Consider the following 576,716-nt stretch of genomic DNA (forward strand, 5'->3'; position numbering starts at 1 on the left):
TTTTCTCGGAGCGGTTTATTTTTCTCCGGAGCGGAGCGAAAAAAATGGACCGCTCCGGATCCCTGGTGTAAGTGGTCTCTAATGACCATGCAAAAATTGGTCAACATCGGTCCATAATTATATATAGCCTCCATATAAACCGATCACCAGATTTGAACTCCGGAGCCTCTTGGAAGACCAAAATTCATCTGATTCAGTTCAAATTTGTTACGTGATGTTAGTATATTGTATCCAACAACCATGCAGGAATTGGTTCATATCAGTCCATAATTATATATAGCTCCCATATAAACCGATCCCCAGATTTGACCTCCGGTGCCTTATGGAGAAGCAAAATTCATCCGATCTGCTTGAAATTTGGTACGTGGTGGTAGTATATGATATTTAACAACCATGCTAAAAGTGGTCCATATCAGTTCATAATCATATCTAGCCCCCATATAAACCGATCCCGAGATTTGGTTTTGGAGCCTCTTGGAGGAGCAAATTTCATCCGAGTCAGTTGAAATTTGGTACATTGTGCTAGTATATGGCCGTTAACAACCATGCCTAACGAGGCCCATATCGGTCTATAGTTATATATAGCCCTCAGATAAATCGATCCCCAATCAAAAAAAAAAAATTGGTCCATATCAAGTTCATAATTGTATATAGTCCCAATATAAGCGACCCCCATATTTCAATTCTGGCTCTCTACGTATCGTGCAAAAAGTCCATATCGATTCGTAATTACTTGTAGACTTACCTATGCATAACTTTTTTGTCTAATATATACCACGTAAGGACTAACTCACAATTTAGAAAACGATGATAAGAAGTTTTAAGATACCACAACACAAGTAATTCGATTGTGGATGACATTCTTTCGTAGAAGTTTCTACGCAATCCATGGTGGAGGGTACATAAGATTCGGCCTGGCCGAACTTACGGCCGTATATACTTGTTTAATAATGGACTCAATATTAATGGCATACTAACTCTGTAGGTTCAGAATAAACCATAGCTTCTAATATCAGACATTTCTGTTCAGATTGTGATAAAACTCCCATGTTCTTAATTGTGGAAATGCGGATTTTCCCCTATTGATACCCCACAAAAATGTTTATTAATTCAGTAGGGTTGGTTTAGGGTATGATATAGTCGGCCCGCCCAACTTTCTGCTTTACTCACTTGTTTATTTATAAATTTTAGTTGTCCTAGCATATCTTATAAGTTACAGTACTAGGTAAAAATAATGTCAATATAGCATCACAGTATTATAATTTAAATTACAATTGGAAAAAAATGCTTACAATTGTTAAAGTTAATAATGAATTTATATATGAATAATAAGTAGGAAATGAAAGAATATAAAAAAATTACTTAAATTTGGTTATTAAAATTTATTGAAGTGTTTTCTTAAATTGAAATGATTTGTTTATTAACTGTGTATGGATAGGAAGATTATTCCAAAGACGTATTGCGCAGATAAGGAATTGATTCTCAGATAGTGCATACTTGTGGCACAGTTGATTGATCTTCTTCTCTCGATTTGATCGAGTAAATTGTAATCTCAAATAAAGATAGGTTGGTTCACCAGTATAAATAATTTTTTTTGAAAAATTCAAGACATTTGAAATCTATAAAGCTGTCGAAGTCATGTTGAATAGTTGGTAGATCAATTTAGAGATTCGATTAAAGCGTTTTTTATTGAATATATCTTGCAATATTGTTGTACGCTATTCTTAACTTTTACTTATCAGTCCTACTACAGTTTCCAAATATTACAACTCCATAGAGAAGAACAGGAACAAGATAAGTTTTGGTAGAAGCATTCGTATATGATGTGGTCTTAATGATTGCACAGCCCACAACATTCAACATTCCGTAGGTTTTAGCAATATTGCTTTGAATATGGTTAGTCCAAGTTAGATGCTCATTAAAAGAAAATCTGAGATTTGTTTGCAGATTGAACAATGTTTATCACCTCATTATTAATAAATATTGAATGTTGCATTGACATTTTTCTTGTAAATAAACAAACATTTTGATTCGTTAGTGCCCAATTATTTATTCTTTCCAAGTCCTTATTAATTTCTTCAATACATACTGGCATTTTATTAACAAATGTACTAGCATAAATTTGAACAATATCATCATAAAGGTGGACTTTGCAATACCGTAAAACTGCAGGCAGATCATTTACATACAGGCAAAATAATTGCGGCAATAAATGAACCCAAGCAATGAACCCTGTGGAACAGCTTTGCTAATACTATGAGCACTAGATTTTTGATTACAGTGATAAACACACTGTGTTCTGCCGCTTAAGTATGATGAAAAAACGAAGCCTACAGGCAGATCCAGAAAATTAAAAAAATTGTTTTAATTTTCGTGTTATGATTCCATGGTTCACGGTGTCGAACGCCTTACTATGATCAAGCGGTGCAAGTACAGATACAATGTTTATAACCTTCACCACTACTGTGGTACAGGGTATAATAAGTTTGTGCATTTGTATGTAACGCCACGAAGGAAAAGTCTGATTCCCATCGTTTAGTATACCGATGGACTTAGATTTAAATTCTGAGTCAATTTAGCGATGTCCGTCTGTCTGTCCATCCGTCCGTCTGTCTGTATATGTAATTTTGTGTGCAAAGTACAGCTCGCAATTTAAGTCCGATCGTCCTCAAATTTGGTACAGAGTTTTACATTGGCTCAAAGACAATCGCTATTGATTTTGAAAAAAATCGGTTCAGATTTAGATATAGCTGCCATATATATCTTTCGTCCGATTTCAACTTATATGACCAAAAAAGCCAGAGTTTTGTCCTGATTTGCTTCAAATTTTGCACAAGGAGTACGTTTAATAGTATTGTTAATTGTGCTAAATTTGGTTGAAATCGGTTCAGATTTAGATATAGCTCCCATATATATCTTTCGTCCGATTTCGACTAATATGCCCTCAAAAGCCAGAGTTTTGCCCTTATTTGCTTCAAATTTTGCACAAGGAGTACGTTTAATAGTATCGTTAAGCGTGCCAAATTTGGTTCAAATCGGTTCAGATTTTGATATAGCTCCCATATATATCTTTCGTTCGATTTGCACTTATATGGCTTCAAAAGCCAGAGTTTTGCCCTGAGTTGCTTCAAATTTTGCATAAGGAGTACGTTGAATAGTATCGTTAAGTGTGCCAAATTTGGTTGAAATCGGTTCAGATTTAGATATAGCTCCCATATATATCTTTCGCCCGATTTACGCCCATATGACCACGGAGGCCAAAATTATTCTCCCATTTACGTTTTTTGCTTAGATAACATTATTCTAACTATGCCTGTCAAATTTGGACAAAATCGGTTCATATTTAGATATAGCTCCCATATATATGTACGTCAGAGTAGGGGAAATATGGTAGAATGGGAGCCACCGTGGTGCAATGGTTAGCATGCCCGCCTTGCATACACAAGGTCGTGGGTTCGATTCCTGCTACGACCGAACACCAAAAAGTTTTTCAGCGGTGGATTATCCCACCTCAGTAATGCTGGTGACATTTCTGAGGGTTTCAAAGCTTCTCTAAGTGGTTTCACTGGAATGTGGAACGCCGTTCGGACTCGGCTATAAAAAGGAGGTCCCTTGTCATTGAGCTTAACATGGAATCGGGCAGCACTCAGTGATAAGAGAGAAGTTCACCACTGTGGTATCACAATGGACTGAATAGTCTAAGTGAGCCTGATACATCGGGCTGCCACATAACCTAACGTAACCATGGTAGAATGTTTCATATCCGTGTCAGTCTTATAATTTATTATTTTTTCTGTCGGAACATTTATTATATGTAGCATTTCTAGCATATATCTTCTTTTATAATTGTTTTCCTGGGCTAAAATATCTACATCAGATTAGGTTGATGCCCCGTTGTTGTAGCCCAGGAAAACAATTGTAAAAGAAGATATATGCTAGAAATGCTACATATTACAAATGTACCGAGAGAAAATAGAAGTTTGTATAGAAAACAAGTGAGTAAAGCAGAAAGTCGGGCAGGACCGACTATATCATATCCTAAACCACCCTTACTGAATTAATAAACATTGTTTGTGGGGTATCAATGGTATAGGATTGGGGAAAAACCGTATTTCCACATTTAAGAACATTAAGGGGTTCCTTGGAGTTTTATCACAATCTGAACAGAAATGCCTGATATTAGGAGCTATGGTTGATTCTGAACCTACAGAGTTAGTATGCCACTAATATTGAGTCCATTATTAAAAAAGAGGATATCGCTCAATTAATGTGGGTAACAAATACAAATTTCTGAAAATAGGGCAAAAGATTTATGTAATAGATACATGTAAGTCTAAATACGATCGGCTAATACATGTATATTTGAAATTTGAGCAACATTGGTTAATAAATAAGAGTATTATGGCCAAATTTGAGAAAATCGATCGATGCATATATATGGGAGCAATATCTAAATCTGAACCGATTTCGATGATATTTCCCAGATTTGGTTGATACCACAGACGGTTACCTTGTGCTAACTTAGAATAAGATCGGGTCAGAAATAAATTTGTAAGGGGTAATTTTTTCAAACACGGGCGACACATATATATGGGAGATATATCTAAATCTGAGCCGATTTGGATTATATTTTGCAGGTTTTGTTGATATTACAGGAGATTACCTTGTGCTAAATTTGAGTAAATTCGGTTTATAAAGGGTGATTCTTTTGAGGTTAGGATTTTCATGCATTAGTATTTGACAGATCACGTGGGATTTCAGACATGGTGTCAAAGAGAAAGATGCTCAGTATGCTTTGACATTTCATCATGAATAGACTTACGATCTGCCACAACGTCGAATTTTCAGTGAATGGGCCCTAGAAAAGTTGGCAGAAAATCCGCTTTTTTATCGACAAATTTTGTTCAGCGATGAGGCTCATTTCTGGTTGAATGGCTACGTAAATAAGCAAAATTGCCGCATTTGGAGTGAAGAGCAACCAGAAGCCGTTCAAGAACTGCCCATGCATCCCGAAAAATGCACTGTTTGGTGTGGTTTGTACGCTGGTGGAATCATTGGACCGTATTTTTTCAAAGATGCTGTTGGACGCAACGTTACGGTGAATGGCGATCGCTATCGTTCGATGCTAACAAACTTTTTGTTGCCAAAAATGGAAGAACTGAACTTGGTTGACATGTGGTTTCAACAAGATGGCGCTACATGCCACACAGCTCGCTCTCAAGAAATGGACCGGTAAGTTGGCCACCAAGATCATGCGATTTGACGCCTTTAGACTATTTTTTGTGGGGCTACGTCAAGTCTAAAGTCTACAGAAATAAGCCAGCAACTATTCCAGCTTTGGAAGACAACATTTCCGAAGAAATTCGGGCTATTCCGGCCGAAATGCTCGAAAAAGTTGCCCAAAATTGGACTTTCCGAATGGACCTCCTAAGACGCAGCCGCGGTCAACATTTAAATGAAATTATCTTCAAAAAGTAAATGTCATGGACCAATCTAACGTTTCAAATAAAGAACCGATGAGATTTTGCAAATTTTATGCGTTTTTTTTTTTTAAAAAAAGTTATCAAGCTCTTAACAAATCACCCTTTAAATGAGGCCATTACGGTCAACAATAAGGTTATAAGGGGCAAATTTTTGAAATTTGGACGTTACATATATATGGGAGCTATGTCTAAATCTGAACCGATTTGGATGATATTTTGCACATATAGTCAGTACTATAGAACATTATAGTAAGCCAAATTTGAGTAAGATCGCTTAATAAATAGGGGTTTTATTCTGAAAATCGGCGATACATATATATGGGAGCTATACCTAAATCTGAACCGAATTCGATGATTTTTTGCTCATATAGTAAGTACTATAGAACTAGATTTGGCCAACTTGGAATCAGATCGGTTGATAAACAAGGAACTTATGGCAAAATTTGTGAAAATCGGGCGATACATATATATGGGAGCTATATCTGATTCTGAAGCGATTTCCATTAAATTTATCACACTTAAAGGGTGGTCTATTGGATTACTTTGTGGCAAATTTGACGCCGAACGGTTAGTAGGTTATGTTAGGTGATACCACATTGGTGAACTTCTCTCTTATCACTAAGTGCTGCCCGATTCCATGTTAAGCTCAATGACAAGGGACCTCCTTTTTATAGCCGAGTCCGAACGGCGTTCCACATTACAGTGAAACCACTTACAGAAGCTTTGAAACCCTCAAAAATGTCACCAACATTACTGATGTGGGATAATCCACCGCTGAAAAGCTTTTTGGTGTTCGGTCGAAGCAGGAATCGAACCCACGACCTTGTGTATGCAAGGCGGGCAGGCTGACCATTGCACCACGGTGGCTCCCAACCATTGCACCATGGTGGCTCCCCGGTTAGTAAATGAACGCAATCTGGTCCCATTTATCAAAATCTGGCGATACATATATATGGGAGCTATATCTAAATTTGATACGATTTTTTGCAAATTCAATAGCGTCCGTCCTCGTCCCAAAAAAAAACTCCACATACCACATTTTATCAAAATCGGTTAATAATTGCGACCGGAATCCTGCGAACAACAAATACATGGATTCAATACATACAATACAATACAAATACATCCAATTCAATTATTTTGCTTTTCTCTTCTCCCTACTATTATATTTCTTCTCTACGTGTGTTTTTTATAACCACCACCATAGAATGGTAATGGGGGTATAATAAGTTTGCCATTCCGTTTGTAACACATCGAAAAATCGATTTCCGTCTAGATAAAGTATATATATTCTTGATTAGGGAGAAATTGTAAGACGATATAAGCATGTCCGTCTCTTCGTCTTTCTGTCTGTGGTATTCACGCTACATCCTTTAATAATGGCGCTATCGTCCTGAAATTTGGCACAGATTCGTTTTTTGTTTGCAGACAAGTCAAATTCGAAGATGGGCTATATCGGTCCAAGTTTTGATATAGTCCCCAATAAAACGGCTTCCCGATTTGGGGTCTTGGTCTTATAAAAACCGTAGTTTTTATCCAATTTGCCTGAAATTGGAAATCTAGAGGTACTTGAGGACTAAACAAGTAAAGGGTGATTTGTTAAGAGCTTGATAACTTTTTTTTTTTTAAAAAACGCATAAAATTTGCAAAATCTCATCGGTTCTTTATTTGAAACGTTAGATTGGTCCATGACATTTACTTTTTGAAGATAATTTCATTTAAATGTTGACCGCGGCTGCGTCTTAGGTGGTCCATTCGGAAAGTCCAATTTTGGGCAACTTTTTCGAGCATTTCGGCCGGAATAGCCCGAATTTCTTCGGAAATGTTGTCTTCCAAAGCTGGAATAGTTGCTGGCTTATTTCTGTAGACTTTAGACTTGACGTAGCCCCACAAAAAATAGTCTAAAGGCGTCAAATCGCATGATCTTGGTGGCCAACTTACCGGTCCATTTCTTGAGATGAATTGTTCTCCGAAGTTTTCCCTCAAAATGGCCATAGAATCGCGAGCTGTGTGGCATGTAGCGCCATCTTGTTGAAACCACATGTCAACCAAGTTCAGTTCTTCCATTTTTGGCAACAAAAAGTTTGTTAGCATCGAACGATAGCGATCGCCATTCACCGTAACGTTGCGTCCAACAGCATCTTTGAAAAAATACGGTCCAATGATTCCACCAGCGTACAAACCACACCAAACAGTGCATTTTTCGGGATGCATGGGCAGTTCTTGAACGGCTTGTGGTTGCTCTTCACTCCAAATGCGGCAATTTTGCTTATTTACGTAGCCATTCAACCAGAAATGAGCCTCATCGCTGAACAAAATTTGTCGATAAAAAAGCGGATTTTCTGCCAACTTTTCTAGGGCCCATTCACTGAAAATTCGACGTTGTGGCTCGTTAGTAAGTCTATTCATGATGAAATGTCAAAGCATACTGAGCATCTTTCTCTTTGACACCATGTCTGAAATCCCACGTGATCTGTCAAATACTAATGTATGAAAATCCTAACCTCAAAAGAATCACCCTTTATATACGGCCGTAAGTTCGGCCAGGCCGAAGCTTAAAGGGTGATACGGTCAAAATTTGGTCAATATAAACTTGACGTATTTCTTTCAATTTTGCATTTAAAAAACCTGAACACCCCTCATTTTGAAGGTGTGTGTGTGTAGAATGTTGCTCCTATTTTGATTTTGGAATTCACTCTTCAGTTGTCAAAATGCCGCCCAAGCAAGCTGCTCTTCTTGTATCAAAATTTTGCTCGCGCATCGCGAAAATCCGAGCTACTCGCACGCAAAGCTGGCAAAATCGCTAAAAGTTGCCAAATCAACCGTTACAAATATAATTAAAGTGTTTGGGGAACGTTTGTCGACAGCCAGGAAGTCTGGATCGGGGGGAAATCGAAAACCGGAAGCCGCTGAGACGACAAAGAGAGTTGCCGGTAGTTTCAAACGAAACCCTAACCTCTCTCTCCGAGATGCCGCAAATAAGCTGGGTGTATCGTCTACAACTGTGCATCGAGCCAAAAAACGAGCCGGACTATCGACTTACAAGAAGGTAGTGACTCCAAATCGCGATGATAAACAAAATACGACGGCCAAAGCGCGATACCGGCGGCTGTACACGACGATGCTGACGAAATTTGACTGCGTGGTAATGGACGACGAAACCTACGTCAAAACCGACTACAAGCAGCTTCCGGGACAGGAGTTTTATACGGCAAAAGGAAGGGGAAAGGTAGCAGATATTTTCAAGCACATAAAACTGTCAAAGTTCGCAAAGAAATATCTGGTTTGGCAAGCCATCTGTACCTGTGGCTTCAAAAGCAGCATTTTCACAGCTTCCGGGACTGTCAACCAAGAAATTTACGTGAAAGAGTGTTTGAATAAACGTCTGCTGCCTTTCCTGAAGGAACACGGTTGTTCCGTACTGTTTTGGCCGGATTTGGCATCTTGCCATTACGGTAAAAAGGCCATGGAGTGGTACGCCGCCAACAACGTGCAGGTGGTTCCCAAGGACAAGAACCCTCCCAACACGCCAGAGCTCCGCCCAATTGAGAAATACTGGGCTATTGTCAAGCGGAACCTAAAGAAGACCAAAAAAAACTGCTAAGGACGAGCAGCAGTTCAAGGCAAACTGGCTTTCTGCGGCGAAGAATGTGGACAAGGTGGCTGTACAAAATCTGATGGCAGGTGTCAAGCGTGAGGCCCGGCAATTCAGATTTGGAAAAGCGAAAGCCTAACTGAATATTTTTCCTGAATTGTATACTAATTGAACTTGAAAAAGAAATTTAATTTGATTTTTTAAATAAACGATTTCACCGATTTACAAGCGTTTTCCCTTGACCAAATTTTGACCGTATCACCCTTTATGTACCCTCCATCATGGATTGCGTAGAAACTTCTTCTAAACACTGCCACCCACAATCGAATTACTTAAGTTGCGGTAACGCTTGCCGATGGCAAGGTATCTTAAAACCTCCTAACACCATCTTCTAAATTGTATGTAAGTCCATACGTGGTATATATTAAATCAAACAAGATCGATCTAATACGTATATAATTCAGTTTGACAAAGTAGACATAGGTTAGGTTAGGTTAGGTTATGTGGCAGCCCGATGTATCAGGCTCACTTAGACTATTCAGTCCATTGTGATACCACATTGGTGAACTTTTCTCTTATCACCGAGTGCTGCCCGATTCCATGTTAAGCTCAATGATAAGGGACCTCCTTTTTATAGCCGAGTCCGAACGGCGTTCCACATTGCAGTGAAACCACTTAGAGAAGCTTTGAAACCCTCAGAAATGTCACCAGCATTACTGAGGTGGGATAATCCACCACTGAAAAACTTTTTGGTGTTCGGTCGTAGCAGGAATCGATCCCACGACCTTGTGTATGCAAGGCGGGCATGCTAACCATTGCACCACGGTGGCATAAAATTTTGACAAAATTTTCTACAGAAATAAAATTTTAACAAAATTTTCTATAGAAATAAAAATTTTCACAAAATTTTCTATAGAAAGAAAATTTTGACAAAAATGCCTACAGAAATAAAATTTTAACAAAATATTCTATAGAAATAAACTTTTGACAAAATTTTCTATAGAAATAAAATCTTGGTAGATTATTTTTTGCTCGAGTGGCAACCATGATTATGAACCGAACAGAACAAAATTTTCTATAGAAATAAAATTTTGACAATGATGAACATTTTATTATGAACCGAATAAAATTTTAACAACATTTTCTCTAGAAAAAAAAATGTGACAAAATTTTCTATAGAAATAAAATTTTGGTAGATTACTTTTGGCTCTAGTGGCAACCATGATTATGAACCGATATGGACCAATTTTTGTGTAATTCGACCAATTTTGGTATGGTTGTTAGCGACCATATACTAACACCACGTTCCTAATTTGTACCGGATCGGATGAATTTTGCTCCTCCAAGAGGCTCCGGAGGTCAAATCTGGAGAACGTTTTATATAGAATCTGGAGAACGTTTGCTTCTCTTTGAGGCTCCGGAACCCAAATCTGGGGATCGGTTTATATGGGCGCTATATATAATTATGGACCGATGTGGACCAATTTTTGCATGGTTGTTAGAGACCATATACTAACACCATGTACCAAATTTCAGCCGGATCGGATGAAATTTGCTTCTCTTTTAGGCTCCGCAAGCCAAATCTGGGGTTCGGTTTATATGGGGGCTATATATAATTATGGACCGATGTGGACCAATTTTTGCATGGTTGTTAGAGACCATATACCAACATCATGTACCTAATTTCAGTCGGATCGGATGAAATTTGCTTCTCTTTGAGGCTCCGCAAGCTAAATCTGGGGATCGGTTTATATGGGGGCTATATATAATTGTGGACCGATATAGACAAATTTTTGCATGGTTGTTAGAGACCATATACCAACACCATGTACCAAATTTCAGCCGGATCGGATGAAATATGCTTCTGTTAGAGGCTCCACAAGCCAAATCTGAGGGTCCCTTTGTATGGGGGCTATACGTAAAAGTGGACCGATATGGCCCATTTTCAATACCATCCGACCTACATCGATAACAACTACTTGTGCCAAGTTTCAAGTCGATAGCTTGTTTCGTTCGGAAGTTAGCGTGATTTCAACAGACGGACGGACGGACAATTTCACCACGACCCAGAATATAAAGGGTGATTCTTTTGAGGTTAGGATTTTCATGCATTAGTATTTGACAGATCACGTGGGATTTCAGACATGGTGTCAAAGAGAAAGATGCTCAGTATGCTTTGACATTTCATCATGAATAGACTTACGATCTGCCACAACGTCGAATTTTCAGTGAATGGGCCCTAGAAAAGTTGGCAGAAAATCCGCTTTTTTATCGACAAATTTTGTTCAGCGATGAGGCTCATTTCTGGTTGAATGGCTACGTAAATAAGCAAAATTGCCGCATTTGGAGTGAAGAGCAACCACAAGCCGTTCAAGAACTGCCCATGCATCCCGAAAAATGCACTGTTTGGTGTGGTTTGTACGCTGGTGGAATCATTGGACCGTATTTTTTCAAAGATGCTGTTGGACGCAACGTTACGGTGAATGGCGATCGCTATCGTTCGATGGTAACAAACTTTTTGTTGCCAAAAATGGAAGAACTGAACTTGGTTGACATGTGGTTTCAACAAGATGGCGCTACATGCCACACAGCTCGCGATTCTATGGCCATTTTGAGGGAAAACTTCGGAGAACAATTCATCTCAAGAAATGGACCGGTAAGTTGGCCACCAAGATCATGCGATTTGACGCCTTTAGACTATTTTTTGTGGGGCTACGTCAAGTCTAAAGTCTACAGAAATAAGCCAACAACTATTCCAGCTTTGGAAGACAACATTTCCGAAGAAATTCGGGCTATTCCGGCCGAAATGCTCGAAAAAGTTGCCCAAAATTGGACTTTCCGAATGGACCACCTAAGACGCAGCCGCGGTCAACATTTAAATGAAATTATCTTCAAAAAGTAAATGTCATGGACCAATCTAACGTTTCAAATAAAGAACCGATGAGATTTTGCAAATTTTATGCGTTTTTTAAAAAAAAAAATTATCAAGCTCTTAACAAATCACCCTTTATATACTTTATGGGGTCTTAGAGCAATATTTCGATGTGGTACAAACGGAATGACAAAGTTAATATACCCCCATCCTATGATGGAGGGTATAAAAAGGTGTGCGGAAATTGGTGTCCATTGGTCAATGTTTTGGTTTAGCCCCCATATTGACCGATCTCCCGATTTTACTTCTTGGGCGTCTAGAAACTTTATTTTCTATCCGATTTGCCTGAAATTGGAAATCTAGAGGTATTTTGGAACCGTAAAAAGGTGTGTCGAAAATGGTCTGTATCGGTCCATGTTTTGGTATAGCCCCCATATAGACCGCTCTCCCAATTTTGCTTCTTGGGCGTCTAGAAACTGTATTTTCTATTCGATTTGCCTGAAATTGAAAATCTAGAGGTATTTTAGGACCATAAAGAGGTGCATCGGTTCATGTTTTGATATAGTCTCCATATAGACCGATCTTCTGATTTTACTTCTTGGGCATCTATAAACTGTATTTACTATCCGATTTGCTGAAATTGGAAATCTACAGGTATTTTGGGACCGTAAAGAGGTGTATCGATAATAGTCGGTCCATGTTGTGGTATATCCCCCATATAGACCGATCTCCCGATTTTGTTTCTTGGGCGTCTAGAAACTGTATTTTCTAGCCGATTTGCTTGAAATTGAAAATCTAGAGGTATTTTAAGATCACAAATAGGTGTGTCGCAAATGGTGCCTATCGGTCCATGTTTTGGTATAGCCCCAATATAGACCGATCTCCCGACTTTATTTCTTTGTCTTCTAGAATGATTCATGGTGGTGGGTATTAAAGATTCGGCCCGGCCGAACTTACTGCTGTATATACTTGTTTTTGGTTGGAAAGAAGGAATGTGATCGTCTCAAATATATTTCAAGTGTATAATGTTTCTTTTCCACGGAGAACATGTAACATATTTGTCGCAACCACGTAATTTTATGATCTCGACAACCATGTTATATTTAGCAAGATAACAATATTTTTGCAACAGAAATACTTCTTATTCTCCGTGAAAAGGCAATATTATACATTTGAAACTACTTTGGGAGACCATTGTTCTGCTCTGGTTATAAATATGTTACAAATGCAATGACAATCTTATAATATCCAATCCTATGGATATTAATCTCCAACCACCACTGTATTGACCCCTCTAAGCAGTAGCAGAATATATGAGAGTTGAAAACGACAATATTTTAGGGGAAATCCTTTCATTCTGACATTAAGCCTCAATAGCTGTTGGGAGGCAGATTTCAACACAATAAAAGATGAACAAAAAAAAGATGACAGCATATTAGTCCATTGACTGTAATCTTGTCGGGCTTTTATACGAATGTGTAACTTCATTCATATCTATCCGGGTCTTTCTTTGTAGAACTCGGTGGAGTTGGTACACGGCAACTTGTATCAAAAAGAGCAGTACCAAACAAAAGTTGTAAATACACAAACCAACCAACTGACCATGATTCAACCACCATCGTCAATATCTTCATTCACTGGACATAACGGACATGTAACAAGAGATTGACCATGGAAAATAGCACATAAATCTTATGAATACACTGGAAAAAATATATATTTATATCTTTCAATCGGTGAAATCTGGGGATCGCACATATCATATGGGAATTTCACCAACACCAGTGTCGTTATAGGACTAGTCCCTTTTGTGTATGGACTAGTCCTCAAAAATTATTGATTTTATATTGATGGGGTAAATTTAAATTTACGATATGCCTAGGACTCATTCCATAGTACATTGTTTTGTAGGACCACCCCTCAGATAGGTTACCAAGAACTGGTCTTGGACTACCTACAAAGAACCTGCTTCATTTTGAGCATGCGAGTCGAAATTGAAAGTGTAAGTTAATGTTTTTTTTTTTAATAAAAGTACATTCAAACAATAAATTATTATCTATTGAATAACGCTCTCGAGTCACGTGAGTCACGACATTTTCGTTCGTGACTACAAATTTTCTTTTCGTGAGTGTGCGTGAGTAAGATTTTTCCTCTAATGCTTAGTACTAAGTTCGTTTTTGCGCGAAAAAAAGGAATATCTTCATCTATCTCCGTAAATAGGGTCTCAAACCCAAGGATGTTAACTTATTTATGCGAAATACTACACCTGTCTATTTTTTCGTGCGAAAAATCCAGGGTTGTATAAATATGTGTTTGAAAATGCTCAAAGCAAAGATTTCTCATTTATTCCGCGCTAACGTTTTTTATATGGAGTATAAAAGTTTTTCATGAGAAAACGTGATCTTAGTACTAGGCTTAATCCAGAACCTCAATTCTACTCCCTATGGAAAGTTTCAAGAATAGCAGTGTAAAACTTTGGCCTCTGTGGTTTATATGAGAGTAAATCGGGCAAAAGAAATACATGGGAGCTATGTATATATAAACCTGAACTGATTTCAACCAAAATTGGCACACATAATGGCACTATCAGCATTTTTTATGTAAAATTTAAGGCAAAAGATATAAATGGGAGCTATATCTCAATCTAAACCGACCTCTTCCAAAAATTAAAGGGTTCTATTCTGACCTAAAACACATAAATATGCCAAATTTGAAGTCGGTTGGACTTAAATTGCGAGCTAGACTTTGATTACAAAAATGGACATGGCTAGATCAACTCGGGGGCCGACCCTGAGCATTATTGCCAAAGACATCTTGTGTCTATCTCGTCTCCATCTGGGTGGTGCAAACATATGCACTAACTTATAATACCCTGTTCCACAATGTGGCGCAGGGTACACTCAAAAAAATGTGAACTCTCTATTTCACTAAAGCCAATTTAACTTTATTTTAGTTCATGGAATTATTATGTTTAGAGAAAGTTTCCTTTACTCTAATAATTTTTTGTGCACGTTAGTTAAATTAACTAAAACCGAGGAAAAAATATACTCAAATGAAGCATAAAGATTAACTAAATTCGTGCCTTCCACAAAATAGTTCAGAATTTCTTTAAATTTGTAAATTTTACCAAAAATGCATCCATCATGAACTTCGTATGTCACTAAAGACATTCTTGTAATTTTGAAATCCAAGTTGTTCCTTCAAACTACAAAATTTTCTTTAACAAGTGAAAAAACTTAGTTATGACTAATAAATTTTCTTGAATTTGTCGAAAATTATTTACTTATTTTTAAGACCTCGGCGTGATGCAAACGTTTGTAATACTGTTTAGTTAAAATTTTCTATAAATATTCAAAATTTTCTAAAATTAACCGAAAGTTTTCTTCCTGGTGGGTTCACTGTTTTTTCAGTGTATAATTAACTACCGATTTTTCGTTTTGAGAAAGAAAAGGAATATGAAAGTCGATAATTGAACCTACAAGAAATTGGTGCAAATTTGCCACTATCGAACCTATCGCAATACTGTTTTTTTATACCCTTCACCACTATTGTGGTACAGGGTATAATAAATTGGTGCATTTGTATGTAACACCAAGAAGAAAAAGTCAGAGACCCATCGTTGACTATACTGATCGCCTTAGAATTAAATTCTGAGTCGATTTAGATACGTCCGTCTGTTCAAATTCCGTACATCCGAATATTTTATGAGTCTCGAAAAATATGCAAAATATCAGCCAAATCGGTTCAAATTATATACAGCTTCCATATATATCTTTCGCCCGATATGCACTTACATAGTCCCAGAAGCCAGAGTTTTACCCTAATTTGCTTACAATTTTGTACGAAGAGTACAATTGATATTGTCGTCAATTATGACAAATTTAGTTGAAATCGGTTCAGATTTAGATATAGCTCCCATATATTTCTTTCACCCGATTTAGATTCATATAACTACCGGAGACCAAATTTTCATTTCGATTTACTTGAAATCTTGCCGTGAGAGTAGAATTAAGATTTTAGCATTGTGTACCAAATGTAATTCAATTTGGTTAAAATTTGGATATGGCTCCCCTAGATATAACCCTGATTTAGGGAAATATGGTAGAAAGTTTCATATTTTATACCCATTTGAACAGAATTTTATTCTAATTGATTTTATTTATCAAAGAAAAAAAGATTTAACATTCTATCTAACTGTGTCGAATTTTATCCAAATCCGTTCATATTTCGAAAAAGTGCCATATATTCTTCCGACTAAGGCAAATCTGTATTTTAAGGAGATGTAATCTTTGGCCTCACGACAATATTTTTTCAGTGCACATAGCAATTCACATCTACTATTTTAATTTAGTAATATCGTAATAACTTTAGAATATTATAATAACATAAAAAAGATAAACGAGTCAAATGATAACTTTTATGAATATGATGAGAAAAACTTTACAACAAGGTGTATTTGCTACAAAAATGCCCGCATAATGGCTGGAATCATTATTAATGTTTCAACTGAGCTTTAAAATTTTGTGGAAACCCTTATTCTTGCAGTTCAAATTCCGTACATCCGAATATTTTATGAGTCTCGAAAAATATGCAAAATATCAGCCAAATCGGTTCAAATCATATACAGCTGCCATATATATCTTTCGCCCGATATGCACTTACATGGTCCCAGAAGCCAGAGTTTTACCCTAATTTGCTTACAATTTTGTACGAAGAGTACAATTGATATTGTCGTCAATTATGACAAATTTAGTTGAAATCGGTTCAGATTTAGATATAGCTCCCATATATTTCTTTCACCCGATTTAGATTCATATAACTACCGGAGACCAAATTTTCATTTCGATTTACTTGAAATCTTGCCGTGAGAGTAGAATTAAGATTTTAGCATTGTGTACCAAATGTAATTCAATTTGGTTAAAATTTGGATATAGCTCCCCTATATATAACCCTGATTTAGGGAAATATGGTAGAAAGTTTCATATTTTATACCCATTTGAACAGAATTTTATTCTAATTGATTTTATTTATCAAAGAAAAAAAGATTTAACATTCTATCTAACTGTGTCGAATTTTATCCAAATCCGTTCATATTTAGAAAAAGCGCCATATATTCTTCCGACTAAGGCAAATCTGGCACAACGTCAGCGAAGATGTCCCCGATAATTTCCATCGTTTTAAGCGAAATAAAATTGATTTTAAGCGTCGTTTCATAACTGTTGATGAGACATGGATCCACCACTATACTCCAGAGACAAAAGAACAATCCAAACAATGGAGTGAAGCTGGACGAAGTGCCCCAAAGAAGGCAAAAACAATTCAATCGGCTGGTAAGTTTATGGCAACGGTTTTTTGGGAGTTCAAACGTATTTTATTGATTGACTATCTGCAAAAGGGTAAAACAATAAATTCAGAGTACTAACAGGTTGGCTGATAAGTCCCCGGTCTAACAAAGAAAAACACATTTTTTTGTCAAAATTCGTTTTTATTATTCAACATAGTTCCCTTCAAGAGCGATACAACGATTATAACGACCTTCCAATTTGATACCATTTTGGTAGTACTCCTTCGGTTTTGCCTCAAAATAGGCCTCAGTTTCGGCGATCACCTCTTCATTGCAGCCAATTTTTTTCCCTGCGAGCATCCTTTTGAGGTCTGAGAACAAGAAAAAGTCGCTGGGGGCCAGATCTGGAGAATACGGTGGGTGGGGAAGCAATTCGAGCCCAATTCATTCAATTCAATTTTTGCCATCGTTCTCAATGACTTGTGGCACGGTGCGTTGTCTTGGTGGAACAACACTTTGGGCCGTTTTGCTGCGATTTCGACCTTCAAACGCTCCAATAACGCTATATAATAGTCACTGTTGATGGTTTTTCCCTTCTCAAGATAATCGATAAAAATTATTCTATGTGCATCCCAAAAAACAGAGGCCATTACTTTGCCAGCGGACTTATGAGTCTTTCCACGCTTCGGAGACGGTTCACCGGTCGTTGTCCACTTAGCCGACTGTCGATCGGTCTCAGGAGTGAAGTGATGGAGCCATGTTTCATCCGTTGTCACACATCGACGGAAAAACTCGGGTGTATTACGAGTTCACAGCTGCAAACACCGCTCAGAATCATCAACACGTTGTTGTTTTTGGTCAAATGTGAGCTCGCGCGGCACCCATTTTGCATAGAGTTTCCGCATATACAAATATTGATGAATGATATGACCAACACGTTCCTTTGATATTTTTAAGGCCTATGCTACCTCGATCACTTGTTTTCGTCGGTAACCACCTCTTTCGGGCGTCCACTGCGTTCACCGTCCTCCGTGCTCATTTCACCACGCTTGAATTTTTTCCCTTCAGAAAACAGTATTTTATCAAAACACGAAATTCCTCTTTTCCATTTTTTTCACAATAACAAAAGTTGCTTCACAAAAGACGCTCTATCTCACAAACTAACTGACTTACAGACGTCAAATTTTGACACCAATTTTTTGTGATTGGGTATCGATTTATCTGAGGGCTATATATAAATATAGACAGATATGGACCTAGTTAGGCATGGTTGTTAACGGCCATATACTAGCACAATGTACCAAATTTCAACTGACTCGGATGAAATTTGCTCCTCCAAGAGGCTCCAAAACCAAATCTCGTGATCGGTTTATATGGGGGCTATATATGATTATGGACTTTTGGTATGGTTGTTAAATATCATATACTACCACCACGTACCAAATTTTAACCAGATCGGATGAATTTTTCTGCTCCAAAAGGCACCAGAGGTCAAATCTGGGGAGCGGTTTATATGAGGAATATATATAATTATGGACTGATATGAACCAATTCCTGCATGGTTGTTGGGTACCATATAGTAACACCACGTACAAAATTTCAACTGAATCAGAAGAATTTTGGTCTTCCAAGGGGCTCCGGAGGTCAAATCTGGTGATCGGTTTATATATAATTATATAATATAATTATGGACCGATGTGGACCAATTTTGGCATGGTCATTAGCGACCATATACTAACACCATGTAAGTTCAGCCGGATCGGATGAAATTTGCTTCTCTTAGAGGCTCCGCAAGCCAAATCGGGGGATCGGTTTATATGAGGATGTATGTAATTATGGACCGATGTGGACCAATTTTTGCATGGTTGTTACAGACCATATACTAACACCATGTACCAAATTTCAGCCGTATCGGATGAAATATGCTTCTGTTAGAGCAATCGCAAACCAAATTTGGGGGTCCGTTTACAAGGGGACTATACGTAAAAGGGGACCGATATGGCCCATTTGCAATACCATCCGACCTACATCAATAACAACTACTTGTGCCAAGTTTCAAGTCGATAGCTTGTTTCGTTCGGAAGTTAGCGTGATTTCAACAGATGGACGGACGGACATGCTCAGATCGACTCAGAATTTCACCACGACCCAGAATATATATACTTTATGGGGTCATAGAGCCATATTTCGATGTGTTACAAACGGAATGACAAAGTTAATACACCCTCCCCCCCCCATCATATGCACCCTCAAAAAAATCGCTTCTGTAACATATACTCCCAAACATATTTTGCTTCAAGCATACAAATTTTTGGGTATTGCCCAAACATTTATATGTTTGATTTCTTCCAATATATAATATGCTTGAAAGCATATTGGTCTAAACAATATAATATGTTTGGGTAGTCTAAGTTCCAAACATTTTGTATTTTTCCATCCAAATTCAATAATGTTGTCTTCCAAAAAACTATATGTTCTTATGTGAACATATAATATGTTTGGAAACATTTTGAACCCAAAAATATCATATGCTTAGAAGAATTTTCTCCCAAAGAAGATTGTGCTCAATTTTTTTTTTGTATATTCCCTCACATTTTTCTCACTTCCACGAGTTTTTTAGTTTTTAAGACCTTTTTCTGTAATACAAACATTTTAGAAGAAATTATTATATTTTATAATTTTTTTTAAATTTTACCTTTTGCCGGACGGGGATTCGAACAGCGGACCACACAGTTTGTAAGCCAGCACACTAACCACTGGCCTACGTAGCTGTTATGGTCATCAAGAGATAATTATCGTTATAAGTTATACTTATGTAGCATAGCTTGCGGCGCCCACGAGCCGATGCAAACATAACATTGTTTAACAACATAACATTTGTTGGCAGCGTGGTGCAGTGGTTGGTCGTCCGCCTTGTGTGACATGGGACCTGGGTTCGATCCCTGCTTCGACCAACACCATTTTTTTATTTATATTTTTTTTTTTAATATATTTTTTAACATATATTCCAGATACGTTCGGAAGTTCCCGAAAAAGTGTTCAGCATTACATACTATTATATTACATTTTTACTACGAAATTGTAAATTGTGTTTTATAAAAGACTTAAAGTCAGAAAAGAAAAGTGCTTGATATAAACGAAATGGACTGAGTTCAAATCAAATATTATTTTTTTATTGCAACAATAAAAATTGTGTAACAAATAAAGGTTTTTGTACACAAGTTTAAAATTTTCGAAGAAATTCAAAAACTCTTACAAAAGAAGAACGTGAAGTCGAGTATATGTAAATATTTTTCCATCGAATCCTAAGGTTAACGATAACCATTCAAAAGCACATTATATTTAAATTCTAAACGGTAATTTTAAAACAGCACATAAATTTATTTTGGTGTGAACAATTGTTTGCTAGCATGTTACACCATTAATTTAGAAATACAAATAAATATGAATTTTTATTAACGAATAATTTTGTACTTAATTTAATTCTTAAGGCCGGTATAAAGTTGGCATTACCGAGTTAAAATGGCTGTGTTTACCCTTTTACTTTTCTTTAATAATTTCTTTTAAAGAAAATAAACTTATTCAATTGTTGCTTTGGATCTTTCCCCACCATGTTATAATACAATTTACCGGAAAAAGTTGTAATGTTATTCTGGTTTTGCCGCTAAAATGAGAAATAATTTTAGCGGCAAAACTCGAACTCAATTCCCACTTTTATTTTCCAAAAAATCCGTCAACTCCTCTTGGACTACTCATTAATAAAGAGGAACTAATCTTTGTTTTTATAGATCTTCAAAGGTCGATACTTTCAATGAAGTCGTGTTGTCGTTATAATTAAGTGATTTGACTTAAAAATGGGTATCATAACATGAAAGAACAAATTTTGGACTAAGGTCAACTTGACTTTAATAATTCAGAAAAATTCTTTAAAATTAATGAAACTGTCCTTAAATTTGTTGCATTTTTGCATCTTGACTACAAGGCAAAAATCATTCAAAAATAGGATATGTTTTTCAATACTTTATTTTAAAGACATTTTTTACTTGAAACATAGCATAATTTCTACTGGAAGTCTTGTTTTTAACGGACATTTTATAGCATATGAAAAAAAGCTGAAAAAGCGAAAAAGTGAAATGTGCTTCGTAGAGTCAAGTACACGAAACCCCATTTAAAAGAGAATTGTGTCTTAAAAGCATCCTTACTTGTATTCTCCGCTTCTTTGGTTCGGAATCAATATCAAAATTGTTAAAGTGGAGACACAATCTTTGGAACCGGACATGCTTTTTGTTCAGTGTATAGTGCCCTTTCGTTAGTTTTTATGAAGATCCCTTTAATTACCTTTGTTTGAATATTTTGACTTACTCGTCCTACGTTCCGATTTGTTTTGACGAAACAAAAAATTGTGCCCGTAATGCGAAAATGATAAACAAAACTCATGCTCCTTTTTTCAAATATATTTTATCTTGGTTCCGAATGAATTTTCTCTCCGAATACTCATTTTAATATTTTACTTTAGCAAATACAATTTTTGGCGAAGTCTTATATCACAACATATATATGTTTACGTAATATGTAAATTTATACTTGTTTATTTTCACACGTAGTATTTTTCCTATATTTACTGAAATTTTCCTTGTGTATATATATTTGTAATGCGCCAATTGGTTACTTTCATTATTTTACTTCCAGCATACACTTTGTCTCTCTTTGTAAACACATATATGTTTATGGGCTACTTTTAAATTAATATATGTTTACATCCAAGCATATTATATTTACAAACATTTTATGTCCCAAACATAATATGTTCTAACATATTAACATATATGTCCCAAACATATTATGCTAGTTTATGAACATTATATGTTTGCACTCAAAAATATTGTGTTTAAAAATTTGAGTTCCAAACATATACTGTTTATATCCAAACATATGAAAAACAATCTTTTTCGTTCGTGCTGTAATAATAACGTCTGTATATGCCACCGTCAACGAGGCCAGGTCAGTGGAAAAGTCACCAAATGGTATGCTATCATTCAGGCGATTTATGTTACACAACTAAGAAGTAGGTTCCTTCCAAGTGACTCACTCATGACATACAAAAAATCCACAGAACTACCGGTCCTCGAACCATAACAGAACTCAGATTTGGCTTGCGGAGCCTCTAAGAGAAGCATATTTCATCGGATCCGGCTGGAATTTGGTACATGGCGTTGGTATATGGTATCTAACAACCACGCAAAAATTCATCCACATCGGTCCATAATTATATAATAGCCCCCATTTAAACCGATTCCCAGATTTGGCTTGCGGAGCCTAAAAGAGAAGCAAATTTGATCTGAGCATGTCCGTCCGTCCGTACGTCCGTCCGTCTGTTGAAATCACGCTAACTTCCGAACGAATCAAGCTATCGACTTGAAACTGGTATGGTCTCTAACAACCATGCAAAAATTGGTCCACATCGGCCCATAATTATATACAGCCCCATATGAACCGATCCCCAGATTTGACCTCCGGAGCCTCTTAGAGGAGCAAAAGTCATCCGATCGGATTGAAATTTGGTACGTGGTGTTAGTATATTGTATCTAACAACCATGCCAAAATTGGTCCATATCGGTCCATAATTATATAGGTCCGATATAAATCGATACCCAGATTTGTCCTCCGGAGCCTCTTGGAGGAGCAAAATTCATCCCAAACGGACCCCCAAATTTGGCTGAAATTTGCAAGGTGGTGTTAGTATAAGGCCGCTAATAACCATGCCAAAATTGGTCCATATCGGTCCATAGTTATTTATAGCCGATCCCCTATCACACAAAAATTGGTCCATATCGGTTCATAATCATGGTTGCCACTCGAGCCAAAAATAATATACCAAAATTTTAGTTTTATAGAAAACATTGTCAAAATGTTATTTCTATAGAAAATTTTGTCATAATTTTATTTCTACAGAAAATTTTGTCAAAATTTTATTTCTATAGAAAAATTTGTGAAAATTTTATTTCTATAGAAAAATTTTTCCGAATTTTATTTCTACAGAATTTTTTTTCCAAATTTTACTTCTGCAGAAAATGTTGTCAAAATTTTATTTCTATAGAAACTTTAAACTTAATTATATACGTATTTAATCGGCCTTTTTATACCCTCCATCATAGGATGAGGGTATATTAACTTTGTCATTCCGTTTGTAACACATCGAAATATTGCTCTAAGACCCCATAAAGTATATATTCTATTTCGTGGTGATATTCTGAGTCGATCTGAGCATGTCCGTCCGTCCGTCTGTTGAAATCACGATAACTTCCGAACGAAACAAGCTATCGACTTGAAACTTGGCACAAGTAGTTGTTATGGATGTAGGTCGGATGGTATTGCAAATGGGCCATATCGGTCCACTTTTACGTATAGCCCCCATATAAACGGACCCCAAAATTTGGCTTGCGAGGCCTCTAAGAGAAGCAAATTTCATCCGATCCGGCTGAAAATTGGTACATGGTGTTAGTATATGGTCTCTAACAACCATGCAAAAATTGGTCTATATGTGTCAAAATTTTATTTCTATAGAAACTTTAAACTTAATTATATACGTATTTAATTGGCCTTTTTATACCCTCCATCATAGGATGAGGGTATATTAACTTTGTCATTCCGTTTGTAACACATCGAAATATTGCTCTAAGACCCCATAAAGTAGGGTAAGTGCAGCAAATGTGGTATACCCATTTGTTTTTCGATAGCAACATTTTTAGTTTTTGTCCGGCGAGGCTAAGATTTTACGACATTCATGTTACTAGTGTTAGCCATCCACGCTACTATGAGCGAAAAATGAGAAAGCCATAATTTCAGATATATTTGCGAATTTGTTGAAAAACTCATTACACACGAATTCACAAAATGTGAAGGTAATGTGGTACACCATATGATTGTATTGTGGTATAGTATATCACATTACCAGTTTATAGTTTCTACTCATATTGAGTCATTGAGTGTAAATATATACCTGGAAACTGTTCTGCTATGAAATCGTCATCGGTGAAAATGTTTTTATTGAAAGGATAAATACCTGTCACTCTAAGACCATTTACAGCAATTTTTCCAGTCTAAACTTTTAAGTAGGCTTTATTAAATAGGCCAGTAATATCATAAGGTGTCATTTCTCTTCCCTCCTCTCTTATAAATCTTCGTATTTCTTCATTGTAATATTTTTTTAAAGGACCCATAAATGTTTTGTCTAATGGTTGAAGTTTATGTAATGAATGAGGAGGCAGTGAAATAATGGTAACATGATGTGCTCGAGCTAGGTCCAGCACTTCGATATTGCGAGTGTGGCTGTAATGACCATCTAGAATTAGTAAAATTAGGTCGGTTGAAGATGACTTTGTTTCCTTTAAAAAGTGTTTGAACCATTCTGTAAAAATTGAAATTGGATAAATGACATGCCGACTTTGAGCCAGGCGGGGCATCCTTCATAAGAAGCGGATTGCGATTTATACGAGGGAATATAAACGCTCCTCCAGCACTCATGCAAGTAATGATGGTAACCAGTGACCCGCGCTCGGCTGATGTAATCATACACGCAACGAAAAAAACGTTTGGAAAACGTGTACCGAAAACGTTTTTCTTTTGTTAGAGTTTTTTGAATTGCTTCGAAAATTTTAAACTTTTATCACCAAAAAAATTCGTTTGTTACAAAATTTTTATTTTTTCAATAAAAAAAGTTATTTTTGAAATAACAACACAGTCCATTTCGTTTATATCAAACACTGTTCTTTTCTGACTTTAGGTCTTTAATAAGACACATTTTACAGTTCAAAATTTAATATAGTACAATGTAATGTTGAACATTTTTTCGGAATCTTCCGAATATATCTGGAATATATGTAAAAAAAAAAACAAAAGCAAAAAAAAACTTTGGCCGAAGCAGGGATCGAACCTACGACCCTTGGCATGAGAGTCGGACGTAGCAACCACTGCTCCACGGTGCCAAACTAAATGTTTGTTTCTGTTAAATAAACTTTGTTTATTCGATTCGTGGGCGCCGCAAGCTATGCTATATAAATATAACTTATATTGATATTTATCTATTGATGACCATATAATTTCTTCTACATTGTTGGTATTACAGGAAAAGGTGTTAAGAACTAAAAATCCTCGTGGATGTGAGAAAGATGTGAGGGACAATGCAATTAGCAAGAAAATAATGTTTTTTTTTTTTGACCTAGTCTTTATGAAATTGTTTTTACATCCTGGAAAAGAATAAACGTTTATCACAAAAAGTATATACTTTTCTTCCAAATACACTTCCTTACAGCGAAAAGCAAATGAGAAATGAACTTTGTTTGTCTAAAATTTCGTTTGGGAGGAAAGAATTATTTTTTTTGCGTGTACCATCTGTCTTTTGCCTTTTCTTGCAATTACTTGTGGTTGCTGATATTCCGGTTTCATCTACGTTCCAGATACGAGAAGATGGGAAATTGTGCTTATTGTACTCACCTTCAAGTAAATTAAAAATACTCACCTTCAAGTATCAAAGATCGACATTTTCTCTAGAGAATCCACGAACACGATCCATACTGGTCCCAGCAGGCTTTATTAAACTTATTATGTTTCGATGGCGTCTAATAAACCCGTTTAACCAATATCTTCCTGCACATTCTTTCATTACAGAAAGTTTGTTCGGTATGTTATTTATTGAGGCAATTTGAAAACATAAGGAAACATCAGCTCGTGTTAGTCCCCAGTATCCTGACTCCATTTCTGATATGTATCTAACAAGTTCATTTTCTAAATCGGCATCTAATGTTGGACGTCGACCAAGCTTAATGCTAAAATATCTTCTTTGGTTTCTTTGCTTTTTGCATAACGTTGTGTGGGGTACACCAAAAGTTTTTGATGCCAATAGAATACCCATTGTATTCCCTCTAACAGCCTGTATAGCAGCTCTATATCATCTGCTTTCCAATTCCTTATTTCTCCTTTTTTCGGCAATCATTTTTTTAATGTATACTATACCAAATTATTTGCTGCAAACTATACCACAATTGCTGCACTTGAGCTTAATGTAAATGTTTTGTAAAAAATAAAAAATACAACGTATACACAGCAATTGCACATATTTAATGCTTATTTACATCCAAAAATTGAAAAATTAATATATACCTTTCAGACAAAACAAAATGATTAAAAACCACCAAAAAAAGTCGACCTCACGTAAATGTGAATTTTTTCAACTGGCACAAAGAAAGAGTTGCAAACATAAAACTGATCTTTGATTTCTTCATTATCTGACAGCCGCAATCTATTTTGCCTGATTCCGTTATTAATATGTTACCAGATAGAGAAAAACGGTACCATACCACATTACCAGCCTGTACCACATTTGCTGCACTTACCCTATATATATACTCTGTTTCGTGGTGATATTCTGAGTCGATCTGAGCATGTCCGTCCGTCCGTCTGTTGAAATCACGATAACTTCCGAACGAAACAAGCTATCGACTTGAAACTTGGCACAAGTAGTTGTTATTGATGTAGGTCGGATGGTATTGAAAATGGGCCATATCGGTCCACTTTTACGTATAGCCCCCATATAAACGGACCCCCGAATTTGGCTTGCGATTGCTCTAAGAGAAGCAAATTTCATTCGATCCAGCTGAAATTTGGTACAACGTGTTAGTATATGGTCTCTAACAACCATGCAAAAATTGGTCCATATCGGTCCACTTTTACGTATAGGACCCCCAAATTTGGCTTGAGATTTCTCTAAGAGAAGCAAAATTCATCCGATCTGGCTGAAATTTGGTACATGGTGTTAGTATATGGTCTGTAACAACCATGCAAAAATTGGTCCATATCGGTCCATAATTACATATAGCCCTCATATAAACCGATCCCCCGATTTGGCTTGCGGAGCCTCTAAGAGAACCAAATTCCATCCGATCCGGTTGAAATTTGGCACATGGTGTTAGTATATGGTCTCTAACAACCATGCAAAAATTGGTCCACATCGGTCCATAATTATATATAGCCCCCATATAAACCGATCCCCCGATTTGGCTTGCGGAGCCTCTAAGAGAAGCAAATTTCATTTCATCCGGCTGAAATTTGGTACAGGGTGTTTGTATATGTTCTCTAAAAACCGTGCAAAAATTGGTTCACATCGGCCTATAATTATATAAAGCCCCCATATAAACCGATCCCCAGATTTGACCTCCGGAGCCTCTTAGAGGCGCAAAAGTCATCCGATTCGATTGAAATTTGGTCCGTGGTGTTAGTATATTGTCTCTAACAATCATGCCAAAATTGGTCCATATCGGTCTATAATTATATATAGCCCCCATATAAATCGATCCCCAGATTTTCGGTCTATATTTATACATAGGCGATCCCTAATCACAAAAAAATTGGTCCTTATCGGTTCATAATCATGGTTGCCACTCGAGCCAAAAATAATCTATCAAATTTTTATAGAAAACATTGTCAAAATTTTATTTCTATAGAAAATTTTATCCAAATGTTATTTCTATAGAAAAATTTTTCCAAGTTTTACTTCTATAGAAAATGTTGTCAAAATTTTATTTTGTCAAAATTTTATTTCTATAGAAACTTTAAACTTAATTATATACGTATTTAATCGGTCTTTTTTTAGTTTAATATATACCACGTATGAACTATGTGGTATATATTACGGTGTTAGGAAGTTTTAAGATACCTTACCATCGGCAAGTGTTATCGCAACCCAAGTAATTCGATTGTGGTAGAAGTTTCTACGCAATCCATGGTGGAGGATACATAAGCTTCGGCCTGGCCGAACTTACGGACGTATATACTTGTTGTTTTTTTTTTTTTTTTTTTTTTTTTTTGAATTTGTCGAAAATTTTTCACTTATTTCCGTTAAATCGGCGTGACGTCTTCTATTCTAATACATTTTAGTTAAGATTTTCTAAAATTAACTTAAATTTTCTTTCCTGTTGGGTGCACTGTTTTTTCAGTGTACTATACCGTTCATTATATGGTAGAGGTTATAAAAAGATTGCATAGAAAACATCGAATTATGTTTTGTGGCACTGCTAGAGTATTCCAATAACTGAAGAGAAATGTGGACATAAATCCGGAAAAGGAAATTGAATCGTATTTATGTTGCTTTAAGCATGATTTTGTACCTCCTTGCCAATAAGCATTACATTATCGTCATCGTAAACAGAGTTGTTACAATCAGATCTATGCACTCAACAAAATCAACCAATTTAACTTTATTTTAGTCACTAAAGCTAATTTAACTTTATTTTACTTTATTAACGGCCATTTTCATATAGCTCCGTTAGGCTTTAACTGCCAATTAACAGATGGAAAATTGCAAATATCTTCTCTCCGGATAAATTTAACAGAAAAATGTTCAGCAGTTAAGTTCCTAACTGACATTTGAAATATAAAAGCAAGGTGACAGAAATGTCCATAGTATGATTTAAAAGTTCGTTAGCTAACGTAGCACTAACGGAGCTTCATTAAAATGGGGGTTACTCTAATATTTTTGATGTACGTTATTTAAATGCACTAAAACACGGGGGAAAATATACGCAAATGAAGCATTTGCGTATGCCTATATCGGTTTACTAAATTCGTAATTCGCTTAAAATAGTTCATTAGTTCTTTAAATTTTCCTACAAATGCGTCTATCTTGAACTTCGTATGGAACTAAAACATTCATGCAAATTTTTAACTCCAATTTTTCCCTTCAAAGTACAAAATTTTCTTCAACAACTGAAAAAAGTTAATTATGTCTATTGAATTTGTCGAAAATTTTCATATTCTTGTGATATCGGCGTTATGTCTGCTTAGTTAAATTTTTTTTAAACTAATCTAAATTTTCTAAAATTAAGCAACCATTTACTTCTTGTTTTTCAGTGTGTTTTTAATATTCCTTTTTTCAGAGGATATTATCTATTTTTTTCTATAGGTTTTTTGCATATACATTGCAGTTTTTCACCGGCAAACAGAATGTATGCATAAAAGTAATTAGTTTCCAATACTCAATGTGGAATATCATACAAATGTGTGGATGTGAAAAAATTCTTATTTTTCTAATGCAGCATATAATCTGTGAATACCTTAATCAGATCACCAGATGGAACATCACAAAAGATATCATAAGCATCGTAATAGCAAAAGTATGCTTCTTTTTCAAATAATTAATGGATTAAAATGGGCTATTTTATGGGAAATAGGTGAGATGAAAAATAGCCTTTACATGACCATATAGACAAATGAAATCACTCGTTACCAAAACTGTAGATTGAGGGTAACTTACTTAAACAATTAGTAAAACCGGTAGATAAATATGGAAATGATTTGCATACAATTTGGAAGCTAGAAACAATTTTCAATACGATATTAAAGAATTACAAATGGGGAAATTCTAAAGTTAGGTGGTACCGACCAATCACCAGAACTATATATATCAGACCCGATTTCATCAAAATTCGGCACTTATGGAGAATAATTCTACTCTCTGAGAATAATTATACTCCTCTAGATTAGATGCAAATAAAGGTACAACTTTAAGAGCACTTCCAAAAATGTCCTCCCAAAGATGTTTTTATTTTAACTACACAGGAAGTTCTTTTATTAAATTTTTTATAACTTGCTTTTTTCATATTTTTAATGGGTTAACTTTTTAGCTTCAAATAAAATTTCTAGAATTTCGTTTTGTTTTGTTATTGTTGGTTTATTCTTCAATAATTTTGTGGTTTTTGATTACAGCTTAAAAACATGCATTGACTAAACTACAAGTGTAGCTAAACCAACAGAGGAAAATAATGTTTGTCAAATTTATTTGGGCAAAGCCCCCATAGACTGCAAGATGATTGGATGGAAGTACGTATCGGAATCACCACATTCCTCATCAGCATCCGAAATAAACCTGTTAAAAACATATCTAATTTCGATAAACGTTGATTCTTTTATAGGATGTAAAAACAATTTCATACAGACTAACATAAAAATTATTTTCTGGCCATTTGCATCTTCCCTCACATCTTCTTCACTTCCACGTGTATTTTGGTACGTAGCACAAACAATTACGATACGGTTGAAATTTGGTACATGGTGTTAGTATATGGTCTCTAACAACCATACAAAAATTGGTCCATATCGGTCCATAATTATATATAGCCCCCATATAAACCGATCCCCAGATTTGGCTTCCGGAGCCTCTAAGAGAAACAAATTTCATCCGATCCGGCTGAAATTTGGTACATAGTGTTAGTATATGGTATCTAATAACCATTCAAAAATTGGTCCACATCTGTCCATAATTATATATAGCCTCCATATAAACCGATCCCCAGATATTTCTTGTGGAGCCTCTAAGAGAAGCAAATTTCATCCGATCCGGCTGAAATTCTGTACATTGTGTAAGTATGAGTACGGCGGTTCGGAAACTTTTTAGCCTAGCAATGAAAGAGAATTGTTAGTTTTTAAAAAATATTTTTATTATACCCTCCACCATAGGATGGGGGTATATTAACTTTGTCATTCCGTTTGTAACACTTCGAAATATTGTTCTAAGACCTCATAAAGTATATATATTCTGGGTCGTGGTGAAATTCTGAGTCGATCTGAGCATGTCCGTCCGTCTGTCCGTCTGTTGAAATCACGCTAACTTCCGAACGAAACAAGCTATCGACTTGAAACTTTGCACGGACCACCAAATTTGGCTTGCGATTGCTCTAAGAGAAGCAAATTTCATCCGATCCGGCTGAAATTTGGTAAATGGTGTAAGTATATGGTCTCTAACAACCATGCAAAAATTGGTCCATATCGGTCCACTTTTACGTATAGCCCCCATATAAACGGACCCCCAAATTTGGCTTGCGATTGCTCTAAGAGAAGCAAATTTCATCCGATCCGTCTGAAATTTGGTACATAGTGTTGGTATATGTTCTCTAATGACCATGCAAAAATTGGTCCACATCGGCCCATGATTATATATAGCCCCCATATAAACCGATCCCCAGATTTGACCTCCGGAGCCTCTTAGAGGAGAAAAAGTCATCCGATCCGATTAAAATTTGGTACGTGGTGTTAGTATATGGTCTCTAACAACCATGCAAGAATTGGTCCATATCGGTCCAGAATTATATATAGCCCCCATATAAACCGATCCCCAGATTTGACCTCCCGAGCCTCTTAGAGGAACAAAATTCATCCGATCCGGTTGAAATTTGATACGTGGTGTTAGTATATGGTCTCTAACTACCATGCAAGAATTGGTCCATATCGGTCCAGAATTATATATAGCTCCCATATAAATCGATCCCCAGATTTGTCGCAGATTTGAGGAGCAAAATTCATCCGATCCGGTTGAAATTTGGAACATGGTGTTAGAATGTGGTCTCTAAGAAACACACAAGAATTGGTCCATATCGGTCCATAATTATGGAATTTTACTCATACTGTTTTCTTCGCTGAGTATAAGAATTTCCTACTGAACAAGAAAATTTTATTCACCGATAACAAAGCATTCGTAAAAATAAACAAAAAAACGAACTAAAACCAAGTTTCCTCAAAATTAGTAAAATTTCTTATAAAATGATAATTGCGACTTCCTTTATAATAGAAACTTTTCATATATACGAACAACACTTGGCTTAGAAAAATATTTTAGTTCATTCGTACTAAGAAGTTTGCAATCCTTTCAAAACGTAAGGAAAAAAACTTGTTAGAATATAGGAAATTTTCCTATATTTCTATTGTCTACCTGTAATCGATACCTGTCATCGTAATCGATGTGTTTGCACGTGGGTGTAATCGATATGTTTGCACGTGGTTTGTTTTTTAGTTGGAATCGCGTTGTTGTGGTATACGGAGAGATTGTTAAAAAATAATATGGTAAAATAATATAATAAATAGCAATTAAAATATATACAATATTTGTTATTTTAAATTAGTGAGAAAATTTTTCGTTTTTTGAAAATAAATCTATCAATGTCGTGATGGTGTATAAAGGAAGAAAACACCAGCAGAATAATTACCCTTTCATTTGCCTTCATTTTGGAATCTTAAAATATCAGGTAATATTCAGTGACGCTAACCTTTTGCAACAAAAATGTTTTATCATTTTTTATATTTGTAGGTATTGAAATTGTAAAAGGAGGACAAAATCGTTAGGAAGCAACTTATTAAAAGTGAAAAGTACAAGAAGAAGAAAAAGTCCGTTTTACAGTAGATAATATCACATGGAAATTGGAAATAGTGGAATAATAAACTAATATTTCAAGGACAGTCGATGCTGTTGATTCTTAATAAATATATTCAATATTTTAATAAAACATGTATTTTATTGAAGATAAAATTGCTTATATAAATAAATAAAATTGTATTTAAAAACGAAGGCAAGCAGTTCTAATTATGAAGTAAAAGTTTTACCACAAATATGTAAGATTTGTCCAAATGAATGAAAAAATTTCAATAAAATCATTCCATATATGAATTCAAATCAGTTAAATTTTTTCATTCTGTAGTATAGTGGTACATAAATATAGGAAAATGTTAACTAATATATGGAATGCATTATACTTAATTTCTACGAAAATCACATCGTTCAAACAAATAAAAATGTCTTTGGCGCTATACGAAGTTCAACTTTCTTCACAATGAGTTCATTTTAACTTAAAGAAGTGGTCACTTTTTTTTGGGTGAATGTTGAACATTTTTGCGGAATCTTCCGACCATATCTGGAATATATGTAAAAAAAAACTTTGGTCGAAGCAGGGATCGAACCCACGACCCTTGGCATGCAAGTCCGACGTAGCAACCACTGCTCCACGGTCCCAAACGAAATGTATTTTTCTGTTAAATAAACTTTGTTTAATCGGCTCGTGGGTGCCGCAAGCTTAGCTATTGATGACAATAACAGCTACGTAGCTCAGTGAATAGTGTGCTGCCTTACAAATTGCATGGTCCGCGGTTCGGTTCTCAGCCCAGGCGAAAGGTAAAAAAATTTAAAAATTTATAAAACCGTATAATTTCTTCTACATTGTTTGTATTACAGAAAAAGGTGCTAAGAACCAAAAAACTTCGTGGAAGTGAGAAAGATGTGAGGGAAAATGCAATTAGCCAGAAAAAATGTTTTTTGAGTTAGTCTTTATGAAATTGCTTTTACATCCTGGAAAAGAATAAACGTTTATCACAAAAAGTATATACTTTTCTTCCAAATACAATTCCTTTCAACGAAAAGCAAATGAGAAACGAACTTTGTTTGTCTAGAATTTCGTTTGGGAGGAAAGAATTATTTTTTTGCGTGTATAAGGCCGCTTATAACCATGCCAAAATTGGTCCGTATCGGTCTATAGTTATATATAGCCGATCCCCGATCACTCATAAATTGGTCCATATCGGTTCATAATTATGGTTGCCACTCGAGCCAAAAATAATCTATCAAAATTGTATTTTTATAGAAAACATTGTAGATATGTTATTTCTATAGAAAATTTGGTCAAAATTTTATTTATATAGAAAATTTTGTCAAAATTTGTTTTTCTATAGAAAATTTTTTCCAAATTTTATTTCTATAGAAAATTTTTTCCAAATTTTATTTCTATAGAAAATTTTTTCCAAATTTTATTTCTATAGAAATTTTTGTCAAAATTTTATTTCTATAGAAATTTTTTTCCAAATTTTACTTCTATAGAAAATGTTGTCAAAATTTTATTTTGTCAAAATTTTATTTCTATAGAAACTTTAAACTTATTTATATACCTATTTAATCGGCCTTTTTAGTTTAATATATACCACGTATGGACTATGTGGTATATATTACGGTGTTAGGAAGTTTTAATATATCTTGCCATCGGCAAGTGTTACCGCAACCCAAGTAATTCGATTGTGGATGACAGTCTTCAGTAGAAGTTTCTACGCAATCCATGGTAGAGGGTACATAAGCTTCGGCCTGGCCGAACTTACGGCCGTATATACTTGTTTTTCAATATAATTTCCTGAAACGTCAATACACTTAGTCCAACGCTTTTCTAGCAATTCTATCCTTTGTTTAAAACAGTTTTCCTCAAGGTCTTCAAAATAGTGGTTTACAACTGTAATTGCATCTTCATTTGAGGTAAAACGCTTGCCAGCAAGGATTTTTTTTAGATTTGGGAACAAGTGAAAGTCACTGGGAGCTAAATCAGTAGAATAAGGTGGGTGGTAAAGCAACTCGTACTTTAATTCGTTGATTTTAGCAATTGTTAAAACACTCTTGTGCGCTGGAGCGTTGTCTTGATGAAAAATTATTTTTTGTGTTGTAAGCCAGGACGTTTTTCGAATTTATACATTTAATTGATCCAAAAGGTTGAAATAGTACTCTGAATTGATTGTTTTACCCTTTTGCAGATAGTCAATCAATAAAATAACTTTGAAGTCCCAAAAAACCGTTGCCATAACCTTATCAGCCAACTGAATTGATTTTGCCTTCTTTGGGGCATTTCCTCCAGCTTCAGTCCATTGTTTGGATTGTTCTTTTGTCTCTGGAGTATAGTGGTGGATCCATGTCTCATCAACAGTTATGAAACGACGCTTAAAATCCATTTTATTAAAACGATCCAAACAAGCTTGAGAAATGCTCATTCTTATGCGTTTTTGATCGACTGTTAACAAATGCGGCACCCATCTTGCGGAAAGATTTTTCATTTGTAGTTCTGCATGCAAAATTAAATGGACTCGATCATTTGAGATGCCCATGATATTAGCAATTTCACGCAATTTTATTCGTCGATCATTTAATACCATATCATGCACTTTGGCTACAATTTCTGTTGTTGTTGCTGTTTTTGGATGTCCACTATGTGGTTCATCTTCAATGCTTGTACTACCACGTTTAAATTCAGGAACCCAAGTTTTTACTGTTGCATATGAAGGAGCACATTCAACTAACACATTCACCATAGCATTATGAATTTCTTGTCCCGATAAACCTTTTTTATGTAAATATTTAATGACAGCACGCATTTCCAATTTTTCGATTGTAAAAAAATTGCGGATGCGTCTTTTTTGAACACCTGTTTCTATATGAAGATGTTGCCAGATCGAAACAAAATTTAACATGTGTTCATAACAAAGATGGAAGTTTCCAAAACATTTAATTTTTTTCTGTTTATACCGCGCTTTTTGTGCTAGGCTAAGAAGTTTCCGAACTGCACTTGTAATGTAATTGCATCTTCCCTCACATCTTTCCCACTTCCACAAGTGTTTTAGTACGTAGCACAAACAGTGTAGAAGAAATTTTTCGATTTTATATTTACTTTTAAATTTTAATATTCGCCTGGACGGAGAATCAAACCACGGACCAACCGTTTGTAAGCCAACATACTACCCACTGGGCTACGTATTGGAAATTTTTGGATTGGTTTATTTTTTAAAACTTTATTCACAGGCTACGTGCAATATTAACCATAACTTTTGATATAAGTGTTCAATAAATTCGAACTTTTGACACGATGTAATTCACATCAATCCAAGCAAAATGCAACGAACTCCAGAGTACGGCTCAGCGTACTCTGGAATGAGGACATCGATATGTACTTTTTAATAAATGGTTTTATAAATATGATAATATCGATAATTACACATTTTCTTTAAAAATAAGTATATATTTTATTGTATAAGTGAAAATAAAAGTTGGTATATTTTTTTCTGAGCATTCGTTCAAATTTTCCCATTCACATTACAAAACTCATGACTTCACAAATGCTTAGTAATTATTTTTGTTGTGTTTAATAATCTGAAACAGATTAAAAATATAAAATCTCATTAAGCCCTTTCATGTGTGTATTTTGTTGGGATGAGAAATGTTTCGTTTTTCACAAGTATTAGAAGTTTAACATTTTTCCATGTACATGTGAGGGAGTCTATGTGTGATACCATATGTGTATGAACTCTTTTTGTTTGAAAAACTTTAAAACTTATTCAATGAAGAACAAAGTTTAAAGCAGGCGGGGACGACTATATAATACCGTTCACCACCAATATTCGTTCCAATCTGAGACGATTTCATCGAAATTCGGCAAGTATTGCAACCAAACTTTAGGTTGCCTCCAAAACGACCATCCAACATCTGAGTGATTTATTCCAGTGGCAGTAAATTTTAATGTCTGTAACAGTACAAATGAATTTTGATCTATTGCGTTCAGAAATAAAGTTATTCGTGATGGAATTTAAACGTGATAGTCTGATTGCTGGTAGTGTTGCATCGCGTCCAAAAAGTTGAGGAAGTCTTCCGCGTACTCTGAACTTGAATGTGCAAAAGCGATCGTTATACTAAGTGGTGGTTCTTAGACTGCTCCTTCTGGGCGTTACTTACAAATACACAAACTTATTATACCACGTAACACAGTAGTGGTAAACGGTATAAAAATATATAAATTAAATATTATCTTTTAATGCTGGTAACACATAGAGGTGTGCGCGTGACACGAAATTGTTTATGCTCTAGTTTAAAATATTAGTTAAACCAAAGTTGCTAAATTTTTAGATTTTAACAAGTATATACGTATAGTAAGTTCGGCCAGGCCGAAGCTTGTGTACCCTCCATCATGGATTGCGTAGAAACTTCTTCTAAACACTGCCATCCAGAATCGAATTACTTAAGCTGCTGTAACGCTTGCCGATGGCAAGGTATCTTAAAATCACCTCTTCTAAATTGTATGCAAGTCCATACGTGCTATATATTACATCAAAAAAGATCGATCCAATACGTATATAATTCAGTTTGACAAAGTAGACATAAAATTTTGACAAAATTTTCTACAGAAATAAAATTTTAACAAAATTTTCTATAGAAATAAAATTTTCACAAAATTTTCTATAGAAATTAAAATTTTGACAACATTTTCTATAGAAAGAAAATGTTGACAAAAATTTCTACATAAATAAAATTGTAACAAAATTTTCTATAGAAATAAACTTTTGAAACAATTTTCTATAGAAATAAAATCTTGGTAGATTATTTTTGGCTCGAGTGGCAACCATGATTATGAACCGAAGAAAATTTGAACAAAATTTTCTATAGAAATAAAATTTTGACAAAATTTTCTATAGAAATAAAATTTTGACAATGATGAAAATTTTATTATGAACCGAATAAAATTTTAACAAAATTTTCTCTAGTAATAAAATTTTGACAAAATTTTCTATAGAAATAAAATTTTGGTAGATTATTTTTGGCTCTAGTGGCAACCATGATTATGAACCGATATGGACCAATTTTTGTGTGATTGGACCAATTTTTGTATGGTTGTTAGCGACCATATACTAACACCACGTTCCTAATTTGAACCGGATCGGATGAATTTTGCTCCTCCAAGAGGCTCCGGAGGTCAAATCTGGAGAACGTTTTATATGGGGGCTATATATAATTATGGACCGATATGGACCAATTCTGGCACGGTTGTTAAAGATCATATATATATACTAACACCATGTTCCAAATTACAACCGGATTGGATGAAATTTGCTTTTCTTGGAGGCTCCGCAACCCAAATCTGGGGATCGGTTTATATGGGCGCTATATATAATTATGGACCGATGTGGAACAATTTTTGCATGGTTGTTAGAGACCATATACCAACATCATGTACCAAATTTCAGCCGGATCAGATGAAATTTGCTTCTCTTTGAGGCTCCGCAAGCCAAATCTGGGGATCGGTTTGTATGGGGTCTATATATAATTATGGACCGATGTGGACCAACTTTTGCATGATTGTTAGAGACCATATACCAACACCATATACCAAATTTCAGCCGGATCAGATGAAATATGCTTCTGTTAGAGGCTCCACAAGCCAAATCTGAGGGTCCCTTTATAAGGGGGCCATACGTAAAAGTGGGCCGACATGGCCCATTTTCAATACCATCCGACCTACATCGACAAGAACTACTTGTGCCAAGTTTTAAGTCGATAGCTTGTTTCGTTCGGAAGTTAGCGTGATTTCAACAGACGGACGGACGGACATGCTTAGATCGACTCAGAATTTCACCACGACCCAGAATATATATACTTTATGGGGTCTTAGAGCAATATTTCGATGTGTTACAAACGGAATGACAAAGTTAATATACCCCCATCCTATGATGGAGGGTATCAAAAGGCTCAAGTTTTCAATCAGCTTCATAAGCTAATTTACGCAGACAACTCAATGTTAAGTATATCCTACTCTGTTATTGTGATCGACGAATGTATTTCATTACTAAGTACTCTCCAGAAGGAGATCTCTAACTTAAATCAATGGTGAGTTACAGGTATAATAAATCGCATTCCTAAAGTTTTACTGAATCTGCTTCCAAATAGTACCTTTTTAAGCCAAAACTTACTTTTCCAAAAAATTTAATAATACCAAATTTCCAATCCAATTAGTTTTTAATTTAAATGTCTTCAATCAGAGCAACGATAATATCAATCAGTTAAGTCATTTAAAAAAAGTATATTCGGCCAGGCCGAATCTTATGTATCCTCCACATGGATTCCATAAAAACTTCTACTAAAGACGGTCAATCACAATTAAATTACTTGGGTTGCGGCTAATGGCATGAAATCTTAAAACTTCTGTACATTATCTTCTAAATTGTAAGTTAGTCCATGCGGGATATATGGTAGACAAAAGGCAGGTCGATTAAATACGTATATATTCAGTTTTTGATCGGTATATATAGGGAAGAAATAATTACGAACCGATATGAACTTTTGTGCGGTAATTATAAAGCCAGAATTGAAATATGGGGGCCTCTTTATATGGGGTCTATATACAATTATGAACACGAGTCTACCAAAAATGGCAGATTTTTTACTGTTTGGTACATTGCAGTATGGGGCAAATAACCGGATTCTGCGGCAAAAAGTCAGTTTTTCGGTAGTTTAAATTGGAAAAACTGATAACGTCATTCTGTTTCAGACATCCCAGTAGCTCGAAATACAAAATATTTGAAACATATGACAACTCATTGCTTTTGAAACAAGCTGGCATAGTTGGCTGTTTTTAGATAGTTTACATTTTGAATCGCTAGTCAAAAAAGCACAATGTAGAAAATTGGCTGTAAAAAGTAAAAAGTCGGAATTCCTTTGGTGTCGTATTTCAAATTTTCAAGGAATGCAAAGTAAGCTTGCATGGCATCAATAATTAAGAAAACATATAATATTTTCGCTCGAGCCAAACAAAAATTGAAGAAACACAAAGAGCAGATGCGTCTCATTGGCTGTTTGCGGGAAATGCTTCACTAAATAGAAATAAATGTTATAATAAAGACTTGCAAAGAAGGACTCGAGGATTCAGAGAATAAGAGGTATTTTCAAAAGAACCATCTTTGTGTGCAATTTGAAGAAAATTAAAGTGAAACTCTGGCCTCCGGGACCAATAAAGTGCATGTAAGGTGAACGACATATATGAAAGCTATATCTAAATCTGAACCGATTTCCACCAAATTTGGCACTAGAATGTTGATTCTGCACCCTGTGCAAAATTTCACGTAAATCGGAGTAAAACGTTGGTCTCTGTGGTCACATTTGTGTAAATCGGACGAAGCATATATATGGGAGCTATATCTAGGTTAGGTTAGGTGGCAGACCGATGTATCAGGCTCACTTAGACTATTCAGTCCATTGTGATACCACATTGGTGAACTTCTCTCTTATCACTGAGTGCTGCCCGATTTCATGTTAAGCTCAATGACAAGGGACCTCATTTTTATAGCCGGCGTTCCACATTACAGTGAAACCACTTAGAGAGACTTTGGAACCCTCAGAAATGTCACCAGCCTGAGGTGGGATAATCCACCGCTGAAAAACTTTTTGGTGTTCGGTCGAAGCAGGAATTGAACCCACGACCTTGTGTATGCAAGGCGGGCATGCTAACCATTGCACCACGGTGGCTCCTATATCTAAATCTGCACGGATTTCAACCAAATTAAGCGCACTTGCAAATACTATCAATTTTACCCTTTGTGCAAAATTTGAAGAAAATTGGGATGAAACTAAGGCTTCTTGGGCCTTATAAGTGCGTATCGGGCGTAAGATATATATGGGAGCTATATCTAAATCTTAACCGATTTAATCCAAAATTAATAGGGCTCTATCCTGACCCAATACACATACGTGTGCAAAATTTAAAGTCAATTGGTCTAAAATTGCGACCTAGACATTGAATACAAAACCACAGTCTAGTGCAGGGTATAAATATTAAAGGTTTCAGTGGGTGGATCGATCTGAAAATTTCTATGAGCTCTTCTGACGTTATGCGCAACATGTGTTCCAAATTTTAAAGCGATAAGTGCGTTTTTGTAGTTTTTGCCTCAAAATCCGGTCGTTGGCCCCATAGTGCATTGGTAGAATTCTTGATGTTTTGGAAGATTTTGCAAAATATACCTCTCCAACTATGAAATGCTTCATAAATTTTCTATAGAAATAACATTTCGACAAAAGCTTCTACGGAAATAAAATTATGACAAAATTTTCTATAGAAATAAAATTTTGACAAAATTTTCTATAGAACTAAAATTTTGCCAAAATTTTCTATAAAAATAAATTTTTGACATAATTTTGTATAGAAATTATATTTTGACAGAATTTCCTAAAGACATACAATCTTGACAAAATTTTTTATAGAAATAAAATTTTGACAAAATTTTCTATAGAAATATCAAATTTTGACAAAAGTTTTCTATGGCAATATAATTTTGGTAGATTATTTTTGGCTCGAGTGGCAATCGTGATTTTTATGTGATTGGGGATCGGTTTATATGGGGGTTATATATAATATAGATCGACACGGACCAATTTTGTTATGGTTGTTATCGGCATACACTAGCGAAATGTACCAAATTTCAACGGAATCGGATGAATTTTGCTCCTTCAAGAGGCTCCGGAGGTCAAATTAGGGGATCGGTTTATATGGGGGCTATATATAATTATGAACCGATATGGACCAATTTTTGCATGGTTGTTAGAGACCATATACTAACACCACGTACTAAGTTTCAACCGAGCCGGATGAAACTTGCTTCTCTTAGAGGTTCCGCAAGCCAAATCTGGGGATCGTTTTATATGGGGACTATATATAATTATGAACCGATGTGGACCAATTTTTGCACGGTTGTTAGAGACTATATACCAAGACCATGTTACAAATTTCAGCCGGATCGGAAGAAATTTGCTTCTCTTAGGGGCTCCGCAAGCCAAATCTGGGGGTCCGTTTATATCCATCCGACCTACATCAATACGAGTAACAACTACTTGTGCCATGAGTCCTGATTTGCACATCGTGAGTGTGCATGAGTACTACAATAAATGTAGTGCGTGAATAAAAAATTGCCATCCTCTTGTATCACATAGAGAGTACAGTATATTGATATTAAATTCACACAGTTTCCCGCACCAAGTGCAATTCAAATAAAAATTACATTATCTTTATGTGTACTGAAATGGAAGAAGATTTCATTACATTATCCTTTGTATGGAATATCTCACAAAAGAATAATTTGTGAAAATGAAACTTTTTCTAATAATAGAAAAATAAATTGAACTTAATTTTGTGGTTAGAGAGAAGAAGCATGCCTGGATGTTTGGTTTGAATTTTTATTTTTGTTTTCATGGTTAGTGTGAATCTTATGTATATGGATTAAGATTAAGGTGTTTTATACACTCAGAAAAGTTTAAAAGCCATGGTTAAATTAAACTTCTTTTCAATTTGAAGATTATTAAACTACACAGAACGAAAAAATTATTTTGTATGGTAAACAAATACAAAGATACAAATTAATGCCTATATTCATAATAATTTACCGACAGTTTATCAAGAAGTTTGTATGGTAATAGTAGGTTTAAAGTTTACGTTAACTTTTATGAATATGGGGGTAAATATTTAATTTTCCTGTAATAAACTTTTTTTAAGATTCAAACTTCAGAGTTCTAGGTGTTTTATTTAATGGGGGTATAATAACTTTGTCAGTCCGTTTGTAACACATTGAAACATTGTTCTAAGACCCCATAAAGTATATATATTCTGTGTCGTGGTGAAATTCTGAGTCGATCTAAACATGTCCGTCCGTCCGTCTGTTGAAATCACGCTAACTTCCGAACGAAACAAGCTATCGACTTGAAACTTGGCATAAGTAGTTGTTATTGATGTAGGTCGGGTGGTATTGCAAATGGGTCATATTAAACCACTTTTATGTGTACCCCCCATATAAACCGACCCCCATATTTGGCTTGCGGAGCCTCTTACAGAAATTCACCGTTCCGGTTGAAATTTGGTACGTGGTGTAAGTATATGGTCTGTAACAATCATGCAAAAATTGATTCATATCGGTCCATAAGTATGTATAGGCCCGATATAAATTGGGTACGTGGTGTTGGTATATGGTCCCTAACAACCATGCGAAACTAGGTCCATATCGGTCCATATAAAGCCATCCCCATATTTCAATTCTGGCTCTATAATTACCACGCAAATGTCCAGATCGATTTGTAATTATTTGTAGACTTACCTATATATACCTTTTTTTTGTCTAATATATACCACGCATGGACTAACTTACAATTTAGAAGACGATGTTAAGAAGTTTTAAGATATCTTGCCATCGGTAAGTATTACCCAGGGCTGTGGATTCGGAGCCGGAGTCGGAGTCTGAATATTTTGCTGGAGTCGGAGCCGGAGTCGTAGAAATTGTACTCGACTCCGACTCCGGCGAAACAAAATTTGAAAAACACTTCATATCTTTGTAATTAAGGAAATATTTCGACGGAATTTTTAGCAAGCATGTCGATTTCGAAAATGGATCATACCGGAAAATTTTGTGATATAGCACCTACTTATAACCCAACTTCCGAATTGTTTTTAGAAATTTTTTCCAGTCTAACATTTTCATAAGATTTGTCAGAAAATTTGAATTTATAGTTATTCTTTACATTTAATTAATGGCCTCTAATGTCCATAACTGATAGACCATTTATAAATCGATGTTTCACCATTTTACTTCTATAGAAACAATATTCGTAACTGTCCAGCTATTCCTGTCATCTGTTGTATTTTGTTTTTTTTTTTGCGTATTTTTCTGATTTATATAGATTTATTTTTTATAAAATGCCTATATAGACCAATACCAGGATTTTACTCTTTAAAGTTCTTGAAGTTTAAAATTAGAGTTCTTTTGGACAAATAGAATACTAATATCGGTCTTTTTTTGAAACCTTAAAAATACAATTGGAATACTGTCAAAATAAGATTTAAGCACACCACCTGGAGTCGACTCCGGAGTCGGAGTCGAGGCTTATAAGAAATGCTGGAATCGGAGCCGGAGTCGAGCAAAATAAACTCGACTCCACAGCCCTGGTATTACAACAACCCAAGTAATTCGATTCCATGGTGGAGGGTACAAAAGATTCGGCCGGGTCGAACTTACCGCCGTATACATATACTTGTTTATTAGTTATAAACATGTAACATAGTTATAAATTTGTAGTAAATACATAGTTATAAATTTGTAGTAAATACAAAATTAATATAAACATATACATACAGCCGTAAGTTCGGCCTGGCCGAATCTTTTGTATCCTCCGCCATGGATTGCGTAGAAACCCCTACGAGAAACTGTTATCCACAATCGAATTACTTGGGTTGTGGTAATACTAGGGCTGTGAAGTCGAGTTAATTTTGCTCGACTCCGGCTACGACTCCAGCGTTGCCTTAACCCATATGGTGGCAGATTAATTACATACACAAAACAAGTGAGTAAAGCAGAAAGTCGGGCGGGGCCGACTATATCATACCCTAAACCACCCTTACTGAATTAGTAAACATTGTTTGTTGGGTATCAATGGTATAGGTTTGGGGAAACCCGAATTTAAACATTTAAGAACATTAAGGGGTATATGGGAGTTTTATCACAATCTGAACAGAAATGTCTTATATTAGAAGCTATAGTTGATTCTGAACCTACAGAGTTAATATGCCACTAATATTGAGCCCATTATTAAAAAAAATGAAATCGCTCAATTAGTGTGGGTAGTAAAGCCAAATTTCTGACAATTCTGAACCGATTTCGATGATTACTTTGTGGTAAATTTGACGCCGATCGGTTAGTAAATAAACGCAATCTGACCCAATCCGATTTATTCGAAATTCAATAGCGTTCGTTGTCGTACCAAAAAAACGCCACATACTAAATTGTATCAAAATCGGTTATTGATTGCTACCGGAATCCTGCGAACAAAAAATACATAGACGGAAGGACACCAAGTGCTAGATCGACTCAGGAGGAGATGCTGAGTCCATCGGTATATATTTTATAGGGTCTAAAGTCAATATTTCTGTTAGGCACATTTTTTGGCAGATCAAAGTTATTATACCCTGACCACTATGTTATGTGGTTTAGGGTATAAAAATTTATCGGATGGAAATTGGTGTGTCTAGACGCTCAACAAGTCAAATCGGGAGATCGACATATATGGGGGCTATACCAAAACCTATACTGATATACACCATATTCGGCACACCACTTTGTAGACCTAAAATATAGCTAGATTTACAATTTCAGGCAAATCGCATGAAAATTGCTTACTCGAATCGGGTGATCGGTTTATTATTAAAATTAAATTAAAGCTCGGATCTCAAGCTTTAATTTAAGGTATAATAAATAAATATTGCTCTAAGACCCCATAAAGTATATATATATTCTGGGTCGTGGTGAAATTCTGAGTCGATCTGAGCATGTCCCTACGTCTGTTGAAATCACGCTAACTTCCGAACGAAACAAGCTATCGACTTGAAACTTGGCACAAGTAGTTGTTATTGATGTAGGTCGGATGGTATTGCAAATGGTCCATATCGGTCTACTTTTACGTATAGCCCCCATATAAACGGACCCCCAAATTTGGCTTGCGATTGCTCTAAGAGAAACAAATTTCATCCGATCCGGCTGAAATTTGGTACATGGTGTTAGTATATGGTCTCTAACAACCATGCATTGGTCCGTATCGGTCCATAATTACATATAGCCCCCATATAAACCGATCCCCCGATTTGGCTTGCGGAGCCTCTAAGAGAAACAAATTTCATCCGATCCGACTGAAATTTGGTACATGGTGTTGGTATATGTTCTCTAGTGACCATGAAAAAATTGGTCCCCATCGGCCCATAATTATATATAGCCCCCTTATAAGCCGTTCCCCAGATTTGACCTCCGGAAATTCATCCGATCCGGTTGAAATTTGAAACGTGATGTTAGTATATGGTCTCTAACAACCATGCAAGAATATCGGTCCATAATTATATATCGATCCCCAGATTTGTCCTCCGGAGCCTCTTGGAGGAGCAACATTCATCCGATCCGGTTGAAATCTTAGTATAAGGCCGCTAATAACCATGGCAAAATTGGTCCATATCGGTCTATAGTTATATATAGCCGATCCCCAATCACACAAAAATTGGTCCATATCGGTTCATAATCATGGTTGCCACTCGAGCCAAAAATAATCTACCAAAATTTTATTTTTATAGAAAATGTTGTCAAAATGTTATTTCTATAGAAAATTTTGTCAAAATTTTATTTTTATAGAAAATTTTGTCAAAATTTTATTTCTATAAGAAATTTTGTGAAAATTTTATTTCTATAGAAAATTTTGTCAAAATTTTATTTCTATAGAAATTTTTCTTTCCAAATTTTATTTGTGTAGAAAATTTTTTCCAAATTTTATTTCTATAGAAAATGTTGTCAAAATTTTATTTTCCCAAAATTTTATTTCTATAGAAACTTTAAACTTAATTATATACGTATTTAAATGGCCTTTTTTAGTTTAATATATACCTCGTATGGACTTTGTGGTATATATTACCGTGTTAGAAAGTTTTAAGATACCTTGCCATCGGCAAGTGTTACCGCAACCCAAGTAATTCGATATTGGATGACAGTCTTCAGTAGAAGTTTCTATGCAATCCATGGTGGAGGGTACATAAGCTTCGGCCTGGCCGAACTTACGGCCGTATATACTTGTTTTTTTGCTCAGTTTATATAGTCGGAAATCGATTTGTGTTACAAACGGAATGACGAACTTATTATACCCCCATCACCATTCTATGGTGCTGGGTATAAAAAAGCGATTTGGTACCACTTCGCGTCTGTCCGTTGATCTGTTGAAATCACGCGTACGTCCGAACGAAACAAGCTATCGACTTGAAACTTGACACAATTAGTTGTTATTGATGTAGGTTGGACGGTATTGCAATTGGGCCATGTCGGACTACTTTTTGGTATAGTCCCCATATAAACCGACCTCAGATTTGGATTGCGGAGCCACTTAGAGGAGCGAATTACATCCGATTCGCTTCAAATTTGGTACGTGATGTTAGTCTATGTCTTCCAACAACCATGAAAAATTGGTCCATATCGGTCCATAATTATATATAGATCCCGCACAAGCCGGTCCCCAAAATTTTCTTGTGGATCCTCTTGGAGAGGCAAATTTCATCCGAACCGGTTGAAATTTGGTAGGTGGTGTTAGTTTATGGCTTATAACAATCCTGCAACCTGTCCATAATTATATATAGCCGTCATATAGATCGATCCCCAGATTTTGCTTGCAGAGCCTCTTGGAGGAGCAAATTTCATCCGATTCGGTTGGAATTTTGTATGTGGTGTTAGTATATGGCCTCTAACAACCATGCAAAAATTTGTCTATATCGGTCAAGATTTTAGTTCTAGAGCCTCCGAGGTAAACAAATTTCGTCTGACCCGGCTCCAAATTGGTACTAATCACGCAAAAATTGGTGCATATCCCTTCATAATTATATATAGCCCCCATAACACCGATCTCCAAATTTCACTTCTGGCTGTCTAATTACACCGCAAAAATTGGTTTATATGGGTTCGTTATTATTGATAGACTACTTTATATATACCCGTCAAGAACTGAATTGGCTTATGTAGTTAGGTATCTGTCTTATTTGTCTAAGATGTCCAAGGATGTTCAAGATTTCGTGAACGGCGTTCGTTTTCCTTTTATCGTGCAAAATTCTTGAAATAATTGTAAGACGCTAAAACGATTGTTAATGTATATGGAGCAGACAGCCCTGGTTCGAGTCACGGTAGCGGGAACAATTTTAGATGTATAAATAGATTAATTTGTAATGAAAATCAATTGTAAAAATTAAAATGCTTAAATTAGTATTCATAAGAATGTTACTGCGTACGATTAAAACAAAAAAGTGTAGGTAAAAAAATATATATACAAATACGTTCGGCCGAGCCCAATTTTAAATACCCACCACCATGAATCGAATATAAAAGTTTCCTTTAAAAAATTTTCGTCGTATCTGGTTACTTGCTATATATAAAATTTCAGGGGGTTTGATGACAGATATTCTCCCCAGCAGATCAGTTCAACCAGTACGCATCCCGAAGATAAATTAAAAGATTCTACCTATGAAGACTAGAACAGATTCTGTATTTATAAGAACCATTTTTGTTTGAGTTTTAGGGGAATCATAAACACTTCGTATATGTGTGCTGGAAGCTGACAAAATAAAGCTTTGATTTGAAATATAAAATCTGTATATGTTTACTCCCATTATTCAAATGATTACTGAAATTTTGTTTTCAGTTTCAAATACTTTTCATGATCAGAAGCCCAATAGGTCACGCAAAGAAAAAAACGTTTGGAAAACGTGTACCGAAAACGTTTTTCTTTTGTTAGAGTTTGTTTGTTATGTTACAACCAAGGATCGAACCAAGGACCCTTGGTATGCAAGGCGGACGTAGCAACCACTGCTCCACGGTGCCCAACTAAATGTATGTTTCTGTTAAGTAAAGCTTGTTTAATCGGCTTGTGGGCGCCGCAAGCTACGCCATATAAATATAACTTATATCGATATTTGTGTATTGATGACAATAACAGGTGCGTAGCTCAGTAGATAGTGTGGTGCCTTACAAATTGCATTGTCTGCGGTTCGATTCTCCGTCCAAATTTAAAAAAATATAAAATCGAATAATTTCTTCTACATTGTTTGTATTACAGAAATAGGTGCTAAGAACTAAAAAACCTTGTAGAAGTGAGAAAGATGTGAGGGAAAATGCAATTAGCCAGAAAAGATTGTTTTTTAGTGAGTCTTTATGAAATTGTTTTTACATCCTGGAAAAGGATAAACGTTTATCACAAAAAGTATATACTTTTCTTCCAAATAAACTTCCTTAAAGCAAAAAGGAAATGAGAAACGAACTTTGTTAGTCTAAAATTTCATTTGGAAAGAAAGAATTATTTTTTTGCGTGTAACATAAAAAGACTGATTGATGAGAGAAATGCGGCTTAGAAGAAAAAATTTAAAACACCCCATTTGTATAATAAATTTAAAAGTGCAAGAAAATCAACAACACAACAAATTAATAATGCCGAGATTGCACACTTTCGTCGAAAATTTTCAAATGCGGTTGATAGTAAGTGGAAAGAAATTCGTAGTATTGGAATCGGAGAGAAAGTCAACCACACAAAGAATATTGGTGTCGATATTAATGAACTTAACAGGCAATTTGTTAATATCGAATCTAACCAGCCTTATTCGGACATATATGAACATTTAAACACTGTTTCCGTTGAGAATACTTTTTCCTCCGCTGCGTTGATGAAACACTGAACAAAACAGTGAACCCTTTTCCATTGCAAAATGAACTAAACTGTAGTAATATTGACCATGATTTAGCCCTTAAGATTTTTTTCAACTTGTCTAGTTTATAATTCTCTTAAATTTTAGTTAATCTATAACATTGTATTTTAGTTCATTTTTACAAAACCATAAGATTTATATACCCCCACCAAGTTAAAAAGTCAGTATTATTTTGGTTTACCTGCTTATTTTTTTGGGAAACCCGATAATAAAAAGTGGTTAACAGTCTCTTTAAAATGTCGACGACTAAACTATTTTTAAATCAATCATTCCACAGTACAGAGAAATTAAATAATTAAAGGAACAACAACCCGTTTTACTACTATGAAAATTCTCATACATTAAAATTCAACTTTCTTTAAGCAAAAGTACTTTATTATAAAAACTTATGATGAAAGTTATTAATACAATGTTTTTGTGAATAAAAATTATGACCACGTGGAACAAGAAAATAGTTTATTTTAACTCGCTATTTGGACATTTTGACTTTTCCTTAGTTTTTTATTCCTCGTTAGTATATTCACATATCTTGCTGAAAAAAATGGAAGGAATAATGAAAATTGTTAAAAATTAACATGTAATAAAATATAATTTTTAATCTCTTTAAATTAGCTTGTAACTTACCATATTTGGGGCATTTTATTAAATGGTGTAAGGAATTCAAATTTTCTTAGATAAACGTACCTCATAAAGTTTGTACCTGAAACAATTAGAGAAATAATGAATTAAGTAATATATTAACTCATAAAACTGTGTTGTTATCGATGTGAAGGACATAATACAATAAATATTCTTGTCAAAAGAAATCCAAAGTTTTAACATAAAACTTACCAATTCTCTATTAAATTGTACGCTGAGGTTAAAAAGTTATCGAAATTCATTTGGGGATACTCTGAAATTAAATATTTATTTTTTACATTAAATAGAAAACATTAAATTGGTTTCCAAAAAATCTAATTAAAGAAATAATATGCATAAAAAAACTAAATGTTCTGGTTAAAAGAATGTTAAAGAAAGCTTACCAATTCAAAAAAATGTTTCCAAGTTGTTATTCTGAAATTAAATATTTGTTTTTTACAATAAAAATATTAAATTGGTTTCCAAAAATATTTGATTAATGTAATACTAAAATAAGGTATTAAAAACCTGTAATTTTGATAATAAAAAGGTCATAAAAATTTTAATATTCTAGTGAAAAGAAAGCCAATTTTTAAAAGAAAACTTACCACTTCTCTATTAAATTATACGCTGAGGAGGAATATAAAAATATGTCTGAATCAATCTTGGGGTTGCTCTGAAATTAAATATTTTTTTTTACAACAAAGAAAAACATTAAACTAGTTTCAAAAAATAATAATAACAATTAGCAAATAATGATATAAATAAAAAATATCCTTTTTAAAAGAAAACCACATTTTAAAAATAATACTTACCAATTTATGATTAAACGATATGCTGAGGTGTAACAAAAATTTTCCAAAAACATTTGATTAATGTAATACTAAAATAAGGTATTAAAAACCTGTAATTTTGATAATAAAAAGTTCATAAAAATTTAAATATTCTAGTGAAAAGAAAACAAATTTTTAAAAGAAAACTTTCCACTTCTCTATTAAATTATACGCCGAGGAAAAATATAAAAATCCATCTGGGATTGCACTTAACTTCAATATTTTTTTATAACAAAGAAAAACTTGAAACTGGTTAAAAATAATAATAATAATTAGCAAATAATAATATACATAAAGAATATTATTTGTTAAAAGAAAACCACATTGAAAAAGAACTCTTACCTATTTATCATTAAACTATACGCTGAGGTGTAACAAACAATTTTCCAAATTCATCTGGAGTTACTCTGAAATTAAATATTTATTTTTTACATTGAATAATAAAAATTAAATTAGATAAAACAATTTCAATATACTTTCCATTTCAGTTTTTTTTTTCTAAATATTGAACATTCTTAATAACTTTTTTCTAAGCTACCGATCATCACTTCGCCATCGTACATCTCATCGCTAAAATATTAATAACTTTCATTTCAAAGTTTTAATAAAAAACACCAATAAATGTCTCAAAAAACCAAAATATTCCATACCTTTATATTCCCTTGTTACATACTTGCTAAAAAGATGCAACAGCCCACGCCAACGCCAACTACACAACTGACGCATGCCAAACAAAACCGAGCAAAACCAAAACATTCCTACAACAACAAAAACACATGTGCCTTCATTGAAAACAACACCTCATCCAGACAAATAAACCATTCGCGAATAATAAACACACACACAAACCACTTAAAGAACAAAAACAAAACAACCCCACGCTCAGATATACACAACATCCCCATCACTCGCTACCATTTCTCATTATTGCATTGCATGCTCTCACTCTCAAAAAAATTTCAAGTAACATAATCTTTACATTAAACATATTCCACTTTGACGAGAATCTGTCCACAATTTACTCTAAAAAAAATACTCTTAAATGCATATCAGTATAAGAACGATGAAACGTTTAACTTAAAATTAGCAAAAACTTCATGAAATGATATCTACCCATTTTTGACGAAAATGTCTATAAATTTAATTACATGTGAACTAAAAATATTTCATTGGGTAATTTTTTACCAACAATTATTAACTATAGGAATTGTCAGTAAGAAATTGCTATCCACTTTCAAGTTAATTTTTCGTAAAAAAATATTTTCTCATACAAAAAAATCTTATGGTAAATTGCACTTATTATTTAGAAAATACTTTACATTTCACAAGTAGTTTTATAGCATGACAAACGAATTTTTAACTACCAGTTAAGGAATTTTTTAAAGAAATTTCCATCGTATTTTGTAGGCCATGAACTAAACGATTGCTACTTAGAATTTATAAAATTTCCTTTCGAGTAGTGAATTTTCGTTGAAGATACGAAAAATGAACTAAAATTCTGGAAAATTCTTAAATTTACGAGACACTTTTTTTTCTGTGAAGAGAGGTACTGCAAAGCATCGAGCATATCAAATCCAATGCAACAAGTTTGGATGATATCAATCCACGTTTTCTGAAATTAATACTTCCCAAAATATTGCCCTATGTTATATAACTCATGTATTTAATACTGTTCTAACAAAGTCACAATTTCCTACTGAATGGAAAATATCAAAGGTTCTCCCAGTTCCTAAAAGCAATGGAGACTTCAGGCCTATAGCCATATTGTCACTGTTATCGAAAACTATAGAACGAATCATGTCTATTCGAATCTCAACATACTTAAAAGAAAATAACTTAATGTCTGACGGACAATCTGGTTTCAGGAAGAAGAGAAGTTGCACATCAGCACTAATAGATTTGATTGAAGACATTCGCCAAAATATGTACAATAAAATGGTTTAATTTTTAGTTCTTCTCGATCATAGTAAAGCTTTTGAAACCGTCGACCATAATTAAAATCATATTACTAAAACTTCGTAAGCTCTTCAACTTTTCAGATTCTGCCTGTATATTGATGTTGTCCTATATCTCCTAGAGAATGCAAGGAGAAATTTCTAAAGATGTTCTACAAGGATCTATTCGGGACCCTTGTTATTTTCGATACACATAAATGATCTACCTGATGTGCTAAGAAACTGTAAAATACAAATGTATTCAGATGATGTACAACTTTATACTGGTGCAAAACTTAGTCATGTACATCAGTGCATATCTGACATAAACAACGATTTAAATCTTGTCAACAACTGGGGCAAGAATAACGGACTCTGCATAAATCTAGCAAAATCAAAACTTATTCGCATATAGAAGCAAAAAATAAATGAATAGATTGGGGGAAAAAAATAAAAAAAATTATATATATATATATATATATATATATATATATATATATATATATATATATATATATATATATATATATATATATATATATATATATATATATATATATATATATATATATATATATATATATATATATATATATATATATATATATATATATATTTATTTATTTATAGTCTAAGCTCGGTTTAACGAATGATATATTGACAGGCCCTTTCGTTATATAGAAAAATTCGTTAAATTGAAAATCGTAGTTCTTTTACCAGATGAATAAAAATTCATAAGCATTTGACAAAATAAAACTACAGAGGCACTTAAAAAATATTGCATTTAATAATCCTTAAAAACTGATGAAATTGATATATCTAGGTTAGGTTAGATTGAAAAGAGGATCCAAGATTCACTGTCTTATGGGGACCTATATAACCCATGTCAATATTTGTGTGCTCTAACTTCTTAAACCAATTAGCTAATTTGTTTCCAGTCCCCGGTTTCAAGATGGGCCAGACATAGGTAGTGTTCATAGTAAAATCTTCCTAAAATATCCTACATACATCATTAATCTGCTGCTCCTGTCGGCATAGATCTACTCTCAATGCTAGATTACCGTTTCGACCGAGCACCAAAAAAGTTTTTCAGCGGTAGTTTATCCGTCTCAATAATGATGTTGGCATTCCTGTGTATTTCATACTTTCTCTTCGCCTATAGGAAGGAGGTTCCTTGTCATTGAGCTAAATATAGATTCCTCAGTAATGCTGGTGACATTTCTGAGTGGTTCTCTAAGTGGTTTCACTGCAATGTGGAACGCCGTTCGGAATCGGCAATAAAAAGGAGGTCCCTTGTCATTGAGCTTAACATGGAATCGGGCAGCACTCAGTGATAAGAGAGAAGTTCACCAATGTGGTATCACAATGGACTGAATAGTCTGAGTGAGCCTGATACATCGGACTGCCACCTAACCTAACCTAACTAACGATCCTAGGAAAGTTTGGTGCATATTGCCACTAACGGACCTATCACAGGACTAGTGCCAGGGCTCCACTTTGTCGAAGTTTTAAAATGTTCATATAATTTATTGATTTCTGTACTCTCTTGATTTTAAAATTTTATTGGATCTAGACATTTGCCTATGGGTCAACATATTCCAAAAGTTTTTCTTTCTGGTGCAATTGGGATGATTAAAATAATACCGGTTCCTGAGGGTTTGTCCCAAACTGGTTCATGAGGGCCTGTCTAGTCCTACAAAGTTCTCCAAGTCATGTACTTTGGAATGAGTCCAAGCCGTGTCCTGCAGTGTACATTTACACCCGTCAATGACAAACCCGTGTTAAAGTGACTGGTCCCTTCCATACATTTCGACCAGAACGGGGACTGGTCTATTCACACCAGGGAATTGTCCTGTACAGGTTCTGGGGAAGATCCATTTCCCTTAGCGGAGCTGCCACTCTATCTAACCCAACTTTACGTAGTTACCGGCCATTGAATATGTGTTTCCAAACATTTGATGGAATCTAAATATCTTGGGAATGCCCTACCTTGTGAACATTTCTTAAGGACTTAAGCCATTTATTTTCTTAAGATTAAAATCATTTTCGTTAAATCGAACGTAAATTTTGTTGACCGTTCGTTATTTAGAATACTCAATGTTAAGAATTTGGACGTTCGTTAAATTGGATTTTCGCTAAATGGGATATTCGTTAAACAGAGCTTCGACTATATATATATATATATATATATATCGCACGATTTTCACAAATTTGGCGATAAAACCCTTTTTTATCAACCGATCCTATAGTGGCCTCATTTGTTAACCGATCTTACTCAAATTTAGCATAAGGGAATCTCCTGTAATATCAACAAAACCTGCAAAATATAATCCAAATCGTTCCAGATTTAGATATAGCTCCTATATATGTATCGCCCGTTTTTTGACAAATTTACTCCTTATGACTTTATTTCTGACCATAAAAGCCTTATTTAATACCCGATCTTACTCTAATGTAGCACAAGTTAACCTTCTGTGGTATCAACCAAATCTAGAAAATATCATCCAAATCGGTTCAGATTTAGATATAGCTCCCATATATATGTTTCGATCGATTTTCCCAAATTTGGTCATAGTACTCTTATTCATTAACCAATGTTGCTCAAATTTCAAATGTACATGTATTAGCCGATCGTAAAAGTAAATCTTGTTGTGTTGGTTTAACAAAGACATAAATAAAATCGGGAGATCGGTCTATATGGGGGATATACCGATACACAAAATATTCGGCGCACCTGTTTGTGATTCTTAAATATCTCTACACCGGTAGAAAAATGTTTCGTATTATTAACGAACGGGCTTCGTTGATTATTTTTCGTCAATATTACGAAATTTTTCGTTATAAGAACGAAAGTGATCGTTAATACAACGAAATCAATCGTTAAAAGACAATTTTGTGTTTTGGTTTTTCGTTATATTAATGAAACACGTTTCGTTAATATTACGAATATTAACTTTGTAATTTTTTCAAGAATTAGAATAAAAAAATTTTCCAAGATGAAATTATTATAATCATTTGCACATAGGCTCGTTAAAAAATAAATTTTAAATTGTTATATTTCGTCATATTAATGAAATATGTTCATTAATAATACGAATGGGAGTTTGAGTATTTCTGCCTCTCCTTACTCTCTCTCTCACTCTCTCTAAAATGTCTCTTCATACTCTCTCTAGCGTGTATGTAATTGGTACATACACATCTTAGTATGGCAATAAGCACATGTGTGCGTCTTGAAAAACAAACGGTAAAAAGTTCAACAGAAAACTTGTCTGATGGGCAAACATTAACAACATTTACGTTCTTTTCGCTGAAGAGTGCACACGCTCATTACAGTTTCGTTGTGAATAATAAACATAGATGGGTGAGGTGAGTTAAATTGGTGTTTTTTGTATATTCGCAAGAAATATAGTGTACATTTTTAATCTTTAGTGAAAATGCCCCGGGGAAGTGAACTTTCAGATGAGGAAGGCGGAACAATTACGGTAATGAACCTTGGTTGCACAAAAATTGGATAAATGGACACGGTGATACGATTATCATTTTTTGATCTTAGAAATAATAGGCTTTTTTTTCTTAAGTGAAAGTCACAATATATGTTTATTATATTACTTAATTTATTATATATTATTTCTTACTGTATATAAACCATATTTCAAAGATCTTAACAAAAAATAATACACTACCAATTACTACACTCAAATGCGCTAATTGGTTGGGTTTCATTAATATAACGTTTGTGTTCATTTATACAACGTTCGCCTTTCATTCATACAATGAATAATTTTCATTCATACAACGTATAAGCTGCACCCATACAACGAATAAATTTCATTCATACAACGAATAATATTCGTTAATACAACGAAAAGGCTACGTAATAGCAACGTAATTATTCGTTAATACTACGAAATGTATTCCACAAAGTGTTTCGTAAATATAACGTAAAATTACGTTATTATAACGAAATGCTACGTTGGCTGACTTTTAATGAAGAATTTCGTTAATACAACGTAGAAATTCATCGTATTAACGAAACTTTTTCTACCAGTGTACGTATCCAATTTCAGGCAATTCGGATAAAAAGTACGATTTCTAGAAGCCTAAGAAATCAAATCGGGAGATGAGTCTACATGCACAGAAAAAAAAGTGTCTCGTAAATTTAAGAAGATTTTTGCAATAATTTATTACAAGAATTTTCCAGAATTTTAGTTAATTTTTCATATCTTCAACGAAAATTAACTACTCGAAAGGAAATTTTACAAATTCTAAGTAGCAATCGTTTAGTTCATGGCCTACAAAATACGATGGAAATTTCTTTAAAAAATTCCTTAACTGGTAGTTAAAAATTCGTTTGTCATGCAATAAAACTACTTGTGAAATGTAAAGTATTTTTTTGTATGAGAAAATATTTTTTTACGAAAAATGAACTTGAAAGTGGATAGCAATTTCTTACTGACAATTCCTATAGCTAATAATTATTGGTAGAAAATTACCGAATGAAATATTTTTAGTTCACATTAAATTTATAGACATTTTCGTCAAAAATGGTAGATAACATTTCACGAAAATTTTGCAAATTTTAAATTAAACGTTTCATCGTTCTTAAACTGACGTGCCTTTACGAAAATTTATAGACATTTTCGTCAAAAATGGTAGATAACATTTCATGAAAATTTTGCAAATTTTAAATTAAACGTTTCATCGTTCTTAAACTGACGTGCCTTTACGAATATTTTTCTTAGAGTAAATTGTCAGCAGATTAGGCTGTCCATTACATCTCTTTTACACTGAAAAAAATATTGTCGTGAGGTCAAAGATTTCATGTCTTTAAAATACGAATGCAAATTTTTCTTAGCATAGAAGACGCATTTCTCTAATATAAAGTTTTTTTCTTTGTCCAAAAGTCGATAATCTTTTCAATTAAGTCGTAATGTCCTTATAATTAAGTGATTTGACTTAAAAATGGGTATCATAACATGAAAGAAAAAATGTTTGGGCTAAGGTCAACTTGACTTTAATAATTCAGAAAAATTCTTTAAATTTAATGAATTTATCTTTAAATTTGTTGCCTTTTTGCATCTTGACTATAAAGCAAACAATCGTACAAATTTAGGACATGTTTTTCTAAACTTTATTTTAAAGATGTTTTTTACTTGAAACATAGCATAATTTCTACTGGATGTCGAGTCTTAATTTGGAAAATAAAGTTGTCCTTAACTCGTTTTTAAAGAACTTTGATAGCATATGAAGAAAATAAGCTGAGAAAGCGAAAAATTAAAATTTGCTTCCTAGAAGCAAGTACACAAAACCCAAATTTAAAAGAGAATTGTGTCTTAAAAGCATCCTTACGTGTATTCTCCGCTTCTTTGGCTCGGAATCAATACCAAATTTTTTAAAGTAACGACAAAATCTTTGGAACCGGGCATGCTTTTTTTTCAGTGTAAAGAGAACATGTTCTCTTTTTGTGTTCGTATCTTTTTGTTCACTCTCTTTTTAGGTGCCATATTTTTATGTCCAACAGTGCTATTTATGTTCTCTATTTCAAAAAAAATCCTAGATTGATAGAATTTTATTTATTTAGTAGGAATTCGCCACAATTGTTCGCCACTAATTGTTTACTGGGTTAAATCTGTTGACAAATTAAAGGCCGGAACCCAATTGCGACGTTTCGACGTACGGCGTAAAAATTAGAAATAGATGTAATTGAACGTACGACGTAAATACGCCAATACGTTGTCGTCGTCAATTTATTTTGTTTATTTTTTAAGAAAGTGCGATTCTTTTTGTTTTTTATTGTTTTATTATATATTTATTTCGTTGTTTCTATCATTAGAAACTATTATTATTTCAATTTTAACATCAATAAAATTATTAATTATTTAATAAAGATTTTTTTATTGTAAACTCTTTTTTAGTTAAAATGTTCTCTTTTTTTTAAAGCGAAAGTTCTCTTTTGAAAATTATCCATATGGAAACCCTACAGCAGATGCGATGAACTAATGCATAGTACAGATATCTTTATCGGCATAGTGGAATGTGTTTAATGTAAAGATGATATTACTTGAGTTTTGTTGTGTATACATGAGCGTGGGGTTGTTTTTATTTTTGTTCATTTAGTGGTCTGTGTGTGTGTTTGTTATCCGTGGATGGTTTATTTGGCTGGATGAGGTGTTGTTTTCAATAAAGGCACATGTGTTTTTGTTGTTGTAGGAATGTTTTGGCTTTGCTTGGTTTTGTTTGGTATGCTTCAGTTGTACAGTTGGCGTTGGCGCGGGCTGTTGCATCTTTTTAGCTGGTATAAAACAAGGGAATATAAAAACATGGAATATTTTGGATTTTTGAGACATATATTGGTGTTTGTTAATTAAACCTTTTAAATGAAAGTTATTAATATTTTATCGATAGTTTAGAAAAAAATTATTAAAAATATTTAGGAAAATATGTTGAAATTGAAAGTGTATTGAAATTTTTATTATTCAATGTAAAAAATTAATATTCAATGCCAGATGAATTTGGAAAATTTTTGTTATATCTCAGCGTATAGTTTAGTCATAAATTGGTAAGTATTTTTATACCCACCACCATAGGATGGGGGGTATATTAACTTTGTCATTCCGTTTGTAACACATCGAAATATTGCTCTAAGACCCCATAAAGTATATATATTCTGGGTCGTGGTGAAATTCTGAGTCGATCTGAGCATGTCCGTCCGTCCGTCCGTCCGTCCGTCCGTCCGTCTGTTGAAATCACGCTAACTTCCGAACGAAACATTGGTCCACATCGGTCGATAATTATATATAGCCCCCATATAAACCGATCCCCCGATTTGGCTTGCGAGGCCTCTAAGAGAAGCAAATTTCATCCGATCCGGCTGAAATTTGGTACGTGATGTTAGATATGGTCTCTAACAACCATGCAAAAATTGGTCCACATCGGTTCATAATTATATATAGACCCCATATAAACCGATCACCAGATTTGACCTCCGGAACCTCTTGGAAGACCAAAATTCATCTGATTCAGTTGAAATTTGGTACGTGGTGTTTATATATGGCCTCAAACTCCCATGCAAAAATTGGTCGATATCGGTCCATAATTATATAAAGGCCCCATATAAACCGATCCCCAGATTTGACCTCCAGAGCCCCTTGGAAGAGCAAAATTCTTCCCATTCGGTTGGAATTTGGTACGTGATGTTAGTATATGGTATCCAACAACCATGCAGGAATTGGTTCCTATCAGTCCATAATTATATATAGCTCCCATATAAACCGATCCCCAGATTTGACCTCCGGTGCCTTTTGGAGAAGCAAAATTCATCCGATCTGCTTGAAATTTGGTACGTGGTGGTAGTATATGATATTTAACAACCATGCCAAAAGTGGTCCATATTAGTCCATAATCGTAGATAGCCCCATATAAACCGATCCCGAGATTTGGTTTTGGAACCTCTTGGAGGAGCAAATTTCATCCGAGTGAGTTGAAATTTGGTACATTGCGCTAGTATATGGTCGTTAACTACCATGCCTAACTAGGTCCATATCGGTCTATAGTTATATATGGCCCTCAGATAAATCGATCCCCAATCACACAAAAATTGGTCCATATCAAGTTCATAATTGTATATAGCCCCCATATAAGCGACCCCCATATTTCAATTCTGGCTCTCTACGTACAAAAAGTCCATATCGATTCGTAATTATTTGTAGACTTAACTATACATAACTTTTTTGTCTAATATATACCATGTATGGACTAAATCACAATTTAGAAAACGATGTTAAGAAGTTTTAAGATACCACAACCCAAGTAATTCGATTGTGCATGATAGTCTTTCGTAGAAGTTTCTACGCAATCCATGGTGGTGGGTACATAAGATTCGGCCTGGCCGAACTTGCGGCCGTATATACTTGTTTTTAATATGGCTTTCTTTTAAAAAGAATATTTTTTATATACATTATTATTTGTTAATTATTTTTTTAGAAACCAGTTTAATGTTTTTCTTTGTTGTAAAAGCAATATTTAATTTCAGACCAATTCCAGATGGGTTCGAACAAATTTAAAAAAAAAAATAGAATTGGTAAGTTTTCTTTTAAAAATTGCATTTCTTTCAACTAGAATATTTAAGTTTTTATGACCTTTTTATTGTCAAAATTACAGGTTTTTAATACCTCATTTTAGTATTACTTTAATCAAATATTTTTGGAAATTTTTTGTTACACCTCAGCGTATAGTTTAATCATAAATTGGTAAGTATTCTTTTTAAAATGTGGTTTTCTTTTAAAAAGGATATTTTTTGTTTATATCATAATTTGCTAATTATTATTATTATTTTTTTTTGTTTTGAAACCAGTTTAATGTTTTTCTTTGTTGTAAAAAAAATATTTAATTTCAGAACAATCCCAAGATGGATTCGGGCATATTTTTATATATCTCCTCATCGTATAATTTAATAAAGAAGTGGTATGTTTTCTTTTAAAAATTGGTTTTCTTTTCACTAGAATATTTACATTTTTATGACCTTTTTATTATCAAAATTACAGGTTTTTAATACCTTATTTTAGTATTACTTTAATCAAATATTTTTGGAAATCAATTTAATATTTTTAATGTAAAACAAATATTTAATTACAGAATAATAATTTGGAAACATTTTTATGAATTGGTAAGCTTTCTTTAACATTCTTTTAACCAGAATATTTAGTATTTTTATGCATATTGTTTCTTTAATTAGATTTTTTGGAAACCAATTTAATGTGTTTTATTTAATGTAAAAAATAAATATTTAATTCAGAGTAACCCCAAATGAATTTCGATAACTTTTTAACCTCAGCGTACAATTTAATAGAGCATTGGTAAGTTTTATATTAAAACTTTGGCTTTCTTTTAACAAGAATATTTATTGTATTATGTCCTTCACATCGATAACAACATAGTTTTATGAGTTAATATAATACTTAAATCATTATTTCTCTAATTGTTCCAGGTACGTTTATCTAAGAAAAGTTGAATTCCTTACACCATTTAATAAAATGCCCCCAAATATGGTAAGTTACAAGCTAATTTAAAGAGCTATAAAATTATATTTTATTACATGTTAAATTTTAACAATTTTCAGTATTCCTTCCATTTTTTTCAGCAAGATATGTGAAAAATGTACTTACGATGAATAAAAAACTTAGGAAAAGTAAAAATATCCAAAAAGCGAGTTAAAATAAACTACTTTCTTGTTCCACGTGGTCATAATTTTTATTCACAAAAACATTGTATTAAAAAATTTCATAAGTTTTTATAATAAAGTACTTTTGCTTAAAGAAAGTTTAATTTTAATGTATGAAAATTTTCATAATAGTAAAACGGTTTGTTGTTCCTTTAATTATATAATTTCTCTGTACTGTGGAATTATTGATTTAAAAATAATTTAGTCGTCTACATTTTAAAGAGACTGTTAACCACTTTTTATTATCGGGTTTCCCAAAAAATAAGCAAGTAAACCAAAATAATACTGACTTTTTAACTTGGTAGGGGTATATAAATCTTATGGTGTTTGTAAAAATGAACTAAAATACAATGTTATAGATGAACTAAAATTTAAGAGAATTATAAACAAGACAAGTTGAAAAAAATCTTAATATTACTACAGTTTAGTTCATTTTGCAATGGAAAAGGGTTCACTGTTTTTTCATTGTGGGGGCAATACTAAATCGCATCTTGTACAGCTATTCTAAAATATTTCTAGATTTTCATATCAAAACATAGATCGATACACACCATATTCGGCACAGATGTGTTGGCATAGCTTTCTATTCTTTCAAGTAAATCGGTTCATAGTAAAAATTAATAAAACTCTCATTTATTACTATAACTTAAATAAATCATTTCACAATCGACAAAAACGTATTTGATAACGAATGATTGTCTCTGGATTAATTACACAAATGCTATAAAAAATTCCCTGTACGCTAGTGTGATTAAAACATCAACATCACCCTTACATATGCCATGATAACAGCAGAGAAGAGCAACAGTTATATCCAACAAGTGAACTCATTGCATTGCACACACAATTCTTAATACTGCACACATGTTTCGCTTCCTATTCCCACCCACTGCACATACTCCGTTACCCAAACCCTGAATGAAATTTTGTTTATTTGAACGCACAGGGAGAGGAAGTTATAATGTAAACAATATGAACATACAGACACGCACGATTTGTTAAGGACCAGACAAAATAGAATATGGGGAGAAAAAAATTGTGTAGCTGCCTGAAAACAACAATAACAAAAATACCGTAAAAGGAATAAAAACTCATGGTCCTACAATTCTCCATTAAAGAGTAATAAAAAAGTCCGGGTTATTATAAACAGAATAGATGAGCTCAAAATTTAAAGACATGCGTAGTGATATAAACAAAGGAGACAAATTTAAATGAGAGAATAAAACACAGAGCAAGTGAGAGGGAACTCCGAAAGAGAGCAACTAACAACGATGTTTATTTATCAAGCCTCAAATTATTTGAATCCTTGTTCTTTCCATAACTAATATAACGAATGTAAGAGAGAAAGACAGCGACAAAGAGAGAGAGAGAGAGAATCCTTCTGCGTATAAGAGAAAAAGTGTTCCCAGAGTGGGAGTACAGGTCTTATTAGGTTATGAGAATTTATTTATGAACACCAGGAGAGTAAATTATGATGCCTTATGCCCCGAATGCTAGCTTGCTTCTATGTCATCTCGGGGTTAAATGACATTTCAATTGGAACATCATTATTTGCACTATCAACTCTAGCCAAACCGGGCATTTTTCTACTCTATATAGCAGTCATATACAACCATCCAACTAGTGTCCACATACTAATCGGCATCATTCTACTTCAACATCAGGGGAGTCTGCAGCACCAATAACGGGCACACGTATCCTGTCTGAATGTGGCACAATAAGGGATAGATGTGTGTAAGCAAACAAACAAGCGAGAGCAATTGAATGAGTTGAAGCAGTAGTAGTTATTGAGCATTCATTTGTACTGTTATGATTATTTCGAGCTAAAGAGCGCACAGCAAGCATACAGCATATATTCATCGTTTTGATTGCGTGTGTTTTGAATGAATGTAGCCCCTCGCGTGTTGTCTTGTGATATTAGTCTTTGTTAGGCGGTCTTTGTGTCAACAACGTGTTGCTCGGTGATTGTGATAACAAAGAGGAAGAAGAACTAGAAATCATAAATAAATTACTCCTTGTTAAATAGATAATAAAAAACAAACAACACCTGGAGAGATGTATAGTACATAAAGAAGATGGAATATATGTAATGTCCTTTACACAGACAACTTATAGTGAAAGTGCTCATATAAAAACAACAAACAAGGATACGTTTGCTTAATGCCATATAAGCCCTTAATAAAATACAATTAAATATTTTATGTCATAAATATTCACAAAAGAACGTGTGAAGTGTGTTAAAGCTTCGGAAACACACAAATATTTTGTTCCTGCAACAGTCCATTACCATGGAATTACATTAAGCATGCAACAAGTTTATACTGAGTGACATAATTCAAATTACTGCTACAAGTGATATTAATTTAAATTCCCTTAGTTGTGACGCTTTTTATTTAATAAATATTGATTTTACCCACTTACCCACCTATATAAATAAATAAAGAAATAAAAAAATAGATATAAAATTTTAATTTCATTGAATTTATAGCTTATGTGTAAAAAGAGCTATACAATTTTAAAAACCAACAAAAAGTCTTGTAATGCAATAAAAAAAAATAAGTAGTTTATTTAACTATTCGCATTTGCCGCTATATATGTATGTGCAATTTAATTAAGTTGCAACCTGCAAGGATTGTGTGTGGTACCACTGTGGTGAAACCGTGAATTAATTAAATCTGTATCAGTGAAAAGAAAAAAAAGTGTTACACATTCACATTAATAACATAAATCTACATAGATAAAATATATGTGTAGTTGATTCAAAAGAAAAATTTTACATTGTACACGACCGTTTAAACAACAATTACTACATTAAAATACTTATATACATTCAAATTGGAAAATAAAATTAATTGAATATTAAATTAATATTGGATATTGAATGTTTTAATTGTGAACTATTTTGGTTAAGCTTCATCAAAATAAACCTATAAAACAAGTAAGTGTTTTTTAAGTGCCTTATTCAATGTAACCAACAATTGCATACAGCAATGATGTTGCTCTAACATCCATGAAAATATTTTAAAAAATATTAAAAATAAAATAAGAATAGTAAACTGTAGAACACATATTTTTCAAGAAAACAAACTTTCTTCATCTTATCGAAATGTTTGTCTAGCAGATTAAACGCAATTGTGAAGGTGTTGTGATATGTGAGACAATAGGTATTGCAAGTGGGATTCTTTTAAACGACCCGCAGTGAGACACAGTGTAAATGGACTACCTACACAAATTTAACCCTCTAATGCCCCGTTTTTCCTGCGAACTGATAAAATAGTCAAAGATGGCTTGTCATACATAGACTGAAAAAAATATTGTGATGATATCAAATATTTCATGTCCTTAGAATTTTGCTAAGCATAGAAGACGCATTTCCCTGATATAATGTTTTTATACCTTGTCCAAAAGTCGCTAAACTTTTCAATGAATTCGTTTGTCCTTATGGATAAGTGATTTGACTTAAAACTACACTGAAAAAATATTTACGTAATATTAAAGATTACGCAGATTCACTTTTAGGATGCTCAATTTACAAAATATTAAGAATAAATTTCTTTTAAATACGGAAATTTTAATTAAAGTAAAGTTTATAACCTTTTTTGTCGAAAAAAATTTTGTTTAAATTTAGGAAAAAAATGTTGGAAATTTTCGTCCCTCCATTAAAGCTGTGTGCCTTTGAATTAAGGCAAATTTTCCTTAAAGCAAGAAGCATATTTTTCATTTAAAGAAATCGTCCTCAAATTAACTAAAATATTGAATCTTTATATTTAAGATAAAAAGGCTTCAGATATAGGCTAAGACTTATTATTAGGATTCATCATCGTTGGTTTAAAGTTTTTTTTTTGAATTAAGAAAACATTTTTTACTTTGTTATAATTTAGATTTTTAAAGTGGTATATATTTGTACGTGAATACCTTTATTAATATATCGCAAAAAAGAATGAAAATTCGATAAATGACATCCGTATCCTAATTTTAATTTTCTATTGAACCCGTCATGTTCCTAAAAATATCGTTTTTTATCTTTGGCTCGGAACCTATACCAAAATCCATAAGGGAAGGTCAAAATCTTAGGATCCAAGTAACCTTTTTTTAATTGTAGATATCTTTACATTAAAGAAAATTTTGTTTGACTAAGTTCAACATGGCTTTAGTAATTCCAAAACTTCTTAAAAATTAATGAAATTGTATTTTAGCATCTTGACTACAAAGCAAGACGGTTTTTACTTGAAACATAGCATAACATCTACACCGAAAAAATATTGCCGTGAGGTCAAAGATTTCATGTCTTTAAACTACGAATGCAAATTTTGCTTAGCATAAACGACGCATTTCTCTAATATAAGGTTTTTTTCCTTGTCCAAAAGTATATAAACCTTTCAATGAAGTCGTATTTTCTTTATAATTAACTAATTTGGCTATCACTACATGAAGGAAAAAATTGTTGGGCTAAGGTCAACTTGACTTTAATAATTCAAAAAAAATATTTAATATTAATGAAATTGTCTTTAAATTTGTTGTTTTTTTTTTGCATCTTGACTATAAGCAAAAAATCGTTCAAATATAGGACGTGTTTTTCAACACTTCATTTTAAACACGTTTTTTACTTGAAACATAGTATAATTTCTACTGGAAGTCGAATTTGAATTTGGAAAATAAAGTTGTCGTTAACTCGTTTTTAAAGGACTTTGATAGCATAAAGAAAAAAGCTGAAAAAACGAAAAATTAAAATTTGCTTCCTAGAAGCAAGTACACAAAACCTACGCTTTAAAGAGAATTGTGTCTTAAAAGTATCCTTATTTGTATTTTCCGTTTCTTTGGCTCGGAATCAATACAAAAATTTTTAAAGTAAACAAGTATATACGGCCGTAAGTTCGGCCAGGCCGAAGCTTATGTACCCTCCATCATGGATTGCGTAGAAACTTCATCTAAACACTGCCATCCACAATCGAATTACTTAAGTTGCGGTAACGCTTGCCGATGGCAAGGTATCTTAAAACCTCCTAACACCATCTTCTAGAAGAACTCACAAAACCAGGTTGACTAGAAAGAGCCAAGGAGTTGCTTCGCTTGCACGAAAGTGGCCAATTATTGAATTCGGTTTTCTCCGATGAGAAGATACTCCAAATTGAGCACTTTGTGAACAAACAAAACGATCGGGTTTACTTGCCAAAGAGGTCAGCTGAAAATGTACACCTTCGATTGGCCACCAGAACTCAAGTATCGCCGATGGTAATGGTGTGGCCCTCTCGTAACTATCGACCGTGGGGTTAAAATAAATGCTAAATAATATCAGGAAAATGTAGTGAAGCCCTTGGCAGATAAACATTTCTGCCGAGGACCATGGGCAAAATTTAGTATAGGGTGAAAGAATTTAGTGCCAGCCATCGCCAACGAAAATAGGTCGGCTTCATTCTCTATTCTGGACTTGTCTTTAAAATGACTCCCAGTCATGCCCTAAAGTGTAAATTTACCCCTTATTAAAGTGGAATATACAAATTGCATACGTTTTGACCGGAGTCTCGAGGAGACGTCCTGAGTTAAATTCTTGAGTACAACCTTATTGACCTAATATCAAAAATTAAGTAACCTAGATATTAGGTCACGGAATTTACACAATATTGAGGTCCAATTTCTTTCAAATAAAAAAATGATAATTAAACGAAAGTTTATAAACTTTGCTTTAAAAGTTCCCTTCTTCAAATTTAAGACAATAATCTTTGAAATACGTGTCCTTCTTTTAGAGTCCCATTTTTGATTTAAAGAAATAATGTATATATTAACTGAGATATGGAATCTTTTGATTAAAAATAAAAAAGGTTCAAATATAGGCTAAAACTTGTATTCAAGATTTTACCTCTTTGGTTTAAATGTTTTTTGTTTTTGTTTTTTATACCCTCCACCATAGGATGGGGGTATATTAACTTTGTCATTCCGTTTGTAACACATCGAAATATTGCTCTAAGACCCCATAAAGTATATATATTCTGGGTCGTGGTGAAATTCTGAGTCGATCTAAGCATGTCCGTCCGTCCGTCCGTCTGTCCGTCTGTCCGGCTGTCCGTCCGTCTGTGGAAATCACGCTAACTAACGAACGAAACTAGCTATCGACTTGAAACTTGGCACAAGTAGTTGTTATTGATGTAGGTCGGATGGTATTGAAAATGGGCCATATCGGCCCACGTTTACGTATAGCCCCCATATAAACCGATCCCCAAATTTGGCTTGCGGAGCCTTCCGGAGCAGCAAAATTCATCCGATCCGGTTGAAATTTGGTGCGTGGTCTAAGTATACGGTCTCTAACAACCATGCAAAAATTGGTCCATATCGGTCCATAATTATATATAGCCCCCATATAAACCGATCCCCAGATTTGACCTCCGGAGCCTCTTGGAGGGGCAAACTTCTTCCTACCCGATTGAAATTTGGTACGTGGCGTTAGTATATGGTCTCTAACAACCATGCAAAAACTGGTCCATATCGGTCCATAATTATATATAGCTCCCATATAAACCGATCCCCAGATTTGACCTCCGGAGCCTCTTGGAGGGGCAAAATTCATCCGATCCGTTTGAAATTGGGTACCTGATGTTAGTATACGGTCTCTAACAAGCATGCAAAAATTGGTCCATATCGGTCCATAATTATATATAGCTCCCATATAAACCGATCCCCAGATTTGAACTCTGGAGCCTCTTGGATGAGCAAAATTCATTCGATCCAATTGAAATTTAGTACGTGGTGTTAGTATATGGTCTCTAACAACCATGCAAAAATTGGTCCATATCGGTCCATAATTATATATAGCTCCCATATAAACCGATCCCCAGATTTGACCTCCGGAGCCTCTTGGAGGAGCAAAAGTCATCCGATGTTCAACCGCATCGGTACATTTCGTTAGTATATGGCCTCTAACAGCCATGTAAAAATTGTCAAATTTTATTACTATAGAAAGTTTCGTCAAAATTTCATTTCTATAGAAAGTTTTGTAAAAAGTTTATTTCTATAGCAATGTTTGTCAACATTTTATTTCCATAGAAAATTTTGTCAAAATTTTATTTCTATAGAAAATTTTGTAAAAAATTTATTTCTATAGAACATTTTGTCAACATTTTATTTCTATAGAAAATTTTGTCAACATTTTATTTCTATAGAAAATTTTGTCAAAATTTTATTGCTATAGAAAATTTTGTCAACATTTTACTTCCATAGAAAATTTTGTCAACATTTTATTTCTATAGAAAATTTTGTCAAGTTTTTATTTCTATAGAAAATTTTGTCAAAATTTTATTTCTATAGAAAATTTTGTCAAACTAGATTATATACGTATTTAATCGGCCTTTTTTTGTTTAATATATACCCCGTATGGGCTAACTTACAATTTAGAAGACAGTGTTAAAAAGTTTTACGATACCTTGCCATCGGCAAGTGTTATCGCAACCCAAGTAATTCGATTGTGGATGACATCCTTTAGTAGAAGTTCCTACGCAATCCATGGTGGAGGGTACATAAGATTCGGTCTGGCCGAACTTACGGCCGTATTTACTTGTTTTTTTTTTTTTTTTTTTTTTTTTTAATAAGGAAACTTTGTTTACTTTGAAGTATCTGTTTGTTTATATATAGCGAGAATAAAATGAAAATGGATCGATGAATCAGATCTGTATCCTACTTTTAATTTTATAGAGCCTAGAAACTATAAAGACAGTTTTTTTATGCCGCATCTTTGGCTCGGAGTTTACACCAAAATTCTTAAGGCAAAGTCAAAACTTTTAAATCCAAGTAAACTTTTGATTGAATGTGTATACAGTAGATAACGGATATAGGAAAGCCAGAAAAAATATTTTTTTTATTATGGAGAAATAAATTTTGTTCCTACACTGAAAAAAAGCATGTCCGGCTCCAAAGATTTTGTCTTTACTTTAAAAATTTTGGTATTGATTCCGCGCCAAAGAAGCGGAGAATACAAGTAAGGATACTTTTAAGACACAATTCTCTTTATACACGCAAAAAAATAATTCTTTCCTCCCAAACGAAATTTTAGACAAACAAAGTTCGTTTCTCATTTGCTTTTCGCTGTAAGGAAGTGTATTTGGAAGAAAAGTATATACTTTTTGTGATAAACGTTTATTCTTTTCCAGGATGTAAAAACAATTTCATAAAGACTAGCTCAAAAAAAAAAAAACATTATTTTCTTGCTAATTGCATTGTCCCTCACATCTTTCTCACATCCACGAGGATTTTTAGTTCTTAACACCTTTTCCTGTAATACCAACAATGTAGAAGAAATTATACGATTTTATAAATTTTTAAAATTTTTTTTACCTTTCGCCTGGACGGAGAATCGAACCGCGGACCATGCACATTGTAAGCCAACACACTAACCACTGAGCTATGTACTTGTTATGGTCATCAATAGATAAATATCCATATAAGTTATATTTATATAGCATAGCTTGCGGCGCCCACGAACCGAATAAACAAAGTTTATTTAACAGAAACAAACATTTAGTTTGGAACGTGGAGCAGTGGTAGCTACGTCTGACTCTCATGCCAAGGGTCGTGGGTTCGATCCCTGCTTCGGCCAAAGTTTTTTTTTTGCTTTTGTTTTTTTTTTTTACATATATTCCAGATATATTCGGAAGATTCCGAAAAAATGTTCAACATTACATTGTACTATATTAAATTTTGAACTGTAAAATGTGTCTTATTAAGGACCTAAAGTCAGAAAAGAACAGTGTTTGATATAAACGAAATGGACTGTGTTGTTATTTCAAAAATAACTTTTTTTATTGAAAAAATAAAAATTTTGTAACAAACGAATTTTTTTGGTGATAAAAGTTTAAAATTTTCTAAGCAATTCAAAAAACTCTAACAAAAGAAAAACGTTTTCGGTACACGTTTTCCAAACGTTTTTTTTTCTTTGCGTGTACCCTTCACCACTACTGTGGTACAGGGTATAATAAGTTTGTGCATTTGTATGTAACGCCAAGAAATAGTGGTCATAGACCCATCTTTTAGTATACCGATCGGCTTAGAATTAAATTCTGAGTCGATTTAGCGATGTCCGTCTGTCTGTCTGTCCGTCCGTCTGTCTGTATATGTAATTTTGTGCACAAAGTACAGCTCGCAATTTAAGTCCGATCGTCCTCAAATTTGGCATAGGGCCGTTTCTTGGGACAGAGACAATCGCTATTGGTTTTGGAAAAAATCGGTTCAGATTTAGATATAGCTGCCATATATATTTATACCCGATTTGGTCATAGTTAGCGTGTTTATCAAACGATTTTCTTGAAATACCGTACATCCAAATATTTTATGAATCTCGAAAATCTTGCAAAATATCAGCCAAATCGGTTCAGATTTAGATATAACTCCCATATATATCTTTCGTCCGATTTAAACTCATATGACCACAGAGGCCAAAGTTTTCTACCGATCTTCGTGAAATTTTGCACAGGGAGTAGAATTGACATTCTACCAATGCTTGCTAAATTTTATTGAAATCGGTTCAAATTTAGATATAGCTCCCATATATATCTTTCGTCCGATTTGAACTTATATGGCCACAAAAGCCAGAGTTTTGCCGTGATTTGCTTCAAATTTTGCACAAGGGGTACGTTTAATAGTATCGTTAAGTGTGTCAAATTTTGTTAAAATCGGTTCAGATTTAGATATAGCTCACATATATATCTTTCGCCCGATTTGGACTTATATGGTCTCAAAAGCCAGAGTTTTGCCCTGGCTTACTTCAAATTTTGCACAAGCGCTACATTTAACGATACTATTGTATGTGCCAAATATGGTCAAAATCGATTCAGATTTAGATATAGCTTCCATATATATCTTTCGTCCGATTTGAACTTATATGGCCTCAAAATCCGGGGTTTTGCCGTGATTTGCTTCAAATTTCGCACAAGGAGTACGTTTAGTAGTATCGGTAATTGTGCCAAATTTGGTTGAAATCGGTTCAGATTTAGATATGGCTCCCATATATATCTTCCGTCCGATTTGCACTCATATGACCAGGGGGGGCCAAAGTTATACTCCCATTTACGTGAAATTTTGCATAGATAGCAGAATTCTTATACTAACTATACATGTCAAATTTAGTCAAAATCGGTTCAGATTATATATAGTTCCCATATATACGTACGCCAGAGTTGGGGAAATATGGTAAACTGTTACACATTTTAGACCGATTTTCAATGGAAGTTTCCTCCAATTAACTGGATAGCGTTAGCTGATTTAAATTTTAATTCTAGAGATTTTGTAGAAGTAAAAAAATATATAGCTTCCAGCAAATGTGAAGTAGTTGAGATGGTAACACAAATTTTGGCCTACATAGGGGTGAAGGGTATAATATAGTCGGCCCCGCCCGACTTTAGACTTTACTTACTTGTTTTAACTTGGGTTTTGTGTACTTGCTTCTAGGAAGCAAATTTTAATTTTTCGCTTTTTCAACTTTTTTTCTTCATATGCTATGAAAGTCCTTTAAAAACGAGTTAACGACAACTTTATTTTCCAAATTAAGACTTGACTTCCAGTAGAAATTATGATATGTTTCATCATAAACGTCTTTAAAATGAAGTGTTGGAAAATATGTCCTATATTTGAACGATTTTTTGCTTTGTAGTCAAGATGCAAAAAGGCAACAAATTTAAAGACAATTTCATTAAATGTAAAGAATTTTTCTGAGTTATTAAAGTCAAGTTGACCTTAGCCCAAAAATTGTTTCTTTCATGTTATGATACCCATTTTTAATTGAAATCACTTATTTATGAGGATAATACGACTTCATTGAAAAGTTTATCGACTTTTGGACAAGGAAAAAAACTTTATGGTAGAGAATTGCGTCTTCCGTGCTAAGCAAAATTTGCATTCGTATTTGAAAGACATGAAATCTTTAACCTCACGACAATATTTTTTTCAGTGTACTATCTCAATTCCTTCAATTTTTTTGGGAGCTATATAAAGGTTTACATTCCCATATACAAATATTTAAATCAGAAACGATTTGGAGAAACATTTTTAAACTTCTACAAAATCTCAAGGGCTAACGCCCTGAAACGTAACACAATTAAGTAAAACAAGTAAGGAAAGTCTAAAGTCGGGCGGGGCCGACTATATTATACCCTGCACCACTTTGTAGATCTAAATTTTCGATACCATATCACATCCGTCAAATGTGTTGGAAGCTATATATAAAGGTTTGTCCCAAATACATACATTTAAATATCACTCGATCTGGACAGAATTTGATAGACTTCTACAAAATCTATATACTCACAATTTAAGTTGGATAATGCACTAGGGTGGAACACAATTTTATAAAAAACAAGTAAGGAAAGTCTAAAGTCGGGCGGGGCCGACTATATTATACCCTGCACCACTTTGTAGATCTAAATTTTCGATACCATATCTCATCCCTCAAATGTGTTGGGGGCTATATATAAAGGTTTGTCCCAAATACATACATTTAAATATCACTCGATCTGGAAGAATTTGATAGACTTCTACAAAATCTATAGACTCAAAATTTAAGTCGGCTAATGAACTAGGGTGGAACACAATGTTAGTAAAAAACAAGTTAGTAAAGTCTAAAGTCGGGCGGGGCCGACTATATTATACCCTTCACTACTATGTATACCAACATTTTTGATTCCTTCAATTTTTTTGGGAGCTATATAAAGGTTTACATTCCCATATACAAATATTTAAATCAGAACCGATTTGGAGAAACATTTTTAAACTTCTACAAAAAGACTTTAAATTTAAATCGGCTAACGCCCCGAAACGTAACACAATTAAGTAAAACAAGTATATACAGCACTAAGTTCGGCCGGGCCGAATCTTAAATACCCACCACCATGAACCAAATATTAGGGTTTACTTTGAAATTTCAGGAGGGCTTGAGGACACTTCCCGAAGATAAATTTAAAGATTTCACCTATGAGGACTATATCAGATTCTGGATTTATAAGAACCATTTTTGTTTGAGTTTTAGAGGAATCATTAAGATCTCTTGTAAGTGTGCAAGAAATTATAAAATAACGTCGTGATTTGAAATCTTAAGTCTGTTGAAGTAAAATCTGGAAATTTTACATTGAGTTTCAAGCAATTTTCATGATCAGTGCGCCTTCTACACCCTCAAGAAGTGAAGTCAGTCTATATGGAGGCATTACCAAATGGACCGATAAAAACTTAATCCGATACACGTTTTTGTGAGCCTAAAATACCAGAATATTTACAATTTCAGGCAATCAGATAAAAACTATGGTTTCTAGAAACCCAAGGAGTTAAATCGGGAGATCGTTCTTATGGAGGCTATAATAACATATGGACCGATACTCACCATTTTCGGCACACCTCTTTATGGTCCTAAAATACCTCTAGATTTCCACCGATACTCACCATTTTCGGCACACCTCTTTATGGTCCTAAAATACCTCTAGATTTCCAATTTCAGACAAATTGGATAAAAACTTCGGATTCTAGAAGCCCAAGAAGTAAAATCTTGAAATCGGTCTATATGGGGGCTATACCAAAATATGGACCGATACTCACCATTTTCGGCACACCTCTTTATGGTCCTATAATACCTCTAGATTTCCAATTTCAGACAAATTGGATAAAAAACTACGGTTTCTATAAGCCCAAGACCCCAAATCGGGAGGTCGTTTTATATGGGGACCATACCAAAACATGGACCGAGACTCACAATTTTTGGCACACGTATTTATGGTCCTACAATACCTCTAGATTTCCAATTTAAGGTAAATTGAATAAAAACTACGGATTCTAGAAGCCCAAGAACTAAAATCGGGAGATCGGTCAATATGGTGGGAGATATATGGGAGATATATCTAAATCTGAACCGATTTCAACCAAATTTGGCACGCATAGTAACAATGCCAATTCTACTCCCTGTGCAAAATTTCAACTAAATCGGAGTTAAACATTGGCCTCTGTGGTCATATGAGTGTAAATCGGGCGAAAGCTATATATGGGAGATATATCCAAATCTGAACCGATTTCAACCAAATTTGGCACGCATTGTTACAATGCTAATTCTACTCCCTGTGCAAAATTTCAACTAAATCGGAGTTCAAAATTGGCCTCTGTGGGCAAATGAGTGTAAATCGGCCGAAAGCTATATATGGGAGCTATATCTAAATCTGCACCGATTTGGCTGATATTTTGCAAGTTTTTCGAGACCTATAAAATATTCGGATGTACGGAATTTGAGGAAGATCGGTTGATATACACGCCAATTATGACCAGATCGGTGAAAAATATATATGGCAGCTATATCTAAATCTGAACCGATTTTTTCCAAAACAAATAGGGATCGTCTTTGAGCCGAAGCAGGACCCTATACCAAATTTTAGGACAATCGGACTAAAACTGCGAGCTGTACTTTGCACACAAAAATACATCAACAGACAGACAGACAGACGGACAGACAGACAGACAGACAGACAGACAGACAGACAGACAGACAGACAGACAGACGGACATCGCTAAATCGACTCAGAATTTAATTCTAAGCCGATCCGTATACTAAAAGGTTGGTCTATGATTACTCTTTCTTGGCGTTACATACAAATGCACAAACTTATTATACCCTGTACCACAGTAGTGGTGAAGGGTATAAATATGGGAAACGTTTAAATCTGAAGCAATTTTAAGGAAACTTCGAAAAAGTTTATTTATGATTTATCGCTCGATATATATGTATTAGAAGTTTAGGAAAATTAGAGTCATTTTTACAACTTTTCGTCTAAGCAGTGGCGATTTTACAAGGAAAATTTTGGTATTTTGACCATTTTTGTCGAAATCAGAAAAACATATATATGGGAGCTATATCTAAATCTGAACCGATTTCAACCAAATTTGGCACGCATAGCTACAATACTCATTCTACTCCCTGTGCAAAATTTCAATTAAATCGGAGCAAAAAATTGGCCTCTGCGGGCAAATGAGTGTAAATCGGGCGAAAACTTTATATGGGAGATATATCCAAATCTGAACCGATTTCAAGCAAATTTGGCACGCATAGTTACAACGCTAATTCTACTCCCTATGCAAAATTTCAACTAAATCGGAGCAAAAAATTGGCCTCTGCGGGCAAATGAGTGTAAATCGGGCGAAAGCTATATATGGGAGCTACATCTAAATCTGAACCGATTTGGCTGATATTTTGCAAGGTTTTCGAGACTTATAAAATATTCGGATGTACGGAATTTGAGGAAGATCGGTTGATATACACGCCAATTATGACCAGATCGGTGAAAAATATATATGGCAGCTATATCTAAATCTGAACCGATTTTTTCCAAAATCAATAGGGATCGTCTTTGAGCCGAAACAGGACCCTATACCAAATTTTAGGACAATCGGACTAAAACTGCGAGCTGTACTTTGCACACAAAAATACATCAACAGACAGACAGACAGACGGACAGACAGACGGACAGACAGACGGACATCGCTAAATCGACTCAGAATTTAATTCTAAGCCGATCCGTATACTAAAAGGTTGGTCTATGATTACTCCTTCTTGGCGTTACATACAAATGCACAAACTTATTATACCCTGTACCACAGTAGTGGTGAAGGGTATAAATATGGGAAACATTTAAATCTGAAGCAATTTTAAGGAAACTTCGCAAAAGTTTATTTATGATTTATCGCTCGATATATATGTATTAGAAGTTTAGGAAAATTAGAGTCATTTTTGCAACTTTTCGACTAAGCAGTGGCGATTTTACAAGGAAAATGTTGGTCGAAATCAGAAAAACATATATATGGGAGCTAAATCTAAATCTGAACCGATGTCAACCAAATTTGGCACGTATAGCTACAATGCTAATTCTACTCCCTGTGCAAAATTTCAACTAAATCGGAGTTAAAAATTGGCCTCTGTGGTCATATGAGTGTAAATCGGGCGAAAACTATATATGGGAGCTATATCTAAATCTGAACCGATTTCAACCAAATTTGGCACGTATAGCTACAATGCTAATTCTACTCCCTGTGCAAAATTTCAACTAAATCGGAGTTAAAAATTGGCCTCTGTGGTCATATGAGTGTAAATCGGGCGAAAGCTATATATGGGAGCTATATCTAAATCTGAACCGATTTCAACCAAATTTGGCACGTATAGCTACAATGCTAATTATACTCCCTGTGCAAAATTTCAACTAAATCGGAGTTAAAAATTGGCCTCTGTGGTCATTTGAGTGTAAATCGGGCGAAAGCTATATATGGGAGCTATATCTAAATCTGAACCGATTTCAACCAAATTTGACACACATAGCTACAATGCTAATTCTACTCCCTGTGCAAAATTTCAACTAAATCGGAGCAAAAAATTGGCCTCTGTGGGCAAATGAGTGTAAATCGGGCGAAAGCTATATATAGGAGCTATATGTAAATCTGAACCGATTTGGCTGATATTTTGCAAGTTTTTGGAGACTCATAAAATATTCGGATGTACGGAATTTTAGGAAGATCGGTTGATATACACGCCAATTATGACCAGATCGGTGAAAAATATATATGGCAGTTTATATCTAAATCTGAACCGATTTTTTCCAAAATCAATAGGGATCGTCTTTGAGTCGAAACAGGACCCTATACCAAATTTTAGGACAATCGGACTAAAACTGCGAGCTGTACTTTGCACACAAAAATACATCAACAGACAGACAGACGGACAGACAGACAGAAAGACAGACAGACAGACAGACGGACATCGCTAAATCGACTCAGAATTTAATTCTAAGACGATCGGTATACTAAACGATGGGTCTCAGACTTTTCCTTCTTGGCGTTACATACAAATGCACAAACTTATTATACCCTGTACCACAGTAGTGGTGAAGGGTATAAAAATATGGGATATATAAAGCTGAAATCATTTCATTTATTGTGAAAAAGCCCATTTGTTATTTATCCAGCGATACACATGTATTAGAGGTATATGAAAATTTGAGGAATTTTTATTTTTGCTCCTTAACAGTGGTGATTTCACAAGGATATTGACTAAATTTCAGTAAGATAAGTTGTGCCAGTTTTGCCAGGCCTCTATTGTCAAATGAGTCTAAATCGGGCGAAAGATATATGTGGGGGCTATGTATAATTCTGAACCGATTTTAACCAAATTTAGCCAGGATTAGGAGAATATCAATTCTACACTATGTGCAAAATTTCACACAAATCGATAGTAAACTTTGGCCTCTGTGGTCATATGAGTCTAAATTGGGCGAAAGATATATATGGGAGCTATATCTAAATCAGAACCGATTTGCCTGATATTTTGCAAGTTTTTCGAGACTCATAAAATATTCGGATGTACGGAATTTGAAGAAGGTCGGTTGATAAATACGCCTATTATGACCAGATCGGTAGTAAATATATATGGCAGGTATATCTAACGATATGGACCTATTTTTGCATGTTTGTTAGAGGGCATATACTAACATCACGTATAGAATTTTAATTGTATCGGATGATATTTACTCTTCCACGAGGTTCCGAGGCTCAAATGTGGGGATCGGTTTATATAGGGCCATATACAATTATTAACTATATTTCAACCGGATCAGAGTAAATTTACTTCAACAGAGATCAAATTGCCCATGTGAAATATCGTTACTACTTGTTCTAAGCTGATAAAATCACGTCAACTTCCGAACGATACCAGCTATCGACTTGAAACATGGCACAAGTAGTTGCTATTGATGTAGGTCGACTACTATTGCAAATGCGCCATATCGGACCACTTTTATGTATAGCCCCCATATAAACCGACGCTCAGATTTGGCTTGCGGAGCCTCTTGGAGGAGCACAATTCATCCGATCCGGTTGAAATTTGGTACGTGATGTTAGTATATGGTCTCTAATAACCATGCAAAAATTGGTTCATATCGGTCCATAATTATATATAGCCCCCATATAAAACGATCCCCAGATTTGACCTCCGCAGCCCTTTGGAAGAGCAAAATTCATCCGATTCGGTTGAAATTGGTACGTGATGTTAGAATATGGTCTTTAACAACCATGCAAAAATAGGTCCATATCGGCCCATAATTATATGTAGCCCCCATATAAACCGGTCCCCAAATGTGACCTCCGGAGCCTCTTGGAACAGCAAAATTCATCTGATTCAGTTGAAATTTGGTACGTGGTTTTAATATATGGCGGCACACACCCATGCAAGAATTGATCGAAATCGGTCCACAATTATATATAGCCCCCATATCAACCGATCCCCAGATTTGATCTCCTGAACCTCGTGGAAGAGTAAAATTCATCCAATTCGGTTGAAATTTGGTACGTGTTGTTACTATATGGTCTCTAACAACCATGCAGGAATTGGTCCATACCGGTCCATAATTATATGTGGCCTTCATATAAACCGATCTCCAGATTTGACCTCCGGAACCTCTTGAAGGGGCAAAATTCATCCGATTCGGTATATGGCCGCTAACAGCCATGCATAAATTGGTCCATATCGGTCTATAGTTATATATAGCCGATGGCCAATCACACAAAAATTGGACCATATCGCCAAAAACAATCTACCAAAATTTTATTTCTTTAGAAAATTTAGTCAAAATTTTATTACTATGGAAATTTTTGTCAAAATTTTATTTCTATAGAAAATTTTGTCAAAATTTTATTTCTATAGAAAATTTTGTCAACATTTTATTTCTATAGAAAATTTTGCCAAATTTTATTTCTTTAGAAAATTTTGCCAAATTTTATTTCTATAGAAAATTTTGTCAAAATTTTACTTCTATAGAAAATGTTGTCAACATTTTATTTCTATAGAAAATTTTGTCAAAATTTTATTTCAGTAGAAAATGTTGTCAACACTCAAAAAAAAAGTGAACTCTCTATTTCACTAAAGCCAATTTAACTTTATTTTAGTTGAATGAATTATTATATTTGAAGAAAGTTTCCTTTACTGTAATATTTTTTTGCGTACGTTAGTTAAATGAACTAAAAAACAGGAAAAATTATACACAAATGAAGTAAAAAGTTTTACTAAATTCGAGTTTCTCACAAAATAGTTCATTATTTCTTTAAATTTGTAAATTTTTCTACAAATGTGTCCATCATGAACTTCGTATGTCACTAAAGACATTCTTGCAATTTTAAACTACAATGTTTTCCTTCAAACTAGAAAATTTTATTTAACAAGTAAAAAAATTAATTATGTCTAATAAATTTTCTTCAATTTGTCGAAAAATATTTACTTATTTTTGTGTTATCGGCGTGATGTCAGCGTTTGTAATACTGTTTAGTTAAGATTTTCTAAAAATATTTAAAATTTTCTAAAATTAAGTAAATGTTTTCTTCGTGGTGGGTTCACTGTTTTTTCAGTGAACATTTTATTTCTATAGAAAATTTTGTCGAACTGAATTATCGCCTTTGTGCTTTGTTCAATATATCCCCCGTATGGACTAACTTACAATTTAGAAGACGGTGCACTGAAAAAACAGTGAACCCACCAGGAATAAATCTTTTGGTTAATTTTAGAAAATTTTGTATATTTTTAGAAAATTTTAACTAAACAGTATTACAAACGCTGACATCACGCCGATATCACAAAAATAAGTAAATATTTTTCGACAAATTCAAGAAAATTTATTACACATAAGTAATTTTTTTCACTTGATAAAGAAAATTTTGTAGTTTGAAGGAAAAAATTGTAGTTCAAGATTGCAAGACTGTCTTTAGTGACATACGAAGTTCATGATGGACGCTTTTGTAGTAAAATTTACAAATTTGAAGAAATAATGATCTTTTTTATGAGAAATACGAATTTAGTAAATCTCTATGCTTAATTTCTGTATATTTTTTCCCCGTCTTTTAGTTCATTTAACTAACGTTCGCAAAAAATTATTAGAGTAAATGAAACTTTCTCCAAATATAATAATTTCATGAACTAAAATATAGTTAAATTGGCTTTAGTGAAATAGTGAGTTCACTTTTTTTTGCGTGTGTTAAGGAAGTTTTAATATACCTTTCCATCGGCAAGTGTTACCGTAACCCAAATAATTCGATTGTGGATGACAGTCTTTAGTAGAAGTTTCTACGCAATCCATGGTTCCGCCTGGCCGAACTTACGGCCGTATATACTTGTTTTTTCTTCATGTGATTGCAGAGTCCTTTAAAATCATGTTAAATGTCCAAAAAATCAACTAAAATTTCCAAATTTATACTCGACTACAAGTTTCAAGTAAAAACTTCTTTAAAATAAAGTATTCAAAAAATCTCAATTTTTTAAAAGCTTTTTAGCTTTGTAGCCAAGTTGCAAAAAGTCAACAAATTTAAATACGATTTCATTAATTTAGAAGTTTTTTTTGCAGAAGTATTAAAGTAAAGTTGACCTTACCTCACTTTACTATAAGAACAAAACGACTTCATTGACTTTTGGACAAGGGAAAAAACTTTATTTCAGAGAAATGCGTCTTCTATGCTAAGCAAAATTTGCATTCGTATTTTAAGGGTATGAAATCTTTGGCCTCACTATAACATTTTTTTAGTGCGTGTATTACTGATTGTCCACAACAATCAGTTATGAATAATAAACATTGTTGAATTTATTAATAAACATTGTTGTGACCACGGCCAATCATGTACTTTTTCAACGTATACTTCATTGAATGAGTATGATGTAACTGCTCATAAAAGCTTTTCGATCGTTCACATCACAAGAGGTAGCCAGCCAAAAAAAAAAACACAAGATTTAATTCCCAAAAGGATTAGAATTTTACTCCAACCATCCTATCCCAATTAATCTCTTAGACCACTGCAGCAAATACAAAGTAAGTCAACCATCCCAGCAAAATCATGCTTTTTGTCATACTAACAAAATCAGACACTAAGTCATGGTTTAAGCGAAAAAAAAAAATACAAAAACAAAAATAAGCAAAACGCAGCGATGAAATTGCATTAGGTTTTTTATAGCTTTATTCTTTGAAAAAAACTCCATTTCCATAACTTTGTTTCATTGGGTTGTATTGTGGGTGCATTCAACCGCCTGAACCAACCTCATTTTACAAAATGTACTCAAAAAGTGTTGCCAGATTATCAGCAAAGGAAGTTTCTTTATGCAAATTGTCTGGTTTACGAATTTGCAAAACCAATCAATCTTTAGTCAACAAAATGTTTCCAATTCAATTCCATATCCATAAGAGCACTGTATACAAATTCACGTTAATATCATTATGGTTCGAAAAATATAGACTGAGGACAGTTTTGTGAATCCAGAAACCAGATCAATAGGGCATATAGATTAGAAATACTGTGCCGCTCAAAACATTTGCAACTAACACAGTTATTTGGGAAAATCTCTCGTTAGTAAACTTTTTCATTCTCTGATAAGAAGATAGGTTCAAATGGTACGCTTCCTGAAGTAAAATTTAAAGTTTATACATATGGAGACTACCCATATTCTGGATTTATAAGAAGCCATTTTTCCTTGAGTTTTAGAGGCACTTTCGCCGAATCGCGCAAGAAAATCCGCCTATAATATGGTATGAAATCTGATTTCAATATAATTTTACCCGCATTATTCGAAAGAGCACGAGAAGTAAAATCGGGAAAACATACTTATAGTTTCGTGCAATTTAGATGTTTTGTAACCCCTCTATCCCCTCAAGAAATTGAATGGGGATATCGAATTATAAACATCGAAAATTCCATATACTGTATAAAACGAAATAAAAGTAGTAAATATCCCAGCAAAAAAAGCGTCGCCAAAAAAGTAATGAAAATGTTCTTTTTGGATCCGGAAGTGGTGCAAAATTGACGCAAAAGCGATGGATTTAACATGGACTTGTCATAGGACGGAAGTCCTCCATTGCAACAGCCGATGCACTGAATTTGCATCACTTCTTTAGGTGTGATCCGAATTCAATGTATTGGATGTAAATTAAAAAATTCTGTGATATTTTGTCATATAAATAATTTTTATAATTTTTTATAATTTGTAATGGATTCTAACGCTTGTCTGAAACGTTTGACCTCAAATATTTTCAAAAATTCACAATTTTTTCAGATTGGATTTAGCATTTTTTTCGACAAAATGTTAATAATTTGTACCATTTTATGAATTCTTAAACTGTTTTTAACCAAATTGAAACAAAAAAAAGTTAAAATTATAATTAAAAATATGAAAAAAGCATGTTATAAAAAAGTGAATGAAAATAACGTCCTGTGTAGTTAAAATAAAGAACATCATTGGGAGTACATCTTCTGGAAGTGCTTTTAAAGTTGTGCCTTTGGAAGAACTTCCAAATTTTTTTGCTGGGATCATAAACCATCGCGGCATTCTTAAATTCGATTTTAATTTAGTTTTACAATATTTGTACATACGTATTTACGAATTTGTAAATTTTTTAATATTAATATTTTGTAACTTTTCTCATAAGAAAGTGTCTAGAAACCCAAGATGTTAAATCGGGAAATCGGTCTATATGAGGACTTTACCAAAACATAATCAACATATTCACGAAATGCGGCATTTTCCGGAAAATCGGACGAAAATTGGGGTGGACTCAAGAAATCAAATCGGGAGACCGGTCTATATGGGGGCATGGACCGGTACACATCAATACCTCTTGATTTGCACCTTAAGGAAAATCGGATAAAAATTGCGGCAACTAGAAACCCAAAGAGTAAACTCGGAACTCCTCCACCATAGTATAACTTTCTCATTCCACCTGCAACACACCAAAATATTGGTCTCAGATCCCATAAAGTATATATATTTTTTGGTCGTGGTATATATATATATATATATATATATATATATATATATATATATATATATATATATATATATATATATATATATATATATATATATATATATATATATATATATATATATATATATATATATATATATATATATATATATATATATATATATATATATATATATATATATATATATATATATATATATATATATATATATATATATATATGCAAAAATTGGTCCACATCGGTCCATAATTATATATAGCCCCCATATAAACCGATCGCCCGATTTGGCTTGCGAGGCCTCTAAGAGAAGCAAATTTCATCCGATCCAGCTGAAATTTGGTACATGGTGTTAGTATATGGTCTCTAACAACCATGCAAAAATTGGTCCACATCTGTCCATAATTATATATAGCCCCATATAAACCGGTTCATAATCATGGTTGCCACTCGAGCCAAAAATAATCTACCAAAATTTTATTTTTATAGAAAATGTTATCAAAATGTTATTTCTATAGAAAATTTTGTCCAAATTTTATTTCTATAGAAAATTTTGTCAAAATTTTATTTCTATAAAAAATTTTGTCAAAATTTTATTTCTATAGAAAATTTTGTCAAAATTTTATTTCTATAGAAAATTTTTTTCCAAATTTTATTTCTATAGAAAATTTTTTCCAAATTTTATTTCTATAGAAAATGTAGTCAAAATTTTATTTCTATAGAAACTTTAAACTTAATTATATACGTATTTAAATGGCCTTTTTTAGTTTTTAGTATGGACTATGTGGTATATATTACGGTGTTAGGAAGTTTTAAGATACCATCGGCAAGTGTTACCGCAACCCAAGTAATTCGATATTGGATGACAGTCTTCAGTAGAAGTTTCTATGCAATCCATGGTGGAGGGTACATAAGCTTCGGCCTGGCTGAACTTACGGCCGTATATACTTGTTTTTTTTTTTTTTTTTTTTTTTTTTTTTTTTTTTTTTAAGGCGCAAATTTTAATATATTTATAAGCTATTTCTACATTAATATATGTTTTCATATGTTTACAAAAATTTTATGTCTCAAATATAATATGTTTTAAAATATTAACATATATGCCCCAAACATGTTATGCTAGTTTATGAACATTATATGCTTGTACTTAAAAATATTGTGTTAAAAAATTGGAGTTCCAAACATACAATTTTTACAGCCAAACATATGAAAAAAAGTCTCGGCCAGGTAAAATTTTTCCCGTATATACTTAGTTTATTTTCACCATGTTCACTGCGCGGACATAGTTACGTTTGAAATGCAAACTGTGATTTTTCTCTGCGTGTAGATTATTAGAAATCGATCAATTGGTTGTGAAACTGGTGGTGAAACTCCTGTTTCCTTATTAAATTTTCCAATTGAAAGGGAAAGGCCATAAATCTGGCAACATTGCTTATATAAAATACGCTTTTAGTGATGGTCCAAAAAAAAATTAAAAGCTGTAAATGCATTTTAAGCTTTTGATGGGATTTTAAATCTCGTTAGACATTGATGAACACGTACGGTTTACATGAAAATTCAAAGCGAAATCTACACTGAAAAAATGCATGGCCTGTTTCAACGATTTTGTCGTTACAGTAATGATTTTGATATTGATTCCGTGCCACAGAAACGGAGAATTGAAGTAAGGACACATTTAAGACACAATTCCATTTTAAATTTGTGTTTTGCGTACTTGACTCTAGGAAGAAAATTTTAATTTATTATCTTTTTCAGCTTTTTTCTTCATGTGCTCTCAATTTAAAACGTGTTAACGAAAACTCCAATGCAAAAAGTCAATAAATTTAAAGACGATTTCATTAATTTTGAAGATTTTTAATAATATCAAGTTGTCAAGTCAAGTTGACCTAAGTCAAACAAAATTTGCTTTCATGTGCAAATAGCCAATTTTAAGTCGAATCACTTAACTATAAGGACAAATCGACTTCATTCAAACATTTATCGACTTTTGGGCAAGGAAAAAACTTTATATCACAGAAATGCGTCTTCTATGCTAAGCAAAATTTGCACTCGTATTTCTGATTCAATCACGAAATTAATTTATCCTATTAATGTTTTAATTGAAATGTCTTCAATCACGAAAATGATAGTATCAATCCCAGTTCTAATTGGTCATAAAAAAATATTTGATTAAAAAATTAATTAATTTGATTTGAAATTTTCAAATAAATTTTTAAATTTATTCAATTAAAAATTTAATTGATGTTGATTGCAAAACTCAATTAATTTTTATACCCACCACCATAGAATGGTGATGGGGGTATAATAAGTTTGTCATTCGGTTTGTAACACATCGAAATATCGATTTCCGACTATATAAAGTATATATATTCTTGATCAGGGAGAAATTCTAAGTATATACATTCTTTATCAGAGAGAAATTCTAAGACGATATAACCATGTACGTCTGTCTGCTTTGGGGTCTTGGGCTTATAGAAACCGTAGTATTTATCCAATTTGCCTAAATCTAGAAGTATTTTAGGACCAACAAGTAAGGAAAGTCTAAAGTCGGACGGGGCCGATTATATTATACCCTGCACCACTTTGTAGATCTAAATTTTCGATACCATATCACATCCGTCAAACGTGTTGGGTGCTATATATAAAGGTTTGTCCCAAATACATACATTTAAACATCACTCGATTTGGACAGAATTTAATAGACTTTTACAAAATTTATAGACTCAAAACTAGGGTGGAACACAATTTTAAGGAAACTTCGCAAAAGTTTATTTATGATGTATCGCTCAATATATATGTATTAGAAGTTTAGGAAAATTAGAGTCATTTTTACAACTTTTCGACTGAACAGGGGCGATTTAACAAGGAAAATGTTGGTATTGTGACCATTTTTGTCGAAATCAGAAAAACATATGTTGGTATTTTGACCATTTTTTGAAATCAGAAAAACATATATATGGGCGCTATATCTAAATCTGAACCGATGTCAACCAAATTTGGCACGCATAGCTACAATGCTAATTCTACTCCCTGTGCAAAATTTCAACTAAATCGGAGTTAAAAATTGGCCTCTGTGGTCATATGAGTGTAAATCGGGCGAAAGCTATATATGGGAGATATATCCAAATCTGAAACGATTTCAACCAAATTTGGCACGCATAGTTACAATGCTAATTCTACTCCCTATGCAAAATTTCAACTAAATCGGAGCAAAAAATTGGCTTCTGTGGGCAAATGAATGTAAATCGGGCGAAAGCTATATATGGGAGCTATATCTAAATCTGAACTGACATTTTGCAAGTTTTTCGAGACCCATAAAATATTCGGATGTACGGAATTTGAGCCGAAACAGGACCCTATACCAAATTTTAGGAAAATCGGACTAAAACTGCGAGCTGTACTTTGCACACAAAAATGCATCAACAGACAGACGGACAGACAGACGGACATCGCTAAATCGACTCAGAATTTAATTCTAAGCCGATCCGTATACTAAAAGGTTGGTTTATGATTACTCCTTCGTGCCGTTACATACAAATGCACAAACTTATCATACCCTGTACCACAGTAGTGGTGAAGGGTACAAAAATACGTGTGCCGAAAATGTTGTGTATAGGTCCATATTTTGATATAGCCCCCATATAGACCGATCACCCGTTTTACTTCTTGGGCTTCTAGAAACCGTAGTTTTTATCCAATTTGACTGAAATTTAAAATATGGAGGTTTTTTCGGACTACACTGATAGAAAAAATTTCGTTATATTAATGAATGTGTCATTAAAATTGAGCCAATGAAACAAATTCATTGATATAATTATATTTTTCGTTATTATAACGAATTTTCTGTTATTCAACGAAACGTTTCGTACTATTAATGAACATTTTCATTGTATTAATGAAAATGTTTCGTTGTATCAATTAAAAATTTTCGTTGGCTTAATTTTAATGAAATTTTCTTTGTGTGTATATATAGGTGAGCTGAATATATTGTTTATCAGTACTGACTTTGACCTAGCCCCCTTATAAACCGGCCCTCCAATGTAGGGTCTAGATTCTAGAACCGCCATATAGCCCGATATAGAAGGCGCACTGATCATGAAAATTGCTTGAAACTGAATGTAAAATTTCCAGATTTTACTTCTCGTAATCTTTTAAATAATGGGGGGTAAAGATCTACAGATTTTCGATCAAAGCGTTATTTAATCATTTTCAGGCACACTTAGGTTAGGTTAAGGTTAGGTTAAAGTGGCAGCCCGATTAAGATTCAGGCTCACTTAGACTATTTAGTCCATTGTGATACCACATTAACTAAAAGTACCTATTACATATGGGCACTTCTAGTTTTAACCGCTGAACCTTGATATGTAAGGTAGTCCCAAGCCTTGCCAACTCATCGGCTTCGCAGTTCCCCGGTATGTTCCTATGGCCAGGCACCCATATTAGGTGAATATTGTACTGCTCAGCCATCTCATTGAGAGATTTGCGGCAATCGATGGCCGTTTTCGAGTTGATTCAGGCACACTTACACGAGATGGTTATGATTCCTCTAAAACTCAAACAAAAATGGTTCTTAAAGATCCAGAATCTGATCTAGTCTTCAAAGGTAGAATTTTTAAATGTATCTTCGGGAAATATTCTATTTAACTATTCTTAATTACTTTTTTATTTGACTTTGTAAATTTAGTATGATTAAACAATTTATTTTTATTTAAAAATAAAAAATCCGTAATTTTTTTAACAGACTCGGAAGGAGTTTGATTGAAAAGTTAATTACATCAATTAAGTTATTAATTTTCAACTTTAATAAACCTTTTAATTGGAAATATTTTGGTGATTTTTGTTTTCTTTGTATACTAGGTTTACGAGGGTATGGGGTACACACAGAGAAGGAATATGAGCACCTCAAACATGTTTCAAGATCAAAATGTTATTTTTGTATGGTGACCATGTAACATGTTTGTCACTAAAATGTTATTTTCTCGTCAAATATAACCTGCTTGCCGAAATCAGATACATGATTTCCGAGAAAATAACATGGTTGCGAAGACCATGTTACATGGTCACCACCCAAAAATAACATTTTGCTCTTAAAACATTTTTGAGGTGATCATATTCCTTCTCAGGGTGTATTTGCTTAATCCCTCATATTCCGGTATTCGGAATCGCAAAATTTTCTGTGAGCGATCATTAATCCAAAAGCTTATAAACTAAAGTTTTGGAAATATAAATTTCTGTAATGAAAAGTTAAAATTAAAATTGGATTGGGATAGTTTGCCGATTTTTTCGTGATGAGATATATAAATTCTTGCGATTTGCGGGTGACATTGTACAAGCAATTCTTATAGTTATAAAAACTTTGAACATTAACATGACATTTATTTTTATCTTTATAGAGAAAGACGCAACTAGATGTTCGTAAAGGTGAGTAAATGTATATTAAAAGTTGAGCATTGAACCTAAACGACATTACGCATCGATTTAATGAAATTTTACACAAAGAGCTAGATGTGTCAACTTTGGTCTAAAACGATACAGATTTGGATCTCCAATTTGTGATCCGGAAGTAGTGCAAACTTGAATCATCTCCAATAAATTTTACATGGGCTTGTCGTAGGACGGATTTGATCCTTCGCATTGCTTTGGAAGTTGTGCCTTGGAAGTCAGTTTGGATGAAAAAAAAAATTTTTTATTTATTTTATTTATTTATTATATTTTACAATTTGAAAAACTCTTTCGCTTTCACCGGGGGTTAAACCTGGGTTTGTTGGCACCATAACAGAGCGCCTTAGCACACTCAGCCACAAACGCAATTGAACACACTGCATCAAAACGTCTATTTAAATGTTTGTGATATGAACCTAATATGATGCCACGGCATGACATTCCAACTATTTCCTGAGATGTTCGTTATTATTATGAATTAAAAATAAAAAACTCTGGTTTAAAACTCACCAGCGGTGATTTTTTCAAATATTTTTCTAAACTATTATTTTTTATGTCATACATCGTTTTTAATTTGTTAAAAACTTTTTCACTTCCATGAAAAAGTCAAGCGCACAGGTTCAAATGCCAGTGGAGGTGAAATTTAATTTTTTAATATTATTCTTTTTTTACTTTTTTATTGATTTGCTATTTTTTGTAAAATTTTATTGTCCAAAATTAAAATTTTTACTTAAAATAGCCTAATTGTGTACTTTGTTTTACTGGCCCAAAAGGACTGTATCGGAAGTGTAAAAAATAGATAGAGGAATAGATAGATAGAGGAAATAGATAATTTGTTAAAAACTTGTTCACTTCCATGAAAAAGTCAAGCGCACAGGTTCAAATGCCAGTGGAGGTGAAATTTAATTTTTTAATATTATTCTTTTTTTACTTTTTTATTGATTTGCTATTTTTTGTAAAATTTTATTGTCCAAAATTAAAATTTTTACTTAAAATAGCCTAATTGTGTACTTTGTTTTACTGGCCCAAAAGGACTGTATCGGAAGTGTAAAAAATAGATAGAGGATAGAGAGGAAATGCTCGTGGACTTGTCCAAAAGGACTGCATCGGAAATGGAAAAAATAATGGGGGATTCCGGGAAGCGCTTTAAATGAGATGTTTGTGCAACAACTTCCAATTTTTTTTTTCTGGGATATATATGCCTCTTTAGTTCTTGATCGTTTTATATAGAAGAGTCTATAAATAATAATGAATGGCTATGCCTATTAGAGAGCTAAATTTCAACCAGATCGAAAAAAATTTGCTCTTTTAATTGTGGAAGATATAAAAAAACATAAAATTTTAACTAAACGCCAATATCACAAAAATATGTAACTATTTTTCAAGAAAATATGAACTTAACGTTAAAAAAAAAAAAACATTGGCGCCAAATCATGAGCACACAATAGTTCATTTTTACTAATTTTGGGAATCGTACGAAAATATTCTTCTGCGTAAAGTTCATATTGAACTTATGTTATGTGTACTAGAGGTGTGCACGTGAGTAATTGTTTACTCACGCACACTCACGACGGAAAAATCTTACTCACGCACACTCACGCACGATATTGTTTGGTATGACTCACGCTCACGCACACTCACGAAAAGAAACTTTGTACTCACGCACACTCACGCACGAAAATGTTGTGACTAACGAAAAATACCGTGACTCACGAAAAATATCGTGACTCACGAAAAATGTCGTGACTCACGAACAATTTTTTGAGCAATTTACCTTAGTAACGTGTCTGAAAACATGAACATTATTAACATCGAGAGCGTTATTACACTTTTAACATCCCAGGTGTCACTAAAATTGTAAATGAATTTAACTCTTCAGCGTTTTATGTTGGTGAGTGGGATTACTTTCGTGAGCGTAAATCTTTACTCACGCACACTCACGAAGATAACATTTTCGTGACTCACGCTCACTCACGACATTCTGGTTTGTTAATCACGCTCACGCACACTCACGCCGTTGCCATGAGCGTGACTCACGACTCACGTGAGTCACGACAATTTCGTGTTACGTGCACACCTCTAATGTGTACCATCAGTGAGCTTTATACCCACGATAAGTTCATAAAATGTTTGAGACATACTTAAAAAAAGGAAAATTTCATTAGGCTTTCGAAAAAAGTTAAAAATAACTACAAACAAATAATTTGATTGCAATAAAAATAAGTAAAATGTATCATTAGATTAACTGCGGAATTTTTATTCAGTGTATAGGTATCCTACCAATATTTTATTAGGGAATATAAGCGGCAATTTTAATACCACTAACCAGAAATTGGTAATTAAAAGCTATTTTAGATCCATAAAGGTTATCCTACATTTGGTATATTGCGGCTCATATTCTGACATAGCCACCATACAGCATAGAATCCGCAACAATTTTAGCTGAAAACTTTAACTCGTCCCTTTCTTAAACAGTTTATAGTGGCAGCCTGATTTGATTCAGGCTCACGTAGACTATTCAGTCCATTGTGAAAAAGCGATTCTTATAAACGACATTCCAAAGAAAAATCTTTTCGGAAATACCAAGAGGGAAAAAATCGTTTTCAGAAAAGAACATGCCAAGAATAATTAGCCTACTCGAAGAAATTCAAAATACTGCATTAAAGGAACCACGTTTTTAATATCCATTTTCCAAACGTGTTATTTCATTACTTGTACTTTGAAAATAAATACATCCTGAACTGAGCCTTTCAAAAGCTAGCGAATAGTTGTGAAATATATTAAAAATTACTTTATTTCCGTGTTTGTTTCATCGAAATGTTCAATACTGCACTTCCTTCAAGAGAGAGAATCTGCAAAGAGTTGGCAACAAAGGTTTGTTTGCTTTTCGGGAATAAAGTTTTCTTATGAACCTCTCGGATAAACCAGTATGTTGTCAGTGTTGCGGAATCTTGTTAAAGAATCCACATTTTTGTTCAGTGTATGAAATACTTGAGAAATCTTCTCTTTGTTTGTTTGCTAAGGCTTAAAGTGTGAATTTATATCCTAGGTCGTTTTGTTTATTGTTAAAAAATTGCAACAAATTCTTTACAAATTGTGTTCATTTACTTAGCAATTCTTTTTCCACTTTCGAAACTTTTCTCTCCTATGGCTTTTGAAGAGGTTTTTTTTTTATTCCTTTTGCCAGTTGAATATACATCACAATCTAAATATGCATCTTAAACCAATACAATGAGAAGACAATACAAACGTTCATATACAAGCTTCATTCTTTATTGTTGTACAGATTACTCGTACTCTAATTACACTGAACGAAGAGTTTTCTTTTCCAAGGCAAAAAAAAAAAAAATAAATAAAATAAAATAAAATTGACTACGTTTGGTTAGGTTAATGTCCGATTTGATTCAAGCTCACTTCGGCTATTAGTCCATTGTGATACCACATTTACTAAAAGTACCTATTGCATATAGGCACTTCTAGTTTTTTACCGTTGAACCCATCCAACTATATTCCTCTGTAGATTGATTGTTGCAAAAATTTTAGACTAGCGAAGATTTCTTTTCACGTTAATAATTTTTTGTAAAACTCAAATAAAAACGTTTGTCTCAATCGTTGAATCATTTGTTATAAATTTAATTGTTTCAAAGAGTGTACTTAATAAAAAGAAGGATATTTCGTTTCTTTGAGTGTGCATATTTGTAACCCTTGATGGTCCTACCAAGCAAAATCTCTTATTACTAAATAGGTTTGGTAAGCAATTACTTTAAATACAAATTTCTTTCATATTTTTACAAAATCATCAGGAAAGTACTTCTCTGCAGCATTACCAAGAGATATAGCGTAAACGTTGGTGAGAGGCTACTTTTCCAGAAATAAACAACAAATTATCTGATAGATAAATTTGTTGTATGGTAACCGATACAATGCTCATTACTTTCGAGCATACGGTATTGTCGAGAATATGGCATAAATGGGAAACAAATTTTTATGCCAAGAAAGTTGGTCGTAATTTCCAATTAATTTATCGGAAAAAAAATTATAAGGGTTATATAATTATAGACCGATATGAACTCATTTTTCCAAGGTACATAGAGAAACATATTCTGATAAGACGCGCAAAAAAAAAATTGTGGCCCAATTGGAATTAAGATATGGGGATCGGCTTATACACAGACCAAATGTTCCCGAAAATTTGTCCAATTAAAGTATTAATTTAGTTGTAAAAATGTTCAATTATAATTTTAATTGATTTAACAAATTTTTTAAATGAAACAAAATCAATCAGAAAAAGTAATAGTATCAATCAATTTTTTTAATTGGATCAATTAAATTTTTAATTGATACTATAGTTTCTGTGATTGAAGACATTTCAATTAAAAAATTAATTGGATGAATTCGTGATTGAATCAGAATTTTTTTTGTGTGTATGGGGGCTGTAGACAGATATAGACCAAATTTTGTTCAGTAGGTAGACACAAAATTTCAAATGAGTCGTATGAAATTCCCTGCCTCAAGGGGCTCAAGAAATAAAAAATGAGGTTACACTAAAAAGGGCTTACCTGATTCCAAAAATTTTGTCTTTACAATAATGATGCGGTTATTAATTCCGAGCCAAAGAAAAGCAGAACTCACGTAAGGATACAATTAACACACAATTCTCTTTTAAATTTGAGTTTCGCATACTTGGTACTAAGAAATAAATTTGAATTTATTGGTTTTTTCTTCGTGTGCCTTAAAAACCCTGTTAACGACAACGTCAATTTCCAAATTCAGTAACGGTAACACTTGCCGATGGCAAGGTATCTTAAAACTTCCGTCTTCTAAATTGTAAGATAGTCCATACGTGGTATATATTAAACTATAAAATACGTATATAATTCAGTTTTACAAAATTTTCTATAGAAATAAAATTTTGAACATTTTCTATAGAAATAAAATTTTGACAAATTTTCTATAGAAATAAAATTTTGACAAAATTTTCTATAGAAATAAAATTTTGACAAAATTTTCTATAGTAATAACATTTTGACAAAATATTCTATAGTAATAAAATTTTGACAAAATTTTCTATAGAAATAAAATTTTGACAAAATTTTCTATAGAAATAAAATTTTGGTAGATTATGAAACGATATGGACCAATTTATGTGTGGTTGGGAATCGGCTATATATAACTATTGACCGATATGGACCACTTTTGTCTTGAACCAAAATTCATCCGAATCGTGTGAATTTTGCTCCTCAAGAGCTTCCGGAGGTCAACTCTGGGGGTTGATTTATATGAGGGCTATATATAATTATGAACAGATATGAACTAATTTGTCCATGGTTGTTAGAGATCATATACTAACATCACGTACCAAATTTCAACCGGATCGGGTGAATTTTGCTCCTTCAAGAGGTTCCGGACGTCAAATCTGGGGATCGGTTTATGTAGGGGCTATATATTTATGGACCAATTTTTGTATGGTTGTTACACGACGTACCAAATTTCAACCCGATCGGATGAATTTTGCTCCTCCAAGAGGCTCCGAAGTTAAAATCTGGGGATCGGTTTCTATGGGTGCTATATATATTTATGGATCAATGTGGACACATTTTGGAATAGTTGTTAGAGACCATATACTAACACCACGTACCAAATTTCAACCGGAGCGGATGAAATTTGCTTCTCTTAGAGCAATCGCAAGCCAAATTTGGGGGTCCGTTTATATGGGGGCTATACGTAAAAGTGGACCGATATGGTCCATTTGCAATACCATCCGACCTACATCAATAACAACTACTTGTGCCAAGTTTCAAGTCGATAGCTTGTTTCGTTCGGAAGTTAGCGTGGTTTCAACAGACGGACGGACGGACGGACATGCTCAGATCGACTCAGAATTTCACCACGACCCAGAATATATATACTTTATGGGGTCTTAGAACAATATTTCGATGTGTTACAAACGGAATGTCAAAGTTAATATATCCCCATCGTATGGTGGAGGGTAAAAAACCTGAAAAAAAAACTATAAATTAAAATTTGTTTCCTAGAACCAAGTACGCAAAACTCATCGTTACCTCAATTCTCCACTTCTTTATATAAAACCAAAATCTTTTGAGGGTATGCAAAACAAATCACGATGAATGGATCTCCACGCGAATGGATTTCCACTCGAACTGCAACTGTAAACCAATACGAACATTTGGGAAGACATAAGCACCCATTATTTTTTCGATGGAAACTTTTTCTTCAGTGCATATGTATATATGTTTGGGAGCGATCCATGTAGTTCCTTATGGCAAAAAAGAAAACAAGCAACAAATTCAAAAGTATTTTGCAAATTGTTGTAGCAACAGTTTGCTCCTTGTCATGGCTCCGATGAGAGAAACATTTGCTACATTGTTGTTTTTAATGTCGAGCATCTAGGAAGTTGGAAGCACTAACCAAACCAACCAGAATACAAGTACAAGATAAGAATTTAATTGGCATATAGCAACTAGGTTTTTAAATACAGTATGCAAGTTTTACATTTAATTTACATCCTTCCTATTTGAACTCTGCAGGAAGACATTCGACAAGATCAAAGGTTATCTAATGAAATTGTTGTTTTTGTTCCGGTGAGCTGGGAAACGGCTGAACCGAGTTACTTTAAATTTTCAGAGAACTCATGTGGTGAAAATAGGGTACGTCATTTTTTTGAGACGAGGTATGGTCGAGAAGGGGGGCCTCCCCCTTGTCCAACTTTTTGAAAATTTTATGTTCTCTGATTTGCTTGAATATTTCAGGGAAGCAGTGATGCTAGGAAGTTTTTTTGAAAATTCCCTACGCGGCTCTCAAAAATTCCCTTTTTTCCGTACGTCCCTTCCCTACGCTAAAAAATGAATAAATTCAAACAAATATGGCACGAAAATAACAAAAATGTTATATTCAATTTAATAATTCAATAATATGAATACTGACATTCTAAATCCGATTTCGAACTTGGCAACATCATTGCTCATGTTTAACACTACCAACATTTTTCTTGTGGACTTTAATGGCCGCGTGTTTCTTTAGTTCAGATTTCCACAACGCTTTTATTCAACAGTGAGGTAATTTGCACAAAAAGGTTGTTTTCAAATTTTTTCTGTAATGATTTTATTTTCTTGCTAGACGACATTTTTCTAAAATACTAAAAACTCTTCTGAATGTAATTTGCCCATAGGTAAACAGCGCACAACAGTTTTTTGAAGATATTCCGGAATAAAAATCCTATATTTATATAAACAAATTCGATATTGGGAAGCACCAAGTTGGGGAAGGCATCACCTTTTTATATACATAAATCGAAGCGTCCTGCAAATAAAATCTATTTACGCATTTATGTAATTAAATACCAGTGCAAAAACATCTTTTAATGATACCGAGCTTTTCTAAATAAAGTCAGCATACACACAAAAAAATAACTGCAAATAAATATTAACAACTTTATTTGTATGTAAAATCTGCTGATGCTCAACAAATTTGTCTATTGAATACGAGACATTTGTTGTTGAAATGTGTTTGTAGATGCTTGACAGAGGAAATAATAGAAATATTCTGAATTTTCAACAAATTGTTTTGTTGCGAAATTAGTTGACTGCTATCGATATGAAAACAAAAACAAAAATACAAGACTGGTTACGCGCACATCGTTGAAAACATGTACGAAAGCTAAAAGAAGTATGCGAAGAATACCGTTAGAACAAAATGAGTATGAGCACATGCATGTGTATGATAGCAAGCAAAGAGCTCATTCATCAGAGAATACAGAAAAGCATTTGTAAATGCCTGTAAAAAATTTATATTTTTTAAATTTGGTAGTTAAATGTGTTTGTTGTATGAGATAATTAATAAAACCGTATTAATATCGGGATTAGAGTTATTACAATTCTAACAAGTATATACGGCCGCAAGTTCGGCCAGGCCGAATCTTATGTACCCACCACCATGGATTGCGTAGAAACTTCTACGAAAGACTATCATCCACAATCGAATTACTTGGGTTGTGGTATCTTAAAACTTCTTAACATCGTTTTCTAAATTGTGATTTAGTCCATACATGGTATATATTAGACAAAAAAGTTATGTATAGTTAAGTCTACAAATAATTACGAATCGATATGGACTTTTTGTACGTAGAGAGCCAGAACTGAAATATGGGGGTCGCTTATATGGGGGCTATATACAATTATGAACTTGATATGGACCAATTTTTGTGTGATTGGGGATCGATTTATCTGAGGGCCATATATAACTATAGACCGATATGGACCTAGTTAGGCATGGTTGTTAACGACCATATACTAGCACAATGTACCAAATTTCAACTCACTCGGATGAAATATACCATATACTAACATCACGTACCATATACTAACATCACGTACCAAATTCCATCCGAATGGGAAGAATTTTGCTCTTCCAAGGGGCTCTGGAGGTCAAATCTGGGGATCGGTTTATATGGGGCCTATATATAATTATGGACCGATATCGACCAACTTTTGCATGGGAGTTTGAGGCCATATATTAACACCACGTACCAAATTTCAACTGAATCAGATGAATTTTGGTCTTCCAAGAGGTTCCGGAGGTCAAATCTGGTGATCGGTTTATATGGGGGCTATATATAATTATGAACCGATGTGGACCAATTTTTGCATGGTTGTTAGAGACCATATACTAACATCACGTACCAAATTTCAACCGGATCGGATGAATTTTGCTCCTCCAAGAGGCCTCGCCAGCCAAATCGGGGGATCGGTTTATATGGGGGCTATATATAATTATGAACCGATGTGGACCAATTTTTGCATGGTTATTAGAGACCATATACTAACATCACGTACAAAATTTCAGCCGGATCGGATGAAATTTGCTTCTCTTAGAGGCCTCGCAAGCCAAATCGGGGGATCGGTTTATATGGGGGCTATATATAATTATGGACCGATGTGGACCAATTTTTGCATGGTTGTTAGAGACCATATACCAACACCATGTACCAAATTTCAGCCGGATCGGATGAAATTTGCTTCTCTTAGAGGCCTCGCAAGCCAAATCGGGGGATCGGTTTATATGGGGGCTATATATAATTAAGGACCGATGTGGACCAATTTTTGCATGGTTGTTAGAGACCATATACTGACACCATGTACCAAATTTCAGCCGGATCGGATGAAATTTGCTTCTCTTAGGAGCCTCGCAAGCCAAATCGGGGGATCGGTTTATATGGGGGCTATATATAATTATGGACCGATGTGGACCAATTTCTGCATGGTTGTTAGAGACCATATACCAACACCATGTACCAAATTTCAGCCGGATCGGATGAAATTTGCTTCTCTTAGAGGCCTCGCAAGCCAAATTTTTGGGGTCCGTTTATATGGGGGCTATACGTAAAAGTGGACCGATATGGCCCATTTGCAATACCATCCGACCTACATAAATAACAACTACTTGTGCCAAGTTTCAAGTCGATAGCTTGTTTCGTTCGGAAGTTAGCGTGATTTCAACAGACGGACGGACGGACGGACATGCTCAGATCGACTCAGAATTTCACCACGACCCAGAATATATATACTTTATGGGGTCTTAGAGCAATATTTCGATGTGTTACAAACGGAATGACAAAGTTAATATACCCCCCATCCTATGGTGGTGGGTATAATTAACTAGAATATATATCACTGGGCAAAAAGTTGTCAAAATGCTTGCTAGACCCTGGACTACTCAAATTTAAAATCGTCATACATTTACAAAACTGAGTATAGGATTTTCGACACAAAAATGTTACATGTTCCCCGTCCAAAAATAGCAGTTTGTCATATTCATTCTCTGTGTGTACTTAACAAAATATCTCCAAAATTGTTCCGGCAATTTTGCAATTTTGGTGCAATAATTCTGTCAATTTCAATTTAATTTTTTGTCAATACACCAATAAATTTGTTACAGGTCATTGATAGACTGCAACAAACCACATACAAATTTTTTCGTTCAAATTCAAAAATATTTGTTGAGGATTAAAAGTAACGTTCAACAACAAATATTTTGAACTGTTGGATGCTCAACAAATTACTTACAAATTATGTTATTGAGAACACAAATTATTTGTTGCCTTCTGATGGTAACGATTGCTAACAACTTTTTTGTAATAATGGTTATTAAAAGTACAAATTAGTTTGATGTAGGAAAATTAACAAATTTTGTTATTGGTTTTCCAACAAAAGTTATTGGTTCTCAAACTTATTTTTATCTGTGTAATAACATCGTTGACGATGAAGTACCAATTTTTTTAAATATTTGGTCGGGAAGGGTAACCTCCCCAGAACCGACGTTTTTGACCAAGATTCTATGATTTTCTTGAAATTTGCACGATTAATGTGGCGTCTAGATAAAAATCCACTTATCTGTTTTCGATATATGGGAAAGGGGACGCCCGTTGGTGAAAACAATATACCTTAATCTAAACTTTTCTGATTTACTCTAAATTTACAGGGAACGGGGGAGCAGGCGAATAAATGATAAATGCAGGGTAAATGATTTTTCGACATCTATTCGAGGAGTTAAACCTCCTCCTTGCCCGGTTTTTTGCAAAATTTAAAGTTTTCCGATTTTCTTGAAATGTGCAAGAAGGTTCACAGAAAAAATATTTTTTATCTCCAATCACGAAATGAATGATCCAATTAGTTTTTAAATGAAATTTCTTCAATCACAGAAATGATAGTATGAATCACCAACGTCAATTAAAAACTTAATTGATCCAATTAAAAATTTATTTGATGCTACTAATTTTTATACCCACCACCATAGAATGGTGACGGGGGTATAATAAGTTTGTCATTCCGTTTGTAACACATCGAAATATCGATTTCCGACTATATAAAGTATATATATTCTTGATCAGGGAGAAATTCTAAGACGATATAACCATGCCCGTCTGTCTGGCTGTCTGTTGTAATCACGCTACAGTCTTCAATAATGAAGCAATCATGCTGAAATTTTGCACAAACTCGTCTTTTGTCTGCAGCAGGTCAAGTTCGAAGATGGGCTATATCGGTCCAGGTTTACCCCATGTAAACTGACCTCCCGATTTGGGGTCTTGGGCTTATAGAAACCGTAAATTTTATCCAATTTGTCTGAAATTGGAAATCTAGAGGTATTTTAGGACCATAAAGAGGTGTGCCAAAAATTGTGAGTATCGGTCCATATTTTGGTATAGCCCCCATATAGACCGATCTCCCGATTTTACTTCTTGGGCTTCTAGAATTCGCAGTTTTTATTCAATTTACCTGAAATTGGAAATCGAGAGGTACTTTAGAACCATAAAAAGGTGTGCCACAAATGGTGAGTATCGGTCCATGTTTTGGTAGGCTCCCCATATAAACCGACATCCCGATTTGGGGTCTTGGGCTTATAGAAACCGTAGTTTTTATCCAATTTGCCTGAAATTGGAAATCTAAAGGTATTTTCGGGCCTTAAAGAGGTGTGCCGAAAACGGTGAGTATCGGTCCATATTTTAGTATAGCCCCATAAGAACGATCTCGCGATTTAAATTCTTGGGTTTCTATAAACCGTAGTTTTTATCAGATTTACCGGAAATTGTAAATATTCTGGTATTTTAGGCTCACAAAAACGTGTATCGGATTAAGTGTTTTGTGGTCCATTTGGTAATGCCTCCATATAGACCGATTTCACTTCTTGAGGGTATAGAATGCGCACTGATCATGAAAATTGCTTGAAACTCAATGTTAAATTTCCAGATTTTTTCTCGGGTGAAAATCTACAGATTTAAGATTTCAAATCAAGACGTTATTTTATAATTTTCTTGCACACTTACATGAGATGTTAATGATTCCTCTAAAACTCAAACAAAAATTGTTCTTATAAATTCAAAATCTGATATAGTCTTCAATGGTAAAATCTTTAAATTTATTGGTTGAACTGTCCTCAACCCCCCCTGCAATTTCAAAGGAAACCCTAATATTTGATTCATGGTGGTGGGTATTTAAGATTCGACCCGGCCGAACTTACTGCTGTATATACTTGTTATGATTGATTTTTGTTTCAATCAAAAAATTTTTTGAACCAATTGAATTTTTAATTAAGCATTTTTTAGAATTCAATTAAAAGAAAAATAAGTTGGAACTGTTCAAGAGGCTTTGCAGCATATACTGAATATTACCGTATAAAATTTTCTTGTTTAGTTTTCTTGCTTTTGTATCGTTAACATTGAAAATTTAATCAGCTGGCAAAAAAATTGGGGCATTAGAGGTTTAATTTTTTAATATTTGCAAGGGAAGCCCCTCTTGGCAGTTTTTTGAAGTAAGCAACTTAAATTTTGATTTATTCAAAAAGAAAGAAAGAAAAGAAAGATTTTAAGGTATATGTTCGGAAAGGCTTCTGTCCGTGTCCCACATTATGATAATTGTTTTAAAAACTTTTAAATATTTACTTGCATTAATTTAAAGACAAATATCTTTAAATCAATAAAGAATTAATAAGAGGAAGGTTTATAAACTTTGCTTCAAAAAATTTTTCATTAAATTTAGGAAAAAAATTTCCTTCCGTTAAAGTCGTATATCTTTAAGGTAAGGCAAAATTTCCTTAAAGTAAAGAAAAATATTTCTGATTTTAAGAAATTGAATCTTTAGATGTAAGATAAAAACGCTTCAAATATATGCTAAGACTTATTTTGAGAATATTGTATCTTTGATATAAAGTTTGTTTCGAATTAAGGAAACATTTTTTACTTTGAAGTATCTGTTATAGTTTTAATTTTTAAATACCATTTTTTTTATTAGAATAAATAATAAAAACTTCATGAATGAGATCTATATTTAAAGCTAGATAGGTCCCTAAGAATGTATTTTTTTTAGAGATGTTACATCTGTGGCTCGGATTAATACCAAAATTTTTAAGCGAAGGCAAAGTCATTGGATACAATTAATCTTTTTTTTGAGTGCGTGGACAACAAGCCTCTGCACACAGAAATTGACAACATGATGATTTTAAACTTGCACATTTATTTTAATACGTTTTAATACATTAATTATAAATATTTAAACAATCTTCATTAATGTTATTTACCATTTGGTTTTTATTAGCAAATAGTTTTTACTGTTTTTCCTCACATAGAATATTGTGCAGCCACTATTTTATGTGTTTTTGTGACTCTTTTTTGATTAATAATTACATTCTGTATTTTTTGCTACGCATTAAATTGGCCATAATTACCTGGGAATTATTACATTGTTAGGTCCCTAAAGAGTGTTGAAAATTCGCTTTAGTTGAGTTTCATTATCCACTACAGTTCTCTGCTATAACAACGCACTCATACACAAAAGGACGAAAACAAAAACTGAATTGAAATTCACCCAGGAGTCGAGGCCGCAAAGTTGAAATTATGATGATGAAAAAAAGAAACATTTCAATTATTACCTAAATTATTAATGTGAGCAAATAAAACAATTCGTAACGAGTTTATTATTTGAACAAATACAAATTCAGTGCAAATAGAAAAAAAGTGAAAATAATAAATTGGATAAACTTCCTGTGGTTTATTATTCTATATACCCATTAGTAATGCCTTGGCGTTTAAATGAAATTATTCAAATGACTGGTCATAAAAACCATGACAAATATAAGATTCCAATACGCACCTGCCCACACTGCACTCCAATATTTTCTGCAAACCAAATGGTGTATTTCCTAATCGACGTTCTCATGAAAATTTTCTACTTGTGAGAGGTGTCCTCCTTTCAACAGATTGAATGTACTGAAAACATATAGACTTACGGCCATTTTCATGTAGCTCCGTTAGGCTTTAACTGCCAGTTAACAGAAAGTAAATTGCAAATATCTTCTCTCCATTTAACTTTAACTGAAAAATTTTCGTCAGTTAAGTTCCTAACTGGCATATGGAATATATATGCAAGATGGCAGCTTCGTCCATTATACGGTTCAAAAGTTGGTTAGTTAACGGAACACTAACGGAGCTTTATGAAAATGGGGGTTAATATATAAAATATTATGTAACCTACCCAGCAAAAACTGGGTAAGCCTTAGTGATTCGCCCAGTAATACCGGTAATCAAAAACTTACTACTTGTAGTATTACCTGGGATTTAAAAATAATAACTTACCTGTGTAGAGCAAAAGTGATTCCTTTTATTAATACCAGTAATTAAAATCATATCTTGTGGTCCAGGTTTGAATCATTCTCAAACCCTCTTTTTTTATTTTTTTTTTTCTCGTTTTTTATTTTTATTAAATATTAATTAATTAAATTTTCCTTTACATTTTTTTTTAATAGAATAACCTCTACAGCGATTGTGGACACCGCTAGTAGTAGCGAAAATTATATCTCAGAAAAAAAATTGCATATTAATTGATAATACCAATAAAAAAATACACTGGTTTTCTTAAGTTGTATAGTAAATCATTTATATTGCAAAATTACATCATTGAATAAATCCATGCGGTGGAGTGTGTTGGAAAACAAAACAACAGGTCTGAGTACGATTCCTCCTGGCGTCATAGAGATTTTCAAAGTACAAATTGTACCATAAATTTGGTACAGAGAGGGAGAAACTAACTTATAAGAGAGACTTAAATCTATAAATAGATATGAGATCAGCAACTAACTCGCTTTTTTGAGTCTATTTATGGTAAAGCTATTATTTTTAGAGAGCTGGCATGCTTGCGACGAAGTACTTATTTTTCGACTGCTGGTGTGCTTGCACCGAAGTACTTTCCTCCAATGTCATGCCTATGTAAAAGTATTACTGCTGATATATGTACGAAGAAATTGTTACCTACACTGAAAAAAAAAATATTGTCGTGTGGTCAAAGATTCCATGTCTTTAAAATACGTATGCAAATTTTGCATAGCATAGAAGACGCATTTCTTTAATATAAAGTTTTTTTCCTTGTTCAAAAGTCGATAAACTTTTCGATGAAGTCGTATTGTCCTTATAATTAAGTGATTTCCCTTAAAAATGGGTATCATAACATGAAAGAAAAAATGTTTGGGCTAAGGTCATCTTGACTTTAATAATTTAGAAAAATGCTTTAAATTTAATGAAATTGTCTTTAAATTTGTTATCTTTTTGCATCTTGACTACAAAGCAAAAAATCGTTCAAATATAGGGCATGTTTTTCAACACTTTATTTTAAATACGGTTTTTTACTAGAAACATAGCATAATTTCTACTGGAAGTCAAGTCTTAATTTGGAAAATAAAGTTGTCGTTAACTCGTTTTTAAAGGACTTTGATAGTATATGAACAAAAAAAAAAAACTGAAAACAGCGAAAAATTAAAATTTTGCTTCCTAGAAGCAAGTATACAAAATCCAAATTTAAAAGAGAATTGTGTCTTAAATGTATCCTTACTTGTATTCTCCGCTTCTTTGGCTTGGAATCAATACCAAATTTTTTAAAGTAAAGACAAAATCTTTGGAACTGGGCATGCTTTTTTTCAGTGTATCTGGCGTGGGCATACTTTTACTCATACCTGGTAATGGGAGTTTTTGCTGGGTAGGTCTTAGATTACAAATTTTACACAATATTAAGGACAACTTTCTTAAAAAAAATGAAATTTTGATTAGAAGAATAAATTAAGGGCACGAATCTTTAAAATTTGCATCCCTCTGTGAAAGTCCTGTTTTGTCTTTGAATTATGACACATATTCTTTAACATAAAGCAAATTTTTGTATGCAAAGTGCAGCTCGCAATTTAAGTCCGATCGTCCTCAATTTTGTTCAGATTTATATATAGCTGTCAAATGTTTTGACGTTTTTATGAACCGATCTTATTAAAATTTCGATCATCTGAATAATTTGCAAGTTCCTTAAAACTGTCACAATATCAGCCAAATCGGTTCAGATTTAGATATAGCTCCCAGTTTCATTCTAATTTACTTCAAATTTTGCACTGGTTCCAAAATTTTTTTCTTTTCTCTAATGATTTTGGTATTGATTCCAAGCCAAAGAAGCGGAGAATTGAAGTAACAACATATTTAAGACACAATTCTGTTTTAAATTTGAGTTTTTCTTACTTGATTCTAGTAAAAAAGAAGTATATACGGCCTTAAGTTCGGCAAGGCCGAATCTTATATACCCTCCACCATGGATTGCATAGAAACTTGTACTAAAGACTGTTATCCACAATCGAATTACTTGGGTTGGGGTAACACTTGCCGATGGCAAGGTATCTTAAAACTTCTTAACACCGTCTTCTCAACTGTAAGTCAGTCCATACGGGGTATATATTAAACAAAAAAGGCCGATTAAATACGTAAATAATTCAGTTCGACAAAACGTCAAATGTTTTCTATAGAAATAAAATTTTGACAAAATTTTTTATAGCAACAAAATTTGACAAAATTTTATATAGTATAGTAATAAAATTTTGACAACATTTTTTTTATAGAAATAAAATTTTGACAAAATTTTCTATAGAAATAAAATCTTGACAAAATTATAGTAAAAAAATGTTGACAAAATTGTCTATAGTAATAACATTTTGACAAATTTTTCTACAGTAATAAAATTTTGACAAAATTTTCTACAGTAATAAAATTTTGACAAAATTTTCTATAGTAATAAAATTTTGACAAAATTTTCTATTGAAATAAAATTTTGGTATATTATTTTTGGGGATCGGTTATATATAACTATAGACCGATATGAACCAATTTTGGCGTGGTTGTTAGCGGCCATATACTAGCACAATGTACCAAATTTCACCACGTACCAAATTTTTCTCAAATCTGGGGATCGGTTTAAATGGGGGCTACATATAATTATGGACCGATATGGACCAATTCCTGCATGGTTGTCAGAGACCATATGCTAACACCAAACACCAAATTTCAACCGAATCGAATGAATTTTGCTCATCCATTAGGCTCCGAAGTTCAAATATGGGGATCGGTTTATATGGGGACTATATATAATTATGGACCGATATGAACCAATTTTTGCATGGTTGTTAGAGACCATATACTAACACCATGTACCAAATTTCAGCTGGATCGGATGATAATTTGTTTCGCATAGAGGCTCCGCAAGGGTCATATAACTTTAACAGGTTGACTGATAAGTCCCCGGTCTGACACATAGATGGCGTCGCTAGTATTAAATGCATATTATTTTTATATAGTACCAATCTTCAAATGATTCGTGCCACAATTTGACGTCTGTAAGTCAATTAGTTTGTGAGATAGAGCGTCTTTTGTGAAGCAACTTTTGTTATTGTGAAAAAAATGGAAAAAAGGAATTTCGTGTTTTAATAAAAACATCAAAAAATCCACAAAATGATTTTGAGTGACCGTAAAATGAAGTTGATCGAGATAGCAGAGGCCTTAAAGATATCAAAGGAATGTGTTGGTCATATCATTCATCAATATTTGGATATGCGGAAGCTCTGTGCAAAATGGGTGCCGCGCGAGCTCACATTTGACCAAAAACAACAACGTGTTGATGATTCTGAGCGGTGTTTGCAGCTGTTAACTCGTAATACACCAGAGTTTTTCCATCTATATGTGACAATGGATGAAACGTGGGTGTATCACTACACTCCTGAGTCCAATCGACAGTCGGCTGAGTGGACAGCGACCGGTGAACCGTCTCCGAAGCGTGGAAAGACTCAAAAGTCCGCTGGCAAAGTAATGGCCTCTGTTTTTTGGGATGCGCATGGAATAATTTTTATTGATTATCTTGAGAAGGGAAAACCATCAGCAGTGACTATTATATGGTGTTATTAGAGCGTTTGATGGTTAGAGCTGTTTCAGAACTAGCAGTAGTAATTATGGCAGTATCATCGGCGAAGGTAGCAATAGTCGCATCGGGTGTGTTAGGTATATCTCTAGTATACAGTAAATACAGTATTGGTCCAAGTACGCTACCTTGAGGTACTCCAGACCTAATTGGTTTCAGTTCCGAGTACTTATTCTCTATTCGTACCCTGAAATGTCTATTGTCCAAGTACGATACCAGGATTTCGTAAAATTGTTTTGGCAGATCATTGTAGATTTTAGTTAAAAGGCCTTCATGCCATACTTTGTCAAATGCTTGTCCTACGCCTAGGAATACAGCAGAGCAAACTTGTTTGTTTTCAAATGCTCTTTCTGCGCAGTCGACAATTCGATGAACTTGTTGTACTGTGGAGTGCTTGTTACGGAAACCGAATTTGTGATCCGGAATCAGTAACCTTCGATTCAACAATGGTTGCAGTCTTTTTAAAAAAATTTCTCAAATATCTTTGACATAGTAGGTAGCAGTGATATCGGTCTGTATGATGTTACTTCATGATCGGGCTTACCAGGCTTCTGTATTACTATAATTTCCACAACCTTCCATTCTAAAGGAACATGCCTTAGACGAAAGCAAGCGTTAATTATATAAAGTAATTTTTTCGTTGCAATAGGGGAAAGCTTTTTAAAAATTTTACCAGTTAACAAGTCATACCCAGGTGCTTTTTTAGCACTAAGATCATTTGAAATAATATATTGCAGTCCTTTCAGCGAAGCAGGTTTGATTGCAAGATAATCTACTTTCTCAATTTTACTAATTTGTACATTGACAAATTTACTTTCAAGTGGTTTGAATATTTTACAGAAATGATTCGCAAACAATGCTGCCTTTTCTTCAGATTTTCTTATCCAACAACCGTCACTATTTTTAATTGGTGGTATTTTTGGCGGAGCTTGGTTAATAGAACGTGAAGCCTTCCATAGACTATATTGAGCTTCCTTTGTGGGGGCCAAATTCCCTAAGTATAAGGACATTTCCCTATTTTTGGTTTCACTAGTCAGACGCTTAAGTTCATTAACAAGACTGTTCAATATTCTTTTATTCTCTGGGGTTCTTTCCTTCTGCCATTTCTTCCTGGCTTTTCTTTTTCTCGACAATAGTTCTCTGATTTCAAGTGGGTACGTAGTACTATTTTTAGATGAGTTAATTGTGGGTGTACTTTCCCATGCTGATCTTTGTATTGCCTCAATGAATTTCTGTAGCTCTTCTTCTAATTGTACTACAGTTTTAATTGGAGTATTCAGTTCTATCTTTTCAGTCAGTATATGTTTGAAAAAGGTCCAGTTCGTTCGGTTGTTGGTAAGAAAATTGCTATTATTCTATTCAATAATGCTATCGTTAACAGTCATTATAATAGCAGAATGATCTGACGAAGATAGTTCAGTAGTGTTTTCTATGAACACATAGTTTTGGGATATGTTTTTTGTTACGAAGAAATCGATCAGGTCAGGAACTCTTTCCTCATTTGTTGGCCAATATGTTGGTTCATTACCAGAGTATATTTCACACTTGTGATGTCTACATGCCTTTTGTAATTGTCGTCCTTTGGGAGAGGTTAGTCTCGAACCCCAGATTTTATTTTTAGCATTAAAATCTCCTCCAACGATGGAATGGTTTTCTAAAGATTGTAGAACTTCGATGTATTGGTCAGTTTTTTATATTATATCTGGGTGGAGAATATAAAGCAGCTATTTTAAATAAATTATTTTTCAGTCGCACCGAGACGCAAGCAATTTGAAACATTTCATTTTCAATTTGCTTCTCTTCTTGATGTTCAATATTATTTTTTTATTATAATGGAAGCACCCCCTCTGGGTCTTTTCGATGGGTGAAATGCATTATAAATCGAATAACCTTTGATTGTGACAATGGATATGTTTGTCAGATGGCTTTCAGATATTAATAGTATATTTATATGTTTATTATTAAGAAAATATTCTATTTCATTTACACGGCTTAATAAACCATTACAGTTCCATGTCGCAATTCTTAACGTCCCCATTATTGTGTTGATGTAATTCTAGGGTTTATATCATTGATCTTTTCTAGGAGTTTTTGGATGAGTTCACATTGAGAATTTAAGCGTTTACTTATTATTTCCATATTTTTCAAAATTTCATTTAATATAAGTGAGTTATCTACAGTAGTTGTATTTTGGCTGTGTAAAACCTCTGAATATGTTGTAGGTTGACTGTGTTTTTCCACTGTGTTCTTCAATGAAGAGGTGATCGCCGAAACTGAGGCTTATTTTGAGGCAAAACCGAAGGAGTACTACTAAAATAGTATCAAACAATTGGAAGGTCGTTATAATCGTTGTATCGCTCTTGAAGGGAACTATGTTGAATAATAAAAACGAATTTTGACAAAAAATGTGTTTTTCTTTGTTAGACCGGGGACTTATCAGCCAACCTGTTAGATTATTTACTGCACTCAAAAAAGTGAACCCTCTATTTCACTAAAGTAAATTTAACTTTATTTTAGTTCATGGAATAAGTATGTTTGGAGAAAGATTCCTTCACTCTTATAATTTTTTGTGTAAGGTAGTTAAATTAACTAAAAAGCGTAAAAAAATATACACAAATGAAGCATAAAAATTTACTAAATACGTACTTCTCACCAAATAGTTCATTATTTCTTTAAATTTGTAAATTTTACTACAAATGCGCCCATCTTGAACTTCGTTTGGCACTGAAGACATTCTTGCAATTTTGAACTACAATTTTTTTCTTTCCAACAACAAAATTTATTGCGTCCAATAAATTTTCTTGAATTTGTCGAAAAATATTTCTTTACTTTTGTGATATCAGCGTGATGTCAGCATTTGTAATACTGCTTAGTTAAATTTTTTTAAAATAATCTAAATTTTCTAAAACTAACCAACATTTTTCACTATGTTTTCAGTGTGGCGGATCTGGAAAATGTTAACCTAAGCTGTCTGCTTAAGCTAAGTTTAACGTACTTTCTTCAACAACATAAATCTTAATTTATTCAAGTTTCGGGGTTTTTCCTCATATAATATCAAAGTCCATCATAAACGTTTTAACCACAAATTCAAAATTCAAACTCTACTTCTCGTACAACACACTGAAAAAAAAGATATTGCTCGCTTGCAAATGTTTTGGCTTACACTAATGATTTTCGTATTGAAAAGAATCTTTGTCTCACGACAATATTTTTTTTTTCAGTGTGCTCTCCCGAGGTCTTTTAGATAAAAATTGGACATGCTTCAATTACATTTTGTTGGGAATGATATTCATGTGTCCCATATTGATTATGCAGCAACTACCCACAATTGGGGCCGGTTTTTTCTTTTTTAATTTTGGGGCTTAAATTACTCATAAAACCTCCTTCTCAAAGCAGTCATGTTCGGAGGAAACAATAATATATTAATGCATTCACATAACGTCGTAGTAAGTTCAAGACTACAGCACAAATCCTTAATAATTTCCCCTGTTATTCACTGTACGTTATTATATCTACACTGAAAAAAAAAAATTACTTGAATTCAAGGATTTTGAACTTTCCTTAAGGATTTTGGTATTGATTCCGATGCTGATTAAACAAAAGAAATCCACTTTTTAAGTAGCTATCTTGCCTTAAATCTACACTGGTAGAAAAAGTTTCGTTATATTAATGAAATGTGTCACTAAAATTGCACCAATGAAACAAATTCATTGATATAACGAAATTTTTCGTTAATATAACGAATTTTCTGTTAGTCAACGAAACGTTTCGTACTATTAACGAACATTTTCATTTTCTTAATGAAAATGTTTCGTTGTATCAATGAAAAATTTTCGTTGGCTCGATTTTAATGAAATTTTCTTTGTGTGTAGGCTATATAACTTTAAAATTAGGACACAGATCTCATTTATCGGATTTTCGTATTCTCTTTGTTATAAATCAACAAAATTATTCATGTATAAATCCTCAAAGTAAGTATTAGCCTATTTTTGAGATTATTTCTTTAAATCAAAAATGTTTTTTTTTAAAATAAGGAAATCAAACTTTTCTCCAAATATATACGACTTCAAAGGAGGGACGAAAATTTCAAAGATTTCGTACTAAATTTAAAGAAAAAAATTCTTAACGACAATAGTATGGTCTTTTATTTAATTAAATCTTCTTTCTTGAAAGAAATTTGCCCCTAATGTTGTCAACATTGCGTATCCTAAAATTTAGGTTGCATAATCTTTCATATTAAGTCAATATTTTTTTTCAGTGTATTATATCCAATTGTAAGCCTTATACGTTATTACACTTAATTTTATTCATTTTATGCTCTTGTCTCTTTGGCATATCGCAGTTTCAATGAATTTTACTTCTTGTATTATGCTCAGTAATTATAAAACCAAACTTGACAATTCAAAAGCTGCCGGTCATTAAAGGAAATGAAAGCCGCAAGAAACTGAAATGTATTGAAGCAAGAAAAATGCCATAGAAAACATGGCATAAATATGCATACAGCCCATGAAAGACACATATACGTAAGACATTCCCACGAATGGATTATGATTTATGTACAGTCACAGGTCCCATTGGGGGTTCATATCGAGATAGTCATCCACTGAGTTCCATAAACTCCGTCAAGGGATTAATTTTTAATGCATAAATTTCATATATGTAAGAGCACACAGGAGGTACAAACCCTTAAAACAAGAAGTACGCGTTTACAACACGGATACCAACGCCTACATAATTAAAACTTAATTAACACAATTAGGTTTACTTAGTCATTGTAGGCTATAGACTCATTACATATGTGTAACAAAAGTTGATGATGAATTAAACGCAAAGTGGAAACATTTTCATCGAGAACATAGGTGACTCGACCTATTTCATCGAAAAATATTGTCTGAGATCTACAACATAAAAAGGAGCACTCCTGTAACATTCCAAATGTGTATACTCTCTTGATATGGAAATCTTATTTGAATTGGACACATTTACCATAATACACGCAAAAAAAATAATTCTTTCCTCGTGAAAGAAACGGAATCTTAGACAAAACAAGTATATACGGCCGTAAGTTCGGCCAGGCCGAAGCTTATGTACCCTCCATCATGGATTGCGTAGAAACTTCTTCTAAACACTGCCACCCACAATCGAATTACTTAAGTTGCGGTAACGCTTGCCGATGGCAAGGTATCTTAAACCCTCCTAACACCATCTTCTAAATTGTATGTAAGTCCATACGTGGTATATATTAAATCAAACAAGATCGATCCAATACGTATATAATTCAGTTTGACAAAGTAGACATAAAATTTTGACAAAATTTTCTACAGAAATAAAATTTTAACAAAATTTTCTATAGAAATAAAATTTTTACAAAATTTTCTATAGAAATAAAAATTTTCACAAAATTTTCTATAGAAAGAAAATTTTGACAAAAATGCCTACAGAAATAAAATTTTAACAAAATATTCTATAGAAATAAACTTTTGACAAAATTTTCTATAGAAATAAAATCTTGGTAGATTATTTTTGGCTCGAGTGGCAACCATGATTATGAACCGAACAGAACAAAATTTTCTATAGAAATAAAATTTTGACAATGATGAACATTTTATTATGAACCGAATAAAATTTTAACAAAATTTTCTCTAGAAAAAAAAAATGTGACAAAATTTTCTATAGAAATAAAATTTTGGTAGATTATTTTTGGCTCTAGTGGCAACCATGATTATGAACCGATATGGACCAATTTTTGTGTAATTAGACCAATTTTGGTATGGTTGTTAGCGACCATATACTAACACCACGTTCCTAATTTGTACCGGATCGGATGAATTTTGCTCCTCCAAGAGGCTCCGGAGGTCAAATCTGGAGAACGTTTTATATAGGGGCTATATATAATTAAGGACCGATATGGACCAATTTTTGCATGGTTGTTAGAGACCATATACCAACATCATGTACCTAATTTCAGTCGGATCGGATGAAATTTGCTTCTCTTTGAGGCTCCGCAAGCCAAATCTGGGGATCGGTTTATATGGGGGCTATATATAATTATGGACCGATGTCGACCAATTTTTTCATGATTGTTAGAGACCATATACTAACACCATGTACCAAATTTCAGCCGGATCGGATTAAATATGCTTCTCTTAGAGGCTCCACAAGCCAAATCTGGGGATCGGTTTATATGGGGGCTATATATAATTGTGGACCGATATGGACCAATTTTTGCATGGTTGTTAGAGACCATATACCAACACCATGTACCAAATTTCAGCCGGATCGGATGAAATATGCTTCTGTTAGAAGCTCCACAAGCCAAATCTGAGGGTCCCTTTATATGGGGGCTATACGTACTATATATACAATACCATCCGACCTACATCGATAACAATTACTTGTGCCAAGTTTCAAGTCGATAGCTTGTTTCGTTCGGAAGTTAGCGTGATTTCAACAGACGGACGGACGGACGGACATGCTTAGATCGACTCAGAATTTCACCACGACCCAGAATATATATACTTTATGGGGTCTTAGAGCAATATTTCGATGTGTTACAAACGGAATGACAAAGTTAATATACCCCCATCCTATGATGGAGGGTATAAAAATAACGTTTCCCATTTGCTTTTCGCTATAAGGATGTTTGTTTGAAAGAAGAATATACATTACATATATTTTTTGTGATAAAAGTTGATTCTTTTACAGGATGTAAAAACCCTTTTCGTAAAGACCAACTCAAATTTTTTTCACGAGGTTTATTTAGTTCTTAGCACCTTTTTCTGTAATACAAACAATGTACAAGAAATTATTTGATTTTATAAATTTTACTTTTCGCCTGGGCGGTGAATCGAACCGTCTACTATACATTTTGTAAGCCAACACACTATCGACTGGGCTACGTAGCTATTATTGTCATCAACAGAAAATTACAGCTATAGCCATCGATCAGCAGTTTTATTTATAAAGCATAGTTTTCGGCACCCACAAACCGATGTAAAGAAGCTTTATTTAACAATACATACGTTTAGTTGCCCACCGCGGAGCAATGGTTAGCATGCCCGCCTTGGATACAAAGGGTCGTGGGTTCAATACCTGCTTCGACAGAACACCAAAAATATATATATTTTTTTTTTTTTGGAAACGGCAATAATGAAATTTTACATATATCCAAAAATATTAGGAAGATTCCGAAGAGATGTTCGACACTACATACCACTGTATTAAATTTTTTATAAATCTTCAAAATGTGTCTTATTAACGACTTAAAATCAGAAAAAACAGTACTAGAAGTTTTGTAGCAAAAAACTTTTTTTGGTGATAAAAGTTTGAAATTCAAAAAACTCTGACAAAATAAAAACGCTTTCGGTACACATATTCCTAACGTTGTTTTCTTTGCGTGTACACCCAGCAAAAAAAATTGGAAGTACGTCTAAAGGCACAACTTTAAAAGCACTTCCAAAAATTTCCTCCCAAAGATGTTCATTATTTTAACAACTCAGGAAGTTCTTTTAATATTTTTGATAGGAAATTTTAATTTTTTTGTTTCAAATAAGTTAAAAACAGAATAAGGATTAACAAAATGGTACAAATTATTAAAACTTTTTCGAAAAAAATGCTGAATACGTTCTAAAAAAATTGCCAACGTTTGAAAATATTTGATGTCAAACGTTTCAGACAAGCGGTACAATGCTTTAAAAATCATAAAAAATTATAAAAAGTATTAATTTGGCAAATTATTGAAAAATTTTTTAATTTACATCCAAAACACTGAATTCGGATCACACCTTAAGAAGTGCTGTAAATTCAGTGCAACAGCATTTGAAATGGTGGACATCTGTCCTACGACAAGCCCGTGATAAATTCATCGCTTCTGCGCTAATTTGGCACCACTTCCGGATCCAAAAAGAAATTTTTCAGTACTTTTTTGGCGACGCTTTTTTTGCTGGGCATCTATTATAATTATCGATGAGCAGATTTAGTGCAAAACATTTGGTCTTCTATCACAATTTATTTGTTCGTAAATATGGAAAAGTATATACGGCCGTAAGTTCGGCCAGGCCGAATCTTATGTACCCTCCACCATGATTTGCGTAGAAACTTCTACGAAAGACTGTCATCCACAATTCAATTACTTGAGTTGGGGTATCTTAAAACTTCTTAACATCGTTTTCTAAATTGTGAGTTAGTCCATACGTGGTATATAACATATTAGAAAAAAAAGGAATGTATAGGTAAGTCTACAAATAATTACGAATCGATATGGACTTTTGCACCGTACGTAGAGAGTCAGAATTGAAATATGGGGGTCGCTTATATAGGGGCTATATACAATTATGAACATGATATGGACCATTTTTTTGTGATTGGGGATCGATTTATCTGAGGGCTGTATATAACTATAGACCGATATGAACCTAGTAAGGAGTGGTTGTTAACGGCCATATACTAGTACAATATACCAAATTTCAACTGACTCGGATGAAATTAGCTCCCCCAAGAGGCTCCAAATCCAAATCTCGGGATCGGTTTATATGGGGGTTATTAGAGATCATATGCTGACACCATGTACCAAATTTCAGCCGGATCGGATGAAATTTGCATCTCTTAGAGGCTCCGTAAGCCAAATCGAGGGATCGGTTTATATGGGGGCTATATATAATTATGAACCGATGTGGACCAATTTTTGCATGGTTGTTAGAGACCATATACTAACACCATGTACCAAATTTCAGCCTGATCGGATGAAATTTGCTTCTCGTAGAGGCTCCGCAAGCCAAATTTGGGAGTCCGTTTATATGGGGGCTTACTTAAAAGTGGACCGATATGGCCCATTTGCAATACCATCTGACCTACATCAATAACAACTACTTGCGCCAAGTTTCAAGTCGATAGCTTGTTTTGTTTGGAAGTTAGCGTGATTTCAACAGACGGACGAACGGACATGCTTAGATCGACTCAGAATTTCACCACGACCCAGAATACATATACTTTATAGGGTCTTAGAGCATTATTTCTATGTGTTACAAACTGAATGACAAAGTTAATATATCCCCATCCTATGGTGGAGGGTATACAAATAGTGTAAAATTCTTGTATATTCTACCAAAAAAATCAAACAAATTTCAAATCTCAAACGAGTTGAATAGAATATGGTATAAATATGAATTTTCGATTTTTAAAACAGTTAAGTTTGAAATCCCTAAATTCATGGGTCGGCTTCGGATACGGGAAATAAGGCCCCAAAATGCCCCAAGTTTTTGGGTTTTCTTTTGTATGGAAATAAAGTCTCGTTTTTAGTGTGCAATAAAAACCCACAACAATGAAAACAAGTACACACAAAAAAATAACTGCAAATAAATAATAACAACTTTATTTGTATGTAGAATCTGTTTATGCTCAACAAATTTGTCTATTGAACATGAGGCATTTGTTGTTGAAATGTGTTTGTAGATGCTTCACAGAGGAAATAATAGAAATATTCTGAATTTTCAACAAATTGCTTTGTTGCGAAAATAGTTGACTGCTATCGATATGAAAACAAAAATACAAGACTGGTTACGCACACATCGCTGAGAATATGTACGAAAGCTATATTTATATATTTTATATATTATTTGTATATTTTTCAATATGGTAGTTTCTTAAATGTGTTTTTGTATGAGATAAATAATAAAACCATATTAATATCGGGATTAGAGTTATTACAATTCTAATTAACTAGAATATATAGCACTGGGAAAAAAGTTGTCAAAATGCTTGCTAGACCCGGGACTACTCAAATTTAAAATTGTCAAACATTTACAAAACTGAGTATAGGATTTTCGACACAAAAATGTTACATGTTCCCGTCCAAAAATAACATTTTGGTCATATTCCTTCTCTGTGTGTACTTAACAAAATATCTCCAAAATTGTTCCGGCAATTTTGCAATTTTGGTGCAATTCATAGCAAAATTCTGTCAATTTTAATTTCAATTTAATTTTTTATCAATACACCAATAAATTTGTTGCAGGTCATTGATAAACTCCAACAAACCACAAACAAATTTTTTCGTTCAAATTCAAAAATATTTGTTGAGGATTAAACGTAACGTTCAACAACAAATATTTTGTACTGTTGGATGCTCAACAAATTACTTACAAATTATGTTATTGAGAACACAAATTATTTGTTGCCTTCTGATGGTGACGATTGCTAACAACTTTTTTGTAATAATGGTTATTAAAAGTACAAATTAGTTTGTTGCAGGAAAATTAACAAATTTTGTTATAAGTTTTCCAACAAAAGTTATTGGTTCTCAAACTTATTTTTATCTGTGTATATACCGCCGGGCAGAATTTTAAATACTTACCACCATGAAACAGAGATAATAGTTTCATTTCTAAATTCTTCGTCGTAGCGAGTTACTTAAAAATATATAGACTTTCAGGGAGGTTTGATGACTTATATTCTCCCAACCGATTGGTTCAACTACTATGCTTCTCGAAGTTATAAATGGAGACACAATCAGATTTGGGATTTATAAGAACCATTTGAAAGAATACCTTGAGATCTACATTCTACATTTTTTAATCCGCATTATTCAATTACGATTTCTAAAAGTCAGGAAGTCAATTCGGGGGATATGTCTATATGCACACAAAAAAATTTCACGAAAAATTTTCCAATTAAAATTTTAATTGAGTTTTAAAAAATATTCAAGTAAAAATTTAAGTGATTCAATAAATTTTTTAATTGAAACAAAAATCAATCACAAAAATAATAGTATCAATTAATTTGTTAATTGGATTAATAAACTTTTTAATTGACCTTCAATTAATTTTTTAATTGATACTATCATTTCTGTGATTGAAGACATTTCAATTAAAAATTAATTGGATCAATTAATTTCGTGATTGAATCAGAAAAAATTTTGTTTGTGTGTGGGTGCTATACCAAGTTTTGAAGATTATGCAAATCGCATAAAAATTGTCATTTCTAGTCCAAGAAGACAAATCGGGAGATGGGTCCATATGGGGGCTATTCCAAACCATGTACTGATACACATCATATTCGATACGGCTTTTTGTGGAACTTAAATACCTTTAAATATTGAATTTCATGTAAATCAGATAAAAACTTTGATTTCTAGAATCCCAAGAAGTCAAATCGGAAGATCTGTCTATATTTTTTTGGACTATAACTAAACATGGACCGATAACACTAAATTCGACACCTTGCACTCGAGCAATATTTATATATAAATTCCCAATTGGAAACAAATATATTTTCAATTACCAAATAAAATAAAGATTTTGTAAAAGTTGTTTAAAATTCGAAGGATTGAGCAAAGTCTTTAGTTTATTCCGCCCTTGGAAATAATTAGATTGTGCTCGAGTTTAAAGTTAAAAAAAAACTCGCTTGGACATTGTAGAAAGATTTCTTACGATTGATCATTTTTTGTCAAGAAACTAGAAGAGTTCATTGCCAATTTTCCCCTGAAATATTTCGAAATTCATATTGTTTATATTTTTCACGACAGTTGCACAGTGGGCGCGGGTGCGACATTTTCTAAAATCTCGCCAATAAATTTTACTTTTGCTTAAAATAAATATTTTTGGGAAGCTTGGGAAGAGCTTTCATTTGATACCAAAAAATTTAGAGCTGGTATTGGACAGTGGGCCCGCCCGCGTGCACTATATTGTAAATTCTGACATATTAATTATATTTTTAATAAAAATAATAATAATTAATAAAAAATAAATGCAAGCACTATATTGTAAATTCTGAAATATTACTTATATTTTTGATAAAAATCGATATTTCTGGAATGCTTTCGAACATGACAACTACTTGCATTTATAGTACTCCTCAAGAGCTTTGGTTTGTGTCTCGGCTAGTTAAATTTACAATTTATCTTTACGCACATTAGTTCTACTATCGTTGTAAAATTTCACGTAATGTGGAGTGAAACTTTGGTCTTATTAATCTTAATCGTTGGTCTTATTAATCTTAATCGGACGAACGATATATATGGAAGCTATATCTAAATCCAAACCGATTACAAGCAAATTGGACACACTTAAATATTCTAAAAATTGTATTTTTTTGTGCAAAATTTTAGGCAAATATGAAACTGCACCCAGAGAAGAAATATGATCACCTCAAACATGTTGCAAGAGCAAAATGTTATTTTTGGACGATGAACATGCAACATGTTTGTCGCAACCATGTTGTGTTCTCCAAAATTATGTATCTGCTTTCGGCAACCATGTATATTTTTCCGAGAAAATAACATTTTTGCGACAAAACTGTTCCATGTTCACCATCCAAAAATAACATTTTGTTCTTGAAAAATGTTTGAGGTGATCATATTCCTTCTCTGCGTGTGTGTCTTTGAACCAATTTGAACCAGATTTGGTACTCTTGGGGATGCTATCAATTGTAGTCCTCATGCAAAAGTGGAAGCAAACCAAGGTGAAACTCTGGCCTCTGGGGGCAATGATGGGAATGTCGCGAATGAATTATATGGGAGCTATATCTAAATCTGAACCAATTTCAACTAAACGTAGTACACTTGACGTTACTGACAAAAGCGCAATATGATCCATTTTGGTAAAATCGAGCGATACACACATATAGGGGCTATAAATAAATCTAACCAATTTTTTTTTAAGTTGCACATTTTCTCGCATATCGAGGTTAGGTTAGGTATATTGGCAGCCCCATATTTCAGGCTCACTTAGACTATTCAGTCCATTGTGATACCACAGTGGTGAACTTTTCTCTTATCGCTGAGAGCTGCTATGTTAAGCTCAATGAGAACGGATCTCCTTTTTATCGCAGATCAATGTTTATATGGTTTGACCACTATGTGGCTAATCAATTGATTTCTTGATTGAAACTAGAAAATATTTGTTTCAGTTCTGAACGTTCGTCTCTAATTAATTCTGTGGGAAATGGTGTTAATAAATTCCTTAACATGTGTTTACGTACTTAAGCCAGTGTTTAATTTTGTTTAATTAAATGGAGCTACTTAAAGAAATTCCTTTTATTTAGTTTTCGTTATTTGTTCGCTTTTATAACATAAACCACTATGACCACTCAGAACAATTTTTCTTCCTGGCTCCTTCCACTGTCCACCAATAAGTCCCGGATAATAACACCTCGCCCATAAACCACAAGCTTTACATCAATGTTTTAAAAATTTAACTACAATCAACAAGATGCGGTAATTTTTGTAATATCCTAAATATGCTTTGTTCCATTAAAATCTGTCAATAGCAACTGTTACGAAAAATTCGTTTTAATTAAACCAATACAGAAATAAAACACAAACAGGGGAGGTTTAGACAAAACTTAATTAATTCTCTACTCTAATGCCTTGAGATGTGATATGACGGTCTGTGGCGTACCACCCACGTCATTTGTCGGCACAAAGCTTTGGAAACATTTCTTCAACCCCACTGCAACAAATATGGGGTTTTGTGATAGGGGCCGATGTTATGTAGAATGAGAAGAAATTTGCCAAAAACAGGTGCCAAATGGATAAAAGGTTTAACAAATACACAATAAAAATGCAATGAGAAAATTTGCATAGTTACATTTTTTGCTTAATATATATTTTCGTATAGCTTTCCACCCGCAGACAAGGTTCTTGCGGCTATTGCAGCTTCTTTGTTTGTGGCTACTGAAGTTCTAATAAAGCAATATGTACGGCCAATAATTCGGTCAGGCCGAATCTTATGTATCCTCCACCATGGATTGTGTATAAGATTCCAGTACAGGTAGTCGTCCTTGATCGAATTATTTTATGCGAATTATTTTATGCAATTTCAAGAAAATTTTACCAAAAATCTACCACATTTATAAAATCTTATTTTGAAGATTATGATTTTGGTGGTTAGTATGAAAAAATGTTTTTTTCGAAATAAATGTTTTATTTTATTTTAAAAGTCTATTTCAGTATTTGTAATATTATTTTTATACATTATCATCTTTCCTATTAAAGAGAAATTTTGGGGTGTATTATAACGATTTCAGCTTGCACCAACAAAAGAAATTTACTACTTCTGCAAAAAGGAAGAACCTATTCAATATGGACTTTGATAGTATAATCTAACACGAAAATTAAAATTTTAAGGATATTGAATTTATAGAAAAATTTGTCAAAATGTTATTTCTGTAGAAAATTTTGTCAAAAAGGAAAAGAGAGATGTTTGTACAAAGATTTATTTCGGCAAACCCCAACTATCATAAACTTTTTCTCGGAAGGTACGGTCCACTTTGGGTTTAGTGAACTACCCGAATTTATTCTGATAATTGGGTGATAGTTTTGCTGCAAGTAGAGGATGCTGATGAGGAATGTGGTAATTCCGAAATGTGCGTCCATCCAACCATCTTGCAGTCTATAGGGCTTAATCCAAATAAATTTGACTAGCATACTTTTTCTCTACTTGTTAAGCTACACTTGTAGTTTATGTGTATCTATAGAAAATTTGTCAACATTTTTATAACTATAACAAATTTTGTCAAAATTTTATATCCATAGAAAATTTTGTCAAAATTTTATATCTATAGAAAATTTTGTCAAAATTTTATTTCTATAGAAAATTTTGTCAAAATTTTATTTCTCTAGAAAATTTTGTCAAAAATTTTATTTCTATAGAAAATTTTGTCAAAATTTTATATCTATAGAAATTTTTGTCAAAATTGTATTTCTAAAGAAAATTTTATTTCTATAGAAAAAATTATCAAAATTTTATTTCTATAGAAAATTTTGTCAATATTTTATTTCAATAGAAAATTTTGTCAAAAATTTTATTTCCATAGAAAATTTTATCAAAATTTTATTTCTATAGAAAAAGTTGCGGTAATTTTTATTTCTATAGAAAACTTTGTTTTTATTTCTATAGAAAAATTTGTCAAAGTTTTATTTATGTAAAAAATTTTGTCAAAATTGTATATCTAAAGAACATTTTGTCAACATATTATTACTGTAGAAATTTTTGTTAAAATTTTATTTCTGTAGGACATTTTGTCAAAATTTTGTATCTATAGAAAATTTTGTCAAAATTTTATATTTATAGAAACTTTTGTCAAAATTTTATATCTATGGAAAATTTTGTCAAAATTTTTTATCTATAGAAAATGTTGTCAAAATTTTAAATTTATAGAAAATTTTGTCAAAATTTTATATTTATAGAAAATTTTGTCAAAATTTTATATCTATAGAAAATTTTGTAAAAATTTTATTTCTATATAAAAAGATGCGGTAATTTTTATTTCTATAGAAAACTTTGTCATATTTTATTTCTATAGGAAACTTTGTCATATTTTATTTCTATAGAAAATTTTGTCAAAATTTTATTGGTAGCGTCAATAGAAACAGTGACATAGGTTTTAATTTTATTTTTTTATTTTATTCCCCTCTATGATTTCCGAAGGAGATCAAAATATCGAATTAAAAAAAAAATAAAATAAAACAGAAAATAAAACTTTGAACTCAAGCTTGAATTTACGAAAAGAAAACAGAAGGTAAAATTTTATTTCTTTAGAAAATTTTGTTAAAATTTTATTTCTGTAGGATATTTTGTCAAAATTTTATTGCTGTAGAAAATTTTGTCAAAATCTTATTTCTATAGAAAATTTTGTTAAAATTTTATTTAAAATTTTATTTCTATAGAAAATTTTGTCAAAATTTTATTTCTATAGAAAATTTTGTGAACATTTCACTTCTATAACAATTTTTTGCAAACTTTAGTTTCTATAGAAAATTGAAGTACCTTTTATTTGGATATGTATATTTTGCAAAATATACCCAAACATCAATAATTCTACCAATCTATCAAACAGTAAAAAATATACCATTTTTGTTGGAATTCTACAGTGGCAACCGTGTCTGAAATACAACTGACTCCACAGCATCATGATAACTATCTCAATAATAAAAGTTCAGAATATTCTGACTATCCTGGAATATTCTTTAAAAATCCTCACACTCAAAAAAAACTTTTCTTGGATCCCAACATTTTGATCTTCCATTAAAGATTTTGGTCGGTAGTTTTAGCGCATTTAACTTTACGAGGGCAGTTCGGAAACTTCTTAGCCTTGCACAAAAAGCGCGGTATAAACAGAAAAAAATTAAATGTTTTGGAAACTTCCATCTCTGTTATAAACACATGTTAAATTTTGTTTCGATCTGGCAACTCCTTCATATAGAAACATGTGATCAAAAGAGACGCATCCGCAATTTTTTTACAATGGAAAAATTAGACATGCGTGCTGTCATTAAATATTTACATAAAAACGGTTTATCGGGACAAGAAATTCATATTGATATGGTGAATGTGTTAGATGAAAGTGCTCCTTCATATGCAACAGTAAAAAATTGGGTTTCTGAATTTAAACGTGGTCGTACAAGCATTGAACAGAAATTGTAGCCAAAGTGCATGATATGGTATTAAATGATCGACGAATAAAAATACGTGAAATTGCTAATATCATGGGCATCTCAAATGATCGAGTCCATTTAATTTTGCATGAAGAACTACAGATGAAAAACTTTCTGCACGATGGGTGCCGCATTTCTCAAGCTTGTTTGGATAGTTTAAAGCAAAATAAAATGGATTTTAAGTGTCGTTTCATAACTGTTTATGAGACATGGATCCACCACTATACTCCAGAGACAAAAGAACAATCCAAACAATGGACTAAAGCTGGAGTAAGTGCCCCAAAGAAGGCAAAAACAATTCAATCGGCTGGTTATGGCAGCGATTTTTTGGGACTTCAAAGGTATTTTATTAATTGACTATCTGCAAAAGGGTAAAACAATAAATTCAGAGTACTACTGCAAACTTTTGGATCAATTAAATGTACAAATTCGAAAAAAAAAACGTCCGGGCTTACAACATAACAAAATAATTTTTCATCAAGACAACGCACCAGCGCACAAGAGTGTTTTAACAATGGCTAAAATCAACGAATTAAAGTACGAGTTGCTTAACCACCCACCTTATTTTCCTGAATTAGCACCCAGTGACTTTTACTTGTTCCCAAATCTAAAAAAAATTCCTTGCTGGTAAGCGTTTTACCTCAAATGAAGATGCAATTACAGTTGTAAACCACTATTTTGAAGACCTTGAGGAAAACTATTTTAATCAAGGTATAGAATTGCTAGAAAAGCGTTGGATTCAATGTATTCAAGTTTCAGAAGATTATATTGAAAAATAAAAATATTTTTGAAAAACTAACTATTCTCTTTCATTGATAGGCTAAGAAGTTCCCGAACCGCCCTCTTATATATACTTGATGGTATCTGAGATAAATATTTTAATACGTTACAAAAGGAACGACGAAATTAGTATATGTACCTCCCATACAATGGTGGAGGATCTTCGTAGACGACTGCAATGGTGATGATGTCGACGACTACAGCTCCATTAATCAGGCCAACAGACAAACAAACAAAAAAAAACAAGTATTACATCTCTGAATTTGTGAGAGCAGCTTCATCACATTTTAGGAACGGAAATAGGAATTTTTGTGACAGTAGTAAAGTATTTAGCAAAAGAAAACAAAAGAATATATGTACCAAACAAGGCAGTAAAATTCATTTCATTTTATGTTATGCTTCTAACTACATACACAGGAACGTTATCTAAAGTTGTATATATTAAAGGTGTGCACGTGAGTAATATTTTACTTACGCACACTCACGACGGAAAAATCTTACTCACGCACACTCACGCACACTCACGCACGATATTGTTTGGTAGGTGTCACGCTCACGCACACTCACGAAAAGAAAACTTGTACTCACGCACGAAAATGTCGTGACTCACGAGAAATACAGGGACACACGAAAAATATTGTGACTCACGAAATATGTCGTGTCTCACGAATAATTTTATGAGTAATTTACCTGAGGGACGTGTCTGAAATCATGCACTCAAAAAAAGTGAACTCTCTATTTCACTAAAGCCAATTTAACTTTATTTTAGTTCATGGAATTATTAAGTTTGGAGAAAGTTTCCTCTACTCTAATAATTTTTTGTGTACGTTAGTTAAATTAACTAAAACCGAGGAAAAAATATACACAAATGAAGGATAAAGATTAACTAAATTCGTGTCTTCCAAAAAATAGTTCAATATTTCTTTAAATTTGTAAATTTTACTACAAATGCGTTCATCATGAACTTCGTATGTCACTAAAGACATTCTTGCAATTTTGAACTCCATGTTTTTCCTTCAAACTACAAAATTTTCTTTAACAAGTGAAAAAACTTAATTATATCTAATAAATTTTCATGAATTTGTCGAAAAATATTTACTTATTTTTATGACATCGGCGTGATGCCAGCGTTTGTTATACTGTTTAGTTAAAATTTTCTAAAAATACTCAAAATTTTCTAAAATTAACCGAAATTTTTCTTCCTGGTGGGTTCACTGTTTTTTTTCAGTGTGAGCACGATTAAAATCGAGAGTGTTGTTAAACTCCTATCATCCTAGATGCCACTAAAATTGCAAATGTACTTAACTTTTAAGCGTTTTATGTTAGAGAGCGGGATTATTATCGTGAGCGCAATTCGTTACTCACGCACACTCACGAAGATATTGTTTTCGTGACTCACACTCACGCACGAAATTTTGGTTTGTTAATCACGCTCACGCACACTAACGCCGTTGACATGAGCGTGAGTCACGAAAATTTTCGTGAGTCACGACATTTTCGTGTCACGTGCACACCTCTAGTATACATGTATGCGGAAGTATGTGTGAATGTTGTTCGTTTATGGTACTGTGTCACACACACACGCATGTTTGCAAATGTTCACTCCATATTCTGCTTATTGGAAGGATTTAACAGCATTATTTACAGACGAAAAATATTTCCCCGATCAAATTCTAAAAGCAGAATAATATGATTGGAAGCTTTTTGTGGCAAACATGTCAAATATTTATCTCCACCCCAATGTTCGCTCAGTGAACATTGTACTAAGAACAAGTATATACAGCAGTAAGTTCGGCCGGGCCGAATCTTAAATACCCACCCAGGGTTGGCCTGTCGCAAACTGTGACTTTTGCGACATACGTTTACGACGGTATAATACGTATGTCGCAAAAGTCGTAAACCTAGTGTAGAAAACCTAATTTGAAATTAAAAAAATTGTGAATCGTTTTTAATTTAATTTAGTTAGGCTCCCCGATAAAAGGTATGCAAAAAAATGCTATATATTGTATTTATTTATTATACTAGATTTACATCTCTCATTCACAACTTCAAAGTATTCTTGGTTTTCGTGGTCCATAATGTCCATCCAAGCTTTAGCTGCATCAAAGAATGACTAGCTACAATTTTGAAAATTTGTAATTAATATGGAAGTTGGCTATAATAAGCCAAAAAGTGATTTTTATAAAATTCTCTCTAAACAGCAATTCACTTATGCAAGACTTAAGTAGTTTTCCTTCCTTCCAGTTTTTGCAGTAATTTGTGAAATGTTATCTATGAACGAGTACCGACCGTCGAGTAGTTTATAGTAATTTTGGCTTCGAGTTTCCAATTGAAATAACTATATTCTCAAGTTTTTCAAACTCGTTAATAATTTTATGAACATTCCTGAGAATTGAAACTTCTTCGCATATATCATCATCTTGGATATCATTCGCTGCCTATCTGAAGGGTCCGAAGTATTTGGAGTTTGCGACATTTGCTACTTTTTCTACATTTACGACATGTATGTGACGTTTACGATGTTTACAACTTTGCGACAGTCGCAAACCTTAAAAAGTTTGATACAGACCATCTCTGTACCCACCACCATGAACCAAATATTAGGATTTCCTTTTACATTTCAGGAGGGCTTGAGGACACTTCCCGAAGATAAATTTAAAGATTTCACCTATGAGGACTATATCAGATTCTGGATTTATAAGAACCATTTTTGTTTGAGTGTTAGAGGAATCATTAACACATCTTGTAAGTGTGCAAGAAAATTATAAAATAACGTCTTGATTTGAAATCTTAAATCTGTAGATTTTCATCAGAGAGGTAAAATCTGGAAATTTTATATTGAGTTTCAATTTTCATGATCAGTGCGCCTTCTATACCGTCAAGAAGTGAAGTCGGTCTATATGGAGGCATTACCAAATGGACCGATAAAAACTTAATCCGATAATCGGGAGATTATGGGGCCTATACTAAAATATGGACCGATACTCACCGTGTTCGGCACACCTCTTTATGGCCCGAAAATACCTCTAGATTTCCAATTTCAGCAAATTGTATATAAACTACGGATTCTATAAACCCAAGATGTAAAATCGGGAGATCGGTCTATATGGGGGCTATAACAAAACATGGAACGATACGGACCATTTTCGGCAAACCTTTTGATGGTCCTCAAGTACCTCTAAATTTTCAATTTCAGGCAAATTGGATAAAAACTACGGTTTCTATAAGCCCAAGAAGTAAAATCGGGAGATCGGTCTATATGAGGTGCTATACCAAAATATGGACCGAAACAAAATTTCAGCACGATTGCTTCATTATTGAAGACTGCAGCGTGATTACAACAGACAGACAGACAGCCAGACAGACAGACAAATAGACGGACAGACGGACATCGTTATATCGTCTTAGAGTTTCTCCCTGATCAAGAATATATATACTTTATATAGTCGGAAATCGATATTTCGATGTGTTACAAACGGAATGACAAACTTATTATACCCTCGTCATCATTCTATGCTGGCGGGTATAAAAAAATAATGGAAAAATCATTAGCGCCAAATCATGACAATTTTAACCATACAGCAGTTCATTCTTACTATTTTGGGCTATCGTACGAAAATACTCTTATGCTTTAGCTCATTTTGAATTTATGCGTACAGTCATTGCACTTTATACCCACGTTTAGTTCATAGAATGTTGAAGACATACTTAAAAAAAAAACAGAAACATTTCATTGGGTTGTGGAAAATTTCTGAAAAAAATAATAAAATTTAACTTGATATAAATAATTTGTTAGCGATAAAAACGATTTAAATTTAGTGTTAGTTTAACTACGGACTTTTTCTTGTCCAATAGCTACGGACTTTTTCTTGTCCAATGTTTCACCCTAGGCATATATTTAAGGCCCCAAATAGTTAAAACCCTGGGTATACACATTGTTTTTTTCTTGCAGCAAAATGTCTTAGATATAATTCTGTTGGAATACAGATAAAAACATAGGCTTGAAATTTATTTGAATATTATAAATATTTATTTATATTGAAAATATGTAAGTCGATAAGCAATCATGAACGTCTACTTAGCAACCTACATATAAATTTGTCGCCATCTTTATTATTTTCCTCTATTCTCTCTCTCTCTCTATCTCTCTGATATATATTTGCATCCAGAGATATTATGTTTAAGAAAATGTAATGTCCCAAACGTAATATATTCTAACATATTAATATATATGTCCCAAACATGTTATTCTAGTTTACGAACATTACATGCTTGCACATAAAAATAATGTGTTACAAAAAATTTAAGTTCCAAGCATATGATTTTTATACCGAAAAATATAACAAATAGTATTTTTCGTCCGTGGATGTGTGAATAAAAATGCTTCACTTAGTTTGTGTGCGTGAGTGAAAGCTCTTTAAGTTTTTGATGTGTACGTACAAATTTTCCGTCGTGAGTGCGCGTGAGTAAAATAATTTACACTTACACACATCTACTTAATACACTGGCTGTATATATGGATACTCACTACGAGTTGTACGAATACTTGTACAATTGCTAGGGGCAAACGTTAATACACAACGTACAAGAAGAATAACATTTAAGAAATGGAAATTCATAGCAAGCAAACAAAACTTCCGGAAAGCAGACTTGAAATGTACACAAAAAATTAAACAAAAACAGAAAAACATAGCGATACAAAAAGGGGTAAACCGGGAGTGAAAAGTACTTCCACACAAATTCCTCATGGGAAAGATATCGAAAAACTGACTAAATCTTATCTGGAGAGTAACAGATGCTCTTTTACCGACACCGCACATTCCCCAAAAATTCAAACTAGAATGCTCTAACCTCATTTTAAAGAAGGAGTGACTTTCACACACACACACACACACTGACACATATATTATTATCCCCAACACAAATGTAAAGTGTGAATATAATATACAAGGTAATAGCTACCAGTTGCAGTTGGAAAGCTTCAATTGCAGCAGTCAGTGGTATTGTGACGTTAACATGGTATTGTGACGTTCACAATCCTTGACAAAATGTGGCAAAAAAAGTATAAGGAGAAAGCAAATTAACAAAGTTTTAAAGAGAGAATCTAAAAAAAATCTAAAATCCATATCATTCTTACCCATTTAAATTCACAAGCAGGGCAGAGTAACCATTTTAGCTCCAGTAAAAAAAGGGTCGCCAAAAAAGTTGTTAAGACATTCTTTTGGGATCCGGAAGTGGTGAACTTAACAAGGGTTTGTCATAGGACCGATGTCCACTATTTCAGCATCCGTTGCATTGAATTTGCATAACTTCTTAAAGTGTGATGCGAACTCAGTGTTTTGGATATGAATAAAAAAAACTTTGTGATATTTTGACAAATAAAACTTTTTTAAAATTGTGTTATGGTTTTTAATGCATTCTGACGCTTGACATCAAATATTTTTAAAAACTTTCATTTCTTCTAGAACAGATTTAGCATTTTTTCAGAAAAATTTAAATAATTAGTACTATTTTATTAAGTCTTACTCTATTTTAAACTATTCGAAACAAAAAAAATCCCATTAAAAATATGGAAAAATTGACTCAAATTAACTTCCTGTGCAATATAAGTAAAGAACATCTTTGAAAGTGCTTTTAGAGTTGTGCCTTTAGAAGTACTTCCAAATTTGTGTGCAATAAATTTGACATTCCGTTTATAACCCATCGAAAAATTTCCGCTATATGACCTCGGAAATATTTCTCGAACAGGTAAAAATTCTAGGACGATATAACCATGTCCTGAAATTTGTGACAGATGGGCTAATTCGATTCAGGTTTTGATATAGTCCCCATATAAACCGACTGCCCGATTTGATTTCTTTGGCTTCTAGACACCTCAATTTTTATACGATTTACGGCCATTTTCATGTAGCTCCGTTAGGCTTTAACTGCCAGTTAACAGAAAGTAAATTGCAAATATCTTCTCTCCGGTTAAATTTAACTAACAAATGTTCGTCAGTTAAGTTCCTAACTGGCCTATGGAATATAAAGGCAAGATGACAGCTTCGTCCATAATACGGTTTAAAAGTTGGTTAGTTAACGGAACACTAACGGAGCTTTATGAAAAGGGGGGTTAATTAAATTTCAACGTCTATAATTTCTATGTTCATAAATGATTGTGCTGCATATGATGTGTATCGGTCCATATTTTGCCCCCATATAGATCGTTCTCCCGATTTGACTTCTTGGGCTTCTAGCCCCGCAATTTTTATCCGATTTGCCAGCTATTCGAAATCTTGCATTTGAGGTCCACAAAGAGGTGTGTCGAATGTGGTGTGTATCGGTTAATATTTTCATATACTTTAATATAAATCGATCTCTCGATTTGATTTTTGGGCTTCTAGTCACCCCAATATTTATCCGATTTGCCAGTCGTTGGAAATGTAGAGGTATTAAAGGTCATTAATAGGTTTGTGTGTCGGTCTATGGTTTGGTATACCCCCAAATAGACCGATTTGACTTCTTTTTGACTATTATGATGGTTTATGTTCCCATATACAAATATTTATATCTTAACCAATTTGGAGACAACTTTTTGTACTTCTACAAAATCTTTTCGAATTAAAATTTAAATCAGCTAACGCCCTAAGCTGAAACACAATGTTAGTAAAAAATATGGGAAATATAAAGCTAGAGCAATTTGAATGCAATTGTACGAAAGATTGATGGTTTATCGGACGATACATATGTATTCGAGATAAAGGAAAATGTGAGTAATATTTAATATTTTTGCTACTTAGCTGTGGCGATTTTAAAACGATATTGGTTAGATCTCGCCAAGATATGTGGTCAATTGTGGGTTGTGATGTATTATTTGGCAACGTCGGGCGATATTTCCACAAGTCAGAGCTTTATTTAAAACTCGACCGTTCTGTGGAAAGTCTGGCATTGCAGTGTGTAGGATATAACCACGATATGGGGAAATCATCACAGAATTTTTTGTAAATGTAGGTATTTTTGGCCACATTTGTATAAACCGGAAAGACAAAAATACGGAGGCTTTATCTAAATCTGAACCAATTAGATCAAGATGATACACTTAAATAGCATATTATATATATTCTCTGTGGAAACTATCGGGTCAGTTGGAGGAAACTCCCAATGGGTCTAAATCTGAACCGATTTTGACCAAATTTGGCATGCATAGTAATAGTAATTCTGCTAACTCTGCAAAATTTCACGTACATAGGAGAGTAACTTTGGCGTCCGCGGTCATATGAATGTAAATCGGGCGAAAGATATATATGGGAGCTATATCTAAATCTAAACCAATTTCAACCAAATTTGGCACACTTAATGATAGTACTAAACGTACTCCTTGTACAAAATTTGAAGCAAATAAGGGAAAAACGCTGGCTTTTGAGGCCATATAAGTGCAAATCGGACGAAAGATATATAAGGGAGCTATATCTAAATCTGAACCAATATGGATGATATTTTGAAAATTTACGATGGCCCCAAAACATTTAGTTATTCGAAACTTTAAGAAAAGCGTTGATAAATACGTCAATTATTTTGTCTTCACTGAATTACGCAAGACTCCACCATATACACTGAAAAAAATATTGTCGTGAGACCACAGATTTCATGTTCTTAAAATAAAATGCGTCTTCTACGCAAAGCAAATTTTGCTTTGCGTAGAAGACGCATTTCTCTAATATAAAGTTTTTCCCTTGTCCAAAATTCGATACACTTTTCAATAAATCCATGTTGTCCTTATAATTAAGGGATTTGACTTAAAAATTGGTACCATAAAATGAAAGAAAAATTTTTTGGGCTAAGGTCAACATGACTTTAATAATTCTGAAAAATTCTTTATACACCCTCAAAAAAAATCGCCTCTCTAACATATGTTCCAAACATATTTTGCAGGAAGCACATATATTATTGGATACTGCCGAAACATTAATATGTTTGTTTTATGTGAACATATTCTATTTTTGGAAGCATTTTGAGCCAAAAATATTATATGCTTGGAAGAATTTTCCCCAAAGAAGATTGTGCTCATTCCCTAATATAATTTTCACTTCCACGAAATTTTTTAGTTCTTGGCACCTTTTTCAGTAATACAAATAATGTTGAAGAAATTATTCAATTTTATAATTTTTTTAAATTTTACCTTTCGCCTGGACGGAGAATGGAACCGAGGACCATACAGTTTGTAAGCCAACACACTACCACTGAGCTACGTAGCTGTTATAGTCACCAGAAGACAATTATCGTTATAAGTTACATTTATATAGCATAGTTTGCAGCGCCCACGAGCCCATGCAAACATAACATTATTTAACAGAAACATACATGTGTTGGCAACGTGGAGCAGTGGTTAGCATGTCTGCCGTACATGCAAAGGGTCGTGGGTTCAATCCCTGCTCCGACCAAACACCAATTGTTTTTTTTTTTAATTTACGCATTTATATTTATACTATATTAAATTTTTATAATGAAACTTCGAAATGTGGGTTATTAAAGATTTACAGTCAGAAACAGTGCTTGATATAAACGAAATGGACTGAGCTTTTGGATAAAATATTATTTTTTTATTGCAAAAATAACAATTTTGTAATAAAAAACTGGTTTTGGTATAAAAGTTTGATATTTTGGAAGGAATTCAAAAACTCTAACAAAGGAAGAACGTGGGGTCGAGTATAAACATACATAAATAATTTTATAATATACACAAATTAAATAATATTTAGACTTAAATTAAATAATATTTAGACTTAAGCGTATAAAATTTTTGGCCTTATCATAAAGCAGTTTCCGAAACAACATATAAGCGGTTTCACAGAAATTGCTCTCTTTCGATTCTCTCGCTGTGTTAATTTGATATCTTTCGTCAACCCTCCCGGTTTTTATCTCTATTTCTTTCTCTATACTCTCTCTCTCTCTTTCGCTCTCTGAATAAAATATCACAACATATATATGTTTACTCGAAATTTGTAAATTTATATATGTTTACATTCACACATATAATTTTTATGAAACATGCATGCCCCAAACATAATATATTCTAACTTATTAACATATGTGTTCCAAACATTTAGTGTTAGTTTGAGAACATTACATGTTTGCACTTAAATATATTGTGTTTAAAAATTGTGCCCGAAACACATTTTGTTTATATCGAAACATATGAAAAACATATTTTTCTAACAGTGTAATTAATGAAATTGTCTTTAAATTTCTTGTCATTTTGCATCTTGACTACAAAGCAAAAAATCGTTCAAAAATAGGACATGTTTTTCAACACTTTATTTTAAAGACGTTTTTTACTTGAAACATAGCATAATTTCTACTGGAAGTCGAATCTGAATTTGGAAAATAAAGTTGTCGTTAACTTGTTGTTAAAGGGATAGCATATGAAGAATAAAAACTGAAAAACGAAAATTTAAAATTTGCTTCCTATAACCAAGTACACAAAACCCAAATTTAAAAGAAAATTGTCTTAAAATTATCCTTACTTGAATTCTCCGCTTCTTTGGCTCGGAATCAATACCAAAATTGTTAAAGTAAAGACAAAATCTTTGGAACCGGGCATGCTTTTTTGTCAGTGTATGAATAACTCGTCGGAAATTTGCATCCCTCCGTACTTTTTATGGTAAAGGACTTATTGTTGAACACATCAATCACGAATAAATACGATGCGATGAAGAAACGCATATCCGATTACTTCGCCGAATCTGCAGAAAATCAAATCAAATCAACTCTGGTATGCAAACAAAATGTGCCTACCACAAATAGTGATTTAAGAGTCAATAAAATGTATACCGATCGACTGAGGATCACATCCTTAGTCTAGGTGTCCGTCCGTCCATCCATTTCTCTGTTCATTTATTTGTTGTTCGCAGGATTCTGGTCGTTGTTGTTGTTTTTTTGCACAAGGACCCTTTTTTGTATACACACACAATTTACAAAATATTAAGGACAAATTTCTTTAAAATAATGAAATTTTAATTCAATTAAAGTTTATAATCTTTGCATCGATTTTTTTATTAAATTTTGGACACGAATTTTTGAAATTCGCGACACTCTGTCAGTCGCATGTCTTTAAACTAAGGCAAATCGTCCTTAACTTAACTGAAATGTTGAATCTTTAAATTAAATTAAGAACTCTTCAAATATAGGCTAAGACTTAATTTGACTTAATAGTGTCTTTGGTTTAAGTTTTTTTTTTTTTTTTTTTAATTAAATGAGATCTGTATCCTAATTTTAATTAATTTGATCTTAGATTTAAAGCCAGATAAGTCGCTAAAAATGTCTTTATTTGAAGAAAGCCGCATCTTTTGCTCGAAATCAATACCAAAATCCTCAAGGGAAGGTCAAAATGTTTGGATCCAATTATGGCCCAATTTGGCCATAATACCCTTATTTATAATAACCTGCCGAAATTTTACGTAATATCCTTATTTATTAACTTGCAAATTTCTGTATCTGACAATAGTTAAATGTAGTATCTCTCCGTCCCTCTTTTGATGTCTTTTAGGTGTAAACGAACGACTTGCACTCGAAAATACTATTATCGTCATTTTCGAGTCAAAAATCGGAAAAACTTTTCTTTTTTTTGTTAAAATTTTAGAAATCGTCAAAACGCTGATAAATCGCCGATAAAGTTGGCATCCCTTGGTTCAAGTGCAATATTTATAAACTGAATGACAATGCAGTGGAGGGTATAAAAAAGGTTACTAGAAATTAAAAAAAGGGTTTTTATTTCGCAACGACATGACGAACATAGTAATCATACTTTTGCGAAGGTAACAATTATTTTTTTTAATGGTAGAATAAAGTTTCTTCATTAAAATATGTATGTATGTATACCAAACTATTTAAAAGTTTTTGCTGTAAAACTTATTACAAAATTTTCATAAGAATACAAGCGATTAGCAAAAAAATTGCGACAGCTACCGATAATAAAAATCCCTTTTCGTCAAAATAGTTGTTATGAAAACGTATTAAATTCATAAGAATGAAAACAAAAAATGAAGAAGGATGTTGCTATGCACCAGAAGCATCAACAAAACCACCAACCACCGCCTTCACCATTATAATTCAAACATTGTGTCAACAAGATGCTACCTCCAGCACTTCCCACAGTTTGTGAAAACGTGTTCCTGAACAAGGTTGATGGGAATGCTAAGTGTGATGGCGATGACGTCGTCGTCGTCATGATGATGATAACTTACAGCTTGGTCTTATGTCACAGACCTATTTCGGATTAGCCGGGATGGATGTTGAACATAACAATGTTGATAATGATTATGATGTTGGTGGTGACACCGTAAATGAAGTTGATGATAAATCCAAAAAACAACAAATTAAATAACAAAACCCCCCCCCCCCCCACACACACATTCACACACAGAGTGTAATTTTTATACTGCTTAAGGTATTTGAATAAAGAAGGCCAATGTTGAAGAAAAAATGGACTATACATTTTTTCATATGAAATAAACTGTTTTCCTTTTTAACGATTTATCCGTTGTTATGCAAACAAATCGTTTTCCCAACATGTGCCTAAAATTTTGTCAGGGTTACCTTATAGCGAAAACTGAGAGATCCGTAATTATTATAAATTCCTTGATTTTTGTGATTGCGATTTTGTCAAGAGCGTAGTTTCTGTTGTTCAATGTTCTCCTATATCAAGTATTCCAACCTAATCAGTTATATAGGTATTGCAAAATCATCAGGATCAAATACCATGTCAACCCTGGGGTCACACATACGAAATCCTTGAAGCAAAACTCTTATGTACAACATATTCGATTCCAAACATTTTGTATTTTTGCATCCAAATTCAATAATGTTGTCTTCCAAAAAACAATATGTTATTATGTGACCATATAATATGTTTGGAAGCATTTTGCACCCAAAAATATTATATGCTTAAAAAAAATTCTCCAAAACAATATTGTGCTCAAAATTTTATTTATTTATTTATATATTTACAATCATAATGAATTATGAAAATAAACAGGTAATATAGGTGCTAACAACATAGGTTTTCGACCTGAATGCTCAAAATTTGTTTCTGCCCAATTGTATATTCCCCGACATCTTTCTCACTTCCACGAGATTTTTTAGTTCTTAGCACCTTTTTCTGTAATACAAACATTGTAGAAGAAATTATTCAATTTTATGATTTTTTTTTATTTTAATTTTACCTTTTGCCGGACGGGGACTCGAACAGCGGACCACACAGTTTGTAAGGATCAAAGAAGTAGCTGATCAATTGCCCAAGGAAAAATAAAATGTTAATTTTGTAATAACAAGCAACAACCACCAACTTAATTCAATATCGCTTCCTGTTAAATAGCGCTCCAAGCTACTAAAAACATATATGTTAATAGGCTATTTCTAAATTAATATATGTTTGCATTCAAGCATATTATATTTACAAACATTTTATGTCCCAAACATAAAATGTTCTAACATATTAACATATATGTCCCAAACATGTTATGCTAGTTTATGAACATTATATGCTTGCACTCAAAAATATTGTGTTTAAAAATTTGTGTTCCAAACATATAATGTTTATAGCCAAACATATGAAAAACAGTCTTTTTCAACCGTGTAGAGAGAATTTCACCTGACTGAATTATTTTTGGGCTATGACGTTAATTTATGCTATGATAAGTTTTTGGAAACTTTGTTTTTATCCATATGTAGTCAACATAAATAAATATTCCAACGGAAATGGTAGTTTCGAATGAACATCCGTGGCTTATGCCGGTTGAAAAATAAACGAAATAAATTACATAAGAAATATTTCTTCATTAATCCGGATGATTATCGTAGATACAATCATTGTCGTAATGAGTTTAACTTTCTTAATAAGTTTTTGTATAAACACTATGTATGTAATATTGAAAGTAAATTTAAACATAATCCTAATATATTTTGGAAAGTCATACAGTCAAAGAGGAAATCGTTAGATATCCCATCTGTTATGTGTTATGGGAATGAGACGTCTGATAATCTGGATGATATTGTAGAATTTTTTGCTTCGTATTTGAGGTCAAATTTTGAATTGGGTGAGACTTCAACAGATTGTAACTTTCATTCAGGGGTTTAATAAAGGTAGGTCAACAGTTTCTCATTTAGGGGAATTTACGGATTATTGTTTACAGTCCTTTGCAGCAGGCTTCCAAGTTGAGACCGTGTATTTGCATTTGATAAAATTACTCATGCTATACTTTTACAAAAGATGGAGTTAATAGGTTTTCACTCGAACTTTTATGCCTGGATTTGACAGATAGAAAGTGTATTGTAAAATTAGGCCTTGCTAGATCATTGTCATATATTCAATCTTCTGGGGTCTCTCAATGGAGTATATTGGGTCCATTATTCTTTAATATCTTCATAAATGATATTAAAAGTTGTTTCGGAAATACTACGCTGACGATTTGAAAAATTTTAGGAGATTGAGGCATGTAACAGATTGCTATGGATTTCAAGATGACTTGACCAGGTTAGGTTTGTGGTGTGAATTGAATGCGCTACAGCTTAATATTAATAAATCTGCACATTTGTCATACTATCATCGACATAATCCTTTGCAAATTAATTTAACTTTGAATAATGAGCCTTTGAACAAAGTGGGCGAGATCATTGATTTGGGAGTTCTATTTAATTTTAAACTTAATTTTACACCACATTTGGATAATTTAATTTCTAAGGTATATTCCATACTAGCATTTATTAAAAGAAATTGTGGCGAATCCAGTGATCCTTACACTTGTATAAACTTCTTATGTTAGGTCCAAATTGTAGTATTGTTCCATTGTTTGAAGTCCGTAAACCGCAATGTGAATCGAATTGAAAGAGTGCAGAGGAAATTCATGAAATTTGCACTTAGTTCACTAAATTTTACGCAGTCATTACCTAGTTACGAATCAAGGTGTTTGTTAATAGGTTTAGATATTTTGGAATGGAGACATAAGACTCAAGCTATGATGTTTATTTTTGATATAGTGCATGGTATTGTTGATTGTCCAGATATTTTATCTCAATTACAGTTAAGTGTTCCTAGCCGACATTTGTCGGCTCTGAACGAATGTTTCAAGCAAAATTATATAATAGCCCGCTTATAGCATCGCTAATTAATTTCAATATTTTGAATCGAGTCGTCATGGTAGAATTTACTGTTTCAAAAAAAAAAAACATATTAAAGAATTTTTGAAGTTGTTTATGAAATAATTAGAAACTTGTAGTACTAGTACAAATATATCATATTCTTAAATAGTACTATATTTATATTATACACACTGAAAAAAATGTTGACCTAATATGGAAGATTATGCAACTTAAATTTTAGGAATCGAAATTTATCCAAAGTTAAGGAAAAAATTCTTTAAAATAATGACATTTTAATTAAACGAAAGTTTATAATCCTTGCTTCAAAAATTTTTTCAATAAATTTAGGACACAAATCTTGAAATTATGCGTCCCTCTGTTGAAGTTGTAGATCTTTGAAATAAGGCAAATTTTCCTTAAAATAACGAAAAACATTTTTAATTTAAAGAAATCGTTTTTAACTCAACTGACATATTGCATTTTTAAATTTAAGATTAAATCGCTTCAAATATAGGCTAAGACTTATTTTAAGGATTTGCATCTTTGGTTTAAAGTTTTTTTTTTAGCACTAAGAAAACTGTTTTTACTTTGAAATACCTGTCATAATTTCGATTTTAAATTGGAATTTGTTTGTACATAAATACCTTTATTAATATATCGCAAAAAGATGATAAAAATTCGATGAATAAGATCTGTATCTAATTTTAATTTTATTTATCCTAGATTTAACGCCTGGGAGGTCCGTCAAAGATGTCTTTATTTTAAAGAAGCCGCATCTTTGGCTCGGAATCAATACCAAAATCCTTAAGGGAAGGTCAAAATCTTTGGATCCAAGTAAACTTTTTTTTGAGTGTACTGTTACTATAGTATACAATGAAATGTTTATATTTTTATACCCTCCACCATAGGATGGGGGGTATATTAACTTTGTCATACCCTTTTTTAACACATCGAAATATTGCTCCCAGAGCCCATAAACTATATATTCTGGGTCGTGGTGAAACTCTGAGTCGATCTAAGCATGTCCGTCCGTCCGTCTGTTGAAATCAAACAAAGAAACAAGCTATCGAATTGAAACTTGGCACAAGTAGTTGTTATTGATGTAGGTCGAATAGTATTGCAAATGGGCCATATTGGACTGTTTTTACGTGTAGCCCCCATATAAACCGACATTCAGATTTGGTTTGCGGAGCTTCTTGGAGGAGCAAATTTCATCCGATCCGGTTTAAATTTGATACATGGTGTTAGTATATGGTATCTAAAAACTATGCAAAAATTGGTCCACATCTGTCCAACCATGCAAAAATTGGTCCACATCGGTAGCCCCCATATAAACCGATCCCCAGATTTGGGTTGCGGAGCCTCTAAGAAAAGCAAATTTCATCCGATCCGGCTGAAATTTGGTACATGGTATAGGTATATGGTCTCTAAAACCTACGAAAAAATTGGTTCACATCGGTCCATAATTATATATTGCCCCCATATAAACCGATCCCCCGATTTGGCTTGCGGAGCCTCTAAGAGAAGCAAATTTCATCCGATCAGGCTGACATTTTGTATATGGCGTTAGTATATGGTTTCTAACAACCATGCAAAAACTGGTCCACATCGGTTCATATAGCCCCCATATAAACCGATTCTCAGATTTGACCTCCGGAGCCTCATGGAAGAGCAAAATTCATCCGATTCGGTTGAAATTTGGTACGTGGTGAAATTTGGAACATTGCGCTTGTATGTGGCCGCTAACAAGCATGCCAAAGTTGGTCCATATCGGTCTATATTTATATATAGCCCATCCCCAAAAATAATCTAAAAAAAAAATTATTTCTATAGAAACCCACCAAAAAAAATTTGGAAGTTCTTCAAAAGGCACAACTTTAAAAGCACTTCCAGAAAAAGCACTCCCAATGATGTTCTTTATTTTAACTACCAGGAAGTTTTTTTTTTAATTCAATTTTTTACAATTTGGTTTTTTTCATACTTTTAATGGGTGATTTTAATTTTTTTTGTTTGAAATAGGTTAAAAACAGAGTAAGAATTCATAAAATGGTACAAATCATTTAAATTTTGTCGAAAAAATGCTAAATCCAATCTGAAAAAATTGTGCATTTTTGAAAATATTTGAGGTCATATGTTTCCGACAAGCGTTAGAATCCATTAAAAATTATAAAAAAATATAAAAATTATTTATTTGTCAAAATATCGCAGATTTTTTTATTTACATCCCAAACATTGAATTCGGATCACACCTAAAGAAGTGATGCAAATTCAGCGCAACGGCTGTTTAAAGGGAGGACTTCCGTCCTATGACAAGCCCATGTTAAATTCATTGCTTCTGCGTCAATATTTTCATTACTTTTTTTGCTGGGAAATTTTGCCAACATTTTATTATTACAGAAAATTTTGTTACGTATTTAATCGACCTTCTTTTTTGTTTAATATATACCCCGTATGGACTAACTTACAATTGAGAAGACGGTGTTAAATAAGAAGTTTTAAGATACCTTGCCATCGGCAAGTATTACCGCAACCCAAGTAATTCGATTGTGGATGACAGTCTTTAGTACAAGTTTCTATGCATTCTATGGTGGAGGGCACATAAGATTCGGCCTGGCCGAACTTACGGCCGTATATACTTGTATTTTTTTAATAACCATCATTGACATCCAGTTGCTTTTTTCTGAAAGGAACAAACAGTTGTGATTTTTTTTTTTTCAATATTTTCTCACCTTTCAGAAACCTCACAAATAAAGTCTATAAATCCCATCGCATAAGGAGAAATATTTACACACCCTTTATAGAATTTTTTTTAATATGGGTATTTGCAAACATTGCTCTTCGGCGAACTAATTGATATGCAAAGTGCCTGAGATTGCAAAAGATATAGCATGAATGGGGACTGGAAGTGGCATTTTGGCCATTATTAGAGTGCCAAGTTCCCCGTTGGTTGTGTATGTTAAAGCCATAATTGTTTCTAAATGTTTCTGGTGAAATATTTACAGTTTTAAACATATGTTCTTAGTTGTCTGGATAGTAAATCACGCAATCAAATAAACTCTTACACACACAAATTATTACTGAACACAACAATTATTACTGAATAGACAAGAATATGCCTTTATACTGGCATATTCTTGTCCATTCATGCTCACAATAAATGAGTTGTACAAAAAGCTATTTATGAATAATTAAATATGAACAATAGCCATCTATTATCTAAATTATTTCCTATGCGATCGTTATAATTGCTCTTTATTTTCCTAAAAGCGAATTGTAAAAATAAACTATTATCTGCTATGTAGAAATAGCCAACAATGACGATTTACTATTACGTCTATGTCCTAAAAAAATTAGAATTCAAATGGTATCAAGTGAGATTTAGGTGGAATCCCTGTGTTGCCAAATAAATTATAAGCTGCAAGTTGGTTAATACACAAGATAGATAAAGTAGTACATTTTAAAATAAGTATATACGGCCAAAAGTTCGGCAAGGCCGAATCTCAAATACATTTCTTGTAATACATATTGTGATGAATTTTGTTGCGGATAAACAATGGTGGACATTCAGTTAATATCGGGTCTATATGAAATCGCAGAATCTTAAAGACTTTGTTATGGACATTTGAAGCGATAAATTTAATATGGTATTAGAATTTCAGTCAACTTGAAGGAACGTTTCCTTCTCCCAAGACAATCGATCGAAATGATACAGTTTCCGAAATGAAATTTGTTGGATTTGTGGTTTCTATATACTAAGAATTATGTTCCCATGGTTAGGTTAGGTTTGGTGTCAGCCCGATGTATCAGGCTCACTTAGACTATTCAGTCCATTGTGATACCACATCGGTGAACTTCTCTCTTATCACTGAGTGCTGCCCGATTCCATGTTAATCTCAATGACAAGGGACCTCCTTTTTAAAGTCGAGTCCGAACGGCATTCCACATTGCAGTGAAACCACTTAGAGAAGCTTTGAAACCCTCAGAAATGTCACCAGCATTACTGAGGTGGGATAATCCACCGCTGAAAAACTTTTTGGTGTTCGGTCGAAGCAGGAATCGAACCCACGATCTTGTGTATGCAAGGCGGGCATGCTAACCATGGTGACTCCCTTTATTAACATATGTTCCCATACACATCTATTTACATCTGACCCGATCGGGACAAAATTTGTTAGTCTTCTACAAAATCTACGACTTCAAATTTAAGTTAAAATTTAGGGTGGAACACAATGTTATTAAAAACCAAGCGAAAAAAGTCGGATGTCGGGCGGGACCGACTATATTATACACTTAAACACCCCTACTGACTTAGTAAACATAAGCATTTGTGGGGTATCATTGGTATACGTTTGGGAGATAAACCGCATTTCCATATTTAAGAACATTAAGGTATACATTTTTTGAGAGTTTTGTCACAATCTGAGCCTAAATGTCTGATATTATACATAGTTGTAGCTATAGTTAATTTTGAACCTACAGAGTTAGTATACAACTAATATTGAGTCCATTATAAACAAGTAAGTAAATTAGAAATTCGGGCGGGGCCGAATATGTCATACCCTAAACCACCCTTACTGAATTAGTAATCATAAGCATTTGTGGGGTACAGTTGATATAGGTCTGGGAGATAAACCGCAGTTGCATATTTAAGAAAATTAAGGGGTACATGTTTATGGGTGCTTTGTGTCAATCTGACTATAGCTCATAGTCAGTGTTGCCAGGAAAAATGTTCGGTTTACCCTACAAGGACAAAACAAGTATATACGGCCGTAAGTTCGGCCGGGCCGAAGCTTATGTACCCTCCACCATGGATTGCGTAGAAACTTCTTCTAAACACTGCCAAAATTTTCTATAGAAATAAAATTTTCACAAAATTTTCTATAGAAATAAAATTTTGACAAAATTTTATGTAGAAATAAAGTTTTGACAAAATTTTCTATAGAAATAAAATTTTAACAAAATTTTCTATAGACACAAAATTTTGGTGGATTATTTTTGGCTCGAGTGGCAACCATGATTATGAACCAATATGGACCAATTTTTGTGTGATTAGAGATCGGCTATATATAAGTATAGACCGATATGGACCAATTTTGGTATGGTTGTTAGCGGCAATATGCTAACACCACGTTCCAAATTTGAGCCGGATCGGATGAATTTTGCTCCTCCAAGAGGCTCCTGAGGTCAAATCTGGGGATCGGTTTATATTGGGGCTATATATAATTGTGAACCGATGTGGACCAATTTTTGCATGGTTGTTAGAGACCATATACTTTCACCATGTTCCAAATTTCATGATCGGATGAAAAGTTAATATACCCCCCATCCTATGATGGAGGGTATAAAAAGTTCCCTACATTCCCAAATAATTTCCCCTACAATATTTTTCGTTAAATTTAAACAAATTTTACAAAACAAAAATGGTTCTAAGTACTTTATTATCTTAAAACATGAAACTTTTTCCATGGTGGAGGGTACATAAGCTTCGGCCCGGCCGAACTTACGGCCGTATATACTTGTTTTGTCCTTGTAGGGTAAACCGAACATTTTCCCTGGCAACACTGACTATGAGCTATAGTCAGATTGAGACAAAGCACCCATAAACATGTACCCTTTAATTTTCTTAAATATACAACTGCGGTTTATCTCCCATACCTATATCAATGTTACCCCACGAATGCTTTTGTTTACTAATTCAGTAAGGGTGGTTTAGGGAATGATATAGTCGGCCCCGCCCGACATTCTACTTTACTTACTTGTTATACCCTCCATCATAGGATGGGGGTATATTAACTCTGTCATTCCGTTTGTAACACATCGAAATATTGCTCTAAGACCCCATAAAGTATATATATTCTGGGTCGTGGTGAAATTCTGAATCGATCTAAGCATGTCCGTCCGTCCGTCCGTCCGTCTGTTGAAATCACGCTAACTTCCGAATGAAACAAGCTATCGACTTGAAACTTGGCACAAGTAGTTGTTATCGATGTAGGTCGGAAGGTATTGAAAATGGGCCATATCGGTCCACTTTTACGTATAGCCCCCATATAAAGGGACACTCAGATTTGGCTTGTGGAGCCTCTAACAGAAGCATATTTCATCCGATCCGGCTGAAATTTGGTATATGGTGTTGGTATATGGTCTCTAACAACCATGCAAAAATTGGTCCACATCGGTTCATAATTATATATAGCCCCCATATAAACCGATCCCCAGATTTGACTTGCGGAGCCTCAAAGAGAAGCAAATTTCATCCGATCCGGCTGAAATTTGGTACATGATGTTGGTATATGGTCTCTAACAACCGTGCAAAAATTGGTCCACATCGGTCCATAATTATATATAGACCCCATATAAACCGATCTCTAGATTTGGCTTGCGAAGCCTCAAAGAGAAGCAAATTGCATCCGATCCGGCTGAAATTTGGTACATGGTATTGGTATATGGTCTCTAACAACCGTGCAAAAATTGGTCCACATCGGTCCGTAATTATATATAGCGCCCATATAAACCGATCCCCAGATTTGAGTTGCGGAGCCTCAAAGAGAAGCAAATTTCATCCCATCCGCCTGAAATTTGGTACATGATATTGTTATATGGTCTCTAATAACCATGCAAAAATTGGTCCACATCGGTTCATAATTATATATAGCCCCCATATAAGCCAATCCCCAGATTTGGCTTGCGAAGAAGCAAATTTCATCCAATCCGGTTGTAATTTTGAACATGGTGTTAGTATATGATCTTTAACAACCGTGCCAGAATTGGTCCATATCGGTCGATAATTATATATAGCCCCCATATAAAACGTTCTCCAGATTTGACCTCCGGAGCCTCTTGGAGGAGCAAAATTCATCCGATCCGGTTCAAATTAGGAACGAGGTGTTAGTATATGGTCGCTAACAACCATACCAAAATTGGTCCAATCACACAAAAATTGGTCCATATCGGTTCATAATCATGGTTGCCACTAGAGCCAAAAATAATCTAGCAAAATTTTATTTATATAGAAAATTTTGTCAAAATTTTATTTCTATAAACAATTTTGTCAAAATTTTATTTCTAGAGAAAATTTTGTTAAAATTTTATTCGGTTCATAATAAAATTTTCATCATTATCAAAATTTTATTTCTATAGGAAATTTTGTCAAAATTTTATTTCTATAGGAAATTTTGTCAAAAATTTATTTCTATAGCAAATTTTGTTCAAATTTTATTCGGTTCATTATCATGGTTGCCACTCGAGCCAAAAATAATCTACCAAGATTTTATTTCTATAGAATATTTTGTCAAAAGTTTACTTCTATAGAAAATTTTGTCAAAATTTTCTTTCTATAGAAAATTTTGTCAAAATTTTTATTTCTATAGAAAATTTTGTGAAAATTTTATTTCTATAGAAAATTTTGTTAAAATTTTATTTCTGTAGAAAATTTTGTCAAAATTTTATGTCTACTTTGTCAAACTGAATTATATACGTATTGGATCGATCTTTTTTGGTTTAATATATACCACGTATGGACTTACATACAATTTAGAAGTTGGTGTTAGGAGGTTTTAAGATACCTTGCCATCGGCAAGCGTTACCGCAACATAAGTAATTCGATTGTGGATGGCAGTGTTTAGAAGAAGTTTCTACGCAATCCATGATGGGGGGTACATAAGCTTCGGCCTGGCCGAACTTACGGCCGTATATACTTATTTTTCTATTAATCATAATCGAACTCCTTAAATGTGAATGAATATATTTCTGTTAATTTTATTGCTAACAAATATTTTTTTTCTTTTCAGGTACGTGCTAACTTCTATAAGGTCGATATTAACGCTGCTCTCAGATTGTTCAATTCGACCAAATTTCAAAGTATTTGGCCAAACAGGTTCTAGGAGACATTAAAACGCCTCACTTGTCAGATTAATATTTTTGTTCAGTAATTTTAACCGGATTCCGATTTCGAAAATATCATGTGGGAAAAATTGTGAGTTTATAAACTAAGTTTAATTTGTTTGGATCTTTATACGTAGAGAAGCAAAATAATTTAACTGAATCTTTTTTGAGGCGACCATGTACCGTTTTCGTCATAATCTTTTTCTAGCCCAATGAACACAGTGGTAAAATACTAACGAAATAGCTCGCAGTTTCAGTCCGATCGTCCTCAAGACGGCATAGGGCCTTACTTCGGCTCAAAGACAATCCCTATTCATTTTGGAACAAATCAGTTTAGATTGGCATATAGCTCCCATATATATATATATATCTTTCGCCCGAGTTACACTCTTATGTCCAGGGAGGCCAAAATTTTACTCCGGTTTACGTGGAATTTTTGTAAGTCGTAACTCTTAAGTTTAAGAACAAAACGACTTCATTAAAAAGTTTATCGACATTTGGACAAGGAAACTAACTTTATATCAGAAAAATGCGTCTAAATGTGTACTCTTAAAGTTACATTTATTTGTTCAAAAATAGCTTTCTTCATATATCACAAAATAAATTAAAAAACAAATGAGTAAAGTAGAAAGTGGGGCGGGGCCGACTGTATCATACCCTAAACCACCCCTACTGAACTAGTAAACATAAGCAATTGTGAGGTATCATTGGTATAGATTTGGGAAATAAACCGCACTTCCATATTTAAGAACATTAAGGGGTACATGTTTATGGGAGTCTTGTCACAATCTGAGCAGAAATGTCTGATATTAGGACCTATAGTTAGTATGGCACTAATATTGAGTCCATTATGCATTCATTAAAAGAGGAAGTCGCTCAATTAGTTGTGGGTAATAAACCCACATTTGTAAACATCGGTCAATATTATTATGTAAGAGCTACATGTAAGTCTAAATACGATCGGCTAGTACAACAAAATTTGAAATTTGAGTAACAGTAACAAAGTATTATGGCCAAATTTGGGAAAATCGAGCGATGTATAAATATGCGAGCTATATCTAAATCGGAACCAATTTGTATAATAGTTTGCAGGTATGATTGATACCACAGAAGGTTACCTTGTGAGGCCTCTATGGCCAAAAATAAGGTTATTAAAGGTAAATTTTTGAAAATCGGGCGATACATATACAGTGCTGTTCAAAACATTTGCAACCACATTCCCTGTTGAAAATAAACCGTAAATTTAAAGAAAATAAAAATACTAAAACCAAAATTGTAATGCAATGTTGTTGCTTACTATGACAATTTTAAAGATTCAAGGAAATAATGGAACTAACGATAAAGATTTTTTGATAATTTATAATTTAAAAACAAGTAAGTAAAGTAGAAAGTCGGGCGGGGCCGACTATATCATACCCTAAACCACCATTACAGAATTAGTAATCATAAGCATTTGTGGGGTAACATATAGGTCTGGAGATAAACCGCAGATGCATATTTAAGAAAATTAGGGGATACATGTCTATGGGTGCTTTGTGTCAATCTGACTATAGCTCATAGTCAATGTTGCCAGGGAAAATGTTCGGTTTACCCTACAAGGACAAAACAAGTTCCCTACTTTCCCATACATTCCCAAACAATTTTCCCTACTATATTTTTCGTTAAGTTTAAACAAAAATGGTTCTAAGTACTTTATTACAAAACAAAAATGGTTCTAAGTACTTTATTATCTTAAAACATGAATATGCAACGAATATAACTTAGAATATAAATTTGTATTACCACCACGGTTGCCACAGTTGGTAGAAAAATAGTATCTTTTTTTGTTAAATCTCTATAAAAAAAAAAATTGGAAAAAGTTTCTTTAAACAAATTTTTGTGAGAAATTTTTCTATAGAAATAAAATGTTGACAATAAATTCTATAGAAATAAAATTTTGAGAAAAAATTCGATAGAAATAAAATTTTGAGAAAATTGTTTATAGAAATAATACTTTGAAAAAAAAATTCTATAGAAATACAATTTTGACAAAATGTTCTATAGAAATAAAATGTTGACAAAATTCTCTACTGGAATAAAGTTTACCACACATTGTTAAAGATCAAGCCTTGCCGGTTCCTAATTTCCTCCTATAGACCCACCAAAATGTAAAAATTATTACAAATTGTGTTGTGTGAAAATGTCCTACATTGTGGCCCTACGACGCTAAATATTAGAAAAACCCTACATATAGGGAATTTCCCCTACTTCTAGCAACACTGGCTGTGTTGATATTGCACCTACGGAGTTAGTATGCCACTAATAGTGAGCCCATTATTAAAAAAGAGAAAATCGTTAAATTAGTGTGGGTAATAAATACAAATTTGTAAAAATCGAGCAATATTCTTATGTAAGAGCTACAAGTACGTATAAGTACGATCGGCTAGTACATCAAAATTTGAAATTTGAGTAACATTGGTTAATAAATAAGAGTACTATGGCCAAATTTGGGAAAATCGAGCGATGCATATATATATGGAAGCTATATCTAAATATGAACCAATTTGCATAATATTTTGCGGGTTTGATTAATACCATAAAAGGTTACCTTGTGCATGATTTGAGTAAGATCAGTAAAGAAATGAGGCCTGTATGGTCAAACATAAGGTTATTAGGGGCGAATTTTTCAAAATCGGGTGATACATATATGGGAGCTATATCTACATCTGAAATGATTTAGATGACATTTTGCAGACTTGAAGGGCGATGGAAAAGATTACCTTTTGCCAAATTTGGTGACGATCCGTTTGAAAAAAAGCGCAACGTGACCCCATTTGTCGGGAGCTATATCTAAATTTGATCCGATTTCTTCCAAATTCATCGTTATATATTTTATGGGGTCTAAAATCAATATTTCTGGTAGGCACATTTTTTGGCCGATCAAACTTGTTATACCCTGAACACTATGTGGTTTAGGGTATAAAAAAAAATAACGTAGTATTAAAGATTACACAACCTAAATTTTGGGATGCTCAATTTACAAAATATTAAGGATACATTTCTTTAAAATAATGAAATTTTAATTAAATATAACCAATGTATCAAAATATAATCAATGTATCAATATTGTCTGTTGTAATCACGCTACAGTCTTCAATAATGAAGCAATCATGCTGAAATTTTGCATAAACTCGTCTTTTGTCTGCAGGCAAGTCAAGTACGAATATGGGCTATATCGGTCCAGATTTTGGTATAGTCCCCATATAAACCGACCTCCCGATTTGGGGTCTTGGGCTTATAGAAACCCCAGTTTTTACTCAATTTGCCTGAAATTGGAAATCCAAAGGTATTTTAGGACCATAAAGAGGTGTACCAAAAATGGTGAGTATCGGCCCATGTTTTGGTATAGCCCCCATATAGACCGATGTCCCTATTTAACTCCTAGGGTTTCTAGAAACCGTAGTTTTTATAGAACGTGTATCGGATTAAGTTTTTATCGGTCCATTTGGTAAGGCTTCCATATAGACCGATTACCCTACTTGAGGTTATAGAAGGCACACTGATCATGAAAATTGCTTGAAACTTTCCAAATTTTACTTCTCGGGTGAAAATCTACAGATTTAAGATTTCAAATCAAGACGTTATATTATAATTTTCTTGCACACTTACAAGAGATGTTGAAGAGTCCTCTAAAACTCAAACAAAAATTGTTCTTATAAATCCAGAATGTGAGATAGTCGTCATAGGTAAAATCTTTAAATTTATCTTCGGGAAGTGTACTGGTTGAACTGCTCTGCTTGATCTGTCATCAAACCCCCCTAGAATTTTAAAAGGAAACTATAATATTTGATTTATGGTGGCGGGTGGGAGCCACCGTGGTGCAATGGATAGCATGCCCGCCTTGCATACACAAGGTCGTGGGTTCGATTCCTGCTTCGACCGAACACCAAAAAGTTTTTCAGTGGTGGATTATCCCAGCTCAGTAATGCTGGTGACATTTCTGACGGTTTAAAAACTTCTCTAAGTGGTTTCACTGCAAACGCCGTTTGGACTCGGCTATAAAAAGGAGGTCCCTTGTCATTGAGCTTAACATGGAATCGGGCAGCACACAGTGATAAGAGAGAAGTTCACCAATGTGATATCACAATGGACTGAATAGTCTAAGTGAGCCTGATACATCGGGCTGCCACCTAACCTAACCTATGGTGGCGGGTATTTAAGATTCGGCCCGGCCGAACTTACTGTTGTATATACTTGTTTTTATTAAATTTGGAACACGCATTTGCGTCCCTCCGTTAAATTCGTATGTTTTTGAACTTAGTCCATTTTTCCTTAAAGTAAAGAAACACATTTATAGTTTAAATCATCCTTAAATCAACTGAAATATTGAATCATTAGATTTAAGATAAAAACGCTTCAAATATAGACTTAGACTTATTTTGTGGATTTAGCATCTTTGGTTTAAAGTTTGTTTGGAATTAAGAACGTTATCTTAATTCCAAGTATTTGTTATTATTTAGTTTTTTTTTTTTAACTGTTTGTTTGTACGTGAATAGCTTTATTAATACATCGCAAAAAGAATAAAAATTTGATAAATGAGATCTGTGTACTAATTTTACTTTTATTAATTCTAAGTTTCAAGCCAAATATGTCGCTAAAGATTGTCTTTATTTTAAAGAAACCGCGTCTTTGCTCGGAATCATTACCAAAATCCTTAAAGGAAGGTGAAAATCTTTGGGTCCAAGTAAACTTTTTTTGAGTGTAGATTTAAAGTGGGATCACCTGCTGAAGAATATATTTAGTTTAAAATAGCTGCATCTTTGGTTCGGAATCAATACCAGAATTCCTTCAAAGTGCTAGTCCTGGAACAGTCCTAGGGCTAGTCCTCCTGAACTAGTTTTGTTTTTGACGTACATTCACAGAACATTTGGATCCATTCACAATGATATCTGATTAAGTTGCTTTAAAGAAAATGCATAAATGTGATGGGTTCTTTCCATACGTTTCCACTATAGCTGAGATCGGCTATATTCCCCATAGGCCATTACCTTTAGTAATGTTACTACACAGTTGGACAAATCCTTGTTGTATAACATATTTTTTAAAATGTGACAGTCTTAAGCGAACTCCATAAACACTTGATTATACATATTTGCATGGCCTTTTCCACATGCATATATGTCTGAATAAATTTTTAGCTTGCGGTTTTATGGAAATTTTAAAATGAATACACCTTGCAAGTTTACAAAAATAATTTCATGTCGCGTCATATGTCGCGCCATACTAAAAATTGCAGCCAGCTCTTAAACAAAAAAATATAATAACAATAATAACAGCATAATATGAAAAAGCAAATCTCACCCTGTTGCTGTATGACAAAGGATTCCATTACCATTTGGTGCCACAACAACTTGACTGCTTTAAGGACATTTTGAACACCTCTCCTCCATTTTCTAGGGCATTGCTTTTTTATGTATCCATGGCAAAGAGAAATGCTTTTGAATTCACAAAGTTAGAAAATTACAAGTTAACTTTTATTTAGTTGTGGTGGTTGGCGGAATACGCGGTGCTGTATGAGAGACCTAACTTAATTACAAAATATTTCTAACAATAATTTGTTTGCTGCAATTTGCTGCATGCAATACAAATTTTTGTAAATATCATTTAGAATTTAGTTTGTTTTCGGTAGATTTGTTTGTACTAATAATGATGACATTTCAAATTACTAAATTGAATTTATTTGCAATAGTAAATGTTGTGCCACTATGGTTTTTGGGCGATTCATGTTAAATAAATTAAAATCTGTATTCTATATCTATCTATCTACACTGAAAAAAAAAAATATTTACGTGATATTAAAGATTACGCAACCTAAATTTTAGGATGCGAAATTTACAATATATTAAGGACAAATTTCCTTAAAAATAATGACATTTTAATTAAAATAAAGTTTATAATCTTTGCTGCAATATATATATTTTTTTTCATTAAATTCAGGACACAATTTTTCTAAATTTTCGCCTCTCCGTTAAAGTCGCATGTCGTTGAACTAAAGCTAATTTTCCTTAAGGTAAAGAAAAACATTTTTGATTTAAAGAAATTGTCCTTCAATTAATTGAAATATTGAAACTTTAGATTTAAGATTAAAACGCTTCAAATATAGGCTAAGACTTATTTGGAGGATTTAGCGCCTTTGGTTTATTTTTTTTTTTTTTTGAATTATGAAAACAATATTTACTTTAAGTATCCGTTATAATTTGGATTTTTAAACTGGTATTTGTTAGTACGTGAGTACCTTTATCAATAAACCGCGAAAAGAGAATGAAAATTTGATAAATGAGATCTGTATCTTAATTAGAATTTTATTGGTCCTAGACTTAAAGCCAGATAGGTCGCTAAAAAATTTCTTTATTTTAAAGAAGCCGCATCTTTGGCTCGGAATCAATACCAAAATCCTTAAGGGAAGGTCAAAATCTTTGGATCCGAGTAAACTTTTTTTTAGTGTATGTATGTAAAATCCAATGTATGTTTGTTTGTATGTTCCGGGTAAGCTCGGAAACGGTTGAACCGATTTACTTTAATTTTTTCGGAGAACATAATTTTTTGATATCTGGTGGGGGAGGGCGACATCTCCTGTACCCGACATTTTCAAAATTGGACCAACGTTCTCCGATTTGGGATGATATTCCAGGGAATTTCTAGACAAAGATTCTCTACTTTATTTTTGGATATTTGGTCGGGGAGAGGGACATCCCTTTGTCCGCCTTTTTTTTTATACAGTGAAACAAAAAAATAAAATTATCCGATATACTGAAATTTTAAAGAGAACTTTGGGTAAGATATGAAATTAATGTGGTTTTAATATTTCACCGGGTAAGGGCTGTGCTCGTGGAGAGGTTATGACATTAATATGGGATATCTGATTTTGTGATACTTGAACGATATACCTGGCCTTACTTTCAGAAAATCGGGCTTATGTTTTCTGATTTGCTTGAAATTTTAAAGAAAGGTTCGGGATGGCGTCTACACACAGATACGCTACATCATTTTTCGATATGTGGTCAGGGAAGGGAACCTCCTCCTTCTCTTCACCGATTTACTTGAAATTTACAGGGAATTGTGGGAGAATGTGATTAAGAAATGGTCGATTATTTTTCGACATCTGGTTGGGGAAGAGAATAGTGAAAATCTAAACTTAGTCAATTTACTCGTACTCGGAATTTATAGGGAATTTTGGGTAGTCTATGAAATGAACATAGTGTGAGTGATGTTTCAATATACGGTCGGGTAGGCGCGACGGAGAGGAAAAGGTTCCCCTTGCCCGATTTTTTGAAAATTAAATTAGAGGGTTTTCCCTAAATGGGAACTCAGTACATAAATTCTTGCCAGACTTTTAAAAGTAAACAAGCATATATTTACGGCCGTAAGTTCGGCCAGGCCGAATCTTATGTACCTTCCACCATGGATTGCGTAGAAACTTCTACGAAAGACTGTCAACCGCAATCGAATTACTCCCTTAATGTCATGCTACATCTATTGCCTTTAGACATTTTGGCCAAACAGTCAGCTGCAACAACGGCTGTGCGGTTGCGCGAGCTATCGCTGTGGTCGGAAAAAATGTACGATCATAGTTCGGTCCTCAAAATAATGCCAGATGTGCCTAACGTAGTGGATTATACCCTGGCAAAACCACTTTTCGACAAAAAGTTTGAAACTCTAATTCCCAACAGTGAGGCGTGGTGTACACAGACCCCGGGGAATAAAAGATATATAGATTTCTATACTGATGGCTCCAAATTGAATGGACAAGTGGGGTTCGGAGTATATTCTAAAGATCTGGAAATTCGAATAGCGAAAAGATTACCTAATCACTGTAGTGTTTTTCAGGCTGAAATATTAGCAATAAGAGAGGTGGCGAATTGGCTGAGAAGTAATGTTCCAACAAATATTGGCATTAATATATACTCAGACAGTCAACCTGCAATAAAATCCTTGGACTCTGTGTTCCTCAACTCGAAAACGGCCATCGACTGCCGCAAATCTCTCAATGAGATGGCTGAGCAGTACAATATTCACCTAATATGGGTGCCTGGCCATAGGAACATACCGGGGAACTGCGAAGCGGATGAGTTGGCAAGGCTAGGGACTACCTTACATATTCCAGGGGAACTGGAATTTGTTGGTATGCCCCTAGCTACTTGCAAGCTCATGCTGCGTGAGAAGGCTGTTAGGATGGCAAATGTTCGATGGGAGAATTGCAAGGGTTGTAACGACACCAAGCAAATATGGCCCCATTTCAACTTAAACCGCACACTAGATATGCTAATGTTCTCGAGACGTCAGATATCACTCCTGATATCTGCTATAACGGGTCGCTGCCTGATAGGCGATTTTGCAAAAACTATTGGCGCGAAGTATAATGACTATTGTATGAGCTGTCATGATGCGGAGGAAAAAGAATCAATTAAACACCTCTTGTGTGAGTGTCCTGCATTTTGTGTAAAGCGCAAGCAACTTTTAGGAGCATATAGCTTCAGATTACTGGCGGATCTGGAAAACGTTAACTTAAGCAGTCTGCTAATGTTTTTGGAACAATCTGGTTGGTTCAACAAAGAAAAATAATCAAGAAGGTTCAGCGGTTAAAACTAGAAGTGCCCATATGTAATAGGTACTTTTAGTTAATGTGGTATCACAATGGACTGAATAGTCTAAGTGAGCCTGAATCTTAATCGGGCTGCCACTTTAACCTAACCTAACCTAACCTTGGGTTGTGGTATCTTAAACTTCTTAACATCGTTTTCTAAATTGTGAGTTAGTCCATACGTAGAGAGCCAGAATTGAAATATGGGGGTCGCTTATAAGGGGGCTATATACAATTATGAACTTGATATAGACCAATTTTTGTGTGATTGGGGATCGATTTATCTGAGGGCTATATATAACTATAGACCGATATGGACCTAGTTAGGCATGGTTGTTAACGACCATATATTAGCACAATGTACCAAATTTCAACTGACTCGGATGAAATTTGCTCCTCCTAGAGGCTCCAAAACCAAATTTCGGGATCGGTTTATATTGGGCTATATATGATTATGGACTGATATGGACCACTTTTGGCATGGTTGTTAAATATCATATACGATCACCACGTACCAAATTTCAAGCAGATCGGATGAATTTTGCTTCTCCTAAAGGCACCGGAGGTCAAATCGGGGGATCGGTTTATATGGGAGCTATATATAATTATGGGCTGATAGGAACCAATTCCTGCATGGTTGTTGGATACCATATACTAACATCACGTACCAAATTTCAACCGAATGGGATGAATTTTGCTCTTCCAAGGGGCTCTGGAGGTCAAATCTGGGGATCGGTTTATATGGGGGCTATATATAATTATGGACCGATTTCGACCAATTTTTGCATGGGTGTTTGAGGCCATATATTAACACCACGTACCAAATGTCAACTAAATCAAGTGAATTTTGGTCTTCCAAGAGTCTCCGGAGGTCAAATCTGGTGATCGGCTTATATGGGGGCTATATATAATTATGAACCGATGTGGACCATTTTTGCATGGTCGTTAGAGACCATATACTAACACCATGTACCAAATTTCAGCCGGATCGGATGAAATTTGCTTCTCTTAGAGGCTCCGCAAGCCAAATCGGGGGATCGGTTTATATGGGTGCTATATATAATTATTGACCGATGTGGGCCAATTTTTGCATAGATGTTAGAGATCATATGGTGACACCATATACAAAATTTCAGCCGGATCGGGTGAAATTTGTTTCTCTTAGAGGCTCCGAAAGCCAAATCTGGTGATCGGTTTATATAGGAGCTATATATAATTATGAATCGATGTTGACCAATTTTTGCATGGTTGTTAGAGATCATATGGTGACACCATATACAAAATTTCAGCCGGATCGGATGAAATTTGCTTCTCTTAGAGTCCCCGCAAGCCAAATTTGGGGGTCCGTTTATATGGGGGCTATACGTAAAAGTGGACCAATATGGCCCATTTGCAATATCATCCGACCTACATCAATAACAACTACTTGTGCCAAGTATCAAATCGATAGCTTGTTTCGTTCGGAAGTTAGCGTGATTTCAACAGACGGACGGACGGACGGACATGCTCAGATAGACTCAGAATTTCACCACGACCCAGAATATATATGCTTTATGGGGTCTTAGAGCAATATTTCGATGTGTTACAAACGGAATGGCAAAGTTAATATACCCCCATCCTATGGTGGAGGGTATAAAAAACTAAAATTTACATCAAACTCATAGGCAACTTAGAGGGAGCTTTATTTTCCTGTATCTCTTCAAGTATTTTTACTTTTTCCGGTTTATTGAGTAGGATGCTTATTTCTGGTTTTCAGCAGGAGGATACCTCCCCTTGACAAACAAAACTTTAAATTCACAGAAAATGTGGAGAATGGTCCAATGACTTAAATAACTACAGAACATAATTAAAAAGTAAGGAAAGTCTAAAGTCGCGCGGGGCCGACCCTTCACCTCTATATATGCCAAAATTTTCAATACCATCTTAACTCCTTCAAATTTGTTTATTTTCCCATACACAAATATTTAAATATGAACCAATTTGGACAAAATTTTTTAAACTTTCACAAAATCTCTAGACTCAAAATTTAAATTGGTTTATGACCACAACGCTAGTAAACAAATATTGGAAAATTTTAAATTCCAAACCTGCATTTATGATTTATCGGTCGATATATACGAATTAGAATATAGGTAAATTTGAATAATTTTTCAGAGTTTTCGACTTAACAGTGACGATTTTACAAGGAAAATGTGGGTATTTTAGCCATATTTGCTAAAATCGGAAGAACATATTTATGGGGGCTTTGTCTAATTCTTATCCGATTTATATGGCACACATTGCTAAAAGTTTAACTGAACTCTCAGTGCAAATGAAATGAAACTTTGGCCTCTGTGGTCATATGAATCTAAATCGGGAGGAGCATATATATGGGAGTTATATTTCAATCTAAACAGATTTTGACCAAATTTGGCATGCGTAGCAAGAATGTTAGTCCTACTCTCAGTACAAAACTTCAAGTATCTCGGAATGAAATTTTGACCTTTGGGGCCATAGGAGTGTAAATCGACGAAAGCTATATATGGGGGCTATATCTAAACCGATTTCAACCAAATTCGGTATGCATATTTATAATATTAATTCTACTCCCTGTGCAAAATTTCACGGACCTCGGTGTAAAACTTTGGCCTCTGGGGCCATAGGTGTTTAAATCGGGCGAAAGCTATATTTAAATCTGAACCGATTTCAACCAAAATGGGTTTGCATATTTATAATATTAATTCTACTCCTCGCACAAAATTTCACGTAAATCGGGAAAAACATTGGCCTCTGGGGCCATAGGAGTGTAAATCGGGCGCAAGTTTTATATGAGAGCTATATCTAAATCTGAACCGATTTGACTGATATTCTGCAAATTTGACGAGACTCACAAAGCATTCGATTATACGAAATTGGAAGAAGATCGATTGATAAATACGGCATTTATGAACAGATCGGTTATAAATATATATGACAGCTATATCTAAATCTGAACCGATTTTCTACAAAATCAATAGAGATCGTCTTTGAACCTAAGAAAGACCCTATGCCAAATTTGAGGACGATCGGAGTTAAACTGCACAAAAAAATACATCAACAGACAGACAGACGACCAGACAGACAGACGGACATTGCTAAATCGACTCAGAATTTAATTCTAATACTTTTTTAAAGACGTAGGTTAGGTTAAAGTGGCAGCCCGATTAAGTTCCAGGCTCACTTAGACTATTCAGTCCATTGTAATAAGACGTATCATTCTACACCTGCATATTCACCATATTTCTGTACATAAACGAGAAAGCAAGTTGTTCATTTTGTTTGATACGAGTATGTAATGAACACGTATGTAGAAACTATGGAATGAAGGTTAGGTTAGGTGAACTTCTCTATTATCACTGAGTGCTGCCTGATTCCATGTTAAGCTCAATGTCAAGGGACCACCTTTTTATAGCCGAATCCGAACGGCGTTCCACATTGCAGTGAAACCACTTAGAGATTCTTTGAAACCCTCAGAAATGTCACCAGCTGAAAAACTTTTTGGTGTTCGGTCGAAGCAGGAATCGAACCCACGACCTTGTGTATGCAAGGCGGGCATGCTAACCATTGCACCACTATGGAGTGAAAAAGGGGGTACTTCAGTTTTTGTACCAAACTGTCCCTGACCCTGCTCTTTAAAAGAGTTCAAATCTTTTCGAATTTTTTCAGAAGGATTATTTGACTACCTCATCGCTCGAAGGATAGGATTAAGTTAGGTTAGGTTAAAGTGGCAGCCCGATTAAGTTTCAGGCTCACTTAGACTATTCAGTCCATTGTGATACCACATTAACTAAAAGTACCTATTACATATGTGCACTTCTAGTTTTAACCGCTGAAACTTCTCGATTATTTTCTGCTGTTCAACCAACCAGATTGTTCCAAAAACATTAGCAGACTGCTTAAGTTAACGTTTTCCAGGTCCGCCAGTAATCTGAAGCTATATGCCCCTAAAATTTGCTTACGCCTTACACAAAATGCAGGACACACACACAAGAGGTGTTTTATTGATTCATTTTCCTCCGCATCATGAGAGCTCATATAATAGTCATTACACTTCGCGCCAATAGTTTTTGCGAAATCGCCTATCAGGATAGGGTTGACTAACTTGTAATTAGATTAAAAAGTTATCGGAAGTTGAAAACTTTTTCAATTAAAAAATTATCTGGTACAATTAAATTTTTAATCATACGCGAAACGTTTTGTCAATGATTGAAGATTTGTAAGTTTTCAATAAAAAAAAAAAATAATTGATACAAATATCGTTTTAATTAAACTCGGAAGACTAAGTCAGTTAAAAAATGATTGCATTTTTTTTAATTTTTAATAAAAAATTAATTGATACAATCAAATTTTTAATCAAAATAAAAACACAAATACAATAAGCGAAGTGATTGATTTATTATATTACGCCTTTAATCAAAAACTTAATTGATACAATCATTTTTTATATTTCATGTTAGCCTTATACCGAAACAAGCAATTGACGTCCAAATGCATTTTATCTAATTATACAATTATTTTTCGAGCTTTATGGACAGATATAGATTAACCCTGGAAAGTCATCCTTATTTTTTGTACACAAACGTCATCCTTCGTCATTTTGACTACGGCTTATTTCAAGACGCTATAATTTACATCGTAAGCAAAAATGACAACCAAAATTGAGTTTATTTTCTTATTCAATTTGTTTTTAATTAGTATAAAACAAAAACTCATAAAATTGTTGAATTAGTATTACTTAAATTTATCATTTCCTAATCGACTAAAATGCATTTTAAATCGAAAATGAAATTACGCGTCGTCATTTTGACGAAGGATGGCTGTCCAGGGTTAAGGAACATGGTTAATAGAGCCATTGAAAAGAAAACACCAGATACAAATCTATACACGCCTGGACTGTACATGTTTCGGTTCGGGCGCACAGCCTTTAGCCTTTAGCCACAGCCTTTAATCATTTTTTATTAACTAAAATGAAAACACACATTTAGTTAAGAAAATGAGTGAAGATGTTTGCGATTTTTATGTTATTAAACAAATTATTAACAATCTAAGTTAAACATTTTAATCCATGTTGATTGCAAAACTCAATAAATTGTATAACTGATTTAATGAAAAATTAAATATTTAATTGAGCTTTCCAATCGACGTCAATTAAATGTCTTCAATCACGGAATTGATAGTGTCAATTACACATTTAATTGGATCTTAAAAATATTTGATCAAAAAAATTATTGATTTCAACTTTTCAATTAATTTTGTAATTGATTCAATTAAAAAATTAATTGGTTTTTTTGCCATCAACATCAATTACATTTTTAATTGAATTAATTAAAAAATTAATTGAAAATTTGAAATCAATAATTTTTTTGATCAAATATTTTTTAAGGTCCAATTAAAGGTGTAACTGACACTATCAATTCCGTGATTGAAGACATTTTATTTAAAATTCCAATTAAAAACATTAATTAATTTCATGTGTTTTTGTGCACTACAAAAATATATACACAGAACTTGATTCAAAGATTTTGGTATTGAATCTGACCCAAAAGTGCGAACCACATCCGTAACGAAATAACTGCTTGAATTTCAAAGAATTCAATTAACATTAGGCTTACTATAAATAACACATTTTGCTCAATATTGAAACAATTTCAAATTTAATGATAAATTGTGGTTTTAGATAATTCTCGAATTCTCCAAACGAAGGAAGGGAAGAAAAACCAACAACACTTCGTATTAGATGTTATCAAACAATCTTGGGTAAATATTATTTACCTTCGTTTAATAAATACACCAACAGAGAAAACTTTTTCCAAGTTGATTTGAAAAGCATGCTAAGTAAACGATAACTAACTTGTGATAAAAGTGAACAAAAACTTTTGCCCACCCAAGCGGCCACAAGAAAATGACAACCTTTCTTCCATACCAAATTACATATTAAAATAGACCGTACTTATGGCCTCAAAGGACCTCGGGACGGACAGTTTAACTGTCATTTACGCTACCTTGTGAATTCTTCTTTTATGGTATTTTTTTGTTGGTTTGATATTTGGTTGGTGTTGTGTTGTCTTAAAGGTCCAAATGGAATTGTCCTTTTTCTACACGGGAAACATTTAAATGAAATAAGTTTCCCTTAATGTCAATGCCGATTGTGGGAGAATGCTATTACAAGCATTTTTAACATTCAATGTAGATGGTAGTAGGTATTAGTGGAATACACTTTGAAAAACGAAACTTTTGGTTGACATAAAATTTAACATCGAACAAAAGTTGTCGAAAAGTTGTGAAAAGCAAAAATTGTCCTTATTTTCTTCGTTTATCCAAATGCCCGTAAACAGTTTATCAAAGTAATTTATATGGGAAAATTAGGTTTAAAGTTCAAATTAATTTTTTCATATGCACTCACAAAAATGTTTACTTGGATCCAAAGGTTTGACCTTCCCTTAAGGATCATAGTGTTGATTCCACGCCAAAGATACGGCTTCCTTAAAATAAATACAAGTTTTAGGGACCTCTCTAGCTTTAAATCTAGGATCAATAAAATTAAAATTAAATATAAACAAGTGTATACGGCCGTAAGTTCGGCCAAGCCGAATCTTATGTACCCTCCACCACGGATTGCGTAGAAACTTCTACTAAAGACTGTCATCCACAATCGAATTACTTGCGTTGCGGTAACACACCGTCTTCTAAATTGTAAGTTAGTCCATACGGGGTATATATTAAACAAAAAACCGATTAAATACGTACATAATTCAGTTTGACAAAATTTTCTATAGAAATAAAATTTTTACAAAATTTTCTATAGAAATAAAATTTTAACAAAATTGTCTATAGAAATAAAATTTTGACAAATAGAAATAAAATTTTTACAACATTTTCTATAGAAGTAAAATTTTGTTAGATTATTTCTGGCGATATGGATCAATTTTTGTGTGTTTGGCGATCGGCTATATATAACTATAGACCGATATGGACCAATTGTTGCATGGCTGCTAGCGGCCATATACTAGTGCTATGTACCAAATTTCAACCGAATGGGACGAATTTTGCTCTTCCAAGAGGTTCCGGAGGTCAAATCTGGGGATCGAATTATATGAGGGCTATATATAATAATGGACCGATATGGACCAATTGTTGCATGGTTGTTAGAGACCATATACTAACACCACGTATCAAATTTCAACCGGATCGGATGAATTTTGCTCCTCTAATAGGCTCCGGAGGTCAAATCGGGGGATCGGTTTATATGGGGGCTATATATAATCATGGACCGATATGGACCAATTGTTGCATGGTTGTTAGAGACCATACTAACACCACGTATCAAATTTCAACCGGATCACATGAATTTTGCTCCTCCAAGAGGCTCCAGAGATCAAATCTGGGGATCGGTTTATATGGGGGCTATATATAATTATGGACCCATATCGACCAATTTTTGCATGGTTGTTAGAAACCATTTACGTACACCACGTACCAAATTTCAGCCGGATCGGATGAAATTTGCTTCTCTTAAAGGATCCGCAAGCCAAATCTGGGGGGTTCGTTTTATATGGGGGCTATATATAATTATGGGCCCATATGGACCAATTTGTGCATGTTTGTTAGAGACCATATACTAACACGATGTACCAAATTTCAGCCAGATCGGATGAAATACGCTTCTCTTAGAGGCTCCGCAAGTCAAATCTTTGGGTCCGTTTATATGGGGGCTATACGTAAAAGTGGCCCGATGTGGCCCATTTGCAATACCATCCGATCTACATCAATAACAACTACTTGTGCCAAGTTTCAAGTCGATAGCTTGTTTCGTTCGGAAGTAAGCGTAATTTCAACAGACGGACGGACGGACATGCTTAGATCGACTCAGAATTTCCCCACGACCCAGAATATTTATATACTTTATGGGGTCTTAGAGCAATATTTCGATGTGTTAAAAACGGAATGACAAAGTTAATATACTCCCTATACTTCCTATGGTGGAGGGTGTAAAAAATATTTTTTGTCTTCAATCAAGAAATTAATTGATGCAATTAATTTTTAATTGAAATATCTTCATTCACAGAAATTATAGTATCAATTACCAAAGCCAATTAACATATTAATTGTTCCAATTAAAAAATCAATTGACACAATTAATTGTTGTGGCTGAGTTTTATTTCAATTAAAAACATTTTAGAGCCAATTAAATTTTTAATTGAATATTATCAAGTAAAATTTTGGTGATGTTTTTCTGTGCAATAAACGATATAAACTCCTGGGGCCGATCATTCGACCAGCATATGTTGTCTCAATAATCTCAAAAAAACATCCATATATGCAGTATATATGTTGATCCACAATTGACAGTCCCATACAAATTCATTCATACCGGTCTAAAGCCTCATAAAAGTCTATCTCCAAATTTTACTTTTTGGCCGACCTGTAGACTCATTTTTGTGTTTTATTTCTATAGAAAATTTTGTTAAAATTTAGTCAACATTTTATTCTAGAGGAAATTTATGAAGTACCTCTTGTTGGAGGGGAATAGTTTTCAAAATCTACCAAAACATCAAGAATTCTACCAATCTACCAAACAGTAAAAATCTACACTTTTTGGTAGAATTGTACCAACTGTGGCAACCATGGGCGTAAGACAAAAATTTCGGTGCGTTACTATGGTGGAGGGTATAAAAAGTATTTAACAAGTTTATGGTATTAATTGAACTTAATATTGACATGTTATTTTTGAAACAATTAATTTAAGTGCGGCCTTATTAAAAAGGTTAACAATGGCAATAATATTTACTTGAAATTACCATCGCTTCTAGGTATGGAAGTAAATTCGCTTATGTTTTAAGTGGCTGGAGTGGTTTTGAGTTCCAAACCCTTTAATTTGGGTTTTCTCTCCTTCTCTTAAGAGTCTATAAGTAACTCTTTGTCATTTCATAAATTGTAGCACATTAAAAATTATGGAAATTGTGTAAACAATTTAGAATCCTCATAATGAAATTTCCTCGTTATTTGAGATAGGCATTTTTCAATTATAACCAAGGTTTGTTGTTGTAAAAACAGCAAAAAGGGACACAAATTGTTATTAGAGCAATGAAATTTAAGCGGTTTGAATAAATGAGTTTAAATATTTGAATTCTTTGACTTTTAGCGAAAGAGTTAATTGTAAGAAATTTACGTTTACGGTTTGGTATTATGTGCTAATATAATGGTCAGCCAAAAAGGATGTAGAATTCATGCTATGTTGCATTACTACACAGCAAAAAATTAACATTGTACAGAAATTTCACATAAAAGCATATTTAACCCTTAAATGCGCACTGCATCTGACAAAAAATTAAAAAAAAAACTACAATTTGGAAGATAAATAATATTTACCACAGATTAAAGTAATGTTGGTAGGAGAAAAAAAAAATTGGTATGCACGCTGAAAAATATATTGTCGTGAGGTCAAAGATTTCATGTCTTTAAAATACGAATGCAAATTTTGCTTAGCATAGAAGACGCATTTCTCTAATATAAAGTTTTTTTCCTTGTCCAAAAGTCGATAATCTTTTCAATGAAGTCGTATTGTCCTTATAATTAAGTGAATTCACTTAAAAATGGGTATAATAACATGAAGGAAAAAAATTTTTGGGCTAAGGTCAACTTGACTTTAATAATTCAGAAAAATTCTTTAAATGTAATGAAATTGTCTTTAAATTTGTTGTCTTTTTGCATCTTGACTACAAAGCAAAAAATCGTTCAAATATAGGAAATGTTTTTCAAAACTTTATTTTAAAGACGTTTTTACTTGAAACTTAGCATAATTTCTACTGGAAGTCGAGTCTTAATTTGGAAAATAAAGTTGTCGTTAGCTCGTTTTTAAAGGACTTTGATAGCATATGAAGAAAAAAAGCTGAAAAGCGAAAAATTAAAATTTGCTTCCTAGAAGCAAGTACACAAAACCCGATTTTAAAAGAGAATTGTGTCTTAAAAGTATCCTTACTTGTATTCTCCGCTTCTTTGGCTCGGAATCAATACCAAATTTTTTAAAGTAAAGACAAAATCTTTGGAACCGGGTATGCTTTTTTTCAGTGAAGCAAGTCAAGTTCAAAGATGGGCTATATCGGTCCATATGGTGCCCCATTCAAAACGACCCCCCGTTTGGTGGCCTTGATCGTCTAGACATCCGTATTATGATACGATTTACCTAAAATTCAATATCGAGTAGTATTTTGGGTCCATATATAAGTGTGTCGAATATGGTGTGCATCGGTCCATGTTTTGGTATCTCCCTCATATAGACCGATCTCCCGATTTGATCTCTTGAGCGTCTAGACATCCCAATTTTTATTCGATTTGCTTGAAATTCAAAAAATTTTGGTCCACATATAAGTACGCCGAATATGGTGCGCATCGGTCTATATTTTGACGGAATTGACTTCTAGACATCCCAACTTCTTGGACTTCTAGACATCCTAACCGATTTGCCTGAAATTCAAAATATAGAATTATTTTAGGTCCGTAAATAGGTGTGGCGGATATAGGTGAATCGGTTAATATTTTGGTATAGCCCCTATATAGATCGATCTCCCGATTTGATATGTTTTTGCATATATGTTTGCTTGGCATAGTATCTGTCGTCAAATCCACCGCAAATACTTATATTTTCCAATAACCCGCTACGACGAAGAGTTTTCAAAGGAAACTATTATATTTGATGCATGGCGGTGGGTATGTAAGATTCGGCCCGGCCGAACCTATGCCCGTATGTACTTGTTTATAAATGATATAATAGCTTTTGACACAGTACAGTATTACATTTTTATACCCTTCACCACTACTATGGTACAGGGTATAATAAGTTTGTGCATTTGTATGTAACGCCAAGAAGGAGTAATCATAGACCAACCTTTTAGTATACGGATCGGCTTAGAATTAAATTCTGTGTCGAGTTAGCGATGTCCGTTGTCTGTCTGTCTGTCTGTTGGTGTATTTTTGTGAGCAAAGTACGGCTCGCAGTTTTAGTCCGATTGTCCTAAAATTTGGTACAGGGTCCTGTTTCGGCTCAAAGACGATCCCTATTGATTTTGGAAAAAATCGGTTCAGATTTAGATATAGCTGCCATATATATTTTTCACCGATCTGGTCATAATTGGCGTGTATATCAACCGATCTTCCTCAAATTCCGTACATCCGAATATTTTATGAGTCTCGAAAAACTTGCAAAATATCAGCCAAATCGGTTCAAATTTAGATATAGCTCCCATATATAGCTTTCGCCCGATTTACACTCATTTGCCCACAGAGGCCAATTTTTTGCTCCGATTTAGTTGAATAGAGTAGAATTAGCATTGTAGCTATGCGTGCCAACTTTGGTTGAAATCGGTTCAGATTTGGATATATCTCCCATATATAGCTTTCGTCCGATTTTCACTCATATGACCACAGAGGCCAATTTTTAACTCCGATTTAGTTGAAATTTTGCTCAGGGAGTAGAATTAGCATTATAGCTATGCGTGCCAAATTTGGTTGACATCGGTTCAGATTTAGATATAGCTCCCATATATATGTTTTGATTTCGACAAAAATGGTCGAAATACCAACATTTTCCTTGTTAAATCGCCAATGCTTTGTCGAAAAGTTGTAAAAATTACTCTAATTTTCCTAAACTTCTAATACATATATATCGAGCGATAAATCATAAATAAACGTTTGCGAAGTTTCCTTAAAATTGCTTCATATTTAAATGTTTCCCATATTTATACCCTGCGCCACACTGTGGAACAGGGTATTATAAGTTAGTGCATATGTTTGTAACACCCAGAAGGAGACGAGATAGACACATGGTGTCTTTGGCAATAATGCTCAGGGTGGGTCCCTGAGTCGATATAACCATGTCCGTCTGTCCGTCTGAAAAAATTAATGCTTTCGACAGTTTTAACACGATGAAATATGCACTAAAAATGAATCCATTTTTTCATTAAAGCCAATTTAACTTTATTTAGTTCATGCAATTATTATGTTTGGAGAAAGTTTCCTTTACTCTAATAATTTTTTTGCGTACGACAGTTAAATGAACAAAAAACTGGAAAAAATTATACACAAATTAAGCATAAAGATTTACTAAATTCGTAAATGCGTTCATCATGAACTTCGTATGTCACTAAAGACATTCTTGTAATTTTGAACTCCAATTTTTTCCTTCAACGACAAAATTTTCTTTAACAAGTGAAAAAAATGAATTATGTCTAATAAATTTTCTTGAATTTGTCAAAATATTTACTCATTTTTGTGATATCGGCGTGATGTCAGCGTTTGTAATACTGTTTAGTTAAAATTTTCTAAAAATAATCTAAATTTTCTAAAATTAAACAAAATGTTTCTTCCCGTTGGGTTCACTGTTCAGTGTGATGTTGTCTGTTCAATGACTTAATGTTAACTAAATATTTTCACAGATGTCATAGCAAAGAAACAAAAACAAGTACATACGGCCGTAAGTTCGGCCAGGCCGAATCTTATGTACCCTCCACCATGGATTGCGTAGAAACTTCTACGAAAGACTGTCATCCACAATCGAAATACTTGGGTTGTGGTATCTTAAAACTTCTAAACATCGTTTTCTAAATTGTGAGTTAGTCCATACGTGCTATATATTAGACAAAAAAGTTATGTATAGTTAAGTCTACAAATAATTACGAATTGATATTGTCTTTTTGCACGGTACGTAGAGAGCCAGAATTGAAATATGGGGGTCGCTTATATGGGGGCTATATACAATTATGAACCAATTTTTGTGTGATTGGAAATCGATTTATCTGAGGGATATATATAACTATAGACCGATATGGACCTAGTTAGGCATGGTTGTTAACGACCATATATTAGCACAATGTACCAAATTTCAACTGACTCGGATGAAATTTGCTCCTCCAAGAGGCTCCAAAACCAAATCTCGGGATCGGTTTATATTGGGCTATATATGATTATGGACTGATATGGACCACTTTTGGCATGGTTGTTAAATATCATATACGATCACCACTTACCAAATTTCAAGCAGATTGGATGAATTTTGCTTCTCCTAATGGCACCGGAGGTCAAATCTGGGGATCGGTATATATGGGAGCTATATATAATTATGGGCTGATAGGAACCAACTCCTGCATGGTTGTTGGATACCATATACTAACATCACGTACCAAATTTCAACCGAATGGGAAGAATTTTGCTCTTCCAAGGGGCTCTGGAGGTCAAATCTGGGGATCGATTTATATGGGGCCTATATATAATTATGGACCGATTTCGACCAATTTTTGTATGGGAGTTTGAGGCCATATATTAACACCACGTACCAAATTTCAACTGAATCAGATGAATTTTGGTCTTCCAAGAGGCTCCGGAGGTCAAATTTGGTGATCGGTTGATATGGGGGCTATATATAATTATGGACCGATGTGGACCAATTTTTGCACGGTTGTTAGAGACCATATACTAACACTATGTACCAAATTCAGCCGGATCGGATGAAATTTGCTTCTCTTAGAGGCCTCGCAAGCTAAATCGGGGGATCGGTTTATATGGGTGCTATATATAATTATGGACCGATGTGGACCAATTTTTGCACGGTTTTTAGTGACCATATACTAACACTATGTACCATATTTCAGCCGGATCGGATGAAATTTGCTTCTCTTAGAGGCCTCGCAAGCCAAATCGGGGGATCGGTTTATATGGGGGTTATATATAATTATGGACCGATGTGGACCAATTTTTGCATGGTTGTTAGAGACCATATACTAACACCATGTACCAAATTTCAGCCGGATCGGATAAAATTTGGTTCTCTTAGAGGCTCCGCAAGCCAAATCGGGGGATCGGTTTATATGGGGGCTATATATAATTATGGAACTATGTGGACCAATTTTTGCATGGTTGTTACAGACCTAGTATATGGTCACACCATGTACCAAATATCAGCCGGATCAGATGAAATTTGCTTCTCTTAGAGGCCTCGCAAGTCAAATTTGGGGGTCCGTTTATATGGGGGCTATACGTAAAAGTGGACCGATATGGCCCATATGCAATACCATCTGACCTACATCAATAACAACTATTTGTACCAAGTTTCAAGTCGATAGCGTGTTTCGTTCGGAAGTTAACGTGATTTCAACAGACGGACGGACGGACAGGCTCAAATCGACTCAGAATTTCACCACGACCTAGAATATATATACTTTATGGGGTCTTAGAGCAATATTTCGATGTGTTACAAACGGAATGACAAAGTTAATATACCCCCCATCCTATGGTGGAGGTTATAAAAATAAGGTATCGTTCACAACAAGTGTTCCCTATCGAGACATTTGTAATACAAACGTCAAGATACAAATTTTGTATTTTGACGGTCACTTCATACCGGTATACCTGGTATATATGATACCTATTTTAAAGGGGAATCTCCGAACTCTAAGGAAAATTCGTAATCATTGAGAAGTTTGTCTACTTTAAGGTTAAGTTAAGTATGATGTTAGATGGTACTTTAAGCTCGTTTAGACTATTCAGTCAGTTCAATGAGTGCTGCTCGATTCTATGTTAAGCCAGCGTTATCGTTGTGTACCATGTACCAAATTTTAACCGGATCGGATGAATTTTGCTCCTCCAAGAGGTTCCGCAAGCCAAATCTGAGCGTCGGTGTATATAGGGGCTATACGTAAAAGTGGTCCGATATGTCCCATTTGCAATACCATCCGACCTACATCAATAACAACTACTTGTGCCAAGTTTCAAGTCGATAACTTGTTTCGTTCGAAAGTTGCTTAGATCGACTCAGAATTTTACCACGACCCAGAATATATATACTTTATGGGGTCTTAGAGCAATATTTCGATGTGTTACAAACGGAATGCCAAAGTTAATATAACCCGCATCCTGTGGTGGAGGGTATAAAAATCTGTTCAGACTTACATATAGTTGCCATATATATTTATTACACTGATAGAAAAAGTTTCGTTATATTAACAAAACGAAACAAATTCGTTAACACAACGAAATTTTTAAAAATTATGATGCATTTTCTGTGAAATAATGAAACGCTTCGTACTATTAACGAAATAACTCATTGTATGAATGAAAATGTTGCGTTGTTTCAGCGAAAAGCAGTCGTTGGCTCAATTTTAATGAAATTTTCTTTGTGTGTAGCGATCTGTTCATACTTGTAATATTTATCATCCGATCTTCTTCATATGATTCGTACATCCTTTGTGCTGTCGTTTATCACAATGTAGCTGCTAAATGGTGTTTGTGTTTTTATCGTTTTGTACTGTCGTTTGTTTATGGCAATGTAACATACCTGTTAAATGCTGTTTGCAGTTTTTTCGCTAACAAGTTGCACTCAACAGGACAAACTGTCAGTATTGAAGCGTAACTTCAACTGAGAACCTTTATATAGCTTCCAAGAAATTTGAAATATTTAAGGTGGTATCAAAAAATTTTGTCTACAAAATTGTGAAGAGTATTATATAGTCGGCCCACCATCGTTACTATTAATACTGATTTTTCAGTCTAATTGAAAAAACTAATATTCGTTAAATACCTTGAATTATTAATTCATCACATATCACACTCATTGTGGGCATACTAAAATGTAGACTCAGTTCATATACACTAAGTTTACAACACATCAGGAAACGGCATGAAATACCATTTCATAGTCTTCATTTGTATTTGTTTCTTTTCGAAATATCTTAAGGGTCTTATTTGCTTGTTTGTTTGTTTTTTTCTTTTTTTTTTTTTTGCCAATGTAACCAATAACCTACGGAAAGTTCAATAAAAAAAAAAAATAAAATGCCTTTGATGTAACAAAGGCGACCAAAAATCTGATTCCAAGAAAACCATTATGTTGGGATGAGCCAGATTATACGAACACACAAAACGCATCAACGTTACAATAAAGTTGGTAATTTATAGTCCTTGTGTTTATGTTTCATTTTCTCATGATGATTTCTTTTGTTTTTATTCACTCAACAGCTGTATTTTAATGGCTGATAGTATGTTAAAGCGAGTAGGAGGGAACAGAAAATTTTGTAAGGAAGTATAGACTCAGACAAGGAATCTTATCACCTCAAACATGTTTCACGAACAGAATGTCGAGCAATCATATTTATAGAGCAAGGTTTTGGGTGCCCACGAGCATGTATTTACCAGAAAGTGACCTTTAGTTGGCCACTTTCTTAAAAATAAAACTTTTGGAAATGGAAGTAATGTAATGTTAGGTTAAGTGGCAGCCCGATGTATCAGGCTCACTTAGACTATTCAGCCCATTGTGATACCACATTGGTGAACTTCTCTCTTATCACTGAGTGCTGCCCGATTCCATGTTAAGCTCAATGACAAGGGACCTCCTTTTTATAGCCGATTCCGAACGGCGTTCCACATTGCAGTGACACCACTTAGAGAAGCTTTGAAACCCTCAGAAATGTCACCAGCATTACTGAGGTGGGATAATCCACCGCTGAAAATTTTTTTTGGTGTTCGGTCGAAGAAATCGAACACGCAGAGAAGGAATATGATCACCTCAAACATGTTTCAAGAGCGAAATGTTATTTTTGTATGGTGACCATGTAACATGTTTGTCAAGAAAATGTTATTTTCTCGTCAAATATAACCTGCTTGTAGAAATCAGATACATGATTTCCGAGAAAATAACATAGTTGCGAAAACCATGTTACATGGTCACCACCCAAAAATAACATTTTGCTCTTAAAACATGTTTGAGGTGATCATATTCCTTCTCTGGGTGAACCCACGACCTTGTGTATGCAAGGCGGGCATGCTAACCATTGCACCACGGTGGCTCCCGTGGTGCAATATAAACTATTGAAAAGAAAATTTTCGTACGATTCCCAAAATTTCACCTAACTCGGAAAAAATTGAACTCTGGGATCATAGGAATGTAAATCGGGCGAAAGCTATATATGAGAGCTGGTTGGGAGCCACCGTGGTGCAATGGACAGCATGCCCGTCTAGCATACACAAGGTCTTAGATTCGATTCCTGCTTCAACCGAACACCAAAAAGTTTTCAGCGGTGGATTATCCCACCTCAGTAATGCTGGTGACATTTCTGAGGGTTTCAAAGCTTTTCTAAGGGGTTTCACTGCAATGTCGAACGCCGTTCGGACTCGGCTATAAAAAGGAGGTCCCTTGTCATTGAGCTTAACATGGAATCGGGCAGCACTCAGTGATAAGAGAGAAGTTCACCAATGTGGTATCACAATGGACTGAATAGTCTAAGTGGGTCTGATACATCGGGCTGCCACCTAACCTAACCTTTATCTGAATCTGAACCGATTTGACTGATATTCTGCAAAATTTTCGATTATACGCACAAAGAAAATGTCATTAAAAGACAGCCAACGAAAAATTTTCATTAATATAAATAAACATTTTCATTAATACAATGAAAATATTCGTTAATAGTACGAAACGTTACGATGATTGGCAGAAAATTTGTTATATTAACGAAAAAATTCATTGTTTTAACAAATTTGTTTCATTGGCTGACTTTTAGCGACACATTTCGTTAATAAAACGAAACTTTTTCTATTAGTGTACGAAATTGGAAGAGGATCCATTTATAAATACGTCATTTGTGGCTATATCTAAATCCGAACCGATGTTTTCCAAAATCAATAGGGATCGTCTTTGAGCCGAAAAAGGACCCTATGCTAAATTTGAGGATGATCGGACTTAAACTGCGAGCATGACTTGGCACACAAAAATAAATCAACAGACACACAGAAAAAAATTTCAGGATATTTTTTCCAATTAAAATTTTAATGAGTTTGAAAAAACATTGAATTAAAAATTTAATTGATTCAACAAATGTTTTAATTGAAACAAAAATCAATAACAAAAATTAATATTATCAATTAATTTTTTAGTTATATCAATTAATTTATTAATTGACTTTCAATTAATTTTTTAATTGATACTATAATTTCTGTGATTAAAGAAATTTCAATTAAAAAGTTAATTGGATCAATTAAGTTCGTGATTTAATCAGAAAAAAATTTTTGTGTGCAGACAGACAGACGGACATCGCTAAATCGACGAATTAGAATTTAATTCTAAGCCGATCGGTATATGTGGGTCTATGACTGCTCCTTCTCGGCGTTACATACAAATGCACAAACTTACTATACCCTGTACCACAGTAGTTGTGAAGGGTATAAAAATAAATTGTGGGACCCAAAACTAGCAAACTATAAAGATAAATATATTTAACCTTTTTGAAGTGTTTTTTATAAGTTCTATCCAGCATCGAAAAAAAAAATTGAAATCGGTTGATAATAGCGGATTTGACAGCTAAAATAAAATTGCATACCCCTGAAGTAACCAAATTTTAACGCCTTTAGGTCAGCCCATGGATCCCTAGTGGGTCCAAACTTACAAACTTAAAGGAAAACTCCTCAGCTTTTAAACAAAAAATATGTTGATATTTTTATCCGTTCAAAAGTTGCAGAATTATTTCCAAATTTTGGTTTTATTTAGTCCTAACGAAAATATCTGCTAATAAAGGGGAAATTCGTTTGCATAACATTTCGTTCCGAATGGAAAGTATGTTTTCTTTGGAAAACTGTTGTTGATTGCATTTGGTTTATTTCTTACTTGTGAATATATTACCAGAAAAACATTGCCAGAGTGCCACCTTAGAAAAATATTTATTTAATAAAATTAAAGCAGAGCTACTTTTACTTCAACAGAGTGCAACCATTTGAAAAGAAAAATGCTGAAAATTGAAGCAAACAGAATGATGAGCAACCCTTCAGATTGCAAAGCCATAATTGGAGGCAATTCCAAACAACCAGCCAACCATAACTCCATGGTTAGTTATATTTCCAATGCTTATCGACAAACAATGCAGCCGTAGAGGATGGGGTGATTCGAATCTAAACAAAATTCGAATTAAAAAATAATAATTTTTGTGGGAAGTAAAACTGTAACAAAATATTTACTTTGAGCAACAAAACAATAATAGACTTTACAAAATAATTGCAGTACGCCATTGAACAGATGGCAGCAGTAATAATTCAACTCCGTGAATCTCTGAACCCTTGGTTTGTTTTTCTTTTTTCTTCAATTATTTTGCACTGCTTCATTAGTACCCCAAGGGGTAGTTGCAGAATGGAAGTGATACACAAGCACGATTGTAAATTCTAACAATAACATAAGAAGTGTATTTTTGATTGTCGTAGTTAGTATTGGATGCCAGAGTCTATGATATAAGCCAGGTAAAGGGAATTCCCCCCAGAATCAGGAAATCATTATTAGTTTGCTTATGCAAATATTTAAATGTTACCTAAAATTGTAATTATTATTACTAAAGAAATTTTGATTATAATATTAAAACAGTTTCAGTTCTTTTAAAATCGCGTTGTTATATGCAATCCACAATATTTTCGCTTAAAGAAATGTTCAAAATGAAAACTGTGCGTACATAACTGTAATATTAAAAACATATTCTTCTTATCACCCAAAAATAAATTGCTTGTTACAAAATTTTTATATTTTATATTAAGAAACTCCTTTTTACTCCCAAACCTCATTAGATTTCCTTTAGATTAGAAAAGATTTTATTTATAATTCACTTACAAAATTAACAATAAATATAAATGAAAGTTGACATAAAATTTTTTGAAAGGATTTTTTTAATTGTAAATGGATTGAAGCGGAAACGAGCCTACTTCCGGCGAGCGTAGTTAACAACAGATATTGCCACCGCCTATGAGTAAAACTGGTCCTTTACAATTTTCCATTTTAATTTATTTTTATAGTACAACTTTACAGAGAATAACGGTATGATCATCGCCACCGTTAAACCAGCAAAAAGTTTTATCTCATATTTGATATATTACATCAAAATAGCAAAGTTTTCGAAAAACTGTATAAAAGAAAAAAAGTAAACTCTATTATGGGAAGAATTAACTATCTCGTACGAAAATTGAACTAAATTGTACCCCACATTTTGAGATTTCTACACAGCGTTGTTGAAACCTGGAAAATTTAATGCTCTAGTGTACTTTTTAATTGCAATTCACGAAACTATACCCTCTCATACAAGAAACAAGTAACGAAAGTCTCAAATCGGGCGGGGCCGATTATCTTATACCCGGCACCATTTTGTGAATCCACATTTTCGATACCATCTCAAACCCTTCAAATTTCTTGGGTTCTATTTATAAAGGTTTATATACCCAACATCTTTTAGACTTCCACAAAGTATCTTGACTTAAAATGTTATTAAAAACAAGTATATATGGCCGTAAGTTCGGACAGGCCGATCCTCCACCATGGATTGCGTAGAAACTTCTTTTACACACTGCCATCCACAATGGAATTACTTCGATTTCGGTAAAGCTTGCCGATGGCAAGGTATCTTAAAACCTCCTGACACAGCTTTCTAAATTCTAAGTAAATCCATACGTGGTATATATTAAATTAAACAAGTATATACGGCCGTAAGTTCGGCCAGGTCGAATCTTATGTACCCTCCACCATGGATTGCGTAGGAACTTCTACTAAAGGCTGTCATCCACAATCGAATTACTTGGGTTGCGATAACACTTGCCGATGGCAAGGTATCGTAAAACTTTTTAACACTGTCTTCTAAATTGTAAGTTAGTCCATAAGGGGTATATATTAAACAAAAAAAAGGCCGATTAAATACGTATATAATTCAGTTTGACAAAATTTTCTATAGAAATAAAAACTTGACAAAATTTTCTATAGAAATACAATGTTGACAAAATTTTCTATGGAAGTAAAATGTTGACAAAATTTTCTATAGCAATAAAATTTTGACAAAATTTTCTATAGAAATAAAATGTTGACAAATTTTTCTATAGAAATAAAATGTTGACAAAATGTTCTATAGAAATAAAATGTTGACAAAATTGTCTATAGAACTAAAATGTTGACAAAATTTTCTACAGAAATAAATTTTTTATAAATTTTTTTCTATAGAAATAAAATTTTGCCAAAATTTTCTATGGAAATAAAATGTTGACAAACATTGCTATAGAAATAAACTTTTTACAAAACTTTCTATAGAAATGAAATTTTGACAAAACTTTCTATAGTAATAAAATTTGACAATTTTTACATGGCTGTTAGAGGCCATATACTAACGAAATGTACCAAATTTCAACCGCATCGGATGACTTTTGCTCCTCCAAGAGGCTCCGGAGGTCAAATCTGGGGATCGGTTTATATGGGAGCTATATATAATTATGGACCGATATGGACCAATTTTTGCATGGTTGTTAGAGACCATATACTAACACCACGTACTAAATTTCAATTGGATCGGATGAATTTTGCTCATCCAAGAGGCTCCAGAGTTCAAATCTGGGGATCGGTTTATATGGGAGCTATATATAATTATGGACCGATATGGACCAATTTTTGCATGCTTGTTAGAGACCGTATACTAACATCAGGTACCCAATTTCAAACGGATCGGATGAATTTTGCCCCTCCAAGAGGCTCCGGAGGTCAAATCTGGGGATCGGTTTATATGGGAGCTATATATAATTATGGACCGATATGGACCAGTTTTTGCATGGTTGTTAGAGACCATATACTAATACCACGTACCAAATTTCAATCGGGTAGGATGAAGTTTGCTCCTCCAAGAGGCTCCGGAGGTCAAATCTGGGGATCGGTTTATATGGGAGCTATATATATTTATGGACCGATATGGACCAATTTTTGCATGGTTGTTAGAGACCGTATACTAACATCAGGTACCAAATTTCAACCGGATCGGATGAATTTTGCCCCTCCAAGAGGATCCGGAGGTCAAATCTGGGGATCGGTTTATATGGGGGCTATATATAATTATGGACCGATATGGACCAATTTTTGCATAGTTGTTAGAGACCGTATACTTAGACCACGTACCAAATTTCAACCGGATCGGATGAATTTTGCTGCTCCGGAAGGCTCCGCAAGCCAAATTTGGGGATCGGTTTATATGGGGGCTATACGTAAACGTGGACCGATATGGCCCATTTTCAATACCATCCGACCAACATCAATAACAACTACTTGTGCCAAGTTTCAAGTCGATAGCTGGTTTCGTTCGGAAGTTAGCGTGATTTCCACAGACAGCCGGACAGACGGAAGGACGGACGGACATGCTTAGATCGACTCAGAATTTCACCACGACCCAAAATATATATACTTTATGGGGTCTTAGAGCAATATTTCGATGTGTTACAAACGGAATGACAAAGTTAATATACCCCCATCCTATGGTGGAGGGTATAAAAAGACCGATTAAATACGTACATAATTCAGTTTGACAAAATTTTCTATAGAAATGAAATTTTAACAAAATGTTCTATTGAAATAAAATGTTAACAAAATTTTCTATAGAAATAAAATTTTGACAAAATGTTCTATAGGAATAAAATTTTGACAAAATTTTCTATAGAAATAAAATTTTGCTAGATTATTTTTGGCTCGAATGACAACCATGATTATGAACCAATATGGACCAATTTTTGTGTGATTGGGGATCGGTTATATATAACTATAGACCGATATGGACCAATTTTGGTATGGTTGTTAGCTAGGCTGTCCATTACATCTCTTTTAAAGAGAACATGTTCTCTTTTTGTGTTCGTATCTTTTTGTTCACTCTCTTTTTTTGGTGCCGTATTTTTATGTCCAACAGTGCTCTTTATGTACTCTATTTCAAAAAAAAATCCTAGATTGATGGAATTTTATTTATTTAGTAGGAATTCGTCACTATTCACCAATTGTTCGCCACTAATTGTTTACTGGGTTAAATCTGTTGACAAACTAAAGGCCGGAACACAATTGCGACGTTTCGACGTACGGCGTAAAAATTAGAAATAGATGTAATTGAACGTACAACGTAAATACGCCAATACGTTGTCGCCGTCAATTTATTTTGTTTATTTTTTAAGAAAATGTGATTCTTTTTGTTTTTTATTGTTTTATTATATATTTATTTCATTGTTTCTATCATTAGAAACTATTATTATTTTAATTTTAACATCAATAAGATTATTGATTATTTAATAAAGAATTTTTTTATTGTAAACTCGTTTTTAGTTAAAATGTTCTCTTTTTTTAAAGCGAAAGTTTTCTTTTGAAAATTGTCCATATGGAAACCCTATTGTTAGCTCCTCCAAGAGGCTCCGCAGGTCAAATCTGGAGAACGGTTTATATGGGGGCTATATATAATTATGGACCGATATGAACCAATTCTGGCATGGTTGTTAAATACCATATACTAACACCATGTTCCAAATTTCAACCGGATCGGATGAAATTTGCTTCTCTTAGAGGCTCCGCAATCCACATCTGGGGATCGGTTTATATGGGGGCTTTATGTAATTATGAACCGATATAGACCAATTTTTGCATGGTTGTTAGATACCACCACGTTCCAAATTTCAACCAGATCGGATGAAATTTGCTGCTCTTAGAGGCTCCGCAAGCCAAATCTGGGGATCGGTTTATATGGGGGCTACACGTAAAAGTGGACCGATATGGCCGATTTGCAATACCATCCGACCTACATCAATAACAACTACTTGTGTCAAGCTTCAAGTCTATAGCTTGTTTCGTTCCGAAGTTAGCGTGATTTCAACAGACGGTCGGACGGACATGCTTAGATCGACTCAGAATTTCACCACGACCCAGAATATTTATATACTTTATGGGGTCTTAGAGCAATATTTGGATGTGTTACAAACGGAATGACAAAGTTATTATACCCCCATCCTATGGTGTAGGGCATAATAAATGATACAATAAAGCAAAAATCTAGAGCAAACAAAAATACCAAACACATTTTTCAACTACACTTCCCTTATTTTAACATGTAAAACCACGTGCCACTTGTGAATAAATAAATTAACACAAAACTCAGAAATTCCGTATCTATAAAATTATTTTCCCTTCAAACAATTTAATGGTCACGAAAAGAATGTGTTGAAGAAGATAAGTGATGTCAGTACCAAACAAAAATGTTGTCAAAACTTTATTTCTATAGAATATTTTGTAAAAATTTATTATCTGTAGAACATTTTGTCAAAATTCTATTTCTATAGAAAACATTGTCCAAATTTTATTTTATAGAAAATTTTGTCAATATATTTTTCTATAAAAAATTTTGACGACGAATATTTTGAAAAATCTACCAAAACATCAAAAATGCTACCAATTTGCCAAACAGTAAAAAATCTACCATTTTTGGTAGAATTCTACCAACTTTGGCAACCATGCTCCAACACCCGAATCTCGGCAGCCATGTTTGCCGAAAAACAAAATGTTTGCGACAAAAACATGTTACAGGCTCACCGTCTAAAAATAACATTTTGCGCTTGAAATATGTTTGGGGTGATCATATTCTCTCTCTGGGTGTGGGAGTCGGTTTATATGGAGACTACATATTCATAAGATATGCGTGATAGAAAGCATATACTGACATCACTACAAAAAAGTTACTTGGACCAAATTTAAGCATATTAAGCTAATTAGACCAATGTTGTTTTGTTTGTAAATAAAAGAATGTTTTTATTACATTTTGCCCAACGTTTCGACAATTCCTTGTTGTCTTCTTCAGGGGCTTCGTCTATTTGAATAAAATATATTACAGTTTTTATTATTAAACAAAAATCACGATAAACTTACATAGATATTGTTTTAAGTTTGTTTTTACATTGAATTTACACGTTACATACAAATATAAACATATAAAGACAACAAACGCAGCTTAAAACTATATCACAGATGGTGTTACGATATTGCAACGCTGTAGCAAGTACTTATATTGTCTGTGTCTTCTTTGACATTCATTGTTCTACTTATTTTTTGTTGTATCCTCAGACTTTCTATCGTTAAACGTTTTCTCTCTCTCCTCTCTTTGTCCAAAATCTTAACTCCGTCAAAATCAGCTGTGTGTCCAGTTTTTAAAATGTGTTGTGAGAGTGCTGTTTTTCCATTTTTCTTTGCGATGTCCGTTTTGTGTTCGTTGACTCTTGTTTGCAGAGCTCGTCGTGTTGTACCTATGTACACAAGATCACAGCTTTGGTTGCTACTTCCATTACACCCAATTTCGTAAACAACATTGCATTGTTGTTCCTTTTCTATTGGTGTTTTCAAGTTGGGGAATGTTATGTTTAATGTACGATAGGGTTTGTAGGCAAAACATATGTTTGTATTGTTTATGACGTTCTTAAGGTGTTTATTGTCTATTAGCCCTGGTATGTAATGTACACTTTGAAAACATTTCTTAATCTGATATTCATTATTAGCTGTAACATTTATAGATTGTGTTTGTTTTTTGTTAATGATTTTTCTCTTCGCGTTTTCAATGAGTTCTAAGGAAAGTTTATATGGAAAGCTGTTGGACGTTAAAATATTTAAAATTTCTTTTATGTTTTTTTCGTGATATTGTTCATCGCTGATGGATAAAATTCTTGTGATTTGGCTTTTTGCCGTATTAATTATTTGTGATTTCGGTTGCGTGGAATGGTAATTCATAATCCTGCCTGATGATGTCGCTTTGGTATACCAATCGAAGGTTATGGAATTGTGTATGTGATGAAGTTTTGCATCTAGGTAGGCCAGTTGATTGTCATCTTCGGTCTCCATTGTGAATTGGATTTTTGGGTGATAAGCGTTCAACTTGTTTAGAATTTCTCTAGCGTCGTCCTTTCTAATAATAGCTAAAATATCGTCTACATATTTTACGATGTATTTAATATTTATGTCATTATCTTCCAGCGTCTTTAGCGTATCGTCAATTAGATGGTCTAGTACTATGTCAGCTATAGTTGGTGAGAGCGGATTTCCCATTGGCATTCCGAAGACTTGATTATATATTTTATTTTCATACACGAAGTAATTGTTATCCATAAGGCAGAATTCGAGAATGTTGTGGAATGTGTTCTTTGGTATTTGTGTGAAATTTTTTATCCTTTCCCAATTTTGCATTATGAGTCGAATAGCAGTGTGTACAGGAATATTTGTAAAAAGAGATATTACGTCAAATGACACCAAAATTTCGTCATCATTCAAATGAATATTCTGAAGATTTTGTTTAAGTTCCAAGGAATTCTTAACGTTAAGTTTTTTGGAAACCAATTGTCTCAATATATCGCCAATATATTTGGATAGATTGTAACACGGAACATTCATGGACGATACAATAGGTCTTAGGGGTACATTGTCTTTATGAATTTTGGGTAATCCGTATATACGAGGGGCCGAAGCAGCTGAGCAGTACATTGTTTTCTTTTGATATGCGTCAATGTATTTGTTTTTGAATAGTTCAGAAACAATTGAATTATTGTTTCTAACTAATTTATTGGTTGGATCTGCCCTAGTACACTTATATGTATTTTTGTCTTCCAGCATTTTGTTCATCTTTTCTTCATAGTCCCGTTTGTACATTGCCACTGTTTTGTTCCCTTTATCCGATTGAATAATTGTAATTTCCCTATGTTGTCTCAAAAATTTGTTAGTTTGTTTAAGTATTGCCAAAATGAATTTTTCTTTTTCAGTGTATTTCATCCTTCTTTTATAATTATTTATACGGTTAGCTATTTTTGCTCTACATGTCTCCTTTTCCTCATCATCTTCAATGTTTTGGATACATTGTTAGCCCCTGAAGAAGACAACAAGGAATTGTCGAAACGTTGGGCAAAATGTAATAAAAACATTCTTTTATTTACAAACAAAACAACATTGGTCTAATTAGCTTAATAAACTGAACCGAACATCATTGAACTTCTGGCCAAATACATGATATTAATAATTCTATCGGATAGCCTGCCGAAATACATTCATCTCTTTGAATAGGAAGCAGAACAACAACAAAAACATCGATATTTACATAATGAGAGGTTACTTCCAACACATAGCTTTAAAATATGACGACGGAGTATGCCGCGCTATGAAAGACTACAGCAACGAATGCAAGAGACTTAAACAACAACAAGAACGACTAAAATTTCTTCTAACCTGCCGCAGTTATGGACTTATCCCGAACCATACAAAATTCACTACATCGAAGGTAAAACAACTCTTTCAATCCAATAATATAAGTCACAAACTAGCAAAAATAGAGCAGAATTTCCATAGAAAAATATTAAATCTAGAGATAGCAGATACTAACTCCAACATCAAAATTTCACGTAAGAATATTCTTAGAATGGAGAATGGAATGAAAACTATGTTGACAGAGGAGGATCATTTCTCCTTTATTAAAAAACAGAATGAGAGGACAAAAGGAATTGTAACAAATATAAGTGAAGTACATAGAAGGAAGATACATACACTGAAAGAAAAACAATTTCAACAGTTTGGATTTAAATACAATGAACACTGGTTTCAGAATCTTACGGAAGTAGAATTCCCTGCGGAGTGCAAATGGCTATTGTCTTTGGGTAAAAAGTTTGCTCTTCCTATTGACAAAAGACAATTCTCAATACTTCACACTATAGCAGATATTGAACAATGTATCCAAAACATTGAAGATGATGAGGAAAAGGAGACATGTAGAGCAAAAATAGCTAACCGTATAAATAATTATAAAAGAAGGATGAAATACACTGAAAAAGAAAAATTCATTTTGGCAATACTTAAACAAACTAACAAATTTTTGAGACAACATAGGGAAATTACAATTATTCAATCGGATAAAGGGAACAAAACAGTGGCAATGTACAAACGGGACTATGAAGAAAAGATGAACAAAATGCTGGAAGACAAAAATACATATAAGTGTACTAGGGCAGATCCAACCAATAAATTAGTTAGAAACAATAATTCAATTGTTTCTGAACTATTCAAAAACAAATACATTGACGCATATCAAAAGAAAACAATGTACTGCTCAGCTGCTTCGGCCCCTCGTATATACGGATTACCCAAAATTCATAAAGACAATGTACCCCTAAGACCTATTGTATCGTCCATGAATGTTCCGTGTTACAATCTATCCAAATATATTGGCGATATATTGAGACAATTGGTTTCCAAAAAACTTAACGTTAAGAATTCCTTGGAACTTAAACAAAATCTTCAGAATATTCATTTGAATGATGACGAAATTTTGGTGTCATTTGACGTAATATCTCTTTTTACAAATATTCCTGTACACACTGCTATTCGACTCATAATGCAAAATTGGGAAAGGATAAAAAATTTCACACAAATACCAAAGAACACATTCCACAACATTCTCGAATTCTGCCTTATGGATAACAATTACTTCGTGTATGAAAATAAAATATATAATCAAGTCTTCGGAATGCCAATGGGAAATCCGCTCTCACCAACTATAGCTGACATAGTACTAGACCATCTAATTGACGATACGCTAAAGACGCTGGAAGATAATGACATAAATATTAAATACATCGTAAAATATGTAGACGATATTTTAGCTATTATTAGAAAGGACGACGCTAGAGAAATTCTAAACAAGTTGAACGCTTATCACCCAAAAATCCAATTCACAATGGAGACCGAAGATGACAATCAACTGGCCTACCTAGATGCAAAACTTCATCACATACACAATTCCATAACCTTCGATTGGTATACCAAAGCGACATCATCAGGCAGGATTATGAATTACCATTCCACGCAACCGAAATCACAAATAATTAATACGGCAAAAAGCCAAATCACAAGAATTTTATCCATCAGCGATGAACAATATCACGAAAAAAACATAAAAGAAATTTTAAATATTTTAACGTCCAACAGCTTTCCATATAAACTTTCCTTAGAACTCATTGAAAACGCGAAGAGAAAAATCATTAACAAAAAACAAACACAATCTATAAATGTTACAGCTAATAATGAATATCAGATTAAGAAATGTTTTCAAAGTGTACATTACATACCAGGGCTAATAGACAATAAACACCTTAAGAACGTCATAAACAATACAAACATATGTTTTGCCTACAAACCCTATCGTACATTAAACATAACATTCCCCAACTTGAAAACACCAATAGAAAAGGAACAACAATGCAATGTTGTTTACGAAATTGGGTGTAATGGAAGTAGCAACCAAAGCTGTGATCTTGTGTACATAGGTACAACACGACGAGCTCTGCAAACAAGAGTCAACGAACACAAAACGGACATCGCAAAGAAAAATGGAAAAACAGCACTCTCACAACACATTTTAAAAACTGGACACACAGCTGATTTTGACGGAGTTAAGATTTTGGACAAAGAGAGGAGAGAGAGAAAACGTTTAACGATAGAAAGTCTGAGGATACAACAAAAAATAAGTAGAACAATGAATGTCAAAGAAGACACAGACAATATAAGTACTTGCTACAGCGTTGCAATATCGTAACACCATCTGTGATATAGTTTTAAGCTGCGTTTGTTGTCTTTATATGTTTATATTTGTATGTAACGTGTAAATTCAATGTAAAAACAAACTTAAAACAATATCTATGTAAGTTTATCGTGATTTTTGTTTAATAATAAAAACTGTAATATATTTTATTCAAATAGACGAAGCCCCTGAAGAAGACAACAAGGAATTGTCGAAACGTTGGGCAAAATGTAATAAAAACATTCTTTTATTTACAAACAAAACAACATTGGTCTAATTAGCTTAATAAACTGAACCGAACATCATTGAACTTCTGGCCAAATACATGATATTAAAATTTAAGCACATTTATTTTATTTTAGGAGTTATAAAATTTTGAGATTATCGAAGAAAATCGAAAGAATAGTGTTTGCGAAACTCGTTTTGCAAACATTTCATTTCTTTGCGTGTAGACAAAAAATAGAGATACAATATTTGTATAAATACTAGAAATATTTTTGTAAGCACTCAAGCAAATTACACATGTGAATAATGATAATAATTAGGGCCAAATGCGAACGAATGTGTGTGGAAACATTGAATGTCATGTGCCTTTCATCTTTAAATTGGTATAATTTTATAGGAATGTTTTGTGGAAATATGAAAACAGTTCTCAATGAAATATTCAGCAATTGAACATTGCGTATTTCGGTAAGCTGCAGAAGGGAGGGGGGGCGATGTATTTCAATGTGTACCTCTTTTAATATATGATTGCAATACAATCAAGAGATATACTAACAAAACAACAACAATAACATGAACAACAACGACGCAATCTAATGTAGCGAAAACAAAAAAAACATACCGAACACAAAGCAACAGAAAGGACATCATTTGTTTGTTGTGTGATGAACGCTGAGAGTTCATGTGAATGGATACGGATGGTTGGTTACAGTGTTGTCAACTTTGAGTGGTTTCCCCCACTAAATTTAGAGGTTTTTTTCACGTTTGGATGGATTTTTAGGATATAGTTGGGATGATTTTAGGGATAATAGAGGCTCCGCAAGCCCAATCTGGGGATCGGTTTATATGGAGGCTATATATAATTATGAACCGATGTGGTGCAATTTTTACATGGTTGTCAGAGACCATATACCAACATCATGTACAAAATTTCAGCCGGATCAGATGAAATTTGCTTCTCTTTGAGGCTCCGCAAGCCAAATCTGGGGATCGGTTTATATGGGGCCTATATAATTATGGACCGATGTGGACCAATTTTTTGCATGGTTATTAGATACCGTATACTAGGTTAGGTTAGGTTAGGTGGCAGCCCGATGTATCAGGCTCACTTAGTCTATTCAGTCCATTGTGATACCATATTGGTAAACTTCTCTCTTATCACTGAATGCTGTCCGATTCCATGTTAAGCTCAATGACAACGGACCTCCTTTTTATAGCCTAGTCCGAACGGTGTTCCACATTACAGTAAAACCACTTAGAGAAGCTTTGAAACCCTCAGAAATGTCACCAGTATTACTGAGGTGGGATAATCCACCTCTGAAAAACTTTTTGGTCATCCGATCCGGCTGAAATTTGCTTCTCTTTGAGGCTCCGCAAGCCAAATCTGGGGATCGGTTTATATGCGGCCTATATATAATTATGGACCGATGTGGACCAATTTTTTGCATGGTTATTAGAGGCCGTATACTAGGTTAGGTTAGGTTAGGTGGCAGCCCGATGTATCAGGCTCACTTAGACTATTCAGTCCATTGTGATACCATATTGGTGAACTTCTCTCTTGTCACTGAATGCTGTCCGATTCCATGTTAAGCTCAATGACAAGGGATCTCCTTTTTATAGCCGAGTCCGAACGGCGTTCCACATTACAGGATACCACTTAGAGAAGCTTTGAAACCCTCAGAAATGTCACCAGTATTACTGAGGTGGGATAATCCACCGTTGAAAAACTTTTTGGTGTCCGGTCGAAGCCGGAATCGAACCCACGACCTTGTGTATGCAAGGCGGGCATGCTAACCATTGCACCACGGTGGCTCCCAGGCCATATACTAACACCATGTACGAAATTTCAGCCAGATCAGATGAAATATGCTTCTCTTAGAGGCTCCGCAAGCCAAATCTGGGGATCCGTTTATGGGGGCCATGCGTAAAAGTGATCCGATATGGCCCATTTGCAATACCGTCCGACATACATCAATAACAACTACTTGCGCCAAGTTTCAAGTCAATAGCTTGTTTCGTTCGAGAGTTAGCGTGATTTCAACAGACCGACGGACAGACGGTCATGCTTAGATCGACTTATGGGGTCTGAGAGCAATATTTCGATGTGTTACAAACGGGATGATAAAGTTATATACCCCACATCCTAGGAGGGTAATTTTGTCAAAATTTTATTTCTGTAGAAAATTTTTATTTCTGTAGAAAATTTATTTTATTTCTTTTAAAAATTTTATTTCTGTAGAAAATTTATGAAGCACCTCTTAGTTAGAGAGCAATATTTTGCAAAAACTTCCAAAACATCAAGAATTCTACCAATCTACCAAACAGTAAAAAATCTCTCATTTTTGGTAGAATCGTGTTCATAATTGTATATAGCCCCCATATAAAGCGACCCCCATATTTCAATTCTGGCTTTATAATTACCGCACAAGAGTTCGTAACGGTTCGCAATAGTTTCTTCCCTATATATACCGGTCAAGAACTGAATATATACGTATTTATTCGGCCTTTGTTTTGCCTAATATATATCCCGCATGGACTAACTCACAATTTAAAAGATGATATTAAGAAGTTTAAGATGCCTTGCCATCGGACGAAACCCAAGTAATTCAATTGTGTATGACCGTCTTTAGTAGAAGAAGCAGATGGGCTGAATCGATCCATTTTAATGCCCACCACCATAACGATTCATTTGAAATATTTCGAACAATCGATTTTATTTCTTTAATTTTATTTTAAGGCCATATACCTATATACATACGTCGAATATTGAAAGAAAATTTTTTCAAAATTTTATTTCTATAGAAAATTTTATAAATATTTTATTTGTCAACATTTTTTTTCCTGTTGAAAATTTTGTCAAAATTTTATTTCTAAAGAAAATTTTGCCAAAATTTTATTTCGTTTTGTTTTGTTATTGTTGGTTTTTTTCCTTTAATCATTGTTGTTGTTGTTGTTTTTTTTTTTTTTCAGCTTAAAACCTTGCATTGACTAAACTACAGGTGTAGCTTAACCAACAGAGGAAAATAATGTTTGTCAAAACTATTTGGGCAAAGCCCTATAGACTGCAAGATGGTTGGATGGACGCACGTTTCGGATTTACCACATTCCTCATCAGCATCCTCTACTTGCAGCAAAACTATCAACCAATTATCAGAATAAATTCAGGCAGTTCATTAAACCCAACAATGAACCACACTTGAACCTTCCGAAAAAAGGTTTTACATGATAGCCGGCTTATGTCGAAATAAATTCGTACAAACATATTTCCTTTCCTTTGCCATCGTCCACCCATCTTGCAGTCTATAGGGCTTTGCCCAAATAGATTGGACAAACATTCTTTTCCTCTCTTGGTTAAGCTACACCTGTAGTTTAGTCAATGCATGGTTTTAAGCTGAAATAAAAAAAAACAACAACAAAATTTTATTTCTATACAAAATTTTATTTCTATAGAAAGTTTTTTCAAAATTTTATTTCTATAGAACATTTTGTAAAAATTTTATTTCTATAGAAAATTTTGTAAAAAAGTTATTTCTATAGAAAAGTTTGTAAAAACTTGGCTTGACCCCACAGCCCTGGTCGTAAGAGTGTAAATTTTTTGGGAAGGTTTAGAAATACGTGGCAACACTGGTATCTTGTTTGCTTGCTAAATGTTCATGCTTGTGGGTGTTCGTTCACACAATCCTTGAGAGTGAGTGATGGCTGTTTTGAATAAAAGCAATGCGAAAACAAATAAACAAAAACGTATACTTGGCTCGTAATGAAGTACTGTCTATCAGCCATATGCAATATAATATATTCTTCAGAATATGTGTGTATTCAATCATATAATAAGTGCAAACAATAACAAACACCATTAGATATGGGTATATATATATAAATTCTTCAATGAAATATTTGTTCTTTAAAGAACAGTACACATTTTACTAAGATAGTCTGGCCCATTAAATTTAAAATACTTGGTTTTTCACATTTCGTCTCAAACTTTAACTAATTTTTATACCCACCACCATAGGATGAGTTTTATACCTACATTGTCACACCATTTGTGGCAAAATGTTGTTGCACTATTCAGTCCAGTGTGACACTACATGATGAACTTCTTTCTTATCACTGAGAGCTGCCCGATTCCAGGTTGAGCTAAATGACAAGGAATTTTCTTCTTATAGCCGAGTCTGAAAGGCGTTTCACATTATGGAGAAACCACTGAGAGAAGCTTTGAAACACTCAGAAATATCAGCAGCAGTACAGAAAGAGTGTAATAAACCACCGGTGAAAAATATTTGGTGTTGGTCGAAACTAGCATTGAACCCAGACCATTCGTATACATGGCGGGCATGCTAAATATTGAACCACGGTGGCTCCCTAAATATTGAAGAAGACTGGCATCTGTTGAAATATCTTCCAAATGAAACAAGATATCGGCTTGAAACTAGACAGAAGGAATTATTAGTGATGTAAGTCAGATGGTATTGCCATAACGCACTATTCTTAGTTATAGCAATCTAGGATCAATTAAATTAAAATTGGATACAGATCTCATTCATCGAATTTTTATTCTCTCTTTGCGATATATTAATAAAGGTATTCATGTACAAACAAATTCCAGTTTCAGAATCCAAATTATGCCAAGTACTTCAAAGCAAACTAAATTTTAGGTCACGCAATATACGCAATATTAAGGACAAATTTCTTTATAATAAAGAAATTTTAATAAAATTAAAATTAAGTTGCCATACCTATTGGGGTTGCCAAAGATGTAACACATGGGGAAATTTGCTCTTTGATAAACTGCAAATAAAACACTTCGATATTCTGTTCCCCGCTGAAAGTACTTATATACCATCCGATCCGAAAAGACAACCTTCGACGCTGGACTTCTACTTAACTGATTTACCTCAATTTATGACTTCTGCTAAGGTCCTAAACAATCTATCATCTGACCACCTGCCAGTATATACGGAAATAAATTTATCTTGTGATACCTCCGAAAACGGATTTCTAAATTTGCATAAAGCAAATTGGAAGCTCTTTAAGCAATACATAAACAGAAACGCTAAACTATCGTATGAAGAAGTACTCAGTACAGCCCAAGTCGACGAAATGGTAAATGATTTTAAAAACATCGTTAATAACTCGATATTATCTAGTGTGCCGAAAATCCACGCCCATCCAATTAAAAATGAAATACCCAAAAATATCACCCAGTTGATAAAGCCCAGAAACTTTTTCAAAAGAAAATGGAAACGCTACCGCGATGTAGTCGATAGATCCCATATGAACTACTTGAACAATAGAATTACAGATGAACTTTCCCTCTTTCGAAACAGGAAATGGAACAACGTTCTCTCGTCCTTGGAGAAAGCTTCTTCCACCTTCTGGAAAATTTCAAAGATTGTGAAGAAAAAATCAAAAGCAATGCCGCCGCTAAAGCAAAATGGACTGATCTATTACAAACAGGACGATAAATGTGAAATTATTGCAAAAAGTTTTCTATCTAATCATCTCGCATCTTCCGAACTTAGCGACGACTTAACAGTTAGTAATGTTAACTCAACTGTGGCTCGACTCAATGAAAGGGATCTTAATCTACCACGGTATGGAATCATCACTATAGCTAAGACATCGGAAATTATAAGAAATCTAAAGAACAAAAAAGCACCAGGCTCAGATGGCATCACAAATAAATGTCTTAAAATGTTACCTCATAGTGGGTTATTATTGCTTCACAGAATAATAAACTCATGCATTAAACTTTGTTATTTTCCGCATAAATGGAAGTGCTCGAAAACCATTGCTATTCATAAACCCAATAAACCACCTTACGACCCTAAATCTTATAGGCCAATCAGATTACTCTCATCGGTGAGCAAAGTTTTAGAGAAAGTTATGCATAATATATTATCGGATTTTATCGAAGAACAAAACATTCTTCCAAAGCAGCAATTTGGGTTTAGAAAGGAACACAACACTTGCCACCCTCTCATGAAGATAAAAAGGATTGTCCACCAAAATTTCAGTAACTCTTTATCCACCGGTATGGTACTTCTTGACATTAAAGCGGCCTTCGACAGCGTCTGACACAACGGACTAATCTTTAAAATGATGAAATTTGGGTTTCCTACTTATATTGTCAAACTAACTCAAAGTTTTTTAAACGGCAGATCTTTTAGGGTTTGCCTTGGCGAAACAAAATCTGAGGAATATATTATCCCAAGTGGTTGCCCGCAAGGCTCCTGTTTATCACCATTGCTTTACAATATATTTACTGCCGATATACCTATCATAAATAATTGTATGATATCTGTGTTTGCAGATGACACAGCCATTTTAAGCTCTAATTTGTACTCCTAAATTATTAGCAAAAACCTGGAAGATGGTCTGAATAAATTATACCAGTACTTTAACAAATGGAACATCTCTGTAAATCCTGACAAAACGCAAGCAATATACTTCTCGCGAAAACGGAAATCATGTTTTCTGCCACAAGTCCCATTAAGGTTTTTAAACCACAATATAGCATGGGAAGTCAACGTTAAATATCCAGGAGTCGTTCTCGATAAAAAAAAACTTAATTTTTGTGACCACATCCCTGCTGTAGTTCATAAAATAAACAAGACTATAAGGACAATGTATCCATTTATTGCCAGAAACTCGGAATTAAATAGAGAAAATAAGAAACTGTTAATTAAATCAATATTCTTGCCGATAATTTACTATTGTGTTCCTCTCTGGGCATCTTCGGCCAGATGCCACATCCAAAAACTTCAAGTAGTCCAGAACAAACTGCTAAAAATGATTTTTAACCTACCATGGCATTTCTCTACACAAAGATTACATTCCCTTTCAGGGTTTCCACTTGTATCAGATAAACTTGAAGAAATCTACTCAAATTTTAATGTAAGATGTAAAGCATCTATATATAAACATATTAATGAAATTGCCTCAACTACTACTACTACAAATACTACATAGCATAATTAAGAAGAAAAGGAAATTATTTTTCTTAAACTCTTTGGAAATAAGTATAAATGTAAAGAAAAAAAAACAGAAACTGAAAGTTATGAAATAAATGAAATGAAAAAAAAAAATTAATGTTTATAATCTTCGATTTAAAAATTTCCTTCTTTAAGTTTAGGAAACGAATCTTTAATGTAGCATGTTAATGTAGCATGTCTTTGAAGTAAGTCAAATGTTCCTTAATGTAAAGAGAACCGTTTTTGATTTAAATAACGAACCTTTAAATTAACTGATATATTGAATCTTTGGAATAAAGATAAAAACGCTTCAATTGTAGGCTAAGATTTATATTACGTATTTTGCATTGTCGATTTATTTATTTATTTATTTTTTTTTTTTGACAATTAAGAAAACATATTTTACTTTGAAGTATCTATTATAATTTGGATTTTTGAACTGAAATTTATTTGTAAATGAATACCTTTGTTAATGTGCCGCAAAACGAAATTGAAAATTCAATCAGATCAGTTCCTAATTTTATAGAGCCTAGATTTACATTCAGATAACCCCCTAAAAACTGTCTTTATTTTAAAGAAACCGATTTAAATTTAAATTCTAGAGATTTTGTAGAAGTGAAAAACAAAAAACAAAGTTGAAGAATTTGAGGTGGCCCCGCTTTTGACTGTCTGTACATGTTTAAAAAAAATCACTTTGGAAAATTTCACTGTATTTCTGTATTTTAAAAATCTTGAGTTTGATCTTACAGGACGAAATAAAACATCGATGTCAATAAATAGTTAAAAAAACTCATACATATATATCCATAAGACAGTCAAACAAAACAAATGTTCTTAATGTGCATAAAATAAAAATGTGTCTGTCCTGGAGAGGTCATTTCAATTTAAAAAAAAAAAAACATAGCTATGTAACTTCCTAACGTATATGATGTTTTTTTTTTATTTTTTTACATACAAATACAATTAAATTTTTTTATGTTTAATTAGAGTTTAACATAACAACGAAGCCATGTGGGGCAAGTGTTGCTGTTGGCATATCTCATTTAACCCTGTTTCGGAGCAGTCCAATGACAGCAATGATCACGATAATTATACATTTCATCATCCTGACAATGAAGAGAATGGCATGATTTGTCGACAGCAATGACAAAGAGGCGAGTTAACCCATGTACAACCCACTTGTGTCCTTGTTTTGAAAACTTTCTCTATTACAACAACTGGAATGTTTTTTTTTTTTTCAAGGAAATGGTAAATAATTTACTTTGTAAACATGGCATGATGATGACAAGAATAGGATTTTATCATTTACCCAGAAGTTGTTTCGTTGGCTTTGTATTCCCTTAAAGTATATTTCGTTTAAAGCTATGGAGCACTGCAGTAGTGAATTTTCATCAAAATGGTAGAATACGATCAAAACTCATGTTGTTGGAGTGTAGTTGATTTCAGTTTTTAATATAAAAACGGAAGGAAAATTATATAACAGAAACTGGATATGTTCGAACCATTATGCTTTGAAGCTTAGGGAGCCACCGTGGTGCAATGGTTAGCATGCCCGCCTGCTTCGACCGAACACCAAAAAGTTTTTCAGCGGTGGATTATCCCACTTCAGTAATGCTGGTGACATTTCTGAGGGTTTCAAAGCTTTTCTAAGTGGTTTCATTGTAATGTGGAACGCCGTTCGGACTCGGCTATAAAGAGGAGGTCCCTTGTCATTGAGCTTAACATGGAATCGAGCAGCACTCAGTGATAAGATAGAAGTTCACCAATGTGGTATCGCAATGGACTGAATAGTCTAAGTGAGCCTGATACATCGGGCTGCCACCAAACCTAACCTATTATGCTTTGAACCAGCCAATATTAAATAGCCGCAACCTGAACCCGCTAAATTTTTTTGGCAAGCAGGTCAAGTTTGAAGCTTTATCGGTACAAGGTTTGATATATCATCCGATTCAGTTGAAACTTGGTACGTGAGGTCCGTCCGTGCCCTTTAATAACCATTCAAACATTGGTCCATATTTATATTCAGCTCCCCAACCCCTATACATATAAATCGGTCCCCAGATTTGCATCGTTAGTCTCATTGAGGAAAAAAGTTCATTCCATCTGGCTGAAATTTGGCGTTCAATGTCATTATATGCCTTCTAACTATCATGCGAAAATTGGTCCAAATTGGTTCATTATTATATAAAGACTTTTGTATATTCACCTCTAGAACAAAAGTGGCTTATATACAGACAAAAAAATGGATATCGCCAACGTTGTTTTTTGATTTATTTCAAAAAATTCAAACTTTTATCACAAAAAAATTGTTAAATTTTTTTTTATTATTTATTTATTTAGTGTAAATTAATTTACAACTAATATAAAAAAAATCACATTAGGACCTGTTGCCAGGACCTTCGCCTAAATGTTACAAAATTTGTATTTGTACAATAACACAATACTTTTTTATTCCAAACTCATATTCCACTTCGTTTAAATCAAGCACTGTTCTTTTCTTCAATAAGAGGTTTCGTATCAAAAATTGAATAGAGTAGTATGTAATGGCGAACATACCATAGCAATCATTGGAAACATATAGGAATATATGTACAATTACATTATTTCCGTTTTCAATAGTTGTATTTGGTACATCGTTTGTTAGAAATTGATATGTTTCTTTTAAATAAAGTTTCTTTAAATCGGCTTGTGGGCGCCGAAAACTATACTTTAAAATTATAAATGCTGGCTGTATAAGTTGCTTGTGTGCTAATGACTAGTACGATAATTGTCTTTTGGTGATAGTGTGTTGGCTTACAAACTGTATGGTCCGCGGTTTTCTGTACGGACGAGAAGTAAAATTAAAAAAATTAACCAAAATTTGTCAAAATTTGTTAAAATTTAAACATAGATCTTTGAAATTTGACAAAAAGAGTAAAATTTACATTTGATCTATATTGGCTCAGATTTACCGATTCTACCGATTTGGGCAAAAATGGTCAGAATACCCACAGTTGACATAAAATTTCAATGATAATTTACCCATATTCTTGTCATATCTTACATACCGCAATTGCTTACATTCCACACACGGAAAACAATATTGTTGTTAAAGATTTTATGTCTTTAAAATACGAATGCGTTTTTGATTAGCATAGAAGACGCATATCTCTGATATAAAGTTTTTTCTATGTTCAAAAGGCGATAAACTTTTCTATAAAGTCGTTTAGTCATTTTTATTTAGTGATTCGACTTTTAAATTGGTATCCTAAAATGAAAGAAAGTTTTATTTGACAAAGGTAAACTTAATTGTGAAAAATTCTTCAAAATTAATTAAATTGTCTTTAAATTTGTTGTCTTTTTGCATCTCGACGACAAAGCCAAAAAGCGTTTAAAAATAGGATATGTTTACGAACACTTTATTTTAAAGACGATTTTTTCCAGAAACATAGCATAATTTTAGCTTGAAGTCGAGTTTGAAAATTTAAGATGTCGTTAACACGTTTTAAAGGACTTTAATTGATAACTATCGTCCGAGTTGGGCAAATAACTACGAATCCCCGTTCGCGAGATCTAGCCTGCTAAATCGGAAAAATATTCAAAATGCTTCAAATTTACCTATATCTCTAATACATATGTGTCGCCCGATAACTCACAAATATACAATATCGCGAAATAACTCCTTCTAACATTGAGTTTCTTCCCAATTTAAATTGAAGGATTTTAGATGGTATCAAACATCTACAAAGTGGTGAAGGGTATGATATAGACAGCCCATCCCGACTTTAGACCTTCCCTACATGTCTTTTTTTTTTTTTTTTTTTGTAATTTTGTAGATAATCGAGTCTTCCCTTATATATTTCTCACATTCACTTGGTATACTTACTTTTCAACTATTTTTCCGTAATACAAACAATGTATTACGTAATACAAACAATGTATTACGGTTTTATAAATTTTTCCAATATTACCTTTCGTCCAGACTGAGTATCGAACCGTGGACCATACAGTTTGTAAGCCAACAAGGTACTGGACCACGTCGATATCAACAGAGAATTGTCGCTATAGCCACCAACGCACAAGTAACCTACACAACTTTATTTGAAGCTAACAACCCGCTTTAGAGTAGTTCTTTTCTTACAAACCACGACAACGAGATACAACTCTTGGAAGTGGAAATAATGTGATTTTATATACATTCCAAAATTGTCGACCGATTTCGAAAGGATGTTCGGCATTACTATATTACTATATTAAACTTTTACTGCCTCAAAATGGGTCTTATTTAAGACATAAAGTAAGAAGAGAACAGAGCTTGATATAAACGAAGTGGACAATTTCCGAATAGAAAGTAAAATAAAATTTGTTTTTATGATAAAGGTTTGAAATTCGAATTCAAAACAAGTACATACAGCTGTAAGTTCTGCTAGGCCGAAGCTTATGTACCCTCCATCATGGATTGCGTAGAAACTTCTTCTAAAAACTGCCATCCACAATCGAATTACTTGCGGTGCGGTAACGCTTGCCGATGGAAGATATCTTAGAAGGTATCTTCTAAATTGTAAGTAAGTCCATACGTGGTATATATTAAATTAAACAAGTATATACGGCCGTAAGCTCGGCCAGGCCGAAGCTTATGTACCCTCCACCATGGATTGCGTAGAAACTTCTACTGAAGACTGTCATCCACAATCGAATTACTTGGGTTGCGGTAACACTTGCCGATGGCAAGGTATCTTAAAACTTCCTAACACCGTATATATTAAACTAAACAAGGCCGATTAAATACGTATATAATTAAGTTTAAAGTTTCTATAGAAATAATATTTTGACAAAATAAAATTTTGACAACATTTTCTATAGAAGTAAAATTTGGAAAAAAATTTTCGATAGAAATAAAATTTGGAAAAAAATTTCTATAGAAATAAAATTTTTACAAAATTTTCTATAGAAATAAAATTATGACAAAATTTTCTATAGAAATTAAATTTTGACAAAATTTTCAATAGGTATAACATTTTGACAATGTTTTCCAGAAAAATAAAATTTTGGTAGATTATTTTTGGCTCGAGTGGCAACCATGAATATGAACCGATATGGACCAATTTTTGTGTGACTGGGGATCGGCTATATATAACTACAGACCGATATGGACCAATTTTAGCATGGATATTAGCGGCCTTATACTAGCACCACGTTGCAAATTTCAACCGGATCGGATGAATTTTGCTCCTCCAAGAGGCTCCGGAGATCAAATCTGGTGGACGGTTTATATGGGGGCTACATATAATTATGGACCGATATGGACCAATTTTTGCATGGTCATTAGAGAACATATACCAACACCATGTACCAAATTTCAGCCGGATCGGATGAAATTTGCTTCTCTTAGAGCGGTCGCAAACCAAATTTGGGGTTCCGTTTATATGGGGGCTATACGTAAAAGTGGACCGATATGAACCAATTTTTGTATGGTTGTTGGAGACCATATACTAACACCATGTACCAAATTTCAACCGGATCGGATAAATTTTGCTCCTCCAAGAGGCTCCGGAGATCAAATCTGGTGGACGGTTTATATGGGGGCTACATATAATTATGAACCGATATGGACCAATTCTTGCGTATTTGTTAGAGACCACATTCTAACACCATGTTCCAAATTTCAACCGGATCGGATGAATTTTGCTCCTCCAAGAGGCTCCGGAGGACAAATCTGGGAATCGATTTATATGGGGGCTATACATAATTATGGACCGATATGAACAAATTTTTGTATGGTTTTTGGAGACCATATACTAACACCATGTACCAAATTTCAACCGGATTGGATGAAATTTGCTTCTCTTAGAGCAATCGCAAGCCAAATTTGGGGGACCGTTTATATGGGGGCTATACGCAAAAGTGGACCGATATGGCCCATTTGCAATACCGTCTGACCTACATCAATAACGACTACTTGTGCCAAGTTTCAAGTCGATAGCTTGTTCGTTCGGAATGTTAGCGTGATTTGAACAGACGGACGGACGGACATGCTCAGATCGACTCAGAATTTCACCACGACCCAGAATATATATACTTTATGGGGTCTTAGAGCAATATTTCGATGTGTTACAAACGGAATGACAAAGTTAATATACCCCCATCCTACGGTGGAGGGTATAAAAAGACCGACTAAATACGTATATAATTCAGTTTGACAAAATTTTCTATAGAAATAAAATTTTGACAAAATTTTTTATAGAAATAAAATTTTGACAAAATTTTTTATAGAAATAAAATTTTTACAAAATTTTCTATAGAAATAAAATTTTGAAAAAATTGTTTCTAGAAATAAAACGTTGACAAAAAATTTTATAGAAATAAAATTTTGGTAAATTATTTTTGGCTCGAGTGGCAACCATGTTTATGAACCGATATGGACCAATTTGTGTGCGATTGGGGATCGGCTATATATAACAATGGACTGAATAGAATAGAACAGTTTATATGGGGGTTATATATAATTATGGACCCATATGGACCAATTCTGGTTGTTAGAGATCATATACCAATACCAAATTTTAGCCGGATCGGAGGAGATTTGCTTCTCTTTGAGGCTCCGCAAGTCAAATCTGGGGATGGGTTTATATGGGTGCTGTATATAATTATGAACCGATGTGGACCAGTTTTTGCATGGTTGTTAGAGACCATATACTAACACCACGTTCCAAATTTGAACCGGATCGGATTAGTTTTGTTCCTCCAAGAGGCTCCGGAGTTCAAATCTGGGGATCGGTTTATATGGGGGCTACATATAATTATGGACCGATGTGGACCAGTTTTTGCACGGTTGTTAGATACCATATACCAATACCATGTACTAAATTTCAGCCGGATCGGATGAAATTTGCTTTTCTTTGAGGCTCCGCAAGCCAAATCTGGGGATCGGTTTATATGGGGGCTATATATAATTATGGACCGATGGGGGTCAATTTTTGCATGGTTATTAGAGACTGTATACTAACACTATATACCAAACTGCAGCCGGATTGGATGAGATTTGCTTCTCTTTGAGGCTCCGCGAGCCAAATCTGGGGATCGGTTTATATGGGGGCTATATATAATTATGGACCGATGTGGACCAATTTTTGCGTGGTTGTTAGAAACCATATACGTACACCATGTACCAAATTTCAGCCGGATCGGATGAAACATGCTTCCCTTAGAAGCTCCGCAAGTCAAATCTGGGGGTCCTTTAATATGGGGGCTATACCTAAAAGTGGACCGATCTGGCCCATTTGCAATACCGTCCAACCTACATCAATAACAACTACTTGTGCCAAGTTTCAAGTCGATAGCTTCTTTCGTTCGGAAGTTAGCGTGATTTCAACGGACGGACGGACATGCTTAGATCGACTCAGAATTTCACCACGACCCAGAATATATATACGTTATGGGGTCTTAGAGCAATATTTCTATGTGGTACAAACGGAATGACAAAGGTAATATACCGTCCATCCTATGGTGAAGGGTATAAAAACTGTAATAAAAGAAGGACTTGCACTTCGAAATAGTATGTCCTTATATAAATGCTTCGATAAACAGTTTATATTTGTTCTTAACCGTTAACCAAAATTTGTTATTTGTACACCCCTATCAGTATTGGACTACTGTAAGACCAAAAAAATTGTTGTTTTCTTCGAAGGGTTAATACCTCGATTCGAGAATTTTTGCTGTTTGCATGTGATAACACAGAATATCGTCATCAATCATGCTATGGCAATTTATTGTGATTTTTTTCATCTTGTTTGCCCTTTTCATCAGGCATAAATAGCAGATATCCTTATACACACCGACACAAACAGCATCCTTATATTTCCCCCCCCCCCCCAAAACACAAACATCCGCCACAACCAAACAAACATCGTATGTTAAATGTTTACAAGTATAATGCAAAAATGAATTTTAAATCTTTCTATATATACACAATTATTTTTTAGTAGTTTTGTTGTCAATGAGGTTATATTGAATATATTTTTATGGATATTTTTGTTTTTAAATGAGTCGATTTGTTTTGTGCAAAAAACTTACTCCATCATATGCATGCTTGATATTATGGCAAACACATCATAAATGTATGTGGATGACATAAGGATTTATAGCCTTTTAAGAGAATTATGTTAAATAAAAAAAATTAAAATCTCGACTGTTGAATAATAAATACCAATAAACAAGAAAAATATTTCACAGACACAGAGTAACTGCTTTCAATTGTGGTCAGATAATAATTCCATAAAAAAGTAAGGAAAGTCTAAAGTCGGGCGGTGCCGACTATATTATACCCTATACCACTTTGTAGATCCACATTTTCGATACCATATCAAATACGTCAAATGTGTTGGGTGCTATATATAAATGTTTTTTATGTATACATTTAAATTTAATTCTGTCTCGATATGACAAAATTTGTTAGACTTCTAAAAAACTGTAGACTTAAAATTTCAGTCGACTAATCCCCTGGGCTGGAACACAATGTTAGTAAAAAATATGAGAAACATTTAAATCTAAAGCAATTTTTAGGCAACTTTGGAAAAGTGTATTTATGATTTGTCGGTCGATAGCTATGTATTAGAAGTATAGGAAATTTTAAGTCACTCTTTATAAGTTTTCTACTTAGCAGTGGCGATTTTACAAGGGAAATGTTGGTATATGGACACTTTTTGCCGAAATACGAAAAGCATATACCTATATGGGAGCTATATCTAAATATGAACCGATTTCAACCAAATTTGGCATGTATAGCTACAATACTAATTCTACTCCCTGTGAAAATTTTAAAGCAAATTAGGGCAAAACTCTGGCCATATAAGTGCATTCGGCACACTTTACGACACTACACGCAAAGAAAAAAAAAACGTTTGAAAAACGTGTACTGAAAACGTTTTTCTTTTGTTAGAGTTTTTTGAATTGCTTCGAAAATGTTAAACTTTTATCACCAAAAAAAATCGTTTGTTAAAAAATTTTTATTTTTTCAATAAAAAAAGTTATTTTTGAAACATCAACACAGTCCATTTCGTTTATATCAAACACTGTTCTTTTCTGACTTTAGGTTTTTAATAAGACACATTTTACAGTTCAAAATTTAATATACTACAATGTAATGTTGAAAATTTTTTTCGGAAACTTCCGAACATATCTGGAATATATGTAAAAAAAAAACTTTGGTCGAAGCAGGGATCGAACCCACGACCCTTGGCATGCAAGTCGGGCAACCACTGATCCACGGTGTCAAACTAAATGTTTGTTTCTGTTAAATAAACTTTGTTTATTCGGTTCGTGGGCGCCGCAAGCTATGCTATATAAATATAACTTATATGGATATATATAAGTTATATTTATATATGTACCTGTTATATGACCATAACAGGTACATAGCTCAGTGGTTAGTGTGTTGCCTTACAAAGTGCATGGTCCGCGGTTCGATTCTCCGTCCAGGCAAAAGGTAAAAAAATTTATAAAATCGTATAATTTCTTCTACATAATACATTGGTATTATAGGAAAAGGTGTTAGGAACTAAAAAACCAAATACGCGTCCTTACAGCGAAAAGCAATTGAGAAACGAACTTTATTTGTCTAAAATTTCGTTTGGGAGGAAAGAATTATTTTTTTGCGTGTATCAATTGCACTCCTTGTGCAACATTTAAAGTAAATCAGGCTGAAATTCAGGTTTCTGGGGCCATATTAGTAGATATCGGGAGAAAGTTATATATGGGAGCCATATCTAAAACTGAACCGATTTCTTCCAATATCAATAGGGTTCTATTCTGGCCCAAAATACTTGTGCGAAATTTGAAGTCGATTGGGCTAAAATTGCGACCTAGACTTTGATTACAAAAATGTGTTCACAGACAGACGGACGTCGTTAAATCTACTAAGAATTAATTCTAAGACGATCGGTATACTAACCCAGCAAGAAAAATTGGAATCTTCCATCAATATTTTTTCCACTTCCGATGCAGTTCTTTTGGACAAGTCCACATACATTTCGTTTAAAGCGCATCCCGGGAACCCCTATCGATTTTTTTTCGACAAGTTCTAGAATGTACGCAATTAGGTTATTTTAAGTGAAAATTTTAGTTTCGGACAGCTAAATTTCATAAAAAAAAAAACAAGTAAGTAAAGTAGAAAGTCGGGCGGGGCCGACTATATCCTACCCTAAACCACCCTTACTGAATTAGTAAACATAAGCATTTGTGGGGTAACATTGATATAGGTATGGGAGATAAACCGCAGTTGCATATTTAAGAAAATTAAGGGGTACATGTTTATAGGTGCTTTGTCTCAATCTGACTACAGCTCATAGTCAGTGTTGCCAGGGAAAATGTTCGGTTTACCCTACAAGGACAAAAAAAGTTCCCTACTTTCCCATACATTCCCAAACAATTTTCCCTACAATATTTTTCGTTAAATTTAAACAAAAATGGTTCTAAGTACTTTATTACAAAACAAAAATGGTTCTAAGTACTTTATTATCTTAAAACATGAATATGCAACGTATATAACTTAGAATATAAATTTGTATTACCACCACGGTTGCCACAGTTGGTAGAAAAATAGTATCTTTTTTTGTTAAATCTCTATAAAAAAAAAAATTGGAAAAAGTTTCTTTAAACAAATTTTTGTGAGAAATTTTTCTATAGAAATAAAATGTTGACAATAAATTCTATAGAAATAAAATTTTGAGAAAAAATTCGATAGAAATAAAATTTTGAGAAAATTGTTTATAGGAATAATACTTTGAAAAAAATTTCTATAGAAATAAAATTTGACAAAATTTTCTATAGAAATAAAATGTTGACAAAATTTTCTACAGGCATAAAGTTTTAACAAAAATTTCTATAGAAATATTTGTTTGGTAGATTTGTGGTAATCTTCAAATTTTGTTTGATTTTTTTTTTGGCACTGTTGTTACCACATATTGTTAAAGATCAAGCCTTTCCGGCTTCAAGTTGCCTCCTCTAGATCCACCAAAATGTAAAAATTATTACAAATTGTGTTGAGTGAATTATTACAAATTGTGTTGAGTGAAAAGACGCTAACTATTAGAAAAACCCTACATATAGGGAATTTTCCCTACTTCCAGCAACACTGGCTGCAGTTGATATTGCACCTACGGAGTTAGTATGCCACGAATATTGAGCCCATTATTAAAAAAGAGAGAAAATCGTCCAATTAGTGTAGGTAATACATCTAAATTTTTAAAAATCGAGCAATATTCTTATGTAAGAGTTACAAGTATGTATACATTCGATCGGCTAATACATCAAAATTTGAAATTTGAGTAACTTTGGTTAATAAATAAGAGTACTATGGGCAAATTTGGGAAAATCGAGCGATGCATATGTATGGAAGCTATATCTAAATCTGAAGCAATTTGCATACTATTTTGCGGGTTTGATTAACACCACAAAAAGTTTACCTTGTGCAAAATTTGAGTAAGATCAGTTAAGAAATGAGGCCTGTAACTATAGTCAAACATAAGGTTATTAGGGGCAAATTTTTAAAAATCGGGCGATACATATATGGGAGCTATATCTACATCTGAACCGATTTCGATGATATTTTGCACGTATCGTTAGTACTATAGAGGACTGGATCTTGCCAATTTTGAATAAGATCGGATAATAAATAAGGGTTCTATGGCCAAATTTGGGAAAATCGGGCTATACATATATATGGGAGCTATATCTCAATCTAACCTGATTTCGATGGAATTTTGCACATACAGTGCTTTAGTGCCCTAGAAGATAACATTTGACCAACTTTGAGTACTATCGGTTGATAAATAAGGGTTTTATAGCCAAATTTAGAAAAACCGGGGGTACATATATATGGGAGCTATAGCTAAATCTAAACCGATTTCGATGATTTTTTGCACATATAGTTAGAAAATTACATTTAGCCAACTTTGAGTAAGATCGGTTGATAAATAAGGGTTTTATGACCTAATTTGGCAAAATGGGGCGATACATATATATGGGAGCTATATCTAAATCTGAACCGATTTCGATGAAATTTTGCAGACTTAAAGAGTGGTGCAGAAGATTATTTGGTGCTATATCTAAATTTGATTCGATTTCTTCCTAATTCAAAAGCGTTTGTCCTTGTGCCCAAAAAACTCCCTGTACCAAATTTCATCAAAATCGGTTAATAATTGCGACCGGAATCCTGTGAACAACAAATACATGGACAGACGGACGGACACCAAGCGCTAGATCGACTCAGGAGGTGATTCTGAGTCGATCGGTATATATTTTATAGGGTCTGAAATCAATATTTATGGTAGGCAGATCAAACTTATTATACCCCGACCACTATGTGGTTTAGGGTATAAACACCGGTTCTACAGGTCCACCGAAAATGGGATTTTATACGAAACCGACAATCGGTGCAAAATGAAAAACTGGTCCACCGGTTTTCACCGACCGGTTTTGATCACTCTAGTCCCGTCAAATCCCGGAATGTACGGCGCAAAGTCCCGGATTTTGGCAACCATCATCTGGCAACCCCAACCACAACCCAAGTAATTTTATTGTGAATAACATGGCGGCGGCAATCCATGGTGGAGGGTATATAAGATTCAGTTGAACTGTTGGCTGTACTTTTAAGAGAATAATATTTCGTTAATGGTAGCAAAAAATCCAAAAATGTTAGCTAATTTTCGTTCAATTTTCACCTTAAGGTGGGTGTTACGGGAATTGGCCCGAGCGCCCAGCTTCCACAGGATTTTGAACAAAAAATACCAACGCAACAATTCAGTTTCCAGGTTGAATATTTTATTTGTTAAAATTCCTATTAATTTTAAATATATATTAATGAAATGTATTCTAAATTAACATAATAAACCCGTATACTTTTTGGTGCGAAAACTAAGCGCAGCTCCTTACAAATTTTCCAATGTGTTATCTCCAAACTTTAATTTATAAATGATACATAAGAGATAATATACCATCTTGCGCGCAAAAAAAAGCTAGGGAAATTTATCATACATTCACATTGAATTGATAAAGGGTGATTTGTTAAGAGCTTGATAACTTTTTTTTTTAAAAAAACGCATAAAATTTGCAAAATCTCATCGGTTCTTTATTTGAAACGTTAGATTGGTCCATGACATTTACTTTTTGAAGATAATTTCATTTAAATGTTGACCGCGGCTGCGTCTTAGGTGGTCCATTCGGAAAGTCCAATTTTGGGCAACTTTTTCGAGCATTTCGGCCGGAATAGCCCGAATTTCTTCGGAAATGTTGTCTTCCAAAGCTGGAATAGTTGCTGGCTTATTTCTGTAGACTTTAGACTTGACGTAGCCCCACAAAAAATAGTCTAAAGGCGTCAAATCGCATGATCTTAGTGGCCAACTTACCGGTCCATTTCTTGAGATGAATTGTTCTCCGAAGTTTTCCCTCAAAATGGCCATAGAATCGCGAGCTGTGTGGCATGTAGCGCCATCTTGTTGAAACCACATGTCAACCAAGTTCAGTTCTTCCATTTTTGGCAACAAAAAGTTTGTTAGCATCGAACGATAGCGATCGCCATTCACCGTAACGTTGCGTCCAACAGCATCTTTGAAAAAATACGGTCCAATGATTCCACCAGCGTACAAACCACACCAAACAGTGCATTTTTCGGGATGCATGGGCAGTTCTTGAACGGCTTCTGGTTGCTCTTCACTCCAAATGCGGCAATTATGCTTATTTACGTAGCCATTCAACCAGAAATGAGCCTCATCGCTGAACAAAATTTGTCGATAAAAAAGCGGATTTTCTGCCACTGATTTTGGTAATAAAATTCAATGATTTGCAAGCGTTGCTCGTTAGTAAGTCTATTCATGATGAAATGTCAAAGCATACTGAGCATCTTTCTCTTTGACACCATGTCTGAAATCCCACGTGATCTGTCAAATACTAATGCATGAAAATCCTAACCTCAAAAGAATCACCCTTTATAAATTGTTTAAACATCAATAATCGATTTAGACAAAACATTAGGGTGGATAGTCGCGATAACAGTGGGTATTAAGTTCGAGTTTAGCCGCTAAAATTGTCATTTTTTCACGATTACTTTTCTTTAATAATCCATTTTAAGGAATAAAAACTTTGTGAAAATTTGCTTTGGGCTATTCCCCATCAAGTTATAATAAAATTTGCAACAAATATGTATAATTTTATGCCTTGTTTTACTGATTTAGTTTTCACTTTAGCGGCTAAACTCGAACTTAATACTCACCTTCAGGTACACGGATGAAAAAGACTGTTTTTCATATGTTTGGCTATAAACATTATATGTTTGGAAAACAAATTTTTAAACGCAATATTTTTGAGTGCAAGCATATAATGTTCATAAACTAGCATAACATGTTTGGGACATATATGTTAATATGTTAGAACATATTATGTTTGGGACATAAAATGTTTTTAAATATAATATGCTTGGATGCAAACATATATTAATTTAGAAATAGCCTATAAACATATATGTGTTTAGTAGCTTGGAGCGCTATTTAACATGAAGCGATATTGAATTAAGTTGGTGGTTGTTGCTTGTTATTACAAAATTAACATATTATTTTTCCTTGGGCAATTGATCAGCTACTTCTTTGATCCTTACAAACTGTGTGGTCCGCTGTTCGAATCCCCGTCCGGCAAAAGGTAAAATTAAAATAAAAAAAATCATACAATTGAATAATTTCTTCTACAATGTTTGTATTACAGAAAAAGGTGCTAAGAACTAAAAAATCTCGTGGAAGTGAGAAAGATGTGGGGGAATATACAATTGGGCAGAAACAAAATTTTGAGCATTCAGGTCGAAAACCTATGTTGTTAGCACCTATATTACCTGTTTATTTTCATAATTCATTATTATTGTAAATATATAAATAAATAAATAAAATTTTGAGCACAATATTGTTTGGGAGAATTTTTTTTAAGCATATAATATTTTTGGGTGCAAAATGCTTCCAAACATATTATATGTTCACATAATAACATATTGTTTTTTGGAAGACAACATTATTGAATTTGGATGCAAAAATACAAAATGTTTGGAAATTGACTACCCAAACATATATTGTTTAGACCAATATGCTTTCAAACATATTATATATTGGAAGAGATCAAACATATAAATGTTTGGGCAATATCCAAAAATGTATATGCTTGAAGCAAAATATGTTTGGGAGTATTAACATATATTAACATATACAGAAGCGATTTTTTGTGAGCGTGTAGTTTATTTTTATAATAAAACAGTTTATTTTTTCTGTGTACTACAATACATATGGATGTCATATAAGGTGTTTTCCCTATTTTCTATTAAAACACCTCTGAGCTTCCTAACGAATCACATAATGTTATCACTATTTTTCTTTTTCATGCCATCAATGCTCACAAACTATATTCCTTTGATAGGAGAACACCTTTTAAAGGAAACAATTTCCACACAATAAAACAATCTCAGAATCTTTATTATGCTGCACACTTTTAGTCCCAGAGGGTACAAAGTTTTTATCAAAAACTTTTTTGTGATTTTTGTTTTCTTTCATTATGAGGCAATTTGAATGGCGGTGTTTCATTTCAAGTGTCTTGGCTATTCTTTATCCATTACTCTTGTTCTCCCCTCTCCCTCCCCCGCCCCAACATTAAAAGTCGGACATAAATTATGGAAAAGAAAACGTAGAGGAGAAAAACTGAAATTAAAATGTGAGTTTTTATTGACTCTGTGCTTTTTCCCTCATTTTTGCCAGTCAAGTCAGACCACTTTACCGAATATCCTGCCTGATTCCTACTACTCAGCACTTCAGCAAGCTTCGCCTGTCGCATTAAACCACATCCCTCTCGTTTAAGGACGAAAATGTGTTACTTGAAGTGTGTCTTTCAGAGAGAACTGTTAAAGCAATAAAACAATTTAAGTTAAGCTATAAAATATAAAATGGAACACTTTGAAGGCGCACGAAGGCGAGCAATAACGCCACCAGAGATGGAAAAGCAAACAAAAATTTATCAGCAATTTGCCAATGATGATGACAAGTCATCTTACTTTATTGCTTCGGGTGATTACACTGGCTTCAAATTATTTTACTTTTTAATGGGAAAACTCACCAAAAACCTTATGGTTCAAAATATTAACCCTTTAAGTACTCAACCACGTAGAAGAAAAAAAAACAGAGCTTCCAAACCAGTGGTTTTGATCCGTAACGTATGATCCGAGTGTAATAGAAAGTTGGATCATCTTCAATAAGTTTCACATAGGCTGCACACGATTGAAGTGCTCAATTTCCCATTCTTGTCTTTTTTACATACCCACCAAAGGATGGGGAAAATGAACTGCTTCGTGTTGTATTGCACGTTTTGAGATTTCCATGGAAAATACATGTCCTGCACGCAGAGAATGTTATTTTTGGGTGGTGACCACGTAACATGTTTATCGCAAAAATGTTGCTTTTTGGTCAAACATAAAATGCTTTCCGAAAACAGATACATAATTTAATTTTAATGGTTACGATAAAAATATTACATGGTCACCATCCAAAAATTAAATTTTGCGCTTGAAACATGTTTGGGGTAATCATATTCTTTCTCTGGGTGTGGTATACAGTGTGACTGCTATGTATTGCAACCAATTTCAGGTCGATATAATTTCTAACTTCCTCATCTAACAGCTGACAGATTTATTCCCGTGACAATTCATTTTATTGTTTACAAGCTTATAAAAGCTTGAACTAAATTATACTCAACATTTTGAGATTTCCGATGTTGTTCTTTTTAACTGTAGTTTACGAAATTGCAACCTCTCATAGAAGAAAAAATTAACTAAAAGTAAAGAACAAAATAATTGACGCCAAATCATGGTAATTTTAACAATTTATTCTTACTACTTTTGGCAATCGTACGAAAATTTTCTTTTGCTTTAGTTCATATTGAACTTATGTGTACGGTCATTGAACTTTATACCCACGGTTAGTTCTTAAAATGTTTGAGGCATACTTAAAAAAAGGAAAACTTCATTACGCAGTGGAAAATTTCTAAAAAATAATAAAATTTAACTATAGACAAATATTTTTTTGCAATAAAAATAAGTTAAATTTAGCGTTAGTTTAACTACGGAAATTCTTTTCGGTTCCGGAAAATGAAGTACCTTCTATGCTACCTGTCAATTTTATGTAGATTGAGATTTTTTACTTAAACAAGTCTGCCACGAAGCCTGTGCAAATATCATATCCGAGTTCCCTGGGGCAAGGTGAACCCTCTCCTCTCATTCGTCCCTATCCGACAAAATATCGAAAAATCGCGTGCCTTATATTTATTTCATAAACTACTCAAGTAGATCGACAAAGTTTCCCTGTACACGGATGAAAAACCCTGTTTATACCCTTCACCACTACTGTAGTACAGGGTATAATACGTTTGTGCATTTGTGTGTAATGCCAAGAAGGAAAAATCTGAGACCCATCGTTTAGTATACCGATCGTCTTAGAATAAATTCTGAGTCGATTTAGCGATGTTCGTCTGTGAAATTTGATTGAAATCGGTTCAGATTTCGATATAGCTTCCATATATATGTTTTTCCGATTTAGGCCAAAATGGCCAAAATACCCACATTTTCCTTATAAAATTGCCACTGCTAACTCGAAAACTTGTAAAAATGACTCAAATTTTCATACTACTCTAATACACGTCTATCTTCCGATAAATTGTAAATACGCTTTTGCAAAGTTGCCTCAAAATTGGTTCAGATTTAAATGTTTCCCATATTTATACCCTTCACCACAACTGTGGTACAGGGTATAATAAGTTTGTGCATTTGTATGTAACGCCAAGAAGGAGTAATCATAGACCAACCTTTTAGTATACGGATCGGCTTAGAATTAAATTCTGAGTCGATTTAGCGATGTCCGTCTGTCTGCCTGTCTGTCTGTCTGTCCGTCTGTCTGTCTGTTGATGTATTTTTGTGTGCAAAGTACAGCTCGCAGTTTTAGTCCGATTTGGTATAGGGTCCTGTTTTGGCTCAAAGACGATCCCTATTCATTTTGGAAAAAATCGGTTCGGATTTAGATATAGCTGCCATATATATTTTTCACCGATCTGGTCATAATTGGCGTGTATATCGACCGATCTTCCTCAAATTCCGTAAATCGGAATATTTTATGGGTCTCGAAAAACTTGCAAAATATCAGCCAAATCGGTTCAGATTTAGATATAGCTCCCATATATAGCTTTCGCCCGATTTACACTCATTTGCCCACAGAGGCCAAGTTTTTGCTCCGATTTAGTTGAAATTTTGCATAGAGAGTAGAATTAGCATTGTAACTATGCGTGCCAAATTTGGTTGAAATCGGTTCAGATTTGGATATATCTCTCATATATAGATTTCGCCCGATTTACACTCATATGACCATAGAGGCCAATTTTTTGCTCCGATTTATTTGAAATTTTGCACAGGGAGTAGAATTAGCATTGTAACTATGCGTGCCAAATTTGGTTGAAATCGGTTCAGATTTAGATATATCTCCCATATATAGCTTTCGCCCGATTTACACGCATATGACCACAGAGGCAAATTTTTAACTCCGATTTAGTTGAAATTTTGCACAGGGAGTAGAATTAGCATTGCAGCTGTGCGTGCAAAATTTGGTTGAAATCGGTTCAGATTTAGATATAGCTCCCATATATATGTTTTTCTGATTTCGACAAAATTGGTCAAAATACCAACATTTTCCTTGTAAAATCGCCACTGCTTAGTCGAAAAGTTGTAAAAATGACTCTAATTTTCCTAAACTTCTAATACATACACAGTCTCACACAAGTTTACATACGATTACAGAATTTGTATTTTCTTTAAATTATAAAATATTATAAACTATGCAAATATATGCTTTAATTTTAGTATAATAATTTCAAAAACAAAGTATTTGTTAATTTTTAAGAAAAAAATTTAAGAGTGGTTTATAACCAACAACAAGAAACAAGTTTAGTTAAAAGGTTAAAAACTCAGGGGTATGTAAACTTGTGTAAGACTGTGTATATATCGAGCGTTAAATCATAAATAAACTTTTTCGAAGATTCCTTAAAATTGCTTCAGATATAAACGTTTCCCATATTTTTTTACTAATATGTGTTCCACCCTAGTGCATTAGCCGACTTAAATTTTGAGTCTATAGATTTTGTTGAAGTCTAACAAATTCTTCCAAATCGAGTGATATTTAAATGTATGTATTTGGGACAAACCTTTATATATAGCCCCCCACACATTTGACGGATGTGATATGGTCTCGAAAATTTAGATCTACAAAGTGGTGCAGGGTATAATATAGTCGGCACCGCCCGACTTTAGACTTTCCTTACTTGTTTTTTTGTAACATTGTGCTTCATCCCAGGGCGTCAGCCGATTTAAATTCTAGTTCTAGAGATTTTGTAGAAGTACAAAAAATTGTCTCCAAATCGGTTAATATATTTGTATATGGGAATATAAACCTTCATGAAGGAGTTGAGAGGTTAACACAATTTTTGGTTTATAAATTGGTGAAGGGTATAATATAGTCGGCCCCGCCCGACTTTCAACTTTACTTACTTGTGTTTTATATGTTTCGGTTAGGTTAGGGAGCCACCGTGGTGCATTGGTTAGCACGCCGGCTTTGCATTTGGAATTCAAATTTTTAGCACATTATTTTTATGTACAAACGTATAATGTTCATAAACTAGTATAACATGTTTGGGATATATATGTTAATATGTTAGAACATATTATGTTCGGGACATTACATTGGATGCAATCATATAAAAATGGAGAGATTTCATAAAAATTCGTATATGTTTAGAGAGAGCGAGATAGAGGGAAAATATATATAAAATAAAAAAAAAAAAAATATATATATATATATATATATATATATATATATATATATATATATATATATATATATATATATATATATATATATATATATATATATATATATATATATATATATATATATATATATATATATATATATATATATATATATATATATATATATATATATAAAGGGTGATTTGTTAAGAGCTTGATAACTTTAAAAAAAAAAAAAACGCATAAAATTTGCAAAATCTCATCGGTTCTTTATTTGAAACGTTAGATTGGTCCATGACATTTACTTTTTGAAGATAATTTCATTTAAATGTTGACCGCGGCTGCGTCTTAGGTGGTCCATTCGGAAAGTCCAATTTTGGGCAACTTTTTCGAGCATTTCGGCCGGAATAGCCCGAATTTCTTCGGAAATGTTGTCTTCCAAAGCTGGAATAGTTGCTGGCTTATTTCTGTAGACTTTAGACTTGACGTAGCCCCACAAAAAATAGTCTAAATGCGTCAAATCGCATGATCTTGGTGGCCAACTTACCGGTCCATTTCTTGAGATGAATTGTTCTCCGAAGTTTTCCCTCAAAATGGCCATAGAATCGCGAGCTGTGTGGCATGTAGCGCCATCTTGTTGAAACCACATGTCAACCAAGTTCAGTTCTTCCATTTTTGGCAACAAAAAGTTTGTTAGCATCGAACGATAGCGATCGCCATTCACCGTAACGTTGCGTCCAACAGCATCTTTGAAAAAATACGGTCCAATGATTCCACCAGCGTACAAACCACACCAAACAGTGCATTTTTCGGGATGCATGGGCAGTTCTTGAACGGCTTCTGGTTGCTCTTCACTCCAAATGCGGCAATTTTGCTTATTTACGTAGCCATTCAACCAGAAATGAGCCTCATCGCTGAACAAAATTTGTCGATAAAAAAGCGGATTTTCTGCCACTGATTTTGGTAATAAAATTCAATGATTTGCAAGCGTTGCTCGTTAGTAAGTCTATTCATGATGAAATGTCAAAGCATACTGAGCATCTTTCTCTTTGACACCATGTCTGAAATCCCACGTGATCTGTCAAATACTAATGCATGAAAATCCTAACCTCAAAAGAATCACCCTTTATATATATATATATATATATATATATATATATATATATATATATTTTAAAACTTAGGTCATTTTAACTTTTTTTTTTTTGTTTCAAATAGGTTAAAACAGAGTAAGAATTCATAAAATTGTACAAATCATTTAAATTTTGTAGAAAAAATACTAAATCCAATCTGAAAAAATTGTGCATTTTTGAAAATATTTCAGGTCAAACGTTTCCGACAAGCGTTACAATCCATTAAAAATTATAAAAAAATACAAAAATGATTTATTTGACAAAATATCACAGAATTGTTTAATTTACATCCAAAACATTGAATTCGGATCACACTTAAAGAAGTAATGCAAACTCAGTGCAACGGCTGTTGAAATGGAGGACTTCCGTCCTATGACAAGTCCATGTTAAATTCATCGCTTCTGCGTCAATTTTGCTCCACTTCCGGATTCAAAAAGAACACTTTCATTGCTTTTTTGGCGATGCTTTTTTTGCTGGGTACTTAATGAAAACGTAGCATCGTAATTGTTGGACCAAAATTGAACAATATCTAGCAATTTTCGCTAAATCATTAGAATGCATTTACGACATCAATTTCAAGGCGACCGGATGAAATTTCTTCCTCTAATAGGTTTCGGTGGTCAAATCTGGGGATCAGTTTATATAGGGGATATTTCTAGTTCTGGACCCATATGGACCACAATTTGCATGGTTGTTAGAGGGCATGTAATAGTATTTTATACCAAATTTCAATCGGAAGGGGCAGAATTTACTGCACCAAGATGATCCGGAAGCCAAATCCGGGGATCGGATTATATAGGGGCTATATATAACTATGCACCGATATGGACCATTTTTCGTACCAAATTTCAACTGGATCAGATGAAATTTGGTCCTAGAATTTCTGTATACTTTATCGGGTCTGAGACAAATATTTTGTCGATGTGTTAAAAACGGAATGACAAAGTTAGTATACCCCCCATGCTATGGTGGAGGGTATAATAAAAGATGTCTTTCAAGACAATTTTTAAACATGCTTTTTATTTAACACCGAATCTGAAATGGAAATTGTAGGTTTCAAGAAAGTTTGTTTGTTTCCAGGTACAATGTACCATGAACTAAATATAAAAGACAATTGCGCCCTAATTAGCGCAATTCTGCGCTTCATTGGCTCAGAATCGAGTCATTAGAATAAAAATTAAATCTTTGGAGCGAGGAAAGCTTTAAGTTTTTGTGTGGGAAATTGCAATTTTGAGTCATTACATTGGTGTATGATATTAAATGGAAAATATTTTGTAATCTTGTGTTATCCATTATGGGGATTTTAAATTAATAATAATATTGTTTTCGTTTTTTTAATTTCATTTCAGATTGTTTGAGTAAAAAACACTCATAAACAAACACCCCCAAGAACCACAGGACAAAATAAAATTTCCTAGGGACAAACCACAAAAGTGGAGATCATCTACAACGTCTCAGCAGTAGCAGCAGCAGTAGCAGCATTTGTATAACTGAGAACAGCAATGTTGAAACCATATTTTCGATACAAGGCTTCTTTGCCGTTGGTTATCCTTGCCATCTGCCTAACATTGTATGGAGCTGAAGCTCATTCGCGGGGTAAAGAGAACAGAAGACGCAATGACCGTCTATCTGGATCCACCATAACAAATTATGCTTCTTCCTCCACCTCCTCCTCCTCCGTATCCGCATCAAACCAATATAATGTCTATGACTCTTCGAGTGGCTCAATGCCCTATGTTTTATCATCGGCATCAGCATCTTCATCGTCGTCGTCGTCGTCGTCCTATTACAATGGACCCATTGATGAGACTGGTTTTTGTGTTCGACGCCGTGATATGAAATTGATGTGCTATTGCACCCCAGATGAAAATCATGTACCCGTACAAAAGGCTGAATGTTGGGTATTCTCCGAAGGTCTTTTACAGAATGATACCACCTGGACTCGATTCTATCAACAAACCCGCTTACGTGATCTGAAATTTGTCATTCAGAATCATGGTCGTCTCGATTATATACCCACGCATGTAATTAAACCTTTGGAGAATTTGACATCTATTACTATAGAATACTCACAGGTGGAAATAGTACGCAGCTATGCATTTGCAAATTTGCATCAGCTGGAACGCATCGTCTTGACCAATAACCAAATAATGGCCATTGATCAGGAGGCCTTTGCCAATCATGTACGCTTGCGTGATTTGAATTTGGAATACAATCAGATTTTTGAAATCGATCGCAAAGCCTTTCGCAATTTGCCTCTGTGTGAACGCATCAATTTGAACAATAATAACATTACCAACCTCCATGATGGCATTTTCTCAGACTTGGTTCGTCTGATCTATTTGAATTTGGCCTACAATCAAATCTCTGTTCTCACTAGTGACATATTCAAAGGCCTGGGTAATCTGAATGTTTTAAAATTGACCCACAATAATATCAATTTCATTGGTGACACCGTTTTTGCTGAATTATGGAGTTTGACGGAACTTGAATTGGATGACAATAAAATTGAGGTAAGTACTTGCAGTGGAATCGGCTTCACATTTTTTGCGATTGGTATGTGTCAGTACGTTTCTGTTTGGGACTTACAATGAATCAACTGAAATTATGTATACGACGGTTTTCTTTTATATTTCGGGATTAGAGAGCAAAAACAAATAGTAATCATCGATAATCACTTTAATGTTTTTCAAAAGATTTCCCATAAAGATCTATAAATGCATTTGTACCAATTGTCGAAGCACTTTTGCCACTCTGAATGAAGTATCACCAAAACATGCACACATTAATCGCTTCTTCAAGTGTCCCGAAATACGCCAAAAATTCACGATTATTCGCCTGTCACGATGTCATATGGCCTGTTTACTTTTAGTAAAGGGTAATACGGTCAAAATTTGGTCAATATAAACTTGACGTATTTCTTTCAATTTTGCATTTAAAAAACCTGAACACCCCTCATTTTGAAGGTGTGTGTAGAATGTTGCTCCTATTTTGATTTTGGAATTCACTCTTCAGTTGTCAAAATGCCGTCCAAGCAAGAAGAGCAGCGTATCAAAATTTTGCTCGCGCATCGCGAAAATCCGAGCTACTCGCACGCAAAGCTGGCAAAATCGCTAAAAGTTGCCAAATCAACCATTATAAATGTAATTAAAGTGTTTGGGGAACGTTTGTCGACAGCCAGGAAGTCTGGATCGGGGGGAAATCGAAAACCGGAAGCCGCTGAGACGACAAAGAGAGTTGCCGGTAGTTTCAAGCGAAACCCTAACCTCTCTCTCCGAGATGCCGCAAATAAGCTGGGTGTATCGTCTACAACCGTGCATCGAGCCAAAAAACGAGCCGGACTATCGACTTACAAGAAGGTAGTGACTCCAAATCGCGATGATAAACAAAATACGACGGCCAAAGCGCGATCCCTGACGATGCTGACGAAGTTTGACTGCGTGGTAATGGACGACGAAACCTACGTCAAAGCCGACTACAAGCATCTTCCGGGACAGGAGTTTTATACGGCAAAAGGAAGGGGAAAGGTAGCAGATATTTTCAAGCACATAAAACTGTCAAAGTTCGCAAAGAAATATCTGGTTTGGCAAGCCATCTGTACCTGTGGCTTGAAAAGCAGCATTTTCATAGCTTCCGGGACTGTCAACCAAGAAATTTACGTGAAAGAGTGTTTGAATAAACGTCTGCTGCCTTTCCTGAAGAAACACGGTTGTTCCGTACTGTTTTGGCCGGATTTGACATCTTGCCATTACGGTAAAAAGGCCATGGAGTGGTACGCCGCCAACAACGTGCAGGTGGTTCCCAAGGACAAGAACCCTCCCAACACGCCAGAGCTCCGCCCAATTGAGAAATACTGGGCTATTGTCAAGCGAAGACCAAAAAACTGCTAAGGACGAGCAGCAGTTCAAGGCAAACTGGCTTTCTGCGGCGAAGAAGGTGGACAAGGTGGCTGTGCAAAATCTGATGGCAGGTGTCAAGCGTGAGGCCCGGCAATTCGGATTTGGAAAAGCGAAAGCCTAACTGAATATTTTTCCTGAATTTTATACTAATTTGACCGTATCACCCTTTACTCGATGTAAGATGTGTATGAGCTATTCAGAACATCGTTGCACTAGTGTTCTATCCAGAATTTCTCATCAGTGCAAATCGTGTCAGTTTTGCCAGATTATATTTCGATAAAGTGACGTTTCCTCGATTCACAATAGCAATTTAATGTGATTAATTTGTCCAATAATATGAAATTAAAAGTGGTCAAGTGTCATAATCACAACAGTAAATATTTATTACTTATGATTATTATTATGAACAATTCATACAATAACAAAATAACAAGTAAATACTCTTCACCATGAATTGCGTAGAAACTCCTACAAAAGTCCTCCACAATCGAATTACTTGAGTTAACAAACGTATCTTTCATGTAAAGACACCTACACTCAAAAAAAAGTTTACTTGGAACCAAACATTTTGACCTTCCCTTAAGGATTTTGGTATTAATTCCGAGCCAAAGATGCGACTTCTTTAAAATAAAGAAATTTTTTAGCGACCTATCTGGCTTTAAATCTAGGAGCAATAAAATTAAAATTAGGATACGGATCTCATTTATCGAATTTTCATTATATTTTTCCGATATATTAATAAAGCTATTCACATACAAATAAATGCCAGTTTAAAAATCCAAATTATGACGGATACTTCGAAGTAAAAAATATTTTCCTAATTCCAAAACAAAAACTTTAAACCAAAGATGCTAAATCCTCAAAATAAGTCTTAGCCTATATTTGAAGCGTTTTTATCTAAAGTTTCAATATTTCAGTTAATTTAAGAATGATTTCGTTAAATCAACAAGGTGTTTCTTTACTTTAAGTAAATTTTGACTTAGTTTAAAGACCTGCAACGTTAACGAAGGGACTTAAATTTTAAAAATGTGTGTCCTAAATTTAATGAAAAAAATTTTTGAAGTAAAATTATAAACTTTCTTGTAATTAAAATTTTAATTTTAATTGAAATTACTTTAAAGAAATTTGTCCTTAATAGTGTGTAAATTGGGCGTCCCAAAATTGAGGTTGCGTTATCTCTAATATCACGTAAATATTTTTTTCAGTGTAGTTTTAAATCAAATCACTTAACTATAAAGAGAAAACGACTTCACTGAAAAGCTTATCGACTTTAGGATAAGGACAAAAATGTTATATCAAAGAAATGCGTCTTCTATACTAAGAAAAATCGCATTCGTATTTTAAGCACATGAAATTAATATATACACTGAAATATTATTTTCAGTGTATATCCTCCATCCTCCATGAGAGCATACAAATAAAATGGATTTATACGTCTTTACATTGTTCATTCCCAAAACGTGTCGTAGGTTACCACGGTGAATTGTGATATACTCTAATATTCCACACAAACAATCTCTATGCCAAATAAATTTTAGGAAAAAAATCACATTTTGTTATGGCACTGATACCAAAGGGGAAAAAATGGCTCCAAAATCACAAAATGTTGTTAACAGAAACAAAACAAAAAGCTTTCGGTTTTTTAGCCACTAAGTTATCACCCACTGGTATGGATATTCCAGTAAACTAAACATATAAGCCTGGCATCCACTGAGGCACCAGGCTATAAATAACAGCGAAATCCGACAAAAAAGTGGACGCAATTCATAAAAACACTTCCAAATATAGAGTTCTCATCCAGTTCTACATCCAGAGGAAACATTGAGTGTTTACCAAGTTGTACATATTATCATTGCACAAATGTTTACAGCTATGAATTTAATCCCTTCGCAAAATATTCAATTACAAAATCTGATGATAATAGATTTATGAAAGACTGATGCAAGAAAAATACAAAAACCAAAAAAACAAAAAAACAATTCAAAAACAGTACTAACGACACAACATGAGAGTGGTGTTTTGGCCACTTTTTAAATGAAGCGAGGAATCTCGTGTTAAGCCATTTTTGGATGACTTGGAGTGCTGAGTAATGTCCATGGTATGCGGCCGAAATGTTTGTCTGCCCAAGGCTTCGATATTGTCTTTAGGGCATTTCCCCGATAATATGGGCATTTATTTTGACCCCATGGTCAATTCTGAGTCGATCTAGCGATGCTCGTCCGTCCGTATGTGGAAATCACGCGAACTTCCCAACGAAACAAGCAATCGACTTGAAACTTGGTACATGTAAACCGACCTCCAGATTTGGCTTGCCGAGCCTCTTAGAGAAGCACATTTCATCCGATCCGGTTGAAATTTGGTACATGGTGTTAGTATATGTTCTCTAATATTCACGCTAAAATTCGTCCATATAGGTCCATAATTATATATAGCCGATCTCCAGATTTGATATCCTAAGCCTCCTGGAGGACCAAATTTCATCCGATCGGATTGTACATAATGTTAGAATAGGGTATCTAACAACCATGCAAAAATTGGTCCATATCGGTCCATAATTATATATAGCCACCATATAAACCGATCTCCAGATTTGACTCCTGGAGCCTCTTGGAAGAGCAAATTTAAATCGATTCGGGTGAAATGTTGTACATTATTTTAGTATAAACCGATAAGATAAACCGATCCCCGAATTAAACGACGTTAACACGTGCCGCCCGTCGCTCAAAATTTCAACAAAAAAAAAAAACAAACAAATGTTTTGGCCAAAAAGTTGACGTATTTATCCATAACTCCAGAACAGTAAATAATAAAAACACGCACGATATCACAAACGATAGCTTATTTTGTCCTTAAAATTTTATGTTATGAACAAAATTGTTGTAACTCTGAGTCAAACCGAGTTACGCCTGCCTTTAGCTTCGAAAACGCGACCTGGTGCCACTAGGAGCATTCGCCTCAACCCCACAAAACGAATCCTCTTTCCAGATATTGGGATAGCCAAAATTTGAGCCCGATTAAACGACGTTAACACGTGCCGCCAAACTTTTTGGCCAAAAAATTCGTTTTTATACCCTCCACCATAGGATGGGGGGTATATTAACTTTAGTCATTCCGTTTGTAACACATCGAAATATTGATCTAAGACCCCATAAAGTATATATATTCTGGGTCGTGGTGAAATTCTGAGTCGATCTGAGCATGTCCGTCCGTCCGTCCGTCCGTTGAAAACACGCTAACTTCCGAACGAAACAAGATATCGACTTGAAACTTGGCACACGTAGTTGTTATTGATGTAGGTCGGACGGTATTGCAAATGGGCCATATCGGTCCACTTTTACGTATAGCCCCCATATAAACGGACCCCCAAATTTGGCTTGCAGACCCTCTAAGAGAAGCAAATTTCATCCGATCCGGCAGAAATTTGGTACTTGGTGTTAGTATATGGTCCCTAACAACCACGCAAAAATTGGTCCACATCGGTCCATAATTATATATAAACCGATCCCCCGATTTGGCTTTCGGAGTCTCTAAGAGAAGCAAATTTCATCCGATCCGGCTGAAATTTGGTACATTGTGTTAGTATATGGTCTTTAACAACCATGCAAAAATTGGTCCACATCGGTTCATAATTATATATAGCCCCCATATTAACCGATCCCCAGATTTGGCTTGCGGAGCCTCTAAGAGAAGAAAATTTCATCCTATCCGGCTGAAATTTGGTACATGGTGTTAGTATATGGTCTCTAAAAACTATGCAAAAATTGGTCTACATCGGTCCATAATTAAATATAGCCCCCATATAAACCGATCCCCCGATTTGGCTTGCGGAGCCTCTAAGAGAAGCAAATTTCACCCGATCCGGCTGAAATTTGGTACATGGTGTTAGTATATGGTCTCTAACAACTATGCAAAAATTGGTCCACATCGGTCAATAATTATATATAGCCCCCATATAAACCGATCCCCCGATTTGGCTTGCGGAGGCTCTAAGAGAAGCAAATTTCATCCGATCCGGCTGAAATTTGGTACATGGTGTTACTATATGGCCTCAACCACCCATGCAAAAATTGGTCGAAATCGGTCCATAATTATATATAGCCCCCATATAAACCGATCCCCAGATTTGACCTCCGGAGCCCCTTGGAAGAGCAAAATTCATCCGATTCGGTTGAAATTTGGTACGTGATGTTAGTATATGGTATCCAACAACCATGCATGAATTGGTTCATATCAGTCCATAATTATATATAGCCCCCATATAAACCGATCCCCAGATTTGACCTCCGGTGCCTTTTGGAGAAGCAAAATTCATCCGATCTGATTGAAATTTGGTTCGCGGTTTTACTATATGATATTTAGCAACCATGCCACAAGTGGTCCATATCAGTCCATAATCATATATAGTCCCATATAAACCGATCCCGAGATTAGGTTTTGGAACCTCTTGGATGAGCAAATTTCATCCGAGTCAGTTGAAATTTGGTACATTGTGCTAGTATATGGCCGTTAACAACCATGCCTAACTAGGTCCATATCGGTCTATAGTTATATATAGCCCTCAGATAAATCGATCCCCAATTACACAAAAATTGGTCCATATAAAGTTCATAATTGTATATAGCCCCCATATTTCAATTCTGGCTCCCTACGTACCGTCCATATCGATTCGTAATTATGTGTAGACTTACATACATTTTTGTCTAATATATACCACGTGTGGACTAACGCACAATTTAAAAAACGATTTAAGATACCACAACACAAGTAATTCGATTGTGTATAACAGTCTTTCGTAGAAGTTTCTACGCAATCCATGGTGGAGGGTGCATAAGATTCGGCCTGGCCGAACTTACGACCGTTTGTACTTGTTTTTTTTTTTTTCAAATTTTGAGCCACGAGCGACACGTGTTAACGTCGTTTAATCGGGCTCAAATTTTGGCTATCCCAATATCTGGAAAAGGGATTCGTTTTGTGGGGTTAAGGCAAATGCTCCTTGTGGCACCAGGTCGCGTTTTCCAAGCTAAAGGCTGGCGTAACTCGGTTTGACTCAGCGACGAGCGGCACGTGTTAACGTCGTTTAATCGGGCTCAAATTTTGGCTATCCCAATATCTGGAAAAGGGATTCGTTTTGTGGGGTTAAGGCGAACAAGATTCCGACATTTTTTGTTTGCCCCATATAAGTTGCGGTCACTCTACTAATCACACAAAAATTGGAATGGATGAAGTTTGTTTTTCCAAGAGGATCTGCAAATGAAATAAACTGGTCGGTTTATATGGGGGTCATATACCTAAGAGTGGTCGGATATGGCCCATTTGTAATATCTTCCGACTTACATTAATTCCAGGAATATTTGCCAAGTTTCAAGCCCATATCTCGTTTCGTTCGGATGTTAGTGTGATTGCAACAGACGTACGATCGGACATCGCTAGATCGACTCAGAATTGCACCTTTGTCCGGGATATACAGTATGTCAAGAAAGTCTTTTGACATTGCCTAATATTTCAAATTCCAGAAATAATTGAAGTAAAAATCGAGTTGTTAATTCGTTTAGAGAAAAATAAAATATGTATACTTTGCAAAATACATAATAAAATATTTTTTAAAATTAAATTATATTTAATTTTGGAACAAAACATAATTTTTATCCTATTGTCAAAACACTTTCTTGACATACTGTATTTACTTTATGTGCTGGAAGACCAGCATTTCTATGTGTAACTACCTAAAACAAGGGTTATTCTAAAGGCACAACTTTAAAAGCATTTCCAAAAATTTCCTTTCGAAGATTTTCTTTATTTTAACTACACAGTTCTTTTAGTTCTTTTAAGTCAACTTTATTATACCTCGCTTTTTCATATTTTCAATTCTTCTTCTTCTTTATTTTGCATATCCGATATTCGGATGTAAAGCGATCATACAATGTTACATTGTGTTTTTTTTTTCAATTCTCATTTTCTTATAGTAATTGTGTCAGCTCTCGATTCTTAGCAGCATGTATTGTATTTGTTTCATCCCTGTATCCTGTCCAATCTTGAATGTTTTTAAGCCAGTACATTTCTCTTCTGCCTCTGCTTCGGCGTCCTTCAATATTACTTTTTAATATAGATTGTACAAATTTGTATTTGTCATTTCTCATTAGATGACCCAAATATGCGACTTTCCTTCTTTTGACCGTGTTTAGTAGTTGTCTGTCGGTATGCATTCGTCTCAGAACTTCCTGGTTTGTAGTGTGGGAAGTATAGGGTATCTTCAAGATTCGTCGATAAATCCACATTTCAAATGCCTCAATTTTTTTCTCGTCAGCACTTTTGATGGTCCAGGTCTCCACTGAATACAGTAGTACAGACCATATATAGCATTTGACGAATCGTATTTTCGTTGCGAGATTTAGTTCGTGGTTTGTGAGTGTCTTTTTGTATTTACAAAATGCGTCTCTGGCCATCTCCACGCGGCGCTTAATTTCGTTACTTGTGTTCCATTGGTCGTTTAATAGAACTCCAAGGTATTTAAAGTTTTTGACCCGATCGACCATTTCACCTTTGGTTTTCAGTGTTGTTTCGTTTATACGCTGTTTTCGACTTACAACCATGTATTTTGTCTTTCTGATATTGTAAGAATTGTCAAGTGCAAGAACCTAAGTTTTAAAGATAATTGCATCTTAAATATGTCTTTAGTGTTAAGGTTTTTTGTCAGTAAATGAACAGGCAGCCAGCAACCTTAAACCCTGCCGGCCTTAGTGCTATATTTTCATATTTAGGACAAAAACTATTTTCTTTTGTCTTTAAAGAAATATAAAATAAATCTCGTAAAAGACTATCGTTGTTATGTTGCTCCCTAACTCGACTCTATATTTATCTATAAACGGAATACTTAAACAGCAAAAAGGATCTTTAGAATACCACTCGCAGAAAGATGGTTTACTTGTTGTTGGTTTTTTTTTTCATTATCAGTGATGTGACATTTGGCAAGAAAGAAGTGGAACAGATAAACTCTGGGCGCATATACTGTCATAAGCAGTCATGATGGCGGTTGGTATAAACTTCCATGATAGCAAGGCGACTTTTAGAGATTGTTATAAGCACTTCTGCACCCACATTTGCTGATTCTTCCACTACACAATAACGTTTTGCAATGGATGGGTGTGTGTGTGTGGCTTCGTTGCTTTTGCCGAGAGTTTTAAGATATGCGACTTACATCTCAAAATTCTTATGACATTCTCCACATTGCCTCCACCCGCGTTACCATTCCGATATCAGTGTCTACCCATATTTATGTCACATGCACGTACACAAAAACATATTCAGTGAAATGAGCGAAACTTTCTTCAATCATGTGTTTGCTTGAAGGATGTAATTCCACCAACTGCTCCCCTTTTTTGGTTCATTCTTCTCTTGTCTTCTATTGTTTATCCGTTCAAGTTGTCATCCTTCTTCGAGACCTTCGTTCATTTTCACAAAATCGCGCCTTATAACTGCAGTGCTTGTATATGTAGGAAAGTATGGGTAAATATGTGTGTGTATATGTGTATACATATATTCCTTTTGTATTTACTTTAAATCTTCTTAGAATTCTCGTTGTGGCCGACACATCACATGAGCTTTCACCAGATTGCGTGTCGAGTTTACTCAACCGTTTGAGTGTTGATGGTAGGCGTTTGGTGTGTTCATAGTAGTTCGGCTCAAGTGTTACAATTGACTCTATGTATGGGATTGTGTGTGTCCGTATGACCAGCATAAAAGAGAATTCATAAGGGAGTACAGGTTGGCTCCCTGAAAAATTCCCACAATGAAGAATGCAAAACAAAATCATCATTTTGTTGTACATTGAGTTCTTCAAAATATATTTCCTGCTTGTCCAAGTCGTCATATATTAATTTATTTGAATACCCTACATCACCCAACAAAACTGCACGGACGTAAAAGACTGTTTCTCGTATGTTTCGGTGTAAAAAATATATGTTTGTAACTCAAATTTTTAGCACATTATTTTTAAGTGCAAGCATATAATGTTTATAAACTAGCATAACATATTTGGGACTTATCTATTAATATGTTAGAACATATTATGTTTGGGATATTACATTTTCTTAAATATAATATTTCTGGATGCAAACATATATTGGTTTGGAAATTTCATTAAACATATATACAGTGGGGAGTAAAACCGAATCCATGTTTTCACCTTTCGCAATCTTTATTAAATACAAAATGTCTAATTTGGCTCACAAAGAAAGGGCTGTTGATGACTGGAAATTAGTTTGATGGTCAGATGAAACAAAAATTAATTGCTTTCCATTTATGCAAAAATATTACTGGAAACGACCACAAGAAAGTCTCCTAGAACAGCCGTCAGGTAAACCGTTAAACGTGGTGGTGCAAGCCTCATGTTATGGGTATGGTGGCAACTTTTCCGCTGGATAAAATTTAAGGAATCATGAAAACAATGGTTAGGGTGAAACATAATATGTTTGCACAGAGGCCAAAACATGAACCGACACATCATATACGGTATGTCTGTTTATGGATCTAAAGTAATTCCAAATTTTGAATATCAAGCAAATCGGATAAAAATTATGGTGTCTAGATGCTTTAGATCCCGAATCGGGCGGTCGATATATATGGGGACTATATCAAAACCGATATCGATCGATATAGACCATTTTCGAAAGTAATCCTTTGTAGAATTTTTCTCATCTACAAAATATAGTTTTCATAATACATATTATTATTCCAACTTAATGAAAGTTTACACAAGATAATCTTCCATACACTGAAAAAAAAGCATACTCGGTTCCAAAGATTTTGTCTTTACTTTAAAAAATTTGGTATTGATTCCGAGCCAAAGAAGCGGAGAATACAAGTAAGGATATATAAATTTTTTCTTTCATGTTAAGCTACCCATTTTTAAGTCAAATCACTTAATTATAAGGACAATACGACTTCATTGAAAAGTTTATGGACTTTTGGACAAGGAAAATAAATTTTTTTTAGAGAAATGCGTCTTCTATGCTAAGCAAAATTTGTATTCGTATTTTAAAGACATGAAATCTTTGACCTCACGACAATATTTTTTTTTCAGTGTAGTATGAATTAAATCAGCAAAATAGTGCCCAAATATATATATATATATATGTTTCTCCCAATTTTCGAAATGTACAAGAACACCGATTCCCCCAAAAAATATATAATATGTAAAATGGTGAAAAAGAAAATCTGCATTGCATATTTTTTCCTAAAAATAAAATTTTTGCAAAAATAGTGGTTGAATCTTAAAAGATACAGTGCACATTAAACTAAGTTTTTTTTACAAATAAACAATTTGATTTGGTTGTAGAGCATAAAGAAAAGAGATTTTTTTATACAACACAAATGTTTACCAACAATCCTTTTATTTCTGGTAAAAATTAATTATTCTTCAATTTGTACACCCTCAAAAAAAATCGCCTCTCTAACATATGTTCCAAACATATTTTGCAGGAAGCACATATATTATTGGATACTGCCGAAACATTAATATGTTTGTTTTATGTGAACATATTATATGTTTGGAAGCATTTTGAGCCCAAAAATATTATATGCTTGGAAGAATTTTCCCCAAAGAAGATTGTGCTCATTCCCTAACATAATTTTCACTTCCACGAAATTTTTTAGTTCTTGGCACCTTTTTCTGTAATACAAATAATGTTGAAGAAATTATTCAATTTTATATTTTTTTTAAATTTTACCTTTCGTCTGGACGGAGAATCGAACCGAGGACCATACAGTTTGTAAGCCAACACACTACCACTGAGCTACGTAGCTGTTATAGTATCAGTAGACAATTATCGTTATAAGTTACATTTACATAGCATAGTTTGCAGCGCCCACGAGCCCATGCAAACATAACATTATTTTTATAATGAAACTTCGAAATGTGGGTTATTAAAGATTTACAGTCAGAAACAGTGATTGATATAAACGAAATGAACTGAGCTTTTGGATAAATTATTTTTTTATTGCAAAAATAACAATTTTGGTATAAAAGTTTGAAATTTTGGAAGTAATTCAAAAACTCTAACAAAGGAAGAACGTGGGGTCGAGTATAAACATACATAAATAATTTTATAATAGACACAAATTAAATAATTTTTAGACTTAAATTAAATAATATTTAGACTTAAGCATATAAAATATTTGGCCTTATCATAAAGCAGTTTCCGAAACAACATATAAGCGGTTTCACAGAAATTGCTCTCTTTTGATTCTCTCGCTGTGTTAGTTTGATATCTTTCGTCAACCCTCCCGGTTTTTATCTCTATTTCTTTCTCTATACTCTCTCTCTCTCTGTCGCTCTCTGAATAAAATATCACAACCTATATATGTTTACTCGAAATTTGTAAATTTATATATGTTTATATTCACACATATAATTTTTATGAAACATGCATGCCCCAAACATAATATATTCTAACATATTAACATATGTGTTCCAAACATTTAGTGTTAGTTTGAGAACATTACATGTTTGCACTTAAATATATTGTGTTTAAAAATTGTGCCCGAAACACATTTTGTTTATATCGAAACACATGAAAAACATATTTTTCTAACAGTGTAACTTTTTGCATTTTCGGCCAAAATTTAATTTCAATTTTGGTTTCAGTTTATACAGAAATACTATATATTTTCCGGAAAAACATATTTGTTTAACACTGCGTTATGATGTTTTAAATGCAATAATATTTATTTCCTAGAATTCGGTCAAAATCTTAAGACGTACAATTTTTTGTTGTTGTATCTTAAAAGAAAATTAACGCACTGTTAATTTTTCATTATTGTTAAAGCCAAGTTGGCTACAGTCGAACAAAATTTTCTTCCATATAAAGAGACACATTTTTAAGTGGAATCACTTAACTATAAGAACAAAACGACTTCATTGAAAATTCTGTCGAATTTTGAACAAGGAAAAGGAAACAAGTATATACGGCCGTAAGTTCGGCCAGGCCGAATCTTATGTACCCTCCACCATGGATTGCATAGAAACTCGTACTAAAGACTGTCATTTACAATCGAATTACTTGTGTTGCGGTAACACCTGGCGATGGCAAGGCATCTTAAAACTTCTTAACACCGTCTTCTCAATTGTAAGTTAGTCCATACGGGGTATATACACATAAAGAAAATGTCATTAAAATGGAGCCAGCGAAAATTTTTCATTGATATAAGGCAACATTTTCATCAATACAACGAAAATATTCATTAATAGTACGAAACGTTACGTTGATTAACACAAAATTCGTTATAATAGCGAAAAATTTCATTGTATTAACGAATTTGTTTCATTAGCTCATATTTAATGACACATTTCGTTAATATAACGAAACTTTTTTATCAGTGTATTAAACAAAAACAAGTACATACTGCCGCAAGTTCGGCCAGGCCGAATCTTATGTACCCACCACCATGGATTGCGTAGAAACTTCTACGAAAGACTGTGATTTAGTCCATACATGGTATATATTAGACAAAAAAGTTATGTATAGTTAAGTCTACACGTAGAGAGCCAGAATTGAAATATGGGGGTCGCTTATATGGGGGCTATATACAATTATGAACTTGATATGGACCAACTTTTGTGTGATTGGGGATCGATTTATCTGAGGGCCATATATAAGTATAGACCGATATGGATCTAGTTAGGCATGGTTGTTAACGACCATATACTAGCACAATGTACCAAATTTCAACTCACTCGGATGAAATTTGCTCCTCCAAGTGGTTCCAAAACCAAATCTCGGGATCGGTTTATATGGGGCGATGTACGATTGTGGACTGATATGGACCACTTTTGGCATGGTTGTTAAATATCATATACTACCACCACGTACCAAATTTCAAGCAGATCGGATGAATTTTGCTTCTCCAAAAGGCACCGGAGGTCAAATCTGGGGATCGGTTTATATGGGAGCTATATATAATTATGGATGTTGGATACCATATACTAACATCACGTACCAAATTTCAACCGAATGGCAAGAATTTTGCTCTTCCAAGGGCTCTGGAGGTCAAATCTGGGGATCGGTTTATATGGGGCCTATATATAATTATGGACCGATATCGACCAATTTTTGCATGGGAGTTTGAGGCCATATATTAACACCACGTACCAAATTTCAACTGAATCAGATAAATTTTGGTCTTCCAAGAGGTTCCGGAGGTCAAATCTGGTGATCGGTTTATATGGGGGCTATATATAATTATGAACCGATGTGGACCAATTTTTGCATGGTTGTTATAGACCATATACTAACATCACGTACAAAATTTCAGCCGGATCGGATGAAATTTGCTTCTCTTAGAGGCCTCGCAAGCCAAATCGGGGGATCGGTTTATATGGGGGCTATATATAATTATGGACCGATGTGGACCAATTTTTGCATGGTTGTTAGAGACCATATACTGACACCATGTACCAAATTTCAGCCCGATCGGATGAAATTTGCTTCTCTTAGGGGCCTCGCAAGCCAAATCGGGGGATCGGTTTATATGGGGGCTATATATAATTATGGACCGATGTGGACCAATTTTTGCATGGTTGTTAGAGACCATATACTAACACCATGTACCAAATTTCAGCCGGATCGGATGAAATTTGCTTCTCTTAGAGGCCTCGCAAGCCAAATTTTGGGGTCCGTTTATATGGGGGCTATACGTAAAAGTGGACCGATATGGCCCATTTGCAATATATGGGGGCTATATATAATTATGGACCGATGTGGACCAATTTTTGCATGGTTGTTAGAGACCATATACTGACACCATGTACCAAATTTCAGCGCGATCGGATGAAATTTGCTTCTCTTAGGGGCCTCGCAAGCCAAATCGGGGGATCGGTTTATATGGGGGCTATATATAATTATGGACCGATGTGGACCAATTTTTGCATGGTTGTTAGAGACCATATACTAACACCATGTACCAAATTTCAGCCGGATCGGATGAAATTTGCTTCTCTTAGAGGCCTCGCAAGCCAAATTTTGGGGTCCGTTTATATGGGGGCTATACGTAAAAGTGGACCGATATGGCCCATTTGCAATACCATCCGACCTACATCAATAACAATTACTTGTGCCAAGTTTCAAGTCGATAGCTTGTTTCGTTCGGAAGTTAGCGTGATTTCAACAGACGGACGGACGGACGGACGGACATGCTCAGATCGACTCAGAATTTCACCACGACCCAGAATATATATACTTTATGGGGTCTTAGATCAATATTTCGATGTGTTACAAACGGAATGACAAAGTTAATATACCCTCCATCCTATGGTGGTGGGTATAAAAAGGCCGATTAAATACGTTAATAATTCAATTTGACAAAATTTGCTATAGAAATAAAATTTTGACAAAATTTTCTATAGAAATAAAATCTTGACAAAATTTTCTATAGTAATAAAGTTTTGACAACATTTTTTATGGAAATAAAATTTTGACAAAATTTTCTATAGAAATAAAATTTTGCCAAAAAAGTGTCTCCATATAATTATGTACCGATATAGACCAATTTCTGGATGGTTGTCAGAGACCATATACTAACACCACGTACCAAATTTCAACCGAATGGGATGAATTTTGCTCATCCATGAGGCTCCGGAGATCAAATCTGGGGATCGGTTTATATGGGGGCTATATATAATTATGGACCGATGTGAACCAATTTTTGCATGGTTCTTATATATCATATACTAACAATTTGCTTCTCTTAGAGGCTCCGCAAGCTAAATCTGGGGATAGGTTTATTATGTACCGATTTGGACCAATTTTTGCGTGATTGTGAGAGACCATATACTAACATAATGTACCAAATTTCAACCGGATCGGATGAATTTTGCTCCTCCAAGAGGTTCCGCAAGCCAAATCTGAGCGTCGGTTTATATGGGGGCTATACGTAAAAGTTGTCCGATATGGCCCATTTGCCCTACATCAATAAGAACTACTTGTGCCAAGTTTCAATTCGATAGCTTGTTTCGTTCGGAAGTTAGCATGATTTCAACAGACGGACGGGCGGACATGCTTAGATCGACTCAGAATATCACCACGACCCAGAATATACTTTATGGGGTCTTAGAGCAATATTTCGATGTGTTACAAACGGAATGACAAAGTTAATGGGGTTATTAATGAGACATATGTCTTCTATGCTAAGAAAAATTCGCATTCGTATTTTAACGACATGAAATCGTTGGAATCACGACAAGATTTTTTTTTTTTTGGTGAATGATATTGATGAAAAGACTTCTTAGCATATTTTAAAGAGTATTAACGCAATCTAATATGCTATGGTTATCGATAAAAACTCTTGTATTCAATCTGTTTTATGATAATAAATTCCCTTTTCTAAGACAAAAAACTTCTTTTCCAAACCAAAGGAAGTCTTCTGTTGTATTAAATTTCGTTTCTGATAAACGTTTTTTTGTAGTGTATAATACATATGCCAGGCACACCATCCCATTAATAATGCGAGAGATGGTGACATTTGCCGGATTATAAAATATTTGAAAGCTTTCATCTTAAGCCACCATTTGAAGGAGGAAACGCGTTAGCAGCAGCCTTGTTAGTCATTGTAGGGAAGAACATTTCATTCTAGGTATGAATCCCATTAAATTTATATGTCTTCGAAAAAGTTAGGGATATCTGATGTGGATGGATCCTTTTAGCTCGTATCCTGGTATACGAAAAATATATGCTAACAGAGAAAGTTTTATGACACGAGCAATTTTCTTCATATAATTCTGAAGAAATTTGCTCATTCGTTGTCTTTTTTTATAAAATTCTCACTTCGATGAACATGTCAATATTTTTGGATTGATACACTGACAACTCTGATGGACATATATTGTGTGACAAGGGTTTGTCTTGCTCTTGTAAGGAGTATACCGTGCAATGGACGTAGCTGCTCTAGTCGTATTTGCTTAGGGATAATGATTGTTATCTTTTCTCGTGTTGTGTAGTTAGTGAGGCTTTATTGGGCGTAAGTAGCCGTATTAGTATTTGAATTTTATTTCTACTCCTTCGATCATCCTTCGCTTCCCTTCAGTATTTCTTCTTCCATGTATTTCACATCTTTACCGAGGCCTGTTGTTGGTGTTTGTCCTTTTTCTCATTGGGTGTTTTTGCACAAGAAAAAAAAACAAAGTATTTATTCCTCGTTTGTCGAATGGGATATCCATGAGCTTTGTGATTGAATTAAATTTTTTGCAGATTTGTTTTCAGTCTATGCTTCCATAGGAAGGGTGCTCAGGCTTTATTTATATATCGTTAAACATTATGATAATTGCTTTGCTTTGTAGCTGCTACCACTGGAGCTCTATAGCCACGTTTTATACTTCTCCTGCACGACATTTTCTACTTCATGGCCTCTGCAGCCTACTTGTTCCGAATGATCGGCTATAACATATGGAAAATTCAATTGGTGTGAAATGCCAAAGAAAATTCCATTTAATGAGATTGGTATGATGAAATTTAATGATGTTTAAATATGAACGTTTTCCAACTCTTCGATATTTTTTTAAAGAAATTTCTTGTAAAAATTGTTACGCGCTTTATAATGAAATAACAACAATGAAATTCCACGAATGCGCATTATAGATGATAAATGCCTTTGGAAAACAAAAACAATTAAACAACGCACCACAGGGCCATTGAATGTCATGGCATTAAATCTGTAGTAAATCGATTGCCAACGATGTATCTCAAACGTACACAGCAAAAACTATCTACGCACTTCATTGTCCAACACAATTAATTTTTTGTTTAAAGTTGAGCTATATACTGGTGATATCGTTTGGGGAAAAAAGTGTTGCATACAAATTGTACAACATTTTATGGTGTTACCATAATATTACCCAGACCCCCTGCAATACCACATCGGAGCATGACCTTTTTGTGCCAGTCGACGCTGCCGCCGAATATGTCGACTCATATCGACTCAAATTTTTGCCAAAATGTTGAACCTTCCACCCACAATCAATCAATTTCAAGCTGCTAAAATAATTTTTCAAAAATGTAGCTCAGAAAATTTGAATGATATGTGAATTTGATTTTATGATTGGTTGTACAACTAATCTCATTACTATTCGAATCGACTCAAATTTTTGCCAAAATTTTGAACCTTTCACCCAGAATCTATCAATTTCAAGCTGCTAAAATAATTTTTCAAAAATGTAGCTCAGAAACAGAGAATAAAGCCGACCCATTTTTGTCGGCGGCGGCGGACACTAAATTTTTGCCTCCGGCGGCGGCGGCTTGACGACTGAGCCGATATAAATTTGTTCACTTGGCGGCGGACAATTATCCATTATAAAATCAATTTGAAGTTAATCGAATGGTAATGAGATTAGTTGTACAACCTATCTTACAAACAAATTTACTTTTCGTTCAAATTTTCTGAGCTAAATTTTTGCTAAATTATTATAGCAGCTTAAATATGATTGGTTGTGTTCAAAATTTTGGAAAAAATATGACAATTATATATAAATTTTTCTGATTTAAATCGACATTTTTGATTAATTGGCGGCTAAATTTGAGTCGAGATGAGTCGACATATTCGTCGGCGGCGTCGACTTGCAAAAAATGGTCGGCGGCGACTGAAATCGGCGGCGCGACTCGGCGGCTTCATTCTCTGCTCAGAAAATTTTAATGATATGTAAATTTGATTTTACGATTGGTTGTACAACTAATCTCATTACCATTCGAATAATTTTATAATGGTTAATTGTCCGCCACCGAATACACATATTTATATCGGCTTAGTCGTCAAGCCGCCGCCGACAAAAATGGGCCGGCTTCATTCTCTGGACCACATCATTTGCGTTTGAAAACGAACCAAAATATGCATCACTGATACTAATAAAAAAAAACCAAGTAAGTAAAGTCTAAAGTCGGGCGGGGCTGACTATATTATACCCTTCACCACTATGTTGATACCATCTCAACTCCTTCAAATTTGTTGGGAGGTTTACATTCCCATATACAAATATTTAAATTAGAATAGAATTTGAGAAATATTTTTAAACTTCTAGAAAATCTCTAGACTTTAAATTTATAAATCGGCTAACGCCCTGGAACGAAACACAATTAAGTAAAAACAAGTAAGAAAAGTCTAAAGTCGGGCGGGGCCGACAATATTATACCCTTCACCACTATGTATACCAACATCTTAACACCTTCAAATTTGTTAGGAGCTATCCCAGCAAAAAAAAAATTGGAAGTTCTTCCAAAGGCACAGCTTTAAAAGGACTTCCAGAAGATGCACTCCCATTGATGTTCTTTATTTTAACTACCCAGGAAGTTCTTTTAATTCAATTTTTATACCCTTCACCACTACTGTGGTACAGGGTATAATAAGTTTGTGCATTTGTATGTAACGCCAAGAAGGAGTAATCATAGACCAACCTTTTAGTATACGGATCGGCTTAGAATTAAATTCTGAGTCGATTTAGCGATGTCCGTCTGTCTGTCTGTCTGTCTGTCTGTCTGTTGATGTATTTTTGTGTGCAAAGTACAGCTCGCAGTTTTAGTCCGATTGTCCTAAAATTTGGTATAGGGTCCTGCTTCGGCTCAAAGACGATCCCTATTTGTTTTGGAAAAAATCGGTTCAGATTTAGATATAGCTGCCATATATATTTTTCACCGATCTGGTCATAATTGGCGTGTATATCAACCGATCTTCCTCAAATTCCGTACATCCGAATATTTTATGGGTCTCGAAAAACTTGCAAAATATCAGCCAAATCGGTTCAGATTTAGATATAGCTCCCATATATAGCTTTCGGCCGATTTACACTCATTTGCCCACAGAGGCCAATTTTTAACTCCGATTTAGTTGAAATTTTGCACAGGGAGTAGAATTAGCATTTTAACAATGCGTGCCAAATTTGGTTGAAATCGGTTCAGATTTGGATATATCTCCCATATATAGCTTTCGCCCGATTTACACTCATATGACCACAGAGGCCAATGTTTAACTCCGATTTAGTTGAAATTTTGCACAGGGAGTAGAATTAGCATTTTTACTATGCGTGCCAAATTTGGTTGAAATCGCTTCAGATTTGGATATATCTCCCATATATAGCTTTCGCCCGATTTACACTCATATGACCACAGAGGCAAATTTTTAACTCCGATTTAGTTGAAATTTTGCACAGGGAGTATAATTAGCATTGTAAGTACGCGTGCCAAATTTGGGTGAAATCGGTTCAGATTTGGATATATCTCCCATATATAGCTTTCGCCCGATTTACACTCATATGACCACAGAGGCCAATTTTTTGCTCCGATTTAGTTGAAATTTTGCACAGGGAGTAAAATTAGCATTGTAGCTATGCGTGCCAAATTTGGTTGAAATCGGTGCAGATTTAGATATAGCTCCCATATATCTGTTTTTCTGATTTCGACAAAAATGGTCAAAATACCAACAATTTCCTTGTAAAATCGCCACTGCTTACTCGAAAAGTTGTAAAAATGACTCTAATTTTCCTAAACTTCTAATACATATATATCGAGCGATAAATCATAAATAAACTTTTGCAAAGTTTCCTTAAAATTGCTTCAGATTTAAATGTTTCCCATATTTTTTTTTACTAACATTGTGTTCCACCCTAGTGCATTAGCCGACTTAAATTTTGAGTCTATAGATTTTGTAGAAGTCTATCAAATTCTGTCCAGATCGAGTGATACGTAAATGTATGTATTTGGGACAAACCTTTATATATAGCCCCCAACACATTTGACGGATGTGATATGGTATCGAAAATTTAGATCTACAAAGTGGTGCAGGGTATAATATAGTCGGCCCCGCCCGACTTTGGACTTTCCTTACTTGTTTATAACTTGATTTGGTCATACTTTTAATGGGTAATTTTAACTTTTGTTGTTTCAAATAGGTTAAAAACGGAGTAAGAATTCATAAAATGGTACAAATCATTTAAATTTTGTCGAAAAAAATGCTAAATTCAATCTGAAAAAATTGTGAATTTTTGAAAATATTTGAGATCAAACGTTTAAAAGCTTTAGAATCCATTAAAAATTATAAAAAATTAAAAAATTATTTATTTGACAAAATATAACAGAATTTTTTAATTTACACCCAAAACATTGAATTCGGATTACACCTAAAGAAGTGATGCAAATTCAGTGCAACGGCTGTTGAAATGGAGGACTTCCGTCCTATGACAAGCCCATGTTAAATTCATTGCTTCTGCGTCAATTATGCACCACTTCCGGATCCAAAAAGAACATTTTCATTACTTTTTTGGCGACGCTTTTTTTACTGGGTATATAATGGTTTATTTTCCCATATACAAATGTTTAAATATGTACCGATTTGGACAATTTTTTTAAAACTTTCACAAAATGTCTAGACTCAAAATTGAAATTTGTTAATGACGGGACGGACCAGAATGTTAGTAAAAACATATTTGAAATACTTAAAGTGCATAAGATTTCGCAAATCTTCATTTATGATTTATAGGTCGATATATACAAATTAGAATATAGTTAAACTTGAATCGAGTTTTCGACTTAATAGTGACGATTTTACAAGCCACATGTGGGTATTTTGGCCATATTGGTGGCTTTGCCTAATTCTGAGCCGATTTTGATAAAATTTGGCACAAATTGCTAAAATTTTAATTGAACTCTCAGTGCAAAACATCAAAATTTTCGAAATGAAACTTTGGCCTCCGTGGTCATATGAATCTAAATCGGGCGAAAGATATATATAGGAGTTATATCTAAATTTGAACCGATTTCATCCAAATTCGGTAGGCATATTTATAATGTTAATTCTACTCCCTGTGAAAAATTTCATGTAACTCGGAGTAAACCTTTGGCCTATGGAGCCATAGGAGTGTAAATCGGCCGAAAGCTATATATGAAAGCTATATCTGAATCTGAATCGATTTGACGGATATTTTGCAAAATTTACGAGACTTAAAAAATATTCGATTATATGAAGTTGGAAGAAGATCGGTTGATAAATAAGTCATTTATGACCAGATCGGTTATAAATATATATGACAGCTATATCTAAATCTGAACGGATTTTTTCCAAAATCAATAGGGATCGTCTTTGAACCGAAAAAGAACCCTATGCAACCTGGACTTTGCACACAAAAATGCATCCACAGACAGACGGACATCGCTAAATCGACTCGGAATTTAATTCTAAAACGATCGGTATACTAAAAGATGGGTCTCCGACTTTTCCTTCTGGGCGTCACATATTACCAAATGTAATTCAAATTGGTTAAGATTTGGATATAGCTCCCATATATACGAGTATGCCTGATTTAGAGAAATATGGTAGCAAATTTCATATTTTATACCCATTTCAACGGAATTTTCACAGAAAAAAGATTTAACAGTCTATCTAACTGTGTCGAATTTTATCCAAATCGGTTTATATTTAGAAAAGGCGCCATATATTCTTCCGATTTAGGCAAAACTGACACAACGTCAGCCAAAACGTCCCCGATACTTTCCACAGAAGATTTAGATAATGTTCCGCCTGTGTAAATGTCGCTCGATGTGACCAAATATTGTCACAAACTCCACAAGTGGCCACCTATCTTAGTGAAATTTACTCAATATCCCTGTAAAATCACCACTGCTAAGGAGCAAAAATAATAATTCCTCAAATTGTCATAGACCTCTAATACATGTGTATCGCCGGATAAATCATAAATGGAGTTTTGTGCAATAAATAAAATGACTTTAGATTTATATTTCCCATAGTTTTTACTTAATTGTGTTACGTTTCAGGGCGTTAACCGTTGTATATGGGAATGTAAACCTTTGTATAGCTCCCAAAACAATTTGAAGGAATTGAGATGATATCAACAAATTTGATCTACTAGTGGTGTAGGGTATAATATAGTCGGCCCCGCCCGTCTTTAGACTTTACTAACTTGTTTTAAAATTATTTTGTTTTTTTGTTTCTAAATAGTTTCTAAACCTTTCTTTACTTGCAGGAAAATGTTTTAACTATAATTGTTTTGAACCTATATGGCCTCACTGTGTTTTGTTGGTGTTTTTCTCTATTTTCCCATTCGTCATTATTTTTTTTTTCTCTATTCTCTCTCGCTCTATCTTTCTTAAAATAATATGTTTATACACAATTTCTAAATTAATACATATACCATATAAAAAAACACTCTTTTTCATGCGTAGAATTGTATGAGTAATTTACGTGGCAAATTCAACTCGCAAGCGTTATTATGTTCGTAAGCTAACATTTTTTCTGGAGGGGGCCCTCTCCCAAAAGCCTTATCTACGCTTATGGTCCCAGTTAACAATTGTGCATATCTGTTACTATTAAAGTCAAGAAATTTGAAACTTTCATTGAAGACGATCCCAGCGATAAAAACTGACTGAACAATTCCGTCTCAAATTTTATGTGGAGTAGATGGGGACCAACGTAAATAAATCCTTTTACTTCATATTTGATCAAGGAACCTGCGGCAATGTTGTGTTTTAAAAATCAGTAGAACTCTACTGATTTACTTGAACAAGAGGACATTTTTTTTTGAAATTGAAATATATCCTAGCCTCTTTAACCTATGCCACAAGTCAATGAAATATATCATCATGCGGCACACACAATTGTTGGTATATTAACATCAATTGCTTTTCGCACCGTCACAAAACCTACAAGCATGACAAAATGAAATTAATGTTCGCAGGAGATAATTTCGACTGTCATTAGTTACGATTCTCATTTTAAGTTATTCTCATTTGTCTTTCATAGTGTATAATTTATATCTCAATAATAATTAATGTATCCCTAACGATATTGCATTGCAATTGGCAACATGTATGAAAAATTAGACGAATGCAGATGAGAATAAAAATATAAATTTTAAGTATATATGGTCAAAGATTTTGCATGATTTAACCGGATCGGATGAAATTTCCTGCCTTAAGAGGAACAAAAAGTTTAGAAGAATTGTTAGGAGACATTACATTATATCAACTCCCGCTCGTTTTTACCCACAAACGACATGGATGAATTAAGTATAGTTTTTCTAATATTTTTAATTTGAAAATAGTATCATTGAAGAAAAATTTGACTACTAAATTATTGCTTTATTTGAGAATATGTAATAATTTTCTGCAAGTTAAATTTTAAATATAACCGAAGGGAGGGTACGATAGTGCCATCTTTTAGAATTGAGAGACAATGAGTAGTCAGCTGTTTATGACAGCTAATGTGATGCGTATGTGGGCGACCACACTTATTAAAGCAGTAGCTGGGTAGTTGGTTGGCGATCACCAAGGAGCCGCATTGCCAATATTGCGGATGTTCCCCAAATTGGGAATTTTTCTTTAGGAATGGGACGACATTTTTTAGTTGGGGACTTGAGGAGTTGATGGGGAATTTTCAAATATTTGTGGGGATTTTTCGAATCTGTTCAGTATAATAAACCTGGTTTATAATAACATGATTCACATGCTAGATGCACGAACATAACGCGAAAATCATAGACTTTTTTCTAAATGCTCAAAAAGTGCTTAAAGAAATATGGTGAATCAAAAAAAAATTTTGATTTGCTTTATACCACTACATGAAGGCGGTCCATATTGCTAATGGCGCCTCCATATTGATCGATCACAATTTTTTTTTTGGTACTTCGATATTTCATTTTCGATTACCGAGCGTATAGAATTCGACTTGCCTGAAATACTCCTTACCGTGCCTGCGAAGTATAATCTTCGTCGGACAACCCCTTCCCCCTCAGCGCTGCTTCTCCTCCGCGTCTGCGAAATCGTCATAGCCATGATTCTTAAAGATTGATTGAGCTAAAATTGTCAAATAGTCGAGGAAATTTTTGGTACATGCAGAGAAAAGATATTATCATATCAAACTTGTTTCAAGAGCATAATATTAGTTTTTGAACAGGGAACATTTTTGTCTCCAAAATATTGTTTTTCTGTGTTGTTCTCGTAAAAGATAGGAGTGGTTAGTTTTTTTCCACTGAAAAAAATTATACATTCGTTGAAAAGCTTTGGAAGACAATAACCAAGTAGTATTCATTTATGTTCCCTATTAAATGTGGAATATCACAGTATATAAAGAGTTGTGATGTGGTATTGTTTTAGCACATGCTTGCCTGTTCATAACTAATTAAGCTCCTCAGGACCTTTTTATAGCATTCGTGGGCTCTTAGGGGTTTTTTCACGTCATTGACATTTTTCTTGGGCTATTCATAGTTTAACGGTTAGCTTCGCATGCTATTAATATTTCTTTTAAATATGTTGTTTATGCCATTCATGTTTCTCCCCAGGTTTATTATCGAGGAAATAAATTTTCTTCTTTCGATGATATATTAATTAACAATAAACGTATAGCCAATGAAAAATTTCTTTTGTTGATCCAGAGGAAGTGCAAAATCAAATTCCTGCAGTTATAAATTTTACATGAACTTGTAATGGAAATACAAAAAAAAATGAAAGTTGTTCTGAAGGCACAACATTAAAAACACTTCCAAAAATTCTCTCCCAAAGAATATTTTAATTACTCAAGAGGTTTTTTGATTTAATTTTGTAAAACTCGCTTTTTTCTTATTTTTATACCCTCCACCATAGGATGGGGGGTATATTAACTTTGTCATTCCGTTTGTAACACATCGAAATATTGCTCTAAGACCCCATAAAGTATATATATTCTGGGTCGTGGTGAAATTCTGAGTCGATCGGAGCATGTCCGTCCGTCCGTCCGTCTGTTGAAATCACGCTAACTTCCGAACGGAACAAGCTATCGACTTGAAACTTGGCACAGTAGTTGCTATTGATGTAGGTCGGATGGTATTGCAAATGGACCATATCGGTCCACTTTTACGTATAGCCCCCATATAAACGGACCCCAAAATTTGGCTTGCGATCGCTCTAACAGAAGCAAATTTCATCCGATCCGGCTGAAATTTGGTACGTGGTGTTAATATATGGTCTCTAACAACCATGCAAACATTGGTCCATATCGGTCCATAATTACATATAGCCCCCATATAAACCGATCCCCCGATTTGGCTTGCGGAGCCTATAAGAGAACCAAAGTTCATCCAATCCGGCTGAAATTTGGTACATGGTGTTAGTATATGGTCTCTAACAACCATGCAAAAATTGGTCCACATCGGTCCATAATTATATGTAGCCCCCATACAAACCGATCCCCCGATTTGGCTTGCGGAGCCTCTAAGAGAAGCAAATTTTATCCGATCCGGCTGAAATTTGGTACATGGTATTGGTATATGTTCTCCAATGACCATGCAAAAATTGTTCCATATCGGTCCATAATTATATATAGCTCCCATATAAATCGATTCCCAGATTTGTCCTCCGGAGCCTCTTGGAGGAGCAAAATTCATCCGATCCGGTTGAAATTTGCAACGTGGTGTTAGTATAAGGCCGCTAATATCCATGCCAAAATTGGTCCATATCGGTCTATAGTTATATATAGCCGATCCCCAATCACACAAAAATTGGTCCATATCGGTTCATATTCATGGTTGCCACTCGAGCCAAAAATAATCTACCAAAATTTTATTTTTATGGAAAACATTGTCAAAATGTTATTTCTATAGAAAACTTTGTCAAAATTTTATTGCTATAGACAATATTGTCAAAATTTTATTTCTAAAGAAAATTTTGTAAAAATTTTATTTCTATAGAAAATTTTGTCAAAATTTTATTTCTATAGAAAATTTTGTCAAAATTTTATTTCTATAGAATTTTTTTCCAAATTTTATTTCTATAGAAAATTTTATAATATAATTATATACGTATTTAGTCGGCCTTTTTTAGTTTAATATATACTACGTATGGACTACCTTGTAATTTAGAAGACGGTGTTAGTACCCTCCATGGTGGAGGGTACATAAGATTCGGCCTGGCCGAACTTACGGCCGTATATACTTGTTAAGATATATGTTTTACTTATTTTTCATAGAATTTAAAACAGAGTAAGAATTAATAAAATGGTACAAACTATTAAAAGTTTGTCGAAGAAAATGCTAAATCCTTTCTGGAGAGATTGTGAATTTTTGAAAGTATTAGCGCTTAAAAAAAGTATGGCCGGTTTCAAAGATTTCGTCTTTATTCAAATGATTTGGTATTGATTCCGAGCTAAGGTTATGTTAGGTTAGGTGGCAGCCCGATGTATCAGGCTCACTTAGACTATTCAGTCCATTGTGATACCACATTGGTGAACTTCTCTCTTATCACTGAGTGCTGGCCGATTTCATGTTAAGCTCAATGACAAGGGACCTCCTTTTTATAGCCGAGTCCGAACGGCGTTCCACATTCCAGTGAAACCACTTAGAGAAGCTTTGAAACCCTCAGAAATGTCACCAGCATTACTGAGATGGGATAATCCACCGCTGAAAAACTTTTTGGTGTTCGGCCGAAGCAGGAATCGAACCCACGACCTTGTGTACACAGAAAAAAATATCAACAAAATATTTCCAATTAAAAAGTTAATTGAAGTTGAAATGTTTTTCAATTAATAAATTAATTGATACAATTAACTTTTTTTTAATTTTTAATTAAAAATGTATTTCAAACAATCATTTGTTAATCCAAATAAAAACTCTAAACCAATTCAGAAAGAAATTAAAAATAGTTACGTTTTTTAATTAATCAACATCAATTAAATTTTTAATTGAATCAATTAAAAAATTAATTGAATTTTTCTGAAAAATCAATTAATTTTTTAATCAAGAATTTTTTCTATGCCCAATTAAAACTGTGGTTGATACTATCATTTTAGTGATTGAAGACATTTCAATTAAAAAATTAATTGGACCAATTAATTTGGTGATTGAATCAGAATTTTTTTTTTGTATGTAAGGCGGGCATGCTAACCATTGCACCGGAAAATTAGGATAAAATTCTCTTTTAAATTTATGGTTTGCGTACTTGATTCTAGGAAGTAAATTTTAATTGTTCGTTTTTTCAGCTTTTTTCATATGCTATTAAAGCCCTTTAACCATTATCCTGTACTTAAAAAAATACCGCATATTGTATTAGTGGGTCAAATTTGCCCAATATAAATTTATTCATATAATAAACTAATACAGACTACGGAACTTTTTTTATAGGGCTCAGCCAAACAGAGCTTTCAACTCAACTATTTCTTTAGAATAAAATTCTTATAAAAAAATAAAATTTAAAAAGTTTCAAGTCGAAATAATGATCATACAAAAAAAATATACTCATGTAAAATTGGTTTGGGCAAATTTGACCCACTAGTACAGGATAAGGGTTAAAAACGTGTTAACCATAAATTTAATTTCCAAATTCAGACTCGACTTCCAGAAAAATTATGCTATGTTTCAAGTAACAACAAGTATATAAAGGGTGATACGGTCAAAATTTGGTCAATATAAACTTGACGTATTTCTTTCAATTTTGCATTTAATAAACCAGAACACCCCTCATCTTGAAGGTGTGTGTGTGTAGAATGTTGCTCCTATTTTGATTTTGGAATTCACTCTTCAGTTTTCAAAATGCCGTCCAAGCAAGAAGAGCAGCGTATCAAAAGTTTGCTCGCGCATCGCGAAAATCTGAGCTACTCGCACGCAAAGCTGGCAAAATCGCTAAAAGTTGCCAAATCAACCGTTCCAAATGTAATTAAAGTGTTTGGGGAACGATTGTCGACAGCCAGGAAGTCTGGATCCGGGGGAAATCGAAAACCGGAAGCCGCTGAGACGACAAAGAGAGTTGCCGGTAGTTTCAAGCGAAACCCTAACCTCTCTCTCCGAGATGCCGCAAATAAGCTGGGTGTATCGTCTACAACCGTGCATCGAGCCAAAAAACGAGCCGGACTATCGACTTACAAGAAGGTAGTGACTCCAAATCGCGATGATAAACAAAATACGACGGCCAAAGCGCGATCCCGGAGGCTGTACACGACGATGCTGACGAAGTTTGACTGCGTGGTAATGGACGACGAAACCTACGTCAAAGCCGACTACAAGCAGCTTCCGGGACAAGAGTTTTATACGACAAAAGGAAGGGGAAATTTAGCAGATATTTTCAAGCACATAAAACTGTCAAAGTTCGCAAAGAAATATCTGGTTTGGCAAGCCATCTGTACCTGTGGCTTGAAAAGCAGCATTTTCATAGCTTCCGGGACTGTCAACCAAGAAATTTACGTGAAAGAGTGTTTGAATAAACGTCTGCTGCCTTTCCTGAAGAAACACGGTTGTTCCGTACTGTTTTGGCCGGATTTGGCATCTTGCCATTACGGTAAAAAGGCCATGGAGTGGTACGCCGCCAACAACGTGCAGGTGGTTCCCAAGGACAAGAACCCTCCCAACACGCCAGAGCTCCGCCCAATTGAGAAATACTGGGCTATTGTCAAGCGGAACCTAAAGAAGACCAAAAAACTGCTAAGGACGAGCAGCAGTTCAAGGCAAACTGGCTTTCTGCGGCGAAGAAGGTGGACAAGGCGGCTGTACAAAATCTGATGGCAGGTGTCAAGCGTGAGGCCCGGCAATTCGGATTTGGAAAAGCGAAAGCCTAACTGAATATTTTTCCTGAATTTTATACTAATTGAACATGAAAAAGAAATTTAATTTAATTTTTAAACAAACGATTTCACCGACTTACACGCATTTTCCCTTGACCAAATTTTGACCGTATCACCCTTTACGGCCGTAAGTTCGGCCAGGCCGAAGCTTATGTACCCCCCACCATGGATTGCGTAGAAACTTCTACTGAAGTCGATGGCAAGGTATCTTAAAACTTCCTAATACCGTAATATATACCACATAGTCCATACGTGGTATATATTAAACTAGAAAAGGCCGATTAAATACGTATATAATTAAGTTTAAAGTTTCTATAGAAATAAAATTTTGACAATATTTTCTATAGAAGTAAAATTTGGAAAAAAATCTATAGAAATAAATTTTCGTTTTTGATCTCAGCTTAAAGCCATACATTGACTAAACTACAAGTGTAGCTTAACCAACAGAGGAAAAGTATGCTTGTCAAATTTATTTGGTCAAAGCCCTATAGACTGGAAGATGGTTGGATGTACAGCTGTTTCGGAATTACCACATTCCTCATCAGCATCCTCTACTTGCAGCAAAACTATCAACCAATTATCAGAATAAATTCGGGTAATTCACTCAACCCAAAGTGAACTACACTTGAACCTTCCGAAAAAGGGGTTTGATAGTCGGCTACTGCCTAAATTGATTGAAGAGAAGCCAACAATAACAAACAAAACGAATGAAGATAGAGGAAGCACGCTTAAAAACAAACACAGCCAAATACATTCAAATCGATGATTTGAGTTTGGCAAAGGAAAAGAGATATGCTTGCAAATTTGTTTAGGCGGTAGCCGACTATCAAACCCCTTTTTCGGAAGGTTCAAGTGTAGTTCACTTTGGGTTGAGTGAATTACCCGAATTTATTCTGATAATTGGTTGATAGTTTTGCTGCAAGTAGAGGATGCTGATGAGGAATGTGGTAATTCCGAAACAGCTGTACATCCAACCATCTTGCAGTCTATAGGGCTTTGCCCAAATACATTTGACGAGCATACTTTTCCTCTGTTGGTTAAGCTACACTTGTAGTTTAGTCAATGCATGGCTTTAAGCTGAGATCAAAAACAACAATAACGATTGAAGAGAAGCCAACAATAACAAACAAAACGGAATAAATTTTCTATAGAAATAAAATTTTGACAAAATTTTCTATAGAAATAAAATTTTGACAAAATTTTCTATAGAAATAACATTTTTGACACAATTTTCTATAGAAATAACATTTTGACAATGTTTTCTATAAAAATAAAATTTTGGTAGATTATTTTTGACTCGAGTGGCAACCATGATTATGAACCGATATGGACCAATTTTTGTGTGATTGGGGTCGGCTATATATAACTATAGACCGATATGGACCAATTTTGGCATGGTTATTAGCGGCCTTATACTAACACCACGTTGCAAATTTCAACCGGATCGGATGAATTTTGCTCCTCCAAGAGACTCCGGAGATCAAATCTGGGGAACGGTTTATATGAGGGCTATATATAATTATGGACCGATATCGATCAATTCTTGCTTGTTTGTTAGAGACCACATTCTAACACCATGTTCCAAATTTCAGCCGGATCGGATGAATTTTGCTCCTCCAAGAGGCTCCGGAGGACAAATCGGGGGATCGATTTATATAGGGGTTTGATGCTTGAGTAAGATCATTTTATAAATAAGGCTTTAATTGCCAATTTTGGGAAAATCGGGCGACATATTCATATATATGGGAGCTATATCTGAACCTAAACCAATTTCGATTTTAAACAATTCAAGTGTGGTTAATTAGATTACGTTGTGCCAAATTTGACGACAATCGGTTAGTAAAGAAGCGCAATATGACGCCATTTATCGAAATCGGAAGATACATATGTATGGGAGGTATATCTAAATTTGATCTTTTTATACCCTTCACCACTACTGTGGTACAGGGTATAATAAGTTTGTGCATTTGTATGTAACGCCAAGAAGGATAAGTCAGATCGCTTAGCTACCGATCGTCTTAGAATTAAATTCTGAGTCGATTTATTTTTGTGTGCAAAGTACTGGTCGCAGTTTATGTCCGATCGTCTTCAAATTTGGTATGGGGTATTTTTTCGGGACAAAGACAATCGCTATTGAATTTGGAAAAAATCGGTTCAGATTAAGATATAGCTGTTATCTATATTTATCACCGATGTGGTCGTAATTGGCGTGTTTATCAACCGATCTCCTTCAAATTCCGTACATCCGAATATTTTATGAGTCTCGAAAAACTTGGTCGGTTCAGATTTAGATATAGCTCCAGTATATATCTTTCGCCCGATATGGATTTAATTGGCCCTAGAGGCCAGAATTTTGCCTTTATTTCCTTAAAATTTTGCATAAAGAGTACAATGGATGGTCAAGAGTGCTAAATTTCGTTGAAATCGGTTCAGATTTAGATATAGCTTCCATATATATCTTTCGACCGATTTAGATTCAAATAACAACCGAAGACCAAATTTTCATTTCGATTTACTTGAAATTTTTCCCTGAGAGTAGAATTAATATTTTAGCTTTGTGTGCCAAATTTAGTTCAAATTGGAATAGATTTGGATATAACACCCATATATAGGTATATATGTCATTTCAACGGAATTTTACTGCAATTCGCTTTATTGTACACAGAAGAAAGATTTAACATTCTATATATCTGTGTCGAATTTTATCAAAATCCGTTCAGATTTAGATAAAGCGCCATATATTCTTCCTATTTAGGCAAAATTGGCACAACGTCAGCGAAGTTGTCTCCATACTTTCCACATAAGATTTAGATAAAGTTCCGGCTGTGTTAATGTCGCTCGATGTGGCCAAATGTAAAAAATCCGACAATTGACCACATATCTTGCTTAAATCTAGCTGATATCATTGTGAACTCACCATTGCTAAGGAGCAAAAATAAAAATTCCTCAAATTGTCCTATACTTCTAAAACGTGTGTATCGTTGGATAAATCATAAATGCACTATTGTGCCATAAAATGGCTTTTGCTTAATATTTCCCATTTTTATTATACCCTTCAACTACTGTGGTACAGGGTATAATAAGTTTGTGCATTTGTATATACCGCTAAGAAAGAAAAGTCTGAGACCCATCGTTTAGTATACCGATCGTCTTAGAATTAAATTCTGAGTCGGTTTAGCGATGTCCGTCTGTCTGTCGGTATATGTAATTTTGTGTGCAAAGTATAGGTCGCAGTTTAAGTCCGATCGTCCTCAAATTTGGCATATCGTCGGTTTTTGGAACAAAGACAATCGCTATTTGCACAGAGAGTAGAATTGACATTCTACCAATGCTTGGATAATTTGATTGAAATTGGTTGAGATTTAGATATAGCTCCCATATATATCTTTCGTCCGATTTGCACTTATACGGCCTCAAAAGCCAGAGTTTTACCCTGACTTGCTTCAAATTTTGCACGAGAGGTACGTTTAACGGTGTCGTTATGTATGCCAAATTTGGGGATCGGTTTATATGGGGGCTATATATAATTATGGGCCGATGTGGACCAATGTTTGCATGGTTGTTAGAGACCATATACTAACACCATTTACCAAATTTCTAACACCATGTACCAAATATCAGCCGGATCGGATGAAATTTGCTTCTCTTAGAGCAATCGCAAGCCAAATTTGGGGGTCCGTTTATATGGGGCTATACGTAAAAGTGGACCGATATGGACAAATTTTTGCATGGTTATTAGGGACCATATACTAACACCATGTACCAAATTTCAGCCGGATTGGATGAAATTTGCTTCACTTAGAGCGTTCGCAAGCCAAATTTGGGGGTCCGTTTATATGGGGGCTATACGTAAAAGTGGACCGATATGGCCCATTTGTAATACCATCCGACCTACATCAGTAACAACTACTTGTGTCAAGTTTCAAGTCGATAGCTTGTTTCGTAGCGTGATTTCAACAGACGGACGGACGGACGACGGACATGCTCAGATCTATTCAGAATTTCACCACGACCCAGAATATATATACTTTATGGGGTCTTAGAGCAATATTTCGGTGTGTTACAAACGGAATGACAAAGTCAATATACCCCCATCCTATGGTGGAGGGTACAAAAAGGTTTTTTGTTTGTCCTTTTTGAAGCCTCATTAGGTATTGTAACTTCCATGTTTGTTCATACAATGATTAGTTGTAATATAGTCGTAATATATTCGCATAATGACAGTTGTTTCACTTTCATATGTTTTGAAGTACCTTTAAAGGATAGTAAACAACCAACTATGAAGAAATGGAAAATTATAGTACCATTTAGTCATGCTCGTCAATTTTGTGTCCCTTACTTAATTCCATTCACATTTTCACCCACCTTTCTGTCATTGGCGATGGATGACTTGAACACTCCATATATCTAATAATTATGGGAGTTACTAACAGGTGTGTTTATTTATTTATGCGAGGAGTAGACAATATTTTTCCACTGGTATTAGCTACAGTTATTATTGTTGGTGTTGTTTCTCATTATATCCGTTTCCGGTATGCGTGGAAGACTGTCGCCCCATTAAAACTGGATATGACAGCAGATTGTATATCCACATGCAAGCTAATTGGATATTTACATGATTTTAAGCAATTCACTCAGTTTCATTGGGGGATGTAGGAATCGAAATATCCTCCTTTGTTTGCCTTGTCTGTTCAAATGCTGCCTGGCTGGTTTTTGTGGCCTCACAAAATTCGTGGCTTTCAGTGATAAATTCATGTGTTTCACCCATTTCTTGTTTTACTCTGTATCCTTTCAGCGTATTTCGGAACGTGCCCTCGATGGTTTGAATAATTTGAAAACTTTAAATTTGCGTAACAATCTGCTGAAGAAAATCGATAATGGACTACTGCGTGGAACAACGGCATTGTTGTCACTGAATGTACAAAGCAACAAACTGGAAACACTGACCTTCTATACATTCCAGCCAATAATGGACAATTTGGTCAACGGCAGCAGTGAACTTTTGCTTAATGGTAAGTTATTAAAACATTTATACTAAATTCAGCCGGGATAATCTGACATACATTAGGATGTACAAAAGAAAACTGAATAGAATTTAGTGAAAAGAAAACGTCGAAAACTTATTTTGGTGATAATTTCTGCTTATTAAAATTGGCTTATCGTATTTTTATGTTGGACAAAATTGACTTCAAAAAAGACGGCTTGTGAAGTACAAAATTATTCCCGTATTGGAAATAAAACAAGAAATAATAATAATTATATATAGCCCCCATATAAACCGATCCTCAGATTTAACCTCCGCACTGTTAGAAAAATATGTTTTTCATATGTTCCGATATAAACAAAATGTGTTTCGGGCACAATTTTAAAACACAATATATTTAAGTGCAAACATGTAATGTTTCTAAACTAACACTAAATGTTTGGGACATCTATGTTAATATGTTAGAATATATTATGTTTGGGGCATGAATGTTTCATAAAAATCATATGTGTGAATGCAAACTTATATATATTTACAAATTCCGACTAAACATACATATGTTGTGATATTTTATTCAAAGTGACAGAGAGAGTATAGAGAAAGAGAGATGGAAACCGGGAGAGTTGACGAAAGATATCAACATAACACAGCGAAAGAATCAAAAGAGAACAATTTCTGTGAAACCGCTTGTATGTTGTTTCGGAAAACTGTTTTATGATAAGGCCAAACATTTGATATGCTTAAGTCTAAATATTATTTAATTTGAATAAAGAGAAGAGACATTCGGAACCAGGAGAATAGACATTTGAAAAACAAACAGCATATGTTTTCGCCTTGAGAGCAGCATTTTATGTATATGTAGACATATGTTTTGTTTATCATTTTGGCATTATGGACACAATTTTTTTCTTGGTTCGTTAAAAGAAATCTGGGGTCTCCATAAAAATAACGAAAGGGCACTATACTCTTCTTAGAGTTGGGACAGTAAAATGATTAATAACCCACATTTTGAAGTTTCATTATAAAAATTTAATATAGTATGAATATAAATGTGTAAATTAAAAAAAAGTGTTCGGTCGGAGCAGGCATTGAACCCACGACCCTTTGCATGCAAGGCAGACATGCTAACCACTGCTCCACGTGGCAAACAAATGTATGTTTCTGTTAAATAATGTTATGTTTGCATGGGCTCGTGGGCGCTGCAAACTATGCTATATAAATGTAACTTATAACGATAATTATCTACTGGTGACTATAACAGCTACGTAGTCCAGTGGATAGTGTGTTGGCTTACAAACTGTATGGTCCTCGGTTCGATTCTCCGTACAGGCGAAAGGTAAAATTTAAAAACTTTATAAAAGTGAATAATTTCCTCAACATTATTTGTATTACAGAAAAAGGTGCTAAGAACTAAAATATTTCATGGAAGTGAAAATTACGAGTATGTTGGCAATGAGCACAATCGTCTTTGGGAAAAATTCTTCCAAGCATATAATATTTTTGGGCTCAAAATGCTTCCAAACATATAATATGTTCACATAAAACAAACATATTAATGTTTCGGCAGTATCCAATAATATATGTGCTTCCTGCAAAATATGTTTGGAACATATGTTAAAGAAGCGATTTTTTTTAGGGTGCGGAGCCTCTTGGAGGAGCAAATTTCACCCGATCCGGTTGAAATTTTGTACGTGCTGTTAGCATATGGTCTCTAACAAGCATGTAAAATTGGTCCATATCGGTCCATAAATATATATAGCCCCCATATAAACCGATCCCCAGATTTGGCTTTCGGAGGCTCTTGGAGGAGCAAATTTCATCCGATTTGTTGAAATTTTCTATGTTGTGTACATATATTACCACTAACAACCATGCAAAATTTTATCCATATCGGTCCATAATTATATAGCCCCCGTAAAAGCCGACACCCAGATTTGACTTGCAGAGCCTCTTGGAAGAGCAAATTTCATCCGATTCGGCTGAAATTTGGTCTCTTATACTGCACAAAAATTCTTACAGAATAACAGAATTATATAGGTTTTCAACCGCCTTTTTATTCCCTCCACCATAGGATGGGTGGTATATTAACATTGTCATTCCGTTTGTAACACATTGAAATATTGCTCTAAGACCCCATAAAGTATATATTCTGGGTCGTGGTGAAATTCTGAGTCGATCTAAGCATGTCCGTCCGTCCGTCTGATGAAATCACGCTAACTTCCGAAAGAAACAAGCTATCGACTTGAAACTAGGCACAAGTAGTTGTTAATCATGTAGGTCGGATGGTATTGCAAATGGGCCATATCGAACAACTTTTACGTATAGCCCCCATATAAACCGACGTTCAGATTTGGCTTGCGGAGCCTCTTGGAGGAGCAAAATTCATCTGATCCGGTTGAAATTTGGTACATTATGTTTTTATATGGACTCTCACAATCATGAAAAAATTGGTCCAAATCGGTCCATAATTATATATAGCCCCATATAAACCGATCCCCAGATTTGGCTTGCGGAGCCTCTAAGAGACGCAAATTTCATCCGATCCGAATTTTGGTACATGGGTTAGTATATGGTCTCTAACAACCATGCAAAAATTGGTTCACATCGGTCCATAATTATATATAGCCCCCATATACATAAACCGATCCCCAGATTTGACCTCCGGAGCCTCATGGATGAGCAAAATTCATCCCATTCGGTTGAAATTTGGTACGTGGTGTTAGTATATGGTATCTGACAACCATGCAGGAATTGGTCCATATCGGTACATAATTATATGGTGCCCCCATATAAAACAATCCCCAGATTTGAACTCCAGAGCCTCTTGAAAGGGCAAAATTCACCCGATCCGGTTGAAATTTGGTACGTGGTGTTAGTAAATGGTCTCTAACAACCATATATATCGGTCTATAGTTATATATAGCCGATCGAATTTATATAGAAAATTTTGTCAAAATTTTATTTCTATAGAAAATTTTGTCAAATTGAATTATTTACGTATTTAATCGGCCTTTTTTGTTTAATATATACCCCGTATGGACTAATTTCCAATTAGGAAGACGGTGGCAAGGAATTTTAAGATATCTTGCCATCGGCAAGTATTACCACAACCCAAGTAATTCGATTGTGGATGACAGTCTTTAGTAGAAGTTTTGTACGCAATCTATGGTTCAAGGTACATAAGATTCGGCCTGGCCGAACTTGCAGAATATACTTGTTTTATGACTAAAATTATGGAAATTTGCGTGACTCCGTCAAGGTCGTATGTCTTTGAACAATGGCAAATTTTCCTTAAAGTAAGGAAATACCGTTTTGATTTAAAGAAATCTGCCGTAGATTTACCGAAATACTGAATCTTTAGATATAAGGTAAAAACCCTTCAAATATAGGCTATGACTTATTTTGAGGTTGTAGCATCATTGGGTTAAATTTTTTTGGAATTAAGAAAATATTTTTTACGTTGATGTATCCGTTATAATTTGGATTAAAAATACTTTTATATAAAACAAGGAGCATCTTTGGTTCGGAATCAATACTAAAATCCTAAAGGGACGGTCAAAATTTTTGGATTCCAGGACACATTTTATTGAATTTGAGTTTTTTGATCAGGGTAGCACTTTAAAGCAACCTATCGATGTCCGTCTGTAAGCCTGATTGTCTGTTATAATCACGCTACAGCGTTCTATAATGAAGTTCTCGTGCTTAAAATTTTCACAAATTTTTGTTTTCAGCCTGGTTAAGTTTGAATCGAATGGACTATATTGGTAAAATAAACTATAGCGAAATAATTTTTTTGCAATAAACACAAGTTCATTTTAGCATCAGACCTTTTTGTTGTGTATACGTGTATTAAGAATTGAATAAAACTATATGCCGCATACTACTAATATGGACAGTTTTATGTCACAAACGAAAAATTTTCAATAATAATAACTCACTAAACCCTAAGAAAATTACACTTGAACCTCCTGAAAATATCTGAAAAGTAATATATTCATACAAAAATTTATGTAGGCAAAGCCGCCTATCAAAAACCTTTTTCGGGAGATTCAAGTGTAATTTACTTTGGGTTTAGTGATTTACACCAAAATATTCTGATAATTGGTTGATAGTTTCGCTGCAAGTAGAAGAGGAATGTGGTAATTCCGAAAGCAGTCTAAACTGCTTTTTCCAAATAAATTTGACAAATATATGTCTTCAATTCTATCGCTATAAAAGTTTTTAACTCTAATTTTGTCTATCAAAATATAAAATTTTCTTAAACAACACAAAAAAATGTATTATTTTTAATAAATTTTCTTCAATTTAACCACAAGTATTAAGTTGTTTGTACCACACTGAAAAAATATTGTCGTAAGTACAAGGATTTCATGTCCTTAAAATACGAATGCGAATTTTGCTTAGCATAGAAGACGCATTTCTCTGATATACGAGTGTTCCTTGGATTAAAATTTTACTTCACAGGAAGGAGTTATTTTGTTTTGGTAATAAAGACGAACTTTCCAATAAATCCACAAAATGCTATTAAACATATTATTTACTGTTGGTAAACAGGTAAACAAATTTTCATTTAATGACATCTTTTCTTCAAACAAATTGTTCATTCATGTCAATGTTACCTCACAATATACCTTATTCTCACAATATTTCCCCCACTACGGCTATTTACTGCTATTCGGCTTAACCTATTATTTTTGTTAACTTGCTGTTTAATTATTAATATTCTAATTAGGCCAATTTCCACATGACGGAATATATTTAAGTGTACTTAGGGAATTGCCACATAGGCTTTTAGTGGTATTATATCGAATTTATTTTAAGCTGTATTGGGTTTTTGTTTATGACTTTACCAAGCCATAAACAAAAGCATATACGTAAATGTGCATTAATTGCCAATATTCTAATAGTTGTGTCAGCACATTTATTTTAACTTATATGTACATTGACAAAAATATGTGTAATTTACCATTTTCGTTTTGAGGCATACGTAGTTTTTTTGTAATAACTGTTTTTTTTTTTTCAGTGTATAATAAGTTTGTACATTTGTATGTAACGCCCAGAAGGAACAGTCATAGACCCTTCTTTAAGTATACCGATCGTCTTACAATTAAATTCTGAGTCGATTTAGCGATGTCCGTCTGTCTGTCTGTATGTCCGTCTATCTGTTAATGTATTTTTGTGCGCAAAGTATAGGCCGCTGTTCTAGCCTTATCGTCCTAAAATTTGGCACAGGGTCGTTTTTCGGCTCAAAGACGATCCCTATTGATTTTGGTCATAAATGGCGTATTTATCACCTTATCTTCTTCAAATTTCGAATATACAAATGCTTTGTGATAAAATTTGCTAAATATCAGACAAATCGGTTCAGATTTAGCTATAGCTCCCATATATATCTTTCGGCCGATTTACACTCGTGAAATTTTGGACGCAGTGTAGAATCGATACCTGTCATCCATATGTTTGCGCATGGGTTGTTTTTTAGTTGAAATCATGTTGTTACGGTATACGAGAGATTGTTAAAAAATAATATAGTCAAATAATATAATAAATAACATATAAAATATTTGTTATTTTAAATTAGTGAGAAAAATTATTAAACATAAATAACAAACAATAAGTCTATCAATGTTCGTGATGGTGTATAAAGAAAGAAAATTCGAACAGAATAACAACCCCTTCATTCATCAGGTAACATTCAGTGACGCTAACCTAAGTAAAATCGGGAGACTGGTCTATATGGTGGTTATATCAAAACATGGACCGGTACTCGCCATTTTCGGCCCATCTATTTATGGTCCAAGAATACCCTTAGATTTCCAATTTCAGGCAAATTATGTAAAAACTACGGATTCTAGAAGCCCAAGAAGTAAAATCGGGAGATCGGTTTATATGGGGGCAATATCAAAACATGGTCCGATAATCACCATTTTCGGCACACCAATTTGTGGCCTTAAAATACCTTTTCAATTTCAGGCAAATCAGATAGAAAATACACTTTATAGACGCCCAAGAATGGAGCCACCGTGGTGCAATGGTTAGCATGCCCGCCTTGCATACACAAGGTCGTGGGTTCGATTCCTGCTTCGACCGAACACCAAAAAGTTTTTCAGCGGTGGATTATCCCACCTCAGTAATGCTGGTGACATTTCTGAGAGTTTCATAGCTTCTCCAAGTGGTTTCACTGCAATGTGGAACGCCGTTCGGACTCGGCTATAAAAAGGAGGTCCCTTGTCGTTGAGCTAAACATGGAATCGGGCAGCACTCAGTGATAAGAGAGAAGTTCACCAATGTGGTATCACAATAGACTGAATAGTCTAAGTGAGCCTGATACATCGGGCTGCCACCTAACCTAAGAAGCAAAATTGGGAAATCGGTCCATATGGGGGCTATACCAAAACATGGACCGATAGGCACCATTTTCGGTACACTTTTTGATGGTCCTATAATACCTCTAGTTTTCCAATTTCAGGCATATTGAATAAAAACTACGGTTTTTGTAAGCCCAAGACCCCAAATCGGGAGATCGGTTTATATGGGGACTATATCAAAACTTGAACCGATATAGCCCATCTTCGAACTTGACCTGCCTGCAAACAATATACGAATCTGTGCCAAATTTCAGGACGATACCGCCATTATTGAAGGCTGTAGCATGATTACAACAGAAAGACAGACGGACAGACGGATATCGTCTTAGAATTTCTCCCTGATCAAGAATATATATACTTTATATAGTTGGAAATCGATATTTCGATGTGTTACAAACGGAATGACAAACTTATTATACCCCACAATTCTATGGTGGTGGGTATAAAAACGAAGGTAAGCAGTTCTATTTTTGAAGTAAAAGATGTAAGATTTGTCCAAATGAGTGAAAAAAGTTCAATAAAATCATTCCATATGTGAATTCAATTAAGTTAATTTTTTTTCATTCTGTAGTATAGTGCTACATAAATACAGGAATATGTTAACCAATATATGGAATGCATTCTACCTAATTTCTACGAAAATCAAATAGTTCAAACAAATAAAATTGTCTTTGACGCTATACGAAGTTCAACTTTCTTCACAATGAGTCCATTTTAACTTAAATAAGGGGCATAAGCGTAGGAAGGCCTCTGGGGAGGGGGCTTAGACCCCCCCAGAAAAATTTAGCCCCCCCCAGAATTTGAAACTCTATTTATGATTTTCCATTTTTCAATAAATGTCAATAGTTTTTTTAATTTTTATAAAAATTAAACAAGAATATACAATCGCACAAAGTTCCGCTAAAGACTTTCATTAACAATCGAATTACTTGGGTTGTGGTAGCAGTTGCCGATGGCAATGTTTGAAGTCAGATATTTATGAAATAAAGCTGTGGTTGAACTTATGATTTAGTTTAATTTAATTAAAAAAATAGTAATTGATTATAAAACTATTCTTTCATAAATTAATATCTTAATAATGCTGCGAAAAAGCGTTGCCAAAAAAGTAGTGAAAATGGTGCAAAATTGGCGGAGAAGCAATGAATGTAATATGAGCTTGTCATAGAACAAATGTCCACCGTTTCAACAGACGTTGCAATGAATTTGCATCACTTCTTAAGATGAGATTCAGTGTTTTGAATGTGAATTCAAAAATTTTGTGAAATTTTTTTTGCCAAATAAATAATTTTTATATTGTTTTTATGATTTTTAATGCATTCTGACGCTTGTTTAAAACGTTTTTCCTCGAAGAATTTCCAAAATCGATTTTTCTATAATAGATTTAGCAGTTTTGTGCCAAAATTTGAATAATTTGTACCAATTTATTTATTCGTACTCTTTTTTTAAACTATTTGAAAAAAAAGAAAACAAAAATTACACATTAAAATATGAAAAAAAAAATGAAGTAAAAAAACGTCCTGTGTAGTTAAAATAATTGAGGACATTTTTGGAAGTACTTTTAAAGTTGTGCCTTTAGAACAACTCACAATTTTTTTGCTGAGAAAAGTGTGGAACTACTTTTAGTTGCTTTATTATAAATTAATTGTCGAGTTATTTTGATGTCTAATTTTTTATTCAATTTTATGAAATAAAACATTAATTGAACCTATAAGTTCAGTCTATACATTTTTAGCTAGTGGGGGCTATAGCCCCCCCTAGGAAAATTGTCTAGCTACGCTAATGATAAGGGGTCACTTTTTTCTGGGTGTAGTGGCGAAGGGTATAATATAATCGGCCCCGCCCGACTTTAGACTTCGCTCAGTGTTGGAACAATTGTATTGGTCTACAAAGTGATGAAAGGTACAATAAAGCCGGCTCGTCCCGGTTTGTCTTTCTTAGCTTGCTTGCTTGCTATGTCTGTCTTAGGCTCAATTTAACTTCCAATTAAGAAAACAATTTTAAGAATTTGCCACCTGTATCCGTTAACATTATACAAATAATAGAATTAGTACAAGAGACTAGACCTGGTCGAACTTTTGTCTACATTTGTTATTTCTTTTCCGTTGGTAGCAGCTTTTGGTGATATGTAAAGGTTTTTGCTAAAACGGTTCAGTTCAATATTACTGTAATTTTTATACCCTCCATCATAGGATGGGGGTATACTAATTTTGTCATTCCGAAATATTGCTCTAAGACCCCATAAAGTATATATATTCTGGGTCGTGGTGAAATTCTGAGTCGATCTGAGCATGTCCGTCCGTCCGTCCGTCCGTCCGTCTGTTGAAATCTCGCTAACTTCCGAACGAAACAAGCTATCGACTTGAAACTTGGCACAAGTAGTTGTTATTGATGTAGGTCGGATGGTATTGCAAATGGGCCATATCGGTCCACTTTTACGTATAGCCCCCATATAAACGGACCCCCAAATTTGGCTTGCGATTGCTCTAAGAGAAGCAAATTTCATCCGATCCGGCTGAAATTTGGTACATGGTGTTAGTATATGGTCTCTAACAACCATGCAAAAATTGGTCCATATCGGTCCACTTTTACGTATAGTCCCATTATAAACGGACCCCCAAATTTGGCTTGCGATTGCTCTAAAAGAAGCAAATTTCATCCGATCAGGCTGAAATTTGGTACATGGTACATTAGTAAATGGTCTCTAACAACCGTGCAAAAATTGGTCCACATCGGTCCATAATTATATATAGCCCCCATATAAACCGATCGCCCGATTTGGCTTGCGGAGCCTCTAAGAGAAGCAAATTTCATCCGATCCGGCTGAAATTTTGTACATGGTGTTGGTATATGTTCTCTAATGACCATGCAAAAATTGGTCCACATCGACCCATAATTATATATAGCCCCCATATAAGCCGATCCCCAGATTTGACCTCCGGAGCCTCTTAGAGGAGCAAAATTCATCCGATCCGGTTGAAATTTGGTACGTGGTGTTAGTATATGGTCTCTAACAACCATGCAAGAATTGGTCCATATCGGTCCATAATTATATATAGCCCCCATATAAATCGATCCCCAGATTTGCCTCCGGAGCCTCTTGGAGGAGCAAAATTCATCCGATCCGGTTGAAATTTGCAACGTGGTGTTAGTAGAAGGCCGCTAACAACCATGCCAAAATTTGACCATATCGGTCTATAGTTATAAAATTTGTCCATATCGGTTCATAATCATGGTTGCCACTCGAGCCAAAAATAATCTACCAAAATTTTATTTTTATAGAAAACATTGTCAAAATGTTATTTCTATAGAAAAATTTGTCAAAATTTTATTTCTATAGAAAATTTTCACAAAATTTAATTTCTATAGAAAATTTTGACAAAATTTTATTTCTATAGAAAATTTTGTCAAAATTTTATTTCTATAGAAAAATTTTTCCAAATTTTATTTCTATAGAAAATTTTTTCCAAATTTTATTTCTATAGAAAATTTTGTAAAAATTTTATTTCTATAGAAAATGTTGTCAAAATTTTATTTTGTCAAAATTTTATTTCTATAGAAACTTTAAACTTAATTATATACGTATTTAATCGGCCTTTTTAAGTTTAATATATACCACGTATGGACTATGTCGCATATATTACGGTGTTAGGAAGTTTTAAGATACCTTGCGATTGGCTTCAGTAGAAGTTTCTACGCAATCCATGGTGGAGGGTACATAAGCTTCGGCCTGGCCGAACTTACTGCCGCATATATACTTGTTATAGTTGCCTTATATTATAGTACTATATTTGAATTCTGTGTACAAAGGAAACACTAAGGTTAATGCTTACAAATCATTATAGCCATTAAGGAAATGCTAGATCGTCACAGTTCAAAATGCTCATTTCCGATTGCCTTTTCTTTTCTCTGAATACAATTCACCTAGAGCGAACAGCTATTCACTACCTCTACTGCTTCTAGTAATATTATGCCAGTAAACTTATCATCTCCTGACTTCCCATAGTTATTCTAGTTTCCGCCACTATAGCCCATGAATCTTTTCTCTTGCATTCCTATGTTACTCATTGTGTTCCATTATTTTTCCGCTTTCGTTGTTGTTACAAAGGGCTTTGTTTGGGCGCCATGTTTATTGTTATAATTACACGCAATTGTAATTGTCGGTTATATGAGAACACGTATAGCAACTAACTAACTAAAAAAGGCTTCGACGAGAGAGAGAGAGGGAGACCGAGAGAGACGACACATAACCGTACTAAAACACTTTTAATTCAGCTTAGTTTTAACTACGTATAATAGCAGCAGAGCTCTATCTTTAGCTCTTTGTAATGCTTAGAAAGCTTTGCCTTATGATTTTGTTTTTTCTTCTACCTGGGTAATCCACTACTACTACTGGATGTTATACTAAATGCTTGGGTGGTTGGTGTTGGCAGCATTAAAGATCTTAGATACAAATGTAAGCTCAAAATTGGGACAATAGCAGGAACATTTAAGAGTAAATACTACGGTAAATGGTCATTAAAACGAAAAAAGCACATTAAAAATAGATAATCACCTGTGTAATTAGTCTCCAAAGTGTGCTATTATCCACATTCGGTTGTAGCTATGGCATAAATATTCCACACGAATGTGTTGTTGCTTGAGGATGGTAAAAAAGGAAATTGTCATTCGAAAATTTTCCTTTTTTCTGGATATATAATAGAAGGATTTGAGAAAAATCCTTTTTATATATGCCATTTTTCACACGGGGATTGGTAGTAGGCTGGAGTATCATACTATGGTGTATTATTCCAGGAAATGTCTATGTATCAATTGTTCACTATACGTTAATTGTTTGTTATTACAACAAGGAGTGGAGTACTATAATACATTATATCTTGCTTTTCAATGCAAGAACAATGTAATAACAAGTATATACGGCTGTAAGTTCGGCCAGGCCGAATCTTATGTACCCTCCACCATGGATTGCGTAGAAACTTCTACGAAAGACTGTCATCCACAATCGAAATACTTGGGTTGTTGTATCTTAAAACTTCTTAACATCGTTTTCTAAATTGTGAGTTAGTCTATACGTGGTATATATTAGACAAAAAAGTTATGTATAGTTAAGTCTACAAATAATAACGAATCGATATGGACTTTTTGCACGGTACGTAAGGAGCCAGAATTGAAATATGGGGGTCGCTTATATGGGGGCTATATACAATTCTGAACTTGATATGGACCAATTTTTGTGTGATTGGAAATCGATTTATCTGAGGGATATATATATATATATATATATATATATATATATATATATATATATATATATATATATATATATATATATATATATATATATATATATATATATATATATATATATATATATATATATATATATATATATATATATATATATATATATATATATATATATATATATATATATATATAACTATAGACCGATATGGACCTAGTTAGGCATGGTTGTTAACGACCATATACTAGCACAATGTTTATATGGGTTTATATGGGGCTATATATGATTATGGACTGATATGGACCACTTTTGGCATGGTTGTTAAATATCATATACGATCACTACGTACCAAATTTCAAGCAGATCGGATGAATTTTGCTTCTCCAATACGCACCGGAGGTCAAATCTGGGGATCGGTTTATATGGGAGCTATATATAATTATGGGCTGATAGGAACCAATTCCTGCATGGTTGTTGGATACCATATACTAACATCACGTACCAAATTTCAACCGAATGGGTAGAATTTTGCTCTTCCAATGGGCTCTGGAGGTCAAATCTGGGGATCGGTTTATATAGGGCCTATATATAATTATGGACCGATTTCGACCAATTTTTGCATGGAAGTTTGAGGCCATATGTTAACACCACGTACCACATTTCAACTGAATCAGATGAATTTTGGTCTTCCAAGAGGCTCCAGAGGTCAAGTCTGGTGATCGGTTTATATGGGGTCTACATAAAGGGTGAGTTTTTAAGAGCTTGATAACTTTTTAAAAAAAAAAAACGCATAAAATTTGCAAAATCTCATCGGTTCTTTATTTGAAACGTTAGATTGGTCCATGACATTTACTTTTTGAAGATAACTTCATTTAAATGTTGACCGCGGCTGCGTCTTAGGTGGTCCATTCGGAAAGTCCAATTTTGGGCAACTTTTTCGAGCATTTCGGCCGGAATAGCCCGAATTTCTTCGGAAATGTTGTCTTCCAAAGCTGGAATAGTTGCTGGCTTATTTCTGTAGACTATGGACTTGACGTAGCCCCACAAAAAATAGTCTAAAGGCGTCAAATCGCATGATCTTGGTGGCCAACTTACTGGTCCATTTCTTGAGATGAATTGTTCTCCGAAGTTTTCCCTCAAAATGGCCATAGAATCGCGAGCTGTGTGGCATGTAGCGCCATCTTGTTGAAACCACATGTCAACCAAGTTCAGTTCTTCCATTTTTGGCAACAAAAAGTTTGTTAGCATCGAACGATAGCGATCGCCATTCACCGTAACGTTGCGTCCAACAGCATCTTTGAAAAAATACGGTCCAATGATTCCACCAGCGTACAAACCACACCAAACAGTGCATTTTTCGGGATGCATGGGCAGTTCTTGAACGGCTTCTGGTTGCTCTTCACTCCAAATGCGGCAATTTTGCTTATTTACGTAGCCATTCAACCAGAAATGAGCCTCATCGCTGAACAAAATTTGTCGATAAAAAAGCGGATTTTCTGCCAACTTTTCTAGGGCCCATTCACTGAAAATTCGACGTTGTGGCTCGTTAGTAAGTCTATTCATGATGAAATGTCAAAGCATACTGAGCATCTTTCTCTTTGACACCATGTCTGAAATCCCACGTGATCTGTCAAATACTAATGCATGAAAATCCTAACCTCAAAAGAATCACCCTTTATAATTATGAACCGATGTGGACCAATTTTTGCATGGTTGTTAGAGACCATATATTAACACCAGCCGGATCGGATGAAATTTGCTCCTCTTAGAGGCCTCGCAAGCCCAATCGGGGGATCGGTTTATATGGAGGCTATATATAATTATTTACCGATGTGGACCAATTTGTGCATGGTTGTTAGAGACCATATATTAATACCATGTACCAAATTTCAGCCGGATCGGATGAAATTTGCTCCTCTTAGAGGCCTCGCAAGCCAAATCGGGGGATCGGTTTATATGGGGGCTATATATAATTATGGACCGATATGGACCAATTTTTGCATGGTTGTTAGAGACCATATACCAACACCATGTACCAAATTTCAGCAAGATCGGATGAAATTTGCTTCTCTTTGAGGCTTCGCAAGCCAAATCTGGGGATCGGTTTATATGGGGGCTATATATAATTATGGACCGATGTGGACCAATTTTTGCATGGTTGTTAGAGACCAGCCGGATCGGATGAAATTTGCTTCTCTTAGAGCAATCGCAAGCCAAATTTGGGGGTCCGTTTATATGGGGCTATACGTAAAAGTCGACCTACATCAATAACAACTACTTGTGCCAAGTTTCAAGTCGATAGCTTGTTTCGTTTTGAAGTTAGCGTGATTTCAACAGACGGACGGACGGACATGCTCAGATCGACGCAGAATTTCACCACGACCCAGAATATATATACTTTATGGGGTCTTAGAGCAATATTTCGATGTGTTACAAACGGAATGACAATGTTAATATACCCCCCATCCTATGGTGGAGGGTATAAAAAAGTGTTGTTCCACCAAGACAACGCACCGTGCCACAAGTCATTGAGAACGATGGCAAAAATTAATGAATTGGCCTTCGAATTGCTTCCCCACCCACCGTATTCACCAGATATGGCCAGCTCGCAATTTAAATCCGAACGTCCACAAATTTTGACATAGATTCCTACTTCGGCTGAAACACCAACATTTTTAGCTTTTTAGAATCAATACACCAAACTATGTAACATACTTGATATTTTTGCAATTTGTTGAGATGCCAGTAAGGTGCAGTTCTACCAAAATTTCGTTTGGTAGGAACGATTTTTGTTGCGAGTGGCAAACTCAGCCATTCATATTTTAAGGCCAAGAAATCTTTTTGGTAAGCACAATATTTTTGTCAGTGGCATTCAGTCATATTTCATACCTGACCTGAGAGTTTTACATGTCCAAAATTTCACCGCATGAGTGCATTCAATTAGCTGTGGTTTTGATTGCGGCCCATAGTTGTTTGCTAATGAATGCAATACTAAATTTTCCAAGTCAAATTCGTGAATATTTGTTCTATGAATTATTGAAGAGGGCTATAAAAAATGTGTATGTGGTGATTTGTATTTATTAGCGATATACATAATCCTGAAAGAAAAACTAAACAATGGTAAATGACATACTGAAAAAAAAACAAAGAAGCGGATAATTGCTGTAAGGGTAATATTAATACAGAAAACTCTTTTCAATTTGAGTTTTGCGTACTTAATTCTAGGGAACAAGTTTTAATTTCTTCGGTTTTTCAGCTTAAATTTACAAATTCTGATACAAGTTCAGACTTCAAGTAGAAATTATCCTCTTTTCTTGAAACATATATGTTTCATGTAAAAAAAAAAACGTTTTAAAAAAAGTGAAAAAAGAGTACTTCAATTTATGTACCTTCAAGGAGACTTTACCGGGACCTACTCTTTAAAGGAGATCTGTGGTCTATTTGTTGGGTTTGATCATTTCTGAACAATTTTACTTCAAATTCACGAATTCACGTTTTATCAAATTTTATTAAAAATTTAGATCCGAGAAATTGAAATGCACAATACATATATTCTGTGAAGGCCGAACCCGGCCGGCTAGTCTGACTAATAGAGGCCAAACTTCACAATCACAATGTGATAAATAGTGCTGAAGATAGACTACCCCAACTACATCTATTGACAAAATACCACTTTCCAATATAATAGCACTTTGTGATTTAAGGTACAAAAAATCACCCAGTTGTAATAACCTTTAAATTCCAAATTCAAACCTATGAATGTGAAGGTTATTGCCTTTTGCATTGTGTATTCCAAATGCGTGCTTCATGGAATTCAATTGTATTAATTATTTGGTCAAAAAATAAAATAAAATCATTTCCCAAATTTGTAGAGAGTTTTCATTATCGTTCATCGATCTGTGGTTTTATATAATTGCCTTTTCTGCAAATTGGCTTTCATGAAATTTGTGAAACTATACGTATGTGTATGTTAATGCCTTTAAACCAAAAATTAATTAGTGAAAGGTATAAAATTTTGTTAGCCTAGATGAGTAGAAAGCAAATTTTCATTAAAAGGCCATGAAATATTATCGAAAATTTGGTGGTGGGGGGGATTTTCTGTATATGTAGGCGGATACAATGTTTGTGTTTTGCTGGGAAAATAGATAATAAATAGGCAAAGACGAGAAAGAGAATACACCCATTTTTTTTGACAAGTTTAATACAACTTCGAATGAAATGAAAGCTCAATTCTTTACATTTTGTAACATAAGATTGGTTTAAGTTTTTCTTTGAAACATGAATAAAGTACCAAAAATTCCTACAGAATATTATATCAATCACAACAAAGTTAATGAAAAGGTAAAGGTATATTGACGAAATTAGAGTGAGGTCAATGACCTTGTAATTACACTGAAATCATATGCTTACCCATTTGATCAATTTATCATTTTTTTATATTCACAAAGCACACAGAAAGCACATATTGCAAAAATTTTATTTAAAATTTAAATATTATTCAATTTAACACTCAATACACATAAAAATAGGTTTGCTTTGGAGAATCATTTGATCCCATTATCTTTAATCACATAATGATAGTATCAATCACCTACGCCAATAAAATTATTCTATTAAAATACTAATTGATTAAATTAATAAAATTAATTGATTAATTGAAAATTTAAAACCAGAGGTAAATATTTTAGGTTTATTAAGAGCTGTGCCAAATTTGGAATATATCGATCCATATAGACCGAATTTCCGATTTGATTTTTAATGGCATGGAAGCCACCATTTTCATCCGATTTTGTAATTTTAAATCTAGAGCTACTTTAAGTTATTTACTTAATTTAATACACGCAAAGAAAAAAAACGTTTGGAAAACGTGTACCGAAAACGCTTTTCTTTTGTTAGAGTTTTTTGAATTGCTTCGAAAATTTTAAACTTTTATCAACAAAAAAATTCGTTTGTTACAAATTTTTTATTTTTTCAATAAAAAAAGTTATTTTTGAAACAACAACAGAGTCCATTTCGTTTATATCAAACACTGTTCTTTTCTGACTTTTCGTCTTTAATAAAACACATTTTACAGTTCAAAATATAATATAGTACAATGTAATGTTGAACATTTTTTTCGGAATCTTCCGAACATATGTGGAATGTATGTAAAAAAAAAAAAAAAAAAAAAAAAAAAACTTTGGTCGAAGCAGGGATCGAACCCACGACCCTTGGCATGAGAGTCAGACGTAGCAACCACTGCTCCACGGTGCCAGACTAAATGTTTGTTTCTGTTAAATAAACTTTGTTTATTCGGTTCGTGGGCGCCGCAAGCTATGCTATATAAATATAACTTATATGGATATTTATCTATTGATGACCATAACAGGTACATAGCTCAGTGGTTAGTGTGTTGGCTTACAAAGTGCATGGTCCGCGGTTCGATTCTCCGTCCAGGCGAAAGGTAAAAAAATTTTAAAAATTTATAAAATCATATAATTTCTTCTACATTGTTTGTATTACAGAAAAAGGTGCTAAGAACTAAAAATCTTCGTGGAAGTGAGAAAGATGTGAGGGAAAATGCAATTAGCCAGAAAAATTTTTTTTTGAGTTAGTCTTTATGAAATTGTTTTTACATCCTGGAAAAGAATAAACATTTATCACAAAAAGTATATACTTTTCTTCCAAATACACTTCCTTACAGCGAAAAGCAAATGAGAAACGAACTTTGTTTGTCTAAAATTTCGTTTGGGAGGAAAGAATTATTTTTTTGCGTGTATATATCGGTCCACGTTTTGCCATAGCGCCCATATAGAACGGTCTCCCGATGATTCCTCTTAAGGGCATAGATGCCACCCAGACCCTTTTCCGACACGGATCCGGTCAAAATTGAGCTCAACAGATTGCGGACAACAAAGGCGATCTCTTTAAATCTCAAACCAATCGTTGGAGAAAATATAAAACTGTTTTACCCAAACATCCTAAGTTTATAAGCCAATCATTTTGATGTCGCCACAGATCAAAACTTTACGAAATCTGATATTCTTTGCTTTGGGAAAACTTAGGCTTTCTCAGAGGAGTACTTTGAAATACCTAATTTCACGCTGCTTTCACAGCTAAATTCGCCACGTAATATTCACAAGTCGTGGAAAAACGTGGTATTTAATTCAAAAATGAATGGTTAATTGAATCGGAGGCAATTTTGCAAAAGGCATGTAGCACATGCACTTCAGTACACTGAGCTAAAAGTTTAAGAATCATACATTATGATAGTTTATGGAAGTTATTCATACTCTGAACCAAATCTTTGCTCACTGATGTCTCAAGCCATAGATTATTTAGAATATAAATAAGATCGTCTGAACTTTTTATTCTTAGTGATTTTAACATATGCAGAAAATGAGACAGTATAAATATTGATTTTAGACCTAAAATATATATCGATCGACTCAGAATCACCTCCTGAATCGATCTAGCCCTTGGTGGCCGTCCTTCGGTCCATGTATTTGTTGTTCGCAGTATTCTGGTCGCAAGTATTAAACGATTTTGATGAAATTGGGTACAAGGCTTTTTTTTGGCACAAGGACGAACGCTATGGAATTTGGAAAAAATCGGATCAAATTTAGATATAGCTCCCACACTCAGAGAAGAGTGAACCCATTAGCGAGTTATTTTTAACTAACCAGTGTTAATATTGAACTTCGTATGTCGCTAAAGAAGCATGTACCCATAGTAAGTTCAACATTTTCCTATAGGTTAGTAATTTGTTTTAACTTTTGTCAAGTTCAAATTTAACTGTTCAGAAGTAAAAAATTAACAAAATAATAAATTTTTTGAAAACGAAAAAAATAATGTTCCGGATTTCCTAGACCACCTGGTGACTTGGAGCAAGGAGACCTCATAGGGGAGGATCCCAATTTCTACATGTCATATTATATTTAGTACAAATCATTTACTCTTCTGTAGGGCAAATCTTTTAGAATCATTTATTAGATTTTATTTTTATCATTTTATAAAATTTTACCTTCTGTCCGGACGGAGGATCGAACCGCGTACCATCACTATCCACTGGACATTTAGCTCTTACACTCATCAACAACCAAATGTGACTTTGTTTATTCTTTTCTTGCTTGGCTGCATGTATTCATTAACACACACAGTCAAGGGTGTCTATTTTTAGAAACACCACACGAGCACGAGCATGTTTCGGAGACGAACTATTGTCTAGAAGAAGATTCACTCAACGGTAGTTAGAATTGACATTCATCGTTAGTTTATTTATACTAAAAATGGAAATTTCGTGTCCAACTAGACTTCGTAGTATTGCACAGTAAAAGTTCAGTAACGCTGAGAAACTTCTTCGTATGTTCGAGAAAATACGTATTCCCTATTATTATATTTGCTTCAGTCCATTTACGACTCATTGGGAGTTCTTAACCATTTTGCTGGTAATGGCTGTAAGTTCAATTTACTTCCACTGAGTTAATTTTGTTCATCAATAGTTAAATTTTACTAACTGTGAGTAAAATTTTGAACTATTCAATATTATGGAATTTACTTGTAGTTACGACGTTAAATTTTCTGAGTGCATATATATGTATCGCCCGATATCGACAAATGGGGTCGCATTAAGTTTTTTTCCAAACAAATCTAATTCACCACCCTTTAAGTGTGCAAAATTTCATGGAAATCGGCTTAGATTTAGATATAGCTCCCATATTTATGCATTTCCCGATTTTCCCAAATTTGGCCATAAACTTCGATTTTATTCAAAGTTAGCAAAAGATAATATTTTATAGTACTAATTATATGTGCAAATAATCATCCAAATCGGTTCAGATTTATATATAGGTTCTATTTATATGTCTCGCCCAAAATAGATTTATTTACTAATCGATCTTACTCAAATCTTAGACAAGACAACTAAACCTACAAAATATTATCCAAATCGGTTCATGTTTAGATATAGCTCTCATATACATGTACCGCCCGATTTTTCCCAGTTTACTCAAAGTTGGCAAAATGTAATTTGCATAGTATGAACTAATCCTGCAAACACTTATAAAAATGGGTTCAGATATAGCTCTCATATATACTTATATGGCCCGATTCTTACAAATTTGGCTACACACTAATTGAGCGATTTCCTCTCTTTATGCCCTCCACCATAGGATGGGGGGTATATTAACTTTGTCATTGCGTTTGTAACACATCGAAATATTGCTGTAAGACCCCATAAAGTATATTCTGGGTCGTGGTGAAATTCTGAGTCGATCTAAGCATGTCCGTCCGTCACGCTAACTTCCGAACGAAACAAGCTATCGACTTGAAACTTGGCACAAGTAGTTGTTATTGATGTAGGTCGGACAGTATTGCAAATGGACCACTTTTACGTATAGCCCCCACACACAGAAAACAAATTTGTTGTGACAACCAATTTTTTTGCCAACCAATTTATTTGGTTCTATCTACTACCGGAATCTAACCGATAGAATTTTTTGCCTCAAATCGCAATGTATCTTTCGAGTTATCTTCCGAATCAGCCAGCGCAGTGCGCCGGGGTGTATGGGAAAATAATCGAAAAATTATTTTCCTCCTGTAGCCACTATATATAACCCTCATTTAAACCGATCCCCAGATTTGACCTTCGGAGCTATTGGAGGGGCAAAATTCATCCGATCCGATGGTCTCTAACAATCGTGCGAGAATTTGTCCATATCAGTCCATAATTATATATATCCCACATATAAACCGTTCTCCAGATTTGAACTCCGGAGCCTCTTGAAGGAGCAAAATTCATCCGATCCGGTTCAAATTTGGAAAGTGGTGTTAGTATATGACCATATCGGTCTGTAGTTATATAGCCGGTCCCCAATCACACAAAAATTGGTCCATATCGGTTCATAATCATGGTTGCCACTCGAGCCAAAAAAAATCTACCAAAATGTTATTTCTATTTCTGATTGATTATCGTTGACCTTTTTATTTTATTTTTAAGCAATACTTATCATAGTTTCGGCTATAGGTCGATTAAAAATGCATAGGATTGATGTTTTTATTTAAGTTTTATTTCCAATATTTCGGTTGACTTCGTCAAAACCGTTTTCAAGGATTTATTCTGGTGTGCACAGCTTTACACTCTGTTTTACACTTAATCGACCTATAGCCGAAACTATGATAAGTATTGCTTAAAAATGTTATTTCTATAGAAAATTTTGTCAAAATTTTATTTCTATAGAAAATTTTTTAAAAATTATATTCCTATAGAAAATATTGTCAACATTTTATTTCTATAGAACATTCTGTCGAAATTATATTTATGTAGAAAATATTGTCAAAATTTTATTTCTATAGAAATTTTTGTCAAACTGTATTATTTACGTATTTAATCGGCCTTTTTTGTTTAATATATACCCCGTATGGACTAACTTACAATTGAGAAGACGGTGTTAAGAAGTTTTAAGATACCTTGCCATCGGTAAGTGTTACCGCAACCCAAGTAATTCGATTGTGGATGACAGTCTTTAGTACAAATTTCCACGCAATCCATGGTGGAAGGTACATAAGATTCGGCCTGGCCGAACTTACGACCGTATGTACTTGTTTTATTTAATAATGCAATCAATATTGGTTACATACTAACTCTGTATGTGATTTAGGGTATAATCCACCCCGCCCGACTTTATACTCACTTGTTTCAGTGTAAAATTTACTTCTGCACTCATAGTTTGCGTCAAAGTTGTGTGTTACATTGTTTATTTATTAAATGTCTAGTCATAAAGTTAATTTCAATGTCTTTAGTGTTTCAATAACCAGACTCTCTTCGATTTTTCGTGACAACATAACTTAGCTGCCTTTCATAACCACATTCCTTAACTCTACTAAGGGCAATGATACCTTTAATCGTATATAATTAAAGCAAACATTGCTATTTTAACGATAGTCAAATTTGTAATGGTCCCGTATTTCGTATGACCACACATTGTGGCCACTTAAAGTTCCAAATTTTATGCCATATATCGCAAGAGAGATTGTGCACCCACATTTGCAGACCTCGTAAATTTGTTCGTTCTATGTCGATGTTTATATTGACAATAACCATAAAACGGACATAATTGCAAAAGTCAATATTTTACCCTCGGGACAACCGGAAGGACAGCGCAGTAGTATGTGCACGTAGGAGGTACTACTACTACTACCATATGTGACTTTTCAACATAAAATGATTGATGTTGTTGAACTTTAGCGTATGTGTGTGTCACGATAACACCCTTCACATATACATCCACCAGTTGACTCTTCCCCTTTGGTCTTGTATGACATGTTCCTCTGACATAATATTCGATATACATACGATATGTATTCGCACAAATATCCAACTGCCTTCTTGCATCTACATCTTCGCAACCGGATGACAGTGTACATATGTCAGCAGTACTGCCCATGATGGGAATTGGGTGAGAGTATATCTTTTGGGTTGTTCCGCTTTAGTTTGGTTTTTGGTCACATAAAGACTACAAAACTATTTTATTGATAAATTTAAATGAATTGTGTCACACATATCTGTATCCTTGAATGTTATTGTGCTGGTGGTTCCATAACAGTAGTATATCTTTGCGAAATATTTAGTTATACGTACACCCACAAGCAATGTACTGAACATTGGTTAGCACCGAAAAACATGAAAATGAGAAACACAAAAAAAAAACGAGAAAAAATAAAAACTCCTAAAAGGATAGCCGAAATCCCACATAAAGTTTTACTCGGGTTATGAACGGAAGTGTCCAAATTAAAATTGATCGACCTGAATTTTGTTATTTCTTGAAGCTCTAAAATTGACTATTGGTCCACTAACAATAACTACTGTTCACATGATTTTGGGCGATTTTCGTTTCTATGAATATGTGTGGCCCTAGTATGACACAAATTTGTATACCCCCATCAGTGTTGCCAGTATTGGGGATTTTCCCAAATTGGGGATATTTTTTCGTGAATGGGGAAGAAATTTTTGAGTTGGGGATTTGATGGGGAAATTCCATAAATTTGGGGATTTTTTTTTTTCATCGGTTCAGTAGAATAAATCCGCGCGCAAAGAAAAAAAACGTTTGGAAAACGTGTACCGAAAACGTTTTTCTTTTGTTAGAGTTTTTTTGAATTGCTTCGAAAAGTATACACTTTTATCACCAAAAAAATTCGTTTGTTACAAAATGCTAATTTTTTTAATTAAAAAAATTTATTTTTGAACCAAAAACACAGTCCATTTCGTTTATATCAAACACTGTTCTTTTCTGACTTTAGGTCTTTAATAAGACACATTTTACAGTTCAAAATTTAATATACTACAATGTAATGTTGAACATTTTTTCGGAATCTTCCTAAAATAGAATAGAATATATGTAAAAAAAAAAAAAAATTTGGTCGAAGCAGGGATCGAACCCACGGCCCTTGGCATGCAAGTCAGACGTAGCAACCACTGCTCCATGGTGCCCAACTAAATGTATTTTTCTGTGAAATAAACTTTGTTTAATCGGCTCGTGGGCGCCGCAAGCTATGCTATATAAATATAACTTATATGGGTAATTGTCTATTGATGACAATAACGGCTACATAGCTCAGTGGGTAGTGTGTTGGCTTACAAATTGCATGGTCCGCGGTTCGATTCTCCGTCCAGGCGAAAGGTAAAAAAAAATTTAAAATTTATAAAATCGTATAATTTCTTCTACATTGTTTGTATTACAGAAAAAGGTGTTAAAGAACTAAAAAACTTCGTGGAAGTGAGGAAGATGTGAGGGAAAATGCAATTAGCCAGAAAATTTTTTTTTTCAGTTAGTCTTTATGAAATTGTTTTTACATCCTGGAAAAGAATAAACGTTTATCACAAAAACTATATACTTTTCTTCCAAATACACTTTCTTTCAACGAAAAGCAAATGAGAAACGAACTTTGTTTGTCTAAAATTTCGTTTGGGAGGAAAGAATTATTTTTTTGCGTGCGGTTACATATGAATAATTTTGACTAGTAATGGGCACAGGATTTTTATTTTGGGGACTCAAACGCTAATTTATAATTTTATTTTGCTCAGTTGAGACAATTTCCTACAATTCAGGAATAATTTCGTGGGCCTTTCGGGTCTAAATGTTGATTGATCGTCAGTGTTCAACGCTGGTTTGGAAAATATATCCTGTAAATGCAGAAATGATGAAGATGGTTCACCTTCATGCCTATCAACCACCAGTTTTTCTCGAACATTTGAAAGACGATCACTGGTGTTGTGTTTCGAAATCTTGATTTTATGACAATATATTTTAAATTTTCACTAATTTGCGGTAGCCTCTTTCTTTCTTTATTTTTTTTTCATAAAAATTTGTCAAGAATGTATTAGGGATTTTTGTGAGGAATTTTCATTTAAATTGGGGATTTTTGGGGACGAAAGTGTCCCAATTTGGGGAAAAGCGCTAGAAAAATACTGGCAACACTGCCCTCGTCCATAGGATAGAGGGTATATTAACTTTATCATTCCGTGTATAATACATGAAAATAATGGTCTCAGAACCCATAAATTATATATATATATTCTGGATAGTGGTGAAATTCTGAGTCGATCCAGCGATGTGTTTCCGGCTGTCCGTCCGTCTGTGGAAATCACGCTAACTTCCAAGCTATCGATTTGAAACTTCACTCAAAATAAAGTTAACACTCTATTTCACTAAAGGCAATTTGACTTTATTTTAGTTCATGGAAATATTATATTTGTAGAAAGTTTCCGTTACTCTAATAATTTTTTGCGTACGTTTGTTGAACTAAAAAACGGGGGAAAAAATTATACACTAATTAAGCATAGAGATTTACAAAATTCGTATTTCTTACAAAATAGTTCATTATTTCTTGAAATTTGTAAATTTTACCACAAATGCGTTCAACATGAACTTCGTATATCACTAAAGACATTCTTGCAATTTTGAACACCAATTTTTTCCATCAAGCTACAAAATTTTCTTTAACAATAAAATATTTACTTATTTTTGTGATATCGGCGTGATGCCAGCATTTGTAATACTATTTAGTTAAAATTTTCTAAAAATATTCAAAATTTTCTTAACTTAACCAAAAGTTTTCTTCCTGGTGGGTTCACTGTTTTTTCCGTGTTGGCACAAGTAGCTATTATTGGATGGTATTGCAAGTGGACCATATCAGACATCCTTTAGGTATAGCCCCCACAGACAAATACCAAATGACGGGGGTTGGCCTGTCACAAACTGTGACTTTTACGTATAATACGTATGTCACAAAAGTCGTAAACCTACTGTAGAAAACCTAATTTTGAATAGAAGAAATTATGAACATTTCGAATATTTAGTTCGGATCTCCGATAAAAGGAATGCAGTCGCTGTCAGTTTCTGCAGAAATGTGTGAAAGTTTTCCCACGGTAAAGCCCATTTTGTTAGGTGGTGAGTGTGCAAAATACCTTGGGGTTATATTGGACAGGAGGCTGAACTTTAAGCTAAGAAATTACAAAAAAAAGCCACGGCTGCCCTGTACTCGTGCAAAGGGCAATAGGAAAAATGTGGGGACTTAATCCGCACCGAAAAAAAAGTGAACTGTTTTATAGGAAGAATGAACTACCACGCACGAAAATTGAACTAAATTCTACTCCACATTTTGAGATTTCCACAAAGCCTTGTTAAAACCAGGAAATTTTAATGCCCTGTTGTACTTTTTAACTGCAGTTCACGAAATTACATCATCTCATAGAAGAAAAAATTAACCAAAAGTAAAGAAGAAAATCATTGGCGCCAAATCATGACCATTTTAACCATACAGTAGTTCATTCTTACTATTTTTGGGAATCGTACGAAAATCTTCTTTTGCTTTAGTTCATATTGAACTTATGTGTACGGTCATTGAACTTTATACTCACGTTTAGTTCATAAAATTTTTGAGACATACTTAAAAAAGGAAGATTTCATTAAGCTGTGGAAAATTTCGATAAAAATAATAAAATTTAACTATAACCAATTAAAATAAGTTAAATTTAGCGTTAGTATAACTACGGAATTTTTTTATGTGCGAAAATTGTGAACATTCCTATGAAGTGAAACTTCTTAGCACATATCATTTCGATGGAATTCGAATTCGCTGCCAAGCTGACGCGAATAATGTATTTTGAGTTTGCGACTTTTATTACTTTTTCTACATTTACGACGTTTACAACTTTGCGACAGTCACAAACCTAAAAAAGTTTGATACAGACCATCTCTGCAAATGACTGCTACACTCAAAAAAAGTGAACCCTATATTTCACTAAAGCCGACTTAATTTTATTTTAGTTTATGGAATTATTGCATTTTAAAAAAGTTTTCATAAATAATTTTTTGCGTACATTATTTAAATTAACTAAAACCAAGGAAAAAATTATACACAAATGAAGTATAAAGATTAACTAAATTCGAGTCTCCCACAAAATAGTTGATAATTTCTTCAAATGTGTAAATTTTATCAATAACGGGCCCATCTTGAACTTCGTATGGCACTAAAGACATTTTTCCAATTTTGAACTTAAATTTTTTCCTTCAAACTACGAAATTTTCTTTAATAAGTAGACAAATAATAGTTTTATATAATAATTTTCTTGAATTTGTCTAAAAATTATTTACTTATTTTTGTGAAATCGGCGTGACATCTGCGTTTCTAATACAGTTTAGTTAAAATTAATCTAATTTTTCTAAAATTAATCTAAGTTTAGATAAAATTTTCAAAAATTAATCTAATTTTTCTAAAATTAACTAAAATTTTCTTTTCTAGTGGATTCACTGTTTTTTCAGTGTAGTACATTTATCAACAACAAAAAGGTGTCTCAAGTAGAGCACCAGTTGCTCTCAGTTGATTCTCTCACTGTGTTATGTTGTAGTCTTTCGTTATCTACACGCAAAAAATAATTCTTTCCTCCCAAACGAAATTTTAGACAAACAAAGTTCGTTTCTCATTTGCTTTTCGTTGAGAGGAAGTGTATTTGGAAGAAAAGTATATACTTTTTGTGATAAACGTTTATTATTTTCCAGGATGTAAAAAAGACTAACTCATAAAGACTAACTCAAAAAAAAAAATTTTTCTGGCTAATTGCATTTTCCCTCACACTTCCACGAAGTTTTTTAGTTCTTAGCACCTTTTTCTGTAACACAAACAATGTAGAAGAAATTAAACGATTTTATAAATTTAAATTTTTTTTTACCTTTCGCCTGGACCATGCAATTTGTAAGCCAACACACTATCCACTGAGCCATGTAGCCGTTATTGTCATCAATAGACAATTACCCATATAAGTTATATTTATATAGCATAGCTTGCGGCGCTCACGAGCCGATTAAGCAAAGTTTATTTAACAGAAAAATACATTTGTTGGGCACCGTGGAGCAGTGGTTGCTACATCCGACTTGCATGCCAAGGGTCGTGGGTTCGATCCCTGCTTCGACCAAAGTTTTGTTTTTTACATATATTTTAGATATGGTCGGAAGATTTCGAAAAAATGTTCAACATTACATTCTACTATATTAAATTTTTGCTACGAACTGTAAAATATGTCTTATTAAAGACCTAAATTTAGAAAAGGACAGTATTTGATATAAACGAAATGGACTGTGTTGTTGGTTCAAAAATAACTTTTTTTATTGAAAAAATAAAAATTTTGAAACAAACGAATTTTTTGGTGATAAAAGTGTATACTTTTCGCAGCAATTCAAAAAACTCTAACAAAAGAAAAACGTTTTCGGTACACGTTTTCCAAACGTTTTTTTTTTGCGTGTATCTCCGTCGTCATCTTTATCTTTTTTCTCTATTTATTAACTTATATGTCCGAAAACTGTTAAGTAGTTTACGAACAATATATGCCTGCACTTAAAAATAATGTGCTTAGCGTTTCAAACATATATGGTGAGTAAATGTAAAATATGCAACATATTTTTTGATTAATCGAAATCACTATTAGTTTTTTAAGGGAAGCATACACTGAAAAAAAGCATGCCCGGTTCCATAGATTTTGTCTTTACTTTAAAAAATTTGCTATGGATTCCGAGCCAAAGAAGCGGAGAATACAAGTAAGGATATTTTTAAGACACAATTCTCTTTTAAATTTAGGTTTTGTGTACTTGCTTCTAGGAAGCAAATTTTAATTTTTCGCTTTCTCAGCTTTTTTTCTTCATATGCTATCAAAGTCCTTTAAAAACGAGTTAACGGCAATTTTATTTTCCAAATTAGGACTCGACTTCCAGTAGAAATTATGCTATGTTTCAAGTAAAAAACATCTTTAAAATAAAGTTTAGAAAAACATGTCCTAAATTTGAACGATTTTTTGCTTTATAGCCAAGACGCAAAAAGGCAACAAATTTAAAGACAAATTTATTAAATTTAAAGAATTTTTCTGAATTATTAAAGTCAAGTTGACCTTAGCCCAAACATTTTTTCTTTCATGTTATGATACCCATTTTTAAGTGAAATCACTTAATTATAAGGACATTACGACTTCATTGAAAAGATTATCGACTCTTGGACAAAGAAAAAAAACTTTATATTAGAGAAATGCGTCTTCTATGCCAAGCAAAATTTGCATTCGTATTTTAAAGACATTAAATCTTTGGCCTCACGGCAATATTTTTTTCAGTGTATATACAGATATACGGTGAATATGCAAGTGTACAATGGTTCCTTTGAATCGCAACTTAAAAATTTTAATAAGTTTTTGCTAATGACAAATTGTTGGAAATTTTGTTTACTTTCGAAAAGATACGATCTAAACAAATGGACGTATCAGCAGCATTACCAAATTTTAAGCGTAGAAGAGATATTGAAAGTTTGAAAGAAATAACCAACAAATGTATCTGCTAAGGTGAAAGTATTTGAGAAAGTCTGACATGTGATAACCGAAGCTGTCTAGAAGTCATTATTCCCAACCATACGGTATTGCTGGGAATAAGGCTCGAATGCATTCGATAAAGCATCATACCTCAAAGTACCCAGATGTTTGCGAACAACATATTTTATTCCGCTGGAACATTTCAGTAAAACTTTTTACCACAATTGTGTGGAAAAAGTATATTTGAATGTGGAATCATTTTGTATCGGTTGTTTAGCAACAAGTTACAAAAAAATCTTTTAGAACATCGCATATACAAACATGTAAAATACACAAATAGGTATACCACCACATATACACGCAATTATTTACACTCAGTCAAACATATAAAGTCACATATGAGATTTCATTTCAGTTTCCAGCATTTTTTTTTTCTTCTTAAGAAAATTCCTGGTATGCATAGGAATAAGTGATAGAATGGAATGCTGTAACCGAATAGAAAAAAGGAGAATTGTGAATTTAACATTCTGGCGTTTTAAGTGATTTTCCAGACCGATGTTTCAAATGGTTACATTTCTTTTTTTCTTATTTCTGAGAAAATGTTCGGCATTCATCTATTGAAAACGGTTTCTGGAGAGTTTTCTATGTCATGCAAGATATTAAATATTCCGGCTTCTATTAATATGACAATGGGATTGACATTTGCTGCAGGTCAATGATACACAATTCAACACTTGAGTGCAATTATATCGTATATAATGTGGAAGTTCCATAGCAGCATCATATGAGTATGGTAGAACATAGAATAAAGACTAACGATTTTTATACACTTCACCACAACTGTGGTACAGGGTATAATAAGTTTGTGCATTTGTATGTAACGCCAAGAAGGAAAAGTCGGAGACCCATCGTTTAGTATACCGATCGTCTTAGAATTGAATTCTGAGTCGATTTAGCTATGCCCGTCTGTTTGTCTGTCTGTCCGTCTGTCTGCACCCTCACAAAAAATCGCTTCTGTAACATATACTCCCAAACATATTTTGCTTCAAGCATATACATTTTTGGGTATTGCCCAAACATTTATATGTTTGATCTCTACCAATATATAATATGTTTGAAAGCATATTGGTCTAAACAATATATGTTTGGGTAGTCTAAGTTCCAAACATTTTGTATTTTTGCATCCAAATTCAATAATGTTGTCTTCCAAAAAACAATATGTTATTATGTGACCATATAATATGTTTGGAAGCATTTTGCACCCAAAAATATTATATGCTTAAAAAAAATTCTCCCAAGAGATTTTGTAGAAGTTTAACCCTAGCTTTGGCACTATATACAAATGTAAATATTTCATTTTTGACACTCTTGCCATTTCAACAATATTTGTCCGATTTTTATGAAATTTGGACTCAGTGGCTAATTTTTCGTGCTCTTTCATTGTATGTAAAAATTTAACAACATTTTTACAATATCGCAATTTTTCAATACATTTTTTGTATTTTTCTTTAAAATCTGCCGCTATTTACAAATGTAAATATTGTGGTTTAAGATACTTTTAGTTGGTTTGTTTTGAATTATTTCATATGAAAATAATACAAATAAAAGAAGAGGAAATAACAACTTAAAATATATATATTTTGGGCAACTGTAGCATTTGGTTTGCACCCAGGTGTGCTCCACACAGACTGGATTTTTACATTGCCCACATTTTTGCCTTGTAGGACGCTTCCTTTTTTTCTCACCATGGTAGCACATATAGCAAACGGTTTTTACTTTTGAATATCCTCTATCACTTTCATCAGGCATAAAAGAAATAGGCAACGATTGTATACGTTCGCCGATAATGTGTCTACAATGCTCAATTTGTTTTTTGTAATTGGTTTAGAGCCGTTAAAACAAGATTCACGAAAAATTTCATGTTTTCGCTCCATTGAGGATTTTTATCCAATTTAAATCCGTTTTAACTAACCAAAAATTGCTACCGGTCTAACTCAGATAGTTCACCGTCGTTTCCCATATAATATTCCCCCACTTCATGCTCATGTAAATCGGAGTAAAATTTGGCCTCTGTGGTCATATGTGTATAAATCGGACTAAAGATATACATGGGAGCTATATCTAAATCTGAACCGATTTAAACCAAATTTGGCATGCATAGTAAGAATGTTAAGTCTACACTCTGTGCAAAATTTCTCGTACATTGGAGTAAAATTTAAGTCTGTGGCCATATCTGTATAAATCGGGCTAAAGATATATATGTGGGAGCTATATCTAAATCTGAACCGATTTCAACCAAATTTGGCATTCATAGTAAGAATATTAATTCTACCCCCTGTGCAAAATTTCACGTAGATCGGAGCAAAACTTTGGCGTCTGTGGTAATATGGGTGTATATCATGCTCATGTAAATCGGAGTAAAATTTGGCCTCTGTGGTCATATGTGTATAAATCGGACTAAAGATATACATGGGAGCTATATCTAAATCTGAACCGATTTAAACCAAATTTGGCATGCATAGTAAGAATGTTAAGTCTACACTCTGTGCAAAATTTCTCGTACATTGGAGTAAAATTTAAGTCTGTGGCCATATCTGTATAAATCGGGCTAAAGATATATATGTGGGAGCTATATCTAAATCTGAACCGATTTCAACCAAATTTGGCATTCATAGTAAGAATATTAATTCTACCCCCTGTGCAAAATTTCACGTAGATCGGAGCAAAACTTTGGCGTCTGTGGTAATATGGGTGTATATCGGGAGAAAGATATATATGTGGGAGCTATATCTAACTCTGAACCGATTTCAATAATGTCGAACAAATAATGTTCAAAAACAACAATATTTTTTCTGTAGCGAATATCAGAATGCAAAACAAACATAAAAAAGCGGTTATGAAGTTAAAAATACCAAAGGAAACAAAATATTTACATTTGTAAATAGTGGCAGATAATGTAGAAAAACATTGGTACCCAAGCTAGGGTTAAAAACGTTTCTCCAAATCGGTTCTGATTTAAACATTTGTGTATGGGAATCTGAACCTTTATATAGCTCCCAACAAATTTGAAGGAATTAAGATGGTATAAAAATTTTGGTCTACATAGTGGTGAAGGGTATAATATTGTCGGCCCCGCCCGACTTTAGACTTTACAAACTTGTTTTTGCGTAATTGTGTTTCGTTTCAAGGCGTTAGCCGATTTAAATTTAATGTCTAGAGATTTTGTAGAAGTTTTAAAATGTTTCTCCAAATCGGTTCTGATTTAAATATTTGTATGTGGGAATGTAAACCTTTATATAGCTCCAAAAAAAATTGAAGGAATTGAGATGGTCTACATAGGGTTTTAGACTTTACTAACTTGAAGGGTTTAGACTTTACTAACTTGTTTCATATGTAATGTTGTAAATAAATCTGCGTTCACTGTACCTGTTAATAAATAAGGCTTTTATGGGCAAATTTGGGAAAATCGGGTGATACCTATATATGGGGCTATATCAAAATCTGAACCGATTTGAAAATTCTTTGCAAGTATAGTTACTACAATAAAAGGCTAGATTATGCCAACTTTGAATAAGATCGCTTAATATTGTCAAATTTGGAAAAACCGGGCGATACATATATATGGGAGATATATCAAAACCTAAACCGATTTGGATTATTCTTCATAGGTATAGTTGGCATAATAGATTATGCCAACTTTGATTAAGATCGGTTAATGAATAAGAGTTTTATGGTCAAATTATACTTAGCTCCAATAGTTTTCGCAAAGTCGTCTATCGGGCAGCGACCCGCTATTGCAAATATCAGGAGTGATATCTGACGTCTTGAAAACACTAAAATATCTAGTGTGCGGTTTGCTTGCTGCTTACTGTCGTTGCAACCTTTGCAATTCTCCCATCGGACATTCGCCATCATAATAGCCTTCTCATGCAGTATAAGCTTACAGGTAGCCAGAGGCATGCCAACAGATTCTAGTTCCCCTGGAATATGTAAGGTAGTTCCTAGCCTTGCTAACTCATCCGTTTCGCTGTTTCCCGGTATGTTCCTGTGGCCACGCACCCATATTACGTGAATATTGTACTGCTGAGTCATCTCATTGAGGGAGTTGCGGCAGTTGATGGCCATTTTTGAGTTAAAGAGCACAGACTGCACGGATTTAATTGCAGGTTGAATGTCTGAGTATACCCAGCAAAAACTAGGTAACCACATCTCATTACAATTGACATTACCAGGAGTAATGCTGTCATTACACGTTGCATTACATTGCGGTGAGTTATAATGACTTACTTGTAATGACAAAAATAAATATAATGCCTAATAATTTTCGAATAGTTATTCTCAAATTTTTAGGCAGTTGGCTTAATAAAATAGAATTGAAAGGATTGAATACTTCTTAGTACGAATGAACTGAAATATTTTTCTATGCTAAGTGTTATACGTATGAATGATAAGCTTTCTATAATAAAGGAAGTCAGAGTTATCATTTTATAAGAAATTTTACTAAATTTGGGTTTAGTTTTTGTTCGGTTTTTGTTCATTTTTACGAATGCTTTGTTATCAGTGGATAAAATTTTCTTGTTCAGTAGTAAATTCGTATACCCTGCGAAGACAACAGTATTAGTAAAATGCCATAATTTTTTTGTGATTCAATCACGAAATTAATTGATACAATTAATTTTTAATTGAAATGTCTTCAATCACAGAAATGTTATTAATTAATTAATTGATACTATTATTTTTGTGATTGATTTTTATTTCAATTAAAAAACATGTTGAATAAATTAAATTTTTAATTGAATATTTTTTAAAACTCAAATAAAATTTTAATTGGAAAATTTTTCGTGATATTTTTTTGTGGGTAGTTAATGAACTATTCGTAACTGCTTTCAGTTTAGGATTTTTTTTACTGAAGCAAGTAAATTTTATTATTTCACACAATAACACTAGTTTACAAAAAAATAAAAAATTCATGTACACTTAATGAAAGGCAAATTTTCTTATGTATTTTGATCTGCTGAATTCGAAAAAAAAATTAAATTTTTTTTATGGAACGACATTTTTCGGTCGTTTTTCTTCTAGTTGATCTTATTACTTACGTTAGAGTATCATCTATACGATCATGAACTTCTCTTCCAGACGTTTTTTCAATGGTTTATACTTTTCTGGCGGAAAAGGTCCTTTGTAAATTTTTTGAAAATTTGGCTTTTCGCATCGAAAATTTTTAAACCACTTAACTTATCACAGATACAATTATACCCGATTATTCGTCATCTTAATACCTTTCATTTAAGTGCCAACAACGATATAATCGGACATTTTTAACTCGAGATATAATTTGTTTAGAGAGAAAAGAGCGAAAAAATAAAAATAACAGGATATCTCAAAATCTGCTCCATAGAAAATTTTTAAACAAAATACATACATAAAGGGTCGGCTCTCATCAAGTGTACATTTTCAGTGTAAACTAGTGTAATTTAACTTAATGCAAATAAAATGGTTAATCTAAATGGATGAATATTTTTTCCTGTAGTTTCGAAGGCACTTTTTTCTGGGTGTAGTGCTCCTATTACACCATTACTCACCATATTTTGATCCATTGTAATCGGCGATAGAAATCAATATTTTCGTGATTTGGTTGCCTGAGACAATAAGTGGCTATTTTAAAAGCTTTGGTGTATCTACGAATAAGTGATTACATATTATGTTCTTATATTCTTTAAAAGCACTACTTATTTCATGGCCGAAAGTATACCTGGGGAGAAGTACTTTCCTCCTAGGACATGCGTATGTAAATGTAATCCGGAGCGATGACAATTAATAAGTGGTTATTATTTTTTAAAACGGCTTACCTACAAGATTACCGGGTAATGAGAGTTTTTGCTGGGTATATTAACATTAATTCTCAACCAACTTGCCACCTCTTTTATTGCTAATATTTCAGCCTTAAAACCCCTACAGTGATTATGTAATCTTTTCGCTATTCGAAGTTCGAAGTTAGAATATACTCCGAAACCCACTTATCCATCCAATTTGAAGCCATCAGTATAGAAATCTATATAACGTTTATTCCCTGGAACCACGCCTCACTGTTTGCAATTAGAGTCTCAAACTCTTTATCGGAAAGCGATTTCGATATAGCCAAGACATTTTTTCTATTGCTTTTTGCACGAGTACAAAGCTACCATGGATTTTCTCGTCCATTGTTCAATATTAAGCTTAAAGTTCAGCTTCCTATCCAAAATAACCCCAAGGTATTTTGCACACTCACCGAAGGGAATTTCAATACTCGCTAAGGTGATGGGCTTAATCGTGGAAATTTGGCGCTCTTTGCAGTACATGACTAGTTCTGTCTTTGCGGGATTTACCCCTATACCATTCGCTGATAGTAAAGAAGCGTTCTTTCTTGTGCTAAAACCCCTTGTATCAAATTTCATAAAATCGGTTATAAATGAGACTGGAATCCTACGAATAACAAATGCATGGACGGGCGGACGCCAAGGGCTAAATCGACTCCGGACGCGATTCTGAGTTGATTAATACATATTTTAGGGTGTATAAAATCAGTATTTCTGGTAGGCACATTTTTGGCAGATCAAAGTTATTATACCCTGACCACTAAGTGGTTTAGAGTATAAAAAGACGGAAAACAATAAAGTTTTTGTTAGCTTTGTCGACTTTTATTTCTACGTGAATATTTTATTGCAATTTCCATGGTATTTGTGCACTTTGTAAATATTTGTTGGAAATTTGCATAATGTGTGTTATTGCGAAAACTGCACTGAAAAAAATATTGTCGTGAGGTCAAAGATTTCATGTCTTTAAAATACAAATGCAAATTTTGCTTACCACAGAATTTGTTGTCTTTTTGCATCTTGACTACAAAGCAAAAAATCGTTCAAATATAGGACATTTTTTCAAAACTTTATTTTAAAGAAGTTTTTTACTTCAAACATAGCATAATTTCTACTGGAAGTCGAGTCCTAATTTGGAAAATAAAGTTGCCGTTAACTCGTTTTGAAAGGACTTTGATAGCATATGAAGAAAAAAAGCTGAGAAAGCGAAACATTAAAATTTGCTTCCTAGAAGCAAGTATACAAAACCTAAATTTAAAAGAGAATTGTGTCTTAAAAGTATCCTTACTTGTATTCTCCGCTTCTTTGGCTCGGAATCAATACCAAATTTTTTAAAGTAAAGACAAAATCTTTGGAACCGAGTATGCTTTTTTTCAGTGTAGAGAAGGTTTGAAATACTCAGAAATGTCACCAGCATTACTCAGGTGGGATAATCCACCGCTGAAAAACTTTTTGGTGTTCGGTCGAAGCAGGAATCGAACCCAGGACCTTGTGTATGCATGGCGGGCATGCCAACCATTGCACCACGGTGGCTCCCATAATTTAACTTGAAGTCGTTGCCGAATTTGGAAATATAAATTGTTATTAACAGGTCTGTAATACCTCATACACATTAGACTCGAAATCTATTAAAAGTGGATTTGAAATTGCGCAACATCTGAAATACAACTGATAAAACACCTACGATATTTTTATCAATTGGTGGATTTTTTATCGGCCAGCTTTTTGATAAAATCATCACAATATCTTTATCCAAAGAAGGTTATTTTTTATCAGAAATGTTTACAAATTTCATTAATGAAATCCTCGTATATTTGGTCGTTGATATCTCAACTTTTTTATCAGAAAGTATTTTCAAATAGTATTGATAAAATACTCGTACATTTCGCCGTTGATATCAAAAACAAAATCGATAAAGAAATTCACAATATCAATGCAAAAATTTATCGAATTTTGAATAATTTTCTTGATAAATATTTTTATAAAAATTTAACAATGCATATTTTTTTCTGTGTTAATGACAGCATTTTGAAATGTATACGGGATATTTATGTATAAATACGAAATATTCAAACATAAATGTACAGGTATACATCCACAAGCCTCTATATCGCTGAATTATATGTGTGTGGGTATATTTTCAAATAAGTGTGTATGTTTCACAGCCGAAATAGAAGTAAGTGCCCTAAAAAGGATTTCATGTTTTTGACACACAAAAGCAAAACTTTAAATTAAACTAACGAGTCCCTTTGCAAAATGTTAATTGAAATTCATATGACCGTGTAATGGAGTAAATTTGATAACAAAAAATTACATATCTGTGAAAAGGGCACCTCTTTTGTGCCCTGTAGGGGTACAGTTCATGGTTTGTTATGTTACAGAAATTTCGATGCGAAAAACCTATTAGATGGCATGTGCAAAGAGGATTTTCCGGGTTCAAAAATGGCTAATTCAATTCATAGTGATATTTATTTCATTCAAAATGTTGAGAGTTCAACAGCTAAATGGAGACAAAATATGTGCTGTGTTTACTTCCCCCAAGAGGAGGATTATTTTATAAAATTATTTTTAGCACTATTTTTATTTTCTTCGCCATAAAATGGAAGGTGTAATAATTTTGGGTTTTTATTACATTGATTTTCGTTATATCCTTTTAGAATATCTCCCTTGGCAAGCATGTATACTTTATGTGGTCGGAAATCGATTTTTCAAAATTTCCAACCAAAGTTCGTTGGTATAAAATTTCGTTTGGGAAAATAGTTTTTTTTCTGTGTATATTTTTGGTTCGTTGGTCTAAAATTTCGTTTGGGAAAATAGTTTTTTTTTGTGTGTATATTTTTGTACATATGACGTAGTCGGCCCCATCTATCTTCCACCAATTTAAAAATGAAGTTGGTCTAAAATTTCGTTTGGGAAAACAGTTTTTGTTTTTGTATATATTTTTGTACATATGACGTAGTCGGCCCCATCTAACTTCCACCAATTTAAAAATAAAGTTACTTTTATTATAATTTGACTAAAAACTAACAACAATATTAACTTTTTTTATTTTCAGGTATGACACTATTTTGGACTAACATTTAATGAAAACTAAAATAGCTTTTGTATGTAAGTGTTGAAAAAACGGTGAATATTAGTATGTCACAATGTGTACAAATAAATTTAATCCCTAGTCATAAATGGTATAGAGACGATATGGAGGCAAAAAAAAAAATACCATTAGTATAACGAAAGGCTAATTTTATCATACGGATTGTGAGGAAAATGAAAAAGTTGATCTTCAAATGAGGACGATATAAAACCAATTTTTCATATCTCTTTATGAATCATACCTCTATATTTCCGTTTTCAGAAAATAGAATAAAACTTGCGCTGTTCAGCCCAAGAAATCAAATCGGTATATCGATTAAATCAGTATCGGTTAATATATTACAACCTTTGACATATCTATATATACCAGGTATACTGGTATGAAGTAAGCGTTAAGATCCAAATGCCACGATAGGGAACATTTGTTGTGAACGAGCCATTATTCATGTTTCTTTGTTTGCTATGACATCTGTGAAAAATATTTAGTATACATCAAATCATTGAACAGAAAACATCATATTTTTTCATCGTGTGATGCGCTTTACAGACTATCAGTTATTCCGGACGGAATGTTGGTGTTTGTAAAGAATCTTACAGTGTGTCGGATCGATACGACTTGTCGGCGATGTCTAAATAATCGGTAAATGTGTTATCGATCCCATAAACATGCAGTACACCCTCAAAAAAAATCGCCTCTCTAACATATGTTCCAAACATATTTTGCAGGAAGCACATATATTATTGGATACTGCCGAAACATTAATATGTTTGTTTTATGTGAACATATAATATGTTTGGAAGCATTTTGAGCCCAAAAATATTATATGCTTGGAAGAATTTTCCCCAAAGAAGATTGTGCTCATTCCCTAACATAATTTTCACTTCCACGAAATTTTTTAGTTCTTGGCACCTTTTTCTGTAATACAAATAATGTTGAAGAAATTATTCAATTTTATAATTTTTTTTAAATTTTACCTTTCGCCTGGACGGAGAATCGAACCGAGGACCATACAGTTTGTAAGCCAACACACTACCACTGAGCTACGTAGCTGTTATAGTCACCAGTAGGCAATTATCGTTATAAGTTACATTTAAATAGCATAGTTTGCAGCGCCCACGAGCCCATGCAAACATAACATTATTTAACAGAAACATACATGTGTTGGCAACGTGGAGCAGTGGTTAGCATGTCTGCCGTACATGCAAAGGGTCGTGGGTTCAATCCCTGCTCCGACCAAACACCTTTTTTTTTTAATTTACACATTTATATTTATAGTATATTAAATTTTTATAATGAAACTTCGAAATGTGGGTTATTAAAGATTTACAGTGAGAAACAGTGCTTGATATAAACGAAATGGACTGAGCTTTTGGCTAAGATATTATTTTTTTATTGCAAAAATAACAATTTTGTAATAAAAAACTGGTTTTGGTATAAAAGTTTGAAATTTTGGAAGGAATTCAAAAACTCTAACAAAGGAAGAACGTGGGGTCGAGTATAAACATACATAAATAATTTTATAATATACACAAATTAAATAATAATTAGGCTTAAATTAAATAATATTTAGACTTAAGCATATACAATTTTTGGCCTTATCATAAAGCAGTTTCCGAAACAACATATAAGCGGTTTCACAGAAATTGCTCTCTTTTGATTCTCTCGCTGTGTTAATTTGATATCTTTCGTCGACCCTCCCGGTTTTTATCTCTATTTCTTTCTCTATACTCTCTCTCTCTCTCTCTCTCTGTCGCTCTCTGAATAAAATATCACAACATATATATGTTTACTCGAAATTTGTAAATGTATATATGTTTACATTCACACATATAATTTTTATGAAACATGCATGCCCCAAACATAATATATTCTAACATATTAACATATGTGTTCCAAACATTTAGTGTTAGTTTGAGAACATTACATGTTTGCACTTAAATATATGGTGTTTAAAAATTGTGACCGAAACACATTTTGTTTATATCGAAACATATGAAAAACATATTTTTCTAACAGTGTAGAATCGATTATGCCTTCGGACTTAACATATAATGTGCACAATATATGGGATATGTTCGACACGAGCACTATCGTCCGGAATAACTGATAGTAGATGTTGGGCCAATGTTCTCAACTCTTTCGCCCAGAAAATATTTTGATCCCATATAATCGCAGCAAGCTGATGTGGGAGTCTGTTTTCTGTGTATCGAAATATTATTTCTTCCAAATATTTTAAATGTAACCTTAAGGTATATATTTGTGTGTCTTCAACTTCCGTTTCCAGCATGAGTATGTAATTTGGGGTAAAACTGGGTACTCTCAAAATCCGTTTCAAAAAATATCTCTGCAATGTATTGACTTCTTCGAAATAAGAGAATCCCCAAACTTGGGCTGCATATGTCTGGATTGATCTGCAGACAGCTAAATACAACTTCCACTTGGCATTAGTGTTGACATCCGTTTTATCTATGAAATTCTTCCACGTTGAGTTTATAGCATTTTTTGCCTCATTATTCCTTTTTTGGATATGCTTATGGAATTTCATTTTTGGGGTGAAATTTACCCCTAAATATTTAAATTCATTTGCGATTTTTATTTCCTCTCCCATATATGTCCACCTTTCTTCACGGCTTAATTTCCCACCATTCCTGAAGACCATTATTTCTGATTTCGTCAGATTAACTTCCAAACTCCACATCTTGCAATACATCTCTACTTTATTTATCATATTTTGTAGAGTGTTTTTATCATCTGATAGTATGTAAAGCGCATTAAAAATGTCGAATGTTATACTAGAAAGTGATGATTTGCGGAAAGCATTAATTGTTTGTTTTCATTTGAAGAAAAGTGTTGCAGAGTCGCATCGAATGCTTGTCGAGGCAAAAGCAAATGACAGCAATGTTACATGTTGCACAACAAATAATTTCTGACCGCTTAAAAGCTATGGGAAGGATCCAAAATTGTGGAAAATGGGTGGCACATGAAAAAAACTCATTTCATACCGGTATACTTGGCAAACCTAGCATACCTCTACATTTCCAAATAAAAATTAACTATGTTGTCAAAACAAAGTGTACTTGGATCCAAAAATTTTGGCCTTCCCTTTAGGATTTTTGTATTGATTCCTAGCCAAAGATGTGGCTTCTTTAAAATAAAGACATTTTATTGGGGTCTACACGCAAAAAAATAATTCTTTCCTCCCAAACGAAATTTTAGACAAACAAAGTTCGTTTCTGCTTTTCGCTGTAAGGAAGTGTATTTGGAAGAAAGGTATATACTTTTTGTGATAAACGTTTATTCTTTTCCGGGATGTAAACACAATTTCATAAAGACAAACTCAAAAAAAAAAAAACATTGTTTTCTTGCTAATTGCATTTTCCCTCACATCTTTCTGACATCCACGAGGTTTTTTAGTTCTTAACACCTTTTCCTGTAATACAAACAATGTAGAAGAAATTATACGATTTTAGAAATTTTTAAAATTTTTTTACCTTTCGCCTGGACGGAGAATCGAACCGCAGACCATGCACTTTTTAAGCCAACACACTAACCACTGAGCTATGGTCAGTCATCAATAGATAAATATCCATATAAGTTATATTTATATAGCATAGCTTGCGGCGCCCACGAACCGAATAAACAAAGTTTATTTAACAGAAACAAACATTTAGTTTGGCACCGTGGAGCAGTGGTTTCTACGTCCGACTTGCATGCCAAGGATCGTGGGTTCGATCCCTGCTTCGACGAAAGTTTTTTTTTTACATATATTCCAGATATGTTCGGAAGATTCCGAAAAAATGTTCAACATTACATTGTATATATTATTAAATTTTGAACTGTAAAATGTGTCTTATTAAAGACCTAAAGCCAGAAAAGAACAGTGCTTGATATAAACGAAATGGACTGTGTTGTTGTTTCAAAAATAACTTTTTTTATTGAAAAAATAAAAATTTTGTAACAAACGAATTTTTTTGGTGATAAAAGTTTAAAATTTTCAAAGCAATTCAAAAAACTCTAACAAAAGAAAAACGTTTTCGGTACACGTTTTCCAAACGTTTTTTTGTCTTTGCGTGTATGTAGTTTTAAATTTAAAATCAATAAAATTAAAATTAGGATACAGATCACATTTATAGCATTTGTGCGATATATTAACAAAGCTATTCACGTTCAAACAAATGCAATTTTAAAAATCAAAATTATAATAAATATTTCAAAATAAAAAAATTCTTAATTCTAACAAAACTTAAAATCATAGATACAAAATCCTAAAAACAAGTCAGCCTATATTTGAAGCGGTTTTATCTTAAATCCAACAATTCAATATTCCAGTTTATTTATGGACGATTTCTTTAAATCAAAAATGTTTTTTCTTATTTTAAGGAAATCTTTGCCTTAGTTCAAAGCAGGGATCCGGAGCGGTCCATTTTTTCGCTTCGCTCCGCATTTGTGCATTTAAGCGTTAAGAATATCAAATGTACTAACACTGCAAAATGTCAAATCGGAGTGAAATTTTGGCCTCCATGGAAAGAGTTTAAATCGACCCCATGCTGAATTTGGGGACAATCGGACTTAAACTCCGAGCTGTACTTTGCACACAATGGGTCTCAGACTGATCCTTTTTGGCGTTACATGAAAATGCCCTTACTTATAGAACAAATGAAATAAAAAGAAAATGTCATCGTCATATTTGTTATAATTTTATACCTTGTCACGGTTTTGGAATTTCAAGAATGACTTTTTGTTTTAAAAATTGGTAGCAAAAAAGTCTTTTTTTTCGGAGCGGAACGGTTTTTCTTTTGGAAACACTCCGTTCCGGATTTTAAAAATATCGCTCCCGCTCCGCTCCGGTAATCCCTGGTTCAAAGGCATACGACTTTAACGGAGGGATGCAAATTGCAAAATGTTTGTCCTAAATTTAATAAAAAATAATAAAATTTGAAGCAAAGATTATAAATTTTTATAAATTTGTCCTTAATATTATGTAAATTACGTATGCTAGAATTAAGGCTGCGTATTCTTTAATGCCAAGTAAATATTTTTTTAATGTAGAAGCTCAAGTAGTCAAATCGGGAGATTGCTCTGTATTGGGGACATATATTTTTTGGAATAAAATTAATTTAGTTTTCCATTTTCAAGAAAATCGGATAAAAGTTGCGGTGTCTAGACACACAACACGTCACATCAGGAAATGGCTCTACATGATGCCTATATCAAAGCAAGGGCCGATATTTACCAAATTTGGCACAGCTCTTTATGGGCTGTAGTTAAATTCCTCCAGACTTTAAATTTCAAGTCATTAAGTCAAATCGGGAGATCTGTCTATATGGGGGCTATGTCAAATCATGGATCGATATGTACCACATTCGGGACTGCTCTTTTTTGAACCTAAACTACTGATTTTGAAGCAAATCGGATGAAAATTTCTGCTTCAAAACAGGGACGAAATTTCGCATATCTCTTTACCAACTAAAAATGCCTCCAGGTTTAAAATTTCAAGCAAATCGGGAGATTTGTTTATTTGAGGTCTATATCAAAAATTTAAATAGGTGGATTGGTTTATATGAGGCCATGTGGAAACATGGACCGATATAGCCCATCATCGATTTGACTGCCCTGGTGCAAAATTTCAGGACGATAGCTGAAATTTTGCACCATAATCTTAGACTTTTTTACTGAACGGAATGGCAAACTTATAATGCCACCATCGCCATTCTATGGTTGAGTGTATAAAAAAACAACGAATGGCGTATTTGTGTTGTGCAATCCCAGCAAAAAATTTGGAAGTTCTTCTAAAGGCACAACTTTAAAAACACTTCCAAAAATGTTATCCCAAAGATGTTCTTTATTTTGACTATACAGGAAGTTATTTTAATTCAATTTTTTTATAACTCGCTTTTTTCATATTTTAATGGGTAATTTAAACTTTTTTATTTCAAATAGGTTAAAAACAGAGTAAGAATTTATAAAATGGTACAAATTATTCAAATTTTGTCGAAACATATACTAAATCCTTTGCGATTTTTTTTAAATATTTGAGGTCAAGTATTTCAGACAAGCGCTACACAAAAGATTTCATTTCCTTAAAACACGAATGCGAATTATGCTTAGCATAGAAGACGCATTTCTGTGATATAAAGTTTTTTTCCTTGTCTAAAATTCAAAAAACTTTTCAATGAAGTGGTTTTGTCCATATAGTTAAGTGAATAAACTTAAAATTGGGTATCCTAACATGAAAGAAAATTTCGTTTTGCTAAGATCAACCTGGCTTTAATACTTCTGAAAAAATTAAAGGGTCTTTAAATTTGTTGACTTTTTGCATCTTGTCTACAAACATAAAAAGCGTTTAAAAATAGGAGATGTTTTTCAACACTTTATTATAAAGATGTTTATTACTTGAAAAATTGTACAATATCTAAATTTGGAAATCTTAGTTGTCGTTAACAGGATTTTAATGGACTTTTATAGTTCAAGAAGAAAAAAACGAATAAATTATTGTGGTAAACCTTTTACTTCAAAATTAGAACTGCTTACCTTCGTTTTTAAATACAATTTTATTTATTTATATAAGCAATTTTTTTTTTCAATAAAATATATATTTTATTAATATATTAAATATATATATATATATATATATATATATATATATATATATATATATATATATATATATATATATATATATAGAATCAACAGCATTGACTGGCCTTGAAATATTAAAATATTTTTTTTTCTTCTTCTACCCACAACAAAATTTCACGAAAATTTTTCCAATTAAAATTTTGATTGAGTTTTAAAAAATATTCAATTAAAAATTTAATTGATTCAACAAATTTTTTAATTGAAACAAAAATCAATCACAAAAATAATAGTATGAATTAATTTTTTGAGTGGATCAATTAACTTTTTAATTGACCTTCAATTAATTTTTTAATTGATACTATCATTTCTGTGATAGAAGACACTTCAATTAAAAATTAATTGGATCAATTAATTTCGTGATTGAATCAGAAAAAAAATTTTGTGTGTAGTACCTTTCACTTTTAATAAGTTGCTGCTGGCTAGAGATTTTGTCCTCCTTTTACATTTTCAATACCTACAAATATAAACACAAAAAATCCAAACCAATTTTTTTCACAAAAGGTTAGCGTCACTGAATATTACCTGATAATTGAAGATTCCAAAATGAAGACGAATGAAGGGGTTGTTTTTCTGCTGGTGTTTTCTTTTTTTATACACCATCACGAAAATTGATAGACTTATTGTTTAATTCTCAAAAATCGAAAAATTTACTCACTAATTTAAAATAACAAATATTTTATATATTATATTTGTTATTATACCCTCCACCATAGGATGGGGGTATATTAACTTTGTCATTCCGTTTGTAACACATCGAAATATTGCTCTAAGACCCCATAATGTATATATATTCTGGGTCGTGGTGAAATTCTGAGTCGATCTAAGCATGTCCGTCCGTCCGTCAGTTGAAATCACGCTAACTTCCTAACGAAACAAGCTATCGACTTGAAACTTGGCACAAGTAATTGTTATTGATGTAGGTCGGATGGTATTGAAAATGGGCCATATCGGTCCACTTTTACGTATAGCCCCCATATAAAGGGACCCTCAGATTTGGCTTGTGGAGCCTCTAACAGAAGCATATTTCATCCGATCCGGCTGAAATTTGGTACATGGTGTTGGTATATGGTCTTTAACAACCATGAAAAAATTGGTCCACATCGGTTCATAATTATATATAGCCCCCATATAAACCGATCCCCAGATTTGGCTTGCGGAGCCTCAAAGAGAAGCAAATTTCATCCGATCCGGCTGAAATTTGGTGCGTGATCTTGGTATATGGTCTCTCTCAAAAAACGAAAAATTTACTCACTAATTTAAAATAACAAATATTATATATATTATATTTGTTATTATACCCTCCACCATAGGATGGGGGTATATTAACTTTGTCATTCCGTTTGTAACACATCGAAATATTGCTCTAAGACCCCATAAAGTATATATATTCTGGGTCGTGGTGAAATTCTGAGTCGATCTAAGCATGTCCGTCCGTCCGTCAGTTGAAATCACGCTAACTTCCTAACGAAACAAGCTATCGACTTGAAACTTGGCACAAGTAATTGTTATTGATGTAGGTCGGACGGTATTGAAAATGGGCCATATCGGTCCACTTTTACGTATAGCCCCCATATAAAGGGACCCTCAGATTTGGCTTGTGGAGCCTCTAACAGAAGCATATTTCATCCGATCCGGCTGAAATTTGGTACATGGTGTTGGTATATGGTCTTTAACAACCATGAAAAAATTGGTCCACATCGGTTCATAATTATATATAGCCCCCATATAAACCGATCCCCAGATTTGGCTTGCGGAGCCTCAAAGAGAAGCAAATTTCATCCGATCCGGCTGAAATTTGGTGCGTGATCTTGGTATATGGTCTCTAACAACCATGCAAAAATTGGTCCAGATCGGTCCATAATTATATATAGCCCCCATATAAACCGATCCCCAGATTTGGCTTGCGGAGCCTCAAAGAGAAGCACATTTCATCCGATCCGGCTGAAATTTGGTACATGGTGTTAGTATATGATATTTAACAACCGTGCCAGAATTGGTCCATATCGGTCCGTAATTATATATAGCCCCCATATAAAACGTTCTCCAGATTTGATATCCGGAGCCTCATGGAGGAGCAAAATTCATCCGATCCGGTTCAAATTTGGAACGTGGTGTTAGTATATGGCCGCTAACAACCATACCAAAATAGGTCTATATCGGTCTATAGTTATATATAGCCGATCTCCAATCACACAAAAATTGGTCCATATCGGTTCATAATCATGGTTGCCCCTCGAGCCAAAAATAATCTACCAAAATTTTATTTCTATAGAAAATTTTGTCAAAATTTCATTTCTATAGAAAATTTTGTTAAAATTTTATTCGGTTCACAATCAAATTTTCATCATTGTCAAAATTTTATTTCTATAGAAAATTTTATTTCTATAGAAAACTTTGTTCAAATTTTATTCGGTTCATAATCATGGTTGCCACTCGAGCCAAAAATAATCTACCAAGATTTTATTTCTATAAAAATTTTGTCAAAATTTTATTTCTATAGAAAATTTTGTTAAAATTTTATTTCTGTAGAAATTTTTGTCAAAATTTTCTTTCTATAGAAAATTTTGTCAAAATTTTTATTTCTATAGAAAATTGTGTGAAAATTTTATTTCTATAGAAAATTTTGTTAAAATTTTATTTCTGTAGAAAATTTTGTCAAAATTTTATGTCTACTTTGTCAAACTGAATTACATACGTATTTGTTTGATCGATCTTTTTTGATTTAATATATACCACGTATGGACTTACATACAATTTAGAAGATGGTGTTAGGAGGTTTTAAGATACCTTGCCATCGGCATACGTTACCGCAACTTAAGTAATTCGATTGTGGATGGCAATGTTTAGAAGAAGTTTCTACGCAATTCATGGTGGAGGGTACATAAGCTTCGGCCTGGCCGAACTTACGGCCGTATATACTTGTTTATTTTATTATTTTACTATATTATTTTTTAACAATCTCTCCGTATACCAGAACAACACGATTCCAAATAAAAAACAACCCACGCGCAAACATATCGATTACATCGATGATAGATATCGATTACAGGTACACTGTTAGAAAAATATGTTTTTCATATGTTCCGATATAAACAAAATGTGTTTCGGGCACGATTTTAAACCACAATATATTTAAGTGCGAACATGTAATGTTCCTAAACTAACACTAAATGTTTGGGACATCTATGTTAATATGTTAGAATATATTATGTTTGGGGCATCAATGTTTCATAAAAATCATATGTGTGAATACAAACATATATAAATTTACAAATTTCGACTAAACATACATATGTTGTGATATTTTATTCAAAGCGACAGAGAGTATAGAGAGAAATAGAGATGGAAACCGGGAGAGTTGACGAAAGATATCAATATAACACAGCAAAAGAGTCAAAAGAGAACAATTTCTGTGAAACCGCTTGTATGTTGTTTCGGAAAACTGTTTTATGATAAGGCCAAAAATTTGATATGTTTAAGTCTAAATGTTATTTAATTTGAATAAAGAGAATATACATTCTGAACCAAGAGAATAGACATTTGAAAAACAAACAGCTTATGTTTTCGCCTTGAGAGCACCATTTTATGTATGTGTGGACATGTGTTTTGTTTATCATTTTGGCATTATGGACACAATTTTTTTCTTGGTTCGTTAAAAGAAATCAGGGGTCTTCATAAAAATAACGAAAGGGCACTATACTCTTTTTAGAGTTGGGACAGTAAAATGAAATAAGGAGGAAATAGTGAAAAATTACACAGTAAAATGTAAAAAAACAAACTTTAGTTCCTCTTTATTAAAAAGTAGTCCACGAGGAGTTGACGGACACCATCAAATATAAAAGCGGGCATTAAGTTCGAGTTTTACAGCTAAAACAATTTAAAAAGTTTATTTTCTTTAAAATGAATTATTAAAGAAAAATAAAAGGAATTTTAGAGCGATGGTGTTAAATGCTAGTAAAAAACTGTTCACTCCTAAATAAATTTATGTTTATATTATAAAATTATGTATGTATGTTTATACTCGACTCCACGTTCTTCTTTTGTTAGTTTTTGAATTCCTTCCAAATTTTAAAGTTTTGTACAAAAACAGTTTTTTATTACAAGATTGTTATTTTTGCAATAAAAAATAATATTTTATCCAAAAATCAGTCAATTTCGTTTATATCAAGCACTGTTACTGACTATAAATCTTTAATAACACACATTTCGAAGTTTCATTAAAAAAAATTAATATAGTATAAATATAAATGTGTAAATTAAAAAAAAAAAAAAAACAAAAAAACAAAAAAAAATGTTCGGTCGGAGCAGGGATTGAACCCACGACCCTTTGCATGCAAGGCAGACATGCTAACCACTGCTCCACGTGGCAAACAAATGTATGTTTCTGTTAAATAATGTTATGTTTGCATGGGCTCGTGGGCGCTGCAAACTATGCTATATAAATGTAACTTAAAACGATAATTATCTACTGGTGACTATAACAGCTACGTAGCCCAGTGGATAGTGTGTTGGCTTACAAACTGTATGGTCCTCGGTTCGATTCTCCGTGCAGGCGAAAGGTAAAATTTTAAAAATTTATAAAAGTGAATAATTTCTTCAACATTATTTGTATTACAGAGTAAGGTTCCAATAACAAAAAAATTTCGTGGAAGTGAAAATTACGAGTATGTTAGGGAATGAGCACAATCGTGTTTGGGAAAAATTCTTCCAAGCATATAATATTTTTGGCTCAAAATGCTTCCAAACATATAATATGTTCACATAAAACAAACATATTAATGTTTCGGCAGTATGCAATAATATATGTGCTTCCTGCAAAATATGTTTGGAACATATGTTAAAGAAGCGATTTTTTTTGAGGGTGTAGATAAAAGAAATATAGGGAAATTTTCTATATTCTACCAAGTGTGTTTCCCTAAGTTTTGAAAAGATTGAATACTTCTTAGTACGAATGAACTAAAATATTTTTCTATGCCAAGTGTTATTCGTATGTATGATAAGCTTTATATAATAAAGGAAGCCAGAATTATCAATTTGTAAGAGATTTTACTAAATTTGAGGAAACTTGGTTTTAGTTCGGTGAATAAAATTTTCTTGTTCAGTAGTAAATTATTATACCCAGCAAAGAAAACAGTATTAGTAAAATTCCATGCCTTATTCTAGATAATGAACTATTCCTAACTGCTTTCAGTTTAGGTTCTTTTTACTGACACAAGTCAATTTTTTTATTTCACACAAAAATTTAACTTAATGGAAATAAAATGGCTAAACTAAATTGATGAACATATTTTTTCCTTTAGTTTTGAAGGCACTTTTTTCTGGGTGTATATGTGTTATAATATAATGTTATGAAAATACAATTTAGTGCCCAGCAATATGGAAAATATTTATAGCCTATTAAGATAAGAGCCTCTACTTTAAAATATCATAAAATAAAATGAAACTTTGTGGGGAGTAAGATTTTGGAGTCGTTTTCGAATGTCCTCTGTAGTGGACATCGATAGTGAAAGGGTTAAGTGTGTCCTTACTTCAATTCTCCGCTTCTTTGGCCCGGAATCATTACCACAATCATTAGTATAAAGACACAATCTTTGGAACCGGGCATGCGTTTTTCAGTGTAGAATGCATTAAAAATCATAAAAATTATTTATTTTGCAAAATATCACAACATTTTTTAATTCACATCCACTGCATTCGGATCACACCTTAAGAAGTGATGCAAGTTCAACGCAACGGCGGTTGAAATGGTGGATATCCATCATATGAGGAGCACATGTTAAATTCATCGCTTCTGCGACAATTTTTCACTGTTTCTGTATCCTAAAATAACTTTTTCACTACTTTTTTTGTGACGCTTTTTATACCCTCCACCATAGGATGGGGGTATATTAACTTTGTCATTCCGTTTGTAACACATCGAAATATTGCTCTAAGACCCCATAAAGTATATATATTCTGGGTCGTGGTGAAATTCTGAGTCGATCTAACCATGTCCGTCCGTCCGTATATTGAAATCACGCTAACTTCCGAACGAAACAAGCTATCGACTTGAAACTTGGCACAAGTAGTTGTTATTGATGTAGGTCGGATGGTATTGCAAATGGGCCATATCGGTTCACTTTTACGTATAGCCCCCTTATAAACGGACCTTCAGATTTGGCTTGCGAAGCCTCTAAGAGAAGCCTCTTTCATCCGATCCGGCTGAAATTTGGTACATGGTGTTGGTATATGGTCTCTAACAACCACACAAAAATTGGTTCATATCGGTCCATAATTATATATAGCCCCCATATAAACCGATTCCCAGATTTGGCTTGCAGAGCCTCAAAGAGAAGCAAATTTCATCCGATCCTGCTGAAATTTGGTACATGGTGTTAGTATATGGTCTCTAACAACCATGCAAAAATTGGTCCACATCGGTCCATAATTATATATAGCCCCCATATAAACGGACCCTCATATTTGGTTTGCGAAGCCTCTAAGAGAAGCATATTTCATCCGATCCGGCTAAAATTTGGTACATGGTGTTGGTATATGGTCTCTAACAACCGTGCCAGAATTGGTCCATATCGGTCCATAATTATATATAGCCTCCATATAAACCGTTCCGGTTAAAATTTGGAACGTGGTGTTAGTATATGGCCACTAACAACCATTCCAAAAGTAGTCCATATCGGTCTATAGTTATATATAGCCGAACCCCAATCACACAAAAATTGGTCCATATCGGTTCATAATCATGGTTGCCACTCGAACCAAAAATAATCTACACCGAAAAAAATTTCCGTAGTTAAACTAACGCTAAATTTAATTTATTTTGATTGGAAAAAAATTATTTGCTTGTAGATAAATTTTATTATTTTTATCGAAATCTACCACAGCTTAATGAAATCTTACTTTTTTATGTATGTCTCAAAAATTTTATGAACTAAACGTGAGTATAAAGTTCAATGACCGTACACATAAGTTTAATATGAAATAAAACAAATGAAAATTTCGTACGATTCCCAAAAATAGTAAAAATGAACTACTGTATGGTTAAAATCGTCGTGATTTAGCGCCAATGATTTTCTTCTTTACCATTATTTAGTTAATTTTTTCTTCTATGAGATGATGTAATTTCGTGAACTGCAGGTAAAAAGTACAACAGGGCATTAAAATTTCCTGGTTTTAATAACGATATGTGGAAATCTCAAAATGTGGAGTAAAATTTAGTTCAATTTTCGTGCGTGGTAGTTCATTCTTCCTATAAAACAGTTCACTTTTTTCGGTGTACCAATATTTTATTTCTATAGAAAATTTTGTTAAAATTTTATTTTTATAGAAAATTTTGTTAAAATTTCATTTCTATAGAAAATTTTGTCAAAATTTTATTTCCATAGAAAATTTTGTCAAAATTTTATTTCTATAGAAAAAAAATTGTTTGAATTATATACGTATTTAATCGGTGTTTTTATACCCTCCATCATAGGATGGGGGTATATTAACTTTGTCATTCCGTTTGTAACACATCGAAATATTGCTCTAAGACCCCATAAAGTATATATATTCTGGGTCGTGGTGAAATTCTGAGTCGATCTAAGCATGTCCGTCCGTCCGTCCGTCCGTCTGTTGAAATCACTCTAACTTCCGAACGAAACAAGCTATCGACTTGAAACTTGGCACAAGTAGTTGCTATTGATGTAGGTCGGATGGTATTGAAAATGGGCCATATCGGTCCACTTTTACGTATAGCCCCCATATAAAGGGACCCTCAGATTTGGCTTGTGGAGCCTCTAAAAGAAGCATATTTCATTTGATCCGGCTGAAATTTAGTATATGGTGTTGGTATATGGTCTCTAACAACCATGCAAAAATTGGTCCACATCGGTCCATAATTATATATAGACCCCATATAAACCGATCTCCAGATTTTGCTTGCGAAGCCTCAAAGAGAAGCAAATTGCATCCGATCCGGCTGAAACTTGGTACATGATGTTGGTATATGGTCTCTCACAACTATGCAAAAATTGGTCCACATCGGTCCATAATTATATATAGACCCCATATAAACCGATCTCCAGATTTGGCTTGCGAAGCCTCAAAGAGACACAAATTGCTTCCGATCCGGCTGAAATTTGGTACATGGTATTGGTATATGGTCTCTAACAACCGTGCAAAAATTGGTCCACATCGGTCCATAATTATATAGCGCCCATATAAACCGATACCCAGATTTGGGTTGCGGAGCCTCAAAGAGAAGCAAATTTCATCCGATCCGCCTGAAATTTGGTACATGATATTGTTATATGATCTCTAATAACCATTCAAAAATTGGTCCACATCGGTTCATAATTATATATAGCCCCCATATAAGCCGATCCCCCGATTTGGCTTGCGAAGTCTCCAAGAGAAGCAAATTTCATCCAATCCGGTTGTAATTTTGAACATGGTGTTAGTATATGATCTTTAACAACCGTGCCAGAATTGGTCCATATCGGTCCATAATTATATATAGCCCCCATATAAAACGTTCTCCAGATTTGACCTCCGGAGCCTCTTGGAGGAGCAAAATTCATCCGATCCGGTTCAAATTAGGAACGTGGTGTTAGTATATGGTCGCTAACAACCATACCAAAATTGGTCCAATCACACAAAAATTGGTCCATATCGGTTCATAATCATGGTTGCCACTAGAGCCAAAAATAATCTACCAAAATTTTATTTATATAGAAAATTTTGTCAAAATTTTATTTCTATAGAAAATTTTGTCAAAATTTCTAGCGAAAATTTTGTCAACATTGTATTTCTAGAGAAAATTTTGTTAAAATTTTATTCGGTTCATAATAAAATTTTCATCATTGTCAAAATTTTATTTCTATAGAAAATTTTGTCAAAATTGTATTTCTATAGAAGATTTTGTTCAAATTTTATTTCTGTTGAAATTTTTGTCAAAATTTTCTTTCTATAGAAAATTTTGTTAAAATTTTATTTCTGTAGAAAATTTTGTCAAAAGTTTATGTCTACTTTGTCAAACTGAATTATATACGTATTGGATCGATCTTTTTTGATTTAATATATACCACGTATGGACCTACATACAATTTAGAAGATGGTGTTAGGAGGTTTTAAGATACCTTGCCATCGGCAAGCGTTACCGCAACTTAAGTAATTCGATTGTGGATGGCAGTGTTTAGAAGAAGTTTCTACGCAATCCATGATGGAGGGTACATAAGCTTCGGCCTGGCCGAACTTACGGCCGTATATACTTGTTTGGTTTAATATATACCACGTATGGACTTACATACAATTTAGAAGTTGGTGTTAGGAGGTTTTAAGATACCTTGCCATCGGCAAGCGTTACCGCAACTTAAGTAATTCGATTGTGCATGGCAGTGTTTAGAAGAAGTTTCTACGCAATCCATGATGGAGGGTACATAAGCTTCGGCCTGGCCGAACTTACGGCCGTATATACTTGTTTAATTTAATATATACCACGTATGGACTTACTTATAATTTAGAAGACGGTGTTAGGAGGTTTTAAGATATCTTGCCGCATCCATTTAATACTTCTCTAGAGCATGTAATTGCCGCGAAAACCATGTATTTTGTCTTTGTAAAAATAGTTTTCGAGCGGAGAAAAATGTATGGTGGCAATAAGCATTTGAATGGTTCTCAAATACCCCAAACATGTTCTATCATTTAAATGATAGAATTTGAGACCATTAAATGGCGGGAAAATCATGTACCTGACCATTCATTTTTTATTACTTTTTTACAGGGAAAAAAGTATTTTTATAGGTTAAGTATAGACATGTCTAGAACCATTACATGGCCATAAAGACCATTTACATTTTTTTCGTGACCATTTAATTTTTTAACTTTTTTGCAGTGAAAAGAATTTTATAAAAACATTGGGCAGGTACACACGATTTTCATTTTGCGCATCAGTCGTGTGTTGATTGTTTCTTGGAATAGACGGAGAATACGGATTTACTGTGTTTTGTGCTAATTTATTTATTCAGAAGTGGCACGTGGTTTAATGTGAACACAAAAAAGGAAAGTGTAGTTGAAAAAATGTACCTGTTTTTTGTTCTGCATTTTGATACATGGGACAATTTATTTTTATTTGCAGTTACAGCAGCGTTTGTTCATTTGCACGACGCAAATATGGAATGATTACTTATTATTGAAATAGAGCCAAAATAGAGTGTGCAAAAATATGTCATGTTTGCTTGCACGACATAGTAAATACAAATAAACAATGAATTAGTTTATAAATAAATAAAAACAAATAAATAAAGTTAATTTTGTGTTTTCTTTTCTCAAGTGGCGTCCTTTTTTCGACGATGAAAAAAGTTTTTTCATAAAGATCAAAACATTTTAGGTTGTGACCATGTTCTTTTAACTAGGAGCAAAACATTTTAATGAATACCATAACGTTTTAAATCGTGACCATTGTCTTTTCATTCAAACAAAATTCTTTTTATCAATATAATAACATTTTAGATGAGGACAATTATATTTTTCTTAGAACCAAGTTCACTGAGCCAACATGGATGCAGGTTAAAATGTTACATGGTCGCCGCAAAAATAGCTCCTATCATATTATTTTGCTCTTCGAATATGATTGTGACAATCATGTTTCTTCTCTGCGTGTGCCATCGGTAAGCGTTACCGCAACCCAAGTAATGGCAGTGTTTAGAAGAAGTTACTACGCAATCCATGGTGGAGAGTACGTAAGCTTCGGCCTGGCCGAACTTACGGCCGTGTATACTTGTTTTTGCTGGGATGTTTATTTTATATATGGGTATCGTGTTCAGATTATATATTCGACTGTTGTATCACATTTTTGGTGAAATTGGTAAAATAACACCTGTCTTTATACTCGTAATAGTTTTCTATTTGTTGTGTACCTTTGGTGTCGATGAGTTCTTTTTTGTAGCACATACAGTTTTTCAATATTTTATACTTGCTATGCAATTTTAGGGATTGTAGCGAGAATTACTTACGAGAATCGACTTTTTTAATGTTTTAAAATTTGAAAATTGTCTATATCGAAAAGTCGACTTTATAAAAGTTGATTAGCCCATTTTGAAGATTACAAAAAGTCGAATTCGAGCATTCGACAACAAGTCGATTATGTGAGAAGTCGAGTTTTTTTTATTCCCATACGATTTCCTACAAAACCAAAAAAATAAAACTTTTTTACTTCCTTTTTGATTTTTTTATCATTTAAAAGAATAGGCTTTTCAATTAGCAAATTGTGACCAACAGCTAATGTCGGTTTGACACGATTTTCAACAGTCGATTTTGATGATTAAAAAAATCAAAGTCGATTGTGACCAACATCAAAAGTCGAGTTTGCCTAATCGACTAATCGAAAAGTCTATTTTTTTGGAACTTTAAAAATTTTGAAAATAAACCAAAAATGTTCTGTTTTATAGGAAATCGTAAAAGTCGACTTTTCCACTTTTTTGCAAAAAAGCTATTAATTAAAAAGTCGATTTTCGGGTTTGTATCACTATGAGATTCCTTCGAAAACAGAACAAAACACACACTTTTGGTTTCTATTAAAGATATGTGTTGGATGATATGAAACTCACATACATTCCCCCATTCGATTTCGATTGATATCCTGGAATACGTATGAGGCTTGGATTTTTTTGTTTTTCGTGGATCATTTAACCACATTCATGTAAAACTTTCAATGTTGTCTAGGTGTTGGACTGGTATATGTGGAGGTTTTATTGCCATAAAAGTCTCTGAACGAGAATTTGTTTTATGGTATGACTTTTACTGTTTTCTTTGGTCAATGCTTTTTACGACTCAATCATTGAACATTAATCGGAAGGTAAATTGTTACACAAAAAAGAGGCAAACGTAAAGTAATGAAAGGCATTGATGTAAAATATTTTTTACTAAACTACTATGGAACAAGAGACTTTGATAAAATTTCCCAAGGTAAATTTATGATTCTAAATTCGAGGGCTTCATAAAAACCAAATTATGAGAATTTTCCATTCCATTCTTTTGGCTCGGAATCAGGACTAAAATTATTAGTGCACGCAGAGAAGAAACATGATTGTCACAATCATATTCGAAGAGCAAAATAATATGATAGGAGCTATTTTTGCGGAGACCATGTAACATTTTAAACTGCAACCATGTTGTCTCAGTGAACATGGTTCTAAGAAAAATATAATTGTCCTCATCTAAAATGTTATTATATTGATAAAAAGAATTTTGTTTGAATGAAAAGACAATGGTCACGATTTAAAATGTTATGGTATTCATTAAAAATGTTTTTCTCCTAGTTAAAAGAACATGGCCACAACCTAAAATGTTTTGATCTTTATGAAACAACTTTAACTTAAATTAACTTTATTTGTTTGTTTTTATTTATTTATAAACTAATTCATTGTTTATTTGTATTTATAATGCCGTTCAAGCAAACATCATATATTTTTACACACTCTTATTTCAATTTCAACAATAAGTAATTATTTCATATTTACATCGTGCCCATCAAATGTACAAACGCAGACATCATGTAACTGCAAATGAAAATAAATGATCCATATAGCAAAATGCAGAACAAAAAACAGGTACATTTTTCAATTACACTTTCCTTTTTTGTGTTCACATAAAACCACGTGCCACTTCTGAATAAATAAATTAACACAAAACACAGTAAATCCGTATTCTCCGTCCATTCCAAGAAACAATCAACACACGACTGACGCGCAAAATGAAAATCGTGTGTACCAGCTCAATGTTTTTATAAAATTCTTTTCGCTGCAAAAAAGTTAAAAAATTAAATGGTCACGAAAAAAATGTAAATGGTCTTTATGGCCATGTAATGGTTATAGACATGTCTATACTTAATCTATAAAAATACTTTTTTCCCTGTAAAAAAGTAAAAAAATTTAATGGTCAGGTACATGATTTTCCCGACCATTTAATGGTCTCAAATTCTGTCATTTAAATGATAGAACATGATGCAACCATGTCCAAACATGGGTTTTCTGTGCGTGTGTAAGAAAAAAATCTTTGAGACCGGACAAGTTTCTTTTTTTAGTGTGTTAAGAAAACAAAAATTCTTGATTTGGTTGAACTTAATTAAAAATTTTATTTAAAAAAATATATTACACTAAAATATATTACACTAAATTAAATTAATTGGATAAAAATCAATCAATAAAATTACAATTAGGATGCAGATCTCGTCTATCAAATGTTTTCTTAATTCCAAAACAAACCTTAACCCAAGGATGCAAAATCTTCAAAAAAATAGCCTATATTTGACTAATTCTTGTTGTACAGAGTGAACTTAAAGACATTTTTTTAAATTTAAAAATGTTTTTCTTTTATTTTAAGGAAAACTTTCCTTAGTCCAAAATTTAATGGAAAAAATTGAAGCAAGGATTATTAATTTCCTTTTAATTAAAATTTGATTATTCTAACGAAATTTCTTCTTAATATTGTGCAAATTGTGTGTCCTAAAAATTAGGCTGCTAATCCTCCATATTAGGTCAGTATTTGTTTTAGTTTACTTTCACAATAAGTTAAATTGGAGCCAAAAGTTTTGACCTTCCTCTAAGGATTTTGATATTGATTCTGAGCCAAACATGCGCATCTTTAAAATATAGACATTTTTTTTGGGGACCTATCTAGCTTAAAATCAAGGATCATTGTTTTTTTTTTTTGCCATATGCTATTCACGTAAATGTCATTTTAGAAATCCAAATTATAACAGATATTTCAAACCACAGATGTAAAATCTTTAAAAAAATTAGCATTTTTTAATTAAAAGATTCGATATATCTATGCATTGAAAGAGGATTTCTGTAATGAAAATTTTTCTTAGTTCAAGGACATACAACTTTTGCAAGATTCGTGTCCTAAATTAAAAAAAAAATGAAGCAAAGATTATAAACATTCCTTTTATTAAAATGTCATTATTTTAACGAAATTGGTTCTTAGTATTTCCAGCAAAAAAAGCGTCACCAAAAAAACAGTGAAAATAATATTTTTGGATCCGGAAGTGGTGCAAAATTGGCGCAGAAGCGATGAATTTATCATGCGCTTGTCATAGGACAGATGTCCATCATTTTAACAGCCGTTGCACTGAATTTGAATCACTTCTTAAAGTGTGTTTGGATTTGAATTAAAAAATTTTGTGATATTTTGACAAATAACGAATTTTTAAAATTTGTTTTAATATAAAAATGTTTTTCTTTATTTAAGGAAAATTTGCCTTAGTTCAAGAACATACAACTTTAACTGAGGAATTCAAGTTTTCAAGATTTGTGTCCTAAATTCAATAAAAAAATCTTATTTTAAAAAAGTTGTCCTTAATATTTTGTAAATTAAGTGTCTACAAAAATCTTTCATATTAGATCAATATTTTCTCAGTGTAAGTAATAGTTTATTTTCTCCATCAATATCAGACATCATGATTTATTCAATGGATATTATTTCAACACATTTGCTTCAATTTAATCTTTAAATTTGTTTGTTCACTTCACTCGACGAGCCATGCAAGTATTGAAGGTTTTGTTGATATTAAGCTGAACCTTATAGCACTAAAGCCATTTTAATTCTATTTTAGTTCATGGAGTTATATGGTTTTACGATATTTTTTCTTGACTTTTAAAGTTTTCTGAGTACGTTAATTAAATGTGCTAGAAAAGGATTACAAATTATACACACTTGGAGCAACCCGATTTACTAAATTCGTGTCTCCCACAAAATAGTTCAGAATTTCTTAAAAATTTTCAAATTTACCAAAAATGCTCCTATATTTAATTGCGCATGGCAGTAAAGACATTTTTGCAATTTAAACTTCAATTTTTGCTTCAAACTACGAAATTTTCTTTAACAAGTTAAAACAAAAAATTAACTACACAGTCTCACATAAGTTTACATACGATTAAAGAGTTTGTATTTTCTTTAAATCATAAAATATTATAAACTATGCATATACATCCTTTAATTTTTGTAAAATAATTTTAAAAAACAAAGTATTTGTTAATTTTTAAGAAAATTTTTTTGGCGTGGTTTATAAACAACAACAAGAAACATGTATAGTTAGAAGGTTAAAAACTCAGGGGCAGAGAATGAAGCCGACCCATTTTTGTCGGCGGCGGCTAACACTAAATTTTTGCCTCCGGCGGCGGCGGCTTGACGGCTAAGCCGATAAAAAATTGTCTGTTCGGCGGCGCAAAGTTATCTATTATAAAATCAATTTGAAGTTTTCCGAATTGTAATGAGATTAGTTTTACAACCAGTCTTACAATCAAATGTACATTTAATTTTTTGAGATAAATTTTTGTAAAACTATTATAGCAACTTGATACTAATTGATTGAAAGTGGAAAGTTCACAATTTTGCCAAAAACTATAACAAATACTATTCAATTTTTCTGATATAAATCAATATTTTAGATTAATTGGCGGCTAAATTTGAGCCGAGATGAGTCGACATATTCGGCGGCGGCGTCGACTGCTAAAAACGGGTCGGCGACGGCTAAAATCGGCGGCGCGACTCGGCGGCTTCATTCTCTGCTCAGGGGTATGTAAACTTGTGTAAGACTGTGTATGTCCAATAAATCTTCTTGAATTGGTAGAACAATATTTATGTGAAATCTGCGTTTGTAATACAATTTAGTTAAAATTTTCAAAAAATCAACCAAACTTTCGTTTCCTTAAAAAATTCTCAAAATAAAACATAGCCTATATTTGAAGCGTTTTCATGTTGAATCTACAGATTCAATATCTCAGCTAATTAAAGACGATTTCTTAAAAAAAAAAGTATTTTATTTACTTTAAGGAAACATTTCTTTCAAATACATATGACTTTAACGGAGGAATGCAAATTTGCAAGATTCCTGTTCTAACTTGAAAGAAAAAAGTTATGAAGCAAAGATTATATCGTTTCTGTTAATTAAAATTTTATCATTTTAAAGAAATTTGTCCTTAATATTGTGTAAACTGAATGTCTTAAAATGTAGGTTGCATAATCTCATTCATATTTGGTCAATTTCTTTTTTCTTTCTTTTTTCAGTGTAATTAATAATTTAATTTCTTATGCCCATATGTAAAATAATTTATTGACAGTTTATCGAAGAAATTGATATGGTAAAAGTAGGCTTCAAGTTTTCTTTAACTTTTTTGCATATGGGGGTTAGTCAACATCAGACATAATGATTTATTCAATGGATATTATTTCAACATATTTGCTTTAATTTAATCTTTAAACTTGCCTCTTCTCTTTACTCGACTAGCCATGCAAGTATTGATGGTTTTGTTGCTATTAAGCTGGCCCATAATACGAGTACATTCAGTATTTAAGGTAGATGATCAAGAGCAGTTTTTATTATACTATGCCACAATTTATAACCAACAACGTAAAAACTGCAAAGTCTGGGAAAATTTTCAACTCTTTCAATACTCGGCAGATAGCTGGACCAGCAGTTGGAGTAGAACATTCCTGGCAGAGAATTCGTAAGGATTCTGCCCCAATGGTAAGGATTCTAAACAAATGGATGGTGCGTCGTATGGATTTTATGGCTAAAATTTTATGACATCTGCACAATGATAAAAAGGTACATTTTCAATCACAATTTTCCTTCTAGTTGCGCCATTTGGCAAATAGCTTCCTTGAGAATGGTTGTGTGCATAAATACTAACGAATTTGCTTAGGCATTGGTATATATGTGTGTGTGTGTGTGTGTGTAGCCATTTTACTATAATATACCATTCACTACCTTTGCAAAGGATTCGTAAATATTTCAACTGCCCAAAATAGTATTTCCCATGAAAATCCCTTCCGAAAATCCTACCGGCAGAACTTAGAAACTGAAGCAATCTTTAACTAACATATGCCTTTTAGACTCATTCATTACATTTTATGTTCATTGATATATCCCTGGATACCCTTTCATTTGCCAAGGATTCAAAAATGTTTGTCCGTTGGTTTGGCATGAATCACAAGGAGTAAGCAATAAAAATTTTTATTATTATTTTAGAATAGCATTGTACTCTTCTTTTGTAGATTTTACAAGAACTAGAACTAGATTTTTACATATACAGAGTAAATACAACATGTGGGGTTATACATGAAAAACTCTACAATGAAAATGTTTTGATTTACCACCATAGGATGGCTGAAAATGCTAACTTTGTCATTCCGTTCGTACACCGAAAAAAAGTTTACTATTTTTTATGAAAAATGAACTAACCCATAGCAAGAATGACCATGATTTGGCGCCAAAGATTTTTTTCATCTAGATAAGTTCATGATTTTCTTATAAATTAGTTCATGTATTGCATCGTATTTTAGTTCATTATTACTATGCTGTGTGAAGAATATACTTAAACTCATTCAAAATATTCCTGCTATCCGGAAAAATGAAAAAAAATTTTGGGTAACCTGTATTAAGGTTAGGTTAGGCTAGGTGGCAGCCCAATATATCAGGCTCACTTAGACTATTCAGTCCATTGTAAAACCACATTGGTGAACTTCTCTCTTCACCCAGAGAAGGAATATGATCACCTCAAACATGTTTTAAGAGCAAAATGTTATTTTTGGGTGGTGACCATGTAACATGGTTTTCGCAACCATGTTATTTTCTCGGAAATCATGTATCTGATTTCGGCAAGTAGGCTATATTTGACGAGAAAATACAATTTTAGTGACAAACATGTTACATGGTCACTATACAAAAATAACATTTTGCTCTTGAAACATGTTTGAGGTGTTCATATTCCTTCTCTGGGTGTTATCACTGAGTGCTGCCCGACTCCATGTTAAGCTCAATGACAAGGGACCTCCTTTTTATAGCCGAGTCCGAACGGCGTTCCACATTGTAGTGAAACCACTTAGAGAAGCTTTGAAACCCTCAGAAATGTCTCCAGCATTACTGAGGTGGGATAATCCTCCGCTGAAAAACTTTTTGGTGTTCGTGGCATAAGTTCACTGTTAGAAAAATATGTTTTTCATATATTCCGATATAAACAAAAAGTGTTTCGGGCATAATTTTGGAACACAATATATTTAAGTGCAAACATGTAATGTTCCTAAACTAACACTAAATGTTTGGGACATCTATGTTAATATGTTAGTATATATTTTTTTTGGGGCATGAATGTTTCATAAAAATCATATGTGTGAATGCAAACATATATAAATTTACAAATTTCGACTAAACATACATATGTTGTGATATTTTATTCAATGCGACAGAGAGAGTATAGAGAAAGAAATAGAGATGGAAACCGGGAGAGTTGACGAAAGATATCAACATAACACAGCGAAAGAATCAAAAGACAACAATTTCTGTGAAACCGCTTGTATGTTGTTTCGGAAAACTGTTTTATGATAAGGCCAAAAATTTGATATGCTTAAGTCTAAATATTATTTAATTTGAATAAAGAGAATAGACATTCGGAACCAAGAAAATCGACATTTGAAAAACAAACAGCATATGTTTTCGCCTTGAGAGCAGCATTTTATGTATGTGTGAACATGTGTTTTTTATCATTTTGGCATTATGGGCACAATTTTTCGTTAAAATAAATCAGGGGTCTTCATAAAAATAACGAAAGGGCACTATACTCTTTTTAGAGTTGGGACAGTAAAATGAAATAAGGAGGAAATAGTGAAAAATTACACAGTAAAATGTATAAAAACAAAGTTTAGTTCCTCCTTATTAATAAGTAGTCCACGAGGAGTTGACGGACACCTTCAAATATAAAAGCGGACATTAAGTTCGAGTTTTGCAGCTAAAACAATTTAAAAAGTTTATTTTCTTTAAAATGAATTATTAAAGAAAAATAAAAGGCATTTTAGAGCGATGGTGTTAAATGCTAGTAAAAAACTGTTCACGCCTAAATAAATGTATGTTTATATTATAAAATTATTTATGTATGTTTATACTCGACTCCACGTTCTTCTTTTGTTAGAGTTTTTGAATTCCTTCCAACAGTTTTTGTTACAAAATTGTTGTTTTTGGCAATAAAAAAATAATATTTTATCCAAAAATCAGTCAATTTCGTTTATATCAAGCACTGTTACTGACTATAAATCTTTAATAACCCACATTTCGAAGTTTCATTTTAATGTAGTATAAATATAATGTGTAAATTAACAAAAAAAAAAAAGTTTTCGGTCGGAGTAGGGATTGAACCCACGACCCTGTACATGCAAGGCAGACATGCTAACCACTGCTCCACGCGGCAAACAAATGTATGTTTCTGTTAAATAATGTTATGTTTGCATGGGCTCGTGGGCGCTGCAAACTATGCTATATAAATGTAGGTTAAAGTGGCAGCCCGATTAAGATTCAGGCTCACTTAGACTATTCAGTCCTTTGTGATATATATAAATGTAACTTATAACGATAATTGTCTACTGGGGACTATAACTGCTACGTAGCCCAGTGGATAGTGTGTTGGCTTACAAACTGTATGGTCCTCGGATCGATTCTCCGTGCAGGCGAAAGGTAAAATTTAAAAAAAAAAATATAAAAGTGAATAATTTCTTCAACATTATTTGTATTACAGAAAAAGGTGCCAAGAACTAAAATATTTCGCGGAAGTGAAAATTACGAGTATGTTAGGGAATGAGCACAATCGTCTTTGGGAAAAATTCTTCCAAGCATATTATATTTTTGGGCTCAAAATGCTTCCAAACATATAATATGTTCACATAAAACAAACATATTAATGTTTCGGCAGTATCCAATAATATATGTGCTTCCTGCAAAATATGTTTGGAACATATGTTAAAGAAGCGATTTTTTTGAGGGTGTTGCTATATTCATTGAATTGTTGTCCAATTTCATCGATTTTGGCTAATTTTTGTTGAGCGGATTTGTTTTATAATCTGAAATTGCAAAGTTACACAAAAGATAAGAAAAATATTAGCAAATTCTATCGTACATATTGATTTTTAACTTACGCTTTTCAAGAGTATTTCCTAGAGCCAATAAAGACATCAGCTTAGTTAGCATTAAACAGTAAGAATATTCCAAAAAAATTACCACTACAAGACAGACCTGCAAGTGAAAATAATTATTTTTAATAAATTGAAATGGTTTTATTAAAAACGGACAAAATACCGTTTATAGAAAAACTTACCACTTTGAAAAATCCACCCAGTAGGAACATTATTGGAATCATATCCATGGACTAATGGGACGTTATTGAAATTATTCTCAGAATATATTTGAAATACAAAAATATTATAAAATTAGACATAATTTCCTTCTGTCAGTATAGCATTTAGTATTTAAGGTGGATATTAAGTTCGAGTTTAGCGGCTAAAATCGCAATTTTCATTATAAGTTTTCTTTAATAATCCATTATAAAAAAATAGTCTTTATAAAAAACTTGGTTTGGGCTATTTTCCATCAAGTTATATTTAAATTTGTATCGAAGACGTATAATTTTATACTTTTCTTAGTGATTTATTTTTAATTTTAGCGGTTAAACTCGAACTTAGTACTCACCTGTTGGAATTACTGTAATTATGTGCTTGAAAATATCTGCTACCTTTCCCCTTCCTTTTGCCGTATAAAACTCCTGTCCCGGAAGCTGCTTGTAGTCGGCTTTGACGTAGGTTTCGTCGTCCATTACCACGCAGTCAAACTTCGTCAGCATCGTCGTGTACAGCCTCCGGGATCGAGCTTTGGCCGTCGTATTTTGTTTATCATCGCGATTTGGAGTCACTACCTTCTTGTAAGTCGATAGTCCGGCTCGTTTTTTGGCTCGATGCACGGTTGTAGACGATACACCCAGCTTATTTGCGGCATCTCGGAGAGAGAGGTTAGGGTTTCGCTTGAAACTACCGGCCACTCTCTTTGTCGTCTCAGCGGCTTCCGGTTTTCGATTTCCCCCCGATCCAGACTTCCTGGCTGTCGACAAACGTTCCCCAAACACTTTAATTACATTTGTAACGGTTAATTTGGCAACTTTTAACGATTTTGCCAGCTTTGCGTGCGAGTAGCTCGGATTTTCGCGATGCGCGAGGAAAATTTTGATACGCTGCTCTTCTTGCTTGGACGGCATTTTGACAACTGAAGAGTGAATTCCAAAATCAAAATAGGAGCAACATTCTACACACACACACCTTCAAAATGAGGGGTGTTCAGGTTTTTTAAATGCAAAATTGAAAGAAATACGTCAAGTTTATATTGACCAAATTTTGTATCCGTATCACCCTTTAACATAAAAAATATAGATTAAAACAAGTATATACGGCCGTAAGTTCGGCAAGGCCGAAGCTTATGTACCCTCCATCATGAATTGCGTAGAAACTTCATCTAAACACTGCCATCCACAATCGAATCACTTAAGTTGCGGTAACGCTAGCCGATGGCAAGGTATCTTAAAACCTCCTAACACCATCTTCTAAATTGTATGTAAGTCCATACGTGGTATATATTAAATCAAAAAATATCGATCCAATACGTATATAATTCAGTTTGACAAAGTAGACATAAAATTTTGACAAAATTTTCTACAGAAATAAAATTTTAACAAAATTTTCTATAGAAATAAAATTTTCACAAATTTTTCTATAGAAATAAAAATTTTGACAAAAATTTCTACAGAAATAAAATTTTAACAAAATTTTCTATAGAAATAAACTTTTGACAAAATTTTCTATAGAAACAAAATCTTGGTAGATTATTTTTGGCTCGAGTGGCAACCATGATTATGAACCGAATAAAATTTGAACAACATATTCTATAGAAATAAAATTTTGACAAAATTTTCTATAGAAATAAAATTTTGACAATGATGAAAATTTTATTATGGACCGAATAAAATTTTAACAAAATTTTCTCTAGAAATAAAATTTTAACAAAATTTTTTGATTATTTTGGTAGATTATTTTTTGCTCTAGTGGCAACCATGATTATGAACCGATATGGACCAGTTTTTGTGTGATTGGACCAATTTTGGTATGGTTGTTAGCGACCATATACTAGCACTACTTTCCTAATTTGAACCGGATCGGATGAATTTTGCTCCTCCAAGAGGCTCCGGAGGTCAAATCTGGAGAATGTTTTATATGGTTGTTAGAGACCATATACAAATATCATGTACCAAATTTCAGGCGGATCGGATGAAATTTGCTTCTTTATGAGGCTCGGCAACCCAAATCTGGGGATCGGTTTATATGGGCGCTATATATAATTATGGACCGATGTGGACCAATTTTTGCACGGTTGTTAGAGACCATATACCAATACCATGTACCAAATTTTAGCCGGATCGGATGCAATTTGCTCCTCTTTGAGGCTTCGCAAGCCAATCTGGAGATCGGTTTATATGGGGTCTGTATATAATTATGGACCGATGTGAATCAATTTTTGCATGGTGGTTAGAGACCATATGCCAACACCATGTACCAAATTTCAGCCGGATCGGATGAAATTTGCTTCTCTTTTAGGCTCCGCAAGCCAAATCTGGGGATCGGTTTATATGGGGGCTATATATAATTATGGACCGATGTGGACCAATTTTTGCATGGTTGTTAGAAACCATATACCAACACCATATACCAAATTTCAGCCGGATCGGATTAAATATGCTTCTGTTAGAGGCTCCACAAGCCAAATCTGAGGGTCCCTTTATATGGGGGCTATACGTAAAAGTGGACCGATATGGCCCATTTTCAATACCATCTTAGAGCAATATTTCGATGTGTTACAAACGGAATCACAAAGTTAATATACCCCCATCCTATGATGGAGGGTATAAAAACTGGTTGCCAACCAGCTGAAATTTCCGATCCGGCTGAAATTTGGTACATGGTGTTGTTATATGTTCTCTAATGACCATGCAAAAATTGGCCCACATCGGCCCATATTTATATATAGCCCCCATATAGAACGATCCCCCGATTTGGCTTGCGGAGCCTCTAAGAGAAGCAAATTTCATCCGATCCGGCAGAAATTTGGTACATGGTGTTGGTATATGTTCTCTAATTACCATGCAAAAATTGGCCCACATCGGCCCATAATTATATATAGCCCCCATATAAACCGATCCTCAGATTTGATCTCCGGAGCCTCTTAGAGGAGCAAAAGTCAACCTATCCGATTGAAAGTTGGTACGTGGTGTTAGTATATTGTCTCTAACAACCATGCCAAAATTGGTTCATATCGGCCCATAATGATATATAGCCGCCATATAAGCCGATCCCCAGATTTGACCTCCGGAGCCTCTTAGAGGAGCAAAAGTCATCCGATCCGGTTGAAATTTTGTACGTGGTGTTAGTATATGGTCTCTAACAACCATGCAAGAATTGGTCCATATCGGTCCATAATTATATATAGCCCCCATATAAATCGATCCCCAGATTTGATCTCCGGAGCCTCTTGGAGGAGCAAAATTCATCCGATCCGGTTGAAATTTGCAACGTGGTGTTAGAATGTGGTCTCTAACAACCACGCAAGAATTGGTCCATATCGGTCCACAATTATATATAGCCCCCATATAAACCGTTCCCCAGATTTGATCTCCGGAGCCTCTTGGAGGAGCAAAATTCATCCGATCCGGTTGAAATTTGCAACGTGGTGTTAGTATAAGGCCGCTAATAACCATGCCAAAATTGGTCCGTATCGGTCTATAGTTATATCTAACCGATCCCCAATCACACAAAAATTCGTCCATATCGGTTCATAATCATGGTTGCCACTCGAGCCAAAAATAATATACAAAAATTTTATTTTTATAGAAAACATTATCAAAATGTTATTTCTATAGAAAATTTTGTCAAAATTTTATTTCTATAGAAAATTGTTTCCAAATTTTATTTCTATAGAAATTTTTTTCCAAATTTTACTTCTATAGAAAATGTTGTCAAAATATTATTTCTATAGAAACTTTAAACTTAATTATATACGTATTATCGCAACCCAAGTAATTCGATTGTGGATGACAGTCTTCAGTAGAAGTTTCTACGCAATCCATGGTGAAGGGTACATAAGCTTCGGCCTGGCCGAACTTACGGCCGTATATACTTGTTTTACTTGTTAATGAAAATTTTGCAGTTAGAAGTAAAAAATTCAGTTCAAAATAGCAAGAATATCTTTAGTGCCATATGAAATTCAAGATGGGCGCACTTGTAGTAAAATTTATAAATTTAAAGAAATAATGAAATATTTTATGAGAAGTACGAATTTAGTAAATCTTTATGTGTCAGATGTGTATAATGTCTCCCCGTTTTTTAGTCCATTTAACTAACGTACGCAAAAAAATTATTAGTGTAAAGAAAACATTCTCGAAACATAATAATTACATGAACTAAAATAAAGTTAAACTGGCTTTAGTGAAGTAGAGGGTTCATTTAGACGCCGATTTGCGTTGAATTCAAGAGGTAGAGGTATATTTTGTCCATACACTGAAAAAATATTTACGTGATATTAAAGATTACGCAACCTCAATTTTAGGATGCGCTATTTACACACTATTAAGGACAAATTTCTTTAAAATAATGAAATTTTAATTAAAAGAAAGCTTATAATATTTGCTTCGAAAACATCCTTAAAGTAAAGAAACACATTTTTGATTTAAATAATTCGTCCTTAAATTAACTGAAATATTTAATTTTTAGATTTATGATAAAAACACTTCAAATATAGACTAAGACTTATTTTGAGTATTTAGCATTTTTGGTTTAAAGTTTTTTGGAATTAAGAAAACACTTTTTACTTCGTATCCGTAATAATTTGGATTTTTAAACTGGCATTTGTTTGTACGTGAATAGCTTTATTAATATACGGAAAATATAGAATGAAAAAATAATTTTTTCACTATTTTTAATAGGTGTACGAAAATTTTGTTGTGTTTTGGTTAGTATTGAACTTAATTTTACGTTCATTGAAATGTATGACCACGATTAGTTAATCAAATTTTTGGCCATTAGTTAATCTCATGGATTTACCCATACTTAAGTATTGCGATAAAAGTAACAAAACTGAAAAAAGTCCATTCTAGGTAAAGACAACCAACAGATATGAATGTCAGGAGTCCAACAACTTTGTCATTACAAAGGAAAATCGTAGGATTCTTGGGCATCAGAGATATAAAAAATTCCACAAGAATGAAATGGACTACTACAAATGATTCACTAACAGTTTTCAACTTCAACTGGTATGGCATATTATTCCATTTTCAATTTAATTCTTAGGTAGTTACTTCCATGGCCATAGTTATAATGAGTTTCTGCATTATCAAGGAGAGTGTGAGGGATAGTAGATCAGCAACTCCCACATACAAACACAGATTTACCTAACACAAAATATATTTATGTTGACGTGGGATCTGCACAATATGCCATCTACTCAAAGAGATTTGAAGTCATCCCCATTGGTGTTGCGGCTATGTCAAAATGTTTGAGTGGAAATTTATTGTGCAGCTCCTATTAGAAACTCATTTAAATGTCAATCTAATGATTGATGCTCTATAAAATGGCCAAATGGCTACACAACATGAACTCTCATAGTTTTCAAAAGCAGACACACAAATCTTCTCTTGGAACAACTCAATGACGCCCACACACACTAAAACAAACGCCTACACATTTGAATACAACAAATATCACCCAACACACTGATATTGTAACAGAAGGATCTAAGTAAATGGCTTTCTATGATAATAATCTATTCACACGAACATATTAGCCCATAAAATAAGAGCAATAGCAAAAGATTTGAGTTTTAACATAAAATATTTTGAAGATATTTCCTAATGCTCGGACTTGTTAAGAAAATAAACCACCCGCATAATTGTCGACCAATTTGGACAAAGTTTTACATGGCACATGCTAACACCACGTTCCTAATTTCAACTAATGTAATAAATTACACTTTTAGTTAAACATTTTTGTAAATTCGATTAAAATTTTAATTAATAATGTCAAAAAAATACCAACAAAACAAAATCAAAATGTTTTCATTTAAAAAGTTGGATTTAGAAAGTTATTTGATCAATTAAATTATTAATTGGCATCGGTGATTGTTATTAGCATTTTTCCTCTCCTGACGATATTCTGATTGTTCTTGGCGACTTTAATCTTCCTAGAATCTCTTGTACTCCTTGTGTTGACTCTAACTTTCTTCTTCCTCAGACATTTGAACGGTTCAACTCTTTCCTTGACATTTTGTCCGATCTTGCTTTGTCTCAAATTAATAACGTTCATAACACTTCTGGGAGAATGCTTGACTTGGTATTTTGTAACGTCTCTGACATCTATGCCTCTAGAGAGGAACCCTTCGCAAATCCTGAAGACACTTACCATCCTACTCTTTGTATTTCCTTGGATTCCTATAGTCGGGATATCACGTCCTCTAATTCTACTCGTAGGATACAATTGGATTTTAGAAAATCTGACATATTAGGACTTGAGGGTGCTCTTAGCCGTGTTGATTGGTTATTTGATTGCGATAATTTAGTCTCTCAGGTTTCTGGTTTTTATAATACTTTTGCCGATCTGATGAGGACTTTCGTTCCCTTATCTAATAGACAGTCGGATCTTGGACCTCCCTGGTTTACGAAGGAACTTCGTCGTGCTCGTATCTTAAGAAATAGGTTGTACAGGAATTTTCTTTTGAGTGGCAAATCTATTGATTTTCTTAACTACTCAGTTGCTAGATCCAATTTCGTCAAAGAATTGCTATGAAAGTTATTTGAGTAGAATGCGCTATGCGCTGAACTTCAATTCTAAGACTTTTTATAATTTCGTTAATTCGAAAAGAAGGACACGAGCCTTTCCTAGGTTTATGAGATATAGGGACACAGTTTCTAATGATGAGAGAGTGATTGCTGATATGTTCGCTGATTATTTTAAGGAGTCCTATGTTGATAGTTCAAATGTTGGATCGGATTATCCGTATTTCATTCCCTCTTTTACTATATTTTCCCATATTACGTTGACGGAAACTGAGGTTCTTAACGGATTAAGATTCTTACCTGTAAATTATTGCCCTGGGCCTCATGGTATACCTTCTTTCATCTCGTATCTCGTATACATCCACAAATGTGTTGGGTGCTACATATAAAGGTTTGTCCCAAATACATACATTTAAATATCACTCGATTTGGACAGAATTTTATAGATTTTTACAAAATCTATAGACTCAAAATTTAAGTTGGCTAATGCACTAGGGTGGAACACAATTTTAGTAAAAAAAAAAACTTCGCAAAAGTTTATTTATGATTTATCGCTCGATATATATGTATTAGAAGTTTAGGAAAATTAGAGTCATTTTTACAACTTTTCGACTAAGCAGTGACGATTATACAAGGAAAATGTTGATATTTTGACCATTTTTGTCGAAATCAGAAAAACATATATATGGGAGCTATATCTAAATCTCAACCGATTTCAACCACATTTGTCACGCATAGCTACAATGCTAATTCTACTCCCTGTGCAAAATTTCAACTAAATCGGAGTTAAAAATTGGCCTCTGTGGTCATATGAGTGTAAATCGGGCGAAAGCTATATATGGGAGATATATCCAAATCTGGACCGATTTCAACCACATTTGGCACGCATAGTTACAATACTAATTCTACTCCCTATGCAAAATTTCAACTAAATCGGAGCAAAAAATTGGCCTCTGTGGGCAAATGAGTGTAAATCGGGCGAAAGCTATATATAGGAGATATATCTAAATCTGAACCGATTTCAATCAAATTTTGCACACTTGACTATACGAGTAAGTGTTATGTTTGTACAAAATTTCAAGCAAATCGGTATAAAACTCTGGTTGCTGGTTCCATATTAGTCCATATCGGGCTAAAGATATATGGGAGCTATATATAAATCTGAACCGATTTCTTCCAAAATGAATAGGGTTCTATTCTGACCCAAATTCGGAACATGTATCAAATTTGAAGGCGATTAGACTTAAATTGCGACCTAGACTTTGATCACAAAAATGTGTTCACAGACAGATGGACGGACGGACGGACGGACAGACGGACATGGTTATATCGACTCAGGGACCCACCCTACCTAAACTGTTTGAGCTTTTGGTAATTTCGTGCTCCCTTTCTTATATTATATCAGGATGCCAACATGGTTTTATGAGAGGTAGGTCTACTGTGACTGTGTTTACTTGAATTTGTTGGTCATGTGTTCGAATCATTTTCTCAAAGACGTCAACTGGATGTAATCTATACGGATTTCAACAAGGCGTTCCAATCATAGGCTGCTATTGTACAAATTAGATGTTTTGGGATTTCCACCTACTCTTCTCCGCTGGATCGATTCCTACTTGCATGGTAGAACTCAAAGAGTTGCATTTAAAGACAGTTTATCTATGCTTATACGTATGACATCTGGAGTTCCCCAGGGCAGCCACCTAGGTTCGGTTCGTTTTAACCTATATTTGAACGATCTGCCGTCGGTTATCGTATCATCGAGGATATTGATGTACGCAGATGATGTTAAGCTGTTTCTTTCATTTGATAATGCTAGTGATTCTTTATTTTTTCAGGAGGACATTGACAAGTTGGCAGATTGGTGTGCTTCTAATTGTATGTTACTCAATCTTGTGAAGTGTAAGAAGATGACTTTTTCTCGTAAAGTTTGTGAACAGACTGAGTACTATGTTGGGAATTATAGGCTTGAGAATGTGCTTACATTTAATGATTTAGGTGTATTGTTTAATTCCAGGCTTGACTTTGGTCCCCATATTGAGGGATGTGTCAATAAGGCAAGTTGTGTTTTGGGTTTCATTAAGAGATGGTCTAAGGAATTTGTTGATCCTTATCTTACGAAGAGGCTCTTTACGACTCTGGTTAGACCGATATTAGAGTATGCGTGTGTTATCTGGTCACCGAGTTATCGTTGTTCTATTGATCGTATTGAATCTGTACAGAAGCAGTTTCTTATTTTGCTTTGAGGGGGCTTGGCTGGAATAATTTATACGATTTGCCTCCATATTCTAGTCGTCTTATGTTAATTGATCTTCCATTTCTTGAACGTAGACGGTTTATGTACGGTATTGTGTCTAACTAAACTTATTAATGGAGATACTGATTCACACTACTTGACATCGAGAATTTTCTACAATGTTCCAAATCGTTTAACTAGGAACTTTGTATTCTTAAAGACTGAATTTTGCAGACATAACTATGAATTATTTAATCCCCTTAATGTTTTGTGTAAAAACTTTAATTCGGTCTATTCATTGATTTCTTTAACCGATCCGATTCCTGCCATCAAGGAAATTATTCTTAATTTTAACAACAGAGTTTCTGATCCAAGGGGTGTTGCCTTCTAAAATTCCAGCTGTATTATATATTTTTTTTTTTTGATCTTGCCCATCCTTCTTCTATTATCCTGTTTTCCGCGCCCTTAGCGTCCATGGTGGCACTTTTTAAACATTGTCTGGTTCAATGGGGTCCCTCCTGACCCATCTGCTTATATATATTGAACCTTATTGAGTACCGCGGTGCCCTTACTGACTCAACGGGGTCCCTTCTGACCCATTTCGAATAACTAGCTTGGGAGTCCTTTCTGACTCGCTTTGGTCCTTACTGACCTATAGGGTCCCTTCTGGCCCGCTTGGAATATTGAATTATATTTAATTGAATTGAAAAGATTTATTTTGTATTGTCCCGGCTGCTATTTGCCGTGTAAATAAATAAATTTCCGTGATGGAAGAAAATTCAATTAAAAATTTATTGAATCCATTAATTTCATGATTCAAACCCAAAAATATGTTTTAGACTCCCGCAAGCAGATCACTGGAACAATTTTACTTGCGCTCACTCACAATCGACAGATGTTACTAAATAAGTATCCTATATTAAAAAAAACTAATTTTAAAATTATGGTTATAAACTTTCTTTTAACCAAAATTTCTTCACTTATACTGTACTGTAACTGTACTAACCATTATATAAATGCAGTTTCTTTCATATTAAGTTCAGTGTAGGGACTTAACCGGATGGATTTTAACTTTGTCATTCCGTGTGTAATACATCGAAATATTGGTCTCAGACCCCATAAAGTAGTATATATTCTGCGTCTTTGTGAAATTCTGAGTCGATCTCTCCGTCCGCTTGTGGAATTCAAGCTAACTTCCGAACGAAACAAGGTATCGACATGAAACTTCGCACAAGTAATTGTTATTGATGTAGGACGGATGGTATTGCAAATGGGCCATATCGGACTACTAGGTATAGCCCCCATATAAACCGATGCCAGATATGTCTTGCGGACGCTCTTGGATGAGCAAATTTTATCCGATACGGTTGAAATTTGCTACTTGATGTAAGTATATACCCTCTAACCAGCATGCAAAAATTGGGTCATATCGGTCAATAAATATATAGCCCTCATATAAACCGATCCCCGGATTTGCGTTAGGGAGACTCCTGGAAGAGCAAATCTCATCCGATCCGATTGAAATTTGGTACGTCGTGTTACGATGTACCCTTCAATATGCATGGTACGTTATTTTAGTATATGCCCTCTAATATCCATGCCAAAAATTTATCCATATCGGTCCATTATTATATATAGCCCCGATATAAACCGATCCCCAGATTTGACCACCGCAACATCTTGGAATAGCAAATTTCATCCGATCCGGTTGAAATTTGGTACGTAACGTTATAATATTCCCACTAATAACCATGAACAACTTTTTCAACTTCGGTCCATTTTTATATATAGCCCCCATATAAACCGAACCCAAAATTTGACCATCGTATCCTCTTGGAGGAGTAACTTTCATCCGATCCAGTTGGAATTTAGATCTCTAATAGCCATAGCCATTCATAATTATTAATAGACTCCTCTTTATAAAACGATCAATAACTAAAGACACATACATAAGTATTTATTCTGCCTTTTTTTACCAAACATAGACACCAAACCCCAAAATTCGATTGTAGGTGACAGTCTTCAGTAGAACATTCTACGTAATCCATGGAAGAGGGTACATAAGATTCTGCCTAGCCGAACTTACAGCCATATGTACTTGTTTTATTCTCACATGTCTGGGACATATGAAAATCACCTTTGGCAATGGTTTGTACGTTTTTGATTGTATAACGTGAAATGTATGCGTGTACGTGAAGGATTCGATTTTATTAATGTCATCTATATGTATGCTAACATTTATCCCTAAAAACACCTACTGGCACCTGCGTTCAAAAGTCCTCTTTAGGTCCAAATACACACTAGCATATTTTCCCATAAATTTGAGGAATTCAATTTCCGAAAGGATATGGAAATGTTGTTTTGCTTTGTGTCTGTTGTCGAGTTAACGATGCCATTGCATAGCAAGGAAATGAGGAATGTGTTGTGTGAAATATGCCCCTGTAAATAAGGGATCACTTGAAAAATCGCAAGAAAGGCAGTAATATTAATAAAGCCATATCTACATAGCAGTTGCCACCATAGGATGGTGTAACGCACGAAATATTGGTCTCTAACACTATAAAGTTTTATTATTCTTAGTCGTGTTGGAATTCTGGGTCGATCTAGCGATTTGCAACCGTCTGTTGAAATCATACAAGCTTTCGAACAGTAATTTTTATTGATTATAATGTACGGATGGTATTGTAAAGCCTCCATATAAACTGATCGCCGGATTTGTAAAGCCTGCTGGAGGTCCCACAAAGAGGGACCAAAATTGTTAATGATTTGTTGATTTCTAATGATAAAAATATACCGAAAATAACAAAATAAAAACTTTGTATAACATAAAAAGAAATTAGAAAAATATTTGGTGAGATTTCTTTAGTTTTTCACTCATAATAATAAAGAACATCTCAGGAAGTAGTTAGAATGTCATACCGTGGTGTCATATGAGGTTCATATCACACACATATGAATAGATCGTGTTCAATGGCGTTTGTGGCTGAGTGTACTAAAGCGTTCTGCTACGGTCAATACGAACCAGGATCGGCCAATAGAACCAGAATCAACCCCCGGTGGAAGCGAAGAACTTTTTCAATTTGTAAATATTAGATAAACAGAAACAAGTATATACGGCCGTAAGATCGGCCAGGCCGAAGCTTATGTACCCTCCATCATGGATTGCGTAGAAACTTCTTCTAAACACTGCCATCCACAATCGAATTACTTAAGTTGCGGTAACGCTTGTCGATGGCAAGGTATCTTAAAACCTCCTAACACCATCTTCTAAATTGTATGTAAGTCCATACGTGGTATATATTAAATCAAAAAAGATCGATCCAATACGTATGTAATTCAGTTTGACAAAGTAGACATAACATTTTGACAAAAATTTCTACAGAAATAAAATTTTAACAAAATTTTCTATAGAAATAAAATTTTCACAAAATTTTCTATAGAAATAAAAATCTTGACAAAATATTCTATAGAAAGAAAATTTTGACAAAAATTTCTACAGAAATAAAATTTTAACAAAATTTTCTATAGAAATAAACTTTTGACAAATTTTTTTATAGAAATAAAATCTTGGTAGATTATTTGTGTGATGAAAATTTTATTATGAACCGACTAAAATTTTAGCAAAATTTTCTGTAGAAATAAAATTTTGACAAAATTTTCTCTAGAAATAACATTTTGACAAAATTTTCTATAGAAATAAAATTTTGGTAGATTATTTTTGGCTCTAGTGGCAACCATGATTATGAACCGATATGGACCAATTTTTGTGTGATTGGACCAATTTGGGTATGGTTGTTAGCGACCATATACTAACATCACGTTCCTAATTTGAACCGGATCGGATGAATTTTGCTCCTCCAAGAGGCTCCGGAGGTCAAATTTGGAGAACGTTTTATATGGGGGCTATATATAATTATGGACCGATATGGACCAATTCTGGCACGGTTGTTAAAGATCATATACTAACACCATGTTCCAAATTACAACCGGCTTGGATGAAATTTGCTTCTCTTGGAGACTTCGCAAGACAAATCTGGGGATCGGTTTATATGGGGGCTATATATAATTATGAACCGATGTGGACCAATTTTTGCATGGTTGTTAGAGACCATATACCAACATCATGTACCAAATTTCAGCCAGATCGGATGAAATTTTCTTCTCTTTGAGGCTCCGCAAGCCAAATCTGGGGATGGGTTTATATGGGGGCTATATATAATTATGGACCAATTTTTGCATGGTTATTAGAGACCATATATAATTTTAGCCGGATCGGATAAAATTTGCTTCTCTTAGATCAATCGCAAGCCAAATTTGGTGGTCCGTTTATATGGGGGCTATACGTAAAAGTGATCCGATATGGCCCCTTTGCAATACTATTCGACCTCTACATCAATAACAACTACTTGAGTCAAGTTTCAAGTCGATTGCTTGTTTCGTTCGGAAGTTAGCGTGATTTCAACAGACGGATATATATATATATATATATATATATATATATATATATATATATATATATATATATATATATATATATATATATATATATATATATATATATATATATATATATATATATATATATATATATATATATATATATATATATATATATATATATATATATATATATATATATATATATATATATATACTTTATGGGTCTTAGAGTAATATTTCGATATGTTACAAACGGAATGACAAAGTTAATATACCACCCAATGGTGGAGGATATAAAAATGTTGGTGATATTTTTTCCGTGTATAACCCATATATTTCAATAACCGTTGAACACAGTTGGTGCAAGTTTATTTATTTTCGCCTGAATTGTCTTATTTGAAGCCTCTGAAAGAAATCGCCATAATAAATGCAATCAATTAATTGATATCCTTATTCATTTTTATACCCTTCACCACTACTGTGGTACAGGGTATAATAAGTTTGTGCATTTGTATGTAACGCCAAGAAGGAAAAGTCTGAGACCTGTCTTTTAGTATACCGATCGGCTTAGAATTAAATTCTGAGTCGATTTAGCCATGTCCGTCTGTCTGTCTGTCTGTCCGTCCATCTGTCTGTATATGTAATTTTGTGTGCAAAGTACAGGTCGCAATTTAAGTCCGATCGTCCTCAAATTTGACATAGGGTGTTTCTTTGGGACAGAGACAATCGCTATTGATTTTGGAAAAAATGGGTTCAGATTTAGATATAGCTCCCATATATATCTTTCGTCCGATTTAGAATCATATGACCGCAGAGGCCAAAGTTTACTACCAATTTTCGTGAAATTTTGCTTAGAGAGCAGTATTGGTATTCTACCAATGCTTGGTAAATTTGATTAAAATCGGTTCAGATTTAGATATAGCTCCCATATATATCTTTCGTCCGATTTGAATTTATATGGCCTCAAAAGCCAGAGTTTTGCCCTGACATGCTTCAAATTTTGCACAAGGAGTACGTTTAATAGTGTCGGTAAGTGTACCAAATTTGGCTGAAATCGGTTCAGATTTAGATATAGCTCCCATATACATCTTTCGTCCTATTTGCACTTATATGGTCTCAAAAACCAGAGTTTTGCAGTGATTTCCTTAAAATTTTGACCGAGAGGTACGTTTAATGATATCGTTATGTGTGCCAAATCTGGCTAAAATCGGTTCAGATTTAGATATAGCTCCCATATATATGTACACCAGAGGTGGGAAAATATGGTAGACTATTTCATATTTTGGACCCATTGTCAATGGGATTTTCCTCCAATTGACTGGATAATTTCTACAGAGAATATATTTAATATGATATTTAAGTGTGTCAAGTTAGATCTAATTTGGTTCAGATTTAGATAAAACCTCCATATATTCGTTCTTCCGGTTTATACAAATATGGCCAAATTCCCACACTTTACACAAAATTTTGTGATGATTTCCCCATATCTTAGTCATATCCTACACACTGTAATGCCAGACTTCCCACAGAACTGTTGAGTTTTAAATAAGGCTCCAAGTCGCCTGACTGGACCAAATAATATATCACAACCCACACTTGACCACATATCTGGGCAAGATCTAACCAATATCCTTGTAAAATCGTCACTGCTGAGTAGCAAAAATTGTAAATGTTACTCAAATTGTGCTATATCTCGAATACATAAGTATCGCCTGATAAATCATAAATGCTCTTTTGTATAATTGAATTAAAATTTCTCTCGCTTCATATTTCCTATATTTGTTTACTGACATTGTGTTTCATTCCAGTGTGTTAGCCGATTTCAATTTTAATTCTAGAAATTTTGTAGAAGTACAAAAAATTTTCTGCATTATAAGTATTTGTATCTGGAAATGCAAACCTTTATATAGCTCCCAGCAAAGTAGTTGAGATGGTAACACAAATGTTGGTCTATATAGTGGTGAAGGGTATAATATAGTCGGCCCCGCCCGACTTTAGACTTTACTTACTTGTTTTTTACTAACATCGTGTTTTATCCCAAGGTGTTAGCTGATTTAATTTTTAATTCTAGCGATTTTGAAGAAGTACAAAAAATTGTCTCCAAATCGTTTCAGATATAAATATTTGTATATGGGAATATAAACCTTGATAATAGCTCCCAACAAATTTGAAGGAGTTGAGATGGTAACACAAATTTTGGTCTACATAATGGTGAAGGGTATAATATAGTCGGCCCCGCCCGACTTTAGACTTTACTTACTTGTTATATTGGTAACAACTACCAATCATTGAAACTTTTTTTATATTAAATTGTTACCATATCCTTAGCAATTTTATGCAAAAACTGTGGAGGAATTATTTAGCGCAAAATAATCTTTAAAACGTTTGTCACAGCAAGTGCGATATAATGTAACAAAGAAGAACCTTTCACCATAAATCAAAGAGGAGCAGACAAGTGTCTTTCTGAGAAATATTTGCATGAAACTCAAACACGAAATTTTGAAATAATCATAAACGGCTAGCCCATAAGAGAGATATAGTCAATTTGGACGACAGAGATATAGTCAATTTGGACGATTTGGAATATAAAACCATATTGTTGATCTACTGAGGGTAGCGAGGTGTAATATAGACAACTTTATGGCTTTAAATGTTTAAATAAAAGCAGCCATTTATGAATTTAGTCTTTGTACATATTTTAGATGAAAAAGAGAAGCAATCGAATGAGTTTCAACAGCAAACTCATGCCAAGAAAGAACAATGCAATGAAAAACAGTATGCAAAGAAAAACTCCAACTAATCAGTAGGTTTAGGCTTGTTCAAATAAATGCCTATTGATGGGAATTTATTAACAAGGATCTTAATAGGGACTCAACACACCCGAATGTGTGCATACATATACACAAGCATAAGCTGATATTCAGGAGGATGTCGTACGTTCGTTTTTGCCACGTCAAACAAAAAAGTCAAGGATATACGCAAGTATAAACACACTTATGCACATATCCATATGAGACATTTTGTATAATGTTTAAACACTAAAATATTAAACATCCGGACAAAGATCCGCTACTTTACTTTTCGATATTTGTTCGAGGGGTCGTCGCTTTTGTAAAACAATAGAACAAAATCTAAACTCCTCCGATTCACTTGAAATTTACAAGGAACCTGAGAAGGTGAGTAAGTGATGAACGGGTTCGTGACTTTTTGATGTTTGGTCGAGGAGTTACACCACCTTGCTTGAAAATTGAACTTTTTGAGATTTTCTTGAAACTTCTGTAATTTACTTGAAATGTACTTGGAATGATAAACAGAAGCACCCCCTACTTGTATGATTTTTTGAATATTTAAAGTTTTGCGATTTTCTTGAACTATGCAGGGAAGGTGGAAGCTGGTCTCTTTATTGGATCTATGTACTTAATTTTTTGGTACTTGCGTTTTTAAGAAAAAATTCTTAAATTTACATTTATTGACAGACAACATAGAGGGTGCTTTACTTGCCGATATATTTGTTTAAATGCCCAACATAAAAAATGTTAATTTGACAATTTTTTAAGAAATTTTAAAGATCTACTACCTTTCATTTATTTCATATTATGACTTCAAATATGTTTCAAGAGAAACATTTTATTTTTTAACATGTCAAATGTTTGAAGCAACCATTTTATTTTCTCGAAAATAATGTAACTGAGTTCTGGTAGCATATCATGTTTCACGAGAAAACTACATTTTTGTTGTTAATTTTTCCAAAATTTAACTGACTGGTATGAACATTTTGTAATATGTGTAAGTAAAAAATTCGTTTCTGGCACGTAAAACTGACCAAATCTTAAGTAAAATTTTTAACTAATTTTAAGTAGTCGCATGAACTTCAAAATAATAATTATTACGAGATTTTAATAAAATTCTTGGAATTTGAACTAACTGGGTAGAAATGCTATTAAAACAAATTGAAGACAGTGTTGTCAGTATTTTCCGACCTCTTGTCGCCAAGTAAGGACGCTTTAAAATTCCTAAAAAATCCCTAAGGACAAGATTTGATAAAAAAAACAAAGGTATAGGGTCCGCTGAAGAAATATTGTAAAATTACATTATTTCAGTTTTCAAGAGTAGTATTTTTAAGAAAGTGGCTAAATAAAGGTATGTTTCTCTTAAATAAAGTTTCTTTACATCGCTCCATGGGTGCTCAAAACTATGCTCTATACACCCAGAAAAAAGTGACCCCTTCTTTAAGTTAAAATGAACTCATTGTGAAGAAAGTTGAACTTCGTATAGCGCCAAAGACATTTTTATTTGTTTGAACGATGTGATTTTCGTAGAAATTAGGAATAATGCATTCCATATATTAGTTAACATTTTCCTATATTTATATACCACTATACTACAGAATGAAAAAATTTAACTAATTTGAATTCATATATGGAATGATTTTATTGAAATTTTTTCATTCATTTCGACAAATCTTACACATTTGTGGTAAAACTTTTACTTCATAATTAGAACTGCTTACCTTCGTTTTTAAATACAATTTTATTTATTTCTATAAGCAATTTTATCTTCAATAAAAGACATGTTTTATTAATATATTGAATATATTTATTAAGAATCAACAGCATCGAATCTCTTTGAAATATTAGTTTAGTATTCCACTATTTCCAATTTCCGTGTGATATTATCAACTGTAAAACGCACTTTTTCTTCTTCTTGTACTTTTCACTTTTAATAAGTTGCTGCCTAATGATTTTGTCCTCCTTTTACAATTTCAATACCTACAAATATAAAAAATCATAAAACATTTTTGTTGCAAAAGGTTAGCGTCACTGAATATTACCTGATAATTGAAGACAAATGAAAGGGTTGTTATTCTGCTGGTGTTTTCTTTCTTTATACACTATCACGAACATTGATAGATTAATTTAAAAAAACGAAATTTTTTCTCACTAATTTAAAATAACAAATATTTTATATATTTTATTTGTTATTTATTATATTATTCTACCATATTATTTTTTAACAATCTCTCCGTATACCAAAACAACGCGATTCCAACTAAAAAAACAACCGACGCGCAAATATATCGATTACACCCACGCGCAAACACATCGATTACGATGACAGGTATCGATTACAGGTAGACAATAGAAATTTAGGAAAATTTCCTATATTCTAACAAGTGTGTTTCCTTAAGTTTTGAAAGGATTGCATACTTCTTAGTACGAATGAACTAAAATATTTTTCTATGCCAAGTATGTATGAAAAACTTTCTATTATAAAGGAAGTCGCAATTATCATTTTATAAGAAATTTTACTAATTTTGAAGAAACTTGGTTTTAGTTCGGTTTTTGTTTATTTTTACGAATGCTTTGTTATCGGTGAATAAAATTTTCTTTTTCAGTAGTAAATTCTTATACCCAGCGAAGAAAATAGTATGAGTAAAATTCCATGCCTTATTCTAGTTAATGAACTATTCCTAACTGCTTACAGTTTAGGATTTTTTTACTGAAACGAGTAAATTTTATTATTTTTCACAAAAATTTACCTTAATGGAAATAAAATGGATAAACTATATTGATGAAAATTTTTTCCTTTAGTTTCGAAGGCACTTTTTTCTGGGTGTAAATGTAACTGTTTGAATGTATGTGCTGCTTGTGCGATAGTTCACTGTTGATGACAATGACAGCTACGTAGCCCAGTGGATAGTGTGTTGGCTTACAAACTATATAGTCTGTGGATGGATACCCCGTCCAGGCCAAAGGAAAAATTAAAAAAAAAGTAAAAAAGAAACTCGAATATTTTCTTCTACATTGGTTTTATTACAGAAAAAGGTGCTAAGAATTAAAAGCCTGAAAAAGATGTGAGGGAAGATATAATTAGCTAGAAAATTAAAACAAGTGAGTAAAGTAGAAAGTCGGGCGGGGCCGACTATATTATACCCTATATCGAACCCTACTGAATTAGTAAACATAAGCATTTGTGGGGTGATATTGGTATAGGTTTGAGAGATTAACCGCATTTCCATATTTAAGAACATTAAGGAGTACATTTTGTCACAATCTGAGCAAAAAGGTCTGATATTATATAGTTGTTGCTATAGTTGATTTTGCACCTACAGAGTTAGTATATAAATAATTTTGTTTCCATTATTAAAAAAAGAGGAAATCAATCAATTAATGTGGGTAATAAATGAAAATCGGGCAATTATGTAAGAGTTACATATAAGTCTACATACGATAATACATAAAAACTTGAGTAGCACTGGTTATTAAATAAGAGTATTATGGCCAAATTTGGGAAAATCGAGAGATGTATATATATGGGTGCTATATTTCGATGAAATTTTGCACACTTAAAGGCTGCCAAATTAGATTACTTTCTGGCAAATTTGACACTGATCGGTTAGTAAATGAGCGCAATCTGACTCTAATTATCGAAATCGGGCGATACATATATATGGAAGCTATATCTAAATTTGATCAGATTATTTCCATAGCGTTCGTCTTTGTGTCGAAAAAACGCCATATACCAAATTTCATTAAAATCGGTTAATAATTGCCACCGGAATCCTGCGAACAACAAATACATGGACAGACGGACGGACAACAAGGGCTACATCGACTCAGGAGGTGATTCTGAGTCGATCGGTATATATTTTATTGGTCAAAAATTAATATTTCTGGCAGGCACATTTTTTTGGCAGATCAAAGTTATTATACCCTGACCACTATGTGGTTTAGGGTATACAAAAATTACTTATTTTTGTTATTGCAAAAACTAGTTTTGTTATTGCGTAAATAAAAATTGTTGTTGTTTTTTATTGCAGCTTAAAACCATACATTGACTAAACTACAAGTGTAGCTTAACCAACAGAGGAAAATAATGTTTGTCAAATTTATTTGGGCAAAGCCCTATAGACTGCAGGATGGTTGGATGGACGCACGTTTCGGAATTACCACATTCCTCATCAGCATCCTCTACTTGCAGCAAAACTATCAACCAATTATCAGAATAAATTCAGGCAGTTCATTAAACCCAACAATAAACCAAATAAAAAATCAAATAATCTCATTAAAACAAAATTGATACAATTAATTTTTTGCAATAAAACAAAACTAGTTGAATCAATTTTAAAATTCAATTAAGACTTTATTTGGAAAAAAATGTGGTTGAAGTTTTCTAGTTGTAACTTTTGTTATGACCGACTCAGGGCAGACAGTCAATGCAATAGCCGATCATATTGAGCACACGTGAATGAATCCTAAAAATCAGATTACTTACACACATTTTTTTAAATAAGGTCGTAATATTTTATATAGGCGATCCTCCATATAAAACAGAGTTTGTAATATCGACATGTCGACCAAAAATCACTTATTCTCGATGTAATTTAAGTAGAATTGCCCATAATAATACGATGACATGTTCCATTTATAGAATGAAAACATGAATGTTTGAGAGAATGCTTGAATTAGGCCAAGCTGGGAGGGGACAAGTTGCTTGTCTTCCATTGAGATGAAAATGTTTTCCATGAAAGAAGTTTATGTTCCTTTGCCATACAATGTAATACCACTCTCTAGGTAGATCAACTTCAAGCATCACTTCAAAAGTTGTTTTCTAAGTAAATGGCAAACATCAGTAGACCTAACCAAGCCATATATTACCGGCAAGTCAGAAAGCGTTCAACAAAGAACAATTCTGCAACTTTTTGTGTAAGTCTTCAATGTGTTTTCCAAATGTTGAAGACATTTTGTGGTTTCATCAAAGCAAAATTAATGTTTCAAAAGCTTACTCACATCTTCATTCGATTCGATTCAGAGTCATCACGCATCAAGGGCTTTTATCATCAGCAGCAGCAACAGCACCATTAACAGGGAGGCCACAGGCAACACTACCTTCTATGGCGTCAGTTACCATTTGCTTGTAGGTTTTGCTAAACTCAGTGTGGATTTATGTGGGATTTTGCCAATAAGCAATGCCTTCGCCTACACCTTAACTACGCCCCCTTACCCTAACCGCCAAACATCAACAAAAAGTTAATGTCTAAATTTGCGCGAATCACTTTACTCACTTTGTCTTTCCCGGTGTTTTTTTCTTTCTTGTTTTATTAAGCCAAATAGATTGATTGAATTTTTAAAAATTTGCAAGATAAAAATCTTGTTAGACTTTCTCTGTAATGAAATGAGGCATAGCTGTTTTACTTTTTTTGTTTTGTTATTTTTTTTAAGTTTTCAAATTAACTTTTGAAGGGATGTTTGATGCATGATATACGGGTATGGAAGTCAGGCATAACTTTTTCAATTGCTTGGTTTATAGACAGATTATTCCATATGTACTCAAAAAATATTTACTTGGCTCCAAAGTTGTTGACCTCCCCTAAGGAGTTTGGTATTGATTCAGAGCCAAAGACGTGGCTTCATTAAGAAAAATTAATTTTTTAGGGAGTTATGTAGCATTAAATGTAGGCTCTATAAAATTAAAATTAGGATACAGATAAAATAAGTTTGTCATTCCGTTTGTAACATATCGGAATATAGATTTCCGACTATATAGGGTACTAGTGTAGGTTAGGTTAGGTTAGGTGGCAGCCCGATGTATCAGGCTCACTTAGACTATTCAGTCCATTGTGATACCACATTGGTGAGCCGAGTCCGAACGGCGTTCCACATTGCAGTGAAATCACTTAGAGAAGCTTTGAAACCCTCAGAAATGTCACCAGCATTACTGAGGTGGGATAATCCACCGCTGAAAAACTTTTTGGTGTTCGGTCGAAGCAGGAATCGAACCCATGAACTTGTGTATGCAAGGCGGGCATGCTAACCATTGCACCACGGTGGCTCCGGTGGCACGGTGGTACTAGTGTAACCCGACCCGCTTCGCTGCGCCTTCCGAAGTATATGTGTAGGAACAATTTGCGTTAACTTGGTCAACCATATACCCCATATAGACCGATCTCCCAATTTTACTTCTTGGGCTTCTAGGAACCATTTCTATCCGATTTCTCTGAAATTGGAAATCTAAAGGTATTTTAGGACCACAAATAGGAGTGCCGAAAATGGCGTCTATCGGTCCATGTGTTTATATAGCCCTCATATAGACCGATATCCCGATTTTACTTCTTGGGCTTCTAGAAAACGTATTTTCTATCCGATTTGCCTTAAACTTGAAATACAGATGTATTTTAGGACCACAAATAGGTGTGAAGAAAATGATGGTTATAGGTTCATGTGTTGGTATAGCCCCATATATACCGATCTTCCGATTTTATTTTTTGGGCTTCTAGAAAACGTACTTTCTATCCGATTTGCCTAAAATTTAAAATCTAGAATTATTTTAAGATCACAAATAGATGTAACGGAAATGAGATGAATCAGCCCATGTGTTGGTATAGCCCACGTATAGACCGATCTCCCGATTTTACTCCAAGGGCAGTAGTTTTTATCCTGTTTTCATGAAATAGTAAAACAAGATTGTTTTGAAAAGTCGCCATATTTTCATCGATATATTTTAAACCACTTAACTTATCACAGATCCAATTATACACGTTTGTTCGTCATCTCAATACCTTGCATTCAAGTACAAACAACGATATAATCGGGCATTTATAGCTCGAGGTATAATTTGTTTAGTGAAAAAGTCAGAAAAACTAAAAATAACGGGATATCTCAAAAACGGTTTCATAAAAATTTTTTTAACCTTCATTTTCGAATTCAACAGATCAAAATACATAATAAAAGTTATCAAATGTACATTTTCAGTGTAAACTAGTGTTAACAAACACCACACAAAAATTCATATTTGCATATAAAAAAACAAGACCACTTCGGTATTAGGGAGATAACACAAAGGGGGGCAAAATAAAGCAGCTGATTTTTATCAACTTAGAATCTTGAATTATTAAGTAATAAATCACAAAAAATCCCATTGGAGACTTCAGGGGGGAATACAACTAAAAGTCTATATATAAGAACGAACGAACACGAAACAATGAGACTGACAAAAATTGATTTTATAACAAATTTAAACCAATTTTTACACAGTTTTTTTTTTTTTTTATTTCAAAATATAGTTAATACCATTTAATTCAATAATCATTTCGATTTTTTTCGATATCATTTTTTTCTTTTGTTTTATTTATTTAAAAGTGCACTTAATTTTATACTTTTTCACACTTCAAAAACCAACTGCTTACTTGCTCTCTCTTTTGAAGCCGTTCTCAAAGAGTACAGATGGAATAAAACCAAAACAAATATACATTGTAAAACCTTGTTTACATAAGAAACAGTGATGCCACACTTTTTGACAAATTTCTAATTTCGTATTTTGAGTTACATGTAGCCGTTACATAATAATATTGGCCGATTTTTATAAATTTGGATTTACTACACACAGTAATTGACCCTCTACGTTACCTGTCCAGCAGAAGCCTGTGCAAAAATTACGTATCGAGTTCCGATTTATGGACAACCCTCAACTTCAAATTTTAAAAAAATCAAGCAAAGGAATCCTCGGCTTCGCTCCTCCCTGACCAGATATCGGAAAATCATGTAGCCTATACTCATTTCACACACAACCCATTGGTCCCTATAAATTCCAAGTAAATCGACGAAGTTCATTCCACTATTCCCCTTCCCCAACCACATCGAAAGAATTCTCTTCGTAAAAAGAACGAAAAATTTCATTAAAAGTACGAAGTTTGTCATTGTTTTACAACCAAAGAAACTTTTTATTAAAAGTACGAAATATTTCGTACTTTTTACGAAAAAAAAGTTCTTTCAAATTTTTCGTAGTTTGTAAGTACTCGTATATACGGCCGTAAGTTCGACCAGGCTGAATTTTATGTACCCTCCACCATGGATTGCATAGAAACTTGTACTAAAGTCTGTCATCCACAATCGAATTACTTGGGTTGCGGTAACACTTGCCGATGGCAAGGTATCTTAAAACTTCTTAACACCGTCTTCTCAATTGTAAGTTAGTCCATACGGTGTATATATTAAACAAAAAAAGGCCGACTGAATACGTATATAATCCAGTTTGACAAAATTTCTACAGAAATAAAATTTTGACAAAATTTTATATAGAAATAAAGTCTTGACAAAATTTTGTATAGTAATAAAATGTAGACAAAATTTTTTATAGCAATAAAATTTTGAGAAAATTTTCTATAGAAATAAAATTTTGGTAGATTATATTTTATATAACTATAGACATACCATATACTAGCGCAATGTACCAAATTTCACCACGTACCAAATTTCAATCGGATTGGTTTTTATACCCTTCACCACTACTGTGGTACAGGTTATAATAAGTTTGTGCATTTGTATGTAACGCCAAGAAGGAAAAGTCTGAGACCCATCGTTTAGTATACCGATCGTGTTAGAATTAAATTCTGAGTCGATTTAGCGATGTCCGTCTGTCTGTCTGTCTGTCTGTCTGTCTGTCTTTCTGTCCGTCCGTCTGTCTGTCTGTCTGTTCATGTATTTTTGTGCGCACAGATCGGTTCAGATTTAGATATAGCTCCCATATATATCTTTCGTCCGATTTAGACTCAAATGGCAACTGAGGCCAAAGTTTAAATTTTGCACAGAGAGTAGAATTGACATTCTACCAATGCTTGCTAAATTTGATTGAAATCGGTTCAGATTTAGATATAGCTCACATATATAGCTTTCGTCCGATTAGCACTTATATGGCCTCAAAAGCTAGAGTTTTACCCTGACTTGCTTCAAATTTTGCACGAGATGTACGTTTAACGGTGTCGTTGTGTGTGCCAAATTTTGTTAAAATCGGTTCAGATTTAGATATAGCTCCCATATATATCTTTCGTCCGATTTGGACTTATATGGCCTCAAAAGCCAGAATTTGCCCAGAATTGTTTCAAATTTTGCACAATGAGTACGTTTAATAGTATCGGTAAATGTGCCAAATTTGGTTGAAATCGGTTCAGATATAGATATAGCTCCCATATATATCTTTCGCCCGATTTACACTCATATGATCACGGAGGCTATATTTATACTCCATTTACGTGAAATTTTGCAGAGATTGCAGAATTATTATTCTAACTATGCATGTCAAATTTAGTCACAATCGGTTCAAATTATATATAGCTCCCACACCCTTACAAAAAATCGCTTCTGTAACATATACTGCCAAACATATTTTGCTTCAAGCATATACATTTTTGGGTATTGCCCAAACATTTATATGTTTGATCTCTTCCAATATATAATATGTTTGAAAGCATATTGGTCTAAACAATTTATGTTTGGGTAGTCTAAGTTCCAAACATTTTGTATTTTTGCATCCAAATTCAATAATGTTGTCTTCCAAAAAACAATATGTTATTATGTGAACATATAATATGTTTGGAAACATTTTGCACCCAAAAATATTATATGCTTAAAAAAATTCTCCCAAACAATATTGTGCTCAAAATTTTATTTTTATACCCTCCATCATAGGATGGGGGTATATTAACTTTGTCATTCCGTTTGTAACACATCGAAATATTGCTCTAAGACCCCATAAAGTATATATATTCTTGGTCGTGGTGAAATTCTGAGTCGATCTAAGCATGTCCGTCCGTCCGTCTGTCCGTCCGTCTGTTGAAATCACGCTAACTTCCGAACGAAACAAGCTATCGACTTGAAACTTGGCACAAGTAGTTGTTATCGATGTAGGTCGGATGGTATTGAAAATGGGCCATATCGGTCCACTTTTACGTATAGCCCCCATATAAAGGGACCCTCAGATTTGGCTTGTGGAGCCTCTAACAGAAGCATATTTCATCCGATCCGGCTGAAATTTGGTATATGGTGTTGCTATATGGTCTCTAATAAGCATGCAAAAATTGCTCCACATCGGTCCATAATTATATATAGCCCCCATATAAACCGATCCCCAGATTTGGCTTGCGGAGCCTAAAAGAGAAGCAAATTTCATCCGATCCGGCTGAAATTTGGTACATGGTGTTGGTATATGGTCTCTAACAACCATGCAAAAATTGGTTCACATCGGTCCATAATTATATATAGCCCCCATATAAACCGATCCCCAGATTTGGCTTGCGGAGCCTCAAAGAGAAGAAAATTTCATCCGATCCTGCTGAAATTTGGTACATGTTGTTGGTATATGGTCTCTAACAACCATGGACAAATTGGTCCATATCAGTCCTTAATTATATATAGCCCCCATATAAACCGATCCCCAGATTTGGCTTGTGGAGCCTCAAAGAGAAGTAAATTTCATCCGATCCGGCTGAAATTTGGTACATGGTATTGGTATATGGTCTCTAACAACCATGCAAAAATTGGTCCACATCCGTTCATAATTATATATAGACCCCATATAAACCGATCCCCAGATTTGGCTTGCGAAGTCTCCAAGAGAAGCAAATTTCATCCAATCCGGTTGTAATTTGGAACATGGTGTTAGTATATGATCTCTAACAACCGTGCCAGAATTGGTCCATATCGCTCCATAATTATATATAGCCCCCATATAAAACATTCTCCAGATTTGACCTCCGGAGCCTCTTGGAGGAGCAAAATTCATCCGATCCGGTTCAAATTAGGCACGTGGTGTGAGTATATGGTCGCTAACAACCATACCAAAATTGGTCCAATCACACAAAAATTGGTCCATATCGGTTCATAATCATGGTTGCCACTAGAGCCAAAAATAATCTACCAAAATTTTATTTCTATAGAAAATTTTGTCAAAATTTTATTTCTATAGAAAATTTTGTCAAAATTTTATTTCTAGAGAAAATTTTATTCGGTTCATAATAAAATTTTCATCATTGTCAAAATTTTATTTCTATAGAAAATTTTATCAAAATTTTGTAAAACAGAGTGTGAAGCTGTGCACACCAGAATAAATCCTTGAAAATGGTTTTAACGAAGTCAACCGAAATATTGGAAATAAAACTTAAATAAAAACATCATTCCTATGTTTTTTAATCGACCTATAGCCGAAACTATGATAAGCATTGCATAAAAATTTTATTTCTATAGAAAATTTTGTTCAAATTTTATTCGGTTCATAATCATGGTTGCCACTCGAGCCAAAAATAACCTACCAAGATTTTATTTCTATAGAAAATTTTGTCAAAAGTTTATTTCTATAGAAAATTTTGTTAAAATTTTATTCGGTTCATAATAAAATTTTCATCATTGTCAAAATTTTATTTCTATAGAAAATTTTGTTCAAATTTTATTCGGTTCATAATCATGGTTGCCACTCGAGCCAAAATAATCTACCAAGATTTTATTTCTATAGAAAATGTTGTCAAAAGCTTATTTCTATAGAAAATTTTGTGAAAATTTTATTTCTATAGAAAATTTTGTTAAAATTTTATTTCTGTAGAAAATTTTGTCAAAATTTTATGTCTACTTTGTCAAACTGAATTATATACGTATTGGATCGATCTTTTTTGATTTAATATATACCACGTATGGACTTACATACAATTTAGAAGATGGTGTTAGGAGGTTTTAAGATACCATGCCATCGGCAAGCGTTACCGCAACTTAAGTAATTCGATTGTGGATGGCAGTGTTTAGATGAAGTTTCTACACGCAAAAAAATAATTCTTTCCTCCCAAACGAAATTTTAGACAAACAAAGTTCGTTTCTCATTTGCTTTTCGTTGAAAGGAAGTGTATTTGGAAGAAAAGTATATACTTTTTGTGATAAACGTTTATTCTTTTCCAGGATGTAAAAGCAATTTCATAAAGACTAACTCAAAAAATTTTTTTTCTGGCTAATTACATTTTCCCTCACATCTTTCTCACTTCCACGAAGTTTTTTAGTTCTTAGCACCTTTTCCTGCAATACAAACAATGTAGAAGAAATTATATGATTTTATAAATTTTTAATTTTTTTTACCTTCCGCCTGGACTGAGAATCGAACCGCGGACCATGCAATTTGTAAGGCAGCACACTATCCACTGAGCTACGTAGCTGTTATTGTCATCAATAGGTAATTATCCATATAAGTTATATTAATATAGCATAGCTTGCGGCGCCCACGAGCCGATTAAACAAAGTTTATTTAACAGAAAAATACATTTAGTTTGGGACCGTGGAGCAGTGGTTGCTACGTCGGACTTGCATGCCAAGGGTCGTGGGTTCGATCCCTGCTTCGACCAAAGTTTTTTTTTTTTTTTTTTTTTGTACATATATTCCAGATATGGTCGGAAAAAAATTCAACATTACATTCTACTATATTAAATTTTTACTATGAACTGTAAAATGTGTCTTATTAAAGACCTAAAGTCAGAAAAGAACAGTGTTTGATATAAACGAAATGGACTGTGTTGTTGGTTCAAAAATAACTCTTTTTATTGAAAAAATAAAAATTGTGTAAGAAACGAATTTTTTTGGTGATAAAAGTGTATACTTTTCGAAGCAATTCAAAAAAAAAAACAAAAGAAAAACGTTTTCGGTACACGTTTTCCAAACGTTTTTTTTTCTTTGCGTGTACGCAATGATGGAGGGTACATAAGCTTCGGCCTGGCCGAACTTACGGCCGTATATATATTTATATATTTACTGTCATAATGAATTATGAAAATAAACAGGTAATATAGGTGCTAACAACATAGGTTTTCGACCTGAATGCTCAAAATTTTGTTTCTGCCTAATTGTATATTCCCCCACATCTTTCTCACTTTCACGAGATTTTTTAGTTCTTAGCACATTTTTCTGTGATACAAACATTGTAGAAGAAATTATTCAATTTTATGATTTTGTTATTTTAATTTTACCTTTTGCCGGACGGGGATTCGAACAGCGGACCACACAGTTTGTAAGGATCAAAGAAGTAGCAGATCAATTGCCCAAGGAAAAATAATATGTTAATTTTGTAATAACAAGCAACAACCACCAACTTAATTCAATATCGCTCCCTGTTAAATAGCGCTCCAAGCTACTAAACACATATATGTTTATAGGCTATTTCTAAATTAATATATGTTTGCATCCAAGCATATTATATTTACAAACATTTTATGTCCCAAACATAATATGTTCTAACATATTAACATATATGTCCCAAACATGTTATGCTAGTTTATGAACATTATATGCTTGCACTCAAAAATATTGTGTTTAAAAATTTGTGTTCCAAACATATAATGTTTATAGCCAAACATATGAAAAACAGTCTTTTTCATCCGTGCATATACCAAAGTTGGGGAAATATGGTAGACTGTTTCATATTTTAGACCCATTTTCAATGAGATTTTCCTCCAATTGACTGGATAGTTTCCACAGAGAATATATTTAATATGATATTTAAGTGTGTCAAGTTTGATCTAATTTGGTTCAGATTTAGATAAAGCCTCCATATATTCGTTTTTACGGTTTATACAAATAAGGCCAAAATTCCCACACTTAACACAAAATTCTGTCATGATTTCCCCATATATTAGTCATATCCTAAACACTGTAATGCCAGACTTCCCACAGAACTGTTGAGTTTTAAATAAGGCTCCAAGTCGCCTGACTGGACCAAATAATATATCACAACCCACACTTGACCACATATCTGGGCAAGATCTAACCAATATCCTTGTAAAATCGTCACTGCTGAGTAGCAAAAATTGTAAATGTTACTCAAATTGTGCTATATCTCGAATACATAAGTATCGCCTGATAAATCATAAATGCTCTTTTGTATAATTGAATTAAAATTTCTCTCGCTTCATATTTCCTATATTTGTTTACTGACATTGTGTTTCATTCCAGTGTGTTAGCCAATTTCAATTTTAATTCTAGAAATTTTGTAGAAGTACAAAAAATTTTCTGCATTATAAGTATTTGTATCTGGAAATGCAAACCTTTATATAGCTCCCAGCAAAGTAGTTGAGATGGTAACACAAATGTTGGTCTATATAGTGGTGAAGGGTATAATATAGTCGGCCCCGCCCGACTTTAGACTTTACTTACTTGTTTTTTACTAACATCGTGTTTTATCCCAAGGTGTTAGCTGATTTAATTTTTAATTCTAGCGATTTTGAAGAAGTACAAAAAATTGTCTCCAAATCGTTTCAGATATAAATATTTGTATATGGGAATATAAACCTTGATAATAGCTCCCAACAAATTTGAAGGAGTTGAGATGGTAACACAAATTTTGGTCTACATAATGGTGAAGGGTATAATATAGTCGGCCCCGCCCGACTTTAGACTTTACTTACTTGTTATATTGGTAACAACTACCAATCATTGAAACTTTTTTTATATTAAATTGTTACCATATCCTTAGCAATTTTATGCAAAAACTGTGGAGGAATTATTTAGCGCAAAATAATCTTTAAAACGTTTGTCACAGCAAGTGCGATATAATGTAACAAAGAAGAACCTTTCACCATAAATCAAAGAGGAGCAGACAAGTGTCTTTCTGAGAAATATTTGCATGAAACTCAAACACGAAATTTTGAAATAATCATAAACGGCTAGCCCATAAGAGAGATATAGTCAATTTGGACGACAGAGATATAGTCAATTTGGACGATTTGGAATATAAAACCATATTGTTGATCTACTGAGGGTAGCGAGGTGTAATATAGACAACTTTATGGCTTTAAATGTTTAAATAAAAGCAGCCATTTATGAATTTAGTCTTTGTACATATTTTAGATGAAAAAGAGAAGCAATCGAATGAGTTTCAACAGCAAACTCATGCCAAGAAAGAACAATGCAATGAAAAACAGTATGCAAAGAAAAACTCCAACTAATCAGTAGGTTTAGGCTTGTTCAAATAAATGCCTATTGATGGGAATTTATTAACAAGGATCTTAATAGGGACTCAACACACCCGAATGTGTGCATACATATACACAAGCATAAGCTGATATTCAGGAGGATGTCGTACGTTCGTTTTTGCCACGTCAAACAAAAAAGTCAAGGATATACGCAAGTATAAACACACTTATGCACATATCCATATGAGACATTTTGTATAATGTTTAAACACTAAAATATTAAACATCCGGACAAAGATCCGCTACTTTACTTTTCGATATTTGTTCGAGGGGTCGTCGCTTTTGTAAAACAATAGAACAAAATCTAAACTCCTCCGATTCACTTGAAATTTACAAGGAACCTGAGAAGGTGAGTAAGTGATGAACGGGTTCGTGACTTTTTGATGTTTGGTCGAGGAGTTACACCACCTTGCTTGAAAATTGAACTTTTTGAGATTTTCTTGAAACTTCTGTAATTTACTTGAAATGTACTTGGAATGATAAACAGAAGCACCCCCTACTTGTATGATTTTTTGAATATTTAAAGTTTTGCGATTTTCTTGAACTATGCAGGGAAGGTGGAAGCTGGTCTCTTTATTGGATCTATGTACTTAATTTTTTGGTACTTGCGTTTTTAAGAAAAAATTCTTAAATTTACATTTATTGACAGACAACATAGAGGGTGCTTTACTTGCCGATATATTTGTTTAAATGCCCAACATAAAAAATGTTAATTTGACAATTTTTTAAGAAATTTTAAAGATCTACTACCTTTCATTTATTTCATATTATGACTTCAAATATGTTTCAAGAGAAACATTTTATTTTTTAACATGTCAAATGTTTGAAGCAACCATTTTATTTTCTCGAAAATAATGTAACTGAGTTCTGGTAGCATATCATGTTTCACGAGAAAACTACATTTTTGTTGTTAATTTTTCCAAAATTTAACTGACTGGTATGAACATTTTGTAATATGTGTAAGTAAAAAATTCGTTTCTGGCACGTAAAACTGACCAAATCTTAAGTAAAATTTTTAACTAATTTTAAGTAGTCGCATGAACTTCAAAATAATAATTATTACGAGATTTTAATAAAATTCTTGGAATTTGAACTAACTGGGTAGAAATGCTATTAAAACAAATTGAAGACAGTGTTGTCAGTATTTTCCGACCTCTTGTCGCCAAGTAAGGACGCTTTAAAATTCCTAAAAAATCCCTAAGGACAAGATTTGATAAAAAAAACAAAGGTATAGGGTCCGCTGAAGAAATATTGTAAAATTACATTATTTCAGTTTTCAAGAGTAGTATTTTTAAGAAAGTGGCTAAATAAAGGTATGTTTCTCTTAAATAAAGTTTCTTTACATCGCTCCATGGGTGCTCAAAACTATGCTCTATACACCCAGAAAAAAGTGACCCCTTCTTTAAGTTAAAATGAACTCATTGTGAAGAAAGTTGAACTTCGTATAGCGCCAAAGACATTTTTATTTGTTTGAACGATGTGATTTTCGTAGAAATTAGGAATAATGCATTCCATATATTAGTTAACATTTTCCTATATTTATATACCACTATACTACAGAATGAAAAAATTTAACTAATTTGAATTCATATATGGAATGATTTTATTGAAATTTTTTCATTCATTTCGACAAATCTTACACATTTGTGGTAAAACTTTTACTTCATAATTAGAACTGCTTACCTTCGTTTTTAAATACAATTTTATTTATTTCTATAAGCAATTTTATCTTCAATAAAAGACATGTTTTATTAATATATTGAATATATTTATTAAGAATCAACAGCATCGAATCTCTTTGAAATATTAGTTTAGTATTCCACTATTTCCAATTTCCGTGTGATATTATCAACTGTAAAACGCACTTTTTCTTCTTCTTGTACTTTTCACTTTTAATAAGTTGCTGCCTAATGATTTTGTCCTCCTTTTACAATTTCAATACCTACAAATATAAAAAATCATAAAACATTTTTGTTGCAAAAGGTTAGCGTCACTGAATATTACCTGATAATTGAAGACAAATGAAAGGGTTGTTATTCTGCTGGTGTTTTCTTTCTTTATACACTATCACGAACATTGATAGATTAATTTAAAAAAACGAAATTTTTTCTCACTAATTTAAAATAACAAATATTTTATATATTTTATTTGTTATTTATTATATTATTCTACCATATTATTTTTTAACAATCTCTCCGTATACCAAAACAACGCGATTCCAACTAAAAAAACAACCGACGCGCAAATATATCGATTACACCCACGCGCAAACACATCGATTACGATGACAGGTATCGATTACAGGTAGACAATAGAAATTTAGGAAAATTTCCTATATTCTAACAAGTGTGTTTCCTTAAGTTTTGAAAGGATTGCATACTTCTTAGTACGAATGAACTAAAATATTTTTCTATGCCAAGTATGTATGAAAAACTTTCTATTATAAAGGAAGTCGCAATTATCATTTTATAAGAAATTTTACTAATTTTGAAGAAACTTGGTTTTAGTTCGGTTTTTGTTTATTTTTACGAATGCTTTGTTATCGGTGAATAAAATTTTCTTTTTCAGTAGTAAATTCTTATACCCAGCGAAGAAAATAGTATGAGTAAAATTCCATGCCTTATTCTAGTTAATGAACTATTCCTAACTGCTTACAGTTTAGGATTTTTTTACTGAAACGAGTAAATTTTATTATTTTTCACAAAAATTTACCTTAATGGAAATAAAATGGATAAACTATATTGATGAAAATTTTTTCCTTTAGTTTCGAAGGCACTTTTTTCTGGGTGTAAATGTAACTGTTTGAATGTATGTGCTGCTTGTGCGATAGTTCACTGTTGATGACAATGACAGCTACGTAGCCCAGTGGATAGTGTGTTGGCTTACAAACTATATAGTCTGTGGATGGATACCCCGTCCAGGCCAAAGGAAAAATTAAAAAAAAAGTAAAAAAGAAACTCGAATATTTTCTTCTACATTGGTTTTATTACAGAAAAAGGTGCTAAGAATTAAAAGCCTGAAAAAGATGTGAGGGAAGATATAATTAGCTAGAAAATTAAAACAAGTGAGTAAAGTAGAAAGTCGGGCGGGGCCGACTATATTATACCCTATATCGAACCCTACTGAATTAGTAAACATAAGCATTTGTGGGGTGATATTGGTATAGGTTTGAGAGATTAACCGCATTTCCATATTTAAGAACATTAAGGAGTACATTTTGTCACAATCTGAGCAAAAAGGTCTGATATTATATAGTTGTTGCTATAGTTGATTTTGCACCTACAGAGTTAGTATATAAATAATTTTGTTTCCATTATTAAAAAAAGAGGAAATCAATCAATTAATGTGGGTAATAAATGAAAATCGGGCAATTATGTAAGAGTTACATATAAGTCTACATACGATAATACATAAAAACTTGAGTAGCACTGGTTATTAAATAAGAGTATTATGGCCAAATTTGGGAAAATCGAGAGATGTATATATATGGGTGCTATATTTCGATGAAATTTTGCACACTTAAAGGCTGCCAAATTAGATTACTTTCTGGCAAATTTGACACTGATCGGTTAGTAAATGAGCGCAATCTGACTCTAATTATCGAAATCGGGCGATACATATATATGGAAGCTATATCTAATTTGATCAGATTATTTCCATAGCGTTCGTCTTTGTGTCGAAAAAACGCCATATACCAAATTTCATTAAAATCGGTTAATAATTGCCACCGGAATCCTGCGAACAACAAATACATGGACAGACGGACGGACAACAAGGGCTACATCGACTCAGGAGGTGATTCTGAGTCGATCGGTATATATTTTATTGGTCAAAAATTAATATTTCTGGCAGGCACATTTTTTGGCAGATCAAAGTTATTATACCCTGACCACTATGTGGTTTAGGGTATACAAAAATTACTTATTTTGTTATTGCAAAAACTAGTTTTGTTATTGCGTAAATAAAAATTGTTGTTGTTTTTTATTGCAGCTTAAAACCATACATTGACTAAACTACAAGTGTAGCTTAACCAACAGAGGAAAATAATGTTTGTCAAATTTATTTGGGCAAAGCCCTATAGACTGCAGGATGGTTGGATGGACGCACGTTTCGGAATTACCACATTCCTCATCAGCATCCTCTACTTGCAGCAAAACTATCAACCAATTATCAGAATAAATTCAGGCAGTTCATTAAACCCAACAATAAACCAAATAAAAAATCAAATAATCTCATTAAAACAAAATTGATACAATTAATTTTTTGCAATAAAACAAAACTAGTTGAATCAATTTTAAAATTCAATTAAGACTTTATTTGGAAAAAAATGTGGTTGAAGTTTTCTAGTTGTAACTTTTGTTATGACCGACTCAGGGCAGACAGTCAATGCAATAGCCGATCATATTGAGCACACGTGAATGAATCCTAAAAATCAGATTACTTACACACATTTTTTTAAATAAGGTCGTAATATTTTATATAGGCGATCCTCCATATAAAACAGAGTTTGTAATATCGACATGTCGACCAAAAATCACTTATTCTCGATGTAATTTAAGTAGAATTGCCCATAATAATACGATGACATGTTCCATTTATAGAATGAAAACATGAATGTTTGAGAGAATGCTTGAATTAGGCCAAGCTGGGAGGGGACAAGTTGCTTGTCTTCCATTGAGATGAAAATGTTTTCCATGAAAGAAGTTTATGTTCCTTTGCCATACAATGTAATACCACTCTCTAGGTAGATCAACTTCAAGCATCACTTCAAAAGTTGTTTTCTAAGTAAATGGCAAACATCAGTAGACCTAACCAAGCCATATATTACCGGCAAGTCAGAAAGCGTTCAACAAAGAACAATTCTGCAACTTTTTGTGTAAGTCTTCAATGTGTTTTCCAAATGTTGAAGACATTTTGTGGTTTCATCAAAGCAAAATTAATGTTTCAAAAGCTTACTCACATCTTCATTCGATTCGATTCAGAGTCATCACGCATCAAGGGCTTTTATCATCAGCAGCAGCAACAGCACCATTAACAGGGAGGCCACAGGCAACACTACCTTCTATGGCGTCAGTTACCATTTGCTTGTAGGTTTTGCTAAACTCAGTGTGGATTTATGTGGGATTTTGCCAATAAGCAATGCCTTCGCCTACACCTTAACTACGCCCCCTTACCCTAACCGCCAAACATCAACAAAAAGTTAATGTCTAAATTTGCGCGAATCACTTTACTCACTTTGTCTTTCCCGGTGTTTTTTTCTTTCTTGTTTTATTAAGCCAAATAGATTGATTGAATTTTTAAAAATTTGCAAGATAAAAATCTTGTTAGACTTTCTCTGTAATGAAATGAGGCATAGCTGTTTTACTTTTTTTGTTTTGTTATTTTTTTTAAGTTTTCAAATTAACTTTTGAAGGGATGTTTGATGCATGATATACGGGTATGGAAGTCAGGCATAACTTTTTCAATTGCTTGGTTTATAGACAGATTATTCCATATGTACTCAAAAAATATTTACTTGGCTCCAAAGTTGTTGACCTCCCCTAAGGAGTTTGGTATTGATTCAGAGCCAAAGACGTGGCTTCATTAAGAAAAATTAATTTTTTAGGGAGTTATGTAGCATTAAATGTAGGCTCTATAAAATTAAAATTAGGATACAGATAAAATAAGTTTGTCATTCCGTTTGTAACATATCGGAATATAGATTTCCGACTATATAGGGTACTAGTGTAGGTTAGGTTAGGTTAGGTGGCAGCCCGATGTATCAGGCTCACTTAGACTATTCAGTCCATTGTGATACCACATTGGTGAGCCGAGTCCGAACGGCGTTCCACATTGCAGTGAAATCACTTAGAGAAGCTTTGAAACCCTCAGAAATGTCACCAGCATTACTGAGGTGGGATAATCCACCGCTGAAAAACTTTTTGGTGTTCGGTCGAAGCAGGAATCGAACCCATGAACTTGTGTATGCAAGGCGGGCATGCTAACCATTGCACCACGGTGGCTCCGGTGGCACGGTGGTACTAGTGTAACCCGACCCGCTTCGCTGCGCCTTCCGAAGTATATGTGTAGGAACAATTTGCGTTAACTTGGTCAACCATATACCCCATATAGACCGATCTCCCAATTTTACTTCTTGGGCTTCTAGGAACCATTTCTATCCGATTTCTCTGAAATTGGAAATCTAAAGGTATTTTAGGACCACAAATAGGAGTGCCGAAAATGGCGTCTATCGGTCCATGTGTTTATATAGCCCTCATATAGACCGATATCCCGATTTTACTTCTTGGGCTTCTAGAAAACGTATTTTCTATCCGATTTGCCTTAAACTTGAAATACAGATGTATTTTAGGACCACAAATAGGTGTGAAGAAAATGATGGTTATAGGTTCATGTGTTGGTATAGCCCCATATATACCGATCTTCCGATTTTATTTTTTGGGCTTCTAGAAAACGTACTTTCTATCCGATTTGCCTAAAATTTAAAATCTAGAATTATTTTAAGATCACAAATAGATGTAACGGAAATGAGATGAATCAGCCCATGTGTTGGTATAGCCCACGTATAGACCGATCTCCCGATTTTACTCCAAGGGCAGTAGTTTTTATCCTGTTTTCATGAAATAGTAAAACAAGATTGTTTTGAAAAGTCGCCATATTTTCATCGATATATTTTAAACCACTTAACTTATCACAGATCCAATTATACACGTTTGTTCGTCATCTCAATACCTTGCATTCAAGTACAAACAACGATATAATCGGGCATTTATAGCTCGAGGTATAATTTGTTTAGTGAAAAAGTCAGAAAAACTAAAAATAACGGGATATCTCAAAAACGGTTTCATAAAAATTTTTTTAACCTTCATTTTCGAATTCAACAGATCAAAATACATAATAAAAGTTATCAAATGTACATTTTCAGTGTAAACTAGTGTTAACAAACACCACACAAAAATTCATATTTGCATATAAAAAAACAAGACCACTTCGGTATTAGGGAGATAACACAAAGGGGGGCAAAATAAAGCAGCTGATTTTTATCAACTTAGAATCTTGAATTATTAAGTAATAAATCACAAAAAATCCCATTGGAGACTTCAGGGGGGAATACAACTAAAAGTCTATATATAAGAACGAACGAACACGAAACAATGAGACTGACAAAAATTGATTTTATAACAAATTTAAACCAATTTTTACACAGTTTTTTTTTTTTATTTCAAAATATAGTTAATACCATTTAATTCAATAATCATTTCGATTTTTTTCGATATCATTTTTTTCTTTTGTTTTATTTATTTAAAAGTGCACTTAATTTTATACTTTTTCACACTTCAAAAACCAACTGCTTACTTGCTCTCTCTTTTGAAGCCGTTCTCAAAGAGTACAGATGGAATAAAACCAAAACAAATATACATTGTAAAACCTTGTTTACATAAGAAACAGTGATGCCACACTTTTTGACAAATTTCTAATTTCGTATTTTGAGTTACATGTAGCCGTTACATAATAATATTGGCCGATTTTTATAAATTTGGATTTACTACACACAGTAATTGACCCTCTACGTTACCTGTCCAGCAGAAGCCTGTGCAAAAATTACGTATCGAGTTCCGATTTATGGACAACCCTCAACTTCAAATTTTAAAAAAATCAAGCAAAGGAATCCTCGGCTTCGCTCCTCCCTGACCAGATATCGGAAAATCATGTAGCCTATACTCATTTCACACACAACCCATTGGTCCCTATAAATTCCAAGTAAATCGACGAAGTTCATTCCACTATTCCCCTTCCCCAACCACATCGAAAGAATTCTCTTCGTAAAAAGAACGAAAAATTTCATTAAAAGTACGAAGTTTGTCATTGTTTTACAACCAAAGAAACTTTTTATTAAAAGTACGAAATATTTCGTACTTTTTACGAAAAAAAAGTTCTTTCAAATTTTTCGTAGTTTGTAAGTACTCGTATATACGGCCGTAAGTTCGACCAGGCTGAATTTTATGTACCCTCCACCATGGATTGCATAGAAACTTGTACTAAAGTCTGTCATCCACAATCGAATTACTTGGGTTGCGGTAACACTTGCCGATGGCAAGGTATCTTAAAACTTCTTAACACCGTCTTCTCAATTGTAAGTTAGTCCATACGGTGTATATATTAAACAAAAAAAGGCCGACTGAATACGTATATAATCCAGTTTGACAAAATTTCTACAGAAATAAAATTTTGACAAAATTTTATATAGAAATAAAGTCTTGACAAAATTTTGTATAGTAATAAAATGTAGACAAAATTTTTTATAGCAATAAAATTTTGAGAAAATTTTCTATAGAAATAAAATTTTGGTAGATTATATTTTATATAACTATAGACATACCATATACTAGCGCAATGTACCAAATTTCACCACGTACCAAATTTCAATCGGATTGGTTTTTATACCCTTCACCACTACTGTGGTACAGGTTATAATAAGTTTGTGCATTTGTATGTAACGCCAAGAAGGAAAAGTCTGAGACCCATCGTTTAGTATACCGATCGTGTTAGAATTAAATTCTGAGTCGATTTAGCGATGTCCGTCTGTCTGTCTGTCTGTCTGTCTGTCTTTCTGTCCGTCCGTCTGTCTGTCTGTCTGTTCATGTATTTTTGTGCGCACAGATCGGTTCAGATTTAGATATAGCTCCCATATATATCTTTCGTCCGATTTAGACTCAAATGGCAACTGAGGCCAAAGTTAAAATTTTGCACAGAGAGTAGAATTGACATTCTACCAATGCTTGCTAAATTTGATTGAAATCGGTTCAGATTTAGATATAGCTCACATATATAGCTTTCGTCCGATTAGCACTTATATGGCCTCAAAAGCTAGAGTTTTACCCTGACTTGCTTCAAATTTTGCACGAGATGTACGTTTAACGGTGTCGTTGTGTGTGCCAAATTTTGTTAAAATCGGTTCAGATTTAGATATAGCTCCCATATATATCTTTCGTCCGATTTGGACTTATATGGCCTCAAAAGCCAGAATTTGCCCAGAATTGTTTCAAATTTTGCACAATGAGTACGTTTAATAGTATCGGTAAATGTGCCAAATTTGGTTGAAATCGGTTCAGATATAGATATAGCTCCCATATATATCTTTCGCCCGATTTACACTCATATGATCACGGAGGCTATATTTATACTCCATTTACGTGAAATTTTGCAGAGATTGCAGAATTATTATTCTAACTATGCATGTCAAATTTAGTCACAATCGGTTCAAATTATATATAGCTCCCACACCCTTACAAAAAATCGCTTCTGTAACATATACTGCCAAACATATTTTGCTTCAAGCATATACATTTTTGGGTATTGCCCAAACATTTATATGTTTGATCTCTTCCAATATATAATATGTTTGAAAGCATATTGGTCTAAACAATTTATGTTTGGGTAGTCTAAGTTCCAAACATTTTGTATTTTTGCATCCAAATTCAATAATGTTGTCTTCCAAAAAACAATATGTTATTATGTGAACATATAATATGTTTGGAAACATTTTGCACCCAAAAATATTATATGCTTAAAAAAATTCTCCCAAACAATATTGTGCTCAAAATTTTATTTTTATACCCTCCATCATAGGATGGGGGTATATTAACTTTGTCATTCCGTTTGTAACACATCGAAATATTGCTCTAAGACCCCATAAAGTATATATATTCTTGGTCGTGGTGAAATTCTGAGTCGATCTAAGCATGTCCGTCCGTCCGTCTGTCCGTCCGTCTGTTGAAATCACGCTAACTTCCGAACGAAACAAGCTATCGACTTGAAACTTGGCACAAGTAGTTGTTATCGATGTAGGTCGGATGGTATTGAAAATGGGCCATATCGGTCCACTTTTACGTATAGCCCCCATATAAAGGGACCCTCAGATTTGGCTTGTGGAGCCTCTAACAGAAGCATATTTCATCCGATCCGGCTGAAATTTGGTATATGGTGTTGCTATATGGTCTCTAATAAGCATGCAAAAATTGCTCCACATCGGTCCATAATTATATATAGCCCCCATATAAACCGATCCCCAGATTTGGCTTGCGGAGCCTAAAAGAGAAGCAAATTTCATCCGATCCGGCTGAAATTTGGTACATGGTGTTGGTATATGGTCTCTAACAACCATGCAAAAATTGGTTCACATCGGTCCATAATTATATATAGCCCCCATATAAACCGATCCCCAGATTTGGCTTGCGGAGCCTCAAAGAGAAGAAAATTTCATCCGATCCTGCTGAAATTTGGTACATGTTGTTGGTATATGGTCTCTAACAACCATGGACAAATTGGTCCATATCAGTCCTTAATTATATATAGCCCCCATATAAACCGATCCCCAGATTTGGCTTGTGGAGCCTCAAAGAGAAGTAAATTTCATCCGATCCGGCTGAAATTTGGTACATGGTATTGGTATATGGTCTCTAACAACCATGCAAAAATTGGTCCACATCCGTTCATAATTATATATAGACCCCATATAAACCGATCCCCAGATTTGGCTTGCGAAGTCTCCAAGAGAAGCAAATTTCATCCAATCCGGTTGTAATTTGGAACATGGTGTTAGTATATGATCTCTAACAACCGTGCCAGAATTGGTCCATATCGCTCCATAATTATATATAGCCCCCATATAAAACATTCTCCAGATTTGACCTCCGGAGCCTCTTGGAGGAGCAAAATTCATCCGATCCGGTTCAAATTAGGCACGTGGTGTGAGTATATGGTCGCTAACAACCATACCAAAATTGGTCCAATCACACAAAAATTGGTCCATATCGGTTCATAATCATGGTTGCCACTAGAGCCAAAAATAATCTACCAAAATTTTATTTCTATAGAAAATTTTGTCAAAATTTTATTTCTATAGAAAATTTTGTCAAAATTTTATTTCTAGAGAAAATTTTATTCGGTTCATAATAAAATTTTCATCATTGTCAAAATTTTATTTCTATAGAAAATTTTATCAAAATTTTGTAAAACAGAGTGTGAAGCTGTGCACACCAGAATAAATCCTTGAAAATGGTTTTAACGAAGTCAACCGAAATATTGGAAATAAAACTTAAATAAAAACATCATTCCTATGTTTTTTAATCGACCTATAGCCGAAACTATGATAAGCATTGCATAAAAATTTTATTTCTATAGAAAATTTTGTTCAAATTTTATTCGGTTCATAATCATGGTTGCCACTCGAGCCAAAAATAACCTACCAAGATTTTATTTCTATAGAAAATTTTGTCAAAAGTTTATTTCTATAGAAAATTTTGTTAAAATTTTATTCGGTTCATAATAAAATTTTCATCATTGTCAAAATTTTATTTCTATAGAAAATTTTGTTCAAATTTTATTCGGTTCATAATCATGGTTGCCACTCGAGCCAAAATAATCTACCAAGATTTTATTTCTATAGAAAATGTTGTCAAAAGCTTATTTCTATAGAAAATTTTGTGAAAATTTTATTTCTATAGAAAATTTTGTTAAAATTTTATTTCTGTAGAAAATTTTGTCAAAATTTTATGTCTACTTTGTCAAACTGAATTATATACGTATTGGATCGATCTTTTTTGATTTAATATATACCACGTATGGACTTACATACAATTTAGAAGATGGTGTTAGGAGGTTTTAAGATACCATGCCATCGGCAAGCGTTACCGCAACTTAAGTAATTCGATTGTGGATGGCAGTGTTTAGATGAAGTTTCTACACGCAAAAAAATAATTCTTTCCTCCCAAACGAAATTTTAGACAAACAAAGTTCGTTTCTCATTTGCTTTTCGTTGAAAGGAAGTGTATTTGGAAGAAAAGTATATACTTTTTGTGATAAACGTTTATTCTTTTCCAGGATGTAAAAGCAATTTCATAAAGACTAACTCAAAAAATTTTTTTTCTGGCTAATTACATTTTCCCTCACATCTTTCTCACTTCCACGAAGTTTTTTAGTTCTTAGCACCTTTTCCTGCAAAACAAACAATGTAGAAGAAATTATATGATTTTATAAATTTTTAATTTTTTTTACCTTCCGCCTGGACTGAGAATCGAACCGCGGACCATGCAATTTGTAAGGCAGCACACTATCCACTGAGCTACGTAGCTGTTATTGTCATCAATAGGTAATTATCCATATAAGTTATATTAATATAGCATAGCTTGCGGCGCCCACGAGCCGATTAAACAAAGTTTATTTAACAGAAAAATACATTTAGTTTGGGACCGTGGAGCAGTGGTTGCTACGTCGGACTTGCATGCCAAGGGTCGTGGGTTCGATCCCTGCTTCGACCAAAGTTTTTTTTTTTTTTTTTTTTTTGTACATATATTCCAGATATGGTCGGAAAAAAATTCAACATTACATTCTACTATATTAAATTTTTACTATGAACTGTAAAATGTGTCTTATTAAAGACCTAAAGTCAGAAAAGAACAGTGTTTGATATAAACGAAATGGACTGTGTTGTTGGTTCAAAAATAACTCTTTTTATTGAAAAAATAAAAATTGTGTAAGAAACGAATTTTTTTGGTGATAAAAGTGTATACTTTTCGAAGCAATTCAAAAAAAAAAACAAAAGAAAAACGTTTTCGGTACACGTTTTCCAAACGTTTTTTTTTCTTTGCGTGTACGCAATGATGGAGGGTACATAAGCTTCGGCCTGGCCGAACTTACGGCCGTATATATATTTATATATTTACTGTCATAATGAATTATGAAAATAAACAGGTAATATAGGTGCTAACAACATAGGTTTTCGACCTGAATGCTCAAAATTTTGTTTCTGCCTAATTGTATATTCCCCCACATCTTTCTCACTTTCACGAGATTTTTTAGTTCTTAGCACATTTTTCTGTGATACAAACATTGTAGAAGAAATTATTCAATTTTATGATTTTGTTATTTTAATTTTACCTTTTGCCGGACGGGGATTCGAACAGCGGACCACACAGTTTGTAAGGATCAAAGAAGTAGCAGATCAATTGCCCAAGGAAAAATAATATGTTAATTTTGTAATAACAAGCAACAACCACCAACTTAATTCAATATCGCTCCCTGTTAAATAGCGCTCCAAGCTACTAAACACATATATGTTTATAGGCTATTTCTAAATTAATATATGTTTGCATCCAAGCATATTATATTTACAAACATTTTATGTCCCAAACATAATATGTTCTAACATATTAACATATATGTCCCAAACATGTTATGCTAGTTTATGAACATTATATGCTTGCACTCAAAAATATTGTGTTTAAAAATTTGTGTTCCAAACATATAATGTTTATAGCCAAACATATGAAAAACAGTCTTTTTCATCCGTGCATATACCAAAGTTGGGGAAATATGGTAGACTGTTTCATATTTTAGACCCATTTTCAATGAGATTTTCCTCCAATTGACTGGATAGTTTCCACAGAGAATATATTTAATATGATATTTAAGTGTGTCAAGTTTGATCTAATTTGGTTCAGATTTAGATAAAGCCTCCATATATTCGTTTTTACGGTTTATACAAATAAGGCCAAAATTCCCACACTTAACACAAAATTCTGTCATGATTTCCCCATATATTAGTCATATCCTAAACACTGTAATGCCAGAATTTCCACAGAACGGTTGAGTTTTAAATAAGATTCCAAGTCGCCCGACTTGACCAAATAATATATCACAACCCACACTTGACCATATATCTTGGCGGGATCTAACCAATATCCCTGTAAAGTCGCACCTGCTAAGTATCAAAAATTGTAAATATTACTAAAATTGCCCTATATCTCGAATACATATGTATCACCTGATAAGTCATAAATGCTCTTTTGTATAATTGCATTAAAAATTCTCTCGCTTCATATTTCCCATATTTTTTTACTATGTTAACATTGTGTTTCATCCCAGGGCGTTAGCCGATTTAAATTGTAATTCTAGAGTTTTTGTAAAAGTACAAAAAATTGTCTCCATTAAAAGTATTTGTATCTGGAAATGCAAACCTTTATATAGCTCCCAGCAAATTTGAAGTAGTTGAGAGTCTACATAGTGGTGGGCATAATAAAGTCGGCTCCGCCCGACTTTAGACTTTACATACTTGTTTTAGTTTCGACATGTTTCTATTGAAATATGGAAAAACTGCGTTTTTATCTAACCCTATATTTTTTTTTTGACAAATCTAGCGGTTTTTGACAACGCTGCAGAGAAGTACTTTCCTTATAGGACATCACCGTGTACTTGCTTACCAACTTTGAACTAAATTATCCCCTAAACAAAATTTCCGAGCGAGATCGAAGTTAAAAAGTCCAACTATTTTCCCCACCGTAATGTTATTCAACCTGCTGAATTATTCAGCACATAAAGGGTGATTCTTTTGAGGTTAGGATTTTCATGCATTAGTATTTGACAGATCACGTGGGATTTCAGACATGGTTTCATTTCATTTCATCATGAATAGACTTACTAACGAGCCACAACGTCGAATTTTCAGTGAATGGGCCCTAGAAAAGTTGGCAGAAAATCCGCTTTTTTATCGACAAATTTTGTTCAGCGATGAGGCTCATTTCTGGTTGAATGGCTACGTAAATAAGCAAAATTGCCGCATTTGGAGTGAAGAGCAACCAGAAGCCGTTCAAGAACTGCCCATGCATCCCGAAAAATGCACTGTTTGGTGTGGTTTGTACGCTGGTGGAATCATTGGACCGTATTTTTTCAAAGATGCTGTTGGACGCAACGTTACGGTGAATGGCGATCGCTATCGTTCGATGCTAACAAACTTTTTGTTGCCAAAAATGGAAGAACTGAACTTGGTTGACATGTGGTTTCAACAAGATGGCGCTACATGCCACACAGCTCGCGATTCTATGGCCATTTTGAGGGAAAACTTCGGAGAACAATTCATCTCAAGAAATGGACCGGTAAGTTGGCCACCAAGATCATGCGATTTGACGCCTTTAGACTATTTTTTGTGGGGCTACGTCAAGTCTAAAGTCTACAGAAATAAGCCAGCAACTATTCCAGCTTTGGAAGACAACATTTCCGAAGAAATTCGGGCTATTCCGGCCGAAATGCTCGAAAAAGTTGCCCAAAATTGGACTTTCCGAATGGACCACCTAAGACGCAGCCGCGGTCAACATTTAAATGAAATTATCTTCAAAAAGTAAATGTCATGGACCAATCTAACGTTTCAAATAAAGAACCGATGAGATTTTGCAAATTGTATGCGTTTTAAAAAAAAAAAAGTTATCAAGCTCTTAACAAATCACCCTTTATTTCCTTGCTAAGTTGTTATAATTAACCCTGCGATGACCCATCTTTTTTCAACCTCCTCTGAAAACTACGTTTCTTCAATGCCGGCAAAATATAAAAACGAATTAGACTCATAATGGAGCCCTTATAATCCCCTAAATAAGGGTCACTTTTTTCCACGTTAAAGCTTACTTTACTTTGTCATAAGCTGATACTTGGAGATTTAACTTTTACCATTTTCGGTTGCCATGGTATATTACGTAAAATCGCATTTAATGGATCCCAGAGCCTCATGCATGACTGATTAGGTTTAAATGTAGAATTGCTCTAAACATAAATACGCAAATGTAAACGATATATGCTGTATTTATGTGTGTATGGTTGTACACATAGACATTTTAAAATTTTCCTTCCTATGATACCCTCGCAAATTAATGGCGGTTATAGTGGCTTGAGGTCTGGTTACGTTGGTATTATTCTAACAAAGATAAATAGAAGAGATGAACATTATTTTAAAGCCAGTAAGTGTCGTCGTCATCATCGGTATTGACACCACACCATCATATGGTTCACTCTTCAAGACTGCCTCCATTACGGCTCCATGATAAGCAATTTCATTTATTCGTAAACCACGACGTTTTATGCTGATAATACTGTCATAGTTACTTTAGATTCTATCGTCACGGCTTTTACACAGGCCTGCTGCTGATGATGTACGTTTCAAATTTAATAACCCAAAAATTTTCCACTCAAAAATACTCATCGACATTGTTGACGTTGTGTTGAATCTTCTATGAAGTAAGATAAAGCTAAAATGTTCCAAGAAGCTTAAAGCCTTGATTATGAAATACCGCAATTTTGGCGAAAACTTCACTATTTTTCATAATACTGACACAGTGGTAAAACTACCAGAAAGCAAGTATATAAGGACGAAAGTTCGGCCGGTTCCAATCTTACGTATACTACACCATGTATTGCCTAAAAAGCTCTCTCCAATTAATTGGGTTGTGGTAACAATTGCCAATGGTCACCGGGTGTCTTAAAACTTCTTAGCATTGTCTTCTGAACTGTAAGTTAGTCATATAAAAACAAGTAAGTAAAGTAGAAAGTCGGACGGGGCCGACTATATCATACCCTAAACCACCATTACATAATTAGTAATCATAAGCATTTGTGGGGTAACTTATAGGTCTGGGAGATAAATCACAGTTGCATATTTAAGAAAATTAAAGAGTACATGTCTACGGGTGTTTTGTGTCAATCTGACTATAGCTCATAGTCAATGTTGCCAGGGAAAATGTTCGGTTTACCCTACAAGGACAAAAAAAGTTCCCTACTTTCCCACATATTCCCAAACAATTTTCCGTACAATATTTTTCGTTAAATTTAAAAATTTTACAAAACAAAAATGGTTCTAAGTACTTTAAGTACGGTTGCCACAGTTGGTAGAATTCTACCCAAATTAGTAATCTTTTTTGTTAAATCTCTATAAAAATAAAATTTTGGAAAAAGTTTCTATAAACAAATTTTTGTGAGAAATTTTTCTATAGAAATAAAATTTTGGCAATAAATTCTATAGAAATAAAATTTTGAGAAAAAATTCCACAGAAATAAAATTTTGAGAAAATTTTTTATAGAAATAATATTTTGAAAAAAATTTCTATAGAAATACAATTTTGACAAAATGTTCTATAGAAATAAAATGTTGACAAAATTCTCTACAGGAGTAAAGTTTACAACACATTGTTAAAGATCAAGCCTTGCCGGCTTCTAATTTCCTCCTCTAGAGCCACCAAAATGTAAAAATTATTACAAAATGTGTTAAGTGAAAATGTCCTACATTGTGGCCCTACGTCCATACAAGACGCTATATATTAGAAAAACCCTACTTATAGAAAATTTCCCCTACTTCTAGCAACACTGGCTGTGTTGATATTGCGCCTACGGTGTTAGCATGCCACTAATATTGAGCCCATTATTATAAAAGAGAAAATCGTTAAATTAGTGTGGGTAATAAATACAAATTTGTAAAAATCGAGCAATATTCCTATGTAAGAGCTACAAGTACGTGTAAGTACGATCGGCTAGTACATCAAAATTTGAAATTTGAGTAACATTGGTTAATGAAAAAGAGTACTATGGCCAAATTTGGGAAAATAGAGCGATGCATATATATGGAAGCTATATCTAAATCTGAACCAATAATATTGTGCGGGTTTAATTAATACCACAAAAGGTTATCTTGTGCAAGATTTGAGTAAGATCAGTTAAGAAATGAGGCCTGTATGGTCAAACATAAGGTTATTAGGGGCGAATTTTTCAAAATCGGGTGATACGTATATGGGAGCTATATCTACATCTGAACCGATTTCGATGAAATTTTGCACATATAGTTAATACTATAGAGGACTGGATCTAGCCAACTTTTAGTAAGATCGGTTAATAAATAAGAGTTCTATAGCCAAATTTGGGAAAATCCCTGTACCCAATTTCATCAAAATCGGTTTATAATTGCGACCGGAATCCTGTGAACAACAAATACATGGACAGACGGACGGACGGACACCAAGCGCTAGATCGACTCAGGAGGTGATTCTGAGTCGATCGGTATATATTTTATGGGGTCTAAAATCAATATTTCTAGTAGGCACATTTTTTGGCCGATCAAACTTATTATACCCTGACCACTATGTGGTTTAGGGTATAAAAAAAAAATAAATACACTTATAAGCCACTTTAGTTCTTGATCGGATTATAAAGAGGAGTCTACATGGGGATGCCAGACGTGCTCTTTTTTACAAAATGTGTTCTTAAAACAAGCTAGGCTAAAAGAGCACGCACGAAATTTTCCTACGCCGTTATTTTCTAATTAAATAGTGTTTTACTCTATATATCAGAGTCGAAGAAGAGCACGCCGATGTTGCTTCTTCACTTTGTACTCTGTTCTAAGTGTAAACTTCTTTCAATATTTTTCACAAAAACATCAAAAAATGACTTACAAAGTATTGTAAGAAAATTAGCTTGAGTTGAAAGTCGGTTATTTTATGTTTATGTTATGAACCTTTTTAAATGAATTATATTTCAATAAATTGGAATTAAATGTTTTTTTTTTTTTAAGTGTGGTCTTTTTTTCGTATGTGCAGCGCTATATATTTTTTATTTTATTGCTCAAAAGCAAAAAATTTCGGAAATAACATCAAACTACAGAATCAAATTGGATTTGTTCGAATTGGCTACATTTTGCACGAATTATGGCCTTCAAATGGCCGACAAAGCGATCACACGCTGATCAAAAGTGACTCTCCGGTATTTTGGTCCATTTCCGGTGTAACTCCGTCTTTGGTATTTTTTTAGTGCCAACCTTACTCTCCTAAATGCCCCTGGCGCTAATGTTCAGCGCAATGAAAACATAATTGCCGCAGAATTCTACAAAAAATGGTAGATTTTTTTACTGTTTGCTAGATTGGTAGAATTCTTGATAGATATTGCAAAATATTCCTCTACCACTAAGATTCACTTCATAAATTTTCTATAGGAAAGTCTTTTTAACAAAATTTTCTATAGAAATAAAATGTTGACAAAATGATCTATAGATTAAAATTTTGACAGAATGTTCTATGGGAATAAAATTTCACAAAATAGAAATAAAATTGTGTTTTTGTTTTGGCTCGAGTGGCAACAGTGATTGAGATACGGAGGATGCCTCCGTTTTAAGCAATTCTTGGTTGACGCATGGTGCTGAGTCCTCTTGGAATGTTCATGTTCTCCGGCCGAAAAGTTTGCCGACACTTGGCTTCTATACTGTCTTTAGGACATTTTCTCGATAATATTCGGTTTTTATTTTGACCCCACGGTCGCTGAATACGAGCGATGGGCAACCCAAACGATTACCATCGGCGGCACATGAGTTCGGCCTCTTGGCAAGTAAATCCGATCACAAACTGCTCAATTTGAAATGGTTTCTCATCGGAGAAAACCAAATTTGCTAACTGGCCACTATCGTTCTAGCGAGACAACTTCTTGACTCTTTCCAGTCAAACGTTTTTTGTGTATCGGAGATCTCTTACACTTTTTGGAGCTTCAATGGCATTAGTCCAAGCTAATTGTTCAATATGTGTTGTATCCGTTCTCGCTATATGTTCAGCTCTCGAGCAAGTTTTCTACTACTGCGGCATGGATTTCGATAAATTCTGGCATTAATTTTTCAAATTATTTCTGGTGTTGATGTTATAATATACATAACTCACCCACTGTGTCCTCAGCATATTTATAATATAGTGTAATAAATTCGTTTATCCTCGGCTTCGCTATATTCTAGTAACGGCTTCACTCCACAATAATGACTTTCTATGTGAATGAAACGAACAAAGACTAACTTCAAGGACATTAACTCTATTTAATGAATCTCATCAATTCTTGAGACACAGACATTGGCACATTATACAGAGCTACCACTGATGCGAGAATGAGAATATGCTACGCATTAAATATTGTGGAAATTAAATTCAAATGACTGATGGGAGAAGGATATCAGGATTTATAGTGAAATTTCACTAGCTAATGATACTTGTTCTTAGTTGAAAATCAATGTCTTGATGCCAAATAGGGGTGACAATCGAAGAATTGGGTAACATGGGTTAAAAAGAAACGAAAATTTCGTACAACTGAAATTTGAAAAATATAACTTTACAAATACACCACCAAATGCTTTTGTGGTGCCAGAAATTGTACAGCGGCTACAATGAAATAAGAGTTTTCTTTTCTCAGGAACAAAATTTTAGTTTTCTTTTGATGTTTAACAATTTTGTATTAAAGTAAATGAAAATCATTAGATAGAATCGTTGCAACACTTATAAAAACTTCGGGGTTTCGTCTGCCAAAAATTTCGTTCATGCGAAAAGTATTTTTTCTTCGCGAGTATTATGGAGTACATGGCATGAGAAGGAATAGGATCACCTCAAATATGTTTCAAGAGCTAAATTTTTTTTTTTTTTGAACGGGGAACATATAACAAAATCGATCTCCCGATTTTGCTTCTTGAGCTTCAAGAAATTATTCAATTTGCTTGAAATTTGAAATCTAGAGAATTTTGAGGACCATAAATAGGTGTTCCGAATAAATTATTTATCGGAATAGATTTTTATATAACCACCACCCACCCTCCCATTTTGTGTCTTAATTCTGTAGATTTTCAGAACCACAACTACACTGAAAAAAATTTTACTTGGATCCAAAGACTTTTCTTTAAGGATTTTGGTATCGTTTCCGAGCCAAAGATGCAGCTTCTTTAAAATAAAGACATTTTGAAACCAGGGAGGCTTCAAATCTAGGATCGATAAAATTAAAATTGGCTACTGATCTCATTCATCGAATTTTTATTCTCTGTTTGCGATATATTATTAAAGGTATTCATGTACAAACAAATTTCACTTTCAAAATCCAAATTATGCCAAGTACTTCAAGGTAAAAACTGCTAAAAAAACTTTAAACCAAAGATGCAAATCCTTAAAATAAGTCTTAGCCTATATTTGAAGCGTTTTTATTTTAAATTTAAAAAAAATCAATATGCCAGTTGAGTTAAAAGGTGGGTACTATGTTCGGTTTTCGAGTTGAAATTCACTTTATTTTCGCGATTACTTTTCCTTAAATAATCGAAATTATAAATGAGAACAAACTTATTCCTGTAAAGTCTTGTCGAAATCTAGAAAAACAAGAAACATCGCATCAATTGAGTTAATTTATTTGCTTTATATTGGAACGTTTTAATAAAGTAACCACGAAAATTTCAACGCGAAAAGCAAACATAGTACTTACCTAAAGACGATAAAGGAATCGTTAAAAATGTTTTTCTTTATTTTAAGGAACATTTGCCTTACTTCAAAGATCTACAACTTCAACAGAGGGACGCACAATGTCAAGATTTGTGTCCTAAATTTAATGAAAAAAAATTTGGAGTAAGGATTATAAACTTTCTTTTTATTAAAATGCCATTATTTTAAAGAATTGTGTCCTTAGCATTGCGTAAATTTCGAGTCATAAAATTTAAGTTGCATAATCTTCCACCATGAATCAAATACAATAGTTTCCGTGGAAAACTCTTCGTTATAGCGGGTTGATAAAATATAAAATTTCAGGGGGGTTTGATGACAGATATTCTTCCAAGCAGAGCAGTTCAACTAGTACACTTCCCGAAAATAAATTTTAAGATTTTACTTATGAAGACTATATCAGATTCTGGATTTATAAGAGCCATTTTTGTTTGAGTTTTAGAGGAATCATTTTGAAATCTGTAGATTTTAACCCACATTATTTAAATGATTACTAGAAGTAAAATCAGGAAATTCTACATTCAGTTTCAAGCAACTTTGATGATCAGTTCGCCTTCTATACCCTCAAGAAGAGAAATCGGTCTATATGGCGGCCTTAACAAATGGACGTTTTTGTGAGTCTAAAATACCAGTATATTTACCATATTAGGCAAACCAGATAACAACTTCGCTTTCTAGATACCCAAGGAGTTAAATAGGGAGATCAGTCTTATGGGGGCTATACTAAAACATGGACCGATATTAGGTCAATATTATTTTCAGTTTAGGTGAGCTGAATTTTGTGTATCGGTGCGTGTACCGAAAACGTTTTTCTTTTGTTAGAGTTTTTTGAATTGCTTCGAAAATTTTAAACTTTTATCACCAAAAAAATTCGTTTGTTACAAAATTTTTATTTTTTCAATAAAAAAAGTTATTTTTGAAACAACAACACAGTCCATATCGTTTATATCAAACACTGTTCTTTTCTGACTTTAGGTATTTAATAAGACACATTTTACAGTTCAAAATTTAATATAGTACAATGTAATGTTGAACATTTTTTCGGAATCTTCCGAACATATCTGGAATATATGTAAAAAAAAACAACAAACAAAACTTTGGTCGAAGTAGGGATCGAACCCACGACCCTTGGCATGCAAGTCGGACGTAGCAACCACTGCCCCACGGTGCCAAACTAAATGTTTGTTTCTGTTAAATAAACTTTGTTTATTCGGTTCGTGGGCGCCGCAAGCTATGCTATATAAATATAACTTAAATGGATAATTATCTATTGATGACCATAACAGGTACATAGCTCAGTGGTTAGTGTGTTGGCTTACAAAGTGCATGGTCCACGGTTCGATTCTCCGTCCAAGCGAAAGGTAAAAAAAATTTTAAAAATTTATAAAATCGTATAATTTCTTCTACATTGTTGGTATTACAGGAAAAGGTATTAAGACTAAAAAACCTCGTGGATGTGAGAAAGATGTGAGAGAAAATGCAGTTAGCAAGAAAACAATGTTTTTTTTTTTTTTTTTTGAGTTAGTCTTTATGAAATTGTTTTTACATCCTGGAAAAGAATAAACGTTTATCACAAAAAGTATATACTTTTCTTCCAAATACACTTCCTTACAGCGAAAAGCAAATTAGAAACGAACTTTGTTTGTCTAAAATTTCGTTAGGGAGGAAAGATTTTTTTTTGCGTGTATATATTATCATTCTATACATTATTAAGTAACCCGCTATATATTACACTGAAAAAAATATTGTCGTGAGGTCAAAGATTTCATGTCTTTAAAATACGAATTTAAAGTTTGCTTAGCATAGAAGACACATTTCTATAATACAAAGTTTTTTCCTTGTCCAAAAGTCGATAAACTTTTCAATGAAGTCGTATTGTCCTTATAATTAAGTCATTTCACTTAGAAATGGGTATCATAACATGAAAGAAATAATGTTTGGGCTAAGGTCAACTTGACTTTAATAATTCAGAAAAATTCTTTAGATTTAATGAAATTGTCTTTAAATTTGTTGTCTTTTTGCATCTTGACTACGATGCAAAAAATCGTTCAAATGTTTTTCAAAACTTTATTTTAAAGAAGTTTTTTACTTCAAACATAGCATAATTTCTACTGGAAGTCGAGTCTTAATTTGGAAAATAAAGTTGCCGTTAACTCGTTTTTAAAGGACTTTGATAGCATATGAAAAAAAAGCTGAAAAAGCTAAAAATTAAAATTTGCTTCCTAGAAGCAAGTACACAAAACCCAAATTTAAAAGAGAATTGTGTCTTAAAAGTATCCTTACTTGTATAAGTAAGAATTTTCAAAGGTAACTGTTATATTTGATTCATGGTGGTGGGTATTTAAGATTCGGCTTGGCTGAACTTACTGCTGTATATACTTGTTATATATAGCAGTAAGTATATATACTTGTAAAGACATCTTGCGTATTCTCTTTTAAATTTGAGTTTTGTGTACTTGATTCTAGGAAAAACATTTTGATTCAGATTATTTGTTTAGTTTTATTCTTCATATGCTATCAAAATTCTTTAAAAACGTGTTAACAACAACTTCAATTTCCAAATACAGAATCGACTTCAAGTAGGTATTATGCTGTGTTTCAAGTAGAAAAACTCTTTAAAATAAAGTCTTGAAAATATGTCCTAATATTTAACCAGTTTTTGCTTTATAGTCAAAATACAAAAAAGTGAACAAATTTAAAGACGTTTTCATTAATTTTAAAATTTTTTATAATTAAATTAAATTAATTAAAGTCAAGTTGGTCTTGGACAAACAAAATATTCTTTCATGTGAAGATACCTACCCATTTCTAAGTCGAGTCACTTAACTATAAGGAAAAAACGACTTCATCGGATGAATTAACGACTTTTGGACAAGGAAAAAAAAACTTTAGGCGTTTGCTAATGCTAATCAAAACTCGTATTTGTATTTGAAAGACATTAAAGACAACTATAACTATACGATACCTAAAACAATTCCACAATTTTCAATACAGCAATATTCAAAAATCTTCCATGTATGACAACTCTTCGTACAAAGCAACCAGAAAAATGGAAACTATTGCTGGTGGTTTATTATTCAATATCAAGGACTCTTACTAAATGAGATATCTTAATGTAATCCATCAAAGTTCAATTTAATAACAATTTAATGACAACAAGTGTCTTATACGAAATGGAAAGAAATTACAGGCTAAAAAATTACAAATTAAAATTCATGATTACAACTTTTAAATCGGAGTGAAAATGTATGGCCGAATTTCAATCAATTTGGGGAAATATTGACGAAATCAATCCTAATGGTGATTGATTCATTAAACATTTATATAATGTTGTCATCAATATTGAACAAGTAATTGCATAATGCTACACTCGAAAAAATGTCTCTTCTATACGATATTTTGAACAAACGAAAAATCTTTTCTGTTGTTAAAATTGTTTGTCTCTAATGAGTTAGATTTAAGGCCGTTATAGACAAATATGGTAACGATGACGTTAAACAGACAACATGAATTTTCGTTTCGTTTCTCTTCTATTCCGTTTCAGAATTATTTTTTTCTCTGCAGATAGATGATTGCTTGATTAAGTTTGATGAGTTGAATGGAATTGGTTTTGTTTGTTCGTTTGGTTCATGGTCTATATTAGGAATATTTATAAATTACATGGAAAACATTTCATTAAGAAGTCACTTTCAGTAGTAGACAAAGGGATATGACATCATACTCACACGTACTCGTATAGACAATCTAATATTCGTTTTCCAACTAAATAATTCACTTAATGAAAATTAATGCTTAGGTAATTTATTTTCCACAAAACTGTTTTTGCCGATGTTCTTTTCGTTGAAATATAAATCAGCAGATGTGAAAATATAAATAAATTATGAAAAGACATCAAGAAGAAATTTACACAAATATACGCGTATATATGACAGACACACACACAAATACACATAAATAAGCATATTTAAATAACGGCATAACATCTTGAAGATTAATGATAATTGCTTCTTTGAAAATAGGTTTTGGTTCAAAAGTGAAGACAATATGAATGAAATATTTGAGGCAAAATAGGTGACACTTTAATTCATAGTTTTATATCCACCTCCACACTAACAAATGAAGGACTGGTCTCCGACCCCATAATTCGGGAATTCTCGGGATTTTACCATAATTTTCGCTCCCGCTTTATACTAGAATGGTGATGGAGCTATAATAAGTTTGTGCACAGAAAAAAATTTCCGTAGTTTTATTTTATTTATTTATTACTTATTTGTTAGTAGTTAAATTTTATTACTTTTTGTGAAATTTTCCACAGCCCAATGAAATTTTCGTTTTTTTAAGTATGTCTCAAATATTTTATGAACTAAACGTGAGTATAAAGTTCAATGACCGTACACATAAGTTCAATATGAACTAAAGCAAATGAAAATTTTCGTACGATTCCCAAAAATAGTAAGAATGAACTACTGTTTGGTTAAAATGGTCATGATTTGGCGCCAATGATTTTCTTCATAACTTTTAGTTAATATTTTCTTTCGTGAAATGTAGCTAAAAAGTACAACAGGGCATTAAATTTTCCCGGTTTTAACAACGCTTTGTGGAAATCTCAAAATGTGCAGCTAAATTTAGTTCAATTTTCGTACGAGTTAGCTTATTCTTCCTATAAAACAGTTTACTTTTTTTCGGTGCGTTACAAATATCGATTTCCGACTATATAAAGTATATATAGTAAAATCTCTCAGAAATGGACATCCAAGGTCGCCTAACTTTTGTCCAGTTATGAGAAGTTAATTTTCAAGTGTTAATATAGCAAACGTCTTACACAGGTGTCCTTTTTTGAGAGGTGTTCGCTTCTCAGAGTGTCCAAGTTTGGGTTGTTTCACTGTATACCCTTGATCAGGGAAAAATTCCCATGTTCGTCTGCCTGTCTGCTATTACATAAAAAAATATTGTCGTGAGGCCACAGATTTCACATCCTTAAAATACAAATGGGCTTAAATCTAGTTTAGTACAAGTGGTCCATTGGTCCACTTTTTGGCCAGCATGTATACTTTCTGATTCTAAACACAAAATGTAATATACCACTTTTTGACGGAAAGACCTATTTTCGGAGTTACGGGCCCCTAAAGTTTTCATTGCCAATATACGTGGATTTAGTATCCATCGCACATAATCATCCTAAAAGTAATATATTTAGAATAACATGGACTCGGAGATGTCCTGGGTTTGCGTTAGCTCACTTTGGATTCTGTCCATAGGAGGAAGTCTCAAACCCCGGCCGAAGGCCGGCTACCTATCCTCTTTGGGTTCGTGTTAGCCCACTTTGGACTCTGTCCATATGAAAAAGTCTGAAACCCCGGCCGAAGGCCAGCTACTTATCCTCTTTGGGTTCGCGTTAGCCCACTTTGGACCCTGTCCATAGGAGATTTGACAAATCCCACCTATATCCAATTTTTAAGGGTCGGTATCTCGAAAACTACGCTCTTCCGACAAAATGTTATACCCTCCACAATAGGATGGGGGTATATTAACTTTGTCATTCCGTTTGTAACACATCGAAATATTGCTCTAAGACCCCATAAATATATATATTCTGGGTCGTGGTGAAATTCTGAGTCGATCTGAGCATGACCGTCCGTCCGTCCGTCCGTCCGTCCGTCTGTTGAAATCACGCTAACTTCCGAACGAAACAAGCTATCGACTTGAAACTTGGCACAAGTAGTTGATTTGACAAATCCCACCTATATCCAATTTTTAAGGGTCGGTATCTCGAAAACTACGCTCTTCCGACAAAATGTTTATACCCTCCACCATAGGATGGGGGTATATTAACTTTGTCATTCCGTTTGTAACACATCGAAATATTGCTCTAAGACCCCATAAATATATATATTCTGGGTCGTGGTGAAATTCTGAGTCGATCTGAGCATGACCGTCCGTCCGTCCGTCCGTCTGTTGAAATCACGCTAACTTCCGAACGAAACAAGCTATCGACTTGAAACTTGGCACAAGTAGTTGTTATTGATGTAGGTCGGATGGTATTGCAAATGGGTCATATCGGTCCATTTTTACGTATAGCCCCCATATAAACGGACCCCCAAATTGCGATTGCTCTAAGAGAAGCAAATTTCATCCGATCCGGCTGAAATTTGGTACATGGTGTAAGTATACGGTGTCTAACAACCATGCAAAAATTGGTCAATATCGGTCCACTTTTATGTATAGCCCCCATATAAACGGACCCCCAAATTTGGCTTGCGATTGCTCTAAGAGAAGCAAATTTCATCCGATCCGGCTGAAATTTTGTACATGGTGTTAGTATATGGTCTCCAACAACCATGCAAAAATTGGTCGATATCGGTCCATAATTACATATAGCCCCCACATAAACCGATCCCCCGATTTGGCTTGCGGAGCTTTCTAAGAAAACCAAATTTCCTCCGATCCGGCTCAAATTTTATACATGGTGTTGGTATATGTTCTCTAATGACCATGCCAAAATTGGTCCATATCGGTCCATAATTATATATAGCCCCCATATAAGCCGATCCCCAGATTTGACCTCCGGAGCCTCTTAGAGGAGCAAAATTCATCCGATCCGGTTGAAATTGGATATGTAGTGTTAGTATATGGTCTCTAACAACCATGCAAGAATTGGTCCATATTGGTCTATAATTATATATAGCCCCCATATAAATCGATTCCAAGATTTGTCACTATCACAATGGACTGAATAGTCTAAGTGAGCCTGAATCTTAATCGGGCTGCCACTTTAACCTAAGATTTGTCATCCGGAGCCTCTTGGAGGAGCAAAATTCATCCGATCCGGTTGAAATTTGGAACGTGGTGTTAGAATGTGGTCTCCAACAAACACACAAGAATTGGTCCATATCGGGCCATAATTATATATAGCCCCATATAAACCGTTCCCCAGATTTGATCTCCGGAGCCTCTTAGAGGAGCAAAATTCATCCGATCCGGTTGAAATTTGCAACGTGGTTTTAGTATAAGGCCATGCCAAAATTGGTCCACATCGGTCTCTAGAGATATATATAAGCGACCCCCAATCACACAAGAATTGCTCCATATCTGTTCATAATCATGGTTGCCACTCGAGCCAAAAATAATCTACCAAAATTTTGTTTTTATAGAAAACATTGTCAAATAGAAAATTTTGTAAAAATTTTATTTCTATAGAAAATTTTGTCAAAATTTTATTTCTATAGAACATTTTGTCAAAATTTTATTTCTATAGAAAATTTTGTCAAAATTTTATTTCTATAGAAAATTTTGGCAGAATTTTATTTCTATAGAAAATTTTATCCAAATTTTATTTCTATAGAAAAATTTTTCCAAATTTTACTTCTATAGAAAATGTTGTCAAAATTTTATTTCTATAGAAAGTTTTACTTAATTATATAAGTATTTAATCGGCATTTTTTAGTTTACGTGGTATAGTATGGACTATGTGGCATATATTACGGTGTTAGGTTTTAGGATACCTTGCCATCGGCAAGTGTTACCGCAACCCAAGTAATTCGATGGATGACAGTCTTCAGTAGAAGTTTCTACGCAATCCATGGTGGAGGGTACATAAGCTTCGGCCTGGCCGAACTTACGGCCGTATTTACTTGTTACTTAATATTTTCTGCTTAAAATGTACTATTTTTACCAAATACACAAAAAAACGGAATTTTATTCATTTCATGAAAAATTGCTGTCAGAATTAAGAAAAATATAAAGGAAAATAAATTTATCCTTCAAGTCTCCGCTTCTTTGACTCAGAATCAATACCAAAATAAAGACAAAATATTCGGCACCGGGCAAGCTTTTGTTTCACCGTATAAGGCAATGTTTAAAGTTTTCATCCATAGTACCACCCATTCAAGTGAATGAGAAATATTCCATTTAAACCAAGCAGGAGCAACCTTACAACAATCATCAAATCAAAATCTTTATCATTTGTATGCGCCTCCTGTAGGCCTCGTTGTAACTGCGCTTGTGAATTTATGTATAACCATAATAAGTTCGTAAGTGAAAAAAAGAACAATAGCAACAACAACAATATTAGCTATGAAAATCCTTACGGAAAAATTTTAATCAAAATTCATGAAGAGTTCAAGTGTGGATGTGTGTTGAGAGGCAATGGATGTGGGTGGCATGGATCAAATATACGTAGACGTACGTTTTGTTGCAAAATAATGAAAGGCTAATGCGAAACGAAATATTGCGATTCCGTTTTTCCACATGGATGCATATTTGGATAGGATGTGAATGATTTGTTGTGAACCAAACAAGATTTCCTAGGAACAATATTTTCCAAATCATTGATAACAAGTTCCGAATTACTTTTTAATATAGACTTGAGCCATTTTCTGTTAGACATTAACCCCCAAGCATTTGTATAATGATGAGAGAAGGGATTTTCATTGCAAAGGGGTTGTAACAGAAAAAAGGGTATAGTTACAACCAAAATGGCATGGAGAAAATCTCATCTTGATCTATCTAATAAATGATATGATTATTGCAACAACATTAACAATTTTTTTTGTGGAGGATGTATGTTAAAACATACACTGAGATTTCGGCGGAAAAATACATAACAATATTGCCTTGGTTTCAAGGCAATGCTAACGCGAAGTTTGCTTAGCATAGAATATGTATTTCTCTGATATAAAGTATGTTTTATACCCTTCACCACTACTGTGGTACAGGGTATGTGTATGTGCATTTGTATGTAACGCCGCGAAGCAGTAGTCATAGGCCCATCTTTTAGTATACCAATCGGCTTGATGTATTTTTCGATTTAGCGATGTCCGTCTGTCTGTCTGTTGATGTATTTTTGTGTGCAAAGTCCAGCTCGCAGCTTAAGTCCGATCGTCCTCAAATTTTGCATATGGTCTTTTTTTTCGGCTCAAAGACGATCCCTATTGATTTTCGGTTCAGATTTAGATATAGCTGCTATATATATTTATAACCGATCTAGTCATTAATGACGTATTTCTCAACCGATCTCCTTCCAATTTAGTATAATCGAATATTTTGTGAGTCTCGTAAATTTTGCAGAATATCAATCAAATCGGTTCAGATTCAGATATAGCTCCCATATATAGCTTTCGCTCGATTTACACTCTATGGCCCCCTTACCATAATTTTCCGCTTATTTGGCTCGAAATAAATCATTAGTGTCAATACAAAATCCTTGGAGCGTGGCATGTTTCTTTTTTTTCAGTATACCCACTACCATAGAATGGTAATGGGTAGTATAATAGCTTAAATTTGCCATTCCGTTTATAACACAACGAAATATCGATTTCCGACTGTATAAAGTACACATACACTGAAAAAAAAGCATACTCGGTTCCAAAGATTTTGTCTTTACTTTAAAAAATTTGGTATTGATTCCGAGCCAAAGAAGCGGAGAATACAAGTAAGGATACTTTTAGGTTTTGTGTACTTGCTTCTAGGAAGCAAATTTTAATTTTTCGCTTTTCAGCTTTTTTTCTTCATATGCTATCAAAGTCCTTTAAAAACGAGTTAACGGCAACTTTATTTTCCAAATAAGGACTCGACTTCCAGTAGAAATTATGCTATGTTTGAAGTAAAAAACTTCTTTAAAATAAAGTTTTGAAAAACATGTCCTATTTTTGAACGATTTTTTGCTTTGTAGTCAAGATGCAAAAAGACAACAAATTTAAAGACAATTTCAATAAATTTAAAGAATTTTTCTGAATTATTAAAGTCAAGTTGACCTTAGCCTATAAATTTTTTCTTTCATGTTAAGATACCCATTTTTAAGTCAAATCACTTTATTATAAGGACAATACGACTTCAATGAAAAGTTTATCGACTTTTGGACAAGGAAAATAACTTTATTTTAGAGAAACGCGTCTTCTATGCTAAGCAAAATTTGTATTCGTATTTTAAAGACATGATATCTTTGACCTCACGGCAATATTTTTTTCAGTGTACTCTTTATTAGGGAAAACATCTAAGACGACATAACCATGTCCGTCCGTCTGTCTGTTGTAATTACGTTACAGCCTTCAATCGTGCTGAAATTTGGCACAGATTCTTTTTTTCGTCTGCAAGCAGGTCAAGTTCAAAGATGGGCGTTTTTATCTTAAATCCAAAGATTCAATATTTCAGTTGGTTTAAGGACGATTTCTTTAACCCATCGCCGCCCTCTGTCCCTTTGTCCTAAATATTTTGTAAAATATGCATCCTAAAATTTAGGTTGCGTAATCTTTAATATCATGTAAATATTTTGTTCAGTTCATATAGCCTGATCTCCCGATTTAAATTCTTGGGATTTTAGACACCGCAATTTGTCTGAAATTGGAAATCACGAGGCACTTTAGCTCCTCTAATAGGTGTGCCGAATATTGTGTGAATAGGTCCATGTTTTGGTATAGCTTCATATAGACCGATCTCCCGATTTGATTCCGTGAGCGTCCCTAATTTTTATCAAATTTACCAAACTCTTAGTGTTAGGTCCATAGATTGGATCGATACCTACCATGATATGGTAGGTATCGATCAATAGTTTGTTACATAAAGTTTTCGGCACGTTGTGGTGCTAAAGGCTCTCACAACCATGCAAAAAAATTTGAATATCTGTTTAAAATGATATTAGCCAGCATATGAACCAATCCCCCGATTTGATTTGCTGATCTTCCTGTGGCCTCTAACAACCATTTAACCATTTCATTCTCAAGTCCACTGTGCAGACAAAATCATCGAAATTCGAACAATTTTATTATGAATAACTGACAGACAGGTTAATGGAATAACAGTAAATGTCATTGGTATATCTCCTGGCATCATATTATTTTCGTTGTTGTTGTATGATAACATAGTCTGCAAAATCCAATCATGGCAGTACAAATGCCTTAGGAAAAGTTAGTGTTATTTGTTTCCTTCTCAGATTAAAGAGTGGAACCCCAGGGGGGGTTCGTACATTATGGGCTGAAGGCAATTCTGTTTATTGGTTTCTATGATTATTCGTGACATAACAAAAAAAACACAATTATGTTTTACACAAAAAGCGCCAGATATTACTTGAAACGATAGTTTACAGTTTTAAATGTAGTGTATAAGTAATAGTTATTCTCTTTACACAGAAAATGACAGAAAAGAACGTAACTTAACTTGCAGTTTATCATATCTTTATCTACCCCGTCGCCTTCTTTACCTATCATCTCTGTCGTTTCTAAACATATATATGTTTATACGAAATTTCTAAATTAATATATGTTTGCATCCAAACACATGTAATGTCACAAGCATAATATTAAAATGTATGTCCCAAACATGTTATTATGAACATTATATGCTTGCACAAATTTGAGTTCCAAATACATAAGTTTTACACCGAAACATATGATTCGATTGTTTTTGTTTTTCATATCTTCAGGTGTATATATGTATTTATAAGTGCAAACAAATAACTTTTATACCCTCCACCATAGGATGGGGGTATATTAACTTTGTCATTCCGTTTGTAACACATCGAAATATTGCTCTAAGACCGTCCGTCCGTCCGTCTGTTGAAATCACGCTAACTTCCGAACGAAACAAGCTATCGACTTGAAACTTGGCACAAGTAGTTGTTATAGATGTAGATGGGATGGTATTGCAAATGGGCCATATCGGTCCACTTTTACGTATAGCCCCCATAAAAACGGACCCCCAAAGTTGGCTTGCGATTGCTCTAAGAGAAGCAAATTTCATCTGATCCGGCTGAAATTTGGTACATACATGGTGTTAGTGTATGGTCTCTAACAACCATGCAAAAATTGGTCCATATCATTCTTGCCACTCGAGCAAAAATAATCTAGCAAAATTTTATTTCTATAGAAAATTTTGTCAAAATTTTATTTCTATAGAAAGTTTTGTCGAAATTTTATTCCTATAGAAAATTTAGTAAAAATTTTATTTCTATAGAAAATTTTGTCAAAATGTTATTTCTATAGAAAATTTTGTTAAAATCGTATTTCTATAGAAAATTTTGTCCAAATTTTACTTCTATAGAAAATGTTGTCAAAATTTTATTTTGTCAAAATTTTATTTTGTTAAAATCGTATTTCTATAGGAATTTTTGTCCAAATTTTACTTCTACAGAAAATGTTGTCAAAATTTTATTTTGTCAAAATTTTATTTCTATAGAAAATGTTGTCAAACTTAATTATATACGTATTTAATGGGCCATTTTAAGTTTAATATATACCACGTATGGACTACGTGGTATATATTACGGTATTAGGAAGTTTTAAGAGAAAGGGTGATACGGTCAAAATTTGGTCAATATAAACTTGACATATTTCTTTCAATTTTGCATTTAAAAAACCTGAACACCCCTCATTTTGAAGGTGTGTGTGTGTAGAATGTTGCTCCTATTTTGATTTTGGAATTCACTCTTCAGTTGTCAAAATGCCGTCCAAGCAAGAAGAGCAGCGTATCAAAATTTTGCTCGCGCATTGCAAAAATCCGAGCTACTCGCACGCAAAGCTGGCAAAATCGCTAAAAGTTGCCAAAAACCGTTACAAATGTAATTAAAGTGTGTGGGGAACGTTTGTCGACAGCCAGGAAGTCTGGATCGGGGGAAAATCGAAAACCGGAAGCCGCTGAGACGACAAAGAGAGTTGCCGGTAGTTTCAAGCGAAACCCTAACCTCTCTCTCCGAGATGCCGCAAATAAGCTGGGTGTATCGTCTACAACCGTGCATCGAGCCAAAAAAAGAGCCGGACTATCCACTTACAAGAAGGTAGTGACTCCAAATCGCGATGATAAACAAAATACAACGGCCAAAGCGCGATCCCGGAGGCTGTATACGACGATGCTGACGAAGTTTGACTGCGTGGTAATGGACGACGAAACCTACGTCAAAGCCGACTACAAGCAGCTTCCGGGACAGGAGTTTTATACGGCAAAAGGAAGGGGAAAGGTAGCAGATATTTTCAAGCACATAAAACTTTCAAAGTTCGCAAAGAAATATCTGGTTTAGCAAGCCATCTGTACCTGTGGCTTGAAAAGCAGCATTTTCATAGCTTCCGGGACTGTCAACCAAGAAATTTACGTGAAAGAGTGTTTGAATAAACGTCTGCTGCCTTTCCTGAAGAAACACGGTTGTTCCGTACTGTTTTGGCCGGATTTGGCATCTTGCCATTACGGCAAAAAGGCCATGGAGTGGTACGCCGCCAACAACGTGCAGGTGGTTCCCAAGGACCAGAACCCTCCCAACACGCCAGAGCTCCGCCCACTTGAGAAATACTGGGCTATTGTCAAGCGGAACCTAAAGAAGACCCAAAACAAGTGTATACAGCCGTAAGTTCGGTCAGGCCGAAGCTTATGTACCCTCCATCATGGATTGCGCAGAAACTTCTTCTAAACACTGCCATCCACAATCGAATTACTTAAGTTGCGGTAACGCTTGCCGATGGCAAGGTATCTTAAAACCTCCTAACACCATCTTCTAAATTGTATGTAAGTCCATACGTGGTATATATTAAATCAAAAAAGATCGATCCAATACGTATATAATTCAGTTTGACAAATTAGACATAAAATTTTGACAAAATTTTCTACAGAAATAAAATTTTAAAAAATTTTCTATAGAAATAAAATTTTCACAAAATTTTCTATAGAAATAAAAATGTTGACAAAATATTCTATAGAAAGAAAATTTTGACAAAAATTTCTACAGAAATAAAATTTTAACAAAATTTTCTATAGAAATAAACTTTTGAAAAAATTTTCTATAGAAATAAAATCTTGGTAGATTATTTGTGGCTCGAGTGGCAACCATGATTATGAACCGAATAAAATTTCAACAAAATTTTCTATAGAAATAAAATTTTGAAAAAATTTTCTATAGAAATAAAATTTTGAAAATGATGAAAATTTTATTATGAACCGAATAAAATTTTAACAAAATTTTCTCTAGAAACAAAATTTTGACAAAATTTTCTATAGAAATAAAATTTTGACAAAATTTTCTATAGAAATAAAACTTTGGTAGATTATTTTTGGCTCTAGTGGCAACCATGATTATGAACCGATATGGACCAATTTTTGTGTGATTGGACCAATTTTGGTATGGTTGTTAGCGACCATATACTAACACCACGTTCCTAATTTGAACCGGACCGGATGAATTTTGCTCCTCCAAGAGGCTCCGGAGGTCAAATCTGGAGAATGTTTTATATGGGGGATATAATTATGGACCGATATGGACCAATTCTGGCACGGTTGTTAAAGATCATATACTAACACCATGTTCCAAATTACAACCGGATTGGATGAAATTTGCTTCTCTTGGAGACTTCGCAAGCCAAATCTGGGGATCGGTTTATATGGGGGCTATATATAATTATGAACCGATGTGGACCAATTTTTGCATGGTTGTTAGAGACCATATACCAACATCATGTACCAAAATTTCAGCCGGATCGGATGAAATTTGCTTCTCTTTGAGGCTCCGCAAGCCAAATCTGGGGATCGGTTTATATGGGGGTTATATATAATTATGGACCGATGAGGACCGATTTTTGCATGATTGTTAGAGACCATATACCAACACCACGTACCAAATTTCAGCCGGATCGGATGAAATATGCTTTTCTTAGATGATCCGGAAGCCACATCTGGGGATCGGTTTATATGGGGGCTATATATAATTATGGACCGATGTGGACCAATTTTTGCATGGTTGTTAGAGACCATATACCAACACCATGTACCAAATTTCAGCCGGATCGGATGAAATTTGCTTCTGTTTTAGGCTCCGCAAGCCAAATCTGGGGATCGGTTTATATGGGGGCTATATATAATTATGGACCGATGTGGACCCATTATGGCATGGGTGTTAGAGACCATATACCAACACCATGTACCAAATTTCAGCCGGATCGGATGAAATATGCTTCTGTTAGAGGCTTCACAAGCCAAATCTGAGGGTCCCTTTATATGGGGGCTATACGTAAAAGTGGACCGATATGGCCCATTTTCAATACCATTTGATCTACATCGATAACAACTACTTGTGCCAAGTTTCAAGTCGATAGCTTGTTTCGTTCGGAAGTTAGCGTGATTTCAACAGACGGACGGACGGACGGACGGACGGACATGCTTAGATCGACTCAGAATTTCACCACGACCCAGAATATATATACTTTATGGGGTCTTAGAGCAATATTTCGATGTGTTACAAACGGAATGACAAAGTTAATATACCCCCATCCTATGATGGAGGGTATAAAAACTGCTAAGGACGAGCAGCAGTTCAAGGCAAACTGGCTTTCTGCGGCGAAGAAGGTGGACAAGGTGGCTGTACAAAATTTGATGGCAGGTGTCAAGCGTGAGGCCCGGCAATTCGGATTTGGAAAAGCGAAAGGCTAACTGAATATTTTTGCTGAATTTTATACTAATTGAACTTGAAAAAGAAATTTAATTTGATTTTTTAAATAAACGATTTCACCGATTTACACGCGTTTTCCCTTGACCAAATATCACCCTCTACCTTACCATCGGCAAGTGTTACCACAACCCAAGTAATTCGATATTGGATGACAGTCTTCAGTAGAAGTTTCTATGCAATCCATGGTGGAGGGTACATAAGCTTCGGCCTGGCCGAACTTACGGCCGTATATACTTGTTATACATTAATATAAAATGGCATATATTTTTATACCCACCACTATAGAATGGTGACGGGGGTATAATAAGTTTGTCATTCCGTTTGTTACACATCGAAATATCGATTTCCGACTATATAAAGTACATATATTCTTGATCAGGGAGAAATTCTAAGACGATATAACCATGTCCGTCTATCTGTCTGTCTGTGTGTCAGTCTGTTGTAATCACGCTACAGTCTTCAATAATGAAGCAATCGTGCTGAAATTTCGCACAAGCTCGTATTTTGTCTGCAGGCAGGTCAAGTTCGAAGATGGTCTATATCGGTACAGGTTTTGATATACTCCCCATATAAACCGACCTCCCGATTTGTGGTCTTGGGCTTATGGAATCCGTAGTTTCTCTCCAATTTTGCTGAAATTGAAAATCTAGAGGTATTTTAGGACCACAAAGAGGCGTGCCTAAAATGGTGAGTATCGGTTCATGTTTTGTTATAGCCCCCATAGAGACCGATCTCCAGATTTTACTTCTTGGGCTTCTAAATCCTTAGTTTTTATCCAATTTGCCTGAAATTGGAAATCTAGAAGTGTTTTAGTACCATAAAGAGGTGAATCGAAAATGGTGAATATCGGTCCATGTTTTGATATAGCCCCCCAACAGACCGATCTCCAGATTTTACTTCTTGGGCTTATAGAAACCTTAGTTTTTATCCAATTTGCCAGGAATTGGAAATCTAGAGGTATTTTGGGACAATAAAGAGGTGTGCCAAAAATAGTGATTATAGGACCATGTTTTGATATAGCCCCCATATAGACCGATCTCCAGATTTTACTTCTTGGGCTTCTAGAATCCGAATTGGATAAAAGAAATTCGCTTGAAATTGGAAATCTAAAGGTATTTTGGGACAATAAAGAGGTGTGCCAAAAATAGTGATTATAGGACCATGTTTTGATATAGCCCCCATATAGACCGATCTCCAGATTTTACTTCTTGGGCTTCTAGAATCCGAATTGGATAAAAGAAATTCGCTTGAAATTGGAAATCTAGAGGTATACTAGGTACGGAAAGAGGTATGCCGAAAATGGTTATTGTCGGTCCATGTTTTGATATAGCCCTCATATAGACCGATCTTCCGATTTTACTTCTTGGGCTTCTAGAATCCGTAGTTTTTATCTAATTTGCATGAAGTTGGAAATCTAGAGGTATTCTAGGACCATAAAGAGGTATTGCGAATATATTTTGTATCGGTACAGTTGTTGATATAGCCCCCTTATAAACCGGCCATCCGATTTGGAGTTTAGATTCTAGAACTACAATTAGATGTGCTGCTTATTGTGTGAATCCCACCTTGTTTTTGGCATAGCCCCCATTAGACCGATCTCCCTATTTAACTCCTAGGGTTTCCAGAAATTGTAGCTTTTATCCGATTTGCCACAAATTGAAAATATGGTGGCATTTTAGACCCACGAAAAAGTGTATATGATTTAGTTTTTATGGGTATATGATTTAGTTTTTAGGGCCTCCATATAAACCGATTTCAGATCTTGAAGGTATAGAATGTACACTTATCATGAAAATTGCTTGAAACTGAATGTAAAATTTCCACATTTTACTTCTCGTAATCTACAGATATTAGATTTTAGATTTCAAATCAAGGTATTATTTCATAATTTTCACTTACAAGGGATGTTTATGATTCCTCTAAAACTCAAACATAAAATGGTTCTTAGTAATCCAGAATCTCATCTAGTTTTCATAGGTAAAATCTTTACACTTATCTTCGGGAAGCGTACTGGTTGAATTGATCTGCTTGGGAAAATATCTGTCACCAAACCCCTCTGAAATGTTCAAAGAAAACTATTATACTTGATACATGGTGGTGGGTATTTAAGATTCGGCCGGCCGAACTTACTGCTGTATATACTTGTTTTTTATATTTTTGGTTTTAGTCCAGCTCGAGGTCATAAATGAAAAAGCTCTAGATGTTTTTTATTTGAGTATTATTTTATTGAAGCCAATATTTCGATTTGACATCGTCAATCTTCATCAGGCCAGGTACTAACATTACAAACATTTAAGTGTGTTATAATTACATTAAATAAAACAAGAGTGAATTACACTTTACTGTTTTATGACACCTTACTGACTAACTTTCGATGTCGATCTCTGCTTTTTATTACGATATACCTGTATATGTGTGAGCATCCATCTGTATCAGTTTTGCAATTAAGTCTCTTCTCCGATGGAACGTCAATAATATGGAGCATTTCTAAAATGAATCTCTTATTATAGTGTTTCTCTTTAGCTAAAATGTCAACTTGGGTCAAATTTGGTTTATGTCCAGTCAATGCGCAGTGGGCAGCGAGTGCAGTTTTTTATTCCAAAGGACGGTCAATAGCCTTTACGTCAGATTTGTGAGCTGATAGTCTAGTTTTAAGTTTTGTTTTTGTAGTGCCAACATATATTTTATTACATGTGTTCAACTCGTCGCCGCTACACTTAATTTTGTAAACCACATGACGATGTGTCCTTTCAGCTAACTGGTAGTTTTCTTTGTCAAATATATTTGAATTTTTCAGCATTTCCGTGACGCCTGGTATGTATGTGACTGAAATATACTTTTCGGGTCCTCCAATCGAGTTAGTTGCCCTCCTCTATTTAATTAATTGTTGTATAGTGCGTTTTGGAAACTCATTTTTAAGTAAAATGTCTCCTATGCGTTTCATGTTTTTCTCTTAAAAATCCTTGTCACTTACATTTAAAACTCTTCGAATGAAATTCGTCGCTGTATCAATTATTGTCTTTCTTGGGTGTTTGGCATATAAATTTATCAATCTACCCGATGCCGTGGGTTTTTGATACCAGTCAAGTTTTAGTACATTTCCTATCCCATGTACTATGGAGTCCAAATGAGGACATTGTATCAAAAATATAGTTTAACACAGGTAAACAATCCAAATTAAAATGCAATATGATATGATATATTATGTCTGGGATATCAAATGTTCACAAATATATTATGAGTGGATGTAAACATATATTCTTTTATAAATTTCGTGTAAACATATACATGCAAGGATATAATGATCAGATAGAAAGAGAGGAAGTATAGAGAAAGAAATATGAAGACGGAGATAATTAACGAAAGACATCACTTACAGGGGAAAATGGGAGCAAGTAGTTGCTGCTCTTCTTCAGAAACGTATTTTGTTTTGGGTAGCTGTGCTTGCATTTACTTAGTCTATACGCATGATATGTTAATGAAACTGTTCAAAGATATGATATAACTATATATGTCCCTACGGGAAATGGATCAATCAGGACCAGGACCGTTACAGGCAGTGATGCCAATTTGATTCTTTTAGCACCAAATTTAGCGCTTTTTGATTTCCAAAAAGCACCAAATTGCCTTTTTAGTGCCTTTTCAAAGAAAAGCACCAACTTTGTGCTTTCTGGCATTTTCATTTAGTGCCTTTGGTGTTTTTTTCCAAGTTGAACAGTATTATGTTTAATTGACGATATCTTCTCATACAAAATTTCAGATTAGACTTTCAAAAGCTTAAGAAACTCAAGTTAGACTTTCAAAAGCTTAAGAAACTCAAGTTATATTGCCAAATAGATTTTATTATTATGAAGGTGCTATTTATTCTGTTTTTCATCAATATTGATATTTTAGGATATTCTTTAGAAATGTCAACACTGTTAGAAAAATATGTTTTTCATATGTTTCGATATAATCAAAATGTGTTTCGGGCACAATTTTTAAATACAATATATTTAAGTGCAAACATGTAATGTTCCTAAAGTAACACTAAATGTTTGGGACATGAGTGACGAATTTCTGAACGTGATAAAAATGTCATTTAAACGTTAGTATTAAATTCACAAAGCACTCATAACTGAAATAAGAAATAGACTCGCTCCAAATATTAATATTTCCAAATTTAATGTCGAAAAAATGTTTTTCTCGTCTGAAAAAATATTGTGAAATTTGAAAGTCATTACAATAGAGGTTCATACGAATTAGAAAAACGCAAACTTTTGCATTTTCAATAACTTTGAAACAATTCCAGGTTTAGTCATGAAATTTGTACATTATGGTTCAGCACGTTGAGAAAAGATTAAAACTGCGTGAAATTAACACACAAAGATTTTTTTTTTGTAGAGCATTGAAAGAAGGTATACCACCCTTTTCCGCCCTTCGGGAGGAAGTTACAGGACAATTCCTTGATGTGTATAGGCGAGTCCCAATTCTGATCAAAACGTTCGGTGATTTTAATATAGATTTGTCGTTGACGAGGCAAATTTTCACTATACTGGTCCATCAGGTCTTGTCTGTGGGGCAAGAGCAAAATGTTACTTTTACGTAACATTACGCAAAAATGTTTTTTTCTCACCAAACATAACATGCTTGCCGCAATCAGATACATAATTTCCGAGAAAAGAACATGGTCACGGTCCAAAAATAACATTTTGCTCTTGAAATATGTTTGAGGTGATCATATTCCTTCTCTGGGTGTAGGGCACGACTTGAACTCATTCCAAAAGACACGTCCTGGGACAATTTTGTAGGATTGCCCCACAGACAAGACCTGATGGACCAGTATGGGTTAAGGAACCTTGTATTTTTGAGCAACCAAAACGCATCAGAGAAACGCAAGAAATATTAGAATATTTTGACCAATAAACTATTCTAATAATTAGCTTTTTGTGTAGATTTCTATATCAAGAGAGTTTAGAAACAAACAAATTATAAGAAAAATAAAAATTGGCGACAAACTGGAGCACCGATACATATCCCAGGACGCCAAAAAGACCACTCTGAGACTCATCGTTTAGTATACTTATTGTCTTACAATGAGAGCCACAATTCAGAATCGATTTAGCGATGTCCGTCTGTAGATGTTCATTTTTATGTGCAAATTTAAAAAAATTAAATTTAATGTGCAAAGTACAGCTCACAGTTTAGGTCCGCACAGCAAAAAAGTAGCTCATAACAAGTTTTTAAGTTTAGTTTTTAAAAATGTTTTCTTAACTGTCAGTTGAATTTGATAAAAATTAACGGCTGATTTTCTTAAATGGTAGTAAAACTGATGATGATTTGGTCCTTAAGATGATCTTTTACTATGGTTCACGAAATTTTTAGCAATTTAAAATAAATTTTCTATGTTGGTTTTGATGATAAATGCATTTAAAAATTTTCTACGGTTAATGATTTTCATTACGTACATCCAAAGGCTTTGCAAGTCTCCTAAAAAGAAAGTATCATTCAAATTGGTAAAAGGAAAGTATATGTCAAATTGGTTCAGATTTAGTTGTAGCTCTCATATATATCTTTCGCACGATATGCACTTATATGGCCCAAGAGACCACAATTTCATATTGATTTGCTTCAAATATTGCACAAAGAGTACATTTGACAGTCAAGTGTGCCTAATTTGTTTGAAATCGGTTCAGATTTACATACAACTCCTAGTAGGTCAAAAATTCATTTTCAGTGTGAATAATTTGGTTTTATCATAATTTTTAATTATGAGCATATTTTTGTTATCTTAAATATCGCTGATATTCTTAGTATGTAACCGCACATGCTCTACACTGTATACAGTTATATTTTGATTTCTCCACAGAGATTCAATTAACATCTACTAGTTCCGGAGGATACAAACACTCCAGTTTGATATGCGCTCTCATCATCAATGATGAAAAATAAAACAAACATTCAAAGGAATTATTTTATTTATTATGATGCTTTTGTTACTTTGATGGCAAAAAGTGTTTATAATTGTTTTTTGATTGAAAAGGCGTTAACGATATTGCAAACAAATAAATTGCATACTTCAAACGGCGACAGACTATCAGCAAGCTCGATTCTATGTCGTTTTTTCATATTTCCTCGTATTGTTTTTATTGTTGATTTTCTTTTTCAGTCAAGCAGAACACTTTCACAATTTTCGATGATTATTAAATTTTTCCAGACATATTCTTTTTCTGTCACTACTCTTGAAGAATACCATTTTCATTGCGATCAAAAAAAAAGCAATCACCGTTCAAGGAAACCAATTTGTTTTTGAAAAAAATTTAATAATCCACTGACAGGGGATATTGGCTTTTCAATAAAAATTATGCCGAAAAACGATGAGTGGATTGAAATTTCAAAATTTTATTAAAATTAATAAAGGAAACTTTCCAAAAACAAAGGAACTTATAAAACGTAATCCCCAATCTTATTATTAAAATTTCATAAATTTGGTTTATATCACAACATCAAAGACGAATATGAAACGGCTAAGCTGGTATTATATTCATACTTTTTGCAATAGCTAATCCATTCATACCGAATGGTATTTGCCATAACATAAGTTGTACATATACACGCGGAGAAAGAATATGATCGCCTCAAAAATGGTTCAAGAACATAATGCTACCCAGTAAAAAAATTTGGTCAGTTTTTTTCAAATACATAACATTAACTCATTAACGCCCAAAATGAAACTGCCGGACAAAAATTGATTTTATGGGTTTTATCAACTCAGTAACGACTAAATAAAAAGATTTAAACAAAACAACTGACAAAAAAGGGCCTCACCATGTAGGGACATTGGGCAGATTGCATTTAAAATTCTCCAGAAAACTCCATTACGTGGAAGTACAATTTTAAACTTTTTATTACAATAAACTTAAAAGTTTTATCTACAAATATTATATTATATGCGAAGAGTTATAGATTTTAGATAACTTAGTACACATAAAAATATTGAAAGTATTTTCGAAAGTTATCCGAATTAATACAAGAATATAAGCCACAGAATATGACACTTGTTTATCAAATGCGACCACGTGTCTTTTTTATAGATCAGATGCAGTATAAATCTGGCATACGTGTACTTAAAATTACAAAAATAACGGGTAGCTCATAGTTGTTTAAGTTTAAACAGGTGTCCTCATATGGGGACAGAGGGCGCTAATGGGTTAAAAGCATTTACATAAATGTCCTCCCACAGATGAAATCTATTGTACAAATCTAAAAACAATTTTGTGCTGTTTAACCGCAATTGGAGATAGTGTCTAAGACGCTTTGTGACCGTCGGCTAAGAGTGTGATTGTCAATTAAAAATCAGTTACAGCATTTAATCCTTCCTCTTGATGTTTCATTAGCATTCAATAAGAGAAGGACTTAATAACGGAACAGAAGTTTCTATGTAAAAGCCATAACATAAATCTTTAATTATTTTATTCAATCAAGTAACGTTCGAAAATCCTCTTATAATCAGTATTCTTAATTTGACACAAAATGTTAAATTGAACACAAGAGAATTAAACAATTGTTGCTCAGCAATATGGATTTGACAGTTGTTCAACTATTCACTACGTGCACTTTGTAATTACAATTTCAGTGCCAATTAGCTGTCAGTATGACATCAACAACAGTAGTCAGTGATTGAGTGTGTAATTTAATGATTATGTCAATCTAAAATCTCAAGCGGTATACCTAAGTAAATACAACTTGGCTACGAATAGCAAAGTAGTAACGAATATAATAATAAAGAGCGCAAACTATCAGATTCATAAACTTACTATATTTTGCCCAAAATGAGGAGAACAATGAATTGTTGGCCTTAATTGTTGTAATACAATGCAAATATTAGCCTTATCAAATAGCCGATAAAAATTAGGAAAGCTTTGAACATAATATACACAGAAAACAAATGAAGCAATAAAAATCAATTATTGGCATAATTGAATAAAAATTAAAATTTTAATTAATTAAAATTAATTTTAATTTTTGGTTGAATGGAAAACTGTCTAAAATATCCAATATCCTCATATTCAACAGCCGTTTCACTGAATTTGCATCACTTCTTTAGGTGTGATCCGAATTCAATGGATGTAAACTAAAACAAGTATATACGGCCGTAAGTTCGGCCAGGCCCTCCACCATGGATTGCGTCGAAACTTCTACGAAAGTCTTTCATCCACAAATTTCAACTCAGATGGTTGTTAAATATCATATACTACCACCACTTACCAAATTTCAACCAGATCGGATGAATTTTGCTTCTCCAAAAGGCACCGGAGGTCAAATCTGGGGATCGGTTTATATGGGGTCTATATATAATTATGGACCGATATCGACCAATTTTTGCATGGTCATTAGAGACTAACATCATGTACCAAATTTCAGCCGGATCGGATGAAATTCGTTTCTCTTAGAGGCTCTGCAAGCCAAATCGGGGGATCGGTTTATATGGGGCCTATATATAGTTATGGATCGGATGAAATTTGCTTCTCTTAGAGGCATCGCAAGCCGTTTATATTGGGGCTATACGTAAAAGTGGACCGATATGACCCATTTGCAATACCATCCGAACTACATCAATAACAACTACTTGTGCCAAGTTTCAAGTCGATAGCTTGTTTCGTTCGGAAGTTAGCGTGACTCCAACAGACGGACGGACGGACGGACATGCTCAGATCGACTCAGAATTTCACCACGACCCAGAATATATATACTTTATGGGGTCTTAGAGCAATATTTCGATGTGTTACAAACGGAATGACAAAATTAATATACCCCCCATCCTATGGTGGAGGGTATAAAAAATTCTATTATATTTTGTCAAATAAATAATTCTTTATTTTTTTTTTATAATTTTTGATGGATTCTAACGCTTGTCTGAAACGTTTGACCTACAATATTTTCAAAAATTCACAATTTTTATACCCACCACCATAGGATGGTGGGTATATTAACTTTGTCATTCCGTTTGTAACACATCGAAATATTGCTCTAAGACCCCATAAAGTATATATATTCTGGGTCGTGGTGAAATTCTGAGTCGATCTGAGCATGTCCGTCCGTCCGTCCGTCTGTTGAAATCACGCTAACTTCCGAACGAAACAAGCTATCGACTTGAAACTTGGCACAAGTAGTTGTTATTGATGTAGGTCGGATGGTGTTGCAAATGGGCCATATCGGTCCACTTTTACGTATAGCCCCCATATAAACGGACCCCAAAATTTGGCTTGCGAGGCCTCTAAGAGAAGCAAATTTCATCCGATCCGGCTGAAATTTGGTACATGGTGTTAGTATATGGTCTCTAAAAACCATGCAAAAATTGGTCCACATCGGTCCATAATTATATATAGCCCCCATATAAACCGATCCCTCGATTTGGCTTGCGAGGCCCCTAAGAGAAGCAAATTTCACCCGATCCGGCTGAAATTTGGTACATGGTGTCAGTATATGGTCTCTAACAACCATGCAAAAACTGGTCCACATCGGTCCATAATTATATATAGCCCCCATATAAACCGATCCCCCGATTTGGCTTGCGAGGCCTCTAAGAGAAGCAAATTTCATGCGATCTGGCTGAAATTTGGTACATGGTGTTAGTATATGGTCTCTAACAACCATGCAAAAATTGGTCGACATCGGTTCATAATTATATATAGCCCCCATATAAACCGATCCCCCGATTTGGCTTGCGAGGCCTCTAAGAGAAGCAAATTTCATATGATCCGGCTGAAATTTGGTACATAGTGTTAGTATATAGTCTCTAACAACCATGCAAAAATTGGTCCACATCGGTCCATAATTATATATAGCCCCCATATAAACCGATCACCAGATTTGGCTTGCTAGGCCTCTAAGAGAAGCAAATTTCACCCGATCCGGCTGAAATTTGGTACATGGTGTCAGTATATGGTCTCTAACAACCATGCAAAAACTGGTCCACATCGGTCCATAATTATATATTGCCCCCATATAAACCAATCCCCCGATTTGGCTTGCGAGGCCTCTAAGAGAAGCAAATTTCATCCGATCTGGCTGAAATTCGGTACATGGTGTTAGTATATGGTCTCTAACAACCATGCAAAAATTGGTCGACATCGGTTCATAATTATATATAGCCCCCATATAAACCGATCCCCCGATTTGGCTTGCGAGGCCTCTAAGAGAAGCAAATTTCACCCGATCCGGCTGAAATTTGGTACATGGTGTCAGTATATGGTCTCTAACAACCATGCAAAAATTGGTCCACATCGGTCCATAATTATATATAGCCCCCATATAAACCGATCCCCAGATTTGACCTCCGGTGCCTTTTGGAGAAGCAAAATTCATCCGATCTGCTTAAAATTTGGTACGTGGTGGTAGTATATGATATTTAACAACCATGCCAAAAGTGGTCCATATCAGTCCATAATCGTACATAGCCCCATATAAACCGATCCCGAGATTTGGTTTTGGAACCTCTTGGAGGAGCAAATTTCATCCGAGTGAGTTGAAATTTGGTACATTGTGCTAGTATATGGTCGATAACAACCATGCCTAACTAGGTCCACATCGGTCTATAGTTATATATGGCCCTCAGATAAATCGATCCCCAATCACACAAAAATTGGTCCATATCAAGTTCATAATTGTATATAGCCCCTATATAAGCGATCCCCATATTTCAATTCTGGCTCTCTACGTACAAAAAGTCCATATCGTTTCGTAATTATTTGTAGACTTAACTATACATAACTTTTTTTGTCTAATATATACCATGTATGGACTAAATCACAATTTAGAAAACGATGTTAAGAAGTTTTAAGATACCACAACCCAAGTAATTCGATTGTGGATGATAGTCTTTCGTAGATTTTTCTACGCAATCCATGGTGGTGGGTACATAAGATTCGGCCTGGCCGAACTTGCGGCCGTATATACTTGTTTAAGATTGGACTTAGCATTTTTTCGACAAAATTTTAATAATTTGTACCATTTTATGAATTCTTACTCTGTTTTTAACTTATTTGAAAAAAAGTAAAATTACCCATTAAAAATATGAAAAAAGCATGTTATAAGAAATTGCATTAAAAGAACTTCCTGTGTTGTTAAAATAAAGAACATCATTGGGAGTATATCTTCTGGAAGTGCTTTTAAAGTTGTGCCTTTGGAAGAACTTCCAAATTTTTTGCTGGGTATATGTAGCCCCCATATAAACCGATCCCCAGATTTGACCTCCGGAGCCCCTTGGAAGAGCAAAATTCACCCGATCCGGTTGAAATTTGGTACGTGGTGTTAGTATATGGTCTCTAACAACCATGCAAAAATTGGTCCATACCGGTCTTAATTATATACAACCGCCAATCAAATCTGGAGATCGGTTTATCCCCAGATTTGAACTCCGGAGCCTCTTGGAGGAGCAAAATTCATCCGATACGGTTGAAATTTGGTACGTGGGGAAATTTGGTACATTGCGCTAGTATATGGCCGTTAACAACAATGCCAAAATTGATCCATATTTGTCTATAGTAAAAATAATCTACCAAAATTTTATTACTATAGAAAATTTTGTCAAGATTTTATTTCTATACAAAATTTTGTCCTAATTTTATTTTTATAGAAAATTTTGTCAAAGTTTTATTTCTACCGAAATTTTGTAAAAATTTTGTTACTATACAAAATTTTGTCAAAATTTTATTTCTTTAGAAAATTTTGTCAAAATTTTATTTCTTTTGAAAATTTTCCCAGCAAGAAAATTTGGAAGTTCTTCCAAAGGCACAACTTCAAAAGCACTTCCAGAAGATGCACTCCCAATGATGTTCTTTATTTTAACTTCCCAGGAAGTTCATTTTATTCAATTTTTTATAACATGTTTTTTTCATACTTTTAATGGGTAATTTTAACTTTTTCGTTTCAAATAGATTGCAAACAAAGCAAGAATTCATAAAATGGTACAAATCATTTAAATTTTATCGAAAAAAAAATGCTAAATCCAATCTGAAAATACTGTGAATTTTTGAAAATATTTGATGTCAAACGTTTCCGACAAGCTTTAGAATCCATTAAAAATTATAACAAATTATACAAATTATTTATTTGACAAAATATCACAGAATTTTTTAATTTACATCCAAAACATTGAATTCGGATCATACCTAAAGAAGTGATGCAAATTCAGGGCAACGGCTGTTGAAATGGAGGACTTCCGTCCTATGACAAGCCCATGTTAAATTCATCGCTTCTGCGTCAATTTTGCACCACTTCCGGAACCAAAAAGAACTTTTTCATCACTTTTTTTGGCGACGCTTTTTTGCTGGGTTACTACTATACAAAATTTTGTCAAGATTTTATTTCCATAGAAAATTTTGTCAAAATTTTAGTTCTATAGAAAATTTTGTAAACTGAATTATATACGTATTTAAACGGCATTTTTATACCCTCCACCATAGGATGGGGGGTATATTAACTTTGTCATTCCGTTTGTAACACATCGAAATATTGCTCTAAGACCCCATAAAGTATATATATTCTGGGTCGTGGTGAAATTCTGAATCGATCTGAGCATGTCCGTCCGTCCGTCCGTCTGTTGAAATCACGCTAACTTTCGAACGAAACAAGCTATCGACTTTAAACTTGGCACAAGTAGTTGTTATTGATGTAGGTCGGATGGTATTGCAAATGGGCCATATCGGTCCACTTTTACGTATAGCCCCCATATAAACCGACCCCCCGATTTGGCTTGCAGAGCCTCTTGGTGGAGCAAAATTCATCCGATCCGGTTGAAATTTGGTATGTGGTGTTAATATATGGTCTATAAGAACCATGCAAAAATTGGTTCACATCGGTCCATAATTATATATAGCCCCCATATAAACCGATCCCCCGATTTGGCTTGCGGAGCCTCTAATAGAAGCAAATTTCATCCGATCCGGCTGAAATTTGGTACATGGTGTTAGTATATGGTCTCTAATGACCATGCAAAAATTGGTCCACATTGGTTAATAATTATATAGAGCCCCCATATAAACCGATCACCAGATTTGAACTCCGGAGCCTCTTGGAAGACCACAATTCATCTGATTCAGTTGATATTTGGTACGTGGTGTTAATATATGGCCTCAAACACCCATGCAAAAATTGGTCGAAATCGGTCCATATTTATATAGCCCCCATATAAACCGATTCCCAGGTTTGACCCCCGGAACCCCTAGGAAGAGCACAATTCATCCGATTCGGTTGAAATTTGGTACGTGATGTTTGTATATGGTATCCAACCACCATGCAGGAATTGGTCCATAGCGGTCCATAATCATATATAGCCCCCATATAAACCGATCCCCAGATTTGAACTCCGATGCCTTTTGGAGAAGCAAAAATCATCCGATCTGGTTGAAATTTGTTACGTGGTGGTAGTATATGATATTTAACAACCATGCCATAAGTGGTCCATATTAGTCCATAATTATATATAGCCCCCATATAAACCGATCCCGAGATTTGGTTTTGGAGTCTCTTGGAGGAGCAAATTCCATCCGAGTCAGTTGAAATTCGGTACATTGTGCTAGTATATGGCCGTTAGCAACCATGCCTAACTAGGTCCATATCGGTCTATAGTTATATATAGCCATCAGATAAATCGATCCCCAAACACACAAAAATTGGTCCATATCAAGTTCATAATTTTATATAGCCCCCATATAAGCGACCCCCCATATTTCAATTCTGGCCCTCTACGTACCGTGCAAAAGTCCATATCGATTCGTAATTATTTGTATACTTACCTATACATTCCTTTTTTATCTAATATATACCAGGTATGGACTAACTCACAACTTATAAAACGATGTTAAGAAGTTTTAAGATACCTTGCTACCTTGGTAAGTATTACCACAACGCAAGTAATTCGATTTGGGATGACAGTCTTTCGTAGAAGTTTCTATGCAATCCATGGTGGAGGGTACATAAGATTCGGCCTGGCCGAACTTACGGCCGTATATACTTGTTTTGTTTAATATATACCCCGTATTGACTAACTTACAATTGGGAAGTCGGTGTTACGAAGTTTTAAGTACCTTGCCATCGGCAAGTGTTACCGCAACCCAAGTAAGTCGATTGTGGATGACAGTCTTTCGTAGAAGTTTCTACGCAATCCATGGTGGAGGGTACATTAGATTCGGCCTGGCCGAACTTACGGCCGTATGTACTTGTTGTTATTGAATTAGAATATGAGAATGTGGAAACTACAATTTTTTAACTAAATTTTAAAATATATATCAAAATCAAACTATTATTTGCATAAGACCAAATATTCGTTTGTAGTTAATCCTATATTTCTTTGTAAATTTGTAATGTATTAATCTCTTTCCATATTATATAAATGATTCTTAATATATATTTTTATTTAATTTCAGGTAACTATACATTCTTTCTTATGCATCCGTGTAAGGTATTTAAGCATATTTTTTTATACACATTTCTGAGGTAATTAATCGAGCATAAATAAATGTCGCATTAGTCGCAAAAATTTGGGATGTTTGCCGCTAGATAATTAAGAGGGATGTATGGTTCGAGATCTAAATTCTGTAGATTTTTATTCCAATACTCGAATGTGCAAGATAATTAAAATTGAGAAATATTATCGTTCGATTAAGTAAGTCGATATTTGTACTTTTCGTGCCCTCAAGAAGTCAAAAGGAGACCAGTGCATGTGAGGGTCGTATCAAAATATCAACCGATATTAACCATATTGAGAACAAATTTTGGTAGATTAAAAAAGAATTTTAGATTCCGCATTTTAGACAAATCGGATTACAAAGAAAAAAATCGAACAAACAAAATTCGATTTTTTTATATAAAGTTAGAGTACATGCTGCTTGAAATAAGCTTTTATTATATATGACGATCACAATTAATAGTCGATTTAGTATCCTTTGTATAATTGTACGTATTACCATTTCTTCGTTTATGGTTCACTATTCGATTTTCGTACAAAGAATATAATCCCAAAGGGATAAAGATACGTAACCCTCTATTTCAAGGTAAAAGAATATTACATAAAACAATTTATCTGCAGCACTTTCACCACTTAGTAGATACACAGGCCTACATTTCTAAAAGGATTGAAGTTAAGAGAATTGAGAGAGAAATCTCTTCACATTCCTATAGCGTTTAACCCTTTTGTTGAGTTTCACATCAAAGAAGGTCAACTTAGCTTAACGTATTCTTCTATCGAAACTCTTTTCAATACTCTAGTGAATGTACTTATGTCAAATTACATACTTGCCTTGATTTAGAAATTTTCGAAAGTACGAAAAACATTTCTTGGGTCTAACAAAAGGAGAGGAGTTTTTGTTTTCTAGGTGAATGGTATTGAAGTGGTATCATCGTCTCTTAAGAAACGAAGACAAAAAAGAACAAATCACTCCTAAGGATAATGTGAGCTTATTGAACCTTTTCACATTTAGGCCAAACAAAAATAGTTGAATACTCAAGAAAACCCAAGAATAAACGAAAATGTATAAGTGTTAGTAGGCAATTGTTCTTCATGAAAACTGGGTTGTTAAAGTAAATGTCTGATAGTTGTATGAACAGTTTTTCCGTCCAATTATATTTCGCCACTTAAAGTGTACATAATATGGGTTAAATTGGATGAAAAGATATGTCCTGGTATTGAACGGCTCTCTACTTAATTCACTAGTTTTTGTCAATTTTTTACATTGCAAATGTTCAGGTTTTTGTATAGCAAATTAGTCTATTAGAGTCACTGTCAAAAGTCGATTTGGGTTACATTTCAGCAAAAATCGAATTTGAGTGTTCCCCATGGCCTTTTGGGGAAACAATATATTAGTCGAAAATTTAACTATTGCAACAAATTTTTGGATCGTACTCCAAAATACGCCTTTATCATCAAAGCCGCAAAACATCGTAACATATCGAAATATTGCTCTAAGACCCCATAAAGTATATATATCCTTGTTCGTGGTGAAATTCTGAGTCGATCTGAGCTTGTCCGTCCGTCCGTCTGTTGAAATCACGCTAACTTCCGAACGAAACAAGCTATCGACTTGAAATTTGGCCCACGTAGTTGTTATTGATGTAGGTCAGATGGTATTGCAAATGGGCCATATCGGTCCACTTTTACGTATAGCCCCCTTATAAATCGATCCCCCGATTTGGCTTGCGGAGCCTTTAAGAGAAGCAAATTTCATCCGATCCGGCTGAAATTTGGTACATGGTGTAAGGATATGGTCTCAAACAACTATGCAAAAATTGGTCCACATCGGTCAATAATTATATATAGCCCTCATATAAACCGATCATCAAATTTGACCTTCGGAGCCTCTTGGAAGACCAAAATTCATCTGATTCAGTTGAAATTTGGAACGTGGTGTTAATATATGACCTCAAATACCCATGCAAAAATTGGTCGAAATCGGTCCATAATCATATATAGCCCCTATATAAACCAATCCCCAGATTTGACCTCCGGTGCCTTTTGGTGAAGCAAAATTCATCCGATCTGGTTGAAATTTGGTACGTGGTGGTAGTATATGATATTTAACAACCATGCCAAATGTGGTCCATATCAGTCCATAATCATATATATATATATATATATATATATATATATATATATATATATATATATATATATATATATATATATATATATATATATATATATATATATATATATATATATATATATGTATATATATATATATATATATATATATATATATATATATATATATATATATATATATATATATATATATATATATATATATATATATATATATATATATATATATATAAACCGATCCCGAGATTTTGTTTTGGAGCCTCTTGGAGGAGCAAATTTCATCCGAGTAGTATATGGTCGTTAACAACCATGTCTAGCTAGGTCCATATCGGCTTATACCTATAAAGGGTGATTCTTTTGAGGTTAGGATTTTCATGCATTAGTATTTGACAGATCACGTGGGATTTCAGACATGGTGTCAAAGAGAAAGATGCTCAGTATGCTTTGACATTTCATCATGAATAGACGAACGATCTGCCACAACGTCGAATTTTCAGTGAATGGGCCCTAGAAAAGTTGGCAGAAAATCCGCTTTTTTATCGACAAATTTTGTTCAGCGATGAGGCTCATTTCTGGTTGAATGGCTACGTAAATAAGCAAAATTGCCGCATTTGGAGTGAAGAGCAACCAGAAGCCGTTCAAGAACTGCCCATGCATCCCGAAAAATGCACTGTTTGGTGTGGTTTGTACGCTGGTGGAATCATTGGACCGTATTTTTTCAAAGATGCTGTTGGACGCAACGTTACGGTGAATGGCGATCGCTATCGTTCGATGCTAACAAACTTTTTGTTGCCAAAAATGGAAGAACTGAACTTGGTTGACATGTGGTTTCAACAAGATGGCGCTACATGCCACACAGCTCGCGATTCTATGGCCATTTTGAGGGAAAACTTCGGAGAACAATTCATCTCAAGAAATGGACCGGTAAGTTGGCCACCAAGATCATGCGATTTGACGCCTTTAGACTATTTTTTGTGGGGCTACGTCAAGTCTAAAGTCTACAGAAATAAGCCAGCAACTATTCCAGCTTTGGAAGACAACATTTCCGAAGAAATTCGGGCTATTCCGGCCGAAATGCTCGAAAAAGTTGCCCAAAATTGGACTTTCCGAATGGACCACCTAAGACGCAGCCGCGGTCAACATTTAAATGAAATTATCTTCAAAAAGTAAATGTCATGGACCAATCTAACGTTTCAAATAAAGAACCGATGAGATTTTGCAAATTTTATGCGTTTTTTTTTTTAAAAAAAGTTATCAAGCTCTTAACAAATCACCCTTTATATATATCCCTCAGATAAATCGATCCCCGATCACACAAAAATTGGTCCATATCAAGTTCATAATTGTATATAAATAGCCCCCGTATAAGCGACCCCCATATTTCAATTCTGGCTCTCTATGTACCTATGTGCAAAAGTCCATATCGATTCGTAATTATTTGTAGACTTACCTATACATACTTTTGTTGTCTAATATATACCACGTATGGACTAACTCACAATTTAGAAAACGATGTTAAGAAGTTTTAAGATACCACAACCCAAGTAATTCGATTGTGGGTGACAGTCTTTCGTAGAAGTTTCTACGCAATTCATGGTGGAGGGTACATAAGATGCGGCCTGGCCGAACTTACGGCCGTATATACTTGTTTGTAGGTCAAAAACCTTTGTTGTTTTTGTATTTATTTTCATGATTTATTATGATTGTAAATCTTGTAATAAATAAATAAATATCCCGTTCCTTTTTTAAATTATATCTCAAGTTAGAAATGTCTGATTATATCGTTGTTGGTACTTAAACGAAAGGTATTCAGATGAAAAACGTCCACCGGTTTCTCTTCATGGTCGTATAGGTGATACTGTAACGTAAGTAATAAGACCAACTAGACGAAAAACGACCGAAAAATGACAAAGTTATAAGCAATTGCGTGAACAAATCCGATGACAAATCAAAATTTAATAAAAATCGTGAAGAAATAGAATTTTTTATATGAAAAACGTATGTTGATTTTAAACCTAGAGCTAAATTCGCAATCATTCCCAAAAATTTCAAAATTCGATCAAAATACTGAAAAATCGGATGTTTTGAAAAACTTATTTTGCTCGTATCTTCTAAACTAGGCGAACTAGAGCGAAGAGGACCATAATGCGTGATTTACTCGAAAATATTTAAAATCCTTTAAAAAAAAACATTTTTTATACCCTAAACCACATAATGGTCAGGGTATAATACCTTTGATCTTCCAAAAAATGTGCGTACCAGAAATATTGACTTTAGGTAATCTCCTGTAATATCAACAAAACCTGCAAAATATAATCCAAATCGGTTCAGATTTAGATATAGCTCCCATATATATGTATCGCCCGTTTTTGAAAAAACTACCCCTTACAAATTTAGTTCTGACCATAATAGCCTTATTTAGTTCCCGATCTTACTCTAATTTAGCACAAGGTAACCTTCTGTTGCATCAACCAAATCTGGGAAATTTATTAATGGACTCAATATTAGTGGCATACTAACTCTGTAGATTCAGAATCGATAGCTCCTAATATCAGAACTTTCTGTTCAGATTGTGATAAAACTCCGAGATACCCCTTGATGTTCATAAATGTGGAAATGCGGTTTTTCCCCAAACATATACCATTGATACCCCACAAACAATGTTTACTAATTCAGTAGGGGTGGTTTAGGGTATGATATAGTCGGTCCGCCCGACTTTCTCTTTACTCACTTGTTTATATGAAAAACTTATTTTCTGATCGTATCTTACACTCAAAAACTTCAAAATTCCATTAAAATCCTGTAAAAATAGTTTTCGTTTTTTATCAAAAACATTTATTGCTCGTATCTTCTAAGATTTCTTAACATAGAAAGTATCCGTGAATGTTTAGTACGACTTCAACATTGATTTTATCATTCCTGTTGTGATTGCAAAAAATTGCAGAGTAGGGCTACATATGCATGTACGATTTTGAATTTTGCCCACTGTGTGTATGTGCATGAACAATTGGGATTTTATATTCACTCTCATGTGCATGCACTCAGGGAATTCTAGTGTATTTGCATGCACACATACATTCATATATATGTGTATCGGTAGTTGCTGTGATTGTTTATAAAGGATGCCAAGTGTTGGGCAAATTGTTGAAATTGCTGTAGATTGGCTAAAACATTTGTGTTACTGTCCAATGCATGAGAGCGGGTGTTTTTGTTTTTCTCAAAAAGCTAACTTTTAAAAATCATAAAAAGAAAACATTGCTGGGGCAAAAAACAAAAACAAAAAATCAACAACAGGCAACATAAAGAAAAACAAATAAAACGTCAACAACATAAAGGGCACTTCAACGAAATGGCCTAGTTTTATGTTAAACGTTTTCCCTTCTAAACAATGTTGAGATGGCTGTAGGTGGAGTCCGTTCACTTGTGGCTGTTTTCCATTTTTTTCCCAAAAGAAAATATTTCTATATAAAAATATGTTTTTTTTGTGTGCTAATATCAGAGAATACAACGACAATAAATACTACTACCATATTTTCCTATTTTCATTTAGTGACGTATAGACGGAACAGTTTGCGAGTACCAGGTTGCTGACACAGTATGCTACACCGAAAAAAATCGTAGTTAAAATAACGCAAAAATTGACTTATTTTTGTTGAAAAAATTTTTGTTTGTAGTTAAATTTTATTATTTTATTTTTGAAAATTTCCACAGCCCATATACACTTGCCCGCATATTTCTGCGTACAGCGCATACAAAATTGAAAATTTAAATTTATCCACACGTATCTCAAAAACTAAAAATTGTATTGAGCCAAACTTTGTTTTATTTAGTTTATTAGCTAGTTCTCTAAATTATAAGTATATTTTCTTACATATAATACAAAAATTGTAATTCTTATTAATTTTCTAACCAAGCACCCACAAAACATGCACTCTCAAAAGTCTGCGTACAACTGCGTACACCTGCGATCTGTTGGCCACATTGCATTTACCGTTAACCAAAACCGGTTTGTTATGACTTTAGATTGAAGAGGCTGGTGTGCGAGGCTGGTGTGCGCAATTGGAACCATGGAAAACAAGGGAAAAGAAATTTGTATTGACGAAAGAAAAATTATTATGAAGCTGTATGTTGAGGGAAAACCGTATAGGGAAATTGGACAAATAGTGGGTAGAGCACACTCATCTATCCAGAGAGTTATAACCAACTATGTTTCAACGGGTCCCATACTGCCAAAGCCTCGATTTGGTCGTCCATCTCTATTAACAAGTCGAGAAAAAAACGTATCGTTCAATTGGTGCGCCTAAATCCAAGGATAACGGCTCACCAACTGAAACTTGAGGTGGAGGAAAGGTTTTCCAAAGTTGTTTCCGATGACACCGTCCGTAGGATTTTGAAAAAGCTGGCTACAATAGCCAAGTAGGCCGTAGGAAGCCATACATATCAGATGTCAATAAGCAGAAGCGAATGGATTTTGCAAATGAATATGTATCCAAGCCCCCCCAGTTTTGGAACAAAGTAATTTTCTCGGATGAAACCAAATTTTGCATTTTTGGTATAAAAGGCAAAAAGTTAGTGTGGAGGAAGAAAGGTACGGCGTTCGAAAGGCAGAATTTAGTACCAACCGTAAAACATGGGGGAGGCGGAATCATGGTATGGGGTTGTATGGCAGCCAGCGGTGTTGGTAAACTTGAATTTATTGAATCCACAATGGACCAAATGGGATATATACAAATTCTGAAAAATAATTTGTTGCAAAGTGCACAGCTGTTGGGGCTAGAAGAAGAGTTTTACTTTCAGCAAGACAATGACCCCAAGCATACCGCGCAAAATGTAAAGCTATGGCTATTGTACAACGTTAAAAATCAGTTACGAACGCCCCCCCAATCACCAGACCTTAACCCTATCGAGCATTTATGGGACTTACTCGAACGCAGGATTCGCACACATGCCATAACCTCAAAAAACATGCTTAAGGAGATAATATTGCAAGAATGGGGAAAAATTACAGCTGATGATACAAAAAAGCTCGTGGATTCGATGCCTAGAAGTCTCGGAGAGGTACTAAATAGAAAGGGTTATCCAACAAGTTACTAGGATCTCACAGAACCTAATTTTTAATATTGAAAAATTCTTGTACGCAGACTTTTGCTAGTATTTTTTTTTCGCCATTTTTTTTTTTAACTGAATTAAAAGTAGAATAATTCATTTCACGTTATGTTTATATAATAATATTTCAGAGAAATGTCCAATAAATGAAATAAAATAAGTTTTGGCCCCATAAAGTATTTATGTGTAGAGAAATGTATGTATGAATTTTAAATTTAATTTTTTTTTGCCCCGTACGCAGAAATATGCGGGCAAGTGTATATATTACTTACGGTGCGGTTACACTGGACAATTATTTGACAGAAATCAAACAATAATAAAATATGTTTAGCTTATATTGGCTGTATCACATCGTGACACGAGTATTTTAATTCAGATATTGCGAAACAGATCTTGGAAAAGTGTTTGAAACGCATTTTTTGTTTGTTAATTTAAAAAAATAGGTTAATGTTAGACAATTTTAACTGTATTACAAACGCAGCTATTACACCGATTTCACAAAAATAAGTACATTGGTACTTTTCGAAAATTTAAGAAAATTTATTAGACATGATTATTTTAAAGAAAATTTCGAGGATTAATGTTGTCTTGATTTCAGTATAAAAACTAATAGAGTAGATTAACCAACAGAGAAAAAATATGTTTCGTCAAATCTATTTGGACAAAGCAGTTTACACTGCAAGATGTTTGGATGGACGGAAGTTTCGGAATTACAACATTCCTCATTGGTATCCTCTACTTGCAGCGAAACTATCAGCCAATTATCGGAATAAATTCGCGTAATTCACTAAACTCAAGGTAAATTGCACTTAAATCTTAAATCGAAGAAAGGTTTACAAAAGTGGATTTGGCTAAAGCCAGTGTTCCTTTGAAGGAAAAAAATTGGAGTTCAAAATTGCATTTATTATCATACGAATTTCATGATGGGCTCATTATTGATAAAATTTACAAATTCTAAGGAATAATTTTTTATGTGCGGCAAAAAAATACTATGTGACAAGCCATTCAAAGAAAATTATCGCATACGTTCCATGGTCGTGGATATTTAAGATTCCGCCCGGTCAAACTTTTGGCCGTAATATACTTGTGTTTTTTAAGTATACAGAAACTATTCCATACCTCAGTTTTTATTTTTTTTTTTTGTTTGTTTGTTTGGCCTTTAAATAAACCACACTACAATGCGTTGTAATAGACATACCAACAATATCCCTCTTGTTGGTCTCTTTGGTGAATTTTATCATTTTATATTACATTCCTCCAGAGTGTTATATATGCAAATTAAGTCTCTCACTGTTATATGGTTTGGTCGATGTTGGTTTCCTTTCAATGGCTCCAACTCACATATACGAAATTAAATGTGCGTAGATTGTGCTACATCCTCAATCAACTCGAAGGGACGAATTTGTTAGAGGACATCCGTGTGTAGCAGTATAGTGCACAGTAGACACAAGTAAGGAAAGTCGATCGGGGCCTAAATTAAATTATACCCTTTACCATTTTGATACGAAAATTTATGATACCATCTGAAGTCCTTCAAATTTATTGGAAGCCATAATAATAATAATAATAATAAGAATTCTGAAAAGTTGTTTTAGTAGATTTAACAAAAAGTCCATTCACAGTACATTTTATAAAAATTTACCATAAAAAAATTAGGTACCCAGTTCCCATTTAAATAGCAACCTCCACCCTCTCCAAATTTAAAAAAAAAAACCGGAAAACTTTCAATTTTCAAAAACTCAAACAAGCAGGAGATGTTCCTCCCCGATAAAATATCGAAAAATCACATACCCTGCATGTACTTCATAACGATCACTATGTTCCCTATAAATTCCAAATAAGTTGAAGAAATTTAGATTTTCCCTATTCCAAAGGGGAGTTTTCCTTCCCCGACCAGATATCGAAAAATCATGCACCCAATTTAATCACCTTCTTCCAAGTTTCCTATAAAGACCGTCCCCTTCCCCAATCAAATATCGAACAAGTATATACAGCACTAAGTTCGGCCGGGCCGAATCTTAAATACCCACCACCTTGAACCAAATATTAGGGTTTCCTTTGAAATTTCAGGAGGGCTTGAGGACACTTCCCGAAGATTCTGGATTTATAAGAACCATTTTTGTTTGAGTTTTAGAGAAATCATTAACATCTCTTGTAAGTGTGCAAGAAAATTATAAAATAACGTCTTGATTTGAAATCTTAAATCTGTAGAAGTAAAATCTGGAAATTTTACATTGAGTTTCAAGCAATTTTCATGATCAGTGCGCCTTCTACACCCTCAAGAAGTGAAGTCGGTCTATATGGAGGCATTACCAAATGGACCGATAAAAACTTAATCCGATACACGTTTTTGTGAGCCTAAAATACCAGAATATTTACAATTTCAGGCAAATCAGATAAAAACTACGGTTTCTAGAAACCCAAGGAGTTAAATCGGGTGATCGTTCTTATGGGGGCTATACTAAAATATGGACGATACTCATCGTTTTCGGCACACCTCTTTATGACCCGAAAATACCTCTAGATTTCCAATTTCAGGCAAATAGGATAAAAACTTCGGATTCTAGAAGCCCAAGAAGTAAAATCGGGAAATCGGTCTATATGGGGGCTATACTAAGATATGGACCGATACTCACCATTTTCGGTACACCTCTTTATGGTCCTAAAATACCTCTAGATTTCCAATTTCAGAGAAATTGGATAAAAACTACGGTTTCTATAAGCCCAAGACCACAAATCGGGAGGTCGTTTTATATGGGGACCATACCAAAACATGGACCGATACTCCCAATTTTTGGCACACGTATTTGTGGTCCTACAATACCTCTAGATTTCCAATTTTAGGTAAATTGAATAAAAACTGCGGTTTCTATAAGCCCAAGAATTAAAATCGGGAGATCGGTCTATATGGGGGCTATACCAAAACATGGACCGATACTCACCATTTTTGGCACACCTCTTTATGGTAATAAAGTACATCTAGATTTCCAATTTCAGACAAATTGGATAAAAACTACGGTTTCTATAAACCCAAGACCCCAAATCGGGAGGTCATTTTTTATGGGGACCATACCAAAATATGAACCGATACTCACAATTTTTGGCACACGTATTTGTGGTCCTATAATACCTCTAGATTTCCAATTTCAGGTAAATTGAATAAAAACTGCGGTTTCTATAAGCCCAAGAAGTAAAATCGGGAGATCGGTCTATATGGGGACTATACCAAAATATGGACCGATACTCACAATTTTTGGCACACGTATTTGTGGTCCTACAATACCTCTAGATTTCCAATTTCAGGTAAATTGAATAAAAACTGCGGTTTCTATAAGCCCAAGAAGTAAAATCGGGAGTTCGGTCTATATGGGGGCTATACCAAAACACCATTTTTGGCACACCTCTTTATGGTCATAAAATACATCTAGATTTCAAATTTCAAATTGGCAAATTAAAACTACAATTTCTATAAGCCCAAGACCCCAAATCGGAAGGTCGGTTTATATGGGGACTATATCAAAACCTGGACCGATATAGCCCATCTTCGAGCTTGACCTGCCTGCAGACAAAAGACGAGTTTGTGCAAAATTTCAGCACGATTGCTTCATTATTGAAGACTGTAGCGTGATTACAACAGACAGACAGACAGACAGACGGACATCGATATATCGTCTTAGAATTTCTCCCTGATCAAGAATATATATATATATACTTTATATAGTCGGAAATCGATATTTCGATGTGTTACAAACGGAATGACAAACTTATTATACCCCCGTCACCATTCTATGGTGGTGGGTATAAAAATAATGTAAGGGATTTTGTATAAAGACTAGAGATGCGCACGTGAATAATATTTTACTCACGTACACTCGTGACGGAAAAATCTTATTCACGCACGAAAAACTTTTAAAGACTCACATTCACGATTAAGCTGACGAAAAATGGCATAACTCACGAGAAATCTATTCGTAAGTATGAATTGCAGGAAACCTGCACAAAATTTTTTTTATAAAAATTTTATTAAAAAATAATAATTGACAATTGAAACATTTTTAATTAGAAGTGAAAAAATGATTAACGAAAGAGCAGAATATTTGGTTGGCTAATCACGCACACTCACCCTAATGCCATCCCCAATTTTGTGTCACGTGCACACTTCTACTAGGTTAGGTTAGGTTAAAGTGGCAGCCCGATTAAGATTCAGGCTCACTTAGACTATTCAGTCCATTGTGATGCCACATTAACTAAAAGTACACTGAAAAAACAGTGAACCCTTTTCCATTGCAAAATGAACTAAACTGTAGTAATATTGACCATGATTTAGCCCTTAAGATTTTTTTCAACTTGTCTAGTTTATAATTCTCTTAAATTGTAGTTCATCTATAACATTGTATTTTAGGTCATTTTTACAACACTATAAGATTTATATACCCCTTCCAAGTTAAAAAGTCAGTATTATTTTGGTTTACTTGCTTATTTTGTGGGAAACCCGATAATAAAAATTGGTTAACAGTCTCATTAAAATGTCGACGACTAAACTATTTTTAAATCAATCATTCCACAGTACAGAGAAATTAAATAATTAAAGGAACAACAAACCGTTTTACTATTATGAAAATTTTCATACATTAAAATTAAACTTTCTTTAAGCAAAAGTACTTTATTATAAAAACGTATGATGAAAGATCTTAATACAATGTTTTTTGTGAATAAAAATTATGACCACGTGGAACAGAAAGTAGTTCATTTGCACCCGTTGTTTGGAATTTTTGACTTATCCTTTTTTTATTCATCGTACGTAATTTTTTCACATATCTTGCTAGAAAAAAGGAAACAATAATGAAAATTGTTAAAAATTTACACCATGTAATGAAATATAATTTTTAATTCTTCATTTTAGCTTGTAACTTACCATATTTGGGGGCATTTTATCAAATGGTGTAATAAAATTATTAAATAGGTTTTAAAAATCTAATGAAAAAAATAATAATATGCATAAAAACCAAACCCTAGACAGTCATCATTCGTCAAAATGACGCCACGTAATTTCATTTTCGATTTAAAATGCATTTTAGTCTATTGGGAAATGGTAAATTTAAGTTATACTATTTCGACCGTTTTATGAATTTTTGTTTTATAAAACAAATTGAATAGGAAAATAAATTCAAGTTTGGTTCACTTTTTCGCTCACGATGAAAATTATAGCGCCTTGAAATCAGCCGTAGACAAAATGACGAAGGATGACGTTAATGTACAAAAAATAAGGATGACGGTCCAGTTAAAGAATCCTTACCAATTCACTATTAAATTACAGGCAAAGGAGTACTACAAATTTGTCCAATTCTTTAAGGGGTTATTCTGAAATTAAATATTTGTTTTTACATTAAAAATATTACATTGGTTTCCAAAAATTTGATTAAAGAAATACTAAAATAAGGTACTAAAAACCTGTAATTTTGATGATAAAAAAGTCACAAAAACGTAAATAATTAAATAAAGCTAATTTTTAAAAGAAAACTTACCAATTCTCTTTTTGAATTTGTTCGAATCCATCTGGAGTTGCTCTGAAATTAAATATTGTTTTTACAACAAAGAAAAACATTAAACTGGTTTCCAAAAAAATTAATTAACAAATAATAATATACATAAAAAATATTCTTATTAGAAGAAAGTCATATTAAAAAAATACTTACCAATTTATGAATAAACTATACGCTGATATATAACAAACATTTTCCAAATTCATCTGAAATTTAATATTAATTTTTTACATACAATAATAAAAATTTCAATACACTTTCAATTTCAACATATTTTCCTAAATATTCTTAGTAACTTTTTTCTAAACTTCCGATAAAATATTAATAACTTTCATTTAAAAGGTTTAATAAACAAACACCGATATATGTCTCAAAAATCCAAAATATACCATGTTTTTATATTCCCTTGTTGCATACCTGCTTAAAAGATGCAACTGCCCAGGCCAACGCCAACTGTACAACTAACTGAAGCATGCCAAACAAAACCAAGCAAAGCCAAAACATTCCTACAACAACAAAAACACGTGTGCCTTTATTGAAAACAACACCTCATCCAGCCAAATAAACCATCCACGAATAACAAACACACACACAAACCACTAAATGAACAAAAACAAGTATATACGGCCGTAAGTTCGGCCAGGCCGAAGCTTATGTACCCTCCACCATGGATTGCGTAGAAACTTCTACTGAAGACTGTCATCCACAATCGAATTACGGTAACACTTGCCGATGGCAAGGTATCTTAAAACTTCCTAACACCGTAATATATACCACATAGTCCATACGTGGTATATATTAAACTAAAAAAGGCCGATTAAATAAGTATATAATTAAGTTTAAAGTTTCTATAGAAATAAAATTTTGACAAAATAAAATTTTGACAACATTTTCTATAGAAGTAAAATATGGAAAAATTTTCTATAGAAATAAAATTTTCTATAGATATAAAATTCTGACAAAATTTTCTATAGAAAACAAATTTTGACAAAATTTTTTATGGAAATAAAATATTGACAAAATGTTCTATAGAAATAAAATTTTGACAAAATTTTCTATAGAAAGAACATTTTGACAATGTTTTCTATAAAAATAAAATTTTGGCAGATTATTTTTGGCTCGAGTGACAACCATGATTATGAACCGATGGACCAATTTTTGTGTGATTGAGGATCGCCTATATATAACTATAGACCGATATGGACCAATTTTGCATTGGTTATTAGCGGCCTTATACTAACACCACGTTGCAAATTTCAACCGGATCGGATGAATTTTGCAAATTTCAACCGGATCGGATGAGTTTTGCTCTGGAGATCAAATCTGGGGAACGGTTTATATGGGGGCTATATATAATTATGGACTGATATGGACCAATTCTTGCATGGTTGTTAGAGACCATATACTAACACCGTGTACCACATTTCAGCCGGATCGGATGAAATTTACTTCTCTTAGAGCAATCGCAAGCCAAATTTGGGGTCCGTTTATATGGCGGCTATACGTACAAGTGGATCGATATGGACCAATTTTTGCATGGTTGTTAGAGACCATATACTAACACCATGTACACGCTCATAAAAAATCGCTTCTGTAACATATACTCCCAAACATATTTTGCTTCAAGCATATACATTTTTGGGTATTGCCCAAACATTTATATGTTTGATCTCTTCCAATATATAATATGTTTGAAAGCATATTGGTCTAAACAATATATGTTTGGGTAGTCTAAGTTCCAAACATTTTGTATTTTTGCATCCAAATTCAATAATGTTGTCTTCCAAAAAACAATATGTTATTATGTGAACATATAATATGTTTGGAAGCATTTTGCACCCAAAAATATTATATGCTTAAAAAAAATTCTCCCAAACAATATTGTGCTCAAAATTTTATTTATTTATTTATATATTTACAGTCATAATGAATTATGAAAATAAACAGGTAATATAGGTGCTAACAACATAGGTTTTCGACCTGAATGCTCAAAATTTTGTTTCTGCCCAATTGTATATTCCCCCACATCTTTCTCACTTCCACGAGATTTTCTAGTTCTTAGCACCTTTTTCTGTAATACAAACATTGTAGAAGAAATTATTCAATTGTATGATTTTTTTTATTTTAATTTTACCTTTTGCCGGACGGGGATTCGAACAGCGGACCACACAGTTTGTAAGGATCAAAGAAGTAGCTGATCAATTGCCCAAGGAAAAATATAATGTTAATTTTGTAATAACAAGCAACAACCACCAACTTAATTCAATATCGCTCCCTGTTAAATAGCGCTCCAAGCTACTAAACACATATATGTTTATAGGCTATTTCTAAAATAATATATGTTTGCATCCAAGTATATTATATTTACAAACATTTTATGTCCCAAGCATAATATGTTCTAACATATTAACATATATGTCCCAAACATGTTATGCTAGTTTATGAACATTATATGCTTGCACTCAAAAATATTGTGTTTAAAAATTTGTGTTCCAAACATATAATGTTTATAGCCAAACATATAATGTTTATAGCCAAACATATGAAAAACAGCCTTTTTCATCCGTGTACCAAATTTCAGCCGGATCGGATAAAATTTGCTTCTCTTAGAGCAATCGCAAGCCAAATTTGGGGGTTCGTTTATATGGGGGCTATACGTAAAAGTGGACCGATATGGCCCATTTTCAATACCATCCGACCTACGTCAATAACAACTACTTGTGCCAAGTTTCAAGTCGATAGCTTGTTTCGTTCGGAAGTTAGCGTGATTTCAACAGACGGACGGACGGACATGCTCAGATCGACTCAGAATTTCACCACGACCCAGAATATATATACTTTATGGGGTCTTAGAGCAATATTTCGATGTGTTACAAACGGAATGACAAAGTTAATATACCCCCATCCTATGGTGGAGGGTATAATAAAAACAACCCCACGCTCATGTATACACAACAAAACTCAAGTAACGTCATCTTTACATTAATCACATTCCACAATTTTTGACGAAAATTTAATTACATGTGAACTAAAAATATTTCATTGGGTAATTTTTTACCAACAATTATTAACTATAGGTATTGTCAGTAAGAAATTGCTATCCACTTTCAAGTTAATTTTTCGTAAAAAAACATTTTCTCATACAAAAAAATCTTATAGTAAATTGCACTTATTATTTAGAAAGTACTTTACATTTCACAATTAGTTTTATAGCATGTCAAACGAATTTTTAACCACCAGTTAAGAAATTTTTTAAGGAAATTTCCATCGTATTTTGTAGGCCATGAACTAAACGATTGCTACTTAGAATTTGTAAAATTTCCTTTCGAGTAGTTAATTTTCGTTGAAGATACGAAAAATGAACTAAAATTCTGGAAAATTCTTGTAATAAATTTTTGTAAAAATCTTCTTAAATTTACGAGACACTTTTTTTCTGTGTACCTATTACATATGGGCACTTCTAGTTTTAACCGCTGAACCTTCTTGATTATTTTTCTTTGTTGAACCAACCAGATTGCTCCAAAAACATTAACAAACTGCTTAAGTTAACGTTTTCCAGGTCAGCCAGTAATCTAAAGCTATACGCTCCTAAAATTCGCTTACGCCTTACACAAAATGCAGGACACTCACACAAGAGGTGTTTAATTGATTCCTTTTCCTCCACGTCATGACAGCTCATACAATAGTCATTATACTTCGCGCCTATAGTTTTTGCAATATCGCCTATCAGGCAGCGACCCGTTATAGCAGATATCAGGAGCGATATCTGACGTCTCGAGAATAATAGCATATCTAGTGTGCGGTTTAAGTTTAAATGGGGCCATATTTGCTTGGTGTCGTTACAGCCCTTGCAATTCTCCCATCGATCATTTGCCATCATAACAGCCTTCTCACGCAGCATGAGCTTGCAGGTAGCCAGGGGCATACCAACAGATTCTAGTTCCCCTGGAATATGTAAGGTAGTCCCTAGCCTTGCCAACTCATCCGCTTCGCAGTTCCCCGGTATGTTCCTATGGCCAGGCACCCATATTAGGTGAATATTGTACTGCTCAGCCATCTCATTGAGAGATTTGCGGCAGTCGATGGCCGTTTTCGAGTTGAGGAACACAGAGTCCAAGGATTTTATTGCAGGTTGACTGTCTGAGTATATATTAATGCCAATATTTGTTGGAACATTACTTCTCAGCCAATTCACCACCTCTCTTATTGCCAATATTTCAGCCTGAAAAACACTACAATGATTAGGTAATCTTTTCGCTATTCGAATTTCCAGATCTTTAGAATATACTCCGAACCCCACTTGTCCATTCAATTTGGAGCCATCAGTATAGAAATCTATATATCATTTATTCCCCGGGGTCTGTGTACACCACGCCTCACTGGTGGGAATTAGAGTTTCAAACTTTTTGTCGAAAAGTGGTTTTGCCAGGGTGTAATCCACTACGTTAGGCACATCTGGCATTAATTTGAGGACCGAACTATGACCGTACATTTTTTCCGACCACAGCGATAGCTCGCGCAACCGCACAGCCGTTGTTACAGCTGACTGTTTGGCCAAAATGTCTAAAGGCAATAGATGTAGCATGACATTAAAGGAGTCTGTTTCTGTCTTACTAAATGCGCCTGAGATACATAAGCTCGCCATACGCTGAACTTTATCTAAACAGGTCGGTTTCTCAAGTGCCGGCCACCAGACTACAACACCATATAGCATTATAGGTCTAACTACTGCCGTGTATAGCCAATGCACAATTTTTGGTTTTAGTCCCCACTTTTTCCCTATTGCCTTTTTGCACGAGTACAAAGCTACAGTGGCTTTTCTCGCCCTCTCTTCAATATTAAGCCTAAAATTCAGCTTTTTTAACAATCCCTCCGTATACCATAACAACGCGATTCCAACTAAAAAACAACCCACGCGCAAACATATCGATTACTTCGATGACAGATATCGATTACAGGTAGATAAAAGAAATATAGGAAAATTTCCTATATTCTAACAAGTATGTTTCCTTAAGTTTTGAAAGGATTGAATACTTCTTAGTACGAATAAACTAAAATATTTTTCTATGCCAAGTGTTATTCGTATGTATGATAAGCTTTCTATAATAAAGGAAGTCAGAATTATCATTTTGTAAGAAATTTTACTAAATTTGAGGAAACTTGGTTTTAGTTCATATTTTGTTTATTTTTACGAATGCTTTGTTGTCAGTGAATACAATTTTCTTGTTCAGTAGTAAATTCTTATAACCAGCGAAGAAAACAGTATTAGTAAAATTCCATGCCTTATTCTAGTTAATGAACTATTCCTAACTGGGGGCTAATCACGGCATTCGATATCGAGAACTTTTGATCGTAATCTCAATTTTTCGGATCACGGGAGTCCATATCGAGTTTTTTGGATCGACAATTTTTTCGATTGGTAAATTGCAGTCGTAAAACATTTTTCACTTGTTTTTTACATTGTTTTCGCCATATAGGAATAGTAAATATATTAGTTTTAGTTCGAATTGTTGCTAATTTATAGTAAATTTACATATAATGAACATATTTTGAATATTTAGGACTAATGCAACTCCAATAAAAGTTAATCAAAAATTGGTTATAGTCGAGTTCGGGAGCGAGCATTCTAGCTTGGCAAAGAACCATATATAAAGTGCACATGCTAGATCGATTTCCAAGAGATTGTGATCAACCAAATAGCGTACCATTCCGTGACCACATAACGCTTCTGGACCACCTTGTAAGAATAGTGAATTATGAAGGCTTCCACTCGCAAAAAATTGTAAGACGGCAGACAATTATAAAGTGATAGAATTGACGTTGACATGCCACCAAAAATTATTTTCCATTTGAACGCCTCCTTCGTCAGCCGAAATCGTCCATTGAGCCTGCAAAAGGTGACTTTCTAACAGTGCACACCATTTCAAACCCATGTACTTACACCAATAACAATGTGCACTTTTATTCCTTATTTGTCGCCGAATTATTTTATATTCATCTCATCCTCCAATTAGGAAGGAATTCGGAGGAACGTATGGGTCCATAAGATATAATGCAATACAATTTACTTTTATTTTGAAACCTCCAAAAACATGTTTTTTTCTACATTCTATTTTGTGACGCTAACTTGATTTTGTCATTTCATTTTGTTCTGCTTCGTTCAAATTTCGATCGAATCCCGTGATCCAAACTTTTAATCGTATCGACATTTTTTTCGATACGATTATGAATTCGATATCGAATGCCGTGATTAGCCCCCTGCTTTAAGTTTAGGATTTTTTTACTGAAACAAGTAAATTTGATCATTTTAAGCAAAAATGTAACTTAATGGAAATAAATTGGCTAAACTAAATTGATGAACATTTTTTCCTTTAGTTCCGAAGGCACCTTTTCTTGGTGTACCATGACCTCATGCGTACGTTGTATGATATTGCCAATAAAAAATTAAAATGGGCGAACTACTATTGTTTGAGTTACACGACAAAAGTAACGTATGAAAATGACGCACAAAGTTGACGAACTTTTAACTTTTCAATGCATTGACTACATTAAACAACTTGTAAACAAATCAAGAAACGAAAGACAATATAAAATATGAAGTTAAAAAAAAACATAAAGTCCATTTCTTTTAAAAGAGCATGGAATATAAAAACATAATAAAAAGCGCAGACGCAAGGAATGTAATCAGCAAATTTATTAGTGTTCCGACACATGTAATTCTACCTATAAGGTTTAGGGAATGACAACTTTTCCTTTATATATTATCACAGATACCAATCTCACAAGCCTAACTAGACATATATTTCATTGCTGGCTAATGCAAGTTGGCGGGGTGAGATCCTATTCCAATTTGATCCTAATATAGCACAGGGTCTGCTTATAAATAAAATTGAATTGTACCCACTGTGCGTTATTATCTTCATCTTTTAATGTAAAATCTGTTTTTTTTTTTGCTGGATAAAAGTCCCCTTACTTCGTTTATGGGCGCTGTGGGTATTTACCAGAAATTTTTTGTTTATAATGAGGTTGGATTTTTCTTTTGGAAATTACTGGTTTCCTTTAAAGGTGGACTTGTTTTTGTAGGCACTTGTTGGTTTTTAGTCTCCTATCATCTTCAGCCCATCGGTAAATTTCTCAATCCCCAAGAGTTGTTCTGCATATTATGGTCCAGTCGCTGACTCGGTTTTCACTTATGCAAAGAATGGAACAATTTAATTTTTTCCGTTCGCCCTTGGGTTCGCATAGCTTCTTTTGTTAGTCCTTTTGTATGGTTGTTTAAAACTTTTGGCCAAAATTGCCGCTGCTTCTATGAAAAATATGAAGAGTTGTATAGAGAGAATACTTGTTAGCATGGGCTGAATGGCTGACTGGTTCTTTCATTCGATCTAAACTATATGGACCCACCCCCATGCTTCAAAATCCATTCAAATTTTCTCTCCAAAACCAAGAACTATTATGTTAGCACTCTTTGGAAATTTTGTTATTTTTTTGGTTGGGGGGTGGGGGTGAGCTTGTTATATTTGTTGAACATTTTGGGTGTTCTTTAGATGGTCCCCTTATACTCCAGTTTTGCTTATTGTAGGTGCGGACTATACAAAAGGAAGCTATGAAAAATCACATGGTATATTTTTCCGCATTGCTGCATCGTTTCATGCCCAAAGTTCTTGTATGCGGTGTTGGGGTAGTGGCGTTAGCAAGAATGTTGATTTGGTGTGATGACGATGATGTTGAAGAGGAAATGGATGCTGAAACTGAAGCTTTTCTTTCATCAGCCACACATGAAACGCGGTGAATGTGAGAGTGGGGTGGTCCTAGTTCTGAGCAAACGAATGAAAACCAAATTGACTTTGTTACCTTATATTGTTAGTGAAGTACATAAACGCAAAAGCCCGAGGTCTTTCGTGGTACATAAACTTCATCTCGTACCCGCTGATTCTGTGGACGTCTCATATACCATTCACCATTCCCGTGGAGAATTAAAATCTAAAGCTAGCCTTCTTGTTAGTTTTTCTTTGGCTTCCATGCATTCTTTTCTTGTTAATAAACGTTAGCCTCCGTCGACTAGTTAACAAACAAGCCTTTTATCGTATGCTTGAACTAGAAAGAGCCTCCAAACAAGCAAATTATTCAGTGAAGTGAAAAATACTATACAAAAACATTTTTGTTTAAAGCTCTTGAAACTTAAATCAATATGAGAACTTATAAAACCCAAATGCCTCATTATTGGAACAATTTACGATAATGCTTGGAGTACTCAGTGTAGTATCCACTACAATACCCCAATAATATAGCCGATTGCAACACTCTATAAACTGAAAAAAATAACTTGTTCCAATTATGTTGTATTTACCTTAATGTCATCGGTATTGCTTACTAGCATAAGAACCGACTAAGAAGAACACTATTGATCTTGGTATTGATTCCGAACCAAAGAAGCGGAGAATTAAATTAAGACACAATTCCTTTTTAAGTTTGAGTTTTCCGTACTTGATTCTAAAAAAAATTATGTTTTTTTTTGCTTTTTCAGCTTTTTTGCAAAGTCTTTAAAAATGTGTTAGTGAAAATTTAAATTTTCTAATTCAGGCTCGACTTCAAGCAGAAATTATCATATGTTTCAGATAAAAAGTCTTTAAAATAAAGTATTGAAAAACATATATTTTTAAACGCTGTGTTGCACAAGGCACAAAAAATCAACAAATTGAAGATTTTTTATACCCTCCACCATAGGATGGGGGTATATTAACTTTGTCATTCCGTTTGTAACACATCGAAATATTGGTCTAAGACCCCATAAAGTATATATATTCTGGGTCGTGGTAAAATTCTGAGTCGATCTGAGCATGTCCGTCCGTCCGTCCGTCCGTCTGTTGAAATCACGCTAACTTCCGAACGAAACAAGCTATCGACTTGAATGGTATTGCATATGGGCCATATCGGTCCACTTTTACGTATAGCCCCCAAATTTGGCTTGCGATTGCTCTAAGAGAAGCAAATTTCATCCGATCCGGCTGAAGTTTTGTACATGGTGTAAGTATATGGTCTCTAACAACCATGCAAAAATTGGTCCATATCGGTCCACTTCTACGTATAGCCCCCATATAAACGGACCCCCAAATTTGGCTTGCGATTGCTCTAAAAGAAGCAAATTTCATCCGATCAGGCTGAAATTTGGTACATGGTGTTAGTATATGGTCCCTAACAATCATGCAAAAATTAGTCCATATCGGTCCACTTTTACGTATAGCCCCCATATAAACGGACCCCCAAATTTGGTTTGCGATTGCTCTAAAAGAAGCAAATTTCATCCGATCAGGCTGAAATTTGGTACATGGTGTTAGTATATGGTCCCTAACAGCCATGCAAAAATTAGTCCATATCGGTCCACTTTTACGTATAGCCCCCATATAAACGGACCCCCAAATTTGGCTTGCGATTGCTCTAAAAGAAGCAAATTTCATCCGATCAGGCTGAAATTTGGTACATGGTGTTAGTATATGGTCCCTAACAGCCATGCAAAAATTAGTATATATCGGTCCACTTTTACGTATAGCCCCCATATAAACGGACCCCCAAATTTGGCTTGCGATTGCTCTAAAAGAAGCAAATTTCATCCGATCAGGCTGAAATTTGGTACATGGTGTTAGTATATGGTCCCTAACAGCCATGCAAAAATTAGTCCATATCGGTCCACTTTTACGTATAGCCCCCATATAAACGGACCCCCAAATTTGGCTTGCGATTGCTCTAAAAGAAGCAAATTTCATCCGATCAGGCTGAAATTTGGTACATGGTGTTAGTATATGGTCCCTAACAACCATGCAAAAATTGGTCCATATCGGTCCACTTTTACGTATAACCCCCATATAAACGGACCCCAAATTTGGTTTGCGATTGCTCTAAGAGAAGCAAATTTCATCCTACCCAAATTGAAATTTGGTACATTGTGTTGGTATATGTTCTTTAATGACCATGCAAAAATTGGTCCACATCGGCCAGTAATTATATATAGCCCCCATATAAACCGATCCCCAGATTTGACCTCCCGAGCCTCTTAGAGGAGCAAAAGTCATCCGATCCGATTGAAATTTGGTACGTGGTGTTAGTATATTGTCTCTAACAACCATGCCAAAATTGGTCCATATTGGTCCATAATTATATATAGCCCCCATATAAGCCGATCCCCAGATTTGATCTCCGGAGTTTCTTAGAGGAGCAAAATTCATCCGATCCGGTTGAAATTTGGTACGTGGTGTTAGTATATTGTCTCTAACAACCATGCCAAAATTGGTCCATATCGGTCCATAAATATATATAACCCCCATATAAACCGATCCCCAGATTTGATTTCCGGAGTTTCTTAGAGGAGCAAAATTCATCCGATCCGAAATCTGCAACGCGGTGTTAGTATAAGGCCGCTAATAACAATGCCAAAATTGATCCTTATCGGTCTATAGTTATATATAGCCGATCCCCAATCACACAAAAATTGGTCCATGTCGGTTCATAATCATGGTTGCCACTCGAGCCAAAAATAATCTACCAAAATTTTATTTTTATAGAAAACATTGGCGAAATGTTATTTCTATAGAAAATTTTGTCAAAATTTTATTTCTATAGAAAATTTTGTCAAAATTTTATTTCTATAGAAAATTTTGTCAAAATTTTATTGTGGAGGGTACTTAAGCTTCGGCCTGGCCGAACTTACGGCCGTATATACTTGTTTTTAAATAATTAAAGTCAAGTTGACCTTAGTCGAACAAAATTTTCTTCCATGTAACGTTACCCATTACCCATAATTTAAGGACATGCTACCTTTGGCCACACGACAATAGCTTTTTCAGTATACTCTTCACCACTACTGTGATACATGGTACAATAAGTTGGGAAATTTAGTTATAATGCAAAGAAGGAGCAGCAGAGACCTATTATTTATAATGTTGATCGTTTTAAAATTATATTCTATGCCGTTTTAGCGATTTCCGTATATTCTCTTCTCACAAGAGATACTTCAAAGTTAAAGGTTTCTTAATTCCAAAAAAAAAAAAAAAACATTAAACCAAAGACGAAAAATCCTCAAAATAAGTCTTAAAGCATTTATATATTAAATCTAAAGATTCAATATTTCATTTATTTAAGGACAACAAATGTTTTACTTTAAGGAAATTTTGCTTTAGTTCAAAAACATACGGCCATCAGCTGCCGCAGGGAGCCACCGTGGTGCAATGGTTAGCATGCCCGCCTTGCATACACAAGGTCGTGGGTTCGATTCCTGCTTCGACCGAACACCAAAAAGTTTTTCAGCGGTGCATTATCCCACCTTAGTAATGCTGGTGACATTTCTGAGGGTTTCAAAGCTTCTCTAAGTGGTTTCACTGCAATGTGGAACGCCGTTCGGACTCGGCTATAAAAAGGAGGTCCCTTGTCATTGAGCTTAACATGGAATCGGGCAGCACTCAGTGATAAGAGAGAAGTTCACCAATGTGGTATCACAATGGACTGAATAGTCTAAGTGAGCCTGATACATCGGGCTGCCACATAACCTAACCTAACCTATCAGCTGCCGCAAATCTCTCAATGCGATGGATGAGCAGTACAATATTCACCTAATATGGGTAACTGAGTTAGTTAGTTATGAGTTAGCAAGGCTAGAATTACCTTACATATTCCAGGGGAACTAGAATCTGTTGGTATGCCTCTGGCTACCTATAAGCTCTTACTACGTGTTATGATGACAAATGTCCGATGCAAGGGTTCCAACGAGGCTAAGAAAATATGGTCCCATCTAAACTTAAACGGAACACTAGTGTGTTCTAAGACGTCAGATATCACTCCTGATATGTGCTAAAACGGATTGCTGACTGATAGGCGATTTTGCAAAAACTATAGGCGCGAAGTATAATAACTACTGCATGCGCTGTCATGATGTGGAAGAAAAGTAATCAATTAAATAGCTCTTGAGTGAATATACTTTTAGTTAATTTGGCATCACAATGACTGAATAAAGGGTGATACGGTCAAAATTTGGTCAAGGGAAAACGCGTGTAAATCGGTGAAATCGTTTATTTAAAAACTCAAATTAAATTTGTTTTTCAAGTTCAATTAGTATAAAATTCAGGAAAAATATTCAGTTAGGCTTTCGCTTTTCCAAATCCGAATTGCCTGGCCTCACGCTTGACACCTGCCATCAGATTTTGTACAGCCACCTTGTCCACCTTCTTCGCCGCAGAAAGACAGTTTGCCTTGAACTGCTGCTCGTCCTTAGTAGTTTTTTTGGTCTTCTTTAGGTTCCGCTTGACAATAGCCCAGTATTTCTCAATTGGACGGAGCTCTGGCGTGTTGGGAGGGTTCTTGTCCTTGGGAACCACCTGCACGTTGTTGGCGGCGTACCACTCCATGGCCTTTTTACCGTAATGGCAAGATGCCAAATCCGGCCAAAACAGTACGGAACAACCGTGTTTCTTCAGGAAAGGCAGCAGACGTTTATTCAAACACTCTTTCACGTAAATTTCTTGGTTGACAGTCCCGGAAGCTATGAAAATGCTGCTTTTCAAGCCACCGGTACAGATGGCTTGGCAAACCAGATATTTCTTTGCGAACTTTGACAGTTTTATGTGCTTGAAAATATCTGCTACCTTTCCCCTTCCTTTTGCCGTATAAAACTCTTGTCCCGGAAGCTGCTTGTAGTCGGCTTTGACGTAGGTTTCGTCGTCCATTACGACGCAGTCAAACTTCGTCAGCATCGTCGTGTACAGCCTCCGGGATCGCGCTTTGGCCGTCGTATTTTGTTTATCATCGCGATTTGGAGTTACTACCTTCTTCTAAGTCGATAGTCCGGCTCGTTTTTTGGCTCGATGCACGGTTGTAGACAATATACCCAGCTTATTTGCGGCATCTCGGAGAGAGAGGTTAGGGTTTCGCTTGAAACTACCGGCAACTCTCTTTGTCGTCTCAGCGGCTTCCGGTTTTCGATTTCCCCCCGATCCAGACTTCCTGGCTGTCGACAAACGTTCCCCAAACACTTTAATTACATTTGTAACGGTTGATTTGGCAACTTTTAGCGATTTTACCAGCTTTGCGTGCGAGTAGCTCGGATTTTCGCGATGCGCGAGCAAAATTTTGATACGCTGCTCTTTTTGCTTGGACGGCATTTTGACAACTGAAGAGTGAATTCCAAAATCAAAATAGGAGCAACATTCTACACACACACACCTTCAAAATGAGGGGTGTTCAGGTTTTTTAAATGCAAAATTGAAAGAAATACGTCAAGTTTATATTGACCAAATTTTGACCTATCAAATTTGGGAAAATCGGGCGATACATATATATGGGAGCTATATCTAAATCTGAATTGATTTCGATTAAATTTAGCACGCTTAAATAGCAGTTAATTAGATTACTTTGTGCCAAATTTGATGGCGATCGGTTAGTAAATAAACGCAATCTGACCCCATTTATCGAAATCGGGCGATACATATATGTGAGCTATGTCTAAATTTGATCCGATTGTTTCCAAATCCAATAGCGTTTGTCCTCGTGCCAAAAAAACGCCATATACTAAATTTCATCCAAATCGGTTAATAATTACGACCGGAATCGTACGAACAACAAATAAATGGACGGACGAACGGACATCAATGGCTATTTAGATCGGCTAAGCAGGTGATTCTAAGTCGATCGGTATATATTTTATGGGGACTAAAATCTATATTTCTGGTAGGCACATTTTTTGGCAGATCAAGGTTATTATACCCTGACCACTATGTGGTTTAGGGTATAAAAACCAAGTGCAGATTTAGATTCAGCGACCTCAAATTAGTAAAAATTTGCCCTAAATTTTAAATCAACACAAAAAAGTTCAATTTTGTTCTCTTGTGAAATACAAATGTATCGCCCGATAAATGTAGCTACTTAAAAATGACTTTATATATCTCATATTTATATCCCTCACCACTACGGTGGTACAGGGTATAATAAGCTTGTGCATTTGTATGTAATGCCAAGAAGGAAGAGACCCATCGTTTAGTATACCATTTAGTCTTAGAATTAAACTCTGAGTCGATTTAGCGATGTCCGTCTGTCTGTCTGTCCGTCTGTCCGTCTGTCTGTCTGTATATGTAATTTTGTGTGCAAAGTACAGCTCGCAGTTTAAGTCCGATCGTCCTCAAATTTGGCATAGCGTCGTTTTTTGGAACAAAGGCAATCGCTATTGATTTTGGAAAAAATCGGTTCAGATTTAGATATAGCTGTCATATATATTTATCCCCGATCTGGTCATAATTGGCGTGTTTATCAACCGATTTTCTTCAATTCCGTACATCCGCATTTTTTATGAGTCTCGAAAAACTTGCAAAATATCAGCCAAATCGGTTCAGATTTAGATATAGCTCCCATATATATCTTTCGTCCGATTTGCACTTATATGGCCTCAAAAGCCAGAGTTTTACCCTGACTTGCTTAAAATTTGGCACGAGAGGTACGTTTAACGGTTAAAATCGGTTCAGATTTAGATATAGCTCCCATATATATGATTCGTCCGATTTGGGCTTATATGGCCTCAAAAGCCAGAGTTTTCACTGACTTGCTTCAAATTTTGCACATGGAGTACGTTTCATAGTAAAGGGTGATACGGTCAAAATTTGGTCAAGGGAAAACGCGTGTAAATCGGTGAAATCGTTTATTTAAAAAATCTAATTAAATTTGTTTTTCAAGTTCAATTAGTATAAAATTCAGGAAAAATATTCAGTTAGGCTTTCCCTTTTCCAAATCCGAATTGCCGGGCCTCACGCTTGACACCTGCCATCAGATTTTGTACAGCCACCTTGTCCACCTTCTTCGCCGCAGAAAGCCAGTTTGCCTTGAACTGCTGCTCGTCCTTAGCAGTTTTTTGGTCTTCTTTAGGTTCCGCTTGACAATAGCCTAGTATTTCTCAATTGGGCGGAGCTCTGGCGTGTTGGGAGGGTTCTTGTCCTTGGGAACCACCTGCACGTTGTTGGCGGCGTACCACTCCATGGCCTTTTTACCGTAATGGCAAGATGCCAAATCCGGCCAAAACAGTACGGAACAACCGTGTTTCTTCAGGAAAGGCAGCAGACGTTTATTCAAACACTCTTTCACGTAAATTTCTTGGTTAACAGTCCCGGAAGCTATGAAAATGCTGCTTTTCAAGCCACCGGTACAGATGGCTTGGCAAACCAGATATTTCTTTGCGAACTTTGACAGTTTTATGTGCTTGAAAATATCTGCTACCTTTCCCCTTCCTTTTGCCGTATAAAACTCCTGTCCCGGAAGCTGCTTGTAGTCGGCTTTGACGTAGGTTTCGTCGTCCATTACGACGCAGTCAAACTTCGTCAGCATCGTCGTGATCGCGCTTTTGCCGTTGTATTTTGTTTATCATCGCGATTTGGAGTCACTACCTTCTTGTAAGTCGATAGTCCAGCTCGTTTTTTGGCTCGATGCACGGTTGTAGACGATACACCCAGCTTATTTGCGGCATCTCGGAGAGAGAGGTTAGGGTTTCGCTTGAAACTACCGGCAACTCTCTTTGTCGTCTCAGCGGCTTCCGGTTTTCGATTTCCCCCCGATCCAGACTTCCTGGCTGTCGACAAACGTTCCCCAAACACTTTAATTACATTTGTAACGGTTGATTTGGCAACTTTTAGCGATTTTGCCAGCTTTGCGTGCGAGTAGCTCGGATTTTCGCGATGCGCGAGCAAAATTTTGATACGCTGCTCTTCTTGCTTGGACGGCATTTTGACAACTGAAGAGTGAATTCCAAAATCAAAATAGGAGCAACATTTTACACACACACCTTCAAAATGAGGGGTGTTTAGGTTTTTTAAATGCAAAATTGAAAGAAATACGTCAAGTTTATATTGACCAAATTTTGACCGTATCACCCTTTATCGGTATGTGTGCCAAATTTGGTTGAAATCCCAATTTACACTCATATGATCACGGAGGCTATAGTTATACCCCATTTACGTGAAATTTTGCAGAGATTGCAGAATTATTATTCTAACTATGCATGTCAAATTTAGTCAAAATCGGTTCAGATTATATATAGCTCCCATATATACGTACACCAGAGTTGGGGAAATATGGTAGACTGTTTCATATTTTAGACCCATTTTCAAATGGAATTTTCTTCCAATTGACTGGATAGTTTCCACAGAGAATATATTTAATATGATATTAAGTGTGTCAAGTTTGATCTCATTTGGTTCAGATTTAGATAAAGCCTCCATATATTTATTTTTCCGGTTTATACAAATATTGCCAAAATTCCCAAATTCTATGATGATTTCCCCATATCTTATTCATATCCTACACACTGTAATGCCAAAATTTCCACAGAACGGTTGAGTTTTAAATAAGGCTCCAAGTCGCCCGACTTGACCAAATAGTATATCACAACCCACACTTGACCACATATCATGGCGAGATCTAACCAATATCCTTGTTTTTTACTAACATTGTGTTTCATCGCAGAGCGTTAGCCGATTTAAATTTTAGTTCTAGAGTTTTTGTAGAAGTACAAAAAATTGTCTCCATTAAAAGTATTTGTATCTGGAAATGCAAACCTTTATATAGCTCCCAGCAAATTTGAAGTAGTTGCGATGGTAACACAAATGTTTGTCTACATAGTGGTGAAGGGTATAATATAGTCGGCTCCGCCCGAGTTTAGACTTTACTTACTTGTTTTTACTATTATTGTGTTTCGTCTCAGGGATTACACCGGTTTAAATTTGAAGTCCAGAGATTTTGTGTTTTTTGTTTAAAAATGTCGAAATCGGTTCAAATTTCAATATTTGTTTATGAGAATCTAAACCTTCATATAGCTCCTAACAACTTTGAAGAAGTTGAGATAGTATCAAACATTTTGATCTACACAGTGGTGAAGGGTATAACAAAGTCGGCCCCGTCTGGCTCTACACTTTACATACCTATTTTTTACTGCCATTGTGTTACGTCTCAGGGTGTTATAGCTCCCAACAAATTTGAAGGACTTGAGATACGATGTTGGCCTACAAATTGGTGAAAAGTATAATATAGTCGGCCCCAAACTAATTGGAATAGATTTCCAACTTTTTGGTTACAACTTCAAAAATAGTTTAGACAATCTATAAATACTTCTATGAAGCGAACATTTCACATCCTTTGGAAGGAAATCGTCTGGAAATGTATGTGCAGCTCTTCAGTTCGCAACTTACAACAAAATACTATAAGCATTATTGTAATGTCCAAGTTTTTCTTTTTAAAATGCATAGCACTTTTCGAGTACGCTTATCTCTATGAATTGCTGTTAGGGAGGAACCAAAAATATTATGTTACCAACCCTTACCGGTCAAATGTAATGGTTTGTAGTGTTACCACTTTAAGAACAAAAGTATTCTCATGTAAGTTCTGCCATAATAGCACAAATGAAAATTTTTTTGTGGCTGCCAGTTAAGGGGAAAATTTATCTCGTAGGTCATAGCATGTTTTTTTCTTTTTTTTTTTTTAAAGACGAAACAACAATGCCCTTTGTATTGCTTACCTCTTTTAAGCAAATGAATATCGTATAAGGAGTTTTTCTAACTTGATCTAGTATTGTGGATGACAAACAACGAGCATATACCCAGCAAAACAAAATTGAAAGATTTTCCTAAGTCCCTAATGGGCATCCAAAAATGCTCCTTAGAGATGGACATAATTTTCATAAACTAGTAAGGAAAGCCTAAAGTCGGGCGGGTCCGACTGGAACCATACAATCTATCAAATTTATTGGTTTTTATATATAGGTTTAGATTATTTATGTATATGTATGTCCAAATTGAATAACCACATTTAGCATGGATAGCTACAATATTAATTCTACTCCCTATGCAAAGCCTCACAAAAATCGGAGTAAAACTTAGACCCCCATGGTCATATGAGCGTAAATCGGACGAAAGCTATATATGGGAGCCATAACAAATAAGAGTAAAACTGTGGCTTTTAGGACCATATAAGTGCATATCGGGCGAGTGATATATATGGTAGCTTTATCTAGATCGGAACCGATTTGGTTGATATTTAGCAAGTTTTCCGAGACTCATAAAATATTCGGATGTACAAAATTTAAAGAATATCGGTTTATAAACACGCGAATTATGAGCAGATCGGTGATAACTATATATGGCAGCTACATCTAAATCTGATCCGAGCTGAAAATCAATAGCGATTATCTTTGAACGGAAATAAGAGCTTATGGCAAATTTGAGGACAATCGGAATTAAACTGCTAGCCGTACTTTGTAGACAAAAATACATGAACAGACAGAGAGACGGACATCACTAAATCGACTCAGAATTTAATTCCAAGATGTTCGTTATACTAAACGGGTCTCATACTCCTCCTTCTTGGCGCTACATACAAATGCACAAACTACTCTACACGCAAAAAAAATATTTCTTCCACACTAAAAAAAAAGTGAACTCTCTATTTCACTAAAGTCAATTTAACTTTATTTTAGTTCATGGAATTATTATGTTTGGAGAAAGTTTCCTTTATTATAATAATTTTTTGCGTACGTTTATTAAATTAACTAAAAACTGGGAAAATATACACAAATTAAGCATAAAGATTTACTAAATTCGTATTTCTCAAAAATAGTTCATTATTTCTTTAAATTTGTAAAATTTACTACAAATGCGTCAATCATGAACTTCGTATGTCACTAAAGACATTCTTGCAATTTTGAACTCCGCTTAACATATTTCCTTCAAACTACAAAATTTTCTTTAACAAGTGCAAAAAATTAATTATGTTTAATAAATTTTCTTGAATTTGTTGAAAAATATTTACTTATTTTTGTGATATCGGCGAGATGCCAACGTTTGTAATACTGATTAGTTAAAATTTTCTAAAAATTTTCAATATTTTCTAAAATGAACCAATATTTGTCTTCCTGATGGGTTCACTGTTTTTTCAGTGCAAACGAAATTTTAGACAAACAAGGATCGTTTCTCATTTGCTTTCCGCTGTACACTGGTAGAAAAAGTTTCGTTATATTAATGAAATGTGACATTAAAATTGAGCCAATGAAACAAATTCATTGATATAACGAAATTTTTCGTTATTATAACGAATTTTCTGTTAGTCAACGACACGTTTCGTACTATAAACGAATATTTTCATTTTTTTAATGAAAATGTTTCGTTGTATCAATGAAAAATTTTCATTGGCTCAATTTTAATGAAATTTTCTTTGTGTGTAAGGAAAAGCAAATAAGCTGTATTTGGAAGAAAAGTAAATACTTTTTGTGATAAACTTTTATTCTTTTCCAGGATGTAAGAACAATTTCATAAAGACTAACTCAAAAAAAAAACAATCTTTTCTGGCTAATTGCATTTTCCCTCACATCTTTCTTACTTCCACGAGGTTTTTTTTAGTTCTTAGCACCTTTTTCTGTAATACAAACAATGTAGAAGAAATTATTCGATTTTATACATTTTTTACACGCAGAGAAGAAACATGATTGCCACAATCATATTCGAAGAGCAAAATAATATGATAGGAGCTATTTTTGCGGCGACCCTGTAACATTTTCACCTGCAACCATGTTGGCTCAGTGAACATGGTTCTAAGAAAAATAAAATTGTCCTCATCTAAAATGTTATTATATTGATAAAAAGAATTTGGTTTGAATCAAAATACAATGGTCACTATCTAAAATGTTATGGTATTCGTCAAAAATGTTTTTCTTCCAGTTAAAAGAACATGGTCACAACCTGAAATGTTTTGATCTTTATCAAAAAAATTTTTCGTCGTCGAAAAAAGGACGCCACTTGAGAAAAGAAAACACAAAAATAACTTTATTTATTTGTTTTTATTTATTTATAAATTAATTCATTGTTTATTTGTATTTATAATGTCGTGCAAGCAAACATCACATATTTTTACACACTCTATTTTGGTTCAATTTCAACAATAAATAATCATTCCATATTTACTTCGTGCTCATCAAATTTAAAAATGCAGGCATCATGTAACTGCAAATAAAAATAAATTATACCATAAGCAAAATGCAGAACAAAATTACACTTTCCTTTTTTGTGTTCACATAAAACCACGTGCCTCTTCTGAATAAATAAATTAACACAAAACACATTAATTCCGTATTCTCCGTCCATTCCAAGCAACAATCAACACGCGACTGACGCGCAAAATGAAAATCGTGTGTACCTACTCAATGTTATTATAAAATTCTTTTCTCTGCAAAAAAATTACAAAAATTAAATGGTTACGAAAACAATATACATGGTCTTTATGGTCATGTAATGGTTCTAGACATTTCTATACCTAACCTGTAAAAATACTTTTTTCTCTGCAAAAAAATAAAAAAATTGAATGGTCAGGTACATGATTTTCCCGACCATGTAATGGTCTCAAATTCTATCATTTAAATAATAGAACATGTTTGCGGCATTTAAGAACCATTTGAATGCTTATTGTCAACATATGTTTTTCTCCGCTCGAAAATTATTTTTATAAAGACAAAATACATGGTTTTCGCGACAATTACATACTCTAGATAAGCATTAAATGTATGCGGCAACCATGTCCAAACATGCTTTTTCTGTGCGTGTAAATTTTACCTTTCGCCTGGACGGAGAATTGAACCACGGACCTTGCATTTTGTAAGCCAACACACTATCCACTGGGCTATGTACACGCTCACAAAATATCGCTTCTGTAACATATACTCCCAAACATATTTTGCTTCAAGCATATATATTTTTGGGTATTGCCCAAACATTTACATGTTTGATCTCTTCCAATATATAATATAACCAAGGACCTTGCATTTTGTAAGCCAACACACTATCCACTGGGCTATGTACACGCTCACAAAATATCGCTTCTGTAACATATACTCCCAAACATATTTTGCTTCAAGCATATATATTTTTGGGTATTGCCCAAACATTTATATGTTTGATCTCTTCCAATATATAATATATTTGAAAGCATATTGGTCTAAACAATATATGTTTGGGTAGTCTAAGTTCCAAACATTTTGTATTTTTGCATCCAAATTCAATAATGTTGTCTTCCAAAAAACAATATGTTATTATGTGAACATATAATATGTTTGGAAGCATTTTGCACCCAAAAATATTATATGCTTAAAAAAAATTCTCCCAAACAATATTGTGCTCAAAATTTTATTTATTTATTTATATATTTACAGTCATAATGAATTATGAAAATAAATAGGTAATATAGGTGCTAACAACATAGGTTGTCGACCTGAATGCTCAAAGTTTTGTTTCTGCCTAATTGTATATTCCCTCACATCTTTCTCACTTCCACGAGATTTTTTAGTTCTTAGCACCTTTTTCTGTAATACAAACATTATAGAAGAAATTATTCAATTTTATGTTTTTTTTTATTTTAATTTTACATTTTGCCGGACGGGGATTCGAACAGCGGACCACACAGTTTGTAAGGATCAAAGAAGTAGCTGATCAATTGCCCAAGGGAAAATAAAATGTTAATTTTGTAATAACAAGCAACAACCACCAACTTAATTCAATATCGCTCCCTGTTAAATAGCGCTCCAAGCTACTAAACACATATATGTTTATAGGCTATTTCTAAATTAATATATGTTTGCATCCAAGCATATTATATTTACAAACATTTTATGTCCCAAACATAATATGTTCTAACATATTAACATATATGTCCCAAACATGTTATGCTAGTTTATGAACATTATATGCTTGCACTCAAAAATATTGTGTTTAAAAATTTGTGTTCCAAACATATAATGTTTATAGCGAAACATATGAAAAACAGTCTTTTTCATCCGTGTAGCTGTTGTTGTCATCAATAGACAATTGTCCTTATATGTTAAGTTATATTTATATAGCATAGTTTGCGGCGCCCACGAGGCGTTTAAACAAATTTTATTTAACAGAAACATACATTTAGTTGGGCACCGTGGAGCAGTGGTTGGTAAGTCCGCCTTGCATACCAAGGATCCTGGGTTCGATCCCTTCTTCGACCGAACACCTATAAGTTTTTTTGTTGTTACATATATTTCAGATATGTTCGAAAGATTCCGAAAATATGTTCCATATTACATACTACTATATTAAATTTTTACTATGAAACTGTAAAATGTGTCTTATTAAAGACTTAAAACCAGAAAATAACAGTGCTTGATATAAACGAAATGGACTGTATTGTTGGTTCAAAAATATTTTTTTTTGTTGAAAAAATAAAAAATTTGTAACAAATGAATTTTTTTGGTGATAAAAGAAAAACATTTTCGGTACATGTTTTCCAACCATTTTTTCTTTGCGTATACCACAGTAGTGATGAAGGGTATAATAATCGAGTTTAAAGGCGATTCCGTACATATTACGATTTTAAACCCAGTAAAAAAAGCGTCGCCAAAAAATTAGTGAAAATGTTCTTTTTAGATCCGGAAGTGGTACAAAATTGACGCAGAAGCGATGATGGTTGAAATTGTTGAAATTGATGATAACATGGACTTGTCATGGGCTGAATAGTCTAAGTGAGCCTGAATCTTAATCGGGCTGCCACTTTATCCTAACCTAACCTATGGGCTTGTCATAGGACGGATGTCCACCATTTCAACAGCCGTTGCACTGAGTATACATCACTTTTTAAGGTGTGATACGAATTCATTGTTTTGGATGTGTACTAAAAATATTTAAGATATTTTGATAAATAAATAATTTTTAAAATATTTTATAATTTCTAATGCACTCTAACTTGTCTGAAAAGCGTGACCTCAAATATTTTCAAAAATTCTTTTTTCTTTTCTTTTCTAGAATGGATTTAGCATTTTTTTCTAGAATGGATTTAGCATTTTTTCGACAAAATTTCAATAATTTGTACCATTTTATTAACTCTTACTCTGTTTTTAACATTTTTGAAACAAAAAAAGATAAAAATACCCTTTAAAAATATGAATAAAGCGAGTTATAAAAATTGAATTGAATGAACTTCCTGAGTAGTTAAAATACAGAACATCTTTGGAAGAATATATTTGGATTTTTTTGCTGGGAAGTCGAATCACTCAACCTTGAGCACAGCCGTAGTCGAAAGTGGTGCACAATTGGCTCAGAAGTAATGCATTTTACATGTGATTGTCTCACATGGGCTTGTCAGAAGCAACGAATGTTACATGGGCTGCATTGCTTTCACATTAATTCTTCAGATGTGATGCTATTTCTGTATTTCGGATTGAATTTAATTTTTTAAAAATAAGTGTTTTCTTAACCCTAACTCTGGCACCAATTTTCTTCTACATTATCTGCCGCTATTTACATATGTAAATAGCTTGTTTCCATTGTTATTTTTAAATTGGACAAAAATCCTCAATGGATACGAAAACATGAAATTTTTCGTGAATTACGCATTAACGGCCCTAAAGCAATTGCAAACAAGTAAGTGAAGTTTAAAGTCGTTCGGGCCGACTTTATTATACCCTTAACCACTATATAGACCAAAAACTTTTTATACCATCTTAACACCTTCAAATGTGTTGGGAGCTATAAAAAATTGATATTCCCATATACAAACATTTATATATGAACTGATATTTTTTTAAACTTTCACAAAATTTCTAGATTCAAAATTTAAATTGGTTATTGACCGGGACGGACCATAATGTTAGTAAAAAAATATTTGAAATATTTATTTATTATCATTATTTATTTATTTATTTATTAAACTTATAGTAAATATAAGAATAATAGAGAAAAATCCAGCATTAGCTACTTAAAAAATTTAAATTGCATAAATTTTCGCAAATCTGCATTTATGATTTATCAGTCGATACATACGAATAAGAGTATAGTTAAATGTGAATCATTTTTGCGAGTTTTCGACTTAGCAGTTGCGATTTTACAAGGAAAATGTGGGTATTTTGGCCATATTTGCTAAAATCGGAAGAATATATCGATGTCCTCATTCCAGAGTACGCTAGTCGACTTAGCGTATTTATAAACGTATTTTCTCAAAATTTCGGGCAGAAAATATTTTGGGGTTTTCGTAAGATATGCAAAATATCAGCCAAATCGGTTCAGATTTAGATATAGCTCCCATATATATCTTTTGTCCGATTTGCACTTATAAGGCTTCAAAAGCCAGAGTTTTATCCTGATTGCTTCAAATTTTGCACAAGGATTACGTTTAATAGTATTGTTAATTGTGCTAAATTTGGTTGAAATCGGTTCAGATTTAGATATAGCACCCAAATATATTTATACCCTTCACCACTACTGTGGTACAGGGTATAATAAGTTTGTGCATTTGTAAGTAACGCCAAGAAATATTGGTCATAGACCCATCTTTTAGTATACCGATCGGCTTAGAATTAAATTCTGAGTCGATTTAGCGATGTCCGTCTGTCTGTCTGTATATGTAATTTTGTGCACAAAGTACAGCTCGCAATTTAGGTCCGATCGTCCTCAAATTTGGCATAAGGCCGTTTCTTGGGACAGAGACAACCGCTATTTGTTTTGGAAAAAATCGGTTCAGATTTAGATATAGCTGCCATATATATTTATCCCCGATTTGGTCATAGTTAGCGTGTTTATCAACCGATTTTCTTGAAATACCGTATATCCAAATATTTTATGAGTCTCGAAAGTCTTGCAAAATATCAGCTAAATCGGTTCAGATTTAGATATAGCTGCTATATATATCTTTCGTCCGATTTAGACTCATATGACCACAGAGACCAAAGCTTACTACCGATCTTCGTGAAATTTTGCACAGAGAGTAGAATTGACATTCTACCAATGCTTGGTAAATTTGATTGAAATCGGTTCAAATATAGATATAGCTCCCATATATATATTTCGTCCGATTTGAACTTATATGGCCATAAAAGCCAGAGTTATGCCGTGATTTGCTTCAAATTTTGCACAAGGGGTACGTTTAATAGTATCGTTAAGTGTGTCAAATTTTGTTAAAATCGGTTCAGATTTAGATATAGCTCACATACATATCTTTCGCCCGATTTAGACTTATATGGTCCCAAAAGCCAGAGTTTTGCCCTGACTTACTTCAAATTTTGCACAAGCGGTACTTTTAACGATACTATTGTATGTGCTAAATATGGTCAAAATCGATTCAGATTTAGATATAGCTCCCTTATATATCTTTCGTCCGATTTGAACTTATATGGTCTCAAAATCCAGGATTTTGCCGTGATTTGCTGCAAATTGCGCACAAGGAGTACGTTTAGTAGTATTGGTAATTGTGCCAAATTTGGTTAAAATCGGTTCAGATTTAGATATGGCTAGATTGCACTCTCTTTGCAAAACATCAAAATTTTTGAAATAAAACTTGAGCTCCGTGTTTATATGAATAATATATATTTAAAAGGTATATATGGAAGTTATATCTTTAATCTGAACCGATTTTGACCAACTTTGACAAGCATTACAAGAACACTCTAAAAAATTTAACTCTCTATTTCACTAAAGCCAATTTAACTTTATTTTAGTTCATGAAATTATTATGTTTAGAGAAAGTTTTCTTTACTTTAATAATTTTTTGTGTACGTTAGTTAAATTAACTAAACCCGAGGAAAAAATATACTCCAATGAAGCATAAAGATGAACTAAATTCGTGTCTTCCACAAAATAGTTCAGAATTTCTTTAAATTTGTAAATTTTACCAAAAATGCGTCCATCACGAACTTCGTATGTCACTAAAGACATTCTTGCAATTTTGAATTCCAAGTTTTTCCTTCAAACTACAAAATTTTCTTTAACAAGTGAAAAAACTTAGTCATGTCTAATAAATTTTCTTGAATTTGTCGAAAGATATGTACTTATTTTTATGACATCGGCGTGATGCCAACGTTTGTAATACTGTTTAGTTAAAATTTTCTACAAATATTCAAAATTTTCTAAAATTAACCGAAAGTTTTCTTCCTGGTGGGTTCACTGTTTTTTCAGTGAACGTTAATTCTACTCTCTTATAATGTTAATTCTACTCCCTCTGAAAAAAAGTTCACGCAAATCGGAATAAAAAACACAGCTGGGTCCAAACCACACGCAAAAAAATAATTCTTTCCTCCCAAACGAAATTTTAGACAAACAAAGTACGTTTCTCATTTGCTTTTCGCTGTAAGGAAGTGTATTTGGAAGAAAAGTATATACTTTTTCTGATAAACGTTTATTCTTTTCCAGGATGTAAAAACAATTTCATAAAGACAAACTCCAAAAAAAAAAACATATTGTTTTCTTGCTAATTGCATATTCCCTCGCATCTTTCTCACATCCACGAGGTTTTTAGTTCTTAACACCTTTTCCTGTAATACCAACAATGTAGAAGAAATTATACGATTTTATAAATTTTAAATTTTTTTTTACCTTTCGCCTGGACGGAGAATCGAACCGCGGACCATGCACTTTGTAAGCCAACACACTAACCACTGAGCTATGTACCTGTTATGGTCATCAATAGATAAATATCCATATAAGTTATATTTATATAGCATAGCTTGCGGCGCCCACGAACCGAACAAACAAAGTTTATTTACCAGAAACAAACATTTAGTTTGGCACCGTGGAGCAGTGGTTGCTACGTCCGACTTGCATGCCAAGGGTCGTGGGTTCGATCCCTGCTTCGACCAAAGTTTTATTTTTGTTTTTTTTTTTTTTAACATATATTCCAGATATGTTCGGAAGATTCCGCAAAATGTTCAACATTACATTGTAGAATATTAAATTTTGACCTGTGAAATGTGTCGAATTAAAGACCGAAAGTCAGAAAAGAACAGTGTTTGATATAAACGCAATGGACTGTGTTGTTGTTTCAAAAATAACTTTTTTTATTGAAAAAATAATAATTTTGTAACAAACTAATTTTTTTGGTGATAAAAGTTTAAAATTTTCGAAGCAATTCAAAAAACTCTGACAAAAGAAAAACGTTTTCGGTACACGTTTTCCAAACGTTTTTTTTTCTTTGCGTGCAAAAACTACAGTTGCCTAAAGGATAAATATTTTGTGTTTTAATTTAATCTTCTCTCATTTGTATTATTTTCATATGAAATTATATAAAATCGGATAAAAATGAAATGAAATATTTACATTTGTATATAGTGCCAAAGCTAGGGTTAATTATATTGACACAAAAGTGGCATTCGTTTTTCAGGCACGTAGACTCACTCGTTATGCCTATTACAATGTTGTTTCTTCTGTCTATGGTCCGTGGCTATTATTCATAGGGATATTATTATAAGGCATATTTGAGCATAGATACACGCTCACAAAAAATCGCTTCTGTAACATATACTCCCAAACATATTTTGCTTCAAGCATATACATTTTTGGCTATTGCCCAAACATTTATATGTTTGATCTCTTCCAATATATAATATATTTGAAAGCATATTGGTCTAAAAAATATATGTTTGGGTAGTCAATTTCCAAACATTTTGTATTTTTGCATCCAAATTCAATAATGTTGTCTTCCAAAAAACAATATGTTATTATGTGAACATATAATATTTTTGGAAGCATTTTGCACCCAAAAATATTATATGCTTAAAAAAAATCTCCCAAACAATATTGTGCTCAAAATTTTATTTATTTATTTATATATTTACAATCATAATGAATTATGAAAATAAACAGGTAATATAGGTGCTAACAACATAGGTTTTCGACCTGAATGCTCAAAATTTTGTTTCTGCCCAATTGTATATTCCCCCACATCTTTCTCACTTCCACGAGATTTTTTAGTTCTTAGCACCTTTTTCTGTAATACAAACATTGTAGAAGAAATTGTTCAATTTTATGATTTTTTATTTTATTTTAATTTTACCTTTTGCCGGACGGGGATTCGAACAGCGGACCACACAGTTTGTAAGGATCAAAGAAGTAGCTGATCAATTGCCCAAGGAAAAATAAAATGTTCATTTTGTAATAACAAGCAACAACCACCAACTTAATTCAATATCGCTCCCTGTTAAATAGCGCTCCAAGCTACTAAACACATATATGTTTATAGGCTATTTCTAAATTAATATATGTTTGCATCCAAGCATATTATATTTACAAACATTTTATGTCCCAAACATAATATGTTCTAACATATTAACATATATGTCCCAAACATGTTATGCTAGTTTATGAACATTATATGCTTGCACTCAAAAATATTGTGTTTAAAAATTTGTGTTCCAAACATATAATGTTTATAGCCAAACATATGAAAAACAGTCTTTTTCATCCGTGTACAAGGATATATTGTATTCATATTCAAATCTCTTGAGTGGCACTAGAACTAAATCACATAATCTTTTGTTTCGCATTCGTCATTAAAACAACACCTAAGAATAACCTTGAACAAAATACAAATTAACATTCAGATGGTGATGACAATGATAATTTCGCCAAAAAAAAAAATTGAATTTTTATACTACTTGGCTTTTTTCTAGTTTGCTGTCACTAGTGACTTGACATAACCCACCCAGACTGATATCAATTAAACACAAAAACCTTATGCTTCATCGCGTACTCATATACTGAACATGCTACATAATCTTTTGAAGTAAGCCACATAAGCTTTTGTATCATTGTAAGATGGCAATTTGAGAAATATTTTCGACAATGTTCTTAACAACCACATACGGATGTGTGCATCTGTGTGTTTGCGGACATATCTCTGACAGCTGTCAAGAACAAAATTTAATTTCTAACCAAAACCTAGACGCACAAAAGCCTTGTGATATACAAGAAGACATTGGAAATCATATTTGGTTTGAGAGGTTTTTCTATTAAGAAATCTAAGCTATCTCCTAAGCAAGATTATGAATAATTTCTTTAAGGCAAAACACTAAAATATTTTAGAGATTTATTCATTATTAAATAAACACAACCACGCACAACAGATTACGTGAATATGTGAACCTGTACACGCAAAAAAAAATTGTAAAGAAGTTTGTTTGGAAGAATAGTATACACTGAAAAAACAGTGAACCCTTTCCCGTTGCAAAATGAACTAAACTGTAGTAATATTGACCATGATTTAGCCCTTAAGATTTTTTTCAACTTGTCTAGTTTATAATTCTCTTAAATTTTAGTTCATCTATAACATTGTAGTTTAGTTCATTTACACACCATAAGATTTATATACCCATAACACCATAAGATTTATATACCCCTACCAAGTTAAAAAGTCAGTATTATTTGGTTTACTTGCTTATTTTGTGGGAAACCCGATAATAAAAATTGGTTAAGAGTCTCTTTAAAATGTCGACGACTAAACTATAAATAAATCAATCATTCCACAGTACAGAGAAATTAAATAATTAAAGGAACAACAAACCGTTTTACAATTATGCAAATTTTCATGATGAAAGTTCTTAATACAATGTTTTTTTGTGAATAAAAATTATGACCACGTGGAACAGAGAGTACTTCATTTGAACCCGCTGTTTGGACATTTTGACTTATCCTTTTTTATTCATCGTAGGTAATTTTTTCACATATCTTGCTGGAAAAAAATGGAAACAAAAATGAAAATTGTTAAAAATTAACACCATGTAATGAAATATAATTTTTAATTCTTCATTTTAGCTTGTAACTTACCATATTTGGGGGCATTTTATCAAATGGTGTAAGGAATTCAACTTTTCTTTGGAAAACGTATCTCATAAAATTTGTACCTGAAACAATTAGAGAAATAATGAAGTATTCTATATAAACTCATAAAACTTTTTAAAACTGTTATCGATGTGAAGGATATAATAAAATAAATATTATAGTTGAAAGAAAGCCAAGTTTTAATATAAAATTTACCAATTCTCTATTTAATTGTACGCTGAGGGGAAATATAAAAAGCTGTCCAAATTTATTTGGGTTACTCTGAAATTAAATATTTATTGTTTACATTAAATAAAATTATTAAATAGGTTTTCAAAAAATCTAATGAAAAAAATAATAATATGCTTAAAAAAACAAATATTCTTGATAACCCTAGACAGTCATTATTCGTCAAAATGACGCCACGTAATTTCATTTTCGATTTAAAATGCATTTTAGTCTTTTGGGAAATAGTAAATTTAAGTTATACTAATTCGACCGTTTTATGAATTTTTGTTTTATACTAATTAAAACCAAATTGAGTAAGAAAATAAATTCAAGTTTGGTTCACTTTTTCGCTCACGATGGAAATTATAGCGTCTTGAAATGAGCCGTAGTCAAAATGACGAAGGATGACGTTAATGTACAAAAAATAAGGATGACTGTACAGGGTTAAAAGAAAGTTAAAGAATCCTTACCAATTCACTATTAAATTACAAGCAAAGGAGTACTAAAAATTTTTCCAAATTTTTAAAGGGTTATTCTGAAATTAAATATTTGTTTTTTACATTAAAAATATTACATTGGTTTCCAAAAAAATTTGATTAAAGAAATACTAAAATAAGGTATTAAACACTTGTAATTTTGATGATAAAAAGGTCATAAAAACGTAAATATTCTAGTTGAAAGAAAGCCAATTTTTAAAAGAAAACTTACCAATTCTTTTTTTTTTAATTTGTTTGAATCCATCTGGAGTTGCTCTGAAATTAAATATTGCTTTTACAACAAAGAAAAACATTAAACTAGTTTCCAAAAAATTAATTAACAAATAATAATATACATAAAAAATATTCTTTTTAAAAGAAAGCCATATTAAAAAATACTTACCAATTTATGACTAAACTATACTGAGATATAGCAAAAATTTTCCAAATTCATCTGGAATTGAATATTAATTTTTTACATTGAATAATGAAAATTTCAATACACCTTCTATTTCAACATATTGTACTAAATATTATTAATAAATTTTTTCTAAACTACCGATAAAATATTAATAACTTTCATTTAATAAACAAACACCAATATATGTGTCAAAAATCCAAAATATTCCATGCCTTTATATTTCCTTGTTGCATACCTGCTTAAAAGATGCAACAACCCACGCCAACGCCAACTATGCAACTGAAGCATGCCAAACAAAACCAAGCAAAGCCAAAACATCCCTACAACAACAAAACACATGAACCTTTATTGAAAACAACACCTCATCCAGCCAAATAAACCATCCACGAATAACAAACACACACACAAACCACTAAATGAACAAAAATAAAAACAACCCCACGCTCATGTATACACAACAAAACTCAAGTAACATCATCTTTACATTAATCACATTCCACTATTCCGATAAAGATCTCTGTACTATGCATTAGTTCATCGCATCTGCTGACAATTTACTCTAAGAATAATATTCGTAAAGACACACCAGTTTATGAACGATGAAACGTTTAACTTAAAATTTGCAAAATTTTCGTGAAATGTTATCTACCATTTTTGACGAAAATGTCTATAAATTTAATTACATGTGAACTAGAAATATTTCATTGGGTAATTTTTTATGAACAATTATTAACTATAGGAATTGTCAGTAAGAAATTGCTATCCACTTTTAAGTTCATTTTTCGTAAAAAAATATTTTCTCATACAAAAAAATCTTATAGTAAATTGCACTTATTATTTAGAAAATACTTTACATTTCACAAGTAGTTTTATAGCATGACAAACGAATTTTTAACTACCAGTTAAGAAATTTTTTAAGGAAATTTCCATTGTATTTTGTATGCCATGAACTAAACGATTGCTACTTAGAATTTGTAAAATTTCCTTTCGAGTAGTTAATTTTCGTTGAAGATACGAAAAATGAACTAAAATTCTGGAAATTCTTGTAATAAATTATTGTAAAAATCTTCTTAAATTTACGAAGCACTTTTTTCTGTGTAGGCATACTTTTTATGATATTTAAATGTTAATTATTTTACAGGATATAAAAACAATTTCAAAAAGACTAACTAAAAAAAAACAAGTATATACGGCCGTAAGTTCGGCCAGGCCGAAGCTTATGTACCCTCCATCATGGATTGCGTAGAAACTTCTTCTAAACACTGCCATCCAGAATCGAATTACTTAAGTTGCGGTAACGCTTGCCGATGGCAAGGTATCTTAAAACCTCCAAACACCATCTTCTAAATTGTATGTAAGTCCATACGTGGTATATATTAAATTAAAAAAGATCGATGCAATACGTATATAATTCAGTTTGACAAAGTAGACATAAAATTTTGACAACATTTTCTACAGAAATAAAATTTTAACAAAATTTTCTATAGAAATAAAATTTTCACAAAATTTTCTATAGAAATAAAAATTTTGACAAAATTTTCTATAGAAATACAAATTTTGACAAAAATTTCTACAGAAATAAAATTTTAACAAAATTTTCTATAGAAATAAACTTTTGACAAAATTTTCTATAGAAATAAAATCTTGGTAGATTATTTTTGGCTCGAGTGGCAACCATGATTATGAACCGAATAAAATTTGAACAAAATTTTCTATAGAAATAAAATTTTGACAAAATTTTCTATGGAAATAAAATTTTGACAATGATGAAAATTTTATTATGAACCGAATAAAATCTTAACAAAATTTTCTCTAGAAATACAATTTTGACAAAATTTTCTATAGAAAAAAAATTTTGGTAGATTATTTTTGGCTCTAGTAGCAACCATGATTATGAACCGATATGGACCAATTTTTGTGTGATTGGACCATTTTTGGTATGGTTGTTAGCGACCATATACTAACACCACGTTCCTAATTTGAACCGGATCGGATGAATTTTGCTCCTCCAAGAGGCTACGGAAGTCAAATCTGGAGAACGTTTTATATGGGGGCTACACGCAAAGAAAAAAAAACGTTTGGAAAACGTGTACCGAAAACGTTTTTCTTTTGTTAGAGTTTTTTGAATTGCTTCGAAAAATTTAAACTTTTATCACCAAAAAAATTCGTTTGTTACAAAATTTTTATTTTTTCAATAAAAAAGTTATATTTGAAACAACAACACAGTCCATTTCGTTTATATCAAACACTGTTCTTTTCTGACTTTAGGTCTTTAATAAGACACATTTTACAGTTCAAAATTTAATATAGTACAATGTAATGTTTAACATTTTTTCGGAATCTCTCGAACATATCTGGAATAAATGTAAAAAAAAAAAAACAAACAAAAAAAACTTTGGTCGAAGCAGGGATCGAACCCACGACCCTTGGCAAGCAAGTCAGACGTAGCAACCACTGCTCCACGGTGCCAAACTAAATGTTTGTTTCTGTTAAATAAACTTTGTTTATTCGGTTCGTGGGCGCCGCAAGCTATGCTATATAAATATAACTTATATGGATAATTATCTATTGATGACCATAACAGGTACATAGCTCAGTGGTTAGTGTGTTGGCTTACAAAGTGCATGGTCCGCGGTTCGATTCTCCGTCCAGGCGAAAGGTAAAAAAAATTTTAAAATTTATAAAATCGTATAATTTCTTCTACATTGTTGGTATTACAGAAAAAGGTGTTAGGAACTAAAAAACCTCGTGGATGTGAGAAAGATGTGAGGGAAATGCAATTAGCAAGAAAACAATGTTTTTTTTTTGAGTTAGTCTTTATGAAATTGTTCTTACATCCTGGAAAAGAATAAACGTTTATCACAAAAAGTATATACTTTTCTTCCAAAAACACTTCCTTACAGCGAAAAGCAAATGAGAAACGAACTTTGTTTGTCTAAAATTTCGTTTGGGAGGAAAGAATTATTTTTTGGCGTGTATATATAATTATGGACCGATATGGACCAATTCTGGCACGGTTGTTAAAGATCATATACTAACACCATGTTCCAAATTACAACCGGATTGGATGAAATTTGCTTCTCTTGGAGACTTCGCAAGCCAAATCTGGGGATCGGTTTATATGGGGGCTATATATAATTATGAACCGATGTAGACCAATTTTTGCATGGTTGTTAGAGACCATATACCAATATCATGTACCAAATTTCAGGCGGATCGGATGAAATTTGCTTCTCTTTGAGGCTCCGCAACCCAAATCTGGGGATCGGTTTATATGGGCGCTATATATAATTATGGACCGATGTGGACCAATTTTTGCACGGTTATTAGATACCATATACCAAATTTCAGCCGGATCGGATGCAATTTGCTTCTCTTTGAGACTTCGCAAGCCAAATATGGAGATCGGTTTATATGGGGTCTATATATAATTACGGACCGATGTGGACCAATTTTTGCATGGTTGTTAGAGACCATATACCAACATCATGTACCAAATTTCAGCCGGATCGGATGAAATTTGCTTCTCTTTGAGGCTCCGCAAGCCAAATCTAGGGATCGGTTTATATGGGAGCTATATATAATTATGGACCGATGTGTACCAATTTTTGCATGGCCATTAGGTACCATATACCAACACCATGTACCAAATTTCAGCCGGATCGGATGAAGTATTCTTCTCTTTGAGACTCCGCAAACCAAATCTGGGGATCGGTTTATATGGGGGCTTTATATAATTATGGACCGATGTGAACCAATTTTTGCATGGTTGTTAGAAACCATATACCAGCACCATGTACCAAATTTCAGCCGGATCGGATGAAATTTGCTTCTCTTTGAGGCTCCGCAAGCCAAATCTGGGGATCGGTTTATATGGGGGCTATATATAATTATGGACCGATGTGGACCAATTCTTGCATGGTTGTTAGAGACATTATACCAACACCATATACCAAATTTCAGCCGGATCGGGTGAAATATGCTTCTGTTAGAGGCTCCACAAGCCAAATCTGAGGTTCCCTTTATATGGGGGCTATACGTAAAAGTGGACCGATATGGCCCATTTTCAATACCACCCGACCTACATCGATAACAACTACTTGTGCCAAGTTTCAAGTCGATAGCTTGTTTCGTTCGGAAGTTAGCGTGATTTCAACAGACGGACGGACGGACGGACGGACTGACGGACGGACTGACGGACGGACGGACATACTTAGATCGACTCAGAATTTCACCACGACCCAGAATATATATACTTTATGGGGTCTTAGAGCAACATTTCGATGTGTTACAAACGGAATGACAAAGTTAATATACCCCCATCCTATGATGGAGGGTATAACAAGTATATACGGCTGTAGAAATAAAATTTAGAAACAATTTTCTATAGAAATAAAATTTGGATAAATTTTCTATAGAAATAAAATTTTGACAAAATTTTCTATAGAAATAAAATTTTGACAAAATTTTCTATAGAAATAAAATTTTGACAAAACTTTCTATAGAATTTTGACAAAGGTTTCTATAGAAATAAAATTTTGACAAAATTTTCTATACAAAGAACATTTTGACAATGTTTTCTATAAAAATAAAATTTTGGTAGATTATTTTTGGCTCGAGTGGCAACCATGATTATGAACCGATATGGACCAATTTTTGTGTGATTGGGGATCGGCTATATATAACTATAGACCGATATGGACCAATTTTGGTATGGTTATTAGCGGCCTTATACTAACACCACGTTGCAAATTTCAACCGGATCGGATGAATTTTGCTCCTCCAAGAGGCTCCGGAGATCAAACCTGGGGAACGGTTTATATGGGGGCTATATATAATTATGGACCGATATTGAAGAAATCTTGCGTGTTTTTTAGAGACCACATTCTAACACCATGTTCCAAATTTCAACCGGATCGGACCACATTCTAACACGATGTTCCAAATTTCAACCGGATCGGATGAATTTTGCTCCTCTAAGAGGCTCCGGAGGTCAAATCTGGGGATCGGCTATATGGGGGCTACATATATTTATGGACCGATATGGACCAATTTTGGCATGGTTGTTAGAGACAATATACTTACATCACGTACCAAATTTCAATCGGAGCGGATGACTTTTGCTCGTCTAAGAGGCTCCGGAGGTCCAATCTGGGGATCGGTTTATATGGGGGCTATATATAATTATGGGCCGATGTGGACCAATTTTTGCATGGTTGTTAGATACCATATACCAACACCATGTACCAAATTTCAGCCGGATCGGATGAAATTTGCTTCTTTTAGAGGCTCGGCAATCCAAATCGGGGGATCGGTTTATATGGGGGCTATATATAATTATGTACCGATGTGGACCAATTTTTTCATAGTTGTTAGAGACCATATACTAACACCATGTACCAAATTTCAGCCGAAGCGGATGAAATTTGCTTCTTTTAGAGCAATCGCAAACCAAATTTGGGGGTCCGTTTATATGGGGGCTATACGTAAAAGTGGACCGATATGGACCAATTTTTGCACGGTTGTTAGAGACCATATACTAACACCATGTACCAAATTTCAGCCGGATCGGATGAAATTTGCTTGTCTAAGAGCAATCGCAAGGCATATTTGAGGGTCCGTTTATATGGGGGCTATACGTAACAGTGGACCGATATGGCCCATTTGCAATACCATCCGACCTACATCAATAACTACTACTTGTGCCAAGCTTCAAGTCGATAGCTTGTTCGTTCGGAATGTTAGCGTGATTTGAACAGACGGACGGACGGACATGCTCAGATCGACTCAGAATTTCACCACTACCCAGAATATATATACTTTATGGGGTCTTAGAGCAATATTTCGATGTGTTACAAACGGAATGACAAAGTTAATATACCCCCATCTTAAATAGCTGTTAGCCTGATATCAATGCAGTCTGTATTTACGTCCAAATTAATTATTCGACATGTTATCACAAATTTCTTAATTAAATGAAAATATGTGTTTGAAGATAAATTTATGAATTTTCCTTTAATAAAAATTTCAAAGAAATTTGTCTTAAATATTGTGTAAATTTTGTGTTCTTACATTAGCACACTATTTTTTTTTTAATAAACAATTAATTTCACAATAAATCGAAATTTACTTTAAAACTTTACCTCTATAATTTAGTCAATTCACAGTGGGAGTCCTTTGGTCCATTAACATAACTTTCATTTATACACTACAAGTAAACCTTCTTCAAAATTACTTTTATGTTTTATTGTTTTGAAGGTAAAGGAACTAGAGAGACTCCTTGAAATGTCGTTTGAGTCTATGGAAAATATAAAATACTCTCGTCACTAACGATAAAAAAAACAAACATGAGCGAGGCAACGAATTTCCATAAAGCAATATATGTCAGTTTACTTCCTTTTTGACTTTATTTTTTCACATGTTCACAGCTTTCCATAAAACAAAAAAAAAAAATACAAATACCGTGACAACAGCAAAAAAACGGTGTCAAATCCTTTCATTTCAACAAAGAAATTAAAATGCTAAGCGGAAACCGGAAAAGTCTTCGAAAGACAAACACCCAACTACATATACAATTTCCTGAGAGCTACAAAACAAAAACTGTAATTTTTGGAGCAAACAAAAAAAAAAAAACAAAATAATAATATACGAAAACAAAAAAGGGCCAAATTAACTTCGAAAGCAACTTTTTGAGCTCTCACTTTTCTCCCGCTCTTTTCGGCTCTTGCCCTAAGCCAATGCTTTGTTCATAATCCTTTTTATGAGTAAATCTTTCTTTATGGTCGATGGTTTTACATAATGAAATACAAACAAAGGCCCCAAAATCACAATGCTAAATTGAAAGAGGTAAACAACAAAAGAAGAACTCTTCCAAGCCGTTTGGGGGAAAAAAGCGGAAAGCGATAAAGCCTCATTTCAATGCTAATTTTGGTTAATGTGCGTGTAAATCTTAGCCCACTTACTTTTCTAATGTGAATAACTCGCCAGTAAAATTGTTCATAATTTGAATACATTATGGAGAATGGTTTGAATGTCAATGTATGGCAGCATTTATGAAAACATAAGGTCTACATATGTATGTATATGTTATGCGAAACCGAGCATGCGTTACATACGCAGGGAAGGAAAATCTAATGTTTTAATGTACAAAACTAAACGTTTTCTTCGAATAAACTGGAAAACAAGTCAGTAAAGTGAGTAAGTCGGGCGGTCCGACTATATCATGCCCTAAACCACCGCTACTGAATTAGTAAACATCTGCATTTTTGGGGCATCATTGTTTGGAAACGAACCCCTATTTCCTTACTTAAGAACATTAAGAGGTTCATGTTTTTGAGAGTTTTATCTCGATCTGAACAAAAACGCCTGGTATTAGGAGCTACACTGAAAAACAGTGAACCCACCAGGAAGAAAACATTTGGCTAATTTTAGAAAATGTTTAATATTTTTAGAAAATTTTAACTAAACAATATTACAAACGTTGGCATCACGCCTATATAACAAAAATAAGTAAATTCAAGAAAATTTATTAGACGTAATTAATTTTTTTCACTTGTTAAAGAAACTTTTGTAGTTTGAAATAAAAAATTGGAATTCAAAATTGCAAGAATGTCTTTAGTGACATACGAAGTTCATGATAGACGCATTTGTAGTACTACTATTTTGTGAGAAGTACTAATTTAGTAAAACTTTTACTTTATTTGTGTATAATTTTTTTCCGTATTTTAGTTCATTTAACTAACGTACGCAAAAAATTATTAGAGTAACGGAAACTTTCTCCATATATAATAATTCCATGAACTAAAATAAAGTTAAATTGGCTTTAGCGAAATAGAGAGTTCACTTTTTTTGAGTGTATACTTGATTTTACACCCACAGTGTTTGTAGGCCACTAAAATTGAGCAGGTTTGGCCTGTCACAAACTGTGACTTGACGTAAACCTACTGTAGAAAACTTAATTTTGAATAAAAGGAATTATGAACATTTTTCAATTTAGTTTGGCTGCCCGATAAAAGGAATGCAAAAAATAATATTTTTCAATAAATACAATATAACAGCATATTATGCTGTCATATTGTATGTATTGAAAACTTAACTAGTTTTACATATCTAATCCTCAACTTCAAACTATTCTGGGTTTTGTTGCATCTGCGAATCACTAGCTAGAATTTTGACAATTTGCAATTACTATGGAAATTAGCTCTAATAAGGCGAGAAGTGCTTTTATAAAATTCTCTCTAAACAGCAGCTCACTTATGCAGGACTTATGTAGGACTTAGCTGTCAGTTTCTGCAAAAATTTGTAAAAGGTTTCGAACGGTTAAGCTCCTTTCCTGATGTGGTATTAAAATTCCCTTTAGGGAGTGTGCAAAATACCTTGGGGTTATATTGGACAGAAGCTGAAGTTTTAGCTTAATATTGAAGAAAAGCCACTGTACAGTTCTGTACAGTGGATTTTTATGTTTCATATTTTCTATCATACTATCAATATAATTTCCAAATTGCCACCAGCATAGTTTGCTTTACCCAAACATTTGGGCTGTTTTCTTTTAGCACTGGATGCAATATTTGTATGGGCTATCCAGAACATCGTAGCACTGGTGTTCTATCCAGAACATCTCATCAGTGCAAATCGCGCCGATGTTGCCAGATTGTATTTTGATAAAGTGCGCTTCTTCGATTCACAATAGCAATTTATTGTGACTAATTTATCGAAAAACAAGAAATTCAAAGTAGTACAGTGTCATAAAAAATCGCAGAAGTAAATATTTATTATTATTTCAGCATTTCATACATTAAAAATGCAAGATTTCACTTGTTTTCTGCGATTGTTTTTAAACAGCTGATGACAGTGTTGCATATTTTTGGATTTGTCCTGGATAAACGAGTACTCTGTTTTCTTTTAGTCCTTCCCGACTTAGGGTATCCAGTGCTAAAAGAAGGGTTCCGAAAGCAATATTAATGCATACTTGCTTATATCTAGGGATTTGTGTTGATCTCCCGCGTATGTTTTTTCTCCGAGAAATGTTTCGAATTTGGTTGAGAATTGTTTAACTTTATTAGATGTTAAATATTTGTTTACCCCTAAAAACCCCCCAAATAAATGTTACCCCTAAAAATCCCCCCAAACGTGTAAAACCCCTAAATTTGGGGGGAAACCCCTAACCTGGCAACACTGGTTCTTGTCTATAGGCAGAAGTGTTATCAGCGGTCTACCTAAATGTAATAAACCATTAGAGCTGATAAAACAAATGAGTATGCTTCACATGCGTATAATAATAAAATCCATGTGGAAGATTTTCCACAAGAAGAGGTAACAGCAAACACTATAATTAGAATGAGAAGTATTTTACTATTGTTTAATTTAGAATGACTTATATCATTGTAAATTTAACAATAAATTGAGTTTCCATTAAACCATCAAGGCGTGCACATCGTTTCCTTTTCTTCCTTCTCCTGTATCTTCGATATACAACCAGGAGTATTGTACAGCCATGATTACCTTATACTCGTGCAAAGGGCAATAGGGAAAATACCTGAGAATTGAAACTTCTTCTCACATATCATCATTTTGGATAAAATCGAATTCGCTGACGCGACTGATGTATTTTGAGTTTGGGACTTTTGTTACTTATTCTACATTTACGGCTTCGCGACAGTCACAAACTTAAACAACTATAAACGGCCGTAAGTTCGGCCAGGCCGAATCTTATGTACCCTCCACCATGGATTTCGTAGAAACTTCTACGAAAGACTGTCATCCACAATCGAATTACTTGGGTTGTGGTATCTTAAATCGTTTTCTAAATTGTAAGTTAGTCCATACATTAGACAAAAAAAAATATGTGTAAGTAAGTCTACAAAAAATTACGAATCGATATGGACTTTTGCACGGTACGTAGGGAGCCAGAATTGAAATATGGGGGTCGCTTATATGGGGGCTATATACAATTATTGATATGGACCAATTTTTGTGTGATTGGGGATCGATTTATCTGAGGGCTATATATAACTATAGACCGATATGGACCTAGTTAGGCATGGTTGTTAACGGCCATATACTAGCACAATTTCAACTGACTCGGAAGCAATTTGCTCCTCCAAGAGGCTCCAAAACCAAATCTCGGGAACGGTTTATATGGGGGCTATATATAATTGTGGACTGATATGGACCACTTTTGCCATGGTTGTTAAATATCATATACTACCACCACGTACAAAATTTCAACCAGATCGGATGAATTTTGCTTCTCCAAAAGGCACCGGAGGTCAAATCTGGGGATCGGTTTATATGGGTGCTATATATAATTATGGACTGACATGAACCTATTCCTGCATGGTTGTTGGATACCATATACTAACATCACGTACCAAATTTCAACCGAATCGGATGAATTTTGCTCTTCCTAGGGGCTCCGGAAGTCAAATCGGGGGATCGGTTTATATGGGGGCTATATATAATTAGGGACCGATTTCGACCAATTTTTGCATGGGAGTTTGAGGCTATATACTACCACCATGTACCAAATTTCAGCCGAATCGGATGAAATTTGCTTCTATTAGAGGCCTCGCACGCCAAATCGGGGGATCGGTTTATATGGGGGCTATATATAATTATGGACCGATGTGGACCAATTTTTGCATGATTATTAGAGACCATATACTAACACCATGTACCAAATTTCAGCCGGATCGGATGAAATTTGCTTCTCTTAGAGGCCTCGCAAGCCAAATCGGGGGATCGGTTTATATGGGGGCTATATATGATTCTGGACTGATGTGGGCCAATTTTTGCATGGTTGTTAGAGACCATATACTAACACCATGTACCAAATTTCAGCTGGATCGGATGAAATTTGCTTCTCTTAGAGGCCTCGCAAGCCAAATTTGGGGGTCCGTTTATATGGGGGCTATATATAATTATGGACCGATGTGGACCAATTTTTGCATGGTTGTTAGAGACCATATACTAACACCATGAACCAAATTTCAGCCGGAGACCATATACTAACACCATGTACCAAATTTCAGCCGGATCGGATGAAATTTGCTTCTCTTAGAGGCCTCGCAAGCCAAATTTGGGGGACCGTTTATATGGGGGCTATACGTAAAAGTGGACCGATATGGCTTATTTGCAATACCATCTGACCTACATCAATAACAACTAATTGTGCCAAGTTTCAAGTCGATAGCTTGTTTCGTTCGGAAGTTAGCGTGATTTCAACAGACGGACGGACGGACGGACGGACATGCCCAGATCGACTCAGATTTTCACCACGACCCGGAATATATATACTTTATGGGGTCTTAGAGCAATATTTCGATGTGTTACAAACGGAATGACAAAGTTAATATACCCCCCATCCTATGGTGGAGGGTATAAAAAGTTTGGTACAGACCATCATCAAGCATAAAATCGCTCAATTTGTAAAATTCGGGCAATGTATTTATAAAAACCGAGAGAGTTGCCGAAAGATATCAAACGAGAAACTCAGATGAGACCAATTAGTGGTTGTTGCGAAACTGCTTATATGGTGTTTCGGAAAGTTGTGCTTGTATGCACTGAAAAATAAATAAAAAACAGTGAACACACCAGAAAATTTTAACTAAACAAAACTACAAACGCTGAGAAGATGTCCCAATACTTTCCACAGAAGATTTAGATAAGTTTCCGGCTGTGTAAATGTCGCTCGATGTGGCCAAATGTTGTCACAACCAGGGATCCGGAGCGGAGCGGAGCGGAGCAAGCCCTTTTTTTGCCGGAGCGGGAGCGGAGCGGGAGCGGCATTTCTAAAATCCGGAGCGGAGCGGGAGCGGAGCGGTTTCCAAATGAAAAACCGCTCCGCTCCGAATAAAATATTACTTGAATGAAATGTGTAACTTTGAAATTACACTGTGTAGGTAATTTCAAATTTAGCTAGTACTTAGCGTAGTGTGAGTAAACGTTTAAAATGTACGATATGTATTTTTGTACGTACGTACATTGGGGAAAACACAACGTGTTTTTTAGTAATTGTTTTCAAAAACGGCAAATGTCAAAATATATATCTAGTATGTGTTGTAAAAGTAACAACAGTACTTTCGATCAATTTCATCCCGTATTACTACAAAGATGTTTGTAATGAACGTCAAATAAATGCAATTAAACGATCTTATTTATATTTAATTTTTTAGTTTTCTACACTGAAAAAATATTGTCGTGAAGTCAAAGATTCCATGTCCTTAGAATAAGAATGCAAATTTTGCTTAACATGGAAGACGCATTTCTCTAAAATAAAGTTTTTTATACCCATCATCATAGAATGGTGACGGGGGTATAATAAGTTTGTCATCCCGTTTGTAACACATCGAAATATCGATTTCCGACTATATAAAGTATATATATTCTTGATCAGGGAGAAATTCTAAGACGATATAACGATGTCCGTCTGTCTGTCTACGCTACAGTATTCAATAATGAAGCAATCGTGCTGAAATTTTGCACAACCTCGTCTTTTGTCTGCAGGCAGGTCAAGTTCGAAGATGGGTTATATCGGTCCGGGTTTTGATATAGTCCACATATAAACCGACCTCCCGATTTGGGGTCTTGGGCTTATAGAAATCGTATTTTTTATCCAATTTGCCTGAAATTTGAAATCTGGAGGTATTTTATGACCATAAAGAGGTGTGCCAAAAATGGTGAGTATCGGTCCATGTTTTGGTATAGCCCCCATATAGACCGATCTCCCGATTTTACTTCTTGGGCTTATAGAAACCGCAGTTTTAATTCAATTTACCTGAAATTGGAAATCTAGAGGTATTGTAGGACCACAAATACGTGTGCTAAAAATTTTGAGTATCGGTCCATATTTTGGTATAGCCCCCATATAGACCGATTTCCCGATTTTACTTCTTGGGCTTCTAGAATCCGAAGTTTTTATCCTATTTTCCTGAAATTGGAAATCTAGAGGTATTGTAGGACTACAAATACGTGTGCCAAAAATTGTGAGTATCGGTCCATGTTTTGGTATGGTCCCCATATAAAACGACCTCCCGATTTGGGGTCTTGGGCTTATAGAAAGCGTATTTTTTATCCAATTTGTCTGAAATTGGAAATCTAGGGGTATTTTTGGACCATAAAGAGGTGTGCTGAAAATGGCGAGCATCGGTCCATATTTTGGTATAGCCCCCATATAGACCGATTTCCCGATTTTACTTCTTGGGCTTCTAGAATCCGAAGTTTTTATCCTATTTGCCTGAAATTGGAAATCTAGAGGTATTTTCGGTCATAAAGAGGTGTGCCGAAAACGGTGAGTAGCGGTCCATGTTTTAGTATAGCCCCCATAACAACGATCTCCCGATTTAACTCCTTGGGTTTCTAGAAACCGTAATTTTTATCTGATTTGCCTGAAATTGTAAATATTCTGGTATTTTAGGCTCGGTCCATTTGGTAATGCCTCCATATAGACCGACTTCACTTGAATTGCTTGAAACTCAATGTAAAATTTCCAGATTTGACTTCTACATATTTAAGATTTCAAATCAAGACGTTATTTTATAATTTTCTTGCACACTTACAAGAGATGTTAATGATTCCTCTAAAACTCAAACAAAAATGGTTCTTATAAATCCAGAATCTGATATAGTCCTCATAGGTGAAATCTTTAAATTTATCTTCGGGAAGTGTCCTCAAGTCCTCAAGCCCTCCTAAAATTTCAAAGGAAACCCTAATATTTGGTTCATGGTGGTGGGTATTTAAGGTTCGGCCCGGCCGAACTTAGTGCTGTATATACTTGTTTTCTTGTCCAAAAGGCAATAAACTTTTGAATAAAGCTGTAATGTCCTTATAATTAAGTGATTTTACTTAAAAATGTGTATCATAACATGAAAGATAAAATTTTTGAGGTAAGGTCAACGTGACATTAATAATTAAGAAAAATTCTTTAAAATTAATAAAATTGTCTTTAAATTTGTTTCCTTTTTGCATCTTGCCTACAAAGCAAAAAATCGTTAAAAAATAGGACATGTTTTTCAACACTTTATTTTAAAGACGCTTTTTACTTGAAACATAGCATAATTTCTACTGGAAGTCAAGTCTTAATATGGAAAAAAAAAAATAACTCGTTAACTCGTTTTTAAAGGATTTTGATAACAACTGACGAAAAAAATCTAAAAAAAATGAAAAATTAACATATGCTTCCTAGAATGCTTCCTTTAATGAAGTCAAAATGGATTTAATATTTCTGAAAAAATCTTCAAAATTAATAAAATATTTCAACACATTGTTTTAAAGTTATTATACCCTAAACCACATAGTGGTTAGGGTATAACAAGTTTGATCTGCCAAAAAATGTGCCTACAAGAAATTTTGATTTTAGACCCCATAAAATATATACCGATCGACTCAGAATCACCTCCTGAGTCGATCTAGCGCTTGACGTCCGTCCGTCCATCCGTCCGTCTGTCCATGTATTTGTTGTTCACAGAATTTCGGTCGCAAATATTAACCGATTTTGATGAAATTTGGTACAGGGAGTTTTTTTTGGGCACAAGGACGAACGTTATTGAATTTGGAAGAAATCGGATCAAATTTAGATATAGCTCCCATATGTATTGCCCGATTTCGACAAATGGGGTCACGTTGCACTTTTTTTACTAACCGATCGTCGTCAAATTTAGCACAAAATAATCTTCTGTATCACCCTTTAAGTCTGAAAATTTCATCGAAATCGGTTCAGATTTAGATATAGGTCCCATATATATGTATCGCCCGATTTTGTCAAATTAGGTCATAAAACCCTTATTTATCAAGCGATCTTACTCAAAGTTGGCGAAATGTAATCTTTTATAGCACTAACTATATGTGCAAAAAATCATCGAAATCGGTTCAGATTTAGCTATAGCTCCCATATATGTACCGCTCGATTTTTCTAAATAAAATAAAACTCAATTGAATACAATGTTTGCACTATAATTTTCTCGAAGAGGAGCGGAGCGGAGCGTGGAGCGGAGCGGAGCGATTTTTTTTTTCTCGGAGCGGAGCGAGGAGCGGAGCGGTTTTTTTTTCTCCGGAGCGGGAGCGGAGCGGAGCGAAAAAAATGGACCGCTCCGGATCCCTGGTCACAACCCCCACAATTGACCACCTATCTTGGTGAAATTTAGTCAATATCCTTGTGAAACCACTGCTAAGAAGCAAAAATAAAAATTCCTCAAATTGCCCTATACCTGTAATAAAGGGTGATTTGTTAAGAGCTTGATAACTTTTTTTAAAAAAAAAAACGCATAAAATTTGCAAAATCTCATCGGTTCTTTATTTGAAACGTTAGATTGGTCCATGACATTTACTTTTTGAAGATAATTTCATTTAAATGTTGACCGCGGCTGCGTCTTAGGTGGTCCATTCGGAAAGTCCAATTTTGGGCAACTTTTTCGAGCATTTCGGCCGGAATAGCCCGAATTTCTTCGGAAATGTTGTCTTCCAAAGCTGGAATAGTTGCTGGCTTATTTCTGTAGACTTTAGACTTGACGTAGCCCCACAAAAAATAGTCTAAAGGCGTCAAATCGCATGATCTTGGTGGCCAACTTACCGGTCCATTTCTTGAGATGAATTGTTCTCCGAAGTTTTCCCTCAAAATGGCCATAGAATCGCGAGCTGTGTGGCATGTAGCGCCATCTTGTTGAAACCACATGTCAACCAAGTTCAGTTCTTCCATTTTTGGCAACAAAAAGTTTGTTAGCATCGAACGATAGCGATCGCCATTCACCGTAACGTTGCGTCCAACAGCATCTTTGAAAAAATACGGTCCAATGATTCCACCAGCGTACAAACCACACCAAACAGTGCATTTTTCGGGATGCATGGGCAGTTCTTGAACGGCTTCTGGTTGCTCTTCACTCCAAATGCGGCAATTTTGCTTATTTACGTAGCCATTCAACCAGAAATGAGCCTCATCGCTGAACAAAATTTGTCGATAAAAAAGCGGATTTTCTGCCAACTTTTCTAGGGCCCATTCACTGAAAATTCGACGTTGTGGCAGATCGTAAGTCTATTCATGATGAAATGTCAAAGCATACTGAGCATCTTTCTCTTTGACACCATGTCTGAAATCCCACGTGATCTGTCAAATACTAATGCATGAAAATCCTAACCTCAAAAGAATCACCCTTTACATGTGTATCGCCGGATAAATCATGAACGCACTTTCGTGCAATAAAATGATCTTAGCTTTATATTTCCCACATTTTTTCAATTAATTGTGTTTCGTTTCAGGGCGTTAGACGATTTAAAATTAAAGTCTAGAGATTTTGTAGAAGTTTAAAAAAGTTTTTCCAAATCGGTTCTAATTTAAGTATTTGTATATGGGAATGTAAACCTTTATATAGCTCCCAACAAATTTAAAAGAGTTAAGATGGTCCACGTAGTGGTGAAGGGTATAATATAGTCGGACCAGCCCGACTTTAGACTTTTCTAACTTGTTTTCACTTGTTAAAGAAAAGTTTGTAGCTTGAAGGCAAAAATTGGAGTTCAAAATTGTAAGAATGCGAAATCTAAGGTGGGCGCATTTGTAGAAAATATTTACAAATTTAAATAAATAATGAACTATTTTGTACAAAGTATGACCTTAGTAAATATTTATGCTTCATTTGTGTGTAATTTTTCCCATTTTTTTATTTAACTAACGTACGCAAAAAAAATATTAGTGTAAAGGAAACTTTCTCCAAACATAATAATTCCATGAATTAAAATAAATTTAAATTGGCTTTAGTCAAATAGAGGGTTTACTTTTTGTTTAGTGTGAATGCATTCGTTATGACTATGCGTTTGGTATGATGCTTCCTTATAAGTTTAATACGCTTTAGTCTAAATAATATATAAAAATTGAATATTAAAATGTGTATTCGGAGAAAAGAGAGCGACAAGAGTATAGACATTTGGAAAACACTGAGATTGTACTCTTGACAAGAGAGTAGCATTTGATTTATGTGTGGGCACACACAAAAAATTATGACCAAAATTTTTTCAATTAAACACTTAATTGAATTTGGAAACGGATTCAATTAATATGTTAATTGATTCAATTATTTATTAATCAAATCCGAATAAAAACCAATTAAAAAAATGATTGATATTTGTTACGTTTCCAATTAAAATATTAATTGATTCAATCAATTTGTTAATCAATTCGGAAATAATTTTCAATTACAAACGTGATTGACATTTTTTCCGTTTCCAATTACACATGTGATTGATCCAATCACCTTTGTGATTGAAATTGAATAATTTTGAGCAATGGAAAGAGCGAAAAGAGAACAAGAGAATGGGTATTTATTCAACAAGGTATGATGGAGAGATCAGTCTGTTGAAGTAACTCATAACGAACGGTTGGGTTTTTGTTTTTCGCGTAAATTGAAAAACATGATTGGCGATATTCTGTCTGCTGCATTCAAAATGTGTGCATAAATATTTTGAACGCAACAACAAATCATAGCAAAGGGTTGAAATAAATAAAGTGTGCAACAACAAATGGCCACGTGGTAAAGGTTTGAAAAATATATATGAGAGAACGCATTTGAAATTACCTGTGTTTGTGTTTTGTGGTATTGTAAAAATGGAAAACAATCTACGTTTATTGAAGGTAAGAAATTATGAAATGTGAATACCGTTTTCCATTGAAGCCTGTTTACATTAAACGGCTTCAATGGAATATATATTTTTTTTCATTTCGTTTAGTGACCAATTTTATTTCGTGAAATTGACCAATCAATCCCATCAACTCCACCATTTTATCAAATATATAAGAATATGTTTGCAATAAAAAAGTGGGTACCGTATTGATCTTTTAAAATTATAAATTTTTTTTCACTCCTACACTGTTAGAAAAATATGTTTTTCATATGTTCCGATATAAACAAAATGTGTTTCGGGCACAATTTTTAAACACAATATATTTAAGTGCAAACATGTAATGTTCCTAAACTAACACAAAATGTTTGGGACACATATGTTAGTATGTTAGAATATATTATGTTTGGGGCATGAATGTTTCATAAAAATAATATGTGTGAATGTAAACATATATAAATTTACAAATTTCGAGTAAACATATATATGTTGTGATACTTTATTCAGAGAGCGACAGAGAGAGAGAGAGAGAGAGAGTTAGTATAGAGAAAGAAATAGATATGGAAACCGGGAGGGTTGAATAAAAAATATCATCATAACACAGCGAGAGAATGAAATGAGAGCAATTTCTGTAAATGTATGTTGTTTCGGAAAACTGTTTTATAATAAGGCCAAAAATTTGGTATGCTTATGTCTAAATATTATTTAATTTGAATAGTAGAATGAGTATTCGGAATAAAGAGAATAGATATTCGGAACCAAGAGAATAGACATTTGAAAAAAACACCATATTTGTATTACAGAAAAAGATGCGAAGAACTCAAAAATTTCGTGGAAGTGAAAATTATGTGAGGGAATGAACATAATCTTCTTTGGGGAATTCTTCCAAGCATATACTATTCTTGGACTCAAAATGCTTCCAAACATATAATATGGTCACATAAAACAAACATATTAATGTTTCGGCGGTATCCAATAATATATGTGCTTCCTGCAAAATATGTTTGGAACATATGTTAGAGAAGCGATTTTTTTTTAGGGTGTAGTTTTCTTAAAACCAAGAGCGGTATGGGTTTGTTGGAAGATTCACCTTGAAGTTGCGAAGTGGCATTATAATTAAATTGCATTTTTGTTTTACCTGCCTTTTTCAGTTTGAACCCAAGTAGAGAGTAGTATATCTGGTATATAAACTAATGAGCTGAATTATGTAATGGTAAAAAAGTTCTTCCTTTTGGATTTAAAAAAATGAAAACATCCGAAAATAATAAAAATATGTATTTTCCATTTATATTTTTAACTATTTCCAGAATTTGCAAAGTATCATCAATATAATACCAAATATTACATTGCTTTCCCATAATTTTTTGTCTTTGATTGGTTCAAATTTTAATAGACGATTTCAATGTGCGGAAATTTTGGAAAGGAATTGTTACTAAAATTAAATTACCGAGCTCCTTAATACACCTTTATATGCTAGAAGACTACAACTGCAAAATAAGATTATAAATCTGCAACCTGGAACTAAGAATTGAACTTGATATTCTATGCAGGTAATATTTAACAAAATTAACTTTTAATTGAACAAAATTAAATTCGAATTATTCTGTTTACTTTCAGAAAAATTAATTTAGCTTACAGTCTGCTGATTTATTGGAAATCTAGGCGCATCTACATATTAGAAGGAACATGCTAACATGGTTATTATTATAAGGAAGCTAATGATTTATATAATTTATTTTTTCACCCTATAGTTGTTATTGATAGTAATTGTATTTGTAAGTTATGTTAGAACAAAACACAAATGAAAAGAACCAAATTTATTTGTCTTTTGCATAATTAAAACAATAATAAAATATTAAATATTATAAGAAACACATATTTTCTTTTATTTCCAATAAAACTAAATACGGTTTTGGGGTCGCAATATATAAATTTTTTGATCGAAATTTATAACCAATTTCAATTAATTATTTAATTGAATGAATCAAATAGTTGATTGATTTTTGTCGCGAAATTAATTAAAATTTTAATTGATTCAATTAAAACTGTGATTGAATAAAAATCAATCACGTTTTTAATTGATTCAATCACACAATTAATTGATTCCGTGACAAAAGTCAATTAAATTTTTAATTGAAAATCGTGTTGGTTTTCAATCAAAATGGGTGATTGATACTATCATTTTCGTGATTGAAGACATTTCAATTAAAAAAATGATTGAATCCGCGATTTTCGTGATTGAAATCAAAAAAATTTTTTTTGTGTGCATGTATTTTATTTACCTACATCAGAATCATGTTTTTCTTCTTGTGGCGTCTAAACAAATCGAGAAGTCCAAACATTCACAAAAAGGAAATTAAACAAGTATATACGGCCGTAAGTTCGGCCAGGCCGAAGCTTATGTACCCTCCACCATGGATTGCGTAGAAACTTCTACTGAAGACTGTCATCCACAATCGAATTACTTGGGTTGCGGTCGACTGGCGGTGACACTTTAGCAAGTCGAACCTTTTCTATGGTGACGACATCAAAAGGTGGCAATCCCTCTCGAAAGAGATTCAAGGAACGAAGAAATGCTTTGTTTATCCTAAAGAAATTAGGATCAGTCGACTCAAGCACGTTGTCGGCTAAACAAAGCGATTCCTTAAAATGGGCTCAAGGAATTCTTGAAGCTGGAAAAAGGGAACGATCACCGGATGAGCTGCCATCCTCTAAACGGGATCAAAGATCGTTTGCCTCAGTTGCAAAAGACAGCCTTGTGATGGCTATTATTAATAAAGGAGCATTGGACGGTATGATTCCAAGGCAAAAATGGGGGGAAATTGAGAACGCGATGTCTGGTGTCTACTCAGAGGTGCGAAAAAAGTTTCCCGGACCAAGTTCTCGACGGCAAGATGCTGGATGGTATCAAGGACGATATAAGTTAATAGCTTTTGCAGACCAGAGGTCTATGGATTGCTTTAAAGCTGCATTGATGCTAATTGGTGAAGTTTGGGAAGGAGCCGCTTTGGAGTTAGTCGATAAAAAAGACATACCGGCTAAACCTAGAGCACATGCATGGATACCGGCAAACCCTCCTGATCCTGAGTCAATACTAGAGAGACTAAAAGAATGTAACCCAGATCTTCCAACCGCCGATTGGAAGGTTGGTCGTTTGGATGAGGTGGATGAACCAAGACGACATGCGGTGTTTATATTAAACATAGAGTCGCTGCCACATCTAGCCCAGACCCAAGGACGCGTAAGTTATGGTAGTTAGAGACCATATACTAACACCATGTACCAAATTTCAGCCGGATCGGATGAAATTTGCTTCTCTTAGAGCAATCGCAAGCCAAATTGGGGGTCCGTTTATATGGGGGCTATACGTAAAAGTGGACCGATATGGCCCATTTGCAATACCATCCGACCTACATCAATAACAACTCCTTGTGCCAAGTTTCAAGTCGATAGCTTGTTTCGTTCGGAAGTTAGCGTGATTTCAACAGACGGAAGGACATGCTCAGATCGACTCAGAATTTCACCACGACCCAGAATATATATACTTTATGGGGTCTTAGAGCAATATTTCGGTGTGTTACAAACGGAATGACAAAGTTAATATACCCCCATCCTATGGTGGAGGGCATTACATGGAAAAATTATTAATATAAAGTCAAAAATAGGCCACGGTCAATTCCTACAAGGCTCCGCAAGCCAAAGTGGTCCGATATGGCCCATTTGCAATGCAGTGACTAAAATTTGCATTGAAGCTAGAGACCATAGACTTACACTCCGTACCAATTTTCAACTGGATCGGATGAAATTTGCTGTTCCAAGAGTCCGTAAGGGAATATTACGATGTGTTATAAACGGAATGACGAAGTTAATATATCCCCATCGTATGGTGGAGGGTATTACATGGAAAAATTATTAATATAAAGTCGAAAATAGGCCATGGTCAATTCCTACATCCTCCACCTTGGATTGCGCATTTGATTCATTGTCGAAAATTTTATTCGTTCATTGAATTAAATTTTTTTTCTAACAACCATATTTAATCGAATATGCTTTTAAGAAAACATGTTTAATTATACCCTAAACCACATAGTGGTTTTAGACCCCATAAAATATATACCGATCGACTCAAATCACCTCCTGAGTCGATCTAGCGCATGGTGTCCGTCCGTCCGTCTGTCCATGTATTTGTTGTTCACAGGATGCCGGTCGCAATTATTAACCGATTTTGATGAAATTTGGTACAGAGAGTGTTTTGGGCACAAGGACGAACGCTATTGAATGTGGAAGAAATCGGATCAAATTTAGATATAGCTCCCATATATATGTATCGCCCGATTTCGGCAAATGGGGTCACATTGCGCTTTTTTTCAAACGGATCGTCACCAAATTTAGCAGAAGGTAATCTTTTTCACCGCCCTTCAAGTCTGCAAAATTTCATACAAATCGGTTCAGATTTAGATATAGCTCTCATATATATGTATCGCCCGATTTTTGTAAATTTGGCCATAAAACCCTTATTTATCAACCGATCTTACTCAAAGTTGGCTAAATGAAATCTTCTATAGCACTAACTATATGTGCAAATAATCATCGAAATCGGTTCCGATTTAGCTACAGCTCCCATATATATGTACCGTCCTATTTTTGGCCATAAAACCCTTATTTATCAACCGATCTTACTCAAAGATGGCTAAGTGTAATCTTCTATAGAACTAATTAGATGTGCAAAAAATCATCGAAATCGGTTCAGATTTAGCTATACCTCCCATATATATGTACCGCCCGATTTGTGGAAATTTGGCCATAAAACCCCTATTTATCAACCGATCTTACTCAAAGTTGGCTAAATGTAATCTTCTATAGCACTTACTATATGTGCAAAAAATCATGGAAATCGGTTCAGATTGAGATATAGCTCCCATATATATGTATGCCCGATTTTCCCAAATTTGCCCATAAAACCCTTATTTATTAACCGATCTTACTCAAAGTTGGCTAGATCCAGTCCCCTATAGTACAGTTACCACTCGTGCCAAAAAAAAAATCGAACAAAATTTGAAAATTATCACAAATTACCACAAATCTACCAAACAAATATTTCTATAGAAATTTTTGTCAAAACTTTATTCCTGTAGAAAATTTTGTCAACATTTTATTTCTATGGAATTTTTTCTAAAAATGTTATTTCTATAGAAAAATTTCTCACAAAAATTTGTTTATAGAAACTTTTTCCAAAATTTTATTTTTATAGAGATTTAACAAAAAAGATTACTAATTTGGGTAGAATTCTACCAACTGTGGCAACCGTGGTGGTAATACAAACTTATATTCTATGTTATATACGTTGCATATTCACATTTTAAGATAATAAAGTACTTAGAATCATTTTTGTTTTGTAAAATTTTTTAATTTTAACGAAAAATATAGTAGGGAAAATTGTTTGGGAATGTATGGGAAAGTAGGAACTTTTTTTGTCCTTGTAGGGTAAACCGAACATTTTCCCTGGGAACATTGACTATGAGCTGTAGTCAGATTGACACAAAGCACCCATAGACATGTACCCCTTAATTTTCTTAAATATGCAACTGCGGTTTATCTCCCAGACCTATATGTTACCCCACAAATGCTTATGACTACTAATTCTGTAATGGTGGTTTAGGGTATGATATAGTCGGCCCGCCCGACTTTCTACTTTACTTACTTGTTTTCTAATCAAAATGATAAAAAAATCTAAAACAGTCAAACTAATAGAAAGCTCTTAAAGTGCAAAATGCAGATAATTGCCTAAGGATAAATGCAATTGCTATGGACAAACGACACAGACATAAAATTCAAAGAATTTCAATTTTCATAGCACATAACTTTTCGTCCATCACCTAAAGGATTATATGAAGTGGTCTTCAGCAAACAGAAAAAAAAAACAAAAATGGCGTTGATGATGGCATCCTTCCATGGCGCCCATGCATTCGTTGCAGCAATACCTTGGGCTCTTATGTGTCAAGAGCATTTAACCTGTCAAGGCATTTTTCCAATTTACTGTTGTCAAAATGCCAATTGTTTCTCTAAGATTTGAAGAAAATTGAAGATAGTTTCCTCCTTTGGGAGTTTTATAACACAAATCGGTCATTCGATATTTGACAAAACCAGGTAAAGAGCAACAGTGATTCGAATGTCATTCGACAAACACTCAGCTCAAAAGGAAAAGTATTCGAAAACTTTCGCACCGAACTTATATAATTGAAATTGGTTAACAATTTTAAACAAAGCTACCTCCGAGATTACTTGGTAATGAGAGTTTTGTTTTTATTATTTTTTGTTTTTTCTTATATGACACGATTCATAGACTGAAAACAATATTGACCTAATGTCAAAGATTATCCAACATACATTTAAGGACACGTATTTTACACAATGTTACGCAAAAAATTCTTTAAAATAATGAAATTTTAATTAAGTGTGTTTATAAATTTTACTTCAATTCTTTATATTAAATTTTTTCTCATTAAATTTCGAACACATATCTTTGAAATTTTTATATAAAGAAATCATCTTTGACTGAGATATTAAATCGTTGGAGTAAAGATAAAAATGCTTCAAATATAGACTAAGGCTTATTTTGAGAATTTTGAAACGTGGATTTAATTTTTTTGTGGAATTATGAAAACACTGTTTTAACCTCCATCGTATGATCGGTGGTATGCTAACTTTGTAATTCCGTTTGTAGCACATCGAGAAATCGTTCTCAGACCCCATAAAGAATATGTATATTCTGGGTCGTAGTGAAATTCAAAGTCGATCTACCGATGTCCGTCCGTCCGTCTGTTGAAATCACGCTAACTTCCGAAAGAATTAAGTTTACGCCTTGAAACTTGAAAGGAGTAGTTGTTATTGTTGTAGGTCGAATGGTATTGCAACTGGCCCAAATCGGACAACTTTTAGATATAGCCTCATATAAACCGACCCACAGATTTAATTTGAGAATCCTCTTGAAAGACCAAATTTCATCTGATCCGGTTGATATTTGGTACGTGATGTTAGTATATGGTATCTAATCAGCACGCAAAAATTAGCCCATAATTATATATATTCTCCATATATATACCGATTCCCAGATTTGATTTCCGGAGCTTCCCAGCGGTGCAAAATTACACCCGGTCCGTTTGAAATTTAGTACGTGATGTTAATATATGGCCTCTAACAACCATGCAAAAACTGATCCATATCGTCCCATAATTATATAGCCTCGATATGAACCAATTCCCAGATTTGATTTCCTGCGGAAATTTAGAACGTAGTGTTAAGTTGGTGGCATGCTTGGTGTGAGATCTTGTTTTTAATATTTCGTTCCTGAAAGAAGAAAACTGTTCTAGTTTCTGATTGTTGCTAATGCTGCAACTGCAATTTGATTACCATCTATACCAGAACATGCAGAGAAGGAATATGATCACCACAACCATGTTTCAAGAGCAAAATGTTACTTTTTCACCGAAAACATGTAGCATGTTTGTCGAAACCATATTATTTTCTCGGAAATTATGTATCTGATTTCGGAAAGCATGTTATGTTTGACGAGAAAAGACTATTTTTGCGACAAAAATGCTACATGGTCGCTGTGAAAAAGTAACATGGTGCTCTTGAAACATGTTTGAGGTGATCATATTCCTTCTCTGGGTGTATGTGAAATCAGCTGGATGCAACAAATGTTCTATGTTTCTATTTATTTTTTTCCTCGCTAAGATATTTTTTCAAGTGTTGTTTTTTGTGAATTTCTTTCTTATTGTGTTCTTATTTGTTCTTCTTCCATTCATTTCAGATAACAATTTCATTTGTGACTGCCGTCTGCAATGGCTGTATGAATTGAAAAATCGGACTCGTTACCAGCAGTTGCGTGACTCATTGGAAGATTTCATTTGCACCTTGCAAGAGCCTCGCATTCACAATTTCATCGAACCGGTGCCCACCCATGTGCTCCAACTACTCAATGTGGGTGGTTTAAATTCAGGCAGTAGTAGCAGTAGTACAACGAGCAATGGTTTTGGAAACAAAAAACGTTTGGGCAAAAACCGTCAAGGATCACAGAGGCGAGGCAGTAGCAGCATCAGTGGTATCAATAAATTTGATGGACAAATGCAATTAACCGAGGATATGGAGCAGCAACAAATGTCACAGAGAAATTCAGCATCATTGAAAAAGAAACGAGCTCTTACACTGCCCCACTACAAGGGAGACTCGTTGGTGGCTGCTAGTGCCAGCAGCAAAACCCCCGTCGAAAGCCATTACATATTCGGTGGCCCCGACAGTAGCAGCAGCAGCAGTAGCCTGGACATGCACAATGATTACTTTGAGGCTGGCAATGTGGGCCGTTTGTCGACACATCCCGTCAAAATGGAAGACGAATTGGAAATGATGAAGCACAATGCATTATTCCAACAGACCAATGATATACCCTCCGCCGCCCAGGACAATACTTTGGATGCAGTCGAAATATTGCCCAAACAGCCTTTGGGCATACAGGTGCGTCTCTTCATATTGAAGGCTGATCGTTTACCCTGTCACGATGAATTGAGTGATCCGACCGAATTACCGTTGTCGCGCGATTTAATGGATGTCCGCAGTAGTAATGTCCAAGTACTGGCGCCAACCAATGCGGCCTCTTTCGCCACAATGGGTATGCATGGCATTCTTTTGCTGATATTAGCCATTGTCTATGGCACCCAGGTCGGTTAAGATGCTGACAGATAAAATAGGTAGGGTTGTAGCTCGAAGCCTTTTTGCACCTAAAAGCTGCAGTTGTGTTTATGATTTAGATTCTTTATTTAGTTTTTTTTTTTTGGAAACAGGGTTTATATGAGGGTTTGAATAAACATTAATTTTCGAGGGTCATTATACAAAATTATTGATAAAAAAATATACACAAAAACATTTTTCAATAAAACAAACAAAACAAAAAATTAAAAAAAAAAATATATATATATTAATAAAACTTGATGGTATATATACTAAATTCTCCAAAATGAAATTATTTCGAAATTCACCTTGTGTTCTTATCGTATTGTACGAGAGTAAGTCCCCTTTGTGTTGTGCTCTTCATTTTTTACCTATAGATGTACTATATTATATAATATACAAGAAAATAAAACAGATGAAAAAATAAGAGTGAATAGTTAATAAAGAAACCAAAAAACATACAAACAGGAAAACCTTAAAACCACACACAAAATAAAAAAAAGGAAAATAAACCAAATACCACAAAAAACAAAAATTGAAAAAAAAAAAAACAAAAACTATCAACAATACTTGTAAGACCTATTTTTGATGGATGAATGTTCTTTCTTTTAATAAAAAAAAAAAAAAAACAAAAAACATGTCTGCAATTTTTGTGTTTTGGTTATTCTTAGTTTTCATATATATTTTTCCTAATTAAATATTTAGTAATAAGATATCTAATTATAGTTTAGAATTAAATATATATTATAATGAGTATCGCTTAAATGCTTGCAAACCCAACAATCCGAAAATACATATATATATATGTGTGTGTGTGAATCGCTAAATATGAAAATTTCATACAGGGTGGTGCAATTGAAAAACAACACAGAGATTTATTTTGGACCTTATAAATAAGCAAAGCCTATTTATAAGGAAACATTTTCTGTATGTGCTATTAAAATAGATTTTTTTTTTTAATTCGTAAACAGTCAACCTTCTTCAAAATGACTTTGCTTATTTTATTTTCGATTTAATAAATATTTTTTTTGTCGACTGGGAAATGACAAATTTAAGGGTGTTTTCTTTTGTGAAAAACAAAAAAAAAAAATACAGAGTGTAAATATTTAATGGTGATTTCGTCTGGGAAAAAAGTGTTGCATACAAATGTTACAACATTTTATGGTGTTACCACAACACTGGTACAAAATCCAAACAAAACAAATATATACGGCCGTAAGTTCAGCCAGGCCGCATCTTATGTACCCTTCACCAGGGATTGCGTAGAAGCTTCTACTAATTCTAATAGAATTACTTGGATAGTGGAAAGTCTTGCCAAATGGCAAAGTATTGTAAAAATTCTTGACATAGTCGTCTAAATTGGAAGTTAGTCCACACACAAAAAAATTTTTTTCTGATTCAATCACGAAATTAATTGATCCAATTAATTTTTTAATTGAAATGTCTTCAATCACGAAAATGATAGTATCAATTACAGTTTTAATTGGGCATAGAAAAAATTCTTGATTAAAAAATTAATTGATTTCATTACCAAATTTCAATTAAGTTTTTAATTGATTCAATTAAAAACTTAATTGATGTTGATTGCAAAACTCAATTAATTTAGTAATTAAACAAAGGTAACTATTTTCAATTACATTCTGAATTGGCTTAGAATTTTTTAGTTGGATTAACAATTGATTGTTTGAAAAAAACAAAATTAATCAAAAATTTAATCACTTTTATAACTGACTTAGTCTTCCGAATTTGATTAAAAGTTAATTGTATCAATTAACTTTTTAATTAAAAATTTTAAAATTTTCAATCATTGACTAAATTAACTTAATGTTTCTATCTTGATTAAAAAGTTAATTGTACCAATTAATTTATTAATTGAAAAAAATTTCAACTTCAATTAACTTTTTAATTGGAAATATTTTGGTGATATTTTTTCTGTGCATATGGGATGTATGTTAGATAACGTTTTTTTCCCGGGAACGCCATCCCGGGAATTCCCGGAAAATTGCTATTTTTTCGCTCCCGCTTTCCCGGGAATGAAGTGCGGGAATTCCCGGGAATTTTTCTTTACAATATTTTATGTATAGTAGAGGTTTTTACATGGCAAATGACAGTTGAAATCTAGTTAAAGTGGATTTTGGAAGTGTAACGTGAATAACTATGGTACCAAGTCGTAGTACTTGCCTTGTGGAACATACATAGTAGTGGGTTCTAATCCAGAAGCCAACGGGTTCCCAATTGTTAGAAAGAAGTTTGCACTTCCTAATTTATATTTCTGTAAACCAACATTCCGATAGACTGGTAGACTGAGTATACCTTTCAAAACAACGGGACATTTTACCTTATGTAACCTACGTTGGCAATTGCATAATTTAAAAATTTCATTATTATTGCAAAGATGTTTTTTATGAAATAAAGAAATTCGAACCTTTTTTAAGACAGTTACTTTAATTTGAAATTTGTCTTGAAATCTATTACAATTGGGGTTTAAAGCTCTTTATTATAGAACATACACTGAAAAAAATATTGTCGTGAGGTCAAAGATTTCATGTCTTTAAAATACGAATGCAAATTTTTCTTACCATAGAAGACGCATTTCTCTAATATAAAGTTTTTTTCCTTGTCCAAAAGTCGAAAAACTTTTCAATGAAGTCGTATTGTCCTTATAATTAAGTGATTTGACTTAAAAATGGGTATCATAACATGAAAGAAAAAATGTTTGGACTAAGGTCAACTTGACTTTAATAATTCAGAAAAATTCTTTAAAATTAATGAAATTGTCTTTAAATTTGTTGTCTTTTTGCACCTTGACTACAAAGCAAAAAATCGTTCAAATATAGGACATGTTTTTCAACACTTTATTTTAACGACGTTTTTTACTTGAAACATAGCATAATTACTACTGGAAGTCAAGTCTTAATTTGGAAAATAAAGTTGTCGTTAACTCGTTTTTAAAGGAAAATAGCTGAAAAAGCGAAAAATTAAAATTTGCTTCCTAGAAGCAAGTACACAAAACCTAAATTTAAAAGAGAATTGTGTCTTAAAAGTATCCTTACTTGTATTCTCCGCTTCTTTGGCTCGGAATCAATACCAAATTTTTTAAAGTAAAGACAAAATCTTTGGAACCGGGCATGCTTTTTTTCAGTGTACGATAACTGAAATCTAGTTAAAGTGGATTTTGGAAGTGCAATGTGAATGTCGTATTACATGGTAGTGTTTCTCTCTTGGGAATATTGACTGAACATGTGCATTTCATTCATTTTCCAAACAGTTTTTTAGTGTTACAAAAAATCTTCCGAAAACTATACCGAAATTGACTGCCTTAACCATTGTCACAATATTTTGTATTACAAAATATTTCGTATTTTAGTATGATTTATGGCTGATGTACACTGAAAAAATATTGTCGTGAGGTCAAAGATTTCTTGTCTTTAAAATACGAATACAAATTTTGCTTAGCATAGAAGACGCATTTCTCTAAAATAAAGATATTTTCCTTGTCCAAAAGTCGATAAACTTTTCAATGAAGTCGTATTGTCCTTATAATTAAGTGATTTGACTTAAAAATGGGTATCTTAACATGAAAGAAAAAATTTATAGGCTAAGGTCAACTTGACTTTATTCTTTAAATTTAATGAAATTGTCTTTAAATTTGTTGTCTTTTTGCATCTTGACTACAAAGCAAAAAATCGTTCAAATATAGGACACGTTTTGCAAAACTTTATTTAAAGAAGGTTTTTACTTCAAACTTAGCATAATTTCTACTGGAAGTCGAGTCCTAATTTGGAAAATAATGTTGCCGTTAACTTGCTTTTAAAGGATTTTGATAGCATATGAAGAAAAAAAGCTGAGAAAGCGAAAAATTAAAATTTGCTTCCTAGAAGCAAGTACACAAAACCTAAATTTAAAAGAGAATTGTGTCTTAAAAGTATCCTTACTTGTATTCTCTGCTTCTTTGGCTCGGAATCAATACCAAATTTTTTAAAGTAAAGAGAAAATCTTTGGAACCGAGTATGCTTTTTTTTCAGTGTAAGAGAACAACATAATATATATTGGTAGTTGTCCAGAGAGCGCCTTACAACCGTAGCTTTAGGCGATTTCTAATTCATTCAAATGTCTAAATGTAGAAGAAGGTTTCCCTTTGACCGGGATCCCGGGAAATTCGAAAAAAAATCCTCTTTCCCGGGAATGCAAAAAGTCCGGGAAAAATAAAACCCTAATGTTAGACAAATAAAGGCAGATTAAATTCGTATATAATTCAATTCTTGACCTTGGTATATACAGGAGAGTCTATAAATAATTACGAACCGATATGAACCGATTTTTACGAGATAATTAGAGAGCCAGAGGTGAAATATGGGGGTCGGTTTACGTGGACAATTTGCTTATCCAGGAGGCTCAAGAAATAAAATCTAGGGGCTATATATAATTATGCCATATAATTTGGCTATATACTAACAGAACGTACACAATTTCAACCGAATCGAATGAAATTTTCTCCTCCAAGAGGCTCCGGAGGTCAAATCTGAAGATCAGTTTATATGGGGGATATATATAATTATGGACCGATATGGAGCAAGTTCTCATGGTTGTTAGAGACAAGCCACATCTGGGGGTTTATATGGGGGCTATACGTAAAAGTGGTCCGATATGGCCCATTTGCAATAACATCCGGCCTACGTCAATAACAACTACTTGTGCCAAGTTTCAAGTCGATAGCTTATTTCGTTCGAAAGCTAGCGTGATTTCAACAGACGGACGGACGTGGCTAAATATACTTAGAATTTCACCACGACCCAGAATATATATACTTTATGGGGTCTTAAACCAATATTTCGATGTGTTACAAACGGAATGAGAAAGCTAATATACCCCCCATCCTTTGGTGGCGGGAATAAAAATTGGTTTGAAAATAAAACAAAATTCGCCGAAATATTTAGATTGTTTGTTAAGCAAACACATTTGCTTTTCTTTTAAAAAGCAATCACAATACATGCGTCATACACTTTCTTTTGTATTCAACAACGCTATTATTTAGGTCGAAGAATAAAAGCGTCTTCAACAGCTATTTGAAAGTGTAACCATCTGCATCGTAGACTAGATTGATAAAAATATTGGCCCATTAAGAAAGATTATGCAACATAAACTTTACGATACGCAATTTGCACAATATCAAAGACAAATTTCTTTAAAATAATGAAATTTTAGTTAAAAGAAAATTTATAATCTGTAGTTCAAAAAAATTTTTTAATAAAATTAAGGACACGAATCTTGGAAAATTGCGTCCTTCCATTTAAGTCGTATGTGTTAGAACTAAAGAAGTTTTTCCTTAAAATAAACATTTTTGATTTAAATGTATCTTCTTTAATTCTTTAAAAAAAATGACATATTAATTAAAAGAAAGTTTATAATCCTTGCTTCAAAAAATTTTATACCCTGCGCCACACTGTGGAACAGGGTATTATAAGTTAGTGCATATGTTTGTAACACCCAGAAGGAGACGAGATAGACACATGGTGTCTTTGGCAATAATGCTCAGGGTGGGTCCCTGAGTCGATATAACCATGTCCGTCTGTCCGTCCGTCCGTCCGTCCGTCTGTCTGTGAACACATTTTTGTGATCAAAGTCTAGGTCGCAATTTAAGTCCAATCGCCTTCAAATTTTGCACATGATCCTAATTTGGGTCAGAATAGAACCCTATTGATTTTGGAAGAAATTGGTTTAGATTTAGATATAGCTCCCATATATATCTTTCACCCGATATGCACTAATATGGACCCAGCAGCCAGAGTTTTATACCGATTTGCTTGAAATTTTGTACAAACATAACACTTAGTCGTATAGTTAAGTGTGCAAAATTTGATTGAAATCGGTTCAGATTTAGATATAGCTCCCATATATATCTTTCGCCCGATATGGACTAATATGGTCCTAAAAGCCAGAGTTTTGGCCCAATTTGGTTGAAATTTTGCACTGGGAGTAGATTTAGCATTGTAGCTATGCGCGCCTAATTTGGTTGAAATCGATTCAGATTTAGATATAGCTCCCATATATATCTTTCACCCGATTTCCACTTATATGGACCCAGAAGCCAGAGTTTTATCCCGATTCGCTTGAAATATTGCACAAGGAGTACAATTGGTAGTATAGTCATGTGTGCCAAATTTGATTGAAATCGGTTCAGATTTAGATATATCTTCCATATATATGTTTCGCCCGATATGGACTTATATGGCCCCAGAAGCCAGAGTTTTGGCCCAATTTGGTTGAAATATTGCACTAGGAGTACAATTAGTAACATAGTCATGTGTGCTAAATTTGATTGAAATCGGTTCAGATTTAGATATAGCTCCCATATATATGTTTTTCTGATTTCGACAAAAATGGTCAAAATACCAACATTTTCCTTATTAAATCGCCACTGGTTAATCGAAAAGTTGTAAAAATGACTCTAATTTTCCTAAACTTCTAATACATATATATCGAGCGATAAATCATAAATAAACTTTTGAGAAGTTTCCTTAAAATTGCTTCAGATTTAAATGTTTCCCATATTTTTTTACTAAAATTGTGTTCCACCCTAGTGCATTAGCCATCTTAAATTTTGAGTCTATAGATTTTGTAAAAGTCTATCAAATTCTGTCCAAATCGAGTGTTATTTAAATGTATGTATTTGGGACAAACCCTTATATATAGCCCCCAACACATTTAACGGATGAGATATGGTATCGAAAATGTAGATCTACAAAGTGGTGCAGGGTATAATATAGTCGGCTCCGCCCGACTTTAGACTTTCCTCACTTGTTTTTATTAAATTTAGGACACAAATCTTGAAATTTTGCTTCCCTCTGTTGAAGTTGTAGATCTTTGATGTAAGGCAAATGTTCTATTTTAAGGAACAAGAAAAACATTTTTAGTTTAAAGAAATCGTCTTTAACCCAACTGACATATTAAATTTTTAAATTTAAGACTTATTTTAAGGATTTGCATCTTTGGTTTAAAGTTTTTTTTAGCATTAAGAAAACAGTTTGTACTTTGAAGTACTTGGCATAATTTGGATTTTGAAACTGGTATTTGTTTGTACATGAATACCTTTATTAATATATCGCAAACCGAGAATAAAAAGTCGATGAATGAGATCTGTATCCAATTTTAATTTTATCGATCCTAGATTTAAAGCCAGGGAGGTCCCCAAAAAATGTCTTTATTTTAAAGAAGCCGCATCTTTGGCTCGGAATCAATACCAAAATCCTTAAAGGAAGGTCAAAATCTTTTTTTTTTGAGTGTAGGCTATGATTTATTTTGAGGATTTTGACATATTTGGTTTAAAGTTTTTCCTTGCAAATTAGAACACATTTGTTACTTTAGAGTATCTGTTATAATTTGAATTATTAAACTGGCATTTATTTATACGTGCTTTATTAATATATGGAGAGAGTGAAAATTATCTTATACTGAAAAAAAAAAACAGTGAACCAAAGAGGGCGAAAAGGTTTGTTAATTTTAAAAAATTTAAATTATTTTTAGAAAAAATTAACTAAACAGCATTGAAAACGCTGATATCACGCCGATATCACAAAAATATTAAATATTTTTCGACAAATTCAACAAAATTTTTTTAGACATAATTAATTGTTTTCACTTGTTAAAGAAAATGTTGTAGTTTTTTGGTAAAAATTGGAGTTCAAAATTGCAAGAATGTCTTTAGTGCACAGAAAAAAATATCACCAAAATATTTCCAATTAAAAAGTTAATTGAAGTTGAAAATTTTTTTCAATTAATAAATTAATTGATACAACTAACTTTTTAATCATGATAGAAACATTAAGATAATTAAGTCAATGATTGAAAATTTTAAAATTTTTAATTAAAAAATTAATTGATACAATTAACTTTTTAATCAAATTCGGAAGACTAATTCAGTTAAAAAATGCGCTGATTTCTTTTTTAATTTTTAATTAAAGATGTATTTCAAACAATCATTTGTTAATCCAAGTAAAAACTCTAAGCCAATTCAGAAAGTAATTAAAAATAGTTACCTTTTTTAATTAATAAATTAATTGAGTTTTGCAATCAACATCAATTAAATTTTTAATTGAATCAATTAAAAAATTAATTGAAATTTGCTGAAAAAATCAATTAATTTTTTAATCAAGAATTTTTTCTATGCCCAATTAAAACTGTGATTGATACTATCATTTTCGTGATTGAAGACATTTCAATTAAAAAATTAATTGGATCAATTAATTTGGTGATTGAATCAGAAATTTTTTTTTTGTGTGTGAAATACGAAGTTCAAGACGGGCGCATTTGTAGTAAACTTTGCAAATTTAAAGAAATAATGAACTTTTTTATGAGAAGTACGAATTAAGTAAAACTTTATGTTTCATTTGTGTATAATTTTTTTCCCGTGTTTTTGTTTTTTATACCCTCCACCATAGGATGGGGGTATATTAACTTTGTCATTCCGTTTGTAACACATCGAAATATTGCTCTAAGACCCCATAAAGTATATATATTCTGGGTCGTGGTGAAATTCTGAGTCGATCTAAGCATGTCCGTCCGTCCGTCCGTCTGTCCGTCTGTCCGTCTGTCCGTCTGTCCGGCTGTCCGTCCGTCTGTGGAAATCACGCTAACTTCCGAACGAAACTAGCTATCGACTTGAAACTTGGCACAAGTAGTTGTTATTGATGTAGGTCGGACGGTATTGAAAATGGGCCATATCGGCCCACGTTTACGTATAGCCCCCATATAAACCGATCCCCAAATTTGGATTGCGGAGCCTTCCGGAGCAGCAAAATTCATCCGATCCGGTTGAAATTTGGTACGTGGTCTAAGTATACGGTCTCTAACAACCATTCAAAAATTGGTCCATATCGGTCCATAATTATATATAGCCCCCATATAAACCGATCCCCAGATTTGACCTCCGGAGCCTCTTGGAGGGGCAAAATTCATCCGATCCGGTTGAAATTTGGTACCTGATGTTAGTATACGGTCTCTAACAACCATGCAAAAATTGATCCATATCGGTCCATAAATATATATAGCTCCCATATAAACCGATCCCCAGATTTGACCTCCGGAGCCTCTTGGAGGAGCAAACTTCATCCTACCCGATTGAAATTTGGTACGTGGTATTAGTATATGGTCTCTAATAATCATGCAAAAACTGGTCCATATCGGTCCATAATTATATATAGCTCCCATATAAACCGATCCCCAGATTTGACCTCCGGAGCCTCTTGGAGGGGCAAAATTCATCCGATCCGTTTGAAATTGGATACCTGATGTTAGTATACGGTCTCTAACAAGCATGCAAAAATTGCTCCATATCGGTCCATAATTATATATAGCTCCCATATAAACCGATCCCCAGATTTGAACTCTGGAGCCTCTTGGATGAGCAAAATTCATCCGATCCAATTGAAATTTAGTACGTGGTGTTAGTATATGGTCTCTAACAACCATGCAAAAATTGGTCCATATCGGTCCATAATTATATATAGCCCCCATATAAACCGATCCCCAGATTTGACCTCCGGAGCCTCTTGGAGGGGCAAAATTCATCCGATCCGGTTGAAATTTGGTACCTGATGTTAGTATACGGTCTCTAACAACCATGCAAAAATTGATCCATATCGGTCCATAAATATATATAGCTCCCATATAAACCGATCCCCAGATTTGACCTCCGGAGCCTCTTGGAGGAGCAAACTTCATCCTACCCGATTGAAATTTGGTACGTGGTATTAGTATATGGTCTCTAACAATCATGCAAAAACTGGTCCATATCGGTCCATAATTATATATAGCTCCCATATAAACCGATGCCCAGATTTGACCTCCGGAGCCTCTTGGAGGGGCAAAATTCATCCGATCCGTTTGAAATTGGGTACCTGATGTTAGTATACGGTCTCTAACAAGCATGCAAAAATTGGTCCATATCGGTCCATAATTATATATAGCTCCCATATAAACCGATCCCCAGATTTGAACTCTGGAGCCTCTTGGATGAGCAAAATTCATCCGATCCAATTGAAATTTAGTACGTGGTGTTAGTATATGGTCTCTAACAACCATGCAAAAATTGGTCCATATCGGTCCATAATTATATATAGCTCCCATATAAACCGATCCCCAGATTTGACCTCCGGAGCCTCTTGGAGGAGCAAAAGTCATCCGATGCGGTTGAAATTTGGTACATTTCGTTAGTATATGGCCTCTAACAGCCATGTACAAATTGTCAAATTTTATTACTATAGAAAGTTTTGTCAAAATTTCATTTCTATAGAAAGTTTTGTAAAAAGTTTATTTCTATAGCAATGTTTGTCAACATTTTATTTCCATAGAAAATTTTGTCAAAATTTTATTTCTACAGAAAATTTTGTAAAAAATTTATTTCTGTAGAAAATTTTGTCAACATTTTAGTTCTATAGACAATTTTGTCAACATTTTATTTCTATAGAACATTTTGTCAACATTTTATTTCTATAGAAAATTTTGTCAACATTTTATTTCTATAGAAAATTTTGTCAAAATTTTATTGCTATAGAAAATTTTGTCAACATTTTACTTCCATAGAAAATTTTGTCAACATTGTATTTCTATAGAAAATTTTGTCAAGTTTTTATTTCTATAGAAAATTTTGTCAAAATTTTATTTCTATAGAAAATTTTGTCAAACTGAATTATATACGTATTTAATCGGCCTTTTTTTGTTTAATATATACCCCTTATGGACTAACTTACCATTTAGAAGACAGTGTTAAAAAGTTTTACGATACCTTGCCATCGGCAAGTGTTATCGCAACCCAAGTAATTCGATTGTGGATGACAGCCTTTAGTAGAAGTTCCTACGCAATCCATGGTGGAGGGTACATAAGATTCGGCCTGGCCGAACTTACGGCCGTATATACTTGTTTTTGGTTCATTTAACTAACATAGGCAAACAATTATTAAAGTAAAGGAAATTTTCTCCAAACATATAAATTCCATGAACTAAAATAAAATTAAATTGGCTTCAGTGAAATAGAAGGTTCACTTTTTTGAGTGTTTTTTAATTTTATTTACCCTAGATTTACGGCAAGATAGGTCCGTAAAAAATGTCTTCATTTAAAGAAGCAACCCGCATCATACACTGAAAGTTTTCTTTTCTGAGGAACGAAATTTTAGACGAGAAAGTTTTCTTTTGACGCCAAAAAATTATTCCTTAACAGCAAATAAACAAAGATTAGAGATAATTGTTGAATGGCTTATAGTAAATTGGGGTTTATTTGTCCTAAAAGAAAATACTCAATAGGAAAGGGAAATTTCAATTGTCTAAAATTTCTTTCCGCGGAAAAGTACTTTTTCTTTGGGTGTATTACAGGAAAATGCAAATAATGTGCGCACATTTTATAGAATTTTATAAGAAAACTCCATAATTTAAACAACCTTTTTATGATTTTTTTCTTTAATGTTTATTAAAAATTAACTGAATAAAAAAAATACTAAACTAAATGTTGGTTTTCATTTTTGCTCACAATGCAATTTAAAGCTCCTTGAAATAGGCCGTAACCAAAATTACTTAGGATGACATTAGTGTACAAAAACTAAAGATGAATTTTCAGGGTTAAATCAGAGGAATGAATGACGATGACACGAATTTCCGATATATAAGATTACTTCGACTTTAAATTTTTTTGTTTTTTCAAACAATCAAAAAGGCCAACCGTACAAGTATATGTGAACAAAAGATCTGCCGATTCGGAATTTGGATACTCATCACTATGGAACGCCTTTCGAGACACTATGGTCGTTTATCACACATTACACAGCTCAAACGTATCAATTAACACTCTAATGCCCCAAATTTTTTAAATGTTCAATGTTAACGGCACGATAGCAAGAAAACTAAACAAGAAAAATTCAATATATGGTGCAAAGCCTCTTGAACAGTTTTAAGTAAGTTTTCTTTTTATTTTACCCATTTTTGTTCATTTAAGGTGCGTTTTACTAAAACCTTCCTTATTAAATGAAGACCGCCTAAAGGCGGGCTTGGGCATTAGAGGGTTAAGTTGGCTACAAAGCATCTAAAGGTTCAGGTATGAAGAAAATATTTCTATTTTTTTTTAATGGAATTTGAAACAATGATAGCATCACGACTGAATAATTACTCCGAAAGAAATGCAGCAAATGCTTCACAATTTTAACATCCAAGCAAGCCCTGTAAAAACGAAAATTTCCTTAGCTATTTTGGCTACGCTTTGTTTTTGTTGGTCAATGTTAAAACAATTTCAAAATCAATGTTATGCAAATAATTTTTAAAATTCCGTCGCTTGTTTTTAATTGCTCCATCCTGTAGAATATGTTTTAATTTCCAGATTCGAAATCAATTTTTTTTACCAAAGTAAAAAAACTTTGCATGAATAAATAAACAATAAAAAATAAATACAAAAAAATATGCCAAAGCAGTCCAGTAAATTTAATTTTTTGTGTGAGCCATAATTTACAATTAAACTTAACTTTATGGAAAACATAAATCAATGTAAATGTAAATACACTGATGATCGTCATAAATGAAATCTGAATAAAAATTGAAAACAAAATATATATAAAAAGTTGTTTGTTTCATTTTATTTGAATGCAGAATACATGATCGATGAGAAGAAGATGGAGTAGGGAGTCAACAAGTGAGTAAAGTAAAAAGTTGCGGGGGGCGATTTTATCATACTCTAAACCTCTCCTACTGAAAACTAGACATAAGCATTTAAGGTTTATTATTATATGTTATAAACAAATACAAATGTCTGAACTAACATTAAACTATAGAGCCAGATTAGATTTGTTTAATTGGCTACCTTTGACACGAATTATGGCCTCCAACAAAGTCATCACACGCTGTTCAAAATTGTCTCGGCAGTATTTGGCCAATTCTCGGCGACACTTTGGTATTTTATAGTGCCAACCTTACTCTCCAAAATGACCCACAAAAATCCAACGGTTTGAAATCCGGAGATTGATTTTGTTGACCATTGTGCGGTAGAAATGAAGGGAGGAACCTATTTTTTTTAGTCGGTCTTGGTTGGCGCGTGCAGAGGTGATGGTGGTGAGTCGTGTTGGAAGAATGTCCATGGTATGTGGCCAAAATATTAGTATGTCTGAATACTGGAAATTTGATACGATTGGCCTGAAAATCTGATTTTTTAGGTCCACAAATAGGTGTGCGGGGCCGACTATATTATACCCTTCACCACCGTGTAGACCCTTCCATCAAATTTATTGGTAACTTCATAAAAGTGTAAATATTATTTCTCCAAAAAATTCTCTACAAGTAAAACTTAAATAGGATATCGCCCTGGGACTTAACATTAAAACCCATTAAAAATGGGTATAAAATATGAAATATTCTACCATATATCCCTAAAAGAGGCGTGCATATATATGCGAGCTACATCTGAATACTACACTGAAAAAAATATTGTCGTGAGGTCAAAGATTTCATGTCTTTAAAATACGAATGCAAATTTTGCTTAGCACACCCACACGGTTGAAAATGACTGTTTTTCATATGTTTGGCTATAAACATTATATGTTTGGAACACAAATTTTTAAACACAATATTTTTGAGTGCAAGCATATAATGTTCATAAACTAGCATAACATGTTTGGGACATATATGTTAATATGTTAGAACATATTATGTTTGGGACATAAAATGTTTGTAAATATAATATGCTTGAATGCAAACATATATTAATTTAGAAATAGCCTATGAACATATATGTGTTTAGTAGCTTGGAGCGCTATTTAACAGGGAGCGATATTGAATTAAGTTGGTGGTTGTTGCTTGTTATTACAAAATTAACATTTTATTTTTCCTTGGGCAATTGATCAGCTACTTCTTTGATCCTTACAAACTGTGTGGTCCGCTGTTCGAATAAAAAAAAATAAAAAAAAATCATAAAATTTAATAATTTTTTCTACAATGTTTTTATTACAGAAAAAGGTGCTAAGAACTAAAAAATCTCGTGGAAGTGAGAAAGATGTCGTGGAATATACAATTGGGCAGAAACAAAATTTTGAGCATTCAGGTCGAAAACCTATGTTGTTAACACCTATATTACCTGTTTATTTTCATAATTCATTATGATTGTAAATATATAAATAAATAAATAAAATTTTGAGCACAATATTGTTTGGGAGAATTTTAAGCATATAATATTTTTGGGTGCAAAATGCTTCCAAACATATTATATGGTCACATAATAACATATTGTTTTTTGGAAGACAACATTATTGAATTTGGATGCAAAAATACAAAATGTTTGGAACTTAGACTACCCAAACATATATTGTTTAGACCAATATGCTTTCAAACATATTATATATTGGTAGAGATCAAACATATAAATGTTTGGGCAATACCCAAAAATGTATATGCTTGAAGCAAAATATGTTTGGGAGTATATGTTACAGAAGCAATTTTTTGTGAGGGTGCAGAGAAGGAATATGATCACCTCAAACATATTTCAAGAACATGTTTGTCACTAAAATTGTATTTTCTCGTCAAATATAACCTGCTTGCCGAAATCAGATACATGATTTCCGAGAAAATAACATGGTTGCGAAAACCATGTTACCACCCAAAAATAACATTTTGCTCTTAAAACATGTTTGAGGTGATCATATTCCTTCTCTGGGTGCATACAAGACGCATTTCTCTAATATAAAGTTTTTTTCCTTGTCCAAAAGCCGATAAACTTTTCAATGAAGTCGTATTGTTCTTATAATTAAGTGATTTCACTTAAAAATGGGTATAATAATATAAAAGAAACAAGTATATACGGCCGCAAGTTCGGCCACGCCGAATCTTATGTACCCACCACCATGGATTGCGTAGAAACTTCTACGAAAGACTATCATCCACAATCGAATTACTTGGGTTGTGGTATCTTAAAACTTCTTAACATCGTTTTCTAAATTGTGATTTAGTCCATACATGGTATATATTAGACAAAAAAAGTTATGTATAGTTAAGTCTACAAATAATTACGAATCGATATGGACTTTTTGTACGTAGAGAGCCAGAATTGAAATATGGGGATCGCTTATATGGTGGCTATATACAATTATGAACTTGATATGGACCAATTTTTGTGTGATTGGGGATCGATTTATCTGAGGGCCATATATAACTATAGACCGATATAGACCTAGTTAGGCATGGTTGTTAACGACCATATACTAGCACAATGTACCAAATTTCAACTCACTCGGATGAAATTTGCTCCTCCAAGAGGTTCCTATGGGAGCTATATATAATTATGGACTGATAAGAACCAATTCCTGCATGGTTGTTGGATACCATATACTAACATCACGTACCAAATTCCAACCGAATGGGAAGAATTTTGCTCTTCTCTGGAGGTCAAATCTGGGGATCGGTTTATATGGGACCTATATATAATTATGGACCGATATCGGCCAATTTTTGCATGGGAGTTTGAGGCCATATATTAACACCACGTACCTAATTTCAACTGAATCAGATGAATTTTGGTCTTCCAAGAGGTTCCGGAGGTCAAATCTGGTGATCGGTTTATATGGGGGCTATATATAATTATGAACCGATGTGGACCAATATTTGCATGGTTGTTAGAGACCATGTACTAACACCATGTACCAAATTTCAGCCAGATCGGATGAAATTTTCTTCTCTTAGAGGCCTCGCAAGCCAAATTTTGGGGTCCGTTTATATGGGGGCTATACGTAAAAGTGGACCGATATGGCCCATTTGCAATACCATCCGACCTACATCAATAACAACTACTTGTGCCAAGTTTCAAGTCGATAGCTTGTTTCGTTCGGAAGGTAGCGTGATTTCAACAGACGGACGGACGGACGGACATGCTCAGATCGACTCAGAATTTCACCACGACCCAGAATATATATACTTTATGGGGTCTTAGAGCAATATTTCGATGTGTTACAAATGGAATGACAAAGTTAATATACCCCCCATCCTATGGTGGTGGGTATAAAAATGTTTGGGACAAGATCAACTTGACTTTAATAATTCAGAAAAATTCCTTAAATTTAATGAAATTGTCTTTAAATTTGTCGTCTTTTTGCTACTTGACTACAAAGCAAAAAATCGTTCAAATATAGGACATGTTTTTCATCTCTTTATTTTAAAGACGTTTTTTACTTAAAACATAGCATAATTTCTGGGAGCCACCGTGGTGCAATGGTTAGCATGCCCGCCTTGCATACACAAGGTCGTGGGTTCGATTCCTGCTTCGACCGAACACCAAAAAGTTTTTCAGCGGTGGATTATCCCACCTCAGTAATGCTGGTGACATTTCTGAGGGTTTCAAAACTTCTCTAAGTGGTTTCACTGCAATGTGGAACGCCGTTCGGACTCGGCTATAAAAAGGAGGTCCCTTGTCATTGAGCTTAACATGAAATCGGCCAGCACTCAGTGATAAGAGAAAAGTTCACCAATGTGGTATCACAATTGACTGAATAGTCTAAGTGAGCCTGATACATCGGGCTGCCACCTAACCTAACCTAACCTAGCATAATTTCTACTGGACGTCGAGTCTTAATTTGGAAAATAAAGTTGTCGTTAACTCGTTTTTAAAGGACTTTGATAGCATATTAAGAAAAAAGCTGAAAAAGCGAAAAATTAAAATTTACTTCCTAGAAGCAAGTACACAAAAGCCAGATTTAAAAGAGAATTGTGTCTTAAAAGTATCCTTACTTGTATTCTCCGCTTCTTTGGCTCGGAATCAATACCAAAATTTTTAAAGTAAAGACAAAATCTTTGGAACCAAAAAACCAAATTTGATACATATTACTAAAATGGTAGCTCTCAGTTCAAAATTTCAACTAATTCGGAATGAAACTTTGGCCTCCGGTGATCATATGAATCTATATCAGGCGTAAAATACATATGTGAGTTATATCTAAATCTGAACCATTTTCATTTATCATACTTGACGATATCCTCATCTGAATTCTTTCTGCAAAATTTTAAGCAAGTTAAGCAGAAACTCTGGCTTCTGGGTCCATTTAAGTGCATATCGGGTGAAAGATATATATGATCTATATCTAAATCTGGAAATGTTTTATTTTAATTCACATCCAAAACGCTGAATTCGGATCACACATTAAGAAATGGTGCATATTCAGTGTAATGGCTTATGAAATGGTGGACATTCGGTCTATGACATGCCCACACAGAAAAAAAAATGCAAACTGTGTTATACACGCACAGAAAAAACATGTTTGGACAGACATGGTTGCCGCGTCCACTTAATGTTTATCTAGAGCATGTAATTGTCGGGAAAATCATGTATTTTGTCATTGTAAAAATAATTTTCGAGCGGAGAAAAACATATGTTGGCAATAAGCATTTAAATGGTTCTCAAATGCAGCAAACATGTTCTTTTATTTAAATGATAGAATTTGAGACCATTACATGGTCGGGAAAATCATGTACCTGACCATTAATTTTTTTTTACTTTTTTGCAGAGAAAAAAGTATTTTTATAGGTTACGTATAGACAAGAGGTGTGCACCTGAGTAATATTTTATTCACGCACACTCACGACGGAAAAATCTGACTCACGCACGAAATTGTTTAGTAGGACTCACGCACACTCACGAAAAGAAAAATTTGTACTCACGCACACTCACGCACGAAAATGTCGTGACTCACGAAAAGTACCGTACCTCACGAAAAATGTCGTGACTCACGAATAATTGTATGAATAATTTACATTAGGGACACGTTCGAAAACATGAGCATGATTACAATCGACAGCATTATTTAACTTTTACCATTTCAGGTGTCACTAAAATTGTAAATAAATTCAACTCGTAAGCGTTGAATGGGCGGAATTATTTTCGTGAGCGTATTTTTTCGAAATTCGTTACTCACACACACTCAAGAAGAAACTATTTTCGGTACTCACGCTCACGCACGACATTTATTTTGTTAATTACGCTCACGCACACTCACGCCGTTCCCATCAGCGACTCAAGTGAGTCACGAAAGTTTTCGTGAGTCACGACGATTTCGTGTCACGTGCACACCATAACATTTTCACCAGCATCCATGTTGGCTCAGTGAACATGGTTCTAAGAAAAATAAAATTATCTTCATCTAAAAGGTTATTATATTGATAAAAAGAATTTTGTTTCCATTAAAAGACAATGATCACGATCTAAAATGTTATGGTATTCGTCAAAAATGTTTTTTCCAGTTAAAAGAACATGGTCACAACATAAAATGTTTTGATCTTTATGAAAAAACGTTTTTCGTCGTCGAAAAGAGGAATCCACTTGAGAAAAGAAAACACAAAATTAACTTTATTTATTTGTTTTTTTTTTTTTTTTTTTTTTTTTTATACCCTGCGCCACACTGTGGAACAGGGTTTTATAAGTTAGTGCATACGTTTGTAACACCCAGAAGGAGACGAAATAGACACATGGTGTCTTTGGCAATAATGCTCAGGGTGGGTCCCTGAGTCGATATAACCATGTCCGTCCGTCCGTCTCTGAACACATTTTTGTGATCAAAGTCTAGGTCGCAATTTAAGTCCAATCGCCTTCAAATTTGGCACATGTTCCTAATTTGGGTCAGAATAGAACCCTATTGATTTTGGAAGAAATCGGTTCAGATTTAGATATAGCTCCCATATATATTTTTCGCCCGATATGCACTAATATGGACCCAGCAGCAAGAGTTTTATACCGATTTGCTTGAAATTTTGTACAAACATAACACTTAGTCGTATAGTCACCCAGCAAAAAAATCGTCGCCAAAAAAGTAATGAAAATGTTCTTCTTGGATCCGGAAGTGGTGCAAAATTGACGCAGAAGTGATGAATTTAACATGGGCTTGTCATAGGACGGAAGTCCTCCCTTTCAACAGCCGTTTCACTGAATTTGCATCACTTCTTTTGGTGTGATCTGAATTCAATGTTTTGGATGTAAATAAAAAAATTCTGTTATATTTTGTCAAATAAATAATTTTTATAATTTTTTATAATTTTTAATGGATTCTAACGCTTGTCGGAAACGTTTGACCTCAAATATTTTCAAAAATTCAAAATTTTTTCAGATTGGATTTAGCATTTTTTTCGACAACATTTAAATGATTTGTACCATTTTATGAATTCTTACTCTGTTTTTAACCTATTTGAAACAAAAAAAGTTAAAATTACCCATTAAAAATATGAAAAACCCAAGTTATAAAAAACTGAATTAAAAGAACTTCCTGGGTTGTTAAAATAAAGAACATCATTGGGAGTGCATCTTCTGGAAGTGCTTCTAAAGCTGTGCCTTTGGAAGAACTTCCAAATTTTTTGCTGGGCAATTGTGGAAAATTTGATTGAAATCGGTTCAGATTTAGATATAGCTCCCATATATATCTTTCGCCCGATTGTTAGCATTGTAGCTATGTGTACCAAATTTGGTTGAAATCGATTCAGATTTAGATATAGCTCCCATATATATCTTTCGAACGATATGCACTTATATGGACCCAGAAGCCAGAGTTTTATCCTGATTAGCTTGAAATTTTGCACAAGGAGTACAATTGGTAGTATAGTCTTGTATGCCAAATTTGATTGAAATCGGTTCAGATTTAGATATAGCTTCCATACATATTTTCGCCCGGTATGGACTTATATGGCCCCAGAAGCCAGAGTTTTGGCCCAATTTGGTTGAAATTTTGCACTAGGAGTACAATTGGTAATATACCATGTGTGCCAAATTTTGATTGAAATCGGTTCAGATTTAGATATAGCTCCCATATATATGTTTTTCTGATTTCGACAAAAATGGTCAAATTACCAACATTTTCCTTGTTAAATCGCCACTGCTTAGTCGAAAAGTTGTAAAAATGACTCTAATTTTCCTAAACTTGTAATACATATATATCGAGCGATAAATCATAAATAAACTTTTCCGAAGTCTCCTTAAAATTGCTTCAGATTTAATGTTTCCCATATTTTTATACCCTCCACCATAGGATGGGGGGTATATTAACTTTGTCATTCCGTTTGTAACACATCGAAATATTGCTCTAAGACCCCATAAAGTATATATATTCTGGGTCGTGGTGAAATTCTGAGTCGATCTGAGCATGTCCGTCCGTCCGTCCGTCTGTTGAAATCACGCTAACTTCCGAACGAAACAAGCTATCGACTTGAAACTTGGCACAAGTAGTTGTTATTGATGTAGGTCGAATGGTATTGCAAATGGGCCATATCGGTCCACTTTTACGTATAGCCCCCATATAAACGTACCCCAAATTTGACTTGCGCAGCCTATAAGACAAGCAAATTTCATCCGATCCGGCTGAAATTTGGTATATGATGCGTGTTTATGGTATCTATCAACCGTGCCAAAATTGGTCCATATCGGTCCATAATTATATACACCCCCATATCAACCGATCCCCAGATTTGGTTTGAGGATCCTCAAAGAGAAGCAAATTTCATCCGATCCGGCTGAAATTTGGTACATGGTGTTAGTATATGGTCTCTAACAACCATGCAAAAATTGGTCCACATCGGTCCATAATTATATATAGCCTCATATAAACCGATCACCAGATTTGACCTCCGGAGCCTCTTGGAAGACCAAAATTCATCTGATTCAGTTGAAATTTGGTACGTGGTGTTAATATATGGCCTCAAACTCCCATGCAAAAATTGGTCGATATCGGTCCATAATTATATATAGCCCCCATATAAACCGATCCCCAGATTTGACCTCCGGTGCCTTTTGGAGAAGCAAAATTCATCCGATCTGGTTGAAATTTGGAACGTGGTGTCAGTATATGGTTTCTAACAAGCATGCCAGAATTGGTCCATATCGGTCCATAATTATATACAGACCCCATATAAACCGATCCCCTGATTTGACCTCCAGAGCCCCTTGGAAGAGCAAAATTCTTCCCATTCGGTTGAAATTTGGTACGTGATGTTAGTATATGGTATCCAACAACCATGCAGAAATTGGTTCCTATCAGTCCATAATTACACCCAAAGAAATTTGTTAGTAGGGACAGCAAAAAAGTCTGCTAAAACAGCAGAAAGTCTGCTGAAAAAGGGACAGCTATCACTGTTTGCTGAAATAGCAAATATTTCCTGCTATTTTTTAAGCTCGATTACACTAAAACATGTTTTATTTTGGCTACAACAAATTAAAATGTCAACTTAGGAGCTATCCTAACATAATTAAAACAATATTTTATGAATATCTATAGTATTTGACCAAAAATCTGAATATTTATCGAATTGAGGCATAACAGCAAACAAAATGTTTGCTGATCGTATTTAGGAGCTTGTAAGTATATTACAAAGCAAAAATATACCAAAAACTACTTTTGGTTCTTAAATATGCTTTGGGGAAAATTTTATAACCTAATAATTTTATAAATTGTTGTTCATTAGGCCCTGAAGTACAAAAATATAACAGCAGACATCGACTGCTGTTTTTAGCAGACTTTTTTCTATGAGTGTATATATAGCTCCCATATAAACCGATCCCCAGATTTGACCTCCGGTGCCTTTTTGGAGAAGCAAAATTCATCCGATCTGCTTGAAATTTGGTACGTGGTGGAAGTATATGATATTTAACATAAATGCCAAAAGTGGTCCATATCAGTCCATAATCATACATAGCCTCATATAAACCGATCCCGAGATTTGGTTTTGGAGCCTCTTGGAGGAGCAAATTTCATCTGAGTGAGTTGAAATTGTGTACATTGTGCTAGTATATGGTCGTTAATAACCATGCCTAACTAGGTCCATATCGGTCTATAGTTATATATGGCCCTCAGATAAATCGATCCCCAATCACACAAAAATTGGTCCATATCAAGTTCATAATTGTATATAGCCCCCATATAAGCGACCCCCATATTTTAATTCTGGCTCTCTACGTACCGTGCAAAAAGTCCATATCGATTCCTAATTATTTGTAGACTTAACTATACATAACTTTTTTGTCTAATATATACCACGTATGGACTAACTCACAATTTAGATAACGATGTTAAGAAGTTTTAAGATACTACAACCCAAGTAATTCGATTGTGGATTTGGTTTATATCAGTCTCTCTTCCAATTTAATTTCTCTGCAATTTTTATCGGATTTGGAAATTCACTCGAGTAATGGGGGTAAAAATCGACAGAATTTAGATTTGAAATCATATGGAATTTGTTCCATCGGATCGTTTTCACGTTAAACACTATGTTTAAGATTCTTCTAAAACTCAAACAAATATTGTCCTTTAAAACATGAATCTTATGTAGTCTTCATAAATAGAAACTATAAATTTCGCTTCGGGAAGCTTACCATTTGAATCGATGAGCTTGGAAGAGTATCTGTCATCAAATCACCTAAAATTCTATATATTTTCAAGTAACCCGATACGACGAGAGGTTTTCAAAGGAAATATTGTATTTGATTTATGGCGGTGGGTATTTAAGATTCGGCCCGGCCATAACGACTGTCGTATACACTAATAGAAAAAAGTACGTTCCATAGTCGTGAACGGACGGCGACAAAATGAAACGGAAACTTTCACAAAAAATCAAAACGGAATGTTAACAATTTCATCCATGGACGTTCACGATTTCATGACCGGCATTCGGTTTTCTTTGGAAATGAAAAGTCTTATAATAATCGTTAGACGTTATTATGGCAACTCCGCCAATGGTGCAATGTGCTAAGGCGACTGTTAACGCGAATGGTGCAGAAAACACAGGTTCGAGTCACGCTAGCGGAAATTTTTTTTTAATTTTGTTTATAAAGTTGTAACCATAACGTTTTCAGATCATGAACGCTGGTTGTTATTTTGACAACGCATGGTGTCATTTTATCGTTGTCAGATTGACACCGCCTGTTCAAAGTTTGACCCCACGTGTGTGTTTATTCACTTTCTTGAACGAATCGTTTTGAAATGAGCACGCCGTGCTTAATTTTTTCTATAGGGTGTACGGTCAAAATTTGGTCAAGGGAAAACGCGTGTAAATCGGTGAAATCGTTTATTTAAAAAACCAAATTAAATTTCTTTTTCAAGTTTAATTAGTATAAAATTCAGGAAAAATATTCAGTTAGGCTTTCGCTTTTCCAAATCCGAATTGCCGGGCCTCACGCTTGACACCTGCCATCAGATTTTGTACAGCCACCTTGTCCACCTTCTTTGCCGCAGAAAGTCAGTTTGCCTTGAACTGCTGCTCGTCCTTAGCAGTTTTTTTGGTCTTCTTTAGGTTCCGCTTGACAATAGCCCAGTATTTTTCAATTGGGCGGAGCTCTGGCGTGTTGGGAGGGTTCTTGTCCTTGGGAACCACCTGCACGTTGTTGGCGGCGTACCACTCCATGGCCTTTTTACCGTAATGGCAAGATGCCAAATCCGGCCAAAACAGTACGGAACAACCGTGTTTCTTCAGGAAAGGCAGCAGACGTTTATTCAAACACTCTTTCACGTAAATTTCTTGGTTGACAGTCCCGGAAGCTATGAAAATGCTGCTTTTCAAGCCACAGGTACAGATGGCTTGCCAACCCAGATATTTCTTTGCGAACTTTGACAGTTTTATGTGCTTGAAAATATCTGCTAGCTTTCCCCTTCCTTTTGCCGTATAAAACTCCTGTCCCGGAAGCTGCTTGTAGTCGGCTTTGACGTAGGTTTCGTCGTCCATTACCACGCAGTCAAACTTCGTCAGCATCGTCGTGTACAGCCTCCGGGATCGCGCTTTGGCCGTCGTATTTTGTTTATCATCGCGATTTGGAGTCACTACCTTCTTGTAAGTCGATAGTCCGGCTCGTTTTTTGGCTCGATGCACGGTTGTAGACGATACACCAAGCTTATTTGCGGCATCTCGGAGAGAGAGGTTAGGGTTTCGCTTGAAACTACCGGCAACTCTCTTTGTCGTCTCACCGGCTTCCGGTTTTCGATTTCCCCATGATCCAGACTTCCTGGCTGTCGACAAACCTTCCCCAAACACTTTAATTACATTTGTAACGGTTGATTTGGCAACTTTTGGCGATTTTGCCAGCTTTGCGTGCGAGTAGCTCGGATTTTCGCGATGCGCGAGCAAAATTTTGATACGCTGCTCTTCTTGCTTGGACGGCATTTTGACAACTGAAGAGTGAATTCCAAAATCAAAATAGGAGCAACATTCTACACACATACCTTCAAAATGAGGGGTGTTCAGTAGGTAGGGTCACGGCCTAAGGCAAAAAAAAAAGTTGATGCAGTCACCCCCCAGTTTTGTAGCATATTTGAAGACAATTTCAGAACACTAAAACTTTTTTTTTCCGTGCACCCTACGACCCCCCGAAATACAATTTACTGTGCTGTGTCGTCATTTGAAGTCCGATCGAAAAGAAACGCATATCGTTGTTCATGGTTGATCAGGGGCTATATTTCGTGCATTGGTCATTTTTGACTCCGACGTCAAATTTGATTTTTAATTTTTTTATTTCGCTTCGTATAACCCTATGATGCCCATTTCTTATAACCATTATAAAGATCTTATCAAAATATGAAACTTTTGCTTTGGAAGTATTTAATTATATTCATAAACAAAAAAGTTACAGAGATTTTAAAAAGTCAATAGGTCACCCTACACCATCAAATAGCTTTTGCTGTGTTGTCATGATATCCGATCGAAACCACATGCACATCGTTATTCACATCTACGAAATTAATTTGAAAGGTATTTAATACACACAAACTGTTTATCTGTAAATTTCTAACCGTATCATTGTATACATACTCGTTGTGTGCACTACGGCATTTTCTGCGTTATGCAAAGTTCTTGTGTTTTTGCTTGAACAACTTGAGAGCCTACTGTTTTAAAATCTAACAATAAAAGTAAGTGGTAACGGAATTGTGGAAAAACATGAAATGTACTCAAATCAAATACAAATCTAATCTAATATTTTCTTGTTTAAAGTATTTACTCATGTGACAACATTGCTCACCATTGTGAAGATGACAAGAAAACGCAAAAAAAATACGGCGTAGTCAGATGTTGAAAGGCAGAAATTTAACCAATGTGTAAGCAGCATAACGATCTTCGTAATTTTCCACAATTCCGTTACCACTTACTTTTATTGTTTAGATTGATTGTTAGATTTTAAAACAGTAGGCTCTCAAGTTGTTCAAGCAAAAACACAAGAACTTTGCATAACGCAGAAAATGCCGTAGTGCACACAACGAGTATGTATACAATGATACGGTTAGAAATTTACAGATAAACAGTTTGTGTGTATTAAATACCTTTCAAATTAATTTCGTAGATGTGAATAACGATGTGCATGTGGTTTCGATCGGATATCATGACAACACAGCAAAAGCTATTTGATGGTGTAGGGTGACCTATTGACTTTTTAAAATCTCTGTAACTTTTTTGTTTATGAATATAATTAAATACTTCCAAAGCAAAAGTTTCATATTTTGATAAGATCTTTATAATGGTTATAAGAAATGGGCATCATAGGGGTATACGAAGCGAAATAAAAAAATTAAAAATCAAATTTGACGTCGGAGTCAAAACTGACCAATGCACGAAATATAGCCCCTGATCAACCATGAACAACGATATGCGTTTCTTTTCGATCGGACTTCAAATGACGACACAGCACAGTAAATTGTATTTCGGGGGGTCGTAGGGTGCACGGAAAAAAAAAAGTTTTAGTGTTCTGAAATTGTCTTCAAATATGCTACAAAACTGGGGGGTGACTGCATGAACTTTTTTTCGCGACCCTATCTAGTGTTCAGGTTTTTTAAATGCAAAATTGAAAGAAATACGTCAAGTTTATATTGACCAAATTTTGACCGTATCAACCTTTATGAGTGTATCTGGTTAATTAAAATTAGCTTGTTTTAAAGGAATCTGTCCTTGATACTGCGTGTAGTTTCCATTAAATGAGCTTTGGGTTTGTAATGCATATTATATCATAATAAGTCAATAGTTTTTGCAGTGAATTAGGACAAAAACATATTCCTCCTCCCTAAGGTGTTGCCAGAATTCTGTATATTACCAAGTTTACTCAATCAAGAGTTTCAGATAATGTAATAAATGTCAACGTATTACTTGCTATCGGAATCACTGTAGCAAATACATCACGATAAAAATATTTTATTACGACCTCAAGTAAAATAATAAACGTAACCAAAAAAAAAAAAAAACAAAAAAAAAAAACAAATAAAGCAAATATAAAGATATAACAATTCATCTGCAATATCAATTCATAAAATGGCATAAAAGATGAAAATCATAAGAAAGCATGGAAAAACGATATAAATTAATATCCAAAAGGACATAGCCAGTTAGATGGGAAATGATCAATTCAATAAATACCAATTTTCATAAGAAAATCTAATACCATTGGTGATGAAACGAATAATGTAATCAAATGATGTAAATAAAAGTAAATAAAGATGAAATTATATATCCAATAAAATGATGGGGAAGACGTAAACAATGTTGGTACAATGCCGTCTATATGACACACTCAATCAAAAATCGATTTAATGTGATACGAGGGCGGTTCGGAAACTTCTTAGCCTATCAATGAAAGAGAATAGTTAGTTTTTCAAAAATATTTTTATTTTTCAATATAATCTCCTGAAACTTCAATACACTTAGTCCAACGCTTTTCTAGCAATTCTATCCCTTGATTAAAATAGTTTTCCTCAAGGTCTTCAAAATAGTGGTTTACAACTGTAATTGCATCTTCATTTGAGGTAATACGCTTGCCAGCAAGGAATTTTTTTAGATTTGGGAACAAGTAAAAGTCACTGGGAGCTAAATCAGGAGAATAAGGTGGGTGGTCAAGCAACTCGTACTTTAATTCGTTGATTTTAGCCATTGTTAAAACACTCTTGTGCGCTGGATGCGGCACCCATCTTGCAGAAAGCTTTTTCATCTGTAGTTCTTCATGCAAAATTAAATGGACTCGATCATTTGAGATGCCCATGATATTAGCAATTTCACGCACTTTTATTCGTCGATCATTTAATACCATATCATGCACTTTGTTGCTGTTTTTGGACGTGCACTACGTGGTTCATCTTCAATGCTTGTACGACCACGTTTAAATTCAGCAACCCAATTTTTTACTGTTGCATATGAAGGAGCATTTTCACCTAACACATTCACCATATCATTATGAATTTCTTGTCCCGATAAACCTTTTTTACATAAATATTTAATAACAGCACGCATTTTTAATTTTTCCATTGCGTCTTTTGTGAACACCTGTTTCTATATGAAGGAGTTGCCAGATCGAAACAAAATTTAACATGTGATGGAAGTTTCCAAAACACTTAACCCATTCACTATCGATGTCCACTTAGAAGGACATTCGAAAAAGGCATTAAATTCTATTTTCCCACTTAGTTTCGATTTATTTCTCGATGTTATTTTAAAGTAGAGGCTAACATACGTCTAAAATACATTTTTATAAACTTCTTTAACAATAAACGATAAATACGAAAATTTGAGACAATTTTTGTACTGCATGTTTCTAGTAAATGGGCATTTATACAAAAACTAAACACTTTGAAAGATATTATAGGCCAAATAGCGCTTATTTTCGTAAGGCTATTTGGTCACAATTCAAGAATCAAGAACAAGCTCATATTGAAGTAATAGAGGTAGGTTTTCAAAATGACAATTTTTGTTCTAAATGCTGTTAGTACAAGTAAAAACAGGAGAAAAACAAAAGTTTTTATCATTAGTTTTATTTCGGTAGTGAAAGGGTTAATTTTTTTCTGTTTATACCGCGCTTTTTGTGCTAGGCTAAGAAGTTTCCGAACTGCCCTCGAAGTATTTATACCCTTTGCCACTACTGTTGTACAGGGTATAATAAGTTTGTGCATTTGTATGTAACGCCAAGAAGGAGCAGTCTTAGTCCCATCGTTTAGTATACCGATCGTCTTAGAATTAAATTCTGAGTCGATTTTAGCGATGTCCGTTTGTCTGTATAAGTAATTTTATATGCAAAGTACAGCTCGCAGTTTAAATCCGATCGTCTACTAACTCGGTATAGCGTCTTTCTTCGGGTAAAAGACAATCGCTATTGATTTTGGAAAAATCGGTTCAGATTTAGATATATCTCCCATATATATCATTCATCCGATATACACTTATATGGCCCCAGAGGCCAGATTTTCACCTTACTTTGCTTCAAATTTTGCACAAAGGGTACAACTGAGTGTATCGGTAAATATGACAAATTTGGTTGAAATCGGTTCAGACTTGGGTTGTGGTATCTTAAAACATCTTAACATCGTTTTCTAAATTGTGAGTTAGTCAATACGTGGTATATATTAGACAAAAAAGGTATGTATAGGTAAGTCTACAAATAATTACGAATCGATATGGAGTTTTGCACGGTCTTAGAGAGCCAGAATTGAAATATGGGGTTCGCTTATATGTGGCCTATATACAATTTTGAACTTGATATGGACCAATTTTTGTGTGATTGGGGATCGATTTATCTGAGGGCTATACATAACTATAGACCGATATGGTCCTAGTTAGGCATGGTTTTTAATGGCCATATACTAGCAATGTACCAAATTTCAACTAACTCTGATGAAGAGGCTCCAAAACCAAATCTCGGGATCGGTTTATATGGGGGCTATATATGATTATGGACTGATATGAACCACTTTTGGCATGTTTATTAAATATCATATACTACCACCACGTACCAAATTTCAACCAGATCGGATGAATTTTGCTTCTCCAAAAGGCCCGGAGGTCAAATCTGGGGATCGGTTTATATGGGGCCTATATATAATTATGGTCCGATTTCGATCAATTTTTGCATGGGTGCTTGAGGCCATATATTAACACTACGTACCGAATTTCAACTGAATCAGATGAATTTTGGTCTTCAAAGAGGCTCCGGAGGTCAAATCTGGTGATAGGTTTATATGGCGGCTATATATAATTATGGACCGATGTGGACCAATTTTTGCATGGTCATTAGAGACCATATACTAACACCATGTACCAAAATTCAGCCGGATCGAATGAAATTTGCTTCTCTTAGAGGCTCCGCAAGCCACATCTGGAGATCGGTTTATATGATGGCTATATATAATTATGGACCGATGTGGACCAATTTTTGCATGGTTGTTAGAGACTATATACTAACACCATGTACCCAATTTCAGCCGGATCGGATGAAATTTGCTTCTCTTAGAGGGTCTGCAAGCCAAATTTGGGGGTCCGTTTATATGGGGGCTATACGTAAAAGTGGACCGATATAGCCCATTTGCAATACCATCCGACCTACATCAATAACAACTACTTGTGCCAAGTTTCAAGTCGATAGCTTGTTTCGTTCGGAAGTTAGCGGAGGACGGAGAAAGGGATGGACGGACATGCTTAGATCGACTCAGAATTTCACCATGACCCAAAATATATATACTATATGGGTTCTGAGATCAATATTGCGATATGTAACAAACGGAATGACAAAGTTAATATAGCCCACATCCTATGGTGGAGGGTATAAAAATCAGCAAACCGCAGAGAAGAGGGCCGGATCCCGCTATACTTTATATAGTTGAAATCGATATTTCGATGTGTTACAAAAATTATAATTCTGTCGCAACATATAAAACGTGGCTAGTCGTGTACGAATTTTCAACAACCACAACAGAAAATTTTAATGTACTATGGTGTGGTGTAGGGTATCAAACTCGAAGTAGACTGTCAAATAGACAAAAATTCATTATTGAATTTGTATCGTAATTTAAGAGCAAAATCCAAATAAATGAACGTTTTTTATTTTCAACACAATGAGAAGCTACAAAGGATATGGAAATTGCGAAGAAGCATAAAGCTAATAAACAATATACACAAGCAATACACTCACACATATATATGGATACATATTTATACATGTATGTTATACATTTAACGAAAGGAATAGCTATCAATAACCACATAAAGAATCTTCATTTAGGACATTTTTCGATAAAGTAAGAATTGATTACGATAGGAACAAAAAATTCACTGAAACAATATAAAATCTGAGTGCTTGCAGTTAAATTGTCCATATATCCTTACATACACACACATAGTTCTTTGTTAAATTTATGCCACATTTTATTTTTTGCATAAAATTACTTGGTTTCAGTGTAATTTTAGTATATTTTCTAACCACCGGCCATTGCAGTATTAGTTATCCTAAGTATTTATTGAACTAAACATGAATATAAAATTCATTGACCGTAAAACTGATGTAAAGTTGGTTGGGTTGGTTTCATGAAATGGAATAAAGAGAATCTTAAGATCCCTACCTACCCGGGATTGGCCGGCGCTTAAGAGCGCCACTACACCAGAAATTTGTGGCAGGCACTATTCAGTGCCACAGCAATAGAGAATAGGGGTTATATTAACTTTGTCATTCCGGACACGGTGACGTCACTTCCCCGTTGTCTTCCTCACGTTATCGCAACTAGTGTTCCGAACGCGGTCACATTCAAATGTGTCGGGTTTCTCGTAGTCACCTTTGCTTTGACTAGTGTTCCGAACGCGGCCACGTCACAATGCCACGGCAATCACGATGTCAACGTCATGGCACATTCCCTTTCTCTCTGTCACGCTATCCCGACTTGGGTTCCGAACGTCACAGTCCCGTCAATTTCTCTTCCTCTCGGTTACGATTTCGCTCTAGTTATTATGTTGAAGGTCAAGGTCAGCGCCGAAGTCATCCGCCGACAGCACGTGTTTTTGTCATTCCGGTATTATCCAAATTTAAGCAAACTAATTTTCTTCCACTGTTACTTCCCCAATAAATTTCTGTGTCAGACCCTATGAAATTTGTTCCTCCATGAGGCTCATAACTGAAATTTGGGGGTCGGCTTATATGCACCGAAAGAATTATCTTCGTTAATTTTACGAAGAATTCTTCATTAACTATTCTTCGTGAATTCTTCATTAAAATAACGAAATTTTCATTCTTTTTCGTAAATTTTACGAAGAACATTTTACGAATATACGAAACTTCTACGAAATATTCTACATTAACTTTTCTTCGTAAAAAGTTCGTACTTTTAACGAAACTTCCTTCAAATTTCATGAATTTTGTGAAGAAGTTTTTACGAATATTTTACGAAACATTCTGCGTTAAAATTTCTTCATAAAAAGTACGAAATATTTTCTTTGAAATAACGAAGAAGTTTCATTGAAGTTGTAAAATTTCCGTTCGCAGCATTAAATTGTCTTTTATAATGTGCTTGAGTGTATTCCTTTATTCTATTTTTAATGCAAGTCTATGCTACTTCTCATTTGGGTGATAGCGCGCTTTGAATAAAAGTGAACCAATAAAACTAAAAATTATTCAAAAACTTAAAATGTAAAGTAGTGATGTCATTTTTCACACTTGTAACTACAACCAAATGCACTTTCGACTATAAATTTTTTTCTAAAAGTTTGAACATTTATGAAAAAAGTACGAAAGTTTTTCATAAAAAGGACGACATTTTTTCATAAAAACTACGAAAATTTTTCATAAAAAGTACGAAACATTTTCATAAAAAGAACGAAATTGTTTCATAAAAAGTACGAAAATTTTTCATAAAAAGTACCAAGATTCTTCATAAAAAGTACGAATTTTTTTCATACAAACTACGAAAATTTTAGAAGAATGTTTCTTCGTAAAAAGTACGAAATATTTCGTACTTATAATGAAAAGTTTCTTTGGTTGTAAAACAATGACAAATTTCGTACTTTTAACGAAATTTTTCGTTCTTTTTACGAAGAAAATTCCTTCGGTGTTGGGACTATATAATTATGAACCGATATGTAGCAATTTTTGCAATATTAGTATAAACCATATACTGACATCATGAACCAAATTTTAACCGGATCGGATGAAATGTGCTTTTCCAGGAGGTTTAAGACCAATTTCCCAGCAAAAAAAAAAAAAACGTCGCCAAAAAAGTAGCGAAAATGTTCTTTTTGGATCCGGCAGAGGTGCAAAATTGGCGCAGTAGCGATTAATTTAATATGGGCTTGTCATAGGACGGATGTCCACCATTTCAACAGCCGTTGCACTGAATTTGCATCACTGCTAAACTGTGGTACGGGATATAATAAGTTTGTGCATTTGTATGTGACGCCAAGAAGAAAATGTCAGAGACCCATCGTTTAGTAAACCGATTGTCTTAGAATTGAATTCTGATTCGATTTAGCTATGTCCGTCCGTCTGTCTGTCTGTTCATGTATTTTTGTGTGCAAAGTACAGGTCACAGTTTAAGTGTGATCGTTCTTAAAGTTGGCATAGGGTCTTTTTTTCGGGACAAAGACAATCGCTATTGATTTTGGGAAAAATCGGTCCAGATTTAAATATACCTTAAGATAAGTAAGACGGCTAATAGGGACAAGAGCTGTGATGAGCTGTGGAGACGTAAACCTCTTTACCGATGTTCGAGTGGACTGTATTGGGAGAAGGTCGCTGAAGTCGGCTTCCGAGGTGCAGGGGACTTCAATAATAAAGAGGAATTCAATATTTGAATACGGAGCCAGACATAATATCTCTCGGAAAGAGATATCATGGGCAATGGATAGAGAATGGATAAAAAAGAGGGTATTTTTGGTTTTAAGTTCGTGTATATTTGGGATTCTTGTATATGCTCACCGTTTTAATGGGTAAATGTAAGTGGCTAAGTTTTCTTCTTTCACTTGTTAAGAAATATTTCAATAATAATTGACAATTCACAATAACGCACAGTAAAATTAGAGTAATTCATTGTATCTTTGATTATTCCAACGTAATAATTAATTTACAAGATATAATATAAACCATGTAAGTCTAAACTTGTAAGTTTGGACACTTCCCTATATATTTATCACGGATCTAGTCATAATTGGCGTGTTTATCAACCGATCTACTTCAAATTCCGTATATCCGAATATTTTACGAGACTCAAAAAACATGCAAAATATCAGCCAAATCGATTTAGATATAGCTCCCATATATATCTTTCTCCCGATATGCACTTATATGGTCGCAGAAGTCAGAGTTTTACCCTGATTTGATCACAATTTTGTACAAGGAGTACAATTGATATTGTCGGCAATTGTGACAAATTTAATTTTAATGTGTTCAGATTTAGATATAGCTCTCATATATATCTTTCGTCCGATTTAGACTAATATGACCACAGAGGCCGAATTTTAACACCGATTCACGTAAAATTTTGCACAGAGTGTGTTGATGAACAAACTGCTGCTAACATTTTGCCCACACTGAAAAAAATATTTACATGGTATTAAAGATTATGCTACTTAAATTTTAGGATGCGAAATTTACAAAATATTAAGGACACGTTTCTTTAAAATAATGAAATTTTAATTAAAATAAAGTTTATAATCTTTGTTTCAAAAATTATTTTCATTAAATTTAGGACACAGATTTTGAAAATTTGCGTCCCTCCGCTAAAGTCGCATGTCTTTGAACTAAGGCTAATTTTCCTTAAAGTAAAGAAACACATTTTTGATGTAAAGAAATTGTCCTTAAATTAACTGAAACTTTTATATAAACGCTTCACATATAGGCTAAGCCTTATTTTGATTATTTAGTATCTTTAGGTTAAAGTTTTTTGGAATTAAGAAAACATTTTGTTTGTTTGTACGTGAGTAATTTATTAATAAATCGCGAAAAGTGAATGAATGTTTGATAAATGAGATCTGTATTATAATTTTAATTTTATTGGTCCTAGATTTAAAGCCAGATATGTCGCTAAAAATTTCTTTATTTTAAAGAAACCGCAACTTTGGCTCGGATTCAATACCAAAATCCTTAAGGGAAGGTCAAAATCTTTGGATCCAAGTAAACTTTTTTTTGAGTGCATTACTAAACTTAATGAATGTCAAGTATCACTTACAGTTGCACTCGTGGTAACGTGAACTAATTAAAACCAAACCAAGATAGCTAAAGTTAGCGAAAACGTTCACGATGGCGAACTTCAGCGAATTTCAGAACAAAACATACCCATATTCGGGAGGTTTACACGTTCTAGCGTGATAGTCTTTTATTTTTGTTATTAGTAATATTAAAAACTTAATTTAATTTCATGAAAAAATTAATCAAAAAGAGATCGGAAAAATATCAGTGGGTATGGAATTATAAAGCAATTTAAATTAATAATTAAAATTAACGAAAACAAATATATTCGGCCGTATGTTCGGCCAGGCCGAATCTTATGTACCCTTCACCATGGACTGCGTAGAAACTTCTACGAAAGACTGTCATCTTCTTAACATCGTTTTCTAAATTGTTAGTTAGTCCATACGTGGTATATATTTGACAAAAAAGTATGTATAGGTAAGTCTACAAATAATTACGAATTGATATGGACTTTTGCACGGTACGTATGTTAGGGAGCCAGAATTGAAATATAGGGGTCGCTTATATGTGGCCTATATACAATTATGAACTTGATATGGACCAATTTTTGTGTGATATAACTATAGACCGATATGGACCTAGTTAGGCATGGTTTTTAACGGCCATATACTAGCACAATGTACCAAATTTCAACTGACTCGGATGAAATTTGCTCCTTCAAGTGGCTCCAAAACCAAATCTCGGGATCGGTTTATATGGGGGCTATATATGATTATGGACTGATTAATATGGACCACTTTTGTCATGGTTGTTAAATATCATATACTACCCCCACGTACCAAATTTCAACCAGATCGGATGAATTTTGCTTCTCTTAGAGACTCCGCAAGCCAAATCGGGGGATCGGTTTATATGGGGGCTATATATAATTATGGACCGATGGGGACCAATTTTTCCATGGTTGTTAGAGACCATATACTAACACCATGTACAAAATTTCACCCGGATCGGATGAAATTTGCTTCTCTTAGAGAATCGGCAAGCCCAATTTGGGGGTCCGTTTATATGGGGGCTATACGTAGAAGTGGACCGATATGGCCCATTTGCAATACCATCCGACCTACATCAATAACAACAACTTGTGCCAAGTTGCAAGTCGATAGCTTGTTTCGTTCCGAAAATAGCGTGATTCCAACAGACGGACGGACGGACATGCTCAGATCGACTCAGAATTTCACCACGACCCAGAATATATATACTTTATGGAGTCTTAGAGCAATATTTCGATGTGTTACAAACGGAATGACAAAGTTAATATACCCCCATCCTATGGTGGAGTGTATAAAAAGTCAAACTAGAAATTGTGCCTGGCATGGCGAATCTGCCTTTAACGCCAAATTTCAAGTGTTTCAGCGTTACGGAGTAGTTAGTGTAAGAAAAAGCGTGTTCACGTTATGCGGTTTTCACGTTAGGCGGTGTTCACATTACCGCGAGTGCACTGTATACGAAGCGAAATTGTTTATTGAAATTAAGTTAAAGATTTATAGAGATTATGTGAATCTCTTTGGGACTTCCACATATCTTTCTGATATCTGTAACAAAGACATGTTTGTAAGACGATAGTAGGATGTTAGCATTCCATTTGACTCATTGTTCTAAAATGCGTTCCAAATTTTGTTAGAGAAATAAAAGTTTATTCAATTCTTTTGTAGGCTACAGAAGTGAACGGCACATCAACCTGAAACTTCCATTCTTTAAATTTTGACCATTGAACTAAATAAGATTATATCTGCAACATTTAGCTACCACTTGAAGTGATGGCATATTGTTTTTGTCCTCTTTTTGTTATGCCGTCAAACGAGATTAACAAAATTGCACATAAATCACAGCTATATGAAAATATTGAAGAGCTATTATTGCCAGTCGCTCTATTTATTATGCACTCGAAATATGGTCTTCAATAGACGAGGCAGAAACGGGATGTCTGCCAGTGATTGGCATGTGTCACAGCATTGTCAATAATTGTTGTAATATTTATTCCAAATGCTAAATGCTCTCAACTCAATTTTGGACCACTTAAACTTTCAACTTCGTTTGTATGGCTTGTAGTTTATCCACTACTCTTTGTTTATCTAATTTGGCTTGGACTATAGGGTTAGAATAGTCCAAATCAATGGAATGCATGATATTAAATAAGAAACTTTTTAATTGATGTCTGAACTTTATATTTTAGAGAATGTTGAGTGCATGTATATGCTTCGAAACATGGATTAGGTTATGTTAGACTGTAGAGGATGGCATGAATCCGTAGAAAAGAGTTGGCAATTAACTCTTATATAAAACGAACTTACACGAGGGCTAACGATATTAGTTAAAATATGGGATAAATAAATTTAACAATAAATTTTAAATTTTTAAAAACTAATTTTTATTGAAAATAACCTCAAGCCGAAATAAGCAAAATATAAAGTTAGTATCCACTTCATTATCTATTTTAATCTGTTAGGATTAATTCCATCCAGTTTGCGCTCTCCCAATTAAGTCATCTAGGTTTTCAACCGAGAAGAATATAATCCTCAAACATCTATCTTGCAAGTTATTAATAACACAAACAAAAAAATCACTTATCCCAGACGAAAGAACTCGATGAGAGGAGAAAAGTAATTTCTGGATTTTGCTAGATTGGTTGCCGATCCTTTTCAGTCTTCAGCATAGTTGTACCTCTAATCTTCATGCTCAAAACCCCAAAATGTCGAAAAAAGGACCACATCTTTCATCAATTTTTCCGTTTTTCGACTACAGCTCTTAAACTGTTGAAAATATTATCAAACAATCAATTTAAGAAATATATATAATAAATGCGTGTTTAATGACAATGAAATTTTTTAGCATTTTTGTTTGTCGAGTCAATTCTTACGATTTCATGTCGTCCCAAAGCAATTTCGTCTTCTAGCAGCCCAGAGAGCAACCCAACGTCCTTTCTATAGATTATCATATTTAATAACATATTTAATAAAGAATGTGTAAAGTCAGGAGGGTCGACTAGAACCCCTCCACCATAGGATGGGGGTATATTAAATTTGTCATTCCGTTTGTAACACATCGAAATATTACTCTAAGACCCCATAAAGTATATATTCTGGGTCGTGGTGAAATTCTGAGTCGACCTGAGCATGTCCGTCCGTCCGTCTGTTGAAATCACGCTAACTTCCGAACGAAACAAGCTATCGACTTGAAACTTGGCACAAGTAGTTGTTATTGATGTAGGTTGGACAATATTGCAAATGGGCCATATCGGTCCACTTTACGTATAGCCCCCATATAAACAGACCCCCAAATTTGGCTTGCCGATCCTCTAAGATAAGCAAATTTCATCCGATCCGGCTGAAATTTGGTACATGGTGTTGGTATGTGGTCTCTAATAACCATGCAAAAATTGGTCCACATCGGTCAATAATTATATATAGCCCCCATATAAACCGATCCCCCGATTTGGCTTGCCGAGCTTCTAAAAGAAGCTAATTTCATCCGATCCGGCTGAAATTTGGTACATGGTGTTGGTATATGGTCTCTAACAACCATGCATACATATATATAGCCCCCATATAAACCGATCCCCAGATTTGACCTCCGGAGTCTCGTGGAAGAGCAAAATTAACCGATTTGGTTGAAATTTGGTACGTGATGTTAGTACATGATATTTAATAACCATGCCAAAAGTGGTCCATATCAGTCCATAATCATAAATAACCCCCATATAAACCGATCCCGAGATTTGGTTTTGGAGCCACTTGGAGGAGCAAATTTCATCCGAGTCAGTTGAAATTTGGTACGTGCTGTTAGTATATGGTATCCAACAATCATGCAGGAATTGGTTCATATCAGTCCATAATTATATATAGCCCCCATATAAACCGATCCCCAGATTTGACCTCTGGTGCCTTTTGGAGAAGCAAAATTCATCCGATCTGGTTGAAATTTGGTACGTGGTGGTAGTAAAGGGTGGTTATTGAATGTGGTGTTGAATGTGAACCACACCTAAACGCCAAGTTTTTTTTTATTTGACATTTCTCTATTTCAGACTTACTCAATTTGAACCATGGAGAGATACACACAATCCAACAACGTTCCAATGGTTCAAAGAAATGGCAACAGTGGATGATCAATTTTCGAAGAAAATCATCTTCAGTGATGAGGCACATTTTCACCTCAGTGGATTCGTCAATAAACAGAATTGCCGCATTTGGGCGAATGAGAATCCAAGAGTGATTGTCGAAGAACCAATTCACTCACAAAGAGTGACTATTTGGTGCGGTTTATGGGCTGGCGGCATCATCGGGCCGTATTTTTTCCAAAATGAGGCCGGTCAGACAGTTACTGTGAATGGTGTTCGCTATCGTGAGATGGTAACGAACTTTTTATGGCCCGATTTGGAAGATATGGATGTGGACGATATGTGGTTTTAGCAAGACGGTGCCACTTGCCACACAGCTAACGAAACAATGGCTCTTTTGCGCAACAAATTTAATGGCCATGTTATCTCACGTAATGGCGATGTCAATTGGCCGCCAAGATCATGTGATTTGACACCTTTCGACTTTTTTCTTTGGGGTTATTTGAAAGAAAAGGTGTACGTTGATAAGCCAGCAACAATTCAAGAGCTAAAGGATGAGATAATTCGGCACACTAACGGCATAGAACCTCCATTATGCCTCAGCGTCATCGAAAATTTGGACCATTGGATGAAGGTGTGCCACCGAGGTCGCGGCGCCCATTTGGCCGATATTTTGGTCCATACATAATTGAGTAATACCAATATATCATAAAAAATAAAATTACCATAATTTACTAAATAGTTTGTGTTTTATTCAAAATCAACATCGACCCTTGAAAATTTAACCACTCTTTATACGATTTTTAACAACCATCCCAAAAATGGTCCATATCAGTCCATAGTCATATATAGCCCCCATATAAACCGATCCCGAGATTTGGTTTTGGAGCCTCTTGGAGGAGCAAATTTCACCCGAGTCAGTTTAAATTTGGTACATTGTGGTAGTATATGGCCGTTAACAACCATGCCTAACTAGGTCCATATCGGTCTATAGTTATATATAGCCCTCAGATAAATCGATCCCCAATCACACAAAAATTGGTCCATATCAAGTTCACAATTGTATATAGCCCCCATATAAGCGACCCCCATATTTCAATTCTGGCTCTCTACGTATCGTGCAAAAAGTCCATATCGATTCGTAATTATTTGTAGACTTACCTACACATAACTTTTTTGTCTAATATTGCCACGTAAGGACTAACTCACAATTTAGAAAACGATATTAAGAAGTTTTAAGATACCGCAACCCAAGTAATTCGATTGTGGATGACATTCTTTCGTAGAAGTTTCTACGCAATCCATGGTGGAGGATACATAAGATTCGGCCTGGCCGCATATACTTGTTTTTTTTTTTTTCTATCGATACATAAATTTATCATTTTACACTTCATTATATCCAATCAGCTATAACACATCCCATTTGTTTTACTTTTATATGTTTAATATACGATACTTATCTTCATTGTATTAAATTTAATTTAATATGAAGTTCTAAATTTTGTTTGGGATTCGTGAAGGGAAAGGGAGTCTAATCAAGAGGTAAGATGTGCCCCAAATAACATCCTGGGTAAAGTGGTTTTAATACCAAAATATTACGGTCATTCTATTAATTTATCTACACGAACACTATATTAATTTTCCTTTCAAAAAAGGCTACCTATTGTACACTTTTAGGTTATGATAATGTATCCAAAACTATCTTCTTTGACCAAGAACTGCCCCAAGATTGAGCATGGCCGGGTCCATTAGGTAGCCAAAGTCAGAGGAGATGAGACCAAGTAGGGGGATCGTTACAATATTAGTTAACATTTTCCTATATTTATGTACCACTATACTACAGAATGAAAAAATTTAACTGAATTGAATTCATATATGTAACTATTTTATTGAACTTTTTTCATTCATTTGGACAAATCTTACATATTTGTGGTAAACTTTTTATTTCAAAATTGGAAATGCTTACATTCGCTTTTTATTTTATTTATTTATATAGACAATTTTGTCTTCAATAAAAAACATGTTTTGTTAATATATTAAATATATTTATTAACCCTCTAATGCCCCAATTTTTTTTGTCACCTGATTAAATTTTCAATGTTAACGACACAAACGACAGAAAACTAAACAAGATAAATTTATACGGTACAATTCAGTATATGCTACAAGACCTCTTGAACAGTTTAAACTAAGTTTTCTCTTTATTTTACCCATTTTTGCTGTCTTAAGGTGTGTTTTACTAAAAGCTTCCATATTAAATGAAGACCGCCTAAAGGCGGGATTTGGCATTAGAGGGTTAAGAACAGGGATCCGGAGCGGTCCATTTTTTTCGCTCCGCTCCGCTCCGCTCCGCTCCGCTCCGCTCCCGCTCCGGAGAAGAAAAAAAATCGCTCCGCTCCACGCTCCGCTCCTCTTCGAGCAAATTATAGTACAAACATTGTATTATTTGTTCAATTGAGTTTTATTTTATTTAGAAAAATCGGGCGGTACATATATGGGAGCTATAGCTAAATCTGAACCGATTTCGATGATTTTTTGCATATAGTTAGTGCTACAGAAGATTACATTTAGCCAACTTTGAGTAAGATCGGTAGATAAATAAGGGTTTTATGACCTAATTTGGCAAAATCGGGCGATACATATATATGGGACCTATATCTAAATCTGAACCGATTTTGATGAAATTTTCAGACTTAAAGGGTGATACAGAAGATTATTTTATGCTAAATTTGACGACGATCGGTTAGTAAAAAAGTGCAACGTGACCCCATTTGTCGAAATCGGGCAATACATATATATGGGAGCTATATCTAAATTTGATCCGATTTCTTCCAAATTCAATAGCGTTCGTCCTTGTGCCCAAAAAAACTCCCTGTACCAAACTTCATCAAAATCGGTTAATAATTGCGACCGGAATCCTGTGAACAACAAATACATGGACAGACGGACGGACAGCAAGCGCTAGATCGACTCAAGACGTGATTCTGAGTCGATCGGTATATATTTTATGGGGTCTAAAATCAATATTTCTGGTAGGCACATTTTTTGGCAGATCAAACTTATTATACCCTAACCACTATGTGGTTTAGGGTATAATGACTTTAAAACAATGTGTTGAAATATTTTATTAATTTTGAAGATTTTTTCAGAAATATTAAATCCATTTTGACTTCATTAAAACGAAATTTGCATTCATGTTAGGATACACATTTTTATGTCGAATCACTTAGCTCTAAGGATAAACAGACTTCATTGAAAAGTTTAGAGACTTTTAGACAAGGAAAAAACTTTATTTCAGAGAAATACGTCTTCTATTCTAAGCAAAATTCGTATTCGTATATTAAGCATGTGAAATATTTGGCCTCCCGACAATATTCTTTGCGGTGCACCATCTACTATTTAATATGTGATAGAAACCAAATTTATGAAAATGGACCAAAATGGACCAAATTCCGTTTGGTCCGACCATCGGACCAAATTTAAAAATTAGAAATCTTTTGGACCAATTTTGGTCCGATCGGACCAAAACGGCAACGCTGATTGGAATTGAAAGTCTATACACAGAGTAGAAGTAACTACACTCCGAAAGTTTTTTTTTTTGTTTTGCAACAGACGTAGAGAAGAGGTTTTGTTATAAAGGGTGATTCTTTTGAGGTTAGGATTTTCATGCATTAGTATTTGACAGATCACGTGGGATTTCAGACATGGTGTCAAAGAGAAAGATGCTCAGTATGCTTTGACATTTCATCATGAATAGACTTACTAACGAGCAACGCTTGCAAATCATTGAATTTTATTACCAAAATCAGTGTTCGGTTCGAAATGTGTTTCGCGCTTTACGTCCGAGGCTCATTTCTGGTTGAATGGCTACGTAAATAAGCAAAATTGCCGCATTTGGAGTGAAGAGCAACCAGAAGCCGTTCAAGAACTGCCCATGCATCCCGAAAAATGCACTGTTTGGTGTGGTTTGTACGCTGGTGGAATCATTGGACCGTATTTTTTCAAAGATGCTGTGGACGCAACGTTACGGTGAATGGCGATCGCTATCGTTCGATGCTAACAAACTTTTTGTTGCCAAAAATGGAAGAACTGAACTTGGTTGACATGTGGTTTCAACAAGATGGCGCTACATGCCACACAGCTCGCGATTCTATGGCCATTTTGAGGGAAAACTTCGGAGAACAATTCATCTCAAGAAATGGACCGGTAAGTTGGCCACCAAGATCATGCGATTTGACGCCTTTAGACTATTTTTTGTGGGGCTACGTCAAGTCTAAAGTCTACAGAAATAAGCCAGCAACTATTCCAGCTTTGGAAGACAACATTTCCGAAGAAATTCGGGCTATTCCGGCCGAAATGCTCGAAAAAGTTGCCCAAAATTGGACTTTCCGAATGGACCACCTAAGACGCAGCCGCGGTCAACATTTAAATGAAATTATCTTCAAAAAGTAAATGTCATGGACCAATCTAACGTTTCAAATAAAGAACCGATGAGATTTTGCAAATTTTATGCGTTTTTATACCCTCCATCATAGGATGGGGGTATATTAACTTTGTCATTCCGTTTGTAACACATCGAAATATTGCTCTAAGACCCCATAAAGTATATATATTCTGGGTCGTGGTGAAATTCTGAGTCGATTTAAGCATGTCCGTCCGTCCGTCCGTCCGTCCGTCCGTCCGTCCGTCCGTCCGTCTGTTGAAATCACGCTAACTTCCGAACGAAACAAGCTATCGACTTGAAACTTGGCACAAGTAGTTGTTATCGATGTAGGTCGGATGGTATTGAAAATGGGCCATATCGGTCCACTTTTACGTATAGCCCCCATATAAAGGGACCCTCAGATTTGGCTTGTGGAGCTTCTAACAGAAGCATATTTCATCCGATCCGGCTGAAATTTGGTATATGGTGTTGGTATATGGTCTCTAACAACCATGCAAAAATTGGTCCACATCGGTCCATAATTATATACAGCCCCCATATAAACCGATCCCCAGATTTGGCTTGCGGGGCCTAAAAGAGAAGCAAATTTCATCCGATCCGGCTGAAATTTGGTACATGGTGTTGGTATATGGCCTCTAACAACCGTGCAAAAATTGATTCACATCGGTCCATAATTCTATATAGCCCCCATATAAACCGATCCCCAGATTTGGCTTGCGGAGCCTAAAAGAGAAGCAAATTTCATCCGATCCGGCTGAAATTTGGTACATGATGTTGGTATATGGTCTCTAATAACCATGCAAAAATTGGTCAATATCGGTCCATAATTATATATAGCCCCCATATAAGCCGATCCCCAGATTTGGCTTGTGGAGCCTCTAAGAGAAGCATATTTCATTCGATCCGGCTGAAATTTGGTACATGGTGTTGGTATATGGTCTCTAACAATCATGCAAAAATTGATCCACATCGGTCCATAATTATATATAGCCCCCATATAAACAGATACCCAGATTTGGCTTGCGGAGCCTCAAAGAGAAGCAAATTTCATCCGATCCGGCTGAAATTTGGTACATGATGTTGGTATATGGTCTCTAACAACCATGCAAAAATTGGTCCACATCGGTCCATAATTATATATAGCCCCCATATAAACCGATCTCCAGATTTGGCTTGCGAAGCCTCAAAGAGAAGCAAATTTCATCCGATCCGACTGAAATTTGGTACATGGTGTTGGTATATGGCGTCTAACAACCGTTCAAAAATTGGTTCACATCGGTCCATAATTATATATAGCCCTCATATAAACCGATCCCCAGATTTGGCTTGCGGAGCCTCAAAGAGAAGAAAATTTCATCCGATCCGGCTGAAATTTGGTACGTGATGTTGGTATATGGTCTCTAACAACCATGCAAAAATTGGTCCACATCGGTCCATAATTATATATAGCCCCCATATAAACCGATCCCCAGATTTGGCTTGAGGAGCCTCAAAGAGAAGCAAATTTCATCCGATCCGCCTGAAATTTGGTACATGATATTGGTATATGGTTTTTAACAACCATGCAAAAATTGGTCCACATCGGTTCATAATTATGTATAGCCCCCATATAAACCGATCCCCAGATTTGGCTTGCGAAGTCTCCAAGAGAAGCAAATTTCATCCAATCCGGTTGTAATTTGGAACATGGTGTTAGTATATGATCTTTAACAACCGTGCCAGAATTGGTCCATATCGGTCCATTATTATATATAGCCCCCATATAAAACGTTCTCCAGATTTGACCTCCGGAGCCTCTTGGAGGAGCAAAATTCATCCGATCCGGCTCAAATTAGGAACGTGGTGTTAGTATATGGTCTCTAGCAACCATACCAAAATTGGTCCAATCACACAAAATTGGTCCACATCGGTTCATAATCATGGTTGCCACTAGAGCCAAAAATAATCTACCAAAATTTTATTTCTATAGAAAATTTTGTCAAAATTTTATTTCTAGATAAAATTTTGTTAAATTTTTATTCGGATCATAATAAATTTTTCATCATTGTCAAAATTTTATTTCTATAGAAAATTTTGTCAAAATTTTATTTCTATAGAAAATTTCGTCCAAATTTTATTCGGTTCATAATCATGGTTGCCACTCGAGCCAAAAATAATCTACCAAGATTTTATTTCTATAGAAAATTTTGTCAAAAGTTTATTTCTATAGAAAATTTTGTTAAAATTTTATTTCCGTAGAAATTTTTGTTAAAATTTTATTTCTGTAGAAAATTTTGTCAAAATTGTATGTCTACTTTGTCAAACTGAATTATATACGTATTGGATCGATCTTTTTTGATTTAATATATACCACGTATGGACTTACATACAATTTAGAAGATCGCGTTAGGAGGTTTTAAGATACCTTGCCATCGGCAAGCGTTACCGCAACTTAAGTAATTCGATTCTGGATGACAGTGTTTAGAAGAAGTTTCTACGCAATCCATGATGGAGGGTACATAAGCTTCGGCCTGGCCGAACTTACGGCCGTATATACTTGTTTTTTTTTTTAAAAAGTTATCAAGCTCTTAACAAATCACCCTTTATTTGTAATGTGTGTGTGTATGTTTATGTTTGCAACAACCTCCATCGAAATCATTCCGTGGTATACCTACGAATATTCTTACTCAGATCTAGTGTTACCTAATTTCGCTTTTTTCCCTTTATTGTAAAAATACATTTTCGAACAGCGTTTTTAAGAAATGTTCGTTCTCAAAAAAAGTAGATAACATGCAATAATACAAATCAAGTCATTATTTTTCAATGTGAGAAAAAAATTAAAATAAATGTATATGCGCACATTTTTCAACCAAAATTGAAACTATCCATAATTTTAATTAAATTTTCGAGAACTAATATCAAAAATATCTTCAGAAAGTGAAAGTAAATAAAGCTCCAGGTGAGGACAGAGTCCCCTATGAACACATTATAAATGGAACTGTTCAACTGCACAGTTTGCTAACAAGAATTTACAACAAAATGTATACGAATGGAAACCCCGATCCAATATTTACAAACACAGTAATTTATCCTATACACAAGAAAGGAGATGTGAACGACCCTTCGAATTACAGAGGGATTTCGTTCATGAACTGTATAGCCAAGATATTCATGGGTATTCTTAATGAACGTCTTTACAATTGGGCAGAAAAGCACAATATTATATCTGAATACCAAGCCGGATTTCGTAAAATGTATTCAACAGTTGATAATATATACAACCTTGCAACTATCATTAGCCTCAAGCTGGCAGAAAAGAAAAAAACCTATGCATTTTTCGTCGACTTTAGAGCAGCGTTCGACAATATATCACGACAAGCCCTAGTATACAAACTTCACCAAATAGGTGTGTCTAACAAAATGGTTACTATGGTAGAGTCATTATATAAAAATTCGCAATCGGCAGTATGGACTGGTCACGAGATGTCTGAGTATTTTGATACTACAAAAGGCCTAAAACAAGGATGTTTGTTATCACCGCTGCTATTCTCTTTGTTTGTTAATGATCTACATGAATACATTGGTGGTGGTATGAGCATAGACAATGTTAGTATAAGGATTTTATTGTATGCGGATGACATTGTGCTATTGGCAGATAATATTCAGGTATTGCAAAAAATGATAAATAACTTGGAAGCATACTATAGCGAGTGGAATCTGGAGGTTAATATCTCTAAGTCCGAAATAATGGTGTTTAGAAATGGAGGTAGAATTTCTAGAGATGAAAATTGGAAATATAAAGGAATTCAAATAAATATAGTAAATGAATTCAAATATCTGGGAGTAATATTTACCCCAAAAATGAAGTTCTCTAGACACGTACAAGCCAGAAACAATCAAGCAAAAAACGCAATAAATTCAACGTGGAAAAACTTAGTGGGCAAGCACGATATTAATATGAATACCAAATGGAAATTGTTTTTATCTGTATGTAGAGCCATACAATCATATGCAGCGGAAGTTTGGGGATTTTCACATTTTGAAGACGTTAACTCTTTACAACGATATTTTCTGAGAAGAATTCTAAAAATACCAAATAACACACCAAACTATATTTTGATGCTAGAAACCGAGGTAGAGGATACACAAATATATACATTGGGATTACATTTGAAGTACATTGGAAAAACACTTTTCCAATACGCAGACAGCAGACTTCCACATCAATTGTCCAAAATTTCAATGCGACGAGATGTTTTTTGGATACGGGAATTGAAACGTTTAGCTGCAAGTACTGATATTGTATGGCCAGAATCGATAGGATCACTACCTGAATGGAATACATTTTCTACGAAAATAACTGACGGCATCAAATCGAATCTTCATTTCAGTAGGTTCCAAAGAAAACAAGAAAGCAACTCGCGAATATATAAATTCTTAGATCCAAGTAGAGCATGTATGTATCTAAATGACAAATACACTCAAACTAAAGCTACTTGGATATTTAAAGCTAGAAGTGGAATGGTATCACTCGGGTACAACTCTTTCGAAGCGAACGAAAACGAAAAATTATGCAAACTTTGCAACTTGCAAGAAATCGAGACAATGTATCACTTTCTAGGAGTTTGTCCAGTATTACGAGAATTTAGAATGGCAGCCTTCCAAAAATTAACTTTGGACTTTGAACAAGTAATCCAAATACTAGATGGCTATGAGGATGAACATTGGAACAAATTAGTCGCTTATCTCTCCAGCGCTTACGGATACAGACAATTCTTGATAAATGAATATCGTTAATATTAAATGAATTGCAATAAACTTTCAGCCGACAGACGTTCTATTAGAACATAGTCGCATATTTTTATACCTTCTTTATATGAAACTAGTGATAACATTTTTTGAATTTGTGTATATGTTAAAAACAACTTTTAATTCAATAAAGAAGATACTACTACTACTACTACTATATCAAAAATAAGAGAATGCTAGGATATAGTACAATAGTAAAGCAAATATGAATGTCCTTACACTGAAAAAAAAAAGAATTTTTCTTAATTATTAAAGTCACGTTGACCTTACCTCAAAAATTTTATCTTTCATGTTATGATACACATTTTTAAGTAAAATCACTTAATTATAAGGACATTACAACTTCATTCAAAAGTTTATTGACTTTTGGACAAGGAAAAAAACTTTATTTTAGAGAAATGCGTCTTCCATGTTAAGCAAAATTTGCATTCTTATTCTAAGGACATGAAATCTTTGACTTCACGACAATATTTTTTTTTTCAATGTAGAAAATTAAAAAATTAAATATAAATAAGATCGTTTAATTGCATTTATTTGACGTTCATTACAAACATCTTTGTAGTAATACGGAATGAAATTGATCGAAAGTACTGTTGTTACTTTTACAACACATACTAGAGATATATTTTGACATTTGCCGTTTTTGAAAACAATTACTAAAAAAACACGTTGTGTTTTCCCCAATGTACGTACGTACAAAAATACATATCGTACATTTTAAACGTTTACTCACACTACGCTAAGTACTAGCTATATTTGAAATTACCTACACAGTGTAATTTCAAAGTTACACATTTCATTCAAGTAATATTTTATTCGGAGCGGAGCGGTTTTTCATTTGGAAACCGCTCCGCTCCCGCTCCGCTCCGGATTTTAGAAATGCCGCTCCCGCTCCCGCTCCGCTCCCGCTCCGGCAAAAAAAGGGCTTGCTCCGCTCCGCTCCACGCTCCGCTCCGGATCCCTGGTTAAGAAACAACTGCAACGAAATATTACTTTATTGTTCCACTATTTCGAATTTCTATATAATGTTATCAACTGTAAAACGTACCTTTCACTTTTAATAAGTTGCTGTCTACACTAAAAAAAAATATTGTCATGAGGTCAAAGATTTTATGTCTTTAAAATACGAATGCAAATTTTGCTTAGCATAGAAGACGCATTTCTCTAATATAAAGTTTTTTTCCTTGTCCAAAAGCCGATAAACTTTTCAATGATGTCGTATTGTTCTTATAATTAAGTGATTTCACTTAAAAATGGGTATCATAATATAAAAAAAATGTTTGGGACAAGGTCAACTTGACTTTAATAATTCAGAAAAATTCTTTAAATTTACTGAAATTGTCTTTAAATTTATTGTCTTTTTGCATCTTGACTACAAAGCAAAAAATCGTTCAAATATAGGACATGTTTTTCAACACTTTATTTTAAAGACGTTTTTTACTTGAAACATAGCATAATTTCTACTGGAAGTCGAGTCTTAATTTGGAAAATAAAGTTGTCGTTAACTCGTTTTAAAGGACTTTGATAGCATATGAAGAAAAAAGCTGAAAATCGAAAAATTTATTAATTTGCTTCCTAGAAGCAAGTACACAAAACCCAAATTTAAAAAGAATTGTGTCTTAAAAGTATCATTACTTGTATCCTCCGCTTCTTTGGCTCGGAATCAATACCAAAATTTTTAAAGTAAAGAAAAAATCGTTGGAACCGGACATGCTTTTTTTCAGTGTAACGATTTGGTCCTCCTTTTACAATTTCAATACCTACAAATATAAAAAATCATAAACCATTTTTTCACAAAACGTTCGCGTCACTGAATGTTAGCTGATAATTGAAGATTCCAAAATGAAGACGAATGAAGGGGTTGTTATTCATGAACATTGGTAGACTGGTTTGTTGTTTATGCTTAATAATTTTCAAAAAACGAAAAATGTTCTCACTAATTTAAAATAACAACAAGTAAGGAAAGTCTAAAGTCGGGCGGGGCCGACTATATTATACCCTGCACCACTTTGTAGATCTAAATTTTCGATACCATATCACATCCGTCAAATGTGTTGGGGGCTATATATAAAGGTTTGTCCCAAATACATACATTTAAATATCACTCGATTTGGACAGAATTTGATAGACTTTTACAAAATCTATAGACTCAAAATTTAAGTTGGCTACACTGAAAAAACAGTGAACCCTTTTCCATTGCAAAATGAACTAAACTGTAGTAATATTGACCATGATTTAGCCCTTAAGATTTTTTTCAAATTGTCTAGTTTATAATTTTCTTAAATTGTAGTTCATCTATAACATTGTAGTTTAGTTCATTTTTACAACACCATAAGATTTATATACACCTACCAAGTTAAAAAGTCAGTTTTATTTTGGTTTACTTGCTTATTTTGTGGGAAACCCGATCATAAAAATTGGTTAACAGGCTCTTTAAAATGTCGATGACTAAACTATTTTTAAATCAATCATTCCACAGTAGACAGAAATTAAATTAAAGGAACAACAAACCGTTTTACTATTATGAAAATTTTCATACATTAAAATTAAACTTTCTTTAAGCAAAAGTACTTTATTATAAATTCTTATGATGAAAGTTCTTAATACAATGTTTTTTGTGAATAAAAATTATGACCACGTGGAACAGAGAGTAGTTCATTTGAACTCGCTGTTTGGACATTTTGACTTATCCTTTTTTATTCATCGTAGATAATTTTTTCACATATCTTGCTGGAAAAAATGGAAAAAATAATGAAAATTGTTAAAAATTAACACCATGTAATGAATAATTTTTAATTCTTCATTTTAGCTTGTAACTTACCATATTTGGGGCATTTTATCAAATGGTGTAAGGAATTCAACTTTTCTTTGGAAAACGTATCTCATAGAATTTGTATCTGAAACAGAGATATAATGAAGTATTCTATATAAACTCATAAAACTGTGTTGTTATCGATGTGAAGGATATAATAAAATAAATATTCTAGTTAAAATAAAGCCAATGTTTTAATAAAAAACTTACCAATTCTCTATTAAATTGTACGCTGAGGGGAAATATAAAAAGTTGTCCAAATTTATTTGGGTTACTCTGAAATTAAATATTTATTTTTTACATTAAATAAAATTATTAAATAGGTTTTCAAAAAATCTAATGAAAAAAATAATAATATGCATAAAAACCAAATATTCTTGATATCCCTAGACAGTCATCATTCGTCAAAATGACGACACGTAATTTCATTTTCGATTTCAAATGCATTTTAGTCTATTGGGAAATGGTAAATTTAAGTTATACTAATTCGACCGTTTTATCAATTTTAGTTTTATGCTACTTAAAACCAAATTGAATAAGAAAATAAATTCAAGTTTGGTTCACTTTTTCGCTCACGATGAAAACTATAGCGTCTTGAAAGCAGCCGTAGTCAAAATGACGAAAGATGACGTTAATGTACAAAAAATAAGGATGACTGTCCAGGGTTAAAAGAAAGTTAAAGAATCCTTACCAATTCACTATTAAATTACAGGCAAAGGAGTACTAAAAATTTGTTCAAATTTTTAAGGGGTTAATCTAAAATTAAATATTTGTTTCTACATTAAAAATATTACATTGGTTTCCAAAAAATTTGATTAAAGAAATACTAACAAGTATATACGGCCGTAAGTTCGGCCAGGCCGAAGCTTATGTACCCTCCATCATGGATTGCGTAGAAACTTCTTCTAAACGCTGCCATCCAGAATAGAATTACTTTAGTTGCGGTAACGCTTGCCGATGGCAAGGTATCTTAAAACCTCCTAAGACCATCTTCTAAATTGTATGTAAGTCCATACGTGGTATATATTAAATTAAACAAGTATGTACGGCCGTAAGTTCGGCCAGGCCGAAGCTTATGTACCCTCCATCATGGATTGCGTAGAAACTTCTTCTAAACACTGCCATCCACAATCGAATGGTAACGCTTGCCGATGGCAAGGTATCTTAAAACCTCCTAACACCATCTTCTAAATTGTATGTAAGTCCATACGTGGTATATATTAAATCAAAAAAGATCGATCCAATATGTATATAATTCAGTTTGACAAAGTAGACATAAAATTTTGACAAAATTTTCTACAGAAATAAAATTTTAACAAAGTTTTCTATAGAAATAAAATTTTCACAAAATTTTCTATAGAAATAAAAATTTTGACAAAATTTTCTATAGAAAAAAAATGTTGACAAAAATTTCTACAGAAATAAAATATTAACAATATTTTCTATAGAAATAAACTTTTGACAAAATATTCTATAGAAATAAAATCTTGGTAGATTATTTTTGGCTCGAGTGGCAACCATGATTATGAACCGAATAAAATTTGAACAAAATTTTCTATAGAAATAAAATTTTGACAAAATTTTCGATAGAAATAAAATTTTGACAATGATGAAAATTTTATTATGAACCGAATAAAATTTTAACAAAATTTTCTCTAGAAAAAAAATTTTGACAAAATTTTCTATAGAAATAAAATTTTGACAAAATTTTCTATATAAATAACATTTTGGTAGATTATTTTTGGCTCTAGTGGCAACCATGATTATGAATCGATATGGACCAATTTTTTTGTGATTGGACCAATTTTGGTATGGTTGTTAGCGACCATATACTAACACCACGTTCCTAATTTGAACCGGATCGGATGAATTTTGCTCCTCCAAGAGGCTCCGGAGGTCAAATCTGGAGAACGTTTTATATGGGGGCTATATATAATTATAGACCCATATGGACCAATTCTGGCACGGTTGTTATTGATCATATACTAACAATTCTGGCACGGTTGTTATTGATCATATACTAACACCATGTTCAAAATTACAACCGGATTGGATGAAATTTGCTTCTCTTGGAGACTTCGCACGCCAAATCTGGGGATCGGCTTATATGGGGGCTATATATAATTATGAACCAATTAGGACCAATTTTTGCATGGTTATTAGAGACCATATAACAATATCATGTACCAAATTTCAGGCGGATCGGATGAAATTTGCTTCTCATTGAGGCTCCGCAACCCAAATCTGGGGATCGGTTTATATGGGCGCTATATATAATTATGGACCGATGTGGACCAATTTTTGCACGGTTGTTAGAGACCATATACCAATACCATGTACCAAATTTCAGCCGGATCGGATGCAATTTGCTTCTCTTTGAGGCTTCGCTAGTCAAATCTGGAGATCGGTTTATATGGGGTCTATATATAATTATGGACCGATGTGGACCAATTTTTGCATGGTTGTTAGAGACCATATACCAACATCATGTACCAAATTTCAGCCGGATCGGATGCAATTTCCTTCTCTTTGAGGCTTCGCAAGCCAAATCTGGAGATCGGTTTATATGGGGTCTATATATAATTATGGACCGATGTGGACCAATTTTTGCACGGTTGTTAGAGACCATATACAAACATCATGTACCAAATTTCAGCCGGATCGGATGAAATTTGCTTCTCTTTGAGGTTCCGCAAGCCAAATCTGGGGATCGGTTTATATGGGGGCTATATATAATTATGGACCGATGTGGACCAATTTTTGCATGATTGTTAGAGACCATATACCAACACCATGTACCAAATTTCAGCCGGATCGGATGAAATATGCTTCTCTTAGAGGCTCCACAAGCCAAATCTGGGGATCGGTTTATATGGGGGCTATATATAATTAAGGACCGATATGGACCAATTTTTGCATGGTTGTTAGAGACCATATACCAAATTTCAGCCGGATCGGATGAAATATGCTTCTGTTAGAGGCTCCACAAGCCAAATCTGAGGGTCCCTTTATATGGGGGCTATACGTAAAAGTGAACCGATATGGCCCATTTTCAATACCATCCGACCTACATCGATAACAACTACTTGTGCCAAGTTTCAAGTCGATAGCTTGTTTCGTTCGGAAGTTAGCGTGATTTCAACAGACGGACGGACGGACGGACGGACGGACATGCTTAGATCGACTCAGAATTTCACCACGACCCAGAATATATATACTTTATGGGGTCTTAAAGCAATATTTCGATGTGTTACAAACGGAATGACAAAGTTAATATACCCCCATCCTATGATGGAGGGTATAAAAAAGGTATTAAAACCTGTAATTTTGATGATAAAAAGGTCATAAAAACGTAAATATTCTAGTTGAAAGAAAGCCAATTTTTAAAAGAAAACTTACCAATTCTTTTTTTTTTTTAATTTGTTTGAATCCATCTGGAGTTGCTCTGAAATTAAATATTGCTTTTACAACAAAGAAAAACATTAAACTAGTTTCCAAAAAATTAATTAACAAATAATAATATACATAAAAAATATTCTTTTTAAAAGAAAGCCATATTAAAAAATACTTACCAATTTATGACTAAACTATACTGAGATATAGCAAAAATTTTCCAAATTCATCTGGAATTGAATATTAATTTTTTACATTGAATAATGAAAATTTCAATACACCTTCTATTTCAACATATTGTACTAAATATTCTTAATAACTTTTTTCTAATCTACCGATAAAATATTAATAACTTTCATTTAAAAGGTTTAATAAACAAACACCAATATATGTGTCAAAAATCCAAAATATTCCATGCCTTTATATTTCCTTGTTGCATACCTGCTTAAAAGATGCAACAACCCACGCCAACGCCAACTATGCAACTGAAGCATGCCAAACAAAACCAAGCAAAGCCAAAACATCCCTACAACAACAAAACACATGAACCTTTATTGAAAACATCACCTCATCCAGCCAAATAAACCATCCACGAATAACAAACACACACACAAACCACTAAATTAACAAAAATAAAAACAACCCCACGCTCATGTATACACAACAAAACTCAAGTAACATCATCTTTACATTAATCACATTCCACTATTCCGATAAAGATCTCTGTACTATGCATTAGTTCATCGCATCTGCTGACAATTTACTCTAAGAATAATATTCGTAAAGGCACACCAGTTTATGAACGATGAAACGTTTAACTTAAAATTTGCAAAATTTTCATGAAATGTTATCTACCATTTTTGACGAAAATGTCTATAAATTTAATTACATGTGAACTAAAAATATTTCATTGGGTAATTTTTTACCAACAATTATGAACTATAGGAATTGTCAGTAAGAAATTGCTATCAACTTTCAAGTTCATTTTTCGTAAAAAAATATTTTCTCACACAAAAAAATCTTATAGTAAATTGCACTTATTATTTAGAAAATACTTTACATTTCACAAGTAGTTTTATAGCATTACAAACGAATTTTTAACTACCAGTTAAGAAATTATTTATGGAAATTTCCATCGTATTTTGTAGGCCATGAACTAAACGATTGCTACTTAAAATTTGTAAAATTTCCTTTCGAGTAGTTAATTTTCGTTGAAGATACGAAAAATGAACTAAAATTCTGCAAAATTCTTGTAATAAATTATTGTAAAAATCTTCTTAAATTTACGAGACACTTTTTTTTCTGTGTAATGCTCTAGGATGGAACACAATTTTAGTAAAAATAATACCCTGCTCCACAGTGTGGCGCAGGGTATAAAAAATATGGGAAACGTTTAAATCTGAAGCAATTTTAAGGAAACTGCGAAAAAGTTTATTTATGATTTATCGCTCGATATATATGTATTAAAAGTTTAGGAAAATTAGAGTCATTTTTACAACTTTTCGACTAAGCAGTGGCGATTTCACAAGGAAATTGTTGGTATTTTGACCATTTTTGTCGAAATCAGAAAAACATATATATGGGAGCTATATCTAAATCTGAACCGATTTCAACAAAATTTGGCACGCATAGCTACAATGCTAATTCTACTCCCTGTGCAAAATTTCAACTAAATCGGAGTTAAAAATTGGCCTCTACGGTCATATGAGTGTAAATCGGGCGAAAGCTATATATGGGAGATATATCTAAATCGGAACCGATTTCAACCAAATTTGGCACGCATAGCTACAATGCTAATTCTACTCCCTGTGCAAAATTTCAACTAAATCGGAGCAAAAAATTGGCCTCTGTGGTCATATGAGTGTAAATCGGGCGAAAGCTATATATGGGAGCTATATCTAAATCTGAACCGATTTCAACCAAATTTGGCACGCATAGCTACAATGCTAATTATACTCCCTGTGCAAAATTTCAACTGAATCGGAGCAAAAAATTGGCCTCTGTGGTCATTTGAGTGTAAATCGGGCGAAAGCTATATATGGGAGCTATATTTAAATCTGAACCGATTTCAACCAAATTTGGCACGCATAGCTACAATGCTAATTATACTCCCTGTGCAAAATTTCAACTAAATCGGAGCAAAAAATTGGCCTCTGTGGTCATTTGAGTGTAAATCGGGCGAAAGCTATATATGGGAGCTATATTTAAATCTGAACCGATTTCAACCAAATTTGACACGCATAGCTACAATGCTAATTCTACTCCCTGTGCAAAATTTCAACTGAATCGGAGCAAAAAATTGGCCTCTGTGGGCAAATGAGTGTAAATCGGGCGAAAGCTATATATGGGAGCTATATCTAAATCTGAACCGATTTGGCTAATATTTTGCAAGTATTTCGAGACTAAAACTGCGAGCTGTACTTTGCACACAAAAATACATCAACAGACAGACAGACGGACAGACAGACAGACGGACATCGCTAAATCGACTCAAAATTTAATTCTAAGACGATCGGTATACTAAACGATGGGTCTCAGACTTTTCCTTCTTGGCGTTACATACAAATGCACAAACTTATTATACCCTGTACCACAGTAGTGGTGAAGGGTATAAAAACAAGTAAGTAAAGTAGAAAGTCGGGCGGGGCCGACTATATCATACCCTAAACCACCATTACAGAATTAGTAATCATAAGCATTTATGGGGTAACATATAGGTCTGGGAGATAAACCCCAGTTACATATTTAAGAAAATTAAGGGGTACATGTCTATGGGTGCTTTGTGTCAATCTGACTATAGCTCATAGTCAATGTTGCCAGGGAAAATGTTCGGTTTACCCTACAAGGACAAAAAGAGTTCCCTACTTTCCCATACATTCCCAAACAATTTTCCCTACTATATTTTTCGTTAAATTTAAAAAATTTTACAAAACGAAAATGGTTCTAAGTACTTTATTATCTTAAAACATGAATATGCAACGTATATAACTTAGAATATAAATTTGTATTACCACCACGGTTGCCACAGTTGGTAGAATTCTACCCAAATTAGTAACCTTTTTTGTTAAATCTCTATAAAAATAAATTTTTGGAAAAAGTTTCTATAAACAAATTTTTGTGAGAAATTTTTCTATAGAAATAAAATTTTGAGAAAAAATTCCACAGAAATAAAATTTTGAGAATTTTTTTTATAGAAATAATATTTTGAAAAACATTTCTATAGAAATACAATTTTGACAAAATGTTCTATAGAAATAAAATGTTGACAAAATTTTCTACAGGAATAAAGTTTACCACACATTATTAAAGATCAAGCCTTGCCGGCTTCTAATTTCCTCCTCTAGCCCACCTACGGGGTTAGTATGCCAATAATATTGAGCCCATTATTAAAAAAGAGAAAATCGTTAAATTAGTGTGGGTAATAAATCAAAATTTGTAAAAATCGAGCAATATTCTTATGTAAAAGCTACAAGTACGTATAAATACGATCGGCTAGTACATCAAAATTTGAAATTTGAGTAACATTGGTTAATAAATAAGAGTATTATGGCCAAATTTGGGAAAATAGAGCGATGCATATATATGGAAGCTATATCTAAATCTGAACCAAATTGCATAATATTTTGCGGGTTTGATTAATACCACAAAAGGTTACCTTGTGCAAGATTTGAGTAAGATCATTTAAGAAATGAGGCCTGTATGGTCAAACATAAGGTTATTAGGGGCGAATTTATCAAAATCGGGAGATACATATATGGGAGCTATATCTACATCTGAACCGATTTCGATGAAATTTTGCACATATAGTTAGAACTATAGAGGACTGAATCTAGAAAACTTTTAGTAAGATCGGTTGATAAATAAGGGGTTTATGGCCAAATTTAGAAAAATCGGGCGGTACATATATATGGGAGCTATATCTAAATCTGAACCGATTTCGATGATTTTTTGCACATATAGTAAGTGCTATAGAAGACTACATTTAGCCAAATTTGGGTCAGATCGGTTGATAAATAAGGGTTTTGTGGCCAAATTTGGGAAAATCGGGCGATACATATATATGGGAGCTATATCTAAATCTGAACCGATTTGGATGAAATTTTGCAGACTTCAAGGGCGATGGAAAAGATTACCTTTTGCCAAATTTGGTGACGATGCGTTTGCAAAAACGCGCAACGTGACCCCATTTGTCGAAATCGGGCGATACATATATATGGGAGCTATATCTAAATTTAATCCGATTTCTTCCCAAATTCAATAGCGTTCGTCCTTGTGCCCAAAAAACTCCCTGTACCAAATTTCATCAAAATCGGTTAATAATTGCGACCGGAATCCTGTGAACAACAAATACATGGACAGACGGACGGACGGACGGACACCAAGCGCTAGATCGACTCAGGAGGTGATTCTGAGTCGATCGGTATATATTTTATGGGGTCTAAAATCAATATTTCTGGTAGGCACATTTTTTGACCGATCAAACTTATTATACCCAAACCACTATGTGGTTTTGGGTATAAAAAAAAAACACGTTGGAGTCGTAACACTGTTCAATATTACTATGTTTACTTCATTCGTTAAATCTTACCAATGTTATGAATTTGTATAATTAGATCAAAATAATAAACATAGGTGCACAAGAAAAAGTACAAATATTGGAGTATGAAAAAAAATGAATGAAATTGACAAAAATGCAGGTGGCAAAAGTATGAATGGAGAAGACACAAAAATATGATCAAGAAAGGGAGTAAATAAATTCTTGACGTTGTCGCATACTTACACTTTAGTAATGCTTAAAAATTTTTATGCAAATAAAATTGTTGATCGCCAATAACAACAAAAACGATTATTAAAAAACATTTGATCTCACTCCACTTGTCTGCTCCATACATGATTTTTACTATTTCTTGTGGTCATTCATAAATAAATTTAAAATGCAAGCAAATCGAAATATACACTACTTTGTTTTTGTTACTCACCAAACCATTTCTCCGATGAGGCCTCAGCGACAGATGATGGTGGCTGCTGTTATTACGCTGTTAATAAAATATAATTATGCATTTGCTTGCCAAATGTATGACCCTTATAATATCTTCATGTTAAAAGCTGCACAGTGTTACGAAATCGATATTTGTATTTGTGGAGAATGTTTGATTTAAATTTTATAAATTAGAAACATGCTACGATGATTAAATTTGTATTCGCAGATTTGTCTCGGTGGGTTTCTATGTTGAAATTTTACAGGATATTTGCTGGACAATCGTTTTATGGAAGAACTGTTGAACTTACGCTATGATTTTTGAAAAAAAAATGTTAATAAATTTTAGGATACCTTACCATCGGTAAGTGTTACCGCAACCAAAGTAATTCGATTGTGGATGAGAGTCTTTCGTAGAAGTTTCTCCGCAATCCACGGCACATAAAATTCGGCCTGGCCGAACTTACGGCCGTATATACTTGTTAAATTTTACCTTTCACCATAAGTCAACACACTATCCAATGGGTTATGTAGCCGTTATTGTCATCAACAAACAATTATCGCTATTGCCATCAACGTATAAGCAACGCAAACAGTTTTGGGCGCCCACGAGTCGATGTAAAGAAAATTTATTTTACAGAAACATACCTTTAGTTGCCCGTAACTTTACGTACTACTAACGAATGTTTTCATTGTAATAATGAAAATGTTTCGTTATATCAATGAACATTTTACGTAGGCTGAATTTTAATGAAATTTTCTTTGTGTGTACATACCACTGTATTAAATTTTTACTATGAAGCTTCAAACTGTCTTATTAAAGACTTAAAGTGAGAAAAGAACAGTGCTAAATGAAACGGACTGAAAAAGACTTTTTTTCATATGTTTGGTTGTAAAAATTATATGTTTGGAACTCAAATTGTTTAACACAATATTTGTAAGTGCAATCATACAATGTTCATAAACTAGCATAACATGTTTGGGACATATATGTTAATATGTTACAACATATTATGTTTGGGACATATAATATGCTTGAATGCAAACATATATTAAGTTAGAACTAGCCTATAAACATATATGTGTTTAGAAAGAGAGACCTAGAGAGTATGCTGCAAGTAAAAGAATGGAAGTAACCAATTGGCGCCTTAAAAATATATATATACACAAAAAATATGTTTTTTTTTCTACCAGTGTATGCCTAAGGTGAAACACAATATGTTTGGACAATACAAACAATATTTTGTTTGGACCAATCGTGAAAATGTATATGCTTGAAGCAAAATGTGTTTGGAGAGGCAATTTGAGGGTGTAGCATAATTTCTACTTGAAGTCGAGTGTGAATTTGAAACTTTATATTGTCGTTACATACAGTTTGTAAGCCAACACACTATCCACTGGGCTACGTAGCTGTTATAGTCACCAGTAGACAATTATCTTTATAAGTTACATTTATATAGCATAGTTTGCAGCGCCCATGAGCCCATGCAAACATAACGTTATTTAACAGAAATATACATTTCGTCTGTCCGTTGAAATCACTCTAACTTTCGAACGAAACAAGCTATCGACTTGACACTTGACATCACTAGTTGTTCTTGATGTAGGTCGGATGGTATTGCAAATGGGACATATCGGACCACTTTTACGTATAGCCCCCATATAAACCGACCCCCAGATTTGGCTTGCAGAGCCTCTAGGAGGAGCAAAATTCATCCGATCCGGTCGAAATTTGGTATGTGGTTTTAGTGTATGGTCTATAACAACCATGCAAAAATTGGTCCATATCGGTCCACAATTATATATAGCCCCCATATAAACCGATCCCCAGATTTGACCTCCGGAGCTTCTTAGAAGAGCAAAATTCATCCGATCCGGTCAAAATTTGGTATGTGGTGTTAGAATATGGTCTATAATAACCATGCAAAATTGGTCCATATCGGTCCATAATTATATATAGCCCCCATATAAACCGATCCCCAGATTTGACCTACGGAGCCTCTTAGAGGAGCAAAATTCATCCGATCCAGTTGAAATTTGGTATGTAGTGTCAGTATATGGTCTCTAACAACCAAGCAAAAATTGGTCCATATAGGTCCATAATTATATATAGCCCCCATATAAACCGATCACCAGATTTGATCTCCGGAGCCTCTTAGAGGAGCAAAATTCATCCGATTCGGTTGAAATTTGGTACGTGGTGTTAGTATATGATCTCTAACAACCATTCAAAAATTGGTTCATATCGTTCCAAAATTATATATAGACCCCATACGAAGAAATGTTCTTAAACATTTTTCGTAGTTTGTAAGAAACAACTTCGTACTTTTTATGAAAAAATTTATACTTTTTATGAAAAAATGTCGTTCTTTTTATGAAATTGTTTCGTACTTTTTACGAAACTATTTTATACTTTTTATGAAATTGGTACGTACTTTTAGTTAAAGAATTTCGTCTTTTTTATGAAAAACTTTCATACTTTTGTGAAAAATATTTGAACTTTTAGAAAAAAAAACAAGTAAGGAAAGTCTAAAGTCGGGCAGGGCCGACTATATTATACCCTGCACCACTTTGTAGATCTAAATTTTCGATACCATATCACATCCGTCAAATGTGTTGGGTGCTATATATAAAGGTTTGTCCCAAATACATACATTTAAATATCACTCGATTTGGACAGAATTTGATAGACTTTTACAAAATCTATAGACTCAAAATTTAAGTCGGCTAATGCACTAGGGTGGAACACAATTTTAGTAAAAAAATATGGGAAACATTTAAATCTGAAGCAATTTTAAGGAAACTTCGCAAAAGTTTATTTATGGTTTATCGCTAGATATATTTGTGTTAGAAGTTTATGAAAATTGGAGTCATTTTTACAATTTTTCGACTAAGCAGTGGTTTAACAAGGGAAATGTTGGTATTTTGACCATTTTTGTCGAAATCAGAAAAACACAGAAAGATATATATGGGAGCTATATCTAAATCTGAACAGATTTCTTCCAAAATCAATAGGGTTCTATTCTGACTCCAATTAGGAACATGTGCCAAATTTAAAGGCGATTGGACTTAAATTGCGACCTAGACTTTGATCACAAAAATGTGTTCACAGACATACGGACGCACGGACGGACGGACGGACATGGTTATATCAACTCAGGGACTCACCCTGAACATTATTGCCAAAGACACCATGTGTCTATCTCGACTCCTTCACTAACTTATAATACCCTGTTCCACAGTGTGGCGCAGGGTATAAAAATATAGTTCAAAGTGCAAGTGCACTGAAAAAAATATTGTCGTGAGGCCAAAGATTTCATGTCTTTAAAATACGAATGCAAATTTTGCTTAGCATAGAAGACGCATTTCTCTAATATAAAGTTTTTTTACTTGTCCAAAAGTAGATAAACTTTTCAATGAAGCCGTATTGTCCTTATAATTAAGTGATTTGACTTAAAAATGGGTATCATAACATGAAAGAAAAAAATTTTGGGCTAAGGTCAATTTGACTTTAATAATTCAGAAAAATTCTTTAAAATTAATGAAATTGTCTTTAAATTTGTTGTCTTTTTGCATCTTGACTACAAAGCAAAAACTCGTTAAAAAATAGGACATGTTTTTCAACACTTTATTTTAAAGACGTTTTTACTTGAAACATAGCATAATTTCTACTGGAAGTAGAGTCTTAATTTGGAAAATAAAGTTGTTGTTAACTCGCTTTTAAAGGATTTTGATAGCATATTAAAAAAAAAGCTGAAAAATCGAAAAATTAAAATTTGCTTCCTAGAAGCAAGTACACAAAACCCAAATTTAAAAGAGAATTGTGTCCTAAAAATATCCTTACTTGTATTCTCCGCTTCTTTGGCTCGGAATCAATACCAAAATTGTTAAAGTAAAGACAAAATCTTTGGAACCGGGCATGCATTTTTTTCAGTGTATTCGCAAATATGCTTCACAAAAGTCATGAAATTTGAAGTACGAAATTTTTACGAAGGTTAGGTTAGGTTAAAGTGGCAGCCCGATTAAGATTCAGGCTCACTTAGACTATTCAGTCCATTGTGATACCACATTAACTAAAAGTACCTATTACATATGGGCACTTCTACGAAGAAAAGTTAATGTAGAATATTTCGTAGACGTTTCGTATATTCGTAAATGTTCGTCGTACAATTTACGAAAATGAAAGAAAAGTTCGTTGTTTTAATGAAGAATTCACGAAGAATAGTTAATGAAGAGTTCTTCGTAAAATTAACGAAGAGAATTCTTTCGGTGTATGCACCAATGCACTATAGGCTAAATCATGATTTTAGCGGCAAAAACATACTGCCCACCAAGTTAGCTTCACAAAATTTGGTGAGTAGATTTGCAGTTATAAAAAAATAGATTTTTTTAGAAATGGGCGGACCACGCCCCCTTTCAGAGTAATGGCTATAAATACCTCGTAAAATTGTGTTATTTGTTTTTGCATCCTTCAGCCAAGTTGTAGGTCTTGACTAGGCAAACCAAAATATTAAGTTAGAACAAGTATATACAGCACTAAGTTCGGCCGGGCCGAATCTTAAATACCCACCACCATGAACCAAATATTAGGGTTTCCTTTGAAATTTCAGGAGGGCTTGAGGACTTCTGGACACTTCCCGAAGATAAATTTAAAGATTTCACCTATGAGGACTATATCAGGTTCTGGATTTATAAGAACCATTTGTGTTTGAGTTTTAGAGGAATCATTAACATCTATTGTAAGTGTGCAAGAAAGTTATAAAAAAACGTCTTGATTTGAAATCTTAAATCTGTAGAAGTAAAATCTGGAAATTTTACATTGAGTTTCAAGCAATTTTCATGATCAGTGCGCCTTCTACACCCTCAAGAAGTGAAGTCGGTCTATATGGAGGCATTACCAAATGGACCGATAAAAACTTAATCCGATACACGTTTTTGTGAGCCTAAAATACCAGAATATTTACAATTTCAGGCAAATCAGATAAAAACTACGGTTTCTAGAAACCCAAGGAGTTAAATCGGGAGATTTAACTCCTTGGGAATTCTTATTTCAACCGTCGAACGGAACGGACGTGTTTTTTTAATAGCGGATAAAATCATCGTAATAAGTACCTACTACGAATTTCAAGTGTGGTGGGATATTAGGCCACCATGCAGAGAAATTCAAAGACATCCACTGGGTTGCTAACTTCAGGGCCCAGTGGACGAGTATCGACTGGAGTTATAGATTTGGGCAATGACCAAGAGTTAGGCCCAATTAGTCGACCTGTAGACGGGTCGACAGGTGGCGACAATTTGACAAGTCGGACCTTTTCCAAGGTAACGGCATCAAAAGGAGGTAATCCCTCACGAAAGGGATTCAAAGAACGCAGAAATGCTTTGTTTATCCTAAAGAAATTAGGATCAGTCGACCCAAGCACGTTGTCGGCTAAACAAAGCGATTCCTTAAAATGGGCTCAAGGAATTCTTGAGGCTGGAAAAAGGGAACGATCACCGGATGAGCTGCCATCCTCCAAAAGGGATCAACGATCGTTTGCCTCAGTTGCTAAAGACAGCCTTGTGATGGCTATCATTAATAAAGGAGCATTGGACGGTATGGTTCCAAAGCAAAAATGGGGGGAAATTGAGAATGCTTTGTCTGGCGTCTACTCACAGGTGCTGGAAAAGTTTCCCGGCCCAGATCCTCGACACCAAGAGGCTGGTTGGTATCAAGGACGATTTAAGCTAGTCGCATTTGAGGACCAGAGGTCTATAGAATGTTTTAAAGCTGCTCTGATACTAATTGGTGAAGTTTGGGAAGGAGCTGCTCTAGAGTTAGTCGAGAAGAAAGACATACCGGCTAGACCAAGAGCACATGCGTGGATACCTGCAAACCCTCCTGACCCTGAATCTATTTTAAATAGACTGAAACAATGCAATCCAGATCTTCCAACAGCTGATTGGAAGGTTGGCCGTTTGGATGAAGTGGATGGGCCAAGACGGCATGCAGTGTTTATATTGAACACTCAGTCTTTGCCACATCTAGCAAAGTCCCAGGGCCGTGTATGTTATGGCTTTCATTATATCCAAATGAAGGTGTATAAAAACGATCAGCTAAAGGATTCAGAAATGGACAAGCCTCTGTCTGAATCAGAAGTAAGCGGATCCTCTTGCGAAGTCGAGGGGGATACCAAGACATTTGAAGACATGGATAGATACCGTATGCGTGAGGAGGCTTCTACTGCCTCAGAACTCACCAAAGTTGAACCTATGGTTATTGCGAGAGTCACCGATATCTCTGAAGAGGACATTCTTGATGACTCGATTGAAGCGGCTGATGTGACGGTTGTTGAAAATCTCGATGGTCCTACGGATCCTCCAGATAAATCTTCATCATTGTAAGGCTGCATGTGCTGCCTTAAAAGTTCTCCTGATGAAAGGGGACATAGATATAGTTCTTATTCAAGAACCATATGTTTATAAAAGCAAAATATGTGAATTAAGTACTCCGGGGTTCAAACTATTGCAGTATAGTGGTAATGATGTAAATCGAGCCTGTATAATTGCTAAAAACGAGCTCAACTTGTTTCTGCTTCCTTCAATGTGCAATACAGACACTGTCGTTGCCAGTTTAGAAATAGCCAAATGCAAATATTGGGTATCTTCGGTCTACATGGGACACGACAGGGAGATGCCTCCATATGCCGTTAAGACCTTAGTGGAGGAGTCACGGAAAACAAAGACGAAACTCATTATGGGATGCGATGCGAATGCACATCATAGTATATGGGGAAGTAGTGGTACTAATGCAAGGGGAGAGTCGCTAATAGAGTTTATTTTGCGTACTAATCTGGTAGTTTGCAACAAGGGAGATGTCCCAACCTTTGTCACTAAAGTTTTTATTCAATTTACCTGAATTTGGAAATCTAGAGGTATTGTAGGACCACAAATACGTGTACTAAAAATTGTGAGTATCGGTCCATATTTTGGTATAGCGCCCATATAGACCGATCTCCCGATTTTACTTCTTGGGCTTATAGAAACCGCAGTTTTTATTCAATTTACCTGAAATTGGAAATCTAGAGGTATTGTAGGACCATAAATACGTGTGCCAAAAATTGTGAGTATCGGTCCATGTTTTGGTATGGTCCCCATATAAAACGGCCTCCCGATTTGGGGTATAAAACCGTAGTTTTTATCCAATTTGTCTGAAATTGGAAATCTAGAGGTATTTTCGGGTCATAAAGAGGTGTGCCGAAAACGGTGAGTATCGGTCCATAATTTAGTATAGCCCCCATAAGAATGATCTCCCGATTTAACTCCTTGGGTTTCTAGAAACAGTAGTTCTTATCTGATTTGCCTGAAATTGTAAATATTCTCGTATTTTAGGCTCACAAAAACGTGTATCGGATTAAGTTTTTATCGGTTCTTTTGATAATGCCTCCATATAGACCGACTTCACTTCTTGAGAGTGTAGAAGGCGCACTGATCATGAAAATTGCTTGAAACTCAATGTAAAATTTCCAGATTTAAGATTTCAAATCAAGACGTTATTTTATAATTTTCTTGCACACTTACAAGATATGTTAATGATTCCTCTACAACTCAAACAAAAACGGTTCTTATAAATCCAGAATCTGATATAGTCCTCATAGGTGAAATCTTTAAATTTATCTTCGGGAAGTGTCCTCAAGTCCTCAAGCCCTCCTGAAATTTCAAAGGAAACCCTAATATTTGGTTCATGGTGGTGGGTATTTAAGATTCGGACCGGCCGAACTTATATACTTGTATATACTTGTTGTTGTCTTAAGGTGTGTTTTACTAAAAGCTTTCTTATTTAATGGAGCCCGCCTAAAGGCGGGATTGGGCATTACAGGACTAAGTTGGCATTATCTCTCTAAAATGACCCTGTTTTGCCTTTTACTTTTCTTTAATAATCCATTTTAAAGAAAATAAACTTTTTCAATTGTTTTAGCTGCAAAAACGCGAACTTATGTTAATGTCTGCTTTTATATTTGAAGGTGTCCGTCAACTCCTCTTAGACTACTTATTAATAAAGAGGAACTAAACTTTGTTTTCATACATTTTACTGTTTAATTTTTCACTATTCCCTTCTTTTTTCATTTTACTGTCCCAACTCTAAAAAGAGTATAGTGCCCTTTCGTTATTTTTATGAAGATCCCTTTGTAATTTTTGTATATTTTCCACCGTTTTTTTTTTATTTCCTTTGCCTGAATATTTTGACTTACTCCTCGTACGCATGCTGTTTTGTCGTCTATTCTCTTGGTTCCGAATGTCTATTCTCTTTACTCCGAATACTCATTCTAATATTCAAATTAAATAATATTTAGACTTAAGCATATCAAATTTGTGGCCTTTCACTAAACAGTTTTCTGAAACAACATACAAGCTCTCTTTTGATTATCTCGCTGTGTTATGTTGATATCCTTCGTCAACCCTCCCGGTTTCCATCTCTATTTCTTTCTCTATACTCTCTCTCTCTCTCTCTCTCTCTGTCGCTCTCGGAATAAAATATCACAACATATATATGTTCACTCCAAATTTATAAATTTATATATGTTTAAATTCACACATATTATTTTTATGAAACATTCATGCCCCAAAAATAATATATTGTAACATATGTGTCCCAAACATTTAGTGTTAGTTTTGGAACATTACATGTTTGCATTTAAATATATTGTGTTTAAAAATTGTGCCCGAAACACATTTTGTTTATAACGGAACATATGAAAAACATATTTTTCTAACAGTGTATATATTAATTATTTAGAGAGTGCTATCTAATGAACCACGGTGGCTCCCAAAAATGGTACTCACGAACACCACGCTACCTAATTTTAGGATGCGCAGTTTACATAATATTGAGGAATAAAATTTCTTTCAAATAATGAAATGTTTATTACAATAAAGTTTATAATCTTTGCTTCAAATTTTTTATTAAATTTAGGAAACAAATTTGGAAATTTGCGATAAAATTGTATGACATTTTTGATTTAAAGAAATCATCCTAAAATTAACTGAAATATTAAAACTTTAGATTTAAAATAAAAACGCTACAAATATAGGCTAATACTTAGTTTTGTTTAAAATTTTATGTTTGGAATAAAGTAAATTTTACTTTACCGTTATAATTTAGATTTTTAAAGTAACATTTGTTTGTACTTGAATAGCTTTATTAATACACTGCGAAAAGAGAATGAAAATTCCATATATGAGATCTGTAGCTTTAATTTTATTGATCCATAGTTCGCTAAAACATGTCTTTACTTTAAAGAAGGCGCATCTTGGCTCGAAATCAATACCACAATCCTGAAGGGAAGGTTAAACGCTTTGGATACAAGTCAACTTTTTTTGTTGTTGAGTGCATACACATGGTAACGCTCTCTCAAGACTTTATTTACTACACTCACGTACACTCACGGATGTAATAAATGCTCATGCACATAATATTTAACTTAACGAACACTCGCGAATAGATTTTCTTTCACGCTGACGCACCAAGTTCATCTCCCAATTTGATTTCTTGAGTTCATAAAATCTTCAATTTTATGAAATTTGAAATCTACTTTTTAATCCGTGTGACTCACAAACGTAATGGGCACCATATCATAACGCCCATCCTATGGTACTGAATACAATAAGGAGTATATCTGTGTACAATTGTGTATACATAAAAATCTAATCCCAAAAGATTAACGTGGCTGTGTAAAACATACATGTTGAAATATACTATATAATCCAATTAACACGTTATATACAAAAGCTGTTTTATGAAACACCTTCTCTTCCATATTTATTCACATAATACCTTCTTCACCATAACACACCTTACAACATCACCAAAAATATAGCACGAATAGAAAAGCATAGGTGTAAATCATGCCCACATACATAATAGTGAATATGTAAACTTCCCAGTGGCAGATTTCGGTGGTAACACAACGTGGTGTAAGTATATGGCCTCTAAAATTCATGCAAAATTGATCCATATCGGACCATAACTACTCAGCAACAAAAAAAAAAGAGTTTCCAAAAAAGTAGTTTGGATCCCCAATTTGTGATCCGGAAGTAGTGCAGTTGGATCATCTCTAATGAGTTTTACGTGGGCTTGTCATAGGACGGAAGTACTCAATTTTTGCATCCCTTGCATTGCTTTAGAAGCTGTGCCTTGGAAGTTCATTAGGATGAAGAAATTTACAAAACTAAAAACCAAAAAATTTTTCCAATTTCACTTTTTATACCCTCAACCATTGGATGGGGTATGTTAACTTTGTCAGTCCGTTTGTAACACATCGAAATATTGCTCTAAGACCCCATAAAGTATATATATTCTGGGTCGTGGTGAAATTCTGAGTCGATCTGAGCTTGTCCGTCCGTCCGTCTGTTGAAATCACGCTAACTTCCGAACGAATCAAGCTATCGACTTGAAACTTGACACAAGAAGTTGTTATTGATGGTATTGAAAATGGGCCATATTGGACCACTTTTACGTATAGCCCCCATATAAACCGACGCTCAGATTTGGCTTGCGGAGCCTTTAAGAGAAGCAAATTTCATCCGATACGGTTGAAATTTGGTAAATGATGTTAGTATATGGTCTCTAACTACCATGCAGAAATTGGTCAACATCAGTCCATAATTATATATAGCCCCCATATAAACCGATCCCCAAATTTGGCTTGCAGAGCCTCTAAGAGAAGCAAATTTCATCCGATCCGGCTGAAATTTGGTACATGGTGGTAGTATATAACAACCATGCAAAAATTGGTTGTTAGAGACCAAAAATCCACATCGGTCCATAATTATATGTAGCCCCCATATATATCGATTCCCAGATTTTACCTCCGGTGCCCTTTGGAAGAGCAAAATTCACCCGATCCGGTTGAAGTTTGGGACGTGGTTTTAGTATATGTTCTCTAACAACCATGCAAAAATTGGTCCATACCGGTCTTAATTATATATATCCCCAATTTAAACCGATCACGAGATTTGACCTCCGAAGCTCATCCGATCCGGTTGAAATTTGGTACGTGGTGAAATTTGGTACATTGCGCTAGTATATGGCCGCTAACAACCATGTCAAAATTGGTCCATATCGGTATATAGTTATATAGCCGATCGCCAAAAATAATCTACCAAAATTTTATTTCTATAGAAAATTTTCTCAAAATTGTATTACTATAGAAAATTTTGTCAAAATGTTATTACTATAGAAAATTTTGTCAACACTTTATTACTATACAAAATTTTGTCTTTACTTTCTATAGGAAATTTTGTCAAAATTTTATTTCTGTAGAAATTTTGTCAAACTGAGTTATATACGCATTTAGTCGGCCTCAAATTTGGCACATAGTTCTACTTTGGCCCAAAGACAATCGCTATTGATTTTGAAAAAAATCGGTTCAAATTTAGATATAGCTGTCATATATATTTATCACCGATCTAGTCATAATTGACGTATTTATCAACGTATTTTCTCAAAAATTCAGCCAAGACAGCCAATTGTTTTGGGGCTTTCGTAAGATACGCAAAATATCAGCCAAATCGGTTCATATTCAGATATAGCTCCCATATATATCTTTCGTCCGATTTGAACTTATATGGCCAAAAAAGCTAGACTTTTGTCCTGATTTGCTTCAAACTTTGCACAAGAAGCACGTTTAATAGTATTGTTAATTGTGCTAAATTTGGTTGAAATCGGTTCAGATTTAGATATAGCTCCCATATATATCATTCGTCCGATTTCGACTAATATGGCCGCAAAATCCAGAGTTTTGCCCTGATTTGCTTCAAATTTTACACAAGGAGTACGCTTAAGATTATCATTCAGTGTGCTAAATTTGGTTAAAATCAGTTTAGATTTAGATATAGCTCCCATATATCTTTCGCCTGATTTATACTCATATGGCCTCAAAAGCAAATTTTACACAAGGAGTACGCTTAAGATTATCATTCAGTGTGCTAAATTTGGTTAAAATCAGTTTAGATTTAGATATAGCTCCCATATATATCTTTCGCCTGATTTATACTCATATGGCCTCAAAAGCAAGAGGTTTGCCCTGATTTGCTTCAAATTTTGCACAAGGAGTACGCTTAATAGTATCTTTAAGCGTGTCAAATTTGTTATATAGAAAGATATTATTCCCATATATATCTTTCTCCCGACTTACACCCATATGACAAACTTTCCACAGAATGGTCGAATTTTAAATAAAACTCCGAGATTTAACCAATATCCTTGTAAAGCGCCACTGCTGAGTAGCAAACATTTTAAATATTACTTAAATTGTCCTATATCTCGAATACATATGTATCGCCCGATAAATCATAAATGCTCATTTGTACAATTGCATCAAAATTGCTCTAGCTTTATATTTCCCATATTTTTTACTAACATTGTGTTTCATCCCAGGGTGTAAGCCGATTTAATTTTTAATTCTAGCGATATTGTAGAAGTGCAAAAAATTTTCTCCAAATCGTTTCAGATATAAATATTTGTATATGGGAATATATACCTTGATAATAACTCCCAACAAATTTGAAGGAGTTGATATGGTAACACAAATTTTGGTCTACATATGTTATAGTGAAGGGTATAATATAGTCGGCCCCGCCCGACTTTAGACTTTACTTACTTGTTATTTATTTATTTATTTACACAGCTAATAGCAGCCGGGACATTACAAAATATAACAATTCAATTAAATATAATTCTATATTACAATTGGGCCAGAAGGGACCCTATAGGTCAGTAAGGACCACAGCGAGTCAGAAGGGACTCCAAGTTAGTTAGTCGAGATGGGTCAGGAGGGACCCCGTTGAGCCAGTAAGGGCTCCGCGGAACTCGATAGGGTTCAACATATATCAACAAATGGGTCAGAAGGGACTCCATATACTCCGTTGAGCCAAAAAGGCTTAAAGTTCCAGAAGTCAGAGTATGGGCGCATCGTGTGTTTTAGAAATGGGCCAGAAAGGACCCTCCGAGCCTTTAGGCCAGTAAGTGCCACCGTATTATAGGGACTCCCGCCGTTAGATGAATAAAGCAGGCTCCAATGTATACCTGAAAATTAGAAGGCGACAACCCTTGGCTCAGCAACATTATTGTCCAACTTAAGTATAATTTCCTTTATGGCAGGAATCGACTCAGATAACGATAACAATGTATACACCGAGTTATAGTTTCTAGACAAAACGTTAAGCGGATTAAATAATTCATAGTTGTGTCTACAAAAGTCAGTCTTTAAGAGTACAAAGTTCCTAGTTAAGCGATTAGGAACATTATAGCAAATTTTCGAGGTTAGGTAGTGTGAATCAGTATCTCCTTTAATTAGTTTAGTGAGAAATACAATACCATGCATGAACCTTCTACGCTCAAGAGATGGAAGATCAATTAATAAAAGACGGCTAGAATAAGGAGGCAAGTCGTATAAATTATTCCAGCCAAGCCCTCTCAAAGCAAAAATAAGAAACTGCTTCTGGACAGATTCAACACGATCAATATAATAGCGATAACTTGGTGACCAGACAACACATGCGTACTCCAATATCGGCCTAACCAGAGTCGTAAAGAGCCTTTTCGTCAAATAAGGATCAACAAATTCCTTAGACCATCTCTTAATGAAACCCAAAACACCCATTGCCTTATTCACACATTCCTCAATATGAGGACCGAAATCAAGTCGGGAATCCAACAAAACGCCGAAATCATTAAATCTCAGCACATTCTCAAGCTTATAGTTCCCAATGCAGTACTCAGTCTGTTCACAAGCTCCGCGGGAAAAAGTCATCTTCTTACACTTTAAAAGATTAAGTACCATACAATTAGAAGCGCACCATTCGACTAGTCTGTCAATGTCGTCCTGAAAAAGGGAAGTATCCCTAGCAGAATCAAGTGAAAGAAACAATTTAACGTCATCTGCGTACATCAAGATCCTCGATGATACGATAACCGACGGAAGATCGTTCAAATATAGATTAAACAGTACTGGTCCTAAGTGGCTACCTTGAGGCACGCCAGATGTCACATGAATAAGCGTAGATAAACAATCTTTAAATGCAACTCTCTGAGTTCTACCATGCAAGTAGGAATCGATCCAGCGCAGAAGGATAGGTGGGAATCCCAAAACATCCAAATCCGTATAGATCACATCCAGTTGACGTCTCTGAGTGAATGATTCGAAGACATGACCAACAAATTCCAATAAATTAGTTACAGTAGATCTACCTCTCATAAAACCATGTTGGGATTCCGAAATAATATTACGAAGGGAGTACGCAATTCTCCTAGTTACCAAAAGCTCAAACAGTTTAGGTATCACACTCAACTTAGCGATACATCTATAATTCTCAATGTTCGTTCTATTACCTTTCTTGAACAAGGGAATAACATGACTAACCTTCCACATGTCTGGGAAATTGCCAGCTCGCAAAGACAAGTTAAACAGATGTGTCAGTGGAATATATAAAAGATCCGCACATTCCTTCAGAATGGAAGAAGGTATACCATCAGGTTCAGGGCAATAATTTATAGATAAGGATCTCAATCCGTCGAGAACTTCAGATTCCGTCAATGTAATATGAGAAAATATAGGAACAGAAAGAATGAAATAGGGATACTCTGATCCAACATTCGAATTGTCAACATAGGACTCTTTAAAATAATCAGCGAAAAAATCAGCAATCACTTTCTCATTATCAGAAACTGTACCCTTATACCTCATGAAACTAGGAAAGGTCCGAGTCCTTCTTTTCGAATTAACGAAATTATAAAAACTTTTAGGGTCGGATCCGGCTGAAATTTGGTATATGGTATCTAAGAACCGTGCAAAAATTGGTCCATATCGGTCCATAATTATATATAGCCCCCATAAAGAGAAGCAAATTTCATTCGATCTGGCTGAAATTTGGTACATGGTGTTGGTATATGGTCTCTAACAACCGTGCAAAAATTGGTCCACATCGGTCCATAATTATATATAGCCCCCATATAAACCCGTCCCCAAATTTGGCTTGCGGAGCTTCAAAGAGAAGCAAATTTCATTCGATCCGCTTGAAATTTGGTACATAATGTTGGTACATTGTCTCTCACAACCATGCAAAAATTAGTCCACATCGGTCCATAATTATATATAGCCCCCATATAAAACGTTCTCTAATTTACCAAAATTTTATTTCTATCGAAAATTTTGTCAAAATTTTATTTTTACAGTAAATGTTGTCAAAATTTTATTTCTATAGAAAATTTTGTTAAAATTTTATTTGGTTCATAATCAAATTTTCATTATTGTCAAAATTTTATTTCTATCGAAATTTTTTTTTTTAATTTTATTCGGTTCATAATCATGGTTGCCACTCGAGCCAAAAATAATCTACCAAATTTTATTTCTATAGAAAATTTTGTCAAAATTTTATTTCTATAGAAAATTTTGTCAAAATGTTATTTCTATAGACAATTTTGTCAAAATTTTATTTCTATAGAAAATTTTGTCAAAATTTTATTTCTATAGAAAATTTTGTTAAAATTTTATTTCTATAGAAAATTTTGTGAAAATTTTATTTTTATAGAAAATTTTGTTAAAATTTTATTTCTATAGAAAATTTTTGTTAAAATTTTATTTCTATAGAAAATTTTGTCAAAATTTTATTTCTATAGAAAATTTTGTTAAAATTTTATTTCTATAGAAAAGTTTTTTAAAATTTTCTTTCTATAGAAAATTTTGTGAAGATTTTATTTCTATAGAAAATTCTGTTAAATTTTTATTTCTATAGAAAATTTTGTCAAAATTGTATGTCTATGGAAAATTTTGTCAAACTGAATTATATACGTATTTGATCGATCTTTTTTGATTAAATATAACCACGTATGGACTTACATACAATTAAGAAGACGGTGTTAAGTAATTCGATTGTGGATGGCAGTGTTTAGAAAAAGTTTCTACGCAATCAATGGTGGAGGGTACATAAGCTTCGGCCTGGCCGAACTTACGGCCGTACAGACTTGTTCTTCTTAACAGCATTCCCTACAAAATTATACGAAGAACAAAAAGTGTACCTATGAGCTTTAGATTAAAGGTAAAAGTTATACGTTGTCCACAAGTTAGAATTTCAAAAAAAATCTAATTTTTTACAATTTTTTTACAAAAAGGCACATACATTCTTTCTGTTTTAACATATTTTTTATAGATTTCTCCCAATCTTTATACCCTTCACTACTACTGTGGTACAGGGTATAATAAGTTTTTGCATTTGTATTTAACATCAAGAAGGAAAAGCCTGAGACTAATCGATCGCCTTAGAATTGAATTCTAGTCAATTTAGCTATGTCGTCCTAGGGAGAATATCTGTCATTAAATCCACCTGAAATTCAATATACACACAAAAAAATATTTATTGTCATCAATCACGAAATTAATTGAACCAATTAATTATACCCTCCACCATAGGATGGGGGTTTATTAACTATGTCATTCCGTTTGTAACACATCGAAATACGGGTCTAAGACCCCCCAAATTATATATATCTGGGTCGTGGTGAAATTCTGGGTCGATCTAGCTATGTCCGTCCGTCCGGGTGTGGAAATCACTCTAACTTCAGAACGAAACAACTTATCGACTTGAAACTTGGCACAAGTAGTTATTGATGTAGGTCAGATGGTATTGCAAATTGGCCATATGGGACCACGTCTACGTACATAAATCGATCACCATGTTTGGCTTGCGGAGGCTCTAGGGGGACCAAATTTCATCCGATCCGGTACGTGGTGTTAATATATGACATCTAACACTAATGAAAAATTTGGTCCATATCGGTCATAATTGTATATAGCCCCCATATAAACCGATCCCCGGATTTTTTGCGGATCCTCTTGGAAGAGCAAATGTCATCCGATCCGGTTTGTATTTGTGTATTTATTGAGTTTGGTTCCTGCACAACAAGGTCCTATAATTTACAGTACAGGCATTTGACTGTATGCGAACAGATTTATATCATACCAAAATTTAATAACATTAATAAGCTAAAACGAAATGTAAAATTATGGTTTAAATAAGATAAATGAGTGACGCATGAGGTAAAAAAGAAATGATTTTTTGCTACGAAAATAAAAAGCATAAATAAATAAAATATCAAAATTGAAAGAAGTTTATAAAAATGTATTTTAGTGTTCACCAATATAGAAAATATTTATAGCCTATTTAGATTAAAGTCTCTACTTTAAAATAACATCGAGAAATAAATCGAAACTAAGGGGAAAAATAGAATTTGGTGTCTTTTTCGAATGTCGTTTTGAGTTAAAACAAGAAAATTGTTACTTAATTCGTCTGTGAGGTGCTGAGAGCACAAACTAGAGTTTTTATCTCCTCGATGCTCTCGTCGAACCCCCGAGCATCGCATAAATAAATAAAATATCAAAATTGAAAGTTAACTTTAACAGGGTCAATTAATAAACGTTTCTAGAGATTATATGAATCTTATTGCCAATTAAAATACAATATAATTATGATAATTACAATGACAAGAAGTGAATGGATAGTGTAGTTTACTTACTATTGTGGAACATGTCAATATTAAAGAAAATAGATAAAAGTTTGCTTTTGAATTGTGATCTGCTTGTAATTGTCTTTATATTTAATGGTAGCATGCTCCAGAGACGAATCGCATGGATGAAGAATTGCCACTTCGATACAACATGTGTGTGGCGTAGTTGGATTAAATTACCGGTTATACTTGATGCACTAAAGCCTAATCTATTAAATAGATGATCAGGTTCCTTGTCCGTAATAATCCTATGTATAAATACTAAGACACGAATTTTCAGGTAGTTCTCAAAATGGACCCCCAATATACTGGTTGAAAACGGAGTCAGATGGGCATACCTGTTGAGGCCGAAAACGTATCTTATAATTGCATTAAAGGAGGCATTCAATTAGCGTTTGATCCTGGCATCACAACTAGAGAAGATTTCGCACCCATACGTCAATACCGGAATTAAGTAGGTCTTCGCCAAGAGCAGTTTGATTCTCAGTGGTAGACATCTCTGTGTCTTCCAAAGAGTTCTAAGAGTGGCAAATGTCCTGCCACAGATCATGGTTATATGGTCAGACCACGTTAAAGAATCATTAAACATAATACCAAGATTCCTATACTTTCTGACAATTTGGTACGTGGTGTTAGTATATGGTCTCTAACATTCATGCAAAAATTGGTCCATATCGGCCTATAATTAGGTTAGGTTAAAGTGGCAGCCCGATTTAGTTTCAGGCTCACTTAGACTATTCAGTCCATTGTGATACCATATTAACTAAAAGTACTCATTACATACGGGCACTTCCAGTTTTAACCGCTGAAACTTCTCGATTATTTTCTTCTGTCGAACCAACCAGATTGTTCCAAAGACATTAGCAGACTGCTTAAGATAACGTTTTCCAGGTCCGTCAGTAAGCTAAAGCTATATGCCCTTAAAATTCGATTACGCCTTACACGAAATGCAGGACACTCACACAAGAGGTGTTTAATTGATTCCTTTTCCTCCGCATCATGACAGCTCATACAATAGTCATTATATTTCGCGCCAATAGTTTTTGTAAAATCGCCTATCAGGCAGCGACCCATTTTAGCACATATCAGGAGTGATATGTGACGTCTTGAGAACACTATCATATATAGTGTGCGGCTTAAGTTTAAATGGGTCCATATTTGGTGTAGTTACATCCCCTTGCAATTCTCACATCGAACATTTTCCATCATAACAGCCTGCTCACGCAGTAAGAGCTTACAGGTAGCCAGAGGCATACCAACAGAATCTACACTCAAAAAAAAAGTGAACTCTCTATTTCACTAAAGCCAAATTAACTTTATTTTAGTTCATGGAATTATTATGTTTGGAGAAAGTTTTTTTATTCTAATAATTTTTTACGTATGTTAGTTAAATGAACTAAAAAACCGGAAAAAATTACACACAAATTAAGCATAAAGATTTACTAAATTCGTATTTCTCACAAAATAGTTCATTATTTCTTTAAATTTTACTAAAAATGCGTCCATCATGAACTTCGTATGTCACTAAAGAAATTCTTGCAATTTTTAACTCCAATTTTTTCCTTCAAACTACAAAATTTTCTTCAACAAGTGAAAAAAATTATTTACGTCTAATAATTTTTCCTGAATTTGACGAAAAATGTTTACTTATTTTTGTCATATCGGCGTGATGCCAGCGCTTGTAATACTGTTTAGTTAAAATTTTCTAAAAATGTTCAAAATTTTCTAAAATTTACCCAAAGTTTTCTTCCTGGTGGGTTCACTGTTTTTTCAGTGTAGTTCCCCTGCGGCAGTCGATGGCCGCTTTCGAGTTAAGGAACCAAGAGTACAAGGATTTTATTGCAGATTGTGTGTCTGAGTATGTATTAACGCCAACATTTGTTGGAAAATGTGGATCCCCAGATTTGACCTCCGGAGCCTCTTGGAGAAGCAAATTTCGTCCGATCTTGTACGTTATATTAGTGAACCCACCAGGAAGAAAACTTTCGGTTAATTTTAGAAAATTTTGAATATTGGTAGAAAAATTTAACTAAACAGTATTATAAACGTTGGCATCACGCCGATGTCATAAAAATAAGTAAATATTGTTCGACAAATTCAAGAAAATTTTTTAGACATAACCAAGTTCTTTCATTTGTTAAAGAAAATGTTGTAGTTTGAAGGAAAAACTTAGTGACATACGAAGTTCATGATGGACGCATTTTTGGTAAAATTTGCAAATTTAAGGAAATTCTGAACTATTTTGTGTGCATAATCTTTATGCTTCATTTGAGTATATTGTTTTCCTATGTTTTATTTAATTTAACTAACGTACACAAAAAATTATTAGAGTAAAGGAAACTTTCTCCAAACATAATAATTCCATGAACTAAAATAAAGTTAAATTGGCTTTAGTGAAATAGAGAGTTCACTTTTTTTGAGTGTAGTATATGGTATCCAATAACCATGCAAAAATTGGTCCATATCGGTCCATAATTATACATAGCCCCCATATAAACCGATCCCCAGATTTGACCTCGGAAGCCCCTTGGAAGAGCAAAATCCTTGGAGATGCAAATTTCATCCAATTCGGCTGAAATTTGGTGCGTTGTGTCAGTATATGGTCGCTAACAACCATGCCAAATGTGGTCCGTATCGGTCTATAGTTATATATAGCCCCCAGATAAACCGATTCCCAGATTTTACTTCTTTCAAGATAAGCAAAATTCTATGATCTTGCTAAAATTTGATACTAATCACACAAAAATTGGACCATATAGGTTCATAATTGCATATAAACCGACCCCCATATTTCACTGCGCAAAAATTCATACCGGTCTAGGTTAGGTTAGGTATAGTGGCAGCCCGATATTTCAGGCCCATTTACATTATTCAGTCCATTGTGATACCACATTGGTGAGCTTCTCTCTTATCACTGAGTGCTGCCCGATTCCATGTTAAGCGCAATGACAAGGGACCTCCTTTTTATAGCCGAGTCCGAACGGCGTTCCACATTGCAGTGAAACCACTTAGAGAAGCTTTGAAACCCTCAGAAATGTCACCAGCATTTCTGAGGTGGGATAATCCACCGCTGAAAAACTTTTTGGTGTTCGGTCGAAGCAGGAATCGAACCCACGACCTTGTGTATGCAAGGCGGGCATGCTAACCATTGCACCACGGTGGCTCCCGGTCTATAACTGAATTACATAGGTATTTAATCTGTCTGTTTGTACCTAATTATACGCCGTATGGACTAACATCCAATTTAGAAGACGATGTTAACAAGTTTTAAGATTCCTTGTCATCGGTAAGTATTACCAAAACCCAAGTAATTCGATTGTGGATAACAACCTTAGTAGAAGTTTTTACGCAATCTATGGTGGAGGGTACACAAGATTCGCCCTGGCCGAACTTAATGCCGTATATACTTGTTTTTAATTGCAATATCTTCAATCACATAAATGATAGTATCAATCACCAAAGTCAATTAAATGGGCTGAACCGATTTACGTGAAATTTTCAGAGGACGTATAGGGTGTTCATGTGGTTAAAACAGGGTACACCAATTTTTGATATCTGGTCGGAGAGGAAACATCCCCATGCCCGGTTTTTTGAAAATTGGACTAAAATTGAAACATTCAAGGCAGTTTGGGGATGGTGTTTAGACAAAGCCAGCTACCATTTTCTTTGATATTTGGTCGGGGAGGATCTCCCCTTTGCCAGATTTTTAAAACACAGTGAAAAACTTATACTTCTCCGATTTACTTGAAATTGACAAAGGACGTGAGGGAGGTTATGAAGTTAATATGGGGCACCCGATTTTATAATATTTGGAAGGGGACTTTTGGTAACTTGGACCTAATTCCTCCGATTTGGTTGAAAGTTTCAGAGATAGTTGAAGGTGGAGTCTGGGCAAAAATCCGCTATTTTATTTGTCGATATTTGGGCTCGCTTGCAATTTACAGAGGACGTGAAGAAGAGGTTATGCAGTTAAAATGGGGTACCTGCTTTTTTAAATGTGGGGGTGAGGACGGGGTGAGGACCTCTCCTTTGTAAGACTTTGTTTTGGGTACAGTGAAAAAACTAAAGTTATGCGATTTAATTGAAATTTACAGACGACGTGTAAGAAGGTTATACCCTATATGGTACAAGATTTTTCGATACCTGGGGGCTAATCACGGCATTCGACATCGAATTCATAATCGTATCGAAAAAATTGCCGATACGATTAAAAGTTTGGATCCCGGCATTCGATCGAAATTTGATGCAATTTCGCTAGCATTGCCAACAGCAAAAAACGAAGCAAAACAAAATGAAATGGCAAAATTATGTTAGAGGCACAAAATAGAATGTAGAAAAAACATATGTTTTTGAAGATTTCAAAGTAAAAAGTAAATTGTATTGGATTATATCTTATCTCTTATCTCTTTTTACATTCCTCCGAATTCCTTCCTAAATGGAGGATGAGATGAATATAAAACAAGTATATACGGCCGTAAGTTCGGCCAGGCCGAAGCTTATGTACCCTCCATCAGGGATCCGGAGCGGTCCATTTTTTTCGCTCCGCTACGCTCCCGCTCCGGAGAAAAAAAACCGCTCCGCTCCACGCTCCGCTCCGAGAAAAAAAAATCGCTCCGCTCCTCTTCGAGAAAATTATAGTACAAACATTGTATTATTTGTTCAATTGAGTTTTATTTTATTTAGAAAAATCGGGCGGTACATATATGGGAGCTATAGCTAAATCTGAACCGATTTCGATGATTTTTTGCACATATAGTTAGTGCTATAGAAGATTACATTTCTCCAACTTTGAGTAAGATCGGTTGATAAATAATACATATATATGGGACCTATATCTAAATCTTAACCGATTTCGATGAAATTTTCAGACATAAAGGGTGATACAGAAGATTATTTTGTGCTAATTTTGACGACTATCGGTTAGTAAAAAAGTGCAACGTGACCCCATTTGTCGAAATCGGGCAATACATATATATGGGAGTTATATCTAAATTTGATCCGATTTCTTCCAAATTCAATAACGTTCGTCCTTGTGCCCAAAAAAACTCCCTGTACCAAATTTCATCAAAATCGGTTAATAATTGCGACCGAAATCCTGTGAACAACAAATACATGGACAGACGGACGGATGGACAGACGGACACCAAGCGCTAGATCGACTCAGGAGGTGATTCTTAGTCGATCGGTATATATTTTATGGGGTCTAAAATCAATATTTCTTGTAGGCACATTTTTTGGCAGATCAAACTTATTATACCCTAACCACTATGTGGTTTAGGGTATAATGACTTTAAAACAATGTGTTGAAACATTTTATTAATTTTGAAGATTTTTTCAGAAATATTAAATCCATTTTGACTTCATTAAAACGAAATTTGCATTCATGTTAGGATACACATTTTTATGTCGAATCATTTAGCTATAAGGATAAACAGACTTAATTGAAAAGTTTAGAGACTTTTAGACAAGGAAAAACTTTTTTTCAGAGAAATACGTCTTCTATTCTAAGCAAAATTCGTATTTGAAGCATGTGAAGTATTTGGCCTCCCGACAATATTGTTTGCGGTGCACCATCTACTATTTAATATGTGATAGAAACCAAATTTATGAAAATGGACCAAAATGGACCAAATTCTGTTTGGTCTGACCATCGAACCAAATTTAAAAATTAGAAATCTTTTGGACCAATTTTGGTCCGATCGGACCAAAACGGCAACGCTGATTGGAATTGAAAGTCTATACACAGAGTAGAAGTAACTACTCTCCGAAAGTTTTTTTATGTTTTGCAACAGACGTAGAGAAGAGGTTTTGTTATATTTGTAATGTGTGTGTGTATGTTTATGTTTGCAACAACCTCCATCGACATCAGTCCGTGGTATACCTACGAATATTCTTACTCAAATCTAGTGTTACCTAATTTCGCTTTTTTCCCCTTTATTGTATAATAAATGTATATGCGCACATTTTTCAACCAAAATTGAAACTATCCATAATTTTAATTAAATTTTCGAGAACTAATATCAGAAATAAGAGAATGCTAGGATATAGTACAATAGTAAGTAGTTCCAAAGATTTTGTCTTTACTTTAACAGTTTGGGTATTAATTCCGAGCCAAAGAAGCGGAGAATACAAGTAAGGATACTTTAAAGATGTAATTCTCTTTTAGATTTTGGGATTATGTACTTGCTTCTAGGAAGCAAATGTTAATTTTTCTTTTTTTTAGATTTTTTTCGTCAGTTGTTATCAAAATCCTTTAAAAACGAGTTAACGAGTTATTTTTTTTCCATATTAAGACTCGACTTCCAGTAGAAATTATGCTATGTTTCAAGTAAAAAGCGTCTTTAAAATAAAGTGTTGAAAAACATGTCTTATTTTTTAACGATTTTTGAGATGCAAAAAGGAAACAAATTTAAAGACAATTTTATTAATTTTAAAGAATTTTTCTTAATTATTAAAGTCACGTTGACCTTACCTCAAAAATTTTATCTTTCATGTTATGATACACATTTTTAAGTAAAATCACTTAATTATAAGGACAGTACAACTTCATTCAAAAGTTTATTGCCTTTTGGACAAGAAAAAAAACTTTGTTTTAGAGAAATGCGTCTTCCATGTTAAGCAAAATTTGCATTCTTATTCTAAGGACATGGGATCTTTGACTTCACGACAATATTTTTTTCAGTGTAGAAAACTAAAAAATTAAATATAAATAAGATCGTTTAATTGCATTTATTTGACGTTCATTACAACCATCTTTGTAGTAATACGGGATGAAATTGATCGAAAGTACTGTTGTTACTTTTTCAACACATACTAGAGATATATTCTGACATTTGCCGTTTTTGAAAACAATTACTAAAAAAACACGTTGTGTTTTCCCCAATGTACGTACGTACAAAAATACATATCGTACATTTTAAACGTTTGCTCACACTACGCTAAGTACTAGCTAAATTTGAAATTACCTGCACAGTGTAATTTCAAAGTTACACATTTCATTCAAGTAATATTTTATTCCAAATGAAAAACCGCTCCGCTCCGGATTTTAGAAATGCCGCTCCCGCTCCGCTCCCGCTCCGGCTAAAAAAGGGCTTGCTCCGCTCCGCTCCACGCTCCGCTCCGCTCCACGCTCCGCTCCGCTCCGAATCCCTGCCCTCCATCATGGATTGCGTAGAAACTTCTTCTAAACACTGCCATCCACAATCGAATTATTTAAGTTGCGGTAACGCTTGCCGATGGCAACAGCACCTAACACCATCTTCTAAATTGTATGTAAGTCCATACATGGTATATATTAAATCAAAAAAGATCGATCCAATACGTATATAATTCAGTTTGACAAAGTAGACATAAAATTTTGGCAAAATTTTCTACAGAAATAACATTTTAACAAAATTTTCTATAGAAATAAAATTTTCACAAAATGTTCTATAGAAATAAAAATTTTGACAAAATTTTCAATAGAAAGAAAATTTTGACAAACATTTCTACAGAAATAAAATTTTAACAAAATTTTCTATAGAAATAAACTTTTGACAAAATTTTCTATAGAAATAAAATCTTGGTAGATTATTTTTGGCTCGAGTGGCAACCATGATTATGAACCGAATAAAATTTGAACAAAATTTTCTATAGAAATAAAATTTTGACAAAATTTTCTATAGAAGTAAAATTTTGACAATGATGAAAATTTTATTATGAACCGAATAAAATTTGAACAAAATTTTCTCTAGAAATAAAATTTTGCCAAATTTTCTATAGAAATTAAATTTTGGTAGATTATTTTTGGCTCTAGTGGCAACCGATATGGACCAATTTTTGTGTGATTGGACCAATTTTGGTATTGTTGTTAGCGACCATATACTAACACCACGTTCCTAATTGGAACCGGATCGGATGAATTTTGCTCCTCCAAGAGGCTCCGGAGGTCAAATCTGGAGAACGTTTTATATGGGGGCTATATATAATTATGGACCGATATGGACCAATTCCGGCACGGTTGTTAAAGATCATATACTCACATAATTTTCCAAATTACAACCGGATCGGATGAAATTTTCTTCTCTTTGAGGCTCCGCAAGCCAAATCTGGGGATCGGTTTATATGGGGGCTATTATATAATTATGGACCGATGTGAACCAATTTTTGCATGGTTGTTAGAGACCATATACCAACACCATATACCAAATTTCAGCCGGATCGGATGAAATATGCTTCTGTTAGAGGCTCCACAAGCCAAATCTGAGGGTCCCTTTATATGGAGGCTATACGTAAAAGTGGACCGATATGGCCCATTTTCAATACCATCCATTTTCAATACCATACGATAGCTTGTTTCTTTCGGAAGATAGCGTGATTTCAACAGACGGACGGACGGACATGCTTAGATCGACTCAGAATTTCACCACGACCCAGAATATATATACTTTATGGGGTCTTAGAGCAATATTTCGATGTGTTACAAACGGAATGACAAAGTTAATAGTCCTATGATGGAGGGTATAAAAATTTGGCGACAAATAAGGAAAGTGCACATTTTTATTGGTGTAAGTACATGGGATTGAAATGGTGTGCACTGTTAGAAAGTCACCTTTTGCAGGCTCAATAGACGATTTCAGCTGACGAAGGAGTCGTTCACATGGAATATATCCCCATGTTCCGGTTTACGAATTCGCAAAATTTTCTTCAACCTCTATTTTCCGAACCACAAAGACATATAATATGAAATTTTTACACACTGTTCTTATGGATAAGGAATTTATTTGGAAGAAGATGGAATTGTTCAGATGTTATTGACAACCCAAAAATTTTCGTTTTGGTGGCATATCACACGCAGAGAAGAAACATGATTGTCACAATCATATTTGAAGAGCAAAATAATATGGTAGGAGCTATTTTTGCGGCGACCATGTAACATTTTCACCTGCAACCATGTTGGCTCAGTGAACATGGTTCTAAGAAAAATATAATTGTCCTCATCTAAAATGTTATTATATTGATAAAAAGAATTTTGTTTGAATGAAAAGACAATGGTCACGATTTAAAATGTTATTTTATTCATTCAAAATGTTTTTCTTCGTGCTAAAAGAACAAGGTCACACCCTAAAATGTTTTGATCTTTATGAAAAAACTTTTTCCATCGTCGAAAAAAGGACGTCACTTGAGAAAAGAAAACACAAAATTAACTTTATTTATTTTTTTATACCCTCCATCATAGGATGGGGGTATATTAACTTTGTCATTCCGTTTGTAACACATCGAAATATTGCTCTAAGACCCCATAAAGTATATATATTCTGGGTCGTGGTGAAATTCTGAGTCGATCTAAGCATGTCCGTCCGTCCGTCTGTTGAAATCACGCTAACTTCCGAACGAAACAAGCTATCGACTTGAAACTTGGCACAAGTAGTTGTTATCGATGTAGGTCGGATTGTATTGAAAATGGGTCATATCGGTCCACTTTTACGTATAGCCTCCATATAAAGGGACCCTCAGATTTGGCTTGTGGAGCCTCTAACAGAAGCATATTTCATCCGATCCGGCTGAAATTTGGTATATGGTGTTGGTATATGGTCTCTAACAACCATGCAAAAATTGGTTCACATTGGTTCATAATTATATATAGCCCCCATATAAACCGATCCCCAGATTTGGCTTGCGGAACCTCAAAGAGAAGAAAATTTCATCCGATCCGGCTGAAATTTGGTACATGGTGTTGGTATATGGTCTCTAACAATCATGCAAAAATTGGTCCACATCGGTCCATAATTATATATAGCCCCCATATAAACCGATCCCCAGATTTGGCTTGCGGAGCCTCAAAGAGAAGCAAATTGCATCCGATCCGGCTGAAATTTGGTACATGGTATTGATATATGGTCTCTAACAACCATGCAAAAATTGGTCCACATCGGTTCATAATTATGTATAGCCCCCATATAAACCGATCCCCAGATTTGGCTTGCGAAGTCTCCAAGAGAAGCAAATTTCATCCAATCCGGTTGTAATTTGGAACATGGTGTTAGTATATGATCTTTAACAACCGTGCCAGAATTGGTCCATATTGGTCCATAATTATATATAGCCCCCATATAAAACATTCTCCAGATTTGACCTCCGGATCCTCTTAGAGGATCAAAATTCATCCGATCCGGTTCAAATTAGGAACGTGGGGTTAGTATATGGTCTCTAACAACCATACCAAAATTGGTCCAATCACACAGAAATTGGTCCATATCGGTTCATAATCATGGTTGCCATTAGAGCCAAAAATAATCTACCAAAATTTTATTTCTATAGAAAATTTTGTCAAAATTTTATTTCTAGATAAAATTTTGTTAAATTTTTATTCGGTTCATAATAAAATTTTCATCATTTTCAAAATTTTATTTCTATAGAAAATTTTGTCAAAATTTTATTTCTATAGAAAATTTTGTCAAAATTTTATTTCTATAGAAAATTTTGTTCAAATTTTATTCGGTTCATAATCATGGTTGCCACTCGAGCCAAAAATAATCTACCAAGATTTTATTTCTATAGAAAATTTTGTCAAAAGGTTATTTCTATAGAAAATTTTGTTAAAATTTTATTTCCGTAGAAATTTTTGTCAAAATTTTCTTTCTATAGCAAATTTTGTCAAAATTTTTATTTCTATAGAAAATTTTGTGAAAATTTTATTTCTATAGAAAATTTTGTTAAAATTTTATTTCTGTAGAAAATTTTGTCAAAATTTTATGTCTACTTAGTCAAACTGAATTATATACGTATTGGATCGATCTTTTTTAATTTAATATATACCACGTATGGACTTACATACAATTTAGAAGATGGTCTTAGGAGGTTTTAAGATACCTTGCCATCGGCAAGCGTTACCGCAACTTAAGTAATTCTATTCTGGATGGCAGCGTTTAGAAGAAGTTTCTACGCAATCCATGATGGAGGGTACATAAGCTTCGGCCTGGCCGAACTTACGGCCGTATATACTTGTTATAAACTAATTTTATTTATTTTATTTATTTATAAACTAATTCATTGTTTATTTGTATTTATAATGCCGTTCAAGCAAACATCATATATTTATACCCTTCACCACTACTGTGGTACAGGGCATAATAAGTTTGTGCATTTGTATGTAACGCCAAGAAATTTGGCACAGAGCCGTTTCTTGGGACAGAGACAATCGCTATTGGTTTTGGAAAAAATCGGGTCAGATTTAGATATGGCTCCCATATATATCTTCTGTCCGATTTGCACTCATATGAACAGGTGGGCCAAAGTTATACTCCCATTTACGTGAAATTTCGCATAGATAGCAGAATTATTATTCTAACTATACATGTCAAATTTAGTCAAAATCGGTTCTGATTATATATAGCTCCCATATATATACGTAAACCAGAGTTGGGGAAATATGGTAGACTGTTACACATTTTAGACCCATTTTCAATGGAAGTTTCCTCCAATTATAACTGAATAGCGTTAGCCGATTTATATTTTAATTCTAGAGATTTTGTAGAAGTAAAAAAATTGTCTCCTTTATATAGCTTCCAGCAAATGTGAAGTAGTTGAGATGGTAACACAAATTTTGGCCTACATAGGGGTGAAGGGTATAATATAGTCGGCCCCGCCCGACTTTAGACTTTACTTACTTGTTTTACACACTCTATTTTATTTCAAATTCAACAATAAGTAATTATTCCATATTTACATCGTGCCCATCAAATGTACAAACGCAGACATCACGTAACTCCAAATAAAAATAAATGATACCATATAGCAAAATGCAGAACAAAAAACATGTACATTTTTTCCATCACACTTTCCTTTTTTGTGTTCACATAAAACCACGTGCCATTTCTGAATAAATAAATTAACACAAAACACATTATTCCGTCCATTCCAAGAAACAATCAACACACGACTGACGCGCAAAATGAAAATCGTGTGTACCTGCTCAAGGTTTTTAAAATTTTTTTTCGCTGCAAAAAAGTTAAAAAATTAAATGGTCACGAAAAAATGTAAAATGTAATGTATGGCCATGTAATGGTTCTAGGCATGTCTATACTTAATCTATACAAATACTTTTTTCCCTGTAAAAAAGTAAAAAATTGAATGGTCATGTACATGATTTTCCCGACCATTTAATGGTCTCAAATTCTATCATTTAAATGATAGAACATGTTTGCTGTATTTGAGAACCATTCAAATGCTTATTGCCATCATACATTTTTCTCCGCTCGAAAACTATTTTTACAAAGACAAAATACATTTTCGCGGCAATTACATGCTCTATATAAGCATTAAATGGGTGCGGCAACCATGTCCATTCTTTGCGTGCAACGTCAATTCTACCGCTTTACAATTGTCTGTCGTCTTAAAACTTTCGGCCAGTGGAAGCCTTCATCATTCACTATTCTTACAAGGTGGTTCAGAAGCGTCATGTTGTCACGGAATGGTACGGTAATTGGTTGATCACAATCTCTTGGATATCGATCTAGCATGTGCACTTTTTATATGGTTCTTTGCCAAGCTAGGATGCTCGCTCCCGAACTCGACTATGACCAATTTTTGTTTAACTTTTATTGGAGTTACATTAGTCCTAAATATTCAAAATATGTTCAGTATATGTAAATTTACTACACAGTAGCAACAATTCGAACTAAAACTAATATATTTCCTATTCCTATATGGCGAAAATAATGTAAAAAACAAGTAAAAAATGTTTTACGATTGCAATTTACCAATTGAAAAAATTGTCGATCAAAAAAATTCGATATCGACTCCCGTAATCCGAAAAATGTAGATTTCGATCAAAAGTTCTCGATATCGAATGCCGTGATTAGCCCACTTCGAAGAGCAAAATAATATGATAGGAGCTATTTTTCCGGCGACCATATAACATGTTCACCTGCCACCATGTTTGCTAAGTGAACATGGTTCTAAGAAAAATAAAATTGTACATATCTAAAATGTTATTATATTGATAAAAAGAATTTTGTTTCCATTAAAAGACAATAGTCACGATCTAAAATGTTATGGTATTCCTCAAAAATGTTTTTCTTCGTGCTAAAAGAACAAGGTCACAACCTAAAATGTTTTGATCTTTATGAAAAGACTTTTTTCGTCGTCGAAAAAAGGATGCCACTTGAGAAAAGAAAACACAAAATTAACTATATTTATTTGTTTTTATTTATTTATAAACTAATTCATTGTTTATTTGTATTTATAATGTCGTGCAAGCAAACATCCCATATTTTTACACACTCTATTTTGGTTCAATTTCAACAATTCCTTATTTACTTCGTGCCCATCAAATGTACCAACGCAGACATCATGTAACTGCAAATAAAAATAAATTATACCATATATCAAAATGCAGAACAAAAACAGGTACATTTTTTATACCCACCACCATAGGATAACTTTGTCATTCCGTTTGTAACACATCGAAATATTGCTCTAAGACCCCATAAAGTATATATATTCTGGGTCGTGGTGAAATTCTGAGTCGATCTGACCATGTCCGTTCGTCCGTCCGTCCGTCTGTTGAAATCACGCTAACTTCCGAACGAAACAAGCTATCGACTTGAAACTTGGCACAAGTAGTTGTTATTGATGTAGGTCGGATGGTATTGCAAATGGGCCATATCGGTCCACTTTTACGTATAGCCCCCATATAAACGGACCCCAAAATTTGGCTTGCGAGGCCTCTAAGAGAAGCAAATTTCATCCGATCCGGCTCAAATTTGGTACATGGTGTTAGTATATGGTCTCTAAAAACCATGCAGAAATTGGTCCACATCGGTCCATAATTATATATAGCCCCCATATAAACCGATCCCCCGATGTGGTTGCGAGGCCCCTAAGAGAAGCAAATTTCACCCGATCCGGCTTAAATTTGGTACATGGTGTCAGTATATGGTCTCTAACAACCATGCAAAAACTGGTCCATATCGGTCCATAATTATATATAGCCCCCATATAAACCGATCCCCAGATTTGGCTTCTGGAGCCTCTAAGAGAAGCAAATTTCATCCGATCCGGCTGAAATTTTGTACGTGATGTTAGTATATGGTCTCTAACAACCATGCAAAAATTGGTCCACATCGGTTCATAATTATATATAGCCCCCATATAAACCGATCACCAGATTTGACCTCCGGAACCTCTTGGAAGACCAAAATTCATCTGATTCAGTTGAAATTTGGTACGTGATGTTAGTATATGGTATCCAACAACCATGCAGTAATTGGTTCCTATCAGTCCATAATTATATATAGCTCCCATATAAACCGATCCCCAGATTTGACCTCCGGTGCCTTTTGGAGAAGCAAAATTCATCCGATCTGCTTAAAATTTGGTACGTGGTGGTAGTATATGATATTTAACAACCATGCCAAAAGTGGTCCATATCAGTCCATAATCGTACATAGCCCCATATAAACCGATTCAGAGATTTGGTTTTGGAACCTCTTGGAGGAGCAAATTTCATCCGAGTGAGTTGAAATTTGGTACATTGTGCTAGTATATGGTCGATAACAACCATGCCTAACTAGGTCCACATCGGTCTATAGATATATATGGCCCTCTGATAAATCGATCCCCAAACACACAAAAATTGGTCCATATCAAGTTCATAATTGTATATAGCCCCTATATAAGCGATCCCCATATTTCAATTCTGGCTCTCTACGTACAAAAAGTCCATATCGATTCGTAATTATTTGTAGACTTAACTATACATAACTTTTTATACCCTCCACCATAGGATGGGGGGTATATTAACTTTGTCATTCCGTTTGTAACACATCGAAATATTGCTCTAAGACCCCATAAAGTATATATATTTTGGGTCGTGGTGAAATTCTGAGTCGATCTGAGCATGTCCGTCCGTCCGTCCGTCTGTTGAAATCACGCTAACTTCCGAACGAAACAAGCTATCGACTTGAAACTTGGCACAAGTAGTTGCTATTGATGTAGGTCGGATGGTATTGCAAATGGGCCATATCGGTCCACTTTTACGTATAGCCCCCATATAAACGGACCCCCAAATTTGGCTTGCGAGGCCTCTAAGAGAAGCAAATTTCATCCGATCCGGCTGAAATTTGGTACATGGTGTTAGTATATGGTCTCTAACAACCATGCAAAAATTGGTCCACATCGGTCCATAATTATATATAGCCCCCATATAAACGGACCCCCAAATTTGGCTTGCGAGGCCTGTAAGAGAAGCAAATTTCATCCGATCCGGCTGAAATTTGGTACATGGTGTTAGTATATGGTCTTTAACAACCATGCAAAAAGTGGTCCACATCGGTCCATAATCATATATAGCCCCCATATAAACCGATCCCCCGATTTGGCTTGCGAGGCCTCTAAGAGAAGCAAATTTCATCCGATCCGGCTGAAATTTGGTACATGGTGTTAGTATATGGTCTCTAACAACCATGCAAAAATTGGTCCACATCGGTCCATAATTATATATAGCCCCCATATAAACCGATCCCCCGATTTGGCTTGCGAGGCCTCTAAGAGAAGCAAATTTCATCCGATCCGGCTGAAATTTGGTACATGGTGTTAGTATATGGTCTTTAACAACCATGCAAAAAGTGGTCCACATCGGTCCATAATCATATATAGCCCCCATATAAACCGATCCCCCGATTTGGCTTGCGAGGCCTCTAAGAGAAGCAAATTTCATCCGATCTGGCTGAAATTTGGTACATGGTGTTAGTATATGGTCTCTAAAAACCATGCAAAAATTGGTCCACATCGGTCCATAATCATATATAGCCCCCATATAAACCGATCCCCCGATTTGGCTTGCGAGGCCTCTAAGAGAAGCAAATTTCATCCGATCCGGCTGAAATTTTGTACATGGTGATAGTATATAGCCTCAAACTCCCATGCAAAATTTGGTCGAAATCGGTCCATAATTATATATAGCCCCCATATAAACCGATCCCCCGATTTGACCTCCGGAGCCCCTTGGAAGAGCAAAATTCATCCGATTCGGTTGAAATTTGGTACGTGATGTTAGTATATGGTATCCAACAACCATGCAGGAATTGGTTTATGTCAGTCCATAATTATATATAGCACCCATATAAACCGATCCCCAGATTTGACCTCCGGTGCCTTTTGGAGAAGCAAAATTCATCCGATCTGGTTGAAATTTTGTACGTGGTGGTAGTATATGATATTTAACAACCATGCCAAAAGTGGTCCATATCAGTCCACAATTATATATAGCCCCCATATAAACCGATCCCGAGATTTGGTTTTGGAGCCTCTAGGAGGAGCAAATTGCATCCGAGTCAGTTGAAATTGTGCTAGTATATGTCCGTTTACAACCATGCCTAACTAGGTCCATATCGGTCTATAGTTATATATAGCCCTCAGATAAATCGATCCCCAATCACACAAAAATTGGTCCATATCAATAATTGTATATAGCCCCCATATAAGCGACCCCCATATTTCAATTCTGGCTCCCTACGTACCGTGCAAAAGTCCATATCGATTCGTAATTATTTGTAGACTTACTTACACATATATTTTTTGTCTAATGTATGGACTAACTCACAATTTGGAAAACGATTTAAGATACCACAACCCAAGTAATTCGATTGTGGATGACAGTCTTTCGTAGAAGTTTCTACGCAATCCATGGTGGAGGGTACATAAGATTCGGCCTGGCCGAACTTACGGCCGTTTATACTTGTTTTGTCTAATATATACCATGTATGGACTAAATCACAATTTAGAAAACGATGTTAAGAAGTTTTAAGATACCACAACCCAAGTAATTCGATTGTGGATGATAGTCTTTCGTAGAATTTTCTACGCAATCCATGGTGGTGGGTACATAAGATTCGGCCTGGCCGAACTTGCGGCCGTATATACTTGTTTTGTCTAATATATACCATGTATGGACTAAATCACAATTTAGAAAACGATGTTAAGAAGTTTTAAGATACCACAACCCAAGTAATTCGATTGTGGATGATAGTCTTTCGTAGAATTTTCTACGCAATCCATGGTGGTGGGTACATAAGATTCGGCCTGGCCGAACTTGCGGCCGTATATACTTGTTTTCAATTGCACTTTCCTTTTTTGTGTTCACATAAAACCACGTGCCACTTTTGGATAAATAAATTAACACAAAACACAGTAACTCCGTATTCTCTGTCCCTTCCAAGAAACAATCAACACACGACTGACGCGCAAAATGAAAATCGTGTGTACCTGCTCAATGTTTTTATAAAATTCTTTTCGCTGCAAAAAAAAAAAATAAAAATTAAATGGTAACGACATTAATGTACGTGGTCTTTATGGCCATGTAATGGTTCTAGACATGTCTATACGTAACCTATAAATATACTTTTTCTTCTGCAAAAAAGTAAACAAATTGAATGGTCAGGTACATGATTTTCGCGACCATTTAATGGTCTCAAATTCTATCATTTAAATAATAGAACATGTTTGCGGCATTTGAGAACAATTTAAATACTTATTGCCAGCATACATTTTTCTCCTGTCGAAAAATATTTTTGCAAAGACAAAATACATAATTTCGCGACAATTACATACTCTAGATAAGCATTAAATGGATGCGGCAACCATGTACAAACATGTTTTTTCTGTGCGTGTATCGGGCTACAGATATAGCATACATGGGCGCTATATCAACATGTGAACCGATTTGGCTCATATTTTGCGAGTTTTACGGGCCTTGCAAAACATCCAGATGTACGAAATTTGAAGAAGATCGGTTCATAAACACATGATAAATATATATGGCTGCTATATCTAAATCTGAGCTATTTTTTTCCAGAATCAATAGCGATTGTCTGTAATGCGAAGAAAGACCCTTAGTCAAATTTGACAGCAATCCGACTTAAATTGGGAGCTGTATTTTGCACACAAAATTACATATACAGACAGACAGACAGATGGAAGGCGCTAAATCGACTCAGAATTTCTTTCTATACCATAATAGTGGTGAAGGGTATAAATAAAATTAAATTGGCTTTAGTGACAAATAGAGTTCAGTTCTTTTTTTGGGGGAAGGGGGAGCAAAGTATGCAATGTAAAGAATTTATATTTAAATGGAATTGGCAGGCATCATAGGTGGTGCTTGATTTTCTGGTATAAGTTCGGAAATACTATATACTTTCACTATTTTACGCGAAACAGCGAGTGTTTTAATGTAATTGAAATAGGATACTAAAATTTCCGTAGAGATTGGTCCAACGACGATGTGAAACAAAACATCTTCAATTTTTTAGCTGCTGTTACAATGGACCAATTTACACCTGCACTGGAATTTGTTATCGAAATCAGTAATATGACGTTTAACATAAACTGCCAACATTAGCATCTTAACACCCCAGCAAAAAATGGAGCTCTAACATATTTCAGCAGGATTGTAAGGGAGAGAGGCAGTACCAACTGCTTACAAATCAACCGAATCAGCGCTGATTTTTGTGGGCGATGTCCCGATTTAGACCAACTTCTATATAGCGCTGATATAATTGCTCATTTTAATAGAAATATTGTTCAGAAGTGATATACAATCTTGAGTATAGCATTGTTGGTGTGAAGGAAAACAGCACTACCTTTCATGCATCTATACTGTATGAATTGGGTGCAATAACGTAAACGAATGATCATAGACAAGTTTGATACTCGTTTACGTTATTGCCACCGATTCATGCAGTGTGAATGCACTGCCTACTTTATTGTATACCAAAAAGTGCCACTAAACTCTTACTGCTGAAGTATTTTTTGCTGGGACAAATATTTTAAAGTTTGCACATCACACCCAGAGAAGGAATATGACCACCACAAACATGTTTTAAGAGCAACATATTATTTTTGGATGTAATGCTAATGTTTGCAGTGTATATTGAACGTCATAATACTGATTCCATTGCTCTTCGATAACAAATTCCAGTGGTTTATGAAACCCAATGTTATTATCATTAAATTACTAATTTCTAAATAAATAATTGTTAGGCTTTGTTGTCATGCTCTGGTGATAATCTGTAAGCCATACCAGTGAAATGATTCAATTGGCGTTCGATTTCGAGGAAACGTAAATTTTGCTCTTCATTATAAGTTTAGTTTATTTTCATGCACGAGTTTGTATACGCATAACGTTTTCCCACTATTAGTACATAAATTAATATAATTATGTATATTTTATAACACCATGAAGACTAATTAGTTAGTTTTCAAAATAAATTTCCAAACAAAATTTCGCAACAGTTACATGAAATACCCAGATACAATTTTGATAGCTAATATATATTTAAGGGACATTTATTGTTATAGACAACCGACAAAAGTTTAGCCGGGCCTAATCTTATGTACATTCCATTGTAAAGTGCTTATATATTTTAACGGATGAGAGTTTTAAACTTGGAAGGTTCCAGAAGTCAACCTCGCAATTGGTTGATATGGGGGTTTTTTATAGGATTTTCCCCCGGACTTTTCCCATTCCCGGGAAAGCGGGAAATTTTTTCGAATTTTCCGGAATCCCGTACAAAGAAAAACTTCCTTTGATATGACACATTCTGGGCATTTAAACCAATTAAATATAGAATTGATTTCTACGCACAACTGCCTCATGAGCCACAAATAATATACCACAATTTGAAGAAAATTAAACCAAAAACTACCAAACAAAAAATCTTATTTTGCAGATTTGATCAAATTTTTTATTATGTAAAAAAAATTTTAAAAGTTTTTACCATTTTTAGCTTGCACCAATAAGGGAAAGTAACTACTTCTACAAAAAGGGGGAATTAAAAATTCTATTTCTATAAAAAATTATGTCAACATTTTATTTCTATAGAAAATGTTGTCAAACTTTCATTCCACAGAAAATTTTGTCAAAATTTATATCTATATAAATTTTTTTTTGTTCTATAGAAAATTTTGCTAAAATGTAGTACTATCGAAAATTTTGTTAAAATTTTTATTTCTATAGAAAATTTTCTCAAAATTTTATTTCTATGGAAAATTTTCACAAAATTTTATTTCTATAGAAAAATTTGTCAAAATTCTATTTCTATAGACAATTTTGTCCAAATTTTATTTCTATAGAAAATGTAGTCCACATTTTATCTCTTTAGATCTTTAGAGGATGCTGATGAGGAATGTGGTAATTCCGAAACAGCTGTACATCCAACCATCTTGCAGTCTATAGGGCTTTGCCCAAATAAATTTGACAAGCATACTTTTCCTCTGTTGGTTAAGCTACACTTGTAGTTTAGTCAATGCATGGCTTTAAGCTGAGATAAAAAAAACAACAATAACGATTGAAGAGAAGCCAACAATAAATAACAAAACGAATGAAGATAGAGGAAGCACGCTCAAAAACAAACCCAGCCAAATACATACAAATCGATGATTTGAGTTTGGCAAAGGAAAAGAGATATGCTGGCAAATTTGTTTAGGCAGTAGCCGACTATCAAACCCTTTTTCGGGAGGTTCAAGTGTAGTTCACGTTGGGTTGAGTGAATTACCCGAATTTATTCTGATAATTGGTTGATAGTTTTGCTGCAAGTAGAGGATGCTGATGAGGAATGTGGTAATTCCGAAACAGCTGTACATCCAACCATCTTGCAGTCTATAGGGCTTTGCCCAAATAAATTTGACAAGCATACTTTTCCTCTGTTGGTTAAGCTACACTTGTAAATAGTTTAGTCAATGCATGGCTTTAAGCTGAGATAAAAAAAAACAACAATAACGATTGAAGAGAAGCCAACAATAACAAACAAAACGAATCTTTAGACAATTTTGTCAAAATCTTATCTCTATAGAAAATTTTGTCAAAATTTTATTTCTGTAGACAATTTTGTCAAAATTTTATCACTATAGAAAATTTTTTCAAAATTTTATCTCTATAGAAATTTTGTCAAAATTTTATCTCTATAGAAAATTTTGTCAAAATTTATCTTTATAGAAAATTTTGTCAAAATTTTATCTCTATAGAAAATTTTGTCAAAATTTTATCTCTATAGAGAATTTTGTCAAAATTTTATCTCTATAGAATTTCCAATATTTCTATAGAAAATTGTGTCTAAATTTTATCTATAGACAATTTTATCAAATTTTTAATTTTATAGAATATTTTATCAAAATGCTAGTTCTACAGAAAATTTTGTCAAAATTGTATTTCTATAGAAAAATTTGTCAAAATTTTATTTCTATAGAAAATGTTGTCAAAATTTTATTTCTATAGAAAATTTTGTCAGTACACTATACGCTGGGTCTCAGACTGGTCTTTCTTGCCGTTACATACAAATGAACAATCTTCTTATACCCTGGAGCACAGTAGTGGTTAAATGTATAAACATATTTTTTGTATGTTAACATCGTTTATATTTTGTTATTTTCGGTATATAATTTTGTATAAAAATATTTTTTCCACTTAAAGTTAAAATAATTATGATCGTATATGAACCAATTTTGCGCTACGTAACTGGAGGGCCAAAATTTGAACCGGATGGGATGTAATTAGCTCTTCCAAGAGGGTCCGTGAGGCAAATCTGGGGATCGGTTTATATGGAGTCTATATATGATTAAGGACCGATATGGACCAATTTTGGCATGATTGTTTAAGATATATACTAACACCACGTACCGAATTTCAATCGGATTGGATGAATTTGGCTTCTCCAAAAGGCACCAGAGGGCAAATCTTGGGACCGGTTTATATGGGGGCTGTATATAATTATGGACCGATATGGACCAATTTTTGCATGGTCCACGTAGCAAATTTCAACCGGATCGGATGAAATTTGCTCCACCAAGAGGCTCCGGAGGTGAAATCTGGGGATCGGTTTATATGGGGGCTATATATAATTATGGACCGATATGGACCAATTTTTGCATGGTTGCTAGAGGCCATATACATACACCACGTACCAAATTTCAACCGAATCGGATGAAATTTACTTCTCAAAGAGGCTCCGCAGCCAAATTTGGTACAATATGGCACATTAGCAATACCATCCGACCTACATCAATAACAACTAGTTATGTCAAGTGTCAAGTCGATAGCTTGTTTCGTTCGAAAGTTAGCGTGATTTCAACAGACGGACGGACGGACATGCTCAGATCGACTCAACACGACCCAGAATATATATACTTTATGGGGTCTTAGAGCAATATTTCGATGTATTACAAACGGAATGACAAAGTTAATATACCCCCATCCTATGGTGGAGGGTATAATTATACAAATTGGGAGAAAAAGAATTCGTTCGCTGAAAAAACAGTGAACCTAGCAGGCAGAAATCTTTTGGTTAATTTTGGAATATTTTGAATATTTTTAGAAAATTTTAACTAAACAGTATTACAAACGCTGGCATCACGCCGGTATCACAAAATAAGTAAATATTTTTCGACAAATTCAAGAAAATTTCTTAGACATAATTAATTTTTTTCACTTGTTAAAAAAAAAATTGTAGTTTGAAGGAAAAAATTGGAGTTCAAAATTGTAAGAATGTCTTTAGTGACATACGAAGTTCATGATGGACGCATTTGTAGTAAAAGTAAGAAATTTAAAGAAATAATGAACTATTTTGTGAGAAATACAAACTTAGTAAATCTTTATGCTTAATTTGTGTATATTTGTTCTCGTTTTTTAGTTAATTTTACTAATGTAATAAAGGAAACTTTCTCCAAACATAATAATTCCATGAACTAAAATAAAGTTAAATTGGCTTTAGTGAAATAGATAGTTCACTTGTTTTTTTTTTGAGTGTTATTAAACGTATTTTTATTTGTTTGCAAGGAGGTAGTGATCATCATCTTGCAAAAGTGCACGTGATTGGCATAGCCATGTTATGCGATAACATAACATAACATTGCACTTTATTGAATAGAAAAGAAATACATTTCAATTTATGAACTACAAAATTGCACAGATTTGGTTCAGCCTTATATGTAGAGTATATATTTTGTAGGAGAAAAAATTTATGCAAAAATGGTTGATTTGTATGAAAACTATTAACGAAAACCTTCTATAAAAATATTTGTAAATACTGCCATCCATGTTATGCGATAAATCATATTTATTGATTGATGAATTAAGGACCTAATTTGTATCCTAGGTTGTGAACATATTTAGCATATCTGATAAACGTATTGTTTTAATTATTTTATATTTCATTGGCCTTCGACGTTGGGCACACTTGTAATCCAATAATTTAGTTTTATAAAATAATAATTGTTATGCATGACAGGATATTTTTGTAATTGTGTGAATATATGTTTTTGTTTTTGTATATTTTTGTTTTTGAAGAACTTTAATGGAATGGCGCTAATGAAACACCGTGGATCATATTTCACATTGGCGACCATTGTAATTTTCCGCTATAATTGGTATTAATTTTACAATGCCGAGATTATTAGTTCAGGGTTTTTTTTTTTAACAATACTATAGATATTTACTTGTATAGAAATTTCAATGAAAACAATTTAATTGGCAAAAATTAAATTTATAGTGAGCTAAGTAATAGTGTTCAGAGGCAAATTGAATTTATTGGACTAACTGAATTAATATTATCATTTTATCTGTGACAAAAAATTCCAAGTTATTGTACTTAAGCTGGCCATAAATTTAATTTATACACGCAAAGAAAAAAAAAACGTTTGGGAAACGTGTACCGCTTTTCTTTTGTTAGAGTTTTTTGAATTGCTTCGAAAATTTTAAACTTTTATCATCAAAAAAAAAATCGTTTGTTGCAAAATTTTTATTTTTTCAATAAAAAAAGTTATTTTTGAAACAACAACACAGACCATTTCGTTTATATCAAACACTGTTCTTTTCTAAATTTAGGTCTTTAATAAGAAACATTTTACAGTTCAAAATTTAATGTTGAACATATTTTCGGAATCTTCCGAACAAAAAAAAATTTGGTCGAAGCAGGGATCGAACCAAGGACCCCTGGCATGCAAGTCGGACGTAGCAACCACTGCTCCACGGTGCCAAACTAAATGTTTGTTTCTGTGAAATAAACTTTGTTTATTCGGTTTGTGGGCGCCGTAAGCTATGCTATATAAATATAACTTATATGGATATTTATCTATTGATGACCATAACAGGTACATAGCTCAGTGGTTAGTGTGTTGGCTTACAAAGTGCATAGTCCGCGGTTCTATTCTCCGTCCAGGCGAAAGGTAAAAAAAGTTTAAAAATTTATAAAATCGTATAATTTCTTCTACATTGTTGGTATTACAGGAAAAGGTGTTAAGAACTAAAAAACCTCGTGGATGTGAGAAAGATGTGAGGGAAAATGCAATTAGCAAGAAAACGTTTTTTTTTTTTGAGTTAGTCTTTATGAAATTGTTTTTACATCCTGGAAAAAAATAAACGTTTATCACAAAAAGTATATACTTTTCTTCCAAATACACTTCCTTACAGCGAAAAGCAAATGAGAAACGAACTTCGTTTGTCTAAAATTTCGTTTGGGAGGAAAGAATTATTTTTTTGCGTGTACAGAAGAAAAAGCTTTCTGCAAGATGGGTGCCGCATTTGTTAACATTCGATCAAAAACGCATAAGAAAGAACATTTCTCAAGCTTGTTTGGATCGTTTTAAGCGAAATAACTGTTGATGAGACATGGATCCACCAGAGACAAAAGAACAATCCAAACAGTGGACTGAAGCTGGAGGAAGTGCCCCAAAGAAGGCAAAAACAATTCAATCGGCTGGTAAGGTTATGGCAACGGTTTTTTGGGACTTCAAAGGTATTTTATTGATTGACTATCTGCAAAAGGGCAAAACAATAAATTCAGAGTACTATTGCAACCTTTCGAGAAAAACGTCCTGGCTTACAACAAAATAAAAACATTTCATCAAGACAACGCACCAGCGCACAAGAGTGTTTTAACAATGGCTAAAATCAACGAATAAAAGTACGAGTTGCTTGACCACCCACCTTATTCTCCTGATTTAGCTCCCACGTGCAAAAAAATTTTAGACAAACGATTTTATAAATTTTTAAAATTTTTTTACCTTTCGCCTGGGCGGAGAATCGAACCGCGGCCCATTCACTTTGTAAGCCAAAACACTTACCACTGAGCTATGTACCTGTTATGGTCATCAATAGATAAATATCCATATAAGTTATATTTATGTAGCATAGCTTGCGGCGCCCACGAAACGAATAAACAAAGTTTATTTAACAGAAACAAACATTTAGTTTGGCACCGTGGGGCAGTGGTTGCTACGTCCGACGTGCATGTCAAGGGTCGTGGGTTTGATCCCTGCTTCGACCAAAGTTTTTTTTTGTGTACATATATTCCAGATATGTTCGGAAGATTCCGAAAAAATGTTCAACATTACATTGTAGTATATTAAATTTTGAACTGTAAAATGTGTCTTATTAAATACCTAAAGTCAGAAAAGAACAGTGTTTGATATAAACGAAATGGACGGTGTTGTTGTTTCAAAAATAACTTTTTTTATTAAAAAAATAAAAATTTTGTAACAAACGAATTTTTTTGGTGATAAAAGTTTAAAATTTTCGAAGCAATTCAAAAAACTCTAACAAAAGAAAAACGTTTTCGGTACACGCTTTCCAAACTTTTTTTCTTTGTGTGTAGTTCTTCATGCAAAATTAAATGGACTCGATCATTTGAGATGCCCATGGTATTAGCAATTTCACGCACTTTTATTCGTCGATCATTTAATACCATATCATGCACTTTGGCTACAATTTCTGTTGTTGTTGTTGCTGTGTTTGGATGTCCACTACGTGGTTCATCTTCAATGCTTGTGCGACCACGGTGGCTCCCAAACACCACGGTGGCTCCCAAACACACTTGAACACATTCACCATATCATTATGAATTTCTTGTCCCGATAAACCTTTTTTACATAAATATTTAATGACAGCACACATTTCTAATTTTTCCATTGTAAAAAAATTGCGGATGCGTCTTTTTTGAACACCTGTTTCTATATGAAGGAGTTGCCAGATCGAAACAAAATTTAACATGTGTTCATAACAGAGATGGAAGTTTCCAAAACACTTAACTTTTTTTCTGTTTATACCTCGCTGTTTGTGCTAGGATAAGGAGTTTCCGAACTGTCCTCGTATGTCCTTATAAATGCTTCTATAGACAATTTATATTTCCCATGGGAATTTGTATAAAAAATACAAAAAACCAAACTATTGTATCTGAATATAATATTTGTTAAATAATTTATCTAATAGTAGTATATAGTAATTTATTCAATAATCCCTGCATACAATTTTTTTGACTTCGCGGGGCTGAATTAATATTTGTTGAATCTGATTTTGGTTGAATAAATAAAAAACAAGTATATACGGCCGTAAGTTCGGCCAGGCCGAAGCTTATGTAACCTCCATCATGGATTGCGTAGAAACTTCTTCTATACACTGCCATCCACAATCGAATTACTTAAGTTGCGGTAACTCTTGCCGATGGCAAGGTATCTTAAAACCTCCTAACACCATCTTCTAAATTGTATGTAAGTCCATACGTGGTATATATTTAATCAAAAAAGATCGATCCAATACGTATATAATTCAGTTTGACAAAGTAGACATAAAATTTTGACAAAATTTTCTACAGAAATAAAATTTTAACAAAATTTTCTATAGAAATAAAAATTTTGACAAAATTTTCTATGGAAAGAAAATGTTGACAAACATTTCTACAGAACTAAAATTTTAACAAAATTTTCTATAGAAATAAACTTTTGACAAAATATTCTATAGAAATAAAATCTTGGTAGATTATTTTTGGTTCGAGTGGCAACCATGATTACGAACCGAATAAAATTTGAACAAAATTTTCTATAGAAATAAAATTTTGACAATATTTTCTATAGAAAAAAAATTTTGACAATGATGAAAATTTTATGATGAACCGAATAAAATGTAAACAAAATTTTCTCTAGAAATAAAATTTTGACAAAATTTTCTATACAAATAAAATTTTGGTAGATTATTTTTGGCTCTAGTGGCAACCATTTTGGTATGGTTGTTAGCGGCCATATACTAACACCACGTTCCTAATTTGAATCGGATCGGATGAATTTTGCTCTTCCAAGAGGCTCCGGAGGTCAAATCTGGAGAACGTTTTATATGGGGGCTATATATAATTATGGACCGATATGGACCAATTCTGGCTCGGTTGTTAAAGATCATATACTAACACCATGTTCCAAATTACAACCGGATTGGATGAAATTTGCTTCTCTTGGAGACTTCGCAAGCCAAATCTGGGGATCGGTTTATATGGGGGCTATATATAATTATGAACCGATGTGGACCAATTTTTGCATGGTTGTTAGAGACCATATACCAATATCATGTACCAAATTTCAGGCGGATCGGATGAAATTTGCTTCTTTTTGAGGCTTCGCAAGCCAAATCTGGAGATCGGTTTATATGGGGTCTATATATAATTATGGACCGATGTGGACCAATTTTTGCATGGTTGTTAGAGACCATATACCAACATCATGTACCAAATTTCAGCCGGATCGGATAAAATTTACCTCCCTTTTAGGCTCCGCAAGCCAAATCTGGGGATCGGTTTATATGGGGGCTATATATAATTATGGACCGATGTGGACCAATTTTTGCATGCTTGTTAGAGACCATATACCGACACCATGTACCAAATTTCAGCCGGATCGGATGAAATATGCTTCTCTTAGAGGCTCCACAAGCCAAATCTGGGGATCGGTTTATATGGGGGCTATATATAATTAAGGACCGATATGGACCAATTTTTGCATGGTTGTTAGAGACCATATACCAACATCATGTACCAAATTTCAGCCGGATCGGATGAAATTTTCTTCTCTTTGAGTCTCCGCAAGCCAAATCTGGGGATCGGTTTATATGGGGGCTATATATAATTATTGACCGATATGGACCAGTTTTTGCATGGTTGTTAGAGACCATATACCAACACCATGTACCAAATTTCAGCCGGATCGGATGCAATTTACCTCCCTTTTAGGGTCCGCAAGCCAAATCTGGGGATCGGTTTATATGGGGGCTATATATAATTATGGACCGATGTGGACCAATTTTTGCATGATTGTTAGAGACCATATACTAACACCATATACCAAATTTCAGCCGGATCGGATGAAATATGCTTCTGTTAGAGGCTTCACAAGCCAAATCTGAGGGTCCCTTTATATGGGGGCTATACGTAAAAGTGGACCGATATGTCCCATTTTCAATACCATCCATGCTTAGATCGACTCAGAATTTCACCACGATCCAGAATATATATACTTTATGGGGTCTTAGAGCAATATTTCGATGTGTTATAAACGGAATGACAAAGTTAATATACCCCCATCCTATGATGGAGGGTATAAAAAAATTAAAAGTAGTTCTTGCGTGAGTACTGGTTTGCATTTCGTGAATGTGCGTGAGTGGAATTCCCTACCACGCGTATCGTTCGTGAGCGTGCGTGAATAAACATTTTGCTTCATGAATGTGCGTGAGTGAAATTTCGGTCACGCGCACATCTCTAGTTTTTTGCCAGTAAAAAATTTACAATTTGCTGAAATGTTTCAATTAATGTTTAAATCGCTAAATATTTTGACATAGCCCTTCATAGACCGATCTCCCAATTTACTGCTTCATCACATATGAATATAGATTTTAATCCAGTTTCTCTTAACTTTGAAATTTGGAATCAGTTTTGACCCCCCCAAGAGATATTCATTGGGTCAAATAAATTCAAACAGTGCAACTTTTTTTGACATTTTAATTTGAAAAAAAAAAATTGCAGGCTATATCGAAATCATCATCTGTAATCGTATTATTACAGACACCAAGGATTGTCACATTTTAATTAACAAACAAATAGTAGGTACTTCTTTCAATTAGACATAATTAAAACTATCCGAATTTTATAACTCTTGATGCTCAGAGCAGCATTCCCCTCTCGCTTAACATTTAACTTTGCGTTTAATGTTATGCAAAACTTTAGCCATGACTAACGGCATGGTCACACTGGGCAAATATTTGATAGAAATCAAAAAAGAATTCGTCGCCATAGTCAAACTAACAAACATTTTGAATATATTGAATATATATTTATTTTCCAAAAACAGCATTCAGATATTTCAAAAGTGCTCCAGGACAAAAGTTTGACACCCGTTTTGAGCAAATATTTGCCTAGTGTGACCATACTCTAAGAGAAATGCTGGGTGTAAATCAATAATGAAAGTGCTGCTTAAAGTTTCTGACAATTAGAATGTTTCGCAATTAAATAAATTGCTTGAAAAAGCAAGCGAAACAAACACAAATATGTCGGTGATTAAAGTTCCTCCACTTCTTCCAGATGATGGTTGTAGGTAGCGTCAACACGGCGGCTACAAGGCGCGAGGAGAGTGCAAATTGCATTTAATTTTCGTAAATGCAATTCAAAGCGGCTCCAGTCTAGGTGGCGACAGAGCAGATGATCACAACTCCAACAATAGGCCATGGGGCAAATGTGAATCTAATTGAAACCGTTTACGGTTCAGCCAATGAATAATTTTTATGGATATGCCAGAAAATATTTTGGGGTAGAGAAGAGTTTATGTTTACTTACCACACATTTTCCTCATGCGAGTGTACAATCATTGTTAGCATTTCGCAATCGGATACACTTCGCAAAAATAGTTGTTCCACCAAGGATGAGCAAAAAAAGAGCTTCAAAAAAAATTGTTTAGATTCCCAATTTGTAAATTATCTCCAATGAAGTTTACATGGACTTGTCATAGAGCAGAAGTACTTCGATTTCGGAAACTTTTCATTGCTTTAGAAGTTGTGCCTGGGAAGTTCATTTGAACGAAGAAATTTAAAAACTTAAAACAACCAATTTTTTCACCAATTTCACTTTTTATGTTTATCAATACTTTTTATTACACTCTTGTTTTTTAATTATCTTCTTTTTACAATTTGAAAAAGTTTTCCGCTTCGACCTGCACACAGTGCTTAGAAAATGACAAAAAATTATGTGCTTCGAATTTTATTCTAATTGTCTGTGACACATATATTCGAACACACAAATAAAATTCTGCTATATTTGACTACAAATAATTTCAAAAAATATTTGAATTTTAAGTTTTGGAATTGGATTTCAAGTCAAAAAATAAAATTGTGTTAATTTTGGAAAAGTAACGAAATTTTTCAAAAATTTGTAAAACATTTTGGTTTTAAACTTTTGAAAAAATAACGCCACTTTTTATACCCTGCGCCACACTGTGGAACAGGGTATTATAAGTTTGTAACACCCAGAAGGAGACGAGATAGACACATGGTGTCTTTGGCAATAATGCTCAGGGTGGGTCCCTGAGTCGATATAACCATGTCCGTCTGTCTGTGAACACATTTTTGTGATCAAAGTCTAGGCCGCAATTTAAGTCCAATTGCCTTCAAATTTGGCACATGTTCCTAATTTGGGTCAGAATAGAACCCCATTGATATTGGAAGAAATCGGTTCAGATTTAGATATAGCTCCCATATATATATCTTTCGCCCGATATGCACTTATATGGACCCAGAAGCCAGAGTTTTACCCTGATTTGCTTGAAATTTTGCACAAACGTAACACTTGGTCGAATAGTCAAGTGTGCAAAATTTGATTGGAATCGGTTCAGATTTAGATATAGCTGCCATATATATCTTTCGCACGATATGGACTAATATGGTCCTAAAAGCCATAGTTTTGGCCCAATTTGGTTGAAATTTTGCACAAGGAGTAGATTTAGCATTGTAGCTATGCGTGCCAAATTTGGTTGAAATCGATTCAGATTTAGATATAGCTCCCATATATATGTTTTTCTGATGTCGACAAAAATGGTCAAAATACCAACATTTTCCTTGTAAAATCGCCACTGCTTAGTCGAAAAGTTGTAAAAATGACTCTAATTTTCCTAAACTTGTAATACATATATATCGAGCGATAAATCATAAATAAACTTTTGCGAAGTTTCCTTAAAATTGCTTCAGATTTAAATGTTTCCCATATTTATACCCTGCGCCGCACTATGAAACAGGGTATTATAAGTTAGTGCATATGTTTGTAAAACCCAGAAGGAAACGAGATAGACACATGTCTTTGGCAATAATGCTCAGGGTGGGTCCCTGAGTCGATATAACCATGTCCGTCTGTCCGTCCGTCTGTCGGTGAACACATTTTTGTGATCAAAGTCTAGGTCACAATTTAAGTCCAATCGCCTTCAAATTTGGCACATGTTCCTAGTTTGTGTCAGAATAGAACCCTATAGATTTTGGAAGAAATCGGTTCAGATTTAGATATAGCTCCCATATATATCTTTCGCCCGATATGCGCTAATATGGACCCAGCAGCCACTGTTTTATACCGATTTTGTACGAACATAACACTTAGTCGTATAGTTAAGTGTGCAAAATTTGATTGAAATCGGTTCAGATTTAGATATAGCTCCCATATATATCTTTCATCCGATATGGACTTATATGGCCGCAGAAGCCAGATTTTTGGCCGAATTTGGTTGAAATTTTGCACTAGGAGTACAATTAGTAGTATAGTCAAGTGTACAAAATTTGATTGAAATCGGTTCAGATTTAGATATAGCTCCCATATATATCTTTCGCCCGATATGGACTAATATGGTCCTAAAAGCCAGAGTTTTGGCCCAATTTGGTTGAAATTTTGCGCAGGGAGTAGGTTTAGCATTGTAGCTATGTGTGCCAAATTTGGTTGAAATCGATTCAAATTTATATATAGCTCCCATATATATCTTTCGCCGATATGCACTTATATGGACCCAGAAGCCAGACTTTTATCCCGATTAGCTTGAAATTTTGCACAAGGAGTACAATTGGTAGTATAGTCAAGTGTGCCAAATTTGATTGAAATCGGTTTAGATTTAGATATAGCTTCCATTTTCCGCCCGATATGGACTTATATGGCCCCAGAAGCCAGAGTTTTGGCCCAATTTGGTTGAAGTTTTGCACTAGGAATACAATTAGTAATATAGTCATGTGTGCCAAATTTGATTGAAATCGGTTCAGATTTGGATATAGCTCCCATATATATGTTTTTCTGATTTCGACAAAAATGGTCAAAATACCAACATTTTCCTTATTAAATCGCCACTGCTTAGTCGAAAAGTTGTAAAAATTACTCTAATTTTCTTAAACTTCTAATACATATATATCGAGTGATAAATCATAAATAAACTTTTGCGAAATTCCCTTAAAATTGCTTCAGATTTAAATGTTTCCCATATTTATACCCTAAACCACATAGTGGTTTGGGTATAATAACTTTGATCGGCCAAAAAATGTGCCTAGCAGAAATATTGATTTTAGACCCCATAAAATATATACCGACCGACTCAGAATCACCTCCTGAGTCGATCTAGCGCTTGGTGTCCGTCCGTCCGTCTGTCCATGTATTTGTTGTTCACAGGATTCCGGTCGCAATTATTAACCGATTTTGATGAAATTTGGGCACAAGGACGAACGCTATTGAATTTGGAAGAAATCGGATCAAATTTAGATATAGCTCCCATATATATGTACCGCCCGATTTCGACAAATGGGGTCACGTTGCGCGTTTTTGCAAACGCATCGTCACCAAATTTGGCAAAAGGTAATCTTATCCATCGCCCTTCAAGTCTGCAAAATTTCATCCAAATCGGTTCAGATTTAGAAATAGCTCCCATATATATGTATCGCCCGATTTTCCCAAATTTGGCCACAAAACCCTTATTTAGCAACCGATCTGACCCAAATTTGGCTAAATGTAGTCTTCTATAGCACTTACTATATGTGCAAAAAACCATCGAAATTGGTGCAGATTTAGATATAGCTCCCATATATATATACCGCCCGATTTTTCTAAATTTGGCCATAAAACCCTTATTTATCAACCGATCTGACCCAAATGTGGCTAAATGTAGTCTTCTATAGCACTAACTATATGTGCAAAAAATTATCGAAATCGGTTCAGATGTAGATATAGCTCCCATATATATGTACCGCCCGATTTTTCTAAATTTGGCCATAAAACCCTTATTTATCAACCGATCTTACTAAAAGTTTTCTAGATTCAGTCCTCTATAGTACTAACTATATGTGCAAAATTTCATCGAAATCGGTTCAGATGTAGATATAGCTCCCATATATGTATCACCCGATTTTGAAAAATTCGCCCCTTATAACCTTATGTTTGACCATACAGGCCTCATTTCTTAACTGATCTTACTCAAATCTTGCACAAGGTAACCTTTTGTGGTATTAATCAAACCCGCAAAATATTATGCAATTTGGTTCAGATTTAGATATAGCTTCCATATATATGCATCGCTCTATTTTCCCAAATTTGGCCATAATACTCTTATTTATTAATCAATGTTACTCAAATTTCAAATTTTGATGTACTAGCCGATCGTATTTATACGTACTTGTAGCTTTTACATAAGAATATTGCTCGATTTTTACAAATTTTGATTTATTACCCACACTAATTTAACGATTTTCTCTTTTTTAATAATGGGCTCAACATTAGTGGCATACTAACCCCGTAGGTGCAATATCAACACAGCCAGTGTTGCTAGAAGTAGGGGAAATTCCCTATATGTAGGGTTTTTCTAATATTTAGCGTCTTGTAGGGACGTAGGGCCACAGTGTAGGACATTTTCACTCAACATAATTTGTAATAATTTTTACATTTTGGTGGCTCTAGAGGAGGAAATTAGAAGCCGGCAAGGCTTGATCTTTAATAATGTGTGGTAAACTTTATTCCTGTAGAAAATTTTGTCAACATTTTATTTCTATAGAACATTTTGTCAAAATTGTATTTCTATAGAAATTTTTTTCAAAATATTATTTCTATAAAAAAATTTCTCAAAATTTTATTTCTGTGGAATTTTTTCTCAAAATTGTATTTCTATAGAAAAATTTCTCACAAAAATTTGTTTATAGAAACTTTTTTCAAAAATTTATTTTTATAGAGATTTAACAAAAAAGGTTACTAATTTGGGTAGAATTCTACCAACTGTGGCAACCGTGGTGGTAATACAAATTTATATTCTAAGTTATATACGTTGCATATTCATGTTTTAAGATAATAAAGTACTTAGAACCATTTTTGTTTTGTAAAATTTTTTAAATTTAACGAAAAATATAGTAGGGAAAATTGTTTGTATGGGAAAGTAGGGAACTCTTTTTGTCCTTGTATGGTAAACCGAACATTTTCCCTGACTATGAGCTATAGTCAGATTGACACAAAGCACCCATAGACATGTACCCCTTAATTTTCTTAAATATGTAACTGCGGTTTATCTCCCAGACCTATATGTTACCCCATAAATGCTTATGATTACTAATTCTGTAATGGTGGTTTAGGGTATGATATAGTCGGCCCCGCCCGACTTTCTACTTTACTTACTTGTTTTTTACTAAAATTATGTTCCACCCTAGTGCATTAGCCAACTTTAATTTTGAGTCTATAGATTTTGTAAAAGTCTATCAAATTCTGTCAAAATCGAGTGATATTTAAATGTATGTATTTGGGACAAACCTTTATATATAGCACCCAACACATTTGACGGATGTGATATGGTATCGAAAATTTAGATCTACAAAGTGGTGCAGGGTATAATATAGTCGGTCCCGCCTGACTTTAGACTTTCCTTACTTGTTTTTTACTAAAATTGTGTTCCATCCTAGTGCATTAGCCAACTTAAATTTTTGGTCAATAGAGTTTGTAAAAGTCTGTCAAATTCTGTGATATTTAAATGTATGTATTTGGGACAAACCTTTATATATAGCACCCAACACATTTGACGAATGTGATATGGTATCGAACATTTAGATCTACAAAGTTGTGCAGGGTATAATATAGTCGGCCCCGTCCGACTTTAGACTTTCCGTTTCATTCCAGGGCGTTAGCCGATTTCAATTTTAACTCTAGAGATTTTGTAGAAGTACAAAAAGGTGAAGGGTATAATATAGTCGGCCCCGCCTGACTTTAGACTTTACTTACTTATTTAATATTAACAAAATTTCATTTTTGAATCGATAGATCAAAAAACTGTTTTCATTCAGGGTAGACAAATATCATTCTTGAAAATTACCCTATTTTCATTGCATTCTGAATGGTAAAGATTTCATTGGGGATAGTTACTAAGCAGTTATTAAAGTATAAAATCCACATGTATGCAGACGAAGTACAAATTTACTTTAGCTGCATTAAAGTGTTTGGAATGGAAAGAGTTTGTTTTCGGGCCTCCAGAAATGCTTTAAATCTCAATCCGAATAGATCAAAGATGATAATTACCAATAAAAATCGTAATATGCATATGATAATCCAGTATTATTACGGGGACAAGTAATTAAAATTGTGAAACGTTCCAAAAACCTGGAATATATAGAGCACCTAACCTCACTTGGTGCTGTATATACTTGTTCGAGTGCAGGTTTGCAGTATACCATTGAATGCATTTCAGTTAATTTGATTCAGTCCTTTTTCACACTCTTTTTTATGCGACAGTTGTAAGCAGCAGTTAACAGCAACATAGAAATATATTGTCAGGTCACAGAGGCATACAAAGTGCCGCGACATAATATATAGTGACACCCAACTGGCATAAATTTCAATTAAATTTGAACAAAAGCACTGGACAGTGATGCAAACAAGAAAGAGGATTGCAAAACTAAAAAAAAAATACTCAGCAGGAGGAAAATGTAGAACTTTTGTCTAAACTATATTACACACGCTGATGCACTGAAAAAAGTATGCACAGTACCAAAGATTTTGTATTTATATTAATGATTTCGGCATTGGTTCAGAGCCAAAGAAGCGGAAAACTGAAGCAAGCATAGCTTTAAGATGCAATTCACTTGTTTCTTTATGTGCTATCAAAGTGCTTTAAAACGTGTTAACTACAATTAAAGTTTCAAATTTAGACTTTCAAGTAGAAACTATGCAACGTTTCAAATAACAACGTCCTTTAAATAAAATATTGAAAACACTCCCCTATATTTGAAGACTTTTGACTTTAGTAAAAAAAATTTTTTTTTCTTTCATGCAAAAATACCCATTTTAAGTACCATAAGAACAAACCAACTTCATTGAAAACCCAGCAAAAAAAAAACGTCGCCAAAAAGTAATGGAAATGTTATTTTTGGATCCGGAAGTGGTGCACAATTGACGCAGAAGCGATGAATTTAACATGAGCTTGTCATAGAAAGGAAGTCCTTCATTTCAACAGCCGTTGCACTGAATTTGCATCACTTCATTAGGTGTGATCCGAATTCACTCTTTTGGATGTAAATTAAAAAATTCTGTGATATTTTGTCAAATAAATAATTTTTATAATTTTTTATAATTATTAGCGGACTCTAACGCTTGTCTGAAACGTTTGACCTT

General features: G+C 34.0%; 2 protein-coding genes across 2 annotated transcripts; one reads left to right on the forward strand and one right to left on the reverse strand.

Moving 5' to 3' along the window:
• Positions 1 to 88,709: 88,709 nt before the first annotated feature.
• On the forward strand, positions 88,710 to 464,938 carry Con (leucine rich repeat protein connectin). Its single transcript, XM_075307668.1, has 4 exons — positions 88,710 to 88,737; positions 213,293 to 214,456; positions 248,205 to 248,421; positions 463,412 to 464,938. Exons 2-4 carry the CDS (start codon positions 213,446 to 213,448, stop codon positions 464,323 to 464,325), a joined length of 2,142 nt encoding a protein of 713 aa, XP_075163783.1. The 5' UTR covers positions 88,710 to 88,737; positions 213,293 to 213,445; the 3' UTR covers positions 464,326 to 464,938.
• Positions 179,196 to 180,854, reverse strand: LOC142235673 (uncharacterized). The gene has a single exon (XM_075306934.1). The coding sequence runs from the start codon at positions 180,852 to 180,854 to the stop codon at positions 179,196 to 179,198; it is 1,659 nt and encodes a 552-aa protein (XP_075163049.1).
• Positions 464,939 to 576,716: the final 111,778 nt, after the last annotated feature.

This window comes from Haematobia irritans, chromosome 4, assembly GCF_050003625.1.
Source record: "Haematobia irritans isolate KBUSLIRL chromosome 4, ASM5000362v1, whole genome shotgun sequence".
Classification (NCBI taxonomy): Eukaryota; Metazoa; Arthropoda; class Insecta; order Diptera; family Muscidae; genus Haematobia; species Haematobia irritans.

Coding starts and splice junctions, on each gene's coding strand:
- LOC142235673 (XM_075306934.1), bottom strand. CDS start 180,854: ATGTACAAACGGGACTATGAAGAAAAGATGAACAAAATGCTGGAAGAC.
- Con (XM_075307668.1), top strand. CDS start 213,446: ATGTTGAAACCATATTTTCGATACAAGGCTTCTTTGCCGTTGGTTATC. Junction 214,457..248,204: donor TGGATGACAATAAAATTGAG/GTAAGTACTTGC, acceptor GTATCCTTTCAG/CGTATTTCGGAACGTGCCCT. Junction 248,422..463,411: donor CAGTGAACTTTTGCTTAATG/GTAAGTTATTAA, acceptor CATTCATTTCAG/ATAACAATTTCATTTGTGAC.